General features: G+C 44.6%; 5 protein-coding genes and 2 pseudogenes across 17 annotated transcripts; 6 read left to right on the forward strand and 1 right to left on the reverse strand.

Annotated features, from left to right (window-relative positions):
* Window positions 1–18610: 18610 nt before the first annotated feature.
* ARHGAP22 (Rho GTPase activating protein 22) lies at window positions 18611–225931 on the forward strand. Of its 6 annotated transcripts, none has more exons than XM_030847657.2 (11): window positions 18611–18714; window positions 29686–29850; window positions 88081–88280; window positions 113101–113188; window positions 178620–178796; window positions 209360–209567; window positions 214821–214953; window positions 215850–215923; window positions 216527–216648; window positions 218557–219457; window positions 225295–225931. In XM_030847657.2, exons 2-11 carry the CDS (start codon window positions 29799–29801, stop codon window positions 225521–225523), a joined length of 2184 nt encoding a protein of 727 aa, XP_030703517.1. In that variant the 5' UTR covers window positions 18611–18714; window positions 29686–29798; the 3' UTR covers window positions 225524–225931. The 6 variants fall into 6 exon arrangements, with proteins under 6 accessions (XP_030703517.1, XP_030703519.1, XP_060142568.1 ...); XM_030847659.2 differs by having other exon boundaries at window positions 178620–178748; XM_060286585.1 differs by lacking the exon at window positions 178620–178796.
* LOC115847632 (atlastin-2 pseudogene) lies at window positions 42020–43726 on the forward strand (annotated as a pseudogene).
* Window positions 225932–234124: 8193 nt separating the features above from the next.
* Window positions 234125–338348, reverse strand: MAPK8 (mitogen-activated protein kinase 8). 4 transcript variants are annotated; one of them, XR_009559387.1, is made up of 13 exons: window positions 338193–338348; window positions 274368–274538; window positions 270586–270715; window positions 259822–259880; window positions 259596–259734; window positions 251926–252091; window positions 248562–248633; window positions 246599–246781; window positions 246156–246280; window positions 245551–245614; window positions 242602–242679; window positions 235016–238233; window positions 234125–234788 (listed from the first exon to the last, which is right to left on the reverse strand). XR_009559387.1 is itself a non-coding variant. In XM_030847662.2 (12 exons), exons 2-12 carry the CDS (start codon window positions 274487–274489, stop codon window positions 238088–238090), a joined length of 1284 nt encoding a protein of 427 aa, XP_030703522.1. In that variant the 5' UTR covers window positions 274490–274538; window positions 338193–338348; the 3' UTR covers window positions 234125–238087. The 4 variants fall into 4 exon arrangements, 3 of the variants coding, with proteins under 3 accessions (XP_030703522.1, XP_030703521.1, XP_030703524.1); XM_030847662.2 differs by having other exon boundaries at window positions 234125–238233; XM_030847661.2 differs by lacking the exons at window positions 234125–234788; window positions 248562–248633 and adding an exon at window positions 248125–248196 and having other exon boundaries at window positions 236699–238233.
* Window positions 338349–382555: 44207 nt separating this feature from the next.
* Window positions 382556–431293, forward strand: LOC115847640 (FERM and PDZ domain-containing protein 2-like). Its single transcript, XM_060286008.1, has 21 exons — window positions 382556–382751; window positions 384381–384538; window positions 388610–388633; window positions 390884–391036; window positions 392753–392885; window positions 393592–393679; window positions 395429–395555; window positions 397459–397530; window positions 399629–399803; window positions 402926–403076; window positions 403716–403854; window positions 409037–409192; window positions 414414–414599; window positions 418276–418423; window positions 420152–420160; window positions 422610–422820; window positions 427819–427919; window positions 429835–429927; window positions 430588–430695; window positions 430788–430904; window positions 431178–431293. Exons 1-21 carry the CDS (start codon window positions 382556–382558, stop codon window positions 431291–431293), a joined length of 2661 nt encoding a protein of 886 aa, XP_060141991.1.
* A 2611-nt stretch (window positions 431294–433904) lies between these two features.
* LOC115847621 (putative protein FRMPD2-like) lies at window positions 433905–455161 on the forward strand. Of its 5 annotated transcripts, none has more exons than XM_060286186.1 (9): window positions 433905–434188; window positions 437075–437179; window positions 438181–438274; window positions 439128–439213; window positions 441051–441198; window positions 442913–443127; window positions 445354–445452; window positions 448641–448984; window positions 454634–455161. In XM_060286186.1, exons 1-9 carry the CDS (start codon window positions 434126–434128, stop codon window positions 454680–454682), a joined length of 1203 nt encoding a protein of 400 aa, XP_060142169.1. In that variant the 5' UTR covers window positions 433905–434125; the 3' UTR covers window positions 454683–455161. The 5 variants fall into 5 exon arrangements, with proteins under 5 accessions (XP_060142169.1, XP_060142170.1, XP_060142172.1 ...); XM_060286187.1 differs by having other exon boundaries at window positions 448794–448984; XM_060286189.1 differs by lacking the exons at window positions 439128–439213; window positions 441051–441198 and having other exon boundaries at window positions 448794–448984.
* A 4598-nt stretch (window positions 455162–459759) lies between these two features.
* Window positions 459760–460848, forward strand: LOC115847639 (zinc finger protein 502 pseudogene; annotated as a pseudogene).
* Window positions 460849–500349: 39501 nt separating this feature from the next.
* On the forward strand, window positions 500350–513282 carry PTPN20 (protein tyrosine phosphatase non-receptor type 20). The gene is made up of 3 exons (XM_030847649.1): window positions 500350–500511; window positions 504354–504569; window positions 513217–513282. Exons 1-3 carry the CDS (start codon window positions 500350–500352, stop codon window positions 513280–513282), a joined length of 444 nt encoding a protein of 147 aa, XP_030703509.1.
* Window positions 513283–576716: the final 63434 nt, after the last annotated feature.

Consider the following 576716-nt stretch of genomic DNA (forward strand, 5'->3'; position numbering starts at 1 on the left):
TACACCTGAAACTAACACGATATTGTAAATCAACTATACTTCAATTTAAAAAAGGAAAAAAAAGCAATAACAACAAAAAAAAGAGAAAGGAGTCCCTTAAGATCAGTGGGTAACATTAAAGTGATGATGAAAGAAAAGTTTAAGTAACAGAATGAAGTTCTCTGGAATTCAGCATCAAGATTCTTGCTCCTTTGGGCTTATTAGGTTGAATCATTTCATATCCTCTCTGCACAGCATCATCCATGTAGGACCAGCCAGCATGTCCACTCAAACACAGTATCTCCCTGTGCCACACGAGCAAGAGCAGTGGTTAGCACAAACGCCTGATCCTTAAAGCTAGCTCAGCACCTGTTTCTAGCGCGCGACCAACTGACTGTTTATGAGTAATTATAAGTGAGAAGCACCATCATCTTTTATGGGAGGCAAAAGGCTCTGAGACTGATTCAAAGGATGAAAACATTCGTAGTAATATCTCAACTCTTGCCAGTGCAAACTTGCCAGTAGATAGCAGTCAACCTAGGAGACCTGTCCAGCTTAAGACCTCGTCACATGCCCATGTTGACCCCACACCCACTCCCCAACAGTAGTCAGAGGTACCAACATCCCTGATCAAATTCTCCTTTCTCAGTCGACCGTTCATGGGTAGAAAAGAAGCTAGCATGGAAACTGGAAGGGTTCTGCACACAGACCACCTTGAGACATGCAAGAGGTGTGTGCAAGTATCACCTTGTCAAGCCAGAAGGGGCTCCAATTTTTTTACAGCAACAAATTAAGCTCCTGGTTATACTGTATTCCAGCACCATTGTACTATAGTGTGTACCATTATGGAGAAATATGTTAATTTTCTCAGCATATGGTGCAAGACTCGTCCTAGGGAGGTACCTGATTTGTTGACTAAAATGATAGGTTAGCGGAGTCTGCACTCCTGGGTGGAAAATCTGGGTTGCAATTCTCATTACTGCCCAAAAGGAATTAACATCTTTAAGTCTGGTTCTTATCTGTAGAATGAGACAAATGCAATGTTGTAAGGAACAAATCAATATTTGCAAGAGGATTTTTAAATGCTAAAAATGTCTGTACAAATGTGATTTATTATTATTGAGAGAGTTGACCATGCTAAGACACTGAAGCTGCCAGGAAAACTATGAACTGCTCATGTAAATATATATTTTTGTTGAGGGGAAATGTGAGATTCTGTAATTTTTTTTAAATATCTAAAAATAGCAATTATACTTCTGCTTCCAGTTATGACAGGAGATAACCTCCCACTGAAGGAAACTCTAAAAAAGACAAATATATGAGACAATTGTTTTCAGGCATTGAGTAGCAGGCATCATAAGACTGATCCTTGAGATAAGAAAAACACACAAGGTGAGCCCCACAGCTGCCCTGGCTTTCTTCTTATAGGTGTTTTCCTGCCATGGTACAGGGAGGTGGAGCCCCAGGGGCAGTAATATCCTTGAACTAAAAAGGTGTAAGTCAGAGAGTTCCAAGTTTCTTAAGAGGCCAGAATTTTCAGGGCAGGGACCTGAGAAGGGTGTGTTTTGTGGGAATTCATCGTGTGTGTCCTTGGCCGAGGGTTGCCTATACATGCATGGGGTAAGACCCCAAGAAACCTAGCAGAGATCACCTGCTCCAAGGCTGAGAACTGAGGTAATAGAGATTGGGCACTGTTCACAGTGTTAGAGTTCCACACCATCCAGAGTGGAGAGACCTCCCTGAGCATCTTGGGATTTCATCTTACACCCCAGAAAAGCCAAACCTGAGAAATAAGAACTACAGCCTAGAGTAGGAGCCATGAACTAGAACAAGTTCAAACTTGAAACAAAACAGCCCTAACAAAGAATAAAAGCCTGGCAGAACCAAAAGGATATTCCAGTAATGTAACTGTCAACCAGGAAAAAACACATCATCCTTTAAAGGAAGAAAACATAATGCAGCATCCCTTCAGTGTGGCATCCACGCTGTCCAGCATACAACTAAAATTAGTAGAAATCTGAAAGAACAGAAAAATGTGACTCATAAGAAGAAAAATACCTATCCATAGGAATATATCCCAAGATGAACCAGATGTTGGAATTATCACAGAAGGACTGTAAAGCAGCTATTGGAAATATATTCAAGGACCTAAAAGAAGAGAGAGCCATTATAATTGAAAGGTGGGAAATTTCAGGAAGTAAATGGAAAGTATAAGAAGATTTGGATGTAAATTCTGGAAGTGAAAAGCATATCTGCAATGAAAATTTTACTAATAGCCAAACAGCAGATCAGTGAGTGCAAATTAAAAAAGAAAAAAGTTAATGAACTTGAAGATTGATGAACAGAAATTATTCAATCTGAAGGACAGAGAGATAAAAGATTGAAGAAAAACAAACACACACTCAGTCACCTTTGGGACGATATCAAATGGTATAATATATGTGTATCTGGAGTCCCAGAGAGAAAGAAGAGAGAGAAGAGAACAGAAAAAAAATATTTGAAGAAAAATTTTAAAATTTGTTGAGAAACAGCAAATTGCAGATAAAATAAGCTTAGTAAACCCCAGGAAGAACAAAATGGATAGAAAACCACACTTAGGCAGATCATGGTCAAGCTCCTGAAAATCAGAAATAAAAAATTATCTTAACAGTAAGAGAAAAGAAATTACATATTGGGGAACAAAAACAAAATTAGGCAGATGTTTTATCAGAAACAATGGAAATCATAAGACAATGGAAAGATATCTCTAGCATACTAGAAGAAAAAGAATTGTTAACCCAATTATCCTTGAAAAACTGAGGATGAAACAAAGTTATTTGCAGATTAATGACAGCTGACATCATTCATCTCCAGAAGACTTGCACTACAAGAAATTCTAAAGGAAGTTTTTGAGGCTAGACTCCAGATGGTAACATGAATCTACAGAAAGGAAAGAAGGACACTATTAATGGCTAATATGTGATCAAATATAAACAAACTATGTACTTTTTCTTATCTTAATTTCTTCAAAAGACTATAACTACTTAAAGCAAAAAGTGTAACACTGTACTTTGGAGTTTATACCATCCCCAGTTCATATACGTTGTAGATGAAACATATATGACAACGATTGCACAAAAGATGAAGGAGTGAATGGAAACATGCTGTTGCAAGCTTTTCACATTTTATATGAAATCATACTTTATTAACTAAGTAATAACAAAATTGTGGTATTTTATTTATAGCTTTGTGACGAAGATGTCAGGAAAGTCAGAGTTCAGTTCTAATTAACAAACTCACACTGAGCATCTATTCTGGGCCAGATCCCAGCTAGATCCTAGAGAAACAGAGATGAATAAGGCAAACTTGTGTTAGGATGATTTCCTACAACTGTTCAAGTAGGCAGGTGATTCGCCCAATATAATAATTCAGGAACACAAACTCCTTTGTCCCTTAGAGTGTTGTTGTCATCTGCATCCAGTCAGCAAAAGGAGAAAGGGAGAGCACAAAGCACATCTCCACACATAAAAGCCCACCCTCTAGGTGGCACGTATCTCTGGCTCACATTCCATTTTAAGTGCATGGCCATATCTAATGTCAAGAAAGGCTGGGACAGGGCTTCCCTGGTGGCGCAGTGGTTGAGAGTCCGCCTGCTGATGCAGGGAACACGGGTTCGTGCCCCGGTCCGGGAAGATCCCACATGCCGCGGAGCGGCTGGGCCCGTGAGCCATGGCCGCTGAGCCTGCGCGTCCGGAGCCTGTGCTCTGCGGAGGGAGAGGCCACGGCGGTGAGAGGCCCGCGTACCGGAAAAAAAAAAAAAAAAAAAAAAGAAAGGCTGGGACATGCAGTCCAGTCATGTGTCAGCCTTAACCTATTATTAGGGCAAATGCATTTTGGTAGGCTACCAGTCTCTGCCATACTCTCTTCAGAGACATAATCTACACTCCAAACAATGCACACAAAAAGTTAATGCTATTTTTCTGACTTTTAAAATAATTCATGTTAATTTTATGCATGATAAAAAAGTATAAGAAATAGAGAATAAAATAAAAATTATTAATACTCTAATTACCCTAAACAGCTAAGCAATAGCTATGCTGAGAACAGCATTACATTCTTTTTTTCCATGTTTACCAAAGTATATTTCTTTGATCTTAATTTTTTCTTAATAAATTTAAAATCATGCCACAAATTCTACTTCATAACCTGTTCTTTTTTTTTTTTTTTTTTTTTTTTTTTTTACTTAATTCATCCTAAACACTCTCCTATTCCATTATTACAGTGTATTTTTTACACCAAGTTTGGGATCAAGAAGAAGGAAGACTATTTACATAGCAGGGGGATTTTTTTTTTTTTTAACCCTGGAGAGAAAGCAACTTCCTTGGAACTAGCTGTATTTACACATTCCCTGTGAGGATTATGATGAACTCCAGAAAAACAGAGGGAATCCAACCAGCAAATTGTATTTCCTCAGAGATGAAGGGTATGAGTCCTGGAGCAACTGGAAAATACTTCCACAGGACACCTGGAGCCCACAGGAACAATGCTAGCTATGGCTGGTGACAAGGGGAGACTTGGAGAAGGGAGAGAAGATTGGAAAACTACAAGTGGCCAAATACTTTACTAATTTTCAAAAATACCTGGAGGTTGGAATCTACAACTCCAGTTGGCAGGACTGACATAAAACTCAAAAGGAGCCCATCAAAAAAGATAAAGAAGAGTCATAAGCTACCATTCAGTTAAATGCAGGCTTTTCAACTCACTTCAATCAGCTTAATGATTTGCCAGGACCAAGTCCTAAGCTGGGTTCTGCAAGCACAAATAATAGGTAAGAATGCCTTCCCCAAGGAGCTTTCAAACCTTTCAACAACTTTTAGGCTAAGCTTACTTATCTTTCTTTTTCAAAAAATTTTTTTCATTGAAGAATAGTTGATTAATACAACAATACAATGTTGTATTAATTTCTGCTGTACAGCAAAGCGATTCAGTTGTACATATATATATATACTTTTTTAATATTCTTTTCCATTATGGTTTATCACAGGATATTGAATATAGTTCCCTGTGTTATACAGTAGGACCTTGTTTATCCATTCCTTATATAATAGTTTGCATTTGCCAATTCCAAACTCCCAATCCATCCCACCCCCACTCCCCTCCCCCTTGGCAATCACAAGTCTGTTCTCTGTGTCTGTAAGTCTGTTTCTGTTTCCTAGGTAGGTTCATTTGTGTCATATTTTAGATTCCACATATAAGTGATATCATATGGTATTTATCTTTCTCTTTCTGACTTACTTCACTTAGTATGATAATCTCTAGTTCCATCCATGTCGCTGCAAATGTAAGCTTACTTATCTTTGGTGGATGAGAAGATACTGAATCGCTGTGGATGTGAGCTTCTGTAAGACATTGGTTAAGGCCTCTCACGATTGACACTTCCATTTATTCCACCTCCATCTCCTCAGCACTATCATATGACTGACACTGTGCAAGATGCCTGGGGTGATAAGATCCAGTCTGTCTTTGGGGAGGTCACAGACATCACACACACCCCATACAGATCTCAGCTACCATGCACAGCCACACACCTGTCACGCCAAAACGGTTTTATTTTGGGGAAGTAGGAATAGACAGCTGAAACTTCAGTTTAATTCCGAGCGCCTTTATGCCTTCACACCATTGGCGTGGCACTGATAGAAATTAGATCCTCCCTAAAGATTTTTGACGTTGGGGGAGATCTCATGGGACCAGAGTGAGAATATCAGGGAGAAGCAGGCTTGGAAGTGGAGTGGATTGCAGCTTCTGGCGATAAGGAAGGTGAAGAAATGATTTTTTGAAAAGATTCATGAGACACAAAGCCTTTTCAAGGAATGGTGCTGAAACAACATGGATCTCCATGATGAAAATAAATCAGTCTCAATTCCCACCTCACACCACACACACAAAATCAAGGTGTTTCTTAGATTGAAATGAAAAAGCTAAAACTATAATGCTCCTAGGAGAAAACATGGGAGAGTATCTAGGCCACCTGAGAATAAAGCACTAAGCACCTTGAAGTAGTCAGGAACACCTCCCCCATCACCGAGAGGACAGAGAGTGCCGGGACGTGGCGCTGGAGGGGGGCCAAGAAGCAGATGGGCAGGAAGGGGGAGACACCCTGAGGGAAGGGTGGTGGAGGCCCACCGGGAATGTGCAGGAGGCCAGCGTTCCCAGCGCAGGTTTCATGGGAAGCGCTGGATGCAGATGTGTTCAGCATTCCCGGGTGGTGACCAGGAGAATGAAGTAGACACAGCAGCACCCAAGGCTCTGATATGCACCCTCAGGCTGAGAACTAGGACTGACTCCCTGAGCAAATGCTAAATGAGGACAGCGCACACTGGCTCTGATGTCTGGGCACCGTGGCTTCGACATCTTGGAGGGAGGCTGGGGCAGAGGATGAAGACAGTTTCTGGACACAAGCCTGTTCTTTGCTGTCCTTAGCAAAGACTCAGGAAGGGTCTGGACAGGAGGTGTGTCCTCAACACCCCATCTCCCCTCTCCCAGCTAGCTGGACTCTTGGTGCTTCTCCTACATGCCTTACTGGGTAGGTTTTTGGTGGGAGGCACAGAAAACAAGTGACTGGCTTGGCCTACGTGAGCAGGAGGTGCTGGCCCCTTGCTCCCTGCTCTCTGCATCTTTCCACATGTCAGACTCTGGCCAGCTCCCTCCCAGGCTCACAGCACTCACAGCAGAACACGGTCCTGCACAGCTCCAGAGTGTCCTCCCTCGTGTGAGGTCCAGCCTCACAGACAGAGATGCTCTCTACTCTCCGTCTCCATTTGGATCAGTGAACACTTGGACCAACAAAATGTGGACTGGATGGGACGTGGGAAGTGACTGTGATTAGGTCACTGTGGGTCACTGGGTCAGGCCCCCAGTCAGAACGATCACTGGTGGCAGGAATGCCCGCCCGGCTCACATTGAGCAAACTGCCTGCCCGGCTGCAGCCACATGGGGGCTGGGTAGGGAAGGCTGTCTCATCAGTGAGCCTTACCGCCCCCAGCCTGGCCAGATGCTTGTGCCCCAAAGAGGTCGCCCTGCAGCCAGTCACTGCCAGACAGCTATGCAGGTCCTCTTCTTGAGCTGGAGGAGATGCTGAGTGAGATGTTGCCATGCTTGACTCTGGAAGAGGGGAGAGGGACCCCGAGGCCTGGGAGGCTGAGGTTGGTGGGTTCAGAAGGGCTGGGTGAGGTTAGCAGTGCTCCCCCTGAGAACAGCACCGAGAGGCAAGGTGGTGGAGCAGAAAGAGCAGGGTGGCCAAGCTTCCGTTCTTGGAGGTGTGAACTTGGTCAAGGTCAGATGACTCCGTGCGGAGGAGCCTCCCTCCCGCCAAGCTCCTGCCAAGACGGATGAGATGATGAATAGGAAGGGAAGCACCCTCTTCCACGTCCCAGGGCCATTCCTCGGGTCCCGGGTCCTCTGCCACAGGGTGCAGAGCCCAACGCTTCCACGGCCGTCCTGGGGCCCCTTTGCTCTGGCACACCCCCCTCCAGACAGCAGCTTTCAGTTACAGTGGAAGCAGGTGGGCGGCGGGGGGGACTGCAGGTGGGGCTGGCTCCACACTTCAGCAGCCACCTTGCCAGCTGGCCTGTGGCCCCTGTGGGCCTCCGCTCAGGCGCAGCTCCCGGATGTGCCCTGCAGAAAAAGATGGTGCGGAAGAGAGCAACGTGAGCTCCGCACATCAGCAGGAGCAGGGAGGCCACACTTCCCACCAGAGGCTCTGAGCTCATGTGGACCCTGTCCTCTCCCTCCCGGGAGCGTCATTCCCAGCAGCCAGGAGGCCTGACAGAGGAAGGAACAGCTCAAGGACCGGCCACACCTTGCTGGGGGCCGGGTCGGGAGAGCAGGAGGGAAAAGGTGATCTCTGGCATATTCCTTAACTGCACTGAGACTGTTTCATCTGAAAATGAAGACAGTTACAGCTGTTTCATACCGATTGTGTGTTAATGAGAATTAAATAGAATACGTGTGTAAAGCTGGCAGGTCAGGCCACCCTCCCCTTCCCACCAGGGCCCTACCTGGGGGCACATCCTTTACTCTCTGCAGAGTACAGTTCGAGGGACCTCAAGGGACAGATAAGAGAGGGGGTTTCCTTCCCCACACCGCCCTGCCCCTGAATTGCTGGGGAGAAAACCCCCCTCTCCAGGCTGCATGCTGCCCCCTGATGAGGGGACCGTGAGCCTTGAGGTTCTCTAAGGTGGGAGCCTGAGGCATCGACTTCTTATTTGGGGAAGCACTGCATTTCCTGGAAGGGGAGGAGGGACGATGCCCGGGACGATATTATCTTACCTTAACTGTCTTAATACTTCACTGTGGAGAAAAGGAACCTGCCAAATGAAGCCACTAAACTGTAGGACTCTGATGAAGGCATCTAACTGCCTTGGGCCTTCCTTTCCATTCACATAAATTTAGGGTAATGAGGAATAGATGGTGAGAATGCACCATATGGCCAAGTGCAATGTTCAGCCCGTTATGAATAGGTGTGGTGTAGACAAGCACAAAACGGGGGCACTCCCCTGTGTAACTAGCAAATCCCCCTGGCTGGAGGGCGAAGGTGGAGGCCATGGGAACTGGAAAGAGGGATTAAATGTGACTGCAGTACTTTCAGGATGTTTGCACATGTGGTTGAAAGCAAACTATACTGTAAAAGGGATTACGGCAAAGTGTATGCAGTCTAGACCAGAGGAAGCAGAAGTTGCTTTTTTAACAGTACTTATGTTTTCTTTTTTTACTTATAAAATTATACCTACACATGGAAATAAAATTCAGCTTATAAGAACATAAAAAGTAGTTTCCCTTTGTCCACGATCATTCTCCCCTCTCCCAAATAATCACTAAAAGCGATTGCTTTTAGACCTTCCGATGGTTACCATTACAACTTTAAGACTTCTACTTTAGGATTCATTTTAGATGGTACCTTTAGACCTGCAGACATGAAAAATAAGAAAATTAGCATGCTTACACTATTTTCTTCTTCCTCTCCCACACTCCTTCCTGATTTGTAATTATATTTTTATTTTATTCCTCCAAATGTTGCCTTCCCAGCTTTGTTCATTATATTTTTATAATTCTTTCTAGTAATTGCCTTTCTGACTTTAAACAGTATATTTACTTTTCTATGTACTAAATTAAGACAGTATTTGCTACTCTGCAAGACAAGAATACTAGCTTAGTTTATTCTTCCTTATTCTCTCCTCCACCTATCTTTGTTTCTTATATTATTGTATTCCTGTCATTGTGGTTTAAAATGTTTGCGTTAGTTAACTAAAAGTCTCTTCCTTGCTTTGTCAATATGTTGACTCTAAAAACTAGAAAACAAATAAACAACATTGATGATATGGTGGTTTCCATCATAATATTCACTGTAGAACCCAGAAACAGGATTGACTCAGAGAGGAGAAAAATACTCCTGTGTCATTAAACTTTCAAGTTAAATTATATGTTATATAAACTTATCAATAAACAAATCATATTTAAAACAAAGGTAATAAGTACTTAAAATCAACTCAGTTTGTTACCTTTTGCTCTTGTGCTCTTGAGGTCACCAGCACCTAATGCATCTTGTCCGTGTGGCGGACAAGCCCTATAACGGTGCCCTGATGCACAGCTCCCAGCTCTGCATTTAGTGACGTCATGCCAGTACTTTGAAATTGACCATGGTGGGAGAATTCACATCATGGAAACTGGAAAATGCTACAAACAAGTGCTTAAATTATTGTTTTGTTGACTAGACTTAACTAGTGGAGAAAGTGTTAGTAATGCAGATTAAATTTAAATTGTGCTGGGTCTATACCCATCACGTTGTGAATAGCACCAAAAAAAACTGAGGAAATATTTTTCCAGTGTCTGAAAATGATTATCCAATTCAGCAAAGTCACTCAGAACACTGACAATGGAGTCAAGTTCTCACATACATAGTGCTAAAGCTGAAAATTGTTTCAGTTTAAGGAATATAATCTGTATGAGGGTGAGAAATAGTTTAACAGTAGGTTACATATTAGATTTAATGACTATAAATGATGGGGTAGAGCCTTGTGGATTAGGATGCAACTCCATCTGTCAAATCATGGCTAAAGTGAGACTATATAGGTTGGGTACAGAGTCAAGAGTTTGGCAAAAATTAATAAAAGTATTCTATAAGAATCAATTGGCTGTATGGAATTTGCAACAGAAAATTGTATGTTTTTCTTATTATTAGTGAATTATGTGCTACACATACTTTACATCAGTAAAATTTATAATAAACGTAGGCAGATGGATACGTGGGTGCATTTGTTGAGAACCGACTGTTAAGCATTTACCAGCACGCCACTGTCTCAGAGGCTTGCTGCTCCTACCATTACATCACATAAGAAACTAGGAGGAAATGGAGAGAAACGCCTCCTCCTCCCATGCTCCAGGGCCAGTGTGGTCCCAGGGGCTATAGGACTCATTAGAAGGACAGCCAGGGCTCTTCATGGAGGACAGGGGAAAAGAGCTGGGAAACAGCAGTGCTGACAGTGCGGGTCACGCCTCTCTGAGCCTTCGCCTTCACATCTCTAAAAAGGGGCTGCTGATCGCTGCCCCTCAGCCTCTTGGGGCATCCGTGAGGATGTGCAGGCACAGTAGCAGTGCTTGCTCCTGAAGAGAGGTGTCCCCATCCCCACCACCAGTTACCAATAGAACCTGTGGCCCAAACAACCCATGGTCACCCACTGCCAGGCTCCCCCAGAGACCCTGGGAAGCTGCCAGCACCAGAGCCATTGCAGAGACTGGCCTGATTCTGAAGTATGGGGAAGAGGCGGAGAGGCAGGCCACTTCTGCTTTCCGCTCACACACAGAGGTACCAGCCCAGAGAGCACATTTGAATTCTCAAACCTCAGCCGCAGGTTCACTTCAAGTTCTGAGGGAACACTGACAGGCAGTTTCATTACAGCTCATGATGGCTGGGTCCTCTGCAGAAGCACCTCTCTGTGCTTCTAGAGAGCCATGGAATGTGGGAACGATTGCTCCAAATATGGGTGGATGTGACTATGACCCACAGAGATTGCCCTTTCCTTCCAGACATTCCTTTCAGGAAACCCCAAACTTAAAGTATTTTATTTACCCTTCTGTGAATCTATCCTAAGGAAATGACCCACTATTCAGAAAAGGCTTGTTTCATATTGGCCTCAAATCTTTTTTAAAATAATGGAATGAGGGGGGGACATAAATGCAAAAGCAAATCTTTGTGTGAAAATGCACTCTCTGCATGTTGGAAATAATGTGAAATGTTCAATTTCAGAAGACTTTAAAATAACCTATTATACAGTCCATAATATGCCATTTCAGATGTTATTTTTAGCACCATGAAGAAATGCTTGATTTATAATGTTCAATTAAAAAGCAGATTAGCAGCATCATGGCTGTGAGCACCTGCTCTGGGATCAGAGCACTTGGGTTTGAGTCCTGCCTCTGTCCCTTGTTAGCTGCCTTGGGCAACTAACTTCAGTTCTTTAAGCCTCAACTTTCTCATTGGTACAGGGACCCTAGCAATATCCTTCTTCGTGGGTGGTTGTGAGGACAACAATTGTGATTCACAGCACCTGGCACATGGTAAGTCTTTGACGTTATCTATAATCAGCATCGTTACTGCATCTATGGCAAAATCCGCCCACATAAGATACCAGAGGGAAATATCACAAAGTGCCCCTGGTAGTTATTGCTGGCTGAAGCAACAGGAAGAGACATCTTATCCCGGTTCCTGCCTTTCTGGGATAGAATGCTTTCTCCTCCTCTGCCCCCTGCAACGCCCTACACTTGCCCCCCTGCTCATCCATTCTGCAAATCACTGTTAGAGTTGCCTCCTTGCTTTTCCATCTGTGAGCTCTGGAGTCAGGGACTCTTTCTTATTCATTCTGTAGCCCCTGCCCCAAGCACAGAACCTGACAAACAGTAGGTGCTCAATCAAACATTTAATTGTCAAATTTCTCCAAGTTTTATCGAAGAGTGTCTCAGATATCTACTGGTGTATGACAAAATATAATGGCTTAAAATAACAGCTGTGTATTGCGTCTCACGATTCTGCGGGACAGGAAGCAGGCAGGGCTCAGCTGGGCAGTTCTTCTGCTCCACTTAGTGTGGGCTGGGAGCCGCCACCTGCATTCACTTGGGGGCTGGGAGGGGCTGGAATATCCAGGAAGCTTTACACGACTGGTGCCTCAGTGCTCCTGGCAGCCTCTCTTTTCCCACATGGCCTCTCATCACTCTTGGACTTTAACACATGCCTTTTACAACAGAGCAGCTGACTTCCTGGGAGAGAAAGTGAAGCTGACAGGCTTCTTAGGGGCTATGTGCAGAAATGTCTCAGCATCACGTCCCGCCTCTTGATGGGAGAAGGGGAATTATATTCACTAATTATCATATATGTTTTGCCTTTTGATCTTTAGAGAAATCTTTAAAAGTATGATAAATAATATATATTAGCGAAGTTTTAACATCCTAAGAAGACTTTTCTATGTGCATACATAATAAATTAGGAATGTATATAGGTGCTGTTAGTGAGTATTCACTATTTTGTGTTCTATGTTTTAAACTTTTTATTTTGAAATGATAATAGATTCACAGGAAGTTGCAAAAATGATCCAGAGAGGTCCCACATGCCCTTTCCCCAGTTTCCCCCAATGACTACATCTCAAGTAAATATAGTGCAGTATCAAAACCAGGAAACTGGTGTTTGTACCATGGATATCACTCTCTGATGTTTTATCACATGTGTTGATTTCTGTAACCACCAAGATACAGAATTATTTCATCACACCCACCTCCTGCCCTCTGGATTCCTTAACCCCTGGCAACCACTAACCTGCTTTCCATGTACACAATCTTGTCATTTCGAGAATGTTATATAAATAGAATCATACAGTATATGACCTTTTGAGATTGGCTTTTTTCTCTCAGCATAATACCCTTGAGATCCTTCTATGTTGTTGTGTGTATCAATTGTTCTTCCTTTTTTATGGCTGAGTAGGATTCCATGGCATGGATGGACCACTGTTTAACTATTTGCCTGTTTACCTTGAATGTTTTCTGTTTGGGGCTATTACAAATATAGCTGTTTAGGGAGCCTCTCTTCATGCATTCTCACTCCATGGGTTTGGTTGGAGCTGATCTCACCTCTTGGCAGTGGATGGACACGTGACCAAGGCCCATTAGATAAAATTATTCTCTGCCCTGGACACAGTGATGCATGCAGGACCATGTGTGTAGCCCACAATGGTCCAGCCAGAGCTCATCTCTGGTGATTTGCTGGAACCACTAGGTTTATATCCCTATAGCCAAATATGCTATATTGAAAAATACACTCAGTCTTTCTGGGCCTCAGCTATTAAATAAGGACTTTTAAAATCCCTATGTTAACAGGTTAGTATGTATTTGTTCATTCAACAAACTGAAAGTGTTTATTGAGAGACTATGTGTGGAGAATTTCAAAAAGGGGGAGAAGCAGATGCAAAGGGCCTGGGGCAGAAAAGGAGTTAAGTGGCCAGTACACCCAGAGCATAATGCTGGCAAGGTGTGTGGGGAGTGGAGGGTGTGGGGACAAGTGGAAGAAACAGGCAAGGAGCCCTCTGGGGGGCCCTTCTAAGATCTGGAGGGGAGTTTGGACTTGAGACTTGCATGATGGGAAGCATGTTAATAGTAAAATATTTTTCCAATTTACTTTTTACTGCTGTATGAAGAACAGCCTGGGGATAACAGGGCATGTGTGGAAGCCAGTGAGGAAGTTCCTGTATAAGGACAGACAAGAAATGGTGGTGGCCTGGGGCTTCCCTCTTTGTCCAGTGGTTAAGACTCCGCACTGCCACTGCACGGGGCACGGGTTTGATCCCTGGTCTGGGAACTAAGATCCCACATGCCACACGGTGCAACCAAAAAAAAAAAGAAAAAAGAAAAAAAGAAATGGTGGTGGCCTGCCTAGGGGGATAATAGTGGGGATGGAGAGAAAAGGACGGATTTGCATGTACCTTGGAAGTAGAAGTAATTGTAAGGCTTACTCATGGAGTAGGTCGGGATGACCTCTAGGTTTTCCACTAAGGTTGTGAATTTGTCAAATTCTCCTCATTATGTCATAGGTTTGTGTTTGCTTGTTTTCTAACTTTCAAGCTTTATTGTTAGGTGTTTATAGATTCAAGACCTTCGCATCTCTGTGACTTGTTTCTTTTATCATCTTATATTGACAATCTTTATTCTCAATAAACCCTTTTCCTTAATCTGTCAATGTCTTATATTAATATTACTACAAAGTTTCCTTTTAGCTATTCTTTGGCTGGTGTATCCAATTCATGTATTTTCAGTATTTCTCTGTTCTTGTGTTTTAGGTATATCTTGGCATACAGCTATAATCTTTTTAAAATCAAACAAGTATCTCTACCTTTTAATATGTAAGCTTAATCTGTTTACATTTACTATGATTACTGATAGATTTATACGTATTTTTTACCTTCTTCTTTGGAGTTTCCATTTGCCATGATTTTCCTTTTAAGTTTTTTTTCTCCCTTTCTTCCTCCTGCTGAATTTATTAAATAGTTTTGTTTTTGTTTTGTTTTGTTTTTGTCTTTATCTCCCTCTACTGGTTTGGAAGTTATACATTCTACCTCTGTTCTTCACTTGTTACTCTTAAAATTTTAGCATGCATACTTGACTTTGAGATGTCTAGTGCTGCATCGTGAAATACAGTAGGGCTACTAGCCTCCTGTGGCTACTGAGCACTTGAAATGGGATCAACCAAACAATTAAAGTTTTATTGTAATTAATTTAAATTTTAATTTAAAAATTGATACACAGTACAGTTACTGAAAAGCTTTGACAGATGTCTGGAGCAATTTGGATAGGGGAATCATCTCTTTCAACTCTAAATTTTATGAAATCTAAATATAGATGAACTATTTCCAATGGAAATTTAGCATCCAAATTGAGATGCACTATAAATATAAACTACACACCAGATTTTGGAAGACCTAGTATAAAAAGAACATAAAATCTTTCAATGATAATATTTATATTGATTACATGTTGAAATTATAAAACTTTGCATATATTGCATTAAATAAAATATGAAACTAATCTTTTAGTTTCTTTCTGCTTCTTTCTTGAAGGTGGCTGCTAGAAAAGTTTTAATTACATGTGTGGCCCACAGTATATCTGTATTGGACAGTGCTCGTCCGGAGCTAAAGCCCCAAGTACCCAGAAGTCAGAATGCTCTGATTCTCCCCACTCTTGTTGCACACGTTACTGTGTTCAGTATTGGCTATTGTGTCGTATGTGATTTTAGTTCCACCCTGTTCTTCACACCCCACCTTAATTCATTACGCTCATTTCTTTTATACATAATGATGATTTAGACTTACCAACATGTTTGCTGATTTCTACATCCACCTGTATACCCGGCATCCCACGCTTTCTTCACAAATCAGCTCTCCTCACCCAGCTTCCAGGGGCCACACTGCCCACTGCATTGTGGGCAGTGTCACCGGTGATACCGAGGACCTAGACCCTGGGCAGAGACCCACCTGCCACAGGTGCCAGGGTCTCGTGCCTCTGTTGGAGCACAGCTGTTCCTCCTCTATCCAGTGGGAGCCATGAAAGGCTGGGGCAAGCCTGAGCTGCAGGCGGGATAGGGGCCTCCAGGCCAGCGCTCTGCTCAGCTGCCACACCCTGCTGGCCTCTCTGCTCACCACACACACTTGCCTCTGATTCGAGTGGGATCCGGGATGGGGAGCACCTTGTCCATTCCTCTTAATTCCCTCCCAGAAAGTACATCTGATTTCCCTGGCCATACCATCTTGGGGAGACAAGGGACCTTAGTGCCCCAGCTAGGAGGGCCCCACCTGACCAGAGCTATGGCAAAAGCATCTTCCTCTCTCCTAAGGTCTTGGGGACCATTCTCCAGTGCCCATGTCACTACTCACATACACATCCCAGCTCAGTAGACCCAGGGCCTGGACGAGGGTGAGGCACTCACTGCCTCCTTAAAGTTTGCACCGTAGATGCCTCACTTGCCTTACCCTGGTCCCAGCCCTGACCCCCCCAGAAGTATGTGTTTCCCTTGTGTGCTCTGCAGGTGACTCCCCTGAGCCCCCTGAGGCAGATACCTCCTGTCCTCCAAGGAAGGGCCTCCTCAGACTGGTGGCCATGCGCAGCTGGAAAACCCAGTAATGCCGGAAGCAGTGTGCTGAGAGCGCCATCTTGTGGCCCTAGTTGCCAATTACAGCCAGGATTGCTCAGTACCCGTTTATAATTAGTTCTGTGTTTCTTCTACCCAATAATGGGAAGCCTCTCCAAAAGAAGGGGGAAGCAACCCCTGGGCTCCAGCATCAACTTCAATACACTCATAAAACAATATGTAGCCTCCCTATGCTTATAACTTATAACAACTAGAAAAACAGAACAACTTTGCTAGGTAAAAAAATATCCCCTAGGAACTCTTAATTAAATGTGATTTACAGTGTGGTTCAGGCTGAATTTGTGACTGCTGGGGTTCAATGGCTCACTGAACAGAGGCCTCCAGAGGATTTTTGTGTGGCCACCCTGATTTCTGGGGACTTCCAAGCCCTCAGAGCCCCTATACAGAACCCTAATTTCATGGAAGCCAGTTATCTCAGTGATGATGACTGATTCCTGGTGAGGGCTGTGGGTCCCCACCCAGTCACCTGGGAGGCCCCAGAAAACTCTCCCAAGAGGCAGCCACAATCTGGCTGCTGGCTCCCCCAGGAACCCACTTCACCAGGGCCCAACGTGCTAAACATTAACGACAGACACGTTCTCCGTCACTTGCTGCCAATTTGGTTTTAATACAAATGCAAACTCAGGCATTAAAATCACCTAGGAGTGTTTGAGTGTCAGGTGGTAATCCCACCTTCTAAAAAGGGCTTACTTTTTAATTTATTGTGTTAAATTAAAATGCAGAATTTATTAAACTGTACGGGAAACCCAGTTTAAGAACCGAACCCTGCCCTAATTAATGCTGAGGCCGCTGATGGAGAAATATGCAGGAAATGAGCCCTTCCTGGATCCCTGTTAAGTGCTGGTGCATCGTGGCTGTGAGGACCAGCGGGAAGCACTTAGCAGAGTTCTTTGCATGACTTACTTTCCTTAATTCTCACAACAGACCCTGGAGTCAGTTGTATTATTATCCTTATTTTACAGATTGGGAATGGAGTGCAGAGAGAAACAGTGTAACTTACTCAGTGACCCAGCTAAGTGTCCATGGCAGGACTCAAATTCAACTTTGCTTGACTCCAGCCCGCTCGTTCCTTCCACACCAGCTCCACTGCCTCCCCCAGCAGGGCTGAACAGAGAGTTAGCCCTCCGCAGTGCAAGCACAGAGGAGGCCTAGTCTGCTGCTTTCCAACTGAGTCCCTCATGGGAAGGTCCAAGAGCAGGACATTACACTTGGCTCCTCAGGACCCCTGAGCTCTGGCCTTGCAGCAGGATGTATGCCACCTTACCTGTGCCAGCAACTCCCCTCCACCATGGCCCACCCTGCCCCACTCTCAGCAGTCTCCAAGGACTGGCGAGAGGTTATCCCAGTGCTTAGGATGGGCGATCACCCGCCTCTGCCATCATCACCTTCCTGAGGCTGAACTGGCCGAGCCTCCACCCCAGGCCCCACTCCGCCCAGATGCCGAATCAGGCTTCCAAGGCTACCAGTCCATGGCCAGCTCCCCACCTGCCTTGGTCAGGGAGAACAAGAGTGAGGAGCCACTCTGAGACCAGGTGAGGGGGAGGCCGGTCTACTCTCGGAGAAGGGGGCTCTTTGCCCGCCAGAGCCCAACTGGGAGGCAGGTTACTGAGGGCCATCTGCCTGCTTCCCTCCTTGGCCTTGACTTTCAAAACCTTTCGAATCAGCGGGCCTTGGTTTCAAATCTCAGCGATGTAATCTGTCACCTTGGGAAGTGGACTGAACCTTTCTGACCTGCTTCCCAGTCCACGGAGTGGGGAGATGTGGGTGAGGCCGTAACTTTGGGAAGTGGCTCAGCTCCTCCCTCTGCCACCTGAGGGCTCCTCCGCTGCTAATGACTTCTCCAGCCCCAACTTCCTCCTCGTACTCCAGACAGGACTGGATCAGCTGCGCGGAATTCAGCTGCTCGGAGGAAGACCGTATAGGAAGCCCCAGGAATCCTGTACAACCTGCGAGAGCCGCGCATGGCCCCAAGAAAGGTGAGGCTACAGATGAGGGTGGGGCGAGTTGGCATTTGCGGGTCCAGAAGCGGGGAAGGATGCAGAGATGGGGCTGCGAGGGAGGGGTCCAGGGCCGTGGGAGGCAGTGCCGCTGGTGCCCACCAGGCGGCGCTCTGTACCAAGTCAAACTCCAGGCCAGAGACCGAGAGCCGCCCTGTCACAGCCCTTCCTGGCGGAGGTCAGCCTCACCCGTGGAACGTTTCCTGAGGCGAGATTGCTGCAGCCTCTTAGCAGGCCAGGGACGGCCATCAACGCACCATCCCCAGAGGCCCCGAGGAGCCAGGGAGCCTGGATCTGACTGATGATGCTCGGCCTGAGCAGCTTCCTCCTTGTCCTGCCCTCCTCCCTTTCCCGCTGGTCACATGGGGGCCGGGGGCAGGGCCAAGGCCATGGCAGGGCCTCCGGGGTGAGAAGAGGGGGGAGGGAGCCCGGTCGCTTCCTCCAGGCAGTGTCTTGAAGAGGGAACCCCCGGCAGGCTCTGGGCAGCGGAAATGGAGGTGTCCGGCTCCCCTGTACCAGGTGAGCAGACCCCTGGCTGGGCAACACCCAGGCAGCTTTCCTAGAAGCCTGGGCCTCCCCCTGCCTGCCGGGCCCAGATGCCCACACGGTGATGGGGTGCTCTTTACCCCGTGCTCACACACGCTGGCAGCGGGGGGCCCTGTGGGAGATGAATGAGGAAGCATAGGGTGAACACCTAGGCCAGTCCAGGACAACAGGGTCCCTCTGTCTAAGTTTGGAGAATGCGGTGGCAGTGACTGCCAGAGCCATCTGGGTTTGAATCACACCCCCATCTTCGCCATGTTAAACTGTGTGACTTGGGATGACTCGCAATTCCACTGAAATATTCACCTCTGGGTGCTGTCAGGTTAATGTGCGTGGTCTACAGTCAGTGCCTACTCAGTGCTAGCTGTCATTAGTAATAATGCCTGTGGGTGGGGTGATGCCCAGGTACAGGGCACACTGGCCTGAGTTCAGGAAGACCTGGTGTTCCCAGCACCCACCCCCACGGTGAGCCCGTTTGCTGTGTGGCCGGTACCAACCAGAGCTGCTCCTGGCTGAGTCATCCCCCAGCTTGCTCTCCAAGACTGCCCTTCACGGCAGGCCTGGAAGCTGTGCCCCTACTGTGCTGAGCTAAGCTGGGCTGTGGCCTGCACTGGAGCACAGCTGCTGAGAAAGGCAGGTGAGGGGCAGGCAAGGGCTGGGGTAGGTGATTGGAGAGCGGTTCTCCCCGCCGCTCTGCCCTGAGGTCGCTCTCCCCCAGCTGGAGAGCAGAACCCACCGTACCTGCCCTTCCACCCATGTTTTCCCCAGAGCAGATGCCCACGCCCCAGGGCCTTGTCATCCTGCTGCAGGCTGAGGTCAGTGAAGGTCACTCCTCCAACCAGAGCCCTGCGGGTATAATCAGGCCTCCCACACTCACACTCATACACATATATACTCCCCCCATGATGCAGGTGGGCAGTGAGGGGCAGGGACTTGCCCAGGGCCTGTGGTACAGACAGGACAGAGGCCCCGCTCACTGCCTTCCAGGGAGGCCTCTGTTGTGTGATGGCAGAGCTGAGATTGGGTAGCCAGGAGAAGGGTAGGGGTTGGGGAGGAAAGGAAGGGCAATCAACACATCCAGGGGGAAGAACTAACATTGTTACACACACACACACACACACACACACACACACACACACACACACACACACGCCTGGGGGGTCAGTGTCATTTATCTTAGAGCAACCTGCAGTGGGCATTGTATTTTTTGAGCCCTTCCCCCCTCCCCTTGATCACAGTACCCTGACTTCTATTTTTAGCATCTACATAGATCCTGTACCAGCACAGGTGCTTTGTGGAAGCCAACTCCACCCAGCTCCTGGGATGAGACCAGGTTGCTTTAGGCAATCAACGCATCTTATTCCCCAACCATCAGGATCGTTTCAGGGAAAGATTGTTTGCCCAATCAAGGCCGTGAGGGAAGAGCTGTTTGGAGAAATAGAGAGGGAAACCTTCCCAGCGCTTCTGAGAGAGACACTGGGAGATATGTTTTTTCTTACCTCTAGACATGCAGGAGGAAATATTAGCTCCTGAAGTTGGTGTTCAGCATTTTTTTTCCTCATCAATAATCTTTTTATTGCTTACATGATGAAATTATAGTATTTTGAATGTTTTAGCTTAAATAAAATATCCAAATTATTTTCACCCATTACTTTTTATGTTTTTTAATGTGGCTACTAAAAAGTTTTAAATTGTATCTATGGCTCGGATTTGTGGTTCAGATTATACTTCTATTGGGTAGCACTGTTTTAGAAGCATAATAATTTTAGCACTTATGTCTAGGTCTATGCTTCATTTCATGTTAGCCTTTGTGCATGGTGTTCATTCTTTTCCTTGTGTCTCTGTTACAACGTCATTTATGGAAAAGACTATCCTTTCCCCACTGAATTACCTTGACACCTTTTTTTTTAATTGAAGTATAGTTGATTTAGAATGTTGTGTTAATATATATATATCTCTTCTTTTTCAGATTCTTTTCCATTATAGGTTAATACAAGATATTGAATATAGTTCCCTGTGTTATACAGTAGGACCTTGTTGTTTATCTATTTTATATATAGTAGTGTGAATCTGTTAATCCCAAATTCCTAATCTATCCCTCCCCTCACCCTTTCCCCTTTGGTAACCATAAGTTTGCTTTCTATGTCTGTGAGTCTGTTTCTGTTTTGTATGTAAGTTCATTTGTATCATTTTTCTTAGATTCCACCTATAAGTGAGATCATATATTTGTCTTTCTCTGTCAGACTTCACTTAGTATGATGATCTCTAGGTCCATGCATGTTGCTACAAATGGCGTTATTTCATTCTTTTTATGACTGAGTAATAGTCCATCATATATACACAGACGCACATATAATGTATACACACACACACACACACATATATATGCCACCTCTTCTTTATCCATTGATCTGTCGATGGACATTTACGTTGCTCTCATGTCTAGGCTATTGTAAAGCATGCTACAGTGACCATTGGGGTGCATATACCCTTTCGAACCATGGTTTTCTCCAGATACATGCCCAGGAGTGGGATTGCTGGATCATATGCTACTCTATTTTTAGTTTTTTAAGGAAGCTCCATACTGTTCTCCATAGTGACTGTTTACATTCCCAACAACAGTGTAGGAGGGTTCCCTTTTCTCCATACCCTCTGCAGCATTTATTATTTATAGACTTTTTGATAATTCTGACCAGTGTAAGGTGATACCTCACTGTGGTTCTGATTTGCATTTCTCTAATAATCAGCGACGTTGAGTACCTTTTCACGTGCCTCTTGGCCATCTGTATGTCTTCTTTGGAGAAATGTCTATTTAGGTCCTCTGCCCATATTTTGATTGGGTTGTTTGTTTTTTTGATATTGAGCCATAAGAGCTGTTTGTATATTTTGGAAATTAATCCTTTTTGAATCACATCATTCACAAATATTTTCCCCCAGTCCATAGGTTGTCTTTTTGTTTTGTTTATTGTTTCCTTTGCTGTGCAAAAGCTTTTAAGTTTACTTAGGTCCCAATTGTTTATTTTTACTTTTATTTCCATTACTCTAGGAGATGGATCCAAAAAAATGTTGCGTCAATTTATGTCAAAGATTGTTCTATCTATGTTTTCCTCTAGGAGTTTTATAGTATCCTCACTTACATTTAGGTCTTTAATCCATTTTGCATTTATTTTTGTTTATGGTATTGAAGAATGTTCTAATTTCATTCTTTTGCATGTAGCAGTCCAATTTTCCCAGCATCACTTATTGAAGAGGCTCTCTTATCTCCATTGTATATTCTTGCCTCCTTTTTTGAAGATTAATTGACTGTAGGTGTGTGGGATTATTTCTGGGCTCTCTCTTCTGTTCTGTTAATCCATATGTCTGTTTTTGTGCCAATACTATGCAGTTTTGATTACTGTAGCTTTGTAATATTGTCTGAAGTCTGGGATGGTTATGGTTCCAACCTCTGTTCTTTTTCCTCAGAATTGCTTTGGCAACTCTGGGTATTTTGTGGTTCCATATAAATTTTAGGACTATTTGTTCTAGTTCTGTGAAAAATGTCACAGATAATTTGATAGGGCTTGCATTAAATCTGTAGATTGCTTTGAGTAGTATGGCCATTTTAACAATATTAATTCTTCCAATCCAAGAGAATGGAATATCTTTCCATTTCTTTGAATCATCTTCAGTTTCCTTTATCAATGTTTTATAGTTCTCAGCATATAAGTGTTTCATCTCCTTGGTCAGGTTTATTCCTAAGTATTTTTTTTTTTTTGCAATTTTAAAAGGGATTTTTTTTTTACTTTCTCTTTCTGTATTTCATTGTTAGTGTAAAGAAATGCAACAGATTTCTGTATGTTAACCTTGTATCCTGCTACTTTGCTAAATTTATTTATCAATTCTAGTTGTTTTTGTGGGGAGTCTTTAGGGTTTTCTATATATCATATCATGTCATCTGCATATAGTGACAATTTTACCTCTTCTCTTCCAATTTGGATACTTTTGTTTCCTTTTCTTGTTTGATTGCTGTGGATAGGACCTCCAATACTATGTTAAATAGAAGTGGTGAGAGTGGGCATCCTTGTCTTGTTCCAGATTTTAGCAGGAAGGCTTTCAGCTTTTCACTGTTGAGTATTATGTTGGCTGTGGGTTTGTCATAAATAGCTTTTATTAGGTTGAGATATGTTCCCTCTATACCCTCTTTGGTGAGAGTATTTTTATCATTAATGGATGTTGAATTTTATCAAATGCTTTTTCTGCATCTATTGAGATGATCATGTGGTTTTTGTCTTTTCTTTTGTTGATGTGATGTATCACATTGATTGATTTGCATATGTTGAATCATACTTGTGACCCTAGGTTTAATCCAACTTGATCATGTTGTATGATACTTTTTATGAGTTTTTAGATGTGGTTTACTAATATTTTGTTGAGGATTTCTTGCATCTAGATTCATCAAAGATATTGGCCTGTAGGTTTCTGTTTTTGTAGCATCTTTTTCTGGTTTCGGTATCAGGGTGATGGTGGCTTCATGAAATGACTTTGGGAGTGTTCCCTCCTCTTCTGTCTTTTGGAATAGTTTGAGAAGGATCAGTATAAGTTCCTCTTTGTATGTTTGGTGGAATTCCCCAGGGAAGCCATCCAGTTCTGGACTTTTATTTGCAGGGAGTTTTTTTGTTACAGATTCTATTTCACTTCTAGTGATCAGTCTGTTCAAATAATCTATTTCTTCTTGATTCAGTTTTGGTGGGCTGTATGTTTCTAGGAACTTGTACATTTCTTCTAGGTTGTCCAATTTGTTGGCATATTATTGTTCATAATATTCTCTCTTTTTTTCCTGCAGTATTGGTTGCTATTTCTCCTCTTTAATTTCTTATTTTTTTGTTTGGGTCCTCTCTCTTCTCTTCTTGGTGAGCTTGCCCAGAGGTCTGTCTAATTTGTTTATCCTTTCAAAAAAATAGTTCTTGGTTTTATTGATTTTTTTTCTATTTTTTTAAATCTCTGTTTTATTTATTTCCTCTCTGACCTCTATTATTTCCTTCTTCTGCTGACTTCAGGTTTTGTTTGTTCTTTTTTTCTAATTCTTTTAGGTGATAGGTTAGGTTGTTTATTTGAGATTTTTCTTATTTTTTGAGGAAGGCCTGTATAACTATAAACTTTCCTCTTAGTACTGTTTTTGCTGCATCCCATAGATTTCGTATGGTTGAGTTTTCATTGTCATTATTCTCAAGGTATTTTTTAATTTCCTCTGATTTCATCAGTTACCATTGGTTTTTTAGTGGCATGTTGTTTTGTCTCCATGTAATTGTTTTTTTTCTCCTTTCTCTTTATGTGGTTCATTTCTAGTTTCATGCCATTATGGTCAGAAAAGATGCTTGAACTAATTTCTATCCTCTTAAATTTGTTAAGGCTTGTTTTGTGTCCTAGTATGTGGTCCATCCTAGAGAATGTTCCATGTGCACTTGAAAAGAAAGTGTATTCTGCTTATTTTGGATGTAATGTCCTGAAAATATCAATTAAGTCTAACTATTCTATTGTGTCATTTAGGATCTCTGTTGCCTTATTGATTTTCTGTCTGGAAGATCTGTCCATTGATGTCAGTGGGATGTTAAAGTCTCCTACTATTATTGTATTCCTATCAGTTTCTCCATTTATTTCTGTTAGTATTTGTTTTATGTACTTGGGTACTCCTATTGGGTGCATATATGTTAATGGGTATAATATCCTGTTCTTGTATTGATCCTTTTATCATTATATAGTGTCCTTCTTTGTATTTCTTTATGGCCTTTGTTTTAAAGTCTGTTTTGTCTGGTATGAGTATTACTATCCCTGCTTTCTTGTCATTTCCATTTGCATGAAATATCTTTTTCCCTCCCCTCACTTTCAATGTACGTGTGTCCTTTGCCCTAAGGTAGGTCTCTTGTAGGCAGCATATTGTAGGCTCTTGTTTTATTATCCAGTCTGCTACTCTGTGTCTTTTGATTGGAGCATTTAGTCCATCAACATTTAAGGTAATTATTGATAAGTATGTATTTATTGCCATTTTGAACCTTGTTTTCCCATTGATTCCTTTGTTTCTTTGTATTTCTTCTTTGTTTCTTTATCTTTTTGTTTTTCCTTTTGTGGTTTGATGGTTTTCTTTTGTATTATGCTTTTCTCTTCTTTTTGGTTTTTGTGAATCAATTATATGTTTCTGAGTTGTGGTTACCCTGGTTTTCAAGTATGTTAAGCCATTACTATAGCTACTTGGTTTACACTGATGTTTATATAAGCTCAAACACTTTCTACAAAAACCCTACACTTTCTTACTCCCCTCCTCCACATTTTATGACTTTGAAGTCCTGTTTTACATCTTAGTGTTATCCTTTTGCTGTTCATTATAGTTATAATTGCTTTCACAAATTTTTTTGATTTTTTAAAAATCTATGTACTTGTTTACTTAAGTGATCTACAATCCTTTTATATATTTGTTTTTCCTATTGTGATTTTCTGTTTCCTATAGATTCTTGTTTCTTTTCTATTTAAAGAAGACCTTTCAATATTTCTTTTAGAATAGGTTTAGTATTGCTGTATTCTTTTAGTTTTTACTTGTCTGAAAACTAATTTCTTCTTCTATTCTAAATGATTATCTTGCTGGGTAGAGTATCCTACATGGCCGGTTTTTCCCTTTCAGGACTTTGAATGTATCTTGTCACTCCCTTCTGGCTTGCAATGTTTCTGTAGAGCAATCAGCTTATAGACTTATCAGGGTTCCCTTGTAACTAACTCTTTGTTTTTCTCTTGCTGCCTTTAGAATCCTCTCTTTATCTTTAAATTTTGCCATTTTAATTATAATATGTCTTGGTATAGGTCTGTTTGGGGTCATCTTGTTTGGAACCCTCTGTGCTTCCTGTACCTGGATATCTGTTTCCTTATTTAGGTTTGGGAATTTTTCAGCTATAATTACTTCAAATACGTTTTTGATCCCCTTTTCTCTTTCTTCTCCTCTGGATCCCTATTATGCATAGATTGGCATGCTTTATATTACCCCATAGGTTTCATATATTGCTTTCATTTTTTAAAATTTGTCTTTCTGTCTGCTGTTCTGATTGGGTGATTCCATTATTCTATCTTCCAGACCACTCATTCATTCTTCTGCATTATTTGGTTTACTATTTATTGCCTTTAGCTTGGTCTTCATCTTGGCAATTGAGTTTTCTAATTTTGACTGGCTCCTCTTTATAGCTCCTAGTTCCTTGTTACAGTGATCTGCATTTCTATTGATAGCCTTTCTTAATCCCTTCAATATTTTTATTACCTCCTTTTTGAACTCAGGGTCTAGCAGACTGGAGAGGTCTGTTTCATTGTTTGTTTTTTTCAGGATAAGTCTCTTATTCTTTTCATTGGGAGCGGTTCCTCTGCTTCTTCATTTTACTTATATTTCTCAGACTCTGAATTTAGGAGAAACAGTTATCTGCTGTAGTCTTGAAGGGCTGTTTTCGTGTGGGAGTGTCCCTGTGTAGCCTTCGTGAGTCTAATGTTTTTGGTGCGAGGGCTTTTTGGTATGGATGCCTGCCATGTCTTTCCTTAGGGTGTGCTGGCCATTATCCCCTTGATAGGGGATGTGATTGGTGTTGTGGTGACCAGAGCCTGAACTGGATGTTGAGCAGGGCCTCCTCTTTGCTCTATGGTTGTCACAGCCCTGTTGGGGCAGGGTCTGCTCCCCAGTTGTTGGAGGAGAAGCCCCCAGATCTGGTTCTAAGCTTCAGTGGGAGGTAGGTGGGACTGGAGCACTCCTGCTGGGGGTGGAGCCACTGAGTATTCCTCCACAGGAGATGTCCACCAGGATGTGTGCTCTGTGCTGTCACCTGTCACCCACTGTGTGTGCTCACAAAGTACACTGTTGTTGGCACTTCCCTCAGCCTCACTTCAGCCATGAGAACACAGGCAATCAGCCCGGATGTTCCTCAGGCGCTGTGCTGACAAAGCCGTTGGCACAGATCCACCAGCACCCACTGTAGTCATTCACCCAGACCCTCTATGGGAGAGCTGGGAATCAGCTTCTCAGTGTGTGTACCCAGAAAACCCACCACTGCTGATGTCAGACCCATCCTAGCCAGGGGAGCGCCAGTAATCCTCTGGGATGTCCTGCAGGTGCTGCACTCACACGTCTCCACCCAAATCTTGCAGCTGCAGGGAATCAGCTCAGATTTCAGCCCCGCTTTCCAAGTTGTGCACTCACGGGGAATGGGCTCCGATTTCAGCCCCACCTCCACATGTGGGCAGCCTGCCAGAGCTTGCGTGCTTTCGGATCTCCTGGTGGTGGAGCCGCCTGCTCTGAGCATGCTGAGGCTGCTGTGGTGGGGCCAACCACTCGCCCTTCACATGCACTGACAATGGGGCTCGTAGGTGGACCTGGGCTCTGTCCCGCACACACCCCCAGTTGCAGCCTGGCCACACTCCAGGCCCTTTGGGCTGTCTCCATGCAGCCACATCATGTCCTCTCCCCTGGTCTGTCCACTGAAGCTCGAGTTTCCACATCCAGCCACTGTGCACACCAGCAGGTGCACGACTCGGGCTGGGAGGACGTGCAGCAAGGTGGCCAGGACCATCTGTGCTGGTCTCTCTCTGCCCTGCCTGCCACAAACTGGCTGCTGCATTCTTCTCTGAGCCTCTACAGCTCCCTGTCTGTCCTGGCTGATCTCCCAGCCAGTGAAGGGCATTCCCAGGGTGAGGGAACATTTCCTCTTCCACAGCTCCCTTCCAGGGGCACAGGTCCTATCCCAATTCCTTTTTCTTCTTTCTTCCTACCCGATTATGTGGTGATCTTTCTTGCAGCTTTGGTTATATGAGATCTTCTGCCAGTGTTCAGTGGGTATTCTGTGAAAATTGTCCCACATGTAGATGTAGTTTTGATGTATCTGTGGGAGGAGGTGAGTTCCAGGTCCTTCTATTCCACCACCTTGATCTCCACCTCCAGCATTTTTTTTAATAATAAGGCAACCTTGATGAAGATGAAGGAGACACCTCAGGAAGCAAACAAGAGAACTGGAAGAAAAAAAAAAAACCAAAAAACCTGATTTGGTTGACATTGTCAAGCTGCTGGATCTAACCATACCTGAAGTCCATATCACAAGAACTTTCTCACTAAAGAAGCCAAAATATACCCCCTTATCTTTTAAGCCAATTTTGATTGTCTTTTTTTTCCAGAAACTGAAAGATTCTTACCTGATCATCCTCTTTTAACCAAAGCTAAAATGGATACTCAGAAGGCTGAGTAACCAGCTAAAATATAGGACACCCAGTTAAATCAGAATTTCAGATCAGTTATCAACAATGAATATCAACCAGGAATACCTTTATAGTAGATATTATGTCCCATGAAATATTTGTAACACACTTATACTAAAAATATAACTGGGCATTCTGTATTTTTAATTGCTAAATCTGGTAACCCTATTTCAGCTACACATCCAGATTCACACTACTAGGGGAAAAAAAAAACCCTGGACCTGGACACGGACCCAGATTTTTAAACTCTAAAGCCCTTACTACACTAGGTCATGGGGTCATGGGATGGGCTTCTTCCTCTCATTCCCCACCCCCTCCGTCACCCTCCCACCCCTGGATGCTTAGAGTATACAGAGAGATGCCACTCTGTCCGCAAGGGCCTCTTAGGTCTGTCCCAGTTCCAAGGGTCTCAGGCTTGACGCTCCTCTAGCTCCTTGGCTCTGCTCTGTTGCTGCCTCTGTACTTTGGGCTCCATCACTCTTCTCACTCTGCTTTTTGCCCCGGCTTCCCTTTGCAAGCCAAACCACCGTTCACTTGGGCCCAAGGGCACACTGGCATCTCTGGTTGGGGCTTTGTTGTTCTCTTCAAGCAGTTTTGCTCTCACCCACCAGCTTCTGCTCCCAGCTGCCCCAGGTCACTCCCCAGTGCGCAGCTTGGCCCCTCCACTGGATTGTCCTAATGCTCCCCTCAGAACACCAGCAGCAGGAGCTGTGCCTGGTCACCAAGGCATGGAGCGAGGTGACACTGCGCCAGTGCAGCCTGCGGAGTACTGTCCAGCAGCCCACAGCCCCAGGGTGGAGGGGACACGCCAACAATGAGTGCTGGCTATGCTTGTTTTATCTGCGTAACAGTGATTGGTTCTATAATCACAAACACGAAACAAACTCAACACAGCAGAGGCAGGGAAGCAAAGGAAATAAGAAGGGTAGTTGGGAGAACATTCTGTTGGGTGTCCCCACCAAGAGTTGCTTCTCAGACTGTATAAACTCCATGTGTATTTAAACACGATAACACTGCCCCCCCCTCCCCGGGAGCTGCCTGTCCCTTAGTTTGCCAAGACCACGATGTCAATGATGTTGAGGGCTTCATAAATGTCACTTGGCTGTTTCCTAATCAGGATTTTTCTTTTCCACTTTCCACAACTGTAAATTATGAAATAATGATGCTAAATTTCCAGAAATAGAATGAGAAGCCATGCTGTTAGCAGCAGTGTACCACGTGAGGGTCTTCCACGGGTGCTGCTGGGGCTTTGTTTCTCCATCTAGGGGTGGGGTCCGCATCCTCTGTCTCTCCACTAACAGGACTGCCGTGCACATCAGGTGAGAGTCCTGGAAGTCACATTGCATGTTTGCAGGTTATTGTTTGTAGCTGTTTTGAAGCTCTCTGGAAAACACAGCTCCTTTTAAATCCAGGCCATCTGATTGAAAAGATCAAACATAGCATCTGACGTGTGGAGGGCTTTGCTGTTTTATACCCGCCATCTCGTTGACCCATCGTTCACTCTGAGGGGTGGTTCATTCTTGTTCCCATTTTACAGATTTGAGGAACTGATACCCAGAGGTCTGACTTGCCCAAGGCCATCCCAAGATCCCTGGTACACTTGCATTAAAGGGACTAATTCCTCACAGTGAGGCTTCTTGTTGGAAACCCAAGAAAACACCAGATAAAGGGCATTCTAAATATATTTCTCTTCTATAGATGCTGATCTCCTGTTACTGGAAAACAAGAATTAGCGTGTCTGCTTGAGGATGTGGTTGGCTCTTTATAAAAAGGATATACACGAAATTTGCACATAGACTGCCAGCTTCGTTATGTTGCCGACAGCTTCCAGCAAAAGAAGAACGTTTGCAGCCAGGTATTTCGGTAAGAAGTTTATTTTATTCTATGTGGTGTATGATTACCTTGGTTCTTGGCTTCTTGCTTGAGGGATGGGCTCATTTGTGGCCACCCAAAGAAGCTGTCTTGGTCTTGTAATCTGAGAGCACCTAGGGGCGTCTGTGGCCAGGGCCCAGGCACTGACTGATGGCTCAACCCTCACCCCTGAACTCGGGAGCTGGTTCATGTCTGCCTGAAAAACAGAGCCTTCATCATGACCACGATTGTCAGGGACCCTGGCTCCAGTGGCTCAGGGCTCTGATGACATTCAGAGTCTGTAAGAATCACTGTGCCCACAGACCATGGGTACAAAAGGCCATCACAGGGAAGGCTGTGCATTCTGAGGCTGCCCTGTATCTTGCTTGGAAACAATCCAGCTAACAGTTAATTCAGAAACAATGAGGATGGTTCAGTAGTCCTCAGTAAAGTGTCCAGGAGGTAACTTAGACAAAGTGGGACAAACCGCTGTGTGGTCATACAAGCGCTGACTAGCTCGGTGAGTCAAACAGGTGCTGGCTGAGTGTTTGTGCAGTGACATCTCATGTTCTCTGGACCTGAGTGCCTTCAGGTGATGATTGAAATCCCAGATACTAGTAGGAGAAACGCAGTCAGTGGTACTCAACCTGGCTTTATGTTAGAATCATGCAGGAGCTTTTAAAAATCCCCAGGCATGTTTTTATTTTTGGCCATGCCACGTGGCATGAGGGATCTTAGTTCCCCGACCGGGGATCATACCCATGCCCCCTGCAGTGGAAGCGTGGAGTCCTAACCGCTGAATTGCCAGAGAATTCCCTCCCCAGGCATTTTTGAATACTGGAGATCAGGCTTAATTGGTGTGGGGTGGATGTCAGCAGTTCCCAGGTGAACCTAGTGTGTAGCCAGGCCCAAGAGCCATCAGACACAGCCCAGAGCCCCCAGACCACACAGCAGCCTTTGCTATGGTCTGCACAGGTATCCACAGGGATGCTGAGTCAAGCTCTGGGTCCACAGAGCCAGGTCGCCAGAATTCCACTCTGGGCTGGACACGTGTTGTGGGACCCTTCTTGCACGTTTAACCTCTCTGGAGCCTCCTTTCTACAATAGGGGGTGGAGAGCAGCTGAGATTAGCCTTTACCTCTGTTTAGTCCTAATGCATTGGGGTGGGGGAGTGGTCTGTAAAATATCCAGTATTTTTCTCTCATCTGGGTTTATGGCATCATCTGAGTTGAAAGGAAAAGTCACCGTCACACTTTTGTGGAAGGTTCCAGCCACCAGATTCCCGTGGTGTAGCAGATGTCCCCGGCTTCAGAGTACAGATGCTAATTGTTTGAGAAAACGACAAATGAGCTATTGCATGAGATACCTGAATTTAAAGAATTTGATTGAATTAAATTTTTGTTGTGAAATTCACATAAAATTAACCATTTTAAAGTGAATAATTAATTCAGTGGCAATTTCAAGGTGTCCCACAGCCACCATCTCTCTTTAGTTCCAAAACGGTTTGTTTTTTGTTTTTGTTTTTTTGCGGTACGCGGGCCTCTCACTGTCGCGGCCTCTCCCATTGCGGAGCACAGGCTCCGGACGCGCAGGCTCAGCGGCCATGGCTCACGGGCCCAGCCGCTCCGCGGCATGTGGGATCCTCCCAGACCGGGGCATGAACCCATGTCCGCTGCATCGGCAGGCGGACTCTCAACCACTGTGCCGCCAGGGAAGCCCCAGAACGTTTTTATCACCCCCCAAAAAACCCCACCCCCATGACGCAGTTGCTTCCCACCTCCCCCAGCCCTGGCAGCCACTAACCTGCTTTCTCTCTCTATGGGCTTTACCTATACCGGATATTCCTTATAAATCGAATCATACGGCGTGTGTCCTTTTGTGTCTGGCTTCTTTGACTTGGAGTAATGTTTCTAAGGTTCATCCACATTATAGCATGTGTTGGAACTTCATTCCTTTAGACTGAATTAATTTTTAAATTATTATCTGACCACAAACAGCTCGGCAGCTTTGTAAGACAGGAGGAGCCGTGCCGTTCTACGGAAGCTTCAGAAAGGACGGGAGAGTCAGCCAACACAGGGGAGTGTCCTGCCCCGTCTCTGGTCTCTCTAATTCAGCCCTGTCTGTTCTCTCTCTCTCTGTCTTTGTCTATCTGTCTGTCTTTCTCTCTTTCTCTGACCCTCCCTTCTCTCTCTCTCTCCCCCCATATATTCTAGAGGAGATTATTGGGGAACTTGAGCTTGCTTTTAACTGAGATTTTCAGGGAATTGGGGCAAACAGAAGATTCTTTGGAGTTAAATTGAGCTTCTGTACTTCACTTAACCACTTTGCCTATAATTTTGCCAAGTTGAGGACCTGCCATGTAGCAGGAAGTCAGAGGCCAACCTCTACAGGTCTTGGCCTCTCACTGGGGGGCGCTGTGCTAAAACTCTTACCCAGCCATGGGCACCACCTTTAGCTCCACCTCTTGTGAGCTTTTCCTGTGCCACTGTCTTGCCTGGTCTGACCAGGTGCAGTCTCTTTGCTCCCAGCTTCCCAAACTTCTGCTCACTGAGCTGCCTGGTTCTCTGCCAAGGTGGTGACTTCTCCCTGTTAGCTGACCCTCCATGAATAGCCACTGGATGTCAGATTCACAGTGGGAAGCAAGATGGCGGCTCCTGCCCATACCAGGCCAGAGAGTCCACAGAGAAGAAGGTAGCTCTGAAGCCATTCCTACAGGTCCCCAGTTCCCTGGCCCACAAGCTGACCTTCAGGACCAAGGCCAGGGGGCAGCTTGGAATGGGCATCCTCCATCACACCCCTTCTCCAGGCCTTCCCAATTCTGTGGCTTTGCTTACTTTTCCTTCTTCCAGAGCATACCCTCACCCCTCCCTGCTGTGATACAGGGATGTGAGGAGACCACGAGATCCCAGGTAGGGAGGCAAGAGTATGTCCTGGGAGAACAGGAGATTCAGAGAGAGGAGAACTGAAGATATAGGAAGGGGAGTGGTGGGTGATACAAGAGGAAAGGTAGGTTGATGTCACTTTGAGAAACTTGGACTCTTTCTTATGGGCAATAGGGAGCTATTGAAAGTTGTAAGAATAGGACTGATCAGAACTGTTTATAGGAAGAATGTCATGGCAGCTGGCTATGAAGTCAGCTCTCACCTGGATTCTTACAAAGGCGCCCTCACTGGTCTTCCTGATTCTACCCATGGCCTTTTAATCTATTCTCAATATTGCAACTGGAACAGGCTCTTCTTAAACCTAAATCAGATTAGATCTGTCATTCACTCAACACACCCCAGTGGATCCCCATGTCACTCTTCCACCCGGCCCAACATTACCCATCACATCATCTCCTATGTACCCCGCTTGCTTGGCACCAGCAACACCAGCCTCCTTGCTCTTCCTCAGACATGCCAGGTCTTTGCACGTGCTCTCCCCTCTCTCCAGAGCACCCTAACCCTCAGATATCCATATGACTCACAAACTCACCTCTTTCAGATTTTTGCCCAAATGTCACCTTCTCTTGAGGCTTTCACTGACTGCCTGTCTGTGGCACAATGGGATAAGTTACACAGTAACTGGGTCACGGGTCACCTGCCCATCATAGTGACTCAAAGACCCAGGCGAATGGAACAACCATTATTTCAAGTGCTGCTGGTGGCGAGGCCAGATAGCAAAGGGAGAGTTTGAGCTCCAGAAGGGTCTCATGTCAGCAGTGAAACCCTCAGCCTGGACATTGCCCCAACTACCCACGAGGGGCCCAGGAAGTACAGTCCGACCACATGCCTGGAAGGGAGGGTTAGGGTTAGGGTTGGCAAACCACACCAATGACTGCACAAGTTGAATCCCGCCCTGACATTCCTGTCCTTCTCTGCTTTATTTTTCTTCATAGCATTTGTTATTATCTCATATATTTCTATATTTTAACAGTTTATGGAGATGTAGGTTACACAGGATAAAATTCACCCATTCTAAGTATACAATTAAATAATTTTTGGTAAATTTATAGAGTTATCCAACCATCACCATTATCCAGTTTTTAGACATTTCTATCACCCGGAAAAATTCCCTCCTGACTATCTGCAATTAATCCCTTCTCCTGCCCCCAAGCCTGAGAAACCACTGATGTGCCTTCTGTCTCTATAAATTTGCCTTTTCTGGACATTTTATATAAGTAGAACCATATACTATGTTGTCTTTTGCATCAGGCTTCTTTCATTTAGCATAAAGTTTCCGAGGTTCATTCATGTTCTTGTGTGTATCAGTAGTTGTTCCTTTTTAGCTGAATAATATATGGATGTGCATTTTGCTTATACACTCACCAGTTGATTTATTATTTTAGGGCATATTCTGAAGAATGTTCCATATGTACATGAAAATAATGTATGTTCTGCTGTCATTGTAAGGAGTGTCCTATATATATCACTTAGGTCAAATTGGTTAATAGTGTTGTCTAAGCCTTCTATATTGTTACTGATATTCTGTCTAGTTGTTCTGTCATTTATTGAGATTGGTGTAGGGAAATCTCCAACTCTTATTATTCAACAGTCTACTGTCACTTTTTACTTCACGTATTTTGAGGCTCTTTTGTTAAGTCTGTGTATGTTTATAATTGTTATAGCGTCCTGATGTATTCACCCTTTTATCGTTGTAAAACGTTCCTCTTTGTTGTAATGTTTCTTTTCTTAAAGTCTATTTTATCTTATATTAATATAGCCAGTTCCAGCTGTCTTATGGTTCCTGTTGCATGGCATACCTTTTTCCATCCTTTTCCTTTCAACCAGTTTGTATCACTGACTCTACATGTGTCTCTTATAGATAGCATATAATTAGATCTTGCTAGTTCATGAAGACAGTCTTTGCCCTTTGAATGGGGATATTTAGACCACTCACATTTAATGAAATTATTGATATGATTGGGTTTACATTTTCCATTTTGTAACTTGTTTTCTATATGTCTCCTTTATTTTTATTCCTCTGTTCCTCCTTTACCATCTTCTTTGTATTAGATGTTTTCTAGTATACCACTTTAATTTTTAATTTTTTTTTTTTACTATATTTTTGTGTCATTTTCTTAGTGCTTGCTCTAGGGATTACAATATGCATTGTATCTTAATCTACTTCAGATTAATATTTAATTCCAGTGAAACATAAAAACTTTGCTCCAAGGTAGTTCCATTTCCTCTCTTCTCCTTCCTTTTATTATTGTCATATATGTATTACATCTATGTCTTATAAACCCCAAAGGACACTATTATAATTATTGCTTTACACACAGTTAAGTCTTTAAAAGATGTTGAGAGAAGAAATGAGAAAATCTATATTTATAGAGTCTTTCATATTAACCCATGTACTTATGATTTCCTGTGTGCTTCATCTCTTCCTGTGGATGCTGGTCGCCACCTGGTGTCATTTCCTTTCAGCCTGACGAACTTCCTTTAGTGTTTCTTATGAGGCAGGTCTGCCAGCAAGGAATTCTGTTAGTTGTTGTTTATCTGGGAATGTGTTAATTTTGCCTTCATTTTCGTAGGACAGCTATTTGGATACAAAATTCCTGGTTAATGGTTTTTATTTTTCTTTCAGCCCTTTGAATATGGCCTTCCACTTCTAGCCTCCATTGTTTCAGATGAGAAGTCAGCTGTTAATCGTGTTGATGTCCCCCTCCATGTGATGAGGGGGACAAGTTTTTCTCTTGCCACTGTCAGGATTTTCTCTTTATCTTTCAAGACTTGGACTCTAAAGTGTTGAACTATAAATCTCTTTGTATTTTAAAACTGCTTGGGATTTTTTAAGTTGGTTACATGTGAAACATGATATTTTTCATCAAATTTGGGAAGTTTTCAGCCACTATTTTTTTGAAATAATTTTTCTGTTACTCTCTTTTGTCTCCTTCTAGGACTTGCATTACACATATATTGGCATACTTATTGTTGCTTCAAAGATCTCTGAGAGTCTGTTCTTTTTCCTTCAATTGTTTTGTTCCGTGTTTCTCTATATTCTTCACATTGGGTTATTTCTATAGCTCTGTTCTAAAGTTCATGTATTCTTTCTTCTGCCATCTCAAATCTTCTGCTGAGCCCCTTTAGTGAATTTTTCATTTCAATTATTGGACTTTCAACTCAAGAATTTCCATTTGTTTTTTTATATTTTCTATCTCATTGAGATTCCCTATGTGTTGATTCTATTATCATGCATCCCTTTAATTCTTTAAACATGTTCCCTTTAGTTCTTTAAATGTATTTACATAGGGTTTTTTAAAAGTATTTGTCTGCTAAATACAAAAATCTGGGAATATTCAGAGAGTTTCTATTGGCCTTTTTCCTAAGTATGGGTCACACTTTCCTTTTCCTTTGTACACTTATAATTTTTTAATTAAAAACTGGGTATTTTAGATAATGTATTGTAGGAACTCTGAATTCTAATTTACTCACCTAAACAATGTTGTTGTTGAATTGTTTGGTAACTTGCCTGGGATAAATCTGTTAAATCTGTCTCCTCTACAATATGCAGTCACTAATATCTCTGGTTATATTTGTTGTTTATTCTTCCTTTTATTTTTAAACTGGCTTCCTAGGGGTCACCTCTGTTTCTGTGTAATTCAGTGATCAGCCAATGATTGGACAGATGTTGCATTCAAACGTTGAACTAGTAGAACTTACATTCTCTGCCAGTAGATCTGCGTGAGGTAGGGAAACGCAGTCAAAGTTCAGATTGTTTTCAAGTTCTTCAGGTTTGCCCTGGCTTTTACTTTCTGCTGGACTCTTCACATTACCTCTGCATTTGCCACAGTCTTAGGGTTGGCAGGAGTGTATGGGTACCCTGAGCCCTCTCTGGTCTCCACTGCACGTGCATGCACCCTAAGCCAGGCACATGTTTGCCCCAACAATGACTAAAAACTCAGACACAGCATTAGTTCTCCCCATTCACTTGCTGCCAAGATTGTCTATTCCACTGACAATGCCTCTGGGTGTAGGCACCACCCACTGCTCAAAATTGAATAAGCCACTTTTGACTTCGTCAGCAAAGTTGCTGGTCCCCATGATGTGCCCCACCCTGGCAGAACCTCTGTGAGGACTGAGCTGGGGAAAGTGGGATAGAAGCACCCCTTAGCAAGAACACCACAGACTCTCACTGTTCTTACCTAAAGTATAGCAGTTTTTCAAGCATAAGTGATTGTTGCGTGCCTTTGGTCAATTTCAGAGTATGGAAATGGTTGTTTTTGTCAGTTTTGTCCAGATTTATAGTTGCATTTGGCGAAGAGGTTTTGCTGACCTCATCACTCAGACATAGCTAGAAGTCCTGCCTCCTACTTACCTATTTCATCTACTATCTGTCTCCCCTCTGCTACTAAGATACAGGCTCTATTCTGCAGGCTTTATTGCTACTACCCCTTTGGTCACTATTCAAGCACCACTTAGAATAAGGAGGGAAGGGTGAAAGTTAAGGTTAGAGCTGTTTTCACAGTGCCTAGAATGATGTCTGACATGCAGTATATGCTTAATGACTGTTGAACAACTGAATGAATAGCATGGAGAGAAGACGAATGGAGGTCAGGTAGCCTCCTTGAGGATCTGAGTCAGTAAGAATATAAAGGGGACAGTGGGTTCAAGAGATGGTGGAGAAAAAAGATGGACAATGCTTGGCAGTGCCAGACAGGGAAGGCACTGAGGATGTCCACGCAGTTGGTTTTGGTGTTACAAAGTATTTCTGCAGAATTCCAGACCTTTGTCACAGAGCTAAAGACACATGTACATGGCCCAGGAGTCAGAGAAGCTGAAGAGGCTCTGTGGGAAGGAGGGACAATGGCAGGTCTAGCTGCTGCTTCATGCCAATGAGATGAATCAGCTTATCAGCAATAATGCCCACGTGCTGCAAAATGGCTGCTGCTTCCCTTCAGTCTCTCAAATCTCCCAAGAATCTCCCTGTAGCCTGTGGGAAACATACAAGAAAGGGAAGCCTGGGACGTGTCCTTCAGCCTCGCCAAGTTGTATTAGAAAGCCATCACGGGTTCTTATTCTCTGGTTTTGGATATGGGAAGCTCACGGAAGATGTGAGGCCATTCTAAGATTCCAGCAGGATGGCTCTGGGAGGGGAAGCTGGTGGGCAGGGGGAAGAGGCCAGGGCAGGGAGACATTTCAACAGTTCAGGGAAGGGCTGATGAGAAGTTGGACCAATATAGTGGTGGTAGAGACGGAACAGTCTAAGAATATGGAATGCACAGAGCTGGGTGTCTGGCTCATGTGGAAAGGAGGGAGGGAGGAGGTGCCGTTGTTGGGAGGTGGCACAGAAGGAGGGACAGGTGTGGGGAGGACTGCTTGGTGCCATTCCTGACTGACCCTCAGCATTCTCTGTTCTCTAACTATCACATCTCAGCAACTCCAACACCATTCGTCCATCCATCCATCCAACCATCCATCATGCATTCCCTGTGGGGTGCTCTGGGCAGCAGCTCTGTGAGTGAAGAGAGACACCCACTGCCCAGCCTCACACAAGCAATGATCCGTGGCATCTGCCCCTGCCCAGCACCCGACACCATAGATACTGCATTGGGACCTGTCTGTATCTGCAGGGGACTCAGCAGTATTCAACCAGAGATCTGGTTGGCTTCTGGGGGGATCAGCTTCTCAGGGACTGATCTGGTAGGGATGGTGGCCAAGTGTATATAGAGGGCATCTTCTCTGACTGTCCCACCCACTCGCTCTGGCCCTTCACACTGGAAGAACTCTCAGAATTAAGCTAAAGCTCCAGCCAGCCTGAGGAAGCCCCTCAGACCCCAGCCCACCCACACTGCATCCTGCACGTTGCCTTTTGCCTTCACGTCTCTGCTCTGTGAGTAGCTCTGTCCCCGCACCCCTTATCCTACCCCTCCTGACTTGCCTCCCGGCATTCTGGACTTTGTGTGCCAGCCAAAGTTACCTTGAGTGAAGACTCCCTGCTTGCCTCCCACTGTCCCCCCAGGCATACCTTAGCCGTAGGTCTACAAATGTTTGTCGAGCCTGTACTGTTGGCCAACAGTCATTGTTCTAGATGCTTGAACACATATGCAGAGATGCAGCCCTCCTCTCAAGGAGCTCTTGGTCTGCAGAAGCACAGGGCTCTGGTGGAGGGTGTGCAAGAAGAGCGGGAACCAGGAGGAGGGTCTCAGTGCTGCTCCTGGGTCAGTGCAGGGTCCCAGAGCAGGGAACAGCCAAGTTGGCCTTTGGAGCAGGGGTAAGAAGCAGCCAGGTAGGTAGTTCGCAGCAGGCGTTCCTGGAAGAGGGCCAGGGCTGTGTCAGGAAATCTGAGGCCTCCATCCTGCTCCTCCCCGGGCTCCTGCATAAGCCCCAAGCCCAGCCTGTGACACCCAGACACACAGACAGCACTGACGCCAGCTGGGCTGGAAAGGCCTGCCACCCCTGTGTCTCCTCCACTCAGTGCCCTCTCTGCCAGCTGTCTTTATAGAAGCCCACTGATAAACACTGATGCTGTTTGGGGAAGGAGGGGGAGAGGAGGGGCTGTGTCAACCCCTTAGCACCCATTCCTCCTCAAGGATGTTCACCTGCACCTGGCAGCACAAGGGATCCTAGGGAATGAGATGGAGGTGGGGTTTTCTTCTTCTTTTTTAATGAAAGAACAGTGAAGGAAGGACCTATGCTACCACCAAACTAAAAATAATAACAAATATTAGCTTTGAGATCACCTTGCACAGTTTACAACTCACTTCACCATGGTGATCTCATTTAACTCCTGTAACCAGCCTGTGAGATAGTCATGTCCCCATTTTACAAATGAGGAAAGTGAAATCTTTCCATACTGCTCCCTAGCTGGAAAGTGGTAAAGCTATGCCCAAATCTGCCTTTCCCAAAAGCAGAGCCCAAGGGCTTGGGTGCAGGTGGTTTATTTGGGAGATGATGCCAGGAAGCAGGAATGAGGGGCTGGGGAGAGTGAGACATGGAAGGCAGGCCTGCGTAAAGGGCATTATAAACGTCGCGCTGTCAGCAACAGACTGACTTCGCAGAACCCTGAGAAGAGTATGGAGTGCCTCTCAGATGGTCCAGGGAGGACAGAGGCAGGAGAATTACCCTGCTCCCTTTCTCCCTCACCTGAAGTCTGCCCCTAGAGATGTGGATGCCCAGCACTTCTGGGCTTCGTTCATTTGCACAGGGTCTGTAGGTTCCCTTTGGCTTCAGAGAAGCCCCCAGCAGCTGAGAGCCTGGAGTGGGAACCACCAGTGGACAAGAGCTCTGTATCACACCTGTGACTGAAATCAGAACTGGTCACAGAGATGGGACTTGTGGCGCCCAGAGCTGTGTTACAAGCTGCAGCCTATGCCCCTAATGTGTCCCTCTCTCCAAGCTGGGGGCAATATGTGAGCTGGACAGGCTTGGGGAGACATGGAGTTGGGGTCCTGGGAACCCCAGTGCAGAGGTGCAGAGATGGGGCCAGCGAGCAGTGAGAGACAGAGCGACCGGAAACAAGATGAAGAGTCCCACTTCATTGTGGTTCCAGAAGGGTCCCTGTCTCCAAGGGTCCCCATGGGAGCTGGAATTCTCTTACTTACAGTGAGGAGGAAGGGCAGGCATGTTAGTCTGCTCAGGCTACCATAACCAAGTGTCACAGGCTGGGTGGCTTAAACAACAATTGATTTTCTCATAATTCTGGAAGGTTAAGTTCTAAGATCAAGGTGTCAGCAGGTTTGGTTTCTTCTGAGGCCTCTCTCCTTGGCTTGTAGATGGCCATCTTCTCCCTGTGTTTTCACACGGTCTTTTCTCTGTGCATGTCTGTGTCCTAATCTCTTCTTCTAAAGACACCAGTGATATTGGATTAGGACCCATGTTAATGACTTAGTATAACTTAATCACCCCTTTAAAGACCTCATGTCCAAATACAGTCACATCCTGAGGTACTGGGGGTTAGGACTTCAACATATGAATGCAGAGTGGGCACAGTTCAACCCATGACAGCAGGGAAAAGCCCTCTTGCTTTCCTGGATCCTGAGCTGTTGGCCCTGAGGAATAGTAAGGCATCTGTGCCCCAGGAACAAGGAGGCTGGGGAGAGGCTGGGCAGAGCCCTCAGCCAGTGTCTAGACAGAAACTCTGCCAGACACACTGCCCTCTGGAAGCCAGCGGAAGCCCACACTTACCCACCCTCAGCAACTGAACCAAATAGGGGCTGAGTCAGGGGCTTTCCTTAGGGAACCAGTTTCTTACGCTGATTTCTGTTCCTGCACATCTGGGAGAAATGACTCGACCCTGAGAGTGGTTGCGAAATGGCAAACCACAGTGAGGGCTCACAATTCTTCTGTACTCCCCTGTGGTCTCATTTACTGCTGCCCCAGCTCTGTGGGGGCAGAACAACCCTCCCTGTTGGCCAGATAAGGAAGTTGAGATTCAGGAATTTCATTGACTCCCAAGGGCACATTGCTACTGAGCGGCAGAAGCAGGACTCGACCCAGATCTGAGCTGACCTATCTCTACTGCTCATTTGCAGCCACACCTCCGCCTTCAGGGACATTGGCTGCACCCGTTGGCCAGAGCCATCAAGTCCCCCACCACAACTGGAATGTGTATCCCTCCGGCTTTCCGCAGTATGACTGAGTTAGTGGTACAGACAGGCTTCTCTCAGCATGTTTGATGGCTGGTATGTAAGACTGCCAGCCAGTTACCATAGCAACAGTGGTGGGAAGAAGCAGCATCCTGGTGGCCTGGGTGGAAAGAGAGGATTAACATGGGGAGAAAGATGCTCATAGCATGGACTTTCAGATACCCGCCCCAAATGCCATCTAAGACTCAGTGCATCCTGAAGACCAGCTCAGCCCAGTGTTCAGTTGAGAAACTGTTTTCACTCTTTTTTATGGCTGAGTAATATTCCATTGTGTGTACGTGTGTGTGTGTGTGTGTGTGTGTGTGTGCATGCGCGCATGTGTGTATATATGTATATACCACGTCTTTTTTATCCATTCATCTGTCGATGGACATTTAGCCATGCCTGGCTATTGTAAATAGTACACCAGAAACTAACACAACATTGTAAATCAACTATACTTAAATTTAAAAAAATAAAATAGCATTCTAGGGGGAGTTAATTTTAAATCTGTCCAAGACGGCTGAGGGGGACGAGGCAGTGCGGAGGCGGCAGCCACACGAGGGGCTGCAGTGCCGGAGGCGAACCAGCGACCCAAACACCGGGGTTAACCACGTCTTGTCCAGGACCCTCCTAGGTGAGAATTATGAAGATGATGACCTAGTAGACTCTGATGAGGTTATGAAGAAACCATGTCCAGTATAGATTGTTCTTGCACATGAAGATGACCATAACTTTGAGCTTGATGAAGAAGCTTTGGAGAAGATATTGCTACAGGAGCACATAGGAGATCTTAACATAGTAGTGGTATCCATGGCAGGAGCTTTTCCTAAAGGGAAATCATTTCTACTGGACTTCATGCTTAGATATATGTATAACAAGGATTCTCAAAGTTGGATTGGTGGAAACAATGAACCATTGACTGGCTTTACATGGTGGGTTGGTTGCAAGAGAGAAACAACAGGCATACACATCTGGAATGAAGTGTATGTGATCGAGAGACCTAATGGAACAAAAGTGGCTGTGCTGCTGAGGGATACCTAGGGTGCCTTTGATAGCCAGTCAACTATCAAAGTTAGTGCAACAGTGTTTGCTCTGAGCACTGTGACTGGCTCTGTCCAGGTATATAATTTGTCTCAAAATATTCAAGAAGATGATCTTCAACACTTGCAATTATTTACAGAATACGGCAGACTTGCAATGGAAGAAATCTACCAGAAACCATTTCAGACATTAATGTTTTTGATTCGAGACTGGAGTCATCCTTATGAACATTCATATGGTTTGGAAGGTGGAGAACAATTCCTTGAAAAGTGATTGCAGGTAAAACAAAGTCAACATGAAGAGCTGCAGAATGTAAGGAAGCACATTCACAACTGTTTCTCAAATCTTGGTTGCTTCCTTTTGCCAAATCCTGGTCTTAAAGTTTCAACTAATCCTAGTTTTGATGGGAGATTGAAAGATATTGATGAAGAGTTTAAACGAGAGCTTCGAAATCTAATTCCATTGCTACTTGCCCCAGAAAATTTGTTAGAAAAAGAGATAAGTGGATCTAAAGTCATTTGTAAAGATCTTGTACAATACTTCAAGGCTTACATTAAAATTTATCAAGGAGAGGAACTTCCACATCCAAAGTCCATGCTTCAGGCAACAGCTGAAGCTAATAATCTTGCTGCAGTAGCAGGAGCAAGAGAGATCTATTGCAAAAGTATGGAGCAAGCAGGCGGTGGGGACAACCCTTACACTGCACTCTGGAGCAAAAACACCTGGATCTCAAGGAAGTGGCAATTAAACAGTCTTGTTCAGTAAAAAAAAAAAATGGGTGGAGATGAATTCTGCCGTCGTTATCAGGACCAGTTTGAGGCTGAAATAGAAGAAACCTATGCAAATTTTATAAAGCACAATGATGGCAAAAATATCTTCTATGTTGCTCATACCCCTGCCACACTGTTTGCAGTCATGTTTGCTATGTATATAATCTCAGGACTGACTGGCTTCATTGGCCTAAACTCTATAACCGTCTTGTGTAACCTTGTCATGGGGTTAGCACTGACGTCTCTTTGTACTTGGGCATATGTTAAATACTCTGGGGAGTTCAGAGAAATTGGAACAATGATTGATCAGATTGCTGAAACGCTATGGGAACAGGTATTGAAGACCCTTGGTTGATAATTTCATGGAGGAAAACATAAGGCAATCTGTAACAAACTCTATCAAAGCAGACCTGACTGACCAGGTGTCTCATCATACCAGCTTAAAGACAGACTGACAGTTCATCTCTTCATGGACTCCACTCTTTCTTTTTTTCATTCTTGCTGTACAGTGAGAACTCAAATAAAAATAAACCAAAGTTTACAATCAACTGTAGAAGTAGTTTAGTATAACTGGCTTCACAGATGGCTGCCACAGAGTGTGAAATTGTTTGTTGGTTTTAAGCATTCTGTTCATGGCTCCTAAGACATGAAGACTGGCTGAGGAGCATTAGTTTTCATGCACACTTGTGCCATGTTTAATTCTTTTGTTTCCCTTTTTACTTAATCTAATGTTAGTGAAATTTGTCTTATGTAAAGGCTATTTCAGGGAAATATTTTAAGAAATCTATTTAGAGTCTCTTCAACACAGTGTCCCATTGAAATTTTAATTTTTAGAGAAGTTATGAATCACTGTATCAAGAATCAGGTTGGAATGACAAAGAAGCCTTTATTGAGCCACGACATTAAAAGTATATATTGCTTTACTGCCTTCAATACCAGTATTACATAAATGCATGTATCAGAAACTTCATAGAAATTATATGACAACTCTTGTAGCTAAGAAAGTGATTCTGAGGTGTACATTTGTCTTGCCTTTTTAAATTTATAAACCTGCCCTAAAAGGAGAAACGTATCTGGCAAACTGAGCTGTCTTTATGCAGTTTAGCCTTCATGTACATAAAATATGCCATTAATTTTATTGGGGGGAAATTCCATCCAAAAATGTTGCCTACAGCTATGAGTTAAGAGTATCTATACAGTGTGTAGCTTTTATTTTCTAAAATCACAGGTAGGGCAAGTATATGAATTATAAATATATAAATAGGATTTTGTATTAAAAGTTTTGTAGTTTATGACAAAATCTGGTTCTGTGGTAGGCTAATGAGTACAGTCCCTGTGAAGGAATGTTTGTGGCTCATGTCAGTGTGTGAGTGCATAGACAATTTGAAGTTTTTGTTATATTTGTGATATTTATCTTCTTGAGCACTGCAGTCTCACCATGCCCCCGACCAAGGGAATTCAGTGGGAATGTTTATTGTGACTTTGTCCTCTGTTGCATTTTAAATTTTTTTCCTGTAATTTATTTTCAGTACATAATTAAAAATTTGTATATATAAAATGGAACTTGTGATTTTTTTAAGGAATTCTTCAAATATGTATTCCATTACGTAAACCTATTTGTTTATACTGGAAAGAGCATGAGTGGGAAACACCCAAGTGAGAGCTGTAAGGTATTGTACCTCATACCTTGAAGCTAAGCTTGTAAAGAGTTATTTTTCAGTGTCTGTCTCTGTTAGGGAAAACTTGTTGTGATTAGCCTAGGGGGTGTATTAATTTTGTTTTTCTCTCTCTTTTTTGTGGTATATGTAAGGCTAACATTTTGCAATACTTTTGTAGCCTTCTCTACGAACACCTATTAAAGCGTCTAGTTTCTTTGTTTGGTTGTTTTTGCGGTACGCGGGCCTCTCACTGTTGTGGCCTCTCCTGTTGTGGAGCACAGGCTTCGGACGCGCAGGCTCAGCGGCCATGGCTCACGGGCCCAGCCGCTCCGCGGCATGTGGGATCTTCCCGGACCGGGGCACGAACCCGTGTCCCCTGCATCGGCAGGCGGACTCTCAACCACTGCGCCACCAGGGAAGCCCCCTAGTTTGGTTTTTAAGTGAAGAGAACTCAGATGTTGAGTTGCATGGCCGAAAGCTCTAACTTTACTTTGGTTGATATATCCGCCTCCTGCTTCAAATCCTGTTTTTATATGGATTGTATTTGTTTCCATCTGTATTAAACTGCTACCAACTCATCTGTTCTTAGGCAGACAAAAAAAAAAAGCATTCTATTCCCCCCCAACCCCAAAAACAAACTGTTTTTTCTCCTCTCCCCAGACCTCTGCTTCCTCGTCTTCTTAGCCCTATGTCATGATCCAGTCCTTCTTAACTTCCCAGTGAACAGGGAAAGTCAACCCTCCCACCTTGACACTGGCATCATTTTGCCAGTTCTGAAAAGAATAGTCTTTAAAGAAAGCCAGGCCTAGGTGTAAATCTTAGTTCCACCAATTACTTACTCTCTGGTCTTATTCCAGTGATATAACCTCTCCACTTGGGTTCCTCACTATAAAAGGGAGATCATGATAGACCATATCTCACAGAACTTTTATAAGGATTGCCTAGCTAGTAAAAAACAGAGAGTTCAAGAAAGGGCACAGGGTAATTCCTGAATGAATAGAAATTCCCTTTCAGGTAAACCATTGGATCCTACTTTAATCTCAGGTTGTGAACTGTTGCCTTTGGGAATTTTTTTAGAAGAAAGTAGAATAATGGGTTTTTACTTGATTCAGACTCTGTGTGCAGACACAGGGACCCAATATTTGGAGCCACGCCCCCAGCCTTACTTCTCCAGTGTTCAAGGAAGGCAAATCCAAGGCTAGTCAACTGAGTGTCCCAGAGGAAGGCAGATCATCATAGAGCTGAGAGCTAGCTGGGACTATTAAAGGTGGACTCAATGCTTCCCTAATGAGAAGTTGATAATTAGTCACTCAGTATACATTGTTGTGCCAGTAACTGTTCTAGTTACTGGGAATACAGTAGGTAACAAAGCAGATAAAAATCCCTGCTTCCTGGAGCTTACATTCATTACTTGTATTAATCTAATGGAGAGATCTAAAGGAAGTTGTTCTCTGAAGTCTTCCATGTGGGTCACAGGCCTCTGGAATCTTCTAGGAATGGGGAGCTGGGAGGTGCAGTAGGAGTTGTCTGAAAAAGAATAGTCATTATGCAACAGCTATTAAAATTTAAAGACCCAGGCTTCTGGTTTTATCTTTGGTGTGTAAAAAGCTTAGAAATTATCACTCCCACCCTTACTATAAGGAAAAAACTAAATGAACTTAAAATCAATGACTTCTTCGACCCATCAGAGAATTGAGGTCACAGAGCAAACCACTACCCCAAATCTAGAGACACAGGGAAATTCAGAAGATAACAGCCAAGATATGGCAGAGATTTTGGAATTATCAGATAGATAATTTAAAATAACTATGATTAGTATGTTAAGGACACTAATAGAAAAAGTAGACAACATGCAAGAACAGATGGCTGACAAAGGATTAATTTACAAAATATGCAAGCAGCTCATACAGCTCCATATCAAAAAAACAAACAACCCAATCAAAAAATGGGCAGAAGACCTAAATAGACATTTCTCCAAAGAAGTCATACAGATGACCAACAAACACATGAAAAGATAATTGGCATCACTAATTATTAGAGACATGCAAATCAAAACTATAATGAGGTATCACCCCACACCGGTCAGAATGGCCATCAAAAAATCTACAAATGGTAAATGCTGGAGAGGGTGTGGAGAAAAGGGAACCCTCATACACTGTTGGTGGGAATGTAAATTGATACAGCCACTATGGAGAACAGTATGGAGGTTCCTTAAAAAACTAAAAATAGAACCACCATATGACCCAGCAATCCCACCACTGGGCATATACCCAGAGAAAACCATAATTCAAAAAAAACACATGCACCCCAATGTTCAGAGCAGCACTATTTACAATAGCCAGGACATGGAAGCAACCTGAATGTCCATCAACAGAGGAATGGATAAAGAAGATGTGGCACATATATACAATGGAATATTACTCAGCTATAAAAAGGAACGAAATTGGGTCATTTGTAAAGACGTGGATGGACCTAGAGACTGTCATACAGAGTGAAGTAAGTCAGAAAGAGAAAAGCAAATATCATATAATAATGCATATATGTGGAATCTAGAAAAATGGTATAGATGATCTTGTTTGCAAAGCAGAAATATAGACATAGATGTAGAGAACAAATGTATAGATACCAAGGGGGAAAGGGATGGGGAGGGAGAAATTGGGAGACTGGGATTGACACATATACATTATTGATACTATGTATAAAATAGACAACTGATGGGAACATACTGTATAGCACAGAGAACTCTACCTAATGCACTGTGGTAACCTAAACGGGAGGGAAGTCCAAAAGGGAGGGGATATCTGTATGCATATAGCTGATTCATTTTGTTGTGCAGTGGAGGCTAACACAACATTGTTAAGCAACTACGCTCCAATAAAAATTAATTTAAAAAAGAAAAGAAAAGAAAAAAGAACAGACGGTTAATGTAAGCAGAGAGATGGAAACCCTAAGAAAGAATAAAAAAGAAATGCTAGAAATAAAAAGCAGTGCAACAGAAATGAAGAATGCCTTTGATGGGCTCATCAGTAGACTGGACACAGCTAAGGAAATAATCAGTGAGCTTGAAAATATGTCAATAAAAAATTCAAACTGAATACAAAGAAAAAAGAGAACAAAAATGCAGACAGAATATCCAAGAATGGTGAGATAATTTCAAAATGTGTAATACGCACATAGTTGGAATGCCAGTAGGAGAAGAGAAAAGGGAACAGAAGAAATATTTAAAGTAATAATGGCCAAGAATTTTCCAAAATTAATGACTGTGTAGTAGAGAATTCTTGCCCAAAAAGAGGGCTAGCCTTTTTCCTTGGCTTCTGGGAGGTAACCTTGGTTGTACCTGATAGGAATGTCTTCATTTAGGGCAAGGGTTGGCTATACCAGATCTTAGAGTATTGCTAACCACACCTGATAGTAGAAGCTGCTCATGCTAGAAAGACCAATCATGTGATTTAAGGTGGGAGCTTTGGGTCAAGTGGTATCGGTCAACCCTGAGGCTGAGATCAACCAGGTGGACAATCAATCATGCCTGTGCAATAGAGCCCAAATAAAAACTTCTGAAGCCTGAGGCTCTGGCAAGCTTCTCAGTTGGCATTACTCTGTATTGTCACACATTGATGCTGGCTGGGCAATATGTCCTGACTCCATGAGAGAGAACAATAGAACCTGTGTATTTGGAACCTTCTCAGACTCTGCCCTATTCATCATTTCCTTGGTTGATTTTAGTTTGTATTCCTTCCCGGTAATAAACCACAGCTATGAGTATAGTAGCTTTCAGTGAGTTCTATGAGTTCTTCTAGCAAATTACTGAACGGAGTGTGGTTTGGGGGAACACCCCCAAACTTGCTGTTGATGTCAGGAGTGAGGTTGGCCTTATGGAGAACTGTGTGCCCTCAAACTTGATAGCTGACTCTAAACTTTGTGTCTTTGCCAACTCCAGGCAGTGACAGTCAACAAACCACAGATCCAGGAATCTCAGAGAACACCAAGTAGGATAAAATTATGTGCATATTAGGCACATCATATGCAAATTGCAGAAAGCAAAAGACAAAGAAAATTTTGAAAGAAGCTGGGAGTAGGGGGAACCACCTTACCTTTGAGTAACAAGGATAAAAATTACATCAGACTTCTCATCAGAAACATACAAGCAAGAAGAGAGTGGAGTGAAATATTTAAAGTGTTGAAAAAAACATCCCAACCAGTATAGGATTCTATATCTATTGAAATTATTCTTCAAAAGTGAAGGCTAAATAAAGACGTTCTCAGACAAACAAAAATTGAGTGTATTCATCACTAGTAGACTTGTTATGCACAAAATGTTAAAAGTTCTTCAAAGAGAAGGAAAATGATATAGGTCAGAAACTGAGGTATACATAAAGAAAGAGTATCCAGAGAAGGAATAAATGAAGGTAAAACAAAATCTTTTTTTTTTCTTATTCTTAATTGATCTAATAGATAACTGCACAAAGTAACAATAGTAACAGTGTTTTGGGTGATTATGGTATAGAGATAGCTAGACTAGTAACAGCAATGTCATAAGGAACAGAAGGGAGGAATTAGGAATACTCTGTGTAAGGAACCTGCACTATTTGTGAAGCAGTAGTACAGTGTTATTTGAGAGTGGACTTAGATTAGCTGTAAATATATATTGCAAACTCTAGGGCAACCAAAAATTTTTTTAAATAAGTATAATCAATACGCCAAAAAGAAATCATTGGAATATGCCTACCACTACTAAAGAAATTGAATCAGTAAGTAATAACTTTCCAAAAAAAGAAATCACCAGGCTGAAATGGTTTCACTGGTATATTTTACCAAACATTTAAGGAAGAAATGATACAAATTCTTTACAATCTCTTCCAGAAAATAGAAGTAGAAGGAACACTTCCTAATTCATTCTATGAAGCCAGTATTACCCTAATACCCAAACCAGATAAAGACAAGAAAGGAAAGCTACAGACAAATATCTCCTGTGAATATTGGTGCAAAATTCCTCAACAAAATATTAACAAAATGAACCCAACAGGGACTTCTCTGGTGGTCCAGTGGTTAAGACTTTGCCTTCCGATGCAGCGGGTGCAGGTTCAATCCCTGGTCAGGAAGCTAAGTTCCCACATGCCTTGTGGCCAAAAAACCAAAACATAAAACAGAAGCAAATTCAATAAAGACTTTAAAAATGGTCCACGTCTTCAAAATTTTTTTAATAAATAAAAATATTTATTAAAAAAAAGAAAAAGAAAATGAACCCAACAATGTATAAAAAAATTATGTAACACAACCAAGTGGGGTTTATTGCAGATGTGCAAAACTGGTTGAACATTCAGAAAAAATATCAATTTAATCCACCACATCAATAGGCTGAAGAAGAAAAATCATATGATCAAATGAATTGATACAGAAAAATATTTGACAAATCCAACACCTAATCATGATAAAAACTCTCAGCGAACTGTGAAATGAGGAGGATCTCCTCAACTTGATAAAGAACATCTCAAAAAACCTACAGCTAACATGACAATGATGAGAAACTGGATGTTTTCTCCCTATTTTGGGAACAAGACAAGGATGTTCCCTTTAAGCACTCCTATTCAACATTGTACTGGAAGCTGTAGCTAGTGCAATAAGACAAGAAAAGGAAATAAAAATTATACAGATTGGGGAGGAAGTTTTAACTGGCTTCCTTCATAGATGATAAAGTTATCTATGCAAAAAACACAAAGCATCTACAAAAAAAAAAAACCCAAAACAAAAAACCTCCTAGAACTAAAAAGCAATTATAGCAAGGTTAGGATACAAGGTTAAAATACAAAATTCAGTTGCTTTCCTTCATACTTGTTTAAAATGAACCAGTGGAATTTGAAAATAAAAGCACAATGCCATTTGCATTAGCATGAAAAATTAAATACATATATAAAGATCTAACAAAATATGTAGAGAATCTACATGCAGAAAACTACAAGACTCTGATGAAAGAAATCAAAGAGGATCTAATAAATGAAGAGTTCAGGTGTCACTTCTTCTCAACTTGATCTATAGATGTAGCACAATCTCAATAAAAATCCTGGCAAGCTATTTTATAGGTATCAGCACACTGATTCTAAAGGTTACATAGAATGGCAAATGACCCAAAGCCACCAATACAGAACTGAAGAAGAATAACATAGTTGGAGGAATCACACTACCCAAATTCAATTTAATTATATTAAAGTTACAATAACCAAGATAGTGTGTGGTATTGGCAAAAGGATAGACATATAGACGAGTGGAATCACATAGAAAGCCCAAAAATAGACCCATGCAAATATAGTCAACTGATCTTTGACAAAAAAGGAAAGGCAATTTAATGGAGAAAGGATAGTGCTTTTAACAGCTGTTGCTGGAACAGCTGTATGTCCACAGACAAAACAAAACAAAACAAAACATGAGCCTTGATACAGACGTTATACCTTTAGCAAAAATTAACTCAAAATGACAATAGACCTAAATGTGAAACACAAGATACAAAATTTATAGAAGAAAACGTAGGAGAAAATCTGGTAACCTTAGATTAGCACTGAGTTTTTAGATACAACACCAAAACGGTGCTCCATTAAAATTCAAAACTTCTGAGAAAGTCACTCTGAAGAGAATGAAGCCATGGACTGGGAGAAAATATTTGCAAACTACTTTTTTTTGAGTTGTATGAGTTTTAAAAAATATATTCTAGATACAAGTGACTTAATAGATGTAAGATATGCACAAATTTACTCCTATTCAGCAGATTATCTTTTCACTTTCTTCATGGTGTCCTTTGAAGCACAAAATTTTTCTTTTTTCTTTTTTTTTTTTTTTTTGGCGGTACGCGGGCCTCTCACTGTTGTGGCCTCTCCCATTGCGGAGCACAGGCTCTGGACATGCAGGCTCAGAGGCCATGGCTCACGGGCCCAGCTGCTCTGCGGCATGTGGGATCTTCCTGGACCGGGGCACGAATCCGTGTCTCCTGCATTGACAGGTGGACTCTCAACCACTGCACCACCAGGGAAGCCCAAAATTTTTCATTTTGATTACATCCAGTTTATCTATTTTTTTCTTATTTAGTTTTCTTCTATGAGTTTATAGTTTTAGCTCTTATATTTAAGTCTTTGATACATTTTCAAATTAATTTTGGTGTATGGTATGAGAGAGGGGTCCAACTTGATTCTTTTGCATGTGGATATCAAGTTGTCCCAGCACCATTTGTTGAAAGGACTATTCTTTCCCCCATTGAATTGTCTTCACACCCTTGATAAAAATCAGTTGACCATAAATAAGAGTGTTTATTTCTGAACTCTTGATTCTATTCTAGTACTGAATTGTCCCTCAGGATGCAGGACTTTCAATGCTAAAACCAGGATAATCTGGAGCAAACTAGGATTTTGTTCACCCTACAGCTGAGTAGGGCTTGACAAGCCACTGCCCAGATTCTTCTCTGATTTTATATACATTTCACTGCACCCCAACCCTTCAACTACTGGATCCATCCTTCCTTTGAATTATCACTATAGAAATCATTGCATGTTCAGAGAAAGAATTCGAACACCATAGAAAAGTGTAAAGCAGAAAACAAGTGACTCCAAACTTCCATCCCTACTCTGCAGAAATAACTACTGTTATCTCCAAAAAGTTTTGACACATATATGCATCTTTCCTTTTGACAAGAACACGAGTGGAATTGGAACATGCATACAGTTTAACAATCAGCTCTTGAAGCTGTACAATGTCCACTTTATGACTGTACGCCAGTCATTTCACAATACTCCAGACACCAGCCTTTAGCTCCATTGAAGACTAGGTCCCCTGGGAAGCTGACTCTGAGATGGAGGTCAGCATGGAGTAAGTTTATTGAAGAGTGACAGATATGAGGAGTGAGGAAGCAGGGCTGAGCATAGGGAGAAGTTGGACTGCAATGCAGTCATGACAGTGACCTCTGGGATCTTCATAAATCCCTTGGGATATCAGTGGAGACTTAAATTCAAAATAAAAAATTGGGAAAGGGAGCAAGATGCCATGGGTATAGGTCAGAGCTGCCACCCATTGCCTTACCCAGGGACAGAACAGGACACTGCATAGTCCCTTGTTCTCTTCTCTCTCTCAAACCCAGTCCTGGGCATGGGCTCAGAAATGTGACAGGTCCTGCCTTTATTATTTTTTCTTGCCTAATTGCCTTGGCTACAACTTCCAGTACAATGTTGACTAGTAAGAGAAGATATCCTTTTGGGCTTCCCTGGTGGCGCAGTGGTTGAGAGTCCGTCTGCCAATGCAGGGGACATGGGTTCGTGCCCCGGTCCAGGAAGATCCCACATGCCATGGAGCAGCTGGGCCCGTGAGCCATGGCTGCTGAGCCTGTGCATCCGGAGCCTGTGCTCCGCAACAGGAGAGGCCACATCAGTGAGAGGCCCGCATACCGCAAAAAAAAAAAAAAATTTCCACAAGAGAAGATATCCTTTTAAATCTGTGAGACCTGTTTTGTGGCCTAACATTTGGTCTATCCAAGGATGTGTTCCCTGTGCAGTTTAGATGAATATGTATTCTGTTGTTTTTGGGTAGAGAGTTCTATAGATGTCTGTTAGGTCTAGGTGGTTTTTTTGTTGCTTTTCTATACATTACTGAAAGTGGGATGTTGAGGTTTCCAATTACGATCGTTGCATTCTCCATTTCTCCCTCAAGTCTACCTATTTTTGCTTCATGGACTTTGGTGCTCTATTGTTAGGCAAATATATGTTTATAATTGTTATATCTTGATGTATTGACACTTTTATTAATATATATTGTCCTTCTTTCTCTTTTGCAGTAATTTTTGTCTTGAAGTCCATTTTGTGTGATTTTAGTATAGCCACTCCAGCTCTCTTTTGGTTACTGTTCGTATGGAATATCTTTTTAAATCCTTTCACTTTCAACATATTTGTGTCTTTGAATCTAAAGTAACACTTTTTAAAGGGCACATTGTTGGATTTTTTAAGTCAATTCTACCTACACCTTCCTTTTATTTGGAGAGTTCAGTTCATTTACATGTAATGTGATTACTGATAAGAAAGGACTTCCTCCTACTATTTTGCTATTTTTTTCCTGTGTCATATCTTTTTTGTTCCTCACATCCTCAATTACTGAATTCTTTTTTAAAGAATTAAATGGATATTGTCCATTTAAATGGATATTTTCTGTCATAACCTTTTAATCACCTTGTTGTTTCTTTGACTGTATAGTTTTGGGGTTATTTTCCTAGTGGTTGCCTTGGGGATTACACCTTAATCTGTGTCAATCTAGTTTGGATTAATAAATACAGTATACAGAAACTTTTTATTTTATTTTTTAATTGAAGTATAGTTGATGTACAATAGTATATAAGTTACAGGTGTGCAATATATAGTGATTCACAATTGTAAAGATTATATTTATTTATTTATTTGTGGCTGCCTTGGGTCTTCGTTGCTGCATGCAGGCTTTCTCTAGTTGCAGCGAGCGGGGTCTACTCTTCGTTGTGGTGAGCGGGCCTCTCATTGCGGTGGTTTCTCTTGTTGCAGAGCACGGGCTCTAGGTGGGCAGGCTTCAATAGTTGTGGCACTCAGGCTCAGCGGTTGTGGCTCGCAGACTCTAGAGCACAAGCTCGGTAGTTGTGGCGCATGGGATTAGTTGCTCCGCAGCATGTGGGATCTTCCTGGACCAGGGCTCGAACCTGTGTCCCCTGCATTGGCAAGCAGATTCCTAACCACTGAGCCACGAGGGAAGTCCCACAATACATCCTTGAGCCTATCTTACACCCAATAATTTGTATCTCCTACTGCCCCACCCCCCTCTCCTCATTGGTAACCACAAGTTTGTTCTCTACATCTGTGAGTCTGCTTCTTTTTTTGTCATACTCACTAGTCTGTTGTATTTTTTAGATTCCACATATAAGTGATATCATACAGTATTTGTTCTTCTCTGACTTATTTCACTTAGCATAATGCCTTCCAAGTCCATCCATGTTGCAAATGGCAAAATTTCATTCTTTTTATGGCTGAGTATTCCATTGTATATATACCTCACATCTTCTTTATCCATTTATCTGCTGAACAAAAACCTTTATATATTTTCTCATCACTCATATCTTTAAATATTGTGTGCTCATCAACATAGATTTATAAGTTTTTTACACAGTTACCTTTGAAATCAGATAAGAAAAAAGAGAAGTTACAAAGAAAAATGCATCAATACCATCTTAAATATTTACCTGTACCAATACTTTTACTGATGTTCTTTATTTCTTCATGTGGGTTTGAGTTACTGTCTAGTGTCCTTTCATTTCAGCCTGAAAGAGTCCCTTTAACATTTCTTGTAGGGCACATCTGCTAGCAATTAACTGCCTCAGTTTTTGTTTATCTGAGAATATGTTAATTGCCCCTTCATTTTGAAGAATAATTTTGCCAGATGTTGACTTGGGGTTGACAGTTTTTCATGGAACCCTTTGAGCATGCTGTCTCACTGCAGGCGAAAGCAAGGCAGCATGTGTGCACCAGACCCTCACCAGGGTCAGACGTGTACACCCAGACAGGAGCTGGATTTGAAACAGATGAGAATGAAGCAAAGGTTGGGAGGAAAGAAGTGTTTGCCTGGGTGGGAGGGCCTCCTCCAGCAGCACCTTCTGGATGAGCTGTGAGTACCGTTGGTCATGGAAATATGACAATAGGCTGTAGAAAACTAGAGCCAGGGTCTGGAAGGATGGCCTGTGGTTTCCAGTCTGAGACAAGCAATGATTAGCTTGGTGGCATAATTGGGGAAATGAGGAAGGAAATGTCATCTGGGGGAGAACAGACAACTGGGAGACAGTGCCATCTGTGCTGAGTTAGGAAAATTAGGAAGTGAGAGAGGAGAGGACTGTGAAAACAGGGGCTCAGAGACATGATATGGGCATCAGTTAGAATTCTGTGGGTTGCAGGTCACGGAAAGGCAACCCAAGCCAGCTAAAGCCAGAAAAGGGAATTTATTCTAAATATATGAGATTTACAAAATCCTTTGGGAGCTGGAGAACCAGGCTTGGAAAACAGCCAAGAATGATGGTGGCTCCAGGGGGCCTAAAAGCAAGAAGCACAGGAATCTTGCAGGAATGGCGTGGTCAGGACACCTCTGCAGGACACCTCCACTGTGTTAGAAGGCACCAAGGTCACAACAGGACATCATCACTGCTGCCAGTGCTGGGAAGTCCATCTAACCATCTCTCAGTCTTTTCATGACATGCTCAAGATTAGATCAAACCCAGGCAGGACCATCTGATGGCCTGAGTGTACAACACATGGCCACATCCAACTGCCTGCAGGGACAGAGCAGACCAAAAAGGGAGGTGGCGGGGGGTCGCTCCAGAACAGGAAGGGGCCAGATGTTGTACAACCCCCAAACGAGTCCCGTTCCATTATAGTAAATGATGGAAAGGGAGGTGTGATTTTGAGAGAAGAGGGACCTGAGTGTGTTTGTCAACTTGGAGAAGAGAACCAGTGAGGGAGGGCGGGATTAAAGATGCAAAAGTAGGGGAAACGATTGGAAGAGCGGATGGAGGTTGTGTGCCCAGGTGGGAGGGGCTGGTCAAGCGGAGGAGGAATCTTGACTTTGGGGAGAGGTATGAGTTGGGAGAGAAGGCGCCTGGGAAATTTCCATTCTTTCCATCTGTTCCAATCCCTGCCTTTCCACAACAAGCAGGTGTTTTCATGAGGGAGAAGACTTGTTTTTCAATAATCAAAACTGACCAAAGTGGTGATTCATCATTTTCTAAAATCCGACTCTTTGTGGGAGGGGAAATCATTTCAAACCTGCTTCCTCGTTGGACCTGAGTGAGGACAGGGTTGTCACTGGAGCCTGGGCAGGCTGACGCTGGTGGTAACCCCACCTCTGGGTCCCCCACCCCCTGCTACAGGGGAAGGGTGACAGCTCCTTGAAACCTCAGAACCTCATGTTCCAGGACCCAAAACCCACTAGTGAAGCATCATTTCCCTCTTTCCTCTCAGCCTCTGACTGCTAGAAGCAGGAACTTAGCAGGGGACCCTGCCTGGCCCAGGGTGTCAGGCCTGGCGGGCTGGGGTCCCACCTGCCACTTCCCACAGTGCCCTGAGGTTGACAGTTTTTCATGGAGCCCTTTGAACATGTTGTCCCACTGCAGGCGAAAGGGGGGCAGGGTCTGTCCCATTGTTGGCTCTACACACCCCTCTAATGGAAGCTTTCCCTTCTGAGGAAACCACAGTGAGACTTTGCAGCTGAATGAAATTTTATCTGAAAGCTGCGCAATGAAATGGGGAGCCGAGACAGTTGCCCAGGTGCAGCAAAGAGTTTTAGGTGAGTAGAGTTAGTCTGAACCCAGGATTTACAGAGGCCTAAAAATGAGGCCTGCGAGGTTCACAGGACCTGCCAGGTACACACAACTGAGCTGCTCGCGTCCCTTTCAGGAAAGGACTTGCCGCCCAGCTGCAAGGAGTGGGGTCAGCTGACCCCGCCAGCTGTTAGCTCTTTTAGGGTCAGCCTCAGCTTTTGAGCCAACTTTATGCTTTTCTTGGGTGGCTCCCAGCCAATGACTACACAAGGCAGTGGTAGCCAAGGTCATGCTTCTCTCTGAGAAGGCCCCCAGCCAATAACGGTAGTACATGGACCTAACCACCTCCACCCAAAGCCAGACCCTCTTCTGGGCCATCTGCCTCGGAGCTCCCAGGTGGGCTGGCAGAGACACTGTCAGGTTGTATATGGCCCAGACACTCCCCTCCCACCCCACTCCTGCATCCTCCCCTTTCCTGAACAAGTGTTCATCCCTCATAAAACTCTCATCTCCGCATCTGCCACTGGAGAACCCAGCCGGTACACCACTCATCCATCAACTCAGCACTAAGCCCCCTGGACACCAGCTGTCTGGACATTAGCTGTTGCAAAGTGAAAGGTGATGGGTGACAAGTGGTATAGTGGAGGTTCAAACCAAAGGTTATGGTGTCTGAACCAGCTCGCCTAGTTACGCCTAAGCCACCTCTCCCCCGAGGCCAGGGCTGCAGGACTCAAGGAAACATGCCTGAGGCTACAGGTCACAAGTAGGGGGCTTTCCAAGCAAAGCCTCCGAATTCTGGTCTGAACCTCTTGCTGGCCCAGTGTGTCTGGTGGTTTTCCAGGGCCCAACCCTAGGTTCTGCATCTTTGTTCTGCTGACTCTCTGCCCAGGATCCCAGGACACCAAAGACCCAGAAAAGTAAGAGTCCAGGGCTCTAGACCCCTTCTGGGGGCCTGGGCTATGTGTAAGAGGGTGTACCATAGACTGCAGTGTGTGGACAAGACTGAAATTAAAAGCCAAGCTACACATCTGGAGGGGGCATTGAGCCAAAGGACAGAGACAGACTTCAGGCCAAAGGCAACAGGACTGAGGCCCTGCCCTCTTCCCTCAGGGACACAGCAACTTGCAGGACCCGAGTGCCCAGAGGTGAAACCACGGCTGTGCTCAGAGTACCAGCAAGGCAAGGCCACCAGAGTGGGAGAAAGGTTCACCTTTGATAATCTGACACAATTTTGCAGTTAAAGAATAGACACATGTATAGGTATAACTGAATCACTTTGTTGTACACCTGAAACTAACACAACATTGTTAATCAACTATACTCCGATATAAAATAAAAAGTTTAAAAAAAAGAAAAAAATCTAGAAAGAATATTTTAAAGTCAGCATACTATAAGTTTTGTTTATAGTTTATATTTCAATTATAGGCTATAATATTTAAAATATGGGTTAATTTTTAAATTCTAGGTAGTAAATATGGGTAATTTAAACGTTATATATCTAAGTTATGGGTAAAGTCTTAGGGTCTGGCAGGAGCGCTTTTAGAAGTTTCGTGTGTCCTCAGGCCTGGGTGACGAGGGAGACATTAAAGGTGGTAAACTCTAACTCTAGGGCTCCGAGCAGGAAGGTGACACTGAAACAGGGTCCAAAAGGCTGCATCAAAGGAAGTGAAGAAAGGCAGGCAACGCGTATATCTGGTGGGAAGGTCGGGTGTAGGAACAAAGAGGACCAAGTAGGTCCTTCTTCTCGCAACCATCTGAGATGTTTCTGGTTGACAGTAGAGGCTGGGCTCACTCAATCATTCAGGGACCCAGACTGCGGGGCCTCTGCCCTCTTTTACACAGGGCTTCCAAGGTGGCCCCAGAAAAGGAAGGCAAACGTGGAGGATTGTGGAGGGGAGGAGTTTTGTGGGCCACGTCTAGAAATGGCCACAAGATGTCTGCTGATGAACAATGCCGGGGCCCAGCCACACCAAACTGCAAGGCGGCTGGGAAATGTGGAGCATCTAGGTGTGCCCAGGAGGACGGGGAGAACAAGTTTGGGTGGAGAGTAAACATCCTCTGCCCACAGCAGGGAGTCGACAGTGACTGGAGCACACAGAGCAAACCTCATAGGGGACGACCGGAGGCATGCTGGCAACTGCCTAACAACTGGCTTTCTGGAAGGAAACAAAATGGAAGTCCTGGTTATGTCAAACTGTAATCAATATCGAGGCTGCAGAGAACAAAGAGCTTTATTTGGGGGTCTTATGAATTGCACTTTGGGAGACAGATTCCAAACAGGGTTCCGGGGAAGAGAAAGAGTCAGGGGCTTATAAAGGTAAAAGCCACAAGGCTATACTCTGCACAGGAAGAGAAATATTTGTCCTTAAGGAATAGGCTGTCATGAATTATTCTAGGGTAAGGGTCTGATAAGTATCTCGGGGTTCTAGCAGGTGTTCTGGATGTCTTCGTTAGGACAATATGTAGTTAAAAGATCAGATTCCATCTGGGCTGAGACATGGGTAAGCCACACTTCCTCAACGGCCTCCAGGCTTCATTTTAGAGACCTCTCATAGCAATACCAACTCCACTTTTTATTTTCTTTTCACCATTGATAGCATTTGCTGATTTACTTGGTATATTATAAATATTCCCACCTCCATCAGCTTCAAACTTCCAGCATACCAGCATGATCAGTGAACAAGGAGCTGGGAAGAGATGTATAGTAGCAGCCCAGTACATAGTTGAATTAGGGTTCTTCAGAGAAACAGAACCAATCAAAGATATATATATATGTATCTCAAGGATATATATATCGCTTGATTATATGTATATACAGTGATCTTCCCCAACTTACAATGGAGTTATGTCCCAGTAAACCCATCGTTAAGTCAAAAATGCATTTCATACACCTAATCTACTGAACATCTTCGCTTAGCCTAGCCTACCTTAAACATGCTCAGAACATGTGCATTAGTTGGGCAAAAATCATCTGACACAAATTCTCTTTTACAACAAAGCGTTGAACATCTCATGTAATTTATTGAACACTGTACTGAAAGTGAAAAAACAGAATGGTTATAGGGGTCTAGAATGGTTGTAAGTGTATCTGTTGTAAGTTCCTGGCCATGATCGCCTGGCTGACCGGGAGCTGTGGCTCACTGCCACTGCCCAACATCATGAGAGAGTATCATCTGGCATGTGGCTAGCCCAGGAAAAGATAAAAGTTCAAAAATTTGAAGTACAGTTTCTACTGAAAGTGTATTGCTTTCACACTATCATAAAGTCGAAAAATCCTAAGTTGAACCATCATAAGTCAGGAACTGTCTGTATATATCAAGAGATTTATAGCAAGGAATTGGCTCACATAATTATGGAGGCTGAGAAGTCCCAAGATCTGTAGTTGGCAAGCTGGAGACCCAGGAGAGCCGATGTAGTTCTAGTTCGAAGGCAGGAAAAAAACCAGTGTCCCAGCTCAAGGCATTCAGGAGGAGGAGTTCCCTTCTACTCAAGGGAGGGTCAGCCTTTCTGTTCTAATCAGGCCCCCAGCTGACTGGATGAGGCCCAGACACCTCAGGAAGGGCAATGTGCTTTATTCCATCTACTGATTCAAATGTTAGTTTTGTCCAGGAACACCCTCACAGACACACCCAGAATAATACTTGACCAAATGTCTGGGCACCCTGTGGCCCAGTCAAGATGACATAAAAATCAACAATCATAATAGTATTTGCACCATACAGATAGGATAGAGAGAAATAATCCTAAAAATGTAGACAACAGGAAAATGTAGTAAGTAATTAGAAAGTCATGTCTGTTGAGTATGTATTACCTTTGTTTCTAATACAGTTTATTTAATTGTAAGTTTACATAATTTAATTTCTAATGATGTCTGTGTTAAAATTACAACATTCCTAAAAATTTAACAATCAGCTCTCAGGGCTATTGGGACCAGCTGGCTGGTCCAGCACACCAGTGGGATGGACAAAAGTGGTGTGCTAGGGAGCTAGAGCTTCAGCTGCCTGGCAACAGAGACTGAGAGTGCCGTAAGCAGGGAGTCAGGGGACATTGGTGCTGGTGACCACTGAGCAGGCATCTCAGACTCAGGGCTCTGATATCTGTATGGCATCTTGGTATAAATTAGAGAAAGGCTTGCCCTTCTGGTGGCAGATCTCTCTCACCATGCTAGAACACATGCCTTTGCCAGCAGAGCCCAAACCCAGCCCTATTCCCCCTCCTATTGGATACCTTTGTGCAGTGCACAACCTGTACAACAGTACCTGTAGCTCTCATGGAGCTGTTTCATGTTGAGCCTTGAGATATAGGCCCCTTTCCACTTTCTATTTGGGAGACTGATTGGCAAATGTGTACCTCCCTCAGAAGAAGCCTCCCTCGAGGCAAGAGCAGGCAAAGACTGCTTCTGGTGGCTCCAGGCTCAAGGATATGAAATTACCTAATAAAGTAGTGGTTCTCAACCCTGGCCACACATGGGATCACTGGAGGAGCTTTTACACCTCCCAAGGACCAACGTCCAGACGAGTTAAATCGGAGCTGACAGGGGTGAAACAGAAGTTAGCTTTCAGAGCTCCCTGGTGTGTAGCCAAGGTTGAGAACCACCGATCTGAAGCCATCCTGGCTCTGGGCCAATGATGTTGGTGAGTGAACCATCCCACCAAGAAGTGTGCATTTCTGCAAATGCCTTCTGGAAAGTTCTGCCCTCCCAATCTTCTCCACTTGTCTTTCAGTGCCCAGAGGTGCCTGGCCCAGAGGAGCCCTTAGAAAATGCAGAAATGATGCAGGGCAGGGAACCAGCAAAGGGGGACCCAGGACCACGGCCGGGAGGTACAGTGCTGTAAGGGCAGTGGGAAAGGGGGCCATCTCTCTGTCTCTACTCCTAAGTGAGGCCCGTATTTCCCCTCCTTGGCTTCGGATTCCTGCCTGTGTAAGAGGAGTGGGGCAATTCCTTCAAATAAAAGCTTACTCAGGAGGCCACCATGTTCAGCAGATTCCCTTGCCCTGCCCTTGTCCTCACCCCACCCTCCCTCCTGGTGGCCTCAGAGGGAGCTGGAAGGAACAGAGCGCTGTGGTGCAGTGTTTGTAAACTTCAGGAAGGAGGGGGTGCTCATGTCCCTTCCAGCTGGAACCCATGGATCCCTTCATCTAGAGAAGTACTGGGAACGTGGTCTGAGGGCATAGAGAAGGAAAGAGCTAGCTTGCCCCCGTCCCATGCCCCCCACCGTTCTCTGGTGCAGAGTTCAGATTAGCTCCTGCCCTTTTCCAAGCTTTACTCTGGGCTTGAGCTTAGAGCCTCTGTGGTTTTGCCCATTTCCAATGCTGATCCCCGGAAAAGCAGGTGGGTAAGCTCAGCAGGTAAATATCATCAGGGAAACAGCTGCACAGAAGAAGCTCCCGGGAGTGGTTTCTTAACCAAAACAAGCGTGAGTGGACCCAAACTAAGTCTTCAGGGTATTTTTCCTGCCTCTGGCTTGGAAGTGGTCCAGGCTGCATTACTCACAGGCCTTCGTGATTGCTCAAGACATTGTCAATGGCCACGGGACCTCCCTCTGTGACCCTGATGTGACATGAGGTTTTCCAGCTCTGTATCTCTCCTCTCCTGCTAGATGGCCTCTGTCCCAGCCTGATCTGACCTTTACCTGGGCCCCCCAAAAACAGGAGGGCGATTCTGTCATTTCAGTGGTGTTTCTCGAATCTGCCCGTCAAGCCAATATTCCTCATGGGGTTCCTGGTCTGAGTCCAACCTGAGGCTCAGGGCTGGGCGTGCAGGAGGGGCACTGGGCAGTCTGAGGGACACAGATAAGAGCCCTGAGGAAGTGCTTACTGGCTCTCCTTCTGGAGGTAGAATCAGGACAGTTTCATGCGAGACTTGCTTAGAATGATCAGACTTCTGTGGCTGAAACACACACTCCAGAGAGAAGGAACTGGGAGCACACAGGAGCAGGGGCTGTACATGCATATGGTTGTGTGTAGCATTAGCAAGAGAGGTCACAGAGGAAACCATGGCCAGTACCATAAAAGGCCTTAAATGTTATAGCAAACTTACTTATACTTACTCATCCCTTCTGAGGAGTAGCTGAGGGCCAGGGTAAGTGACTGGATGCTAAGTAAGACAGCTTTGTCTCCAGGGATTCTGCTCTCTCCCTTCACCCTGGCGATTTGACCTACCACATCCTGGTGAGTCCTTAACCTCTCCCATCCTCCCCTCCTCTCCGCAGTCCAGATCCTGTCCACGGACAGCTGCAGTGGACCCCTCAGCCTCTGGACCCACTTCCCTTCCAGCTACTAGAGTTGATTACACGTCAATCCGCCATTTGGGGACCAGTGGACATAGCGGCACTATGAGGATTAGGGTGGGAGCATGGCCGTTCAAAGCAGAGAGGTCCCTGTTCAAATCCCTCATCTTCCACCTATTAAGAGGATCACACAGCACCCAGGCCCAAAGAACCCAGCCCCAGGCGCAAATGCCTAACAGGGCACGTGGGGTGATTTCAGGGGCACAAAGTCTGGTCCTCACCATCTAGCAAGTTCATTGAGGGCTCTCAAGCTGGGAACGTTCACAGGAAGTGGTTGGAATTGGGGTACTTAGACTGGCATCACAGAGAAGCATAAGATGTAGAGACAGCCTGGGTTCAGGTCCCAGCCCTGACAGGATTGTGTGACTCTGGGCAAGATATTTAACATTTCTGTGCCTTATTTTCTTCATCTGAAAAGCCATGATAAAGGCTCCCCTGCCTCAGGGAATTTGAGAATTAAATGAGATACTGAATATAAAACACCAACCTCAGGGACAGGTAGTAGGCACCTAAGAAATGAGAACGGTTACTGTGATTGCATTTCTTGGGCGATTTTTAGGATCTTGAGTCTGAACCTCCCAGAAGTCCCCACCGTACACTCTTTAGAACTGTACTAGTATTAAACAGAAACATGGCAGTCAGCAGAGATTTCACTACCCAGTGAACAGTTTTGGAGATCCTACTTACGATGTGCAGGCCCTGAACTAAGTGCTTCACCGCATTCTTATTCCTTTCACCTTATTAAGGTGGCAAAAAATTAACATCCCTAACCCGCTTTGCTGGACCAGTCCCCTGAGGCTCTGAATGTGCCAAAGCGGCACGCTCCTTCTAAGACACACCTGCCTGTCCACAGTTGGAACTGTCATAGACGGCCTCCTGGGCCCTCCTGGCAGGAAACATCAGGCAGAGCATGTCCCCAGTGGACGGACCCTGGAGGGATCCTGGGCCCCCCCGGGCCTCGGCCACCCCCTGCCCAACCCCCGGGGCCTTGGCAGAGCGTGCGGGACCCGGGCGGCCAGATGCCCTGCATTTCCAGCGGCCTCTTGGTGGCTCCAGCCAGTGGCGCGCATCCCCGACAGGCCCTCCCCGCGCAGAGGGCGGATCCGAGCTCGGAGCCCGCCCGCCCTCTGGGGCCATCGGACCAGCTGGGACCGCGCGCTCCGCCCAGCTCCTCCCGCCCCGCCCTCCTCTCGCCTCCGCCCCGACCGGCCGCCAGCTCCGCTCTGGGATGGGCTGTGCCGCGTGCGCCCCGGCCAGGCGGAGGGACAGTCAGGCCTTCCCGCCCTGGCCCGGTGATTGACCAGCAACGGTTACTGAGCCTCTTAATGGTTCGCTTGGGTGGGAATTAATTCTGAGGTGGAAAAATAATGCATTGAGGTTTCCATAGTCCGAGGCAAGCCGTCGGTCCGGAGCCAGGAAAGGCAGCCGAGGGAGCCTCGCTGGTGACGCCAGTGGCCATGGGGGCCCGAGCGGGGCATGAGGGGCAACTGGGCCAGAGGAAGAGAAAAGGGAAGTGGATGACAGCTTGATCGGCCCAGCAATTCCGTCCAGGAGGCGGCAGGAACATGCTGAGCCCAAAGATCAGGCAAGCCAGGAGGGGTAAGTCCAACTTCCTGAGGCGGATCAGGACACAGTGTGCGTGCGTCTGTTGGCCGATGGGCGTGGATACTCAGCTGGCTGCCACGCTGGGGTCAGATGGGGCAGGCGTTCTGGAGGCATCTGGATGACTGACAGCCCTCTCTAGGGATGCTCCTGGGGTCTGTGGGGGTCACACCTGAGACTGCCAAAGGGCGATGGCCAGCTTATTGCCCCAGTGGGTGTGCAGGCTTCACCCCGCATGCCATGTTTTACAGAGTCTCTGGCTTGCCCAAAGTGACCGGGTGACAACTCTGGTAAAACTTTAGTTTTCTACTAAAAGGGAAATCCTGAATGCTCAAGATTTGCCCTAGCTGCCAAGACAAAAGTAGCCCTCACTGGGAAGGGCAATGCCCTGGCTTCTCCAGGCAGCCAGGTCCCAGTGAAGGTCTTCATGCTGGCTACCTGGGAGGCTGCTCTGCAGAGCCTGCAGGGGCTGCCACTGGGCTGCAGGAAGCAACCCCTCAGGCAGGCAGGGGCTCCCCCCGGGAGAACTCCCAGGAGGCAGAAGGGCCTGGAGTTGTGGGTGTTGGGAGTGTCTAGAGATAAGTAAGAGATGCGAGTCGGGAGTGCCTTGCAGGGGTGATCCTGCAGCCCTGGGCTAGCGCCCCACCCAGGCCGTGGCCCTACAGAATGGCCTGGGGCCTCAGGACAAGTCTTGGGGCTAGGGACAGCATCTCCCTGGACAGCAACTTCTTGGCCAGTGCAAGTGTCATTTTAGATGAGAACATCTGTGTTTTAAGAAAATAGAATGTGTCCTTCCATGTGGCCAGTGTTTGTGGAGGGCTGAGCCTCCCTTGTGAGCAAGGAGCACGAGGAGGGTGGTTTGGAGGTGGGTGGAGCTTCTGCCTGGGGAGCTTGGAAACAGTGCTTGCCTCACCCAAGTGTTTGTGTATTTGAGGCAGGAACCCTCCAGGCTCTTGTGAGCTCACGGGCACACACCCATCTCATTAGTACTCTGCAGGCATTTGGATGACTTTCCTGGGCAGGCTGGCCCTCTAGAGTGTAGTCAGAACCCCTCCATGGGGTGCTCGGAATGGGCTGTCACCTGTGGGCCCCAGTGGGCAAAGGAGGACTGTGCATGGCTCTGCTCAGGGGTAGCAGTACAGCCCGGTGACGATGCAAGGGGTGGGCTGGGCCAGGCTCTCTAAGAGAGCTTGGGTCTCCTCTCCCACTCCTGTCTAAAATGCTGGCCACACTTGGCTATTGAGCGAGCACTCGACGTGTGATTAATCCAAACTGAGAAAAATACACACTAGATTTTGATGACTTGAAAAAAAGAATGTAAAATATCTCAATGATTATTTACATTGGTCACCTGCTGAAGTGACAATACTTTGGATATATTGGGTTAAATAAAATATGGATTAGAATTCATTTCACCCGTTTTTTCTTTTACTTGCTTCTAATGCAGCTACTAGAACATTTATACGTTACATACGTGGCTCACATTATCTTTCTGTTGGATGGGGCTGGTCAGAAAGAAACCAGTGCTTTGCAGGGGGGTCTCAGGAAGCCTGCCTTTGAAATGTCAAACTTCTTAAAAACATTTGTTCTGGGTCAGTGGTTTTCAACCAGGAGCTGTTTTGCCCCTTGGGGGACATTTGTCGATGTCTGGAGACATTTCGGTTGTTCCAACTAAGGAGTGCTACTGGCATCTAGTGGATATAGGCTGGAATGCTGCTAAGCGGGCTGCAATGCAGAGGACAGTCGCCACAACAAAGAATTCTCCAGCTCCACATGTTAACAGTGCTAAGGTTGAGAACCCCTCTAGTAGAGGATATTATCTTGTAGGATATGCTAAAAGATAAAGTCTATGGTGCTATATATCAGATATTTATAAGATAATCATTTACTCATAGAAATACATGACCATAAACCATGACAAGGAGTATTCTAAGAGCATAAGAACATATACTACAAATGAAGCTTCCAGAGGAAGCAAGTGGTGCTTGAGTTGTGAGCTGAAGAATGGTGGGGCTACGCTGGCAAAGGGTGGTGGAGGGAGGAGGCCACATCTCAGGCAGCGATCGGCATGTGCTGATGCTGTGGGAGGGGAGGGGCACACAGGGCCAGGAGGCTGGGGCTGGAGACCAGGTCGGGAGTCAGATCACGCAGGGACATTTCTGTAAGAATACAGGCCAAAATTATGTGTGAATGCCTCTAAGAAATTGGGCTCTGCTCTGGTAGAAGGAAGACCTTTCCTCAAAATTCATCCCCCGCTGCACCTTTTAGGAGTTGGGCAAGCTGCATGTCATAAACCCTGCCTGTCTATAGGATACAGAGCACAGACCCTGGTATCCACACACTGCCTTGTCCAGACTGCTCCAGATGATACATCTTCCAGACTACACCACCACCTGGGTATAGTGGGTTGAGTGAAAAAGACCTGGGGTCACTTTCTGGAACAGTTCATAAAACCAGCCCCTGTCAGCTGGCTCAGAAGCCTTTGCTGCTCTGCAGATAGGGGTTTCCCAAGGACTCTTCCCCAGGGTCATGTTGGCTGTTAACTCCCTGGAAGGTCCCCATCCAGGCCAGCCCTGAGACAGCCGGCAAAGGCTGCCATCATCCTAAAGCTGTCCTGTGCAGGGGGAGATGTCGAGATTGAGAACCTCCCAGGAGAAACCCTACTGTCACTTACCTGCATATAAAACTAAGTTTGGTCAATAATCTGAGCTCAACTTCCAAGAAGTAGTTAGAGGCAGATGAGGCAGGTGTTGTACCCACACACGTACCCCACCCCCACACACACAGAAGAGGACAATAATAATTTTAAAAAGTAGGGAGGCACCCAAACCAGCTGGAAATGTCTCAAAACAGGCCAGTAAATTCAAACAGTGTGCTTGCTTTTACGTGCATCACACAATGTAGACTGATTTGGGAAAGTGGTCCACATTGGTTCATACCAGCTCACACTAGCCATTGATACTGTGATTCTAGCTTGCTACTGCCTGCTTAGGACCAGTTCAGACTCACCCTAGCTCGTCATGGCCTGTGGAAGCCAGACCAGGCCATTTGGACCCAGGTGTGGTTGACTCTGCCCCACTCAGCTCCTGCCTGACTCCCAGGGTCCTGTCCAGGGAGCCTTTCCTGATGCCATGCCTGGCAAACTCTAACTCCACTGAGAATTTTTGCCATATTTCCAGAGTGGGAATGGAAGAGACAGGTCACCCCACCCCTGCCAGTTTTCCCGGAAGAAAAATAAGATAAAACTCCATGAATTTATCACACAGTGGAGCAAGTCACAAGTGCACATGTTCTGTGACACTGTAAAGATTGCAATTTATTTTTTAAGATAGAAAATAAAAACATAAGACTGGCACCCTCTGTCCTGGGAGCAACGTGGGTAGTTATGCAGGGTGCGGAAAGGCAGCGGCGCCCCAAGCCGTAAGCTCATGCCAGATTCTGTGAGGGGTACTAGGTTCATCCCCATCTGTCCAGGCCATAGTCAGAACAAAGCCCCAAAATACTTGACCCTGACGCTACCCCAGCCTGCTGGGATTGCTCCCTTTCCTGAAATCCACTGACCCAGGGTCTGCTTCTTCAAAGATTTGTGTATTCCCCCAATCTTGACTGAGGCCTCCTCTGTGCCCGTTAGCACTGCCCAAAATAAAGGTTTATTGATTTGGTCTTGCCCTGTTCCACAAGGATAAGGTATGGAAGGCAGCCGTGTTGTTTTACCCCCCAAAGAGCTCTTGACTCTGCCTGTCTCACTCAATCTCATGTTATCATCCCAGCCATCATCATTTCTAACCTGTGGCAATAACACTCTGCCTCACCCCACCCGCTCCCATCCATTCTCCACTCCAAAGCCAGAGCCATCTTTTCAAATATAAATCCAGCCTGTACCCACCTCCGGCCTCCTCCAGCCCCAGCTTGGAATCCTTTGGTTGGCTTCCCCATCGCTCTTTGGGTTAAAATCCTAAGTCCTTACCATGGCCCGTAAGGCACCTCTTACAGTCTAGCCACTGGCCAAACCTCCAGCCTCCTCTCACTCTCCAAGCTCCAGCCACACTGGCCTTCTTCCCATTCCTCAACTGTTCCATGGGCCTCCTACCACAGGGCTTTGGCACCCTGTTTCCCCAGCTGGGATGCCTCCTTCTGTCTGTCTGCCTGTCTCTCTCTCTCTCTCTCTCTCTCTCTCTCTCTCTCACACACACACACACACACACACCTTAACTCCTATTCACCCTCCAGTTCTCAGTTCAAGTGTCGCCAGCCAAGGAAGTGCTCCCACACACCCCAGTCTAAACTGGGTCCTCTGCTCCGTGCTCTCCTTTCCTTTGTAGCACTTACCTTGGGTTGTAGTTGTACACTCCTGAGTATGACTGTTTGGTGAATAACTGTCACCCCACTAGACTGTGCGCTCCAGGAGAGCAGGGGCCATTTCTGTTTTTGAATATCATTATACCCCAAAGCCAGGCATCTGGTAGGTACTCAATACATTTATGTTGAATGAATGAATGTATGAATGAATGAATGAGTGAGTGAGTGACTTAATAGCAGAGAAAGCATTAGCCTGGAAGGCTGAAGCACTGTCTCTGGACCTAACTGGTCCAGGTGCTTAGGAAAGTCAGCCCTCCCTTGATTGATTTATATGTTGCAAATATTTTCCCAATTTGTTGCTTGCCCTTTACTTTTATATCAAGGGCTTTTTTCCCCCAGATGTGTATAAGTTTTTAATTTTTAATGCCATCAATCTTATCAATATTTTCTTATAGAGTTTCTGCCTTTGTTTAGAATATTTCAAAATAAAATTGACGTTGCGATTAAGGAGGCTCCTTCTTTTAAAGGAGGTCATTAGCCTGATGAGCAAAGCTCCAGTAGCTTGAGCTATTTTCCTTCAAAGGAGTATCAGTGTCTTAGAAGCCCTGATGAATGTGCAGAGCCTGGTCAATTCTTTGGGGATACAGAGAGAAAGCTCTATGAGTGAGATGAAGTACTTTCACTGGCCTTATTTTTCTTGATTTTCCCACAAGTAAGCAAACCAACATTTATTGTGTGCCCTCCGTGCTCCAGGCATTTCCATTGTACTTATTTAATTCTCATGACTACACTATGATGAGGCATCATTATTCCCATTTCAACAGATGTGGAAGGAGAATTGTGGGTACCCTGCCAACAAGTGGTGGAATTCATATTCACGTCTATCCAGTGCTGAGGCCTATGCCCTCTCCCTAACCCAACACAGGGATTCACACTGTCCAAACACCACTGCAGGTGGCCCTGCATGTCTCCAGGAGAGCTATAAATTCTTTGAGTAATAAAATGCAGTGTGATTTTTAAGGAGATGCCCACTGCCTGTGAATACATGAAAATTAGATTTGAAGAACTGTTGGAATATTTAAGGTTGAATTATTGATACAGAGTAGAACACTAAGCAAATTAAAAGGCAAGCCAATTATGAACTCCAGGGAAAACAAAAAGTGGTGCACAAAATATTACAGTATACTACATAGCTCAACTGGGACTAGCAATTACGTAGTACTAATAATGCAAATTCTGCATATTGATCCAACTAAAAGTACACTGGGAGGATGGAGTGGGTGCTTATGTGGGATGGGGACAGGAGAGTGAAATAAATAAAATCCTCATCTTCCATAGTTAGAGGTCAATAGGTAACATTTAAAATGGAAAAAATCAAGAAGTGATTCAGCATAAAAACAGACCATAAATTAATGGAGCAAAGTAGAGAGCCCAGAAATAAACCCATGTGTATGTAGTCAATTAATTTACAGCGAAGGAGCCAGCAATATACAACGGACAGTATATGGAAAGGACAGTCTCTTCAAAAACTGGTGTTGGGGGGGCTTCCCTGGTGGCGCAGTGGTTGAGAATCTGCCTGCCGATGCAGGGGACACAGGTTCGTGCCCCGGTCCGGGAAGATCCCACATGCCGCGGAGCGGCTGGGCCCGTGAGCCATGGCCGCTGAGCCTGCGCGTCCGGAGCCTGTGCTCTGCAATGGGAGAGGCCACAACAGTGAGAGGCCCGCGTACCACAAAAAAAAAAAAAAATGGTGTTGGGAAAGCTGGACAGTCACAAGCAAAAGAATGAAACTGGCCCCCTATCTTTCACCATACACAAAAATCAACTCAAAATGGACTAAAGACTTGAAGATAAGACCTGAAACCACAAAACTCCTAGAAGAAAACATATGGGGTAGTCTCTTTGACATCAGTGGTAGCAATCATTTTTTGGATTAGACACAAAAAGCGAAGGAAAGGAAAACAGAAATAAACAAGTGGGCCTACATCAAACTAAAAAGCTTCTGCATAGCAAAGGGAACCACTAACAAAATTAAAAGAAACAGAATGGGAGAAAATATCTCCAAATCATATATCCGATAAGGGGTTAATATCCAAAATATACAAAGAACTCATACAACTCAATAGCGAAAAAGAAAAAGATTAAAAAATGGGCAGAAGAACTGAATAGACATTTTTGCAAAAGAAGATACACAAATGGCCAAGAGGTACATGAAAACGTGTCACTAATCATCAGGGAAATGCAAATCAAAATCCAGATTGAGATATCACCTCATAACTGTTGGAGTGGCTACTATCGAAAAGACAAGAGATATCAAATATTGGCAAGGATGTGGAGAAAAGGGAGCTCTTGTATACTGTAAATTCGTGCAGTCACTATGAAAAACAGTATGGTGGTTCCTCAAAAAATTAAAAATAGAATTACCATATGACCCAGCAATTCCACTTCTGGGTATATATTGAAAAGAAATGAAAACAGGATCTCAAGAGATATCTGTACTCCCTTGTTTATTGCAGCATTATCCACAATAGCCAAGACATGGAAACAACCTAAGTGTCAATCAACTGATGAATGGATAAAGAAAATGTTATATATAAAAACATATATATATATGAATAGTTTCCAGCCATGAGGAAGAAGGAAATCCTGCCATTTGTGACAACATGGATGGACCTTGAGGACACTATGCTAAGTGAAATAAGGCACACACAAGACAAATACTGCATGGTATTACTTATATGTAGAAGCTAATAACAAAAACAGAAAAAGCAAACTTACAGAAACAAAAAGTAGAAAGTGGTTGCCGGGGCTGGGAGGTGGGGGAAATAGGGAGAAATTGGTAAAAGGGTACAAACCTTCAATTATAAGATGAATAAGATCTGAGGATCTAATGTATAACATGGTAACTGTAGTTGATAACCCTGTATTGTATCATTGAAATGTGCTAAGAGAGTAGAACTTAAATGTTCTCGCACACACAAAAAAGATAAATATGTGAGTTGATGCATGTGTTAATTAACTAGATGAGGGTAATCAAGAAAAAGTGAAAGAAAGAAAGAGCGATAAATAAACACTATTTGGAAATGTGGAGGTAGGGACTTCCCTGGTGGACCATTGGTTAAGAATCCACCTGCCAATGCAGGGGACGCGGGTTTGAGCCCTGGTCCGGGAAGATCCCACATGCTGCGGGACAGCTATGCCCGTGTGCCACAACTACTAAAGCCCGAGCACTCTAGAGCCCATGCGTCGCAACTACTAAGCCCCCGTGCTGCAACTGCTGAAGCCTGTGCACCTAGAGCCCGTGCTCCACAACAAGAGAAGCCACCGCAATTAAAAAAAAAAAAAAAAGAAAGTGGAGGTAAATACCAAAGGAGCCAGCTGAAGTGGCTGCCTCTGGGGGCTGGGGAAGGGAGGGGGTGGGAGAGCAGGAGCCTGCCAGGTCTCACCCTAAAGCTTGCAGGGTTATGTGAGGTGTGGTCAAGAAGTGATAGACTGGAGGTCACCTGACCTCATACCAGTTCACACTGGAAGATTGTTCAGAGGGGAGTTTCTGCTCTTAAGGGGTGACCATGGGATTCATAGGCCTCCTCTGATTGCTTGGTTCTGAATAGTGTGGCCTTCCCGAATATGCCCATGGTCATCCCATGCTGCCCCTGCCCAGGCTTGTCAGGTGCTCTGAGGGCTCCCTAAGACAGACTACCTCTAGGGCCCTGAGAGTGGGACAGCAAAGGGCCAGTAACCTAATTAGGTGATGTGGCATCTGCTTTGCCCGAGATGCAGAGAGAATCTAAATTCTCTGAAGAATTTAGACCCAGAGGCACATGCACTTGGCCAACTGTGAGCCTGCTACGCAGGAAGGCAGTGAAGGGACCAGGTGATGCGGCAGGGAGAACAGACCCATCCCACATCCAGGTAGGGCTCTCAACAGGGGAGTGATATGTCTGGACAGAGCATTAGACGGTGGTGCTGGCTGCACTGTGGGCAGTGGGTCTACAGAGAGTGACCCTGAGGGCAGGGAGAAAAGAGATAGATGTTCAGTAAATGCTGTGGGATTGATGGTGTTTCCTATCTGCCATCTGAAGAGGGTGTGAGGGGACAGCAGGACCGTTGTCAGAGCACATCTACTGAGAGCATTCAGCCACTGCCAGGCAGGTTCCCCTGCTTCTGGACACACCCCAGCCCCAGACTACCAGTCCATCTACTGCCACCGAGGCTCTTGTGCTAGGAGATGAAGGTGGAAGTTTGTGTCCAGTGAACCCAGGCCTCCTCCCTCCTCCTGCCTCTCCTCCCAGATACCAGCTGATGGGAAAACTGAGTTCTTCCATGGAAGGTACCCAGAGTCCATAACCCAGCACTCTTAGACACTCAGGATATAAGGCACTTCCGGATGCTGGGCTCCAAGAACTCCAGGCTGGACTTTCGGCCCCAGAGAATTGAAGATTTGGCCATGACCTTCATGTTTGCAGACAGGAATAAATGATTTATTTGCAAGACAGGCCTGAACTGGGTTAGACCTAGCCCGGGAGAGCTGCCTTGGGCTCCCGCAACCAAGGCAGCCAGGGACCTGCCTGACTGCTGAAATCATCAACAGCTCCATGATTACCTAACCAAGGGTGGAGAATGTATTGATCTAAGCTAATGACCCGTAGGCAGGCAGAAATGAAATTTATAATCAATATTGAATTACATCGACTCCACTGATCCCTGGCTCCTGGTGAATGGCTTGCTAATCTGAACAGGAGCAGAGGCAGCAAACCTAGGGCCAGCTGCTCCCAGACGAGGTCCAATAGAGGGAATAGAGGCCTCCCAAGGCCTCAGCCTGCAGCAAAGAGAAACAGTACTCACCACCGTTCATTCTTTCAGTGCTTCTCTGTTTACAAAGCACTTTCAAAGTGTCATTCATTTCTTCCTCACCATGGTCTAGGAAGTGGATAAGATTTGTATTTTGCTCTCATTTTATGTGGAAACCTGGGGCTCCAAGAGGCTAAGGAGCCTCCAAATCCTGTGCCCTTTCCATGACCTCAGTTGGCCCCTCACTCCCACCACCAAACTAGGAAAAGTAGGAAAACTACATTCCGTGTTTCCTGCTCCTACTTGCGCTCCTCTGATTACAGGAGTGGAATCAGTGATCTTGTGCCCTTAAACCTTCCATCATGTGGAAACAGGCCATGGGTAGGAGAAATCCTGCTGGCAGATTTCTTCCAGCCCAGGAAGATCATCTTTAGAGGCACAAGGTCTCTTGGATTTGATCTTTCCCATCTTCTTTGAACTTGAGGATTCCTGTCTTACATCCACTCATTCATTCAGCAAGCATTTGAGAGGCTCTCTGCTACGTTCCAGGAATCAAGCATGAGGAGGGCACCCTCTCTGGCCATGAGAAGCTCACAGATCAACACAGAGATTTGAGAGGCATGTGTCTGGCCAGAAGTGTGTGCCATCTATGGGGTGGCATGATGGATGGCAGGCAAGCCCCTGCTTTGGGAACCTGCTAGAGGAGTCTTCACATAGTAGGAAACGGCTGCACCAACACTTCAAGCGTGTCAGGGCTCATCAGGCGGGCAAGCACAGAGGTGCAGCTGCCTGGCACAAAGTGGCCTTTGTGGGGACCAGTCGTTGATCTGGAAAGAGTGGGGTGTGTGGTATGAGTGGGAAGTGAAGCTGGAGACCTGACTGCACACAGGCTCACCGAGGCCGTCTCATCTTCCCGACTTCATACCCATGTCGATGATGGCTAAAGCATAGCCTCTTCGAAGGAGTTGCAGCAAGAGGGATCCCACCATGGCAGGATGGTTGGAGGTCCAGCCTGTGGCTAGAGGTTAGGTGATGTCGATCAGGCTTGTCCTTCTCAAAGAAAGGGCTTTTTCATTAGTCTTGGTAGGAAGGGGTTAGTGTTTGGTCTGTTCTAGGGCAGGGACATGGGTCCTGTGAGAGTCAGAGTTAAGAGCCTGGGAGCCAGACTTTCTGGGTTTAACCCCATGCTCTCTCATCCTGCGTGTCTTCCTGTTCCATCTGCTGGGCACACCCTTTCTCCCTCCCAGCCTTCCATAGTGTAGGGGAGGAAAAACTTTTCCTCTACCCTCTTAAGTTCTGCACCTGAGGCCTGCTGATTAAATTGCTAAAAGATTAACAGGAGAAAAGACATATACATTTTATTGATAGTTTTAAGTGTATGGGCAGGTGCTTTATAGAAAAGAGGCAGTTAAACCCAGGGTCAGTAAACTGTGGGAAGGTGACGAGGAAAATGGTAGATAAGCGTTGTTTAGTAAGGTTCATTATGCAGACTCAAGTAGTCTCCTGATGATAAGAATCTCATTCTCCTTTTCCTGGTACAGGAGTTGCAAGGCACCTTTACAAAGGGAAATTTATGCCCTGCTTTTGAACAGAAAGGGGGAGGGAAAAGAGCTCTTCCTGTGTGCTGTTCCTCAGTTGCCTTCAGCTCAAAATAATCAGTATGCCAAAGTGGCATATTTGGGGGTGGCATAACCTGGTCCCTTTTAACAGCTTAGTCCATTCTTCCATCCCGCTTCAGCCTCACTTCTGGCCTCCCAACCTCCCAGCCTGACTTCCTTGCTGCTGCCTTCACGCTCTCATTTCCCCTTATATGTGCCGAGATGACAGACTCTTGTATTTGGATGTCTCTGTTCTCCTTTTACTTGTACCATGGCAGGCATGTGCCTTTCGTTTCCATACTCCAGTGGCTTGCACAGGGTGGCCACCCAGGAGGCCCTATAAGCCCCATGAATGCATAAAAGAATACTGGATCCAGTTGCACCCGGGGGTTCACACTGCATGGAAGTGCAGGTCAAGCAGTTTGGGGGGGTGCCCTGCCTCCTGCACCCCCTCGCTGAAGACCAGCACCAGCTGAGTCAGGAAACAGACCCAGGAAGAGCCAATAAAAATAATGGTAAAGAAAGTGATCTTTTATATTGATGTTTTGAAAGCATTAAAATAATCATTTTGGAAAAAATCCAAACTTTCTAGACTCCCTCAGAGTTATATTAAAATTAATCCTTTTTACTTAAGGGGGGTGGTAGGTTTCCCCTTTGTCCTTCACCTTTCAGGCCCCTAAGTGAGACCCATTAGGAGCACCTGGCTGATTCTCTAGACCCCTCAGATGGGGGACTTAGCAAAGAACAGTTGACCAAGGGGAGCCCAGAAAGAAGCTAAGTAACTAAACAAAATTTTTAAAGGTAGGGGGCACTCAGGAGCCATCCTGTAATAAATCATCTGCGGCTCATGCAGTGCTCCCAGGACAGCACAGGAACCTGGCGAGGCCCCCTTGCCCTTAGGTGCAAATTGCATTAACTTCATGAAACCGGCTCCTCCGGCCCCCTGCAGAGTGCCCCTTCCATTACCTCACCTCTCTCTTCTCCATTAATCTTTCTGCCTCAATACTTATCCTTTAAATCAGTTCAGCTCTGAGAGCCATCTTGCTCCTTCCCCAGCCCGGCTTTAAAATCCCATTGATTTTATAAATCAATTGTGTTTTAGTTCACGTGCGGCCACTCCTCCACGCTCTCGGGACTGCACTAACAGAGCTACAGATGGAAAAACAGGGTGCCGATGCCCCAGCAGGTGCCAAGGCCAGTGCTGCCACAGCGTGGTCGTAAGGCCCTGAAAACGATCAGGTGTGCTAGGTGTGCATCTCCTAAATAGACCCTGAGATGAGCACTGTATGTGGTAGTTTCGTAAGCAGGTGCTCCCAAGGGACACCAGTGAGGGGTGGCAGCGGGGGAGCAGCACCGGGACGGGGAGAGCCAAGCTGGGGTGCAAAGCCGGTAAAGGAGGGGTCTCAGCCTGAGCCCCAGGGAGACTCTGAACGTGAATTGCACCTCTTTATCCCTCCAAGTGGCGTCCAGCTAGAAACAAGGCTGCAGCGGCTTTCAGGCTCCCACATGCATGAGTCTTTGGCCAAGGGCTGTGGGGCGAGGGAGGGATGTAAATTCCTGGGCACTTCCAGTTCTCCCACTGCCTGCTCAGAATGGCTCCAATAACCCAAGGACAGACTTCAAAACGGGCCAGCAGCCCTGAAAAACCACCCGGGGTAAGCTGTTGGAAGTAAGGGCGCATAAAGACAGGAAAAAGGAATCAAGGGAATTTGGGCAGAGCTCTGACATGTTCCACTGTGTAAGGTATCTTTAATGTGTTCTCAGCCATTTCCAAGATGCGGCAGCTGCCAGGTATTCTCGTTGAAACACTGGGGGAGTGAATGACCTGCACACCCTTGCTGAGCCCCTCCTTATGCGAGATGGGGTGAAGCAGACGGGCTGGAGTAGACCCAGGCCCAGTGGAGGGGCTCACCTACAGAGAGGGGGCCCCCGACCTGATCCCATAGAAGGTCCACAGGTGGGCCTGGGCCATGCTTCCATGAAGCGTCATCTGTTCAGCCTGGAAGCTCCAAGTAGGCAGAGGCTAGGCATCTCTTTGTGTTGTGGTCCACAGCCCAGCGCAGTGCTTGTTGCAGATAAATATGCATAAACATTTATCAAACTTGTGATATTTTAATTGCTATTTTAGATCTCCTGAGGGGATTTAGCTCCATTCCAAAAGAGCTCTCTCTTTTAAAGTTTTTATTTTAATTTATGTAAGCAATGCATGTATAAAACCACAATACTACAGCCCCATCCTCCCCTTCATGACCAAAGTCACCGTTACAGGTGTGACATGTTCCTTCTATGCAAATGCATGTACCCACTGAATATACTTTGTGAATATACCTTTTGTTTAAGGGGTTGTGTTTTTCTTCCCTTTTTATATAGTTTTATAATTTGTGTATTTTTCTGCTATTTGCTCTCTTCGACCGCTATAATAGAACTTAAGTAAATATTAAAGCAGAAGAGGGGAGATGGAAAGGTTGGGGATACATCTTCTTAAGGGTGGTCAGGAAGTCCTCACTGAGAAAATGGCATTTGAATAAAGAACAAAGGGGCTGAGAGGAAGCCCTATGGGGCCAGGGATGGCAGGTGCAGAGCCAGGAGGCCAGTGCATGCTGGCCTGTTTGAGGAACAGCAGAGGCCAGTGTGGCCAAGAGCAGGGAAGTGCAAGCAGGTCCGAGAGGCCACATGGCCAGGTCCCAAGGACCCTTGTAGGCTGTAGTGATGGCTCCTACTTTTACTCTGAGTGAGAGGGGGAGTCCTGCAGGGTTTTCATAGGGAAGTCACATGGTCTAACTCCCATCTTTAAAAACTGTCTCTGGCTGCCCTGTTAAGAAACTGCACTGGGGGGATGGCAGATGGCAGACTGGAGAAGAGGCTGTAGCAGTAACTCAAGTGAGAAATGATGGTGGCTGGGAATAGGCATGTCTGATAGTGTTTCCATTGACTGAGATGGGGGAAACAATGAGAGGAGTAGGTTTGGGGGTCAGGAAAGACCAGGAGTTGAGCTTTGCCATGAGATGCTGGAGGTGGATGGTGTGATGGCCGCCTGGGTCTGGGGTTCAGGGCTGAGCTCTGCACAGGTGCCTTCCACACATCGATGGTGTTTTAATCCATGAGATGGAAGGAGATCACCGAGACAGTGAGTGTGGACAGAAATAGAGTCCAAGGACTAGCCCCTGGTGCTGGACTTTAAGAGGTGGGGATGATGAGACTGAGAGTAGGAGCCAGTGAAGAAGGGGAGAGGCAGGAGAGAGTGATCTTGGAAGCCAAGGGTAAAAATGGTCACAGAGGCAGGAAGGATCAACTGGGGTCAGGTGGTATAAGGGGAAGGAATGGATGGGCTGACTTGACCTTGGATTAAGCACTGTGAGGGTCATTGGTGGCCTTGATAAGAGCAGTTTTGGTGGTACAGAGGTAGGGGAAGGCTGACAGGGTGGGATCAAAAGAGAACAGGAAGCAGTTAGGGATGATGAAAAAATTCTAGAAATGAATGGTGGTGATGGTTACATAGCAATGTGAATGTACTTAAAGCCACAGTAAACTGTACACTTAAAAATGGTTCAAATGGTCAACTTTATGTTAAGTGTATTTTACTACAATAAAAAAGGAGAGGGACTTCCCTGGTGGCGCAGTGGTTAGGAATCCGCCTGCCAATGCAGGGGACACGGGTTCGAGCCCTGGTCCGGGAAAATCCCACATGCCATGGAGCAACTAAGCCCATGCACCACAAAAAAAAAAAAAAAAAAAAAGGAGAATCGGAGAGGAATTGGAAAGAATGAAGACACCTCTTCTGAGGTGTTCGTTGAAGAGGGGAGCTAACCGTGTTCGCTCATATACATTCATCTCATTCTTTTTAACTTCTGTTGTGCATCCTGTAATGTGAATACAGCACAGTTTATTTGGCTATTTTCCTATTGTTGGGCATTTGGGTTTTTCCATTATTAGGGATCACTCAGTGTGCTCCAAGGGCATCCTTGGGCGTGACTACCTAGGCACTTGTGGTTCTTTTTGCAGGAAAGAGGTAAGACATGGAATTTGCTGGGTTATAGAGTGGGCATGTTTTCAGTTTTAATAAACACAGCCCAATTGCCTTCTATAAAGTAGCTTACAATAACTCACAACCCATGATATTACTGAATTTTAAAAATGTACCTCCCTAAAGGGTACACAGTACTGCATCATAAAATAGCTATAATTTGTACTTCCCCCTGATTACTACTGAAATCCAGCATCACTACACATCTTTATTGGCTGTTTGTGTTTCCTCTTCTGTACATTCACTTCTTTAATTTCTTCAACTCTGACAAACAAAAGATTTACACTTCCCAATCAGAGAAGAAAAAGAAATAAAAGGAATCTAAATCCAAAAAGAAGAAGTAAAACTGTCACTGTTTGCAGATGACATGATACTACACATAGAGAATCCTAAAGATTCTATCAGAAAACTACTAGAGCTAATCAATGAATTTGGTAGAGTAGCAGGATACAAAATTAATGCACAGAAATCTCTTGCATCCCTATACACTAATGATGAAAAATCTGAAAGAGAAATTAAGGAAACACTCCCATTTACTATTGCAACAAAAAGAATAAAATAACTAGGAATAAACCTACCTTAGGAGACAAAAGACCTGTATGCAGAAAACTATGACACTAATGAAAGAAATTAAAGATGATGAAAACAGATGGAGAGTTATACTATGTTCTTGGATTGGAAGAATCAACATTGTGAAAATGACTCTACTACCCAAAGCAATCTACACATTCAATGCAATCCCTGTCAAACTACCACTGGCATTTTTCACAAAACTAGAGCAAAAAATTTCACAATTTGTATAGAAACACAAAGGACCCCGAATAGCCAAAGCAATCTTGAGAACGAAAAACGGAGCTGGAGGAATCAGTCTCCCTGACTTCAGACTATACTACAAAGCTACAGTAATCAAGACAGTATGGTACTGGCACAAAAACAGAAAGATAGATCAATGGAACAGGATAGAAAGCCCAGAGATAAACCTACACACATATGGTCACCTTAATTTTGATAAAGGAGGCAAGAGTATACAATGGAGAAAAGACAGCCTTTCAATAAGTGGTGCTGGGAAAACTGGACAGCTACATGTAAAAGAATGAAATTAGACACTTCCTAACACGATACACAAAAATAAACTCAAAATGGATTAAAGACCTAAATGTAAGGCCAGACACTATAAAACTCTTAGAGGAAAACATAGGCAGAACACTCTATGACATAACTCACAGCAAGATCCTTTTTGACCCACCTCCTAGAGAAATGGAAATGAAAACAAAAATAAACAAATGGGACCTAATGAACCTTAAAAGCTGTGCACAGCAAATGAAACCATAAAAAAGATGAAAAGACAACGCTCAGAATGGGAGAAAATATTTGCAAACAAAGCAACTGGCAAAGAATTAATCTCCAAAATATACAAGCAGCTCATGCAGCTCAATATCAAAAAAAAACCCAACCCAATCAAAAAGTGGGCAGAAGACCTAAACAGACATTTCTCCAAAGAAGATATACAGATTGCCAACAAACACATGAAAGAATGCTCAACATCACTAATCATTAGAGAAATGCAAATCAAAACTACAATGAGGTATCAACTCACACTGGTCAGAATGGCCATCATCAAAAAATCTACAAAGAGTAAATGCTGGAGAGGGTGTGGAGAAAAGGGAACCTTCTTGCACTGTTGGTGGGAATGTAAATTGATACAGCCACTATGGAGAACAGTATGGAGGTTCCTTAAAAAACTAAAAATAGAACTACCATACAACCCAGCAATCCCACCACTGGGCATATACCCTGAGAAAACCGTAATTCGAAAAGAGTCATGGGGCTTCCCTGGTGGCGCAGTGGTTGGGAGTCCGCCTGCCGATGCAGGGGACATGGGTTCGTGCCCCAGTCCGGGAAGATCCCACATGCCGCGGAGCAGCTGGGCCCATGAGCCATGGCCGCTGGGCCTGTGCGTCCGGAGCCTGTGCTCCGCAACAGGAGAGGCCACAACGGTGAGAGGCCCACGTACCGCAAAAAAAAAAAAAAGAGTCATGTACCACAATGTTCATTGCAGCATTATTTACAGTAGCCAGGACATGGAAGCAACCTAAGTGTCCATTGACAGATGAATGGATAAAGAAAATGTGGCACATATATACAATGGAATATTACTCAGCCATAAAAATAAATGCAATTATAATTACAAAAGCAAAAAAAAAAAGAAATGCAATTGAGTCATTTGTAGTGAGGTGGATGGACCTAGAGTCTGACATACAGAGTGAAGTAAGTCAGAAAGAGAAAAACAAATACTGTATGCTAACACATATATATGGAATCTAAAAAAAAAAAAAAAAAGGTTCTGATAAACCTAGGGGCAGGACAGGGATAAAAACATAGACATAGAGAATGGACTTGAGGACACAGCAAGGGGGAAGGGTAAGCTGGGATGAAGTGAGAGAGTAGCATTGACATATATACACTACCGAATGTAAAATAGATAGCTAGTGGGAAGCAGCTGCGTAGCACAGGGAGAGCAGCTCGGTGCTTTGTGACCACCTAGAGGGGTGGGATAAGGAGGGTGGGAGGGAGACGCAAGAAGGATGGGATATGGGGTTATACGTATGCATATAGCTGATTCACTTTGTTATACAGCAGTAACTAACACAACACTGTAAAGCAATTATACTCCAACAAAGATGTTAAAAAATAATGTTTTACACTTCCTTGATAGGAAAAGGGCATGCGAGTTCTCTGGCAGTCCAGTGGTTAGGACTCAGCGCTCTCACTGTTGCGGCCTGGGTTCAGTCCCTGGTTGGGGAACTAAGATCCTGCAAGCCACACAATGAAGCCAAAAAAAAAAAAAAAAAAAAATCAGGGCTGGCCCTGCACCTTGATGCTGCCTGCATAGGCCTTTGTCCTATGATAATGAATGAACCTTTGGGTCCTTGCATTCCATTTCCTCCACCCAGGGTTCTGACCTTCTGAGTTGGAGTGACTGTTGCTGTCACCTTGCGGACACTTGGGCGCTTTTCTGTGCAGGCTGCTTTTCTCCTCCCTTCCTGGCATCTCTGAGCTGAAGCACTTAGGGCCCCGCTCAGTATCGGTTTTGCTTGGGAAGGATTGTAGCATCCTCGGTGACCAACACTGACTGGGCTTTGAATCCTGGCTTCGCCACATAACAACATTGTTGTGTAACCTTCAGCTTTCTTCCTCTGAGTCTCAGTCAGAACATCTGAGAACTCAGGATTATTCTGAGGAATAAGTGAAATTACTCATGTCAGCTGCTGCGCTCCCACCCCCAACTCTGGCCCTTGCAGGCACTTAGGCATGTCCGTCCCTTCCACTGCCACCCACCCTACCCTCACCTGTCCACCCATCGAGGTCCTTCTTTCTCCCATTTTGACCCCTCCTGGGCCAGCATTTCTAGGAAAGCCAGCCCAGTGCTAATGCAATGAGGGCCGAGTCTACCAACACCCAGCGGCTGTTCCAAGCTAAGCCCCCATCACCACCTGAGCAGGCCCTGAGGAGGGAGAATTTGTATTCACAGACAAGGCTGTGCCACTTATGCGTGGTGTGACCCCTGTTGCTGAAGAACACTTGTTGTAAGCATTAGATGAGCAATTCATGAAGGTTTTTAGCGCAGTGTCATTCAGCAGATCCTGACTGAGTGCTTCCCATGTGCTGGGCGCTGACCTGCAGCACCTCTCTCCTGAGCTGGCTCCGTCCCCCGCGTCGCATTTCCCCTGGACACATCCTCTTGGATGTCAGAGAGACTGCAAAATCTAACACGTGCACCATCTTGCTGCCCCTCCTTGACTGCTGGCCTGTCCCCCTCTCCATGCCATCAGCCATCAGCCCCGCCTCCTAAATGTCTCTCAGGGTGGCCCCTCCTCTCCACCCTCCCAGAGACTCACCCCCAGCCTCTACCCTCTGTCTCTCCTCCCCTGGCTTGTCCTGTCAGCTTTCCCAGTTTCCCAACAGCCTAGCTTCCAAGTAAGGATCTCAGGCCTCCAGGGCTCCTGGATGAGTCTGCAGGCCCTGTGCTCAGGGTCTCCTTGCTCAGAACTGACTGCCTGGACCGAGACCCCAGATTCTGAATTTAGGATTGCTCCAAACAGGCATGTGCTCACACACCTCACAAGCTTGCAAACACACTCACACTCATACACATTCACACATATGCATGCACCCACACTCTCAGACATACTTACAAACATACCCTCATTGTACACTCACAATGACACACACATGTGTGCACACACTTGCACACTGCAGCCTGCACACACACACACATTCACAAGCATATATGCTTGCAAACACACGGATGCACATGCACACTCACACATGCACATACTCGTACACACTCATGCCCATACATACTTACATACGAGAAAAAACACACACTCATGCACACAGATTTTCCCAGGAGGGAGTTGGACCCCCTCTCTCTCCATGGCCCTCAGTTCTGGGGAGAGGTAGATACATGCACTGCACAAACAACACTACTGTACACCAGACTGTTATTCACACTATTCTAAAGGTGAAATTGAAGTGGAGAGAAAGAGACTAATTTTAGTGGAGTGACTCTTGGAGAGCTACATGAAGGAGGTGCAACGGGACCCAAATGTTGAGTGCAAAGTAGGACTTTGACAGTGAAGATGAGCAAAAGGGCATTACGCTGGGGAGTTGTCCAGGGTGACTAGACCCCAGGGCAGTGATTATTGGAATCACCTGGGCTGCTTCAACATCCAGATTCCAGGTCCTTCCCCCGGAAGTTGTGTTTCAACAAACCTGGAGACCGGATCTCCTAAGGTCCCAGGTAGGCGTTTTCAACAAACCTGGAGACCGGATCTCCTAAGGTCCCAGGTAGGCGTTTTCAACAAACCTGGAAACCGGATCTCCTAAGGTCCCCGGTAGGCGTAATATGCAGGCACCTTCGGCAGCCGTTAGCCCTGGGCTGACAGGGAGGCGCATGGTTAGGCAGGGGTGGCGCTGTCCTGTGAACTGATCGTGACGGCCAGGCTGGGGTTGGATTTTACTCTGCACGTCATTGATAAATGCCCTAACTACTGTGGAGAAAAGGAGTAAAGCTGATTATATCTGCGTTTAGAAAGATTTCCTCGGCAGCTGCGTATCTCTTCTGGAGACTCCAGCAGAGGGCAGGGAGCGAGAGGAAGGCGTCCAGGCGAGGGATGGTAAGAATTCGAATTGATTCAGTAAAACAGAAGTGAAAAGAAAGAAGAGTGCAGGGCTTCCCTGGTGGCGCAGTGGTTGAGAGTCCGCCTGCCGATGCAGGAGACACGGGTTCGTGTCCTGGTCTGGGAAGATCCCACATGCCGCGGAGCTTCTGGGCCCGTGAGCCATGGCCACTGAGCCTGCGCGTCCGGAGCCTGTGCACCGCAACGGGAGAGGCCACAACGGTGAGAGGCCCGCGTACCGCAAAAAAAAAAAAAAAGAAAGAAAGAGTGCAAAGAGAGAATCTTCAGAATTTGCACACTAATTGGCCGTGGGACTTGATGGGGAGGGGTTTGTCAAAGCAACTCCAAGATGTCAAGATTGGCCGGTCCCAGTCATGAATCCTTGGTGAGCAGGGAGTGGGGAGCAGGCTTGGGAGATGTGAGTAGGCAGTAGACGTTGAATTTGAACATGGGCACAGGCGACCATGAACCATCCCTATGGAGATGTCCCCCATGGAGATGGTTTAACGTGAGCCTGAAGTTTCAGAGAAAGATCTGGGCAGAAATAAAGACGTGGACTCATGATGGAATGGAGGGCAGCTGGGGCAGCCCTGGGCAACAGCAGGACTTTCGGGGAGAACAGGAGGAACTGAGGCCAGAACGGGCTGGGCAGGTGGTAAGAGACGTGGGTGTACCAGGCAGTTGGGCTCTGCAGGGGGGGCGGAAGGAGGAGCTTCAGGAAGAGGGTAATCAATGTGCCTGAGCACCAAAGGGTCTCAGAGGCTGAGAATCAGAACCAGACTGTCGGATTTCATCAGAGCAGTTTCCAGGAGAGGACAAAACCTCCAAATGCAAGGGGTTGGCAGGGACTGGGGGGTGAGGAAGGAGAGACTGGGAGTGTGGTCCATCCTCTCAGGAGATGCTTGTCAGTGCGAATAGGTGACCACATCAACCCGGCACACTCGTTGATCTGAGCCAAGAGGTAGCAAATGCTACTCCTGTTCCTTCCTTGCAAATTGGAGTGCCCCCTCCCCTGAGGTGGGTCATCCTTCAAGGCTCAGCCTAGGCACTCCTCCTCTGGGTGGCTCTGCAAATGTCTACAGCGGAAAGGTGCACCTTCATTTAAGTGTCTGCAGCCTTTGCCCGTCCACGTGGCCTGTGGCTCTTCCATCTCTGTGTGGCTCTTCTTTGTGTTATTTCTCCTGCCAGCCTTGGGGCTCTGGGGGAACGCAAACAACTTGGGGTTCTGCCCCATACCTGGAGGAGCTCCGCAGACTTGGAAGGGATGGATGAATGAACGAGTGAATGAATGATTGTGCTTGTGAGCCGAAGAACTTGACTTTGAGGAGGGCAAAGAGCACCCTGCTCCTCCCCAGGTCACAGGCCTGCTCCTGGGCCAGAAACTCCAGAGACTCCCCGTAGTTCTGGAGCCTTAGAAGGTTAGAGCTGTTTCAGTTGAAATCTTGGCTTAAATGTTTACAGAACTGGAATATTTACATGGCTTGATTCAAGGAAATGCTGAAGACAGGAACAGTGGTTATTAATAAATCATAACAACAACGATTTTCCTTTCAAGATGCTCTATGGGCCTTATGAGTAATATCTGTGTGATTGACCGGCTGGGGGACAATCCGGGCTGGCTGGGCAGCCTAAGTAGCATCTGCAGGAAGCGCCTCCCTGGTGAACTGAGGGGAGCAGGGGCTGGCCTCTCCTCTCCTCCTCTGGAGCCCTGCTTCTGTCAAGGAGAGTTGATTCTGCAAATCAACTATACTTCAATTTAAAATAAAAGAGTAAGCCAAAGTAGCCCATGATGTTTGACAACTATGTCTTACATCCGTTACCTGCCTGGTGTGGTGATGAGAGCCACAAGTGCAGAACTAGATAAGACGTCATGTCCTCCCATCCCTACCCCTCAGTCTAGAGGGGCAGAAAGGCAACCACACAGATTAATAAATACCAGCCATGGACCACATGTCCTGGTGGAGGAGGGAAGGACTATCTGGAAGAGATCAGAAGGAAGGTTCTGTAGAGTTGGATCTTGAAGGATAGATAGGAGCTCACCATGCAGCCAAGCCAGAAATTGAGTAGGAAAAGGATGGAAGAAACAACTGTGGGTTGCAGGGACCGCGCGTTCCAATCATAAGTTAGGATCTGTGGTCTAAGAATTGTAAGTGTGATTACATTTGGACTCAGAGTTGTTCCTCCAAAGTTCAGGATGGCCCCTCCTAGCGACCACTGCAGCAGTATCCTTGATACTGGCCAGAGAGAGGAGAGAAGCTTTCCCCAGGACAGAGGGGAGAGCGAGGGGAAGGGGTAGGGGAGGCATGGGAGGGGCAAGAACTCAATCACTGTGAAGGGCAGTACCAACCCTGGCAGAGCGCTGCTCAGTGGTATCTGCGGAGCAGGAGTGCTCGAGGCGCTCGGTGGCTCTAGGTAGGAGGGACGGCCCCTTCACCCTGCCAGGGAGCTGTCGACAAGTCACAGCAAGCAACTGTCGCAGAGGCCCTGCTGTGCAGGCCCAGCTGCCAGGATGATCCCAGGGAAGCAGCAAGGTGGTTTGCCAGGTGGGATGGGGGTTCTGGGCAATGGTGCTGAGATCTGATGCTGCCAGGGGAGAGGTGCCACGCAGGTACCAGGGGGGGAGTCTGCTGGGGCCAGCTCCCTCGGGGCCTGAGTGACAGGAACCTGCTAGAATGTGAGCTCTAGCAGGATCCAGATGTTTATGTTTCTTATTTTTCTTGTTTCTTACTGCTTTTTCCCCAGCACCTATAACAGTGATTGGTACATAGTAGGTACTAATAAATAGTTGCTGAATGAATGAATGAGTCATTGAACAAATGGAAAGCTGGATGGATGGATGGGTGCATGGAGGCATGGATGGATGAACAGACCTGGGGGAAGGCAGAATCTTGGATCACAGAGACAAAGCAGAAACTAATCAGGCAGGCTGTGCACTCCCCTAGGTGGATGACCTTGGGCTGCGGTGCTGAGGGGTCCCAACCCATGTCCCTTTGAACCCAAGGGGGAGATAGGCCAAGCATGATCATGCCCTACTGGCCGAAGCTCCCATACTCTGGTCACCGGGCAGCTGGGATGCCAGGGTGGGGCAAGGACTGACCCCTGGCCTGCCATCCTTCATGCTCACTGTGTGTGTGCTTGGCTTCCAGCCCGCTCCAAAAGCCTGGTGATGGGGGAGCAGAGCCGGAGCCCTGGGCAGCCACCCTGCCCCCGCAGGCTGGGCCCCGTCCTGAAGGCGGGCTGGCTGAAGAAGCAGAGGAGCATAATGAAGAACTGGCAGCAACGCTGGTTCGTACTGCGTGGGGATCAGCTCTTCTACTACAAGGACAAAGATGAGAGCAAGCCCCAGGTGAGGAGCGTGCGTCCTGTGTCCAGCGGGCATCACAGCGGGGCTCCAGGCGGGGGTGGGCGGGCGTGTTTCACTACGTCCAGGAGAGGGGAGAAGGCAGAGAGTGACCCTCCCGTCAGCACCTCCACCCCTCAAGCACCAAGCCCCTGACTCCACTCAGCATGACATTTCAATGGGATTTCCAAAGTGAGCTTTATCCCCTGCTACCACGTTCCGGGTATCACACCTTGTTTCACTGTGACACATCCACAGCTTCAGTGATGGAAATGTTTCCTTATAATGGTGATAGAGAACATCCGTCCATGGCTTAAAAATACAACTCTTCCTCATGTCCTTTTCAGCCTCTTAGTGCTTCCAAGGAGGACACAGGTGCACACATTCCATTCCTTCCATTATGCAGGGAAACGGGCGCCCAGACAAATCTAACGTCATACTGAATTCTGGCTCGTGGTGAAACCCCTGTGCCAGAGGCCTCTGCCTCTCAGGGGCCTGTAAGGCACTGTAAGCTCCACCTCAGGCGCTTAACACGTCTGCCTTTCTACCCAGTTCCACTAAGTTCGCTCACTCAGAGCAGTCGGTGGCCTCCTCCGCCATGGTGCAGCCTGGTCACAGTTGCCCTGTGCAGACATCATAACCGAGCACTCTGCATGCTGCCGGCCATGGTGGCTGGGCTTGCGGAGCTTGGGCAAGCTAACCCTTGTTATGGGATTCAGACAGAGAAAGGATGTCTGGGAGCTACCCTCGCTTCTCTTGGGGAAAATGGGGAAGGGGACTTGAAGGACTTCTTCCAAAGGTGGCTCCTAGTCATTGATCCAAGTTGGAAAGAAAAGAGAGATCCCCTTGTTTGGGGTCAGGGGTCACAGAGCTTTGCAGGGCTGTAGCCTGTGCACATCCAGCAGTTCCACGGTGTGCTCGGGGGCCTGGGGGGCTGGGAGGGGGCTCTGTGATGGGCAAGGTGGAAGGAGGTAGCTGGGCACAGCACGGTATCACGTCGTCAACACAGCGAGAAAATGACCCTGTCACTCCTCTTCCAAATTTTCTGAGTATGAAGAAGGAATTGTCCTATCTTTAGCACTTCTCCAATACTTGGGACCCTCCCTTAAAAACATGGGACTCTGGGGGTGGGAAGGAGCAGGCCTCATCTCAGAGACCTCAGTGGCACTAGTCACCAGCTGCAAGTAAATAACTTTCTGTCTTCACTGTATTTATTCTAGTGGTTAACTTTTGTTTATGGAAAGCCATACTGGTTTCCATTCGTGAGAGTCATAGCATGTTTTTGTTTCTAAAATATATCTAAGTTAAAAACAAAAAGTGTTGCACAGCAGTGTGAGTGTACTTAATGCTACTGAACTGTACACTTAAAAATCATTGAAATGGAAAATTACATGTTATGTACATTTTAACACACACACAAACAAGTGAGACTGCTTGAGGAAAAGTTTTACATCAATACCAGTAGAGATGAGAGGTGAGGATGACAAGACTCATGAAGGTGGATCGAAGCTAAAGTTTAGGGAACTCTGATCCTGTCCAGCCTCCCAGGCTTTATAAGGAAGGAATAGAACTCCCAGAGAGGTGGAGTGGAACAAACAGGAACTTTGAATTTGATCTGAATTAGGTCAGTCATGCTAGCTAAATAACTTGGTAGAAGTCACTTAATTTTTTTTTTACTTTCAGTTTCATGATTACTAAAATGGAGACATTATTACCTACCTCATGCACTAAGAATTAGATTGTAGAACATATACGCGACGGAGCGCAGATCCTAGCACCTGGGATACTTCAGTCTGGGTACCCTCACGCTCCCTCAGCCCTGCCCCTCAGCCTGCTCCCCAGATCAGGAGCCACACCTCTGGCTTGCCCGCTGCCATCTTCCTTCTGGCTTCTGTGTTTTGTGTTGAAGACCAGCCTTGGCCCTTCAGCGGCCTCTTGGCTTTCCTGGCTGTCCTTTTGGTGACATGTCACTCTGATGATGGTGATCAAAGTTGCCACAGTCCCTAGCACCTCAGAGCCCTGCCTATGGCCCCTACTGTCATCCCCCTCCTGGCCCGCCCATAGCACCATCTCCTGGGAGAAATGCATTATAATGTTGGGTGAACCCAGTGGACTAAAGTAACAGACTGAGGTCACCAGCCTACGTGTGAACCCCTGCCCCAGGCTTCCCCACGTATTCTTCACGGTGAGTCTCAGGTGGCCCTCACCTGTCACTGCAGCTCCAGAAGGAACCTCCATCCCCCAGATTTTCCAGACTGGACATTCTTCTCCCTCACCTGCCACCTTCTCCAGACATCAATGGCTTCTGGTGGAAATAGCTAATTGAATGGAAGTAATGACATCCCCAGTCACCAGCCTGGGCAAAGGAGGAGCCCTGGGGCCTGACCCAAGCTAAACCAGCGCAGTCGTCACCAGGGAGCCATTGGATCCCTGATAGGAGCCAGCGTCTCCAACAGATGCCAGCATCATGCCCAGGGCTCCTCTTTTGGCCTCTCCGGGTCTCTGCCACATCCTCATGGGGGATTATTCTTTTCCATTATCCCCCCTCCCCAGCAAAGCCTGACTGCTCTGGCAGCCCTGTTGCTCAGGTTCCCAATCTCAAGGAGACTCTTGGTCAAATTTGATTCATTTATCTTTATAGTATGACCTCAAACCTACATGCCTGCTGGCAGAATAACCCTCAAATTTCCATTTAATTGCATGAACTACATGTAATGGACTAATTCTCAATATCTGGTTCCTGGAAAAATGGGCCCTGCTCACTGTTTACGGTGATAGAAGTGCCCAGGCAGTGAGCTCCCTCCTAACAGATGGCCTGTCATCTGTCCAGCAGATGTAATTGTGGAGAGGAGGGATGTCCAGCTACCCTTGATGCTGCCCAGAGCGCATACATGTGATAAGGATCACTCCCAGCCCATATTCTTGTTCTCTCTCCAAAGCCCTAGCTCTTCCCTTCTCCCCTTCTCGCATGAAGGTCAGCAGAGGACGTAGAGCACAGAGACGGGGAAAATTCAAGATGGTGGAAGAATTGGCTCAGATGGAAACTCAGATAGAAAGACTAGGCAAAGGTGCTTTAAAACAGAACCTGAAAGTGTGGCCCTGTCCCTCCAGCTTTTCCCAACACATGTCCCTAATAGTTTCCAGCAGACAGATCCTACAGTTTTACTAATAAAAGATTCCAGGTTTTTTCTTCTTAAATACTTTTAGCTTCTGCGAAATGTTTCTTGCACCATGAAAACTCCTGCCACATTCTTTCTTGATCAGCCTGGTCTGTTTCCACTGTTTGAGGATTCACTTTAAGTCTAGTTATCCCACTCCTTCACTGTGGGTTTCTTGGCTTTGAATAGAAATGGAAAGTACAACTTCCAAAACGTGAGATGGAAAGAATGTAACAAATTAAATGTGATCATTTCAACAAATGGGCAGAAAATGGAGGGGAGGAAAAAACAAAAGAAAAAGGTAAATAGAAAACAAAAAAGTAAATAAATAAGATAGCAAGGAATAGGAAGAAACCTTTCAGTTGTCATAATAAATGTGAATAGGTCAGATTCATCTGTCTCTTAAAAGACAAAGTGGAAGTCTGGCTTAAAAAAGAGAAAGTAATAAAAAGGTTGAAAAACAAAACAATGGGAAAAACGTAAGCCAGCACATGCAAGCAAAAAGAAAGCAGATTTAGGTATATCAAAATCAAATAGAATAGAATTCAAGGTGATAGGAACAAAAGGGAACAAAAGAAACATTTCATTATAATATAAATAACCTACTGAGAAAATAGAGCAGCTGTGAACTTTTATGTTCTTAATGACATAGCTTTGAAGGATACCTAAACAAAGAAAAAGAATTCTCATTGTTCTCCATTTTTAAAAAAAAAAATGAAATTATAGAGACACATTCACTGACAATAGTGCAAAAGAAAAAAAAAGACTTAGAGATTAAGAACAAAATGACAGTGAGTGAGGGTATATATGCAAGAGAGAGAGAAATCTATACACGTGGAAATAAAACACACACGTACTTCATAACACCTCCTAAGTTAATAAGAAAGTCAAAACTTAAATTCAAACTTCTAGTCAAGGATGACAGAGTTAAAAACCCCAAAATTCCAATAAAGAGCACTAAAGGTGTGCTTGTGAAGGTCTGGACACACCTAGATGGAGAGGGCAGGAGGGAGACAGCAGCATTCTGGATGCTGGACAGCAGGTGGGTGGGAGGTAGCTGATCAGCAAACCCCAGAGAGCTAAATTCCAAGCCAGCACCACAGAGAGCACAAAAATCCGTTGGGTTTGCAAATCCCCTCACCGCCCAGCAAAGGCTCAGACATTGGCAGGACCAGTTATCTCTGGAAATGAGGGCAAAAGAAGAGCTCCAAACAGGAGTTCTGATTGAAAGTCAGTTTAAAAAGCAGTTAAGAGGGTTCCCTTTTCACCACACCCTTTCCAGCATTTATTGTTTCTAGATTTTTTGATAATGGCCATTCTGACTGACGTGAGGTGATATTGTAGTTTTGATTTGCATTTCTCTAATAATTGGTGATGTTGAGCATCTTTTCATGTGCCTCTTGGCCATCTGTATGTCTTCCTTGGTGAAATGTCTATTTAAGTGGTCCACCCATTTTTTAACTGGATTGTTTGTTTTTTTGATATTGAGCTCCATGAGCTCTTTGTATATTTTGGAGATTAATCCTTTGTCTGTTGTGTCATTTGCACATATTTTCTCCCACTCTGAGGGTTGTCTTTTTCTCTTGTTTATGGTTTCCTTTGCTGTGCAAAAGCTTTTAAGTTTAATTAAATCCCATATGCTAACGCATATATATGGAATCTAAAAAAAAAAAATGGTACTGATGAACACAGTTGCAGGGCAAGAATAAAGAGGTAGACATAGAGAATGGACTTGAGGACATGGGGTGGGAGGGCGAAGCTGGGGCGAAGTGAGAGTAGCAACGACATACATACACTACCGAATGTAAAATAGTTGGCTGGTGGGAAGCAGCAGCACAGCACAGGGAGATCAGCTTCGTGCTTTGCGATGACCTAGAGCGGTGGGATAGGGAGGATGGGAGGGAGGCTCAAGAGGGAGGGTGTATGGGGACATGTGTATGCATTCGGCTGATGCGCTTTGTTGTGCAACAGAAACTAACACAGTATTGTGAAGCAATTATACTCCAATAAAGATCTATTAAAAAAAAAAAGCAATTAGGTCCCAGATCTCCCGAACCACCTTGTGCAAAGCTGTGACTGCCCTCCCTCATTAGGGCGTAACACTTGGAAGGAAGCTGAGGACGCTGCCCCGTCATTGGGGGTGGGGGGGCGGGTACCTCACTAGAACAGGAGGCTTAGAGGGAGGTGGGCATCATATCAGTTCCTTAGCTCTCCCAGTCTTTATCCCACACTTGGCTGCCAGATCTCAGCAGTCAGGAATAGCCCTCAGGAAGGAAATGAAGAATTTTCACTGGAGAATGTGACAGGCCAAGAAGAAAAACACAAAATATACTGACAGGAGGGGTCCCCCATGAAACAGGCCAGGCAGATCTCTCTCTCTGTAAACATTCACCGCCCGCCCCCATACAATTTCCAATCAGCTGCTTAGAGAACTGTAACTAGTAGGGGTAAAGAACCTTGGGTCACTAGAAGGTCACTAGAAGGTCACTAGAAGGTCACTGGAAGGTGACTGGAAGAATTCACCCAAAGTGAATTCTTTCACTTAAGGAAAGAATTGCATGTGAAGGCCAGACGAACACAGGAAAGGGGGAAAAAAACAACTTGGAGGCAATAAAAACTGTGCAGGGGGGAGAAAACTTTTAAATAAAACTGTCTTTAACATCCTCAGAGAGAGACTATAAAAATGGACAGTCAGAGCACAAACCAGCTCCCAGAAGTCAGAAATAAAATACCAGAAACAAAAACTCAAATGAAGGGCTGGATGAAAATCTTAACATAATCTCCCGGAAAGAAGAACAATGGAGAGGAAAAGAGGAGAGACAACTCAGTGTCTGAGAAGAAGTTCTAGAAAGAGAGATGAAAGTCCTCCTTAGAAAAAATATTCAGTTAAATTAAATTTCCTAGGATGGGAGTATAAACAGTGAATGCTGACTGATATAACCAAAGTTACTGTGGAGGTTCAGGAAGTCACATAGGGAGGGGCGGCAGGGAGGGCAGTGAAATAAAGCAAAATCTCAAACTGCCATGCTGGGAATTCCATAGATAATGCCTAAAATTTTAAATCAAGACATGGTAGTGTAAGGATCTTATTTAGAAATAAACATAAGAAAAGAAAAAAAAAACCTCACCTAAAAGAGCTGAAAGTGGTGACTAAGATTTGGGCAGTAGTAGAAGAGGAAGAAATTGCTGCTTATAACAAGCCTTGTAGAGCTATTTGATTCTCTAAACTGTGTTTAGATATAACTTTCACTAAAAAAAATAAGTGAAATAAAGCTAAAATAGTTTAATTTGGGGATTTTCAGAATATAGCTACTACAAACCAAAGCTATAGGGTAAGGCTTTGGGGAGAAAATGGACAATGAGGTGATGATCAAAAAACTTGATATTTATCTGTATTACAGTTGGCCCTTCATATCCATGGGCTCCACAGCCATGAATTCAACCAGGCTTAAAACTATTCAGAAAAAAAAATAAATTTCCAGAAAGTTCCAAAAAGCAATACTTGAATTTGCTGTACACCGCAACTATTTTACTTAGCATTGACATTGTATTAGGTATTATAAGTAATCTAGCGATGCTTTAAAGTATATGGGAAGATATGCTTAGGTTATATGCAATTACAAGCATTTTATATAAGGGACTTGAGAATCCGAGGTTTTGGGTAACTTCATGGGGGAGCACTATAGGAGCCCTTCCCCACCAGTACTGAGGGGTGATTGTCTTTTCATTTCTCACAATGAGACTATATTTACTTATGTCCATATTTTAAAATATTTTAAGTTAAACAAGGAAAGAAAAACTAAAAGCAGAAAAGGAAGGCAACAGGGACACAGCCCTAGAGAGTTCTCTTCAGGTAACCAGAAAGGGGAGCAGACAAAGAGCTCCCTCTTCCAGACAGAGTCGCCAAGCCCAGCTGGTCTCTGCAGAGCTGGCCTTGGCACACTGGAGGTGCTCAGAAATTGTGTAACTTCATGTGTGGAGGTGGGCTATATCAGGCAGCTCATGGCCAGGGTGGAGCGCAGGGCCTCTGAAGCAGAAGTGTGAGGGTCATCGTGTTGTCAGGAACCCAGACTGCACACGTGGTACCAGAAGCTGGATGTGGATGGCTCGGGTGCCACACTCAGAAGCTGGGTCCTGGCAGCACTGGGGGGCTGTGAGGTTTGGGAGCTCAGACTTAGCCTTCCTCACTCCGAGAGGAAAGTCATCCACGGCAGCACAGGCAGGGAATGTCAAGGTGCCAGGCTGGAGGCAGAAAGACCATCCAAATGGGGCTGTTGTCCTGACAGCCGGTGTGGCCTAGAAGACCGCCAGGTGCTGGAACAAGGGGCTGGGGAGCCTTGACAGCAGCAGGGGACAAAGTGTGGGAGCTGACGCCTGCATCCCTGGGTAGCAGAGTCTCAAATCTACGCCCATGTGGCCGATGCAGCTGTAGGTTCTAGCAGAGGCAATTTAAAAATCACTTTGAGAGCAGACTGGGTTTTGTTTTGTTTTGTTTTCCAGGAGCGTAAGTAATGGGAGTGGGAGAGAAGATTGATTTAAAGTTTCATTTAATTTAGAGTAAAAGGTTGGAATTGGGAGGAGGAGAGACAAGATGGATGGGAAAGCAGATGCACTTCTAGGGGAGAACGTTAATATGGGGCAATCAGAAACCAGCAGTCTTTAAGAAAGAGGAAACCTCAGGGGAGGAAAGAGAGGCCATCTGACTCCAGAACTTGAAGGTCACAGGGAATGTTCCAGCAGGCCGCCAATCACCCCTTTCCTCCTTCCTTTGTTTACCAAGCTTGAATGTCAAAGACAAAAACGGTGCTGTCATGAGCTAGCTCCTTGGGTCCTGGCTCCTGAGGAAGGTGCCTGGGTTGTCTCCATGTTCCGGATGAGGGAATTTGGGGGCTGGCATCAGGCCTAGGTTAGTGGGTGTGTTACCATAGCGCCTGAAGTCTTTGCTTAATGTCTGCCCATGGAACCTCACAGCTTTGTCTAGTAAGACTCTACCCACCAGGGCCCTTATCTCAGCTCTATCTGGGGGCATAATTAAGATGCTGTCAGGCTGGTCTGAGCCGGTCCATGCTCACAGCAAGTCACAGAGCAGCCCATGTGTCAGATGCTTTTTCACATCTAGACATTGTAAATTCGACTCAGCTGGAGTTGATTCAGCAAACACTAACTGAGCATCCTTCATCGGTTGTAAACTGTTACTCAAACCAGCCTAGAGGTCATTATTGTTATTGTTGTTGTTACCATTGTTGCTGTTGTTGACATTGCTACCGTTAATTTATAACACTTCCTTAGTTATATGTTTCCTCCCTTCTAGTCTGTACACTTCATTCACGCAGGGCCTCAGTCTATCTTATTACTTATCTTTTCCTACCACCCAGCACAGTGCCTGACACATAACTGATATGTAGTAACATTTGATACTTACATGAATAATTGAATGAATGAATGAGTGAATGAATGAAGAAATGAGTAAATTGACTGAATGAGTGAACACTGATCCAGCCTGTGTTAGATCCTTGGTGGGAAAATATTTCATTGTTTTTGTAAAGTGCTTGAAAAGTGACAAGGAGCTTATTGGACTGCCTTCCCCTATTAGTATGTAAGCTCATCAGGGTCGGGATTTCGTTTGTTTTGTTTACCCTGTATCCTGATTGTCCAGAACAGTGCCTGACACCTAGTAGAAGCTCAATAAATCCTTTTTATTTTATTTTTTATTTATTTTATTTATTTATTTATTTTGCGGTACACGGGCCTCTCACTGTTGTGGCCTCTCCCGCTGCGGAGCACAGGCTCCGGACGCGCAGGCTCAGCGGCCATGGCTCACGGGCCCAGCCGCTCCGCGGCATGTGGGATCTTCCCGGACCGGGGCACGAACCCGTGTCCCCTGCATCGGCAGGCGGACTCTCAACCACTGCACCACCAGGGAAGCCCTAAAGCCTTTTTAAATAAACATTCATAATTTCCATTGAGCCTCACAGCAACCTTAACAGGGCAGATACAATTCATTTCCATCGTATAGGTGGGGAAAATGATGTTCAGAAGGGTGGAATGGAAGCTTGCGTACTATGGAAAGAAAATAATATTTGGAATCAGAGAACCTGGGTTCAAATCCCGTTTATACCACCTACAGGTTGTAGATTTAGGTAGATCATTGAAGACCCTCTTGCTCCCACATTTGGTGTGTTGTTCTGAGGCTGCCCTGAGAGTTGGACAAATGGCAGCTGGCGGCAGTGGTGGTGTCAATGCTGCCTAAATACTCAGGGACAAGATTCCTGTAATTCTTAGAATGGGATCTAAGATAGAAGTCCTCCAAGAAGGCTTCTAAAATGACATGTGAAAAGCAGGTGACAGAGCCTGGAAGCGGGGATTGCCTGAACCCGTGAGGCTCCCCGAGAGCAACCCTATGTTGCCTTTTCCAATTAAGAGTCCAGGCTGTACCTTAGCAAGTCATTTTACTGAATCCTGCATGACAGAGAATGACAGATTTCCGAATTTTGGCTTCACTGCTTACTAGCTAGTTACCAGAGAAGGTATTTCCCTTTCTGAGCCTCACTTTTCTTTTTGTGAGATGGGAATAACCACACCCACTATATAGGGCTGCTGTCAGGGTAAGATTAAACATATTGGAAACAGCCTAGTGTCGGCCTTCTCTCCTCGGTGGAACTGTACACAGTAAAGGGTTAGCAGCCATCCAGCTCAGTCAAGCAAGAGAAGTCCCGTGGCATGCGGCACGGCCTGATCTCAGCTCTGCCTTACTTCATGGGTTTAAATCTAAATAAAAGCTAACACTTACATGCATACGAACCAAGCACGATCCTAAGTGCTTGGCATGTATTGACTTAATTCTCACAGCAACTCTACAAGGCACCTGCTAGATAGTCTCCAAGGATAGCTGTCCCTATTCCTCCCCTGCCTATGCACACACCACTCCTCCCAACAAGAAGTGGAGTCTCCTTCCTCTCTTCTGCATCTGAGCTGCCCTAGTGATTACTTGACCGATAGAATGAGGCAGAAGTGATGCCATGCAAGTTCTAGGTTCGGTCCTTGAGACACCAAGCCGTTTCTGCTTTTGCTCTGGGAAGCCACTGCCATGCTCTCAGGATGCTTGAGTGGACCACAGAATTATGAGGAGACGGACCACATGGCCCAGACAGACAAGTAGGGCATCCTTGGACCTTCTGCCCCATTCCAACCGCCAGCAACCAGGATGAGGGGTCTGAACTCCTGCCCATATGAGGGACAAACTGAATAAGAAATTTGAAGAGAAATCGTGGAAAGGGCGCTAGATCAGGCACTGCATCCTTATGCGAACAAGACTATATTTATTCTGTGAACCTCCAGAAGCTATAGCCCGGATAAATAGAATTGCACGGAGGCCACTGTGCCCTCCATATAGGAAAGATACTTTGTTCCCATGGAGTGGTCTGCTGGGCAGGGGTGAGCTCCAGTCCCTGGTGCTGGGCAAGCTGAGGCCAGACCAGCACTTGACTAAGAAGCTTGGAGGAGAGCCTGTCGCTGGGTAGGAAGGTGGCCACAGCTGATCTCCAAGTGCCCTTTCAACTCTCAGAGCCAGGAGGTCAGTGGAGACCTTATAAGGCAAGGAGGAATGGAGGGACAATACCTAGAGTCAGCCAAACCATAGAGGTTTTCAGAAGTTCCATCCTGGATGAGTAAGAAAGAGAAGCAGGCAAGCTGTGGGGGTCTGGCCAGAGCAGGGGGATTTCCCAGAATTCCTGTGGCTGATGTTACTCCTGGTCATTAGTGGCCATTTAGTGCCAAGCTTAATGGTGGCTCCTAGCAAAGATCTTGCAGAGACACAATTGGCGGCAAGAGAGCTGATGTGTACAGACCTTGGTGCAGTGGGGCCTTTGCAGCTGGCATCTCTACCAGTCACATCTGGCCTCGTGAACTTGCCCCTGACTCCCTGAGAGGTCCAGGAGAGCCTGATTTCACTTCCTCCTTCATACTTTCCACCCGCACATCTCTGTGCACAGAAGAACAAGGGCTTGGTTACCTCCATAGCAGCTCCCATAGATCTTGGCACAGCAAACTCCAGTTGATCAAGTTGTACTCAGAGGAACATGCGTGAGTGAGAGGGAAGGACACTGAAGCATCAGACGAGCCCTGCTCGCCGCCTCAGGATAGCTCAGTAGCTATTGAGCAAACGTCCTCCACAGGGCGGTAGGGATAACCATGAGCTAACTGGGAACTGATATTAACGTTGCCATTAGCACCCCAGAAAAAAATTAAACAGTAAATGTTTTCTTGTTTTAAATGTCCTTGGGGATGACTTCAAATGCTGCTTTTGTGAAGAAATACTCACTGGAGTTTTATTTTAAAAAAAAGAGTTATCATTTATTTAGGTTCAAATGTCAGAATGCGTGGCTTTTTCTTAAGGGATACTTTACATTTATGTAGCTATTTGAGAAATGTAACTCCCCTCTACTAACAGATCAAAATGAAAATTCTCATCAAATAGTTATTTTAAATGAAACAGAAATGTATTTAGTAAATTCAAAATTGGCGGCAGCAGCCAACTCGTTTTTAAACAATTTTTAAACTGTTTAGTTAAAGCAATTTTTTTCTGCATCTGACCTGTCAAGGAAAAACATAAGATGGAAGTAATCATCCAAAAATATGAGTTTTCAAGCTTGTCTTGCACCATATACCAGTGGTTCTGAAGGCGACTGCTGGAATAACAACATCACAATACCTTATGATTACCTACAACTCATCATTATATGACAAGATTTTGCCACTGTCGTGGTGAAAGAAAACCCAGTTACTAAGAAGCCTGATGACACGCTTGGGAGTATGTAAATCAAGTGCCAAGTGTCTTGGTTGCCCCCGAATTGTTTCGTACTCAGAGTGTCTCTGCCTACAGAATGGATCTTCATCTTATAAAAATGGCTTCTGTGTTTCCTTCAATGTGGCTGCCTGTTCATGGAAATGTAATAAGCTTCTCTCAGGCTCTGCTAATTTAAGTCAGCCACGGATATTCATTTACAGTATTTAAATGTCTTCCACTTAAAATAGATCAATCCTTTGGCTTTCAATTGAACCCAGTTAATTTACAGTAATAGCTGGAAGCCTGGTTGGTAGATGACTCATTTTGTCAATTACTAGGCAAAAAACTGCATCGAATGACATTGAGGCAACATGGAAAACATATCTTATTCATTGTGTGATGAGCATAACTTACTTTTAATTACATTTGGGACATTCTAGCTCATTCATGCTGCCTAAACACTCAGGGACAAAATTCGAGTACTGAGTTACTGTTTATCAGCAAAATGGAGGTGATCTGGGGGTGCTGCTGTGGGATTGCCGCCTTGCCTGGTCTGCTGAAGGTGATGGGTAGGCTTCCTGAATGATCCTTTGCAGAGGATTGGGATGGGGTGTGCCTTCCTCAGCAGAAGGCAGCACGTGCCCCTCAGCGGCAGTCTGCTCAGCAGGTCAGCCTGGCACAGATCAAAGCAAAAGAGTCTATACTGCGTTTCTCAGACTAACTTGCTCTCAACTAAACAGCATAGCAGTCCTCTCCCAAATCACCATATACCCCAGAGCATAGCACTAGTTGCAGGGCCTGGAGAGCAGTAAGACAGACCAAACCACTTGCAGTCAAGATCATCCAAGGCAAACCCCCCAGACCCGGCATCACCATGTCCCGACTGCATATTCTGGGCAGAAACACACTTCCCAGGGAGTGTGCTCCAAGGCCCAGGCCAGCCTGAGTGGCAGGGGCAGACTGTTCATCATGAGGGAGAAGGCTGGAAGCTGTGCAGCCCCAGAAACATGGCAGAGACAGCCGCGTGGAAGAATAGCCCTGTGGTTCAGTGCTGCAGACGCTGGGCTGTGGAGAGGCAGGGTCCCCCTGGACTCCTCACAGCATGGAGTGGAGGCCACGCAGCACTGCCTACCAAGGGCTCCCAGTTCTGAAGCAGAGGCTTTTCCACACCTGCCATGTGGGCTCCAAAGAGCCAAGGGCAGAGTTAGCATCTAGGTGGGGCAGAAATTGACACCAACATCTGCCTGAGTCTTGGGTCAGAGAACGTACTGGAAAGAAGTGGCTGACCAGTGAAGACTCACTCCCCTATAGGAAGCTCAGAGCACATGGCCTCTGATGGCTGGTTCCCTTCTGAATGCATCAGCCCTCGACGGCAGTTAACCGATGCAGCCACCAAATGGGCATCAGAGGGAGTAGGCTTAGTTCTCCCTGAGCTCCTCCAGCTAGAACACCAGGTATTTTAAGGAGGCAAAGAGACCTACCATTCGGTCCATTGAGCCAAGGAGGAAGGGGGGCATTTTCACACTCCCAGGACCTCCCACTGCCCAGCGGAGATCCTTTACAGACTGGGCATTTGGCCAGGGACAGTGGGAGCCATGACCCCTCTCGGACAGTGACCTGTATCCTTGCTGGGTTTCTTGTGCTCCAGTCCAAAGGGTCAGGCAGGAAGGGGGTTCTCCACAGCCATCGTAGCTGGAGGCCAGAACCCAGACCTTCTGCCATGCCCTGCTCAGAGCTCTGACCATGAGAGCTAGGCAGATCCCAGCAGCCTGTGCCCCCAAGGCTGTATCACAAGTAGATGGGCCTGCCCTCTCATTGCTTTTCCTTCCCAACATCCAGTCAGAGGAGCAAGAGAATAATCATTAATTAAATGGCTTTGCATAGAAATACAGTGTTTCAATAGTACTATGATTTTATTTATTTTTTAAAATAAACTTATTTATTTATTTATGGTGCGTTAGGTCTTCGTTACTGTGCGCGGGCTTTCTCTAGTTGCGGCGAGCGGGAGTTACTCTTCATTGCGGCGCAGGGGTTTCTCTTTGCGGTGGCTTCTCTTGTTGTGGAGCACGGGATCTAGGCGCTCAGGCTTCAGTAGTTGTGGCTTGCGGGCTCTAGAACGCAGGCTCAGCAGTTGTGACGCATGGGCTTAGTTGCTCCGCGCCATGTGGGATCTTCCTGGACCAGGGCTTGAACCTGTGTCCCCTGCATTGGCAGGCGGATTCTTAACCGCTGCGCCACCAGGGAAGTCCCAGTACTATGATTTTAAAACTTTTTTATTGGGCCAGGTGAGCAGTCTGGGACAAAATTATCTGAAATGTGTTTACTCAAAATAACATCTAGGGCTTCCCTGGTGGCGCAGTGGTTAAGAATCTGCCTGCCAATGCAGGGGACACGGGTTCAAGCCCTGGTCCGGGAAGATCCCCATGCCGCGGAGCAACTGGGCCCGTGCGCCACAACTACTGAGCCCACACACCACAACTACTGAAACCCGCACGCCTAGAGCCCGTGCTCCGCAACAAGAGAAGCCACCACAATGAGAAGCCCGCGTACCGCAATGAAGAGTAGCCCCTGCTCACCGCAACTAGAGAAAGCCCATGCGCAGCAACAAAGACCAAACACAGCCAAAAATAAATAAATAAAAATAAATTTATAAAAAAAAATAAAATGACATCTAATTAGTCAAAATAAACAATGCTGAATATTCCTGAAATCCCAGCACCTAAACAAAATAACAGTTTACCTCTGGCTATGGCAAGTCTGCTGTGGATAAGGTGGCAGCTTCATCTGTTTCTGTGCCTTCTAAGGTTGACACAGTGAGGGAGGGAGGAGAGACGGATGGAGGTTACATTTCTAAAGGCCCAGGCCCAGAAGTAGATGAAGTCATACCGCCTAGTCCCAGTGGCCAGAGCCCTGTCACCACTAGAGGGTTCAGGAAGCCCCCCTTGTAAGCATTCTGGTCCACTGGTCACAAGCATTCATTCCCCTGTTTCCCTAGAAAGCTACTTGGCACTCCAGCACTGGGCCTATCACAGTGACACAGAGAGGCTAAGACACTAAATCTAGTGAGTGCTGGCTTCACACAGATACTTTGCAACATGGCATGCATCTTTTTCTCATGAACATGATCACAGGCATTAATGACAAGGGCCTGGGGGGTGATTGTATTGGGACCCCTTGCCTGGGTGGAGCCCGAGGTTTCACAGTGCTGGGACCATGGGCACAGCCTCAATCCTATAGCCTCTGGGAGGCTCAGGAATCACTCAGGGAGAGTCAGGCATTCATGATTTGGGGCAGAGCCTAGATCAGAGTCCTGGAGTGGCACAGAACTACTGCAGGGAAAACCAGGACCACTGGAGGAAGACCCACCCACCCTGGAGAGGACATTCCCTCTAAGGTTGGGAGAGACTGTTAACGGTGAGGCTGGAGGGCTGCTGAGGGCTCTGCCCAGACCCCAGGCTTAGTGCCGCAAGTCTGCCCCAGGCCCTGGGTCCCAGGCTCACCCTTGATCCCAGCAGACTTGTATGGGCTCAGGCCCTAGGCTGGGTGGCCTTCCTGGTGAGGGCTTCAGGGCCTGTGGCCATCTGGGGTGGTTCAGGAAGGTGCAGGGAGCTGGTGCTCAGACCCCAAAGCCCCTGCTTTCTGCCAAGCACAGTGCTGTCCCTCCAACACTCTGCCCCAAGGGGCACCCCTCACGGGCTGACAGATTCTATCAGGAGACCAGGTGTAGCCCCGACATGGTGGTAAAGCGGGACGCGGAGACGTGTGGAGCACACCAAGTGCATTTGGAGTGCACAGGAGGCAGCCTCTGGCTGGAATCGGTTGGGAGAATCTTCAGGATGAAGTCCTGAGCAAAGAATGAGGCCAGAGAAGTGACTCATCTCAACTCCTTAAGGAGGGAAGGTGCCCCAACCAAGAAGCAATTTGTCTCCAACTTTTAGGTTGCCTTTTTAAGTATGTACATTTTGGACAGTAATGGACCCTGGTTAAAGGCTTGTATGATAAGAAGGAGGAGGATGTTTCCCAGCTTGGCACTGAACTCCATTCTGATCTGCGTTATTTAAAATCTGGAGTGATTCAGTTCTTGGTTGGGTGTCAGAGGCTAAAGCTTTTTAAGATTGATCTGAGGCCACAATCAGAATAATAGGAGATAAAGAACCCTGAGTGATTGCTTTTTAAAACGTGTGCAATTTTCCAAGATGCTGCCAGTGGAGAATCTTATCATGCCACTTGTTAAGAAGCATTTCAGAAGTTGGTTCTTCAGACGGTCTCCCTCTAGACAAGATGAAAAATGAAGACTTCCCAGAGAGCCAGCTTTGATCAGGTGGGAGAGAGAGCTGGATTAGAGTGTGAAGTTCACAGAACGATCAGGAAGCCCAAAACCCAGACCAGTGGTAGAAGGGCAGACACCCGGCCCCTGCAGGAGGTCCCACCAGCATCGTCACCGCAAACTATGAAGGAGGAACCCAGTCCTTCACCATCCTGGGACTCCTGAATCTACACCATACCTTATTTTGTGGCACAAGTGATAGTGTTATTGGGGGAGGGATTGTTCCTAGAGACAAACCAAATGAACAGGCATAGCGGCCAAAATGGTTGTAAAATAATAATTATGACAAGTACTCATTCATATTCATTCAGCCTTTAGCTCTTTACAAAGCACCAGCTCAGGCAGCCCAGTGAGGACAAAAGGACAGAGGTTAATGTCCTCACTGTACAGGTAATAAAACCAGGCATCAGCCCTGGACCTGCTTGAGTCCCACATTAAGTGTCAATGTCACAATAATTACAAACCCCTATAATTATTTTTAAATGTTTATATGTATTCCAGCTCCTGTAAAATGGTTATAAGCAGACTCTATTCCTTGGCTATGTAATAACTCACAAATCACAATAGCGCTTCACAATTGTGCTTCTGACATTGTATTTAAGAAGTCTTTGCCTAACCAGAGTCATAAAGGTTTTCTACCAGAAGTTTTATCGCCTTATGATTTTACTTTTAGGTATATGATTTATTTTGAGTATATTTTTATGTGTGATGTCAGGCATGGATCAAAGTTCATTTTTTTACACAAGAATATAAAATTGTTCCACCACCATTTACTGAAAATACCATCCTGCTATCCATACTCCACTGAACTGCCTTTGAACCTTTGTCAAAAATTCATTTGTTTGGGCTTCCCTGGTGGCGCAGTGGTTGGGAGTCCACCTGCTGATGCAGCGGACACGGGTTCGTGCCTCGGTCCGGAAAGATCCCACATGCTGCGGGGCGGCTGGGCCCGTGATACATGGCCGCTGGGCCTGCGCGTCCGGAGCCTGTGCTCCACCATGGGAGAGGCCACAGCAGTAAGAGGCCCGCGTACCGAAAAAAAAAAAGAAAGAAAAAAAAAAAAAAATCCATTTGTTTGTTTGTTTCTGAACCTTCTATTCTGTTTTATTAACTTCTTTGTCTATCTTAATGCCAATATTACAATGTTTTGATTACTATAGCTTTATAGTAAGTCCTGAAATCCAGAAGTATTAGATCTCCAACTTTGTTATTCTGTTTCAAAGTTGTCTGACTGTTGTAGGTCCTTTATATTTCTATATGAATTTTAGAATCATGTTCTATAGGTCATGTCCTATAAAACACTACTGGGATTCTGACTGGGATTGCTTTGAATCTTTAGGCCAATTTGGAGAGAATTGACATCTTAACAATAGTAAGTCCTCTGGCCAGTAAACACAGTATATCTCTTCAGTTGGTTATATCTTCTTTCAATTCTCCCAGCAATGATTTTTAGTTCTCAGTGCACAGATCTTGAAGATCTTTCATCATATTTATCCCCAAGTATTTCATATTTTGGGGTGCAAGTAAAATGGTTTTGATTTTCAATTTCCAATTGTTCATTGCTAATAGAGAGAGATACTACTTAAATTTGTGCATTTGTCTTGTATCCTGAAACCTTACCAAAATCATTTATTAATTCTAGTAGCTTTTTTTTGGTAAAGTTTCAGCAGATTTTCTACATAGACAATTATGTTGTTTGTGGAAACACTTTCACTTCTTCCTTTCCAATTTGGACAAATTTTATTTCTTTTTCTCACCTTATAACAACAGCTAGGACTCGTACAATATTTAATAGAAATAATAAGAATAAACATCATTGTCTTGATCTTGGTCTTAGGGGAAAAGCTTTTAGTATGATATTAGCTTTTCGTTTTTCAGAGATACCCTTTATCAGGTTGAGGAAGTTCTCTTTTATTCTAGTTTGCTGAGAATTTTTATCAGGAATGGATGTTGAATTTTGTCAAATGCTTTTTTTTTTTTGCATCTATCGAGATGATCTTTTCTCTTTTCTAGTTTATAAATATGGTTAATTACCTTGATTGATTTTGGTTTGTTAAACCAACTTTGCATACTTGGGATAAACCCCAGTTGGTCATTATTTTCCTTTCTATATATTGTTGAACTTGATTTGCTAAAATTTTGTTGAGAATTTTTGTTCCTGAGCGATATTGGTTTGCAGTGTTCTTTTCTTATAATGTCTTCGGCTGTTCTATATCACAGTAATGTTGGCCTCATAAAATGCACTGGAAACCATGCCTTTTTTTCACTTTTCAAAAAGAATTTGTGTAGTATTGGTGTTATTTCTTCCTTAAATATTTGGTAGAATTCACCAGTGAAATCATCTGAGTTTGGAGTTTTCCTTGTGGGAAGGTTTTTAGCTACAAATTCCATTTCTTTGTATTTATATTTATTTTTGCTGTGTTGGGTCTTTGTTTCTGTGCCAGGACTTTCTCCAGTTGTGGCAAGCGGGGGCCACTCTTCATCATGGTGCGTGGGCCTCTCACTGTTGCGGCCTCTCTTGTTGCGGAGCACAGGCTCTGGACGCGCAGGCTCAGTAGTTGTGGCTCACGGGCCCAGTTGCTCCGTGGCATGTGGGATCCTCCCAGACCAGGGCTCAAACCCGTGTCCCCTGCGTTAGCAGGCAGATTCTCAACCACTGTGCCACCAAGGGAAGCCCCCAAATTCCAGTTCTTTACTAGATATGGGGCTATTTAACTATTTCTTCTTGACTGAGCTTCAGTAGTTTGTGTTTTCTTTTATCCACTTCATCTAAATTTCCAAATTTATTAACATAATGTTTTTCTTAACATTACCTTATCTTTTTAATACCTGAAGAATCTGTGGTGAGGTCACCTCTCTAATTCCAGATATTGACAATTTATCTTCTCTCTTTTTCCTGATTAGTCTTGCTAGAGACTTATCAATTTTATTGATCTTCTCAAAGAACTAGCTTTTAGTTTCATTGGCTTCATTATTTTTTTATTTTTCATTTTATTTATAGCCACTCTGATCTTTATTTTTTCATTTTTTTACATTGGGTTTAATTTGCTCTTCTTTGTGTCATTTCTTAAGGTAGAAGCTGAGGTCATTGATTGAAGCCTTTCTTCTTTTGTGATATCAACATTTAGTGCTATAATTTACCCCCTAACTACTCCTCTAGAGGCATGTAACAAAATTTTATATGTTGTGTTTTCATTTTTATCCAGTTCAAAGCACTTTCTAATTTTCCTTTTTGATGTTTTTCTTTGATGTATGGGTTATTTAGAAATGCATTAATTGGTTTCCAAATGTTTGGGGATTTTCCAGAAATTTTTCTGTTATTGATTTCTAACTTAATTCCATTGTGATCAGAGAACATATGTTGTATTTGAACTTTTTTCCATTTTTTAAGACTTGTTTATGGCCATCTTAGTAAAAGTTTCATGGACATTTGAAAACACGTGTATTCTACTGTTGAGGAAGGCAGCAATTAGGTCAAATTGGTTGATAGTGTTTATTCAGGTCATTTATATCGTTACTGATTTTTTTGTCTACTTGTTTTCTCAATTATTGATAAATAGATAATGAACTTTTTTTTACTTTAATCGTCTACTTCCTATTGCTCCATTAATCTTCCTTCCTTTCCTTTTTTCTGTCTAATATCATTTTCTTTCTGCCTAATTGTCTTTAACAATTCTCGTAGTATGAGTCTGCTAATGATGCATTATTTCCTATTTGTTTTGTGTATCTTAAAAGGTCTTTACTTAGCCTTTATTTTTGGGGGATACTTTTACTGGATTCAGAATACGAGGTTGACAGATTTTCCTTTCAATACCATTAAAGATGTTGTTCCACTGATTTCTTAACTTACATTGTTTCTGATAAGAAATTTGCTGTCATCCTCACATTTGCTCCTCTGTACATATTGTATCATTCACCTCTGGCTGCTTTTAAGAGTTTCTTTTCATGACTGGGTTTGAGCCATTTGATTATGCCTTCATATACTTACTTTTCTTTATGTTTCTTATGCTTGGGGCTCATTGCACTTCTTGGATCTGTGGGTTTATACTGTTCATAAATTTGGAAAAGTTTCAGCTATAATTTCTTCACAAATATTTTTCAGTTCCCCCCTCCTTGTCCAGAGACTCGAATTACATGTAAATTACACTGCTTGACGTTATCCCACATCTCACTGATGCTCTGTTCATTCTTTTTACTTCTCTTTTCTCTTTGTTTCATTTTGAGTAGTTTCTATGGCTATATTTTCAAGTTCTCTAGTCTTTTCATCTGCAACATTGAATCTGCTGTTAATCCCACTCATTGTATTTTTTATTTGCACATTGTACTTCTCATCTCTAGAATGTAGATTTGAGACTTTTTTTTATATCCGCCATTGAGGGAGTCACCATATCCTCTGGCCTCAGTCAGATTTTCAGATGTCTGTAGTTCCACCCAACATCTTGACTATCATTTCGTAAAAGAGCCCAAGCTAGAAACACCCAGCTAAGCCATTCCAAATTTCCTGGTCTACAGAAACCCTGTAAGAGAATAAAGGTTTATTGTTGTTTTTACCTACCAAGATTTAGGGTAATTTGTTATGTTGCAATAGATAACTAAGACATTCAGAATCTGACATAGGAAGCTTTCTGAATTCTGAGCATGTTCACCAGTCCCTGAAGGTTGTACCACATCCTAGGTGCCCCATTGCTGGGTTTAGACAAATGAGAGGGAGCAAGGCTAATCACTGGGCTGCTTCCCCTCCACCTGCAGTGTTCCTGGAGTTTGTATTTATTACGCTGTAGAAATGATGGATTTTGAATAAACCATCTAAGCTGACACTAATATAAGAAATATACTCTCTCCCAAAGTTGCTCTCTGAGAGAAGGAGTTTCTGGAGCTTTTGTCTGGGGCCTCCACTGGATACCCACGGGTCCTCTCAAGCTGGTACATTCACAAGGGCTGGGGAGGGAGCTTTGGTGAGCCAGCAGCAGGCCTGGAGTGGAGCTCGGTTACACACAGACAGAATAGCACATCCTTTGACCATTACTCCCTTACACCAGTGGACTTGCACTGGTGTGAAGCTAGAGATGAATGAAGTCATTGGCAGCCTCTCAGGACAAACTGGGATATGCAGGCTGAGTAAATAGCAAAACAGAGCAAATGCACATAGCTCAGACGCAGGGGGAGGGGGAGAGGGGACTAACCTTTGTGGGAAGCTGTCAGTGTGACTGGAGTTTGCACGATCTCTTTCTGCACCCAGCTGCCCATCTGTGCAGTTGTAGGTGCAAATGGTGTGTCTGGTCCCTTCCCAGGCCCAGCAGGAAGGAGACCAGCCACCCCCTCCAAAGTGCTAACACTCACTTTGGGCTCCTCAGGGAAAGCCCGGACCCCTCTAGTCCAGGGCACGATCTGAGTGGCTGGAGGTACTCCTTGTCCTTCGGAACTGTACGTGTCCAAGGCACAGCAGCTCAACCAAAACCTGGCTCTCCAAGGCCAGCAGGAAAATATCGGATCATTTTAACCCTCACAACAGCCTCATGAGGCAGATACTGTTATCCTTATTTTACACTTGAGGAAACTGATGTGCTGAATAAGCTTATGGAAAAGGCACCTTCCTTTGGCTACTTACTCTAAGTGCCCCTAGAGAGTGGTTGTCAACGTGTATCCCCGGGGGCCAGCAGCATCAGAAACCTGGTTAGAAATGCAGATTCTCCTTTTTTGTTTCTCTCTTTTTTTTTTCCGGCCACATTACACCGCTTGTGGGATCTTAGTTCCCCAACCAGGGATTGAATCCCGGGCCACGACAGTGAAAGTGCCGAGTCCTAACCACTGGACCAGCAGAGAAATCCCCAGATTCTCCTTCTTTCTCCAGACCTATAGAGTCAGAAACCCCAGGGGTAGTTCTATTAGTGCTATGCTTACCAGCCAGTTGCTAAACATTTCCACTATTAGAAATTAAATCATACAGACCTACAATTAAATAAATTATATTAAAAACAAAGGTAATTAATGGATAAACAGCAAGGTCCTACTGTATAGCACAGGGAACTATATTCAATGTCTTGTCATAAACCATAATGGAAAAGAATATGAAAAAGAATATGTATATAAACACACACATATATATATAACTGAATCATTTACTGAATACCTGAAACTAACACAATGTTGTAAATCAACTATACTTCAATAAAATACATTAAAAAAATAAAGATAATCAGTCCTCAAAATGTATCACCTCCTAATTGTTTGATTTCATTTACTCCTATCTGTGCTCTAGAGCCTGTTGACCCCTATGGTATCCACGTGGCAGGAACACTGCGGTGCATTTGTTCCCAGTGCCACATTCAATGACGACCTGAAATCAGCCATGGAGGGTATTTATATCACAGAAGTTGGCAAACACTACAAATCAGCTTGCCTTATTTTTTTTGGAGAACCTGTTGTTAAACACTTACTGCAAGACCACCAAACTTGGTACTCCGTGTTTTAACAAGCCCTGGGGTGACTCTCATGCCCTCTCAAGGTTGAGACCTAGCCCGAGGGTCTCAGCTGGATGCTTCATACTGACTTCTACGTGTCTTTCATCACAGCCTTAACAAATGACATACCGGAAAGGGGAAAGCAGACTCCCTCTGCTCTCCTGCCCCCTTCCTCTCCCCTCCCCTTTTCTTCCCCACTCCCAGCCCTCCCCCCACAAGTGCTTGAGCAAAATGCTGGGATCAAAGCCGTGCTCTTAACCCGTGGGAAGCAGGAGGGATCTGGGTGACCAAAAGCCAGTTCTGAGGGCCCCTTGCAGTAATGGGGGCCACACTGGGATTCTTCTGAGTGAGTGATGAGCAGTGGGTCCCAAAGGCACAGCCTGGCTCTCCAGGGCAGCTTCTTGCACACAAAGTCAGCCGGCAGCTGCTGTCACAAATACAGGAGGGAAAGTGCTCCATCATCAGACACCCCCGGAGTGCACGTCCCCGCTTGCCCTTGCCAGCAGTGGGACCAGGAGACTGGTTGCTTCACCTCTCCGACCTCCATCTGCTTGCCCAAGACGATAGGAATAGTAGTACTCACCCCTGTGGGGCCTCTAGAAAGATTAAATCCAATAGTTTAGACAAAGAGCCAGGAATATAGTACAAGCTCTGTAAACAAGGGTTATTACTGCTTTTCCATTTAGCTGGAGTAGAAAGTAATGTCAATGTCAATATTGTTACTCCCATTTTATGGATGACAGATATTGAGGCATAGAGGGAAAAAAACCCAAAGTGCTCAGAAGTACTCAGAGACAGTTACTGAAACAGCAAACACCAGAGACCCTTCCCGTTAGCCAGTGATGGATCTCATCCACATCCTGTAATGAACACGTTTCCCCATCCTGGGGTTGCAGCCCTGATTTATTCCCACTAGCCCTCGGTTTCCTAGAAAGACACCGTTAGTTCAGTTACAGCGATTACCATCTGGTTCTCCGGTTTATTGCTATAATTTCTCTAAAGCAAGCATCCGTAGGTAAAGACGCCGTTCTGCCTTTACGGTGCTTAAATGAGAAAAGGCATCTCCATGTGTCCGTGCAGCACAAGACTCCAGCAGCCACGTGGAGCCTCCAGTCACCTTGAAAGCCAGGAATTGCCTGGAAAAGATGGGAGTGGAAAGAAGAGCGCTCCATGAGTACACATGGGGGTGGGGACTGGAGGCAACCGTGTGGATACAGCAAGTGACCGCGCCAGTCACCTGGGCAAGTGCAGATGCAGGGATGCTGTTCCCCCACCCAGTGTGGAGCCCTGACACACAGTAATAGCTGGGGTTTATTTAGCAAATAAACAGCTTTCACTATGCCAGGTACTGCTCTGAGGGCTTCCCAAGTACTAATTCACTTAATGCTCACAACAGCCCTGGAAAGGACAATTATTATTCCTATTTCACAGATAAGGAAATTGGGAAGTTGCACAGAGAGGTTAAATACTTTGCCTGAGGTCACACAGCCAGTAAGTAGGTGACCCAGGATTTGAACCCAGGCAGTTAGACTGTAGGTATCGTACCTTCTTCGCGGTAGCTGACTCCCACGTAACAGGTAAAGAAATGAAATCTCACCCAGCCAGGAGGGGGCGATACTGGGCTCACACAGGTCTGTGCATCCTTTCCCCCATGTTACCGCCTGGACAGTTACATACAAGAAACCTTCCTCTCCCTGACTCTCCTGCCCCAGAAAGCCTGCAAATGGGCACATCCCCCCCCCCGCCCCCGCCCCAATAATGGAGCCTTCCTCCCTGCTCCTGACTTGGGCTTACCATGCCTTAACCAGGAGAGTGACAACCCTGGGCAGTCCTCTGTGGGCAGAGCTCCTCCAAGGGTGTCAGAAGGTAGTGTCGGCCCACTCGAGCAGGGACCCCATGCAAGGCCTCATGTGCGCTCGGTCCCTGCCATGGAGAGGAGGCCTGTGCTCCTCCCAGCACCCAGCCTGCCCATCCAGGTCCTGGAGGGCTGGGACTCTGACCCGCGGCTTCACCCTCTGCTCCCCAGAGCCCTGACCGCAGAAGCCCTTTCCCAGCCATCTCACGCTCTCGTGTTTGTGTTTGTCTCTCTATTTAGGGCTTTATTTCTCTACAAGGGACCCAGGTGACTGAACTTCTTCCTGGCCCTGAGGACCCGGGAAAGCACCTCTTTGAGATCAGCCCAGGTAGGCTTGAGCACCCTTCAGCTCTGTGCTGGGGCTGGCCCTGGTGGCCCCAATGGCAGTGTCACTGCACCTCTGGCCTGGGAAGGGCCACCTCCGCAACACTCCTCTCTGTGAGAACGCCAGCGCTGTCTCCAAGCACAATTCGGAAATTTGGGCCAAATCTAGAGGATATTACACATTTGGGGGGAATTTAGAAAGTCCAGTCAATTATCTAGGTAATTAGCTTCTGATGAGAGGAAAGTGTGGATTTTTAAGTTCAAAATAAAACAAGGGAGGTAACCAATCCATGGGGACACCTTAGAGTGAAGGTCCAAACACAATGTCTGGGTCACATGCAAATAAGTCCAGGGAAAACCACTAGCACAGGTTCAGAGCATTAAAATAAGCTCTGTCACGAATCCCAGAACAAAGCATTGCAATGTGGTGGGAGGAAGGGGAGCAATTTAACTCAAAGAACCGCCGACATGTTAGCAGTTACAAAGCAGGTTTTTAAAGTTCCCAGTTTTAAAATGTGGTTCTTATTGAACTAAGTAAATGTGTCTTGCAAGTGAGTCAGTTTACAGAGGGGCTGGCTGGTGAGGTGGTATTTTACTAAGCTTGGCCTCCCCCTGTTGCAGGGCCTCAGGCAAGGATCTGAGCAGTTCATCCTGTGGTGACCCCAAAAAGCACGAGAAAGGGAGCAGGAAGGGAGAGCCAGCAGGGTGAGCTGGTGCCACTGGGGGTGCCCGGGGCTCAGTTCCAATGAACCGACTCAGAGGTGTCTCACCCAAGGAGTGAGGAGGCTGGGGGTTTACCCACCAAGTCCCACCGGCCATTAACTGAGAGCTGCTCCCTGGGAGGCTGACTCTGGCATTTCTGGCCCGCCCTGCGCTTGGCCAAGCTCCCTGCCTTCAGAGAAGGCCTTCAGGCAGAGCCGCAGGTGCTTGAGGAAAGAGGCTGCCAGTGTGGATGGGAGCAGTGAGTGCCCAGGGGTCTGGGCAGAGCACCGAGAGCAGAGGCTACAGGCAGCTAGTCATCACACCCTATCATGTGCCAATCGAATCTAGACTTCCTTCTGGGAAGTGGTGGCTGTGGATCGAGTGTGCTAGGGCCTGTGGGGTCTGTGAGCCAGTAAGTTTACAGTCTCAGAGAGGCAGAGCCACACAACCTCTCTGACAAAGTGACCTGGCTACGGGCTGTGCACCAGGGGACGCATCAGCCCAGGCTCAGGCCAGCAAGCTATGGCCCACTGGCAGCAGGACTGAGCGAATCCAAGCCTGGGGCAGGGTGTGCTCACCTTTGCTCTGTCCATACTGGGAACTCCAGGAGGTACAGGCTGCAGGTGAAGTGCAGGGAGACCCTCCCAACTGCCTGCCGCATATGCAGAATTCAAGTACCGTGGTTTCATTTGGGTATTTCATCTACTGCAAGAATCTTGTTGCTGAAAGGACACATTAGAAGGTGGCAACAGAGGGATCCCAGGGCATGGAGTGGAAAATAGAGGCTTGGTTGATTATGGAACAGGAGTAAAGGTTTCTGCCAAGAAGGTAGAGAAGAAATGAAGGAGGGGAGTGAGGTAGGCAGGGCCCTGCCATGTAGGGGAGGGGGAGCTGGACACATGGAAGGAAGGCTTGGGGAGGGGCCGGGGGCCTGGGCCTGGGAGTTGGGGAGGGCTGAGGTGAGGCCAGAGCCACAAGGTGGAGGTCAGCGCGCACCACCATGAAGTCAGAAAGGCACTGGACGTGTGCCCCCAGGGACCGGATGGGAATGGTCACCAGTGTGCATGCTCTTTATCTGGGTCAGAGCTATTTACAAGAATTTCTTTGACTCGGTGGGGAAGACCCATTTGCCACGTAAGGGAACATATTCACGGGTTCCAGGGCTTAGGACGTGGACATCTTTGTGGGGCCATTATTCTGCTACCACAGTACTCAAAACATCCCTCTAAGGTAAGGGGTACTTCCATGCCTATTTTATAAAAAAGGACACCGGGGGTTAGAAAGGATTGGTGACTTGCCCAAGGACACACAGCTGGATGGCAGTAGGGTCAGGGCTTCTACCTGGGCAGTCTGACTTCCAAAGCCACACACTTATGCTGCCCTTCAACACAGGTACCTGGTACAGGTCTGGCATTTTTCCTATGTGGGTGGGCCCGAGAGGTCTCAGGACACGGTTATAGAAGGAAAGGCTCCTCACACCCCTTTTTCCCAAGCACAGCAGTGGTCGAAGCACCAAATATATGCAGGTTCGAAGCGCCGCCCTCTTGCCTTTGGATGTGCAGCCGCTCCTGAAAGCCGGGGCTGGGGATGGAGGGTAGCTGTGAGACCACTCAGGGAAAGCAGGTCAGGTGGTAGGTAGTGCAGAGCCCCAGGCAGCCTTTGGGAAGCGCTGAAAGGAAAGACTTAGTCGCTTCCGCTTCCGTTGGATGCATCTTTCTGGCCCCGGAAAGCCGAACTGCAGTGCACATCTGCCACACCCAAGACCTCAGAGGGAGGGAAACTTGACAACTCTTGGACATGTGATAGAAACCCAAGAACGATAAGGCATGAGGTCAGTTACATGAATTTTAAGTCATAGCTCTATTCATGCTCTTTAACAGTATAAAAAAAAAATCACAATTTTTCATCAAGATAGAATTTAAAATATGAGGAAAATTATACTGTGAGTGCCATCTAGTGGAGAGATACGCCAATTTCATGACAGGCCTCGCGTGTCCTCCAGCAAGCCCCCAGCCGTCTCAGTCAGCCAGGCCACACCTCTGATTCTTAACGGGCTCCGACCGCCACTAAATAGTGGGGCTGCGGCTTGAGCCAGTTCTAGCCCCAGAGCCCCGCATCCACCAATAGTCTGAGGCTGGTTCCTGGGTCAGTCCGGAAGGAGCCAGGCCCCAGGAGGGGCTGGGATTCGAGGACGCTCGGTCTCCTTCCCACTCGGGCCTCTTCTCTAGCCTGGCAGTTGCTCCCCTCCCAGGAAGGGGCAAAGCAGCCCCTCCCAGCCCTTTGAAAGCCGTCTGCCCCTTGCAGACTTGATCCTCTTGGCCTCCCAGACCATCACTGCTTGGCACTGCAGGCATCTGGGCACAGGCAAGCTTAGGCCTTCCTCCGAACCTACAAGGATGGGGGAAGGGGTGGAGAGGCCTGCTTTGGCGCTCTGGACAAAAAGTTGCTAAACCCACAACGTGTGCTTATGTTTGATGGGTCGAGTTAGGTGATCCCTAGAAGTCGTCTCGCTAACATCCTTATTCTAGTATTACCTTGATGCTACCACAGGGAGGCAAGCCCACTGACTACAGGCATTCAGACGGGAGCCCTAAGTCGTGCTGGCGAGTGACTGCTGGTCTATCACGGCTTCTCCACTGCTGGGCATGTCTTTCCAGAGTCCCCGATGGCAGGTGGCAGAAGCCAGCTCTGACAAATGCAGACAAAGGGGGAAATGGCCAGAGGCTATGGGGCCACACAGAATCAGCCCATGGGAAGCTGGAGAGATGCGTGTGGAAGGGGCAGGCGGCAGGGCTGCTCAGGGCCCCCGGAGCCAGGAAGAGAGAGTGGTAGGTGCTCTGAGCAGGGAAGGCCGAATCCCACAGGCTCTTCAGTCCCGGCTGCGTCGATGGCTCAGGGTCTGAGGTGGCTGTGTTTACGCCGTGTGCCTGCCACTGGTGACGCTGGGGTGGTGAGGAAGGACCTGTCCACTCCAGTGCCTGGACAGACCCGCCCACAAAGGCTCACACAGTAGGCACAAGGACCCCCCAGAGGAACTCAGGTGCTTCCAGGGAAGGGAGAGGAGGTGCCCTGCATCAGACACAGTCCATGGCTGTTTCTTTAGGGACCAAGTGTCCACGCTGACCGTGGCTCTTTCTGCAAATCCACACCGGGGTCCCAGGTCCGAGCGCCTTTCCCGGCAGCATTTCCTCCTGGAGTGTGAGGGTCCCAGCGTGCGGGGCTGAGGATGACCTTGGTGAAACACGAAGGCCGCCCGGAATCTCAGAGCAGGAAAGTGCTGTCTTCTGGAGCAGGAGGACACGGAGGGTGTCACGGTGGCTCTGACATCTGGGCCCAGTTCCCATCACAGAGCGCCTGTCTGCTTTGTGCCCCACAGACCACATTTCTCAAGATAAAGTGCTGGAGGCTCTGGTGGGGAAACTGCCCAGTTCAGAGGTCTGGCAGGTGCCCTGCTCTCCCACAGAGCCCCCCGCTGCCTCCTTCTACCACGTTGCTTGGGATCCCCACCCACTCCCCAGACACCAGGTGGGCATCTTGCGGGCAATGGGCCTGGGCAGGGATGGCTTTGAGGCCTTGGGTTTTCAGCTCCACCCAGGCATTCGTACGAGCAAAGCGAGCAATGGCACTCCATGGAAGTTGGGGAGACAGTGGAGTGTACCCAGGCTTGCCAGCGATGCCGCCGTTCCCTAGGGGCAGACATCTGCACACAGAAAGGAAGGTTCCAGGGGAGAGAGTGGGGAGGCCGAGTGCACGTGCCATATCCCTGTTTGCGCCTGTTTTCTGCCCTCTTCCAGCAGGGCACGTGTGACCACACAGCAGCTAGCTCTGACCAGTGTTCCAGACTGTCCTCTCCAAAGTCAGGGAGGACTGGACAGAAGCCCGACCCTGCCACCCAGGGCCTGCTTGGTTTTAGACAAGTCACTCAATGTCCCCGTGCCTCTGTCTCATGACTTCTAATTTGGAGATAATAAAGCCAAGTGCCTTGGGTTTGGTGAGGTTGCAGGGGGAGCCTAGTGCCTGGCTCAGTGTAGATGCCAATATTTTTCTCTTCTTCCCTCCTCTCTGCAGTCTGTCTGTTTATCATTATTATTAATAACAACAACTCAGTTCCCGCTTAGCTATCACCTGTAAGTTATCAGTCCTAATACGGTGTGATGAGTGCCCCAGTAGGGTGTCCCCAGGGCTGAGAGCCCAGAGCAGAGGGTGAGGGTGGCTCGCCTGGGTGGTTAGGGAAGATTTCACCCAAGCTAAACCTTGACAGGGAAGTGAAAATGACCCAGCTGAGCAAACAAGAGAAGGTCATCCCCAAATGATGGGGGGCTAGAGTACACAAAGGCACAGAGGCCTGGGGAAGTATTCTGTGGGGGAGACTCGTGGTGTAGAGGACCAAGGAGGAAAGGGGGGCGGGGCCAGGTCACGAAGCACCTTGGATGCTGGACACAGAGGCTTGAACTTTAGCCACTGCACTTCTTCAGCAGGCAGGAGGGATGGTTAAAACCAGAACTGTGTGTTAGCAAACCCACTAATGTAATGCTGGGGGGATTGCAAGGACCCGGCTGGAGATGAGGAGGTAAGCTGCCACTCCTCGTTACCACCGTCCATGCTCTGCCCGGACCCTCGCCCCAGCCAATGTCCACAGAGGAGACCACCCTGCCCTGCCAAAGCGCTCACCGTCGGGGAGGCAACTCAGAAGCCAGGCCACTTAAAGCGGAGCTCTGATTCTTCCTGTGCAGTTCCAAGCTCGTGTGCCAAGTTCTTAGCAAGGGGGCCCTGATCAGCATATGCTTTTGGGATCTGAGTGGGTCCCAGACCCAGCTCAGTCTCTAACTTGCTGGGGAAACCAGATCAGATTTCCTTGGTTTCTCCAACTGCAGGATAAGAGGGCCTCCGAGGTGTCCACCTGCCCTAGTAGAATGGTGCCAGAAGAATGGCCTCCCATAAGCAAGCTTCCCCTGCGAGAACGGGTTCCAGCAGTTTCTTACGGCTACACTGGATCTTTGAAGCCTCTCTCGGGCATTGAGCTTACAGCTGGCTGTCCTTATCCGCCTGCAGCTTGAAGCAGATAGGAGAACTGCTGCCTGCTATCTGTGAGGCCTGACCTTGGAGCGAAGCCAGCGCACACAGATTACTCTGTAGAAGTAGACTGATACGGTGCTCCTGACATCCCCAGAGCATCGCTCATCTCCTCAGCCGCCTCCTGAGCAGGATGCCGATCTCAGCCTATCTCGGCACCTGGTACCAGCCAGCCGGCATATCAGCCTGACCCCGGGTGGCCCTGCTGAGTTTGCCTGCAGAGCGCCAGACGATGGGTAATGACTAGAAATGAAATTAGATGAGCAGTTCACAAGCGCTCCCCACCCCTGAGGGTGGGAGAATCAGCAAATACAAGAGTGGTTTCTGGAACTTCCCTGCTTTGTGGTCTGGCCCTACTGTCTTAACCTCACTTTTCTTAACAAAACACAGGACCAGGTATGGGAAACTCCCGCTGATGTCTCTGGAAATAGATGCCCTTGAAGAGGAGGTTGCAGTTCATTCCTTTTGGCCAAAATCATGTTCTAGAGCAGCCCTGTTCAATAGAAATATAAAGCAAGCCGCGCTTGTAATGAAATTGACCATCCCCTTTCTCAGTTACGCCAGCTGCATTTCAAGTTCTCAGCAGCCACGTGTGTGTGGTGGAGCCGTACCGCACGGCACAGGCCTGGATGCGGAGGCGACTGGGTGCAATGCCTGCCGTAGAATAGGTGCTCAGCAGGTACTCCTAAAGTGAAGGGGGGGAGGAGGGAGGAGGAACAACTGGGGGAAAAGCCTAGGTTTTTTGGGTTTTTTTTTAATATAATAGTGTTTATTTTTACTTGTTGACAGTTTGCTTTATTTATTTATTTATTTATGGCTGTGTTGGGTCTTCGTTTCTGTGCGGGGGCCACTCTTCATGGCGGTGCACGGGCCTCTCACTATCGCAGCCTCTCTGGTTGTGGAGCACAGGCTCCAGACGCGCAGGCTCAGTAATTGTGGCGCACGGGCCTAGTTGCTCCGCGGCATGTGGGATCCTCCCAGACCAGGGCTCGAACCCGTGTCCCCTGCATTGGCAGGCAGATTCTAAACCACTGTGCCACCAGGGAAACCCAAAGCCTAGGTTTTGAAGTCAGACACCAAGATTCACAGTTTAGTTCCACCACACACTAAGGGCAAGAACTTGGGCCAATAACTTACATTCTCTGAGTCTCATTTTCATCATCTGATAATAGAAAGAAAACTACCTACTTGGCAAGAAGGCTGTGAACATCAAGTGAACTAAGATACGTGGACGTGCAGAGAACACTCCTCTGCTCTCCACCAGCCCGTTCTCACTCTCCCCTTCCTCCCTCCCTCCCTCCCTCTTTCCTCTCTCCTCTCTCTCTCCCTCCCTCTCTCCCTTTCTTTCAACTCCTCTTTACCATATACAAACTTCAAATAAGATTTCAAATTTCTTTAGTTTATGGCTTTCAAAACAAACAAATCCCAGCTCTCCAGCAGTTGTTCTCAAGTTTTCCTGCGTATCAGAATCCCCTGGAGCACTTATCAAAACCTAGAATGCTGGGCTCATCCCCAAAGTTACTGATTCCAGGGTCTGGGATGGGGCCAGAGGACCTGCATTTTGAATGCGCTCTCAGGTGATGCTGCGCTGCTGGCCTGGGACCACACTTTGACAGATTGAAAGGGAGCTCATGGAAGAAAGGGGAAATTTTATATCTGATGCCTTTAATGGTGCTTTTCCCCTGCTTTTTGGAGGCGGAGCGCTGCGTTTTTACTTTGCACTGGGCCCCACAAATTAGGTACTTGGTCCTGCGTACAGTGGAGGGGTAGCTACAGGAGCAAGGAGCCCAGAGGCTGTGTCCATGGAGACATGAGTCTGGAATAAAGGAGGTGATGATCCCAGCACTGTGCTTGAGGGCCTTATGCAAACGAGGCTGAGCTGCTCCACTGTGGTAGGAAGAGGGCACCAAGGGGCTTGACAGCCTCACGAAGCACTGTGACACGGGAGCAGGTGTAGCTATTCTTTGTAGGGGCCTAGGGCCAGACCAGGCACGGGGTTTCCTATTTGCTGTTTAAATGGCGCACTCCCTTGGGTGGAGGAGATACTCGTGGGATGAGAGGAGACCACTCACAGGCACCCAGGGTCCCCCGAGGTGCAGCGCACACTCCCACCAGCTGTGGGTCTCCCTCTCGGCAGCCACTGGACCGCGGCGCCGTGCACCTTCCTGGGTGAGGGAGTCCAACCAGGCATCTCCCTTTCCCGCAGCCCGATGCCCTACCCTGTGCACTGGTGCTGTCAACCAAGGCCGGGACTGTCACCACCGTGCTCCACCCTGAGACTGTGCTGGGTTGGTGGCCCTGACCCCAGCCCTCTGCCAGACTAGGGGAAGGGGGTGGCAGCAATCACTGGGGGGAGGGGGAAGGGGGGCTGTTGGCCTGGGGCACCAGGAAACAGTGGGTGGCTCAGCACCCCTGGAAGCAGGAGGCTGCCAGGGGCAGGACCACCACAGAATTGAGGTTCCAAGCCCTTGCACACGCTCCCCTGGCCCATCAGAGTTCACTTATAAAACACAAATTTAAAGGCAAAATGGTTGACAACCTCAAGACAGCCACCAGAGAGCAGTGAATTCCTAACACAGGGTCCTTCTGAGTAGGGACCCTGTGCACCTGCCCTGGTCGCAGGCCCTTCAGCCCTGACTGTGGGCTACTGGACGTAAACGCAGGACCTGACTTTCTGTTCTCTTGCTCTAGACTCCAGCCTGTGAGCTCAGCCTAACACCCCTGTTGATCTCTTCTTGCAAATTCACTAGCCCTCAGAGCCTCCAGTCATAAATGAATTCAGTGCACATCTTATCAGTGTCTTTATCCTATTCATAAACTTGGCACCCAGAAGGGATGTGGCTTCTCCAGGCGCTGAGCGTGCTACACCCATCATAGCCCAGCCCTGTGTTCTTCCCGTCCATCCCTTGCCCTGGGCCCGAAGCCACTGCTGCACTGTCCTCTCCCTTTGGGCCTGTTAATAGAGATGCTCCTGCACTTGCTGAAGTCTCCGCTTCTCCCACATCCTGATCCACTAAGGCAGAGGGGCCTTTAAATGGAACTGCCGCCACCCCAGAGGGCATCAGGGAATGTTGCCCTCGGAGGCAGTGCCTGCATCCCTTGCAAATCAAGGCTGTGGTCCGTTAGGTGATTAGACTGAAGCCACCTCTCTTGAATGAGGCCAATCAGAAATTGCCTTTAGCGGCCCACCCAGGGCTGCCCACCACCAGGGCAGCCTGGCTTCCTGAGTGCGTAACACGGTCCTTACCCCAGTGCGCTGGCTCAGCCTCACCTTGGCAAGTGTGACACTCTGCCTGACCCACGGCCTCCTGATCAGCACAGTGAGGGCCACCTGCATGGCCTGCGGGGACTCCAGGAAGTGTCCTGCCCTGGCTTGGGGAGGCGCGTGGATCCAGACTCCAGGCTTGCCACTGTCATCCTCGTCCCAGCCAGGTGACCCACCTTCTCCCACCTCAGGGCTCCTCGTTCAGAGCCGCACCTGCTTCTGTGCACCTTTCATGCACGATTGAAAGTACCTCTTGGTTTTTGACCTTCTTCTCTTTTGGGGGCAGTTACGTTTCTCTCATCAGACTTAGGTCTCCTCGGGGGCGGGGTCCATGTCTGATTCACACCTGCAACTTCAGCCCGGTGCTCAGTGTCTGGCCCAGACGAGGAGCACGGGAGGAGACACGCACAGTTGTGCCAATATCCTGGGGCATGAGAGAGCTTGGCTAACTCTGAGCCATTCGCCGTGGGTTAGATCCCAAAGAGCCTTGGCATTTGGACAGTCTTATAAGCAATGAGGAGCCACTGAAGGTTCTTAAACAGGGGAAAGTTATGATCGTATTCAGCAACAATGAGAAGACCGGACTGGCGTGGGTGGTAACAAGGGAGACCCGAAACCAGTTGGGGGGGGCTGCTTTAATAGAGCAGCAGGCACTGGGTACTGACAAGTTGGAACCAAGCTGTGGCTGGGAGGATGGGGGATGGCTGGGAGGCAGAAAGGCCAGACCCGGTGAGGGACAGGATGCTGGAGGTGAAGTCCAAAATGACTGCCAGGCTGCTGGGCAACTAAAAAAGGACAGACAGGGAGAAGAAGTTTGGGAATGAAGATGACTGGGTCATTGTGAGGTCACGGAAGCCCAGACTAGCAGCTGTGACAACCTGGATTCAGTTTTGCAGCCCTCAGTTCCACTCCCACGTCGTCCGATGTTCCATCCCTCCCCCATTGTAAGTGATGCTCTTTCTCTATTCGAGACAAAGATCTAGGAAGCCCTTCCAGACTCCACTCCCACATGCTCCCACAAACCCCTCCCTGCGATGCGTCTTTTTAATGATAGAGTTCAAAAACCAGACCCAGAACTTACTAGCTATGTGACCTTGGTCAATTGCTAACTTCACTGTGCCTCAGTTTCCTCATATATAAAATGAGAATAATTAAAGTATACCTATACCTTGGGTATATCTATATCTTGGGTTAGGGATGGGGGTAAAGGGGTTGGATGTGACTATAAAGGAGGAGCAGAGGGAGCCTTACTCTGATGATATAGTTAAGTAACTTAATGGTGGTGATAGTTTCATGTAGCTACACATGTGATAAAACTGCATAGACCCCTCCCCTGCCTCATTACACACACACACACACACACACACACACACACACACCCCAGTCCAGGGGTATAACTGGCAGAATCTGAATCAGTTCTGTGGATTGATCGTACAAGGTCGGTTTCCTGGTTTTGATGCTGTGCTGTAGTTATATAAGATGCTAATATCGGGGGAGGCTGGGTGAAGAGTGCATGGGACCTCTCTGTACAATTCTTTGCAACTTCCAGTGAATCTAGAATTATTTCAAAAGAAAACTTTTTTTTTAAGTACATACCCCATAGTGTTTTTGTGATGTGATACACCTATATCTTAGGACAATACTGGCCTGTGTTAAGTATTCTATACAGTTTAGCAAGTATTACAATAAGGTGTCTGCAAAACCTAGAAACAAAGGATCAATGTATCTTTAAAGAGTAGTTAGTAACCTTTTCAAATAATATACTATATAATATACTATAAGGCAATGGGTCAAGTTATTTATATCAAAAAGTATAACAAATACAGTACTTTCTCAGAACTTTGTGACTTTCTGGCCATTCTGTGGTCTATTGATTGATTGACTGACCACTGGGCCCCTTGTTTCTTAGGGGTGTTTCACATGAAAAAACACTGAGAATATTATTTGAAAATTGGCAAATGCCCGGTTTAACAGCTTGACATCTCCTGACTTTGCAAGACACCTGTGTGTGGCACTCCTGCAGCTATGGCGACTGTGCACGTGTCTGCCCACCTTCTGTATGGCTGCCCCTCACACGCCCCAACCCAGATCAGGTACAGGAACATGTTTGCTGACAGACGGAATGAAAGACCACTCACAGGGGAAACCTGCTAAATTCCTTCAAGAGCAACTGGTCGTGTTCCTGGGACAGCAATAGGAATAAATTCCCTATATTAACATTTTCCGCAGGACACAAGCAACATGAGATTCTTAAAGTCATCTGTTGAGTTTCTTTTTAGAAAGACAAGTGGGAAGGGCACCCTACAGTGTATTGGTTCAGTCTTCCCAGGTGATTGCACCTTACACTCCTGTTGTAGAGATTTGGAAACTGAGGCACAGAGGGGTAACTTGTCCAAAGTCACATGACTAGTACAAGATGGAGACCGGGGTCCATCCAGGTGAGTCCCCGTCCAGGGTCCCATCTTAGGCTGCCAACAGGAGCCGAGGAGGGTGCCGGGCACCACAGGTCTGAGACACAGAGGGGCGCAGACAGAAATTCCTCAGCTAGAGATATGCATACCGGATGGGAAAGGGTGATGTGCAGGAGGAGGTATACTCAGTGCCAGCTCAGAACAAAGATGTAGATAAAATTCTTTACGAGTGATCTCAGCTAGACTAAATCTCTAGATAAATTAGGATGTGGGGAGGAATGTGGCAGGGGATTAGTGGGTGGGGGGTTGAATGACCCAGGTCACCTCTGGGAAGCCAAGCCCAGGTACAGAGACTCCTCTGATGGAGAGCCTTTAGCTTAGGAACTTAGACACAAGGCTGTTCTTTAGTCTAGGTCCTTCATACCCAGGTGTGGTCCATGGACCAGCTGCATCACTGGGAGCTTGTTGTAAATGCAGATTATCAGGCCCCACTCAGAACTACTGAAACAGAATCTGGGTTATAGCAATAAGCCCTGAGCGATTTGTGTGCATGTTAAATGCAAAGCCATGCTCCCAAGCGAAACAACATCAGTGCTACCCAACCCTGGACCATAAGCTTCTGAAGGAGGGTCTTGCATCTGTGCGTGCAGAAACTAGGGTGCCGTGCTCTTCAAGATGCTTGAGAAATTAAACCTGTGAAAGAGCAGCAACTCAAAAGCAGGAAGGGAGCTGAAAGTGATGGTAGAGAGAGGCAAACAGTGACAAGAAATTGAGTGTAGTTCCCAGGCTGCAAGCCGAGCTGTAACCAGGGCTGATTGCCCACGGGCTGGTTCTGGCCCGCAAGACGTATTTTGTTTGGCTCATGAAACATGTTTAAAAGCAAAAGGTTTTACCCATTGATAATGTCGATTTCTATAAGGGTGAATTTGGGCCTACTTTCTCCATATAAACAATTAACAGGATCTCAGTAACAGCTGCTCCTTTTGGACAGAGCTTGAGTGTCCTCCAGTTGGCCAGAATCCCCACCTCTCCCTATCGTCCCCATCCCAGGCCCCCTTCTGCCCCTGGCACCTGCTTTCTCAGTTCAACTTACCTGTCTCATCTCTCTATAAGGGTTTGAGTCTGGGAGCTCTAGCGTAGGCAATTAAAAACTCAAAATCAAAGATGGTTAGAAAATGATAGTTATTGTGTATCGGCCGAGTCACTTGACACCCCCATTTATTGGCCGAGTCATTGGACACCCCCATTCTTGTGCGGCTGTGGTTAAGGGCGAGGTGTTGAGTCACACTGTCTGAGATTCAGCTGTGGCTCAGCCTCTGCCCAGGTCTGGGGTCCTGAGCGAGTCGTATAACCCTTTAAACTTCAGTCTCTTCATCTGTAAAATGGGCTCAATAAGAGCATCTCCATGTGGAGCATTAATCCCCAGGCCTGGAACATAGTTAGCAGAAGCTGATAAGTAAGATGTTAGTAATTGCAGTTGCCAGAGCAAAACAACACACGTGAATGCAGGTATTTATTCCCTGCGTTTCTAAAATATCAGCCTTAATTATCAATATTTTCCACCAAAAGGCTACAGAATACATAAAATTGTTAAATTCAGTGAAGCTACATATTTTATACATTTCAAATAGAAATTGCATACATATGAAAAGCATTAAGTGAAAACATAAACACTGAAAATATTACCCTCCTAATAAAAATTACTAGCAGATGAAATTAATAAAATATTATTCAAAAATAACAAGCCGGGTTTCCCTGGTGGCGCAGTGGTTGAGAGTCTGCCTGCCGATGCAGGGGACACGGGTTCGTGCCCCGGTCCGGGAGGATTCCACATGCCGCGGAGCGGCTGGGCCCGTGAGTCATGGCCGCTGAGCCTGCGCGTCCGGAGCCTGTGCTCCGCAATGGGAGAGGCCACAACAGTGAGAGGCCCGCGTACCGCAAAAAACAAACAAACAAACAAAAACAAACCAAGCCCCATAAGACAAAGAAAAGTTTAATAATAATGAACGCTTGAAATCACACTATTTGATGTTAGTTTTGAATCACGAGCATATTTGGGGCCCTTTTTTCTAGTTGCTATAAAATTTTTGAGGATATTGTTCCAAACTAAATTTCAATCTAAGATTATCCTTTGAGTGCTTTACCTTCAAGTAATCTTCTTTCTTATTCAGTATGCTAGAGGGTTTTTTTAACTGCTTTTCGTGGTTAGCAGGGGCTACATCTTTTAATGAATCATGACCTCTAGTTTTATCTCCGAAAAAGCATTTCCAGTTTGTCTCATCTTCTGCAGCATCCTCCTGGGTAGGTGATCCCACGGGTCTGGTGGACGGGTTGCTGGGAGGAGTTGTGTTTGAAGGCCACTGGTTCGGAAAGTCTTTGAACCAGAATAAGGATTTATGTTGCAATAGAGGCACCTTGGTTCTCTTCCCCACTGTGGATTATGGAGGAATAGAAAACCACTTTCTAAACAACTTTTCCTTACTGGATCTAAATGTCTATTGAAGCATATCCCCAGGTGTAAATGATTCCAATTTTTAAAAAATATATCACAAAAATAACCTGGAGTTTGTTGTGTTTTAAAAGCACATTATTCTGGAATGCCAGAATGTTAAAAACTGGGGCTACAATAACTAAAATAAAAACAAAACAAAACACCAGATTTGGAAGCTTTCCTCAAGGTCAGTGATACTTTCCTGGGTTCTGAGGGCACAGCTGCCCCTGTTGCTTTTCTTGCAGACTTGCATTGGAGGAAGCAAAGCTGAGGAGGCCATGGCTGGGAAAAGATGGAGGTTGTTCTTGTCCCCCCAAAATTCATGTCCACCGGCAGTCTCAGAATGTAACCTTATTTGGAAATAGGGTCTTTGCCGATAAAATTAGTTCAGATGACATCTGGCATAGGGTGGGCCCTAAATTAATGACTGGTGTCCTTATGAGAAGAGATTTGGACACACAGACGCTCAAGGGAGAGGTCATGTGAGGATGGAGGCAGAGATTGGAGTGATGCAGCTACAAGCCAGGGAAGGCCGAGGAGTCCCCGCAACGCCAGCACTAGTAAAGGGCATGGACAGCCTTCCCTAGAGCCTTCAGAAGGAGCATGGCCCTGCCAACACCTCCATTTCAGACTTCTAGCCTCCAGAACTCTGAGAGAACAGATTTCTGTTGTTGTAAGCCACCCAGTTTGTGCTGATTGGTTACAGCAGCCCTAGCAAACTGGTACAGACACGCAGTTAGTAGTGAAGCGGCCAGAGCAGTGGGCCTTTGGCAGCAGAACTGACTTTCACTGGCCTGGAGAATCCAGCTCACACTCTCAAGGCCCCAAACCTCAAAGACCTGGCTCACCTTCCTCCCCTCCTCCCTGGAAGGTCCCGCATCCTCTTAGCCCCTCCATCTGAGCAGCCTGCTACCCCAGCTATGGCCCGTCATTTGCGCCACCTGCTCCACCACCTGGTCACTTCCAAATGCTGCCTGTGGTCGAGTGGGAAGAACAGAGCCACAAGAGTCTGAGATCCTGGGAAGAACTGGCTTCTTCCTGGCTGTGTGCATGCTTTAGAAAGTCACCTCATCTCCTGAGCCTCACTGGATGGTGACAGTAATGACCCTGATGGGCCTCGGCAGGGATGCGGGATGCAGCGGTGCCTGGTACATCATAGCCACTCAGACACGTGAGGGGCCTCTCCCACCCACAGGCAGGAATGACGAGAATCCCAGCATCCTAGAGAGCCAGGCCTTTCCTGACCGGCTCTGGGGAAGAGCTGGAGCAGGTGAGGCCCAGAACACACCTGCCATGGGCGGAGCCTTCCTCTGGGAGGAAAGGCCTGGAGCTGGCAGAGGAGCGGCCGTCCTCATCAGACACACACACACACACACACACACACACACACACACACACACACACACACACACACGCCGGGCTGAGAAGGGCCGTCGGGCAGGGGGCTCTGGTCTGTGGTTTCCCGTGTCTGGCACTGAGTGGCACTCCACAAATAACTGTCTCAGGAATGATGCTGGAGACGGAACAACTCACCAGATGTGTCAGAACAAAGTGCTTGCCAGACCAGCCCACCGCGCAGGAGCCTCCACTGAAGAGATGTGCAGCGCGGAAGGTTTTCTTTTCTTTTCTTTTAAATTGAGAGAAGCTGATCTTCTTTGTTCTGTGAAGGGTCACTTAAGTGGCCCTCTTAGAGATGCAAATGCCAGACGAGTAAGCACCCAGCATCCTGGGATCTGTGCTTAAGGGGACCTTTTGTGGCCGGTAGTGGTGGGTTCTATTTTGTATTTTTGAGTGGCTTGGCAAAGATCGTGCCCTCCTTTGGCATGCAGCAGAAGGGGGATCTGTGGGGAGAATTGGGGAGGAAGAGACATGTGTGGACTAATTTGCACAAAGAGCCCAAGTTTTCTGGAAGGAATGAGATGGCTGCATCACCACTGTGTTTTCACACTTTTTTTGACAAGAAATAAACATTACATCCCACCTGAGGGCTCAGGCACACACTGAAGCAAGGGTTTCACAGAACAGTACTGTTCCTCTATGCAGTGCCCACTGGCATTTTCCACTCTCTGTGATTCTATCTCATTTTTTAAAAGACTGGCCAAGACCTACTGAGGTGATTTCATGACCCCCCTATTGGCTTGGAGTCCATAGTCTGAAAAACTCTTCTTGGGATTTGGTGTTCAGGACACCTGTCGGGTGGACCAAGGCCTGGCTGTGGGAAGGGTGCTGTGGCCATGGGGTTAGTGAGCTCCACCTGGGACTGAGTAGGGAGAAGAGAAACGGTGGTCCTTGCGAGTTGTCAAATGCTAGAACTGGATCTGACCTGGCCATCTGAGGCCAACTCGCCCCTGGAAATTGTGTGTGTCTGGGTGTGATTTGACAGAGTAGAAGCTTGTGGACCCTCTCCCGAAGCAAGATGTCATGTGCCAGAGGTGCTGTGTGGCCCTGGAGAGATTTGGTGGCCCTCTCCCTCCCCACGGGGGTATTTCTGTGGTGCCCAGCAGCCGGTTCCCACACACCTGTGATCTCATTGACACACCAAGGCCAGCTTGGGAGGGGCCCACCCCATGCCCACCATCCTGGGGCAGCCCTGTGAGAGTGGTCAGCAAGGACATCCACAGTCATACCTCAGAGGTCCTGCCTTATCAGGCTAGGAGTCCTCCAGACTGAGGGAAATGCTGAGGCCTGAGCAGAACATCCTGGAAGAGTTGCTGCTTCCACAGCAAAACCTTGGGGAACGGGGACTTCACCCATCCCAGCATCTATGCTTTAGACACATGGCCAAGGCCAGCTTCTGCTAAGAAACCTAATGGGCATCAGGATGGGATGGAAGTGGCCTGGACCCTTGCCCACCAGAACCAGAATCGCGAAGCCGGCTTGTCCTGTGCTTCCTCCTTCTACAGCTAGGTGGCAGCAGCAAGCACAGGTACTTGAACCCCCACCCTGTGGACTCTGCCATCCCCACCTCTCTCCTCTGGGCTGAGATTGTCCCAGTGCCGCCCCTCCACCTGCCCAGCACCGCTGGCTGCAGCTCTACTATGAAAGGGAAGGCTGTTGGGCACTTACTTCTCTTAATATCCCAGTTAATCCTCATAGCCCTTCAGCACCTTCGGCCCCATCCATTGCCCCACTGAAAGAGAGAAGATCTTTCAAGGTGGTGGAAGTTGGAATTCAACTCAGTTTTAGTCAAGGCAGTACAGAGGCCAAAGACAGGCTTGGGCATCTAATGCCCACCTGCCCCTCACAGCACCTCACGTCTCCGAACCCCAGGGCGGCAGCCAAACCTGTTTCCCTTTCCTATGTCCATGCAGACAGTTTTCCAGCCTCGCCCACAGCAAGATGGGTCACATGACTGAACGCTGGACAATGGAATGTGGGTGGGAGTGTGACTGCAGGCTGCTCTCAGCCCCTAAAATTCCCTGAGATCCCCCTGCTCCCTCTTCCCTCCTCTGATGGAAAGGATCCAGGGGAGGACGCTGAGGTCCTAGAAGGAGCCTGAGTCCCTGAGTGACCGCCTGGAGCAGAGCGTCCTCCCACCCGCCTTTCATACTGACCTACTTGAGATGGTGACCTGAGCATGAAAGAATGTTTATAGGGTTGAGGCTCTAAGATTTGCGGTTGTTTTGTAACGGCAGCCGGCATTAATTACCTGATTAACGTGCTGGTTTCTTTATCTGTGACATGGGGTTTTCTACATTCAGTCTCAGGGTGGTTGTGCTTAAGACATATAACGTATGCAAATTGCCAATCCTGGAGGCTGGTGCATTGCAAACACTCAGAGACTCACCCGGTAACTGAGGTCACTCCCTTCCACTGTCAGCAGCTGCAGCAGCAATGGTGACAACCGCAAGGAGGACTAATTAACCCCCAGGTCACAGTGCTGTGCCCTCAGCCAGGCGGACCAGACAACAGATGGGCCAGGCTCATGGTAGAGGGTCTTATCTTCTGTGGCACGTGGGGATGCTGGGAACCTTCAAAGGTGCACAGGTCTTATCTATGCAAACGCTTTGTCACCTGGATTTTTCTAATACTGTGGAGACTCGCCATTAGGGCAGTATCTGTAATGGAATGCTGAGCCACGGGGATCCCACGTACTGAAAGGGAGAGGTAAGAGCCACGCTGGAGCCAGGCTCCTCAGTTCAAATCCTGTCTCTTACTAGCTGTGGAACCCCAGATAAATCACTTAGCAGCTCTGCGCCTCAGTTTCCCCATCAGTAAAATGGGGGTTGTAATAGCGTTCTTATGGAGTTTGAGTAAATGTATGTAGAATGCTCAGTACTTGGCACACAGCAGATGCTCAGTATGTGTTGCTTTTATTACTGAAGCAAGTGTACCACTTGGTGACTCCTGCTCAAGCAGATGAGACCATGCCCCTGTAGTGTATGGAAAGTTCTGATGCCATCACAGCCACCAGGAAGTGCCCTGCCTGCCTTCGAGGAGCTGCTGCTGCAGCCGGTCAATCCTGGACAAGGAGCAAAAGCCCTCGGGGCCATGGCCCTGGCCTCCTGCTCTTTCCCATGCTGCATTTCTCCTGGGGCTGGGGGAGGAAAGAAAGAAAGGCAGAAAGAGCAGGTGGGAGCAGGGCTGGGGGTGAGGCTTCAGGAAGGACAATGGGCTTTGTAAAATCCCTCTCTGGGCAGTCTGGCCAAGTTCAATGGCTTCAGGCCACATGAACAGCAAGAAAAATGTGGCCCAGGAATTTCTCCCCAACGATTCCCCTTGTCTTTCTCTGTGGGAATTTGGAGCTGCAGACACATTCCTTCCACAAACAACATCCGCAGCGGCTGAAGGCCCATTGGCCGGAGCTGGGGAAGCCGGCTGGCCATGCACCTTGGGGCCCGGCCCCCATTGCCCCCCTCCCTGAGGACTGGGCATAGCAAATGTGCAGGAGAATAGGCTCTGGCTGGCAGACTTCAGAGCCCACTGTATCAGAGACTGACCCCTCCCGGGCACTGTGGATCTCTCCCGAGAGCCAACTGTCCAGACAGTTTGTGCAGTTGCTTTTTCCTAATCTGTCACCCAGAAATGGAAACTAGACATCTTGGACAGAATCCCCGCCTCCTAGAGATGAGAATTCACTTTTTTTTCTAAGCCAAGTACTTCCCAACTTAAGAGGAAACAATTTCCTAATGGTCTAAAAGTCTTCTAAACAGGGGATTGCAAACTACATAAAGCCCACAGGACAAATCTGGCTTACCACCTGCTTTTGTAAATAAAGTTTTATTGAAACACAGCCACACCCATTCATTTCTGTATTGTCTATGGTTGATTTCATGCTACCAGGGCAGAGTTGAGTAGTTGCTACGGAGACCATATGGCAAAGCTTAAATATGTTTATGATCTGCCCCTCAGAAAAAGTTTACCAACTCCTCGTTTAAAACAAGAGGTATCACATTCACTTATCGACTTATACTCCTATGGTATTCCACAGAGGGTTTGAAATGGCTGCTAATGAGAACACTTAAAATGAAGGTAACACAATGGTAATAATTATAAAACTGAAGGACCCAAGAAGATGCAAATAAAAGTAGAAAAGCAAAATCAGGAAACAAAATGTAAATGTGAAAGCCTACTTTGGTGCCTTCATACTTGCCAAAGCCGAACTTTAAAATTTCTCTGAGCTTCCTGGCAGCCAAAGGAAAAAGAGAAATGAGACTTAAGTCTCATTAAGAGAAAGGAAAAAGCATACCACTCCTTATGGGATCCACAGCCTCTTCTAGCACAAAGCAGTGTGTGCTTGCTTCAAATAGACTCCACCTTCCCCAGAGTGACATACTTCATTTTAGAAAAAAGAACCCAGAGCAATGAGTCTGTAAAGTGAATAACAGCAGCTCTGTTGATGAGGGATAATGGGGGTGTGGGAGGGAGCTAGTTAATATGTTTAACCAGATAGTTAAATCCAGATCAGTTGCCTTCCATGCACTGTGGTAAAAGTGCACAAAACTTATTTTGAGAGATGGTGGGTGAAGCCTCTTTTCTGCTTATCATTTCTCTACATCTATTTGTTTCAAAGCAAAAACTGCAGTTGACTGAACATAGCCCCAACTTGTCTCCAACTCAACTTTAGTGCCTGGCACATAGTAGGCCCTCAAGAAATGCCTGATGTGGAGTGGATCTAGCCTCTCTGGACTTCTCATTTCCCATGAAAATTGAGAAGGCCGTACTAAAATGTAAAGTCCTTTCCAATTCCAGAATATCTGTGAGTGTTGTATGTGTAGCATAATATGCACACTGAATTGTGGGCAAACTCCTGACACAGATCAGAACTGTGATGGGAGGAGAAGATGGGAGAGGGTGACTCAGGCCCTAAAGCAGGAGGCAGGGAGCTGATCATTAAGAAGGTGTCCCATGGTGGTCAGACTGCCCACATTCAAGGACAGGCTCTCCCCCCTACCAGCTCTGTGACTTTGAGAGCTCACATAACCTGGGCAGATGACTATATTCTCACCTGTAAAATGAGCCTTATGACATATCACCATCATGAGGCTGCTGTGAAAATTAAATGGGAGATACCGGTGCCAGTATGGGGTAGGTCTGTAATAAGCAGTCTACAAAGTGCTTTTACCTTCACGAAGCCCCCTCTAACCAGGTGTCAGGGCCGCCAGGGAACAGGCATTACTCTGAAAAGCTAAGTGAGCAGTGAGCTTTCCTGCCAGACCCCGTCCAGCACTTCCCAGGGGCTGTCTTTTTTTACCACGAGCCTCACCTACGGACATGCCTTAGACCCATGCGGCATGAATCCATTGCCGTTTGTTTCCTCTCCCTCCAAAGTATCTACCACAGAGTTAAGAGCGGAGGCTCCTTAACAAGACAGGCTGGGCTCTAATCCAAGCTCAGCCACTCATTAGCTGTATGAATTACCTGTGCAAATTCCTTCCCCTCTCTGTGCCTCAGTGTCCTCCTCTTTAAAGTGGAAATGATGAGGATACCGAACACAGAGGATTGCTCTGAATTCGAATGGAATGTCACACTCTTAGCCTGGCAGTGCTGGCTATTAGGAGGACGTATTACCCCCGCCCCCCATGTTTCAGTTGTGTTAGTGCATAACAAACTACCCCAAAGCTAAGTGACTTAAACATTTATTTGCTCTCGTTCTGCAATGAGGGCAGGGCTCAGCAGGGATAGCTCATCACTGCTCTACACAGCTGGACCGTCTCCAGGGCGGCCTCACTCGCGTGGCTGGCCTTGACCTCAGTTCTCCATATGGCTGGCTCAGGCTTCCCGGAGCATGGCGGTCTCAGGACTGAGTCCCACTGCTCACAAGGGGGTGGCTCTCCCGGGAAGACAACAGCGGAAGCTACCAAGCCATTTTAGGATTTAGGCCCAGCGCTGGCCCAGAGTCACTTTACTTCTGTCACCTTCTGTTGGTTAAAGCAAGTCGTAGGGTGGCCCAGATTCAAGGGGATAGGAGCACACAGGGTGTGGGGACCTGGTGGTGTGGGGCGCTGGGGGCCACCTCACTAGTACACGGTCCCGCCCGATCTCCATCTCCTCTGCCCTGCATTTCTCACCTGCCTTATGCCTTTTGCTTCTAGGCTTCCTCCCTTCTCCCGGTTGCCCCCTTCCAGTCCCTCCTTCACTCCAGCACCAGCCTGATCAGTCAGAATCACAGACTGCATCATGCTCTAAACGCCCTGCTGTGTTGCTCCCAACCCTGGAACCATGCTCCTTCACATGATACCAACAGTGCTCCTTGGAGGACCATTCCCACACCATCCCTAAGGTGCTGGACTCCTCCTCATGTCTCAGCTCTCACCTCAGAGACCTATCCTCTGGAGAGCCTCTCCTGACCACCCTCAGCAGACCGGGGCACTGTCCCCCCAGAGCTCAGCCCTGGGCTGTTCTTCTCAGGTATTCAGTTGTGTTCAGTCATCGTTTGGTACATGGATGAATAAATGAATGAAAGAATGAATGAATGATCATCACAGCCCCCCAAAGCTGCACCTGTGACTAAGATGCCATGTCCCCATTTCTACTCTTCCCTGAGCTGCCTAGGGCTGAGCTCACACCTTCAGATGGCACCCTAGGGGTACCTTGGGTATGAGCTGGGAGGAGTAACCAGACTCCTGCAGAGGGGTATGAAGGCCGGGTCCTGAGACTCCTAAGCAAATCCCCGAGTGGCCTGGAGCGTGTCTGGAACCAGGGGCTCAGGCTGCAGAGGGCTAGGATCCCAGCAGCAGCAGCCTCCTTAGCAACAACCCCATATCCTCACCACCGAGCTTTGAGGCTCCCAGAGAAATGGACTAAAGCAGCAGGAGGTGGAGCTCTGGATGGGTGGGTGTAGCCCCAGCCCCACAGAGCCTTTGTCCTCCAAAGCTGGCATCCGATCCTCCTCCCAGAGCTCATTGTACTCACTGGATACCCGCCCCCTGGTTCTGGCTCTGCTTTCCCTTGATGTGTAGGATGTTGGCCTTCTAGCTCAGGAAGATGTCTCAGGGGCCCCCACCTCCCTGGTCAGTTTTCTGGAGTTGAGTGGCTTGAGCTCAGCTGAAGCCTTGGAGCGGTGAGTGATCCTGACGTTTTGGCTCAGTTCAAGATGGTTTGGGGTCATGATCAATTCAGGGGTCTATGTTCAGGGATTTTAATTATCAGGTGAATTCCTTGCTCAGTCTGTGCTTTTGCAATTGCAGCCCATGACTCTACACGTGATGGGGTAAATGCCATCCATCCATCTATCTATCTGTCTGTCCACCCATCCACCCATCCATCCATCCATCCATCCACCCACCCACCCATCCACCCACTCATTCACCTACTCAGCCCACTCACCTGTCCATCCACCCATCCATCCATCCATCCTGATTCTGATACTTACCATTTCATTGATCCTGGGCAAATCTCTTCACCTCCCTGAACTTTAGTTTCTTCCTCTGTAAATTTAATCTAACGATGCCTCATGGGGTTGTCCTGTGGTTAATGGAGATAATAGCACTTGTGAGTTGCCTGGCACATGGTGGGAAACATAGTGAATGTTATTTTCCTCCCCTCTTGAGAAATAGACGCACAGCTAGAAAACTATAAAAAGACGATATATGAATATAATCAGGAATTAAAGTGTGCGAAACCCAAGGCAATAATATTATAAGCTCTTGCCTTGCGTTCTGTCCTGTAAACTGCCCTGGGATTTGATATTTAAAGTCACTTTGAAAAGTTGAGTATCCCCAAATATATTTGAACGGTTCAATGGGGATGCTGACCCTCTATAATAGGTTCATTTGAAATGATCCTGCTTTGCTACTTCCTCTTAGAAAGATAAACAAGCAGCCCACAATGGCCGCTGTGATGTTTTCTTTTAAATCTTGCTTTCCAAATGTAGGACTTGGCCGTTGGACAATCACCCGGGGGCTCACTCCCCGCACATGCTCTCCCTGAATGCAGGGAGCTCTAGCTTGGAATTCCTGGGGCCTCATTAAGCCCGCTGTGACTAAGTGATCTTGCCTGGTGCTAAAACTGTTTAAAATGACTTGGCAGCAACCAGAAGTCAGGTCTCTCTGTTTTTTCTCAGTTACTCCCTCTCTGTAACCCCCGCCTTCATGTCATGAAATGAAAACATCTTTCTTTCCGGATCTAGTGCGGGGCAACCCTCCTCTCTCCCTGAAGAAGCCTCACCCTGGTCTTTCTGGAGAGTTAGAGAGGGAAGCAGAAATCTGTCCCACTGTTGTTAATCTCTCCTTTGAATGAGACTTAACTCCTGGAAAAACCTCTTCCCTGTTCCAAGTCATTCTTTCCTCCCTTCCCCAGCCTCCCCCTCAACAATTAACTCCTCTGCTCCATGCTACAGGCAGCCTCTGCCTCTGGCCTGGCCTTGCCACTGCTCTCCTCCAGGCCATGTCTGTTTTCTCAAGGCGGGATGGGGAGGGAAGGAGAAAATCCCAGTCAAGCCAAGGCCATCAGAGGTTAACCACAGCCTGTTTCAGGGGCACGAACAGATCCTAGGAACTGGGTGGGTGAGAGAGAACCTAATATTAAGAACCCTACTCTGTGCTGGACAGTTGAAATCATTTCTCTTACTTGTTTAATTACACAATAATACGTAAATATGCCTTCCTTTTAAGAAATTAGACCACTATAAGAATGCTAAATTCCCTTGACACCTACTTTCAATTCATTCTTATCACTTGCCCTCTCCCTAGAGGGAACAACTCTTGATTTTTTGTCTTCTTCCTAAGTATTTTTCCAGGCCCAAGTGCCTAGAGCAGTGCCCAGCATAGAGAGGGCACTATACAGGGAAATCATATTCTGAGAGTGTGTGTTTTACATAAGTGTTATGAATCCATAGACCTTGAACATTCAGCTGCATCTCCCTCCTTTGATAGTATTTCATTTCATGAAAATACCAGTGTATTTGATAATCCCTTTACTGATGAACATCTTTTTGGTTGCAATTTTTGCAGTTACATACAGGGCTGCAATGAGAAGCCTGGTACGGGTTTTCCTGGGGGTGTGGGCTGAATGCATGCTGAGAAATGCAATTGCTTGGTCCCAGGGTATTAGCATTTTTAGTTTTAATAAGCAGCTTGATTGAGTGTTACCTTCCAGAAAGATTGCACCAAAGCAAACCCTCCTGGCAAAAGTACCCATTTTTCCAAATCCTCACCAACACTTGATGATGATGATAGTTCACACTTACAAAGCACTTAGCAATATGCCAGTTGTGTCCTAAAACATTTTAATGATTAAATGAATAATATTAATTTAATCTTCACAAAGCTCCAATGAAGTTCTATTATTCTTTCCATCTGATAGATGAGAAAACTGAATACAAGTGTTTGCGTAACTTGATACCATCAAACCTTTCATTTGTGCTAAATGACATGTGAAACGGTGTCCTTTCCTTCACGTTTCAGAAGTCTCAGAGGGGAAGTGACTTACCCAACGTCACTAGTCCATAGGTAACCCAGACAGGTCTGGGGGGTAACCTGGGCAACTGCACAGTTGTGGAGTGCAGGTGAGCTGGGAAACTGAGAGCAGGGTGGCCCTGGTAGACGCCCCCCAAGTCACCTAAGAGATGACTACTTAGAGGATGCTGGGGGAAGGGTGGCGCCGCCCTTGCACAGCGAGGGGACCTTTCCTTCCGGTCTGCGGTCGGCCAGCATCGACCCCCACCCTTAGCCGGCTCCCAACTGGCAGAGGAGGGAGCTACAGACTGCGGCGGCTCGCACAGCGCTCCCTGGTGGCCCCTCGGAAGCGCGCAGCTCGGCGCCCCGGGAGAGTAACGGGCCGCGGGGAGGGCGCCCGCGAGGGCAGGGAGCCGGCGCGCGGAGATAAAAGCGGGCAGCCGGCGCGATCTGCGCGTTCTCCTATTGATTAGCAGGGTCTGCCCGGAGGCCGGGAGACCCGCGGAGCGGGACCAGTACGGAGCGTGAGGGCAAGGGAGCTGCCCGGCCGGTGGCCCCGCGCCGGGCTGGAGACTGCCCGCCGGCCGGACGTCGGTCGAGCCGCCCCGGGGGTGCGGGCAGCAGGCGGCGCGCCAGGCAGCGGAGCCGAGCGGCGGGCGCGGGCGTCTGCCATGGGGCTGTGCTGCTGCAAAGACTGGAGGGGACACCTGCGAGCGCCCAAAGGTAACTCTCGGGCGCGCACGTGCGCCGCGGGCTCGGAACCTCGGCGCTCCGGCGCGGAGCGCGCGCCGCCGGTTCCCTCCAGCCGCCGCTGGGAGCCGCCAGTCCCGCCTCGGGGATTTGTCCGCGGGATCCCCCTGGGCCACCCGACACCTGCCTCCTCCGCCTTAGAAAGGGCTCAGAGGTGGCTGTAACTCCCCCAGAGTCTCTGAACTTTGGAGCACGCGTACAGGGGCTCCTCCTGGAACCCTGCTGGGGGTTAGGGTCCGTCCTCGGGGTAGGAGTGGAGCCGAGCGGAGGGGAGCGCCCGCCCTGTGGGGTCCGGAGCGGACGGTGAGCGCCGGCTGAGAGTCCGACAAGTCCAGGGCTGGGGCGGCGGAACCCCTGGCTCCCGGCCCCACCCGCAGGTCCTCTGCAGAGGGAGCCTGGCTTGCGCCTGGTGCCGCCTCTGCGGCTTAACCGCCCCGGAGCAGGGCCATTCACTCTCCTTGCCTGCCTCTGTCACAGACTTGTACCCAGGGGCCCTGACTCAGAGTTTTCCAAAAGTCGCGGTAGAACCTCGAGGGGAGCTGCTTGTGGAATGCAGTGGGCTTGGGGAGAACTCCAAGCCGAGAAACACGCCGAGGACGTTGGCTGCTAATGAGGTCCGGCCTCCTTTGGGCAGTGGCCCTTCTAACTTAACCCTTGACTGACTGAAACGATCCCTGTTGATTGTCAGAAACGTAGTGATGCAACTCTTTACTGCAGCGCTTCCCAAGCTCGCCGGAACCTAAAACCCACCTGCCCCTCGCTTGTTAAACATGCAGATTTCAGGGCCCCATCCTGACCTTCTTTCTGCATAGGCTCTGGGGAAGAGCCTGAGAAGCTGTGTGTTTAAGGACTTCCCTAAGTGACTGTTAAGACAAGGTGAGTCTGGGAAGCCTCCTTTAAACTGTAAGGTCAGCGCAGGCTTTACCAGGATGGGCGCCAGGTCCCAGTTCCTTGAAAAGTATATTCTGGATCCCAATAAAGAAAGGTTTGAATGTGTCAAGCAGCTTGAAGGACTCTTGTCCGGGTGATGATAAGGATGGCACAAATGTATTGGTTTGTTTCACAAAGGGTTTGAGGTAGCTTATAACATGAGTATTCAATATAGCAAAACTAAATTGGACCCTGCATTTGAACAGGTCATATAGAGCAAAGAGAGAAGAGCCCAGTTAATCTGGCCATAAGATAGTATCTGTGGTTGAGCTTTTTTGCAGCCCAAGTGAAATATGAATACATCCATGGTTCTCATTGCCCCAGAGCAACAGTTTTCCTAACTTTGATTTTAAAAAGAAAAAAGAATTTTGCACGTGCGTCTTCACATTTGGAGGGAAGAGACCGAGGGTGAGCGTGTCTCGGCTGTTGCAGTAGCCAGGGCCTCCATAGGACTCAGAGGGCAGGGTCTGGCTGCATGCTGGCTGAGGTCAGGCCAGAGCCCAGAGCAGAGCAGGAAGGATTTCACTGGGGGCCTGGCAGGGCTGGAGCAGTTTTAGTCTTTCCTGATCGTTTCTCAGTCAACCCTGCAGGGAGGTGGAGCCTTGAGTCCCACAAGCAAGGGTGGATTTGCAAGGCTTTGGTTAGGGAAGGTACTTACTCAACTAGCAGCCCCAGAAGGGAGCCAGGGGCATCTCCTGCTAGGATTGTCTTCTGGGGACTATGGACCCCAGGCTATACTGTCCATGTGAGGAACAGGCCTGGTGTAGGAGTGTTTCCCAGTTTGCCCCCATCCTCCCAACCCATCCTAAGGCACAGCTGGCCACAGCAGCCTGGGAGCAGGGACCCAGTCTGAAGGGCCCACAAAGTCCCAAAGCCCATTTAAAGTAGCAGAGCTGGCCAAGACTGGAGCGAGAGGGGCTAGGCAGCACTGGGGTGCCAGAGTGTACCTGCCCTGTCCAGAGCAGGCAGCCAGCCACTGGCAGGCAGGAAGGATGGTCAAAGAGGGCAGACATTTGGTCTTTTAATGTAAAATCCCCAAATATTTAAATGTTGCCTTATTTAACCAATTTGAACCCATGTGGCCAGTCTGGCTAGGCAGGAGACAGTTTGGACCACTGTTCCAAATGAGTTCTGCTATAAACAGGGGGGCAGGTTTCTCTTGGCCATAACCTTAGAAGTCATGAGTTATTAAAGTTTGGAAGGTTTTTCACTGCAAGACTTCTCAGAACTTTCAACACATTGGTGCAGTTGTGCATCTCCAATTTAGGTGGATGGTAGATACAGTCTCCAAACTTCTGCCCAGGGAACCTGCCTTTCACAGAGCATCTCATGGCATCCATATCTTTGAACACACTTTGAGAAATGCTGCTTTGGACTGTGATTGAGTTGTCATAGCAGTGACACAGTACATCTGTTTCCGAGGGGTGTGTGTGTGTGCACGTGCATGTTGTGTGTGTTTAGCTGTTACAAGCTACCTGTGAAGAAGCTTTCTGACTTTCCAGATTAGAAAAGTGTGTGTTTTTAAATTTAAGGTCAAAAGAGAATCCATTGGTCATTGGTATAAATTTCCCCAAGACAACAGCTGTTGTATCGATTTCATTCTTGAGTATTTCTCAATCAACAGGATATTTGACCATGTCCCTGAGTAAAAGTGTACTTGATGAAGCAGGCAAGCTCACATAATAAATCCCATAAAGAGAGCAGCAAAAATACATCACATGCCAGAGTCACCATAGTAGATCTAGGCTTAATGTCTTTAAAATCGAAAGCCTGGCACTCTCTCCAGAGGACACCTGCCCTCCTGCTGGTGGTGGAGCTGCAGGTGGGCAACCTGGACCTGAGGAGGGATTGCTGCAGGTGCTTTTCGGGGCGTGATATGCTGCGATATAAATCACATTTACTATCATACACAGGACAGATGGTTACAATGGAGCAGTCCTGGGTCCCAGGTTCTTCTGCAGAAGCCAAAAGGTCAGTGAGCAGGATCTGATGTGCAGAGAAGAATGACACTCTCCTAAGAGCAGAAGCGAACAGGCTTGCTCTGAACTCTGAGGACACTGTCTGATTTCATTGTTTCTGGACAATGTTTCCAGATGCTTCTGCTATGTAGAGCTCTGTGGTGGGGCTGTTCAGTGGCAGATTTCATTCTCTTCAAGTTTGCATGGTGACCCAAGGCCAAGACTTGGAGGAAGAAGTGGTGCAGGAGTGCAGCACTGAGGCAGTTTTTTTTTAAAAAAAAAATTTATTTATTATTTATTTTTGGCTGTGCTAGGTCTTCATTGCCGCACGTGGGCTTTCTCTAGTTGTGGAGAGCGGGGGCTACTCTTCGTTGCGGTGCGCGGGCTTCTCATTGCGGTGGCTTCTCTTGTTGCGGAGCTCAGGCTCTAGGTGCGTGGGCTTCAATAGTTGTGGCACTCAGGCTCAGTAGTTGTGGCTCGTGGGCTCTGGAGCGCAGGCTCAGTAGTTGTGGCGCATAGGCTTAGTTGCTCCGCGGCATGTGGGATCTTCCCGGACTAGGGCTCGAACCCATGTCTCCTGCATTGACAGGCAGATTCTTAACCACTGTGCCACCAGGGAAGTCCCACTGAGGCAGCTTTTGTTCAAGGCCAGGGAGGGTCAAGGGCAGACCGGAGGCCCCTGAGACCTTTGAGACCCCCTGTTGCCACTCTTTGCGCCTCATGTTTCCTGCTGGTCTCAGCATTGGGAGCCCTCCTGTCTTCCGGGATCTTGCCCCCTGTCATGTCCTCTGTCCCCAGCACCTTCCATTGGCTCCTTCTATCAGCCCATGAACCTGCTTCAGTCTCTCATTAGAGCATTTAAAAAAAAAAAGGCAGTCTCTTGCCCTTATGTGCCCCACAAGCCCAGCCCATCTCTCCTTCCCTCCATCACGAGCCCCCAGTAACTGTCTGCTGGTCCCAGCCTCCCCCGATGCTCCTCCTATACTTAGCCCTGACCCCGTGCTGGTGCTGGACCTGGTGAACAGTCCCGCTGTTCTGAGCACTTGGGAACCCGCCCCATGCGCCCCCCCTCCCGGACTGCGCCTGCCCGACCCTTCCTACCTCCCCTGGCCAGCTCTTCTTCCCTGACCCATGCACCGAGTCTGGCTGTGAATCCTCTTTGTTTCACCCTCTGAGCTCTGTCTATAAGTCTCCTCCAGGCATCTCACCCCGGGCCCCAATGATTGTGAGCACCTCTAAGGAAAAAGCCCCCAAATCCTCTGCCCCCACCTCTGAACTGCCCGCCTCCAGCCTGCAGATCCAGGACTCCAGCTGGAGCCCCTTCTCCCAGTCTCCTGGCTCTCGTTTCCTGAGAGCCTGCCCCCTGCTTCATTTCCCATGACCAAAGGCTGACAGCTCCCAAGATCCTGCCCAGGGCTGTGTCCCCATCCCTGCCCCCAAGGCCACTGCAGTTTCTGTGCAGACCCTCATCATCTCCACTGCGCTGGCTTTCCCAACTGGTCATCCCAAGTTCATCCTTGCCTCTGCTAGTCCGCTGCCCAAGCCAGCATCTCATGCACGGCTCCTGTCACCTTATGTCCCTCCTCAAGCTGCATCTTGGCCCCATAGTGCCTGCAAAAGAAAGCCCAGCTTCTTAGCCTTGTTGGTGTTGCCTGTCACCCCTCTCCAGCCCCCTCTTAGCCTCCCCCCACCACACAGCCTGGACCTCTTTGGCCCCTGCACACACCACACCCTCTCACGGTGCCTTCAGTCGGGACTGAGAGGGGTCAAGACCTGGGAAGGTGGCCTACACCTGGAGCCATCTCTGAAACCCTGGCCCGGGGGCCCAGTTCATTTCGTTCTCTCCAGTGCCTGGTTGGTGTGGGTCTGTTCCCCCAGGTGGCGGTCGTCTTGTCACCTCCGTGATCTGGCACTGTACTCAACAGAGAAGCTGGCAGGAGAGCAGTGGGTGGAGCAGAGATGGGGAGACAGTCGTGCTCACCTGTACCTGTTCCTGTCTCCTGATGCCTGGGGGTCCCAGCAGCAGTCCACTTGGGAGAGTCCAGCCTCACTTGTTGTAGCACTCCAAGTGATAGAGGGAGGTGTTGACGTGGACTCCTTGTCCCTTTCCTGAGGTCAACAGGCTTGTCAGGGTGCCTGGTGGCTAGGGTGCAGAGGCCAGTGGGCCAGGCAGGAGCGCTGCTGCTGGGCACAGCTCAAGCTGGGCAGACGAGGTGCCCCTCGCTGCTGTGGAGGGAGGCGTGGCCGTCCCGAGGTGGGGTTGATAGAACTGGTTCTCCTGTGTAAACGCTTGTATAGCCTCTGAGCCCACTTTCTTGAGAAGGTTCCATTTTTCACAGAATCTTCCATGATTGCTAATAAGCAATCTTGGGCGGTTCATTTAACAGTCATTTGTGGGACACCCGCTCCACTCCAGGCCTCGTGCCCGGCATGAGGATAAAGAGTTGGGGAGGGTACAGCGTCCGCCCCCAGTGTGCTCACAGCCTGGCTGAGCAGAGACCCAGGAATCAGATGGTGACACTGCAGGCCGAGAAGAAATGCGGGGAGAACAGCAAGCCTGGGTGCTCTGCAAGGGCTGGTTCAGAGGATGCCCAGACCAGCTGATGCCTGAGCTGGCTCTCATAGGGTGAGCAGCCAGACCAACAGAGACAATAGGGAAGGGCTTTCCAGGCCTGTGGAGGTGGGTCGGGGTCGAGGCTTCCCCTGAGCTGCAGCTCCCCAGCCGTCCCTTCTCTGCCACTGCTCCCAGGGTCCTGCATGAGCAGATCCTCCTTGGGCTCACTTCTGCCCCCACCCACTCGGCCCTCTTGCTGGCAGCCTCTTCGGAGTCACAGTGAGTTTCCCGGCCCAGGCCTCGCTCTGAGCACCAGAGCCACTTGACGCCTCCATTGGGTGTCTCCTGGTCTAGAGAATGGCCAAAGCTCATCAGGCTAAACCTGAGCTCTCAACTGCATCCTCCTCCTCCAATTTGCCATCGCCAGGTCCTGCCAGTTCCATTTCCAAAGTGCACCTGAATCCCTCTGCTTGTCTCCATCCACACCAGCTCCCCGGGTCCAGCCGCTGGCCTGCCGCCTGACCACTGCAGTGGCCTCCCGGCGGGTCTTCCTGCTTGGACCCTCCCCCACTCCAATCCATCCTCCAGCTGTAGCCAGTGACTGTTCCAGTGGCCCTCGGGACCCACTGCTCCTTGCTCAGAAATGCTCAGGGACTCCAGTGGTGCCCACAGTGAACTCTCAACGTCAGTCTTTCCTGAGAGGCCTTCCCTGACCCCTGTTATTTGCTCACGTGCCATCCCATACTTTTCCTTTAAAACAGCAGTCCCCAACCTTTTTGGCATCAGGGACCGGTTTCGCGGAAGACCATTTTTTCACGGACGGGGGTGGGGGGAGGGGAGATATGGTTCAGGCAGTAACGCGAGCGATGGGGAGCGGCAGACGAGGCTCTGCTTACTTGCCCGCTGCTCAGTCTCCTGCTGTGCAGCCCAGGTCCTAACAGGCCGCGGACGGGTACCGGTCCACGGCCCAGGGGTTGGGGACCCCTGCTCTAAAACACCTATCACAATGAATAAATATATGTGTGTCTGTTTGCAAAACCTGTCCCCTCACCATGTGAGCCAGAGAAGCTCCCTGAAGGCAGGGCAGGCTCTGTCTTTTCTCTCCACTGGGAAGGCTGGCAGAAGCCAGGAGTGAGAGCACTTATATCTGACTTGGCCTTAAGGACATGTAAGGTGGGAAGGATATGTCAGAATGTTCAAGCCTGCTGCTCCAGAGATTGTGTTCATGGCCCAGAGCCCAGAGGCCTCCTGTCTGTAGCTCAGGCCTTGCAGGGGTCACAGTTGTTTTCCAAGAAGTGTCCCTCTTTGTTACCTCTTCCCCATTCAAATGTCCTGGGACAGCAGTCCTGTGGGTTTTTCAAAAAGGGAAGCAGCCTCAGGCATAGGATTTGGTTCCATTTCCTAGCTGGGGCACCCCAGGCCACCTCTCAGCTCTCTGAGCCTCTGCGTCCGCACCTATGAATGGGGACAGGCATGCCAACCGCCAGGGTTGTCAGAAGGCCAGATAACAGTCCTAGTACCACCCCTCTCTGAGTTACCACTCAGAGCCTCAGTTTCCTCGTCTGTAAAGAGGGAAACAGGCAAGACTGGATTATCTCCAATGTCCCTGTCAGCTTGAACCTTAGAAGATTTTCTGAGGAAACTCAGAATTGCTCTATGCTCCTAGCAGGAGGGCATCAGAAGGTCAAATGCCTCTTCCCACCCGCTCAGAGAGGGCTCAGCCAGCACTTATCTGGGGGGCGGTGTGAGACAGCAAGGATAGGTCAGTGGACAGAGTTTATGAGCAAGTCTGTTTAACCAGCACACAGCCACGGTCAACACTGCTGGCCCTGGGGTTGGGGGGTGGACTTATGGCCCCAAAGAGGAGCCAATCCTGGAGGAGACTGAAGTCCTTGACCTTGGCCATTAGGGCAGCAAGCCTCCCAGAGAGCTCCAGAGTCCTGAACTCCTGGAGGGAGAGGGTAAGAAAACACTTGATGTGTGTTTTCTCATCTTCTTGGTCTGCGAGTCCTTTCACCATAAGGGACACTCCTTCAGGAATCCTGGGCCCCAAATGGGGAGCATCCAAGTGAAGTGAACCCCTAAATAGTTCTCCTTATCCTACCTGCCCCAACTCAGCTATGTAGCTGATGCATGTCCTGCCTGAGTTACATCTTTTGCTGGGCTCTTCCCCTAAACACCCATCACCAGACTCTTTTAAACAGCTTTTTTGAGATATATTTCAAATATCACAGAATCCATTCATTTAGATTGTTAAGATTGGTAATTTTTAGTATATTTAAAGGTATGCAACCATCACCATAATCTAATTTTAGAACATTTTTATTACCCCCAAAAGAAATCCCATGCCCATTAATAGTCACTTCCCATTCCTGAGACAACCCTCCTGCCTTGTCCTGCAGCCCCAGGCAACCACTAAACTGCATACTTTTGTACAATATATGGTCTTTTGTAATTGGCTTCTTTAACTTAGCATAATGTTTTCAAGATTCATCCATGATGTAGCATGTTATCACTACTTCATTCCTCTTTATGGCTGTGTATAGTGCATAGTATGACTATGCCACATTTTGTTTATCTACTCCTCAAATGATGATCATTTGAATCATATTTGGCTAGTATTTTGTTGAGGATTTTTGTGTCTGTATTCATAAGGCATGTTGGTCTGTAGTTTCTTTGCAGTGTCTTTGTTTTTGTTATCAGAGGAATCCTGGCTGCACAGGAGTTGGGAACCATTCCCTCCTCTTCTACTTTTTGGAAGGGTTTGTGAATAATTGGTATTAATATTTTAAATGTTTGGTAGAATTCACCAGTGAAACTATCTGATATTATTTCTTTAAATGATTAGTAGAAGTCATTAGTGAAACATTTGGGGGAATGTTTAAATTATTAACTTAGTCTCATGTTAAAAGTTTATTTAGATTTTCTTTCTTCTTGAATCGGTTTTGGTACTTTATGTCTTTCTAGAAATTTTTCTTTTACATCTAAGTCATCTAATTTGTTGGCATAATGTTGTTCATATTATTCCCTTATAATCCTTTTTATCTCTGTAAGGTTGGCAGTGATGTCCCTTCTTTCATCCCTGATTTTAGTAATTTAAGTCTTATCCTCTTTTTTCGTGGTCAGTCTAGTTAAATTTTGTCATATATGGTAATCTTTTCAAAGAACCACACTTTTGTTTTTATTGATTTTCTCTGTTGTTTTTCTAGTCTTTGTTTTACTTATTTCCACTCTGATCTTCATCATTTCCTTCTACCTGTTTGATTTGGGTTTGGTTTGTTCTTTTTCTAGTTTATTAAAGTGTAAGGTTAGGTTTTTAATTTGACAACTTTCTTATTTTATAACGTGGGCATTTATAGCTGTAAATTTCTCTCTAAGCACACTGCATCCCGTAAGTTTTGATATGTTGTGTTTTCATTTCCATTCATCTCAAAATGTTTTTTAAATTTCCGTGGTGATTTCTTCTTTCGTTATTTAGGAGTGAGTTGTTTAATTTCCACATATTTATGAATTCTCTAAATTTCCTTTTTTTATTGATTTATAATTTCATTCCTCTGTAGTCAGTGAGTATACTTCCGTATTTTGTCTCATTCAACCCTTTTAAGTGTTTAAGGCTTGCGTTATGATCTAGCATATGGTCTATCCTAGAAAACGTTACATGTGCACTTGAGAAGAATGTGTATTCTGTGCTTGTTGGGTGGAGTGTCCTATACGTTAGGCCTACTTGGCTCCTTGTGTTGTTCAAGTGTTCTGTTTCCTTATTGATTTTCTGCTTAGTTGTTCTGTCCATTATTGAAAATGGGCACTGAAGTCTGCAACTATTATTGTTGAATCTCATTTCAATTCTGTCTATTTTTACTTCATGAATTATGGAGCTCTGTTGTTAGGGCATTTTTTTTATAATTATGATATCTTCATGCTGGATCAACCCCTTCATCATAAAATCTTCTTGTTTTTCTCCAGTAACATTTTTGTTTTAAAGTCTATTTTGTTCAATATTTGTGTAATCATTTTAGCTCTCTTTGGATATTGTTTGTATGGTATATCTTTTCCCATCATTTCACTTTCTATTTACTTCTGTTTTAAAATCTAAATGTGTTTCCTATAGACAGTATATAGTTTGTTTTTTAAATCCATTCTGTCAGTCTTTACCTTTTTGTTGGAGTATTTAATACATTTACATTTAATATAATTACTGATAATGTAGATTAATGCCAGCCATTTTGCTGTTTATTTTTATGTGACTTATGTCTTTTTTTGTTCTTCTATTCCTTCATTACTGCCTTCTTTTTGCATTAAGTAGATATTTTCTATGTACTGCTTTAATTTCTTTATTGTTTCTTTATAGTATTTTAAAAGTTATTTTCTTAGTGTTTGTTCTGGGGATTACAATTGGCCTTTTAATTTAAGGCAATTTAGTACAGAGTAATACTACCTTAACTTCAATAGTGTACAGAAATTTTGCTCCAATATTGCTCTGTTCTTTCTTCCTCCATTGTGTCATTATTGTCATACTTACTACATCTTTATGCATTATAAGTCCATCAACACAGTTTTATAAGTATTGCTTTATGCAGTTATCTCTTGAATCAGATAGAAAAAAAGTGCTACAAAAAATACATTTAGGGCTTCCCTGGTGGCACAGTGGTTGGGAGTCCGCCTGCCGATGCAGGGGACACGGGTTCGTGCCCGGGTCCAGGAAGATCCCACATGCCGCGGAGCAGCTGGGCCCGTGAGCCATGGCCGCTGAGCCTGTGTGTCTGGAGCTGTGCTCCGCAACAGGAGAGGCCCACGTACCGCAAAAAAAAAAAATTTATACTGTCTTTTACATTTAACAATAGTTACCTTTTATTGGTGTTCTTTATTTCTTCATGTAGATCCAAGTGATATCTAATGTCCTTTCATTTCACCTTTAGGATTTCTTGTAGTATTGGTCTGCTAGGACAGAGAACTGAATCCTCTCAGTTTTTGTTTATCTTGGAATGTCTTAATTTCTCCTTCATTTTGAAGATGGTTTTGCTGGGTATAGAATTCTTGGTTGACAGTCTTTTTTCTTTCAACATTTGGAAAATGTCATCCCACTGCCTTCTGGTTTCCATGGTTTTTGATAAGACATTAACTGTTACTGAGAATCCTTTGTATGTGATGAATCATTTTGCTTCTTCCAAGATTCTCTCTCTTTAGACCGTTTGACTATGATATTTCTGGGTATGAATCTCTTTGAGTTTATCATACTTGGAATTCATTGAGATTCTTGGATTGATAATGTTTTTCAACAGATTTGGGAAGCTTTCAACCACTACTCCTTCAAATATTCTGTCTAACCCTTTCTTTCCTTTCCTTCTAAGACTCCCATTATGTGTATCTTGGTACATTGATGATGTCTCACTGGTCTCTGAGGCTCTGTTCATTTTTCTTCATCCTTTTTTTTTTCTTTTTGCTCCTCATATTGCATAATCTCAGTTGACCTATCTTTGAGTTTACTGATTCTTTCTTCTGCCAGCTCAAATCTGCTATTGACTCTCTATAGTACATTTTTCATGTTAGTCATTATTCTTTTAAACTCCAGAATTTCTGTGTGGTTCTTTTTGTAATTTCCACCCCTTTATTGATATTCTCTATTTGGTGACACATCATTGTGATACCTACCTTTAATTCTTTAGACATGGTTTCTTTGAACATATTTATAATAGCCAATTTGAAATCTTTGTCTAGTGAGTCTAACATCTAGGTCAAGGATAGTTTCTATTTACTGCTTTTTTTCCCTTGTGTATGGACCATACTTCTTTCTTTATGTGTCTTATAATCTTTTGTTGAAAAGTGGACACTCTAAATAATATAATGTGGGAACTCTGCAAATTAGATTCCCTCCCCTCCCCTGCTTTTGTTGTTGTTATTGTTTTAGCTGTTTAGTGACTTTCCTGGACAAAATTTATAAAACCTGTAGTATATAGCCGTTGAAGTCTCTCATTGATTCGTTTAGTGGTCAGCTAATGATTTGTCAGAGTTATACTAAATGCCGTTAACCAATAAGTCTACTTTGTGCTGAGTGTGTGTGTGTGTGTGTGTGTGTGTGTGTGTGTCTGTGTGTGTGTGTTGGGACACGCCTTCAGTGCTTAGGTAGTTTATGACTGTGACTTAAATAATATAATGTGGGAACTCTGCAAATTAGATTCCCTCCCCTCCCCTGCTTTTGTTGTTGTTATTGTTTTAGCTGTTTAGTGACTTTCCTGGACAAAATTTATAAAACCTGTAGTATATAGCCGTTGAAGTCTCTCATTGATTCGTTTAGTGGTCAGCTAATGATTTGTCAGAGTTATACTAAATGCCTTTAACCAATAAGTCTACTTTGTGCTGAGTGTGTGTGTGTGTGTGTGTGTGTGTGTGTCTGTGTGTGTGTGTTGGGACACGCCTTCAGTGCTTAGGTAGTTTATGACTGTGACTTAATCTTCACTTCCTGCTTGTGCAAGGACCCAAAGTCGGCCAGAGGTCAGAGATCGGAGACCTCTCAAGTCTTTCCTGCTCATGGACAAGGCTCTACACATGTACATGGCCTTGTGGATATCCAGAAATAGGTCAGACCTCTTCAAAGTCCCCAGTAGATTTCTCCTTCCCAATAACTTCCTTTTGGCCAGAGCTTATTTGCCCCAATTAGCATCACAGTTTTAGGCAGCTGTAGTATTAAAGAATTACCACTGATTTTTTTTGACAAATGCCCTGGAGATAGGGCTTTTCCACAGAGTGAGTCAGGTCAAATAATGATAATGCTCTGTAAATAGGGCTTTTTCAGGGAGCTGCATAACAGGTCAAATTGTGACAGTGTCCCAGGATGGGACTTTCGAAGATGCTAATTCATGCCAAGGTATGTGAGTACCGCATAGCTCTTAGCTCTTCTCTGGCCTTGTCCTTCTCACCTCACCTTTACCTAGATGCTAAGTGGTGACTTGGAGGTGAGTAAGGTGCCTGAGGGCTTGGTCTCAAGCTGGTAGTGTGAAATGTGAGCTCCTGCAGCTGGGAGTTGGGCAGACCTGGTGCTGAATTCTGGCTCTTCCTTTGCAGCCTTGGGGACAAGTTGCTTCTCTGAGCCAAAGAAGGATACCTTTGTCTGTAAATTGGGTTACCGCAACCTCACCAGTTTGTGTCAAGAGAAAATCTAAATTAGTCTCTGCATGTGAGGCTGCTGGCGCACGGAAAAATGCTCTCTCATGGAAATGATTATTATTTGTCTTGAGGCTTAGGATAAGACTTGAAAAGATGATGGGGCTGGTGTTTTGTTGAAATAAAAGCACTTATAGCCCATGTAACACTCACTAAGCACTTTGTACATGGGAATTCATTTAGTCCTCACCATGAACCTCAAGTGGATTCTATTATGAGTCTCATTTAGAGATGAGGAAACTGAGGCATAGACGTTCCTGCCCCAGGCCGCTTAGAACTGGGATTCTGACCCAGGCCGTCTGGCACCAGAGTCTTGCAGTCCTCAACTTCACTGTTTTGTTTTAGTACCACACACCTCCAAGCCGGGTGTTCACCTGGATGATTGGCAGTGGAGAACACTCAAGTGAGAGTAAAATGAAAAGCAGCCTTTGCCCTTTACTAATGAAACTTGGAACAAAAGGACTGAATACTCCCGAGTCACATTGACTTTGGAAAAGGTCAGAGGGCAGAGGCTCAACCCAGCAGCTTCTGCTTTGCGGCTTCAGCTGGGCCACAGAGCCTGGCCAGGTTCCTCTCTGAGACCAGGCACACACAGGACCTTCACCCCACTGGAGTTCCTCCTGGGCTGGGGATTGCAGCCTGTCCCTGGAGCTGGCCACTGCCCTGAGCACAGCCATTCCCTGAGCCTGCTCAGACTCTCACACGGACTGAGGGCTTGTCGGCGTGGGGGGACACTGCTGCCTTCGGTCCCTCCCACCCTCATCAGCTCTCCACACGGATGCCCAGGAGCTGGTAGCACCATCAGCGGGAGGGATGGTTAATAACTTGGCACTCACCTTGACACACTAGGGCCATGAAGGTGCGGGCACCCCAGGGCTTCAGTTCGTCTTTTATAACAGCCACCATCACAATCAGTGAGGTCATAGTGGCCCCACCTGCCATGTGACTGTCTGTGCAAGTGTATCAGGAGCTGGCACTGGGCCCTCTGCACCTGCTCGCGACCTTCCTTCTCATGCCTCCGCACAGGAGGGCCCTCACCCACAGGCTCCCAGATACCTTCCTGTCCGGGAGGTCTGCAGCCATGACAGACCTTCAGAGAGAGCTCACCAGAACAGCTAGGAGGTTTATAAACTGCTGAAACGTTCCCAAACCAGTTAGTAAACCATCACTGCCCCCAGCCCCCCCCCCCCCACTCTCTAGGACGCAGCTACCTAGGACCAGATGTGGCTTATGGCCCACTTTTGTTGTGGTTGACCCTGGTCCCTGCAGAGCCATTTTTGAGGATTCTGAAGATCACCCAGTCTGCGTCAACAACTTCTGGAGGCAGAGAGCCCTGAACCTGGGAGCAAGGAGAGATCTTTGAGCTTAGGTAGTTTCTACTTCCTCAGTTTACTGTTGAGGACAGTTGACTGAGAGAGCCCGTGTCACCTCCAAGGGGGTGCAGAGGCGGGGGACAGCATGGACGGCCTTGGAGTCAGGCTGCTCTAGGCCCAAGTCCTGACTCACCCACCTTGACCTGCGGTGCCTCTGGCTGGGCGCCCTGGGCTCGGGGCCTCGGTGTCACCTGGCTGGGAGAGCACTGCCTCACCGGGCTGTCACCGGAGGGCGTGGAGGGAAAGGGCTGGTGCCCCCCAGCACCAAACGCTGTCTTCCCCAGGACAGCGGGCTCTGGGGTCCTCTGGGAGACACCTGCACCTCTGACTCAGCACGGCCCCAGAGGCCATGTCCAGGGCCACCTGCCTGCAAATGGACCACTACCTCCCTCGCCCCAATCCGGTTTGGGGAACAAGCAAGCTCTTTGCCAGTGAAGGCCTCCTGGGGAGGGTCAGGGAGAGAGTCTACACTGAGTTTCATCTTACTAATGATCAAAACGTGGGGACTTAGAGATGTAATGTAGGGGCTCAGAGGGGGCAGGCTTGAGAGGTCCTCAGAGATCCACCTAGCCTGACCTTGTTTTCTAGGTGAGTTGTTTTAAAAGCCCCCAAAAGAAAAAATGACTTGCTTAAGGCCACCCACCATGTCAGTGGCCCAGTAGGGACCTCACCCTTGAGTCTGGGGGCCCCAGATTGCTCTTGGTTCTGAGTAAGGCTGCCTAAGTTTGTTCTAGTTTAGTCCCTATGAATTGAGGGCAAGTTCTGTGCTAGGCCACTTACAGGGCGGGTGTCGCACCTTCATTACTGCAAATGGAGTAATAGAGGGAAGGGGCCAAACATTCAAGGCAAGGGTGAGGGCTGGGGAAAGGGAGCTGATGGGTGTGGGGAGCCCCCCTGCAGACCACCTCTGACAGCTGGAGGGCACAGCCAGCCCCTTGGCCATAGCCCCTGCTCAGAATGTGCTGGGGTGGGGTGGGGGGGTGGTCAGGTCAGCTCCGTCAGAAATGACCCTTCCTCCATTATCTCAACGTTTTCCAAGTACCAGATGGGCTTAGACTTAAGCCTCTACTTTGCCGCAGGCCGTGGGCCTCTCTACTGTCCTGCTTTGCTAGTTTGCATCAACACCACAGCTCGGATGTATTTGTGGATTCACAGGGTCAAGAGTGGTTCCCTTAATGTCTGCCAGGTTTCTCCGCCACAGTTCAGAAACATTTTATGCATGGAATGCGCACATGCGTTAGATAAACGGTCTTTCATCTGAGAGGGAAGAGAGGCCAACATTTGCTGACCACTCACAGTCCCAAGCACAGCGCATGCTCTGCCTCTGATTTCTCAACCTTCCCCGCGAGGGGCGTCCAATACTGTGGGTTTTAGAGATGAAGACATCCTGACTCTGAGAAGTAAATAATTTGCCCCAGGCCACCCATGTGTCGTCGGTCAAGTTAAGTCTAAACTTAGCTCTGAATGACCCTAAATCCAGACTGTTTCTTTTCTCCCTAAGCTGTCTTTCAAGTCTCAAGAATGGACTCTTCTGGAAAGATTCCAATTAATAGTCTTTGGCTGCTAGGACTGCGGGTCTCTGAGGTTTCTCTGGCTACCTAATAAAGTTATTTCTGATGAAAACCTAAGGACATCCTTCCTTCCTGTGCCCCCCTCCTCCATGACCCGCAAAACAGCAGAGCTTGGAAATCCCTGGAAATCCGGGAGATGCAGGCGCCAAAAGGATGTCAGGGGCCCCCTTCCTTTATTCAGAGAGGCTGGGGAGTCACTCCTTCCCAATAAACTCCCAGGACGCCACCAACCAGGACTGGGCGACAGAGGAGGGGTGGTGCCGCCGGGTGAGTCTGGGGGAAATGAGGCCACGGAGCCCCGGAAAAGGCCTGGGTCACCCAACATCCTGCTCTGCCTTCCCTGTGAGGCCCCATTGTCCTGGCTCGAGCTCCCAGGCTGGCCGGCCCTCGCTGAGGCAGACTTCATCAGCTGGCTCTGAGGCCGATTCTGAGTTAGTGCTATTTGTAGAATCTTCTTAAAATACCACAACAGTGCCATTCACGGAGCGTCTGCGCGGCGATCGATGGCGGAGGCTGGAACAAAGCTCTGCTGTGCTCGGCGTCCCGTTCAGGCCTCAGCCGGAGGGCACCCCGCTGCCCCAATGATGGGCGGGGATGCTGGGGCTCTCCCTGTCCTGAGTGCTCCCGAGCGAGGCCCCGTGGGGCCCGGCATGGACTCTGGTCCCCCACGCTGGCCTGGAGTGCATCCTGGACCAGGATGGCCGGCAGAGGGAGTACAGGATGGCATCCGGCTCTCCGTAAATGAGATCCTGCCCTGGCCTTTCCCCGGGGAGGTCAGGTCTAATCCGCCCCGTCGTTAGGCCGCACCCGGGCTTGCTCAAGGACAGTTGTGTGGATGGACAGGAACAAAGATCAGGGAGAGACTCATGAAGATGTAGCCTTTTGCGTCCAGAGTCGAAGGCTCTGGCATCTCTGCTCCCTATGTGTACGTACTCAGTTTCATCATGAGATGGTCACAGCAGTGTCCTCATCAACTGTGTTTCTCTTCCCCCACCTCAGCAGTACCCTCAGCGCCTTCTCAGGCACACTTGCTCTCGGGATGTCTCCGTATGTTAACAGGTGTCTCCATTAGCGATGCGTTTTGTGGTACCTGGGAAGAGCTGAGCAGAGTTGAGTGTTTTCTCTGAAGCTGGACCTCTTGGAGCCTTCACCATGCCAAAGGACTGTGCACTGGGTCGCCTCTACTTAACCTGCAGGCCCTTCCTCACACAGCTGCTGGCTGGGCAGTGACGTTCTAGCCATACCTTCCTGTGATCCTTCCGGGATGCGGGTATGACTGGAGCCACAGGTGGGGTGCCCATCTGTTCAAAAGTTTTTGGGGCTTCCCTGGTGGCGCAGTGGTTGAGAGTCCGCCTGCCGACGCAGGGGACGCGGGTTCGTGCCCCGGTCCGGGAAGATCCCACATGCCGCGGAGCGGCTAGGCCCGTGAGCCATGGCCGCTGAGCCTGCGCGTCCGGAGCCTGTGCTCCGCAACAGGAGAGGCCATGACAGTGAGAGGCCCGCGTACTACAAAAAAAAAACCGTTTTAATGACTTTCCAGTTTTCGTTTTTCCCCCCCGTTGGTACCTATCCATGTATCGCATAGAAAATCAGACAGTCCTCCAAAAGGAGGCAGCTTAGCTCTCCTAGGCTGTGCCTGAGGTTAAGAGCCTGCGGTGGGCCTTGCTGTGTGTCTGGAGGGACCCCCTCGCTGCACGGAAAGGCTTGGCAGCCAGACTGGCAGATACCTCTCTGAGCAGCTATGCCAGCCATTACTGATGTCCAGCTCAGACTGATGTCAAGCCCTCACGGTGGGTTTTTAAATGTCCTCTGCAGGTGTCCGATGAGTCCCTGTTAATAGCTGTTCACAAAGGACACTGGGCCACCCCCTGACCAGTGGTGGGGTCATTACACACAACCTAGCATAGAGTGTGACCCTTGACAAGGGCCCTGCTTGGCAGGGTAAATCTGTTTGGGATGAGGGTCAGGTGAGAGACTGACACCTCAGGGACGGTTTGGGGGTCCTCAAAGCACCACCATGTAAAGAACAGCATCTGCCTCAGTGTAGACGACGGCCACCCCAGCATTTGAGCCCCGGCAGCTGAACTGGATTCTGACCATCCTGGTGGAAGGCAGGGCAGCCCTGGGAAGCGGGCCCTCTCTGAGACGAGCAGACCCATGACACTCACAGGCTGCAGGACTCCAGGCAAGAGACACACATCTCCATGCCTCATTTTCCCCATCAGGGAAGTGGGATTCATAAGGCCTAGTTTGGGGCTTGCTGTGGGACTGTGGTAGGCAGGAGGCCCCGAGAGGCTGGAGCAGCTGAGGTTTTGCTCCCCAGCCCTGCCAGCTCTGCTGAAGGGAAAAGCACTGGACAACAAATAGGTGAGGCAGCAAATCTCTGCTCTGGCTCTCTGGCCGGGAGTTTGGGGCAGTTTTCTTCTGTAGAATGTGGAAAGGTAAGACCTTTCTCAAGGTTGTCTTGAGGCTTAAATGTGAGAACATAGAGGCCACCATGTTGCATCACTCCAGCAGAGGGGGGATTCACAAAAGCTGCAGTGTGAACGGGCCCTCCAGAGGGCGTCATTTATTTAGATTACAGCAGGGGTCCCCAGTCCCCAGGCCACAGACTGGTACTGGTCCATGGCCTGTTAGGAACCGGGCCACACAGCAGGAGGGGAGCGGCAGTCAGTCCAGCAAAGCTTCATCTGTATTTACAGCCGCTCCCCATCACTTGCATTACTACCTGAGCTCCGCCTCCTGTCAGATCAGCAGCCGCATTAGATTCTCATAGGAGCAGGAACCCTACTGTGAACTGCGCAGGCGAGGGATCTAGGTCGCATGCTCCTTGTGATACTCTAATGCCTGATGATCTGAGGTGGAGCTGAGATGGTGATGCAAGTGCTGGGGAGCGGCTGCAAATACAGATTATCGTTAGCAGAGAGGTTTGACTGCACAGAGACCAAAATGAATCAATTGCTTGCAGACTCATATCAGAACCCTCTCAGTGAGTGGCAAGTGAAAACAGGCTCAGGGCTCCCTCTGATTCTGCATTATGGTGAGTTGTGTAATTATTTCATTATATATTACAACGTAAAATAATAGAAATAAAGTGTACAATAAATGTAATGAGCTTGAATCATCCCCAAACCATCCCCCATCCCCAGTCCATGGAAAAATTGTCTTCCACGAAACCAGTCCCTGGTGCCAAAAAGGTTGGGGACTGCTGCACTACGATGAGAATGGCTGTCTGGGGGAAGGGAGTAGGCAAGCACTTTAGACTACAGTGTGAGTGTTGGCCTCCAGGGGTGCCATTCATTCAAACTCTCAGGTGAATGGCTGCCTCCAGAGGGTTCCAGGCACTTAGACTACCATGTGAATGGCTGCCTCCTGGAGCTGTGCTGGGGAGTGGTGCTACAGTTATCAGTGAACTTATTAAACCTCTATCCTGGCACTAGCATAACTTCTTGCTTGTCTGGTTGTTTATAACTGGCCTCCAGGAAGGAGGCAGTTTACCAAATAGTATGTTGTTTTTTAAGGAATCTGAAGAATTTGGTTGAAGAAGGGCATGGGGAGAACATTAGCTAAAGCCCTGAGGTCTCACACACCTGCTGGAGGTGGGCCTACGTTCTGGGGAACCCATGCAAAGAGGAAAAGAGCACCAGACAGAGATCCATGGTGTCTGTATCAAAGTAAGGGATTTCTCCTGTGCCCAGCATAGATATTGTGGCTCAACAAATGTCCACATTACCGGCTAGCAGAGGCAGAAAGGAACTGGGAAGGTTGTACTGCGTGTAACATGCTGGGTGGGTAATGGGCCTGGAGTCCCATAGACCCCGGGCACTGCACTGCCATTTGGCATGTCACTTTCCCCAGCCCCAGTCTCCTCATTCAGCCCGAGGCACTCCTTCAAGCCTCCACCCTGGCCTCAGGGAGGGAGTTAAACCCCCCTCTGGGGGAGGCAGAAATGGTAGGAATGCCCCCTCCCCCACTCCTCCAAGCTTCTGGAGGTAACCCAGGCTGCCAGCCAGGTTTCTCCCCCACCAGGAAGAGTTCCTGTGACCGGGAGGTTTTGTGATGCAGAACTGGGGAAGGGGCTTAGAGCATCTTCATGATAAAGAGCAGAGAGGCAGTACATTCTCCCAGACTCTGAAGGAAAGAGCGGATGTCCTTGTTGCTAATTTGGCTTCTTGGGTTGCTTCCCAGTCTGTGGCTGACCCGCCTGCCCTTGACTCCCTGAGGACCAGGGCTTCATCTTTGTGTCCCCAGTTCCTAGCATGGCGTCTGGAAGGTTGTGCAGGATAGGATCTGAGAATGTCCTTCAGGGCAGCGGTTCTCAAGCACCTGTCCAGAGGGGCACCTGGGGACAAACAAGAACTTCCCCCTGGCGGTGGGAGAAGGGGAGATGTAGGCACGGGCTGGCTGCCACCTCCTGGTGTCAATGATAAGAATCTAGTCCAGGTCCTTGGATGAAGGTCAGCCCCTGCCTGATGCCCCAGGCCTTCCCCCTTGATGCCAGGCTGGGGAGCCTGGGCACAGGGAGCTGACAGCCAGAAAAAGGGATTCTTGGCAGGTATCCTGGGTCTGTGCTTTTCAGGCAGCTGGGCTTGAGCCCGAGGTGGGGATCAACTGGGAGGCGGGTGAGAGGGGATGCCCCCGGCATTTAAAAGAAGTGATGCTTACAATTCCAAAGTGATTTTATTTAGTCTAAATGTGCAGTTTCTGGAGGCAGTGAGCAGGGTGTGATGGGACTTGGGACACCCCCTCCTGCCGCCAGCAAGGGGCCCAGCACCTGCCTAGGCTCTACTTATGCCCCCGGGGGTAGGCGGACTTGGAGCCCCAGAAGTGAGCCTTGTTCTTCAATTTCCTCTGGATCACCACCAAGACCAAGACAGATCCTGAACCCAGGTGCTCGTCACCCGCCCTTCACCCACGCCACCGCTTCTCCCCCCGGACCCCTGCCAGGACTGGGGAACAGGTCCTTTCCACCTCTGGACCCACTCGTGCCCTCCTGGGTGCACTGAGATACACAAAGGACCTCAGGGCTTTTCCCACCTTGGGGCCTTTGCACTTGCTGTCCGCGCCCTACCCTCTACGCCCGGCCCAGCCCTTCTAGTACACTTAATTCTCAGCTCAGGAGCCCCCTGAGATGGGCCTTTCCTGACCCCCTGTTTAAGTAGCAAGCCCACCCCATCTTTGCGGCAGTCGCCCTGTCTGTGCTCCCTCCCTCCTTGGTTTGCTCCCTCATCCTTTGTCTGACTCCCCCTAGAGGAGAGTAAGCTCCAGGAGGGCAGTGCCTTGCCCTCCCCTCCACCTGTGTGCCCCCTCCACCCCACCCCGGTACCAGGCACACAGTAGGGCCTTGAGGAGTATCTGTTGTCCATTGAAAGAAAGGGCCTCTTTACACATGCTGGCCAGGCCAGGCCCAGCCTGCCTGAGGTCTCCTGCACCAGTGAAGCCCCACAGAGAAGATGGGGTATGGGGAGGGGGGGCATGGAAGAGGGATGTTAAAGCCCCTGGTACCACATGTGACCAATGGTGACTGGGGCATGGGTCCCTACTCCCCTTTTGTCCCTGGGCTGGCAATTCTGATCCACACTTCAGGAGGCTGCACTAACGGTGCCAGCAGGATGGAGGCCCCAGGTCTCCAAACGGTGGCCAGCAGCATTTCACATCCCTGTGGGCTGTCCCTCCTTCCTCATTTTATTTCCTGCCCTGCTTCCCAAGCCCACTGCCTGCACACAACCCTTAGTCTCTGGCTTTGGTTTCGGGGAACCCAGGCTAAGACGCGCAGTGTGAGGGGGAAACATTCTCAGAAGCAACACGAAGTAACAAAAGACAGAAGTTTCCTGCAGTTAATGACAGCTCCTGTTAGCCCGCAGTGCCGCAGTCATTCATTTAACAAATGTCCACACGCCTACCTGGCCAGAGTTCTCCGTTAGGTGTTGGGAGAGGTGCAGGAGTGCATCGCAGACCTCAGGAAGGCTTGAAGGGGAGACCCAGGCGGGTGGGAACCTGGCGCTGGGACGATACTGAGGAGAGTCCTGGATGCAAATCAAGGTTCCATCCTTTACTAGATCCTAGGGCTTGGCCTCAGCTTCTCCTGCACGTAGTAGGGGTGGTAATGTGATCAGAACATTGGCTTCCTAGAGTCCCTTGGAGGGGTGCCCCTCTTTACAAGCAGTAGCAGTGGGGATGGTGGTGCTAGTAAAGCTGCGGGGGGGCGTCCTTGTTACGTCTCTGCAGCTGACGTTGTTTGTGACATCGTAGAAATTAACCCCCCAGCACACACTCGTGGAAGAGGTTGAATCTTACTGTGTATAAGGAAGCGAGTGCAGAGCAGGCGCTTCATAAACGTTAGTTCTCTTTTCCTGCCTTAGAATAATGAGTCAAGCTAATGGTCACTGAGCATAAATCACATTTTTTTTCCCCCAGTTCAAAGTGCCAGGCCCACCCCTCCTCCCCCATAACCCCCCACCCTGGAACAGTTCAGAACCTGCTCTTCATCTGACAGTTGGCATATTCCATTTTCATATGTTGCTATTTTTAGCTTTTTTTTTTATACACAGAAGTTTATTTTTAAATGGGCGCGGGTGTGTGTGTGGGGGGGTGGATTACCCTTACAATCAGTGGTGTTTTCCAGTCCTGTTCCGGCTTCCCTGGGAGGTCAGGAGACAAGAGGAGGCCAAGTCAGGCCAGGCCCAGAGCCAGGCAAGCTGAGCTATTGGTGGCCCTGGGGATACAGTTCTCAAAGTGCTGTCTAGCCACCCCACCCCCGACCCCCGACCTCCCCTCTGGAATCCCTCCTGTGCTGAAGTTGCAGGTTTGCATTTGTGATAATGGCTGAAGCCCCTCTCCCCAACCAGTCTGGGACTCTTGGTTTTGTCACTGTTGTGTCTCTAGCACATGGCATAGTGCCTGGCACGTGGTAGATCTTTAATACACATTTTGTGGAAGGGGGAATGGGATAAGGAAGACTGGGAATGGGTGAGGGGGGAAGAGTTAGGGAAGGTGAAGAAGTGGGGTTATTTGAGCTGGGTCTTGATGAATGAGTAGGAGTTTACCAGGTGGACAAAATGAAAAGGCATCCCAAGAAGAGGGAACAGCATGTGCAAAGACAGAGAGGCGTGAAGTACATGGTGTATCCCAGGAACAATAAGTAGGACGGAGTGCCTGCTGGGTCCAGTGAGGTGGGGAGCACCTGGCTGGGCTGGAGAGGTCTCCTCAGCTGATCACGGAGGAGCCCCAGTGGGAAGCAGTGAGCGGGGACATTTCGTGGAGGCAGAGGAGAGAGGCTGTGGTGTGGAATTTTTACCAGGCAAGGTAGAGACCTGCCTCGTATTTCAGAGCAGACCCTCTGGCCAGGCCCAAGCATTCCCCAGCTGGCCCCAGCTCTTCCTTCACCTCTGCAATTGTCCCTGTGAGAAAAATCACAGCCCCAGTTTTCCCACAGGGTGCTGCCCCAGGCAAGGTCAACACAGATTCCCTAAAAACCCAAACATCCCCGGAACCACACAAGAAGATTTCCCAGGGAGATGCTGGTTTTGAGAAATGAAACTCCGCTGTGGGGTTGGGCTGGCAGTAGCGGAACTTGGAGTGCAAACCGATTGGAGGACATTTGGGGAATTTTCCTAAATTAAAAGTACTCAAAGCACGAGGCAGGTCTGACTGCTCCAGGGCCAAACCAGGATCTATCACTTCTCTTAACAATGAGAAGCAGCAGTCTTCATTCAAGAAAGTAACCTGTGCCTGTGAGAACACACAGGCAATAACACACAGGCAAGCAGTTCAAAGAGCCTATAGCGGGAAGTAAGCCTCGCATTCCGGAGCCCCTTGCCTCCTCTCCTGAAGGCCCCTGCCTGGGTCCCTGGGTCCTGCTTGTCCTTCCAGAAATGGGCCCGACCACCCGCCGCCGTGTGTCCACATCACTCTCACACAAATGGCAGCGTGTGCTTCACGCTGTATTTTGCTTTTTCCACATAATAATGTATCATCTCATATCACATAGTTCCACCACCTTCTTTTTTTGGATGTACGTCATCTATTTAACCAACACATTATTTATTTAACTTGATGGACAGTCAGGCTGTTCCCTGTTATTCTCCCTGTCTCCTTATGCACATGTGCAAATCTATCTGAAGGGTAAATCCCCTAGGAATGGATTGCTGAGTCATTTAAAATTTTGATAGGTATGTCATGGTCCCCGCGTGGGTTGGAAGAAGAATTTCCAGACACAAAGTATTTTAGACAAGAGTGAGTTTCTGGAGAACAAAGAGCAGAGTTAGTGAGGGGCGCTGCAATTACAGCGGCCGACTTCCTGATAGACCAGGGAGAGCTGACCCCCTTTGTGGGCTAGTAGCCAACTTTTATAGCCTCAAGACAAAGAAAATTCCTGCTGGCAGGATGGCATTAGGTGATTGGTCAGGGTGCTGCAAGGTTGCTACATGGTGATTATTTTGTCTACTACGGAGTCGGGGGCTGTCCGGTTTAGATTAGGAGAGCCCATGGTAGCAGTTGCTATGGGGGCTCTGTTAATTCCGGAGTTTTTGTCCTGTGTCCTTGATGTAGGGTGTCCTTGATGTGGGGCTCCACAAGATATGGTAGTGCCCCCCGATCCGTGGTTTTGCTTTCCGTGGTTTCCTTCTCTGTGGTTTTAGTTACCCGCGGTCAACTGCAGTATGAAAATACATTAAGTGGAAAATTCCAGAAATAATACAAAAGTTTTAGATTGCACACCGCTCTGAGCAGCAGGCTGAAATCTTGTGCCGTCCTGCTCTGTCCCACCAGGAGGTTAATCTTTTTGTCCAGCGGATCCATATATACATATTCCCAGCTACCCGAGTCTGCGTATACTTAGCAGCTCACTCAGTTATCAGACTGTCGAGATATCGCATTCACGTAACTTTTGTTACAGTATATTGTTATAATTGTTCTATTTTATTATTAATTGTTGTTAATCTCTTACTGGGCCTCATTTATCAATTACGCTTTATCGCCAGTATGTATGTATAGAGAAACATTGTCCCTATAGGGTTGGGCACTGCCCGCGGTTTCAGGCATCCGCTGGGATCTTGGAACAAATCTCTCGCGGATATGGGGGGAGGGGCGCTACTCTGTTGTCAGATTATGCAGCGCGAAGGGGTCGTGGGAAAATCAATATTACCAACGTGCTAGGGCTGTCCACTTGCTTCATTGTCCGCCCTGGGCTGGTGCCTCCGGCTGTGAGCCCCACGCCCCTTGGTGAGCTGGTCGCAGGGCTCTGAGCGACTCTCAGGTGCCAGCGTGCCCTCCACCTCCGTTTTCCACTGTGCGCAGCCTGCAGCCCACTGCTCACAAGTGATGTGAGGTTTCTTTCACTTGCCACATTATATTAAATTCTATTTTCATCTAGTGTTTAAAATAGGTAACATGGTTCAAATATCTAAAGGCCAGTGCCCGTCTCCCTACACCCTTTATCCCTAGCCATCCCCTTTCCTCCCAGAACTGCTGCTCCAACGTCTTTGTCTCCATCCAGAGATATTTTGCACAAGCAAGTATATTTCTGATCTTCCTTCCTCCCTCCCTCCCTTTTTTTGCAAAAATGATAGCGTGTTATTCTTCCCTTTACTTTTTTCACTTAACAGTGTCTAGTAGAGAACATTCTGGGTGTAAAGTGCATCCTCATTTTTTTAAATATCTGCAAATCATCACATTTGATGAATGTCTGTTCCTCTCCTCTCCTTGTCATTTGTCTTTTCACTTTTCTTTGCCATGAAAAGTTTTTTTTTGCATTTTATTTTATTTTTTATACAGTAGGTTCTTTTTAGTTATCTATTTTATACATATTGGTGTATATATGTCAATCCCAATCTCCCAATTCATCCCGCCTTGAAAATATTTTTAACTTTCCTGAAGTGAAATTTTCTTTCGTGGGCTCTGGTTTGGGGGTCATATTAAAAAGACCTTTCCCACTTTGAGATTACACAAAATTTCTCCCACAATTGATCCTGGTACTTTTGTGGTTTCATTTTTTAATCTTTAAAATCATTGATACATCATGATTTTTTATTTTGTTGTAAGATGTGCTATAAGGATCCAACTTGATAATTTTTCTCCAGGTGGCTCTCCAATTGTCCCTATTCCATTTATTGAATAATTCCTCTTGTACTCGCCCATTTGAAATAACTCCTTAATTCTGTTCCAGACTCTCAAATGTGTTTTGAGTCTATCTGTTCACGTTATGCAGTACCATGCTGTTTTAATTATTATAGCTGTGTAATTTACTCTGTTTTAATAATTAGTAGGGCTGGTCTGACTTCCTTAGTTTTTTTTTACTAAAATGCATTTGCTATTTTTGCTTATGACTTTTGAATCAACTTGTCTAATTTAAAAAGAAATGCTATTCATACTTTATTGTGTTACACATTATGGTATGCATTTCTATTACTTCTAATTTATAAATAGTGATTTCCGTATATTAATTTTGTGTCTGGTACCTTACTGAACTGTCTTATTGCTTATAATGGTTTTTCAGTTGGTCGACTTAGGTTTTCCACACATATAAATAATAACAACGATAATAATACCACCACACCCTCCTCTCCCACTTTTATAGTTTTATGTTCTCTCTCTAATCTAATCGCACTGGCAGATACTTCCAGGAAAATGTTAAATGACACTGGTGATGGTGGACATGCTTGTTTTGTCATTGGTTTTGATGAGAATGCCCCTAGCATCTCTCCACTAAACACAGTGTTGGGAATTCCCTGGTGGCACAGTGGTTGGAAATCCACCTGCCAGTGCAGGGGACACGAGTTTGAGCCTTGGTCTGGGAAGATCCCACACCACAGAGCAACTAGGCCCGTGTGCCACAACTACTCATCCTGTGCTCCAGAGCCCGCGAGCCACAACTGCTGAGCCCACATGCTGCAACTGCTGAGGCCCACGTGCCTAGAGCCTGTGCTCCGCAACAAGAGAAGCCACCTCAATGAGAAGCCCACGCACCGCAGCGAAGAGTGGCCCCCACTCGCCGCAGTTAGAGAAAGCCTGTGCTCAGCAACCCAGACCCAATGCAGCCCCCAAAATAATAATAATAAAAAATAAATTTTAAAAAAATTTTAAAAAATATTTAAACACAGTGTTGGCTTCGGCTACATCTGTGTTGAGGAAGGATCCATCTATCCCTACTTAACGTAGAATCTCAAAATGGATGTTGAATGTTGTCACATGCCTTCCAAGGTTTCTCTTGGACCCGGGCTGCAGGTCCACCAGTGTACACCTCAGCTAGCCCCAGACCTGCCCCTCCCTGGCAGCTCCTGGGGGTGCCGGTGCAGCTCTCAGCTGCCTGGGGGCTCTCGTGTCTGGACTGGGATGCTTTCCGCAGCAGGAAGCAGAAAAGCCCACCTAACAGGCTTAAATCAAAGGAGATGTGTTATTCTCACCGACCGAGAAGCCCTGAGGTAGGCAGCTCCTGGGTCAGCGATTCAGGGTCTCAGTCAAGTTAGCAAGGGCGTGGGCCCCCCTCCTCCCCTGCCCTTCTTGGCCTGTTAGCTTTGTTGGTTGGTCAGCATGGTCACAAGATGACTACCAAACATCCCAGAGACAGGCACGATATGCCGCCTTGATGAAGCGGGGTCTCTTTGTGGGGTCCTTCTTAGAAGTCATGAAGCCTTTCTCAGAAGACCCTCCAGGGACCTCCCCTGTGTCTCAGAGGCTGCATCTTCCAGTCTTAGCCTGTAAAGTATAAATGTTTTTCATTTCTTTAAAAATCTCCTTAATGTCTCGTAAGCGCTCATTTTCTAGTGGCTACATATGATTCCATCTGGTTTATGTGCGCACTCTCCTAAGCCGTTCCCCTGTTTTGGCCATTACGTGGCTTCTGACGTTGTACTGGGTTCAGCTGTTGCCTGCCCACTGGGGCGTTTTGAGCCCCCAAACACTCCGGGTGAGGCTGTGGCCAGTGCCTTTCTCAGCCCAATTAGAATTTCACTTCTGGTTCCAGCTCATCAAGAGGTGTGGTTGAAAGCTCAGAGTCGGTCCCCAGAACCCTGTAAATGAGAGGGCGGGGGCCATGGGGAGGCTACAGGGAGTGCACTGCGTGCTGACTGCTTGGGGGAGAGGACTCTAACTCTCTGCCCGAGACTGGGGGAGATGGGTGCACTTTTTCAAGGTGTCAGCAATTTCCTTGACGGCTCTGGCCCTGGGGGAGGGGACCAGTGAGGCTGTTAATGTGGAATATCTAGGGGCGCTGCAGACAGCCGGGCACCCAGGACACTGTTCAGGAGTTTCACTATTTGAGACAAAAGAAGTCTTTTCAGCCAGCTCAGCCCCAGGAAGAGAGAGACCAACATAAGGTTTTCACGTGCCCCAGTGTAGTGACGTGGGGTTCAGTCTGTGCCGGGACAGGGGTCTCTGCTTGTCCGGTCCTGCTTGAGTGAGCTTTCTCCCTTCTTTACCAGATCCTGTCTTGCTTCTCAGAAAACAGAGCCCCAGGGGCCCAGGTAGATATTATGTGCGTGAAGCTTTGCGCAGGTTGAGGACCTGCCCTGGGGTTTACATCCTTTTTCCTCCAGGCACAGTACAGCAACCCTAAGGGACAGACTCCAGAGAGCCCTAAAGGAACCATAGGGACCTGAAGTCTCTGTTTCTCTCAGCCCGTCGCCTCCCCTCCTGACGTTCTGCCCTCCAGGTCTCCCAGCTCCCGGGCCATCTCGCCTCCCCAGTGACAGACGGTGACAGAGCTGGGGCACCTACTGCAGTGCTGTGCTGGGGATGGAGCAGGGTGGGGAGGGTGAGTATTTATGAGACTCTGGGCCCTGCAGTCACCATGAGAACAGGAATGCACTGTGATTTAGTTCCCTTGGCAGGAGCATGTGACAGGCAGGGCAGGTGGACTGCAGATGCCGGACGACCTGGGCTTCGTTCCTGTGTTTCCAGCAGTCCTCTTCCGTATCCTTTTCCCTGGGGTGCCTTCTTTCCCTACGTGCTCAGAGGTATTTTGTGGCACACATGTAGGCCGCAAGACAAGCCTTCCCATACTTTCTTAGAGTCCCCGTGTCAGGTGACTGCCCAGCGCCCCCTTTACTCTCCCCTCCCCCTTCCCTTCTCTCCTTTCTCTCTCTGCATTTATGACAATAAAAAAGCCATCCAGAAATGCAGAGGGGGGTCGTCAGCCTCCTCACATTCCCGGCTGAGGGCTGTGGCAGTGGAGGGCACACAGATGACATCCTGTCCCTTTTTGCCCTGTTCTATTTTAATAAGATACTAGGTCCAGACCACATGCAAGGGGGTGATTGTCTAAGAGTGTGAATACAGTACTAGGAAGCAGGGTTCACTGGGGGCCACCTTGGAGGCTGCCCAGCACAGGGATGGAGCCAGGAGGACAGACTACAGCCAGACTGCCTGGGTTCAGATCCAAGACAGGTTGTGAGTGGCCAGCACTTTAGGAGACCAGTTGGCAAGTAATTTCCCCTTGCTGACCAGTTGGGAAGCGCCACTGTAATTAGTCGTGTGACCTCAGCCAAATTACTCAGCCTCCCCCAGCCTCTGTTTTCACATCTGTAGAATGGGTATCATAATCGTATCACCTTATAGGGTTGTCCTGAGGATATGGAGCTGAGATATGCAAAGCTCTTAAAACGGTACCAAGCATGTGGTAAACACCCAATAAAACTTGAGTGTTTTATTAAGAGAGATTGCCTGTCACTTGCACAGAGCCCCCCATGTGTCCCCACAGTGACCACTACCAATCACTGAACTCCTGTCCCTTTCCAGGCACTGGACTAGTCCCTGGGGATTCCAGGAGGCCAAGGGAGGCAAGGTCTGCTTTCATGAAACTTACATGCCTTTAGCAGAGACACAATAAACAAATATACAAATAAACAAGCTAATTTTCCGCTGTGCTATATTCTATAGAGAACAGAGTGGGAGAGTCATTGGGCAGGAGGGGCAGTTACTTGACAAATGTTCTCACCCAGGGAAGTTTTCTCTAAGTGATGTTTGAGGTAAGGTCTGAAGGTGTGAGGGCGCCAGGTCTGAAGGTGAGAGGGGGCCAGCTCTGCAAGGAGCTGGGGGAACAACATTCCAAGAACCTGAAAGTGCAGAGATTCTAGTTGGAAGAGGGTGAGCTTGAGGAAGAGAAAGGGACCCAGGATGGCTGATGGCATTAAGGGTGGATAAGTAGGAGGAGATGTGATCAGGGGACCTGGACGCCCAGCGTCACATCAGAGTTGGATTTTTATTCCAGGAACATTAGGCCCTCCAAGGAGGTGGATGTGCTTTGCTCTTAGGTGACTGCTTTTCCTTGTTGAAGGGATGGGTGGACTGATGGACCGATGGATAGATGTACGGGAGGGATGGGCAGATAAACAGGTGGCATCAACACAAGCGCAGCCTCGCTCCCTGTGCTCTCTCACCAGAGTCTGGTGCCTGCTGCCCGCCTCAACCCTTTAGGATGGTATCTTCAGGGCTGCCTGTGGTCCAGGCTTTTGACACTGTGCCCTGGGAGGACTGAGTGATGTAGGAGAAGCAACCAGGCTGGGCAAGGGGGCTGTCTCAGGCTCTTTGTCTCTGGGATCAGGGATACACCATAAGGGTGGAGCTGATTTAATGAAAAGAATCCCAAACTGCTAAATCCAAATCCTGCTGTGCCATTTCCCATCCAGGTGGCCCTGGGCCACTGGGAGCTCCAGCTGCCCTGTCGTAACACAGGCATGGTGATGGTTACAGAGGGTATGACAGCACTTAGGAAGCATGTGCAGGCGTCGTGTCCAGCTCCTGGCTTCCTTGTCTCATTCAGTCCTCACCAGAATCTCACAAGTTAGGTCCAGTTATTTTGCTGATGAAGAAATGGAAATGTAGAAACATTATGTGGCCAGTAAGCCCTTACATTTTATCAACCTTCTCCCATGTATTCATTTAATCTCCACCAACCAGGTGAGGTAGGCTCCTCTTGGAGAGGAGGACCCAGAGGCACAAAGCTGGTGGCGCTGGGAGTCCAGCCCCGTGCTCTCGGTAGAATATAGGGGAGGGAGTGTGCAAGGTGGCAGGCGCTTGGGACCTGCCTTGGGATTTCCACTGTAGGAAACCCAGGCAGGCCATGCACCAGCCCCAGCACCAGCTGGAGGGCCCCGCAGGAACCCGCTGTTCCTCCTCGCCCCGCCCCACCCAGGTCAGTCCCGGCTTTGGGGCACTGAGAAGTACAGAAGTTCCCCAGGAGAGACAAAACGTGTCTGGTCCCCAGCCCACGGGCAGAGCGCACAGGCAGCCAGGAGGCGGCTGCAACCCGGAGCCGCCAGCACCTCGTCTGCCTGGCATCTGTCCCTGGCCTGAGTGAGCTTGGCTGCCCCTCCTGCCACCAGAGCCCCGCCAGTTCTTGAACCATGCCTTTCTGCCCTGCCAGGCATCTGAAGAGGAGCAGGCAGCTGCCCAGGGGTAAGCGAACAGCCAGGGTCAAGAGCAGGCTGCAGGGACACCAGACTGGGGGATGGTTAACCCTCAAAGGGCAAGTGGCATTCGGTGGCTCCAAGCAAAAGAAGTTGAGTGAAGAAGAGTCAACAGGGGTACGTGGGAAGCTCGGGCCTCTGCTCAAGTTCAGCCCAGTGCAGCGTGGCAGGCGTGCACGGGGAAGGCCAACCTTGGAGACACTGCAGAAAAGCCCAGCCGGCAACTAGGCATTGCCCAGAGCTGGCCACACACACACACACACACACACACACACACACACACACACACACACAGTCTCTGGATGTCTGGGGATAGTGGGCTCTCCCCTTCCCCTCCAGCGCTAGCCTGGGCTGTCTGAAAGCTGTCCAGTCCTGCAGCCAACAGCTACATATGGCAACTGAGCACTTGAAGTGTGGCCAGTCCAGACATATTCTTAGTACAGACTACACCCTAGATTTTGAAGACTTAGTACAAAAAGGATATAAATATAATATCTCAATAGTTTCTGACTATGTGTTGAAATGAATGACACTATTTTGGATGTATTGGGATAAACAAAATATATCATTTAACATAAGTTCACCGGCTTCATTTAACTTTTTTTTTTTTTTTTGCGGTACGCGGGCCTCTCACTGCTGCGGCCTCTCCCGTTGCGGAGCACAGGCTCCAGACGCGCAGGCTCAGCGGCCATGGCTCACAGGCCCAGCCGCTTCGCGGCATGTGGGATCTTCCCGGACCGGGGCACGAACCCGTGTCCCCTGCATCGGCAGGCGGACTCCCAACCACTGCGCCACCAGGGAAGCCCCATTTTACTTTTTTAATGTAGCTACTAAAACATTTGAAATTATCCATGTGGCTTGCATTGTATTTTCATTGGATTACACTGCTCTGGACAGCTGTATCCCCATGCTTGGCCTTCACCCCTGGAAATCCAGGTGTTGGAGGCCTCCCTGGAGCTCCCTGCTCCCCTGGGCAGCCTGTAGAATGATGGTGGGCCCTGTGACACATCATACATTGCAGCTGCTGTCACCTTTAAATAGTGGTTTCTTTTGATTTTTGAACATTTTCCATAAATCCTGGGCTTATTAGGTATCATTTGATTAATTACATCAGAATGACAACTTTTTGACCTGAATGTCATAGAAGAAGTTCCATGGGCTATAGTGGTTTACAAAATGGTTTCACAGATATCACTTATTCTTTTTTCCTTTCATTATGAAAATTCTTATACAGAAAAGTTGAAAGGTAGGAGTTTTTGTCCTGGAACCCTTGCCAGGATCTGCTGCATTTTGGAGTCACCTCCTCTCCCCCAAATCCCTTGGATTGGTGGGAAGAGAAACTCAAAAGCAAGTTCTTAAATCCAGGAGCCCAGAGGGGAATAAAGCCCAGCTGGGAAGAAGAAAAGCTGGGCTGGGACCTGGCTGGGTCATGTAGGGGCCGGTCCCCTTAAACAAGCCACAGGCTGAAGTAGTGAGCACAGAGTGGGGTCAAGGTTAGGAATCAGGCTGCCTGGAGTCCTAGTTCACTGCTCTTACTGCGTGGACATGTTTCTAAACATCTCTGGACTTCAGTTACCTTTCCTTTCCTTTAAATGGGAATAATGACAGCACTTCCCATCAGCTTGTTAACATCATGTCTGCCTCAGAGTGGGTGCTCTGTGTGTGCCAGTCACCTTGGTTCTGCTATCGCTATTCTTCCATTCATCACAGATTCCGTGCACACCCTCCCCATGCCAGGCACTGCTCAGTGTGCTGGAGTGGCTTATAAAACAGACAGAATGGGGGCAGGCTGAAAATAGTGTAAATAATCATGTCATATAAACACATAAAATATGTGTACTGGATTGTTATAAGTGCTATGGAAAGATTAAGGCAGGGAAGGGGCCCAGGTTGCAGTGGGTGATGTGGATTGAGGTTTCAATAAGGGTGGTCAGGAAGGATTCCCAAAGAAGGTGACACTTGAGGGAAGACCTGAAGGAGGTAAGGGAGCATGTCATGGCAGTGTCTGGAAGAATGGCTTTCCAAGCAAGAACAAGGGCAAAGGAGAAGCAAGTGCAAAGACCCTGGGGCAGAGGCGTGCCCAGCTGTCTGCGGAATGACAAAGAGCAAGGCAGAGAGCAGCAGTGAGGCCAGAGGAGTAGCCGGCAAGAGGTCAGGAGGCCTGGAAGATCACCGCACGGACTTTGCTGAGAGGGGGGCCACTGCGGGATTTTGAGCAGAGGTACGTGAGCTAGTTTGGGGCTTAACTGGGTCACTGTGCTGCCATATTGAGAACAGGCAGTGGGGGGCAAGGTAGGGAGCCTAGAGACCATGCCAGTAAGCCAGAGGAGAAATGAAGGTGGCTCGGACCAGGTGGGCCAGTGAAACATGGTCAGATTTTGAATATGTTTTGAAGGAAGAGCCAGTAGAATTTGCTGATAGGAATGGATATGAGACAGAGTGGAGCTGAGGATGTGTCTGGTTTCCACTTGAGTAACTAGAAGGTGGAGTTGCCCTCACTCGAGAAGGGAAGGGGTGGCAGATCTGGAGATGGATTTTGTAGCTGGTAAGTGGGAGATGGCTGGAGACATCTCAGTGGAGCTGTTGGGTGAGGGCACAGAGGGGTCTGGAGGGCAGGGAGCAGTGAACCTGGAAGTCATCTGCATAGGGACGGCAGTTAAAGCTCTCAGACTGGATGAGCTCACCAGGGGACATTATGGGTCAGTATGGGGACAAGGGGAGGGAAAAGGCCTAGTGACTCCAAACTTTCTGCTTTGGGCACCTGGTTGCCCAGCACTAAGATAGGAGCACAAGAGGAAGCTGGTGTGATGGGTGAGGTAGTGATGATTTGCAGACAAGCCATGTTGTGCCTGTGGGATGTCCCACACCGGTAGAATCATAAAGTCATTTAGACTCATAGGAAGTAAAGATCTTATTGCTCTTTATCAATGCTTCTCAACTGGGAGCAGCTTTGCCCCCCAAGGAACATTTGGCAACATGTGGAGACATTTTTGATTGTCAGACCTGAGAGGGAGGGAGAGGCTGCTACCGGCATCCCGTGGGTAGAGGCCAGGGGTGCTGCTAAACGCCCTGCTGTGCACAGGTCAGCCGCTGCCACCCTAGTGTGGAATTATCTGGCCCAAAACGTCATTAGTGCTGAGGTGGAGAAACTCTGCTCCATACTGGATTTAACTGAGTGTGATAATAAACGTGAACATTTAGAGAGTGCTTGTTAGTTGCAAGGTGCTAAGCTAAGGGACTAGCTCATTTCATTCTCCCAAAAAGGTAGACATTCTCACCTTACACCTGTGTGCCTGACATTTGGGGGAAGTTAAGTCCCTGCGCTCCACCTGGTGGATCTGAGCATTCACCCGGGTCTGGCTCTCAGCACTGTTCAGGAGGGCCTCAAACCAAGGGGTATGTGGCAGGATAGGTGGAAACACAAGAAAAGGGAAAAACCAGAAACAGTAACAAGAGGCCCTCATCCTTCATGATGCATTTCTTCCTGAAATGTTTGCTGTTAGAATTTTTTTTTCCTTAACTAAAGCTAATACTAATCTTTCCTAAGTAACAGAGGACAAGGTAAGCGTACACAATTGAATGCTATAGAAAATCCCAATGTTGGCTTTGATGACCTATCTATTTTATCTTCCTTGCATTCCCCTCCACTAACATAGAGGAGGTTTTCTACTGCAAAAAGAACGAGTTTATAGTTGAAAAAACCTGGGTTTAAGTCCTGGCCCCTCCATTTGTTTGTTTGTGAGCTAAATGTTTAACTTCTCTGAGCCTCAGTTTCTTCATCTGTAAAATGGAGTCAGTAGCACTCCTTCCCACGGTGTTTATGAGGATTAAATGTGACTGTGTGTGTTAACTGTCTTGCACAGTGGTTTACGTATAGTGGGCCCTTAGAAGCGGTTGCAGGACTTTCCCTTCTGGATAAGATCGGTGGACCGATGTACTATCCCACCTAAAACAACCCCCACCCAAAAAAGGACAAATAATATGAAACAATGTTTTTCAAGGTACTAGACATTAGGCAGTGAAGGACTGTGACACCCCACCCTCACCCCAGCAAGAGATGGGAAACAAATGAGGCAAGCCCTACACATGCCCTAGCTTACTGGCTTGAGAAAGTTTTCAGGCGTGATGCAGGAAGGGGAAACCCAGGTGGAGTCCAGTGGACTCCACGAGTTAAAGAGACAGCTGGGGAGACCAAAGCATCTTGAGTTTTCAGGATAGAATACCAAGGAGGAAGGTGCTACTCAAAGAGAAAACCCCCTTGGGAGCTCATCACCACATGCACATGAGGACATTACCTGAGGCTGAGGAAAGAACCACTGGAAAGGGTTAGAGGCAACACTGACCACTCTGACACAGGGCAGGAAATAGTGCCTATTTCCATTGGACTCCTGGGGCATTGCATAGCATACACAGAAGGGTTTTCTCTCAGCAGTGGGGAGTTATTAGCTCTATACTGAGAACTCTGGACCCACCAAATAAATCTTAGAAACAAAATCTGTAAGAACAAGTAGACAGGAAGTCAGTAAGAATATGGAAAATTTAAAAAAAAGAAAACTCAACAACTAGACCTAATTTATAGAACACTCCACCCAACCACAGCAGAGTAATTTTTCTCAGTGCAAACAGAATGCTTAGCAAGATAGACCGTATTCTAATCCCAAAACAAGTCTTAAGAAATTTAAAAGGATTCGAATCATACAACATATCTTCTCTGAACACAATGGAATTAAATTAGAAATCAATAATAGATTTCTGGAAAATCCCCCAAACTTGGAAATAACACACTTCTAAATAACCCATAGGTCAAAGAAAAAATCCAAAGGGTAAGACATTTTGAGCTGAATAAAAACGAAAAAACAATATACAAGGGTTGTACGTGCCTCTAAAGCAGTACTTAGGGGGGAAACTATAGCACTAAACACTGTAAGAAACTAGAAAAATGAGAGCAAATTAAACACAGAGTAAACAGATGAAGAGAAATAATAAAGACCAGAGTGTAAATTAATGAGATACAAGTTGGCAAACTACCACCTGTGGGCTGGCTCCCTCTTTTTGTAGACAAGTGTTTGCACAGACACAGCCCTGCTCTTTCACTTACGTACTGTCTATGGCTGCTTTCTAGCTACAACAGCAGCGTAGGTAGTTTTGGCAGAGACCATATGGCCCGAAAACCTAACATATTCACTATCTAGCCCTTTAAAAGTTTGCTAATCAGAAAAACAAAGAAAAAGACATAAAGTCAGTAAAATAAAAAGCTCTTTTTTGAGATTAATAAAATCAGTAAGCCTCTAGCAGAACTGATCAGGGGAAAAAAGAAAAGACACAAATCGCCAATAATATAAATGAGTGAGGTGACATCACTACCAAATACTAAAAGGATAATAAGGGAAATATTATGAGCAACTTTTTGTCAATAGAAACAACAACTTAGATGAAACAGACAAATTCCTTGCAAGACACACACTACAAAGCTCACTCAAGAAGAAATAGGTGTATATGTTATAGAAATTTAATTTATTAAAAAACCTTCCCACAAGGAAAAGTCCAGGTCTAGGGGGCTTCACTGGTGAATTCTATCAAATATTTAAAAAAAAAAATAGTAACTCTACACAAACTCTTCCAAAAATATTGAAACAGAGGGAATACTTACCAGCTTATTCTGTGAGGCCAGCATTACCCTGATACCAAAATCAGACAGACATAAGAAAAGAAAATGGCATACCAATATCCTTCATGAATATAGATGAAAAATTCTAAACAAAATTTTAGTAAATTGAACCCAACAATAATAAAAAGGATAATACATCATGACCAATTGGAATTTCAGGAATGAAAAGCTAGTTTAACATTTGAAAATCTCTCAGTGTGATTCATCATAATAGCAAACTAAAAAAAAAAAATATGATCTCTCAATAGATACAGAAAAAAGCATTTGACAAAACCCCAATATCCATTTCTGATTAAAAAAAATACTCTCGGGCTTCCCCGGTGGTGCAGTGGTTGGGAGTCCGCCTGCCGATGCAGGGGACGCGGGTTCGTGCCCTGGTCCGGGAGGATCCCACATGCCGCAGAGCGGCTGGGCCCGTGAGCCATGGCCACTGAGCCTGCGCGTCCGGAGCCTGTGCTCCGCAACGGGAGAGGCCACAACAGTGAGAGGCCCGCGTACCGCAAAAAAAACAAAACAAAACAAAAACCTCTCAGCAAACTGGAAATAGAAGAGAACTTCCTCGGGCTGAGAAAGGACATCAACAAAAAACCTACAATAGATATACTTAATGGTGAAAAGTTGAATGCTTTTGCTATAAGATCAAGAACAAGATAAGGATGTCCACTCTCACCACTTCTATTCAACATCCTATTTGAGGCTCTAGTCAGCGCGATTTGACAAGAATCAGAAATAAAAGGCACCCAGATTGGAAAGGAAGAAGTAAAACTGTCTTTATTCGCAGATAGCACGATCACCTGTGTAGGTGCACTGGCAAGTCAGTGGGGAAAGGATCGTCTGTTCAACAAATGGTGCTGGAACAACTGGACCTCCATGTATAAAAGGATGAACTCCAATCCAAAACTTGCGTCATATACAAAAACTAACTCATAGACCTAAATGTAAACCCTAAAACCATGAAACTTCTAGAAGAAAATCTAGGAGAAAACTTATGACCTGGGTTAAGCAAAGATTGTTTAGATACAAAACCAGAAAATTTGCTAAGTTGAGCTTCATCCAAGTTAAAAACTTCTGCTCTTGGAAACGCACTGTTCACAGAATGAAAAGAAAACACACAGACTGGGAGAGATATTTGCACAGCATATATCTGATAAAGAACTTGTATCCAGAAGATGTAAAGAACTCTCAAAACTCAATAATGAAAAATGAGCAACCTCCTTTAAAAATGGACAAAAGATTTCAACAGACATTTCACCAAAGAAGGCACATGGATGGCAATTAAATACGTAAGGAGATGTGCAGCATCATTAGTCATTTGGAAAATGCAAATTCAAACACAGTGCTCTACTCCTACACACCCATTAGAATGGCTAAAAGTAAAGAGACCGGCCGTACCAAGTGTTGGTGAGGAACTGGAAGAACTGACACCCTCATACACTGCTGGTGGCAACATTAAGTGGTGCAATCACTTTGGAGAACAGTTTGTGGCAGTTTCTCAAAAAGTTAAGTATACATATATACAAATATACATAAATAAACATACATACATGAAAAGTACTTGAAAAGTTAAACACACAGGCTTAGAGCAGGACCCTGGGCGGGGGCATGAGACAGCTGGACATGAGAGCATCTGTCAACCTCTGGGCAAGGTGGATCCAGGTTTCATAAATGAAGCTTCTGTGACGTGGGTGGCCCTCTTTAGGAAAAAGAATTGAAAAAAATGAGAAATTCCAGTTAGATACAAACCTGAGTATTCATTTAGGACAAACAAGTAACCACAACAAATTCTTAGAGCCATCCATCTCCAGGTCCCTTTCTTCTGAGTCATCTGGAGATGTTTTTCCAGAAAAGCATACATGGAAAAGCTTCCTGGCAACACCTGGCTTCCCTTCCCCACATGGGACACTCGGCCACCCCAGGCCTCATGGTCCACGTTGAGTGGGACCATGAAGATGCAGAGCCGCTGTCCCCTTCTCAGTGGCGGCGCCCTTGCCCCGTGAATGACCATGCAGCTGCCCCAGCTGTGGGTACAGTCTTTGTTTTCCATCGGCCTGCACTGTCTCTTGGGCTTCAGGCTCTGCTGTCTCAAGCTCCCTTCCTCTCCACCTCTCCACCGCTGCAGTGCTGCTGCCCAGTTGCTGCCTGGGCCCAAAGGAGCTGGGCTAGTGTGTGTATATTGCGGGTCTCAAAAGGCATCCTAGGACCCTGGCGCACCACTCTCCTGAGCTTTGGGCCCTGTGGGCCCCTCCAGCCTGCTTTCCCACTACCCAGCTTCCAGGCCTCACTTGTGGCACTCCCCCAGCAAGGATGCACCTCATGCCGTGCTCCAGCCCTCAGAGCCGTCCCCTCGGTTTCCCTAGTCCTCAGCGGCCTTGCTGTGACCACTGTCAGCCTGACCCCAGCAGGTTGCCTCGTTTATGGGGAATGGGGGGAGCAGGGGGTGGGGTCCCAGCCCCAGCCCAGAGCTGGGGACTTTGAATCCCTGGCTCTGCCACGTATTAGCTGTGTGAATTCAGACAAGTTCCTTAATCACTCTGTGCTTCAGTTTCCTTGTCTGTCAAATGCAGATAGTAATAGTACCTCGCTCAGAGGCATTGTGAAGATGAAAGAATCCTAGGAGGGCAGGCGAGTCTGTCAGCTTTGTCAACTGGAAGAATCAGGCACCGCTCTAGTTCACTGGAAGGCAGGTACCAAGAGCTCAGTAAGCACTTAACTCCTGTCTGGTCTCTGTCACTGGGCTGCAGGCCCCAGCAAGGGTCAGCCTGGGTCTCACAGTTCTCCTGTCATCCCAGCCCCTTGGGAACACGGATCTCTGCGACTCACCCCACCAGCAGATAAGCCCGGTTAGCTTATAGTGACATAGGTGACATACAGCACATAGTGACATTTAGCTGTGCATTTCAGATGTGTGAAGTTGATTTAAATAAAATACATAGCGAAGCTCCTCTGGCATCCAAACTTCTCTGAGCTGGTGTCACATCTGCATGCTTTTTCCTACGAGTACCCCAGGATGATTTTAATGCTGTGGAGAAATAACAAAGAAGACAAAGGGAGAAGAAGAAACCCAAGAGGGCCCCAAAGCCAGATGTGTGACGTGGGATGTGGGAAGGGGGTGGCCTGCCAGTATAGAACCAAAAAGCACAGCTGTTGCTGAGTGGTTTTTGGAGAGACGACCTTCTCACACCCCAGGGAATGAAAGCCAGCTGTGGTCGGGACTGGAGAGAGCCCTACGGGGGAGGCCCCCCGTGTCCTCCGGGGTCCCTGCAGTAAGCCTGTTCTCCCTGTCTTGCAGGTGGTGCCGGGGAGCGGGAGAAGGTGCCGGCCAACCCCGAGGCGCTCCTGCTCATGGCCAGCTCCCAGCGGGACATGGAGGACTGGGTGCAGGCCATCCGCCGGGTCATCTGGGCCCCGTTCGGCGGAGGTACGGCCCGTAGCGCGCATGCTCACCCTCTAGAACCCTTGCCTCCAGGTAATCACGCCCCTCCGCCCTGCTCTGAGCCTGCAAGATCCCTCTCGCTCAGGTAGCGCTGGCTGAGTCCCACGCTTCCTACTGCAGACAGGCAGTGTCGTCCTCTTCTGCTGGCCCTCAGGGGTCACCCCTCGGTGGACTAAGCAGGTCCTCGCAGGGGAGATTTGGACCACTTTTCAAAAACATGCCCTCCTCCGACTGGATAGCCCTGGGGCTTGTGTGTCCTTGCCTCCCTGTGTCCAGACCCTGCTGCATGCTGGGTGTGTATGGGTGGTCTACACTTAGGCCAGAAGTGGACACTCAGGGTCATATCAGAGGGCGAGGTACCGTGTCCTTCCCTCTGATGCGGCTTGTGGCCCCTGCATGGCTCTCTGTCCCTGACCTGAAGACAAAGGTTGCCGTTTACTCACCTGCTCCTTTATTCTACACTTTTATTGGGTGCCTAAAATGTATGGAGTGGTATTCCAGGTGCTAAGAATTCAGTGGGAAACCAAAGAGAGGGTGCTTTTGCCCTCCCCGCCCCCTCCATTGTCCTGGGGGACACAAACGATAGGCAAGTAAAGGTGACTCGCGACGTCTAGTAGGGAGAAACGCAGGGAGCAAAGTAGAGCCAAGTGGAGGATGGAGGGGGCACTGTGTCAGGTGTTGTTCATTAAGCCAACTTAATGACGTCACCAGGAGATCCAGGGGATGCTGGGGAGAGCGTGCAGGCAGAGGGACCAGCGAGTGCAAACGCCCTGGGTTGGGAAAGGGCCATGGAAACACGAGGACCCTCAGGAAGGCCAGAGGGTCTGAGGGAGTGAGGACAGGAGGATGGAGGACCTGAGGCCTTGGGGACATAGTGGGGCTTCCAGATCTTGTTCTAAATTGATGGGGCACCAGGGAGGGCTCTGAGCAGGAGACAGACACAACTTGATTTATATTTATAAGAAGAGTCATCTGGCTGCCGTGTGATGGGTGGGTCACAGAGACAAGAGCGGCTGAAGCAGGCTGGGACAGTTGTTGGACCTGAGTGTGGGGCCTGGGCGCGTGTGGGAGTGGAGGAGACCGTGGAGAGCGGTCAGCTGAGACGTGTTCTGAAGGTGGGGCTGCAGGGTTTGCTGATGGTCTGGACATGGGGCGCAGGAGAAAGGAACGCCGCCGCCCAGCTGTGCAGGTGCTGTCTCTGTAGGTCGGTGTCCCTGCGCAGTCATCCTGAAAAGGGCTTTTAGAAAGGTTCACCATGTCAGCTGGGCTGGGGTCACCAGCCCCCAGCTAACTGTGGAGACAGGGGCCTTTGGGCCAGCTGTGTTCTGACCACATGAACCGTGGACATCCTCTCTCTCCATGTTTCACAGTGTTTGCTGCACCATCCAGGCAGGGGCAGAAGCTCACCTTTGGGGGCTTCTTCAATGAATGGCTCCACTGTTAGCCATGGCCTCCCTGCCCGCTGGTGATCACAGCACCTTTGACCCACAGCCCCAATTTAATGGCCTGGGAAACCCAAGCCCACCCAGGAACTTCTGCAGCCTCCACGGGCTTCCTTTGGTGCAAAGTGGTTGAAAGTGACCCAATGGCACAGAATAGAGCCCAGACACCCATGCCTCTGGACTTGGATTTATGACAGGTAGCACCTCGGAGCACCAGGGAAAGGAGAACATTGCCGTGGTCTTGGCTAGCAAGAGACTCTTTAAATGAGTTACAAAAAGCACCAAGTAAGTAGCAACAATACAATGGAGAAATAAACACAATTCATTCTTACAACAGAAAACTCTACAGCAGTGAGAATGAATGAACTACAGCTCTACCCAACAGCATGCATGAATCCTAAAAACATACCGTGAGACTAGGGCAGCCCAAGAACATGCTGTGATTCTATTTACATAAAGTCGGAAATAGGGCAGAAGGAAACCATGTTATTTATGGGTAAATAATTAGGCAGCAAAAATATAAAGAAAAGCAAAGAAATGAATGCCATAAAGGTCAGGATAGCAGGCCTAGTTTCACAGGTGCTCATTTTATAATACTCTGCATCTCTGTGCATAGGTGCTTTAAATACTTTTTGAATGTCTGCATATTTCACTACATAAAAAATCAAAAGCTAAATAAAACAAAGAAAGGAGAGAAACTAAAGGTCAAAGAGGCTAAGTAATTTGCCCAAGATGACACAGCTAGTCAGGAGCAGAGCTGAGAAACAGAGGCACATGTTCTGACCCCAAAGGCTGTGTCTTGTCCCAGCCCATCCAGGGCACTGTCACGTCACATGTGGTCTACCTGTACTCAGTGTGCTGGCTCCCTGACCCACACACGTGCCTGTCTGCCTGTTTTTCTCTGTCTCTCTGTCTGTCTCTGTCTGTCTCTCTCTGTACTTGCTAAATGGGGACCATTTGCAGAATCCCACATAGAAACCAGATTTGCCCCTCCCCCGGCCCTCATTCCCCAGCGTTTATCAGACTTCTCAGGCTGTGTGCCGTGTGCCGAAGAAGTCACAAGAATGAAAACAGGAACCACCATCAAAGGCGCTTATCTCCTTTCTACCAGAAATATAGAGGAAAGGCAGAAATCCCAGGGGTTAGCGGTGGCAGACATGTCCGGGCAAGTTTGGCACTTGAAGGGGGTCTCCATCCGCCTCTGCAGGTTTCGTGGCAAAGCTGTTATTAGCCTGGGTTCCCCTGGAAAGGAGGCTTAGAGGATCAGCCCTTCTTTCACTGTTTAATAACGGAGCCCGTGAGTCCTTTCAAGCATATTTGCTCTGGCAGAGAGTGGCCACCTCTGCCAGGCACCAGTGGGCAGCGTGCCTGCTGCAGTCAGGGGAGAGCCCGGGCACCCCACAGAGGAAACGCCGGCCAGCGGGGCAGGGCAGCCGGTCACTGCCGACGGCCTGCCCAGGGGTGGTCCTGATGGAGTGCCTCTTGTCTGGGCATTCATTCAACCAGTCAGTCATTCACTCGAGGATGTGTTCTGGGGGCCGGTAACACAGCAGTGAGTGGGACAGACAAGGTCCCTGCCCTCGTGGGGTGTACATTCCAAGAAAGGAGACAGACAGCAAGCAAGTAAGCCTGGTGTAGGTTAGATGGTAGAGAGCACAGTGGAGGCAGATGAGGTGGGGAGGGCAAGCGGGAGTGATGGGGGCTTGGAGTTTAGTGACATTTGAGTAAAGGAGACGAAGGGGTGAGTTACGCATGTATCTGGGCAGAGCGTTTTGGAGGCAGACGGTGGGGGTTGGAAGAGCAGCAAGGAGGCCAGCGTGGCTGGAGCAGAGTCTGTGAAGGGGGAGAGAGGAGGTAAGGGCTGGTAAATCAGTAGGGCCTTGTCACGGTGATGACTCTGGATTTTCCTCTGAGCGAGGTGGTGTCATTGGCAGGTCTTGAACAGAGCAGTGGCCAAGCCTGACTCAGGTCCCAGCAGGATCCCTCTGGCTGCTGTGTTGAGAATGGATGAAAGAAGCAAGGACAGAAACAGGGAGACCAGTTAGGAGCTCGTTACACAGTCGTGCAGGTGAGAGGTGATGGCGGCTTGGCTCAGGATGGCGTGGGTGATGAGGAATAATTGAGTTCTTGATATATTTTGAAGGTAGAACCAATAGTATTTCCCCTACTGGAATGGGTGAAAGGTGTAAGAGAGTGAGAGAAGTCAAGGGTAATTCCAAGGTGTTTTGATCTAAGCCAACTGGAAGGATGGATTAGCTGTTAACTGAGATGAGAAAGAACACAGGAAGTGCAGTTGTTTGGAAGGAAGATGCAGAGTTCACTTTGGGGCTTATCCTGGGATACATGTTAGAGGCTCAAGCTTAAGGTATCACGTAGGCAATTTGACATTTACGTCTAGAGACCAGGAGAGAAGACTGGGTTGGAGAGAGAATGTGGGGGCTATTGACACATAGATGGGGTTTGAAGCCATGAGGCTGGATGAGACACCATGGAGCTAGTGGAGGGGCAGCAGAGGACCAGGGCTGAGCCCTGAGCTGCTTCCAGGTGGGAAGTCAGGGAGCATAGGAGAAGCCAGCACAGGGGATGAGGAGAGCCAGGAGCAAGTGGGCTCCCTGGGCTGAGTGAAGAGAGCATCTAAGAAAGAAGTATCTGTGCACTGCCAATAGATCAACCAGGAGAGAACAGATGGTGAGCACAGTCCATGGTTGACTTGTCAAGGGTGGTTTTGGTGGAGTCCTGGGAGTAAAGCCTGATAATAGTGGGTATGAAAAAGGATAAGAGGAGGGGAATTGGAGTGTGATCATAGCCAACTCTTTCAAAAAGTTTGCTGTAAAGGGAAAAAGAGAAATGGGACAGTAGCTGGAGGAGGGAGTCAGGTGAAGAGAGAGTTTTGTTTATTTTTTTAAGTTGGGAGACAAAACATCAACGATGGTACAGGCGAGGGAGAGAGGAATCGCTGGAGCACCAGTATCTCTTGTGGATATAGATGGGAAATTCCTCAACAAAATACAAAGAAATTGAATCCAGCAATATATAAAAGGAATATAACCATGACCAAATGAGATTAATCCCAGGAATGCAAGGGTGGTTTAACATCTGAAAATTAATTAATGGGATACATCAATAGAATACATGACAAAAACCACATGATCATCTCAATCAACTGAGAAAAGGCATTTGACAAAATCCAGCACCATTTCATGACAAAAACATTCAACAGTCTAGAGATAGAAAGGAATTTTCTAAACCTGCTCAAGGGCATCTACAAAAAACCCCACAGATAACATCACGCTTAATGGAAAAAGACTGAATGCTTTTCAGGAACAAGACAAGGATTCTCCCTTTCACCACTTCTATTCAACACCAGAACAATTCTAACCAGAACAATTCTAACCAGAACAATTAGGCAAGAAAATGAAATAAAATGCATCCAGATTGGGAAGGAAGAAACAAGTAATCTATCTGCAGATGACATGATTTTGTATATAGACAGTGTTAAGAAATCTACTAGAAATCTATTAGATCTAATAAAGAAATTCAGCGCGATTGCAAGATACAAGGTCAATTACACAAATCAATTTTATTTCTATACAGTAGCACTGGGAAAACTGAAAATGAAGTTAAGAAAACTTCATTTATAATAGCATCCAAAAGAACAAAATACTTACCAATATATTTAACAAAAGAAGTACAAAACTTAATACTGTAAAAATGACAATACATTCTTGAAAGAAGTTAAAGACCTAAATAAATGGAAAGACATCCCATGTTCATGGATCAGAAGACTTGATATTGTGAAGAGGGCCCCACTGCCCAGTGGATCTCTGGACTTCCATGCCCCACTCTAGGAACACGGCCCCTGGTGAGGCCCTGTTGGGCAGCACCTCCTAGCCAGCTCTCTGTGAAAAGGGGAGAGAAAGGAGTCACACGATAGCAGGGCTGCCTGGCATCTGATGGGTGCTCATGGGTGAGTCCTTGCCTTGCCTGGTTATCTGGAGAGAGCCAGCAAACCCTCGAAGGTGCCTCTTATGTGCATAGGAAGGTGCTTATTAGCAGAGCCGGTTGTGTTGAAGTATTAGAGGAGTCAGAGTGAGCACAGGTTTTGGCATCAGGCTGCGGTCTGTGTGTGATCTGGCTCTGCCCCTTGCTTGCTGTGTGACTCTGGGCATGCCACTTACCCTCTCTGTGCCCTTGTTTGTAAAATTGAAATAAGAATATCTTCTTTGCAGAATTGTCATGAGAATTAAGAGAGAAAATGGATGCAAAGTGCTCAGAACTCTCAAAACTAAATAGTTCTATTCATTCAACACAGAACGTCTGCCACGTGCAGGCGGGGCACACAGGAGGGATCAGACGGAGCTTCCATTCTACTCCCCAAGACAGAGAGTAACAGGAACGTACATCTCATGGCACAGAGCAATTGTTCTCATCAGAACCACCCAGAAGAAAAGGGAGACTGTTTTATCCTCCCCCAGAGTTTCCAACTCACTAGGATTTGTGTTTCTAACAAGTTCCCGGGTGATACTGATGCTGCTGGTCTGGGGCCCACACTTCGAGAACTGCTGTGTTAGAAGGTGGTGAGTGCTACTGAAAGAAAAAAAAAAAAAAAATAGAGCCATTTAAAATACAGTAGTGAGGGTGAGCCTAATGATAGAGTGACACCCAAAGTCTTGAAGAAGTGAGAAAGTGAGCCAGGAGGATGTCAGGTGGAAGTGTGACAGACCCAGGCAACAGCTTGGGCAAAAACAGAGAGCATCTGAGGTGGTCTTGAACCAGCTCGGAGGCAGGTGGGATGAGGGAGTGAGGGACAGGGCCAGATGCAAAGGAGCCTGATGGCAGAGGAAGGACGTGATCTGATAGATAGTTAAAAGGGCCGCTCTGACTGCTGACTAGAGCGGGAAAAGGGGAAGCCGGGGGACCTGTTTGCAGTAATTCAGGTGAGAGACAAGGGTGCTTACACTATGCTGGGTGGTGGTGAAAGTGAGCAGATTCCAAATCTGTTTTGAAAGTAGGACCTACAAGATCTCTTGGATGTGGGTTTGAGAGAAAGGGAGCAGTGAAGGTGGACTCCCAGGGGTCTGATCGAGCAGACAGAAAGAACTGTCATTAGGTGAGTGAGGAAGACACGGCCTAGAGCAGGTTTGGGACAATGCAGCAAGACCACAGCTCTATTTGGGCTTGTATGAGTTTGAGATGCCTGTTAGTCATTAAAGCAGTGGGCATCCTGAGTGGGCAGTTGGATGCAGGAGTCTGGGGGTCGGGGTTAGCGCTCAGTAACTGGTAGCATGTTAACTATCCCCCCTACCCAGTGGCACCGATGAGCAAAGCCTAGCAACTGTCCCAACCTTACAGGCAGCAACACAGAGTGACAGTCCTGGGGCCAGGAGCCTGGTATGGGAACGGTGTCCTTGCCCAGAGTGACAGCTCCTCGCTGGGGAGGGGCACGAGGGGCCAGGCGGCAGCCTTGCAGTGGCCATCACAGCTTCGCTGCCCATGCCGGACCCCACCCTGATGTGTGTGTGGCTCTCACAGGCCTCTGGAGACTTTCCCCTGAGCCCCCTCAGAGCTGACAGTCCTGTCCTAAGTTCCTCAGAAATCATGGGGGAAAGAGGGGGACGAATGCGGCTCCCAGAAGCCACAGGGCAGGACACTTGACCTGGAGAAAATCCAGCCTCAGGACAACTTGGAGATACACAAAGCAACCTTGTTAGTCCAGCTGGTTGTGGCCAGTATTTGCTGGAATGACATCTCCAAACGGAAGCCCTCAGGGCACAGTCAGATTCAGGATGAAAGGTCACTGACCCCAGCCCAGGCTGGCAGTGGTGGAGCCTGAGATCTTAAGTGGACCACTTCTCCCCAGCACTACATACTCCAGATCCCAGCCCTTCTGGGAGATTCAAGAAGAGAAAGTCTTATTTCGATTTCCCCTGGATGTTAACCCACCAGGCCAGTGGGCCTGGGTCTTTCCTGGCAGCCTTTCCAAAAGGGGAAGGATAGGACTGTCGCTGACCTGGGCTGGGCTGCAGTCACTGAGCCGGCAGGAGGGGCACTTGAGTCTGATCCTGGTACCCTGGGCCCATTCTGGTGGGCCCTGAGGGGCCACATGCCACGTGGAGGAGAAATTGGTGCTACAGGCCTTGGACCCCATCCAGCCCCAAGCTCACAGAGGCCAGATCCGTCCTCTTCTTAGTATATGGGTCAGTACACAGCACCCTTGGGCCTCCTTCCCCTGCAGCCCTCAAGGCTTCTCCCCTGAAGTGCTCCAGGAGCCTTCGAGCTTGGATCCCCAGGACAGGGGAAATAGCCCCCAGCCACAGACCCCACTGACAGGCGGCCGGGGAGCCCGGGGCCGTTTCCCAGGAGAACAGGGTGGAGGAGCAGCTGCCTTATCTTGGGAGAGCCTGGCAAGCCAGCAGGGGTGATTTATAGGGGGCTGCTCACCACTGCTTCCTGTGAAACTCAGGATGCTAACTGCTCAAGTAACTGCCTTTGACCCACCTTGCTGGCTCGCTAAGTCTGCCTTCCCTCCCAGCGGCTGTGGTGGAAATGCCCCTGCAGCTGGGCCTGCCTGGCTTTCCGTGTGTGCTAAGAAGAGCTCAGATCCCAGGGCTGGAAGAGTTTGTCATGGTCATTGCTAAGATGAGGCCAGTGGAGGTGTGTACCAGCAGCACTGCGTGATGTCCTGGTGACTCCCAGCCGCAAGGGGAGAAGTTGGGTTGAGGTAGCCACTCTCCAGGGCAGCTGTTTGTTCAGCGTGCCCCCGTGCGGGGCTCTGCACCCCAGCTGACCCTCACAATAGCCCTTTGGAATCAGTCCTGCTATAGCCCCGTTTACAGGTGAGGAGACTGGGCAGCAGAGAGGCTCAAGTAATCTGTCCAGGTCCCAAAGAAGTAAGCAGGAAGCCAGCATTCTAACCCAGAGCCCTGGGGCTGGATGCCGGGTCCGGAGAGAAGGATGCCGGGAGCCCTCGGGGTGTCCTATGGTCGGGTTCGCTGGCTCGCAGTTTCTTCCCAGACAGCCTTGGTCCTCCACATCAGTCAGAGGAAAGAGGAAGGGGTCTCATGCTTGCCATTTGCTACTCTTGACAGTGGTTCATTGTATCAAAATTATATTGTAGAGAGGGACAGAGAGGCCCAGAGAGGTTCAGCAACTTGCCTAACAGCACACAGCAGGGTTGGGAGCAGGGGCAGCCTGCCTCCAGGGTGAGCCCATCCAAGGGTGCTCTGTTGCCAGGCACCATAGTCTCTGGATCTTCGTTGTCTTAAGAGTGGTGTGGGGACGGGGGAGGGAGGCAAGACTGAGGACAGAGGTAGTCCCCGAGGTCCTGGACCCAGCCCAGGAACGAGAGCCACCCCAGCTCAAGAGGTCACCTGTCACCAGGTGCTCGTGTGAGAGGACAGATCCCCAGCCTCTCAGCTCCCTGGCCCACCCCAAGAGGAAAGTTTCATGACTATCTTTGCATACCCATCCCCCATCTCAGGCCCCACGGATTAAAAAGACCTCCACAAGGTGACGTGGGTGTTGACCTGGCCAGGGTTTAACCTAGAGTTCATTGTGGCAGTGCGCATCAGAGTCCAGAGCTTCTAAATGGGGGGCAGCTGCAGACCTCCATCCGTCCGGGGAATCTGGGCAGGAGGTTGGGTGGAGGGATTCCCTAGAGATTGGCCAGTCTAACTCTCTGACCATACAGGTGGGGAAACCGTGGCTCAGAAAAGAGAAAGCAAGTCAGTTGCCAGAGCCCTCTGCCTACCTGGGAGGACCCCCCTCCCCCGGAGTAGGTGCCTCCCCTGAGCCCTTGGACCCTTCTCTTTAACATGGGCAGAGCTGATCAGACCTTGGGGACTGTGGGCCATGGGGGCTCCAGGCTTTTCCGGCAGGTTGAGGGCAGGATACTCCCTGACTTACGGCCCCCTGGCCCCATGAACCACCCCTCCCGCCTTCACGTGTACCTGAACTCTGGGAGGGGAGAGCACCGAGCCCCTCCCCACGTTCCCAGCACTCGGGAGGACTTCAGCGCCCACCCCGCACACTAGCATCAGGACCAGGACTAGGGGGCCTCCCTGGCCTGGGGCATAAAATTTAAGGGAGCACCAAAAAACTCAGTGATCAGGATGAATATTTAATTTTTTAGAATGAAAATTAATGCTAAAAAATCCATTATGTTAGTTTCCGATTGCAGCTTTAACAAATTGTCACAAATTCAGTTTAAAATAACACAGATTTATTTGCTCACCCTTCTAAAAGTCAGCAGTCGGAAGAACTGAATTTTTATGATATTGAAGATACTGAAATCATGGCGTCAGGGCTGGTTCCTTCTGAGAGCTCCAGGGGAGAATGGATCTTTGCCTCTTCCGCTTCCTACAAGCTGCTCACATTCTTGGGTTTCTGCTTCCCTCCTAATGTTGCCTCCTCTTCTGTAGTCAAATTTCCCTCTACCTCCATTTTTTAAGGCCCACTGAGATAATCTAGTATAACCTCTTGTCCTCAATCCTATCTACAACATCCCTTTTGCTAGTTAAGGTAGCAACATCACAGGTTCTAGGGATTAGGACATGGACGTCTTGAGGGAGGCATTGTTCAGCCCACCACAACCATGATAAACAGACTATCAAAATTTTAAAGACAGGATCTGTGGGTGGGATTAGGGTGAGGCAAATGAGGCTCTCACAAAGTCTGTGCAAGTCCAGGGTCGGATCCTGTCTTTATTTAAAATTTTGATATTTTGTTCCTCATGGATTTTTTGGCATTAATTTGTATTTTTTTAAATATCGCAAAAATATTTCTCTTGATTACTGAAATTTTTGGCACCCCCTTTAACCTTGCACCTGAAGTGCAAAATTCACTTGCCTCATTCTGGTCTAGGCCCTGCTTAGTAAGAGCAAGAAAAGTGACCCTACCCTACACACTGGATTTCAGATGAGCTCCCACCCCTTCCAGCCCCAGGGCTCCCCTAAGCCCTTCCCTTACAGAATTCTGCCCACAGACCCCTGGGGACCTCCACCCCTTCTTCTGGTATTGCAGGGCCCCAGCTTTGCTTCTCTGTCCACCTGCCCTCCTGGTGAATGCCTGAAGCTGTGCACCCATCTCGGTCCTCACACTTTGCACCCTCTGGAAATGTGGGATTGTGGGTTTTTTTCTCTGGGATAGAATCCTACTCTGGGAAGAACTCAGGCTTTGCAGAAAGATAATATAGGTTTGAATTGACGATCTGTTACTTACTAGTTGGGTGACCTTGGGAAAATTACAAAACCTCTCTGAGCTTCAGCTGCCTCATCTGTAAAATGGGACATTAATACTCATACAGCTCAGGGCTGCACAAGACGCTTGTGTTAAGTCCTAAGCACCCTCCGTGGCACTGGGGCGCTGGCCCCTCGGCAAGGCAGAGGGTTGGAGCCCTGAACGCCAGCTCCACAGGCAGCAGCCCAGCTGTAGACTGGGCTAGGCACTCACCCCGCTGCTTGACCCAAACCGAAATCACCTGGCCTCCACTTGGAACACCTGCCTCCCATTCTGCGGGGAGATGAATTTCCTAAAGCGAGCCCTTGACCAGGAAGAAGGGGCGGATCCTTGGAAGTTGCTAGTAGTCCTACAGGTGCTTGCAACACCGAGCGTTAGGAAGAAGCGGGTCAGAGGTCTGAGCCGGGAGCGCCACGGGGGCCGACTCCAGGAGCAGCGTTTCAGGAACTCGCCGGGCCCAGGCCCTGCCTCCCTCGCTCCAGGGTCCGGGCCTGGGGCGGGCGGCGGGCAAGACGCTACCTGCGCGCGTGCCGGGCATTCCTGCCGCCGCCGCGCCGCCGCGCCCGGGCGCGCCATGGGCCTGATGCCGGCCGCGCGGGCCTTCTCCGGGTGCCGCGCCTGCCCGCGGTCGCCCTGCCGCCTGCCAGCCTGCTGCGCTCCCGCCGCCGCCCCAGGTACCGCGGGAGGGGGTTCGGACGCCCAGCGAAGCCGAGCGGAAGCGGCGTTCCTGGCCGACAGCGCGCTCGGCTCCGGCCCCACGCGCGGGCGAGGACAGCGCTGCGCCGGCGGGCCGCGGGGCGCCCAGGGGGAGGGCGGGCGGGCGGGGTGGGGGGCAGCAGCGGGACCGGTCGCCGGGCTGGGGGAGCGGGCGGGCGCGCGTTGGGGGAAGAGGCAGCGCTGGGACGCCTCCTCCTACCTCCCGCCCGGTGGTGGGCATCCCGTGTGCAGGGATGAAGAGCCTAGTCTTCCGGGGCGCGGGAACTTCCAAAGGATCACCCCACCACCACCACCACTACTGAGGGGACCAGGTAGGATGCCAGCTCTGGGCTACCGACTCCAAGTCCAGTGCTTAGCCCACGTTTGCCTCTCCAGGCCTCAGGAAGTCACCCGTGTCTGGGCGTGGGGCTGGCGAACACCAGAGGGTAGGGGTCACTTCTGCCTTGGGGACCAGCTTGCCTCGGGCAGGACACCCCCCCAAGATGTTGCCTCTCGCTCTATTTCTCTCCCTTGGGCTGATTTCAGCCTCTTGGTTGTTGAAACTTGGCTACAGCCCAGCCAGTTAGTTACAGCTGTTCCGAGCAGAGCTGAGGCTCTGTAGTACCTAGCGGAGGGCAGTGCCCATAGGCACAAGTGTGGGAGTGATGGAAAGTGGATTTACAAACCGTGGGGTGCGTGCACGGAGGACGGCAAGTGTCCTGGGGAGGGGAGTAGAGAACAGGAAGGGTTTACCCACAGTTTGTGAATCTCTGGAGAGAATTTAAGAATTATTGTCCTCATTGTGTCTCTTCTCTATGTGCCTCTCCCCGCAACTGGAGAGAGCCCTAGTATGGCCAGAGCCATACTAGGAGACTGAGGTCTCCTCTCGGGGATCAGCTCCAGAGGGAATCTCAGCTGCCTCCCTTCCCTGCTGGGACCCGGGGGCAGGCAGAGCCCCCCCTATCCTGGGCTGGCCCTCCTGGGTCAGGAGAAGGCCACATTTATCAAGCACCTGGTGCTGTAGGCTCTCCCGTGGCTGCCAACGGCCCCATGAAGTGGCAGAGACCAAAGCTCAGGGAGGTTGAGGACGGTGCCCAGGGTCACCCAGGACAGGGATCTGAGTCAGCTGAGTGCTGGGCCTGTCCCTTCCTGCCCCTGCTTGGGATTCTGGGGAGAGGGGAGTGAGGGCCGGGCTTTGCCAGGGAGCAGCTGGCAGGGGAGGAGGCCTGGCCCAGCTCTGAGCCCGTCCGCAGGTTCATCCAGAGGAAAAGCAGCCTCTGCCAGCTTCCTCACAAAGCGCCGGCTGTGCCACTGGAGAAGAGTGTGGGCTGGGCCCTCGAGGAACCCGCACACTGGCTGGGTTTCCAGGGATCCGACAGACCTACTGAGACTGGTTCTTGGCAAGGCTCCCCCTCTGAGACGTGCCAGGAGGGCTGAGGAAGTTCAGCACAGCCGTTCCAGGCCCTGCCAGGCTCTGGCTGAGAGACCCTGATGAGGGGAGTGGTGGGCAAGGCCCCTGGCTGAGGGAGGCCGGACCTGTAGCCTGAGCACAGGGTACCTCCAGCAGGAGGAAGCTGGGAGCAGAGCCCTGGGAGGTTGAGCTGGAATGAGCCTTTCCCATGGGGCTCCCGGAGCATCTCCCCACCAAGGGTGGTGAGGGGGGCAGCTCACACCTGAAGCCTGTACAAGGTCGGATGCAAGGCTCCACGCCGCCTTGCTGGGAATGTGGAGTCAGTCCTGGGCCTGGTGGTGGCTGGGAGCAGGGCCTCTGGGCAGTCTCTAAAGACAAGTGTGATCATCCCCATTTTATAGATGGAGAAACTGAGATCTAGGAAAGGAGGCTACTCTGCTCCTCAGTGGCGTAGTCAGGATGTGCACCCAGACCAGTGCAGGTGCAGGCTCAGAATCTTTGTCTCTGTGGCCTTCAGCCTTGACCATCACCTGCCACCTGTGTTCCCATTCCCTATCCCTAGCTCAGCGCTCTCACCAGGCTCAGCGCTTGGAGGGCCTCTGGGGGAGTCTCATCATTTCCCAGAGCCCCTGAGCCATGTATGGGGTTAGTGCTCACCAGGGCTCATGGTCCATGTCAGGACTGGGGGCTGCCATGCTCCCATCCTCTTCAGTCAGGCTCTCTCACACCCACCCTCCAACCCCTGGGGCCCTTGTCAGACACCCCCCCGGCCCCCGCTCATGGTCTGCCTTGGGGTCTCTGCTCATGCACGCCCCCAGCACCCCGCCTGTCTGCCTGGCTATCTCCTGCTCATTCTTAGACCCCAATTCTGATGTTCCCTCCTCCTCTAAATCGCCTCTGTTTAGAAGCACTCGGGAGCCTGTGGACTTCCATTTCCTGGCTCTCACAGCCCTGTTTAGGGGGCTGGAAGAGTGGTCTGGAAGGCTTCACAGGAGGAAGCAGTGGTTGAGCTGAGGTTGGGAGAGGGCTTCAGAGACGTGGGAGCCGCCTGACCGCAGGCACCGCATGAACAGCGGGGCTGGCCGTGCAGCAGCTGCCCTCTGCCGGGCCCAGACTCTGTGCCCCAGAAGCTGGTGGAGGAAGGGTGGCAGGCCCTTGCCTCTCTGCCTGCCAAGTTTGGATTTTATCCTGGGTGGGGAGGAGGGAGGCAGCAAGGGGTTTTCAGCAGAGGAGCCCGTGGTAGGATTTACATGTTTCTAGCCCTCTGGGCAGCTCTGAGATCCTCTAGGACCTAGAACAGGGTGGGGCACAAACGCAAGAGTGATGGAAAGGTGGATGGATGGATGGATGGATGAATGGACAGGTAGACAGCAGATGTCCTGGGGACAGGAAATGGGAGAGTAGGAAGGGCTGGGGCCGAGAGGAGGCTGGATGGAATTACCTAAGCGTTGTGAATCTCTAGAGAGAATTTTAGAATTCCTTTCCTCAGTGTCTCTCTTCCCTGACTATGGCCTTCAGTCACTGTGAGCCGAGGGTGGGGAGCTGAGTGCATGAACTTGGGACCACAGACTGTCCTGGACTGTGTGTCCACCCTCCTTCGCTCAGTGCTCCTTGAACTCTGTTCCAAGCCCAGCATTGGCTCAGGACTGGGGAGAGGGGCTGGTTCCCAGTGAGGATCCGTGCAGAGGCGAGTGTCTTCACATGGTCAGTGGTAGAGGGCCAGGGAGGGAGCCCAAGAGCACTGTGGTTGTGCTGAAGGGAGGATCTGGGACAGCTCACATAGGAGGGGACACCTGAGCTGTTCCCAAGGGCTAATAAGAATTTTACACACACTGAACAGGGAAGAGTCCTCCTGTGCACAGGCCAGGCAGCAGGAAAGCAGATGTATTCAGGATGCTCGCATAGTGGGTAAAGCGGAAGTGAAAGGGACAGAGCAGGGGCCTGAGTGGGGAGGAAGGCAGGAGGCAGGTGCCAGGGATGCAGTGCCAGGCTGGCTTCTTCCCCTCTTGAGGACCCTCTGCATATGGGCAGTTCCCCCTGTATGTTCTCTGCCTGCTCATTTGAGGTCCTAGCAGATGTCTCTGGTCACGATAGGCCTGGTTTCGCATTTCTACCTTCTGGGAGTCAGGGCCAGTCTCCTACTTCATCCTGGCCCTGGGGGGTAGTCTGTGCCATGGAGGTTGAAGCAAAAGAGGTGAGTACCTGGCAAATCCACATGAGTGAAGTGTGGACTGGATGTGAGGCAATAGTGAATGGTGGGGTCTGTGGAGAATTAGGAAATACATGGGCTATCAAAAGGGCACAAGTGCCACTGAACTCCGTCAGTGTAACCATTTGGGAATTCCGGCCAGGTGCCACGAGATCTGTGGATTCTTTTAAGAGAGGCTGGGAATCCAGATTTTTATATGAAATCTCTGGATTTTAAATAACTAATTTAAAAATGTTTCAGACATCTTACTAGCTCAACAAGAGCATGTGGACTCATGTGGTTCATTGCTGGGTGTAAGTGAAGTGAGAGGGAACAGTGGCTCTGTGTCCCCGGACCAACCCAGGCCGCTCTCAGGCTGGCCAGAGAGGCCAGGATACTGTGCTCAGGACCGTTGACTGGCCCATCGGGCCCCACCCCTGTGGGCAGGGGCAGCTTGGCTCTCCCACCAAATCCCAGAAGGCAGACAGTTTTTCCTTTCTTGTCAGTATTCTAGCCTCTGCTTACCTCTGCCTGTTGCCCAAATGACCACATCTTTGGGAACTACTGGTGAAGAAAGACAGGAGAGACACAGGAAGCGAGGCTGGTGGGTGGATAGCATCACATAGGTGTCCATGCTCCAGCATGGGTGGAGAGCAGCAGTGTGGCCTAGAACATTCTCTGGACCTGGAGCCAGACTGCCTGGGGTTTTTTTTAATTTATTTTTTTATTTTATTGGAGTATAGTTGACTTACAGTACTGTGTTAGTTTCAGGTGTGATTACTGAAGTGTGAATCACTTTTCAACAAAGTGATTAAGTTATACATATACTCATTCTTTTTTAGATTCTTTTCTCATATAGATTATCACAGAATACTGAGCAGAGTTCCCTGTGCTATACATTAGGTCCTTGTTGGTTATCTGTCTTATATGTGGTAGTGAGTGTGTGTTCATCAAGCCCCCCACGTTTCCCCTTTGGTAACCATAAGTTCTCGATATCTGTAAGTCTGTTTCTGTTTTGTAAATAAGTTCATTTGTATCTTTTTTTATTAGATTCCACATATGAGTGATGTCATTTGATATTTGTCTTTCTCTGTCTCACTTCACTTAGTATGATAATCTCTAGGTCCATCCATGTTGCTGCAAATGGCATTATTTTGTTCTTTTTTTCTCTGAGTAATATTCCATTGTGTGTGTGTATATATATATATATATATATATATATATATATATATATATATATACGGTATGTTCTTTATCCATTCCTCTGACGATGGACATTTAGGTTGCTTCTGTGTCCTGGCTATTGTAAATAGTGCGGCAGTGAACATTGGGGTGTATGTATCCTTTCGGATTATGGTTTTCTGCAGATATATGCCAAGGAGTGGGATTGCTGGATCATATGGTAGTTCTGTTTTTTGTTTTTTAAGGAAGCTTCATACTGTTCTCCATAGTGGTTGTACCAATTTACATTCCCACCAACAGTGTAGGAGGGTTCCCTTTTCTCCACACCCTCTCCAGCATTTATTGTTTGTAGATTTTTTTTTTTTTTTTTTTTTACAAATTTTGCTGCTAGTTTAGTCCACAAATTGTTATAATAGTTTTATTTATTTATCTAGTTATTTATTTATTTTTGGCTGCATTGGGTCTTTGTTGCTGTGCGTGGCTTTCTCTATTTGCAGCCAGCGGGGGCTACTCTTCGTTGCGGTGCGCAGGCTTCTCATTACGGTGGCTTCTCTTGTTGCGGAGCATGGGCTCTAGGCATGAGGGCTTCAGTAGTTGTGGCGTATGGGCTTAGTTGCTCTGTGGCATGTGGGATCTTCCTGGACCAGAGACCGAACCTGTGTCCCCTGCATTGGCAGGCAGATTCTTATCCACCATGCCACCAGGGAAGCCCTGTTTGTGGACTTTTTGACGATGGCCATTCTGACCTGTGTGAGGTGATACTGCATTGTAGTTTTGATTTGCATTTCTCTGGTAATTAGTGACATTGAGCATCTTTCATGTGCTTTTTTGGCCATCTGTATGTCTTCTTTGAGAAATGTCTATTTAGATCTTCTGCCCATTTTTTGATTGGGTTTATTTTTTTTTGACATAGAGCTGCGTGAGCTGTTTATATATTTTGGAGATTAATCCCTTGTTAGTCGCTTCATTTGCAAATATTTTCTCCCATTCTGTGGGTTGTCTTTTTGTTTCGTTTATGGTTTCCTTTGCTGTGCAGAAGCCTTTAAGTTTAATTACGTCCCATTTGTTTATTTCCGTTTTTATTTTCATTACTCTAGGACGTGGATCACAAAAGATATTGCTGCCATTTATGTCAAAGAGTGTTCTGTGTTTTCCTCTAAGAGTTTTATAGTGTCCGGCCTTACATTTAGGTCTTTGATACATTTTGAGTTTATTTTTGTGCATGGTGTTAGAGAATGTTCTAATTTCATTGTTTCACATGTAGCTTTCCTGTTTTCCCAGCACCACTTTTTTTTTTGAGCATGATATTTGCATTATTTTATTGATTTAAAAATAATGAAAGCAAATTGATTGGAAGAGCATTATTTTATTTACATTTAAAGAAAAAAATCGGCTGTATTGACAGGCAATATTTAAATACCTATTTCAGAGATCAGTATTTACAGCACTTTCTTTAAAATAAGACATAAACAAATCACCAACTAAATCATAAGGAATAAGCACAATTTTGTAAGCTTTTTTGGTAAGGCAAAATGCGTATTATGGATAAGAGATTCATTGTGACAATAAGCTATTATTTTCTACCCTAAATGCATGCTCAGCATCTGAGCACAGGATAGCATGAAGGGCATCCAATAATAGGTATCAGCCAAAACTTCACAATTACATTCAAGGTTTTGTTTTTACTTATAATTAGATATGACAGTGAATTCACTGCCTTCAAGATATTGAAGTTGGTCTTCTAAATATTTAAAAACAGTTAATTTTCTTAGAACATGAATTTTAAAAATGGTTATCAAAATTCACATATTAAGCTTATAATGATGCCAGGAGTATACTCTTTCTACCCTTTAATTTTATTTTTTACTAATTGTGAAAATGAAAATAGAAATATTCTAATACTAATTACATAGTATTATGTACTTACTAATTATATATGTATTGTGTATGTACTAAGTATTATGTATGTACTAATTACATAGTATTGATACTTAGTATTTTCTAAGGTTGGAGGGAAAATCCATTGTTTTTGGGCCAAGGATTTACTCAGCTACAGTCCTGTGTTTCAGGCATGAAGTGCTCAGGTATTTTAGATTTTCTAGTAAACATTAGTGTAACTCTAAAATTACATGGCATGACCAACACCACTTATTGAAGAGGCTGTCCTTTCTCCACTGTACATTCCTGCCTCCTTTATCAAAGATAAGGTGACCATATGTGCGTGGGTTTATCTCTGGGCTTTCTATCCTGTTCCATTGATCTGTCTTTCTGTTTTTGTGCCAGTACCATACTGTCTTGATTACTGTAGCTTTGTAGTATAGTCTGAAGTCAGGGAGTTTGATTCCTCGAGCTCTGTTTTTCTATCTCAGGATTGCTTTGGCTATTCAGGGTCTTTTGTGTTTCCACATAAATTTTAAGATTTTTTGTCCTACTTCTGTGAAAAATGCCACTGGTAATTTGATAGGGATTGCACTGAATCTGTAGATTGCCTTGGGTAGTATGGTCATTTTGACAATATTGATTCTTCTAATCCAAGAACATGGTATATCCTTCCATCTGTTTGTGTCATCTCCAATTTCTTTCATCAGAGTATTATAGTTTTCAGAGTAGAGGCTTTTGTCTCCTTAGGTAGGTTTATTCCTAGGTATTTTATTCTTTTTGATGCAATGGTAAATGGGATTGTTTCCTTAATTTCTCTTTCTGATATTTCATTTTAGTGTATACGAATGCAAGAGATTTCTGTGTATTAAATTTGTACCCTGCAACTTTACCGAATTCATTGATGAGCTCTAGTGGTTTTCTGGTAGCATCTTTAGGATTTTCTATGTATAATATTGTGTCATCTGCAAACAGTGATGGTTTTAATTCTTCTTTTCCAATTTGGGTTCCTTCTATTTCTTGGACTTCCAAAACTATGTTGAATAAAAGTTGTGACAGTGGACATTCTTGCCTTGTTCCTGATCTTAGAGGAAATGCTTTCAGCTTTTCACCATTGAGAATGATGTTAGCTGTGGGTTTGTCATATATGGCCTTTATTATGTTGAGGTAAGTTCCCTCTGTTCGCACTTTCTGGAGAGCTTTTATCATATATGGGTGTTGAATTTTCTTAAAAGCCTTTTCTGCATATATTGAGATGATCATATGATTTTTATTCTTCAGTTTGTTAATGTGGTGTATCATACTGATTGATTGGCAGATATTGAAGAATCCTTGCATTTCCTGGGATAAATCCCACTTGATACTGGTGTATGATCTTTTTAATATATTTTTGGATTTGGTTTTCCACTATTTTGTTGAATATTTTTGCATCTATGTTCATCAATGATACTGGCATGTACTTTTCTTTTTGTGGTATCTTTGTCTGGTTTTGGTATCAGGGTGATGGTGGCCTCATATAAAGAGCTTGGGGGAGTGTTCCTTCCTCTGCACTTTTTTGGAAGAGTTTGAGAAGGATAGGTGTTAACTTTTCTCTAAATGTTTGATAGAATTCGCCTGTGAAGCCATCTGGTCCTGGACTTTTGTTGGAAGTATTTTAATCACTGTTTCAATTTCATTACTTGTGATTGGTCCATTCATATTTTCTATTTCTTCCTGGTTCAGTCTTGGGAGATTGTAGCTTTCTAAGAATTTGTCCATTTCTTCTAGGTTGTCCATTTTATTGGCATATAGTTGCTTGTAATAGTATCTTATGATCCTTTGTATTTCTGTGGTGTCAGTTGTAATTTCTCCCTTTTCATTTCGAATTTTATTGATTTGAGTCCTCTCCTTTTTTTTCTTGAAAAACGTTTATCAATTTTGTTTACCTTCTCAAAGAACTAGTTTTTATTTATTTTTTATTATTTTTAATTGGAGTATAACTGCTTTACAATGGTGTGTTAGTTTCTGCTTTATAACAAAGTGAATCAGTTATACATATACATATGCTCCCATATCTCTTCCCTCTTGCGACTCCCTCCCTCCCACCCTCCCTATCCCACCCCTCTAGGTGGTCACAAAGCACTGAGCTGATCTCCCTGTGCTATGCGGCTACTTCCCACTAGCTATCTACCGTACATTTGGTAGTGTATATATGTCCATGCCTCTCTCTCGCTTTGTCACAGCTTACCCTTCCCCCTCCCCATATCCTCAAGTCCATTCTCTAGTAGGTCTGTGTCTTACCGCTAAGTTCTTCATGACATTTTTTTTCCCTTAAATTCCATATATATGTGTTAGCATACGGTATTTGTCTTTCTCTTTCTGACTTACTTCACTCTCTGTGACAGACTCTAGGTCTATCCACCTCATTACAAATAGCTCTATTTTGTTTCTTTTTATGGCTGAGTAATATTCCATTGTATACATGTGCCACATCTTCTTTATCCATTCATCCGATGCTGGACACTTAGGTTGTTTCCATCTCCGGGCTATTGTAAATAGAGCTGCAATGAACAGTTTGGTATATGACTCGTTTTGAATTATGGTTTTCTCAGGGTATATGCCCAGTAGTGGAATTGCTGGGTCATATGGTAGTTCTATTTGTAGTTTTTTAAGGAACGTCCATACTGTTCTCCACAGTGGCTGTATCAATTTAGATTCCCACCAACAGTGCAAGAGGGTTCCCTTTTCTCCACACCATCTCCAGCATTTATTGTTTCTAGATTTTTTGATGATGGCCATTCTGACTGGTGTGAGATGATATCTCATTGTAGTTTTGATTTGCATTTCCCTAATGATTAATGATGTTGAGCATTCTTTCATGTGTTTGTTGGCAGTCTGTATACCTTCTTTGGAGAAATGTCTGTTTAGGTCTTCTGCCCATTTTTGGATTGGGTTGTTTGTTTTTTGTGTTATTGAGCTGCATGTGCTGCTTATAAATTTTGGAGATGAATCCTTTGTCAGTTGCTTCATTTGCAAATATTTTCTCCCATTCTGAGGATTGTCTTTTGGTCTTGTTTATGGTTTCCTTTGCTGTGCAAAAGCTTTGAAGTTTCATTAGGTCCCATTTGTTTATTTCTGTTTTTATTTCCATTTCTCTACGAGGTGGGTCAAAAAGGACTTTGCTGTGATTTATGTCATAGAGTGTTCTGCCTCTGTTTTCCTCTAAGAGTTTGATAGTTTCTGGCCTTACATTTAGGTCTTTAATCCATTTTGAGCTTATTTTTGTGTATGGTGTCAGGGAGTGATCTAATCTCATACTTTTACATGTAGCTGTCCAGTTTTCCCAGCACCACTTATTGAAGAGGCTGTCCTTTCTCCACTGTACATTCCTGCCTCCTTTATCAAAGATAAGGTGACCATATGTGCGTGGGTTTATCTCTGGGCTTTCTATCCTGTTCCATTGATCTATCTTTCTGTTTTTGTGCCAGTACCATACTGTCTTGATTACTGTAGCTTTGTAGTATAGTCTGAAGTCAGGGAGCCTGATTCCTCCAGGTCCTTTTTTCGTTTCAAGATTGCTTTGGCTATTCGGGGTCTTTTGTGTTTCCATACAAATTGTGAAATTTTTTGTTCTAGTTCTGTGAAAAATGCCAGTGGTAGTTTCATAGGGATTGCATTGAATCTGTAGGTTGCTTTGGGTAGGAGAGTCATTTTCACAATGTTGATTCTTCCAATCCAAGAATATGTTATATCTTTCCATCTATTTGTATCATCTTTCATTTCTTTCATCAGTGTCCTATAATTTTCTGCATACAGGTCTTTTGTCGCCTTAGGTAGGCTTATTCCTAGATATTTTATTATTTTTGTTGCAAAGGTAAATGGGAGTGTTTTGTCGATTTCAATTTCAGATTTTTCATCATTAGTGTATAGGAATGTAAGACATTTCTGTGCATTAATTTTGCATCCTGCTACTTTACCAAATTCATTGATTAGCTCTAGTAGTTTTCTGGTAGCATCTTTAGGATTCTCTATGTATAGTATCATGTCATCTACAAACAGTGACAGCTTTACTTCTTCTTTTCCGATTTGGATTCCTTTTATTTCCTTTTCTGCTCTGATTGCTGTGGCTAAAACTTCCAAAAGTATGTTGAATAAGAGTGGTGAGAGTGGGCAACCTTGTCTTTTTCCTGATCTTAAGTGGAAATGCTTTCAGGTTTTCACCATTGAGGACGATGTTGGCTGTGGGTTTGTCATATATGGCCTTTATTATGTCGAGGAAAGTTCCCTCTGTGCCTACTTTCTGCAGGGTTTTTATCATAAATCGGTGTTGAATTTTGTCAAAAGCTTTCTCTGCATCTATTGAGATGATCATACGGTTTCTCTCCTTCAATTTGCTAATATGGTGTATCACGTTGATTGATTTGCGTATATTGAAGAATCCTTGCATTCCTGCAATAAACTCCACTTGATCATGGTGTATGATCCGTTTAATGTGCTGTTGGATTCTGCTTGCTAGTATTTTGTTGAGGATTTTTGCATCTGTGTTCATCAGTGATATTGGCCTGCAGTTTTCTTTCTTTGTGACATCCTTGTCTGGTTTTGGTATCAGGGTGATGGTGGCCTCGTAGAATGAGTTTGGGAATGTTCCTCCCTCTGCTATATTTTAGAAGAGTTTGAGAAGGATAGGTACCAGTTCTCCTCTAAATGTTTGATAGAATCTCCTGTGAAGCCATCTGGTCCTGGGCTTTTGTTTCTTGGAAGCTTTTTAATCACCGTTTCAATTTCAGTGCTTGTGATTGGTCTGTTCATATTTTCTATTTCTTCCTGGTTCAGTCTTGGCAGGTTGTGCATTTCTAAGAATTTGTCCATTTCTTCCAGGTTGTCCATTTTATTGGCGTAGAGTTGCTTGTAGTAATCTCTCATGATCTTTTGTATTTCTGCAGTGTCAGTTGTTACTTCTTTTTCATTTCTAATTCTATTGATTTGAGTCTTCTCCCTTTTTTTCTTGATGAGTCTGGCTAATGGTTTATCAATTTTGTTTATCTTCTCAAAGAACCAGCTTTTAGTTTTATTGATCTTTGCTATCGTTTCCCTCATTTCTTTTTCATTTATTTCTGATCTGATTTTTATGATTTCTTTCCTTCTGCTAACTTTGGTGTCTTTTTGTTCTTCTTTCTCTAATTGCTTTAGGTGCAAGGTTAGGTTGTTTACTCGAGATGTTTCCTGTTTCTTAAGGTAGGATTATATTGCTATAAACTTCTCTCTTAGAACTGCTTTTGCTGCATCCCATAAATTTTGGGTCGTCGTGTCTCCATTGTCATTTGTTTCTAGGTATTTTTAAATTTCCTCTTTGATTTCTTCAGTGATCACTTCGTTATTAAGTAGTGTATTGTTTAGCCTCCATGTGTTTGTATTTTTTACAGATCTTTTCCTGTAATTGATATCTAGTCTCATAGCGTTGTGGTCAGAAAAGATACTTGATACAATTTCAGTTTTCTTAAATTTACCAGGGCTTGATTTGTGACCCAAGATATGATCTATCCTGGAGAATGTTCCATGAGCACTTGAGAAAAATGTGTATTGTGTTGTTTTTGGATGGAATGTCCTATAAATATCAATTAAGTCCATCTTGTTTAATGTATCATTTAAAGCTTGTGTTTCCTTATTTATTTTCATTTTGGATGATCTGTCCATTGGTGAAAGTGGGGTGTTAAAGTCCCCTACTATGAATGTGTTACTGTCCATTTCCCCTTTTATGGCTGTTAGTATTTGCCTTATGTATTGAGGTGCTCCTATGCTGGGTGCATAGATATTTACAATTGTTATATCTTCTTCTTGGATCGATCCCTTGATCATTATGTAGTGTCCTTCTTTGTCTCTTTTAATAGTTTTTATTTTAAAGTTTTTTTTTTTCTGATATGAGAATTGCTACTCCAGCTTTCTTTTGGTTTCCATTTTCATGGAGTATCTTTTTCCATTTCCTTACTTTCAGTCTGTATTTGTCTCTAGGTCTGAAGTGGGTCTCTTGTAGACAGCATATATATGGGTCTTGTTTTTGTATCCATTCAGCCAATCTGTGTCTTTTGGTGGGAGCATTTAGTCCATTTACATTTAAGGTAATTATCGATATGTATGTTCCTATTCCCATTTTCTTAATTGTTTTGGGTTCGTTATTGTAGGTCTTTTCCTTGTCTTGTGTTTCTTGCCTAAAGAAGTTCCTTTAGCAGTTATTGTAAAGCTGGTTTTGTGGTGCTGAACTCTCTCAGCTTTTGCTTGTCTGTAATGGTTTTAATTTCTCCATCAAATGTGAATGAGATCCTTGCTGGGTAGAGTAATCTTGGTTGCAGGTTTTTCTCCTTCATCACTTTAAATATGTCCTGCCAGTCCTTTCTGTCTTGCAGAGTTTATGCTGAGAGATCAGTTGTTAACCTTATGGGGATTCCCTTGTGTGTTATTTGTTGTTTTTCCCTTGCTGCTTTTAATATGTTTTCTTTGTATTTAATTTTTGACAGTTTGATTAATATGTGTCTTGGCGTATTTCTCCTTGGATTTATCCTGTATGGGACTCTGTGCTTCCTGGACTTGATTAACTATTTCCTTTCCCATATTAGGGAAGTTTTCAACTATAATGTCTTCAAATATTTTCTCAGTCCCTTTCTTTTTCTCTTCTTCTGGAACCCCTATAATTCGAATGTTGGTGCGTTTAATGTTGTCCCAGAGGTCTCTGAAACTGTCCTCAGTTCTTTTCATTCTTTTTTCTTTATTCTGCTCTGCAGTAGTTATTTCCACTATTTTATCTTCCAGGTCACTTATCCGTTCTTCTGCCTCAGTTATTCTGCTATTGATCCCATTTAGAGTATTTTTAATTTCATTTATTGTGTTGTTCATCGTTGTTTGTTTCATCTTTGTTTCTTCTAGGTCCTTGTTAAATGTTTCTTGCATTTTGTCTATTCTATTTCCAAGATTTTGGATCATCTTTACTATCATTATTCTGAATTCTTTTTCAGGTAGACTGCCTCTTTCCTCTTCATTTGTTAGGTCTGGTGGGTTTTTATTTTGTTCCTTCATCTGCTGTGTGTTTTTCTGTCTTCTCATTTTGCTTATCTTACTGGGTTTGGGGTCTCCTTTTTGCAGGCTGCAGGTTCGTAGTTCCGTTGTGTTTGGTGCCTGTCCCCAGTGGCTAAGGTTGGTTCAGTGCGTTGTGTAGGCTTCCTGGTGAAGGGGACTGGTGCCTGTGTTCTGGTGGATGAGGCTGGATCTTGTCTTTCTGGTGGGCAGGTCCACGTCTGGTGGTGTGTTTTGGGGTGTCTGTGGACTTGTTATGATTTTAGGCAGCCTCTCTGCTAATGAGTGAGGCTGTGTTCCTGTCTTGCAAGTTGTTTGGCATAGGATGTCCAGCGCTGTAGCTTGCTGGTCGTTGAGTGAAGCTGGGTGCTGGTGTTGAGATGGAGATGTCTGGGAGATTTTCGCCATTTGATATTATGTGGAGCTTGGAGGTCTCTTGTGGACCAGTGTCCTGACGTTGGCTCTCCCACCTCAGAGACACGGCACTGACTCCTGGCTGCAGCACCAAGAGCCTTTCATCCACACGGCTCAGAATAAAAGGAAGAAAAAGTAGAAAGAAAGAATTAGTAGTAGCAGAGAGAGAGAGAGGGAGGGAGGGAGGGAGGGAGGGAGGGGGAGGGAGAGGGGAGGGGGAGAGGGAGAGAGAAAGAGAGAAAGGAAAGAACGAGAGAAAGAGAAAGAAAGAAGTGAGGGAGGGAGGAAGGAGGGAAGGAAGGAAAAAAGAAAGAAGATAAGATAAAATAAGATAAAATATAATAAAGTTATTAAAATAAAAAATAATTATTAAGAAAAAAAGAAAAAAAACGGACGTATACAATCCTAGGACAAATGGTGGAAGCGAAGCTATACAGACAAAATGTCACAGAGAAGCATACACATACACACTCACAAAAAGAGGAAAAGGGGAAAAAATCATAAATCTTGCTCTCAAAGTCCACCTCCTCATTTTGGGATGATTCGTTGTCTAAAGGAGGGAGGGAGGGAAGGAAGGAAGGAAAGAAAGAAAGAAGGTAAGGTAAAATAAGATAAAGTTATTAAAATAAAAAATATTTTAAAAAACGGACAGATAGAACCCTAGGACAAATGGTGGAAGCAAAGCTATACAGACAAAATCTCACACAGAAGCATACACATGCACACTCACTAAAAGAGGAAAAGGGGAAGAAATTATAAATCTTGCTCTCGAAGTCCACCTCCTGAATTTGGGATGATTGGTTGTCTATTCAGGTATTCCACAGATGCAGGGTACATCAAGTTGATTGTGGAGCTTTAATTCGCTGCTCCTGAGGCTGCTGGGAGAGATTTCCCTTTCTCTTCTTTGCTCTCACAGCTCCCAGGGGCTCAGCTTTGGATTTGGTCCTGCCTCGGCGTGTAGGTCACCGGAGGGCATCTGTTTTTCGCTCAGACAGGACGGGGTTAAAGGAGCTGCTGTTTCGGGGGCTCTGGCTCAGCCAGGCCTGGGGGAGGGAGGGGCACGGAGTGCGGGGCGAGCCTGCGGCGGCAGAGGCCAGTGTGACGTTGCACCAGCCTGAGGTGTGCTGTGAGTTCTCTTGGGGGAGTTGTCCCTGGATCCCGGGACCCTGGCAGTGGCGGGCTGCACAGGCTCCCAGGAGGTGAGGTGTGGATAGTGACCTGTGCTCGCACACAGGCTCCTTGGTGGCGGCAGCAGCCTTAGCGTCTCATGCCCGTCTCTGTTGTCCGCGCTTTTAGCCGCCGCTTGCGCCCGTCTCTGGAGCTCCTTTAAGCAGCGCTCTTAATCCCCTCTCCTCGCGCACCAGGAAACAAAGAGGGAAGAAAAAGTCTCTTGCCTCTTCGGCAGGTCCAGACTTTTCCCCGGACTCCCTCCCGGCTAGCCGTGGTCCACGAACCCCTTCAGGCTGTGTTCACGCCGCCAACCCCAGGCCTCTCCCGGTGCTCCGACCGAAGCCCGAGCCTCAACTCCCAGCCCCGCCCGCCCTGGCGCGTGAGCAGATAAGCCTCTCGGGCTGGTGAGCGCTGGTCGGCCCTGATCCTCTGTGCGGGAATCTCTCCGCTTTGCCCTCCGCACCCCTGTTGCTGCGCTCTCCTCCGCGGCCCCGAAGCTTACCCCCTCCGCCACCCGCAGTCTCCGCCCGAGAAGGGGCTTCCTAGTGTGTGGAAACCTTTCCTCCTTCACAGCTCCCTCCCACTGGTGCAGGACCCGTCCCTATTCTTTTGTCTCTGTTGTTTCTTTTTTTTCTTTTGCCCTACCCAGGTACGTGGGGAGTTTCTTGCCTTTTGGGAGGTCTGAGGTCTTCTGCTAGCGTTCAGTAGATGCTCTGTAGGAGTTGTTCCACGTGTAGATGTATTTCTGGTGTATCTGTGGGGAGGAAGGTGATCTCCGCGTCTTACTTTTCTGCCATCTGCCCGGAAGCCAAAGAACCAGTTTTTAGTTTCATTGATCTTTGCTATTTTCTTCATCTCTACTTATTTCTGCTCTGATCTTTATGATTTCTTTCCTTCTACTAACTTTGGGTTTTGTTTGTTCTCTCTCTAGTTGCTTTAGGTGTAAGTTTAGGTTATTTGAGATTTTTCTTGTTTCCCAAGGTAAGATTGTATTGCTATAAACTGCCCTCTTAGAACTGCTTTTGCTGCATCCCATGAGTTTTGGACCATCATGTTTTCATTGTCATTTGTCTCTAGGCATTTTTAAATTTCTTCTTTGATTTCTTCTGTGATCCCTTGGTTGTTTAGTAACATATTGTTCAGCCTTTATGTGTTTGTGTTTTTTACAGTTTTTATCCTGTAATTGATTTCTAATCTCATAGCATTGTGGTTGGAAAAGATGCTTGATATGATTTCAGTAGTCTTAAATTCACTGATTTGTGGCCCAAGATGTGATCTATCCAGGAGAATGTTCCATGTAGACTGCCTGGGTTTGAACCTTGACCCTGCCACATGCTGAGTGAACTTGGGCACATTCTGGAGCCTGCTGCCTCTCAGTTTGTTCATCTGGAAATTGGGAATGATGATGATGGTGATGATGATAACAATAATGGTAATATTCCCTAAGTTATTCAGTTGTCTGAGGATCAAATATGTTGATACATGTAAAGTGCTTAGAACATTCACCTGGTACCATGAGTGCCATGTCTCGGCCAGTTCAGCACACTTTCCTTGTGCACACACAAGTGCATGCACACACACACATATGCACACACAAGTCCACATGCAGGTGTAGGCATGAACACTCACACACTCACACACTCACAAACACACACACACATGCATCCACACACTTCTCCCCAAAGCATTGATGGTGTCACTGGGTGCCTTCCTTGTGGGCATGTTTTCTAGAAGGGAGAAATCTCATCCCCCAGGTTCTATATACTTTGTCTTTAGGTTGAACAGCATGAGAAGGAACATTGACTGAGTCCTGCTCTATGTCAGGCATTGTCTTAGGGACTGATGTATCTTATTTCAAAACAGCCATTGTGTGTGGGAAGCTACAGTAGGCAGTCATCCATCCTGCCACCCTCTCACCTGGCTGGCTCAGCACTCAGGTCTTGGGACACCACCTGCCTGGGCTGCATCCGTCTGGGAGGACAGAACTGCCTGGACAGAATGGAGCTTTGATGTCATGCTCTGGCCCACCCCACAGCCACCCTGCGGGGATGGTCTCTGAGTCAGAGATAAGGAGATGGCAGATGGCGGGCCTTCCAGAGACCTTGTAGAGCTTAGGGCTGGGAGAAGTCTGTTTCTCCTTCACTATCACTGTGAGTTAGGGAGCTTCATGGATCTCCACTCCTTCCACTCTTTGCCTGGGCTGCCAGGAACCTCTTTGCCCAGTTGTGTATTTAGTTGTCACAGGTTTTCTGGGTCAGAAGTTCCTTTACCTTCTTGCTCTCTCTCTCTGTCCCTCATTTGCTTTCTTGTCCTCTATTAAATGTTTTGGATATTTTGCTTCCTAATTTTTTTTTTTTTTTGCAAATGTTATTGAGATATAGCAAACAGAAAGGTAAACAGAACACAGGTGCCACAAGTGTAGTTTAATGATTTTTCTCAAAGTGAGCAAAGTTGGGTAAGTAGTGCCCAGGTCCAGAATCCGAGTATTACCAGCACCCCCGGGTCCCCTCAGGCTCCTTCCAGTCACTGACCCACCAAGGTAACTATGTTCTGACCTGGTTTTGCACTTTACATAAATGGAGTCATGCAGTGTACACTCTGTGTCTGGCTTCTGCTAGCAATTATGGGTTTTTTTTTTTCATTTTAAAAAATGTTGGTAAAAATAGGTCTGACATAAAATTTTAACCATTTTTAAGTGTACAATTCAGTGGCATTAAGTATATTCGTCATGTGTAATCACCACCATCATTCATCTCCAAAACTCTTTTCATCTTGTAAAACAGACTCTGTACCCATTAAACAATAACTGTCCATTCCATTGTCCTCCAATTCCTGGCTACCACCATTCTACCTTCTGTCTCTATGAATTTGATTATTCTAAGTACCCATATAAGTGGAATCATACAGTATTTTACTTGTTTTAGTGGACTGGCTTGTTTCACTCGGAAAAATGTCCTCAAGGTTTGTCCATGTTATAGCATGTGTCAGAATTTCCTTCTTTTTATGGCTGAATAATATTCTGTTGTATGTATGTATCACATTTTGTTTACCCATCTATCCACTGATGGACACTTGGGTTGCTTCCGCCATTTGGATGTTGTGAATACTACTGTGAACATGGGTGTGCATATATCTGCTCAAGTCTCTGCTTTCACTTCTTTCGGGTATATAGAATTGCTGGATCATATGGTAACTGTGTTTTAAATTTTTTGACATGCCTCCATACTGTTTCCCACAGCGGCTGCACCATTTTACATTCCCATGAACAGGGCACAAGGGTTCCAATTTCTTGACATCCTCACCAACACGTTTTCTGTTTTTTGGATAGTAACCGTCCTCATGGGTGTGAGGTGGTTTTGATTTGCATTTCACTAATGATCAGTGATGCTGAGTTGTGATTCTGCTTTCTCATCATCTATCGTCTGTCTTTTTGCCTGAGCTGTGTCCCATCTGTTGTCATTGCTGTCCCATGCTCCACGGTATGAGTAGACCATGGCAATCCCGCTCATTCTGCCGCTCATGGGCATTAGGTAGTTTCCCATTTGGAGGGATTGCAAGGGAGTGCCACTAAGAACATTCTAGAGTGCGTCTTTCGGTGGACATAGTGTTGGGTTTTTAAATGCAAGCCACTTCCGTTTGGAGGTTAGTGTTGCATAAATAAACCAATCAATAAAATGCATAATGCATGCTCCCTGAGGGCCCTCCCTGAAGGTCCTCAGGCTTGAACAAGTTCCACAGGCCAGGCCCCTGCCCGCTATGCCCTCCTGCCCCATCCCAGCCGCCTGGTGCCTGCCCTCCTGGTTTCTAACCTGCTCCCTCACCGGGGAGCCACCCTTGGCCCTGACAGCACCCCCTGCCCTCTGTTGTCCCCAGCGCCCTCCCCCACCACCGAGCCGGCTAGCTGAGGGTGTGACCAGCTCCTCTCTGTGCCCAGGGGTCTTTGGGCAGCGCCTGGAGGACACAGTCCACCACGAGCGGAAGTATGGCCCGCGCCTGGCACCCCTGCTGGTGGAGCAGTGTGTGGACTTCATCCGGGAGCGCGGGCTCACCGAGGAGGGCCTCTTCCGCATGCCTGGCCAGGCCAACCTGGTGAGGGACCTTCAGGATTCCTTCGACTGTGGGGAGAAGCCGCTGTTTGACAGGTGAGCTCCCGGGAGGGGTGCAGATAGGGCCACCTGCCCATTCCCCTGCATAGCCTCCTCTCAGGATGCCAGCTGAGAGGCATGGGTGCAGGATGGAGGCTGGGATGGCGCCCTACACTGGCACGTGCCCGGCCAGCCCTGCCAATGGGCGGAGTGCGGGGCACAGAATCACTGCAGCAGCCCTGCATCTCGCTTAGGGGCGGATCCTGCCACCTCCACGTGGGCGGTATCCCCTGTGGATGCCCGCAAGCCCGCCCCGGCGCGAGCAGGGGAAGGCCTCTGCTGGACCAGCCAGGGCTCCAGGCCTTCTGCAGGGTCTGCCTCTTGACTCTGCTTTCTTGGGATAACTTGCTCCCCAGGCTCCTTTGGTGCCAAGATGGAGGCGTGGCTCCAACCCCACATTCTCACAGGTTTTGGGGGCGGGGGAGCAAGTCTCCTCCACCTGTCCTGGGCCAGTGCCCATCCTACCTCATCACTGGGGCTTACTGGGTCCTGGGCTCCACCCCGGGATAGTCAGCCTCACTTAAAGCCCAGGGGCTAAGAACGGGGGAGAGGTAGCTGTTTGGGGGCCTCTTCTCTCTGATGGTATCTCCATTATGGGGCAGTTTTTCATAGAAAATTCTTTCTGTATCAAGCCAGCCCTGGCCCCCATGGAGCTTCTGCCCGTTCTTCTCAGATCTGCCTTCACAGACGAGGGCCCCTCTGTTGCAGGATAGGTCCACAGGTTTCTGCTGGCAGCCCTGGTATTTTCAGATCTTTTCCTCTCGGGGCAGAACACTTCCAGCCCCTCCAGCATCTGCCCAGACCCATCACCACAGCCAGGAGAGTCTGTCAAATCCTTTTTCACATGTGGAGCCTGGGACTGATCACCACTCCCCAGAGGGGGTCTACCCAGGAGGGCACAGGGGTTCCTTCATCTGGAGCCTCGTGAATTTCCATCTGATACTCTGAGCTTGTAGTTCATTATTTATAATCTCAGCGAGCTTGTGGTCCACTCTGAACCTCTGCCAGCCAAGCCTCTTCCATCCTGTGCCTGTGTGGCTGTGGGTTAGGGTTGGAGATTGCTTCAAACAATGCTTCTCTGTGGTTCCTGGAAACTTGCTCTTGACATTGAGGTTTTTTAGAGAAGGGACCACGGCCCCAGTTGCCACTGACCCCACACCTTGAGCACTCCCCTGGCTGTGGATGACCACGGCCTCTCCTTTCTCTGCTCCCCCCGTCACTGGGAAGGTGCTGAGGAGCTGAATGTGATGTGCTGGTGGGAAATCTGACGGAAGTGATGTGATCAGTAGCCAGAGGGACCCTCGGTTCCAGAACCAAGGAGAGGATTCTGGGGACAGGTGTAGGGTTGGGTGTCCTCTGTTTCAACAGGGCAACAATAGGGTGTGAGAGCAGGTGAGTGCACCTGGGAGGGCATGAGGGAGAAGAGAGGAAAGGGGACAACCTGAGAAGCCCCATCTTGGAGGATGGGCTGGAGGTGATCCCAGGAAGAGGAGTAGACGTGTCCAGAGGGAGAGACAGGAGCCCAGGGAAGGCCTGCCCCACACTGCTGAGAGGCCGGGAGTCAGGGCTGCAAGGCGGGGGAGTCTGAGGGCCTCTGCCTCTGCAGTGGGTATTTAGCAGGTGGGCCAGAAGGGGAGAGGATCCAGGCTGAGGCCTTCAGGAACCGCAGCTTGCACAGAGCATTTGTGCAGGGGGGGGCAAAGCCGAGGAAGGCACTCCAGGGAGCTGGGTTTGGTCCTGAGGCCCAGGAGGCCAGGCACAGTTTGAGTAGGGCGGCAGCCAGATCTGATTTTGTGTTTGCAGCTATCTCCCGAGTTGGCATCAGGCGGTAAGACAGTATATCTGGATCCCCAGGAGCTACCAAAAGTCCAGGTTCCAGGCCCCGCCCTCCCCACTCCCGTGGAATCAGACACACGAATGAGGAGTGGAAATCTGCATGTATAGAAGTCCCCAGTGACTCTGCTCAGCGACCAGATCTAGGGGCCAGTGGCCAAAGGGGACCCCACGCCAGGGGGGGGCAGAAGCAAGGGTGAGTGGCATGATGGGCACAGGGCAGACCCCCCCCTTTGCACCTTCCAACCTCAACCTCTCCTCAGCCTCTCTTCCCCCGCCCTCCGTCTCCCTCCCTGACCCCCTGCTTCCATCTGGAGCATCCCACACTAGCCCTGCCCTCAGTGCGTTTACAGACTTTTCTTCAATGGTCATATGCCCATTTTATGGATTAGAACCCAAGGCTGGGAGACCCCATGTAACTCACCCAAGATGCCCAGAGGTGGGCTCTGCCCAGCTGGATCCTGGCCTCTTTCCCAGAGCCCCTTGCCCTCCACCTACATTCCCCCCTCCAGGAAAGTTCCTCTCTCAGCCTGCTCACCCTTCCAGAACCATCCTGTTTCTCCCTCCTGTCATCCGACAGCCTCTCACCTAGGGTCTCCTCTCCTGTACCCACGCTTGCCCGTCCTCAGCCCCCTGAACACCGGGGCTCCACCCACCTTTCCAGGACCCTTCTCCACAGTGTTCCCTGCACTGCCACAGCTGGCCCGGGCTCTGAGTGCCTCTCACTTCTGGAAGCTTCTCCTGGGGTATCTGACCCCATTCTCTCCCACTTCCTGGTATCTCCTCTGGCCCTGCATTGTGCCCACCCCCAACACAGGCGTCCCAAGGCTCCTCTTCTCCACTTCCTGACGAGATTGTCCCAGGGCTGCTCCCCTCACCCACACGCTGGCAGAGGCCATCCGGGACCGAGCTGGCTTGCTCCATGTGCATAGATACGCTCTGCACCGTGAACTCCGGCCTCCAGTCCTGGACTCGCTCCTCCATAGAGCCCCACCTGGCCTGGAAGCCGCAGTCACCACACCTGTCCCTTCCTGCCACCCTGGTCTCTAGTCCCTGGCCCGTAGCAGGTCTCCCAGCCCCGTCCGTGTTGTTGCCGAGCATCTCGAGGACGGTCTCCCCCACGCCCCACCTTGGTGGCTCTGGTGACTCTCGCAACAACCCTTCTTACATCACTTCGCACCCATCCATTGAGGGAGAGTGCTTGGTAGGTGTGGGGGAGTGGCCGTGAACAGGACAGACAACAGACAAGGCCCTGCCCTCACGTGGCCAGGACAGATGACAAATAAATGCACTCAGGGAACCAGCCCGGGTTCCCATCACCAAGCTCCCCTTGGCCTGGCCCACAGCACAGAGCAGGGCGTGCTCCTGGCTCCCAGAGCACGCAATCTGGCCCACAGGGAGATAGTGCTTGTTGACTGGGCTGGGATGGGAAAGATGGGCCAGGCTGTCGCATAGAGAGTGGACTGTAGGGGAGCGAGGTGTAGGGGCCAGGAGACCACAGCTGTGTTCTGGATGGACATTGGTGTCGGTGGGGCTGAGGGGGTCTTTGGGAATGAAGAGATGCAGGGGAATGGCGGCATTACCAGATCCATCCTGCAGATGGAGAAACTGAGGCTGGGGGTTATCTGCCTCACGGCGGGTTACCTGCTGTGCAACAGCGAGGGCAGAAGCTGATTTGGACCCCAGGGCAAGCCCTTGTCTCCAGCTGTTGCCCTCCTTGCCGGTGCACACTGTGCGCCTGCTCCTGGGAGAGGGAGCGGGACGGGTGACAACACCTGCCCTGAAAGGGCTCACAGGCTGGTGGGCACCCATTGTGCTGTGGGCTGCGAACATTCTCCTTGAGTGCTGGAGCTTGGGGCTGGACTCAGGCAGGTGTGTGTTGAAGGGGAGGGTCTGAGGGGAGTTTAGGGAGAAAGTGACCAGAAGCAGCCTTGGGTCAACTGTGGGGAGTGGGGAGAGAGGGAGGAAGTGAATTTCTAGGGAGGGAGAAAGGTGAGGCAGTCAGGGCTGGGCCAAGCTCGCAGACGCAGAAGCACTGGAACCCGCGGGCAGCCAGGAGCCGCCAGGATGGGGCTTTGGGCAGGGACGCGGAGGCAGGGTCTGCAGCATGGAGGGGCCACCCTGCGTCTACTTGCCCAGATCAGAAATGCTTCCACCTCCTCCATCGGGGGAGACATAACGGCTGGCCCTTGTCCGAAGGCCAGCAGCTGATCCTCCTGGCTTCCCATCCCTCCCCGCATCCTCCTGGGGCTCCTGCACACACAGTGGCTGGCAGTGAACTGATGGGGTCCCCAGGTGGGAGAAGGGGCATTGGGCTCGAGGCTGGGTACTCACTGGGGACCTAAGCACCCAGGAAATGGATGGGTCAGCAGAGGAGGTGGCTGAGAGAAGGCACTGAAGGCCGTGGGCGGCAGCATGTCTGGCTGGAGAGGGGAGGTGGGGGCACAGATGGGGGCTGCTCCACTGGCCAGACGGAGAGCCACCAAGAGCCACCAGTCCTGAGGAAGGGAGGGGCTCTGGGTGCGTGAGTTTGAGGTGTATGTAGCCCTGTGGAACCCCAGAATTCCAAATGCCAGGGCGGAAGGGACCCCAGGGCTTGGCTCAGTGATGCCAGCCTGGACAGCCAGGGCCAGGTGGCACCTTAACGGCACAGCCATGTTCTTTTGGTCCTAGGCCCATCTTTCCTGAGCACTTCCCATGAGGGAAATGCAGGTCCAGCGTTTAAATCCAGGGCCCTGGAAAAGCAGATGAAATACCTGGGGTCTAGCCCAGCCTGGGAGGCAAGCTTGGAGGAGGTGCCAAGACTGCAGTCCAGGACCTGAACCGAGAGTCCGAACAGGCCCAGGGCTGCCGCCCTCCACAGGGCCCACTTCAGCCCGGGCAGCTCCCAGCTATGAGCAGGAGACTGGTGGCTGGGAGTGCACATACGGGGCTCTGGGGTGCTGGAAATGGGGCATCCATAGTGTGAATAGAAGCCCAGAAGCCAGGGAAAGAGCCTGACCTCTGACCTGCCCAGCCCCTGGTGGCAGGTGCCCAGGGACAGCTGCCCTTTTTCAAGGGGCTCAGCAGCCCTGCGTGGTGGGCACCTTTGACACAGCCCTCCTGCTTCCGTTGGAGGGTGAGCCTGGGCAGAGGAGCAAGCTCAGGCTTGGGTCGAAGGACAGCTGTGCCCCTGGCTGCCTGCCTCCCCGGTGTGGAGCAGCTGCACGTCACCCTCCAGAGTACCCTGGGGCAGGCAGCAGGGCAGTGGAAGGGAGCCCTTCACGCTCACCTGTTCACCAGCCAGTCATCACAGTGCACGCGCACACACACACGGACGTGAGAGCAGAGGCTGCCCCTGGTGGGGGTGGGCCGGGGTACTGGTCACTCTTGTGGTTCCCTGGTGCCCAGGCCTCACACTCATCCCTCTGCCTGCAGCACAACAGACGTGCACACGGTGGCCTCCCTGCTGAAGCTCTACCTGCGGGAGCTCCCCGAGCCTGTGGTCCCCTTCGCCAGGTATGAGGACTTCCTTAGCTGCGCCCAGCTGCTCACCAAGGACGAGGGGGAGGTTAGTGGCTCACGGGGACCCATCCTGGGGGGGTGGGCCTGCTAGTTGGTGGCGGGTATGTGGAGACAGGACTTTCTGTGACTCTTCATGGCACACAGATCCTACCGCCTGCTCTGTGTGTCAGGGGGGTGGTGCCCTGGAGCAGCCTGCTCTGTGGGGGACAGGCCTAGACCTCCTAATCTGGGGAGGGCCGGAACATCCCACTGTGTGTGGAGGGCACGCTGGGGCGAGGTGCCTGGAGCAGCCCCTCCCTGTGTGCGGCCCTCTGTCTCCCAGAGGGGCAGGTACTTCCTAAAGCAGGCCGTGTCCCAGCCGTGCCCCTGAGCACAGGGAGCTCAGGCTGGGCCACCACCCAGTAGGCACTGCTGCTCCATCACCTGCTCCCACAACCAACTCAGGCTGCCCAGGCCGGCCGTGGGGTTCAGAAACAACCAGACCTTTCATCTGTTTCTATCCCGCCACCTCCCAAAAGAATTCGAGACTGCTCCCAGGACAGCCCCCACCCCCACCCCCCCGCCCCGCACTGCCCGCCTGCAGCCCTGGTGGGCTCCGGCTGGGGAAGGACTGTTGGCCCTCCCTCTGGCCGTGTGGGAGATGAGGAGTCTTTATCTGGCAAATATCTGTACCTTGATCGGTGAGCTGGCCCTGACATTCCTCTGTGGCCCTGCAGAGGCACATCCCTCACAATGGCTTCTCAAAAGTAAATCTGCTTCCCCCCAGAGGTCACAAGCCAGGGAGGTGGAAGTGGTGGTGCCCTCTGGTCACCTGGGGCCAGGCCCATGGGCTGTGGATGGAGGTCTGGACTCGGATTCTCACCCCCTACTCCCTCTAGTAAGAGAAGGACTGGGGCCTCCTTGCTGGTCTTTGAAATGCTGTTTTTCTCTCTCAATCCCAAGGGAACTCTGGAGTTGGCTAAACAAGTGAGCAGCCTTCCCCTGGTCAATTACAACCTGCTCAGATATATCTGCAAGTAAGTGACTAGGAGTGGGGCTTCCCTCCCCTGTGCTCTGGCTCCCTGCCCTTCAGGGGGGTCGGGGGGCCTGGGTCATGCTTCCACTCACATGTCTGTCAAGGCAATGGGGAATATAGAAGAACACAGTCACTGCACTCATAGAGCTTACAGTCCTGAGCACATCATTCCTGAAGGAAAAGGATACAGCCTTTGTTCCTTCTGCCTCCTCTGTGTGCCTCTCACCATCCCCTCCCCATGGTCTGCCCCCTGACCACGACCTAGGCTTAGGGTGCCAGGCGAGGACATGCAGGGTGGCCTTCACCCAGCCCCGTGTCTGGGGGGATCTGGGCCTTCCTGGGCCTTCCTGGGCATCTGGCCCCACTGCAGGTGGGAGAATTTTGTGTCCTTCCATGACAGGCCCTTGTCCCAGTGGCCTTTGCTTCTGACGGCCCTCTCAGATCTTAGAGGAAGCTCTGCCTTCTTCCAAGCCTGGCAGGGCAGCTGGCTGTGCTTAGCAGCTGTGGAAATGTGGGTGCAGCTGAGCATGGGGGCCAGGCAGCTCCCAGTAGATCTGGCATCAGGATTTGCTTCTCTGCCAACTGTCTCTTCCTTACATTGCAGGTTTCTGGATGAAGTTCAGTCCCACTCAGATGTCAACAAGATGAGTGTCCAGAACCTGGCAACCGTTTTTGGACCTAATATACTTCGGCCGCAGATAGAAGACCCAGTGACCATCATGGAAGGTAATGGTGGGGGTGTGCATGGTGCTCTGGGCTCCCCTTGATCCTGGGCAAGTCCTCAGCATCCTCAACGCCAGGCCGGCAGGAAGGGCGGCTCCATCCCTGGGGATTAGGCAACAGCCTCTCTGGACCTCCTCACCACCTCCTCCAGCGCCTCCTCCCCCGTGGGGTCAGCTCTAAGAGGAAAAGGAGCTTTGCCCTGTGGATGGGGTCATAAGGTGCAGTTAGAATGGTGAGAGAGGCTGGGGAGCAGGTATGGAAAAGGTCAGCGCACTTGCCCTTGAACACACACAGATGTTTTTGCTTTACTAAAGTAATTTTCGATTAAGTAATTGTCACAGGCTTCTTCTGGATGTCAGAGCTTTTGCAAACCCTAGGAATATTCCATTCTATAATGAAGACTAATAATGATTAAAAAAAATAGCAGCAACAGCAGCTGCTTTTAACACGCCCCGGCCTCTGCTAAGTACTTTACTTCTACCACCGTCTTTTAATCTTCACAAGCAGCCCGCGCTGTGGTTACTGCCCCCAGTTTACGGATGAGGAGACAGGCCAGGAGAGGCAAGGTGACTCTGTCAGCCCGACTTTTCAAAGGGCACAGGTGCAGGCTGGCATGGAAATGAGAGCCCTGCTTGGAGACCCCATGGAAGACTGTGCTGGCGGGGTTAGTGTGAGAGCCTAGCCGCTCACAGGCAGGAAACCCGCAGCCAGTCCTGGCTGAGCGCAGATGCCGGCGGAGACTCACACAGGACCCACCCGACGCCAGCTGGAGCCCGCTGCCCCCGGCGCCAGGCAGGCTGAGGGCAGAGGGGCCATTCCTGTCGAGCGTGACCTAGGGGAGGGGCAGGGTGGGCTGTGGAGCTGTCCCTCGCCGCCCCCAGCCGAGGGTGTGACCATTGGGGTTGATGCTCTCGCTTGGCACACCCTTGGCCTGACGGGCAGGTCTCCCCAGAGCTCCCGCCTGCCAGGTTGTGCAAACGTCTGAGGGCAGATGCTCACCCCACTGACTTGCTGAGCTTCTGCCTCACCTACTTTTCTGGACTAAAGATTGTTTACTTAGTTTTCCCCACGATTCTCAGTTACTTCTAGTGGGAGGGTCCACCCAAGTACTTCACCCTCCTCATCACGCAGAAGCCTCCCCAGTCTCTGGTATTTGGTTGAGGACAAGAGGAGGGAACGAGGCAGCAGGATCGATACCATGGTCCCGCTGCACCGCCTCCCTTTGTCACTGACCCCTCCCCCCACCCCACAGCCTCAGGAACAGAGTCCCCACAGATGCCACAGGCTGCATCTCAGGGGCTGTGGCCTGGAGAAGAGGGATTGTGTGCATGTGTGGGGGGCTGTTCACGTTGGGGGGCAGCCGTGTACATCTGTCTGTGTGCACGGGCTTGTGTATGTGTGCCTACACGCACCTGGTAAGACATCTCTACTCTGTGTCCCAGAGCCCTGTGCCTCCCAGAGTATGGACGGTTAGGCACGGCCACTGTGGGCAGCATATGGGGCAGCCGAGAGGGCCCTGCCATCCAGGTCCTGGCTTCCAGTCCCAGCCTGCCCTTGGCTCAGCCCGCAGCCTGAACAGGCATTGTGCCTGCTCGTCCCCCCGCCAGCCGGGTGGAGTGGGTGCGAAGGGACAGTGCTGCTCTGTGCTCCAGGGCCCACACTGGAGGAGGGGGGTTCTTGGGTATGGTCCTTATGTCCCTGCCTGGATTTGGAGGGGGTGGTGGCCGTCCTTTCCTTTGGGGCGGCACTTGGCAAGCTCTCGTTGAGTCCTCACTTGAGGAGTAGCCTGGTTTGGGGCTACTATCAGGGCTGGGCACCCTGGGTTCGAGCTGCAGCTTCCCCGGACTGGTCTGGAGAGCCTGAACTGGAGGTATTCACAGCCAGGCTCTTCTTGTTCCTTCTTCCTGGCAGGCACTTCTCTGGTCCAGCACCTGATGACCGTCCTGATCCGCAGACACAGCCAGCTCTTCACTTCGAGGACCACGGAAGCGCCAGCCTCCCCACGTGGGAGCCCACCATGCACCGTGGGATGGGGCTCCGAGGAGGTCACCAGGGACAGCCAGGCAGAGCCCGGCAGCCCCAGTGCCCCTGGCCTGCCCTCGCACAGGGCCTCTTCTCTGGATGGGGCTGCCGTGGCGGCATTCTCTAGAACCTCTCCCACAGGCCTGGGTAGCCGAAGCAGCCCTGCTGCCACCCCTGGGAAGAAGGTGCAGACTCTGCCCAACTGGAGGTCTTCCTTCCGGCAGTCAGGGTCCCGGTCGGGGAGCCCGAAGGTGGGCACCTCATCCCTGGAGGTGCCCATCATCTCCTCCGGAGGGAACTGGCTCATGAATGGGCTGTCCTCCCTGCGAGGCCACCGCCGGGCCTCATCGGGAGACCGGTTCAAGGACTCAGGCTCCGAGCAGAGACTCTCCACCTATGACAACGTGCCCCTGCCCAGCCCCTTTCCCAGCACGCCCAGCGTGGCCAGCATGCCATGGTCTGGGGCCTCCTCCTGCGAGGCCTCAGCCAGGGGCTCGGTCAGCAGCTGCACAGCGTGCAGGGCCAGTGACTCTTCTGCCTGCAGCTCCCTCCACACTGAGGGGGCCCTCGAGCCCTCCCCTGTCCCCAGCAGCAGCGAGGAGTGCAGATCCCCAGACCTGGACCACGGCCTGGACAGGGTGGGCGCCTGCATCAGCAGCAGTGAGCCCAGTGACCCAGGCAGCCCCACCCAGGACCTCGCCCACCGTACTGAGGCTCTCCAGGGCCTGGTCACGGAGCTCCGGGCAGAGCTGTGCCGGCAGAGGACTGAGTATGAGACAAGTGTGAAAAGGTAAAGGGCTGCAGCTGCTGGGTGAGTGTGAGGTGGGCGCTCCCTGGGCCGGGCAGGGCCCTTGCAGCCAGCCAGCTCACTGGGCACCGGTCCGGGCAGTCAGCCTCTGGCTCTGAAAGAAAGTCTCCTGGAGGCAGGGCTCAGAGCAGCCAGCGCCCAGGAGCCACCTTTCTGGGACAATGCCCACAGGACAGGGCTGGGAGTGGAGAGGTGGGGATCCTATGTCTGGGAAAGCTCAGGAGCTGAGGGGCTGGCATGCTGTCAGAGGCCTTTGATGGAGAGGCTCAGAGTGGTGGTCCCTCTGGGGCCCTCAGTCAGGGAGGAGGCAGGCCCCCAAGGTATGTCCTGTAGCCCAGGAACTGGGACTGGGGCAGGGCACACGTGCACTGCAGGCCCCAGGCCAGCCTGGTTGACTGCCCATGGTTGGACCTGATGTAGAGTGAGGACTTCTTCTGGATCGAAATCCGATTTTCTCTGAGGAGGGAGCTGGCCTTGCCGAGCCAAGCCCTCCCTTCCGCTGGGTCACAGAGGACACCTCGTGCCACCTTTTTTTTTAATATATACATTTATTTATTTATTTTTGTCTGTGTTGGGTCTTCGATGCTGCCCACGGGCTTTCTCTAGTTGCCGCGAGCAGGAGCTACTCTTCGTTGCGGTGCACGGGCTTCTCATTGTGGTGGCTTCTTTTGTTGCGGAGCACGGGCTCTAGGTGCACAGGCTTCAGTAGTTGTGGTTTCGCCGGCTCTAGAGTGCAGGCCCAGTAGTTGTGGCACATGGGATTAGTTGCTCCGCGGCATGTGGGATCTTCCCCAACCAGGGCTCGAACCCGTGTCCCCTCCATTAGCAGGCGGATTCTTAATCACTGTGCCACCAGGGAAGTCCTTCGTGCCACCCTTTAAGGCTTGCAGGCTTGTTCACTGATGGGCCCTGGTTCCAGCCTCCCTGTGCAGAGGGCATTTTCCAGCTCTGAGGCCGAGTTCCCCAATTAAAATCACCAGCAAAGCCTACACTGGACAGTGAGCGGTGCTTCCATCAGCATCTCAGACCCCTTAGCTCCTTTTGCCCAAGGCCTTGCATCAGCCTACGCATCAGACCTATGAACCCATGTCCCACCCACTAGCAGGGGGCTTCATTGGGTTCTGAGTGCTTCCTCTTTCCATCAGACAGTGGAAGTGGAAGGGATTCATGCTTCTATTTCTGAGCCTGGGATTCCCACAGGGAGCTGGAATGGTAGCATTTGACCCTCTTGTTCTGCTGGCAGCTGTCTCCTGGGCACCTGGGGAGTGTCAGGTGTGTGCAGTCTCTGTGTTCACGGCAGGAAGATGGCAGGAAAGGCGCCGTGAGGGCAGCAGCCCCTCCATGGGGGAAGTCACAGCAGGCAATGTCAGAGCCAGGACTTGAAGGACTGATAGGACTGAGCTGAGCAAGGAGGAGAAAGGACACAGTGTGAGTAAAACTCGAGTTTGAAATTGTGGAGAAAACCCACAATGTAAGCACTGGGTTGGAATTTACCAGGCAGAGGTAATAGCAGGAGCTCCCTGCAGATTCACCGGAAGGTGATTACTGCTGAAGATGAGCTCAGAGTGTACAGGAAGTGTTACTCGGCAGACACTGTCTGAGGGCAGCCTCAGAGGGGGTCAGAATCAACATCTCACTTTCTCGGCTGTTTGTGGAGCTGACTTGAGCTTCTAGATCTTTCACCTTGGAGGCTGGGGTTCTCAGGGGAAATGCAGCCTGGCAGGCTATGGGTTCGAGTCCCTGCCCCACTGTGTACTGGCAGAGTGTCTGGGCAAGCTCTGAAAGCGTGGCGGAGTCGGGGTGGGGCAGGCGGCAAGTTGTTTTGGCAGGAGTGATGCTTTGACTTTATTGCCAGTGAGATGTGAAGCTGCTGGAAGACCTGGAGGACTTTGGTCAGTTTGATGAGGTGCACTGACTGCTGTGCTCAGGAGCGCTCGACGAGGCAGACAAAGACCAGTCAGGAGGCCATGGCCATCCAGGTCAGACCTGTGGCTGGCACGGACCTACGGGGCAGCAGACAACGTGGGAGAAGCAGCCAGATTCTGAATATGTTTGGGTTTTTCCAGTTGATCAGGTGTGGTGGTGAGAAAAAGAACTGACTTGAGACGCACCATTTTTGTTTTGGCCGAGTATCTGGAAGAAGGTGGTCACTGAGCCGGGGAGACTGGGGCTATAGGAGCGTGACTTGGGGAAGGAGGGCAGGAGCTCAGCTGTGGGTCTGTTAGGCTGGAGATACTTACTAAGTTTCTGAGTGGACTTGAGGGAGATAAAGATTGAGGGTTGTCAGCACACTGAGTGCTTTAAGTGCTTCAAGTCTGAGGCTGGACAAGGTCCCTCAAGGAGTGGCGTGGAGGCTGTGCTCAGGAGCACCAAGGGGCAGGGAGGACCTGGCAAAGGAGGGCCCTGGACGGGAGGAGAAGCAGTGAAGCGGGCTCATGGGGGGCCTGCTGCCCCTGCCTTGGGGAGGGTCTTCTGACATTATGCCCTGTGCTCCCCAGATGGGAGGCTGGAGTGAAGGAAGGCTTTCTCCCTTCTCCATGCTTTTTTTTTTTAATTGAAGTATAGTTAGTTTACAATATTGTGCTAATCTCTTCTGTACAGCAAAGTGATTCAGTTATACATATATTCTTTTTCATATTATTTTCCATTATGGTTTATCCCAGGATATTGAATATAGTTCCCTGTGCTATACAATAGAACCTCGTTGTCTACCCATCCTATATATATAATAGTTTGCATCTGCTAATCCTGAACTCTGAATCCACCCCTCCCCCTTGGCAACCACAAGTCCATTCTCTATGTCTATGAGTCTGTTTCATAGATAAGTTCATTTGTGTCATATTTTAGATTCCACATATAAGTGATATCATATGATATTTTTCTTTCTCTGATTTGCTTCACTTAGTATGATAATCTCTAGGTCCATCCATATTGCTGCAAATAGCATGATTTCATTCTTTTTTATGGCTGAGTAATATTCCATTGTATATATGTACCACATCTTCTTTATTCATTCATCCGTCGATGGACATTTAGGTTGTTTCCATGTCTTAGCTATTGTAAATAGTGCTGCTATGAACATAGGAATGCATGTATATTTTTGAATTAGAGTTTTGTCTGGGTATATGCCCAGGAGTGGGATTGCTGGATCATATGACAACTCTATTTTTAGTTTTTTGAGGAACCTCCATACTGTTCTCCATAGTGGCTGCACCAACTTAACATTCCCACCAACAGTGTTAGAGGGTTCCCTTTTCTCCACACCCTCTTCAACATGTTATTTTTAGACTTTTTAGTGATGGCCATTCTGACCAGTGTGAGGTGCTACCTCATTGTAGTTTTGATTTGCATTTCTAAGAATTAGTGATGATGAGTATCTTTTCATGTGCCTATTGGCCATCTGTATGTCGTCTTTGGAGAAATGTCTATTTAGGTCTTCTGCCCATTTTTCAACTGGGTTGTTTGCTTTTTTGTTACTGAATTGTATGAGCTGTTTTGGAAATTAAGCCCTTGTCAGTCACATCATTTGCAAGTATTTTCTCCCATTCCATAGGTTGTCTTTCTGTTTTGTTTGTGGTTCCCTTTGCTGTGCAAAAGCTTGTAAGTTTGATTACGTTGCATTTGTTTATTTTTGCTTTTATTTCTGTTGCCTGGGAGACTGACCTAAGAAAACATTGTCATGACTTATGTCAGAGAACGTTTTGCCTTTGTTCTTTTCTAGGAGTTTTATTTATGGTGTCACGTCTTAGGTCTTTAATCCATTTTGAGTTTATTTTTGTGTATAGTGTGAGAGTGTGTTCTAACTTCACTGATTTGCATGAGGCTGTCCAACTTTCCCAACACCACTTGCTAAAGAAACTGTCTTTTCCCCATCGTATATTCTTGCCTCCTCTGTCGAGGGTTATTTGACCATAGGTGTGTGGGTTTACTTCCAGGCTCTTTATTCTGTTCCATTGATTCATATGTCTGTTTTTGTGCCAATACCATGCTATTTTGATTACTCTAGCTTTGTAATATTGCCTTAAGTCTGGGAGTGCTATGCCTTCTGCTTTATTTTTTTACCTCAGGATTGCTTTGGCAATTCTGGGCCTTTCACAGTTCCATATAAATTTTAGGATTATTTGTTCTAGTTCTGTGAAAAATGTCATGGGTAGTTTGACAGGGATTGCACTGAATCTGTAGATTGCTTTGGGTAGTGTGGCCATTTTAACAATATTCTTCCAATCCAAGAGCAGGGGATATCCTTCCATTTCTTTGAATCACCTTCAATTTCCTTTATTATTAATGTTTTGTAGTTCTCAGCATATAAGTCTTTCACCGCCTTGGTGAGATTTATTCGTAAGGTTGTTTGTTTTGTTTTTTTGGATGCAATTTTAAAGGGGATTGTTTGTTTCATTGTTAGTATAAAGAAATGCAACCAATTTCTATATGTTAATCTTGTATCCTGCTACCTTGCTGAATTCGTTTATCAGTTCTAGTAGTTTTTGCGTGGAGTCTTTAGGGTTTTTTTTTTTTTTTTTTCTTTTTGCGGTACGTGGGCCTCTCACTGTTGTGGCCTCTCCCGTTGCGGAGCACAGGCTCTGGACGCGCAGGCCCAGCGGCTCTGCGGCATGTGGGATTTTCCCGGACTGGGGCACGAACCTGTGTCCCCTGCATCGGCAGGCGGACTCTCAACCACTGCGCCACCAGGGAAGCCCTAGGGTTTTCTATATATAGTATCATGTCATCTGCAAATAATAACTTTACCTCCTCTCTACCAATGTGAATACCTTTTATTTCTTTTCCTTGTCTGACTGCTGTGTCTAGGACTTGCAGTACTGTATCGAAGTAGTGAAAGTGGGCATCCTTCTCTTCTCCCAGACTTCAGCCCTTCTCCATGCTCTGTGTTCAGTGGTTGAGGGTGAAGGCCCAGGCCTCATCCTGGATGGGGCAGGGAATGGATATTTGCTTCAGGTACACCATGTGCCAGGTGGTATGCTGTGCACACGTGGTCTCCTTGGTCTATCGTAGCTACAGTGCATAGGTGGAAGGCCGTCCCCTGCATTTTCAGGGTGAGACACCAGGGCTCGGTGAAGTTTGAGTCCTGCCCACAGTCATGTGTCTTGTAGTCAGGTCAGTTCCTAGGAGCCAGGCGCAGCAAGTCCCTCATGTCTCACAGGAGTGGGTCGTCTGGTTGAAAAGACAGATGTGTTAACCTCTACAGAGGCCTGAGGTGTAGCTCTGTGGTAGCAAAAAGGAGCAGTAATGTGGGTTATATGCTGGGGAGGATCAAGAGAAGCTTCCCAGAGGCTGAGACATTTGGGCTCGGGTGTGAAGGCCGAGAGGGAACAGAAGATGAAGTGACAACCTGAATGGGGTTTCCTGTGAGTTGCTGTCTCTGCCTGAAGCTCAAGGGGTCTCGTAGAAGAGCAAACGTGAGGACAGTTTCCTGCTTCCCTCTGGGTGCAGGGCTCAGTCCTGTTCTCTGCCAGATGGCAGTCCATCCCTCAGCAGGACAGCTGGCTGGGAGGGGAGGGTAAGTGGTCTTCGTATTTGAGTGAGGACTCAGGGAGGCCCCTGGCCTCTAGTGCCAAAGGCTGAGGCGGGAGGGTCTCGGGGATGAAGCCCAACTGGCTTGGGGAAAAGCCCCAGGGTCTGGTGAGGAGATGCAGTCTGTGTGGCCTCACCCAGCACCGGGTCTGAGCCCGCACACATCCTTCCCCTGGTCCCAGGCCTTACCAGCTCCTTCGCCCCATCAAGTGTCTGCTGACAATGGAGTTTTCTTTGGCAAACCCAGCAGGCCCAAGTCTAAAATGATGTCTTTCTTCTTGAATTTTAAGACTCGAAGAAGGTAGTGCCGACCTGAGGAAACGAATGTTACAGCTAGAAGAACAACTAGACCAGGAAAAGAAAAAGTACACAATGCTGGAAATAAAGCTGAGGAACTCAGAGCGGGCACGGGAGGACGCAGAGAAGAGGAACCAGCTGCTGCAGAAGGAAATGGAGGAGTTTTTTTCAACCCTGGGAAGCCTGACTGCTGGGGCAAAAGGTGCCAGAGCACCAAAGTAAAGGAGTGGGGAGAGTTCTGTGCTGCTGCTCAGCTTGCCTCGGGAGGAACCAGAGCCTCTGCAGCTTGGCCCTGGGCTCAGTGGTGCCAGCTGGAGAGAGCAGTCCTGACACGCCCTGTCGGGAGCCCGAGCCCTGCTCTGGAGCTGGATGCTGCTCTGACTGAGTAGGGTATGGCAGGCGTCAGGGGGGACAGTCCCGTGGCTGCCAAAACAGGTGGCACCTGGGATCTGAGTAGCTCACCAGGACCTTTTTGCATTCTTTATTAAATCTGCCCTGAAAGCATGATGCCTGGATGCCTGACTCCTTCATGGGCATGCAAAGTGAGGGTACCAACTGACCTCTCCTGTTTCTCGCAGGGTTGGGAGTCCTCAAGGTGTCCCATGGGTGGAATGGCGTGGGGCCTTCAGAAGTGGGGTGCAAAGGTCCCAGAGGAGCTGTTGCCATGGTCATTGAAGCTGGACTTAGTCACATGTCTGTGCTCTCAGCTCCATCTTCTGTGCTCTGGGCAGGATGGCTTACCTCACTGCTTGCTCCCTCTCTGGGCCACCTGGGCCTCTGCAGCTTGTGTCTGTCCTGGAATTCCTCTCAGGCCTTCCCCTGTAACCTGCTTTCCTTCCCTTGACTCTAGCTCTGCTCCAAAGCCAGAGCCTGTGAGTCAGAGCTCAGCAAGGGTGCTGCACTCCCTGCTTCTGCACCCCGGGAGTGTGCAGGGTGACAAGGTGTGCCTCTAAAGGAAAGGTGAGCCAAGGTGATAGGTAGTGCCTGTTCTCTGTCCTCCAGGTACAGACGCCTCAGACTGTGCCCATCTCCCTTGCAAATTCCCCTCGAGCTGGTGCTAACCCCTCTCCCTTCCCTGCCTGCTTACCTTCGTCCTCCAGTTCATCCTCAGACTTCAAGGCTCCACGGGGGTAAATCCTTCAAGAAAACCTTTCCGTGGCTGCCGCCACACACAGCCCAGGCCTGGGCCAGAGCTCCACAGGATGGGCCTTCAGGGGCACCAAAGAAGCCACCTCTAAGCAGAGAGGACTGGCCTCTGGGGCACAGGCAGTGCTAGCACCAGCATCACTTGCTCCTGCTCATGGTGTCCTTACCTATCACCCCTCACTACCCCCAGCCGTAAACTGCAGTGGTTTTGAGCGGAGTGGGGTCAACAGAGTGCCCCAATTTCCGACTATCGTCTCTGGAGAAGTCATTCAGGCCCAACCACCCATCTACCTCGAGTCAGGTATAAACTATCATGTGATAGCAATCCTCTAAATGCCAGGGTCTCAGTGCTCCCAGAAGTGCTGGCTCTGCACTCTAAGGTGCAAGCCTACAGGCCCAGCCAACTAGTAACTCTAACAGTGGTGAGGCAGGCCAATGACTGGTCTGCTGCTGGGTCACTTTTGGCCTCACCAGCCAAGAGGACAAGTGGCTGCCGAGGGCCTTCAGCAGCATCAGCAGCCCGAGTTCTCTTGCGGAGCTCTGAGGGGTGGGACGAGTGGAGAGCACTACCTGCATCTGCTCCCAGGACCAGTGCCATCACAGCACTGGATGCTGGGTGACTAGCTTTCCCAGAAGGTGAAATATTGCCTTCCTCTGTTCAAGGAGAAAGAAAATAGTACGAAGTGACTGATTCCTCACAACAACTCAGTAACAAAGGAATTAGCTGCATGCTCCCCATTCAGAGGAGAAACTGAGGCTAGGAGGAGACTGGTGGGAACACCAGTGTATTTTATCGTCCTGAGTTCCCTCACCACAGCCCTGAAATTCTGCCGACTTTGACCTAGAGAGAAAATGCTGCCAGGCTATCAAAAGAGCAGAAAAGACCAAAGGGGTTTCACATGATGAAAGGGAGGCTGTCTTCTCTTAGCCATTAATAGTGGCAAAGCTCAGCTTCTGGCCAAGTCCTTGCCCCAAACCAGCTCATGAGCTGCATCTGCCACCTGCTGGCAAAACTAAGACCTGCAAATGTGATTTTTCTCTGAAAATTAGTTGGCAATGAATGTCTGCTGACGTTCTGCCCTCCAATTTCCATTTAACAGCACCCTCCCTTCTATCTGTAAAACGTACTGACTTCTGCCTGTAAAGCACGCTGAGCACTGAGACTGGGGGGCTCTGGCCCAGTACCCTGTACTCATCTGCTTCATTCTCCCCAGTTGAGTTGCATTTACAGAACCTGTCCCCAAACCTGTGGATTCAAGTTGTACCTATTGTAATGACATCATTTAATATTTAGTAAGCCGATGCAACTAGAGATTATCATACTAAGTGAAGTAAGTCAGAAAGAGAAAGACAAATGTATGATATCACATATGGAATCTAAAATATGACACAAATGAACCTGTCTATGAAACAGAAACAGAATCACAGACATAGAGAACAGAGTGGTGGTTGCTAAGGGGGAGGGGGTTGGGGGAGGGATGGAGTGGGAGTTTGGGATTAGCAGATGCAAACTATTACATACAGAATGGATAAACAACAAGGTCCTACTGTCTAGCACAGGGAACTATATTCAATATCCTATGATAAACCATAATGGGAAAGAATATAAAAAAAGAATGTGTATGTGTGTGTGTGTATATATATATATATACACAACTGACTTTGCTGTACAGCAGTAATTAAAATAACATTGTATTTCAATTAAAAAAATACATTTGAGAATCTGATGAAGCCTATGGACCCTCTGAAGAAAAATAACCACATATACTAAAAATTCAGCTTTCAGAGACCTCTTGAAGCCTGTCACTAAATTCTGTAATCAGAGTTTAGAAATTAAGGGGTTAATAACAATAAATCCTTAAATTTTAAAATAATAAGTAAACCAATGAATTATAAATGTGAAAAGACAAGGAATCAATTTTTTGAAAACCTACATGAATGCTCTCAGTAAAGGCAACTTACTAAAAATTGTCAAATTATGGATGAATCAACCATGCAATAGTGGAAAATTGAAAATCTAGGATTCTGCTCCCAAATTACTTCAAAAGTGTTTTAAAATTTGTGTTTGACTCTAAAGAAAAACTGGAAATTTTAAGTCTCATACTGTAAAAAAGGGAGTTGGCTTATTTTAAAAGACTGGCAAATGTCCCTTTTTTAAGAAGTTAGAATACAGTTTTAGGGATGTGTGTGTATGAAAGAGAGGCAGAGACAGAAAAACAGAGGGAGAGATATTCTTTGTTTTACCTGGCTGGTGGAATAACAGACCAGGCATGAACCGTGTTCACTCCACACAGTAAACGGGCTTCAGAATGGAGTCCACATAACCAGGCTCCGTGATCTGTGGGCAATAAATGGAGTCAGTAACAATATCCCCCTCCTTTTGATGCAGGGCCCCAGCCCCCTGGAGAGTTCTCCCAGTATCCTACATAGTTCTATCACAAAGGGACAGCAAGACGTGGCAGCAGCAGTGGTGGAGTAACTGTCATATCTACTTAGCTGGGAGCTGTCTCACATGAGACACTGTCCCTTTGTGACAGAACTGAGACTGAAGGACAGGAAGGGGCAGTCATGCAACCAGACAGCCGCAGACAGAAGGAGAAGAGCTATAAAAGTTACATGAGTGCCAGCATCCTTGCTGGCATGGTGGGAGATGGACAGGGCTAGAATCAGGCAGGGGCCAGACCGTGTAGGGCCCTGTCTCCCATGGTAGAGTTATTTTTATTTGAAGGGATATAGGAAGGCATTCAAGTGCTTTAAATAAACAGACATGAATTGGCTTGCATTCAGCAAGACTCCTTTGGCCCCTGGTGGACAGTGGATGAATTTGGGGGCAGGAGGGAGTAGCAGCAGGGCATTTAGTCAGGGAACTACTGGTGTGGTCCAGGCCAAGTGTAGTAGTGTTGACAGGCCAGAAGCTAGACAGTAATGGACTGAAGACTGAATGAGAGGTGAAAGGAAGACACTGTGCCCAGACCAGTCTTTCCAGAAGTGCCGATGTGAATGGGAGCAGAGAAATAGGGTGGTAAAGTGGAGGGGGCAAGGGAGAGCTTTTAAAGAAGGGGATTACTAGAGCATGCTTGTATGCTGCCAAGAATGATCCAGCAGAGAGGGAGAGACTGGTGAGGAAGAAAAGGCAATAATGAGGAGAGGCAAGTCTGAAAAAAGATAAGGAAAGTGGAGGGGTTGGCTTCGGAGAGAGGAGATAGGAAGATGGAGGACGGGGACACAGTTGAGGTAGGTTTATGGAAATGCATACCGAACTCTTTGAGAAGTCCTGAAAAATGATGAACATGCTTACGTTTAGTTAGCAGCCCCAAATTTATTTGAACACAAAACGCTTTATTCACATATGATTTCTCAGGCAGTAGAGCACAGTGGTTAGAGTGAAAACGGAGGCAGACTACCCAGATTCAAATCCTAGCCCCACTGCATTGTTGGCTGTGTAGCCCTGAGCAAGTTACTCAGCATCTCTGTGCCTCAGTTTGCTCATATAATAGGAGGGGAGAGTAACAGTTCTTACCTCATAAAGTTGTTGTAAAAACTGTGAGCTCATACAGTCAAAGCACTTAAGTGCCTGGCATAGAGTAAGCTCTCCAAGAATATTGCTACTAATTCAATACAGAACTAGTGTTCAGTGCAACAAACTTGGGGCATCACTGCTAGGTATTGAGTCCTTGAAGGGTTTTAGGGAGGGTGGGGGCATGATAACCACTTTGGCAGCATGGTCTGTCCCTCCTCCACTTCCTCCTCCCTTTCTGGGCTCCATCAGCAGTCTCCTGGTACCTTCCCAGTTCCCTTCTTAACACCCTTGAGCATGACCTACCTCATTCTTTGCTGCACGCTGTCTCCCATTTGTCGCTGCTCCCGGTGGAGGATTTGGTATTTAGTTCTCCAAGGCAGCTGGTAACAAATGGACGGGCCATATCAGAATCATCTTGGGAAGCTTGTAGAAAAACCATCCCCCTCATAGTTCTATTTCTATATCAGAATCACCTTCTCCCTCTAAACCCTTCTGAGAAAACAGAGCCATAAAGAGTTTAGGCAACTTGCTGTAGGTGAGGCAACTAGTGTGAAGCCAGGATTCTACTTTAGGTATCTGGTGTCAGAGCACATGCTCACATTACTACACTAATTTCATAGTGCTGTATGCAGTTTCCTTATGCCAGATTTTGAAGGCAGTGAATACTGGATTTCAGAGGATAGAAACGGTATAGAAGATAGTCCTAGTCATTAGCTTACCCAGACCAATATTGATTGAATGCCTACTTCCCAGTCATCGTGATCTAGGAGTAAGACAGGCTTTTCCATCCAAGGGATTCCAAGGCGAAGCATCAGTAGATTAGCACACAGGATGCCCTCACAGAACAAAAGGAAAAGACATACAGCACGTTGTTGTCTTGTATTCTCTGTGGAACAAAATGGGGAGTGCATGAACGAATAAATTAAAGGAAACATGCAATGGGGACATGAAATAAAAAGTCCTTGCAGAGAAAGTTTATCAGAGGAGAAATTATCAAACGTGGGCCTTCAGCAATGAGGATTTCAAATGGGCAAATGGGGGGAGTAATGTGCACAAAGATGTAAAGTATATGCCGTGGAGGAGGTTCAGCTGGAATGAGCTGAATGGCAGGAATGATATATGAAATAGAATCAAAACAATGTTTAATTCTACTTCTCAGAAAAAACAACAGCAACAACCCTCAATACTGATTTTGAGGCATGTCTCTCAAGTGAGAATTATTCTTACCAACCACATGAAAATTGGGACTACTAGGGATGACGAGGATGACTTGGGGGTCAGCATGTATATAAGTTCTCAGATGGGGGACCACACAAAATTCCTCCCTTTCTCTGCAACATTTCTCCATTATCTTAAACCATTTCTATTCCTTTCCAAGGCTAAAGTCAACAATTATATTTGCTTTACACTAATTATTTTGATAAAAGTACACGAAGTAAATCATTTCAGCAGCCCTGTGACAGACTATCTCCCATCCTGTGACAGATGCAGCAGCACCAGGCTCAGCAAAGCTGAAACTTGTCCAAGATCACCCACTCTCTCCATCTGGAGCTCAGGCTAGTCTGGATCCACAGGATTCAGTAGATCCCACCCTCTCCAGGACCTTGTCTCATCGAGGCACATGTGCTTTTAAATTCTCCCTTTTAACGTGTTCTGACCCCTCAGTCTACCCCTCAAGACATTGTCATGATTCTTTATATTTCCTGCCAACTTTTGGAAAGTACTGTTTTTACTACTGCTTCACTACTCACTCAATCCTCAGCAATCACAACTATGCCCCCACCTGTCCGGGTAACTCTAACAGTCTTACTTATGTTACATCCAACAGGAATCCCCTATCTTTTCCCTCTGTCCACAAAAGGACACTAGTGAAAATGGTGCACAGACCACACAAGGGGATGACGCAGACCTCACGAGGAAAGGGACTACAAGACTGGAGAGGTCTACAGGCAGTTAGGGAGCAATCTTTCCTTTCCTTCCACTCCTGAAATACTAAGTGGCAAGCGGATGCCATACCTGAAGTGTGTTCTGTCATGAACCGTGATGTACAAACTGTAAAATACACTGAATATATTTTCCCTGCACAATCTCTTGTGTGCTGACCAACTGGCCCCAAATGCTAATCTTGGCAACTTCACTTACGTTATGGCAATCTGAGTCCCCAATTTTCCATTCTCAATATGAACAAAGTATCTGGCTTCCCAGTCACCAATCTCCATGCCTCGTCTAACCAGACCTGATCCCACTGTCAGTGACCCTCATAAAACAAAGGTGTGATCATATTAACTCCTCTTTCTCACAAACCAGTAGTTCCTACTGCCTTTAAAATGATGACAATTTCTTCAAAACGTTTCAATTCTGATCTTCAACTTTTCAGTCTTATCTCCCATCACATTCTCTCTTTACATTCACACCCCGCCAGACCATTCCTCACTCCTTGCCTTTCTCTTTACCTGGGAATACCCTTCCTCTCCAAAAATGCCTTAAAAAATATGCCTCCTCTGCGAAACCCTCATTTCCTCTAATCAGTCCTTCCCTGTGTCCCTTCAGCATGGTCTTTGTTCCTCACACAACACTTACTTCAATCAGACTGCCTAGACTCTGAGTGTCATCCATTTTTAGATCACTCCTCACTTCCAGCTTCTAACATAGGGTCTTAGACATATATGCACACATTAATTGATGGAATTAAATGAAATATATTACTAACTACCAAAGCAGGAAAAGAGACAACAGGATGTTGTAAATGAAATATGTTAGAAGTCTAACTTTACAGAGCATATTTGAAGTATCTTTTAGTTTCAAATGAAGTCCAAAGACATATTGGTGTATTAGCTATAAAAGCTAAATAAAAAAATTTCAAACCACAAAACCAGTACAAATCAATTTTCATTCACATAAAGTCAATGGACCTTTTGAGGAGCAACAGTAAAATAAATGTAGTACCTCAATTAACAAGAATGCATTACTTACTCCATTTTATTTGGTGTCACTAGGGTATTATGGCTGGGTGGAAATTAAATTAACTCAACACTCCACACAGATGTCTGCTCTTGCCACCCAGTCTATCACTGGAGGCCTCTTCCTTGACTGTGATGAGGCAGAGAGCACCAGGCTGGCAATCACATCAGCTGATGGAGCAGCAGTGGTCAGGCAGAAGCTTGGCCCAGGCTATCCTTTCCTCAGAGCAGGGAAGCATGAATGCAGGCGAGGGGGGTGGGACCCTCATGGATATGAGCGTTATCTGGAGCAAGAGTGGAGCAAGATGGAGGAGTGTCACCACATGGAGACTGGGCACATGCAGCGACAGACCCTGACACCCACATAGCAGCCTGCCCAGTGTAGGCAAAGAGAACACCTGCATGGCAAAGCTGGAAATGCGCTCAGAGCTGAAATCCCTGGTTTGTTTTGCAACAGATCCTTTTAAAATACTTATTCTTGTCAAGTGGCCATGGTGGCTGCTCTCTCACATGGTTACAAAGAACTATAGGTTAAGGGCATTGAAGCAAATTCCCTTTTTAAAATAATGTTTCTCTAGCAAGTTCAAACACCAGAAAAGCAAGAGTAGGTAAACGAGAAAACCAGGGTGATAGTTTAGCCTCTTTACAGTTTGTATAAAATCCAAATCTAAGAGACCTGCCCTAGCACCCCTTTGATCTCAATCCATAGGAAATCTTAAAATTGCCCAGAAAAACTTTTTATCAAAAATTTATATTTTGTTTTCAATGAAAAACTCTTAATTTCATAATTTTCATATCACTTTTTTCTTTTTTATTTAAAATATTATAACCAATTAACATACTAGATAACATTGTTTACATTCCAGTGGTGCATGTTTAATGACTAGGGCATGAATGATTAAAAACCACAATAATTATCTCAGCATTCCCTACAAAGTGCCCCATTTGTTTTGTCTAGAGGAGGGGAGAGGAGAGGGAATGGAACACAGGGAAGAGAGAGGAAATGAAGAAGGAATGGCATCATATAGGGAGAAAAGCAAATGTCAATTATGATACTTGGGTTTCAGGTTTCAAAACCTGTTGAACAGGATAAACTATAGTGAGAAAATAGATGTCACAGTCCAGGCAGACAGCTAGTTCAGTTTAACTTCGTCATTCAGCTAAAAGATTAAGAGCTTCTCAAAAATATACCAAATATCGGGCCTACAAAAGTAATTTATTTCTTCGTAAAATTTACTAAGATTTATTCCTTTTGTAAAATGTAAAGAATGGACTGATATCACGAGCAGGTTTCTACTTACAAAAACAGACAGTAATTACGTCCAACGAGCACATCTAACACCATACTCCAAGATACACAGTGAAAGATTTTACAGGTGAGTCTCTCTTACCGATGCAAGGTATATATTTTACATACTTACTGGTGTTGTGTCGACACTGGCTATGACGTATTTAACACACATTTATAATTCACTCAGAGAAGATCTAACAGTAAGGGCAACCGCTTACTTGGGAAAGCATAGAAAATTAGTGTGAGGTAGTTCAATAAAAACCTAGTTTAATTTGTAAGTTATTGTGAGAAAAAAACATTGTGCAAAACTAATCCACAGGTAGTATTTCTCAGAAGTTTCAGTAACAAAGAGAATCTAAATTAGAAATGGCCAGAATGTGTGACTCTTACTAGACTCTCCTTAAGAGCACTTAACTAAGAGCAGTTAGTTTGAAATTAATTAGGGCTTTTGTTTTCCTTACCAGCGTTCTAATCGCACCCCAAACTACACATTTCTGCTTCAATGCCCTTATACGTCTTCATCTTGCTTGCTATTAAGGAAAAATTAGTTTCCTCTGATTCGGGAAAAACCTAAGAGAGATCAGTAGAAACACAATGTACACTAAAATGTAAAGGATCCGGAGGCAACATTTAAGAGGTCTGCTAATGACAGAACAGTAGTGTTTGGTTTTTCTACTGGTAAGAGTTTACTGGGGTCATGGGGCATCATGCATTCACTCTACAGCTAATGTGCAACTAATGAACAACACTCACAAACAAACTACAACAGTATTTTTGAAAATAGACTATGTTTTTACCTCAAAATGTTGTACAGGCTTGTGCCTAGGCAACAATGAGTAGTTACATCTTCATAGTGTAGCACATACTGGCCGATACTGTATACCAAGTCTTATCTGTAACCCCAAACGGCTTCACTTGCCTGCTGCTGATTTCACTATCAGATCATCCATGTCCTCTTCACCTTTACCTTTTTAGACAACACAGCAGGATTAGCATGGGACAAAATAATGAAAGGGCTTATGAGAAAGTCTGCTGCTTCACATATAATCAAGCTTCTTGATATCGTTAAGGGGTTTGTATGGTAGCCTTTTCACTTAAGAGGCTGGCATTTCTCTTAGGAAGTCTGGTGTGAATGCACTGTACCTTTACCAACTTGGAAGAGTGCATACCAGGAACAATCAGCAGCCGAGGGTGTGTAACAAAATGAGAACTGTTCAGCAAACAGTATGAAGAGTTGAGATGCTTTGTCTATGTCTATTATAATTAAGCAATCCCAACAACACAATCATTTAACAAATAGTTTATATTAGAGGGTAACAGAACAGTAACCAGGAAGAAATATGTAGAAAGAATTATTGTCTCTTTCCTAACTTATGAAGTTAAACAATATATCTTGGTCAAAGTAATTTTCTGACAGTAAGACCATGGGTATATTAAGTATATAAAGTTGAAAAAACAAAGTTATAAGATAAGCAAAGTGGCTTTACGTAAGTACTGCTTGACAGAAAACTTATTTGTAATTTCTTTAAAAAAATGTTTAAGATGTTTTTAAAGGTTCAAAAGTAAAATACAAAGAACTAGCACATTTTTAATTTAATACAGTTAAGAGAAGAGGGAAGGTTGTATTTAGCTATTGCATTTTTAAAAACCCAGGACAAGCAACACTTAGACTTTGTTTTCAGGATATAACAAGTATTTTAGTCTACATGACTAATAAGAGTTGATTTTCTCTGATCAACTGAAACATGCTGGTTGGCAAGTGGGAGCTGGCATTTACAACAAACAATACTGTAACAACACTTGGTTTTCCTTGCTTAACCAAAATCTGTATCAAGAGATGGCTTATCAGCGAGGAAACAGAAAATAAGGGAATCTTCTGAGAGCATGTCAGTTGTTAAAGTGCAATAGTGAAATAATCTATCCTATAGAAATAAAGCTAGTTAACTGTCGGACTAATAAAAACTAGGAACACACTCATGCTCAAATTTCTTCTGAAATTGTAAATCCAATCCTGTTTCTACAATTCAAAAGGTGTTATAGTCTTAAAACTTTAATTTGCCTAATTAATGCACCCTGTCATATCAGTAGAAAAGGGATTAATAAAAAGGCTGCCAACTTCAAAAGAGGCTAGAAATCATCACTTTAAACCATCAAAGACAAACTTACTATTTCAAAGCATATAAAATGGCTATTAATGTATTTTAATCCTAAATATTGCACATTAACAATGACCTAAAATACCTTACTCAAAACGAATTTTGCACTGAATATATGAATAACATGCCAAGTGGACTTTCAGACGCTGCACGTTGAGCCGCACCAGTTCTTGCTCCTGCTGGTCATTAATTCCATTGGGCTTTCTGCCTAGAACCTTTAGCTTACTTAAGTATGCATTTCCCAGTTCATTACATGAAATGCCTCTTGTTCCAAAAATAACAAAAAGTGCCTGGGGCATTACAGACAACGTATTTCAGATATAATGAGACTTCAATGACATTTTACTTAAGAAAAATTCAGTTATAGAGAAATAATTCTGCAGATATAAAATGTAAACAGTTAACATACAACTGTCAGGAGCAGCACCATTCTTACACTGTTCAACATCCACATTGTGTGTTTTATTGAAAATCAGGTATAAAAAAATTAAAGACTCAGACTAAATAACCACCAATTATGCCTGCTCTACTCAATGTGAAGAAACAGTCCTTAGAAAATGATATCCTATATATGGCTGTGTGCTACTATTTTCAGATGAACGGTATATTGCTCATTTTATACATCACCTACAGAAATCTAAGTAGGCTTTGGAACCTCCCAACAGCTAGTATAAATATGATTATGCCACAGGTAGAATCAAATGGCCAGAAACACCCTGAGAACTGGTGCTCAACTGACTGACACTCTAGAAACCAAATAGGTCCAAGGGCCCGAGGCTGCAGGAAAGAGAAAGACCAGACTCTAAATCATTGCTGGGACCTACAGCCTGAGTAGATTAACTCAGTGTATATAAAAACAGGCTCACAGCTAGTAAAGGTGAACCATCTGTTTATTTCCATTGAAATGTATTATTCATGAAGCATCCTCTTGACTTTACGTGATTATAAGCTTTGAGCATGCCACAAATTTGCAGAAAACACCATATTCTCTTACTTTTGGTGGGTAGGATGGGGGATAGGAGGGTGGTGGTAGATGCCCAACATCTTCAAAGACATGCTCTGAGTTATTCTACCATTTAGATGATGGGACTTTTGCCAAAATTCATGTAGGATTACCTACCAAATTGTTGTAACTAAATTAGAATCGGCAAGTAGCAAATATTGGAGGTTTTTTTTTAACACGTTCATCATTTACAGTAGTTATTCCTGAATATAACTGGCTACAGGTTATTTTCCCTCACTCCTCTGGGGTTATTTCATTGATAAGCACATAACCCTAAAGGATAGCATCATGAACAAAACATCTGAATAAATTCTAATAAAAAAAACTATAAAAATCTTAAATAATTCATGATATAGGCAAGTCACCACATAATAGTTGCTTTGATAAACAAAATCTTACAAATTCAGTAAAAAAAAAAATCAGCAGCATAAGATAAAGCAAATATGCAAAAATTTTAAACCATGATAAAATAATTAGGTTTACATTATACAGTTAATTACAGCAAAAATACAGTTTTGTTGCTGTTTTAAAACACAACTTAAGTTTTAAATTACATCACTTGAAATTAAGAAAAAAACTACTTTACTACAAAATGAATTCTATGTTTTTGAAAAATCACTCAAAAATAAGACCACTGAATTGTTTTCAAAGTAGTTCTATCAATGACTAAACAACTCCCCATCCCTCCCACCCCCACAAGGCCCAAGTAGTCATCTACAGCAGCCCAGAGGTCCAGCTGATGCTTCTAGACTGCTGTCTGTATCCGAGGCCAAAGTCGGATCTGTTGACATTGAAGACACATCATTGACAGACGATGATGACGATGGATGCTGAGAGCCATTGATCACTGCTGCACCTGTGCTATGAGAAACAAAACAGCAAATCAGTTGCAGACAGAGTTGCAGACCGAGCTACTTGTACTGTACTGACCACCTCTAGTGGTCAATAATTTTTCTTTTGGTTTTAAAAGGCTCACTAAAAATAATCACAAGTGATATTCAACACAACACTAACAAACACTTTTCACTGCTAGCTACGAGGTAAGAATTCTGAAAACGTCTGGTAACCTGTCCTTTCTACTAATTTGTTTTTCATTTTCAGTTCAGGACAAGAATTATTAAGTCCAAGCTATAGTTAGAAATGGTCCTACGGCAAGACTCATGAATTGGCTTCAGACTGTGTGTGAATAACACTTAATAATACATGCAAAACTGTCTGCATTGCATTTTGTTGGAGAGAGGATCTCAAAGGAATGTATGACTCAAAGAGTTAAAAACTACTGCCCTAATAAATGTAAATTGGTGCAGCCACTGTGGAAAACAGTATGGAGGTTCCTCAAAAGACTAAAAAGAGAATTGCCATATGATCCAGCAATCCCACTCCTGGGCATATATCCAGACAAAAACTATACTTTGAAAAGATACATATACCCCAATGTTCACTGAAGCGCTATTTAAACAGCCAAAACATGGAAGCAACCTATATGTCCAATGACAGATGAATGGATAATGAAGATGTGGTACATATATACAATGGAATACTACTCAGCCATAAAAAAATAACAAAATAATGCCATTTGCAGCAACACGGATGGACCTAGAGATTACCATACTAAGTGAAGTAAGTCAGAAAGAGAAAGACAAATAACATATGATATCACTTATATGTGGAATCTAAAATATGACACAAATGAACTTATCTATGAAACAGAAACAGACTTACATAGAGAACAGACTTATGGTTGCCAAGCAGGAGGGGGTGGTGGGGGAGGGATGGATTGGGAGTTTGGGATTAGCAGATGCGAACTATTGTATATATGTATAACTGAATCACTTTGCTGTACACCAGAAACTAATGTAATGTTGTAAATCAACTATACTTCAATAAAATAAATTTTAAAAAAAACTACTGCCCTAAAAAAAATGCTCTATGATATCTTCTCACTGTAAAGTCCAAACAATCCTTCTGGTACATCTTGTTTTTAAGCAAAAGCCAAGACGAAGATTAAAATCATTTTAATTCAATGGATCCTCAGTTCAACCGCCCCATTTGGTTACGTGACTTGCCGAGCCACGCAAGTGCCCCAGTTAGGTAAACTCAAGTCTTGTTATTTCAGTTCTAATAAGTACTTGGTAAATGCAAATACAGACTTATTAAACACGAAAGTAGGGGGAGACTGTTTCCTTTACCAAAAGTATAGCCTAACAAGCATTTCCTGGATTTTAAAAAGCAACAGGAATACTTAACCTATAGAAAAATCCTCTCAAGGGGGTTGGGTCAGGAAGGGAAGGGAATGACACCGTGGGGTTGGGAAAAGTTAAAGGTGATTCATGCACTAGGTAAGTGCTTTTGAACTACATGAGCACCAAATAAGAGTCTTTTCAAATTTGAGTATATTAAATAACGCAAGTTATACAAAAATTCCTAAGAACACATTCATGGAATAAAAACCAATGGTTTTCAAACTGAGCAATAAGAATAGGCGTGAGTTTCAGAGACCCAATGATGTTAAAACTAAGCAGGTTGAAAACCACTGTTCCAGAACGCAGCACCTCATTGTTTGAAATTATCCCTCCTTTGTGTCCAATGGCATGCAATAAAAACACTTAAATATGAAAGGTCCTCTGAGAGCTTGTCTTCAAATCTAACAATGAAATAGCTAGGGAATAGTAATAGGCAAATCTTTAGGGCAGTGGGGCAGGGACTGGGAAACAGAAAGGAATGGAACCACAAGGGATAGAGCAGGTGATGGGAGGTACACTGGGAAAGAAAAGCAGACTGGGTACTTCAGGCCTAATAGAGAGGAAAAGGAGAAATGTGATAACCTTCTAGACCCAAGAACCCATTAGGCTCCCAGCCAGAGTGAAATGAAGATACTAAACTTTTAAAAGTTCAATTGGTACACTACAGAATGCACCTTTTCTGACTAAAGAGTATACAACATTATGGCTAGCTTCAAAGACCTGTACTCAAACATTCAAATCATAAAAGGGTTCTATATACTTTTTCATGCCTCTACTTCTTTATCCAAATTTTATTTCATCCAAATTTTTTAATCTAATAAAAATCATTTTTTTCTCTTGAATTTTTATTTAAACATCTTTATTGGAGTATAATTGCTTTACAATGTTGTGTTTTAAATGCATCATAATTAAACAGTTAACTTTTTAATCTGAAAATCAAATACCTAAGGAAAAAAAACCTGTTTACTTCTGACCTTTAAAGTAATATGTTGGGTTGGCCAAAAAGTTCATTCGGGTTTTCCCGTAAGTTACAGAAAAACCCAAACGAACTTTTGGGCCAAGCCAATAGTAAATTCTCAATATCCGGACAGCAATAATATGGAAAAATCTTTAATTTCAGATATCTGGGTCATTTCCCTCTCAGTGACTCTACACACTCAAAGGTATGCAAACTCATTTTAGTATTAGCCAACCCAAAATAAAGATAAGAGGCAATCCAGAGGGAAAAATATTTACTTTTTAAAATCAAGTCGAAATGGTATTGTGATTATCTGATATTCTGAGTCATCAAATACTTATCTTCTGTTTTTGCATATAATCAAGAACTGAATATTTTTATAACAGATTAATTTACTAACACTCTTCTTTGCCAGCTATAACTGAGAATCCAGAAAATGTCTAGAAACTTGCAGTCCTGTCCTTTCCACTGACTTATTTTGTAACCATAGTTAAGTGTTGTCTAGGATTCAAATTTTTCACTTATAAATTAAGAACAAACACAACTGCTCTATCTATCTCATGAGATTATTAAGTTTACTCAAACATTTGACACTTAGGATGTGCCATCACTAGGACAGTATGCTAAAGTATAAAACTTCCCTAAAAATGGACTTTTCAAATTCCATTCAAGCCTCCATCATGAACAATTCACTTATATGACTACTGTATATCAATACAAAGCTAATTAACTGAGTTATTAAAGCATTTATAAGATAGCTTTTGTTACAGCTAATTGTAGGTAAAAAGCTGTTGAAACCAATTTATGTTTTCAAGAGGATCTATATTAAAATTTGGAAGACTGCATTCTTGATCAAGGTTTAAAAAACAAAGAATTAAAAGAACTCAAAATATAACCAAAAATGTCATAGGAAGCTACAAAAATTATTTAAACAAATATATGTTTATAGTACAACAAAATGGGCACCTGAAACTATACCTATATATCTTACTTCATTGATGCTAAATATGATATCCGTTTTTTTCTTAGAATGTATAAGAATTTTAGAAGGATTAAAATGGCATAGTTTCACGCAAATTCAACACCTACCTGTTGAAACCTTACTCAGCCTTCAAGGCTCAGCTCAAATTTAATCTCTTCCCTAAAACTGCCCTATTCTCTGTTGCCAGCCATATGGGATGCTGGAAAAACCATGCCCTCTGAAGTTACTGATAAACATGGCTTCAAGTATTGCTTTTCTACACAAAAGATTTGTAGTCTTATATCATTTAATTTTTCTAAACTTGTTTCCTCATCTGTAAAATGTGCACAACAACCCCTTCCTCAGGGTTCTGGGGGGCTGAATGAAACAAAGTACAAAAACTATCAGTGTCTGTCATGTAGTATGTACTTAATATGTACATGTTACCTGTCATTTAACTTTTCTTTTAAATTCTTTATGCTTTAACAAGTACTAAAATTTAATATAAGATGAGCTTATGATAAAAGAAAATGTTTAACTCCTGCAAACCAATGTTCTTAAGAGCTAGAATACCTTCTGACAGCAGTTTTAATGCTACTGCCTTAAACAAATCAAAAATACCAAAATGAGAAAGAGGTATCATGTACAAAATTGGCATCCCGTACAGAATTCTGCCATGAAGTTTTAGTTTATTTATCCAAAGTAAGGACTGTTAAATCACAGAAAGGTAAATATATTGAATTGTGATAAATTTCTTCTTTAAAGACAACAATGCCAACAACCACCAAAAAACGTTTTAAATTTCTGTTCTTCAATGGGATGTCAGTATCAAAGAAAAAGATATGCATTTTATGAAGTCAGTTACTGATATACTAGTACAATGTACTGATAGAACAGTGTACCAATGCTTTCAAATTTACCACAGAAATTGTATTCCTTATAGTTAATAAACTTTGAATACTAATGGTACTAAATATGGAAAGAACTGAAGGTTTCAGGCCACTGAAGACTACAACACAAGAAGTAAACTGTAATCTTAACTAAGCTTATATTGTAACCAACCTAAAGGAGAGGGTTGCCCCCGTATAACTCCATTCTTGGTTCTCTCCTCCAAGTCCATAACTTCTTTGTATATCAATTCTGAAAAAGAGGTGAACAAAAACTTTTCAAAGTCTGAGAGGCAATCTCCCAAGATATGTATGTTTTAAGTAAAAAATTTTTGCACACACTAAGTACTTCGAATGGTGTTCTTGCAATGGCAGAGGGTCCAGAAGTGTCAGCCTAAGATTCAAAGGTGTTAATAACAATTTCTTGATCCTCAACCATGAATTATATTGAAAGAAGCAAAGTCTCTGCTGTAATATTCCAGAAGTTGGATTAAGATAGAGCTGGGGTTAGAAGCTTTACCTTTTTTACACCACCAACACTTTGTACTATACCATATCATTCTGTACAGCAAATGCTAATTTAATTCTCTCAGTAAGGGCTTGAATCAAATTTGTCTTTAACTTCTATTTCCTGAGCCCTGGCATTGTACCTGGTACACTGTAGGTACTTACCCAGATATCTGTTAAAAGATTTAAATGCAAGAGTATGTGGAACCTTCTTTAATCAGAATAGAATATAAATATATTTTTATTAAAGGAAAAGAATCAGGTAACTATACTTTAACTCCTTCTGAGTTGAAGCATGGCATGCTATGACTGTCAAGAATTTCTTCATGAGAATCTTGGTCTTTAACTAGGCTTCTGGATAGTGGGTGGACTGCTGGGAGGACTACTCCAACTGAAGAGTAACACCAGATCCTGCCCTGCAGTGTACGTGCCTCCTGCCCTGTATTCTTCTACATGATCCTGATGTCAAGTGTGATGTGCCTTATGAGTCTGAATGCTGACTTAAGAAGAACCTTCTGGTGGATGCTAACATTGCCATTATTCATCATCATCTCTGGGTCATAAAATCCTTTGAGAATTGTATAAAAGCAATGAACCCTCTTCTGAGAAAAATGTATAAACAAAAATTGTTGCACAGAATTTCAAGGAGTCTGTAATTCTTTACATTAAACTTTCAATAAATGATTTCTGATCACAGGGTATGGCAACATTTATGTTGATAATAAGGTAAAACAAGTGGATATGTTGGGATGAACAAGAGCTGGAGACGCCTAAGTTTGCTTGCGATGGTAACCTACTTGGGCTGGGAAGAAGAAAAATAGCAAGTCTTGATAGAGGAAAGAATGGGAGATGCTTTTCTTTAAAGAAACAAAAAGGAATGATAAGCATTCCGGATAGGAGGATTAAAAAGAGAGAGAAAATACTCCTTTGTAAAATGGGACTGAGGCAGAAGAACCAAAGCTAATCAGGAGTACTAACTAGACAAAGCAATCTGTAGTTAATGGCTTTGGCAATGAATTTTTCTGTTATGATGCTAAAATTCTTAAGCAGATCTTGAAAAAGGGAGTTTGTAGGTAATTACTAAACGGCATTTGGGGCTAGGAGAAAAAGATACAGAATAAAGATAAACATGCTTACAGTAATCAAAAATCCCAGATATAACCATATACAAATGAAAATACAATGTTTCACTGATTTTAAGATGTACTTTTTTCACAGTTTAATATCTTTGAAACTGGGTTGCATCTATAATCAGTCGTGCAGTACAACTGGCATTGTTTCTTCTTTCTTAGTGGTACATACTAGTGTGTTTTACAATTGGTGACCTATTAAGATTCCATGAAATACCATAAATGTTTACTGTAAATGTAATGATATATAAAAATATCAGGTTAGATACTTTAATACATACTCTGATCTATAGTTTCTATACTCCTGTATATTACATATATAGATGCACTAGGTTCTACCCAATTCTATCATTCTGGTGGGCTCTACAGAGTCTAACTATATGTCTCCCAAAGTCAACTTAGCGAAAACTAATCTCTGGTTATTCCTAAGAAGAAAGAATCAAATTCATTCCTCCCAAATAAATCTGTAGATGGATTACATGCTCCGGTTTATATTGTGCCTTCCAAGTATTTAGGTTCTTAGCTCTTAATAACATGTCTTCTGTCTACCTGATTTTAAGTGACTTGTCCAAAGTCATGTAGTTACAAAAGTGGTCAAAATATAAAATGACAACAATATAAATGGAGGCAAGCAGGATCTAAAAATTACCTGGCTGAACTGTCCAAGGGAATCTTTTAAAGAAAGAAATATTTTAACATTGTCATGACTTTCAAAGCATTATTAATGTTCAACCAAAGTAAAAAAATAAAATAAAACTATTAGATATGCAAAGATTAAAAATTAACCAACTCTGTTGGTGAGGGTGGGGGTAAAAGAGACATTCCCATAAAATGCTGATGGAAGTGTAAACTGCTACAATTTCTCTGGAGAGTAATCGGAAATAACTGAAAAATGTCCTTTGGCCCAGTGAATCTCCTTGTAGGATTTTTCTTACAGGCATGTTCTCAGATGTGCACAAGAACACTGCAGAGTTGTTTGTAACAACAGACCAGACACAAGTTAAATGCTCTTCAAATGGTTGTTAGATACAGAACCCTGTGACACAGGCGAACAGCACATCACTAACTGGCTATTAAACCAAATGAGCCAGGTATATGGAGCAAGAGAGAATAATCTCTAAAATATACGATTATATCAACAAAGCAAGTGTGCACTGTATACAACCATATGTGATTAAAACAGGGTGGGAGAGGAGAAGGGGGAGACATCAAACACACAAGTTTGTATTTTTGTAGACTATGGAAGAACATAAAAGTTCCAGAAAGCACAAATGTGTCTTTGTCTGGGGTGGGGAACAAAGACACTGGGATTAAGTCAGTGAGGGAAGGAGACATACTCTCTACTTTTGTAAAAATATTAAATCATATTATTAAATATCAGTTACGAATAATAGAAAATATCTTTCATTTCCCTAAAACGATGAATAAATCAACATAGAAAGCCAGAGCTCTTTCAGCTTCATCTTAAAGAATCTGGTGAATGTTACCTTTCCACTCTTCTATTGTGTGTTCCCTTTCATCTAACTGCTTGTCAGGTATCTTTGGTGGTGGCTGAAAAACAAGGCAACAATAATTGAGTCAGTTTATTGGGAGTATATAAATTGTTTACAATTATTTGAAATGTTAGCCAGACTTGGAAAAATACATCATTAGGCCAAGATTGATCAATGATCAACACTGATCTTGCGTAGAGAGAACAGTGACAGGAAAAAAGATGTTTAACCGTCTTTTTCTTTTCTTCCTGTTTTTGAAATGGTCACATTTTATTTATATCATAGAATTGTGCTATGATTTGGATATAATAATTTGTTCACAACTAAGTTAAGATGTTTTCCCAAAGTGCTCAACATTCTAGCTCAGCATACAAGTATCACGGCAAAAAGGCAAGAAACAGTGGGGGGGAACTTTATTTTGTGTAGGAGGTACTTGGATATGTTCATTCTCTTAAGAAACTTTTCATGCAAAAACAGAAAAACGCCATCATCATTTATTTATATTTTTATTTAAAATTTTAAAATATCCTCCAAACCTAACTTTAATTCTAACTCTAAGCGTACAATATAGTCTTCAAACATTAAAGAAAAGAACTTACAGCTTCTGCTTCAGAAGGATCATACCAGACGTTGATATACGGGTGCTGGAGAGCTTCATCTACAGAAATCCTTTTAGATGCATCAATTACCAGCATTTTAGATAACAAATCCCTTGCCTGACTGGCTGCAAAAATAATGAGACGTTAATGTACACGTATCTCATAAAAGTTTTACAATTATCAATAAATTTCAGAAACTTGAAATTATCATTTATTAAAAAATGTTTTAAACAGAATAGATTTACTATAAAATTAGGTCATACATATGATTAAAAAATATAAAATCACAAAAAAATAACTAAAAAGAACTAAAACCTCACACTGTTCCATTACCCAGAGACAATGTTATGTCCCATGAGAATATGAATATACCCTCATAAACCCCCTCCACAACCACCCACCTACCCACAATGGAATTAAAGATATATGTTTATAAAAAGTACCTTTAAGTTTATTGTGTTCCGAGTCAGCTGGGAAAAGTACATCAGGGAAGAGTTTCTCAAAGCTATATCCAGCATATTTAGGTCTGTTTTCAACATAAGTCCTTACTGTTGGTTGTAGTTTCTTCATGAATTCAGGACATGGTGTTCCAAGCTGTTCAATAACTTTATTCCACTGATCAATATCTAATATCAAGTAGCTAAGAAAAAATACTGTGTATCTAATGTTCAACATATTAGTCATATCCATATTAAAATAAGAAAATGGCAATTAAAAAATCCTAAGAAAGAATGTGGCAGTTATAAATCTTACAGCCACCTTGCAAAAGGCAATGATTGTAGGTGGACAAAAAGGATCAGTAAACAAGCTTTGTTAACCTTATTTATTATGTGCATGTGTGTGTCTACTAATACTAATTTTATCATAAAAATGGAAGCTTAAATTCTTATATTCTAAATACACAAATTCTAAATACAAATGATAAGTGGCTCAAAGAAAAATGACAATTACTACCCATAAGGACTCTAAATGTAAACTGTACGTAATTTTAGAATACAAAATTTGCCTTTCCTTCCAGCTTATCAGAAAATGTGAATGCATTTCCGAGAAGATAGGAAATATTTATTACATGTCCTGCATTTTTTGAGTTTTCTACACTAACAGAAAACCAGTAGCAATGAAAATGATGGCATTTCCTTTTGCCATTCTTTGTTCAGCTTATGTTAGTAAAATTTTTTTAAAGCTCTGAAATTTAAGAAAATGACTCAGTATTTTGGTTAAGGTGTAAGGTTAGAATTCTCTGGTCTCTTTCCTTCCAATCTTTAGCGTTTACACCTCCAACTCCTCCCCGTGGACTAAGACCTAAAACTTTCTTATTGTAACCCAGTGAATATGGTTTTTCCCATTCCTCTTCCTAAAACAATTCTAAGTTTCACTAGCTGATAGACACATAACAGATCACTGTTATTATAAAGATTAGTAGTCATTCAGATGAACAAAAATCATGACCCAAATCTACTCATCACCATGTAAAATTATTACTGCTGAAATTCTCAGATGAAAAGATCAGTATGTTATGTTGAGTAATGAGACAATAACCAAAAGACATAGAACACACAGCACATTAACAAAAAAGGAAGTGGGGAGGACAAAACAAAAGGATGACCAGAAGCAACAGACAATTCCAAAATTCATATTATGTCCTAAGTACTTCTAGACTTACTCAAGTGTATAATTATTAGAAAATTTAATACAAGCCATGACTTTTGATTTAGGTTAAATAAATCAACTCAAAGCCAGCAAATAATTGTGGATAATTAACCTGAGCAGTTTTCAGAATTAACATATGAAACAACAAATAAATTAGGGAAAGGAAAGTCTAAGTCAAATAGCAGGTGGTATTTTGAAAGAGTAATTTAACAATACTTTTTATTAGGGAGAGACAAAATACATTATACCTGACCAAGCTGAAGTGCTGTCATACATTTTGACCTTTAGAAACTACATTTTAGGCCAAAGATAAGGATACGATCAGTACCTGGGAACAAAACACCACCTTTGATCATTTCTCCCATGATGCACCCAACTGACCAAATGTCAACTGAAAACAAAATGCAATGACATTAACATAAAGATTTTGGTTAAAATAAAAAATATATATATAAACATTAAAAAAAATCACACACACCATGTATACTTCAAAATTATAGAAAGCAGTATAAAATAAAAATGAATGACAGTGAATGTGCTCTAACTACCAGCAGAGACTGTATTTCCTACTGCCAGATGCAGCCTACAAACATTTCAGCTTCGTATCTCAACAATTTTTGAACTATAACAGCCACAAACTTTACGTCTGTTTAAAAAAACCCACATGTATGAATGTACACTATATTCATTTTCATTAGAGAACATAAGGAAGTTCATCACCTAACTAATTAAACTGCTGCAGCAGCACAAGGATACAGTCCCTTCCTGGAAAGAGGATTTTGTGGCAAACCATTTCTCCCATAATGCACCCCACAGACCATAAATCCACTATATGTTTGCAGCACAAAAGAAGGAAAAGCAAAGCAAAAGGTCGTTAAAATCAAAGAAGCATAATATGACTGCATTATATAAAAACTGCAAAACATCACCAAAAGAAAAAAGTGATTTTAATTTTAGCTAATGGAATAATTTAAAACACAAAATATTTGTCAAAAGGCTCTGATTCACAAAAGCAAATGTGACGTGTGGCGTTTTAACTACGTATCTAATTTAAAGTGAGAGCTATGCACAGAAATCACATAATTTAAAAAACCTACACATTTTGCCCCTGAAAATTTATTTATAAAATATGAAAAAGAACCAAACACAAATCTTATAAGTAAGGCTGAAAATGTACATGAGGTAGCAAAATTTAAAAAATAAAATCTTTGTACTATTTTGAGGTTCAACTGTGCATTATACTCTCTCTTTAAGTCAAATAAAAGAAAAAAGCATGAGCAGAAATAATCTAGTATATTAAAATACTTAACAGAAACAATGTTTCTATGAATAATTACAGTTAAAAAGTTAATCTAAAGCTCTTCAGAAATTTTCAAGTTGGAGTTAATAAATTCGTTTTGAGAGGTGCTATGTTTACTCTGAATTGAAGGTCATTTTTCTCCTTGGCAACACCATGCTGCATTTACTCTACTATTCCAAAAGGAACAAGTGCATAGAGAACTAACAAATAATCAATTAAAAAAACCTAGTAAAAGAAGTATATTTCATGTTTTCCACCTAAAGTGTTTTAAACCCATAGAACCAGAACGCTTTTGGTTTAAGAAGTTGGTTTTGGCTGAATACAGTATGAAATTTCCCACAGATTTATTATCTACAGAGTCTCCTAGTAGACTTACTGACCCTTGCCAACTTTAATTTTTTTCTTTTTTTTTGTTGGCCACGCAGCATGCAGGATCTTAGTTCCCCGACCAGGATCAAACCCGTGCCCCCTGCGGTGGAAATGGGGAGTCTTAACCACTGGACCACCAGGGAAGTCCCATGACCCTTGTCAACTTTAAATGAGAGCTCTAGTCAATACTGAAAAGAATCTGCTAGACATAGAAATGGGCAATTTGAGGACCTCCACCTGTTTCATTAAAACTAACCACATACCCTGACATTTTATATCTTTGGGTTTGAAAATCAGACAAAAAGAGTAGGTGCTTGCAGTTTAATACAAGAGGAGAATGAGCAATTTGAAAGGAAAGCTTTAGAAACTTGCATTTGTTTTTGAAGTTTGAAGGCCCCAATTCTCTAATAGCAAAAGAAGAAAAGGGCAGGAATAGATGTTAGAAATATATCCTTTACCAATACAGGAGGACTTGGGAACTTAAAGTCAGTACTTTCTAATACACTCATAAGGAGACTGCCAGTTCATTACAGAATTTTAGGAGCTAGATTAGGAACAAATTTTAGAAATCCTGTGGAACTAAAGTTTCTCTAAAATTTCACATTAAAATACATACAAATCTTTTTATATTTATGGCATAGTTCAACTTTCAAGAATAAAATTTTAGAGGAAAAGTTAACATTCATAAATCAGTTCAGAGAAAAATTTTTTCCAGGGTTTTCATTTTGGCAAAAATCTATGAAAATAATTTTTCCCTGTGGACTTTATAGAGAATAGCAAGCTTTAGTTAAATATTCAGGACACAACTTATGTACATAATCTTAAGAAAAACATCTTAAAACAGATTTCAAAAGCTGCAAGCATGAGAGAAGATATTGTCTGGGTTAATGAAGACTTTCCTCAGAATATGATAAGCCTGATTCATACATAAAGCAAGTTTTACAGTGTCTAACTGCTCAGTCTATTTGGCAGTTTAAATATATTCCATTATCTCACACTTTACAAAAAGCTTTGAGCCGGCTTTCAATAAAAGACGTATAAAATAAAGTTGTTAAAACAGGTGGGGGTGGGTGAAAGGTGTTAATAAAAGGCAGAAGTTCTTATGTTTAACCTTGCTGGCTAATGTAGTTATCATAATTAAGCATTACATTTGACTCAGTTTCCTGGGGCCCAAAAAAAAAAAAAAAAAGGCAATAAGGTAGATCTATATAATTCTTACCTAAGAAAGGAAAGCATGTCAATTCTTTACATGACAGTTATTCTTGGTGCTAATTTCTGGTAGGGAGCTCCCAAGATCACAATTATAAGAGAGAGTGCCACATTATACATTATCTGTGACAATCAATGGTTTTACAGCAAATACAAAAACAATCTTCATGCCGGTCACTTAAAGCAGCAATTCTCAAAAAAAAAAAAAAGTCTAATACTAAATCTAACTCACTGGGTTTTACAGGGTATAAGGCAATTTTAGATAAAGAGTAAGACAACAGCATGTTTATTTAAGAACAAAAGAATAGTAGTAAATATTTAAAGTGTTTTTAATGAGCTCAGAAAAGAAAATTAAGCTAAAATCCTCAGTTCAATGTTATCTTTTATAAAAAAGAATCCCAAAAATTGACTTGATACAGTTTCCTGATTCAAAGTGAACTGTTGTTTTAGATTCTTTGCTAGAAAAAATGTCTAGGTCCTATTCTAGTAAGTATTTTGGATTAAGTTACCACATTTAAAAAGTTATAGTTTAAGTCAATAAAATCCTGTGTAGACTTATTCATCTCTTAAATGACTGAGATTCAACAAAATTTCTTAAGTATAAATATATGTATATTTATGCATAATTTTTTTTAAATTCACGAACTACATGCCTGATAATGTTCTTCAACCTTGATTCTAATGCTGATACATATAACTGACTATACTCGCACATAATAATGCCATTTCTTTAAGGCTGGACACAAGGTCGTTGATGAAACATTGTTTTCTCTGAAAGGCAACCTTAAATTAATTATCCATCAGCTATGCAGAATGGCTTTATTGCAGCCCTTAAAGTCTGCACTAAGTGCTACTGCTATTAACTTTAATGTCATGGGATTGGAAATGTGTGCAAATATCATTAATGCAAACTTAAGATTTCTTGAGCCCATGTTAGAATGCTCATTTTCAAGTTACAGGCAAGAAAATGGTATATATTCTGTTACAGGGGCCATGGCAACAAATTCTTTATCTAATGGTAGTGTTGATGATTATGTATTTGTATTTAAATAAACAGGGGCCCCAAGTTTTTCCAAACATTTATGACAGAATTTGTAGTTACTTTCAAACTCTTGATAAACATCATTTCATACAGCGATACATTTAACTCTATGCACTTCAATTTAAGTATTTACATAAGAAATCTGATAAACAAAAGCAAATAAATCAGAACAGTATTTCAAGTAAATAGTGTTTGCTGACCGTTTTCTTTGTAGCCCATCCCTAGGATGACCTCAGGTGCTCTGTAGTAGCGAGTCACTACGTAAGGTGTCATCATAAAACTAGTTCCTGCAGTCCTGGCCAGTCCAAAGTCAAGAATCTTCAAAGTGCAGTCTGATTTTACTACTATATTACTGGGCTTTAAGTCCTTCAAAAATAAAAATTAAAAAAATGGCTGCTATAATATAAACAAATATTTTGCAGTCCACAAGTTATGAGATCACTTATAAAACAATTCATGGTTACTGTTCATTTTTCTCACTGTTATCACTGCACAGATTCATCATAATAGGCAAATCTGAGAAATTAGCTTGATGGCATTTTTAATTTATGAACATATACAGTTATTAGAAGTTAGTAATGCTTTATTTGCTAGAAATTATGATTAGCTAGAAACTTTCAATCAAGTGGTGTGAAAGCAATTTGGAAAGGCATCTCAAAGCTCATGTAAGAACTATTACAGTAAAAGTAAGAGAGAATCATAAAGTTAGCATTTATATACACTTGTATACTAAATTACCAGCTTTTAAAAGATCCCATTTTAAGGTCAAAACAAGCTTTATATAGATACTATATACCAACAATGGGCCATTCTATGTCAACCCAAGCACATGTCACTTGACCTTTCAAACTGGCAGACGTTCAACTCTAAAGGATCGAAGTCAGTCCTTCCATCACTGATTTCCAACCCGAAATCGTACAAATTTGTTCATAAAAATTTTGACTGCCAGTTGAGGTAGGACACCATTGTCTTGGTGCCACTAATCCATAAAATTACTTGTTGTTGATGCTACCAAATAATGTCTTTGTGAAGAATTTCCCACCTGAACCCAACCTCAAGGAATTCTGTGCTATGATCATTAAAAGGCAGCAGCATAAACACTCATGGCTTCAAGTTCAACCCATGAACTTGTTAGCTCCCATGAATTCTATTATGAACCTAGACCAAAGAAAGCAGGAGTATGATTCACATACACTGAATACCAGTGACTGATGTAACACAAAATAAAGCTGGCCTGAAATAATTACTTTTGTAATGTCTATATCCAGAGAAGCATGTATGCTGTTTTAGCATATTTTGATATGCAATCATGGATGGGTTAGGCGATATGTAATCTATAGGTTTTATCAAATTAAAAATAGATATCAACAGGTTTATTGAAACAGAAAATGAAAATTTTCATTATTGCTATCCTGTAAATACGTTGTCACTATTTCCAAAATATAATACCTCTGCAAAGTAACACTGCGTGTTCAAAAATAAATATTATGAGCCTTGATACTATTTCAATGTCTATAGTGTTGGTTAATGATTAATGGCTCTTCATACTACTGCATTCTAGTCTAGAAATAAGATTTCAACCTTAAACACTTTATTTTGGAAAGATTAAGAACAAAATGCAACTTTTAAAAAATAGACATCTCGTTAAGGAAAAGAAACTGTCAAAAAAGAATATCATCTGAAATTCATCCTTGCGTATCAAGATGTACCTTTCTACAGATGTTTAAGTTGCATTGCTATCTATACCTGTGAAGAATAACTGAACTTGTATGAATGTGTGACAGAAGTAGTGGACTAACAATATTCCACCTTCTCTCCCACATTTTTCCAGCCTGTGATTAATTCTAGTCAATGGGATGTGAGTGGGAATCAAGAATAGAAGGGCCAGTGCATAACATCCTTTTGTCTCTTGCCCTGCTTTGGTGACTAGTAACATTCTAGATATTGAGCTGCTTGAGCATCTATGTATGGCAGAGTCCTCACCCCACTAGGACCTGTACTGGACACATACTGTGGGAGATAAACCTTGGTTGTGTTAAGCCACTGAAAACTCAAGTGTTTATTTGTTAATAACCTAGTTGTGATATTGTGATTTATAATAAGAAAACCATATTTGGTCATTGTCCCAATTACTGGCACAGAGCTCCTAGAACCCTTGGAATTTCCTAAGTGATAAGAGCAATAAAGGTGAAAGGAGTGCTTTTTGTTATTCGTAAGAAGTACCTTTCAACTACACCAGAGTTGACTTAATGAGGTTACTTTTGGAAAGTTCCAAAGGATGAGGCTGGTTGCCAGGGAACCAACAAAATAATTAGAGTGTTGAAACTTTCAGTCCCACAGGCCCCCAGACCACCTGGGAGGGGAGAGGGGCTAGAGACTGAGTTCAATCTCCAATGGCCAAAGATTTAATCAATCACGCCTATGTAATGAAGCCTCCATTAAAAACCCAAAAGGACTGGTACAGAGAGCTTCCGGTAAACACATGGAGGTGCTGGGAGAGTGGTGCACCCAGAGAGGGCTCGGAAGCTCCGTGCGCCTTCCCACATACTTTGCCTTATGGATCTCTCCATTTGGCTGTTCCTGAGTTACATCCTTTGTAATTAACCAGTAATCCAGAAAGTAAAATGTTTTCCTGAGTTGTTGTAGCAAATTAACTGAATCTGAGGAGGGGGTTGTGGGAACCTCCAAATTATAGCCTGGGATTATGATTGGCATTTGAAGTTGGGGCAGTCTTGTGGGACTAAGCCCTTAACCTGGAGGATCTGAGGCTATTTCCAGGTAGATAGTGTCTACCTGGAATTGAGTAAAATTGTAGGATACCCAGGCTGGTGTCCAGAGAATCTGAGGACTGTTTGGTGTGGGAAAAACTACCTCACATCTGGTGTGAGAAGCATTATGGTAGTAGTGTGAGAGTAAAAGAGACACCTAAGAATGTTTTCCGTTATACTAGTCTATTCTGACTAACACTGAAATTGATGACAGGAGTACAGTGTTACTATTATAAACACAGGATCATAGCTTAGTAGTTGAGCAGCAGGCAGCAGGGAAACTAATATCAAAGGTTGGAAAGGTGATCCAGGTTATAGAGTAGCAAGACATTTCATGACACTGTCACCTACAATAACTTGGAAGGCACAGCACTTGCATAATGAACTTGAGCTCTAGAACAGGGGTTGGCAAATTAATGCCTGCCTGTTTTTGTGAAGAAAGTTTTATCAGAACACAGTCACACTCTCATTACCTACTGTCTATGGCTGCTTTTGTGTTACTATGATAAAGTTGAGAAGCTGTAACAGAGACTGTATCTTATCATCTGCAAAACCTAAGATATATACTATCTGGGCTTGCCTTTAGAAAAAAAGTCTGCTGACCCCTGCTCTAGAAGGAGATTGAAAAGCAAAACTTTAGTAGTGGGTATAGGTGGCTATTGGCTACAAATCAAAGAATTGGCCACTTCACAAGAAGAAATAAAAGGGAACAGAGAATCTAGAATTTCAAGGCCTTGCCATTCTGGGAAAGCTAAATGCTACTAGACCTTTCAAAAAGAAAAAAAAAGAAAAAATAGCGGGTTGCTCAGCAAATATCTCCACCTCCTAACCCAATATACTTCTTCACCTTATCGATGGGCCTACAGTAATTCTGGCCAATGGAATGTGAGGAAATGTGATGTTCATCAAATCTGAAGAGAAGTTTTAGATGTGCTTGACTGATTTAGCTTGGCTCTTGCCCTTCTTTCACCATGAGAAAAGGATGTGCCCCAGGGAGGCACTCCTTCAGCCTGGATGCTAAAAGCTGGACATGAAACAAACCCTGAACCTGATCCCATGATCTGGAGCAGTGCCACACAGCCAACCTGCAGACCCCTGAGCAAGCAATAAATGTTGTTGTAAGCCACTGATATCTTGAATTTGTTTCTAATGCACCATTTTCACATAACAATTCTGAAAGCCTTTGATGGAAGAAGACCTGAAAAATCTTTCAATTGATGAAAATACCTCAGACTTGCCAACAGAGGCCTAAAAACATAAAGGCAGACATTAAGTCCAAGAATATAGAGCCAGTGAGCTACCAGATGTGCTTTGAAAAGAACTGTAATTAAAAACATAAGAAGTCTCCTGAGTTTCTAAGAGAGATGTACCATTTTAAAAAAAAGAACTCCTTAAGGCTGTGACTGTTCTAGCCTTAAAACAATGGTTCTCAAATCAGGGCAATTTTGTTCCCAGGGGATATTTGGCAATGTCTAAAGACATTTTTGGTTGTCACAATTGGGGAGTACTACTGGCATCTCATGGGTAAAGGCCAGGAATGCTGCTAAACTTTCTACAATGTACAGGACAGCCCCTCAAAAGAAAGAATTATTCATCCAAAATGTCAATAGTGTCCAGGTTAAGGACTGTCTTAAAGTGACACTTGGGCCTCCAATCTTTAACAGATAGGAGTGAAACAGGGGCAGCCCCCAATGAGAACACACTTTCCAATACCCACTTCAGATATACTCAAGAAGGCTAGCAGAAAAGACTCTCCACAGGGTGGAGCCAGGTACCACAGAGAAGAGTGGACAGAGTACTCCTTGCAGAGATCAGATTCAGGGCCTAATCAAGGAGTAGTCTTCCCCACCACAAGGGCAAAAGAACGCTAACAATGTCTACACAACAGAATTACAAATAAATAACGACTGCATTTTTCAATTTCCCAAATGGGATTGTTTATTGTAGTTACCCTGACCCTGTTTGACCACCATATCTAGGGAATGGGGGGAGGGGGAGGAGATGCAAGTGACCAGATAATTTGGTCATTTTAGTTCTAATATTTCTGGACCAAAACAAGAAATATCTGGATTAATGTAGAGATTACTATGTATCACTTAGCACTAAATGCCTTGATAGGCTAGGACTCTGGGTTATCTTCCCTAAGGAGGGGGTGACTAGGTACTAGGTGTGGAATAAAGGAAGCAAAGGAATGCTTGATAAGCAGAGCAGAATGGCACAGACCATTCTGAAGACTGCCTCCCCCCATTTCCCAGTTCCCTTACAATTAGGCAGGTCCTTATGACTAGTTCTGCCCATGGCCTTAGACCCAGTACATTCCACCTGGCTTTTTCTTCCCCTGACACAGGGACCAGCAACTATCTAGATGCTGGAGCCTTATACAGCTTAGCTTGGATCTCTGAGCAAATATGTGGAACTCCATCCCCCATCCTGACTTGTACTGAACCCCTAAAGGATGAAAGCTCAGGTTATTTTATCAAGCAAGTAATCTCCGGCAAGCAGAGAGGGTAGGTAAGGAGAATTTAAGAGTAGAGCACAGAGGTGAGTATCAATTATGGCCTCAAGACCAGCTATAGAAATGGGTGCTATGGTTTATCCCATTAAACTTCTTGGAACTTGCTCAAGGAACAGACATCAAATAAAATCCTGGAAAAACAGTTTCCAGAGCTTACTGTATGAAAGAAGTAGGAGCAAATGGCACCAGCGGTGGCCTATGGTGGGTGCTGTGATACCTGCTCTGAGCCTGGGTTTAGGACTGAGGCACTCATTCTTCCAGGGGCTGGCAGTGTTGACTACTGACAGTTTTCAGCAAATCTCTCTCCAGGAAATGCCCTCAGCCACAGAGAGCCACTTTTTCCAAAGTCTGCTCTCCAAGACCAAGGTCTGCTTGAGTCACCAGTTGAGGCCTCTAGAGTGATTGCATCTAATTTCTCCCCTATGTCTATTTTTTACTTCCTTTACTCCCCACAGATGTTGATCCTGAGAGGACTCCCCATTAAACTGCTTACATGTCAATATATCTCCATCCTTGAGTTTGTTTCCCAAACAGCCTGATCTAAGATAAAGGCATATTTTTCATCATAGGTAAAAGACCCCTAATGTGACTGTATTTGGAGATCAGGCCCTTATGGAGGTAATTAAGGTTAAATGAAGTCATGAGGGTGGGACCCCAATACAAAAGAACTGATGTCCTTACAGAAAAGAAAAAGACACCAGAGCTTGCTCTCTCTTCCTGCATGCACAGAGGAAAGGGCATGTGAGGACACAGCAAGAAGGCAGCTATCTCCAAGCCAGGAAGAGAGATCTCACCAGAAACTGAATTTATTTGCACCTTGGTCCTGGACTTCTAACCTCCCAAACTGTGAGAAAATAAATTTCTGTTTTTTAAGCCACCCAGTCTGTGGTATTTTGTTATGGTACCCCAAACAGACTAATACAACCTAAGTAAATGGAAAGACATCCTGTGTTCATGAATCTGAATACTAAATATAGTTAAGATGGCAAAACTACCCAAGCAATGTACAGTCAATGAAACCCTTATTAAAATGCCAATGGACTTTTCTGCAGAAATGGAAAAGCTGATACTCAAATTCATGTGGAATCACAACAGGCCCTGAATAGTCAAAATGATACTGAGAAAGAATAAAGTTGGTAGACTCACACTTTCCCATTTCAAAATTTACTACAAAGCTACAGTGATCAAAATAATGTGGTTCTGATATAAGCACAGACACAAAGACCAATGGAATAGAGAACTAGGAGTCCAAAAATAAATCCATATGTCTACGGCCAACTGAATTTCAATAAGGGTGCCAAGACCATTCAATTAGAAAACAATAGTCTCCTTAATAAATGATGCTGGGATAACTGGATTTCCACAAGTGAAAGAATGAAGTTGGCACCTTATCTCACACCATATACAAAAATTAACTCAAAATGGGTCAAAGACCTAAATGTAAGAGCCAGAACTATAAAACTCTTGATGGAAAACTAGGGGTGAATCTTAATGACCTCAGATTTCACAATAGAGTCTTACATATGACACTAAAAGGACAAGCAACCAAAAAAAAAATAAACTGATTTTCATGAAAAGTAAAAACATCTCCATATCAAAAGAGATCAAGGAAGTGAAAAAAACAACATACAAATTCAGAGAAAATATTTACAAATTACTTATCTGATAAGGGTCTAGTATTCAGAATATATAAAGAACTCTAATAACTCAACAACAAAGACAAACAACTCAATTAAAAAATGGGCAGAGCTTGAATAGACATTTCTCCCAAGAAGATATATAAACGTCCAACAAACATGAAAAGATGCTCAATGTCATTACAGAAATGCAAGTCAAAACCACAATGAGATGCCACTTCATACTCACTAGTAATGGCTAGAATGAAAAAGTCATTAAGTATTAGCAAAGATCTGGGGAAGATGGAACTTTCGTGCACTGTTGCTGGGAATGTAAAATGGTGTACCCACTGTGGAAAAGTTTGTTCATTCCTCAGAAAGTTAAATATGACCCAGCAATTCAACTCCAAGGTAGATACCCAAAAGAACTGAAAACAGGAACTCAAACAAATACCTGTACCTTAATGTTCACAACAGCACTATCCACAAAAGCTAAAAGGTGGAAATAACCCAAATGTCCATGAATGGATGAATGGATAAACAAAATGTGGTAAATACATACAAAAGAATATTAATCGGTCATAAAAAGGAATGAACTACTGATATATGCTTCAATATGGGTGAACTTGAAAACACTACGCTAAGTTAAAGAAACCAGACACAAAAGGTCATATATTGTATGATTCCACCTATATGAAACATCCAGAAGAGGTATATCCATGGACACAGAAAGCAGACTGGTATATGCCAGGGGTTGGGGTGAGAGGGGAATGGGGAGCTACTGCCTAATGGGTAGGCAGTTTTCTTTTGGGGCAATGAATATATTTTGAAATTTGGTATCGGTAGTGGTTGCACAATGTTGTGAATGCACTAAATATCATTGAATTGTACACTTTAAGATGGTTAATTTTATGTTACATGAATTATACCTCTATGATTAGAAAAAGAATATGACAGTTTTTTCTACTAACCCGATGAATAATTCCAGCAGAGTGAAGGTGTTTGATTCCACACAGCATCTGATAGAGAAGGTAGGACATTCTTTCATGATCTAGTTCCATCTGAATCACTTGACAAAGATTTGCATCCATGAGCTCCATGACTATGTAACTTCACGGGTGAAAAAATATGACAGCTGAAGTATACAGTAACAATCGAAGAACAATGTATTAACAAAATTTTAATTATCACACTTACACATCTTGAAATTCTTCTAGGGATTTCTGTGGTGTAAAAACATTCAAAAGGCCAATTATCTGTGGCAAAAGCAGAGAAATAGGAAAATTAGAAATTCCTTAATAATATTTTCATTTGGGAACTGCAAATACATGGATTAAAAAAAAGCCACCTTCAGTGTAAAATTTTTCAAGTCTTATGTTCTAAGCTTAAGTAATCCCTTTTATTTTATATAATAAAACTTTATGGCCAGGGGTTGGGGGCAGGGAGGGAAGCAGAGCACAGAGAATCTTAAGGGCAGTGACAATACCCTGAATGATACTATAATGGTAGATAAATGTCATTGTACATTTATCCAATCCCATAGAATGTACAACACCAAAAGTGAACCCTAATGTAAACTATGGACTTTGGGTGATAAGGAGGTGTCAATGCAGGTTCACTGATTATAACAAATGCACCACTCTGGTGGGGGATGTTAATAATGCAGAAAGCTGTGCGTGTGCGTGTGCGTGGGCAGGGGGTATATGGGAAATCTCTGTACCTTTCTCTCAATCTTGCTGTGCACCGAAAACTGCTCTAAAAAAACAGCCTTCACACACACACAATATCAACAGAAGAGCTCCACAAAATCCATTCCATTTATGAACATTCAATTATCAAGAACCTACATTATACAACCCTCTACATAATTTGTAAGCAAATCTTAAATACCTTCTGCCAGCTCTTATCCAACTCAATATTTCTATATAATCTCAGCCCTTTCGCCCCCTGGTTTTTCATAATACTGCACTTCCCCAGTTTTCCTCATTTCCAGTCTATTCCACTAGTTTATCCATAGACATGCTCTCTTTCCCACTATTTTGTTTTAATCCTCCTCCTTTATCTGTACCCTTTTCTTGGGTGATACTATGTATGTCTTTTTCTCCAAACATCTCTATGGTGTTTTTCTAAATACTCATTAAAAGTCCTTGCTTAGTTTATGAGTCTCAGATTTTCACAGCTACCTCACATGAGGTCTCACAAAATAATATAAAACTGAACTCATTATCCTTCCAACCCAAACCCCTTACTTTTCCAGAGTGTCTTTTCTTTTACAATAGAAAGCTGAGAGTGATTTTTGACTTTTTTCAATATTTGTACCATAATAAATATTTAAAAGGATGCCATCCATTCTCTGTTAGTCTGAATTTCAACCTCTTCTTTTCATTTCCTGTGCCACTATTTATGCTGAGGATTCTAGCATCTCATCTAGACTGTTCATGCTATAATAACTTCTAACACTTGGTTCCCTAACAACGGTTTTCTGCAAATCCAGCTACCATTTTACTGCTTATAATATATGGTAATGAAAAGACCTGATCATATTATTCAGCTTCTCAAAAACCTAATGCCACCAAAAAAAAGGCCAAAACTCCCTTGCAGTACACTCAAAGCCCTCCATAACAGAATATCAACCCACTTCTTCTCTTGCTAAGCCCTCTATTAAACTTGACACTTGAGCAAGAATATTGTTTTCAAAAAACTGTCAAGGCCTTTAAACATACTATTCCCTATGCTGGTCATTTACCTAAAAAACTACTAAACAAACTTGCAAGATAGGCCTCTTTTGTAGGGTCTGACAACCCCTAGTCCTTGACAGACCTGAATATTCTACTTTGTCCCCACGATATCTTATATGTTATTATGGCATTTAACACACCGTAGTATAGTCTCTCTTTCACAACAGCCTCTTATTCCCCTTTACAATTCCAGCATTCAGGAAAACACCTCACACATATTTTTGAAATGTCTGTTGACAATTATACTTAGGAATGGGAATGTTTTTCTAGACATAAACTTCATGAGAGCAGAATCCATGTTACTCATTTAAGCATAAAGCTTTGCTTATAGAAGGCATTCAAATATATGTTCAGTGAATAAATTCAGAAAAGTACTTTTCAGATCAGAGAGGGTAAAACAAATGTGTTTAAGACAGAGGAATAAGTATCTAGTTGTTCTAAATGAATTCATGTCTCCTAACCAGATGAACTGTACACTTGGAGACTTGGAGAATTAGTAAAACTATTCTCATTAACATCTGGGAAATCCCACAGTAGGAGACAGGTGTTAAAGATGAAAGGCATACAGAGACAGAAAGGAGATTAGCTGTTGCTTAGAACTAAGGAATATGGGAGATGGGGGAATGAGAGCTAAAGGAATGGCGTCTCTTTTTGAGGTAATGAAGATGTTCTAGAACTGACTGTGGTGACAGTCACATATATCAGTGAATATACTAAAAACCACTGAATTAAATGGATTAGTTGTATGGTATGTGAATTGTATCATAAGAAAGCTGTTATATAAAAAAAGATTAAAAGGGACAGTTGTCTTGCTTCTCAAAAAGAGAAATAAAGAAAATTACATCAGTCATATACTGGACAAACAAAAGTCAAGGACTGATTAAGTGGATGGTATATGACTACTTTAAAAGAAGTAAAAATTACTAGGAACACGTAAAAATTCACTGGGAAACTTTATACTTCTGTGAATAAAAACAACAACAGCAATAGTAACAACAAAGAACAGCAGCAGATCAGAGAAATGCAACCAGATAGATGAAGATTTCAAAAAGGCATTTTTGAAAATGTCACTAATAACAATATCCTTGTGAATAGGTTGAAGAATTGGGAGATATGGGCAATTTTTATAGTTAGAGATGTAATTTTTGCAGGTTGCTAATGAACTAATCCAACTATTATGAAGGCATCCTGAGCAAAACTGGTAAGTGAAGCCAACAAGTGAAAAATCCGAACAAAGAAGAAAGCAATCCCCAACAGTCTAGTAAGAGGAGCCAGATTTCACATATGAAACTGAATAGGAAGATACAGAAAGCACTACACTAAAGAATGGGAAAGACCTGTTAGCTGGTCTATGACAAAGAATAACTTGCTTATTAGGTAATGTGAGTCAAATGGTGACCAGATTTCCAAACAGGATTACAATGTCCACAGTTAAGAGATGACATGCCTCAGCTCCTCTCAGAGGATTCAATCAGACATGCACTACTGTGTACCAGGTGACATATCCAAGTGCATTCAGAGATAAGTGACCAAGTTGAAAAGGAAACTCAAAACCATCTATGAAGAGTGGAAAATGCACAATATGAATGTACTTAGTACTACTGAATTGTACATTTAAAAATGGTTAAGATAGTAAGTTTTATTGTTATTGTATTTTACCTCAATTAAAAAAAAAAGAAGAAGGGAATGGGAAAAACCAGAGATGTTTAGACCAATGAAGAGATGATTTGCACAAAAAGGCAAGACATTACAAAAGCATCCATCCATCAGGGAGTGGAAAAATTCCATTACCATTCCTCTTTTCCCTATCTTTATTCACATTCATTCACTGAACAATTCACTGAAAAAGTTATGTTTCGAGCACCTATTCCGTGCAAGCACTCTTCTAGGTGCCAAGGGTATTACCTGGATGAATCTGTGCCACCTCCACTAAAGGGTTACTCATGTGAAACAAGCTTTCCATGCCCTCCATTTAGTTGACAGAACCATCTTTCTTTGCAGTCACCCAGGCTCAGGAGGTAGGTGTCACTGGCCGTCTCTCCCCAATGCAAAACCAAGGTAATGCCACCACGACATTGCCACGAAACAGGCTCCAAGGGGTACGAGCAGTTCTATTCCAGGGCAGGAGGCCACCAGCAAAATCTTGACAAGCAACATACTTGGCTCCCATCTAGAACAAGAATGGCTGACGCAACTTCTTCCCGATCACTGACTGACTGTAATCTTTATCTCTAGGCCTTTTTTTTTTCTGGTTAATAAAATAAGTTTATTTATATATACATGGTAGCTGAATTCTGTGGATAAGGAAAAATAAGTCATACATCTCACATATGTATATATAACATATGTATCTCTGATTACATATATTATATATAAATTTACTTTTCTAACAGATTTCTTTCTCTATATACACACACACATTGATATTTTAAATGCAATCGCCGACAGAAATATTATGATAAGACAACTTAACATGAGTTTGGTGATTGTCTCTATGCCTCTTTTTAAATACTATTCCTCCTCTTGGAGGCTCCCTTCCTTCAATAACCCAATTTTTACCCCATCTTTAAGAAATAGTCTAGGTCCACCCTTCCCCAAAGCTGTCCCGTTTCATTCAAGCTCACAACAATCTTCTTTCTCCTTAAATCTCAACACTTATTTTCCATCTGTCATAATTTTTTTTGAATTTTATTTAATTTTTTTATACAGCAGGTTCTTATAGTTATCCATTTTATACATATTAGTGTATACATGTCAATCCCAATCTCCCAATTCATCACACCCACCCCGCCACTTTCCCCCCTTGGTGTCCATACGTTTGTTCTCTACAACTGTGTCTCTACTTCTGCCATGCAAACCGGTTCATCTGTACCATTTTCTAGGTTCCACATATATGCGTTAATATACGATATTTGGTTTGCTCTTTCTGACTTACTTCACTCTGTATGACAGTCTCTAGAGCCAACCACGTCTCTACAAATGACCCAATTTCATTCCCTTTTATGGCTGAGAAATATTCCATTGTATATATGTACCATATCTTCTTTATCCATTCGTCTGTCGATGGACATTTAGGTTGCTTCCATGACCTGGCTATTGTAAATAGTGCTGCAATGAACTTTGGGGTGCATGTGACTTTTTGAATTATGGTTTTCTCTGGCTATATGCCCAGTAGTGAGATTACTGGGTCATATGGTAATTCTACTTTTAGTTTTTTTTTTTTTTTTTTTGGTGGTACGCGGGCCTCTCACTGTTGTGGCCTCTCCCGTTGCGGAGCACAGGCTCCAGAAGTGCAGGCTCCGGATGCGCAGGCTCAATGGCCATGGCTCACGGGCCCAGCCGCTCCGCAGCATGTGGGATCTTCCCGGACTGGGGCACGAACCCGTGTCCCCTGCATCGGCAGGCGGACTCTCAACCACTGCGCTACCAGGGAAGCCCCTACTTTTAGTTTTTTAAGGAACCTCCATACTGTTCTCCATAGTGTCTGTATAAATTTACATTCCCACCAACAGTGCAAGAGGGTTCCCTTTTCTCCACACCCTCTCCAGCATTTGTTGTTTGTAGATTTTCTGATGTGAGGTGATACCTCATTGTAGTTTTGATTTGCATTTCTCTAATAATTAGTGATGTTGAACAGATTTTCATGTGCTTCTTGGCCATCTGTATGTCTTCTTTGGAGAAATCTCTATTTAGGTCTTCAGCCCATTTTTTGATTGGGTTGTTTATTTTTTTAATATTGAGCTGCATGAGCTGTTTATACTTTGTTAATTTGTTTGCAAATACTTTCTCGCATTCTGAGGGCTGTCTTTTCATCTTGTTTGTAGTTTCCTTTGCTTTGCAAAAGTTTTTAAGTTTCATTAGGTCCCATTTGTTTATTTTTGTTTTTATTTCCATTATTCTAGGAGGTGGATCAAAAATGATCTTGCTGTGATTTATGTCAAAAAGTGTTCTTCCTATGTTTTCCTCTAAGAGTTTTATAGTGTCCAGTCTTACATTTAGGTCTCTAATCCACTTTGAGTTTATTTTTGTGTATGGTGTTAGGGAGCGTTCTAATTTCATTCCTTTACATGTAGCTGTCCAGTTTTCCCCGAACCACTTATTGAAGAGACTGTCTTTTCTCCATTGTATATCCTTGCCTCCTTTGTCATAGATTAGTTGACCACAGGCGTGTGGGTTTATCTCTGGGCTTTCTATCCTGTTCCATTGATCTATATTTCTGTTTTTGTGCCAGTACCACATTGTCTTGATTACTGTAGCTTTGTAGTATAGTCTGAAGTCAGGGAGTCTGATTCCTCCAGCTTTGTTTTTTTTCCCCTCAAGACTGCTTTGGCTGTTCAGAGTCTTTTGTGTCTCCATACAAATTTTAAGATTTTTTGTTCTAGTTCTGTAAAAAATGCCATCGGTAATTTGATAGGGATTGCACTGAATTTGCAGATTGCTTTGGGTAATATAGTCATTTTCACAATATTGATTCTTCCAATCCAAGAACATAGTATATCTCTCCATCTGTTTGTATCATCTTTTTTTTTTTTTTTTTTTTTTTTGTGGTACGCAGGGCTCTCACTGTTGTGGCCTCTCCAGTCGCAGAGCACAGGCTCTGGACACGCAGGCCCAGTGGCCATGGCTCACGGGCTCAGCCGCTCCACGGCATGTGGGATCCTCCCAGACCGGGGCACGAACCCGTGTCCCCTGCATCGGCAGGCGGACTCTCAACCCATGCACCACCAGGGAAGCCCCTGTTTGTATCATCTTTAATTTCTTTCATCAGTGTCTTATAGTTTTCTGCACACAGGTTTTTTGTCTCCTTAGGTAGGTTTATTCCTAGGTATTTTATTCTTTTTGTTGCAATGGTAAATGGGAGTGTTTCCTTAATTTCTCTTTCAGATTTTGTATCATTAGTGTATAGGAATGCAAGAGATTTCTGTGCATTAATTTTGTATCCTGCTACTCTACCAGATTCATTGATTAGCTCTAGTAGTTTTCTGGTGGCATCTTTAGGATTCTCTATGTATAGTCATCTGCAAACAGTGACAGTTTTACCTCTTCTGTTCCAATTTGTATTCCTTTTATTTCTTTTTCTTCTCTGATTGCCGTGGCTAGGACTTCCAAAACCATGGTGAATAATAGAGGTGAGAGTGGACATCCTTGTCTTGTTCCTGATCTTAGAGGAAATACTGTTTTTCACCATTAAGAATGATGTTTGCTGTGGGTTTGTAATACATGGCCTTTATTATGGTGAGGAAGGTTCCCTCTATGCCCACTTTTTGGAGAGTTTTTATCATAAGTGGGTGTTGAATTTTGTCAAAAGCTTTTTCTGCATCTATTGAGATGATCATATGGTTTTTATTCTTCAATTTGTTAATATGGTGCATCACATTGATTAATTTGCATATAGTGAAGAATCCTTGCATCCCTGGGATAAATCCCACTTGATCATGGTGTATGATCCTTTTAATGTGTTGTTGTAGTCTGTTTGCTAGTATTTTGTTGAGGATATTTGCATCTATATTCATCAGTGATATTGGTCTGTAATTTTCTTTTTTTGTAGTATCTTTGTCTGGTTTTGGTATCAGGGTGATGGTGGCCTCATAGAATGAGTTTGGGAGTGTTCCTTCCTCTGCAATTGTTTGGAAGAGTTTGAGAAGGATGGGTGTTAGCTCTTCTCTAAATGTTTGATAGAATTCTCCTGTGAAGCCATCTGGTCCTGGACTTTTGTTTGTTGGAAGATTTTTAATCACAGTTTCAATTTCATTACTTGTGACTGGTCTGTTCATATTTTCTATTTCTTCCTGATTCAGTCTTGGGAGATCGTACCTTTGTAAGAATTTGTCCATTTCTTCCAGGTTGTCCATTTTATTGGCATAGAGTTGCTTGTAGTAGTCTCTTAGGATGCTTTGTATTTCTGTGATGTCTACTGTAACTTCTCCTTTTTCATTTCTAATTTTATTGATTTGAGTCCTCTCCCTCTTTTTCTTGATGAGTTTGGCTCATGGTTTATCAATTTTGTTTATCTTCTCAAGGAACTAGCTTTTAGTTTTATTGATCTTTGCTATTGTTTTCTTTGTTTCTATTTCATTTATTTCTGCTCTGATCTTTATGATTTCTTTCCTTCTACTAATTTTGGGTTTTGTTTGTTCTTCTTTATCTAGTTCCTTTAGGTGTAAGGTTAGATTGTTTATATGAGATTTTTCTTGTTTCTTGAGGTAGGCTTGTATTGCTATAAACTTCCTTCTTAGAACTGCTTTTGCTGCATCCCATAGGTTTTGGATCGTCGTGTTTTTGTTGTCATTTGTCTTTAGGTATTTTTTGATTTCCTCTTTGACTTCTTCAGTGATCTCTTGGTTATTTAGTAACGTATTGTTTAGCCTCCATGTGTCTGTGTTCTTTACGTTTTTTTCCCTGTAACTGATTTCTAATCTCATAGCGTTGTGGTCAGAAAAGATGCTTGATATGATTTCAATTTTCTTAAATTTACTGAGGCTTGATTTGTGACCCAGTATGTGATCTATCCTGGAGAATGTTCCGTGGGCACTTACGAAGAAAGTGTAATCTGCTGTTATTGGATGGAATGTCCTAAAAATATTAATTAAATCTATCTGGTCTATTGTGTCATTTAAAGTTTGTGTTTCCTTATTAATTTTCTGTCTGGATGATCTGTCCATTGGTGTAAGTGAGGTGTTAAAGTCCCCCACTATTATTGTGCTACTGTCGATTTCCTCTTTTATAGCTGTTAGCAATTGCCTAATGTATTGAGGTGCTCCTATGTTGGGTGCATATATATTTATAATTGTTATATCTTCTTCTTGGATTGATCCCTTGATCATTGTGTAGTGTCCTTCCTTGTCTCTTGTAACATTCTTTATTTTAAAGTCTATTTTATCTGATATGAGTATTGCTACTCCAGCTTTCTTTCGATTTCTATTTGCATGGAATATCTTTTTCCATCCCTTCACTTTCAGTCTGTATGTGTCCCTAGGTCTGAAGTGGGTCTCTTGTAGACGGCATACATATGGGTCTTGTTTTTGTATCCATTCAGTGAGCCTGTGTCTTTTGGTTGGAGCATTTAATCCATTCACGTTTAAGGTAGTTATCGATATGTATGTTCCTATTACCATTTTCTTGTTATGGGTTTGTTTTTGTAGGTCCTTTTCTTCTCTGTGTTTCCCACTTAGAGAAGTTCCTTTAGCATTTGTTATAGAGCTGGTTTGGTGGTGCTGATTTCTCTTAGCTTTTGCTTGTCTGTAAAGCTTTTGATTTCTCCGTTGAATCTGAAAGAGATCCTTGCCGGGTAATCTTGGTTGTAGGTTCTTCCCTTTCATCACTTTAAATATATCATGCCACTCCCTTCTGGCTTGTAGAGTTTCTGCTGAGAAATCAGCTGTTAACCTTATGGGAGTTCCCTTGTATGTTATATGTCGTTTTTCCCTTGTTGCTTTCAATAATTTTTCTTTCTCTTTAATTTTCGTCAATTTGATTACTACGTGTCTCAGCATGCTTCTCCTTGGGTTTATCCTGCCTGGGACTCTCTGTGCTTCCTGGACTTGGGTGGCTATTTCCTTTCCCGTGTTAGGGAAGTTTTCAACTATAATCTCTTCAAATATTTCCTCGGGTCCTTTCTCTCTCTCTTCTCGTTCTGGGACCCTTATAATGAGAATGTTGTTGCATTTAATATTGTCCCAGAGGTCTCTTAGGCTGTCTTCCTTTCTTTTCATTCTTTTTTCTTTATTCCGTTCCATGGCAGTGAATCCACCGTTCTGTCTTCCAGGTCACTTATCTGTTCTTCTGCCTCAGTTATTCTGCTATTGATTCCTTCTAGTGTATTTTTCATTTCACTTATTGTATTGTTCATCTCTGTTTCTTTGTTCTTTAATTCTTCTAGGTGTTTGTTAAACATTTCTTGCATCTTCTCAATCTTTGCCTCCATTCTTTTTCTGAGGTCCTGGATCACCTTCACTATCACTATTCTGAATTCTTTTTCTGGAAGGTTGCCTATCTCCACTTCATTTAGTTGGTTTTCTGGGGTTGTATCTTCTTCCTTCATCTGGTAAAAAGTCCTCTGCCTTTTCATTTTGTCTGTCTTTCTGTGAATGTGGTTCTCCTTCCACAGGCTGCAGAATTGTAGTTCTTCTTGCTTCTGCTGTCTGTCCTCTGGTGGATGAAGCTAACTAAGAGGCTTGTGCAAGTTTCCTGATTGGAGGGACTGGTGGTGGGTAGAGCTGGGTGTTGCTCTGGTGGGCAGAGCTCAGTAAAACTTTAATCCACTTGTCTGCTGATGGGTAGGGCTGCATTCCATCTGCCATAATTTGACAATTAAACTTTTACTGCTTTACCACATCTGATATTTAACTCTTTATGTATTTATTTTGTCTTCAAAATAACACTGTAAGCTCCCTCAAAAAGGAGTCTAATCCTCAATTTCCATAAATTTTTTCCCTTGGGGCTAATCTACTAACCCCAATACACAGAGGCTTGCACATAGCTAGCTCTCAAAATGCGGTAAATTGTGTTTTGTGCAATCAGAAAGTATTGAGCTCTTTATAAACTCCTTTGGACAAACACCACAACACATCTCCAGTCAGATGCTTTGTGTTTAGTACTTCATAAAACTGTCCCTTGTACAATTTACTCCTAGTTTATTTCCTCTCATTTTGGAGAAATCATTCCATTAAAATAATCATAAAAGTATCAGTATGCTTAATGTAAGTTTTTAAAAGTGTAAAGGAGTGAAAGTCGTATGTTTAAGTCTTTATAATCATTAGAAAATAGAATTAGGAATGTTTTACTAATTCCATTTAAATATTTTTTAAAGTTTCTGGTAAACTGCTTTATCCAATATTATTAAATAAAGTACCAATGTCAAAGAATAATGGGAACAATTTCATCTCTGTGCTCAGGCTCCAGTTTTCCGAAATGTCAGCTTAATAGAAAACAAAAAGCAGAAGATGAGATCAAGCCTAAATAAAGTTCTAAAACATCTACCTCTTTAAAATTCCTTTTGCAAATTAAATGTCAGAAAATTATACAATCTAAATTTCATAAGCTATTTTTCTTCTAATATAATTTAATAAAGTTGAGAAAAATTTATATATCCCTTTAAGCAATGCTTCAATCCAAAAGAACAATTTAAAGCACCTACTATTTTAAAAGATTTTTATATTCATATATTCATGAACAAATCTTGATTTCATTTATACTTAAGAAATTTTCTAAAATGTTCACTTACATTTTTGTGATTTACACATTTCATAAGAACTAGCTCTCTGTAAGCACGCTTAGCATGAGTTTGATTCTGAAATGGCCGGCTTAGCTTCTTGATTGCAACATTTCTTTCAAGAATGGCATCATAAGCTGCACTGTAATAAGAAATTCAAAAACAACAAAAAACTTAAAAATCTGCAAAACTGAATTTATGAAACATTCATTTAGATTCCTCACTTTCTCCAAAGATAAATGCACTTGAACCAATTTCCAGCCCTTGATGCTCAATATGTCTCTTCTATACCTATTAGAGCATATTCCAACAGTGTATAGCATTGTTAACTGTTTCTTAAAATGCTAATGGATTAAAAGTGAAAATGGACTGTGAAGAAAGAGACTGCTTGTTCACTGAGTGTCATCCAAGATCCACCTAGCATACAATGGGCACTCAATGCACAAATGTTTAATGAGTATTCAGGTCCAATAGATAGCTTAGAGCCCAAATGAATCCCTCACCCCAAATCTACACCAAGGAAAGACAGGATAAAGAATACATGTAGTCATAAATTCTACTCAAAACATTTGCTGAAGAATTCTACATAAGTACATCACTTCCTCTTTAGACACAACAAAATGAATACAGAAGAGGAAAGTGCATATAGAGGCATCTATACGAAAGATTATTTTATAAAAAGTAAACACTTAAAATTTGTTTTGGAGGAGAAATTAAAAATCAAGGTATTTATAAATATAAATGCCAGATTTCAGGACATCAGAAGCTGCTTCATAACTATTAACGAAACAACTATAATTCTGGGAAATATAACACTATACTCATTAACTCTTCACATCTTCCTCTACCATATGACTCTGACCAAACGGCATATTTTGCAAATGACAGGTCAAAGAAAGTATAGCACAAGTATGGTAAAGTGTCTTAAAATTATAGAATATTATGATTAAAAGAGGCTTTTAAAAATCATTTGGATTAATCACTGCCTGATATAGGGCCAGAGAGGTTAAGTAATTTGTCCAAGGTCAGCCAGAAAGTTAAAAGCAAAGCTGAGACGAGTAGACTAAGACATGAGGTCGTGCTTTTCATACTGGACCACCTAACATACTATAAAAGATGAGTTCTGTTTATATAATATTTGGAAAGTCAGCACACTACTGATTAAAATTATTCTCTCACCTAACTGGAAACCTGAGTTTGTTCTGTGGCAATCTTACTATATCAAATATAGTGAAGAAATTATGTATTAAGAAATTGGTACTACATAAAAGGACACATCTATACATTCTATATATACCATTAACTATTGCCTATATACATATATATACATATACACCAAAACATACATATTACAATCTTTACTTAGAAAATGCTGTTATTTACAGATATGTTCTTCCCAAATTAAAAAAAAAGGCAAAACAAAAAACATTAGGGGTCACATAAAATGATTAAAAGTTTTGACTGTTTCAGATAAAGTATTTTATTTTTAACCATTAAATTCATTCCTATTAATTTTTTATCTGCTATATCAAACTCTAAATTTGAACTATTTTGTATCCAAGGAAATTAGATTTCTAATTATTGATTCTTTTTTTTAAATTAATTAATTTTTGGCTGCATGGCATGTTCATTCATTGTGATGCGCGGGCTTCTCACTGCGGTGGCTTCTCTTGCTGCGGAGCACAGGCTCTAGGCGCACGGGCTTCAGTAGCTGTAGCTCAAAGGCTCTAGAGCGCAGGCTCAGTAGTTGTGGCTCACGGACTTAGTTGCTCCGCGGCATGTGGGATCTTCCCAGACCAGGGCTTGAACCCATGTCTCCTACATTGGCAGGCAGATTCTTAACCACTGTGCCACCAAGGAAGCCCATAATTATTGATTCTTAAATGTGCACAAATTAGAAACACCTGGGGACTCAGAGGCCCCAATCCAGACCCAATGAATCTTACCATCTATAACTGGGGCCCAAAATAATGCCTTAAAAAAAAAAATTAAGTTCTTCAGTTGATTCTGACAGTAGTACAACAGTGAGTTTAAAAAAAATTTTTATTATTTGTCTATTTCATAGTAATGTTTTGTGAAGCAAAAATTTGAAGGCATTTATTCCTTAGGACAGGGGCTGATTACCTTCCAAAGCAATTAAAAAAGAAAATTCTGGTACACAAATTTCAAAAAGCACTTGTCTGAGGATAAGTGAAGATACAGGAACATAATATATTTTTAAAATACTATTAAGTATTTTATAAACAATATATTCCTCACAACAACCCTGTATACTAGGTAGGAAAACAGGCTTTAGAAGAGTTAATTTGCCATGTGAGTCACAAAGTTAATAAATCAGAGAGTTAGAATCTGAACCAATAGTTCACTTTCAGAATTCTTAGCATATTGATATTACCACATCATTTTCTTTAAATTTAATTTGTGGATGGTTAAATGTCATCAGTTAAAATGACAACCAATCAGCCAATAATGCTTTATAAAATGACCCAGCTTCTGTAGTTTGTGATAGTATAAATTACCTTAAGAATACAGAAAAGAGAATAAATGTTACAGTCCCCATTACACAAATTTGTTTGATTCTAATATTTTACCATTATTCCTCTGAACTTTTTTAAAAGAAAGATATTATTATAGGTAAAGCCCCCTTCCTTCTCTCTATTCTCAGAGGTAAGTACTATCCTGAGTTTGGTATTTATGAATGTTTTTATACTTCTGCATACATAAATATATGGTATTGTTTTGCATACTTTAAAGTACATATATATATACAGTATAATAATGTATGTATATTCTACATCTTGCTTTTAAACTCAGTGTTACATTTCTGATTATCCTTGTTGACACATATAAGCTCCAGTTCATTTTAAATGTTGTAGAGTATTTCACTGTGTGATTATTTTTTATTCTCCTACTGATAGATTTGATGTTATTACCAATTTTTGCTATTTTAAATGGTACTGCAAAGAACAGCCCTACATATGTCTCTTTCTGTACATATGCAAGAGCTGTATGCAAAAGTTTTTCTAGAACCTGGGAGAACTGCAGGGTTGTAAACACTTAGGATTTTTTAATAGATTCCAAAACAAATCTGGTTCAAGAAGAGGTAATAAAGATATAATTATGAAAAAAAAAAGATATAATTATGCTTGAGTGAGGCTTAGAATTCCCTACAACACTAGCTTATTATGCTAACTTAGTAACCTAAAATTATTAACAGAACTATCCCAAAGAGTGTTTTGATTTTCAGTTTATAAGGAATTATGCTGATCTATAGAGCCTAGGCCTTTTGTAAAAATTAGCCTGTAGATCAATTTTAAAGATACATAGGAGTTTTGAAACACATACAGTGGCATATTAGCTGACTTTATTCCCCAGTGTAAAACAAGATTTATGATATTCGAGAATTTCATTACAGTGTAAAAGTGATGATTAAGTGAAGCTTCTTATTAAACAGTTAGCTATGGGAATAAATGTATACATGGAATTACCAAGCATGTCACTTATTCTTTCCTGATACTCATATCTGTCTTTACATGGCTTATGACCAAGTATTTAATCATAATTTACACTTAAAGATGACAGAGCTGATTTATAAAATTATGTTTTATGAATAATAAAAAAGCCATTAATCTCAGAACAAAACAGCCGTGTTATAGCTTTAATTTAAATTTTATAGTTTTAATTTTTTGAGGTAAGCTAAATATTTACCAAGGAATATTTACCAAAGAATTTATGAGAGAAGAAAACAGAGCAGTTAATGATTCTTTGCCTAATTTTTGGAAGTAAAAACTTACCATACTATTCCTTGGGCTCCTGAACCTATAGGTTTTAAATTCTGATACCGTTTCAGGACTGTGAATGTAGAATCTCCAATCTCTACACTATAAAAATTGCTGTCACGCTTGCTTCTGCTCATGGTGGCAAGCAATTAATTTAATGGCTTCATCCAAAAATTCACCAAGAAGCTGCAAAATGGAACAAAATGTGATGTTAACAAAATGAATTTGCTTAATCTTAAAATTCAAGTCATCACTCTATTCACAGATTGCTAGATCATGTTAAAAGAGCTGCTTCATTAAAAAACACAGAAAGAAAAAATTACCACAGAGCCTGGTTAGCATCTGCTATACTTAAGAAACAACCAATAGTTTAAAAAAGAAAAACAAAAAGCAAATAATTATAACTGTTTTTAAGGTCACTTCCAGTTTAAAAGTTTAAACTAGTCCTTTTTATGTGTTTATTATAGTGTTGAAAGCTTAATTTTTGTAACTGATAAACTTTCATTCAAAAATAATTCACAATCTCAGTGAGTGTTCGTGGAAGGAACAACAAATAGACAGGTTAGTAAGCTGGTTATCACATATCACTCCTACAGAAAAAACTAACAAACACAGAGCAGCACCTTGCTGTCATTAAAACAGAGCCCCTGATCCCCAATAGCAACATCCGGGTGTAATGCATAAGCTGAGGTTGTAATGGTTGAAAGAAAGAATCACAGTAGAAAATATAAGATTAAAAATATATATATAAGGTAAAGTTATTTTAAAAATAAGAAACTATAAGAGAAGCATTTAGTATATTGGGATATGAAACAAAACAATGCTGTTCTGAACTGTTTGGGTCATCTAAAGCATAACCTAAGTTCTGACCACAGAGTTTTACAATTTGTCTGATTGAAAGCCAAAGCAGTCTTTTCCTACCCGTTTGAGTATTACTTGCTGACAAATCTTATTAACCATCCTTACTAGACAAAACCGGCCTATTCTAAAATGCATGCAAGGGACTTCCCTGGCGGTCCAATAGTTGAGACTCGGTGCTTCCAATGCAGGGGGCAGAGGTTCAATCCCTGGTCGGGGAACTAGGATCCCACATGCCACACAACATGGCCAAAAAGTAAAATAAAATAAAATAAAATAAAGTGAGCCTTAAAATGCATGCAAGACAGCTCCAACCTACTCTCCATATCCCGTAATAAACTGAGAAAACAGTTAGGTCTAAAGAATTACTATTTTTGTGTGTGTGGCTGTAAGACAATGCTAACAACAAAAACAAACACACACAAAAAAATTCTGCTAAGACTTAGAATGCAAAGATTTAATTCAACATATATTAAATGCATACCATGTGCCAGGCACTGTGCTGTGTCCTGGGGCCAGATCATGTAGAGGCTCATGAACTGGATTCTAATAGCTGAATTCTTTTTTTTTTTTTTCTTTTTTTAAAGCAGGTGGCTGAGTTTATTCTGTGCACACACACGCAGACCTAAGTTATCATATCCACATAATAGCTCAATTCTTAGAGTAGGATAGAAGCCACTGGAAAGTGCAGAGTAAGAGAGTGCCTTGACTATATCCCTAGCTGCTACTTGGAGATTATACTGCAAGAGAGGGAGCAAGAGCTGGAAGAGGAAAACCAGTGAGCTACTGAACTAAGCCAAATGAAAGAAATAAAATTAAAATTAAAAAGAAGTTTTAGGTAGGTGGAGTTAAAAATAAACAAAAACTAAACAAAAAGTTTAAACAGTGTAGGCTTTAGAAGAAATAAACTGGAAGCAATTGTGAAGGTAGAGACATGATTTAGATAAATTAAAGAAAGGCCCAGAGAAACATTTCTAAAATCAATAACAAAACTAGTCATGTAATATTCCAGAGAAGACTGAAACCACAAGTCTCATTAACTCTGCCTAAGTTAACAGACCATAGGCTTGTCAATTTCTACAACAAAGCCTGTGGAGATAGTGACTGGAACTGTACTGAGTAATAAACATCAATTTGGGGAGAAATGACATTATAACAATTTTGAGTTTTCTGATCCATGAACATGATATTCATTTCCATTTACTTGGTTCTCCTTTAAGTTCCCTCAGCAATGTTTTATAGTTTCCAATACACAGGTCTTGCAAAATTCTGTTCAACTTCTCCACAGTATTATTGACATTTAGATGCTACTGTGAATGTTTTCACGTTAATTTATTTTTATTTAAATTTCAGTTGTTCATTGCTAGTACAAAGAAATACAATTAATTCTTTTGCATAATAACTTTGTACTAAGCTCACTTATTAGTCTTAGTAGCCTTTTTTGTGGATTCTTTGAGATTTTCTACACACACAAGCAGTTTCATTTCTTCATTTCCAATTTGGATGGCTTTGAATTCCTTTTCTTGCCTCACTGCACTGACTGTAATTCCCATACAATCCTGAATAGAAGTGGTAAGAGCATCATCATTCCCTCATTCCCGATCTTAGGGGAAAAGCATTCAGTCTTTCACCACTAAATGTGATGTAAATTACAGGATTTTACTAGACACCCTTTAACAGGCAGAAAAAGTTCCCTTCAAGTCCTAGTTGACTGAGAGTTTTTTATCACTAAAGAGCATTAAATTTTGTCAAATGATTTTTCTGAATCTATTCAGATTATCATATGGTTTTTCTTTCTTAGTAGGTTCATATGGTGAATTACACTGATTGATTTTCAAACATTAAACCAAACTTGTATTCCTGTAATGACTCTTACTTGGTAAAAAGTATTACCCTTTTTTTTTTTAATACTATTGATTCAGTTGGCTAAAATTTCATTAAAGGTTTTTCCATCTATTTTTGTGGGGGCTATTGGTCTGTAGTTTTCTTTCACGCTAAGGGTAAATGCTGACCTCATAAAATGAGTTGGGAAGTATTCCCTTTATTTTCTGAGAGACTTTGTGTAGAACTGATATTATTTCATCTTGAATGTTTGATAGAATGCCTCAGTGAACATTCTAGGACAAGAGATTTTTTGAAGGAAGATTTTAACTGCAAATTTATTTTTTTTAAAAATATATAGGGCTGCTCAGGTTATCTATTTCTTCTTAAATGAGCTTTTGGTAGTTTGTGTTTTTAAAGGCATTTGCTCATTTCATCTAAATTGTTGAATTTAATGTCTATAGGATCTGTAGACATGTGTCCTCTTTCATTCCTGCTATTGTAATCTGCATCCTCTCTCTTTTTTTCCTGATTAGTCTGGCTAGAATTTTATCACTATTATTGATCTTTTCAAAAAGCCAAATTTTAGTTTCTGTTTTTCTTTATTGTTTTGTACTTTTCTATTTCTTTGGTTTCTGCTCTTGTCTTTATTCCCTTTTTTTTTAGGATTACTCTTATCCTTTAGTTTCTTAAAATGGAAGCTTAAGAGTACTGATTTGAGGATTGCTTTTTATAATATAAACAATTAATACCATAATTTACCCTTAAAGCAGCACTTCAGAGCTTCATCCCACAATTTTTTTAACCATCAAATCTATGCTTAATAATAATAAAAGCAAAATTTTACATAGAGCTTACTTTATGCTGGGTCCTGTTTCAAGTGCTTATAAATACTCTTTTAATCCTCACAACAGTCCTATGAAGGTTTTCTAATTGTTTATGGATAGAGAGTAAATTCAGTCCCTGTTACTACATCTTGGCTGGAAGTATAAGTCCCATTTACTCATTTTGTCTGATGCTGCATTATGTTAAGAAAGGACCTATTGTTTTTCCATTTTACAGATGACAGAATTGAGTCTTTAAAGGTTACCTATGGTTGCAAAGTTAGTAAAGAGTAAGTAAGTTAGTAAGAGGTTTGTTTGTTTGTTTGTTTTTAGAGTGAGGATTTGAGTCCTTCATCCATACACTATATTGAGTCCAAAATAAAACAAGTCTTGGTGCTGAAGAAGACATGAAGGAAGAGGTGAAGTTACAAACATGTTGTGTCTTAAGCATGTTGAGTCTGAGATACCTCACCGAGACATCCAAATGGAAATATCAATTTGGTAGCTAGATACAGAATTGGACCTTAGAGGAGAAGTCTATGTGAAAGATATAAATTTAAAAGTTGGCACTGTTATTGAAGCAACGAGAAAGAATAATATTACTCAAGAGGATACAGTAGTAAGAAAAGAAAGGCCTAAGAGTCAGCTTTGTGGATACCCACATTTAATGAGCAATTAGAGAAAGATAAGCCAACAAAGAAGTCAGAGAGGATGTAGCCAGAGACATACACAGAAAATGAGGAGAACACATTGAAGAAGCCAAGGAAGAGTGTTTTCAAGAACAGAATGGCCAATAGTATTGAATGCTACAGAAATATCAAATAAGTAGAGTGATGGGGATAGAAGGGTATTAGAATAGAATGATGGGGGTAGAAGGTAGATTGGAATGAGCTTAGGTGTGAATAGGATATGATTTTAGAAATAAGTTAAGTGGGTATAACTACTTCTTTAGAGAAGTTGATGGAGAAGACACAAGGAAATTGATGGAGAAAGGTATATGGTCAAGGGAGGATGATTAGATTAGATATTATATATAATATACTACAGCATAGCATGCATAATATATATAACATAAAGACAACCTGATCATATTTCTCTGCTAATAGAAAAGACCCAAAAAGATAGGAAGGGTGACACCAGGAGAGTGAAAAAGAAACCTGAGGTTTCAGTTAGCATAACATCTCTGAAAAGGTGGAAAGAAATGGGATCCAAAGCACATGTGTGGCCATACAGAAAGAGATACTAATGCAGCATTGCCATCAGAAAATACCTTCAGAAGACTGAGACAGAAGGAACAATTTCTAAGATAAGGGCATTAAGGATACTGGTGAGATTTACAGAGGATCCATTTGGTGTACCATTCTCTCCATAAGGAAGCTGGAGCAGGAAGAGTGTGAGGAGGAAATGATATGGAATCTGAAAACTCATTTCCCTACTCAAAAAGGCCTCTTTGTGGATTAAGACCAAAGAAACATATAGAATTTAGAGGTGACTGGTCATGAGTCTCACAGGAATAAAACAAAAGATAGGTATTATTATGCCATTTAATAGATGAGTAGCTGAGGCTCAAAGTGGTTAACATGCAACAGAATGTTGCGGACATACTGAGTTTCAGCTTTAGCTTTCAAAATATTCCTCTGCAAGAACACTACACTCATGTCAACGTGGTTAAATTATCATCCCCAAACTCTTTCACCTGATTTACTCATTTCCCTTTCTTTTTTGGGAAAAACTTTGACCTCTTTTTTGTAGCTATCCAAATTCTATCTACCAAAGACTAGCTTAAATATAATCTTCATGAAGCCTTTTCCAGCTTGAACCTAATTTCTCATCAAAACTACCTTGCTGTATATTTAGATATGCAGATTTTACTGTCAGACTGTGGTCCTTCTGAGGGCAAGGACTGTGTCTCCTACACTCTCAGATTTCCAAAACATGTCAGCTCTTTAAAAGAGGTATAATTTAATAAGTAACTGCTAAAAATGTTAACCAAGAATATGAACCTTTTTAAAAGTAACAAATCACTTTTAAAAGTTCTGTTTATCTTTCCCATTGTTTTCCTTCATAAGAAAAAAAAGGCTGAATTAGGCTTTTATAACTCAAGGTTTATTTCTGTAATGTCTATACAAGAAACAAGACTCATCTGCTATCAGGCTGGCCCATCCATAAAATGGTTGGTCTGGTGAGCCTGAATGTAGAGACAAACGAGTTAAACTAAGTAGTTATATAAAGAGTACTCAGGGAAAAAAGAGTGAGTTCAATAGAGCCATAAAGCCAGGCCTCACAGACAACGGAAAATAATTCAGGCAGTGCAACAAAGTTCAGAATTCAAGATAGCTCTAATCGTCCGATTATCTTGACAATAAGTCACTGGGGTGAATCGGAGCCTATCTATCTTTAATCATCTTGCTTTTATGGCTACCAGCAGACCCCCTCTGTGATGGTTAATTTTGCGTGTCAAACTGACTAGGCCACAGGGTACACAGATATTTGGTCAAACATTACTCTAGGTGATTCTGTGAGGGTGTTTGTATGACTTTAACATTTAAAATTTAAGTCAATAGATTGAGTAATGCATATTGCTCTCCTCAATGTAGGCGGGCCACATCCAAACAACTAAAGGCCTGAATAAAAACGAGAAGGTGGGCTTCCCTGGTGGCGCAGTGGTTGAGAATCTGCCTACTAATGCAGGGGACACGGGTTCGAGCCTTGGTCTGGGAGGCTCCCACATGCCACGGAGCAACTAGGCCCGTGAGCCACAACTATTGAGTCTGTGCGTCTGGAGCCTGTGCTCCTCAACAAGAGAGGCGGCGATAGGGAGAGGTCCGTGCACCGCGATGAAGAGTGGCCCCCGCTTGCCGCAACTAGAGAAAGCCCTCGCACAGAAACGAAGACCCAACACAGCAAAAATAAATAAATTAATTAATAAACTCCTACGCCCAACATCTTCTTTAAAAAAAAAAAACGAAAAGTTTTATTCTCCTGCAAGTAGAAGGGAACTCCTCCTACCTGACTACTTTCAGGCTAGGATATCATTTTTTTCATGCTTTCAGACTAGAACTGAAATACTGAGTCTTGAGCCTGCTGGCCTTCAGGCTAGAACTTAACATCATCGGCTATTCTGGGTCTCAGGCATTCAGACTTAGACTAGTGTTATATCAGCTTTCTGGGTCTCCAGAGTGCCAACTGTAGATCTTGGAATTTGTCAGCCTCCATTCTCTCTCTCTCTCTCTCTCTCTCTCTCTCTCTCTCTCGCCCCTCCCTCCCCCCATGCATCCATGCATCCATCCATCTACCCACCCACCCACCCACCCATCATATTGGTTCGTTTCTCTGGAGAACCTTGACTAATATAAAATTTCACTCTACTCTGAAATTTTCTTCTGTGTAACTCTTGGCTTCTACTACCTCATGATGGCTGCATGCTGACTTTTCCCTCATCATCTTCTACTTAGGACTCTGCTCAAACATCAGCTTCTCAGAAATGCCTTACATGATTAGCCTATCTAAAATAGTACCCTCTAATCACACCCTCTTCCTCAGCCTGCTTCATTTTTCTTCAAAGCACTTACACTACTGACATCTATTACATGTTACTTATCTGTCCCCTCAACGTAAGTTGCACGAAAGCATGAAAGTTGGTCTGTTCATGACTAAGTCACCAGAGCCTAGAATAGTAACTGGCAAATATTAGGCATTCAGATAGGTGTTGAATGAACAACAAATGAACAAACTGTAACTATAAGTTCCCATTACGAACTGTCCATCATTCTCCTCCTCTCAAGGAGTAATTTACATGAGAAAAAGAGATATGTGCTTGATTAGTTTAATGCCCGTTACTGCTGTTTGTGCAGTTTTCATACCAGGCCACTTCACAGACTACTACCCTTGGGTCAAAGGCCTGCCCTGGGCTTATCAATTATGGCCAAGGTGGCAGAACCACATTCTACAGTATCCATCTATGCTAAGGAATTGCTTAGGGCTGCTTTCTCAGCAAGTAGGTAATAGCCTTTAAAATGAGGTTAGGTCTAACTAATGAAGTCTGACTACTTGCAGATTATAGTCAGAGATTCCTGGCCTCACACCTAAGTCAATGTTTCAAAATTCCTATTAACATCACTCTTAAAAGCCCTCAAGTGGCCTCTAGAGCAGATCTCAACTGCCACTATGTAAATGCATCTATTTCAGTTCCACACATTTTTCAAAGTTTATTCTTCAATTATATTTGAAGTAATTAATATAGAAATACCATTATGTCATACACTAACGTGTATGACATAATATATATTCTTTTTCAGATTTTCCCTTATAAGTTATTACAAAATATTGAGTATAGTTCCCTGTGCTATAGAATAGGTCCTTGTTAGTTATCTGTTTTATATATAGTAGTGTATATATGTTAATCCCAAATTCCTAATTTATCCCTCCCCCCATTCCTTCCCCTTTGGTAACCACAAATTTGTTTTCTATGTCTGCAGGTCTATTTCTGTTTTGTAAATAAGTTCAATTTGTATCTTTTTTTTTTTTTTAAGATTGCACATATAAGCAATATCATGTACTATTTGTCTTTCTCTATCTGGCTTACTTCACTTAGTATGATAATCTCTAGGTCCATCCACGTTGCTGCAAATGACATTATTTCATTCTTTTCTATGGCTGAGTAATATTCCATTGTATATCCATACCTTAATTGAGGTTACTTGAGTAGGTTTTTTACATTCCAACCACAAAATAATGCTTAGACAGGTATCCCTTCACAATTTCTGTATTTTGAGGATGACTTTAGCTACATGAAAACCTCAGAACTAGTTTCTAAGATTTATATATTCAAATTATTTATTGAAGATCTCAAGACTTTATAGCAGTGTCCTCAGCCATAAAGTAACAGGCTGCTGGCTACTTTTTAAACAAATGATGATAATATACTTTATGTAATGGAACCCAATATGCTTATGAAATTATCATCAACATTTCAGTTAGATGGTATCCAAAATTTTTAAATTACTTTGTTCTCAAAACAGCAAAAATCTCAAAATATTAGGAAACTGGCTCTGGGCTGCTGAACTGTATTTAGATTATTGTTAGTGGCTAAAATGCAATGCCAATATTCTCAATGACATTCAATTCAATAAAAACAGGTAACCTAATTTGTAAGAATATACTATTTCCCAAGATACTCAAAAGATATTTTCATTTTAAAGTTAAAAAAATTCATACTAGTAAATTCCTATAAAATTTTTATGAATTCTTATACAAGAAAGAATACATAGTTTTAAGGGTACCTTTGTACAATGCAGTACCTGGGTAAATTCTTCCACTATCCAAAAAATTGATCATGCAAAATAACTTATTCCTTGAGAAAGATTCAAATGCCTGCCATTTTCTAATAACTTTTGCCAAGTCTTTTAGTAATAAGATTCTAGGCTCACAAAAGAAGAAAATGTTGATTGCATTCAACCACCACCAGAGACACCTTCTAAAACCACAAATTGGGAAGAGCAAATAAGAAGTGTCCCAGATGCATCTTACAGGGAATTTTATTAATGTTAGTTAATTCCACATATAATTACCACTAGTTTATCTTGCCAGCAATGGAATTATGATCAGAATTTTTAAAAAGTGCTAGGTAGGTGTTAGAAGAAAATGATTCCATGACAAACAGCTTTCTGTAATTAAATGTGCCTGTTCCCAGCAGGAGAAAACAAAACAAAACAAAACACTGAATTTCAGAGTAAATTACACCATTTTTCAGAATCTGTAAGCTCAGCAAGACGGGGAGAAAAAAAGCATTTCCATTTGATTGTATTAACCAGGTATGACAAATCTAAGTTGAAGATTTGCACGAATAGTAAAAAGGTTTAATTGTCCAGCTTCAAAACTATAATCAATCACTCAGAAACAGCTTTAATTTTAAGCTCTATCTCATCTTCAAGTTGCCCTTCACTGGCTAAAACCTACAGCTTGGGTCATAAAAATCTCTTTTTTCACTACTAACACAGTAACAGCAACAAAAGCCAGAGACTAAAAACGGATTTTTTTCCTGCATAAATCTACAGCAGATATTAAGTGTTTTCTCCTCTTATCTTCTCCCCCCTCAGACCCTCTAAAGAGATATATGACTTTCTGGAGTAGTTCAATAATCTACATATGGAAAAACCTCATGAAGTCACTTAGAAGACAATTTAAACATAACATGGGTGTCCAACATGCCAACTGGCAGAAGTGATAAAATGACTAGCTTTTTTTTGGTCTGGATCTTTTGATTCACAAATGTTAACAGTGCTAACTACTGTAAGTATATTTATTTGTTCCTAAAGAGCTCTCTTATTCTCTAACAATTTTAAGCTATAACACAGTGAAGTACTTTGAAGGAAAAAGATTCTAGAATAATAACGTCAACTGACTTAGAGGAAGAAGCCATCAAAAAACAAGGCACACGGGAAGCACTCAGTATAAGAACAAGTCCTAACAGTGCTCAGAAGGTCCTAGCAGTATTACAGTGCTGAGTAATAATCACTAATTATGATACTCCTGAGGCTTTAAGAAATTAAATGACCAGTGTACTCCATTTCAGAAAGCCAGAAGCTGGCTAATAAAAGTTTTTAAAGCAAAGTTATGATTTTTAAATGTCCGTATACTGGGGAGATTTTAAAAATCACATATAATACGCATCATTCATTGGCAATAAACATGTTGCCAAAAAGTCACAGTTAATCCTCACATCTTTACAATCTCCTTTCATGTTCCACTATTTCTTGACCCCTCTGGAGAGCCACTCAAGAATTCCCAAATCCAGTGGCCTGTTCAGTCAATTCCTCTTTTAACTTCTCTTAAGTTTCTCTGTAAATTGCTCAAACCTTGCAAGCACGTTTTCTCTACTTCCCACTCCTTAAATGCACACCGTGCCTAAGACCACCTTATCACTCTATATATTATGCTTCCTTGGTAAAGTCATAGCTTCATTATGATTCCCAATTTCATTTCCAGTCCTGACCTCTCTCCTATATTTTCAACTGCCTCTTGATCATCTCAGTATGGATATTCCATGGGTATTGAAACTCTAAATAGTGAAGATCAAACTTTTCTTCCTTCCAAAACTCACTCTTCCTTCCACATCTATTTCTATTAGCAGCAGTACTATTCTTCCAGCAACACAGGCTGCAACTCTCCAAAGAAACTACTGGTTCATTTTCCTTTAGTGTCACCTTCATTTGAGGATCAGTCTCACACTGAGTTACTCTCACTTATGTTCTGCACATAAGGATTCCCACCCAGGCCTTTAAGAACTCTGCTTTCCTGTTAGTCCTCTCATGTTTTGACTTCTTTCATTCCTCAGCTTACGGCCCATTAGATAGATCACCACTATGCCAATAACCCTGCCCTACTCTCTCCTGATGCACCAACCTGAAATCGCACAGCACAAACCAAACTAGCTGTCTCCTTTTGAGCATATATGTAGACTGCTGAACAAAACCCAAAATGGTCCATAGTGCTTTTAAGTTCAAGGCCTTCAATCTAACCCAGGCAGAAAATTCTAGATTTCCCCTAGTCAGCTATCCCCTCTAATTTCTACAAGGTCTATTTCAAAGAGTCCCACTGTTCCTTACATCTTCAACTCTACCTTACCTGTAGATAATCCTAATCCCTTCCCAGAGAAAAGTCAGGAAATAACTTCTTCCCTTTACTAAACCAGGGTCCAAATACTTACTTTTGCTTCATTCTTCACTATTACAATGTAACAGTACTCTGAATAACTCTCCTGATCTTACTCAAGTAATCATCAGTCTTTCTCCTAGCACTCAAATATGATTAAGACCCTGCTATTTAAAAACAAAATATACACATACTTTAAAACCCTATTTCACTGTCAAAAACAATCACTAGCTATTGATCCCTCTCTCTCCTTCCTCTCACAGCCAAATTTCTCAAGCACTGTTTACATTTGTGGTTTTGATCTCTTTACTGCCCCCGCCAAGAGTCCTCAACCCTCTGCTTCTACTTTCACCACTTCCATTAAACTCATTCACCAACATCATCAACAAGCTCCTTGCTCTGAAACCCAACAAAACTTGACTCCGTATGCTGCTCAGCAGTATCTGGCACTGTTCACCATATTCTTCTGTCTGAAACACTCTCTTTTCTTGGATTCCCCAAAACACTGCATACTCTTGATTTTTCTTACCTTCTGTTCCTTCTCAGTCTTCCCTTATAGGTTCATTTCCCCTACCAGCCCTCAAAAATGACTCTCTTCAGGGTTGTCTTGGCTCTCTTCTCTTGTTACACTCTCCCAGGGCAATCTCACCCACTCTTAGGCTTCAGCTAGCATGTAAAACTAGCTTTCAAACATTTATCTACCATTGAGATTTTTCTTCTGCTCTAAATGTATATATTCAGTGGTCCATTACACATTTCCACTTACATGTCTCAAAGCTACCTACCTCAAACTCTGCATGTGCAAAAATGAATAATTCACTCCATCTCCTTCAATCCCCACCAAATTTGCCTCTCCTATGTCCTTCCAGCTCAGAGAATGCTATCATCATCCACTCAGTTATACAAGCCAGAAACACAGACATTATCCTTGTTTCTTTATCCTCCCATATCCGCTTACCATGCAGTTCTGGAGAGTCAATCTTTAATCTACTACAAATTCATTCTCTTCTTACTCACCACTCTAACTCAGGTCAATATTAACTATTGCTTGCATTACTGTATTCTCCTAAAGGGGCCTCTAATCCCCTTGCCCTTAATTCTTCACTCTTATGCCAGTGATCTTCTTAAGTTGGTTCATTCTGAGAAATTTGTCCAGCCAACAACTCACTGCACCCCCTTAATTGCGACAGGGGTGGGCTTTGAAGCAGTTATACTTATTCTATATGCTCTACTGGCCACAGATGATTAGACCAAGGGGAGATAACTGAGATAATGAGCCAATCGGACTCTCTCCAGGGGATCTGGAGTTGGGAGAAAAGCTAAGAGGGGCTGTGGGTTAGCTTTGTAGTTAGAGAAGCCAGGTATACAAAGAAAAAACAATGTATCAGGAGCTAGAGACAAGACATGCAGTGATGAGGGAGAGCAAGAGCAAAAGCACCTGATATTAATTGATAACCATTTCTGGTTCTAGTCCTTTGTGAGGTCCAGCTGTACTTCCTACCCTTGTATATGCTGAACTTCCCTGGACCACTTTCTTTGCCTTTGGCTTAAGTTTCTTACTTGTAACTAAAATATCCGTAACTAAAATAATTGTTCTAACATGCACATTTGACCCTGAATCCCCCTTGCCTAAAACCATACCATGTTTACCTTCTGCTCAAAGGATAAAGCCCAAACCTTTCATTAGGATTTTTCAGTACTCTGGATGATTTGGTCCTGGCCTCCTCTCCAATCCCAAAATATAGCCACAATGAACTTCTTTCAGTTCCACAATGTATCACTGTCTCTCTCTCATTTCCAAGCTGATACACAGTTTCTTTTTGCCTCCAACATACGTCTCCCTGCTTATTTTCCCTGGTCAAGACCTACCCATCCATGAGACTTCAAGATTAGTAGTCTGGACACTCACTGCTAGGGCACACTGGCCTTCTATGGCAGCATATGCATCACCCTAAACTGTAAACATCTGGGTTTCCCACTGGACTAAAACCCATAAGGGCAAAGAGCATGTGTTTTGTTCACACTTGTGTTCCCAGAATTGTACAGAAGATACCCAAATATTTATGAATGAATTAATCTAATCGATGGACAAATAATGGTGATTTTACTCTGATAATCTTGATAAAATGTTCTATTTCTTTTTCCCGTTGCGGAGCACAGGCTCCAGACGCGCAGGCCCAGCGGCTGTGGCCCATGGGCCCAGCCGCTCCGCCCGGACCGGGGCACGAACCCGTGTCCCCTGCATCGGCAGGCGGACCCTCAACCACTGCACCACCAGGGAAGCCCAAAATGTTCTATTTCTGAAGACACTATCTTACCGAATCTCATTTCTTCTTCTCTAAACTACTTCAATGAATTCTTAACTAATCTCCCTGCCTAAGTTCACCCCACTCAAATCCATCTGCTATCTCCTGTAGCAAGTGGGTACTACAAGAGACATTAGCTCTCTCCTCTGCTTAAAAACTGCCTCTAGAACAAAGTTCATCCAAATAGACTACTTTCAATTTCTTGAACATGTCAAACTTTTCTGCCTTTTTGCCTCTGTTCCCTTCTGAGAAATGACCATCACCATCCTTTCTAAGTGTTCAAATATATAAGCCATCATATAAGGCCAGGAAATTATAATTTTTATCTTAATTTTACCTGTACTTCTCAGGACACTTAATATTTTTTATATCATACTAAAAGTTGCCTATATATAACTGTAAACATTTTTATTGAAATACAGTTGATGAATAATATGCTAGTTTCGGTTGAACAACAGTGATTCAACATTTAAATACATTACAAAATAATTACCATAATAAGTGTAGTAACCATCTGCCCCTACACAAAGTTGTTACAGTATTATTGACCATACTCCTTATGCTATATATTACAACCCCGTGACTTATTTATAACTGGAAGTTTTTATCCCTTCACCTTTTCCACCAAATACCATGCCTACCTCCCCTCTGACAACTACCTGATTGTTCTCTGATCTGAGTCTGTTTTCATTTTGTTTGTTCAGTTGTTTTGTTGTATAGATCCCACATATAAGTGAAATCATACAGTATTTATATTTCTCTTTCTGACTTATTTCACTTAGCATAATGTCCTCTAGATCTGCCCATGCTGTCACAAATAGCAAGGTACCATTTTTTAAATCTTCTTTGTCCATTCATCTATTGATGGACACTTGTGTTGCTTCCATATCTTAGCTATTGTAAATAATGCTGTAATAAACATGGGGGGGTGTGTTATCTTCTCCAGTTAGTGTTTTTGTTTTCTTCGGGTAAATACCCAGAGGTAAAACTGCTGAATCATATGGTAGTTCTATTTTCAATTTTTTGAGGAACCTCCATAATGTTTTCCATAGTGGCTACACTAATTCATAATCCCAACAGTGCACGAGGGCTCCCTTTTCTCCACATCCTCACCAACTCTTGATATCTGTTGTCTTTTTGATTATAGCCATCCTTGACAGGTGTGAGGTGATATCTCATTGTTTTTGATTTGCGTTTCCCTGATGATTACTGATGTTGAGCATCTTTTCATGCACCTGTTGGCCATCTGTAAGTCTTCTTTGGGAAAATGTCTATTCAGATTCTCTTCCCATTTTTTAATTGGATTGTTTGCTTTTTTGATATTGAGTTGTATGAATCCTTTATATATTTTGTATTTTAACTCCTTATCAGGATTATCATTGCAAATATTTTCTCCCATTCAGTAGGATGCCTTTTTGTTTTGCTAATGGTTTCCTTTGCTGTAGAAAAGCTTTTTAGTTTGACATGGTCCCATTTGCTTATTTTTGCTTTTGTTTCCCTTGCCTTAGGAGACATCCAAAAAAATAATGCTCAGACCTCTAATACTACTGTATATTGTCAATTTCTTCTTTGATGCATGTTAGTATTTGCTTTATGATTTAGGTGCTCCTATTTTGGGTGTATATACAAGTGTTACCTTCTTGTTGGATTGATCCCTTTATCATTAGGTAATGCCCTTCTTCGTCTCTTGTAACAGTTTTTGTTTTAAAGTCTATTTTGTCTAAGTACTGTTTTCTTTTTCTTTCCATGTGCATGGAATATCTTTTTCCATCTTCTCACTTTTAGTCTGTGTGTGTCTTTATATCTGAAGTGAGTCTCTTGTAGGCAGCATATACATTGGTCTTGTTTTTTTAACCCATTCAGGCACTTTGTCTTTTGAATATTTATTTACTATATTTACATTTAAAGTAATAATTATCAATAGGCATATACTTAATTGCCATTTGTTAATAGTTTTCTGGTTGTTTTTGTAGCTCCTTGTTCCTTTCTACTTCTCTTGCTCTCTTCCCTTGTGATTTGGTGACTTATCTTTGGTGTTTAGATTCCTTTCTCTTTATTTTTTGTGTACCTATTACAGTTTTTGGTTTCCATGAGATTCATATATAACAACTTATATATACAGCAATCTATTTTTGTTCATGGTCTCTTAAGTTTGACCACATTCTAAAAGCACTACATTTTTACTCCCCTCCACTCCACTTTATGTTTCTGACCTCATAGATTACAACTGTTTTTTTTGTTTGTTTTGGCCATGCCGTGCAGCATGCAGGACCCTATTTCCCTGACCAGGGATTGAACCTGCACCGCCTGCAGGGGAAGTGTGGAGTCTTAACCACTGGACCACCACGGAAGTCCTGCATCTTAAAATAAATTTATTTTGTGTATCCCTTAATCACCTACTACAGATATAGATGATTTTACTACTCTTGTCTTTTAACCTTCCTACTAGCTTTATAAGTGGTTAATCCACTATCTTTACTGTATGTTTGCCTCTACCAGTGAGATTTTTCCTTTTGTAATTTTCTTATTTCTAGTTGTGGCCTTTTCTTTTCCATTTAGAGAATTCCCTTTAACATTTTTAGTAAGGTCAGTTTGGTAGTAATGAACTCTTTTAGTTTTTGCTTGTCTGCAAAACTCTTTCTCTCTCCTTCAATTCTGAATGATAAACTTGCCAGGTAGAGTATTCATGGTTGTAGGTTTTTTCCTTTCATCACTTTGAATATAATGTGCCACTCCCTTCTGGCCTAGAGAATTTCTGCTGAAAAGTCAGCTGACAGTCTTGTGGGAGTTCCCTTGTTCATAACCAGTTGCTTTTTCCTGGCTGTTTTTAAGATTCTGCCTTTAATTTTTGTCATTTTAATTATGTATTCATGCAGACCTCTTTGGGTTCATCTTTTCGGGATTTTCTGTGTCCCCTGAACCTGCATATCTGTTTTCCTTCCTCAGGTTAGGGATGTTTTCATCTATTATTTCTTCAAATAGGTTATCTGCCCCTTTCTCTCCCTCTTCTCCTTCTGAGACCCCTATAATGCAAATGTTAGTATGCCTGATGTTGTCTCGGAGGTCTCAAACTACGTATTTTTAAAATTCTTTTTTCTTTTTTTCTGTTCATCTTTGGTGATTTCCATTACTTTGTCTTCCAGATCACTGATCCATTCTTCTGTATCATCTATTCTACTGTTGATTCCTCCTAGTGTATTTTTCATTTCAGTTATTATATTCTTCAGCTCTGATTGGCTCTTTTATATTTCCTAACTCTTTGTTGAAATTCTCACTATGTTTGTTCATTCTCCCAAATTCATCTGTAAAACCATCTGTGAGCATCTGTAAAACCATAACCCTGAATTCTTTATTGGGTAGATTGCTTATCACCATTTCATTCATTTAGTTCTTTTTCTGAAGTTTTGTCTTGTTCCTTCATTGGGGACATATTCCTCTGTCTCCTCATTTTGCCTAATTCTCTGTGTTTATTTCTAGGTACTGAGTAGGTCCTTTATGTCTCCCAAATCTTGGAAAAGTGGCCTTATGCAGGAGACGTCCTATGGGGCCCAGCTGCATGCTTCCTTCTGGCCACCAGTATTCTGGGGTGTCCCCTATGTGGGCTGCATGCACCCTTCTGTTGTAGCAGGGCCGACTACTGTGAGCATGCTGATAGGTGGGACTGGCCCCTGGCCCTGCTGGCTGTAAGGCCCTGCCCAGGTTGCTCTGCTGGGTGGGGCAGGTTTCCCCAGTGACTGCTGTGGGCTGCTTGTGGACAGAGCAAGTCCCCAGCATGAATGGGATAGAGTGAGGATTCCAAAATGGTGCTTCCTAGTACTGGTGTCAATAGGGTAAAATGAAATCCCCAAAGTATCTGCCACTAGCATCCCTATCCCCAGGAGAGTCCTGACTGCCTCCTGATTCTCCTGGAGGCTCTCTAAGATTAGTAAGTAGGTCTGACCCAGGTGCCTTTTAAATTACTGCCTCTGTGCTGGGACTCAGTGTGTGAGATTTTGTGTATGCCCTTTAAGAGTGAAGTGTCATTTCCTACAGCCCTCTGCCTCTCCGGATTGTAAGCCCTTGTGGTTTTCAAAGCCAGATGTTCTGGGGCTTATCTTCAGAGTGATGGACCCCCAGGGTGGGGAATGTGATGTGGGGTTTGGACCCCCTGCTCTGCAGGAAGGAACTCTGTGGTTGTGATAGCCTTCCCATTTGTGGGTCACCAACATGGTGTGGGTCCTGACTAGACTGTGTCTCTGTCCCCCTACCTATCTCATTGTGGCTCTTTTCTTTATATCTTTAGTTGTAGAAAATCTTTGCTGCTAGTCTTCAGGTCTTTCTCACAGATAGCTGCTCACAGATAGTTGTAATTTTGGTGTGCCATGGTAGGAGGTAAGTTTAGGGTCTTCCTATTCTGCTATCTTGATCCCCTTCCTAACTGCAAACTTTTATGTCAACCAAGAAATGTCAAGTTTCTTGTTTAAGCAAAGATAAAATATGTAAAGAAATTCAACATAAAGTGACTAGCATATTAATGTTCCCAAACATGATAATCATGATTACTTATAATTAACAAAATCACATTTATCTACAATGTAGACTTTTCACATTTAGAATGTTTTCATTACCAAGGATTGATCCTTTGTCCTGGTTAAAGATGCCCCTTGAAACTTGAAACACATTTTCTATTAACTAAAATGATCTTAATTGTAGGGGTGCACAAATAACCAAGGTATCTCAATCAATATTAAATTTTCCTTCATGGGCTTGGTACCTCAGATGGTTTTTGGACTTATACTTTCTAAGCATTCAGTTAAAATGGCAGTGTTTCCAAACTATGAGTTCCAATCCACTGATGTGTCATGAAATTAATTTAGTGGATTAGAATTTTTTTCTAAATGAAACAGAAGAGAGTAGAGAATATCAGAGTACAGCTTGTGTGTTAATAAGTATCTGTGAAACTTTTGTTTACTCACACGCACACACAAATACACAAATATGTACTGCACACAATAAAAGTTATTTTTTTTCCTATGGACCACAGTCAAAAAATGCAAAATAACAAATCAATGATATTTACAAGACACAGGAAATGAAAAGATATATTGAAAAATGTTTTAAAAACCCTGCTTCATTTCCAACTAACAGTAAGTTACAGGGGGTTAAATATTTAAATACACCTAGGGCTCTCTTATTACATAAGGACATTCATTCACAGTCACATCAAATTATAGGAAATAGACTAGATAAGTTGTATTCTAAAGGAATTCTCATCTGTTTTGTATTTCTTGTGGACTTACTTTACTCACCAAGGACATTCTGTGAGCTATGAAGTAGAACATGCTAGCCATTAAACTGCTACATATTGTGACTTCTCATTGAATCAGGAAGTGACTAAACAATACAATATGCACTTAAGATTTAGATGGAGTTGATTCAGCAAGATATAATAGTTATCCAATTGTCATACCACAATTGCAACTCACTGAACATGCTTATTCTTTGACAACTGAAAGTTCGTTCCTTATATTCATACCTAAAATATCATATAGATACATAGCTATCAATAATAAAATGGCAAGGAATTCAACATACTTTTAAAAAAACACCCTTGCCAAAGATTCTTTATAGTTAGATGAACAATTTTACATTTCCCTCAAAAGATGGAATAAGACTCTCTTTAGCTTATCATTATTCTGGTTATCAAGAGTTGGCAAAGTTTTGGAATTTCCACACAAGGCAACATTTAGTAAAGTAAATATGGTTAATAATACTGTCAACACTCAACAATACATAAAAAGGAATAAAAATCTCAGGCAGTGTGTGGATGATATATAAGATGACATGAAAGGTATAAATTTACTTCTGGTTATTGTTTAACTGAAAACTGATGATACAACATGAAATCAATGAGTTCAAGTGAGCAGTACTGATTATTTTTAATAGTTGTAAAAGTCTGATATCAACTTTGGAAAACTTTGAAGGATGTGTACCTAACGACTGTTTACTGATACAGTGAAAAAGGACAAAAACTACAGAGCCAAGAAAAATGGTACCACATCCACAGAAAAATTAAGTAACCCCCTTTAAATAGTTTTTTTTTAACTGCTTATTTTATTTCAGTCTTGATTCTTTAAGAACCTTGGATAACAACGTTATTTCCTCTTTTACACAATTTTAGCTACCAAACCCTTATGAGAGAATACAAGGGAGTTTTATGAAAAGAAACAATTATCTAGTTACAATACTGTTAATACTTTGTGTATTGCTGTATCAATAACTTCCTATTTCCCCTTAAATCATATAACTATACTTTCAAACTGATAGAAGTAATTCAGAGTTATTACCATGGGTACAAAATATATACATATGCATATGCATATATAATACTTGAAGAATAGGTTAGGTGCAAACAGTTTCTCTGGGTAAATCAATTTTTATACAAAGCTTACTATCATTCTAAGGTGATCTGTCAAAGAGACAGTATGACTAATTTGCCAAAAAGTCTAAGAACACTTTTTTATATCAAAGGTCAGTAATAAAATCAACTGTCAAAGGCAATCAATCAATGCATTGCTTGGAGTTTTCTGCCTTTAGGATATGGAAGTAACCAACCAGTTAAAATAATTATTAAAAATGGTGGGGGCTTCCCTGGTGGCTCAGTGGTTGAGAGTCCGCCTGCCGATGCAGGGGATGCGGGTTCGTGCCCCAGTCCGGGAGGATCCCACGTGCCGCGGAGCGGCTGGGCCCCATGGGTCATGGCCGCTGAGCCTGCGCGTCCGGAGCCTGTGCTCTGCAGCGGGAGAGGCCACAGCAGTGAGAGGCCCGCGTACCACAAAAAAAAAAAGGTGACACTTCAGGAAATAATGGTGTTCTCTAGGTCAAACGAACAAAAGCAACCCCTGATATCCCAAAGAGGCCCAGGTTCCCTTTTTGGAGGTACAAGTGCCATCTTCCCAGGAGACTACACAGATGCCTGGAGAGAATGAGAGCTTTGAAGAAGGTCTAATATGGATCCAAATTTTGTCTCTCCATCCTCTAGTTGTTTGACCCTAGGCAAACTTACTTAACCCATTTGATTCCTCAGTTTCTTCATTTGTAAAATGAAGATATTTGTATTTGTCTTTTAGGTTATTGGGAGAACCAAATTAAATACCATACATTAAAGTAAGAAACCAGCACATGATGAGCATTCAGCCAGTCTCACTTCCCTTTCCTCTCCACTTAACAACTCAAAACAGCTAACCATGAGCACAAAATATTTCTAAAGAATACAGTTTTAAAAAATTCTTATTTCATATATATCAACAGGGACGATGTCAAAAAGAGATAAAATTCTCCTCATACTGCACACATGATTGATTACAAACATAACCTCCATCAGCCATTTCATTCTACCCATCAGTTGGCTTCAGAAATTCAAGGAAAAAAATAATGTGGTAGGCTCCCTACTGATAAACATGTCCTGCTTATTCATCTGGTATTTCCCCCACTGCCTAGCACAGTGCCAGAACAGGAACACTCAGATATCTACTGAACCGAAGCAAACAGCCGTAACATTAGTGCCTCAAAAACTCCCAAAATACCACCATATTCTGCAAAATGACTCAAAATGACTATGAGTCAGGAAGAAAAGAATGAGTTAATAATTGAATGCCCAGTTTGAGGGAATCTATATAGAGATTACTGGCAACTGAACTCAAGTCCAAAACAGCTCGTGAAAGCAACAAAACAAAACAAACAAACATCTTCTAAACGTTGCAATCATCAGCTGCTTTTCAGATGTTTGTAAATAATCATAAAATGTGGGGTAACTTGCCATCACATACATGTAAAGCTGAAATGACTGGTGCAGATAAGAACTCATCAAGACAACTTAAAAGCAAGCAGTAATCAGAAAGCAGAAATCACAAAGCACACAAATGTCTATATGAGCTGCCAGAGTGGTGCACTTGAGCCATCTAGTGGATAGGAGAAAAAAGTTTGTGTAAGAAAAATGCCCTATTGTCCCAATCTCTATAAAAACAATAATAAGGTATATGTTTGAGGGAACAGTAAATTACAATCCATAAAAGATAGCAGAAAACTAAAAAGTATCAATAGGTACTGGGCAAAGATGAAGGATAAAGTGGTGACAAATCTGTCCAGACAGAATTCAGATATTATGGATAATTAAAGATGAATACTAAAAGCAAACACTCCTCCTTATGACATTTTTCTTAACATCATAAAACCATCAGACTACACGTAAGTCTGTAAAAGCCATCAGAGAAAATAAGAAAGATTTAGGAGGCAGTCTCTTGTTGGAAAGAAGAAAAAGGAACCAGAATACAGTGAACTTCTATAGGACTAAATGAAGAAAATGATGACGCCAACTTTCTGCCTGAGGACTTCCATCCAATTAGGGTTATGATCACCCCAGCTCACTTAGGATCTCCCCTCATCTCTCTTCTAGCAGAGAAGACGACCCTCAGACAATGCAGAAGACAAACTCCAGGCCTGAGAAAGGATGAGAGGATTAAACTCTTCAAAGTACTCATATCAACAGCATTGCTTCTGGAAATCAGAATGTCAAATTTAAAAATTCCAGAAGCCACAAATTACTTGAATGGTGTGATACTGAGCAATTCACTTAAATTCTGGAGGCAAATTTTTCTCATCCATAATATTATGGTCTTAGAATAAATTAGTGGCAAGATTACTTTAATTCTAAAATTTAATGGTTTTTTAGGTTGCATGCCCCCTCCCCCAATAAAGAGGGTAATAAAAAGAAAATGGGGTTTGGAGTTTGTATTTTTTCCCATTAGTTCATATAAACAACAGAGACTGTGTTCCAAGCTCCAAAGAGGAAATAAAGATGACTCCCTGACCCCAAGCAGCAGAGACACTAGTTAGCAGAAATAATACACTTATTCAAGTTCATTTTAATGCAAGGCAGAAACAAGGGTCATAAAAGATACAAATGCAATGCTACAGAAATCTTTAAGGCTAAGAATTTAGCCTGGAAAAAGACAACTTTTTGCTTATGTATCATTCTTTCTGAGATTCACTGTGTAGGGAGGAAGAGGAGGTGGAGGGTATAGGAATGTGAATGAAGAGAATGAATGGTAAGAAGAAAGAGGCAAAAATACAGAAAAAAAAGGCAAAATTGGCAACTGTTAAGAAAGAGTAAAAAACATCTATTTTTCTGGGTATACAGGCCTCACAAAGGCTCTACTGCTGCAAATAGGGCTAGAAAGGTAGGATAAATTTATTCTCATAGACCACAGAACCATCTGAGGTCTTTAAACATGGCAAATGAACCTGTCTAGGTCTATGGAAATGTGGGAAGACTTAAGAAGTACACTGGAAAGAGAACTACATGAAGAAGAAGCTAGAAGTGAAGACGTTCTAGTCTGTGTGCCAGGAAGGGTAGCGATAGTATTAACCCAAGTAGAAAACACAATTATTACATCATATAAATTACTGTTTTATACAGGAACTGATAAGATGAAAGATGCAAGCTAAGGGAACACCTTAGGAAAGACCTATATTTAAGGTTTTGGTTTTTTGAGAAAGTTTAGGAAGAAAGAAGGGAGAGAAGAAAGGAGGAAGGAAGAAATGACAACAGCAATCAAGGTAAGAAGGAAAACTTAGAGAAGTATATTATTTCAAGAGACAGCAATGTTAGTGTAGAGTGGCAAAAACAATACTGGCTTGAAAACTGAAAGGGAGACAGAGAGTGAGGAGATTTATAAATACCTTTCCTTTTTGAAAAGTATAAGCGTTATACTATAAGCAATAGGAAAGCATTTAATTAAGCCTAGGAAACGTAGGTTGAAAGGATTCACGTTCAGTGGTTTCTGTTTTGGCACAGAAAAAACAACATGAGGTCCTGTGGAACAATATGAAATTAGGGGCAGAGGTAGACAGCTTGGGAACATGAGAAAAATGAAAACGTTATAAAGTGCAGTAGTGATCAGAAGTCAACTAAGGGAGTCAACTAAAATAGACTGACAACATCAGAGAAGGAAAAAGATGAAAAGATTAGCTGACATGACAATTCTGAGATCTTAGTAATGCGATCAGGTGATGATGTCTAACGGTTGTCTAATGATGATGTCTAACGGATGTCTAATGCAGAAGTGGAGCTTTTTAAAAAAATTTTATTTATTTTTTGACCGCGTTGGGTCTTTGTTGCTGCACACGGGCTTTCTCTAGTTGTGGCGAGCACGGACCAGTCTTCGTTGCAGCGTGTGGGCTTCTCATTGCGGTGGCTTTTCTCATTGCGGTGGCTTCTCTTGCTGCAGAGCACAGGCTCTAGGTGCGCAGGCTTCAGCAGTTGGGGCTTGCGGGCTTCAGTAGTTGGGGATCATGGGCTTAGTTGCTCCACGGCACGTCTTCCTGGACCAGAGCTCGAACCTGTATCCCCTGCACTGGCAGGCGGATTATTAACCACTGCACCCACCAGGGAAGTCCAGGGGAGCTCTTTTTATTTTTTATTTTTATTTTTTTTGTTGTTGATTTTTTTTTACATCTTTATTAGAGTATAATTGCTTTACAATGGTGTGTTAGTTTCTGCTTTATAACAAAGTGAATCAGTTACACATATACATATGTTCCCATATCTCTTCCCTCTTGCGTCTCCCTCCCTCCACCCTCCCTATCCCACCCCTCCAGGCGGTCACAAAGCACCGAGCTGATCTCCCTGTGCTGTGCGGGAGCTCTTCAGGGGAGCTCTTTTTAAAAAGTGGGCCAGATTTCCACTTCACCGTGGAATCAGCTAGCCTGATACCACTTCCATAATATTTATCAATTCAGGTTTCTCACTTCTTTTGGTCCTACTTGGGTTATTTATATTTTCCTTTGAAAAAAAAATCAACCACTTCATCAAGATTATAGATTTAGGGCTTCCCTGGTGGCGCAGTGGTTGAGAGTCCACCTGCCGATGCAGGGGACACGGGTTCATGCCCCGGTCCGGGAAGATCCCACATGCCTTGGAGCGGCTGGGCCCGTGAGCCATGGCCGCTGAGCCTGCGTGTCCAGAGCCTGTGCTCCGCAACGGGAGAGGCCGCAACAGTGAGAGGCCCGCATACCGCAAAATAACAAAAACAAAAAAAAACCCAAAGATTATAGATTTGTTGGTGCAGAAATGAACAAAGAACTCATCCTATGAAATTTATTATATATCAAAAAGTGTATTAAGTATACACACACACTTTAAAAAAGAATGAAGTGAATGTCAATGTAACTGCCACCCACTGCCAGGATCCTTGAAATTCCTCCCCAGCACCATCCTTCTCTCTCATCCACAAGAGGTAACCATTTATCTTAAAGTGTGTGAAAACCATTCCCTTGATTTTCTTTACAAAGCTTCATAATCTAGGTATTTGCTCATATTTTTCAGTTTTGCCTCTTACTGAACTTCATACACAAGAAACCACAGTGAATAAATTCTTCTGCGGTTTGCTTGTTTCACTTATTATAACTGCAATACGTATGTGTGCCTGCAGCTGTGGAATGGCAATGCACTATATGAATATACCAGTTTTTTAAAATAAATCTACTGTTGATGGATATTTAGGTTGTTTCCAATTTGGGGCTACGATGAAAAGTGCTACTATGAACATTCTTATAGCTATCTCCCATACACATTTGCTTATGCTTTTCTACGGTATTTCCCTAGGAGTTGAACTGCTGGGTTATAGGATAAGCACATGTTCAACTTTACTGGTTGATACCAAATTATTTTCCAAAGTGGTAACACCAATTCTTGAAATCGAAAGAATTTTTAATGTGAACTAATACTATCTCAGTTCATTTTGTTTCTACTTCTTTAAATACTAATGAGATTGGGAATCTTTTCATGTTTTCCTCTTTTTGAAGTCTTTTTCTAGTTGATTTGTGGGACTTCCCTGGTGGTCCAATGGTTAAGACTCTGCGCTTCCAATGCAGGGGGCGTGGGTTCAATCCCTGGTCAGGGGACTAAGATCCCACATGCTGCACGGCGGGGCAAAAAAACAAAAAACCCACAAACCACACCTTCTCTAGTTGATTTGTTAAAGCCTGTGTAACAAACCTGGGAAAAAAATGACAAAATTAAAAATATCTACATGGAACAGTAAATTATAAACAAAAAACTACTAAAAGTGACATCTGTAATTGAGTTAATGAAAAAAGATATTAAAACTGGTGGGATAAAGTTATACAGTATATTGATGGAAAGCTATACCCTTAAAATGCATTTTTTAAAAAGTAAAAATTAATAAGCCAAGTATCAATCCAAAAAACTTAGAAAAAGACTAATGAAATAATCCCAGCAAATATAGTAAAAGAAAGGAAACAATGAAGATGAGAGCACAAATTAATGAAACAAACTAAACGGTACAGGGATCAGCAAAATCAAGAGTTGGATTTTTAAAAAGACAAATAAAAAAAACTGGAGGATTCACACTTTATTTCAACACATTAAAAAGTACAGTAATCAAAACAATATGGTATTGGCATAAGGACGGGGAATAAGTCTTCTTGACTCTGGACTTGGCAATGGGTTTTTAGATATGACAACAAAAGCACAAGCAACAAAAGAAAAGAAAAAAAAAAAAAAAGGATGAGTTGGACTCCACCAAAGTTAAAAACTTTGTATATCAAAGGATATTATCACCAAATTAAAAAGACAACTCATAAAATAGGAGAAAATATTTGCAACTCATATCTGACAAAGGTCCAGGATTCAGAATATATAAAGAACTCTTACAATTCAACAACAAAAAATAAACCTAATGAAAAAACGGGCAAAACCATTCTACAAATAAGATATACAAATGGCCCGTAAGCACATGAAAAGATATTCAGCATCATTAACAAACGGGCAAATGCAAATCGAAACCATAAGATCCACTAGGATGGCTAGCTATATCAACAAGACAGACAATAAGAAGTGTTTGTTGGCAAGGATGCAGAGAAATTAGAACCCTTGTATATTGCTGGTAGGAATGTAAAATGGTGCAACGTCTGTGGAAAACAGTTCGGCCAGTGCCTCAATAAATTAAACATAGAATTTTCATATGACCCAGCAATTCCAATCCTGAGCATATATCCAAAAGAACTGAAAGTAGGTACTAAAACAAAACCTGTACACCCATGTTCACAGAAGCATTATTCACAATAGCCAAAAGGTGGAAACCATCCAAATGTCCATCAATTGATGAATGAATAAACGTGTATATGGTATATACATAAAATGGACTATTCTGACATAAAGAGGAACAAAGTACTGATACATACTACAACATGAATGACCTGGATTGAAAACATACTGGTAAGTGAACTAAGCCAGTAAAAGTGCACTTAGTGAATGGTTGCATTCATGTGAAATATCCAGAATAGGCAAAACCATACAGAGAAAAAGTAGATTAGTGGTTGAAGGAGAATGAGGAGTGACTACTTAACAGGCACAGGGTTTCCTTGTGGAGTGATTAAATGTTCCGAACTATATAGTGGTGATGGTTACACAACACTGTAAATGTACTAAATGTGACTAACGGTAAATTTTATGTTATGTGCACTTTAAAAATTTTCAAAATTGAAAAAAAAAATAAGTTTGATAAACCTCTGGTGAGAATAAGCAAAAAGAAGAAGGCACAAAACCCCCAAAATTAGTGGTGAAAAACATGGATGTGACAAGAGATGTTACAGACATGAAACAGATAAAAAGGATACTATAAACAAGTTTTGTGTCAGTATTTTGTCTACTTGTTCTATCAGTTAATGAGAAAGCTGAAAACTCTCAAGCTATGCTTATGGATTTGTCTTTTTTCCTTCTTGCATTCTTTTTGCCTGACATATTTTGGGGTCACAGTATTAGGTACGTAAAATTTAGAACTGTTTTATTTCCCTATTAAATTGTATCTCTTATCAGTGTGAACTTTTTGCCTTAAAAATCTACGTTAGTATTTGCATGATGTATCTTTTTCCATCCTTTTACTTTCAACTTTCTTATACTCTCTCCCTTTTTGGGAGGGTGGGGGGTAAATTGCATAGTTGAATTTTTAAATTTCAGCCTGACACTCAAAATTACTAGCTTAATACATTATATTTAACATAGTTACTGAAATACTTGGATTTATGTCCACCATTTTATATTTTCTACTTGTTCTGTGAACTATGTTTCTGCCTGGTTTTTTCTTTTGGATTTCATACTTTTCCTTATTCCATTGCCTACACTATTTCAGAAGTTATTCCTTTGATTTCTTTTAGTTGTTAATCTTTATATAACACACATGCTGATTAATTTAGACTCTGAAAAGTTGCATATCTTTACTCTTCTTACCAACAAGTACCTCAGAATATCTAAAGCTATTCACCCTTCTCTGACTTATAGATTATTATTGGCATATATATTAATTCCATTTTTTTAAATTCCATTTTTAAAAGCCCATGAGACACGAACTGTTTTATACAAATCATTATTTGCTTAGATTTGCTAAACTATTTACTAGTTCATGTGCTTTTCATTCCTTACATTTCAGGACATTGATCTGAGAATCACTTTCCTCCTGCCTAGAGTACATTCTTCAAAATTTCCTTTAGTGAAGAATTCCCAATTGTCTGTTTGAAGTGTCATATGACATACTTTTGTCATATGACAAAAGTATGTTTAGCTTTTTAAGAGACTGCCAAATTGTTTTCCAGAATGACTGTACCATTTTACATTCCCACTAGCAATGTATAAGAGATTCAGTTTTCCTGCATCCTTGCTAGCATTTGGTATTGTTGTTTTTTAAATTTAATGGTCCTGAAGGGTGTGTAGAGATACCTCATTATAATCTTAATTTGCATTTCCTAATGGCTAGTGATGCTGAACATCTTTTCATGTGCTTATTGCCATCCATATATACTCTTCAGTAAAATGTTTCTTTAGGTCTTTTGCCCATTTTCTTACTAGATTGCTTTTTTCATGATGAGTTTTAAGAGTTCTTTATATATTTTAGTTATGAGTCCTTTGTCAGATAGGTGGTTTGGTAGTATTTTCTCATAGTATGTAACCTGTCTTTTCATCCTTTTAACAGGGTCTTTCACAGAGCAAATGTTTTTCATTTTGGTGAAGAACATTTTTTTTCCTGTATGAATTGTTCTTTGGGGATCACGTCCAAGAACTCTTTACACCAAGCCCCAGCTCCCAGAGATTTTCCTCTATATTTTCTTTTAAAAGTTTTATCGTTGTAGGATTTACATTTAAATATATGAATCTATTTCAAGTTAATTTTTGTATAAGGTGTGAAGTTTAGATTGGCGTTCATTTGGTTGCCTATGGATATCCAGTTGTGGATATCCATCATTTGTTGTATAGACTATCCTTCCTCCATTGTCTTTTGCATCTCTTATCAAAAATCAATTGACCTGCAGAATGGCCATCATCAAAAAATCTAGAAACAATAAATGCTGGAGAGGGTGTGGAGAAAAGGGAACACTCTTGCACTGCTGGTGGGAATGTGAATTGGTTCAGCCACTATGGAGAACAGTATGGAGGTTCCTTAAAAAACTACAAATAGAACTACCATATGACCCAGCAATCCCACTACTGGGCATATACCCTGAGAAAACCAAAATTCAAAAAGAGTCATGTACCAAAATGTTCATTGCAGCTCTATTTACAATAGCCCGGAGATGGAAACAACCTAAGTGCCCATCATCGGATGAATGGATAAAGAAGATGTGGCACATATATACAATGGAATATTACTCAGCCATAAAAAGAAACGAAATTGAGCTATTTGTAATGAGGTGGGTAGACCTAGAGTCTGTCATACAGAATGAAGTAAGTCAGAAAGAAAAAGACAAATACCGTACGCTAACACATATATATGGAATTTAAGAAAAAAAAATGTCATGAAGAACCTAGGGGTAAGGCAGGAATAAAGACGCAGACCTCCTAGAGAACGGACTTGAGGTTATGGGGAGGGGGAAGGGTGAGCTGTGACAGGGCGAGAGAGAGTCATGGACATATACACACTAACAAACGTAGTAAGGTAGATAGCTAGTGGGAAGCAGCCGCATGGCACAGGGATATTGGCTCGGTGCTTTGTGACAGCCTGGAGGGGTGGGATAGGGAGGGTGGGAGGGAGGGAGACGCAAGAGGGAAGACATATGGGAACATATGTTTATGTATGACTGATTCACTTTGTTATAAAGCAGAAACTAACACACCATTGTAAAGCAATTATACCCCAATAAAGATGTTAAAAAAAAAAAAAAATCAATTGACCTGGACTTCCCTGGTGGTGCAGCGGTTAAGAATCCACCTGCCAATGCAGGTGACATGGGTTCGAGCCCTCTTCCGGGAAGATTCCACACGCCACGGAGCAACTAAGCCTGTGCGCCACAACACTGAGCCTGCACTCTAGAGCCCATGAGCCTCAACTACTGAAGCCCGCAGGCCTAGAGCCCATGCTCTACAACAAGAGAAGCCACCACAATGAGAAGCCCGCACACCACAATGAAGATTAGCCCCCGCTCGCCGCAACTAGAGAAAGCCTGCGCGCAGCAACGAAGACCCAACTCAACCAAAAATAAATAAATAACTTTATTTTTTAAAAAAATCAATTGGCCTTACTTGTGTGGAGCTATTTCTGGCCTTCTAGTCTGTTCCATTAACCTACAGGTCTATCTGTGGGCCAATACCACACTGTCTTGATTATTCCAGCTATTTAGTAAGTCTTGCAATTGAGTAGAGTGATTTGCCCTACTTTATTTTTCGTTTTTCAAAATTGTTGTAGTTACTCTAGTTCCTTTGCCTTTCCATATAAATTTTAGAATAATTTTGCTAAACCTTAAAAATATCTTCCTCCTCCTCCTACACCATTGATGGGAATGTAAGTTGGTACAGCCATTATGGAAAACAGAATAGGGATTCCTTAAAAAACTAAAAATAGAGTTACCATATGATCCAGCAATCCCACTCCTGGACATACAGCTAGAGAATACTCTAACTCAAAAAGATACATGCACCCCAATGTTCACAGCAGCACTATTTAGAACAGTCAAGACATGGAAGCAACCTAAATGTCCATCAACAGATGAATGGATAAAGATGCAATACACACACACACACACACACACACACACACACACACACAAACACACACAATGGAATATTACTCAGCCATAAAAATGAGTAAAATAATGCCGTCTGCAGCAACATGGATGGACCTAGAGATTATCACACTAAGTGAAGTCAGACAGAGAAAGGCAAATATTATATGATATCACTTATACATGGAATCTAAAAAAATGATAGAAATGAACTTACTTATAAAACAGAAACAGATTTACAGACATAGAAAACAAACTTATGGTTACCAAAGGGGAAAGGGGGAGATAAGATAAATTGGGAATTTGGGATTAACAGATACAGATTACTATATATAAAAGAGATAAACAATAAGGACCTACTGTATAGCACAGGGAACTGTATTCAATATCTTGTAATAACCTATAATGGAGAAGAATCTAAAAAAGAATATATATATGTATATACATATATGTATAACTGAATCACTTTGCTGTATACCTGAAATATTGTAAATCAAATATACTTAAAATTAAAGAAAAATCAAACATTTATAAACTCTCCAAACGAAAAAAAAATCTTCCTGAGATTTTGATAGGAATTTTGTTAAACTTGTACATCCATTTTGGGGAAATGATTTCTATACTATGTTCAGTCTTCCAACCTATAAACAAAGTATATCTCTGCATTTATTTAGGTCTTAGATTTCTTTCATCAGCATTTTATAATTTTCAGTATACAAGTTCTATAAATGTTTTGTTAAGTTCATGTCTAAGTATTTCAATTTTTTGAGCAATTGCAAATGGTATTGTATTTTTAATTTCAGTTCCCACATGTTCATTGCTAGAGTATAGAAATCAATTTTTGTATGTCAGTCTTATATCTTGTGATATTGCTTAACTCATTTATTAGTTCTACAGGTCTTTTTGCAGCTTTTTCTACACATATGACAAAGGCAAACAGGAACAGTTTAATTTCTTTTTCCATTCTGTACACACTTTCCCCCCCATCTTATCGTGCTGGCTGGAACTCCGAATATTACGCCAAACAAGAGTTATGAGAATGGACATCCTTGCCACCTTATTCCCAATCATAGGGGGATAATATTCATTTTTTCATCAAGTATGACTTTAACTGTATGTTTTCTGCACATGTTCTTTATCAAGTTGAGGAAATTCCCCTCTATTCCTAGTTTTCTGAGAGTTTTAGTCATGAATGGTGTTCAACTTTGTCAAAAGGTTCTTTTCTGCAACAACTGATATGATCATGTGATTTTTCCTTCACTATCCTGTTAATACAGTTGATTATACTGACTAATTATCAAATATTCAGCCAAACCTGCATTCCTGGAATAAAGTCCACTTGGTCACAGTGTATTTTTTTTCTATATTGCTGAATTACATTCTACTTACAATCTGTTACGGAATTTTTGCATCTATACTTATGAGGGATATTGGTCTGCCGTTTTTTGGGTTTTGTTTTTGTTTTTGGTATTGTCTTTGTCTGACTTTGGTAGCAAGGTTATTACCAGCTTCATAATATGAAATGAGGAAGGGGTTTCTGAATTTTGTATTTCCTGACAGAGACTGCGTACAAAGAGTTTGAATTCTTCAAGAATTTGGTAGAATGCGCCAATGAAAACATCCAGGTCTGGTTTTCATTTTGAAATTACAAATTTAATTTCCTTAATAGTTTAGGGCTATTTAAATTATCTGTATTATGCTGTGTGAGTTGTGGTAGCTTGTGCTTTCCAAGTAATTGGTTCATTTTATCAATGTTGCTAAGAATTTATATTTTTTCATTTGTTACAAGTGTGTTTATAATTGTTCTTGGTGGCTGCTTTAAAATCCTTGTCAGATAATTCTGACATCTGTGTTATCTTGGTGTTGGCAAGATTAACTCTCTTTTCTAATTTGAGTTGAGACATTTCTGGTTCTTGATATAAGATACTTTCAATTGAAACCTGCATACTTGGGGTACTGTTATGAGACTATGGATCTTATTTAAATATTCTGTTATAGTAGGCTTCTTCTACCACTGCTCTGGTGGGGGAAGAAGGACAAAGCCTCATTATTGCCTGGCAGGGGTGGAAGTGCAGCTTCCTCACTAGATTTCGTTGACCACTGGTGGGGGAGAAGGGAAAAAGGAACTTGTAATACTGGGTGAAGGTGGGAGTTCAGGAACCTCACTATACTGCCCTGGCTGGGAGGAGCACACTGTTACTGTCCCCACCCACCACCCTCGCCCATCACCTCTACTAACACCATGGGAGAGAGGGGTTGCCTTGTTATGACTGAGAAAAGTTTAGGGCCCCATTTGGCTTCCGCTAATCAGGGTGATTTTTTTCTGTGTATTTGGCTGGAGTGGAGGGGTTACTGTCTAAAAGTTTTCTCTCTCACTATCCCATTCCTAATCCTTGGCTAAAGAGGACAGACTTTTCTTAAGGCTTTTGTCTGCATCAAACATTTCTGGGTTGCCAGCTTCCCCATATCCATTCTAGAACATATGAGGCAATAAGAAAACTCAGTATTTTTACAGTCATGTTATTATTTGGGTTCTGAGGTCCTAAGACCATCTACCTTCTTCTCTTCACTTTTCAGAGTCTTATATTTGTTGTACTCATAACATCCAGTTTTCAGCTGTACTTATTTAGCAGGAGGAATAGAGAAATGTTCATCAATTCCATCTTTCTGGAAGCAGAAGTCTACACTGAATCACTTTTATATTTTCTTCAGGTATAGGCTTGGACAGGGAGAGGGGTGTGTATGTGTGTGTGTGTGTGTGTGTGTGTGTGTGTGCACGTGAGCACGTGCACGTTTGTGTGAAAAATCAGATCCTGGAAATAGGAAAAAATGTTCCTATTTCATTTTATCCTCTACAAATACTAGTTAATTTTACTTATTTAACAAAGTATTTACAATTAGCTTTCTAACAGAAAATAACAAAGAACCCAAGGCTTGTATACTGGCTGACTCACAAGGCAAGTTGAGAAGGCACCCAACAGTTAGGAGAGAGAGTCGACCATACAGAATATAAAGTGGGCAATTCACAAAAATATTGGATCAAGCCATGAAACAGGGAGTTCCTGACAAGCTTGTCTAAATCCTTAACATTTCCTACGGTCTTATTTATTCTCTGCACACTTTACTCTCAGAGGTAAGTATGTTAAAGTCTCCCACTAGGATCTATCAGTAAAAAAAGACCCTTTCTGTTCTGTTTAATGTTTCATGCCTTGAATTTTACCACATCACATTCTTGGTTTCCTTTACAATTTCATAGCCTTTTTTTTAAAGTTCATGAATTTGTTTTTCAACTTTTAATCTTTCTGCATCACTTTGTTTTACATGATTTTCTTTTAGAAAGCATCTACCTAGATTTTGTTTTCTGATTCTATCTGGATTTCAGCAGAGAGGAAGACAGAATGAGAGACATGCACGATCATATCACAGTCTTACCTAGAATTCCTGAACTCCTACAGCATTTTAACTTTACTTGTCTTAGCAATTATAACTACGTGACTTTGGCAAATTCATATATATGGTATCTCTCCATAGACTGCAGGCTCTTGGAGGGTGGAAGGAATTTTTATTACTTTTTGAAAAGCTTCCCAAAGTACTTACACATTGCCTTATTTATAGAAGATATTTAACAAATATATTTTGAATTTAATCAGGAAGATTAATCTTTGCACTAAGCATTGTGAGGCTAGAGAATATATCAACAATGAAATCCTAGTAAACAAACAGTCTGCCAGTTTAGAAATGTATGCTTAGAATGGCCACCAACAAGATATTCAGTCCGCTTCTGCACAGTGGCCTAATGTGAAACTCCCCAAAGCAGGAATGAACAGAATTGCTTTGGTTAAGTCATGATGAAAAACTAATGACTAGTGGGAAACAACAGCAGATGGCCAATCTGGCAACAATCTTAAACAGGAGCAGCTCTTTAGGAATAAAGACAACAGGGAGTTATAAATAGTACCAGAATCTGTAAACTCAAAAGTAGCTAAAAAAAAAAAAAGTAGCTCACAAAATCTGTGCAGTTTTAAAAATGTATATAGAGAAGCAAATCTGTTACCCTACACTTACTAAGCTTCACCTGGATCATATTTACTTACAATAATTCTCAGAGGTGACCAATTACAGTTGCTTCTAAATCATCTATGGTCACTGAGGGAACCCATTAATAGAGTCAAAATAGCACGTGATCTTTGTTTACTCTGATATTGCTCTATTTTACCAAGTATTTAATTTGCATTCCTTAAATGTATCCTAAATGGGAGAAACTGGAACTATACCAGAAATGTGCTATGTTCAATGGGTAATCCATCTAGAATTCAAATACTACAAATCCACATATCAAATAACCCATGTTTTTGATTGATATTTTTATAGCACAGATTTTCCATATATATATATTTTTTTGCGGTACAAGGGCCTCTCACTGTTGTGGCCTCTCCCGTTGCAGAGCACAGGCTCCGGACGCACAGGCTCAGGGACCATGGCTCACGGGCCCAGCCGCTCCGCGGCACGTGGGATCTTCCTGCACCGGGGCACGAACCCGTGTCCCCTGCATCGGCAGGTGGACTCTCAACCACTGCGCCACCAGGGAAGCCCTTCCATATACTTTAATGTATGGTACCACCTTCTTTTCTCTGCCTCCTTCACTTCGGGCTCCCTATCCTACAATGCCCTCTCTTGAAAACAGTAGAACAAAAATCTAGGCAAGATTCAGTGCTTGCCTTGTTAGGCAAATTAAGACTGCAGTCAACTGAAGCTTTCACGTCAGGTCAAGTTAGTTATTATTTTGGGAACTGGGCCTAGTGTCCATAGTCTCAAAGAAAAGGATAAGACAAAATTCATCATGCTTCTCATTCCTCATTTCATTTAAAAAAAAAAAAAAAAAAGTAATGCCCAACCAAATGCTCTTCATCATCCCCATGGAGTTCTATTACCTCTCTGACCTTGACCAAGACCTCCACTCCTCCTCAAGGCTCCCAAACCATTCTACAGAGTCACTATAACTGCAGCTCCAAATTCCCTATATCCTCAATCTTTTTTCCAAGCCTTTGCTTTGCTTTTTTGCTTTGAATGAAATCTTGTCTTCTCTCAAACCGCCACTTCTTATGCTGCTCTCTCAAATGGCGGTATAGGTAGGTATCTTGCTTACTCCCCACTGCTCCCTTCTATCCTTCCCAAACTCTTGTAAGACATACACAAAAACTTGCTCCTTTAAAGTTCATGTTACTCAGCTTTAACACCCAGTTCCCCTCTTTGCTGCTATGATCTATCAGCCTCTCAGTCACTTCCCACATTCACTGAGAACTTTCATACCTAAAGTCTTCCCCTTTACCCTAAGCCCTGCTATCATCCTAGGTGATATCAACACCCCTGAGACCAAACTCTCCAAAATGATGGTCTTTCAGTTCTTTTGACATCCTCAATTACATAATCTATCTTTCTACCTAACCCTAACCACCTATTCCCGTGGTCACTACCTGGATCTAGTCATCATTTGAAACTGACCAACTTGTAAAAAACATAGTTCAGGTATCCTACTCTAACCACTACCTCTTTTTCTGGAAGTTTACTTATAAACCACCGTCACTGTGAACATTCTTTGACCTCAGATGACCTTCCAGTACTTAACTTTGTACCTTCTACCCATCTATCTTCTTTTTACTATATTCATTTCTTAGGCAACTTAAATTCCATGCTCTATTCTGTTAAAAATACTCTTATGAATTCCCCAAACCCCTTAGATTCCTGTCTTGCAAAACCCCAAGCCCAGATGGTAACCCAGCTATCCACTTTCTTCATACTTAAACTGAAGTGCAATTAGAAAAAGTAACACAATAGGACAGATAGATACAACTATCACTTCATGATCAACCTCAGTGAGTACACAATAATGTTCTTTTCTCTGTAAAATTACTTTCCACTCTCTACATTTATTTAAAATTTTCTCCATTCTCTTCAAACTTCTAATCTCCATCATTTCCTTCTTTTCATAGAAGAGAAGCTATCAAACAAGAAGTCTTGCAACTTCTAGCTACCAAACACCCTTTACAATCTTAACACCTCCAATCTGGCTTCTGCTTCCATCAAACAGGTCTCTCTGAGGCTACCAATGGGACATTTTTTCAATCCACATTTAACTTGATCTCTCAGAAGTACCAGACATAGTGGATCAATTGAATGCTTGAGGCATTCTCTTCCCTTATGTGGTAGGCTAAAAAATACACCCCCCAAAATATCAGGTCCTAGTCCTTGGAACCTGTGAATGTTATCTTACATGTTAAATGTGACACAATAAGAAACATATATTTCATTTAGTCTCTTGTTCCTGACACCTAGCTCCTAAAACCCTTGGAAACTCTGAAGCAGTAAGCATGTCTTTTGTATGCCAATGAGACGACTACTGGCTGGAGGCCAGTAGGTCACTTCAGGATGAATGCTGGTAGCCAGAAAGACCAAGCCATGATTATAAGGTTGGAACTTTCAGTCCCACTGGCCCACCCACCTCTAGGAGGGAAGCGTGACTGGAGATTGAGTCAATCACCTTTGTCCAATCACCTTTGAGACTGTGGACACTAGGCTCAGTTCCCGTAATGAGACCTCCATAAAAAAAAACCCTAAACAGTGGGGTTCAGAGAGCTTCTGGGTTGGTGAGCACATCAAGGTGCTAGAAGCACCACGTGCCTGGAGAGGGCATGGAAGCTCTGCCCACTTCTTGCCCCCATACCTTGTTCTATGTATCCCTTCCATCTGGCTACTCCTGAGTTTCATCCTTTACAATAAACCAGTAACAGTAGGTGAAGTGCTCTTCTGAGTTCTGAGAGCCATTTCTAGCAAATTATCAAACCAGAGAGGAGGGGTTGTAGGAAGCCACCCCACCCCCAACCTCGACTTCATAGCCATTTGGTCAGAAGTACCAGTGGCCCAGACTTGCAACTAGCATCTGAAGTGGGGGTAATCTTGTGGGACTGAGCCCTTAACCTGTAGGGTCTGCACTAACTCCAGTAGTTAGTGTCAGAATTGAATTGTAGGACAACCAGTTGGTGTCCAGAAAGTTGGTGAATTGGTTGGCATAAGGAAAAAACCCACACATTTGGTGTCAGAAGTGTTGTGTAGGTAGAATCAGCTCAGAATAGGGACCTTCCTGGAGGTCTAGTGTTTAAGACTCGGCAATTCCACTGCAGGGGGCACAGGTTCGATCCCTGGTTAGGGAACTAAGATCCCACATGCCGCTCGGTGCAGCCAGAAAGGTTAAAAAAAAAAAATCAGTTCAGAATAAAGGTTTGGCAGATGTAATTACACTGAGGATCTTGAGATGAGATTATCCCAGATTATGCAGGTGGACCCTAAATGCCATCACAAATGTCCTTATAACAGAGGGAGATTAGACACAGAAAAAGAGGAGGCAATGTGACCACAGAGCCAGTAATTGGAATGGGGTGGCCACAAATCAAGGAATGGTGGCAGCCACCAGAAGTAGTAAGAACCTCTGGAGGAAGCACAGCCTTGCTAACACCTTGATTTCAGCCCAGTAATACTAATTTCAGACTTCTGACCTCCATAACTATGAGAGAATATAAAGTTCTATTGGTTCAAGCCACTAAGTTTGTGGTATTAAAGCAGCCGTAGAAAACTAATACAATGTAGCTTCTTTAATAATTCACTTAGTTTGCTGAAATCAGTTCTTTTTGAGCTTCTTTAATGAGTCATCATCCTCCTTACCTGGACATTAAAATGGGGAATTGCTCAAAGGCTAGGAATTCTCTTCTCTCTCTATATTCCTTTGCTCCAGTTAGTTTCAACCACATCCACAGCAATTACCACCCAATACAAGAGATCTAAATGTGTATTTTCAACTCTGATCTCTCCTCTGATTTCATGATATTTCCATTTAAATTGCCTAGATAACATTTCCATCTGAACGTTCCAAAGGCATCTCCAATTCAACATCTCCCAGTAACAAACCTGATCCTCTTCTAGTATTCCTTGTCTCAGCAACTGATACAACTCTCCAACCACTACATTAACCTTCCCCCAGTTCCTTAGAATATGCAAGGCCCTCCCAGTCCTGATGGCTTCTGCATATGCTTTCTCTCAGGCTATACTGCTCTGAACAAGTTCTACTCAACCTACTTCCTATCCTTACTGTTGAGTTCCTGCTCATCCTTCCAATCTCAAATTTCAGTTCAGCTGTCACCTTCGCAGAACCTTCCCTGACTCTCCAATTTAAACGGGGTAACCTTATACACTTTTATGACACCATGTTCTTCTCGTTGTATTTATCAGAGTTCTAATTAACCACTTATTTTTTGTGATTAATTCTCTTCTCCACTAGACTATAAACTCCAAGAAGGCAGGGAATGGTTGTTTTATTCACTCTATATACTATATATATATATATAGATATAGATATAGATAGATAGATAGATATACACACATACATACTATGTGCCTGGCATATAGGAAATATCAAATAATATTTGCCAATTGAACAAATGAAAAATGAAAACTATTACTTCAAGTGTGAGTGTCCTGGAAGCCACCTAAGCCTTCTTCCCTTATAGTTGGCCCTCCATATCTGCAGATACAGAACTCGTAGATACAAAGGGGTGACTGTTCTATGCCTTTTTATATAAGGGACTTGAGTGTCCACAGATTTTGGTATCCACAGGGGGTCCTGGAACTAATCCCCCATTGATACCGAGGGACAACTAATTTTTATATTTAGTTACCAAGGCTATTAATACGTTTTAACTCAGATCCATAGTTATTTACACTTTCCTAAAGTAAAAAATATATATCTATCATTGTCCAATATTACTCATTATATATTAAATAGAATTCAGTTCCTTTAAAACAATAGTTCTTGAAGAAACTCTAAAATAAAAATTAATAAAGCTGGCTTCTGCTTCTGGCATGGTGGAGTACTAGGATCAGATTTACCCTCTTTCAGTAACTAGAAAGAAGAAAAAATATGATACTGTTATCAGACACTGGATAACAGAGAAATTAGGTCTTCAACTCCTGGGGGAAAAAAAAGAGGAAAACAAGTAAGTTAAGCCTTGTAATTTCTCTGTTGTTCTGCCTAGGGGCCCTTTCCACACCACTGTGCAGAAACAGCCACACTAAACAGAGCACAGCAGCCTCACTGACTTGAGAAGCCAGATTAGGAAGGCGAAAGTGACTGAAATCTTGAGGGCAGAGTAGAGAGAAGAGAGTCTCTCAAAGAGCGAGCTCCAGAAATCAGCAGAGGAGTCCTCCTCAGTCTTTAGCCAAATACCAATCTACGCATGCATATGGCAAAACTCTGTTAAGTTGGTAAAGGCCAACTGCCAGGGAGCTAAAAGATAAACAGTTCCCAGAACTTATTCAGAAGCAAGGATAAAAATTACCACAGACTTCTCCTCTGAAACTGTGCAAGCCAGAGACAAGGAAACTACAACTTTAAAGTGCTGAAAAACAAAAATGTAAATCCAAAAATGCCTATCATTGTCTTTTTCACTCTCATTCTCTCACAAATGTACAAGAATTTTCCAGAGTCTAAGAAACTTGTGATACCACAACAGATTATATTGTATTTTCTTTGGGAAAGGTTATTTTTCATAAAAAAGCTATTTATATTAACCTATAATTGGTTTATTACTTTGTAAATGAACTGATAAATACTTTTTAAAGTTCTTAATTTTAATTTCTAATAAGGTAAATTTTGATTCCTATAGCCCACATAAAGAAAACCTGCTTGAGAGCTTCAATAATTTTTACATAAAGATATTCCAAGACTAAAAAGTTTGCAAGTGACTGCTTTAGGCATAGTGGCCTCATCAAATCAATGTTCTTTTGTGATGCCACAGAGCTTGTGCGAAAGTTTTTCATTACAAATTCAATTTCTCTAATAAATACACAGCTTTCTTGTTTTGTCAGTCGGGTAATGCATTATCTTTGAAAAGAATTTGTCCATTTCATCTAAATTATTTAATTATTAGTATAAAATTGTTTATAATACTCCCTTAGTCTAGGATATATTATGATGTCCCTCTTTCAGTCTAGATATTGATAATTTGTGGCTTCTCTCTTTTTATACTGATCAGTCTGACTACAGATAACAATTTTATTGATTTTTCCCCCCCAAATATTAACTGTATCAATTTCAACCCTCCAATACTTGACACAATTGGGGTTTTGGTGATGGCCTTTTAGTCTTTATAACATCCGATGGCAACGGTGGTATGATCAAATATATAAACATTTAGAAGATCTGCAGACCTCATTCAACCAGTATTTTCCAAATTACCAATGCATGGGCAAAAGATTTATTTAAATACAAGATAGACCAATGGGTTTAATATAATACAGCAAGAAAATTTTCTTCATATGGTTTCAGATTTCACACTGCAGTTAATTTGTTAAATTTTGGTGCAATATAAAACAGGAAGATCTAAATTATCTGTATGATAAAATGGGAAGTACACACAAGTGCTTCTGTTGTGTACTGAAAAATAACTGTTGTCAAAAAAAGCACCATGCAACTATTTGAGTTGTGAGCCACTTTTTCATGGAACACTATCTTACTTGAAAGAAAACGGACAAACCATTTCTTGGACTAGAGTATCCAGAAGATGTTTTCTTGAAAATGAACAAAGTGAGCTTATTACTTCAAGGAAAACAAATGACAGTATTTACTACCAATGATAAAATTCTAACTTTAAATTAAAATTTTGGAAATTTTATACCTGTCCGTGGGAGACTTGGCAGCTTCCCAAGGTTCTTCTGATAAGACAGGTAGTGATATTAACAAATGATTTTTTTATATTATATAATGTGGCAGCTCAAACTTTTTGGTTTCAGGATCCCTTAAACCCTTTAAAATTATTGAGAATCCCAAAGAACTTTTATTTATGTGGATTATATCTATCAATATTTACTATATTAGACATTAAAGCTGAGCATTTAAATTTTTAAAACTTATTTAAAAATAACAAAACAAACCTACTACATGTTAATATAACTAGCATTTTGATGGGAAATAAACTATTTTTTAAAAACTCTAGTGAGAAGAGTGTCACTGCTTTACCTTTTTTCAAATCCCTTTCCTGTCCAGTTTAATTTCAGACAGCTGGATTCTCTCATGTGCTTCTGCACTCACTCTGTTACCACATCACAGGTCAGGCCACATGGCCTCTGAAAAACTCTTGAGAACAAGCATGGAAAAAGGCAAATAGCATCTTAGTATTACCGTGAAAACAGTTAAACTTCATGGAACCCTTGCAATTCCTTCCTATATTTTCCACTGTTAAAGTTAAGAGATGGTAATAAACCTTAGCAGACCAAGGTACAGAGAACCAATGTTGTAAATCTCTTCTTTTATAAAAATTCTTACTCTGTTAAGGACACATTTCTTTTAAGCAAAATATATTTCTTTAGGCTTTATCCCTAATCAAAGCAGTTATCATTACTCTAGTCCCCAATTAATATATACTAACACTACTTTTAGATCCCTTTAAACATATACATGTATGCGTGAACCCATGTGCATAAATATATATAGTCTCTCTCACACATGCACAGAATACATCAAAAGAAATACACCAAAACATTATTAGCAAGCTTATGGATAGTTTTGATCTTTTTATCTTTATTTTTTCCCCAATATTCTATATGTACCTGCATTTGGTTAAAAAAAAAAAAAAGGAAAAATGCTTCCCACTACTCTCTTCCTCTCTTTAGCACTGGACAATATTCTTTTCAAAAGGAGTGTGCCCTGACCTTAGGGAACCAGCAGGCATTAGTAACTACAAGGAGGGAGAGAATGACAAAATTACACCAGGAAGTAGGATGCAGTGGACTCCACGTTAACATATCAAAGAACTGGAACTTAGAATTCTGATCCAAGAACCTAGGATTTCCAATAAAATATGTTCTTCTCATAAAATAATACGTCTTCTTATACAGTGCCAGCAGGAACTATGTACACCAATAAACTTATTACAAATATTTAGCTCTCTGTACCTTATAAGTGTTCTCACTTACTCTCCTTTGATCTTATATCATCACAGAATACAGTACTTTAGAATTCGTACTCTTAAGGGATTTAATAAACTTTTAAAAAAGAGACCTCAATCTTTGTGGAGATTACCACTATTCATGAAAATGTCTGTCTCTTGGCCAATAATTGCAGCAAAGGGCCAATAACTCACAGCAATGAAATACAAGGCTATGAATTCTTCTAATTAGGAATCTCAAAACTCTATTACTTTATAACTGGTGCCTGCAATGTCACACCCGTTATGCCATAATTAATGTGAAGAGAATGGAGAACATGATGCTGAATCACAAACTCTTCCACTTAACCAGCAGAGGAGAGGCAGCACAAAGAAGTGATTAAAACTCAGACTCTGGAGCAGAGTCTGAGTACCGATTCTGGCCCCATCATCCTGGGCAATTAACTTAATTTCATCTGCCTCAGTTTCCCCATCTGTAAAACGGAAGAGAGGGTAGAATAATAATCTCTACGTACAAGGTTGTTAGAAGGATTAAATGAGTGTTAATATTCATAAAGTGCTGGCACATAGTAAATATTTTTTAAAGAAAAAGTAACAAAACCCTGAAGTTAAAGTTCAAACACTTCAAAAATAAATGATGAAATAATTGTAGAAATGCAGAAAAGCCAAATCGAGTCATTTAGAATACTGTATACTCAACTTTCTAGCCTCTTAAAATGGTATAGCAATGTGGTGTTCAATTATATCTGAATACAGCAGGAGTCCAAACTGCTGAAGTACAAATCACTTTCAGGGACTTCATAGAAGAGTATGGCTCTATGTAACTTGAAGTGTCTTTATGCCCACATAAATTGAACAGAAAAATGTTCTGGTTTTGAAATAAGGAAGGTTACACCGAATACCAGCATGGACTGGAGGCCTTAGTTGTTCTGCAGACCACCAAAAAAACCAAATGGCTGATCCTGTGTGCCAAATCTGTTCAAAATGTGAATGAAAGAAATGAACAATCATATAAAATTAAGACTGAAACTAATTTCCTAAAGAAATCGAGTCTTCCAGGTTGAGTCAGGGTCTGTACAAGTTGAAACGCAGACATCTTATACTGCCAGAAAGCCAGGAAGCGCTCCATGACCAACCAGGTCAGATCAAAATGACAGAGTAGGGCTTCCCTGGTGGCACAGTGGTTAAGAATCCACCTGCCAATGCAGGCGACACAGATTCGAGCCCCAGTCCAGAAAGATCCCACATGCCGTGGAGCAACTAAGCCCGTGCGCCACAACTGCTGAGCATGTGCTCTAGAGCCCACAAGCCACAGCTACTAAGCCCACGTGCCACAACTACTGAAGCCCGCGCACCTAGAGCCCATGCTCTGCAACAAGAGAAGCCACAGCAATGAGAAGCCCACGCACCACAATAAAGAGTAACCCCCACTCAATGCAACTAGAGGAAGCCCACGCACCACAACGAAGACCCAACGCAGTGAAAAATAAATAAATTTTTTAAATGACAGAGGAGTCACCTTAAAAAATTCCCACTGACCAAATCTGGGACAATTTGAACATCAAAAATAAATAAATACATAATGACACCTAAAGCAAGCAGAAGAAAAGAACAATAAGAATTAGAGTAGAAATCAATAAAATTGAAAACAGGAAAATAGAGAAAAAAATCAAAAACCAAAGCTGTTTTTCAAAAATATGAATAAAATTGATAAATGTATAGCTAGACTAAGCAAGAAAAAAAAAGAGAAGACACAAATTACCAATAAAAAGACGGATCATCACTACTAATTGCAAGAACATCAAAAGGATAATAAAGGAATATTAGGGAAAACTCTGTATCCACAAATTTGATAACTGAAACGGACCAATTCTGTGAAAGACATAATCTACCAAAATTCACACAAAGAGAAGTAGATAATCTGAATAGGCCTAAAATTGAATCAATAGTTATTAACCTTAAACTGAAAGCACCAAGACCAAATAGCTTCACTGGTGAATTCCACCAAACATTTAAGGATTTAAAAAAAAAAAAAAAAAGATATCAATTCTCTACAATCTCTTCCAGAAAACAGAAGTAGACGAAACACTCCCCAACTCATTTTTATGAGGGCTGCATTATTCTAATACCAAAATCAAATATATTACAAGAAAACTACAGAACAGTATCTCTTTTGAACACAGATGCAAAATTTCTCAACAAAGTATCTACAATCAAATCTAAAAATGTATAAACAGAATTCTATACCACAATGAAGGGGGCTTTATTCCAGGAATTCAAGGCTGGTTCTAAAATTTATAAATGTAACCCACCACATCAAGAGGCTAAAGAAGAAAAATTATATGATCATACCAACAGAAGAAGAAAAAGCATTTGACAAAATCTAATACCCATTTCTGATAAAAGAGAACTCTCAGAAAACTAGGAATAGAATTTGAGATTATGAATTCCTCAATTTGATAAAGAACATCTATCAAAAAAAAAAAAAAAGACCTACAGTTAACATTATACTTAATGGTAGGAAACTGGATTCTTTCCCTCTAAACTCAGGAACAAGGTAAACATGTCCTTTCACCACTACTATTCAGTATCATACTGGAAGTTCTAGCTATTGCAATAAGACAACAAAAGAAATTCAAGGGTATAGAGATTGTTAAAAGAAGAAATAAAATTGCTTTTGTTCGCAGATGAGATGATTATATACAGAGAAATTCCCAACGAATGGAGCAAAAAAAAAAAAAAACCTCCTAGTTGATACAGTTGTTTCCACTTGGGTATAAATTAACTTTGATACTGCTATACACATATACATACTGGAACAGAACAATTAAGTAAATGGATGGTGTATGGTGGGAGGCATGTTTCTCACCGTTGGAGGAAATTCATGACCAATAAGGGGAGAATGCCAGAATGATTAATGTGGTAATGGATTAGAATGGAAGACAGCAAGAACTCATGTTAACTTTAATACTGACACAGATGGTTACACATAGAAACATTTATAGACATTATAGACACATATTTATATACATGTGTGTCAAGATATACATATTCATTTCTTTACTCTGCTGAGAGTCCCTAAAAGAAACCACATCCCAGAAGCAACAAGCACATCTCACCCAGATCTTTGTTCCTAATACCATTCTCCAATAAAATGAAAGTGGACTCCTTGGAGAAATGGTTGATTCTAGGTCTGGGGCAGAAAATATACAAGATAAGCTAGGAGTATCTTGTAGTGCCAGAAAGTAAGGATGTCCTCAGAAACAAATAAAAACACCCACTTTGATGGAGGTAAATCAGAGGGGCACAGGAGCCAACTGAAAGATCTCTTAATGGCCAAAGCTAGAACAATCTGAACAAAATAAAGTAGTACTGGATTATAATCCAAAATTTAAAATAAACACCTATGAATCTATACTGATATTAATGACTGAATAAATTAATAAATGGAAGAGACAAATCTCTCAAGCAGCAGGATTCTAAATGATTCACGTACTCTACTCTCAAGGAGAGAGGGTATAACTCCTCATTCTTCAAGACTGCACACAGTGACTTCTTCCAAACAGTACACACACCAGGAAAGGCGTGAGGGGAGAGTTCTGACAAACATTACCTCAGCCAAGTAATCAAGGTCAACATCAACAGTCATAAATTATGTTAATGGTATGTCCCCTTGATATGTGATGAAAATGTCAATTTACCTCTGTGATCTTCCCCTCCAAAACCCATAATCTTAGTCTAAAAATAAGAAAAACATCAAATTCCAATAAAGGGGCATCCTACAAAATACCTGTACAGTGCTCCTCAAAACTGTCAACATCATCAAAAAATTCAAGGAATGTCTGAGAAACTCAAAGCCAAGAAGATCCTAAGGAGACATGAAAGCTAAATGTAATGTGGTATCCTGGATGGGATACTTGGAACAGAAAAAGGTCATTAGGTAAAAGCCAAGGAAAGCTGAATAAACTATCAACTTTAGCTATTGATAATCTATCAGTATTAGTTCACTAATTATAACCAATGTACCATCCTAATGTAGGATGTTAATAACAGGAGAAACTGGGTGCAGCATATATGGGAACTCCCTATAATATGCTCTCATTTTTTCTGTAAATCTAAAGTTCCTAAAAAATAAAGTCTACTAAAAAAAGGAATAGTGACTAAATGACTACACACACCCCCGCCAAAAAAACCCAAAAATCTCTGTGATACCAAGAGAGAGAAAGAGAAATAAAACTGACACCTTTGGAGATAACCAGTCACCAATTTTCAGAGTTGAAATCGAGTTCAGAGTTTCAGAGTTGAAAGAATTCTCAGAGTTAAAGAGTTGATACATCAAAGGAAAATAAGCATATCCCTCATCTTTTCAGTTAGAACTGTAGTTCGATCTCAGTTGATATGGAAAAGGTTTTTTTTAACGGAAGACAGCTAGCTAATAGATCCAGAAGGATGATAAGGTTACAAAAGCACCACTTTGCAACCCCAAATTAAATAACTGGTTTAGATAAGGCTTATCAATATATGCTAAAAACATCAGGTAAAAGTCTGCTGGGAAACTGCATATTTGGAGGGAACCAAAGTATCACCTCACCAGTCAACTGCTAATTGCAAAGGCATCATGTTTATAACAGACAGATTTAGTGAATACCATCTTAACCAAATGATCACATTTCAGGTAGACAACCTAATATGATATGCCTTGCGTTATGAATCAATACAATGTACACAGAAGCAACTAAGCCAAAAAATCTAAATATAATGCAGCCTTTAGACCTAACCTTCTGTTTTTAGGAAACACAACGGTTAGGGATAGAAGTTAAATACCATAAGGAGGGCTTCCCTGGTGGCGCAGTGGTTGAGAGTCCGCCTGCCGATGCAGGGGACACGGGTTCGTGCCCCGGTGTGGGAAGATCCCACATGCCGCAGAGCGGCTAGGCCCCATAAGCCATGGCCGCTGGGCCTGCGTGTCCAGAGCCTGTGCTCCGCAACGGGAGAGGCCACAACAGTGAGAGGCCCGCGTACCGCAAAGAAAAAAAAAAAAAAAAAAACTACAAGGAAACAATCAGACAAATCCAGAACGCAAGAACATTCTATAAAACGATTGGTCTGATCTCTTCCAGATGCCAATATCATGGGGGAGAAAAGTGGAGGTGGGGACAACTGTAGTAAGTTAAAAGTGACTAAAGTAACAACAATCAAATGTAATACATGAACTTTGATTGAATTCTGGCTCGAGAAAACCCACTACAAATGGACAACTAGAAAAACTTGAATACAGACTAAATATTAAGGGTTCCCCCCCGCCAAATATGACATTTGTAAGAGAATGTGTTAATTTTAGGAGATGCTTTAGGGGTCAAATACAGCAAAAAAAAAAAGTCTCTATTAAGAGAGAAATAAATATAACGAAGTGTTAACTGTATGCAAGTGGCAATATACAGGTGTTCACTGTCCTATTCTTTCAATTTCTCTTTATGTTTGAACATCCTTAATAAAAGCTGGGAGGTGTGGAAGAATACAGTCATAAAAAAAAAAAAAAAAAGGTGATTAAGTGATCAGTTGTAAACCACCAGAAGATAGTAAGAGCAGATTCTATGGCAGGTGTAACAAACGTGGATTTTAAACCAGTCTCCTATGACACATACACTGCATGAACATTAGCAAAGTAGGGGCATGAAAGAGATAGAATCAGTTTAAGAAACAATTCCTATTCTAAAGTTTAAAATATCAACCAAAACTCTACCGATAAAAACATCTAAGACTGAACACCTCCAGTATCTCGTATTTTTTTCAGAAGAAAAAAGGGACTACAAAAGAGATACTTTGCTTTTCAATTACAGTGGTTGAAGAGTGACAGAAAACTTTTGTAATTCTGAAATTTCAGAAATATACAAATGAGTTGGAGAAAAAAGAACATAAATGAACTCATGAAGACCGTTAGTTAATTTACGTACATAAATACATATGAAGATAGCACACTAAATCAAAATCAGCAACATTTCATATATCATATTAATAATGGGTTTCATAGAATTAAGTTCTCTCTGCAATGCCTTACTATACTAGTGGCTGTGCTAGTATATAATGCTATAAGGCACAACCATTAAGTCCAGCCCCAAAGTCAACCCCTCCACATTTAATGACTTAGAAGGCTATCCTGGGATTTCTCTGCGGAACAAATTTTAAAATTTTACTCAACATAACTGAGTAAATACTTCTCGTTGCCTCCTCCACACTATCTAGGATTCTACAGCCTTATAACTATGACAATATCATGCCAATAAGTATGTCAGTTCTTTTTATGTGTGACTGCCCTTTCTCATTCCTGATAGACATGAAAATGTTGCCTTATCTTTCTCCCAAACTTTGCAATATTATTTTCTCTGCCAATTGTTTCCCCCCTTTTCTACTCTTAATCCTATTTCATTTCTCTAATAACTGCTATAATATATATATAATGAATATATATTGTATATGTAAGAATACTGGTACCCAACCTCTCACCCTGAGAAAAAACTAAAACCACATACAATAGAATTTCAAATAGGGAATTTTATGAGATAAGGCTTCATTATGCTAACAAATTGCTTTCCCTTTTAATGGTGAACTAGGTAATTTAGACCAGCTCTCCTACTGAGAGCAAAGAGAAAAACTGGACATCCCCTTCCCCCAGGCAAAATTAGAAAAACAAACATAAATACCTCTTTGAAGGCATCACAGTGCTAAAAAGGCAGTAAAAAAAAAAGTATGGAGGCTAAGATCGGGGACAGCAAGAAAATCTTCAGAGGTGAGCCAGACACGTGGTGGCCATTTTCTCAAGGGGCATCTGTCCATCCCATAAAGGTGGCTGACAAGCCGAGCTGAACTTTTCACAGATCTACAAGGCTGGCACAGAGCGGGTGTTAAACATTAGAGGTAAGGAACCAACAAAGTATGGGGGTAGGGAAATACGGGGCTGATAACACCCCTGGTTTTATGTTGGGACCCCGAAGGGTAATATCCTAGGATTAAAGAAAAAATAAAATAGACCAGCCTTGGCAGACTCTGGAGTGCCAAGCTTTGAAACATTTTTGTCTCTGGATTAAGATGATCCTTAAATTACCTCTATAATTTTTTACATATAATGTCTTAATAAAAAGGAGGAGACTAAGACAACATGATAAAAACTTACAATAGGGCTTCCCTGGTGGCACAGTGGTTGAGAGTCCGCCTGCTGATGCAGGGGACGCGGGTTCGTACCCCAGTCCGGGAAGATCCCACATTCCGTGGAGCGGCTGGGCCTGTAAGCCATGGCCGCTGAGCCTGCACGTCCGGAGCCTGTGCTCCGCAATGGGAGAGGCCACAGCAGTGAGAGGCCTGCGTACCGCAAAAAAAAAAAAAAAAAACTTACAATAGCCTGCAGGAAAACACACAGGATCAAGATAATAAAGTTATCCAATACAGACATGCCTAATATATTAAAATAATTTTTTTTCACTGTGGGCCATGAAAGACTGGCCCTGTACAAAACCCTGCTTGCTAACTTCAAAATTTCAAATCATACTTCATTTCCTAATCCTTAAATTCATCTGATTAATTCTTTAGGAATTCCCACAGTTGTTCTAAACCCTCCTTTGGTCCACATACATCAAAAAAGAACACAATGCCTACTAAAGTAAAAAAAAAATCAGTCTTCCAATCTAAAAGGAATTCATGTGCCCACAGACAGGCCCTCTAACCTGCCCTATTGGTACATTCCCCAAGAGGGGGCACATCCCACTAAACTGCCACCAGAGAGTGAACTGCTGCAGGGAGCCACAAGCTCAAATCAGAGATTTTCAAGCATTTTACATCACAACCCGTTACATATACACCTCTGTATATATCTATATGTAAGTACACTCAACTGAAACACAAATTTCATAAAACAATTCTTAGCTATAGTAAATAAGCAAGACTGACGTAAAGATAGACATACAGATTAATGGAATAAAACTGAGAGTCCAGAAAAAAAATTTTTTTAAACAAGAATGATAAGACATTAATAAGAAAGCACAGTATAGTTGACCCTTGAACCCCCACCATGCAGTTGAAAATCTAGGTATAACTTTACAGTCAGCTCTTTTTATCCACACCGCATCCTTGGATTCATCCAACCCTGTATCTTGTAGGGTTACATATTTATCGAAAAAATCTACACGTAAGTGGACCAGTGCAGTTCAAACCCATGTTGTTCAAGGGTCAACCGTATTTTCAACAAATAGTGCTGGGACAACTACACATCCATATGCCAAAGAATGAAGTCTGATTCTTTCCTCACATCACATACAAATTAACTCAAAATGAATCACAGACATAAGAGCTAAAACTATAAAACTCTTTGAAGAAGACACAGGAGTGATCTTTATTACCTTGAGTTAGGCAGTGGTTTCTAAGATACAACACCAAAAGCACAAGCAACAAAGAAAAAATGTATAAATTGGATTTCAATAAAATTAAAATATTTTATGCTGTAAATGATAACATCAAGAAACTGAAAAGACAACCACCAAAACAGAAGATATTTGTGACTCACCTGTCTGATAAGGAACTTGTATCTAGACTACATAAAGAACACTTACAACTTAATAAAAAGATAAATAACCCAATTTTTAAAATGAACAAAGGTCTGAATGAACACTTCTCCCAGGATATACAAAGTACATGAAAACATGATCTACATCATTACCCATCAGAGAAATGGGAATCAAAACCAAATGAGATATCATTTCATATCCATTAAGGATGGCCGTATCAAAAGACAGACAATAACAAGCATTAACAGGATGTAGAGAAACTGGAACCTTCATACCTTACTGGTGGGAATGTAAAATGGTGCAGCCACCCTGAAAAACAGTTTGGCAGTTCCTCCAAGTGTTAAACATGGAATTACCCGTCCCATTCTAGTGATATAACCAAGAGGACTGAAAACATACATCACACAGAAACTTGTGCGTGAATGTTCACGATAATATTGCTTATTTAAGTACTATTTTTAAAATTTATTTATTTATTTATTTTACTCTTGGCCACGTCTGGTCTTAGTTGCGGCACATGGGATCTTCATTGCGGCATGTGGGATCTTTTGTTGCAGTGCGCGGGCTTCTCTCTAGTTGTGACACGTGGGCTCCAGGGTGTGTGGTCTCTGTAGTTTGAAGCATTTGGTCTCTCTAGTTGAGGCACGTGGGCTTAGTTGCTCCACAGCACGTGGGATCTTAGTTCTCCGACCAGGGATCGAACCTGTGTCCCCCTGCATTGGAAGGCAGATTCTTCACCACTGGACCACCAGGGAAGTCCCCATGATAGTATTACTTATTACAGCCAAATGCCCATCAACTGAGGAGAGGATAAATAAAATGTGATGTATCTGTACAAAGTAATACTATTAGACTATAGAAAGTAATGAAGTACTGATACATGCTACAAGATGAATGAACCCTGAAAACATTATGCTAAGTGAAATAAGCAGTCACAAAAGACTACATGCTACATAATGTCCAGAATAGGCAAATTTATTATAGAGACAGAAAGCAGAAGATAAGTAGTTACTTGGGACTGGGGCAGGGAGTGTGGGTGTGTACATGTGCACACGCAGGAATGGAAAATGACTGCGAATAAGCATGGAGTTTCTTTCAGGAGCGACAAAAATGTTCTAAAATTAGATTGTGGTGATTGCATTACTTCATGAATATATGAGAAAGACTGTGAACTGCATACTTGAAGTATAGGTGAACTGTAATGACATGTGAATGAAATCTCAATAAAGATGTTTAAAAATTCTTATCTTAGTCCCTTATTACTTGTGATACACACTGACATTTTCTATTGCATTTCATTTAAAAATACAACACTAGTTGTGATCTCTTAGATTCCTTCTATGACCCACAAATGGGTCAATACTGGCAATTTAAAAAACACCGCCACAGAGTCATCTAACAGTTGAACTGATGGCCACCTTCTCCTACCTAGTAGCAGGATTCATACCATCACATCTCACATCCCAGAAAAAGTCCTACTCTTCCTGGTCATCTATTATTCCCCGAACTGTCATTGTCACACTGCTGTATATCCTCCATTTTACCCAATTCCTCATCCCCCACCCCCCAAATCCTTTACTGGACCTTCTGAAATTCCTAATTTGTGACCAGCAAGCAGCCAATTTATACTACCTTTACTATTCCTTCTCATCATCTACCTTCCCTCCAATTCTCCCATTGATTTAGGACGTCAGCAACTGGTTCATAGTATGTACCCTTACTCCTCTCACCATTTGCTGACTTTACCATTCATGCAGACTGACTGACCCCTTTAATACTTCAGCCCCTTTAATTCTTTGGTCTCCTCTTTTCCCTCTATTCCACCTCAGCAGCCCATCCCAAGGCTACCCTGGACATTATCATTGCCAGAAACTATTATAACTGTCAAATCTCTATTTCAAGCATCCCACTCTGACCACCACATTCAATCCTTCTAGTTCTCTTGCTTCATCTGACCACTACCCGCAACAATTCTAATTGAAATTTCCAATACATTGATGCTACCACTTCCTTACTATGCATCCTGACTTCACCTCCTTTCTTGTCCATGTTAGATTTCATGATTCATCACCACTCCTCTATAAGCACTCCCTCTAAAAGCCCTCATTTCCCTCTTCCTTTTCATTTAAAAAAAATGTTCTTAATTAAAAAAATGTTATATTGAAGTACAGTTAATTTACAATATAATATTAGTTTCAGGTGTACAGCACAGTGACTCAGAATTTTTACAGATCATACTCCATTAAAGGTTATTACAAGACAATGGATATAATTCCCTGTGCTATACAATATATCCTTGTTGCTTACCTATTTTACACATAGTAGTTTTTAATCTCTTAAATTCCATACCCCTATCATACCCTTCCTCCCTTCCTTCCCCCTACTGGTAACCACTAATTTGTTTTCTATATCTGTAAGTCTGTTTCTGTTTTGCTATAGACATTCATTTGTTTTCCTTTTTAGATTCCACATATAAGTGATATCATACAGTATTTGACTTCCTCTTTCTGACTTATTTCACTAGCACAATATTCTCTAGGTCCATCCACGCTGCTGCAAACGGCAGAATTCCACTCTTTCATACTGACCTAGTTTTATGTGTCAACTTGGCTGGGCTACAGTCCTGTTATTCAATCAAACACTAATGTAAGTGTTGCTGTGAAGGTACTGTAGATGTGGTTAAAGTCCACAGTTGACTTTAAGTTGATTACCCTCAATAATGTTGGTGCACCTCATCCACTAGCTGAAAGGTCTTAAGAGCACAACTGAGGTTTTCCTAAGGAAGACAAAATTTTGCTTCAAGACTGCAGCATCAGCTCCTGTCCAAGGGATTCTTGCCAGCCTACCCTACAGATTTCTGACTTGTCAGCCCCCATAAATGTGTAAGCAAATGCCTTGAAATTTCTTCATATACACATACATACAATTATATCTCCTACTGATTTCGTTTCTCGAGAGAACTGTGACACCTGGCAAAACCTCACTCCAGAGGAATTGAACCATCTGCCTTACCTGTGCTTGTATCTAACCACATAAATAATGCTGGGGGGGAGGGTAATCTCAAAACCAGGCTCACTGATATCACTTTAAATTCAAGACTTCTAACCATTAAATGAATAATCAATACTTCTTAGCAAACTAATTCAAAGACTCCCATCCTCCTCTGGCCATACCAATCTCAGTGAGAAAACAGAAACCATGAGAGAAGATGAAAGCCAAGAGGATAAGCCTTCATCTTCCAGCCACCAAATTCCCTTGGAAGAACACACAGCTTTTTTGCATTCCCTCCTATCTGATGGAAGACCTCTCTCTTACAAAGGCCAACCTCTCTATTTGTGCTCTCCATCTCCTTTCCTGCATATTCTCCTTTTTACTAACTGGACCGCATATTTTTCTTACCTACCAAACCACATCTCTGTTCCACTTCATAGACGTATTAGAGAAATAACATTTGCAAATTTTCATATAATCTGGAATTAGGGAAAGACTTGCTAACCATGGCATATAATTTAGAAGTCAGTAAAGACTGGTAAGCTTAACTACTAAGGAAAAAAAACAAAAACAACAGCATGACAAAACCATCATAAGCAAATTTAAAAGGCAAATGGTAAATTGGAAAAAATATTTCCAAAAAATAGCACAGAGCTATTTCCCTATAAAAATAAATCCTACAGGGCTTCCCTGGTGGCACAGTGGTTAAGAATCCGCCTGCCAATGTAGGGGACACAGGTTCGAGCCCTGGTCTGGGAAGATCCCACATGCAGCGGAGCAACTAAGCCTGTGTGCCACAACTACTGAGCCTGCACTCTAGAGCCCGCAAGCCACAACTACTGAAGGCCACATGCCTAGAGCCCGTGCTCCGCAACAAGGGAAGCCACTGCATTGAGAAGCCCGCGCACCGCAATGAAGAGCAGCCCCCGCTCGCCTCAACTAGAGAAAGCCCACATGCAGCAACAAAGATCCAACACAGCCAAAAATAAATAAATAAAATTAAAAAAAAAAGAATCCTACAAATCTAAGAGAATGAGTAACAAAGCAATTAAAAAATAGGCAAGGATATAGATAGTTCACAATAAAAATACCAATAGTCCTTAAAAGACGAAAGATGTTTAACCTCACTCATACTGGCAATGAGGAAAGAAGCAGGCATCCTCACACAGGGCTGGTGGAATGTGTAGAAGTGAAACAACCTCTACAGATGGCCCTTCGGTAATATCTATCAAAATTATAAATGCACATACACTCTGACCTAGCAATTCCACTTCTGGAGGTGTATCCCACACATGTCTATACAAGTGTGAAATTATGTATGCACAAGGTAATCCACGGCACCATGGCTTTTGATAGCTAAAGACTGAAAACAACCTAAATGTACCTCAAAAAAGGACTACCTAAATATATGTTACACCTGTAACCTGTATGATGTACGATGACCTGTATGATGTATGATGACCTGTATGGCCTGTATGATGGTGTTACTGACTGAATTTTTGAATCTTCCCCAAATTCTTACGTTGAAGCCCTAACCCCTAGGTAATAACCTAGGTAATCAGGTTTACAAGGTCAATCAATCAGGTCATGAGGATGGGGCCCCCATAATGGGATTAGTGTTGTAAAACGAGGAAGAGAGAGTAGAGCACTCCTTCTTCATGTGAGGACACAGTGAGAAGGTGACATCTGAAAGCCAGGAAGAGTCCTCACCAGGAACCAAATCTCTTGGCACCTTGATCTTGAACTTCCCAGCCTCTAGAACTGTGAGAAATAAATGTCAGTTCTTTAAACCACCCAGTCTATGGTATTTTGTTATAGCAGCCCAAGCTAAGAAAAATGGTATACCATGAAGGTGTTAAAAAAAAAAAAGGATAAGCATGATGTTTATGTACTGATAGGACTAATAAGAAAATCACCTATAAGCTAGACAGTTAAGTTAAAAACAAAAGGTGAAGGGTATGTGCATGGTATGCATCTTACATAAAAAATGGGGGAGGCAGAGGACGTATACATGTAAGATACATAATCCCTCACTGGCAATTCCGAAATCCATAAACCTCTGAGAAATACAAGCTTCTTATAAGTTTAGTACAAACCTATTTGGTGTCAAGCCTGACCAAAAATTCCATAAGACTATTTATAATTTTTATTTATCCTTACTGTACTATTTATGCTTTCAATTCAGAAATATTAATGTGTTTGATTATGGGATGCTACACTACCTCCCACTAGGGATTTTGGATAATATAGCAGACACACTGTATTACCTTTTCACAGTCCTCCCTCACCGCCCCCCCCCCCAAAAAAACCCCAAACCTTAATTCTGAAATACATCTGGACCAAAGGTTTTGGAAAGGAATTATATACCTGTATATTTATCTGCACACACATAAACGATCTTTGGAAGGATTCACAGGAAACCTAACACTGTTTCCACGCAAGGGAATGGGGTGGCTGGACTGCACATGGTGGAAAGGAAACTTTTTACTGTATATCTACTTAAATCTTTGGAATTCTGAATCAAAGTGATTATACTACTTAGTCAAAAGATAAATAAAATGTAAATAAACTAAAATCACTAAGACTTCTAAATTCTCAACAGTAACAGACAAAGCCAGATGCTTTGGTTTTTGTTTTGACTGAAAAGTGACCCTGAAGTCACAGGGAGATCTATACAGTGGTGGTTTTCCTTTGTCTCACTTTTGGTTGACCCAAATGGCATTTGAGAGGGAATCACCCTCTCAGGAGCAAGGCAGGGAATGGTGGGTTTCCACTCTCATTAATAGCTTTTAGGAAATAGCAATCTCCTGATGTTTTTGATGCCTCATGCCAAGCAAGGCAGGTGTGCTTGACTGTTTTTCTTTTCTAGTGTCCCCAGAAATATGATGGGGCTCAGGTCTCCCAGCAACAGGAAGCAGTGAAGCCCACACTTCTCAATATCAGAGAAAGGCTTAAGAAAGTACTCCTACCATAAATCTGGGCTTCCCTGCTGGCGCAGTGGTTGAGAGTTCGCCTGCCGTTGCAGGGGACACGGGTTCGTGCCCCAGTCCGGGAAGATCCCACATGCCGCGGAGCGGCTGGGCCCGTGCGCCATGGCCGCTGAGCCTGTGCGTCCGGAGCCTGTGCTCCACAACGGGAGAGGCCACAACACTGAGAGGCCCGCGCACCACAAAAAAAAAAAAAAAAAAAAAAAGAAAGAAAGTACTCCTACCATAAATGTAACCTTCAGTCTTCAGAGCTTCAATACAGTTGAGTTGGAGGACTCCAGTTAACATTTGACTAGCATCTTTTCTACTCCCTATCTTCATACTTTTCATTTACTTATTTTGATGTCCTGTTGTGTTCCAAAATGGATGAGGTGACTATAAGCTTTGCCTTTTCTTCTGATTTAGATTTTGACTAATCTGTACCACACTCTCAACTTTAACCAGAAATCAAGAGAGAAGACATCTCGCTTTTTGTGGTTTATCTAGTCAGTATATTTTAAAAGGCAGGGCTAGAGATGTATGGTTCAAAAGTCCCCAAATGCCCCAACATCCAGCTCTCAGGCCTGATGCCTAAGAAATTCCCAATGAAATGCCTAACAATACTTTCTTGTATTAGGACATAAATGGCACTTATGTTTGTTCTTGTCTCCCGTCAAGTTATACTCATTGAACATAGAGACTGACTTCGACTTCCTGTGGCCCCTACATCACTTAATACCTGGTTTGGTATAGAGTGGCTTCTCAATAAATGCTGCCTGTGCAAACCCAGCATCATCTCATAGTTGCTGCCTGCAAGAAGGAGCAAGAAATTTGATGTACCAATATAACCACAGAAATACTACACAGAAAACTGAGAAAAACATAGAAAAGAAAGATAATATTTCCAGATGCTACTTAATAACCTCTAAAAAATGGTTAATGAACTGTTGTGATTACCCAATCTCCACAAATCTGCAATTTTCACACAGAGTCAAAGATTTCAGTAAGATTAAATTTAAAAGATGGGGCTTCCCTGGTGGCGCAGTGGTTGAGAGTCCGCCTGCCGATGCAGGGGACACGGGTTCGTGCCCTGGTCCGGGAAGATCCCACATGCCGTGGACCGGCTGGGCCCGTGAGCTATGGCCGCTGAGCCTGCGCGTCCGGAGCCTGTGCTCCGCAACGGGAGAGGCCACAACAGTGAGAGGCCCGGGTACCGCAAAAAAAAAAAAAAAAAAAATTTAAAAGATGAACAGTGTTCACAGCTCCTGGATTCCCATTCCTTTAGAGATCTGTCAAAATAAACCTACGAAAGCTTAAGCAATTCTCTGCAGTGGGAGAGGTAAACGTGGCAAAACTTTGTGTTAGAGAATGTGGCAAATTTTCCCTTTAATATTCCTTTGGGAACATTTCCAAATTTTAAAGCAGAGAGGATTACTGATCCAAATGTTAAATCATTTCAGTCAATTCAGATTAGATGACACAATCAAATTTTAAATAAACCCCCAGAGATGCAGAGGGGAAAAAAAACTGGTATATTCTGGAGAATTTGAATGTATACTGTACATCAAATTGGTTTTAAATTTACTTGGCATTTTGCATTTGTTCCAAGTTAAAAATAATTAGTGATAATAGTAGCTAAAATTTCCTTAATACTTAAATCTAGTGTTCCAGGTACTGTGGCTGCAGTACCTAATTTAATCCTCATAGCCCTATGAGACTATGTGCTATTATTATTTTCATTTGACAGATAATAAAACAGGCTGAAAGATGTTACAAAACCTGAACTAGCCTACGCCATACAGTTAATTAAATTTGGAGCATGGATTGTAACTCAGGGCTGACTCTGTAACATCCATGCTAGCAGCCACTATTAAGTTTGGGCACCTTAACTTTCTAAAGAATTGGCAGATTTTAACCAAACCTGATGCATTTACAAAGGGTAAGAGGAGACGTAGGCATATATTTACACTATATTTGCTGTATTGTCATACAACCCAACACCCTGAAAAAGAATGGCAGTTAATAAGTTCTCTAAAAGGCCTTATACACATTCACACCCACATATAATTTTAAAAATTGAGTTTCAATAAAATTTAGCCTGCCCAGAGACTTGGGGTAGGCTTGTGTTCATTTGTGAAAAGCCCTCTCATAATCTTTTAAAAGAACATAAATTCACTGTTTAGATATGCCTTAAGTTTATCCCTGACCATAAGCTTAAGGCTAATAAACTCTTCACTTTCACATTTTCCACTAAGTCTCTGAAAGCACGAAGTCTCATTAGTAAGCACGGTGCTGTGGAATGAGTAAAAGCTTTTTATTTGATTTTTAAGACTAGATATTACAGAAAATATTTGATTCAATAATTTTCTCTGTTTCTGTTTCCTTTTGTAATCACAAAGGTCTAATTTTCATTGCTATTCTTTTTTTTTTTTTTTTTTTTGCGGTACGCGGGCCTCTCACTGTTGTGGCCTCTCCCATTGCGGAGCACAGGCTCCGGATGCGCAGGCTCAGCGGCCATGGCTCACGGGCCCAGCCGCTCCGCAGCATGTGGGATCTTCCCGGACTGGGGCACGAACCCATGTCCCTTGCATCGGCAGGCGGACTCTCAACCACTGCGCCACCAGGGAAGCCCTCATTGCTATTCTTGACATGGCATTCTGGTATCACCCAAGAAGGACTCTTTTTGTCCCCATATATTTTCTGAAGAACCACCTATCTGAGGAACAACCCTTCTATTAAAAAAAAAAAAAGAGTTCCAACAGCCTCAGTTTACACTTCTAGCCACTTGTCCACAACTCTAGAGCTTGCTGATGACAAAGTCCAGATGACAGAACTGAGAAGTGAACCTAGGTCTGATTCCTGGACAGGTCTATTTCCACCTACTTCCCTGATTGATAGGATAGCTTATTTTAATACTCCTGTCACCTTTTACGTAGTAAAGTTTATTGACTCAGAACTCATTTCTGAAATCAAAACTCAAGTTAATCTGCATTAGAGCAAGAAGACAGAGCTGTAAATGTTCATGTAAAGAACTCATGACTAAAACAATAAGCTTCATAGCTCACAGATATAGGCAAATGACATATATCTAAAGTTATGTAGCTATAATGACTTCCTTGAACTACATGAATCAGAAAAGACTACTATCCATACCACTGACTTGACCAGAGACCTCTAGACAGCTGGCATCTAAGTATCAGACATTATTTTATACACATGCGACAAAGCATCTCAATTATCTAGATGACTCAAATATGTCAAAACTCAACTCACTGACAAAGACATGAAGAATCGGGCATCTATTAAACAAGCTCTTAATTACCACTAGGAAGTTTGTGACTAGTCATGTAATAAATTACTTCAAGTTGTTTCACTGAGCATTGAGTATCATCACAAGGTTATTTCCATAATATTAGGTATTGAGCAAACAGTTAAGATTATAACTTCATTAATTTTGGTAGAATTCATTCTTAAACTAATTTCTTTCCAACTGGCCTTTCTCCCAGGATATAAAGGAATACGAAGGATATAGTTTCCTACTCTGCCAGGACACTTAAAGGGAGCCCTTTTCAAATTCATTACTGGAATATACTTACTAACAGAATCAGTGCTATCTCTTCCTTTAAAGCTAATGTAGAGTGAGATGGGGAGTGACTGCTAATAAGTATGGGGTTTACTGAAAAAGCTGTTATTTTTTAAAACCAACAGAATTTATAAAACAAAGCAAAAAAAAAAAACTATGGTTTGACACATGTATAGCCTGACAGTGAGGATTTGTATCAGTAACCCTTACTGGAATCTGACATAGGTAAAGCAGTAAAGTTTAGTATCTCAAGACTTTCATCCCTTATCTTAACAAAGTACCATTTTATTTCTTTATTTGTACTCTAAATCAGAGAATAATAAGCTCATCTCAAATTCTTTCATATCCAAAGCAAATGCTAAAACGTATTAAGTGGGAAAGAGATGTAATATAGATAAATTAATATTATTTTGAGTTTTAGGCCCATATGCCTCACCAATAGTATTAGTACAAGGAAGAATTTAAAATTAAACATTTCTAATAAAACTTAAAAAAAAAAACTTTTAGGCAATGTGTTTCCTTTGTTCTAACTTATCCACTTAAAAAGGAGTATTCAGGGCTTCCCTGGTGGCACAGTGGTTGAGAATCTGCCTGCTAATGCAGGGGACACGGGTTCGTGCCCTGGTCTGGGAGGATCCCACATGCCGAGGAGCAACTAAGCCCGTGAGCCACAACTACTGAGCCTGCGCGTCTGGAGCCTGTGCTCCACAACAAGAGAGGCCGCTCTCTAGTAGGTCTGTGTCTTTATTCCTGTCTTACCCCTAGGTTCTTCATGACATTTTTTTTTTTCTTAAATTCCATATATATGTGTTAGCATACGGTATTTGTCTTTCTCTTTCTGATTTACTTCACTCTGTATGACAGACTCTAGGTCTATCCACCTCATTACAAATAGCTCAACAGACTTGAGGATATGGGGAGGGGGAAGGGTGAGCTGTGACAAAGCAAGAGAGAGGCATGGACATATAAACACTACCAAACGTAAGGTAGATAGCTAGTGGGAAGCAGCCGCATAGCACAGGGAGATCAGCTCGGTGCTTTGTGACCACCTAGAGGGGTGGGATAGGGAGGGTGGGAGGGAGGGAGACGCAAGAGGGAAGAGATATGGGAACATATGTATAACTGATTCACTTTGTTATAAAGCAGAAACTAACACACCATTGTAAAGCAATTATACCCCAATAAAGATGTTAAAAAAAATAAAGTACGATCAACACACACACAAAAAAAAAAACAAGAAAGGACGTGATAGTGAGTGGCCCCCGCTTGCCACAACTAGAGAAAGCCCTCGCACAGAAACGAAGACCCAACACAGCAAAAATAAATAAATTAATAAACTCCTACCCCCAACATCTTAAAAAATAAATAAATAAAAATAAAAAGGAGTACTCAGAAACTTTTCAAGTAATATTCACAAAAGGATAAATGCAATCATTTTAGACCCTGTTGAAATATCACTCTGTGTGTGTCTGTGTGTGCATACATATCACACACAGACACACACACATACTAAAAAAATATTTTAGACAAGGTTTAATTTTAGGATAGCCAATCGTTTAGAAGTGATAGGAAAAAAAACATTAATACTGAAGTGATTCAAAAGCCCCTACTGTCGGGACAGATAATATATATGAACTGATCATTTAGCCATCTGGAAGTGACAGTTTGCAGGAGGCTTCCAAAACTTTACAGAGAACATTAAACATTTTTTGTTAAGGCTTCAGTTTAGATATTATCGATTATAAAGAGCTTTTCATCAATCTGATTTTTATTGAACACTTACTATATTCCAGGCTAGGTGCTAGAGACACAGATGCAAGGCAGGTCTGTCCTCAAGGAAGGCACATTTTGATTGCTTGCTTATGTCAGATACAGCACTAAACATGTTAACTGACAGCATATGACCTCCTAGGCTTAACCCACAGCAGGGGATTCTGAAGTAAACGTTACAAGTGACTGTAAGGAAATACATAAAAGCTGTTGTACATTTAGACCAACTCTAACTCTACTTCCTAACATGTATAACATTACGCTAGAAGTTCCAGATATACTAGTAAAAAATAGTAAAATGACCCAAAGTATTAACTATACCTTCTTTAACACATATCACTTATACAATCGTCTCATTTAAAGGTACATCTATTATATTTCAGTCAAAGTATCTTCTTCCATTAAAGGATATTTCTCTTTACCCTCAAACTCTCATCTGGGTACAACACTGAACAGTTGCTGAATGAATGAATGAAATAAACAGATGTTCTAATTACCAAGGAAGTACTTGCTAGATGCTTATCTCAAAACACAATGGACTGACAGACCAGAATTCTACTGTAAAGATCACTGAATTGCAGAGGCAAAAATAGTAACCACTGGACATTGTCTGTTACCATGCAGTCAACGTGTTAAATTCACAGTAAATATATGACGGGAAACTTTCAGAAATTAAAATGAAAAGTGTTCATCACAGTACTTTAAAACAGATTTGGCTCCCATCGAAGGACTGGGAACTCAAGTCCAAGACAAAGAGAAGGGAGGGTGGGGTGAAAAAGTCAAAAGGTCACCACCGAATGACCCTCAAGAGAAATGCGCGCTGACCACTGAAGCTCGCGCCGAGCTTGACGGACACCTCCTGCCCAAGCTACGGGCCCGGGTTCTTCCTCGCAGCCCGGAGCTGAAGGCCACCCTAGCCTCTTTCGCCGCCGCCGCCTGCGTTCGCCCAGAATATCAGCACAAAGAAACCACCGAGAAACAAAACACTGTCCCCGTGGGCGTCGGGCAGGCGTCGGGACCGGGCCACCGGAGCGCTCTCTGCGGCTGCCCGCCGCCGGAGGAGGTAGCCGGGGCGGAGCGGGCCGCCTAGGCGCCTCCGTCCGGACCTTCGTCGAAGTGTTTCAGAACTTGCCACCCACCTCCCGCTCCATTTTCCCCTCCCGACGTGAACGCGGGACCCGCGCTCCGCGCGAGGAGGGCGCGCGAGGACCCACGGGCGGAGCTGGGGCGGGGGTCAGCCGGGACGCGCCTGGGTCCAGCAGCCCCACGCCCACTGGCCGGCCCCCGCCACCCCAGCTGCTATTGTTCCCGCGCCGCCCCCGCCGGCCGCGCGCCCCCCGCCCGCCGCGCGCTCCCGCCCCCACTCCCGGGAGGGGGTCAAGGCTGAGGAGAGGCGGTGGCGGGAGCACAATAACAAACACGGCGGGGCCGCCGGCCGCCCCGGCCCTGCGGCACTGACCGCACTCACCCGGCAGCGCAACGAATGGCGACAGGAAAGCCCGGCGGCGGGAACCGGCGCCGTCTTGGAGGTCGCCGTGGCCGTTACCCAGCGCTGCTCGCGGCTCCACGCTCCGGGCCGCGTCGTCCGGCCTCGGCCCCTCCGCTGAGTAACAGGGACGCGGGCCGTCACCGCGCACGCCCGCTCACGTCATCGCGCAGGGCCCCGCCTCCGCGCTTCGCGAGCGCCCCCACGGGGCGGAGCAGCCCCGGGGCCCGGATTTCGGGGGCGGAGCCCGAAGCCCAGGGGCGGGGCTACTGCAGGGGGCCGGGAGGACTTGCAGAGGTCACCTGGAGGTGGAGCTGCGGGGAGAGCCTTCGAGAACGTCTGAGAGCAGATTGTGAGGGGCGTGGCGGGAAGATGGAGGGGGTGGAGACTTGCTCCTGGCACGTGGCGGCGTGTGGCCTGAGCCCCCGCATCTGTACGGGGGCAGTACCCTAGTCCCAGCCAAAGCCTCACGGGCTCCTCGCCCCAGGGTTTGACGGTCAGGTGCGATTGAGGCAGACCCGCCCCGGCATCAGGCACTTTCGGCCCGGGCTCACACCTGAGAGACGAAAACCTCTCTACCATGACTAACAATACGTTACATTCTGAGAACACCTGCTTCGGGCCCAGCAATCCTTAAGCAAATATTAGCCACTTGGAAAAAGCTGCCTCCTGTTTTCTCCAAATCCACTTCCTACAAAAGTCCATGCACTACCCTATTTGTCTCTGGGCCCTGCAAAGCATGTATATGTTAGTTACAGAAGTGACAAATTGGCCTTAAATATCTGACGAGTGGAAAGATGTCTAAATCACATACATGCTTGCAATAGAATACATTTTAGCAATTTAAATGCCATGTGTTCAAGGGATTCTGAACCACACAGGAAAATGTTCATCATGCATCGCTAAGAGAAAGAAGCAAGTCTATATACAGAATGATCCTACTTATATAAATACTATATATACATTGAAAAAACCTGGAAAGAACCATGGCAAATTATTTTAACAGTAGTTCATCACTGGACTGTGAATTGTTCTCTTTTATATTTTGAGTATTTTTCCATGGTTTCCAAATTATGTTCATAATCAGAAAAAAGTATATTACTTTAATCATGAATAATACATATTTGTTGAATAAATGAATTAATTCAGGTAGACTACTTCCGTGTCATGTTGGGCTGACCTGTTTCTAGTGATTCTGAAATGAAACATAAATGTGAGTGTTCATTTCTTCATTCTCTCCCTAATTCCTCCCTCTCTCTCAGACTTCTTTATTTGCTTCCTTTATTTCTCAAATAAATATTTATTACATGCCCACTCTGTGCCAGGTACTGAGCTAACACTGGCAATAGGATGGAGCTTACAGACTTAATCACTGTAATATAGAAATAATAACAGTAAACCAATGCAAAATGATCCCTGCATTATAATACAAATTGATGTGGATACATAGTATTATGGAACCAATTGATAGAATTAATAATGCCTAGAAAGTCTTCCTTGAGGAACTGCCTCTTGAACTGAGAATAAATTCAACTAGGCAAAAAATATTTCAGACAGAGGCAACTTAGTGTGCAAGGGTTATATGATGACAGGGAGCATGGTTAGTTGGAGAAATTGAGGAAAAGACCAGTGCTGCTTGAAAAGCAAGGAGGAAGGAGCTATGAGATGAAGTTTGGAATATTGGAAAAGGACCAAACCTAGTGCAGCCATACTACTCATGTTGAAAATCTTGTCTTTATCCTAAGTGCAATGGGAAGCACCTGACATGCTTCAGCAAAGCGGGTAGCATGGTCAGAATGGCAACTTGAAAAGATTCCTTGTTAGAAGGAGGCCAGGTTGACATAGGAGTAGTCTAGATGGCAGATGGTGTAGGCTTGGTCTAGGGTGATGGTCATGGAAACAGTAAGAGGAAGGTTCTGAGCGCCCTTTAGGAGATCCAGTGCATAGGACTTGGTGATGGATTAAGTGGGCAGTGAAGGAAAGGGAGTCATCAAGGAAAAGTCATGTTTCTTGCATGTGGCCAAAAGTGGATGTGGGTGCTGGTTCACTGAGATGGGAATCTTGGAAGAGGACGGGATTGAGTGGAAAGATTGCGAGAGCAGATAGCTTGAAGGCTTCTGATCTGCACAAAAGAGAGGCCAAGTTGACAGTCGGGTATATAGAGCTGGGCTCAGGTGGATAAGAGAAGAATCATTGACAGATAGTGATTACTTGCACCCTTGGGTGTGGATGAGTTAGCCTAGGCCTGAGGGAAGGAGGGTGCTGAGCAAGAAGAAAAGAGGGCCAAGAGCCAGGTTTAAGGAACTTCAGCATTAAATGGATACAACAAAAGATGAGCCTGAGAAGGGGCTGCCAGGAGGTAGATGGAAAACCAGGTGAGAGTGATTCAAGAAGGAGTGATCAATAATATCAAAAAAAGAGGAGGCTTAAAATCCTGGAGCACTTAGATTCAGAAGTAGTTTAGAGTGGGCTCAGGAATGAATGGGACATTGAAAATTGAGATGGTGGATACTGATGAGTCAGGCAGTGGAGGAAGACAAGCATATTTTATATCTGATAGGAAGACTGTTGAGAGGGAAGGGTAGAATAGAAGGAAAAGGGGCTTTCCTGGTGGCGCAGTGGTTAGGAATCCACCTGCCAATGCAGGGGACACAGGTTTGATCCCTGGTCCAGGAAGATCCCACATGCCACAGAGCAACAAAGCCCTTATGCCACAACTACTGAGCCTGCGCTCTAGAGCCTGTGAGCCACAACTACTGAGCCCATGTGCCACAACTATTGAAGCCCGTGCTCTGCAACAAGAGAAGCCACAGCAATGAGAAGCCCACACACCGCAACGAAGAGTAGCCCCAGCTTGCCGCAACTAGAGAGAGCCCGCGTGCAGCAAAGAAGACCCAACGCAGCCAAAAATAAATAAATAAATTTATAAAAAAAAAAAGAAGAGAAGGAAAAAGCATGAGTGTAAATTTCCTGGGAGAGCAGGGTAGGGGCATGGAGGGGTGGAGGTTGTGTGATTGGACATGAAGGTGGAACTATTGACAAGTACCTCCTACTCCCCACCAGATAATATTAAACACCTGGAGGTAACAAAAGACAATCAGAGCAGTTGTGAAGTGAGGGGTATTGCAGAACAGCTCCCAATTTTCATGCCTAGTTCTGTAATGCTATTAACCACCTCTCTTTCTTTCCACGGGAAGAGCTTCTGATTTAGCATCAGCCTTCCACTGTCAGCTTCCTATTATCTACATCTAGAAGGGACATCCTGCATGTTTATGTATGTATATGTGCATGTGTGTGATTTCAGAAGGCATTTCACTACTTGTGATTGAATGTAATCACCTCTGATGTTCTGCAAATTCAAAATCGTTTTTGTAACCCAGACGTGGCTCTGGGCCTCCTTCTTCCTTCTCATGGCATTGTTCCTTGTTAACTGATTGTGGTACCTTGTGAACCTATTGAGGGCTGACTCTGAAAAAGAGGAAGAGCTGAGGAATTCTTTCATTATTAGCTTTTTTTCTCAAGTTCTGCCCCTACCTCCCAAGTGTAGATACACCTGTGCTAAATTGCCCTCTCTCCATCCACATCCAGATATTGAAGATATTCAATATTTATCCCCCGGAGAAGAAGACAAAGGGAATTGAGTGGGAGGGAAAGAATATGTCGTTGAAGTTCTGTAACAATAAAATCCTTGCTGTTGTCTTAAATAAATATATATTTAGGAAGAAGCCTTTTCATCAGATCTCGCAACAAGGATTCTGTGCCTCATTTACAATCCTTTCACCTACAGTCTCTTCCAGCCCAGTGGAATTTTGCCATTTGTACCTCCGGTACTGCAGAAAATTTGTCTAGGTCCCATGGCAGAGAGAAGAGAGCCCCTCACTACTGGCCCCTCTCCCTTGGTAGTTTTAGGGAGGATAATCTCCATTGTACCTCCATCTCCATATCAGTCTCCATCTTCATCCCCACCTCCATCTCCATCTCTGTCTCTACCTCCATTTCTGCCTTCATCTCCATCTCCACCTCCATGGCTCCCTCCCTTACCTTTCAGATGTAAAACTATAATTCATGTTAGATTGGCTGGCATTCAGAAAATGACCCTTTAGAAGGGAGACCCCTATGAACTCCCAACCTCTGCCAAAAGTCCCTACCATTCTGATAAATTTAGAAAGTCTCTTTGTGGTGTTATTGGGTAGCAAGAAGGAGATTCTGGCATCACTTTAGAGTTAAGAGTCATTGTCTTCAGGTGGCAGGATTTTGAGCCCCTCAGAAAGCAAAAGCATTGCTAGAAGAGGTGTTTTCCTGCTACTGCCTTGCAGAGGCCTCTGGCAGGACAGGATTTGTCTCCTGTCCCTGACTCCAGAGGTGATCTGAAGTCCTCCAGTGGTCCTGAGAAGATGTTCTTTCTTCTAGAAAGCAGAAGTTACGAAACCACCTGGTAAAGGAATTTCAACAGCTCCTTTAGCCTGTTCCTGAAGCAGATTCCCACACAAAAACATCCCTGCTTCTGTGGCTAAGTTTCATTGCCCCTCACGCCCAAACTAGCAGGATTAATTCTCAGCTGAGCGTTGACATAGCTGTACCAGCCTGGCCAGCTCGAGGCTCGTTGTGGGGCTAAGAAGACGGCAGAGGAGAGTAAGGTTTCTGTCTTGGGGAGAGGAGAGTAAGGTTTCTATCTATCTTGGGGAGAGGCAGGGGGAAATGCCATAACCCTTCAAGGAAAGGCCCTTTTAAATGAAAGACAACTGCACAGGGAAGAAAGTGAGTATTCTTTCCTGAATCCAAGGCAGTTTATGCTCCAACTGAAGCTTGAGGGATAAACAATGCAGCATAAATAGGGAAGAAATTTATTTCTGGAGGTGCTAAGTCATGAAGACTGGGTAAGGTCTCAGACCCAGCCCACTTTCCCCATCCCCCTTGCAGTGTTCTATTTCCTTGTAAAGTGTGGTTGGTAAATGTCAGCCTACGCAGAGCAGAAAGCAGAATTTCCCTTCCCTTGGAATCAGCAGGAGCAATAGGGATGTCACAAATATCTTCTCAAAGGCAGGGCCATGGCATGAGGTTTTCTCTATCACCAAGCAATCAAGCAGGCTCTACCAAGCAAGGCTGTGCCCACGAAGAGAGGAGGACCATCCTGTTTGGATCCCCTTTTGTGGGCACATACCCACATACTTAGAGAAGATAGGACCATACAGACTGACAGATTCAAATACATGGCTCACTCTACCCTCACAGCAGGGTGCGGCATCAGGATCTAGGAGGTAGAATTCCCCCATTGTTTCAGAGGTCAGCAGCCCTGAGAGGGAGGCTGGACAGGGCTCAAAGAAGCGAGCCAAAGAGAAAACAAGTATCAAGAGCTGGCCTATGGGGCAGAGATTTTAACTACAAAAGAAAAACAACTACACAGAAACAAAAATCCCCCTGAAGAGACTAGACAAGGTACTAGATTTCTCCTCACCCCAAACGGTTCTATTATACAAGCTTATGGATCTGAGTGAAGAAGTGCTAGAGTACCAAGTAAATGGTGAGTTCAAGGATTCTTGAGTGGTACTAAGTTGCCATCAAAAGCCAGGATTCAAAACGGCATAAGTGTGGACATTTCTCTAGAACCCTTGTCAACTCAGAGAAATAGAGACAACACTTGGAGGGGGTATCCAGGAGCTGGGGTTTTCTTGGGCATGTTGAATGTAAAGGTGGAGGGCAAGGAAATTGAAAGTATTCCTGGGAGGATCAGGATAAGGACTGTGGGGTCCAGACTGGGCAAGGACAGTGAGGCCAGTTGAGGACAGATAGATTGGGGGCAAAATCCACACAAGGAGCAAGGGTTTTCGGTACTTTAGGACTGAGAATGGCTGTCAATGCACATAAGGGCATGCCAGAGGGAGATGGCCAGAGACGAATTTGAGGAGACGATGTACTTTGTTTCCGACATAAAGCAGCCCCTAGGCACGTTCACCACTTTGAATGGTTAGTCTAAAGCAGAATTAAAGATCACTCAGAGTGAGTAGTCAAGGAACTGTTAGCCTTTTGTCCCAGGTTGTCCAGGATGGGCCCAGTTTACACCTGTGGCCCCAGTGTAATTACTAATAGTGCTTCCCATACTTTCAAGTCTCCAGATTTGAATGACTAAATTCAATGGCAGCGAAAGTAGTAGAAGCAGCAGCAGTGGTGGCAGCAATGGCCATGGCCCAGGAGCGAGGAGGGAATCTGCATGAGGGCAGGGCTGGGACCCCAGTGAGAGGCGCCTTCCCATCAGTCTCCAGAGCCCATCCCTGGGGCATCTGCAGAAATATGAATTCTTTGGCCTGAAGTCAAGGACAGACGCTGCCCATACTCAGGCAGATAACTTTGTTAGCTACAAAATTGTACTTTTTTAGAAAATAAAAATGCAACATAGACATTGCAGTAAAGCATATCAGGGAATTATTAGAGTTCTTCAAAGAGTTTAGATTACCTGGTTTTGAAAACTGCTGCAACATGGCAAAGCAAATATCTACAAGCTTAGAAATAGAAATTAAGATTAAGGATTGTTTTATTCAACGGAAAAGAATACCATTTTCATATGAAGCTGCAGATGAACCAATTATTAATGAGGAAGACACTTTTAAGATTAATTTTTCCCTGTAATTGATGATACAGCAATACAGCAATAATGCACAAATAGCTGTTTTGAAATATACATAAATCATGAAGCTACTTTGGTTTCTTGTTCAACTTGCACAAGTTACAAAAGATGTCAGAGGAAATATTAAAATGACATTGCATAAATTTACATTTAAAATTATAAGATTTACATAAAACTGAGTTAAATTTTTTTAGAAAATCTTTTCCTTAGTAATCATTATTTCCAGATATACTAAAATTTATATTTTTACATCATTTATGAGAAATTTATCCTGATGTTATCACAGCCTATAAAATACTCTTAATAGCACAAGCAGCCATTACATCTGTAGAAGGATCCTTCTCAAATTTTGGTTTTTTGTTTTTATTTATTTATTTTTTTGCCACACTGCGTGGCTTGCAGGATCTCAGTTCCCCGACCAGGGACTGAATCCCGGGCTGCCCGGGAATCCTAGCCACTAGGCCACCAGGGAACTCCCCTCAAATTTTAAAAGTATCAAAAATTATTTGTGATCTTCACTTGCCAAGAGTAACTGATGTCCTTTTCAATTATATCAATTGAAAGTTGATTTTTAAAACGTTGTTAAAACTATAAATTTTGATGCCATGACAAATAAATTTGCAGAAAAGTGAGCCAGAAAAATATTATGATCAATCAAGATACCATAATAACAAAGTATTATATTCACTATAAAAATTATGATACCAAATATAAGTAATATGAAATAATATAAAATTATGACAGCAAAAATACAATCTTTTTTGTAATTTGTAGGTTTATGCTGTTACTCATGAATCATTATTACCCTTATTACATTTTATGAGTCGTAAACTACTTTAAAAGAAAAAGATTTGTATTTTAGTACCTTTAATGATATTTTTGCTTTCCTGCTTTTTGCACAAGGGGCCTCCTGTTCTCATTTTGTCCTGGGTCTGCAATTATAATAGTTGGTCCTGCCTTGGTCATTGAATTTACCCAGAATGTTGATATGGGATAGAAACATTCCCAAATACGTTGTGAATGTCAGGAAATAAGGAAATGGCAGAAGGAAGCCTGGCAAAGGAATAGTAGACCCCTTAAAACAGCAGGGCTTGGGCCATGGGGAATGAGAGCCTGCACTTGCTGTGAGGGCTGAAAAGGCAGTCTTCAGGGAGGCCAAGGGCAGTTGAGGTAAGGAGGGGAGAAGTGTCTCTATGGAATCCCTGGAGGGAGGGGGTCATTGTTGTTGATTGGTTTGTTTCCCCTCAGCAAGGTTCAAGTGAAGGTGGAGACAGGGGAGATGAATCCCACATGCTCAACTTCAAGCAAGGAATTACCTCAAGGATGAAGCTGGGGGTGGGGGCTGCCTTACTCATCAAGGAGGTTAAGTTGTTTTGGTTTTTTTTAACTCTTTATTGGAGTATAATTGTTTTACAATGGTGTGTTAGTTTCTGCTTTATAACAAAGTGAATCAGCTATACATATAAATATATCCCCATATGTCTTCCCTCTTGCGTCTCCCTCCCTCCCACCCTCCCTATCCCACCCCTCTAGGTGGTCACAAAGCACCAAGTTGATCTCCCTGTGCTATGCGGCTGCTTCCCACTAGCTATCTATTTTACATTTGGTAGTGTATATATGTCCATACCCCTCTCTCACTTCATCCCAGCTTACCCTTCCCCCTCCCCGTGTCCTCTAGTCCATTCTCTACATCTACGTCTTTATAAGGAGGTTAACTTTTAATTTTATCAAGATTTGCGCAAAGTATTTGCATTATCTGTTTGTACCAGTCAATATCCCCACACTCAAACAGGGTAATTAAGGAGAGTTTAATAAAGGGCAATTTCCGGAGGTGTGGGAAGGGTTAAAGGAAACCACTAGGTGGTGATGCAGTATCCTAGGGCTAGCAACAACCTGGGAACCTTAACCATGCCTGGGTCTGGAGGGGCAAGGGGAAGGAGTGGTTTTCAGTGCCAAGCCAGGGAAAGAGCCACTTGACAGGAGCTGTGGTCTGTGGTAGATGGATACAGACAGCCCTCGACACATAGGCAGGGAGGGAATAAATACCCTGACCTCTCATCTTCTGTCTACTGCCATTGCTCATTGCCTCCCATTGGCCTAACAGAGCCACAAGCAGAAGGCCAGGGAGCCCAATGATACAGTCTATACAGATGGTTCGCTCCCACCCTGCCCCAAGCCCAGAGCAGGTGAGAGGGCAGAAAGTGAATCTACAGGGACAAACAAAGATATTCAGCACTGTGTATGTGTATATGGTATATTTATTATATATATTACATATATATTACATGGTGATATATGGTATCTATCTGTATGACATCACATCATATTATATATATCATATATCATATACACACACACACACACACACACACACACACACACACACACATATATTATAATTTGGCCAAGGATAGAGGGGCCTGGAGTTCACCATATACACATACGTATTACATATTGTAGAAGAAACATAGCCAAATTAGAGTTTGGGAAGTTAAGAAAAATTACAACAAAAAACTACCTGCTACTTAATTGCCCTCATATTCCTGATTCTTTCAAAACTCTCTGAATACAAAGCTAGCCAGAAAGAAGGGCGCTTTCTGGTTTGCTTGGCTGTATTTCCCCTGGGGTAGGCAGGAACAACGATGGGAACTCCAGAGAGTCTCATGGAGAAGAGGAGGCAGTTCCTGGTTATGGGTGTGGGTGTGTGTGTTTAGGGTGGAAGTACAGGGCAGAGACCTGGGTCAGATACCAGAGGTTTAGGGTGGAGCCTGATAATGTGCTTGCTTTCTTGCTCTGTTTAAACGTCTCCATATTTGAACATGATCCTCACTGGCCCAGAGCCAGGTATAAAAGGTGTGGACTAGTCCACCTGTCCCACAGAGGTACTGAAGTAGGGTGGTGGTGCAGTGCAGAAAGCAGCAAAGAAAGCACCTGGAGAGTGCTGAACATGGGCTTGAAATGGGACATTTCCGTTGTCCCAGGGACTTGGTGTCTTTGGTCGGATTCCTCAGGAAAGCCGTTCACTCTCCAGCTCCTAGTCAGTCTCTCCGATCTGATTCTATCCCACCACATGTAAAGTGCCAGGAATCTCATCTTCCCTCCATGCTCTGTGCCCTTCAAATCTTCTTCCTACCTCTTCCTTCTTACCTCTGCTCCCCTAAATCAACTGAAGACTCTTAAGGGGGTCCTGATGTCAGTAACAAACAGATCTGGTCATACCTGGGTCCTGCCCCAAGACACTCTGGTTTTAAGAGATGAATCTTTACAAGGAAATTTTCCAATATTTCTAAACAGGGTACCTCTATAAGAACTCACTTGATGTACCAGGAAGTTTACATCAAGAAAAGGTTGGAGATAATGAGGCCTGAGTAAGACCTCAGTATTTGGTCAAATTCCTCCAGTCTCCAGGGATCCCAGAATATGACTTTGGCCTACTTATGAGCTGCTGACCTCTGTACTCCATCTCTTCCCCAAACCTTGCCAAGGATGGAGGGCCTTGGAAATCACAGTGAAATTTCCCTTGACAAACTTATTGGTTCTTCCACACCTGTGCTAGAAGGGTGAGAAAGTGGCACCATCCAGGATTGCTCTACAACAGGCTTCTGTCAGTGTCTGCCCCACACACAATAGACATACAAGTATAGAGATAGGCCAGATCATGCTGGGAACGGCCTCCAGGAAGCCATGCTGCTTCTCCACCTTGATGGGGCATGGAGGACAACTACTTCCCAATTAAACATAAATGTTGAAGACCACCAAAATGAGTGTTCCTGTGTGCAAGTATCCTTGTGCTCTAGGAATTTTCCGTTGGTGGTGATAACTTCACGGTAATGAGCATTCGCTGCCTATCTTCTAGAGAACGTGGGCTACTTAGGCTCACAAAAATGGGGCCTTATAGAACACTGAGTGGAATAATGGAGGGAAAAATGAAGGGGGGATCTTCCAAAACCAGAACAAGTAAAACAATGGAACTCATGGCAGACTTAAGGAAGAATTTCCTGTTAATGGTTGCACTGTGTGACCAAAACAGGCTAAAAAAGATAATACAAAGTCAAGTTATTTTCTAGCTTTCATAGCTCCAAGAAGTGGAGACTTGTGTAGTGGGCTACCTACCTCACTCTGTTTGACCCAGAAAGATTTATCAACAAGTTCTATCTAAAATTCAAAGAATAAATAACTCTCTTATTATACTACTAACTCATTTTATGAGGCTAGCATAACCTTTATAATTTAAAAGGTCAGTAAAAAGAAAATTATAAGCTAAACTCACACAAATGTAAATGCACAGTTTCTAGGCAAAATATTAGCAAACTGAATCCAGTAATATATAAAAAGGATAATTCATGATGACCAAGTTGAGCTTATTTCAGGAATACTGATTTAACCTTAGAAAATCAATTAAAAAATTGACTACAGTAGCAGAGGAAAGGGAAAAAATCATATGATCATCTTAATGGATTCTGAAAAAGTGTTTGATTTTTCAAAACCTATTCATGGTAAAAATTTTGAGCAAACTCTGAATAGAAAATAATTTCCTTGATCATTATTATGTGTTTACTCAAAACAACAAACATCATCCTTAATGGCAAAATGCTGAAAACTTTCCCTCTGAATTCAGAAATCAAATGAGGAAGCCCATCTCCATTACTAATCAATATTGTATGTCCTAACCAATACGATAAAGCAAGATAAGAAATGAAAGGTAGAAGAATTGGTAATGAATAATCCAAACTGTCATTGTTCAGGAACTATAAAATATACGTAGATAATCCAAGAGACTCTACAGATTAATTATTATAATTAATAAACAAGTTTAGCAAAGTAATCAACATATAAAAATTAATTATATTTCTATATATACCAACAACAAACATAATAAAATAAAGAAGTACTAAATGAGTTAAAAGGCATTTTAAAATAGTATAAAAAATATGGAGTACCCAGGTATAAATCTAACAAATTATGCAAGACCTCTATGAAAAAAATGATAAAACTTGTTTGAAAGGCATTAAAGAAGACCAAAATGTGTGGAGAGACACACTATGTTTGTGAATTGGAAGTCTCAGTATTGCAAAGATGCCAGTTCTCCCTAGATTTATCTAAAGATTTAATGCAATCATTATCAAATTCTTAAATAGGACTAGAGCCCCATATTTCACCTTGGCCTTGGAAACAATCCTTCCATTCTTCTTTTACCCTCTTTCCAATACTCTTTTCAAACAAGACATCTTAAATGTCTTTAAAATACCACCTCCTTCTCACCAATGGGATTCCTCTCCTCTCCATCACCTCCTACCTCTGCTACCTCTTTGCCAGCTTTCTGGCCACCATGGCCCTGGCCCTGTCAAATTGATTATCAGGCCCTGGACACATGGAGGAATGTTCTTTAATTTCTAAAGTATAGTTGCCTTAATTAGGCGGCGTTGCTCGCCAAGCAGCCCTCAAGGTCAGCTAACAAAGAACTGTGGCGTTTCACGATTAAGGCGGTTGGGCGTAGTTCCAGTGGTGACCAGCAGGTGTCACGGTCACCGATGGGATGCTGCATGCTGGGTCTGCCTTGTTGGACATGGGACTGCCTTGTCACTGCTCTTGGAAAAACTTTCTTTTTAGCAACTTGATAAGGGCAAAGAGAAACATCCCAGACGATGTACCCCACTCTTTCTTTCATCATGGCCTCCTCCCCACATTTGGGTAGGCCATTTATGTATTAAAGCTGCCTCATCCGTCAGGGAAAATACTTGAGCAAGAAGTGGTGGGAAGTTAGTGTGCCCGGCCCCTTTCTTAATGAACAAATCCAGAAGATCTACTGCTCCTCACCTACTGAGTTCAGAGAAACCACCAAAGAATGGGCCCCTGTCCTGAATTCAGTGTTACCTTTTTCACTTGGGCTCTCAAGGGGTCGTTTGTCTCTATCTAGCACTTTGTCAACAACTGGAATACATTGCCATGAGAAGAAAGGACACGGGAGCTCTGTGTCTTCAAGCTTCACCTTCGGTGGACTTGACTTGTGTTCATCTCCATCTGCTGAGGGCCCTTGTCTGCTCCTCCTCTGTGCAGAGCTGATTTCAGTGGATTCTGACCCCAATGCACTGCTGCTTTGTCTCTGAGCTCTGCCATTTGTCTTCTTTTCTTCCTGGGCCAAACCATTCCATTCAGCTCATCACTCCTGAAAAGGAGCCACCCAAACTGTCATGGGCAGGGGAAAGGTGTCTGCATCCACAGCATCTGACCCTGAGGTGGGTGGTCCTGCGTGGGTCGTGAGGACGCTTCCTTAGCCTCCTCCTTATGACTTCTGGGGCTGGACCATAGGACAATGCCATGGAAATCTTAGTCAAGGATGTGCCTTCCTTTCAATTATGGTTCATAGAAAAACACCACCCACATTTTATCTAAGCAGTAACAACACTAACCAAGGTAAGTCATTCCAGATGCCTGTGCACCTGACAGGTAATCTTAGCAGAAGCTGAAACTGCAGCCCTGAGGCTGGTAAGTAAATTGGCAGGTCCTAGTTTCTATCCTCACGTTTCTGGCTGGTCTGTCAGTCTCATTTGGCTCTGTCCCCCTCCCTCCAAGCCCCTGCCCTCCCTGTCCTTTCTGTACATACAAATCCAGTTCAACCTAGCCCTGCCCTGCTCAGCACTGCCTGGTTCTGGAATGGCCCCTTTCATGCCATTTAACAGGATCCTCCTTCCTTTGTATACAAAGCTTCCTTTCTGCTCATTCGTCTTCAAAAACTACCCAGGTACCACCTGCTCCAGATTTGAAACCTGGGTGCCTGGTCTTTAAAAATTCCCTGCCCTCCCCCACCTACAGGACATGCAGTATCAGGGACTGGGCCAGGCTTTGGCATTTGTCCCTGCCTTGTCACAGTCACCCTCTCCCTCACTGGACCTCCCTCTGGCCTTCCTGATTCTCTGACCCTCTGCACAGCCCCCAGCCCCTTGGGCCCACCTGCTGCTCACCATCTTTCCTATTCCTCCTAAATTGGTCACCATCTCGGTCTTCCCAGTATTCACTTCAAATCCTTTCCATTTTAAAGTCTGAACCTCATCATGCAGGTGACTTTGAGTGCTGCTTTCCTGTTAGGATTGAAGCCATCTGACATGAGATTCTTCAAATTCTCCCCATTGGCCTCGACATTCCTATGCCCTTTCACTCATCCTTTCTCCCTCTTTTCCACCTCAAAGAAAGAACGACCTCTCCAGCTCTCCAAGGCTTTCCCTTGTGTTGGTTCTTCCAGTGGAAGGAACACAGGTTTTTGAAGTCTGACTATTCTGGGTTCAAATCCTAACTCATCTATTATAGCTATGTGTCCTTGGGCAAATTATTTGAACTATCTGAGCCTCAGTTTCCTAATATGTAAAATGGGGATAATACTTCCCATTTCCCAGGGTGTGTGCATACGGAATCATATACTATGTGTATGTGATAAAAAGCCTTGACACACAGTTGACTCTCATTAAAACAAGTGACTCCTGGTCCTGGTCCTCTGTAAGACCTCTCATCATCAATCATTCCCATGCTCTTGAATGCAATTTCTGCCATTTTTGGAATTCTCCATGGGTTTGATCACCTTATCCACTTCCCAGCTGGGTGACCCTACCTGGTTCATTTAACCCCTCTGAGCTTTAATCATCTTGGAAAAATAACAAAAAAGCATTGACCTCACAGGGCTGTTACGAGAGACTGGTGAGACAAAGCCAAAGAGAGCACATCTCTACAGGGTCATCGTGGGTGCTGTTTGGGTCCTCTGTCACTTTAATCTGTAAGGGTACAAATATTCCATCATCCAATCAGTATATATTTAGTGAGCATATGTTCTGAGAGACATCTTTTTCTGGGTGCTGGGGGTGCAACGTTGTGGCAGAAATTCTCAGATTTTTCACCCAAGAGACACATGCTCCCTTTTTCCTTGGTCTCAGGGCCCAAGTTTGTGCATATGTCAGGAAGCTGGTGCTCTGGAAAGATGGGCTTGTCTTTCTCTCCAGGGAGAAATCGTGACTGATCAGAGCCAATCACCTTCATCCTCTCCACTTTGGGTTAGTGGTGGGTCCATGACTTCATCTAGGCAATCATATAAAAGGAGAAGTTGGCTAGGATTCTGAAAAAGTTTCCAAAGACACCTGAAGGGATAAAGTCCTTTCTTTCCCTTCTGATCTGCTTGGGTCAGGATGTGAAGCCTGGAGCTATAGCAGCCATTCTCCAGTGGGAAGAGAAGAGAAGAAATCCCAAGGCATTCCTGTATTCAGAGGTCAGTGGAAGGAGGGTAGCAGGCACGGAGATTGAGCAAAGTATGAAGAAAGTCAGAGGAATTCATTCTGGAATCCAAGGGAATAAATCATTTTAAGGAAGTGGGGCTGACCCAGTACTGTTTCAGATCAAGTAAAATGAGTGCTGAGACCTGACCTTGGGCTTGGCAGTCTGAAAAATCGCCTTTTCAGGGTTCTTGGGGAAAAGCCTGATTGGAGAAGGTTGAGGAGAGGAGAGGTGAGGAAACAGATTGAGGAGAGCAGAGAGGTGGGTAGATTTGATGTTGGGACCATGAAGGGGGTCTCCTTTCTCAGTAGAGCTTGAGGTTATCAGCTGAGCATAGGGAGAGATGAAAAGGCTTGCCTGTATCCTGGGAGAGTTGAGGGCAACTCAACTAAGGAAACATAGTGAGATTATCGAGAAATGTGAGAGCCACTTGAGATGTGTGGCCATGAGTGTTGACTAAGACCAGTTAGCACGGGTTTGTGCAATTCTTCAAGCTGGTTCAGCTGCATGGACATAGGGGTACAGGAGGTGGAAAACTGAATTTTACCCAGAATGGGGGCTTCCCAGATCAGTATGAGAGAGGCGGTGGGGGTTGGGGGGGACATGGTGTAAGCAACAGCAGCAGACACATGGTGCTTACCGTGCCAGACACTGGTCTAATTTTTCTAGGCCCTTTTCTCGTGTTAACTTGCTTCACTCTCAAACAGACCTATGAGTAGGTACTATTCTCTCCATTTTACACGTGAGGAGACACAGCACAGAGAGGGTCAGGAACTTGCCTAAGGTAGCAAAGCCAGTATGTGGTAGAGCCAGGATTTGAACCCAGGTGGTCTAGGCTCAATAATCTTACTCTTAACCACTGTGCTGTGTTGTAGCTCTCCCTCCCACGTACATGCAGGTGACTGATTTTAGTGATGGGCTATACTAATGGAGATGATGTGACAAGATGCAATGGCTCAGGCAACATATATTGTTTTCTTTCCTACTTAATACTCCAGGGAAAATGTTCTAGGTGGGTGGAAGTTGGGGTCCCAGCCTGAAGGCCAGGGCACCTGGAACAAAGCCCAGAAGAGGGACACAGAGGCTGGTCAGTATGAACGCTTGGCCCATGGACTTCTCACTCACTGGGGAGAGGTGCCTTCAGAGGAGGGTGGAGTGGGTCTTCTTGCCTGAGTGGGGGGCTTCTGAGGAGTGACTAGGTGATAGCAGAAGGGTAGCTGGGCATCTCGTCGTGTGTCTCAAAGAGGCTCAGGAGTTGGAGGGAGGAGGTAAGACAAGTGATTAGAGGAGCAAGGAAGATGCCTCCTGAACCCTATGGAGGCAGCCAGGTGAGTCAAGGCTACAGGAGGTAGATTCCGGCTAGGCGTTTGGGAATGGGCAGAGCTGCACATCCTTTGCATAATCACCACCTCCGGCAAGATGCAGAACTATTCCATCACTCCAAATATCTCCCTCATGCTATCCCTTTATAATCACTTGTCCCCATCCCTAACCTCTAGCAACCACTAATCTGATTTCCATCTCTATAATTTTGTCATTTCAAGAATGCTGTATATATAGAATCATACTATATGTGACTATTTGCAATTGGCTTTTCCCACTCAGCATAATGCCCTTGAGATCCATTCGCGTGTTGCTTGTCCCAATGGTTCATTCATTTTTACTGCTGGGTAGGATGCTATGGACAACAGTTTGTTGAACCATTCACATACCGTAGAACATTTTGGTTGTTAACAGTTTCTGACTGTTGTAAATAAACTCAACAAGTAATCATGTACAAGTTTCTGTGTGGACAGAAGTTTTAATTTCTCTAGGATAAATGCCCAGGGGTTCGGTTACAGGCAAAGATATGTTTAGTTTTTTTAAGAAAGTGCCGAACTCTTTTCCAGGGTGGCTGTGCCATTATTATGTTCTCAGCAGTATGAGGGGTCCTGGATTCTGTTTAGAATAATACAACTTTATTATTTTAAATTTAATTAATTTGCAATTTATGACAATTTAAACATTGGACATAGCCTTGCAATAAAGCATAAGAGGTATAACTGGGAATCGGTTTTAGTGTTGAATTCTACTTGATTTTACACCCTGCTTTCAAGAACTGTAGGTAAATATGGTTTAGCATGGTTCTTGAAAGTAAAACAATTGAATGTTTAAAGATATGCCAATTCAAAAATGTCAATACTGAATTAGGATTTTTCCTTGCTTTAATGTGAATGAATGAAATCTTAATAGAGATAATTGTAGGAGGGGATTACTGCTGAGTGCTTACATTGGTAACAAAAAAGGTGAATGCGGTGGTGACTTTAAGCAGACTAGCCCGTGCCTGGGCATCCGTGATTTAGTGCTGCTCTCTGCTCTACCGTGAACCAGCCTCATGATCAGAGCAGTTCACGTTCTCCTTCTGGGCTTCGGTTTCTTCAGATGTACGTGGTTGACCTGAATAAATTACTAAATAAAAATGACCTGGGACTAGCTAAAATGCAGATGCCTCTGGCTCTCCCCGCTGGGGCGGTGTTGGGAAATTTACATTTCATCAAGTTCCAGTTTAAATCTGATGAGTTGACAAATTTGGGAGAAGCAGCACAAGATGGTTGCAAATATAGTAACATGCTCTACTAGCTAGTGTGGAATGCAAGTAGCCTTAAGCAGGAAAAAGATAAATTTTGTAAAACATTATATAATGTTTATTAGTTTTTTTAAAAAGCAATAAAACAAAAAGGGGTACAAGGGGAAAAAACAGAAATGGACAATAATTTCCCTGAATAAGTCATAATTAATTACTAAATAATGATAACTCAAAAACTCTCCCCAAAGCAACCACTGTTAAAGTTTCTAGTGATTCCTTCTAGATAAAGAGTATATGTATAATAAAATAAATAATATGTAGATTATATATTCTACATATGCTATATAATATATAATATGTCTAATAAAAGGTATATAATACTATATATAATATAAATAATATATATTTTATGTTTATACATATTATGCATATATTTACACTAAGAGGAATCATACAGGCCTATTCCACACTTTTTGCTTTTTAAAAGATCTTCTTGGCAAGTGTTGAATGCCAGCACACACAGACCTACCTGCCTCCTTTGCATTGCTGTGTAGTTGGTTTTCCACTGTGTGTGAACTACAGTTTATTTATCTGTCCGCTATTGATAGACACTTTGGTGGCTTTTAGTTTTTCACTATTACAAAATAGATTGCACTGTTTTATTTGCTTGAGTGAACTTTTGCAAAAATGCTCATGGGATCAATTCCTGGCAGCTGGGTTTGCAAATGACATGTACATTTACAGTTTTAATGAATATCGCCAGATGCCCTGCTGAGAGGTTGCACTAACCTACATTCCCACTTCTGGCATATGGGGCTGCTCACCAGCCATGTCCTCACCAAGCCCTGGGTTTCAACAAATTATTTTATTTTTTGGTTAATATATGAAGTAAAATGCATTCTTTCTCTTTTTAAAAAGTCTCTCCGTTTTGAAACTGCCTTTGATTTAAAGGGCTCTGAAGATCAGGTCTTTTACCCCTACCTTTACAGAGCTATGATCACGCTAATTCTTGCTTTTCCTTCTCTCTGCTGGCTCCTTTTTTTTTTTTTTTTTGTGGTATGTGGGCCTCTCACTGTTGGAGCCTCTCCCGTTGTGGAGCACAGGCTCCGGATGTGCAGGCTCAGCGGCCATGGCTCACGGGCCCAGCCGCTCCGCGGCATGTGGGATCTTCCCGGACCGGGGCACGAACCCGTGTCCCCTGCATCGGCAGGCGGACTCTCAAGCACTGCGCCACCAGGGAAGCCCTATGCTGGCTCCTTTTTGAACGTAAGTACCAGAGAGTGTGAGAATTCCTTTTCCCTTTTCTCCAACCACAGTGCTCCTTTAAAAAAAACAAAAAGAACATTTTATTGAGGGCTGATTGACATACAAAGAGCAGTATATATTTAATGTGTACAACTGGAAGAGTACGGAGATCATTATACACCCGTGCAACTATCACCACAATCTATGCCATAAACATATCCATCACCTCCAAGAGTTTCCTCCTGTCCCACGGTTATTATTATCATTATTATTATGTGCACATAAGCGATGATTACAATCACATTCCTCTTGCCTTCCCACTGGCAGCTCCAGGCCATTATTTCTCATTATGTTCTTGCACATTTCTCTGTCCTTTCATGCAGTTCCAAAGGTCATGGAGAACGGGTGGAGTTAATGAAACTAAGGCTCAGCTCTTGGCCAGCCCCCTGGTTCCTTGCAGGGCTCTTTCTTTTGATTGCACCAGGAGATAAAGTGACATCGTTGTCAAAGCCCCAGCTGAGCTGCAATCCCATTGCCTTCAGTGGCACCTAATCCAGTTGAGCTCTTACAGGCTCTCTCGGATCACTGGCTTTGAGGACTCGGGCTGCTGGGGTGGCTCTGCCTGCTAACAGGCCAGAGGCTGCACAGGGCTCAGGGCACGAGAGCAAGCCGCAGGAAAGAGAAGGGCCCTTGTTGACTCACGTGCTGGGCCGCCAAGCGCTTAGTAACAAACAGTAAACAAAGGCAGCAGTACAGGCGACAGAGGCAGCTCAGCCGAGAGACGAGATCCCCGCTCCTGTTGGAAAGTGGTCCATGATGAAGGCCTAGACCAGGTCACGGAGACTTTTTGGATGCAGCCTTTGACACAGGACGCAGGTACTCCTTGGCATCCTTCACTTTTCTGCTATCAAACTGGATCAAGGGAAGGGCAAACCCATTCACTGGATCTGGGTACTGGGAATAAGGATAACTCAGCTGGGCTAGGTCTTGTGTTAAAGGCTCTTTGAAGTGTTGTTTGGAGTATTATGCATTCCAGGCTACTGGTAGGGACTGATTCAGACAGTGCATTTGTTCTTAATGAGTAAAGAATGGGCTCAACAGAGAGAACTTGGAGTTTAGAGTCAGACCAACCCTTGTTTGAATCACTGCTTTGCTATTCAACATCTGTTTAAACTCATACAAATGCTATACTTTTCCTGAGACTCAGTTTCCTCACCTGTTAAATGAGATAATAGTACACACATTGCAGCGATGTTGAAGATACATGAGGTGACATACGAAAGGCACTTAGCACATGCTTGGAGCATAAGAGTAGCCCAATAAGTGAGAGCTGTCACTGTCTTTCAGGAATGAGTGTTTTGGATATTCCTTACAGGAAGTCAGTGGTTTAAGATAAAGAGTCTCAAGCCATGTCTAGTTGACTTTCAGAAAACAATGAAACAAAGAAAAAAATGTCAATGATTCATCTAGTTTTATATGCATGCTTAAAGGAAAGAAAAAACTCAGTTGAGTTTTTTCGACACTTTAAACAGCCTTTTTTTTTTAAAGCAGTAATTGAATTCAGAGATGAATATCTGCTGGCTAAATCCTGTGATTTGCTATTGGCTATTAGCTGAAACTAATCAATTAGTTTATCAATTCAAGAAGCACTTACTAGGTGTCTCCTGTGTGCCAGGCCAGGTTCTAGGTGTTGCGGACACATTTCTCTGCTCACAGGATCTTCCAGGTGAGTGGGGGAGACAGCGAGTTGAACCTGCACAGCAGCTTGTGTTGGTAGCAAGAGCTGGAGTGGTGCAGGCTCCTGGAAGAGGTGCTGTCTGAGCACTGTTCGAATGCTACGGGGAACTAGTGGGTGATGGGAGGGGAGGAGTTGGGGAAAGGCATCCTAGGCAAAGTAAAGCACGTGCAAAGGCCCAGTGGCATGAATAAGTAGAGCACATTCTAGGAACAGCTGGCAGTTTGGAATAACTTGAGTGAAGTGCGAGTGTTGGGCATCTGACAAGAGAGGAGGTTGCAGAGGTGAACAGAGCAGATCAAGGAAGGCCTTCTATAGCGTGTCTTTTGTTTAGAAGTTCCTGCAGAGCCACTGATAATTCTAATGAGGGGGATGTCATGATTGCATTTAAATATCAGAAAGATGATTCTGGTAGTAATATGGGTATGGGATCGGAGAGAGTGAGCCTGGAATAATGATGGATGGCCTAATTTAAGGAAACGATAGTGGGGATGTTCAGAACCTCCAAGCAAGTGCTGCGAACACTGTGAAGAAAACCAAACATGCATAGATATATACGTAAGTTTGTTATAAACATTATCGATGTGAAGAATGTGTATTGCACAATTTACAAGCAATAAAGTATACAATACTCTTTATTGCCAATTCTGTATAGCCAACTGATTCACATGGAATGTATTCATTGATTTTTGCTGAACTCTTGTATCCTTAGTCAGCCTATATTTGCAATTGACCAATGAGTATAGTTCCAACACTGACTGATATTTTTGTTTACGTTGCCAAGGAAGAAGAAGGTTAAGCAATGAAGGTGAATATGTTAACTCCACTCATTTGTCAATGACATGAGTGATTTTTGTGCTGAATTGGACAATAGTTTTAATTCTGGAAGAACATTTCCTCAAATTTTGTTCTATTTACAATGTAATAACTGCAGACATGACACACTTTTAGCTTTAATCTGCATTGTTAACATTTTCTTTATCATTTTCATAAGTCTTGTTGACTGAAAAAAAAAAGAAGCACAGCCTAAAAGTTGAGAATTATATTTTATTTGAGGACATTACTGAGGACTGTAGCCTGGGAAGGCAGCCTCTCCGAGAGCTCTGAGAGACTGTTCCAAAGAGGTAAAGGAAGAGCCAGTATACATGGGAGTTTTTGCTGATAAGAAAAAAAATAAAACAACACATGCAGTTGAACATCAAAAGATTACTGCTGGGGCTTCCCTGGTGGTGCAGTGGTTGAGAGTCTGCCTTCCGATGCAGGGGACATGGGTTCGTGCCCCGGTCTGGGAAGATCCCACATGCCACGGAGTGGCTGGGCCCGTGAGCCATGGCTGCTGAGCCTGCGCGTCCGGAGCCTGTGCTCCACAACGGGAGAGGCCACAACAGTGAGAGGCCCGTGTACTGCAAAAAAAAAAAAAAAAAAAGATTACTGCTAAACACAAAAAACAAACATCTCAAGTGAATGATTTTAGTGCCTTTCTGTGTATGGGAAGATGCAAGAGTCTGGGTTCATAGAAATAATTCCTTTGATATGCATCTTAACTATCTTGGGCCAGTATCCTGTTTTTCTCTGTCCTGAATTCCCCTCTGCGGGGCCCACCATTGGGGTGGCGGCAGTGGCAGGCAACATTCACTGTTTACTGGGTTTTTTTTTGTTTTGTCCACAGTCTAGACAATCAACAAAACAACAAACCAAGCCCTGATTTGTAGCTTTTGCCAATTTCTTTGGTGTAAATACTCCCACTATGGCCACTTCTAAGTTCCCATTGTGATATCTCTGAACACAAAGTTGGAAGTGATATGCACCAGTACACCACTTTATCAGTATATAATTTCTACCATGTACATGGAATTGATTTAAATAAGCTCAAGAGCATAGACAGCATAATATATATAGTAATATAATCAGGAAAGTGAATTTGAGTATATTATCAATATAATTTATTGAATTAGAAGTTTCTATAAATTAATTTTTGTAATAGCTGTGTTTAACAACCAGCTTGCAAAATTTCTGGAGATTTAATAATTAGTTCTTACCAGTCAGTAGGAACCTTCTTTAGCACAGCACAGTATCCAAGAAAGTTTTAAAGAAGCAGAATCCATGGGGATAGGAATATGATTAGTGGGGATGGGAGAAGGGGAGACAAAGAAAGGAATTAAGAAGAATACCTGTTTCTCTCTATGGACAAATACATCACTCATCAAGAAAGGAAATACAGGAATGGATTCAGGTGTGCAGGTCAATGCTGGACTCTTTGAAAAGACCAGTATGGAAAGATGACTATGATTTAAAGACAAAACAGAGAAGGATGAGGGAAGTTTGCAACCTTCAAGAGATGTCACTGGACTTCTTCTGATGCCTGGAGACATTGTGCTCACTCCCCTGGTGGGATCCTATTCTTTGAATTCCCAGCATTTAACCCCCTAGGTCTGGCTCATCAGCACTCAATGGAATTTATTTTGGCTAAGTCATTGTGCATTAATCCTTTCATTTTTAAAATAATGTTTACTTTGCCCTGCTATGAAATGAATGCGATGCTACTCTCTACAAAGTGTTTTTAGCCTAAAACTATCTGGAAAGCAATGTAAACCTTCCCGGAGAGACTCCTGGGTGCTGTCCCTTGCCCATCCTGCCTCTTCATCAGCCTTGCTCATTGGACTTGAGGTTATGGAGGAAGGAGAGGGCTGGTTCAGAAGGACCTGCTGAACTAAGGAAGTGCTCTTGGTGGGCCAGAGAAGTGTAGGCAGGGCACACAGCATGTATGGGAGCGTGAATGAAAACAGCCCTGTTGACCATTTCTCCCCCTCTCAATTCCCCTAGTCTCTGGCCCTGGTCATTGCCCCTGCCCCACCCCCTTCATCCCCTTTTGCAGGTCCCTTCCACCCACAGCTTTTTTTTTTTTTTTTTTTTTTGCTGTACGCGGGCCTCTCACTGTTGTGGCCTCTCCCGTTGCGGAGCACAGGCTCCGGACGCGCAGGCTCAGCGGCCATGGCTCACGGGCCCAGCCGCTCTGCGGCATGTGGGATCTTCCCAGACCGGGGCACGAACCCGTATCCCCTGCATCGGCAGGCGGACTCTCAACCACTGCGCCACCAGGGAAGCCCAGATTTGTGTTTTAGGAAGAGGTCTCCACAGAATGGAGAATGGATTGGGGCAGTGGTAAGCGGAAACCATTTGGGAGAATATAGTTGTCATTTAGGTGGGAGATGCCGGTAGCTTAGGCCAGCCTGTGCAGTGGAGCTGGGGAGAAATGGATGCATCTGAGAGAGGTTTTGGAGGTAACGATTAAGAGGATGGGGAGTTGAGGGACAGGAGAGAAGAGTGATGCTTGAAGGTTTGGCTTGAGTAGCTGGGTAGGTGGTCATGCCATTTGTTTGGATACGGAGCTGGAGGAAGAGGCATTGGGGGGAAGATGATTTCAGTCTTGAGCATCCGAATGGGATTGTCTAGTAGGCAGCAGGGAGCACCAAAAAGGAGCTCACGAGAGAAGTCTGAACTGGAGGCACGACTGGAAGTGGTGAGTTGACAGTTGGTAACTTTAAAGTACGTAGAGCGATTTGAGGAGAGAGGCCAGGGCAGGAAGAACCCTGAGGCCCACTGGCATTAGGTATTTCGGTATATTCATTGTTACACATAACGCTATGGCCCATCTCTTTGAGTATATACATGTCAATTATATTCTTAGTGTAAATTCCCAGAAGAGGAATAACTTGCCAGGAGAGATGGACATCTCCTGGCTCCTGATAGGTATTGCCAGATTGCTTCATAAATCAGCAGTCTCAGGTCAGGTCTCTGGGTGGAACAGTTTCATTGCAACCTCACAAGCACTGAGTGTGCTCAGCACTGAAGCCAACTTGATGGATGAAAAATGGGCCTCCTGACTGTTTCCATTTGAGTCTCCTTGATTACCTGTAGGGATGGACAGTGTTCTGTATGCTTTAATAATGAGTTGCAGTTTCTTTAATGATTTTTCTTAATCTCACTTCTGCTTATCTATTGGTATTGGGAACCACAGATTACTCTCTCTCTCTCTCTCTTTCTCTCTCGACAGAAATAGTCACTTTCAGCTTGACCTTCATCCCTTTCCCCAGCTCACTGTATTGCACTTTATAGATGTCACAGTGGGAAACAGCTCCTGAACTCAAGAGCCTAGAAAGGGAAACTGGTGACTGAAACTCAGGCAAGGAGCTTGAGACTGTAGTTCTCTCCCTGAAACCACTTGGAATGTCTTGTGAGGAAAAACCCTCACTTCTTCAACCCTCCGCTGTTCTCAGATGTTTCTTTTTTGGTCTAAAGCAAGGTCTCTTGGAACAGTTAAGCCTGGTAGAGATAGTTAAGGACCGTTTCTTTTCCAGTAGTTATGTTTAATGATATGTTCTCGATGGATAAATTCAGCTGAAGGATATAGCTTCACCCCCGGTGGAACATTTTGTGGGGTTTGTGACAGGGTGAGCCACCCATCAACTTGCGCGAGATCGGGAACCCACCAAAGTCCCTGCCCTGCCTGAGTCCCCTCTACCAGAGGTTGATCTCCTAGCTGTGGCTGCAAGATGAGAGGAGATTAAGGTCTCTGTAAAGAGGGGCCTTCCCAGGCTTATCTGGCTCCTGGACTGCTCTGGATGCAGCAGACCTCACCAGCTGGTATTCACAGACCATAGCCCCCAACACACTTACCTCTGTTTCACATTTTCCCTCTCCCACGGGGTGATGCAACCAGCAAAAGGAATGTACTCTTTGTCTTTGGTTGCCAGGGAGAAATGGTTGAGCTGAGATGTAAAGCCTCGTTCCATTTTACAGACCAAAGTGAATGTCTGGAGAACTAGGACCAGAAACCTGGCTTGTTAATGCCTACTCCAGGAACTTTAAGTTTCAATATTTATTTTGTTTCATATATTTTAAATTTAATTTAATTTTACTATTTTATTTTATTTTACTTTATTTTATTTTATTTTAATAGACTTTCCTTTTAGAGCACTCAGCATAATGCCCTTGAGATCCATTCAAGTTGTTGCAGGTATCAACAGTTTGCTTTTTATTGCTGAGCAGTATTCCACGGTATAGCTATACTAAAATTTGTTTAACCATTTACCAGATGAAGGACATTTTGGTTATGAACAGTTTTTTTCTCTGCAACTTCACTACCATTTGGTATGATCACTTTTTTTTCTCTTCTAATAGGTGGGTAGTGATATCTCCTAAGAGTCTTAATTTTCTTTCCTCTTGTGGCTAGTGATGTTGAACATGTTTTCATGTGCTTATTCACCCTGTGTATAACTGCTTCAGTAAAATGTCTCTTCCTGTCTTTTGCCCACTAAAGTTTCTTAAAAATAGGCTTTATTTTCTAGTTTTAGGCTCACATAAACCTGAGCAGAAGGTGCAGAGGTTTCCCATATGCTCCCTGACCTGACTTATGTGTAGGCTTCCCCACTATCAACATTTCCCACCACAGCGGTATATTTGTTACAACTGATCAACCTTCATTGACACATCATCACCCAAAGCCCATAGTTTACATTAGGAGTCACCTGGTGTTATACATTCCTTAGGTTTGAAGAGATGTAAAATGACACGTATCCACCATTACAGTATCACACAGAATAGTTTCACTGCCCTGAACATCCTCTGTGGTCCACCTATTCATCCCACTCTCCTAGCTAACCCTTGGCAACCACTCATCTTTTTACTGTCTCCGTAGTTTTGCCTTTTCCAGAATGTCATATAGTTGGAATCATACTGTATGTAACCTTTTCAGATTGTTTTTTTCCACTTAGTAATATGCATTTAAGTTTCCTCCATGTCTTTTAATGGTTTGATAGCTCATTTCTACTTAGCCCTGAATAATATTCCAGTGTCTGGAAATACCACAGTTTATTTATCCACTCACCTACTGAAGGACATCTTGGTTGCTTTCAGGTTTTAGCAATTAGAAATAAAGCTATCATAAACATTCGTGTGCAGGTTTTTGTATGAACATAAGTTTTCAGCTCCTTTGGGTAAATACCAAGGACTACCATTGCTGGGTCGTATAGTAAGAGTATGTTTAGTTTTGCAGGAAGTTGCCAAACTATCTTCCAAAGTAGCTGCACCATTTTGCATTCCCACCAGCAGTGAATGAGAATTGCTATTGCTCCACATCTTTGTCAGCGTTTGGTGCTGTCAGTGTTCCGGATTTTGGTCATTCTAACATCATTCTGAATGCTGTGTTCTGATGCACGTACACATTAAGGATTGTTATGTCTTCTTGGAGTATTAACTCCTTTATTATTATGTAAGGTCCTCTTAAATTCCTGGTATGATAATTTCAAGATCTCTGTCATATCTGAGCCTGGTTCTGTCACTTGCTTTATTTCTTCAGACTGTGTTTTTTCCTTGCTTTTATACATACTTGTAATTTTTTGTTGAAACCCAGACATGATGTATTGGGTAATAATTGAGATACATAAGCCATTAGTGTGAGCACTTGTGTTTATCTGGCCAAGATTCACACTGTGTTTACTATTTACTGTAGCTGTAGGTGTCTGAGGCTTCAACTTCTTCTAGTATCTTTGCTTTTGTCTCCCCTGTTGTCTTTGGATGTCTCTAAAAACTCCTTCTTAAATAGAATCCTTGCAGTTCTTTTCACTGTCATCCTCTGTTATGATACAGGAGTCCTGTTGATGTGGTGGTGAGGTGTGGGGAAGAAGTTGTGTTCTATAATCCTATCATTAGGTCTCAGTCTCTTAGTAAGTCTGTTGTTCCCTTGGGCTGTGACCTTCACACATTCTTCTTAGCTTCCTTCTCCCTTGTGGTGAGACAGGAAGGCTAGAGGCACTGCATTTGGGTATTTCCCTTTCCTTCCCTTATCTTGGTTAGACTCTGGTAAAGTAGTTTCCCTTAATGGGGAGATCAGAATGCTCTTGGCTTATTTCAAAATGGTTATGTTTTTTCTTCCCCTGCTGGAAATCATGAGGGGATTTTCTCATATTTGCCACAAAAACCTGCTGGGACTCCTGGAGATAAAACTCATGAAAGTGTGGGGTCCCTCTAAGACTGGGCCCTGCAAAATTTGTAACTGTTAAGCTAGTCTACCCTCAGCCTCTGCAGCTTGTCAGTTACCGTCTGTTTTCCTTCCTGGTACTGACTCCAGCCACTTACTTTTTTTCTAATTGTGAGAATGGGAGTGATGACTTCCAAACTCTTCACAGACTGGAGCGGAAACTGGAAGTCTGCCTGTTGCATATTTTAAGACTTAATTCATGTAAATGCCATACCAAACATTTTTTTTTTTAATGTAGTCTAATATACCACTTGTCTTTCATGGATTTTGAATTTTTTTATCTTGCTTAAGAAGGCTTTCAGCATTTCATTTATAAATAAAATAAACATTATTATATCCTAAATCCCTCTCTCCCTCTCCCTTTCCTCCCCTCCTTTCTCTCTCTGTCTCTCCTATATAGATACATACTATTTAGTACTTTAATTAATCCTAAATTTTGTGTGCAGTGTGAAGTAGGAATTTGAATTTATTTTTGCCAAGTGAACAACTATCGTCCCAATATCATTCATTAGTCAATGCTTTTTCCTCACTGATTTAAATTACTAAATTTTTTATTCAATGTGATCTATTTCTATTTTATATTCTATTTCGTTAGTCTGTTCATATGCGAATGCCACACTATTTTATTCATAGGGGTTTTATAATATGACTATTTTTTGCTTTAACACCGGGTAAAAAGTCTTTGCAGCTTCTTCATTTGCACTTTCAGCTTCACCAGAGAGCCTAACATTGTGGAAGACATACCAGGTCTTGAAGCCACTAAACCAGCCATTGTGAATGTTAAAGGATAACAGACTTGAAATATTTTAGCTTTAATAAAAAGGTCTTTATATGTTGCCAGGGATTTTTCTTTAATTGTGGAGAAGTTTTCCCCTGATGACTTCTGTGTTTGATCTTTGGTCTTTCCATTGCCTTTATTATTCTTACTTCTCATCTTCATTTAGATTTTTTTGAACTAGCAATCAATTGTTCCATCTAGATAAGTTTCTTTTATTTTTACACTGTCTCTAATTTGTGCAACAGTGTTGATGCCCTTGATTCAGTAGCTCAAGGGATGTCCCATGTTCTTCCATTTTTAAAAAATGCTTTAGAATTTCATGCTTTTCTTTCATCGTTAAAACTTGTCTTCTCTTACACTTGCCAGAGTAAATTATGTCACAGCATGGTTCTGTGGCACTTTCAAACCACTTTGCATGCTTAATACTTGGAATCCAACATTTAGCTAATGATGCACAAAGATCAGAGAAAATTTCAAGACAGAATACTTCCAAAGCAGAGTAAAAGAACACACTGAGTGAGGATGAAGTACAGGAAATGAATGGGGAAATGTGTTCCGTAGCCTATGGGCTCGCTGAGTTCAGCTCTGTTACTTGGTGTTCATTTGTTACTACCTGGTGCAAAACATCTCTGTTCTAGGAAGAAGACTAATTAAGTGTTTACCAACGTTATTTCCATATTATATGGACTTTATTTCCCCTATTTACCAATCATGTAATTTTTATAACAGAAACATGTTTGTTGATCATAGATTTATTAAAAGAAATATGTTAATGTTATTGTTCATCTTCAGTATCCTTATTATTATTATTATTATTTTTTTTTTTTGCGGTACGTGGTCCTCTCACTGCTGTGGCCTCTCCCGTTGCGGAGCACAGGCTCCGGACGCGCAGGCTCAGCGGCCATGGCTCACGGGCCCAGCCGCTCCGCGGCATGTGGGATCTTCCCGGACCGGGGCACGAACCCGTGTCCCCTGCATCGGCAGGCGGACTCTCAACCACTGCGCCACCAGGGAAGCCCAGTATCCTTATTATTTTATCTGAATAATTAATTTCTAAGAAAATATGTTATCATCTCTTCCTATGATTGTCAGTTTGTAAATTTCTCCTTGTAACTATGTCAGTTTTTTCTTTATAGACTTTATGGTTGTATTTTTGGTGCATTTAAGTTCATGATTGGTATTTTTTTTTTTTTTGAGGATTTTCTTGGTCATTATTTTGACAAAAATTTAACTTTTGTCTTTTATTAATATTGCTATGCTAGCTTTCTTTTGGTTAGTGCTTCCATATCACTCCTATCCTTAATTCTGTCTTTTCAATTTTTCTGTTATTCTGTTTTAGATGGCTTCTTTTAAACAACTCTAGCAGGATTTTCTTTTTCCCTCTAATATGATGAACTCAGCTTTTTAAAAAAGCTTGTTATTGACATTAAAGATACATAAAGTACACAAATCATAAGTGCACATCTTGATGAATTTTCACAAACTGAACACACCTGCATAACCAGCACCCAGATCAATAAACAAAATATTACCAGCATGACAGAAGCCTTACTTGTACCCTCTCCACCACTCTCCCTTGACTAAGGGTAACCTCTATCCTGACTTCTAACAGGAAAGGTTAGTTTTACCTCTTTTTTTAATCTATATAGATTGAATCAAACAGAATATACTCTTGTGCATGGCTTATTTTTCTCACTATTCTATTTATCAGATGCATTTAGTTGTAGTTTGTTCTGTCTCATTGCTGTAGAGTATTTTAAATTTATTTATCTGTCCTACTGTTTATAGGCATTTGAGTAGTTTCCAGTTTGGTGATACTATGAATAGTGTTGCTATGTCCATTCACTACTTGCCTTTTGTGGACATGTATATATGAAGAGTAGAAATTTGGGGTCATGGAGTAGGCACATGCTTAGCTTTTGTGGATACTGCCAGGTAGTTTTTTTAAAGTCGTTGTACTAATTTACACTTCTGCCAATGAGATATGAGAGTTCCAGTTATTCTATATCTTCACCAGCTCGTGGTACTTTATGTCTTTTTCATTTTAGTCCTTCTGATGGGTGTATAATGGTATCTCATTGTGATTCTAATTGGAATTCCCAGATGATTGATAAAGTTGAGCACATTTTTTATATGTTTGTTGGCCACTTGAGTATTCTTTTTTGTGATGTGCTTGTTCAAGTTTTTGTCCATTTTTTCCTATTGCATCTGTTCTTTTAAAATTGATTTGTGGTAGTTTTTAAAATATTGATACATTCTAGATAAAAGTTCTTTTTTTGATATATGTATTCCAGATATCATCTCCCCCTCTAGGTTAGCATTTTACTCTTGAATGGTAATGGTGTCTTTTGCTAAACAGATTAAATCCAGCCTTTTAATGGGTACATTTAATCTTTTTACATTTATTGATTTCTGATATATTATTAATGTGTTTGGTCTTATTTTGTGTGATTTATTTATCATTATTTTTCTTTGTTTTTCCTTTTTCTACTTTCTGTTGGATTAATAAACTTTTTAGTATTCTTTTTATAATCTGCTGATTTGGAAACTATAGATTGGATTTCTATGTTTTTTTTTTTTTTTAGCTGCACCAAGCAGCTTGTAGTATTTTCGTTCCCGACCAGGGATTGAACCCTGGCCACCTCAGTGAAAGCACCGAGTCTTAACCACTGGACTGCCAGGGAATTCTCTGGATTTCTACCTTTGAGATGAGTACCCTAAAATTTTTTGGCTTATATGCTACTGTTAAGATATAATTTCCAAGACTAGTGTAATTGCTTTATAGATAATCTATCTTTATGAATGATAACATATAGACTTTCTCTTTGTCTTTGATGTTGTGTGGTGTTACTGTAGTGTGTCTAGGTGTGAATTTATTTTGATTTATCCTGTTCATTACTTGAATGTACTTTGTACCTAAGGACTCCCATTTCTTTAACTAGGGATAGCCCTCAGCAATTCATTTATTTCTTCAAATCCTCCTTCTCTCTTCTCCCTCCATTCTCTTCTGGAACTTACACTAGAAGGATGCTGGAGCCTTTCAATTGTACCATCTACCCTGCTGCCAGAGTGATCTTTCACAAGTATGAATTCTATCAGTTGGTCACATGCTTGCAACTCTCTGTGCTGGACATTTTCCTAACCATCCTCTCGTCTTTCCAGCTCTTCCATTGCTTATACAATCAATTTTTTGTATTAACTTTTTTCCTTTTGAAAAACCTAATTTCTGTTATCCTGGATGAACCCTGACAGATGTACTCTTCATTAATTTACCATTTTGTTCAGAAAAATTCCAAATGCCTTACCATGGCCTGAACACTTCTCTATGATGTGACCTCTGTTTACTTCCTCAATCTCATCTTGTTCCATTCTACCTCTCCTTCATTGTACACTAGCCGTATTAACCTTCTGTACAGAAAGGACAGCATAGCAGGACTGATTGCTATTCTTGGAAAAGTCTGCTTAAAAGTTTGGCCCTTGGCTGATGTCTGGGAGTTTGGTTTTCGGGAGAGTCTCCATCACCCTAACTGATAAGAGGCATTATCTGTGCCTAGATGGTGCAAATAATATGGTTTATGCTGAATACATACTTTCCTTCTGGGACTCTGAAATTTCGGTGCATACTAGGCAGAGGGTGCATATGTGGTCAGCCCCCAGTAAAAACGCTGGGTAATGAGCTTTCCTGGTGGACAATATTTCACTTATGTTGTTACAGCTTATTGTTGGGGGAATTGATAAGCACATCCTCTGTAACTTGACTGGAAGAGGACTGTGGAAACCTGTGCCTTGTTTTCCCCGGATTTGCCATAGCTACCTTTTGTTCTTGCTGATTTTGCTTTGTATTCTTTCTCTGTATTAAATAATAACATGACTAGGACTATAAACTGAGTCTTTTGAGTCCTCCTAGTGAATGATGGAACCTGGGGGCGGTCTTGGGAACGTCACCCAGCACACACCTTGTAGATCTGTGCAGGAACGAGACATTGTGTAGCATGTTTTTTTTCTTTTTTTTTTTTTTTGCCACACAGCATGTGGGATCTTAGTTCCCCGACCAGGGATGGAATCCATGTCCCCTGCATTGGAAGCGTGGAGTCCTAACCACTGGACCACCAGGGAAGTCCCTTGTGTAGTATTTCAAAGTCCATTTGTTAGAATCACTTATATTATTTCCAAAAGTAAATTTCACAAAGACAAAACCTTTAATATACATTTTTACCTTTAAGAGTATCTTTGTGTATATATTTTTAATAGATATTCAGGCAGTGTAAAATGTAAAGAAGCCTTACAGTTATAGTGAATTAGTTTTTACAGGACTGGACACACCTAACTTCCTATTGCAAACATTGTTGTCATTTTTGGGTGAAACAAACATGCTTCTCTATGGCAAGCCTTCTAACAACTGTGATATACGTTTCCAAACACACAGTTTCAAGGTTACAAGTCAGAGATAGTAGACTAACTATTAAAGCAAATAAACAAATACTTAGTCAGAACCTCCATTTTAATAAGCTATAGTATAAATATAAATTTAACTTAAATTATACAATACCTCATAGGTAAATCACTAATCTCCCCCCTAATCTTTCCAACCCTGAGCTTTCAAACATTGGGTCAATAATTTCTTTACTTGAAGTCTTTCATTAAGCACCACTGACACTGTTAGGATTTCAACAGAAATTTTTAGTAAGGTTGAATCAAGGTATTATAATCCCCTCCCCCACAGTTCCTCAAATTCACCCATTCGTTACTGCCATAAAGATTTTTTTTTTTTAAGGTGGATTATCTGAAGCCATTCTCTCTCAGCTTCCACAAGGAAGAGTTCTACTTTTTTAAAAAATTTATTTTATTTTATTTATTTTTGGCTGTGTTGGGTCTTTGTTGCGGTGCATGGGCTTCTCACTGCCGTGGCTTCTCTTGTTGCAGAGCACGGGCTCTAGGCGCACGGGCTTCAGTAATTGTGGCATGTGGGCTCAGTAGTTGTGGCTCGTGGGCTCTAGAGCGCAGGCTCAGTGGTTGTGGCACACGAGCTTAGTTGCTCCGTGGCATGTGGGATCTCCCTGGACCAGGGCTCAAACCTGTGTTCCCTGCATTGGCAGGCAGATTCTTAACCACTGTGCCACCAGGGGAGCCCACAAGGGCTGAATTTAAACATGGCTTGATTATGGTCACGTGGGGTCTTCTTGCTCTTTGCTTTTCACTTTGCATGGCGGTGAATATTCCCTGAGAAGCACGGGCCTGTTGGGACAGGGGTGGGGTATCTGAGTATTCTCAGACACTTGTGGAAAATTAAAGAACTATGGAGAGGAGGTGGATAAAATAGATACAGGAGATAGATAAGAAAGTGAAAAGAGAGTATAGAGTTTTAACAGTATAACTTGGATGATAAAGCACTTAATTATAATCATAATGAGCCAGTGATGCATCCAATTGATGCAACTCAGGCAAGTAAACATCATGAAAAAGTGTTCATTCCCAGTTGTAAGAGGTTGTGTTGTGGAATAGAAAAGTCCCAAAGCTAAAATTTCAGCCAGTTAATCTGCAAAACCTTGGACCCAGATCCAGAATCTCTGTCTGTAACTAATCTATAAACTAAATATTTAGACCCAGTAGCCTCCACTGGGGAACTAAAACAAAAGTTTGGGAAGACAAAGGCAGAAAGCATTAATAATTGTAACGTTCCTTTAGAGATAAGCCTTGTAATCATGAAGAAATATGTTTAAGATATTTGAAATATTTAAGAAAATATGACATATTAGAGAACACTCAACATACTTGACTTAATGATTTAATGTGAAATTATATGAATGTAATTAGTTAAGTTTATAAACAGTGTTTATGGGTGGAAGTTAAAGGGAGACACATACAATTCAAAAATAGTCAACTGTTCTTTGATGATTAGAATTTGAAATTATAAACACAATATTAATTGCATCAGCACCAAACAATTATGAAATGTTTAAGAGAACCTGATTTATTTGCTATTCTACTTTTATTCATTATATTGATGGGAGTTGTGTATATATATATAAGAAGACTTGGCCTGATAGGTTTGTTAATTTGCTTTGGCCTAATTAAAAGTATTAATGTTTAAAATACAGTTCAAATATTCAAGAGAACTTCATTAACTAATTTTGAAAATGGAGTTAATTTTTTACGAGTATTTAACATGTTAATCATAGGTATGATGGTTAGTTTGCGATATGTCAACTTAGCTAGGCTATGGTACCCAGTTATTCAATCAAACACTAATCTGGGTGTTGCTGTTAACGTGTTTTGTAGATGTGGTACTCCAATCCATCCTGTGGTTATTTACCCAGTTTGGGAATGTATAATTGGAATAGGTATACTCAGCAATTGGCAGAATGCTAACTTGCTTCTCTGACCTATGAAGTGAGGGCTATCACTGTGGGAAAGGCCAAGTGGAAGCCACTAGAAAATAGTAAACCAAAAGCAATACTGCATTCCTGGAAGGATTACAGAGATTAGAGCCACCATCAGGAACCTGAAAGATGCAGGGATGGTGATTCGTATCATGGCCCCATTCAATTCTCCTATTTGACCTGTGCAGAATACAGATGGATCTTGGAGAATGACAGTAGATTATTACAAACTTAATCAAGGTGTAACTCCTGTCACTCCAGATGTGGTTTCATTGCTTGAGCAAATTAACACACCCCCTGGTACCTGGTATACAGCTATTGATCTGGCAAATGCCTTTTTCTCCATACCTGTTCATAGGGCCCACCAGAAGCAGTTTGCTCTCCACTGTCAAGGCCGGTAATACACCTTCAGTGTCCTTCCTTAGGGGCATATTAACTCTCCAGCCCTATGTCATAATTTAGTTTGCAGGGATCTTGACCACCTTTCCCTTCCACAAGTTATCACATTTGTCCATTACATTGATTGCATTATGCTGATTGGACCTGATGAGTGAGAAGTAGCAACTAACCTAGACTTATTGATAAGACCTTTGCATGTCAGAGAGTGGGAATTTAATCTCCCCCAAATTCAAGGGCCTTCCACCTCAGTGAAATTTCTAGGGGTCCAGTGGTGTGGAACACGTTGAAGTAGTCCATCTAAGGTGAAGGATAAGTTGCTGCATCTGGCCTCTCCTACAAATAAAAAAAAAGGCACAGTGCTTAGTGGGGCTCTTTGGATTTTGAAGGAAACATATTCCTCATTTGGTTGTGCTACTCCAGCCAATTTACTGAAGTTCCTGAAAATCTGCTAATTATGAGTAGGGCCCAGAGCAAGAGAAGGTTCTGCAACAGAGCTGCTCTGACGCTTGGCCCAGATGACCCAGCAGATCCAATGGTGCTTGAAGTGTCTGTGGCAGATAAAGGTGTTTGGAGTTTTGTCAGGCCCCTGTGAGTGAATCACAGTGCAGACCCTTCAGACCCTTAGGATTTTAGAGAAAAGCCCTGCCATCATCTGAGGATAGCTACTCTCTTGATGAACATCTTTTGACCTGTACTAGACCTTAGTAGAGGCTGAACACTTAACTATGAGCCACTAAGTTACCATATGACCTGAGCCGCCCATCATGAGCTGGGTGCGGTCTGACCCACCAAGCCATGAAGTTAGGTGTGCACAGGAAGTGGTATATGTGATATCTGGCTCAGCAGCCCCTGAAGGCACAAGTAGTTCACATGAGGCCAGGGTCCCCTCTCCTGCTACACTGCCTGTTCCCTCTCAGCCTGCACCTGTGGCCTCATGATGAGTTCCCTATGACCCGTTAACTGAGGAAGAACTGGGGCCTGGTTTACAGATGGTTCTGCGTGATATGCTGTTGCCACCCCAAAGTGGAACAGCTACAGTGCTGCAGCCCCTCTCTGGGACCACCCAGGAGGACAGTGGTGAAGGGAAGTCCTCCCAGTGGGCAGAAGTTCTAGCTGTGTACCTGGTTGTTGACTTTTCCTGGAAAGAGAAATTACCAGAGGTCAAATCTATACTGATTCATGGGCTGTGGCCAATAACTTAGCTGGCTGGCCAGGGACTTGGAAGGTTAAAATTAAAAATTTGGTCACAGGGAAGTCTGGGAAGAGGTATGTGAACAAACCTCTCTGACTGTGCGAATTACTACTGGTTCTCTGGAGAACACCCTGACGGTTAATATTATGAATTAGTTGAACATTAATCAAATATCTTGTCAAGTGGTTCTTTTTTTATATCAATCACTAGATGAATGGAGCATAATACTGAATTTAAGGTTTAAGAAAAAGCAGCTTTTAAAATTCACAACATTAATAAATTGAATACTAATTTAAACACACATAGCTTTAATTAATCTCGTTAGGTTACAACTCCTCCCTTCCCCTCATTTAGAAGCTTAAATGGCACTGACTAGACGTGTGACTTTTGTGACCTTTTGTCAGTTAAATTCTCAGTTTCCTCATCTGGAAGTGGGGATCATTTTGATTTGCCTATTTTGAAACATTTTTATGGGAATTACACAAGTGTATGAAAACTCTAAGCTATAAAGGGCTTGTCTCCTTAGAAGGCATTGCTTTAAAATAAAATTTAAGTCATTATCATAAAGTAAGTAAAATTGGTACCCTCTGAGTACAGATTGCATTATAACTGGCCCTGAGGCCTTAAAAAAGGGTGAAATAGTACTTTCCAAAGGACAAGCAGGATCAAAGAATACAGCTGGAATGCAGGCTGCGTTAATGACATTGAATTATGTTTTTGACATTTTACTTTAATTCTGATTATGTCAAGAAGAGAGTCTGTTCAGAGCCAAAGGCCTTTCACATTTCTTGAAAGAATTGCTCCTTTCACAGTGAAAGATCAGGCCTTGGGCTCAGAGCATTTGGAAGGCAATATTATCTGGCAAGAATTCAATGATTAAAAAATTAGTTATAATTACCTTCTATTTATGTCCAATAATACTGATTTTTCACTCACTATAAGTATATTATACGGTTTCCTCTTTAAATAAACGTACTTAAATTAAAAAACTTGCCTCATCAGGACAGATGATATAGGAAAGTGGCAAATAATTGGGAAAATGGTATGTAAGAATGGAAGGTGGGAGTAACACTACTTTAAAATGCTCTAAATATTTTTCTGGACACTAGTATCCACTCTCTTATCTAGAAATGCAAGATTCCACCTTGGGGTACTAAAGAAAGGTAGGCTATCTGCTAGTTGCCTTTTTCCATTAGCTTGTTCTGTTTCTCACAGCTGTCTTGTAAGGTAGGAAGTATCATTTCCGTTTAGAGATGAGGGAAATGAGATTTTGAGAGTTTACTTGTTCAAGGTCATGCTATGCTGGTGCTGCAGCCAGTATTTAAATCAGGGTCGGGACTGTGTGGAGAGAATGTCACTTGAGGTCAGGTTCCAAGGAGCTCACTGTGGGAGAGTTCTGGAAGGTAAGAGCCCTGTCCTTTACCGCTTTAAACAGAGCCCAGATGAGGCAGAAGCTGTCTTTTCCTCCTGGGGGGAAGGGTGCCATTTGCCTTCTGCAAAGTTTTGCTCAGATTTTGGCCTGAGTGCAGATGGATGGTTTTTAATGACTGTCCAAAGGGAGAGGAATGAAGGGAGACACATGGAACAAAAGGAGGAGAGAAACAAGGATCATTCTGAAAGCTTTGATTCCATGGGAGCCCCACATCCTTCTCTGGTCCCTCCCCAGGGTGTCTATTTTGGGGACATTGAGATATTTTAGGCATTTTTTGAAGGTTGAAAATGGGAAGTTTATAGCGGCTCAATCCTGGCAGACAGATGGAAACAATTAACACCATAGCTTAAAAATCTCATACTTGGAAGCTGCTCAGCAGCCCTGGTGCTTAAAATCCCTCTCTGGGTGGTTGGAGCAGAGATGGAAAGAGGAGGTAAATAAGATGAGTTCAGCACCTTTTATATATCGAGCACTTTGATATAATCTTCCCAACAGTTCCATGAGGGAACTGCCATGATTAACCCTATTTCCAAGATGACAAAACTGAGGCTCGGAGAGGTTATGCATATGCTGTGTGCCCAAGCTCACAGCCTGTTATCCTGGCTGGGGACTCAACCTCCCAAAGTTCATGTCTTTTTTTTAGCTAACAGGTAGAGAGTGTTGCATGAAAAAGTCTATGGCAGGCTGAATAATGCCTCCTTCCACCTGCACACCCGAAAGATATCCACATCTTGGTCTGTGGAACCTGTTAATATTACCTTATATGGCAAAAAAGACTCTGCAGATGTGGTGAAGTTAAAGGGTCTTGAGATGGGGAGATTATGCTGGATTATCCAGGTGGCCCTAATCCCAAATGTCCTTGTAAGAAGCAGACAGAGGGAGATTTAAAACAGACAGAAGAGGAGAAGGTGAGGTGACTACAGAGGCAGAGATTGGAGTGATGTGGCCACAAGCCAAGGAGTGGTGGCAGCCACAGACTGTGGAAGAGACAAGGAACAGATTCTCCCTTAGAGCCTCTGGAGGGATTGTGGCCCTGCTGACACTGATCTCAACCCTGAGAGACTGTTTTCTCTGCGATAATAATTTCTACAAACCAACAAGTTTGTGGTAACTTGTTACTGCAGCCAAAAGAAACTATTACAGGGTCTGTAACAGAATCGTAAGGGACAGCATTTCAGGGACAGCGAGAGGGAGAAAGAATACTGAGAAAGTTAGGGGAACCAGGAATCTGAAGTAACACGGAGTGTTTCAAGGAAGGAGTATTCAACCACTGGCTTGTCCCAAGGAGACCAGAGGCTGGGCATCATCCCCACCATACAGGTCTCCTCTGCTGCCCTCGCTTCCACCTTTATGCCCTCTCTTCCTAGGCAGTGGGCCCTTGAACTCCTGAGCTAAGAAGGGTCTTTGAAGCTCCAGAGACCTTGGTCCAAGTTCTGTCCCAATGCAGGAGTGTCTCCTAGGGCATTGCAGAGGGTTGTAAATCACACTATACTTTGTTTAAGGCCAGAGATCATCACTGGTGCCTTGGTGGAGGGTGAAGGAGAGGAGGTAAGTGAGGGCAGCATACTGGAACGTGACTAAAATATCACAGTTCAAAAGCCACTACACAGTCAGTAGATGATTAGGATTAGTAGAGATCCTGACTTCTTCAGAAGCCAGCACTTTACACACACTGTAAGATATCACCACAACAAATGCCCAAGGCACAGCCTCCCTCGGGTAGGTGGCTTGATCCACCAGCTGGCACTCGGTGACTGTCACTCATCAGATGTCTAGGTGAATTAGACATGGTTCTTCCTGAGGGGTGGGGGGGTGGGGGTAGATGTGAGCCTTGCCCTTGAGAAAAGCCATCTCCACATACAGAATTGGTGAAATGAGATAAGGTGTTAGACTCCAGCCCTCAGGCATCGTAATCCCCTCTCTGCTCTGGTCCATACTCAGCAGCGTGGCTGTGTCAGTAAGGCTTCTGCCTGGCATCACACAGCGTGGCATCACACAGCATGGCTTCACACAGAGTGGCTTCACACAGCGTGGGTTGCATTTATGCTGCAAGCTAGCAGGTAGGCCAAGTTTCCTACTGCTCTGAGGCAAATATGCAAACTCCTCTCCTTGGCCAGAGAGGCTGGGTAGAAGTGCACCTGACCAGCTCTGCGCCTCCCCTCACACCTCTCTGCCCCCTTGCTCGCTTCCCTCACCCCATGCTCCTGTCCTGCCCAGCTTCTCTCTGATCTCAGAATCTGCCATGCCCTGGGATTTTGCACCTGGTGTTCCCTCTGCCTGGAAAGTTCTTCCCAATACTGACACCTTCTCGACCTTCAAGTCTCAGCTCAAATGTCACCTCTCCAAGGCTCCTTCCTGGACCATTCCAGCTCAGGTGTCCTCACACCAAAGGCATGCTGTAGTGCATCCCCTTGTCTATTTGTTCTGCCTAGTCTCTCTCTCTGTCTGTCCCCTTCTCCCCATCCCCCCTAGAATGTAAGCCTCATGAGGGTAGGATGTTCTATTGGACCTACCATTCTATTCGTAGCCAGAGCTTATAATATACTAGGCAATCTCACAGATGAAGCTCAGGGCTGCTCCCACCATGGCCCCCGTGAGAGGGCAGCCCAAGAAGAAGCACTAAAGGGCAAGGTCATGGATGGAGCTTCTAGGCCAAGCTAGACCCGGGTGCGAGGCTGCTGGAAGCTGGTGGCTGACAGGATGTACCACAGCACGAGAACTTATGGAAGGGAGCCCCAGGAAACTCCTGAATGGGCAATGGGGTTTCAGATGGAAAAAGAGACTTTTAGGTTATTGTATGACCACAGAAGTCTTCAGAGAATGGAGTCAATACAGAGGACTCAGGCAGTGGAGGTGAGATCCAGCAAGATGCTTGAGAGATGAGGGTGCAGCAATGAAACTCCCCCCAAAAGTTATGCCTGTTGGCTGGATGCTTTTTCCAAGCGTCCTCACTGGCAGCAGGACTGGGTTTATCCATATGGTGGGATCCCTCCATCCTTTAGATAGTTAACGATCCCCTTTTTAGTCCACGGTACAGCAGTAGTATGCACTCGCCCACCAGACCGTTTAGAAAAACTTGGAGAGAAGCCCAGAGGCATCACAACATGCTGGTGAAAGCTGATGATGACTGTTTCATAGCCCATTTGCTGTTTGTTTAATTACTTTCTCCAACTAATTTTGTAAGTCTGTACTCTTGGTCATGGTGGCCACTGAAGTCTCCACTCAGTTAATTTAGTGGGTACCTAATGATTGGACAGAGGTTTCTTTAAGTGCTTGTAACCAGTAATTCTCCCAGTCTGCTGGAGGGCTCTGTGTGTTGTGAGAACAGGCCTTCAGCACTCAGCCAGGCAGTACACACTCTGTCTTAGTTATCACTTCGGACTTTCTCAGAATCTCATGGTCAGCCAGAGGTGAGTGTTTCGCCTCTCAGGGATTTTCTGGAGCTTTTCAAAGGTAACTATAGATATCTCATTTCCCAGTTTCTTCTTTTAAGGTTTTTGTTTGTTTGTTTATTTTGTTTTGTTTTTTAATTAGCTTGCTGTTTGCCCAACTGTTATTGCTACCTCCAGCAGCTGCAATGTTAAACAATTGCTGTTGATTGTTTTTGAGAAATGTCCCCTGGGAAAAGTCTGCTTGCACTGGGCAAACTCTGAATTGGGTCAAGTGATAGCAAACATTGTGAGAGGGGCTTTCCAGAGAACTGCCAGACAGGTCAAATAATGATAATTCTCTGACAATGGAGTTTTGAAAGAGCTACAACTCTGTTTTGATCTTTACTATATCTACAAGGCTGCTTGTTTCATCACTGCTTTTATGGAGGAGAGGGCTTTTTGGAGGTTTTTACTCTGGCATTCCCATTACCTCATTTTCTCCTTTCCTTTCCTTTTTTTCCTCCCTCCCTCCCTTCCTTCACTTCCTTCCTTCCCCCTCTCTCTTCTTTCTTTCCCTTTCCATTTCTTCCTTCCTTCCTTCCTTCCTTTCTTTTCCTTTCTTTCTTTCTTTCTTTCTTTCTTTCTTTCTTTCTTTCTTTCTTTCTTTCTTTCTTTCTTTCTTTCCTTCTTTCTTCCTTTCTTCCTCTCTTCCTCCCTCCCTCCCTTCCTTCTTTCTTTCCTTCTTTCCCTTCTTCTTTTTTAAATAATTCACTTGCTGAAGAACTTAGGCTGTTTGACTTGCAGAGTTTCCCAAGTTTGGATTTCGCAATGGCATACTCTCTGTGTAGTTCAATATATTCTTTACCCTTTAAAGGTCATAAAATGGCAGCGAGATACAGAGACCTGATATGACTCAGGTTTAATCCCTTTGTAAGACTATAGCTGGTGTTGTGTCCCTTCTACAGGAGGCACAATATATAAATTTTCAGGGCAAATTTCTAGTGCAGTAAAATTTATTTTCAAGCAGGATGGTAAGTACATTTACATTCCAAAATTAAAATAGGAGCAGAAATCTCATTCAACCAAGCCTAAACCCTCTTAGCTGGCTATTAAATAAGAAAAATTTAATATGTTGGTTTGTCAAATATAGAACTTTTAGGATCTAAGACCATCTATCACTATAATAACTTTTGTAATACTTCAGTACAGTATAATAATTCCCTATGAATACTAGGTCAGTGCTGTCCAATATTAATCATAAAAGTTAACACTTATATAATATTTATTTTGTGCTAGGCACTGTCCTACTCCCTTTTACATATTGTGCATATTTTCATTTCCCTCTGCTTGGTAAATTGAAAATGTGAATCTATACAGTATATACATTTTGTTCCTCCTATTAGCATGTGTTGGAAAGTGTTGACTACATTATGCTCAACAATCACGAAGTCCTCAGTTTCAGTCTCTTCATTTTAAAACCCTGCACAAAAGCCTGTGATGAGCAAATATTGTTCTTCTGCTCAAGAGTTGATATTAAGAGTTGACACAGGAAATATCTGCTGAAGAAGCAGACATGGCAACATTAACCACCTCACACATGTTCAGATATTTCCTCCCAGTCTCTAGCTTGTCTTTTCATCCTCTTAACAGCATCTTTCTGAGAGCAAAAGTCTTTACTTTTGAAGAGGTCCAAGTTATCAATTTTTTCTTCTATGACATGTGTTTTTGGTGTCAAGTCTAAGAACCCATTGCCTAGTCCTAGATCCAAATATTGTCTCTTATTTTTTCTAAAAACGTACAGTTTTATGTTGTACATTAATCTATAATCCATTTTAAGTTAATTTTTATATAAGGTGTGCGTTTTTTTCATGATGGATCCAGTACTATTTGTTGAAAAGGCTGTCCTTCTTCCATTCAATTACTATATGGAAATGATGGTATTAACTAACGACTCCAGACTTTCTATACATTTAATGCAATTTTTTCTAGTCATAAAATAGCTAGAAAAAAAATCACATTTCATATTTTTTGAGAGATACTTCATTTTGAGATTCAGAGATTTCATTTCCTATTTGAGAATCATAATCTTGTCCCATTGTTTTTTCTTTACTAGACAGTGTTTCACTGTGGTTATAAAGATTTAGAAAAATGTGGCAGAATGAGAATGGCTAGTCCATAAGTCTCAAGAAAAGTTTGAAAGAAGAAGTAGGAGGAAGAGAAAAGAAAAGAAAGACAAGTGAGGGCCTGGATTACAGCTTTGATTCCATCATTGTTTGCCTGGATTCCCTTGGACTGCTTTCCTGCCTGTAAATGGGATCAACAGTCCCTCTCCGCAGACTCCTTGTGGTAAATAATACCACATACAGAAAGTGTCTAGGTTCTGCTGCAGTGCCCTTCTCACCCTCAGGGGACAGATGGAAGAGCCAGGCTCTTTCTCCTGGGACTCAGGCTGCAGGAGGCTGGTTTTGGAGGTGCGTGGAGGGAGCTGAGCAGCTGGCGAGTGGAGAGCTGGGATTAGCATGTTGGATGGAGGGATGGCTGGGCCATAATGTGCTCCCCACCCTGCCCCCAACTCAGCACACCCGCCCTCGGCGCTCCGGCTATAGAAAAGATCAGTGACGCAAATGGATTAGGAAAAGCCTGCCTGGCCTCTTCCTGCTGCCACCGCACCTGGGGCTCTCCACGCTGGAGATTAGTGGGTGGCAGCTTTGTCAGGGGGACAGACATTTAAACGTCAGCTTTAGTTTAAAGAGAGCCTCTAAGAAGAGAGGGAAGAGAAGACCAGCTTTCTCACCTCCTTCTCCAGCAGATCAGTCCCTTGCTTTCCTGTGAGTCTGCACCTTTTCAAAACACAGGGCTTACTATTCCTTCTACTGATTCTTGCCCTTCAGGCAGGTGTTGGTGATCATTAGAGACAGGGCTGGTTCTGGCACCAAATCCAACTCTGCTTGTGGCAGCCAGAGAGGAAAAGACATGAATCATGTCTGGGAGGCAAAAAACGTTGTTTACCCACTTTCTCAGACAGAGAGGACAGCAGGCGAGAGACATTCCCCAGACAAGGAAGCTCTCTGTGACAGAACATGCCCAGCTCAGAGGGAACCATTCTCATGGTTTGTTTGTTCATTCGTTCATTTATTGACTTAACACTTAACTGGGAGTTTATTTATTTATGTGCTCATTCACTGAGAACCAGCTGAACCCAGCCAGCCACCAATGAACATTTCTTTAGCTTCTCCTGTGTGCCTGGCCCTGCACCCAGGCAGGGGGACGTAAGCGATAAAACATGGGGCTGGTGTGCTGCAGAGGGGGCTGGACCATGCATGGGCTGTCATGGCCAGTGCTGGTCCAGACATGCTCCTGGACACTGCAAGGGCTCTGCCACACACGTGTGTCTTTGCAGGCATGAGCCCGGCCTCTGTGACTCTGGCCAGTGCCCTGCAGGTCCGGGGCGAAGCTCTGTCTGAAGAGGAGATCTGGTCCCTCTTGTCCCTGGCTGCTGAGCGGCTCCTGGAAGACCTCCGTGGTGGTAAGAGTGTGTGACTGGGGCAGCTGAGTCACAGGGAGCTGAATGTGAAGCTTCCCAGACACATTTCCGGGTGCTGCTTATTGATCTGTCATCCGTCCGAGGTATTAGAATGAGTAGGCAAAGGACACCCACCCATGGAGCTGCTCTGGGAGGGCAGCTCTGTCTCTTGGACCCATGGCATGCCGCAGAGTTGGAAGAAAGTTCTTTTGCCTTGGTATTGCAACTTTTCTGGGCATGGTGTCTAGGGAGAGAGCGGCTGCAGCTCTGTGGGCCTCTTCCAACACCTGGGCAGTCTGGGCAGAATCAGAGACAGGAGGCAGGGGGCAGCTATCAGGATGGCTGGCACCCGCAAAATGGCCCCCTGCAAGATGCTGCAACAGCTAGTGTCCCATCAGGGGACAGAACCCACACACTCAGTGGTCTAAACAGGGGAGGTTAATATAAAGAATTATTTATAACTCCCATAGAAAAGTAACTGTCAGATATAAGAAAACTCGACATGGCCCCCTAGGATTGAGGGCAGTACCCAGTGAGGGACAAAATTTGAAGGGAAGCCCCCTCCCCAGGTTGGGGTTCAGATCGGCTGGAGGAGCTGTGCTTGCAGCCCACGATGATGGCAAAGTTCTCTGCTTTGCCTGGCCATAGCCGTTTGCAGTCACCGGACAAGCTAGGCACAGGCGCTTGCCTACAGGTGACCCTCTGGTTGGGGGCGGGAGCAGGTGAGCCACAGCTCCGGGACCTAGTGCCGGCAGGAGGCCTGGAGCCCAACGAGTCTGTGTAGACCGGGTCGCGAGAAGATGATCACTTGACAAGGTCGGCCCGAGGGGTGGCCCAGGGACGTGCGTAGGAGCAGAGCGTCACTCTTAAGCACAAACCGGTGACCGCTCCCCCACCTCCCTCGAAACCGCAGGAGAGCCCGCCTCCCGCAATGTCTTTCCAGCGCCCTCTACTGAGAAAACTGCACATCACGCTCGCCGTAAAAGATGCTTAAGGGAGGGAGCAGGTCTTGAAAGACGGATTTGGAGATTCGAGGCCTTAAATTCATAACTGGAACAAACACTGAGTGCCCACACCCAGATGTCAGCTCCGAAGTCACACGTGCTTGGGGACTGCCAGCCAGCCGTGGAGGCTCCCCATGCGGGAGATGACACATGCGCAGTCAGGGTGAGGGTCCCCGCGTGGGGAGGCTGTGCACCGGTCCCTTCAGCTGCATCTTCTTCCTGAGTCTTCAATCCCTCTTCCTCGCCCTGGAGGTTCTGATGAACAGCTATAGTACATCCAGAAGACCGGCTATCTTGGTCCCTGAATTGGCTCCAGAGAACTCAGACTTGTGCTAATTTCCGGGTGGATCTGATCTCTCTTTACCTTTTACCTTGAGACTCTTGGGCCACCTGTGAATTTGGACGCAGCTGCTAGTGTCCCAGCTACCGCTGCAGCCACCTTTCATGACACATGCTCCTATGCCTGCTCGCGTCAGGCTTGAATTCCTTCCACTACGTGTTTCCCCGGGTCTTGCTCACAGTTCATCCCAGAGGGGGGGTTTGCAAGGCACCTGCCGGGCACAGTCCCACAGATGGCCCTCCAGATGGCAGCCCTATCTCTACACCCGCATCGCTGCCTTGGTTTCAGATTCCTCGGACTATGTGGTCTGCCCCTGGTCAGTCTTGCTTTCTGCGACTGGAAGTCTCTCCTTCCAAGACCACGTTTCTCATATAGAAGTGGCTCCTTTCAAGGCCCCTGAACTGCTACCGGGACAGAGTGATGACGAGCAGCCTTATTCATCTCAGGTAAGGCACGTGGTGTCTCTGCAGCACCCCCTGGGCCTGTCCTCTGGGAAACGCCTGGTCCTAGGTCCTCCCCAGCTCCCAGCTCAGCCCCGAGGAGCACTGAAGCAGAATGGAGTTAAAGAATTTTATTCCCAGGCTTTCTTGCCAGTAATTTATTAGCTCTTAGATGAGGACAAGTCAACTTCTCTGAGCTCCAAGATCTATGTCTGTAAAGTGGGGTTAATATGACCTAACAAATCAGCTTATTAGAAATACTGAAAAAGAAGTTCTGGAAAAATTGTAGGTAAATGGTCCAGCAGCATGTAGCAAAACAGTAAAAAGGGCCCAGCAAGTCCTCAACTGGAATGTATCCCAAGGCACGAGGAAAGATTCATTTGGCTGCCGTGATGTTTACTGCTGTGTGGTTGACATTAGTGACAAACTGGAAACAAGCTAAATCTCCAGTGAGAGTTAGACATGAAACAAGATAGCATGAAAATTAAGCTGTAGAAACTTAATGACCTGAAAAGAAATTAAATATATACACGTACAACGTGATCCTAGTTGTGTACACATACACGCACACGCACATACACATGCCCAGAGTTCCAAAAATATATGTCTCGAGTGATTATTTCCGGATAGCAACATCAGTGGTGATTTTTGTTTTTCCATGGATGTGTTTTGCTTCTGAATAGTAAAAAGTTCTAGTTAAACATGATCTTCAATTTTAAAACGAAGCATTTCTAAGGAAAGAATGATGTCAGGCAGGCACACAGTACTGGGCAGGGCATAGTGTGTGTTTAATCATTGAGTTCTGTTCCTTTCCCTTTCCTTGGAAAAGGGCAAATCTGGAATTTCTGCTCCTCTCAGGAGGCATCCTGGAATGGGAGCTGCTTTTCCTTTGTGCTTGGAGAATAGGACCTCAGTGGCTTCCAGGTTTGTCTAGTTTGGGCCCATGTCTGACTGGTTTGTCTCCAAATCAGATCACCACAGCGAAAACATGAGAGTCACCTTTGCAGTGGCCTGGGCTCCGTCACCCCACTGGCAGTTGCCCCAGCACACCAGGCCCCTGAACCCTTTCCTACACTGCCAGATTCCGGGGGTGAATCCCTGGACTCCTGTGTTGGACACAGACTTGAGGGCCTCTCAGATTGCCCCTATCTGGGTCTCTTGGGTGAAGCTCCACCCACACCAAGTTGCCTCCTACACTCTGAACTCAGCTAAGATGATACATCCTGAGCCGTGGGATCTGACTTTCTGAGCAAACACTAGAGGGGTCTGCTGATGAAACCTGAAAGTGCAGGGGAGCTAGTTTCCTATGGAGTGAAACTCCACCAATGGGAAGTGGGAGATGGGAGGAGAAGGAGAAGATAAATCCTCCCTTCTTCCTTTCTTCATGAACTGCTTTTAGGAAAGTCTTGCTAGCCTTCCAGAGAAGTTCTGAGTGCCAAGGCTTAGTGTGCTGTGCTTCCAGCTGTGCTTTGTTGCTTGTTACAAGGAAGTGACCAGTGTAGTGACCCCACACATCACATCTGTCCTTGCCTCCCTCCCCCTTTTCTCCTCACCCTCATTGCCCTGGGCTTACTGCTCCTGAATGAAATGTCATACTGAATCCTTGCTTCAGGCTCTGCTTTCTCCAGGACCTGAGCTGAGACAGATCTTGAGTGTTCCTGGGGTCCTTCCCCATCCTTCCCAACACTCACTAGTGAGGGACAGACATCACCCTCCTGACTGCAGCTTGGCCTCTTCTGAAGATCTAGTCACTCCTTTGCTCAGACCATCCTGGAGCTGAGCCAAGCTGGGGAAGAACATCCTTCTCCCTCTGCACATGTTCCTCCATGGAGAGGAGGGAGGGTTCCCAGAGTTCCAAGGCTCAAGGAATAGGCTGAGCTAAGAACTAGGGAAGCGTGTTGCTGAGAATCTGAGCCAGGAAGGAAAGGGTGAGTTTGAGCTGGGAGAGGGTCAATGTGGGCAGGGACTGAGTCCTTAATGGACCAAACAACAATTTTGTTGGTGGTTTAATTCCCTAGGCATGGCATATGGGAGTGTGGCTTAAGCAGAAGAAACCACTGGCCTTCAGCCTTATTTGTTAGGCCAGGATGCAAGGTTACCTGGCCATTCCCTCTCTTACAGCATCCCTACCATGCAGTTCTGTTAACTTCTGTTTTCCTCCATTCCTCAGGGTCTCCTGTCTTCATCCAGTTTGGTTTGGGTCCTGTGGGAGGTGGGGTAGACAATCAGGAAAGTAGTCTCAAGAGAGGCTTTGCTCAGAATCCTCCCACAGCCCTGGGCCCTTTCTGAGGTTAAGAGGATGTACTCTGACCCCTCTCCTCAGGGCAACATTCAGCTCTACCCAGCACACTGAGATGTTTCCTCCACTGCTTGGAGTGTTAGTTCTAGGTGCAGGTGGAAGGTGTGGGCAGGTCTCTAACTACAAGGCACTCATTCCATCATCACCCCATCCCGGGATCATGGCAGACATTACCAATCTATCATGATGTTCTTTCACGCTGAGCCAGGAGTTGCCTTCGGAATCCTTCTCACCACCCTTCTCCAAGGCAGCAACTACCAGTGGGCTGTATTTGGGATTTGGGATGAGGCCTGTTGTCATTGCAGCCTTAGGCCCTGAGCTGGAACACTTTAAGATAGAGCCCTTGGAATCCAGGTGAGTTCCCAGGTGTGGACGGTGCCTCTGGCAGTGCCCAGGCAGCCATTCTCAGGGTCAGTTCTCTGGAAATGAGGGTGCAGCTGGTGAACTTCCCTGCAGGTGTCTAGCCTTTTACCAGAGGAGTGGTTAGCTGGTTTATGTGTATAGTTTCGGACCAAGAAGAGGACTAATTGGCACATGTGAATTGTACACATGCCCTTGACCTAAAAATGTAAAAACCAAAACGAACCCCACTTGCATTAGACTCAGTAGATTGCTCCAGTAACGATACGTTTTTACATATCATGCTTTGCGAATTCAACGTCTCCCTTTCAAAGTCCCAGAAATCATTTCATGAAGAGAAAGATCTTAAGGGAAATGCTATTTGTCAGTTATAATAGAAGCCTAATAATAATAGTAATGATAATAATAATAAACATTTATTGAGGATTTAGTATGATCCAGAGGTGACAAAGCCAAGTGGCTCCAGGCAGGGGCTCTGGTGCCTGGGTTCAAGTTTAGGCTTTAGGTCTTATTTGGGCAAGTTCCCTAACTTGTCTTTGCTTTAGTTTCCTCTCTGTGAAATGGGGAAAATTAAATACATACTTCACAGGATGGTGGTGAGGACTAAATAAATTAATATAAGTAAAAGACTTAGAGAAAGGCTTAGTCTGTTATAAGTGCTCTCTGACTAATAATAATCAAAACAATAATGAATATTATTATTACCGTGTCCAGGTCCTCTTTACGCAATCCTCAGAAGTTTTCAGGCAGAATATTCACTTTAAAGATGACGAAACTGAGGCTCAGGGAAGTCAGATAATGCTCTTCTGTTACACAATGTTGCTTTCTGACAACATATGATGCTTTTTAATCAGGCTGAACCGTAGTGTGTCATGTAGAGACAGTTTTGGCTACAAGAAACAGAAAGCCTAAAATACAGCTGCTGGAACCATACATATAGTTATTTATGTAACAAGAAGTCAAGAGATTGGTCAAAAGCTTGGTAAATGTCATCAAGGATCTAGGCCGTATATTTCCAATCTATCCTTCTTAGCTGTTGACTTTTTGTCTTTATGCTTATTGCCTCATGGTCATAAGATGGCTGCCATGATTCCATGTATCACATCAGTGTTCAAGATAGAAACAGGGGGCAAAGGATGGGACCAGCCACATGTGTTCCTGTTGACAGTAAAGAACAAACTTTTTCAGAAGCCCCCTAACAGACTTACTTCACATCTTTCACAAAAATTGAGCGTCATGGTCACTGAGACTTTCAGCCTCTAGAGTAGGATGCAGCAAAGTTTAAGGGAGTTGCAGATGGTTGTTCGGCTAGCCAGCCAACAGTGTCTGCCACATGCGGAAATGAATTGTATCTTGTTTACAGGATCATGGAATAACAGAGGTGACAAATCTAATCATGTGCTTTTTCTCTTGGGCAGATGCACGTCTATTCTTTGGGAATGACCCTCTACTGGTCAGCAGGGTTTCACATTCCACCAAATCAGGTCTGTGAACAAGATATTCAAAGTCTTGCCAGGTCATGTCTTTGGACTTATTTAGATTTTTCCCAGGGCAGGGACCACATCTGTTGAGCTATGTGCCACCACTCTGTACTCCTAGGTTCTAGGAAGGATTACCAATCGATTAAAGAGCTGCTCCTGCTGCGTACAGAAAGAACCTCAGAATCCTACTCAACTTGGCACTCCAGGCAGATACAATTTGGGATTGGCAAGTAAGATAAGAACTTATTTGCCATTCCAGTCCAGAGGAAGTAGGAAGCTAGAGGATTTTATAGATACTGAAGATACCAATTTATAAAAAAGGCTTTAAAGCAGCCCTTCCTGAAGTGAGATGCTTCCATGAAAAAGGGTTCTGTGCTCAATTGATTTGGGAAAATGTCCATACGATGTCTTCTTCTTGAAGATTTGTCAGAGTAGTTTATTAAAGACTCTGAGAAGGCTTAAAGCACAGAAACTTTTAAATTTTATCATAGCATTCTATAAAATTTTTGACTACAGTATGCGTATGTGTGTGTATGTGTAAATTTTCATCTGACGCTATAAGAATTCCGTAGAAACCAGTGTAACAAGAACATACATTGGAGAACTCTGTCCAGCCTGTTTGCCCTATTTCTTTCCTCCCTCCCCCCCTTTCCTTCCTTCCTTCCATCTCACCCTTGCCCTCTCCAATTAAACATCCCAGTGTTTCTGGCGCTCCTTCTGAAAAGGGACCTGCCCATGTCCCTCTCCTGTGGAATCTTTCACAGCTCTCCACTCCCCACGGCGTTGCATTCCTCTTCTCAGCAGAGCATACCTGGATCCCAGAATTGGTTCCTACCTGTGATCCTGGTTCCTCTCTGATACTCTGCCATAATCAGGGCTGGCTTAGTGGGCATGTGGCCTGTGTAATAGCACAGGGCCCTGCACTTAAAAGGGCCCCCCACTTGATTCAGTGCTCTGCATTAAAGTTCTTAACAATTTTGACCAAGGGACCCTGCATTGTCCTTTTGCCCTGGGCCTGGTCCTGCCCATAGCCTCCTTCCTTCTAGACACATGCCAACATTTGCCCACACTGCTCCCTCTGTTTGCGGCTCACTCCCCAGCCTTTCTCCTGGCCAGCCCGTGTGCTTTTTGAGATTTAGTTCAAGTTCTTTCCCCAGTTCCCTTCTCCCTCCCAGACTGAGTTAGGCCCCTTCCTCTGTGTTATGACCACGTCTTATGTTTCTGAGGCCAAAGCCCTTATCACCCTGTACTGTCCTTTTTTCTTTAAGTGACCATCTTCCTCATTAGACTTGACACCTCTTAAAGGCTGGGGCTGTCTCCCACCTTATACTGCAAGTAGCCACTCAGTCCCGGCACGTAAGAGGTCCTCTGATGTGCTATATGAGTGTGGGACTCAGTAGCCTGGTTACACATGAAGATAGGCATTCACAACTCGTGCTCCGTGGCAGGAGATGGTAGTGCAGTCTTCATCTGGAAAATAACTTAGAGTGTGGGTGAGGGTGAGAAAACACCTGAGAGTGAGTATGAATTTGAGACCTTCCCCATATAAATTATGGTCATTCAAACACATGAGGGAAGTGTTTAATAAAATAACTATTTTTTCTTTTGCTTGATGTGTACATGTGACATAAAGTTCAATCAATGATTATTGACCTTATGCTGACCACTGGAGATTCCAAAGTGAAAAAGCCACAGTCCCTGTGGTCCTGGAGCTCACACTCTAGGGGAAGGGCCCAGTGAGAGCCACCTATATTATTCTCTAAATAATTAGAGAAAATGTCAATCTGGCCAGGTGAATGTGAGTTAAAGGCTGACCTGGTTTGATCTGGGTGCTTGGCATAGGCAGAAATCCATTTTGTCAAGCACCTATTTTTCGTAGGCATTTCAAGGATGTGTTTGGGCTCCCCGCGCCCCGAAGGACGTTCCAGATTAGAAAGCAGCAGACTACATACAGCTGGTGCAGAGATAATTGCTCCTCATTTTGTGGCCTCAGCGATAAACAGTGATAAACAGGCCTCAGGCTGTTCAGCCTCCCTAAACTCCCCAGGAGTGAGCATCTGTGTAGTTAATGAGAACATCCGTTCTTAGTTGTCTCCACGGCACACCCGACAAGGCGCTGGCCTCAGGGGCCGCTGCTCTGCAGGCTTCTCATGTGGCTGCCCCACTCTCCAGCCCCTGCAGCTCTGCGAGCCCCTGCACTCCATTCTGCTAACCATGTGTGAAGACCAGCCTGGCAGGCGGCTACCGCTGCAGTCCATCCTGGAAGCTTGTCGGATTCACTGGGAAGAAGTGGCCGTCCACCCAGCCTCTGCCAGTCTCCATGTCAGACAGCTGGCCGGCTTGGTTCTGGGCACCATCTCCGAGGTCAGTGTAGATCTGCGCTTTCCAAGCCGGGGGCTACTCGCCAGCCACGTGTGGCTGTTGAAGTTCAAACGAGCTAAGTCATAGTTCATTGAAAGGAAATAAAACATTCAATTCCTCAGTCACACCGACCACACTTAAGTTCTCAGTAGCCCCTTGTAGCTGGCGAGGACCATACTGGACAGGACAGATCTAGAACATTCCTGTTACTGCAGTTCTAGCGGGCAGTGCTGGTGAAGACCTTTGAGCGAGCCTAGATTTCTAATGTGGCTAAGACCCTTGAGATCTTTGAAAGAGCCTCTTTTCATAAAAACAGTCGTGTTTATGACCCATGGGTTAGCTTATCAAAATTCAACCCTAGGCCTTGCATGAGAAGCCTTCCCTGACTGTGCCTACATCATCCCTGGCTGCTCCCTCCCCTCTGCCATCGTGTACCTGCAGAGGGTCACCTTGCTGTGCTTGCTGCCCTGTGCACTCGCCAGTGCCTAGCAAGGGGTCCGGCACAGAGTGAGCATTTGGCTTAGGCTGGGTTTCCTTGAAGCAAAGCCAGAGGCGGGCATTCTTGTGCAAGTTAGTTATTGGGGAAGTACTCCCAGGAGAGGGAGTGATGGAAGGATGGGGGACAAGCCGAGTAAGGAGGTGGTCTCAGGAGGAGACAGCCTCGCTGGGACTCGGGTGAGGCAAGTGAGGTGTTCGCTGGGCAGCACTGCGCTTGTCCAGGGGCGTGTTGGAGAATTGAGACAGGGGCCATGTGGACGGAGAGGAGGGGATGGCTGTGGAGATGCTGCCCACAGTCAATCAGAAAAGGCCTCTACCAGGGAGTCCCTAGCAGTCCAGGGGTTAGGACTCTGTGCTTCCACTTCAGGGGGCACAGGTTCGATCTCTGGTCGGGGAACTAAGATCTGGAAAGCTGTGCAGGTGGCCAAAGAAAAAGAAAAAGAAAGAAAAAAAAGTAAAAGAAAATGCCTCTTCCATCCTGTCCTCCTTCTTGGACCCCTTCTCTCTTGGCGTGTAAACATGTCACTCCTGTACATTGAGCCAGAGGATTTGGTGGGGACAGAGGAGGTCCATGTATTCGAAGGACACTAGAGCCTACCATCCATTGATATGTCGTTGTCCCCTGATGGACATTGTGATGATCTGCAGCGTTGCCATCGGGAAATCATAAAGTGATTTCCATCAGGGACCTGTGAAGTGATTTCCACCGCTTATTCGACCCTCACTGGGGCACTGAACTCAGTAAGCTACAGGGGTGCGTTAAGCACACAGTGAGGTTGTGGGAGAGAGACAAGCAAGCAAACTTGCTGTAACGTGGTGGAATAGAGCCGGATGTGAGTAAAGTGACGAGGGGAGGTGATGAGAGGACATTCCTATCTGCAGGTATGGAGAGGGCAGAGGTGGAGAGGATGTAGCTCTAGGCCTTGGAAGCACAGGAGAGATCATCAGGGAGACCCTGGCCCGTGGAGGGGGCGTGTGAGCGAAGGCACAGATGTGCATGAGTATGCAGGTGTTGGGGGGTGGGGGTGAGTGAACCACCTCTAGGCTGTGTGGCTGGTACACACAGACCTCGCTCTGGTTGCTACGTGCTCACTGTTGGGCTCCCACTGTGCAGGACAGACCCTTCCACACTGACTCAAACTGATAGCCAGGTTGTATGCGTCTGTATAAATGTCCCCTCTCGACCTTGGGATGCGGATGTGTGATGTACTTGACCTTCAGGTGGAGAGGAGGGCTGTGGAGGAAAGCTCGTCCGGGCAGCACGACAGAAGCTACCTGCTCAGGAACAGGTTGCAGCAGGCCAGCTGTGAGAGCCGGGCAGCGAGGGCCCCGGGGTGTCTGCATCCCTGCAGAGGTGGGTATGGCGCCCTGAGCATTCCCTGGGTGGGCTGATGGTACCCACTCTGTTGTTTCCTGGCCCCTGTGGGCCTGATGTCCATGCTGTGGAGGCAGAGAAAGCCCGTATAAACCCCACTCTTCCAGGAAGCCCCTGAAGAGAAGGGGCTGAGCTTAGGACTCGCCTGTGTCCTGAGGAAAACTTCATTCGGAGATGTAATTTAGCAGAGTTATTTATACCCAACATAAACTCTCTTTTAAAATTGATAAAAACAAATTTAAACAAACGACATGAAAGAAAAAATTTCCCTTTAATTGATTTCTAGGTGGAGTGAAAGAAAAGGCAATTTGTGAAAGAGTGTTTTTGTTGTTGCTCTAGGTGTGTTAGAAGAATGGCCTTTAGACTAATCGTCAAATCTTCCACTGTTCTCTGCTTTTCAATTTGAGATTAAAAAAAAATTAATTTACTGTTTGTTGTCCATAAAATAAGGTTCTCTTTGTTGTTAAGCTTCATCTTTCCTCCCAAAAACTCCCCCAACCCTCTGTAACTCTTATTTCCATTTCCATTTTTCACATGAGGAAAGAGACTCAGAAAGGTCAAGTAACTTTGTCAACGGCACACAGCTAGTAAGTCGTGATGCTGATATCCACACCCTAGGTTGCTTAATTCAAGAGAGCTGTGCTCTTTGCCTCTGCTCATGCCCTCCACCATGCTCTTTGGTTAGTTTCAGAGAGAAGCACAGAGACTCAGAGCTCCCTGGAGCCCAGACTGAGTGCCTCAGCACACAGTTGCTGCAGCCTCTCTGTGAACAGGTAAGCAGCAAGGTGTACGGGGCTGTGAACTTGCTGTGGGACGTTGGTGTGGGACCTGCTGTACCCTGCTTCTTTCTTCTGATTATTGAGAAGTCTGTTGCTTTTCCGGAAAAAGCTGACCCTATTGCATTGGCAGGTGAAAAAGCCACATTTAAGCAGATATGAAGCCAAGATGATGAGGGGCCTGACGGCAGCTATGGTGTCAGGGCATTCTGTCTCCTCTGGGAACCAAGTTCAGACTCAGTTATGGAACAACATGCTTCTGTTGTTGTTGTGATTATCTATGTCACATGAGGCTGCATAACAAACAGCCACAAAACACAGCGACTAAAAACAATGATTTATTTAGCTTTTGATTCTGTGAGTTAGGAATTTAGGCTGTGCTCAGCTGGGAGGTTCTTCTGCACTCTGCAGGGTACTCTTGTGCATCTGTGATCAGCTGCACCTCAGCTGGGCAACTTCGCTTCTGGGGGTTGGCTGGCTGTTGTCTATAGGCAAGCCCTGGTTCTTCACCACAGGCTAGCTAGCCTGCGATTGTCCTTATGACAATGGCAGAGTTGAGGTCAAGAGAGGGAAGGAGGGAAGAAGAAAAGGGAGGAGGGAGGGAGGGAGAGAGAGAGACAGGTATCTCCACAGAACCTCCAGAACTAGCCCTAGCCCTCACTACTTCCACCTCATTCTATTGGCCAAAGAAAGCTATAGGTGAGCCCAAATTCAAGGAGTGGGGAACAGACTCCACCTTCTGATGGGAGGGGGTTCAAAGTCCCACGGTTAAGGGCATGGATCAGGGAGAAGAATTGTGGCTATTTTCAAAATCAGTCTAATAAACCTGCTTGAAACCCATATGGGCCCATATCTTCCTGGACCTGGAACATTATGCATTTTGAAACTTTATTTATATATATCTTGATTCGTTGTCCCTCCACGGATCAGCCAAGGGCTGTAGCCAGCTTGATGTCAAATACACAGCTGGGGCCTTGGCAGGAGGCTGCAGAGTTCACCTCAAAATGCTTTTTCCTCTATTTAAAACTCTATTTGTGGGACTTCCCTGGTGGCACAGTGGTTAAGAATCCGCCTGCCAATTCAGGGGACATGGGTTTGAGCCCTGGTCCGGGAAGATCCCACATGCTGCGGAGCAACTAAGCCCACATGCCACAACTACTGAAGCCCGTGTGCCTAGAGCCCGTGATCTGCAACAAGAGAAGCCACCGTGATGAGAAGCCCGTGCGCTGCAACGAGGAGTAGGCCCTGCTCGCCGCAACTAGAGAAAGCCCATGTGCAGCAACAAAGACCCAGTGCAGCCAAACATAAATAAACAAAACAAAACTCTATTTGCTATTTTCCCAATGAAAATCGTTTTTTTTTTTTCTGATTCCATAAATAATGTGTGTTTATCGTTGAAACATTTTGAACAATAGATAGAATTCTAGGGAGGAAAGTCAGAACCCTCTGCAGCCCCATCATTCTGTGTTCTGCACCTGGGGTCACGGGCCCAGCCTGTCCTGAGCACAGTGAGCAGAGGCAGGGTCAAAGTGGGGTGAGGAAGAGACGGCCTGCACCCTTGTACCTCGAAACAACCCCCGTGGCTCTGCAGCCCTAACTTGTCTGGGCCTCAGCCTCCGCATTGGCAAAGCGGATATAACTCGTGGGGTGAAGGGGCAGTAGTGGGTACACGCGTGTGTGGGGGCTTTTGCTAGATGGAAGCTGTTTCTACTGTTAATTGTTGCTCCTTCTCTGACCGCTGGCCAGCGTTCTTCCAGCTGAAGTTCCCCCAGATCTTCAGGAAGGCCGACAGCTCAGCTCTGGTTCTGCTCTCCCAGAAAACTCACGGCTAGCAGCTTCTTCTGGAAAGGGTTTCCTGCAGAGAAAGGGAAAGGTGAGCAGAGAGGACCAAAGGGCACTCCCAAGAGAGGTGTGAGCAAGGAGGCATGTGTGGCTGACACAGCAGCTGAAAATGGGCAGGGTCCTGCCGGGGGTCGGGGTCCCTGGGCTGAGATTTACAGAGAACTGGACTAAAATCATCCTGAACTTTGAAATTCAGGGCAATAGGTGTTATTGAGTGGCCTTGCTGTAGACTCTGTGTAGGACAGAAGTTTGAAGATAGCAGGTCCCAGCGTTCAGGAAGTTCACAGCCGTTGGCGTGGATGGTGGCAGAACAGGGGACGTGGTAAGAGAGCTGAGAAGGCTGAATGTACTTGGAAAGGGCCTTCTGAACAGGTGACACGTGGGAGCAAAGGAATGGGTGGGACAGTCAGGGAGAGAGATTCTCCAGGTTGGTTGGCACATAGGGCAGTAGGGGTTGGACGAGTGTGGGGAGTCGGGGCGCAAGAGTAGCCACGCCAGGCTGCCCCAGCCTGGAAGTCCGTGACGACAGGAGGGACCACGTTGGGTGACCTCTACTTGTGGCTCCGGGGACCCCTGACTCCTGGCAGGCAAGCTGGTCTCTGCTGAGGGGCCGGCTTGCTACACCTGTGCTGCAGGGTGAGATCAGGGATGGTCCCAGGATAACGCCTTCTGCCAGAAACAGCTCTGGCACCAGCGGTCAGAGCCACTTCCGGTGTTTAGATAAAAAGCATCCCTTCCTCGATGCATGACACTGACATGAGCTGCAAAACTGTTTTAATAACCACACAAGCCCACAGTGACCACGGGGATCAATGCCCCTGGATCTGTGACAAACCTCTCCCAAGCAGGCTGTTCACTGAGGAGGCTGTCCCTGACAGGCCTTCTGTCTGAGCATCAGTAGCCCTTTGGGAACGTCAGACCCAGTTGCCCCCAGAAGGCCTTGTCTGCCTGTCTGTCTGTTGCAGAGAGATTTGCTTAATGTGCTCAACTAATTAGGGATGAGCTGAGCTCGGGGCAGCCTCAAGACATCCTCTCCTCTGCGGCCCTGGTGCCACACTCCCCTCCAGCCCCTGCTGCCCTCCAAGGCCACTCTCAGGGCCTCATGAACTTGGAGGGGGAGGGATGGACTGGCATCAGGGAGGCCTTGTTCATCTTCTTTGGCTTTTCTTCATAACCACTCGCTAAAGACGCTTCTGAGGGACACCCTGGCTGGATGTTTGGCCTCTTGAGACAGAAGTCCTGCCAGGAACCCATGGGGGACAGATTAGAAGGCCCACCCAACCCTATCACTCACTGGTGTTAGATTTGGGTGAGTTTCTTAACCTCTTGGAGCCTTGACTTCCTGCAAAATGGGTTGAGAATGGGCACCCCATAGGGTGCCCATTCTCAGCCCATTTTAGATGGCTGGGTCTAAATAATGGTGGCATTAAAGCACTTCCTGCGTCACAAGTGTGCTACAAACATGGAGTATTGTGAAACTGAGAATCGCTCTTCATGCACACTACTGATTCAATGTCCAGAGCTGGAAAAACGTTTCATCGGATCTAAATCTAAAGGTATTTTCGTTTTTGAAAACTCTTGTTGCATATAATATGTATTTATTTTGAGACATATAAAAGACTATGTGATCATGCATGAATTATATCACTGAGAATGAAGTGGGCACCTAACTGAACAGCTAGAACATCACCAAAACCACACCCACTTGTAAGACATCTGCTCTGAGATGCCCAGCCTAGCTAGGGCCTCAGCACAGTTGAGCTCCATTTCATTGAAACCTGCTTGCTGCTGGCTCTGGGCAAGGGACTGCTGCTGGTGGGCAGGGGGAAGTGAGGCCATGGGAGAAGCCCAGTTCTGGACCTGGGGGTCCAGCTCCATGGAACTTGACTTTGATTTCTCTCCTCTACTGTGAGTGACTCTGCGTGTTTCTTCAGTTCTCCAGGCCGGAGTTCGCCCTGCTGGCTGGAGAGGCCCCGGTGATCTTGTATCTGCCTGGAACAATTGTGGTAACTGCTGGGTTCGACTGGGTAGGGCTGGAGGTTGGCGAGGGAAGTGACCAGCTGGGCAGGCCACAAGGCTGACTGAGCTCTGAGGGGCTCACTCTCTCCTCCAGGCACCTGCCAGCCCTCGCCAAGTCACACTCATACTTCACGTCCTCTCTTCAGCATCCTCTTCCCCTTTAAGAGGAAGCCCCTGTGACTTCTGACGGAGTCCTGATTGTCCTTCCAGACGAGCTCTGTCTTATTCTTCCCATTCAGTCAGGAAATATTCTTGAAGCAGCTAGTAGGTACCAGGCACTACTCCAGACCCTAGATCTCCGATATGAACAACGCAGAGTCCTCTTCATGTGGAGCTTGCCTTCTAGAATTTATGCATATGCATTTGTCTGTTTTCTGGGGAGGAAAAGCCAGTTTCCCTTCCCTTGGCTCTGCTGCCCCAGCTCAGGCGGACCTGGACTGGGGGTGAGTGACAGGCTTGTCCCTCCTGGGGCCCAAGGAAAGAGCTGTGGTGCTGTCGGCCCAGAGTGGGTACAGCCACTGCCATGCCCTGCTCTGAGATGCCTGACTGGGACCCTTCCTGAACCAGTCCCCCGGGGAGGACGGGAGGGATGGTGGAATATATAAGCCGGGGGCTGCCCTGGGTGGAAGGTGGCAGAGGTTGCAGGGTAGGGAGTGGGAGGCAGAGACTGGACGGGGCCTGGGGCACCAGGGAACAGAGGAGCTGGCAGCCAGACCCCATTACCAGAGGTGGGGAGGCAGGATCACTGTGAACCCACGCTCCTTGTGCGTGCTCCAATGGGACATCACTTAGAAAGCACACATTCAAGGATACAATTATTACAAATTTCAAGAGGGCAACTGCAGAGCATTAAACCGAAGCACTGGGTGCTTCACAGCACCTTCCACACCCTCCCCGCCCCAGCATGCGCACATATGGTAAACAACCGCCCCAGGGGACACAGGTGTGCAGGACAGGCAGGAACCAGGGTGGCTAAGAGTGTGCCATGTGGTCAGCCCTGCCTGGGATCATGGGAGAGCTCTCCCTCCCACAGGGTCCTCAGACCTGCCCGGGCCCCTGGGGTGTGGGGCTGCCCCTGGGTGTAGGAAGGTCATGGTGTGGTGGCAGGCATGGTCTCAATGGCACTAAAACCAGCTGTAGCGTCCACCCATGACTGTCTTTTAATGAGGACACTTTGAGGAGGTCTGGGCCAGGCCTCAGTCTAGGTTTGGGGCACAGGGGATACTCAGCCCCCGTCCTTAGGGAGGCTGGGCCCCTGAGCAGAAAGCATCGGGGGAGCAGAGAAGGGAGAGGGTGGCTTGACCCTCCAGGCCACAGACAAAAGGTCTTGAGCCTGATCTGGGAAACTCATAGGAATTTGCCATGTGGGGAGGGAGAGGAAGAGCTTTCCAGGCAGTGGGCAGTATGTGCAGAGACTCAGGCAGACGAGACTTTGTGGCGGCAGAATGATGGGCTGTTCTGGGCGGTTGAGCCCAGGCAACAGTGGTTAGGGTGGGGCTACAGAGGCCATGAATCTGGAATTTGTCTGAGCAGGGTGAAGTGACAGAAGGCATATCTTTGGATGCGGCTCTGCTGATGAATTTCTCGGTTCACAGTAATCACCTTAGCGCCAGCCCTCTCTCTTCCTTGGATCTGTGCCCACCCAAATTCTCTCTGCTGTGCTCTGTGAAGGCCTGGGGGTCAGTATCAGGTTGTCCAGTACTCCTGGGGGTGTACGCTTCACCACTGTGGTCCTGGGCAGTCCTCTAGAGAAGCAGAGCTCAAGGGGCAGCCACGATTTCTGCAGGGGAGAGATCTGTTACATGTGGCTCCCCAGCCTTCCTGCCCCTGCAGAGGCTGGCAGAGAGCACGGATTTGAGTCTGGTTCTGCCTTTTACTAACTGTGCAACTCTGGGCAAGTCCCTTACCGTCTGTGAGCCTTGCTTCTCCTCTGCTGAACAGGAATCACAAACGTACTTATCTCTTCAGGTTGTTTGTCAGTTAAATGAGAAAATACATATAAAGTGGTTAGCACAATAGCTAGCCCATGGTAAAGACTCTATGTCTTGTAGTTGTTGTTACAATTTATACCATTCTTGTTTTCAGACCAAAAAAGGGAAGTCCTATTTGGCTCTCCGGGCCCTCTGTGTAATGCTGCTGAACGGGCAGTGCTTGGAGGTGAGATGTGACATCACGTCGACAGTGGGAGCCGTCTTCAGCGCTGTTGCGTCCTTTGCCAACCTTGGGGAGCTCACTTACTTTGGCTTGGCTTACATGAAAGGTAAGTGGCTCCCAGGTAGCCCACAGCTGGGCTGGTGCCTCAGGTAACCCCGCTGTCTAGGTACCTAAGTGCTATTTCTTCTAACAAAACTGCTTGAGACTGGGACATTGCCCCTTGCACACCTAGACCTTAGTCAGTATGTCAAGTCCTCATGTGCAAACTGTCAAGTAAGTGCAGAGGATGGTAAGGAAACAATGCTTGTAAGATGTTGTAGCTTCTGTGATTTGCTGGGTCTGGTTGACCAATCTCAGTGCCTTGAGGTTAGACAAGCAAATGTGAGAAACATTTTCGTCTAGGTGGGAATGCAAAATGGTGCAGCCACTATGGAAAACAATATGGCAGTTCCTCAAAAAATTACCAATTTACCCTATGATCCAGCAATTCCACATTGACATACATACCCAAAATAATTGAAAGCAGCATCTCTCAGAGATATTGGTATTCCCATGTTCATAGCAGCATCGTTCACAGTAGCTAAAATGTGGAAGCAACGCAAGTATCCACTGACGGATGAATAGACGAGTAAAATGTGGTATATACGTACAATGGAAGATTATTCCGCCTTAAAGAGGAAGGGAATTCTGACACATAGACGGCTAGATGACACACAGAGGCTACAACATAGATGAGCCTCGAGGACATTATGCCGAGTGAAATAAACCAGTTACAAAAAGGCAGATATCGTTTGATTCCACTTATGTAAGGTACCTAGAGCAGTCAAATTCATAGGGACACAAAGTAGAACGGTGGTTGCCAGCGTCTGGGTGGAGGAGGAAATGGGAGTTATTGCTTCATGGGTACAGACAGAGCTGCAGTTTTACAAGATGAAAAAGTTCTGGAGATGGATGTGGTGATGGGGTTGTACAACAGTGTGAATGTACCTAATTCTCCTGAACTATATACTTAACTGTGGTTAAGACAGTCAATTTTTTTTTTTTTTTTTTTTTTTTGCGGTACGTGGTCCTCTCACTGTTGTGGCCTCTCCCATTGCGGAGCACAGGCTCCGGACGCGCAGCCTCAGCGGCCATGGCTCACGGGCCCAGCCGCTCCACGGCATGTGGGATCTTCCCGGACCGGGGCACGAACCTGCGTCCCCTGCATCGGCAGGCGGACTCTCAACTACTGCGCCACCAGGGAAGCCCCAAGACGGTCAATTTTATGTTGTGTGTATTTTACCACAATAAAAATAAAAATGAGTCCATCTAATCATCCAGGACTAATGGGAAATCAGCACACCCACCCCAGGAGCCTAAGTTAAGAACCCCTTCTGAAGATTCAGAAGGAAAGGGTTTTTACACCTTCCCAGCTCTGCCCTTTTGTTAAAGGGAGTCTTTATTTCCATCTACCGCAAAGATCCCTTCGTTGTAGTGGACGCTCTTTAACCACTGTGTGGAGTGATGGGAAGCAGGCTGAGCTGGGATCACACAGGCCTTCAGGTTAAACCCTGCTCCACCAGCCCACCTTGCTAGGTGTCATGATCTCCGTGTTCCTCTATTCTCCCATCCCCAGTGGGAGAAGCTTATCAGCTTGCGGTAGGATCACTCAGTGTGCCATGGTGGGTAGAGGGCGGACCTTACCTCTCATAGTTCTCAGCAGACCTCTGAAAAATCCCTCTCCCAAGTAAGAGCAACATTATATGCTTCGATGTTGTCAGTTGATGTTTGCTCAGTCTTTCCTCAAGTGTGAATAGAAGAACCTGCAGGAAACATTTTTATTGATCTGTAACATGCAGCCTTAATAAAACCAGTGCGCTTGCTCTGGGAGAAAAACCTTAAGGCTTCTCCCCTACTTTCCCTCCCAGTCAGCTGCCCACCCCTGGACCCCTTCCATGTGGACATCCTAGACCTACTCAGCTGGGGCCTCCTGGGTAAATCACTCAAGAGTGACAGTCAGGGGTTTGGACATAAACCCATTTGGGAGGGTCTGCCAGCCAAACTGTAATGGGGACCTGCCCATCCCTTGGGAAGACGTGACCCAAAGGGAAGGGTGAATTGGTGTGGGGAGTCAGGTTCAGCAGCCAGGGCTGAGGACACAGCGGGCAGAGGTCTGGACGCTGCGTGGTGAGGGCAGAGTGTGGAGAAGGGCATGGGGCAGAGCAGGGCTGGGGCAGACCTGCAGGGGTTCAGGGGGAGTGGCCAAGGGCACCCAGGAGGGGTGGTGAGGGTCAAGCTTTGCCTTGAGGAGAGCAGGGGCTCGAGGTGGGGCCTCCAGTGGCTGGAGCTGATTCATCCTCCCTCCCAGAGGTGCTAGAAGGCAAACTTAACTGCAGTTGAAGTCCTGAGCTTGGGTTGGTGGAGTTTTCAAGGTGGCAACATTCAGGTCAAAAGACAAAGGTGACTCCACTTACGCCATGTCTTAGTCATCTCAGGTTATAACAAAATGCTGTAGACTGAGTAGCTTAAACAACACACATTTATTTCTCAGAGTGCTGGAGGCTGGAAAATCCAGGGTCAGGCTTCGAGCATGGTCATGTTCCTGGTGAGGGCCCTCCTCTTGGCTTGCAGATGGCCACCTCCTCACTGCGTCCGCACATAGCAGAGAGAGACAGCTCTGGTCTCTTCCTCTTCTTATTACACTAATCCTATCATGGGGGTCCCACCCTCATGACCTCATCTAAACCTAATTACTTCCCAAAGGCCCCACCTACAAATAACATCACACCTGCAGGGGGTAGGGTTTCAATATATGAATTTGGGGGATACAAACATTCAGTCCATAACACTCTGGCTGGAGAGATGTGGGCATGGTCCAGCTGATGCACCTGGCCCATGGCAGAAATGGAATAAATACTCAGTTCTTTGTTTTTTAATTTTATTTCCATAAGATGGTAGCTGGGAGGCAGATGTTAAGTGATATCTTCTCTAAGATAAATAATCATATTTTCTCCTCTGGGTGCTGAGTTTCTCTTCCCTGACACTCTCCTCTTTATCCCCTGTTCTTGATCTCTCATGGACCCAACAAAGGTCCTGTGGTACTAGCTATCCAGATGACTTGCTCCCTGTTCTCTCCTGTACTCAATTGGCTCTTGTCTGACCCTCCGGGCAGAGCTCAGGGCTGTGAGTCTGAGGGGTGGTGCCTCACCGACTGCTTTTCCCTCTAAATACTCTCTACTTCCATTTCAGGCAAAGAGTTCTTTTTCCTGGACGCTGAAACCAGGGTGTGCAAAATAGCCCCCGAAGGCTGGAGTGAGCAGCCCCAGAAGAAGAGCTCCCCGGATACCTTCACGCTCTTTCTGAGAATAAAGTTCTTTGTCAGTCACTATGGGCTGCTCCAGTGAGTGCTGCACACTTCTTTGTTTGTTCCTTAAGGTGTTTATGTACATCCAGGCTGACATTAGAGATAATGGGTCTAGGCAAGTGCTTGGCAAACTAATGTGCGTATAAATAACAACAGTTACTGTGGCTGATCTTCTGTTGATTGGATTCCAATATGACAGAAAAGGGGGAAAAGTCAGTATTTGGGGACAGGCCCTGGTCAAAATGAGAACTTACCCTTTTGTTTCAAACATATGCCGGTCAAGGTCAAGTTCTCTCTCCCCTGACCCCAACATGCCCCGCCTCCCAGCAGCCCAGTGGTGAGGGTTCGAGGAAAGGGTCACCGGTTTGGGGTTGGATCACTGTCTCTATTCCTTTGCTTACTAGCAACACCATCTCACTGAACATCAGTTTTCTCACTTGAACCACAGGAACAAACATCTCCATGGTTGTGGGAGATGACTGGCACAGAGTAGACCTCAGTGAGTAACAGGAAGCGTGGTGTGGGTGAAGGAGGCCGCCTTTGTCTTACTGGCATTGCCCTCTGGGTTCTATTGACTTGTGTCTCATCTTCTCTCCTTTTCCTGCTTCCCAGGCTTTAGTGGTCTCCCTCGCCCTCAGCATTCCAGTGACCTTTATTCCTGCATCTCTTTCCCAGGCACAGTTGGACAAGGCACCAATTTTACCTGCAGCTTCGGAGAGACATCCTGGAGGAGAAGCTGTACTGCAATGACGAGATGCTGCTGCAGCTGGGGGTCCTCGCCCTGCAGGCTGAGTTTGGCAGTTACCCAGAGGAGGTAGGGGTAGAGACTGGGGTCCCTTGGGTGGGGTCACTGGAGAAGCAATTATGGGATGGGGGGAACAGTTAGAAATGTGAAGACTGAGCCTGTGTTTTTAGCACCTATCAACTGCTGAGATTGGGGTAAACTGCAACCCTCCATCCATTCATCCAACAAACAACCATCAAGTGTTCTTTGCTAGACTCTGGGGGATACAAAGGTCAACAGGTCAAGTTTATACATTGCAATGTAGTTCTAATCTAAGGTCTTGCCTAAAAACAGTAATTTACTAATTTACTGCGTTCTTATAATCACTGGTTTCAAATGGTTTGTGCCATAACCCCTGATAAAAAATGACAGACATTTACCACCCAACCTGTACACATGTGTCCATGTAACAGAATTGAGGCGAAAGTTTAGGAAATCAGATGCACCCTTTCTACATGTGATACACATTGGTCTTTCCTATTCTATTCTAGTTAATTTATAAATGCAGGCTATGAACCACAAGATTGATTTCACAGCTCACTAATGGATTGCAGGTTGCAGTTCGAAAAATACGTTTCAGACTACACCAGTATCATCTTGCTTTCCTCCCAGCACATCTTCAGAAGGTGCCACCACGTCTGGAGCCTTCTAAGTCCTTCTTCATCCCCTCGCGTTTTTCACCACCCAGCATGGTGTATCCATTTCCTCATCAGTCTTACTGTAGGTCTCTCCATTAGAATGGGATCCGCCAGAGGGTAAAGGTTTTGTGTGTTTTGTTCTGCCATTTCCCCAGCACCAAAGCAGTGTCTCAAACACAGGCCGTTTGCTCAAGAGTATTGGTCTAAGGAGTGGATGGATGAATGGAGTACAGGCTCCTGGCTGGATAAGACTGTGGATAAAAGTCATCCATCAGGGGAGTCCGCAGCTTGCTTGTCAGGGAAACGTAGCTCAGTTCCCAACACCCTGTCCTTCTGACCCTCCCTTCCCTGCTCCCACTTCAGTCCACAAGGACTGAGACTTCACTTTCTCCTCCGGGCACCACCCTCCCCCCTGGCCTGGGTGGGCAGTCTCCCAGGGCTGGCCTGGCCCCCGGAACCCCTCCCTGCCCCTTTGACAAGCCTGCAGGCCTGTCACTGCTTACACTGGAGCTCCTTCCTGTCTCCTCAGTCCCCAGAGCTGGGGTCCTAACCATGCCTACTCCCTCCTGCCCTTGTACTGCTACTTGGGGGGCGGGGGGTCTCGGGAGGAGAGGGGCCCAGGCTCATGGATGGTGCTGTCAGCCAGGGGTGCCCCGGTGAATCAGTCACCGTCCTAGCTGCAGTATCTTGTCCAGACCTGTGTGCGGCTCATTTGGACGGGCGGGGTGCAGATTGGGGGAGTAGGGAGGGTGGCCTCCAGGGACAGAACGTTGGGCTGCCCTTAGTAGGCGCTATGGAGCAAAGGAGTGGGCCTGAGTTTTGGGGTCAGACAGAAACCAGGTCCAAGCCCTGACTCTTTTGTTAAGTAGCTAAGTGGCCTTGGGCACGTTGTCTCTCTGAGTCTCGGCCTTTTCACCTGAAAAATGGAAATAGTAGTAGGTCAAAGCTGCTGTAAGGGTGGAAGGTGGTGACGTACGTATGTGGCCCGGCATGTAGCAACTGCTGTTTGCAAGCTTCCCTTCCCCTACCCCAGAAGCAGGAGTGCTCTGCTGTAAAACAAAACAAAGACTAACTTTCAGTCTATGGATTCAGACACGCTGTTTAACCCGAGACCCTAACTCTAGGGCTGATAGTTGGTGGAAACTGTGGGCCAGATCCACTGAAGGCAGCTGGGAACACACAGGCCCAGACTTTTCTTATGGGATCACTTGCCCCGAGGCTCCAGGGGCCCAGACCTGACTCTAGGCGCCCAGTTCTGGCAACCCCCTGCGCCTTTGGCCTGCCCAGTTTCTGACTGGCCTCACCTAGCTGCTGCCTCAGCCCAATCTCATCCTTCACCTCCAGCTTCTTCCCCAGATCCTGCCTATCCTCAACCTCTCCAGCTGCTCTGGGGACCAGTGTGGTTCCAAGATGTTCTCTGCTGCCCCTGTGTGGCCTCCAAAGGCAGACTTTTTCCCTTTCTCTCTCTCTCTGTGTGTGTGTGTGTGTGTGTGTGTGTGTGTGTGTGTATAAAGGCAACAGATTACACACATTCATTCATTTGTGCAGCCACTCGCTCAGCCTTAATTTATGGAGGGCCTCCTCCATGCTTGCATCATCTAAGCCCGTGCCAACCCTGCAAAGCTGGTGTTATTTCTATCTGCATTATAGAAGAATTGCACCTCTGTGAGGTTAGGTAAGATAGTGAAAGCACAGCCAGGACTCACTTCTAGGGCCTCGTTTCACTATGTGCCAGGCACTGCGGTGGGCACATCAAAGGGCATTAGGGGGACTCAGAGGGGAGAGCCCCTCCCTGTGTCTGGGTCACTGAGTGGGCAGGAGGAGGAGGCTGTCCCGTCCAGCTCTGCAGGGATTTGATGGCAGCCTTAGCTACCGGGCTGCGAGGCTGGGGGGCACTGCCAGTCAGATCCAGGAGAAACTTCGTGTGTCCTCCTAAGGGGTGGATATTTTGTTTGATAAATGGTTCTGGTGCTGGAAAAAAAAAAACCCCATGATTTAGAAACCACTGTAGTGAAAGATTGGGAGCCACTGATGAATTCTAAGCAGGAAGTAACATGATTACATTTGCATTTTAAAAAGGGAGACAAAGACAATTTGGTACAAAAATAAATCTCCTTAATCATATCATTACTGTAGAACAACTTTCCTCTGGGTGCATTCTCTTCCAGCCTTTGACCACACGCAGGGATTTTATGCAGTTGTAAACGTTGCCACTTTCGATTTGCATTCTGCTTTCTCACTCTTTGGTATGTCTTCCCCTGGCTTTCCTAATGAGCTTTTGGGATAGCCATGCGGTATGCCTCAGCAGGGCTGGACCTTTGTTTACTTATTTGTTCTCTCACTGGTGGGCATCACCTAGAGGCGCCGTGTGAGTGGTAATAATACTATTATTATTGTTCCAGTTGCTTCTGATCTTTCTTTTTAACCTAAATGACATAGAAATAAATGTTCGTGCTGGAGTTTTTTTAGTTTCAGGCTGACCTCTCTAGGACATAGTCCTAGCAATGCGATGCCGGGTCAAAGGTCCTACATACTTACAAAAAAGCTTAGTAGACTTGTTTTAGAGCAGTTTGAGTCTCAAAGCAAAATTGAGTGGCAAGTGCAGAGATTTCCTAGATACCCTTTTGCCGCCACATACATAGCTTCCCCCACAATCAACGTCCTCCACCAGGGTGGTACATTTGCTGCAACTGATGAACCCACACGGACATATGGTTGTCCCCCAGAGTTCACAGTTACTTTTAGGGTTTGCTCTTGGTGTTTTACCTTCTATGGGTTTGGACAAATTTATAATGACACATACCCACTATCATAGTATCATACAGAGTAGTTTCACTGCCTTAAAAATCCTCTGTGCTCCACCTGTTCGTCTCTCTTTCTCCACCCAACCCCTGGCGACCACCAATCTTTTTATTGTCTCCATAGTGTTGCCTTTTCCAGAATGTCATAAGGTCAGAATCATCCAGCCTTTTCAAAATGGCTTATTTCACTTAATGATATGTATTTATGTTTCCTCCATGTCTTTTCAACTTGATAGCTCATTTCCTTTTAGTGCTGAATAATGTTCCATTGTCTGCATGTACCAGAGTTTATTTATTCATTCACCTACTGACGGACCTCTTTTGCTCCCAAGTTTTGGCAACTATGAATAGAGCTGCTGTAAACATCCACGTGCAGGTTTCTGTGTGGACGTACAGTTCCAACTCCTTTGGGTACATACCAAGGATATCAGCGATTGCTGGATCATATGGTAAAAGTATGTTTAGTTTCATAAGAAACTGAAGAACTGTCTTCCAAAAGTGGCTGAACCATCGTGCGTTCCCACCAGTAATGAATGCAAGTTCCTGTTACTCTACATCTTTGTCAGCATTTGGTGTTGTCCGTGTTCTGGATTTTGGCCACCCTGATAGCATTCTGAATGCTTTTTTATGCACTGGATTGCTGAGCAATTTCTTTCCCTTTGCGTCTCTGAGCTGAGCTCAGAACTGGCATGGGCCAGCCCTCGGCTGGAGGATTCTCAGTCCACAGCTACATGGGGACTCCTGTGCCACACCAGGGGCATGGGGTGTAGTGGATGCTGTGCTGCTCCCTTCAGACCCCCTCATCAGACTGACTTGCCCAATCCCAGCCCCAAGAAGGCCAGGTGCTCTCGGCTCCCAGCCGCCTCCCTCATGGGCAGTTGTCCTCAGCTGTGGGGACCTGTCTTGCCCAAGATTAGACTGCGAGGGGCTTCCTGAGACTAGGATGGCCTGATTCAGGAATACCAGGGAAGGGTCAGCTTCTCCATCTGCCAAGCTCTACTTTCCTCATTCCTTACAGTGAACCCTGAGACCACGCCTCCAGCTGCCTACCCCTCTCTGCCCCGGAGTCTGTACCAGGGAACCTAACATCAAAGTGATGCTGAGTCATGAAGATCTTCCTGCAACTCCTGGTGGGCTGCAGCCTCAGGTTCCCAGAAGAGTAGACTTGATGTAGGCTCTGGCCTGGGGCAGGGTGTGGGTGTCAGATCTTCTCTTGTTCAGGGGACAACTTCTTGATCACCTGTGGAGAGATGGTGCCACAGCTAAGACCTCCCTTGTGAGAGGGGACAGTGTACTGGTAGCACATGCAGACAGAAGCGCTAAATGAATACATAGAAACAAAGCTTTAGGGCCATGGTTTCGCTGTGCCTTTTGGGAAGTGGAGTGGCATTGTGGAATGTGTGAGGGCTTTGGGGGATGAAATCTTCTTTCTGTCACTTACAAGTGGTGTGACCTTGGCCCTGTTGAATGACTTCCTTTCTTGTTCATTTTGTGCATCTTGGCAATGACAATAATAATACTGTCCTCACAGGATTCCCGTGAGGACAGAAAGCTAATGTGTTCTGGGCACCACGTGGCATACAGAAGGGGCTCAAAAACAGGTGGCTTCTTTCCTCGCTCCCTTCTGTTCCTGTCACATGGTTTGGCCCAATCTCTAATATGGTAGAAAATGATATCCCGGTGGGCACTTTAAAGGAGCAGACAGGCTCCTGTCCTGCTCAGATTCCCATAGAAGGCGTCTTGTGGCACCTCTTTTCTTCTGCATCTTTCCAGCAGGTAGAGAGTAAAGCCTACTTTCGAGTTGAAGATTACATCCCCGCAAGTCTGATTGAGAGGATGACGGCTCTCCGGGTCCAAGTCGAAGTCTCAGAGCTGCACCGTTTAAGTCCTGCGCTCTGGGGAGAGGATGCGGAGCTGGAATTCTTGAGGGTGAGGCCTTTGGACTCTTGAGAGGGTGTATCGGTGTTCAAGGGCACATAGTCGGCAATCCCCTCCAGAGATTTCTCTGGGGCTGGATGTGCTCAGACCCACAAGGAAGTATGACCAAGGGACATGAGCCTTTGGGAGGAAGGAAGCTACATCGCCCTGTGGGGCAAGGAGAGACTTTTGGAAGCAGACGGCATTGGAAATGATCCCCCCAAATGGGTAAGATTTATTGGGCTGGGGTGGTTATGGCAGGACCTTTCTTCAATCTTGGAGCTCACAGTCGCTATTCGGTGAGTGGGAGGAGACCACATTTCTCATAGAGACATTTCTGACAACTGAAGTAAAAAACTTGAGTGCGAGCCAAAAGCAAAGCCATTGGAAGACTTCAGGTTTGTAGCCTTCCGGGCAACTGTTCTCAGCACAGCATGGGTGGTGTGGTCCATACATATGGGTGCAGCTCTGGTCTACTCTTTCTTTGGCCCTTTAGCAAAAGCAGTGATTTTTCAGTCCCTTATGTTTGTGGGCACACAGAGCCTCTGATGAATAGCTTTTGCTCACTCCACAACTTACACCTGCAGTGGACCAAGCACAGTAGCAAACAGAGACAGAAAGGACATGCTTCCTGCCCCCAGGGAGTCCCAAGTCTTGTAGGGAGGACAGATGGGTATCCAGAGGCATGCAACACTGTGATAACTGCCCAATGAGAACAATAACAGTACCAGTTACTTTACTTCAGGGTAGGAGGGAATTGCCACTCTGCCTGTGCAGGTAGAGCTCGGGGGTACGCGGGAGGAGGCCCCCAGCTTCCCCAGGGTTATGTGCCTGGTGGGGCCTTTAGATCTGGGGATCAGTTTCAAAAGGAAACTCCAGGATTTATACATTTCTTTGTACAAAAGTCTCCTGAAGCAGGTAGAAATATTCTGTGTTTTCTTGCCTTTGATAGAGACAGTCATTTGAAAGCAGAACTGCCAAGGTGAGGTCTGTCCATTTTTTTTTTGGTCAGTCACTTGGAATTGTCTGCAACGCGTAGCACAGTGTAATCCCTCAAGCATCTCATTTGAGAAGCCCTGGCAGAAAAGCGCTCACTGTCTTCCATTATCCAGCCTTCATGCGCGTTCCTTGTGAAGGGGATGCAGCATTCCCTTGACGAGAGACAAGTGGGGACTTCAAAGCCATCAGCACACATCTGATGGAAAGTGGCCACAGGACCATAGAACCAGCAGAGAGACTAAGGACTCAGGTCTGCAGAGGCTCCTGCAGGCAGACGATGCCTGGCCCGCCTCTGCCCAGGCCCTGGCTTAGTGTGCTGGGCTCACTGTGTCCCTCCTTCCTCTGGTTGAAGGATGACAAGTGGTTGTAAAGGAAGCCACCATCTCGTAAGCAAAAATGCGGAAATTTTTTAGGGCGTATCTTTGTTTTTTAACCGAACTATAGTTGATTTGCAATATTGCGTTAGTTTCAGGTGTACAGCAAAGTGATTTAGTTATATACATATATTGATATATATTTTTTCTGATTCTATTCCATTATAGGTTATTACAACATATCGAATATAGTTCCCTGTGCTATACAGTCAATCCTTGCTGTTTTTCTATTTTATATATAGTAGTGTGTATCTGTTAATCCCATAGTCCTAATTTATCTACCCCCACCACTGCCCACTGCTTTCCCCTTTGGTAATCATAAGTTTGTTTCTATGTCTGTGAGTTTGTTTCTGTTTTGTAAATAAGTTCATTTGTACTATTTTTTAGATTCCACATGTAAGTGATATAGTATCATATTTGTCTTTCTCTGAGTTACTTCACTTAGTATGGTAATCTCTAAACTTTCTTTTTTAGTCTTTGATGGAAAACACTAAATAGATTTGATTTGTATGCGATCTTACCAGTTTCAAGGCTACACCTATCTCTTATGATTACTGTGAAGATTAAATGAAATAAATGCATGAGAAATGTTTAGAATTGTTACTGAACTGAACTTGGTCCTCTCACCCGTGCACAGTAAGGCCAATCTACGGACACCTGGCTGTGGTGAATGAAAGTGCAGCATTTATTGCAGGTGCCAAACAAGGAGAATGGGCAGCTCATGCTCAAAAGACCCAAACTCTCTGATGGCTTTCAGGGAAAGGTTTTTAAAGACAGGGTGAGGGAGAGGGCTGTGGGGTGTGTGATCAATTCAGGGACATTCTTTTGATTGGTTGGCAGTGAGGTAATTGGGAGTCAACATCATCAACCTTCTGGTTCCAACCAGTCTGGGGGTCTACATGCTGGTGGTGATCAGCATACAGTTAACTTCTTCCTCCTGGTGGGGGTTTTAGTATCTGCAAAACAGCTCAAAAGATATGGCTCAGAATATTATCTATAGCCTTTGAGGAGGAATTACACGTTCTTAACTTTGTTTAACGGCTCTTATTAAATTGTCTTGCTTGACCGTTTTCCTTTGTTTTCTCACTTGTCTGATTAAATTTATTCTTTGGAACTCGGGGAAGGACTAGGAAGCTAAAGTTTTTCTACAATCAAGAGGCAGGCGGAAGACATGGTGGGGTCTGTGTGTGTGTCTATCCCAGGAAGGCCCCACAGGGTCCTGCTCCATTACAGAATGGCACTTTACCATTTTAAGAATTTTGTGGCTCCAAGTACTTCAGTATCATATCCCTCTCTATATAATTAAAAAATTAAAAATTAAAATAAATACTGAACAATTTAAAAAATGTAAGAAACTCTAACAAAGGCATCTCTATTCTGATGATGACGACTTTAATGGTTTAATTTTTTTTTTTTGAACTATCACATCAAATTCTTTTTTTTTTAAACATCTTTATTGGAGTATAATTGCTTTACAATGGTGTGTTAGTTTCTGCTTTATAACAAAGTGAATCAGTTATACATATACATGTATCCCCATATCTCTTCCCTCTTGCGTCTCCCTCCCTCCCACCCTCCCTATCCCACCCCTCGAGGTGGTCACAAAGCACTGAGCTGATCTCCCTGTGCTATGCGACTGCTTCCCACTAGCTATCTATTTTATGTTTGGTAGTGTATATATGTCCATGCCACTCTCTCACTTTGTCCCAGCTTACCCTTCCCCCTCCCCATATCCTCAAGTCCATTCTCTAGTAAGTCTGTGTCTTTATTCCTGTCTTGCCCCTAGGTTCTTCATGGCCATTTTTTTTAAGATTCCATATATATGTGTTAGCATATGGTATTTGTTTTTCTCTTTCTGACTTACTTCACTCTGTATGACAGACTCTAAGTCCATCCATCTCACTACAAATAACTCAATTTCATTTCTTTTTATGGCTGAGTAATATTCCATTGTATATATGTGTCACATCTTCTTTATCAATTCATCTGTCGATGGACACTTAGGTTGTTTCCATCTCCAGGCTATTGTAAATAGAGCTGCAATGAACATTTTGGTACATGACTCTTTTTGAATTATGGTTTTCTCACGGTATATGCCCAGTAGTGGGATTGCTGGGTCGTATGGTAGTTCTATTTTTAGTTTTTTAAGGAACATCCATACTGTTCTCCATAGTGGCTGTATCAGTTTACATTGCCACCAGCAGTGCAAGAGTGTTCCCTTTTCAAAACCACACCCTCTCCAGCATTTAGTGTTTGTAGATTTTTTGATGATGGCCATTCTGACTGGTGTGAGGTGATATCTCATTGTAGTTTTGATTTGCATTTCTCTAATGATTAATGATGTTGAGCATTCTTTCATGTGTTTGTTGGCAATCTGTATATCTTCTTTGGAGAAATGTCTATTTAGGTCTTCTGCTCATTTTTGGATTGGGTTGTTTGTTTTTTTGATATTGAGCTGCATGAGCTGCTTGCAAATTTTGGAGGTTAATCCTTTGTCAGATGCTTCATTTGCAAATACTTTCTCCCGTTCTGAGGGTTGTCTTTTCATCTTGTTTATGGTTTCCTTTGCTGTATCACATCAAATTCTTTAAAAGAATTTACCTAATTGTTTTGGGATGGTCCTGCTTTGTCATACTTTAAGTACATGCCTGGTCTGGCCATTGGATACTTCAGCACCAATGTCCAACAAATATCGTTTTGGATGATGATGATGACGGTGATGATAGTGACAGTGAGAGGGTCTCTCCAAAGTTAAACAAAGCGGGGAGGTTCAGGGTCCAGAAATGCAATCAAGATCATGTGAAGAGCTGTAGGCTTCGTAGGCAGTGTAACCTATCTGCACAGATTACTTACCAGCAGAAGGAGAAAGGTCAGCAAAGGGCTTGAGAAAGGAGCTCTCAAAAGCCATAATTTGTCCTCACTTTTGTGACCCCACCTGGGGATGAGAGAGATGAGGCAGGACATAGAGCCCTCTGCTCAGGGGTAGAGATGAGATACCAGATCTCACCAGTGAAACCCTTCTGAGAGGGTTTCAAATGCCTGGAGCAAAATGTCCCTGCTGTGAGCTGAGGTGCATCAACCGTTTGGTAAAAACTGGAGTCTTCCAGGTGAAGAAGAAGATGGTAGAGACCAGAATAGAGACATGATTACCATTCAGACATAAAAACATTTGTGTTAGGTTTATACTCTGGCCTCTTAAGACTTTGGTTGGCCTGATGCAGTTCCCAGCTCTGATTGACCCTCATGCCCCTGACAAAATTCCATCTCCTAAACTGGTAAACTGAAGACAGACCTTGTGCTGTGGGGACCCCACCAAAGCACTGCTACATGGTGAGAAGTGCCAGTGATTGGTCATTTTCTCTGCAGGATGTTCATGGCTCATCTTGCTTTAACAGTGATGCTAACCATTTGGAAGTTTGCTTTCTGTGCCTGGGCCTCAGTTTTCCCATCTGTAAAATGAAGGGGTTGTACCAGATTGTATTGCAGTAGACTTTGGGAAAAAGAATTCTTTACTTTGAGATGATTCAAGAGAGTCTGAATTCTACAACTTTGTTCAGAATATTTTTACTCTATTTATTTGTACCATTTTCATAGTAACTGTGTTCCAAGTGTCTTAAGGTACTTCATTAGGAAAGGATTCCTTGGGCTAATAAAATAGAAAAACACTATCATATTAGAGGTATGGAGGAATTCTATAGTAAGGAGATCTGTTTAGTTCAGTGTTTCCTAAACTTATCTGACAATCCTACTCTTTTTTTTCAGAATGTACGTGAAGGTGTTTTCTTCATGGAATGGTTTGAAATCCATTATTTTAGACCAATGTGCCTGTCTCTTCTTAATTGGCCTTTTTCTCATTCCAGGTGACTCAGCAGCTCCCGGAATATGGTGTGCTGGTTTACCAAGTTCTCCCAGAGAAGACAAGGCCAGGAGGAGAGATGGCCTTGGGGCTCTGTGCCAAGGGGGTCATAGTGTACGAAGTGAGAAACAACAGCAGAATTGCGACTTCACGGTTTCAGTGGAGAGAAATTGAAAAGATTTTGGCCTATGTGAGTGTCACTCAGTTGCTTATGACCCATGCTTCATTTTTCTTTGATCTGTTATCCCTTTAAAGAGCGATAGGTCAGGTGATCTTCTCCTAAGAAGATAAGCTCACAGCCTGTCAGCTAACCTGTACTCCGATGACTGTTACATATTTGGAAGAAGTCTACCAGGGGGTTTGAGGGTCCCCACGAGGCCATTTCTTCTCTGCCATCTGTCACCTAGTTCCCCCTCACCCCCATGGGCAGCCATTGGCCTAAAGGACTACACTTTCCCTCTGGGTGAAGTTCTTTTAATTTGGGGAATCTATTGATGTTGAGAGCAAGGTTGGAGGTGGGAGATGGGGGAGGAGAGTGTATAGTAGGTGCAGTGGAGTCTGCATGCTTTTGAAACATTTTCCTTGTATTTTAATTTTCCCTTTGCACACATTGTACCGAGGCATCTGGCCTGTCTCCCATGGACTACAGGTGTGCAAACCTTTGTCAGCCATTTAAACAAAACAAAACAACAACCCTATTAAATGTACAATGTTTGAAATAACATTTGAACACCATTTTCTTGAATTCAGTTACAATAAATTTGACATCAAAAACATTACGTGTGTCCCCATAGCAGAGAATGCTCCAGTAGCTAATCTACCTGCCTGTCCTGTGGGTCAGTATCCCATAACTTCAGCAACGATTTCATTATAAAACATGAAGTTGTTTGACTTGTGGCTCAGGAAACATTTTAGTTTTTCTTTCTATTGAATTTTCTCTTTGGTTTTAAAATTTTTCCTACTAATGAGATATTTTTTCATTATCTATTCTTTGGTTTTTGTTTTCATTATCATTATCTAATGTTAAAGTTTCCTAAGCAGAACATAATTGATTTTATTCATTTTCTCAGTGTTTCTCCCATCTTGACTACTGAAGTTGATGTAATTGTTAAAGTGTGATTCTTGATAGAATTTCATAATAAAGTATTGTTTTTCCTTAGAAAAAAAGCTTACATCTAAAAATAAATAATAATTGAGCATAATTTTATTAAAGTGGCCTTTATAATATCAGGAAACTGACTTTTTCCCAAATATTTTTGACATTATCTAAAAGTAATTGATATTTATTTTTGTGAACTTTTCAGAAATTTAATGACTCAAATAACTTTAATTCCACTGAAAGATTATTTGAAGAATTTTAATTATTGAATTTATTCAATACTATTATATTACTTCCTATTTTCTTTATCTCATATTTAATTGTTCAAAATTCTCAGTGTAATTTCTTTTAAAACATTTGTAGAAATGCAGACAACCTACAAATTAATTTTGAAAAATAGAATTTTTTGAAGCCATAAAATTTAAGTCCCCTTAAGTATTTTATATTTACGTTGGTTTAATTTTTACAGATATTTATTTTCCCCACGACCATAGACAATTTCTTGATTAAAGCTGGAATATCATCAGGTTCACAAAACAAACTTAGTAGCTTAAAAACACCCTTGTCACTAATTAGAATTTTCATGTTGATGACCAGTCTCTTCCTCAGCATAAATATCCTTTTTTTTATGGAAAAGTCATCATGGGAGGTAATGTCACTAGCTGCTTGCCACAAACCAGGCGTCTTACACAGAAAATGACTTGGACTCTTCACACTTCTGCAAGCACAAAATGGGAACTCCATGAACAATACGAGAATGAGCTCAGGAAGCTGGTTCCAAATTCGCTTAATTAATAGTGGAAGCCGGAATGCTCCAGACAATTGCAGACATGTATTTTGTCAGCCTGGAGAGAAGTAGCAAAGGGAATAGAGGAAAATGCCATTTTTCAATGGATATGATTTGTAGGTGCACTGGCAGCCCATCTATGACAGAGACATCAATTCAGAAGATTATTCAATCGAGAAAGCATTCATTGTGTAATGATGAACCTTCCATGTTAGTAACTGTTCTTGGGTATTAGCAGTAGTTAAAATGTCTGGAGAGAAATGCCTGAAATCTTGGAGAATACAGGCTTTGTAGGGCTCTCTTCAAGAACAAGGACGCAAAGTTCCAAACACAAAAAAGATTATTATTTTTTTTTGCGGTACGCGGGCCTCTCACTGTTGTGGCCTCTCCCGTTGCGGAGCACAGGCTCCGGACGCGCAGGCTCAGCGGCCATGGCTCACGGGCCCAGCCGCTCTGCGGCATGTGGGATCTTCCCAGACCAGGGATTGAACTCGTTTCCCCTGCATTGGCAGATGGATTCTTAACCACTGTGCCACCGAAGTCCCGAGTTATTCAATTTTAAAAAATGACTTACCTAAAATGTTTAATACCTGAGTGGTCAGGACTGTATAAAAACATATCAACGCATACTGAAAAAGTAGATGGATTCTAAGCAAATATTCAACTTTGCAAAAGTGTGAATAAAATGATTAGCTAGCGGAATTTAGACATTATTATAATTTGAATACTAAGGAAGAATTAGTAAGGCTAGTAGGACAGCATCTATGAATGTTTGAGAAAACACATTATACAAAAAAAATACTAGATATAGTATAGTTCAATTGGATTCAGAATCCATTCACATTAGTATAGGTTCAACATTACATTTATTAATATAAGAAAAGGGTATTTAGAGAATGCTCAAATTGTCTGAAATTAGGTTAGTGATAAAAAGGAGTTAGAGGAAAAGCAATGAATAGTTATCTGTCTTTTGTTAATATCTGACTGTGTGAATGGAGTTTCTTAGGAATGGTGACTATCATGAATTAAAAGGAATCAGCATTAAAGAGGTTCAGGAGTTTCAGGGGGCCCTTTCAAGCACAAACCCCGTATTTATAAAGTTATCTTTATAGGAGCAAGCTCAAGGTTCTTACTGAAATATCTAGAATAGAGGTTTTATTTGGAAGTTATATATAAATTCATATCTAATATAATCTCTATTACTTTGTATTTTATTGTTCTTATTAGAATTTTATATTGCAAAAATTTATGGATTTTTTTCCAGGAAGCTCCATATAGATAACTCCATATAGATAATCCTCTCCAGTTTATCACAGTGAGCTGTACAAATATTATCACTTTGTGCATGAACCTTGAAGGTATAAATGTAGGGAAGCGTTTCTTGGGGATGTGACCTCAGTTCCTGCTGCATTCTGAGGAGTCTCCATCTGCTTCCTCATCTGTAGAATAAGGATAATGATGGGACCTCCCTCATTCTATAGCTTCGAGGATGAAATGAATTAATACACAGAAAGGATTTAGCACAGAGCCTGGCACATAATAGCACGAAACATGCGCATACAGATGTGCTTTTATCATTTCTATAATGATGCAAGCTGAGATTTTGCCTTCAATTTCTGGGTGTTTGGACAATGCAAACTATAGGTGTATTTAATGGCCTTTCACAATGCACTACCTGCTGAGGGCCAAGCCTGTACTGAACTCATTTCATATTCTTTTCACCTGGCACACTCCTTGGCAGATAGCAATTGCCCAATAAACAAACATTTGATTTATGAATTAAGGAAAAAATAAAAAGAGGGGTTGTCTTTAATCTAAGAAAAAATATTGGGCCATAGTCAGACATCCACACACTTCCGGATGCCTAGTACGTTGGTATCCAACTGACGGCTCCAGCATTTGGCTACTTTCTGGATAGTTGTGCTTCAATGGATAGGTAAGAACGATCACTATATTAAAGTCTGTGTTTGCTTCCCTCAGCGAAAGAAGTTCATCATCACAAGCAGCATCACTGGGAAAAAGCACATGTTTGTCACTGATTCAGCCAAGACCTGTAAATATTTACTGGGCCTCTGCTGCGCCCAGCATGGATTTAATGCTCGGACGAGCTCTCCCGGAGTTACAACTGGTGAGTAGACACCATCTTCTCAACCTAGAGATATTTGGCCTTGAGTTTGCTGTTGATCTCTCACCATTATTTCCTATTCATTTATAAGAGGGCACAATATAACATAGTGGTTTCACCCTTCATACTCAGAGTGGTCTCTGCATGTGCATCACCTGAGAGCTTGCCAGGGATGCAGGACCTCAGGCCCCTGGATCAGAATCTGCATTCGAAAAAGAGCCCAGGTGATCTGGATGCAGATGAAAGTTTGGGAACTCCAGGCTTGGAATGTGGAGCCTGGAGTTCCACAGACTCAGAGAGGTGCCACTTACTAGCTGCGTGACTTTGGACTGCTCACTTGCCCTCTTTGAGCCTTGGTGTCCTCAGTTGAGCAACTGGCCGTCCGGCAGGTTTGCGCTGCGCTCCAACAGGACAGTGTGTGTGCTGTCTGTAGCTCATCTAGAATGAGTGTCTGGCGTTCATGGCTCCATGTGACTAGTAACGGCAGCTCCTGCTTGTGGGGGGTTTTGTTAGGTGCCAGTCAATTCACAGGGGAGCTGTGTCACTGGCTCCTGCAGTCCTGGGACGGGGGATCAACTAGGAACCAAAATTGCTGAGCATTCAGACGTAGAACCAAATACAGAAAACAAAGGTGGCGTATTATTTGCAGCGAAACCAAATAAATATATAAATATTTCTTTGAAATTGCAGAGTAGCATTTCCATTATGTTTCCAGGGAATTGGAGATAATGAATGTAAATTAATTATGTCTTACCTGCTGAGATACAGTGTGAAACATCATCAATATCAATTTTATTGCCTGATATCAGTGAACATAAAATATTTATAAAGACTCCTTGGGCTTACTAGCAAAATTAGTCCTTCTAAGCCTGTTTCGCTCATAATATGCTATTTTCTCAAACTGCAAATTCTACCATCATAGGAGTTTGGGGGAATCTAACATTTGTGTGGCCTCCACCTACAATGCTGTTCCTGCCTCCTTCCAGGCTCAGACCACCAAGATAAGCCTCATTCTCCAAGAATAAGTTCAAGGACAACCTCCTCCTTGAAGTTCCTCCTGATTGACTGCCCCCGTACTCCCTTCCCAGGTGGAGTTGACTACTCCCTCTCTTGTGCAGGCTCCGTCTTCTCACCTGTAATGTTCTGCCCCTTTTATTTGTGGATGTGTCTGCCTCCAGTTTGCAGTGGGCTGGGAGCTCCTGGAGGGCAGGGACAGTGTCCCCGTACCTTTACGGTTCCAGCATGGAACAGAGGTGTGTCAAGTGGGAGATGGTTAATACATGTTTTTTTGAATGAATGCATAGATGGATGAGTAGTGTGGAAATACAATCATTTACTTAATCATTCCTCTAGATTTTAAGTTTGCTTTTCATTTTCCAATAACATAAATAATATTGCAGTAAACATCATTGGAAGAAAAATTTTCTGTATTGTGTATTATTTCTTTAAGGTAGATTTCAGTTCGATTTGGGGTACAAAGGTTGGGGCATTTTTAGGGCCCTTCCTGTTTTCCTGAGTGCCGTTCCCATGTCCAGTATCATTGTGCCTGTTTTATTGCATCCTTGCTGGAATAGATATTATCATGTTTATCTTTGTTCATTTATAGGGAAAAAATGATTTTTCAGTGTTGTTTCATTTGGCATTTCTTTGATTGTTAAGAAGTTGGACATTTTCCAAATGTTTCTTAGTCATTCTTCTGTGAAGTGTCTAAACAAGCATATTACTCTATAGTTATATTTGGTTCCCTGGGGAGAGAGAAAAATCAACAAGCTTTTACAAGTGCATACATTCAGGGCTGAATCAGGCAGGATCTGTCAGCATTGCAGAGTGGGACCACAGGCCTTCACTCAGCCCTTTCAGATGCATAGCAGGGGGCTGCAGGGATGCCGGTGGCCCTTCCATGAGCTTGTGGCTCTGAGACTCTGCAGATCTGCAGTGGCTGCCCAGGATCCTGCCCTGGTTCCTTTACCTTTTCCTTGGCTCCTGTACTCTTGAAACTCTGTTAACTAACCTTGGCTTCAGCCTTGCCATCTAGACTGATTTGGATATTTGTCAGCTACTTTCCTGGTGCCACAGTTAGGCTGTGAGTTCCCTGCCCCCGCCCTCCACCGGTGGACAGAAACCATTCGCTCTGCTTGACATGTCAGTGGCATTGGGACATTCATTCTTGGTATCCCTTCCTTCCATTCCTGAAAGGTTATCAACCCTTGGCTCTCCTACCTACCAATCAGTCCTTCCTGCACCATTTGTCCAGCCAATTGAACCCCGCTAAGCTAAGGTCTAATAATGATAACAGCACTTCCCACCAACCCCACCAGCCCCAGGAGCCCCCCTGCTTCATGCTGAATGCCTGATGCTAAGTGTTTGACATCCAGACTCTCATTCCCTGACCTCACTGTGTGATCTGTCCTGTTAACAGAGCATCCTCCCCAGTGCCCTGTTGTTCTCCAGCTTCTTGCAGGGACAAAGCCCTGCTCAGGACCCAGAGCTGTGATGCTCTCATTCGTCTGCTACCTTCTGGGAGCCCTCCTCCCCCAGGGGGCAGCCCCTTCTTCCTGCACCTCCAACCTCTATATGAAGGCTCCCTTGAAGCCCATAAAACTTCTCTGAACCTCTCCCTGTCACCACTTTCTTTCCTTGAAATGTCCCCCTGTGGGTATTAATATACACCACAATTAAAGCTAAGATCACTATCCCTTTAGACCTTAGTGATCAGAGGGCTGGGCATGCTTCAGATGAATCTCCTGTGCTACTGTTTGTATCTCCATGTCCTCTATACGTCCATTTTCTGGCGTGGACTGTGGAGTCAGCCGAGTGTGAGTCCTGCTCTACCACCTACAAGCCCTGGGACCTTGAGCAAATTGTTAACTCTCTCTTAGACTCACTTTTCCTCATCTATAAAATGGGTATAATAATATCTACCCCACAGGGTTATTGTGAGGATTAAATGTGACAATGCCGATAACATGCTTACCACTGGGCCTGGCATGTAATAAGCATGCAGGATGTGTGAACTGCTGGTGTGGATATTACAGTCATTGCTGCTATGTGTCTGAGCAGGTCCAAGCTCTGGAGTCAGATACTGGACAATTTCTGCAAAAGCTGCAGGTCGTATTCACATTGCTTTTAGTCCTCCCTTCTTCCTTGCCTACTGTATGTGAATGATGGTACCTAATGCCTCCAAAAGAACGTTCTCCAAAAGTATTTTTTAAAGTCTACCTTTTTCAGTGGGTACAGTCCCGACAATGAACCAGGCACCATTGTAGGAAAGGGGGGCTGTCTGCTTGAGGAAATAAATGTTCATGAGCATGCTGTCAGTGAAGGCATTTCACTGTGCTTTAGATATGCACACACACACAAACACACGTATGACTGGAGCCATACAAACGCCGTGTGCCCGAGCATTCTTTCCTTCTTGGTTTTAACAGGGAACAGATGGTTGGAACACAGTCATCATTTACTTTTTTCAAAATACAAACTGGGCTTTGTGTAAATCCTAGTTAATTTAAGGAATCTATCTATCAAATCCAGTTTCCTACGAATGACGTGAAGAGTGAAGTGGTGAGAACCACTCACATTCCTGGGCTCATTAGAATCATTTGTTACCTCTTTTTGCAGGCAGGGAGGAAGGGAAGTGTGAAAGCTGGGAGACAACACTTCTGATCCGTATTCATATTTCAGAAAATCGGATCTTAAATATTATTACCAAGGAAGCTAAGCCGTGTAGAGATGAAAGATTACATTCCACAGGGCAGAGCGTAATCTTGGGAGCTCAGGTAGTTTGCAGACCTATTTGTTAAAACAACGTTTGGAGGATGGTTTGTAAAGGCAGCGAGCAGAGCGGATGACAGCGGTTAATTTTATACAAGTCTCTGCTGGCGCTGTGTCACTGCCGTGAACCATGGCTCCAAGGCCTGTCAGCTGCCAGGGGGTGGAGGGCATCTTGGTTCCTCCTTCCTGTGTGTCTGAGTTTTCTTTCCTTAGTCAGTGCTAATTAGGCAGACGTGGCATTCTCAGGGCTAATCACAGGAGCTCCACGAGCTAGCATGAGGAAAAATAAGCCCCTCCATGCAGACAAAGAAAAGCCAGGACAGAGCCTGGGGCCTGTGATGTGTGGCTGCCACAAGAGCGATGGGGCCAGCATCATTCTTGTGAGTATTTATGTTTATCTGTTTCTCCCACATTGCAGACTATGATAAGTGTGTGCAAATGGCCAATCTGAGTCTTGCACACCTGGCCCAGTCCAAGCCGCTCACTTGGATCCAGAGACTGTCGTGCTCAGAAAATGCACTGTTTGTACCCGGGCTGGAGGGTGCGGCAGGAGGCCTGCTACACACGTCACTGGATAACTTCACTGTGGACACCAGCAAGGGGACCAGGGCGCAAGGGCTCAGAGGCAGGTGGGTTTGACATATCTGTTCTGTGGGCCCAAAGCATCATGTACTTGGTGCTCTGGAGTAATCCATACGTGAAGACATTGTTTAAAGGATGTCAAATGTCTAAGGGAAGTATGCATTCATTGGGTAATTATCAACTAAATCCACAGAGATTTCCCGAAGGGCAGCTATGGGCCAGATCTATGCTAGACACGGGACAGACATCCCGTGTCTCCCTGCTGCGTTGCTCTATCTTTTGGTGGAGAAAGAGCTAGGTGATGATACAAAATTGAAGGGGACGAAATAAACAAGTTGCAATAGCCTATTTAGCCAGGCACTGTTCTAAGCACTGTACCCATCAACTACATTAGCCCTCACAACCCTGTGAAGTACTTTCTGTTTTCTCCCAGCGTGAGACTTGAACACACACAGCTGGCCCTGGAGTCGGTACTCCTAAGCTCTACATTGCCGATGCTCTCTCTTTTGATGGATTGCTTGCAGTTTAATTTGCAAGGGAAAATAATGAGCTTATCAACACAACTTCATATTATAACATAATGATCCATAAATTTTAAAATAGCCTCGAAGTTGGATTGCACTTACATTACAAGTTCTATAAATAGCACAGATTCACAGGCAGCACAGGACCAATGAAGGGGGCTGTGGGAGGGAGCTGTTTTTTGGAATGAGTTATACATCTGCTTCAGCAAGAGGGTATGGGTGATTGATTTGAATTGCAATGCATATATTATATCTTAAAGTAATTCTTAGAAAATTACTGCTCCAGATTCTGTTGATGCAAGTATGCATCACCACGCACTGCGAACTAACTCAATAATGATGAAGCAAAACTATCTATTATTGTTACCACGTAACAAACAACTCCAAAGCACAGTGACTTAAAACAACACACATTTTGTTATTCTGTTTCACGATTTTCTGGGTTACAAATTTAGGCAGGGCTCGGCTGGGCGATTCTTCTGCTTCTCTTGAGGGTACTCATCAGGACTGGCCTGGAGGCTCCAGGACTGTGTTGTGCATGTGCCCAGGCCCTCAAGTGGAGATGGCTGGGATGGTGAGCTCAGCTGGGCCCTTCTCAGTCCCAGTGTGGTCTCAGGCCCTCTCCATATGGTGCCTCCATGTGGAAGGTAGTGAGGCGTCTACATGGCAGCTCAGGGCTCCAAGGGCCCAAGGCGAGCTGCCAGTCTCCTAAAAGGCTGGGCCTGGAGCTGGCATGTGGTCACTTCTGCCATACTCTCTTGGTCAAAGTAGTCACATGTCAACGCAGATGCAGGGGCAGCAGAAACAGTCCCCACCTCCTGATGTAGGAGTGTCAAAGCATATGTGGCCATCTTTAATCTGTCATCAAACTGATAGTACTTTATAACACTTTATAGATTAAAAGCCTGAAGAAGCCATGACTGACTCAAGGCCACCTTGAGAATGTGTTGACTGCAAAGCACCCTTCCAGTGACCTGCCAGTGGGCACGCACAGGAGGGGACTGGCAGCACTGCATGGCAGCCAGCCTTCTCAACAGGAAGCTGAACTGGAGTCCTCAGTAATCTCTGGTTCTCCTCTAATTTTAGTTTATGAATGCCAGACTTTCACAACCCTTAGTAACTCACGTCAGAGGTTATGGGTCACCTTCCATGAAAAGGGAAATCTAGGGTCTCTGGCCATCTGGAAGGTCCCCAGAAGCACAGCCCAAGACAATGACTTGGGTGCAGGTGGTTTTTGTGGAGGTGATGCCGAGAAGCAGGAGTGAGCAGGGAAAGTGAAAAGAAAGGGGGCAGTGTCATCAAGATAGCTGCTGTGGGCAGCCAGGGCTTAATTCCATGGGAAGTGCACAGAAGCCCTCCCAGAATTGTCTGAAGGACCAGGGAGTGGACACTTGTGCACCGGCTCCCATCCCGCTCTGGTGCAAGCTTGTCTGTGGGAGGTATGAACTCTCCTATACCGTTGGGCAAGGTGGGGGGATAGAGGGGGTGTGTGAGATGCCCAAGATGCTCAAGAAGCTCTAGGGCAGAAAGAGGACCGTATCTGAGGCTAGATCAGCATGAGCTGAGGCTGAGCTCAGGTGGACCTGCCCACCACTGCTCTGGTCGGTCTGAGGTGGGACAAGGGCTGCATCCATCCAGCTCTGTCATCCCTGTGCATGGATGAGAAGTGCATCATCCTTGCTGTGGCTGGTGCAAAGATCATCCAGCCCAGGGTCCCCTTCAGGCAGGGTGCTGGAACGAGCCCAATGCCATGGAAATCCACCTACACCTACTCAGCTGTCTGCTGCGTGTGATGTTGCGCTAGTGGTTTGTAACGCCCGTGCCTCTCTTTCCTCATTTGTCTAGTGGTGGGAGCAGTGATGCCCACCCCACTGGGTGGCTGTGGGAATTAAATGGTGTTATAGAACCCTGAAGATGGGATGAGTCTGTGATGAGTGTCCTAATGTTGGTGCCCTTCCCCTAGTCTCTAGGGGAGAAGGTAAGAACACAAACCCTCTTAAAGGGGATAGAATGGTTAAATGTTTAAGGCAGACACAGGTACAGCTTTATCGCTCCCCCGAGAGTGAGGTGATTTCCAAGTAAGGGGACAGAGGAGGGCTGCATGGGGGAAGTGACAGCGGGTCTTGACCAACCATGGGTTTGGGCACAGTGAGAAGGAGGGGAGATAGGCAGGAATGCCATGAGCGAAGGCCCAGTTCCTCTTGCTACAAAAATTGGTTGAGTGCCTGCTGTGCGCCAGCCCCGAGCTGTGCACTGAGGACTCAGCAGTGGGCAGGACGGACACAGCCCCTGCCTCATGGCGCTCACAGAGGTGACAAGCAGAGGGCCCGTGTGGCAGGAGCAGGTGGTGCTGCTGACCAGCGGGCCAGAGCCAGGATGGGAAGGATGGGATGGCATGCAGACACTTACATGCAAGAGATGGGACCCGCTTCCCAGTGTCAAGCCTGAGCAGCTGTGTGCTCAGCACTGCTTAGAACGGGGACGCCATCAGGGTGCCAATCCTGACATACAATCCCTGCCCCACCTACTTCATGGCACCTTTTCTGTGAGCCTTTCCTGACTGCCCTGGCCAGCACCACTGGCTCGCCTTCAAGCTGCTGCCCCCAGGGCCCCTCCACCCCGACATCCACATGCATCTATCTGTCCTGTAAACGGGGAGCTTCCAGAGAACAGTAATGTGCCTGTCTCCTCCTCAGCTCTGAGGCCAGCATGCGGAGACTTTCCGTAAATGGCATTATTTTCTTTAGGTTTGCATTTTTAAAAGCTTATTTTAATTGTGGTAACATATACATAACATAAAATTCACCCTTTTAACCATTTTTAAGTGGACAGCAGCGTACTGTTAAGTATATTCACATTGGTGTGCAGCCAGAATTCTTCTCATCTTACCAAACTGAACCTATGACCATTAAAAGACAAGTCCCCATCCCCACTCCCTGAGACCCTGGTAACTTTCTGTTTCTATGCATTTGACTACTTTAAGGACCTCACTCTACTGTACAAGTGGAATCACACAATGTTAGTCTCTTTGTGATTTGCAGTAGATGCTGCTTTTTATCCTTTTTAAACAATAGACTTGCACGTGTGACTTGGATCACATGGGCCGGGGCAGCCTAAGGCAGAAAATCCCTTCCTTTCTCCAGAGGCCCTCCCTTGTGGCCTTCCTTGGCCCCTCTAGGTCTGCTGGGGTATCTCCTTCTTTGAAACCCAGGAGTGCTCTGCCAAAGCCTCTCCCTGGGCACTTAGGTCAGCTCTAGATGGCATGAAAGGCACCCATCCTGCAACTCGCAGTGGGCTGGGAGCTCCCAGAAGGCAGAGCCCATGTCTGACTCACCTTTACCCTCAGTCCCTTGCCAGCCCGGGGCCTGACGTCTAGTCGGATCTCAGTCAACTTGGGCTGAACTTGCTGAAATGCATAGTATGAACAGGAGCTGGGTTAGAGTGAGGCCTCCTCCCTAATCTCTGAAGAACGGCCCTGTGCTCGTCCCTCGCCCTGCATCTGCCTTCTCTCCCCCATCGCTCCTCTTCTTCCCTTTCTAGGTCTGGCCCCTTGAACAGCGCCAGGCTCTGTGCCCGGAGCACCGGGCATCACTGATCCCAGGTTGCAGTGAGAGGTGCGGTGGCAGCACCCATCCCTGCCTTGGGCCGGCTGCCTAAAGCAGTGGGGCAGGTGTGGGCTCCCTGAGGTTGGGGCCAACCTGGGTGATGAAGGGCTGATGGATCTGTTCAGATGGTCGACCTCCTGGCCTTCCTTCTTCAGATGAGGCCCAGTGCTGGCTTTTTCCAGGCTCTAAGTCCTGTGGCTTTGCCTCTGTTCTTTCTGCTCACTCTCTACTTTGTTCATCCCTGGATGTAGCTTATCTTGAGCAGAGCTGACCCTGTGGGTCGGGCAGGGTCCCCACTTAATTCATTATTCTTCTAGGGCCTAGACCATCCTTTGTTTGCTAGAATGCTGGCTCGGCAAAGCCAACTGAATGCCGGCATGAAAGATTCTTGTTTTCAGCTCAGTATTACTAGGGGGTCGCCAACTCCAGTATCTGCAAGGATCAAGCAGGTAAGTTACTGTGTGAAGCCCTCAGTGGAGGTGCTGGAACATCACAGTGGAGGTGTTGGAACATGGCTGGCCCAGCTGAAAAAGCAAACAACAGAAAAATCAGGACCCACTAAAAGCATGAGTGCTTTATACTTACTACCTCATTTTGGGGCCATCACAAGTCTAGGAAATAGGAATATTCTTATTTTCTGGTTAAGGAAATGGAGGTTTGGAAGGGCTGCTTATTCAACTCAAAGGTGAGATAGTGGGAGGTTCATAGGGGGCCTGGGTGACTCTAGGGTCCCCTCTAAGATAGAAAGCCCCCAAAGCCATTCTTTCCAGTGTACTTCTGTTAACCAGATCAGCCCTTGATGGGATCTGTCTATGGATCTGTTGACTGATGAGCAAGGGGCCACCACCCACACTCAGAATGGCAGGAAGTTGCCTTCTAGGGGCATCTTACCTCATCTTGTTGACTTTCCCTGCAGGCCCTGCCCTGGCCACGAGCAGCTGGAGCACATCTGTTTGACCCAGAAGCCAACGACTTGTGACCCTCTCTCTGGACGGCCTGCTCAGAGCACACACACAGGTACGGGCCAAGCCGTGGGCTTGGGGTAAAGGAAACCTTACACGTGACTCTTGCTTTCAATCTTTTGCCACTACTTCATTTTGCTTCCCCAGTAATGTTCACAATCTTTTTGCTTTTCCATTAATCTCAAAACTACTTACGTAGAAGGTGAAAGATTTATTCGATCTGAAGAGAAACCAGAGTATTCTGTCATACAGAGTGAAGTAAGTAAGAAAGAGAAAAACAAATACCGTATGCTAACACATATATATGGAATCTAAAAAAAAAAAAAAAGGCCCTGAAGAACATAGGGGCAGGACAGGAATAAAGACGCAGACGTAGAGAATGGACTTGATGACACGGGGAGGGGAAGGGTAAGCTGGGACGAAGTGAGAGAGTGGCATGAACATATATACACTACCAAATGTAGAATAGATAGCTAGTGGGAAGCAGCTGCATAGCACAGGGAGATCAGCTTGGTGCTTTGTGATCACCTAGAGGGGTGGGATAGGGAGCGTGGGAGGGAGACACAAGAGGGAGGAGATATGGGGATACATGTATATGTATAGCTGATTCACTTTGTTATAAAGCAGAAACTAACACACCATTGTAAAGCAATTATACTCCAATAAAGATGTTAAAAAAAAACAAAACTACTTATGGCTGGGAAAAGCCCATGATGTCCACCTTTGGCTTGGGCTGAGCACATAGATTCTAAATGTGTTAGCACTGGTGAAGATTCCCAGCGCTCGGGTCCAGCGTGAGGAATACCTGCTGTGGAGGGGCGTGGCTGGAAACACGTATCCTTCATTTTCTTTACAACTCTTCCTATGGGCCCAGAATATCATCTCCCACTACTCACCAGAAAACATATACAGGGCAGGCGACATTCCCCTCTGTCATATATCCTCCAGGCAGGTCCCCAGTGGGACATAAAGGCAAAGAGATTCCTGAGCTAGAGAAGATATTTATATTTGATGAGCATTAAGCCTGGGATTGGATCTGGAATACCACCAGGTGGCTCTTTACCGTGAACTGTGTGCAGGTCCCACCATGGCCCCTTGGGGGAGGGAGCGATGTGGAAAACGCTGGAGGGTGGGTCACTCTTTGGGGATTTTTCCACGTGCTCTGTGGTCAGCACTGGATTGCCCGTCAGGGCTCTGCCTTGGGTCCCCTCCAAGATCCAAGCTGGGGGAAACCTGTGCTGGGCTGCAGGGCCCTATCACCCCCTACTGTTCGGGGTCCAAGAGGGGAAGGCTTTGCCGTCTCATCTCTGTGCTCCAACTTTAGTTTCAGTTTTCACTGCCAGCAAGGTCACCTCTGCTCAGATTCTGTCTTGTCCCAAGACCAATGCAGAAAAATGAATAGCTGTAGGAAGTCATGCAGAGCAAGCACCATGGCCCACCTGCCTTTGCCTCTGCCCTTGATGAGCCAACACTGACCTGGTGAGGCTAATCAGAAGTATGTGTTCACAGATGGACTTTTCTACAAAATAGAAACAGACTCACAGACGTAGAGAACAGACTTGTGGTTGCCAAGGGGGAGGGAGCTGGGGGAAGGATGGATTGGGAGTTTGGGATTAGCAGATGCAAACTATTATATATAGGATGGATAAACAGCAAGGTCCTATTGTATAGCACAGGGAACTATATTCAATATCCTGTGATAAACCATAATGGAAAAGAATATGAAAAGAATGTATATATATGTATACCTGAACCACTTTGCTGTATAGCAGAAATTAACACAACATTGTAGATCAACTGTACTTCAGTAAAATAAATTTTAAAAACTTATTTAAAAAAAAAGTATGTGTTCAGCCATCCATGCCCAGCCTTGTGCGTGTGTGTGAAATAGTGTTCACACCTTTTGTATTAGGTCTCTGATAATTTGGGGGAAAAGCACAATGTGGGTGGGGCTTTGTTTCCACTTCCAGGGCCACAAAATAAGAGGAGAAGGAGCTTTACAGCCGAACCAGATCGAGAAATTGTGCGCGTGGCACTGAGCCGGGATCCACGCTGTGGTTTTGGTAAGAGGGCTCCTGGCAGGGGGGACCCAGTCTTTCCCTCTGGGCAGAGGGGAGGGGTGTGCTATCTTCCCTTTAGACTTTTCTACTCCCTTTTCCTGCCTGTCCTCCCCCATTTGCCTTTTTCAGTGATCACTTCTTTTTCTTCCCTTTAAATGTCCCTAACCAGCAATGGGATGTTGGGGTCAAAGTTTCCTTTTAGGCCTGATCAGGTTTTGGGGTGCAGATCTTGAAAATCTAAGTATAAGATAGAAAAAGGCTTTTCCGTCTAATACCACGTAATAACCTTTCTCTAGCATATTTAGATTCTTAGGGATGGGGAAGAGTAGTCAATCTTTTTCATCTCTTACTATTTACCACATTCGAAGACCCTTAAGAAGAGAAGGGTTACTTGATTAAAAATCATCTTTTTTTCCCGATCTGATTATGTATTGGAACAATAATACATAATGTTCCTAGCTGTAGTTGTGCTTATGAATGCGGGACAATCCACTTTCCTCCATCTGTCATGGCAGAGTAGAAAGAGCTGTTGGAGAATCAGAGGACCTAGGTACAAATATCAGCATTGCTACTTAGTAGCTGTGTGATCTCAAGCAAATAACCTAACCTCTCTGAGCTGCAAAATCATTAAGTATCATCTTCTTTCATATAATTGGATTATAGGTTTTGTCATTAATGAGGGAGAGGATGTAGGCAAAGTTGATCCTGGCATCTTTATATCTTCTATTATACCTGGGGGACCAGCTGAAAAAGCTAAAAAGATCAAACCAGGTATGTCATTTTTGATTGCCAGAGATGCTGCTTTAAGGAACTGCTCTTTCTCATTTCCTTGATGGGATTATTGAGATGTCTTATTTTTTCAGGAGGGCAGATACTAGCCTTGAATCACATCAGTCTGGAGGGCTTCACATTCGACATGGCTGTTAGAATGATTCAGAATTCTCCTGACAACATAGAATTAATCATTTCTCAGTCAAAAGGTATGTCTTAACCCGCTTTCAGAAGCTGGAGAGCCTCCTTTATTTTCAGGAGTACATTTCTACAAACACAGAGTACTGGGGCTTTAAGTCCGTGTAGGTCTCTTGTATTACCTCTCTCGTGATAGTGGCTTTGGCACAAATCAATAAACTCTGCAATTTCAGGGGCAGAATGCGCTCTACCATTGCTTGTCCTGCTGAATGGGAGAAGCCTACTCTAGTTCTTTATTAGATGCAGCTATTGTGTGTTTCTCTGCCACTCTTCTCGCATGACAGGAACGATGTTCTTTCGATCAGCCAAGGCCTTATTGAAAGTGGCTACTGCAGTAATTCTACATATTTGGGGCTTAGTCGTGGAATCCGGTGGGAAGGAGACAGGGGGCTCTTCTTGAAGCTGAAGCGCATAACAAGCATTCTGTTCTAATTTGGTTAAGACTCAGCATGTTAGAGATCAACCAAAAGAGTAAAGGTTGTTTTTTTTAAAGATGATTTTATTCGTCCTTTAGATAGCTATCCAACAATTGCCTGTACTGAAGAATAAGATGACTCTGTTTATCTGGGTCAGGTTTGGGGTGGTAATGGGGGGATGTTAATATCCCTCTCCCTCCCAGTTACCCGGGCTCACCACAGCTTTTTGGTTGGGTGATCCTGCAATTTTCCAGAAGGCTGCCTACAAAGCCAGGCCCACACTCTAGGAGCTTTGTACAATCTCCTCTCATGTACAGAAATGCTTCATGTCACACCAGCCAGCATTTTCTGGGTCCTAAATGCAGTCACCCCATTGGCCTTGGCCTCTGAAAACCACATGCCCTCTCTCACTCTTGCACAGGTACACACCATCACCAGGTGGCTTTCCAGGTGCTGCATCTGCCCTTCGTCCAGAAGCTGTGGGGGGATGGGGGCTGGCAAAGCTGGGGCCTTAGCCATGCGCCTTTCATCCTGTGCTTGGACCTGACCCAGGGGCTAGCCCGGCCCTTCCACAGCACCTGCCCCAGCTCACTGCTCTGTTGGATTTCCTACACTGTCACTGTTCTTCCCACAATGTTTTAGCTGTCCTTGTATTTCCCTCCATACTTTGCACAGGAAAGGACAGAGGGGAGCAATCAAACCAACCTATTTTTAAAATCAGGAAAGATAATGCAGCTGAGCTGGGGTCCATTCAGTGTCAAGGATGGCCTGCTGGGGTGGGGATGTCCAAAACTGGCACCCAAAGTCTGCGAGGCTCCAACCTCACTTTAGAGTTTCAGATGATGGAGTACCCACAGTGCCTGTGAATTACGTGTCCTCTCATCCTGGAGCCCCTGTCACCTGTTGGTAACTCTGCCTGGTCACAGTTGGGGTTCCTCGAAACAGCTGCCACCTTTGTTGGAGGAAGATGCTTCCACAGTGACTCTGGCTGGTCACTGTGGGCAGAGGCTTGACCGCCGTGAGTTTCTATCTGGTTGGGCTGCTGTTGGGGCATGTGCTCTAGACTGGAGATCAAAGACAAGACAGAGAACCTTCCCATCAGGAGCAGACATCACCCTCCACTACAGATTGAGTTTTAATTGCCCGCAAAAGTTCTAGCTTGTATTTCCGTCAGGCAGGACATACGTTGCACAGCTTGACGTTTTAATCCAGTCATAAGTCTTGTCCTTGTCTCTTGTGGAGGGTGTGGAAGAAAATAAACACATGCTTACAACATTGCTAGAAGGACAATGACAGTAGAATAGCTAGTGAGAAGCAGCCGCATAGCGCAGGGAGATCAGCTCGGTGCTTTGTGACCACCTAGAGGGGTGGGATAGGGAAGGTGGGAGGGAGACGCGAGAGGGAGGAGATATGGGGATATATGTATACGTATAGCTGATTCACTTTGTTATACAGCAGAAACTAACACACCATTGTAAAGCAATTATGCTCCAATAAAGATGTTAAAAACAAAGAAATTGCCAGGAATAAGGCATTACTGAACGGTGGCCCACCGCTCTCTACTGAATACCTTTAGGCTTGAACTACTTCTAATCTGATTCATTAAATTAAGTTTATCCACTGTGTGAGTTGGGCATTTTCCTGAGTACTAACGAGTCTGTATCAAAAGTTGTAAACTTACTTGTGTGTCTACATATCCAGATGTAAAGAAGATCTGTGTTCCTTCCTCCCATATACATTTGTTGAATAGCTGATATTAACATATGCACGGTAAATACACGTATTGAGGCTCTTAGTACTATGTACTAAGCTGTAATCTCTTTCTCTCTCTCTCTACATGTATAAACATCTCTCTATATTTAATTTCTAAGCCTCACCAACCCTATGAGGTAGTTGAGATTATCTCTATTTTAGATATGAGGAAATTGAGGTCCAAAAATGTGAATTACCTTGCCCAGGGTTTTACCTAGTGATTCCTGACCTCATGTTCTTTCCTCTGCTCTGTGCCAGCTCAAGGGTCAGACATGGGGTAAATGGGAATCAGTGGCCCAGTCTTCACCCAAAGGGAGTCCACCATCTGGTTAGTACCAAGTTCCCCCCAAAGAACCAGACACGGTGAACTTTGGATCACAGGGTGATTACAGGTGTGCTCAGCAGGGACTCTGGAAGAGGCTGGCTTTAAGAGCAACATGACGGTTGTGGGGTTTTGGGCAAGATTTAATCCTTTTGACTCTGCTTCCTTGTGTATGAACTGGGATCACACCTTCCTGGTGGGTGTGTTGAAAACATGGAAAGATACGTATATGTACATGTGTATATATATATATACACACATAAATATACGTGTGTGTGTGTGTGTGTGTGTGTGTGTGTGTGTGGTGCCCATATGTGGCAAGAGCTTAAAAAGGGGGAACTGCCATTATAACCATCCGTTGCTCCTGTGTTTTCATAATTGGGTCACACAAGTTCTATTTAAGTTTCAAGAACACATCCAGAATCGTCCCTTCCTCTATTCTAAAAGCATCATCTCTCATGGGTGCTAAACTCACATGGCTCCCAGCAGCTATAAAAGGTCTCTCTGTCATTGGAGGAAAATGCTGTGCCCCACATAGAAATGCCACTGAGACGCCAGCCTTTCCAAGCTGTTGATTTCTTCTTGGCTTGTTTTTATAGGTGTTTGTGGAAATACCTCAAGCGAGGAGAAGAATAGCACGGCCAACTCTGGGGTCTTCTCTACAGACAGCCTGAGCAACGGGCACCTGGGAAGTTTTTCATCACACACACAAGACCAGGAAAGAAATATTGAAGAACTGGAAATGGCTCGGACTCAGAGCTTAATGCCCAGGCTGAGACCTCAGCTGTCTGCTCCACCATTAAAGGTAATCATTCCCTTGCTTCACTCTCTAGAATCTGGAGGAAAGAGAACAGGCTGTGGAGCCCAACAGCCTTGGCTCCAAAGTCCCCCTTTGTTCTCTATTTGCCATGTCAGGAAATAAATACTTACAGTGCATGGTTGTTGAGAAGAATATAAAGGGGAAAAGGCAAAGCTTCTAGTGCAGTGCCAGGGCTCAGTGTTTGAGGTTTCAGTGTCCTCGGTCACTAATTTTAACTGTGAACTGGCTTCTGCAGAGGGCAACGCATGGACAATCAGACATCTTGTATTCTTGGTCTCTAGTTAGTCCTCAAGCTGCAACTCATTGCCTTCGCTCTTGACAACACACCAAGGAGGAAGAAGACAAAGGCCAGCTTTGGCATGCAGAGAACTGTCTGCTTTAGTCCCAGGGCCGCCAGACTCCAGCTGTGTTTCCTTAGACACTGGATGGAAAGGTCTCCTTTTGCCCCTCCAGACCTCTGTCCGTTTTTCTCTGGGCCCCGTGGAGCTGACACTCACAGACTGTGTCAGCCCCCTGTCTTCTGGTTGGCTCTGCCCAGAAGCCCTGTGTCTAGGAAAAGAGAGTTGTTTTCCTTTATCTCACACTACTACCCCACTCGCAACACTCTGACACCAGTTGGGTGGGTCTTCCACATCAAGCAATTCCGACACTAACAGACTGGAATTAGCACCAGGTCCCACAGGTGAAGGACCCATCCCTCAAGACAGCCTCCACTCCAGATGACAATGAAGCTGTCGGTCCCCAGGTTACCCACACTTCTGTCTGACTTGGCTGCAAATTGGAGGTCCCAATGACCCCCTCCTTGGGTTTCTTAATTTCCTAGAGCAGCTCACAGGATCCAGGAAAACAGGTTCCTTGCTATCGCTGATTTACTATAAAGGATGTTTTAAAGGTACAAGGGAGGAGACAGATGAAGAGATGCATAGGGTGAGGTCTAGAAGGGTCCTGAGAGCAGCGTCATCTGCCCCTGTGGAGTTAGGGTGTGCCGTACTCTCTGCATAGATGTGTTTATGAACCTGGAAACTACGAATCCCATACTTTTGAAATTTTTATGGAGGCTTCAGCACGCAGGCATGGTGCATCAGTAGCTCAATCTCTAGCCCCTCTTGCCTTCCCAGAGGATGGGGGGTTGAGTGGAGGGGAAAGTTTCAAGCTTCTAATCATGGCTTGGTTTTCTGGTGACCAGCCCCCATCCTGAAGCTACGCAGGAGCCAGAGTTCCCTCTTTAGAACAAAAGGCATTCTTATAACCCAGAAAATTTCAAGGGATTTGAGAGCTCTGTGTCAGGAACTGAGGTCAAAGACCAAATATTAGAACAAAAGATGCTCCTAGTCTCCTATCACTTAGGAATTTTTTTTTTTAATTTAGACATCCCTGTATTTTATTTTTTATCACTTATTGTGATATAATTAACATATATGTGTGTGTCTATACATAGGTACATATGTATAGATACACACACACATATATAGCAAAATGATTACCACAACAAGGCTAGTTAGCAGGTCCATCCCCTCACAGAGTTAAAATTGTGTGTGTGTGTGTGTGTGTGTGTGTGTGTGTGTGTGCGCGTGTGTGTGGAGAGCGTTTTGGATATACTCTCTTAGCAACTTGCAAATATACAGTACAGTATTTCTAACTACTATAGTAACCATGCAGTACGTTACATACCCAGAAATTATTTACCTTATAACTGGAAATTTGTACCCTCTGACACTTTCACCCATACTCTCCACTGCCCACCCCTCACCCTCACCCTGGCAACTACCAATCCACTACTCTGCTTCTGAGTTTGTTTTTTTAGATTCCACATACATCACTTAGGAAAGTACAAGGGTTGAAGGAGCTCTGTGCCAGGAGTGGGGGGCAGAGACCACTATATAGGTTTTCTCTTATTTCACAGTCTAGTGGGAGCCTGCAGCTGGGGGATGAGTGAGTACTGGCTTGTCACCCTGCCTGTGCTCAGGTTGGCTGTGACCCTCTGCTGAAGAACACAGCTCCTGTTAGGAGCTCTTTGCCCTCGAGCTCTTTACCACTCGCTCAGTTCCATCAGCCATCCCCCCTCTTGCTCCTCAGGCTCAGGGAAGTTAAGAGCATCTGCTGTTTCTAGCCCCGGGGTGCTTAGCTCTCCTCATCGGTTTCTTTAACTGCTTGCCCACACCTTTGAAAGCAGGCCTTGTGTCAGCTCTCCTCCATCACCCAGGATGGGGATGTACACCTTCTCTTGGTGCTCAATTAATCTCGTAGCATGACTGGACGGATGAATCAACATGACATGCATGTCACAGCACCAAGCAAAATGCCTGGCATGAGGTAGAAAATACTCTTTTCTGTTCTTCTCTCAAGCATTCAACCACTGTAAAGTAGAGACCCAGTATAGCTACTCTTGCTAGAGATGATTGAAGGTCCTCCTGAGGTTTTCTTCTGCTCCAGAAGCTGCTGTGTATCTGGTATCCAGCATGCCTTCACTTGACTGGTGTCATGTGTGAAGCTACCAGGGAGTGTCTAGATGACTTCAGTTCTCATAAGGATATTTGCATCATGAGTAGAAACAGGCGGAATCTACTGAGACCCTGTTATGTGCTGGGCATCATTCATACTCATTGTTAGAAGGTGATCTCTCGTTGCAGTTCCGTGGATTGGGGAAAAAGTCTGGAGAGACCAAGAGACAGGTGCAAAGTCATACAGGGAGGAACTGATTAAGCGGAGAGTGAATCCCCTGTTGGCCCAGCCCTGAAACTTATGGGTTTTTTTTTTTGATGTGCAATGCTGCTGGCTCCTGAGAGCAGGTGAGAGCTAAGAGGTGTCATCGGCTTAGGCAGGGCCAGTGCCTTCACTTCTTCTTTCTTTTTGTTTGTTCATTCGTGGCAGGGTACTGGTTCTTCGTGTCCTCTATCACCTTCAGAAAACAATGCCAGTGAAATCTACTTCGTGGAGCTGGTTAAAGAAGATGGGACACTTGGATTCAGCGTGACTGTAAGAATTCTTAGGAGAGCTTAGAAAGTAAACAGTTGAAAGATGTTCATCTGGAGTCTTGGTGGGCATTGCACTCATGTGCCAACCTCTGTACCCAGTGATCACTGGGTACAAGCAACACGTCAGAGTGATGAACCAAGAAAGTCAGTGGGGGCCTCAGTGAGGGATGGGAGTTCAAAGTGAAACTGGGAGACCAATGGCAAACTTGGGAAGAGCAGACACTCCAAGCAGTGTGGGTGGAATTATGGTTATGCTGGACAATAAGGAGAGGGTAGCATTGTGGAGCTTCAGGGACACAAGCCAAAGGTGAATGGGGTGGTCCCTGGTGGTCAGGTTGGTAAGACCTCCATTCAGGACAGACACTTTGCATTTGGTTTCTGAGCTCCATCTGGCAGACCCGGGAGGGGGGAGGATAAAAATTGTACAAGAATGATATTATATAATCCCACTGATGTAAAAATTTTTATGTATGTGTGTATACATACGTGGAAAAATTAGAAGAAAAAGATAAAGTTGGATCTTTAGTGACCTGTAAGGATGTTCATAATCTATTGTTAAGTTAAAAAAAAAAGTTGCAAAATACTATGTGGTTGAATTCTGCTTTTGTATCCACAAACCAACACACAAGGATACAGAATATGCCAGGCACCAGCCTTTGGGCCTATCACTGTATCCACTTTTGCTGGTCACTGCTTATGAAGAGACAATGTGGTACATTGACGTGACTCATTTCTGAGCACCTGCCATTGGCCAGTGCTGGGCTGGATATGACACCGCTCCCTCACACGGCTCATATCGTTATACTTCTTATGAGCATCTAACCTTCTGCTCAGTGGATAATAAAGCCTAAACAAACAAGTGAATATATAAGATGGTGTCACATGGAGATGAGGTGATGGGGTAGAGTGGAAGGCAGATGGGAGCTCTCTGAGTCAGGGAGGTGGGGGAGGCCCCTTCAGGAGGGGGCAGATGGGTGGTGAGTTTTTCATTGTGTTTTCCAGGGTGGCATTAACACAAGTGTGCTCTGTGGAGGTATCTACGTGAAATCCATCATTCCCGGAGGGCCAGCAGCCAAGGAAGGGCGGATCCTGCAGGGTGAGGATGGAGTCACGCTGGGCTCTGCGTTCTGCGGTGTGATGAGCCCCGGCCTGGGGGGTGCAGCCGTGAAGCCTTGCCCCACTCTCACTCTGATGCCTTGTGCAAATGATTGCCTCTCCAGGTCATGGTTTCCTTACCTGGAAAAGGAGATGATTTAACCTGACCCACCTACCTGATATGTTAACATGGGGCCCAAATGCTTGGGAAACATAAGGTGATTTAAAAATATGAAATTTTAAATAAACTTGTTGCTGTTTGGCTTTCATGGGAGAAGCCATGCTCCCCATGGAGGACAGAGCAGGTACTGGTGACCTCCACTTAAGTATCCGGGGAGGACACCAGGAAGCCTCCTTTCTGCCCTTCCTCACATCCACTGCTCTGAAGGAAGGGGGGGTGGATTTTTACTGTTCTCCAAAATGGCTAGAATTGAGCTAAAAAGGGCACCTATGATCTTACCTATCTCCATTTTCCCTAGAATTCCAGGGTCCCTGGCATCAACCATGTCTCCCTGAGGTTTTTTGAAATAAAAAACATCTTGGAGATATAAATATCACCCCTAAGAGACTTGAAAAAACTTTCAAAAATGGTTTCCCAGGAAATCGGGAGAAAGGATAAGGTTGTACTTGTTAGCTGGCTTAACTGCTCTGTGAGCCAAGGATAGAGGTTTCTAGACGGCTGATCTGTGCAGGTGCTCACAGGGGAGGCTGGCAGGGCCCGGGCGGGGCTCCCCCCAGCTCAGCTCCCTACCCCTCCTTGAGGCTGTGTGGAGGGGTGCTGGGCAGGGGCCTCGCAGAAGAGTCCTTCCTGCAGCCCCAGGAGCTCGGGGACATGACATCTGTCCCCCTCCCAGGTGACCGGCTCTTGCAGGTGGATGGAGTGAGTCTGTGTGGCCTCACCCACAAGCAGGCCGTGCAGTGCCTCAAGGGCTCTGGGCAGGTGAGTGCACCGTTACTGGTTACTGGGGAGCTTTCCTTCCCCCCAGAGTTTTCCTCGACAGCATCAGAAGCTGTGGTTGCCTCTGGGTGGGAGGGGGTAGGCAGGAAACCAACGAGACTTTCTGTTGTGTCTGTTTTTTCCCTTTCACATCTTCCTTTTACCAGCGCTTTTCTTTGGAGGTGTGAAAGTCAGGAGGAAGCAGGCAGATGTTCCCAGGCAGAGAAGCTCACCTCCTCTAAGGAGCCTTGAAAAGCTTACTGTCTCTTGCCTAGATTCTGGAATCACACAGCTGTACTCAGCTGACTGAGTGAAGTGACTTCTCCTGCCTGGCCGCCCCCTCATGCCCTCTGCTCCAGCTGTAACTGACCAATGCCTCCGTCCGCGCTCAGAGCCTCTCAGCTCCCGCCTTGGCACGTGCTGACACCCACCCCCGCCCAAGTTCATGCCGTTCCCGTCAACCTGTGTAATTACAGTCTACACTGTCCTAGGGGTCCTTTTATTACAAAGAGGTAGAAATTCAAGATGCCAAGAGCATGTACCCTTCGGTCCTCATTCTGTGCAGTGCCCAGGCAGCATCTGGGTGTCACTACCCTCTGTCCCATCCTCCGCCTGAGGGTGGGAACCTTTACTTGCGATGGTGGCCTGAGCCACAGAGCTGGGGTCTCCCTCTTGCCAACTGGGCAACCATCAGAGATGCAAAGGGCTCCTAGGGACCCCTCTTGCAAACAGAGGGGTGGAAGGGCCCCCTTTTGCTTCCTTTCCCAAACCATTCTTCTATTTTGTGGTGAGATTTACTTGTCTTGGCGACCTTGGTTGACATATCTTGAGAACAAAGTCATAATTTAGTAGTATTCTCTATTCTTCAGAACTTTGCTGACGGACATGCTTAGAGAATGTATTTGGCCAGCATACTGGCGGTGATGACAGGTAGGAACTGTCACTCTGGGGTCACAGCAATGGTGCTGAATGACCATTGCTGCAGGAGGATGTTGGCAGGGTCAAGTCCCCCAAGTGGAAGCTCAGAATTTCTCCAAACTTCCAGGCGATGTCTAGCTACTGGGTCATGCTCTGGGTAATGGGAGTATACAGTGTGTGGGGAAGAGGAAAGGGAAATTGAACCAGAAAGAAAGGGGGAGGCCAGATTGACATAGGCCTGGGATACTGTGCTGGGGGTTTGGATTTTAGGTGATGGAAAACACTGGAGATTTTTAATCAGGAGTGTTGCATGTTCAGCTTGTGTCTTATTTCAATCCACAGGTAACCTTGAGGGGAGTGGACTGAAGGAGGAGGAGATAGGGTCCAGGAAGTCAAGTTAGAGGGCGCTTGCCCCAGTCCAGCTGGCCATTGGCAGCAGGAGAGGGAATGGAGGAGAGGGGAGCACTGAGGGAGATGTTTCTGATGGAGAACATGCAAGCCTTGGAAGCCAGTTGGGTATTTGGAAGGCAGAAGGGGGAAAGCTGGTCCACTGCAAGTGTGGCCCCTGGGAGGTTAGTTGAGGGATAGGTCAGTGTTCTGAGAGAGCAAAGGCAAGAGGAGGAATGTTTTAGGCAAAATGAGGAGGGGGAAGTGAGGGTGAGTGAGAGGAAGAAGATGAATTTGGCCTTGAATACACTGAGATGGAAGTACATGTGTTACTTCCAGGAGCATTTGTCCAACAGACAGTTGGAAATATGGCTCTGGATCCTAACAGATAAGCTAGATTGGAGATTCTGATTTGAGATTCAAATGAAGCAGCTACTGGATGTATCAGAAAATTACGAAGCATTTGCCGAGTGGAGGGAGAGACTCCTGGTTGCCATATGAGGTGTAAATTGAGTTCGTCCGCCCATCCTTCTAGGTTGCAAGACTGGTCTTAGAGAGAAGAGGCCCCAGGACTGCACAGCAGTGTCCTTCTGCTAATGACAGGATGGGAGATGAATGCACGGCTGTTTCCTTGGCAACAGTCTTGCCTGGAAGGCCTGCGAGCAGTGTCTCAGCGACATATGGTGAGAGGAGAGAGGATTGAGTGTTACTATTGTCATGTCATCCTGTGCTGCTTTTGAATTGTCAACTGCAAAGGGAAAGCAGGAAGGCTCCCTCTGGGTTCTCAAAAGATAGTGAGCAGCGGTGGTCATCATGCGGCCGCTTTCAGATGCAATGGAAGCCAATCTAATGGAACATGTTCCTATAAGAAAAATGCATTATCCCCAAAATGATGACCAGGCATAATTCTGCCCCCAAGCCTTCTGAGGATTTCTGATCAGGTGCTGGAATGTTTGTGTCTAAATAAGTATTTGGGGTTGAAATTGGAATGAAAGGATCATGCCTTTGCTGACAAAGCGTCCACGTTTCAGCCGAGACACTTGTAACAAAAATCTGAGTAAAGATGAGGTGGGTGGGGAGAGGAGGGCACTCAGAAACCTAGCCTAGTTACTAACATCAAAAAGCAAACCCATGATCAGTTTACAGGGGCACTATTACACATCATCTGATGGGTTGCCTCTCTGCACTTCCCTGGGATTTAGTTTCCTGCTAGGAAAACATGTATTTCCTTAGTACGTCGTGATTTGCAGCTTAGCTGCTTGTCAACCCCTTTATAGAGATTTTCCTGAAGGCGTTAAATCAGGTTGAATGCAAGGTAACCATAGTGAGCAATGGGGTTGGGTGGAGGGGGAAAAGCATGTGCATAAAATAAGTCTGTTTCTTCTTTCATTGCTCCTCGGCTCACTCCAGTGAGGGCCTTTGAGAAATTGAATACAGAATGAGCTAAAGGGGTCAGACGATGGTGATGGTGAAAATGGTCATACGACATACCTGAACCTAACTGCTTCAGACACTTTCATTCTTGCCCCAAATCATAGTTTATAAATCAGTCCCTCTATTGATTGATTGCCAACTGAGGTGGTGAAAGCAGAGTAGGGGAGGCCCAGAGGCCTCTGGCTGCCAGACTATGTAAGTTCTTTGGGCTGTGTCCATCTTGGGTGCCCAGAAGCAGCTGTTTTGTCTTACGGTCACTACACAGGGCTGAACAAAATGGCAGCTAAAACATTTTCATAGAGTTGGCCATGATTATCTCCATGGTCTAATTATGCAAAAAATTTTTTTCAAGTATACTAAAAAATGACTGTGGTTCTAAAAGGGTAATAGGAATATATGTGATTCAAGTTTTACTAAATGATTTGGGCCTATTGTGTACGTCTCTAAGTTATATCTTTACATATAAACTTTGTTGATTGTCTATAATTGCTCTGTCCAATATGGTAGCCACTTGCCCATGTGGCTATTGAGGACTTGAAGTGTGACCACTCCAAACTGATAAAATATATACTCGAGTCTTAAAGACTTATTTCATAAGAACGTAAAGTACCTCATTAATAATTTTTTCGTGTTGTTGCATGTTGAAATGGTAATATTTTAGGTATGTTGGGTTAAATGAAATATGATTATGTTTATTTTACCCTTTTCCTCTTATTTTTTAAAATGTAGCTGTTTGAAAACTTTGACATTATGTATGTGGTTTGCATGTGCAGTTCACATATTTCCTTTGGATGACACTGACCTATAACAGGTATAATGGACTCTGTCATAAAAATGAGCAAAATGAAATCGTTTAATGTAAAACAGGAATAATTCATTTACTTGACAACTGGCATTTTGAGGCTGGCCAATTTCATTTGTAATCTACTGAAGGGTGGATCTCATTCACATCCCACGATACAGGTCCCAGGTTTGAAGTCAAGCTAAGAAAGAACGCCAGTGGTTTGGGATTCAGTTTCGTGCAGATGGAGAGTGAACGCTGCGGCCATCTCAAGAACGATCTTGTGAGGATTAAGCGGCTCTTCCCGGGGCAGCCGGCAGAGGAGAATGGGGCCATCGCAGCTGGTGACATTATCCTGGCTGTGAACGGAAGGCCCACAGAAGGCCTCGACTTCCAGGTGGGAGGCCATGAGGGATGCAGTCCTGTGTGCAGGCTGAGGTCAGCCACGCTCCTTTCAGGGCCCCCCACCATGGGGAATACTCTGGGCTCCCGGAAATCACACGTGGAGCCTGGATTTGGATCACATAAAGAGAGAAATTGGCAGAACATCCTCATATTAAAATTTCCATCTCAATTCTTAACTATCTGACCTTGAGTAAGCCTTGCTTCTCAGTAGGTTCGTAATGAAACTGAAGATAAAACCCTGGCTCCTGTGCTGGCTAAAGGTCTCCTAACACACACTCCCAGAGGTGGGCGTGAGGGCTCAGTGGGCTACCTTGGGTCCCTTTCTGCCCTCCTTCCCATTTCTCTACTAAATTTACGGCTTTGACGTGTAGTGTTGCATTGGTTGTCGTGTGTATGATCAAAAATGTAATAAAAAAGAAAGTAAAAAGTGGGCATTTCTTAATCTTATAGCACAAAATCTCAGTGAAATATTGTACATATCGGTCAGGGTCCTGGCAGAAATTGGGCCATCTGAGAAAGTTTAATAAAGGTGCGGAGATTGTTGGGAAACTCAAGGGAGAGTATAGAGCCCTGGGGCTGGGAACAGTGGGTGCAGTCATTCACCTTCCCTACCCCCGAAGTGCAAAGGGAGATGGGTAGGAGCAGTTACCAAATCCTAGAAGCTGAGTGAGCTAGGTGGAGCAGGGATATAGTCATCCTGTGACAACCCCGCAGGGAGGAATGCAGGAAAGCAAACCTGGACCTCCCTCTCCCCCTCGGCTCTGATTCCTGTTCACCCTCGCATTGGCTGAGCCCAGCAGGAAGCCTCTCTGCAGCCCACGCAGGTCTACCTCCAGGGCACAGAGCAAGGCAGACGAAGGTGGAGAGTGGCTCTAGGTGGGATGGGGAGGGGTGGGGAATCCTCAGAGCAGCGTTAGGGTGGGGATACCTTCATCCATCCTGCATCCTTCATCTGATCCAGGATCATCCTCTGAGAACCGCTGCTGGGCCAGCAACTGTGTGAGGGACTGAAGACAGAGAGGCGGACAGTTCATACGGTCTGGTCTCAGAGCTCACGGGGGTAGTGGGACAGACAAGAGAACAATTCCCACTGCGGGAAATAAGTGCCATGAGAGATAAAAGGCCCTGCTCCAGTGCTTGCACCAGGGAAGGGGGAAGGAGCCCATTCTATGGCAGTCCATTGCAGCTGGGGGTACTGAGTAGTATCCAGATCAGTCCAGATCAGTGGTTCCAGGTAGGGGTGAATTTGCCTCTGGGGACATTTGGTGAAGACCCGAGACATTTACGGTTTTCACAACTAATGGACGCTACTGGCATCTAGTGGGTAGAGACCAGAGATGTTGCTCAACGTCCTGCGATGCACAGGACAGCTCTGACAACAGAGTTATCCAGCCTAAAATGCCAATAGTGCTGAGAGGTTGAGACATCATGGTCTATATAGGTAATAAGAGCTATTCAGGCAACCTCATGCCCTGGGCTTTGAGAGGGTGGCTTGGAGCAAGAGGTCCAGCATGGTGGGAGCTTAGGAAGTGGGTGCAGGGAGGAGCAGATGGGAGAGAGAGCAGGGCGAGAGGCAGTGGCAGGTAAGAACAGGTTCTGGGTGCTGTGCTTATGTTGAGCGAGGTGAGCCAGAGAGAGGGTTAAGCAGGAGAAGAACCTGGTTATATCTGTATTTGGGAACAACTGCATGTTGGTGATGTGGAGGAAGGGGCGTGGGTGACAGTGCAGGAGGCCAGGAGCAGAGAGGAAGTCACTGCAGTTTCACAGGTGAGAGGTTCCGAGGGCCCGAGCTGACCCTGGGCAGAAGCTCTGGGCTGAGGGTCAGGCTTTAGAGATTGGGGTGGTGGCATCTACGTGACCGGTGGCCCCTGAGGTGGGGGTGGGTAGACAGGGAAAGGAGGTTGAGATGGTAACAGTCATTTGCTTGATTCACTCTCTCGCTGAAGAAGAGGCGTCAGTATTGGCAGATGCTGCCATCAAAAGGCCCCAGGCAGACCTTGGCCACTTCCAGCTCAGTATCGGCGCATCATCTCTGTGGGAACCACAGGCCACTGGCCTTGGATCCATGCACTTTGGGAAGTCAGCGGTGTCCTCCAAAGTTCTCTGGAGCCAAGAAACAGATCAAGGTGTGGGGGGGAGGGGCCCGGGAGATAGTGGAGAGCACAGAGGAGGACACTGCACAGCCCTGCAACTAACCGTGGGGTTTGGTTTCTGATAGGAGGTGCTGCATTTACTGCGAGGAGCCTCGCAGGAAGTCACACTCCTGCTTTGCCGACCCCTGCCAGGTGTGCTGCCTGAGATGGATCAGGGCTGGCAGGTAAGGGGCAGTGCCCTCTGTTCTCTCCACATGCCTCGGGTTCAGGCACTCCTTTTCTTGTCTGGTGGGTCCTCAGAAGCCCAGCCTTGCTTTGGTAGTTTTCAATGCCCTCTACTTTCATTGGGGCAGGAGAGTAGCTGGCCCCCAAACCTCAATTAGTCTGTGACAGGTTCATGAGGTCCTACCTCTGCCTTCCCCTTCCTCTCCCTGCTTCTGCCTCTCCCAATATTTGGCTCTTCCTGTAGATGGTTACACGTTTAGATCTTGGCTGTGAAACTTCTAGAACTAGGTTCTCTGGCAGTCTAAGCACCAGACGGGGAAACCAGGAGCAACGGGAGTAGATGGAAAACCAAATGAAGGGAAGGTAAGAATTTCCATTCTGAGGAATGAAATGGAGAGAAAAAAAAAGAAGGGTATATGTCCACCCTTCTAAAATATGAATTAGGCATGTATGGTCTAGTGCAAAGAAGGGAAGCATTGGAATCAGGACAGTTCAGAATTCTTACATGATGCCTGTATTAGGTCCTCCAGAGAAATAGAACCAATAGGATATGTGTGTGTGTGTGTGTGTGTGTGTGTGTGTGTGTGTAGAGACAGAGACAGAGACAGAGAGAGATTTTAAGGAATTGGCTCACGTGATCATGGTGCCCGGCCAGTCTAAATGCTGCAGAGCAGGCTGGCTGGCTGGAAACCCAGTGGGGAGCTGATGTTGCAGGGTGAGTCCTAAGGCAGGATTCATTCTTTCTTGGGGAGCTCAGTCTTTTTTCTCTTAAGGCCTTCAACTGATTGAACGAAGCTCGCCAACATTACAGAAGGTGATTTGCTTCACTCAAAGTCTACTGATTTACCTGCTACTCTCATCTAAAAAATACCTTTACAGAAACATCTAGACTCGTGTTTGGCCAAATATCTGGGTACTGTGGCCTAGCCAAGCTGACACATAACGTTCACCATCACAATACCACCTGTTGAGTCCTTGGGCACAGACGCTGCGGTAGAGATCGGAGTGCAGGGAGTTTATGGGGCCGGCTCTTGGGAACACCCCTGTGAGGGTGCGAGAAGCACAGCTGGGCAGAAGGGAAGTAAATGTGTTGCAGCTGCAACAGGGGCCTCGGCTGACCTCACAGGGAGCGCTGAAGCTGGGCTGGCCCCACAGAGCTGTCCCAAATTGGGACAAAAGAGCCAGTACCTTTGCTCTCTGCATCAACCGGCGCTGGAGTAAGAGCTGCCCCAAGGGAAGGGGCCTAACTTTGGCCGAGGCAGTTCCATTGAGCTGAGCACAATTCCTGCGGAGGGGATAGCTGTAAGCTGCCAGCAGCCAGCAGTCCTGGCAGCTGGGGGCTGATGGCCTCAGTTGTGGAGGGGGATCGGTGTGAGCACCCTGGAATCACCTGCACCTGCTCTGTTTGCTGCAAGGACCTTGGGCACTTGCCTGACTTCTCTAGGTCTCATGATTCCTCATCTGAGACGTGGATAAGATGTGGATAAAATCAATCACTTATCATCACTGAGGGTGACAGTCACTAGACACAGCACAGGGACTTGGTGACCCAGATCCTTTTGATGCTTGGACTCCAAGAGGTCATTTGATACCAACTTTGGTGAGCAAAGAGCTATGGGAAGGAAATCTGAACGTTTCCAGTTGCCAGTTTGGAAAAGAAAGTAGATGTCAGCAATTGTGTTAAGCAAATGAACAGGGCAGAGGAGGGTCAAGCTTCATACGCACAAAGATCAGGCCAAGGGGCTGGTACCCAGTGTTTTTGTGAGATATCTGGTAATGCCAGGGAAAGAGTTGTCCTTCTGTCCTGGAGAAGAGGTCCCCCAAGGAGACCCCAGATGCATCTAGTGGGAAGGGCTTGGGGTGAGGAATGGTGGGCATGCTTCCTCTCTCCTCATACCTGAGGACCAAGTGCAAGAAGAATTTTCATTCATTCATGTGGCTCCAGAGGTCAGACTGAAGACCAAGGAAGAGAGTATTTAGTTCAGAACTAGAATAAAGTAGTTATGAGAAGGAGGCGGCTGTACGAACATCTGGAATAAGGTCATTCCAGGCAGAAGGAATAGCTTATGCAAAGGCTCTGAGACAGGAATGACCTGGAGGTCTGAAGGACACAAAGATAATGGTTGTGCCTGGACAGTAGCTAATGAAGGGGAGTGTGGAATGGGAGGAGTTGTAGAGGGAGTCAGGGACTGCACCATGTGTGACCCTGTAGGTCTTGGTAATGTGCCGATTCCATCCTGGCTGCCACAGGAAGCCACTGGGCTGGGAGGGGTGGGAGGGTGAAGGGTGAAGCAGGAATGTGGCCTCATGTGGTCTGTACTTTATAGAGGTCACTTAGGTTGCTGGTGGAGATGGAGTGGAGCAGGTAAGGTGGCAGCGATTCAGGTGAGATACTGTGGCTTAGACTCAGGTTGTAGCCAAATAGGTGGTAAGTGGTCAGATTTGGGAGGTGACTGGGAGGTAGAGCCCGTGGGATGACTTTTGGATTAGATATGGGTGTGCGGAAGTAGCCCTTGATAGCGTGTAAACTTAAATGTTTGTGGAGCATTCGATGGAGATGTCTGTTAGGTAGTTGTTTGTGGAGAACTGGTGTGAGGTCAGGGCTGGAAAAAGCGAACTTGGAATTGTCAGCAAATAATGCCACTGAAAGCCATAAATTGCATGAGATCACCACGGGAAGGAGTACAGAAAAAGTCAAGAAGAGGGCTGAGAAGTGAGCCATGTGACACCCCAACACTGAGCGGTCTGGTCCAAAGAAATGAGACAGCACATGAGACTGAGAAGGGGCCTGGGAAGTGGTCCAGGTAAGGGCAGAGTTCAGGGTAAACTCAACGTTTAAGTTGAGTAAATTCGTAAGGGACATTCTCAAGAAGGAGGAGGGACCAGTTATGCTGAATGTTGCTGAGAGTTAGAGTGAGATGAGGACAGAGAATTATCCTTTGGCTTTAGAAAGATGTAGGTCGCTAGAGATCCTAATCAGATCTCCTTCAGTGGAATGATGGAGACAGAAGCCTGGTTGGAGTGGGTACAAACGAGAAGGAGGGGATACAGAAATAGTGAGTACAGACGCTCATTTGAAGAACAGAGAAAAGGGGTGGATTGGTACCGACTTCGGTACCAAAGCAATATTTAGATTTTGCTCAGTGCGCACCGTGGATCCAGTAATCCTTAGCATTTCTTTCAATAGACACCTGTGCTCTCAGCAGACAAAGAATTCACCAGGGCAACAGGCACTGACTCAGAGCAGAGCCCCAGCCTAGATCAAGAGGACAGCCAGAGGGACAGTGCCTCCGCAGATGCAGGGGAAGGCCTGGGTCTCAGGCCAGAGTCTTTCCAACAGGCCACCGGAGAGGCACAATGGGACCAAAACACAGAGAGACCCTGGGCCACTTCCTTGACTCGTCCTCGGGATTCCTACCCTCATTTATTCAGACTTCACCAAGAAATGGATGCATCAACATTGGCTACCTCTTTGGAAAACGATATGAAGCAAAACTGCTATTCAGTTTGTGATATCAGGAGACTTGAAAGGTAAGGATCACCCCTTTGCAGACATATTATAAATTGTGTGCATGTCATTGCTAGAAATTACAATCAAGCAATTATTAACTATGCTCAGATGCTTGCTGGGCCAGGACTGTTCTGGGCATTGTAGGGGAGGAAGAAACAAGAGAAGCATGCGATCTGGAGCTGCTGTAACCACAACTTGTGAGCTTTTGGGAAAGCAAACCCCACCCAGAGGTCCTCCAGTATCCTTGGAGACTACAGATGTCAGGCCTTGGGGTTTCTTCCCCACATACAGACCTTTGTCCTGCATCCCTCATGGCCTCTTGAAGCACCATGGTAAGAAAGAGGTTCCCTTGTGTACGTCATTTCTATTGCAAATATAATGCTTTGTAATCAACACCAGCTTAAGAAAAAAACCCAAATCTGCATCTTCAAGACCAGACTGAGACATTCATTTCAATAGCCATTTGTTCTTTAACATAGTCTGCATTTTTGTGCTCATCCACCCCTGAGTATTTCCACTTCTCAGTCCTGTTCTGATGGAAAACAAATGCTTTCATTCAGTTTGATGAGTATTTTTACACATAGCCAGGGTACTTAGAAACCTGTTAGGAGCAGAGAGAGGGGTACACATACTGAGAGAGGGCGAGACATTGCTCCTAGGAGTGTGCTAACTAGATGCATGGGCACAAAGCAGACAAACGAGGAACAATGGTTTGTGTCTGACACTGTATAAACCCACTGATATTAAATAGCTCTTAATTGTTGGTCATCCTAGAAGACTGACAAGGGCAAATCTATAGGGACTAGTAGGTGACATGAACTATGAAGCGGCTGGAGTAATGCAATTAGGCAGGGTGAGATCCGTGACAGACAGGAGCCAGGCATATGTTTCCTAGAAGCATCCAGATACAATTTTTAAAGTATACTGTATTGTGCCAACTAAACAAAATCCAACTCCTCTGCGGAGGAGAACAGGGTGGGCAAGCATGTTCATCGGTGGTATTCATTTTCATTGCTTGAAAATGCATAAGCACGAGTGTATGTATAGTTCCTTACGTTTGCATTCTAGCCAGTAATTGATATACTTGATCAAATGATAAAGGAAATAACCTACAGAGATTTATCCAAGGACAGCTATTCGTATGATCTTGTAGGAAATATAAAAGGAGCGGTACTTCCCTGTAGACATGGGGCCACTCTTTTAGATTTTTAAAGGTTTTACTGATAGATAGTTTGGGGTGATGGACTGGATTATAAAGTGACTCTAGGATTAGGTATAAGCCTGGAGTTTGACTTGCCATGTGCCTTTAATATAATATAATTATTACTTATTAATAATAGTATTTAAACTAATTATTACTGTATGTTGTCACTGTCTCATTCATGGACTCACAGAAATTCAGGATTGTTCCATGTAAAAATAGTCTCATCTAACTTCATATCCCATGCTGGGATCTGCTCTGTGACATCCCTGAAGTAGGGGGCCTGCTTTTACTTGAATATCTCCAGGGAGGCGGAAGTTGCTGCCTCTTGACGTGGCCCATTTTATCATCATGTAGCTGTTGATCAGGAAGTTCTTCTTTATACTGACGTGAAAATTGTCTTTCTCTGTCTTCTACTCATAAATCCTGATATGTTTTCCTCCTGTTTTCGTCATTTCTTTTTTAAAAAAATAAGAAACACCACATCATTTTATATTTCTGAATCAAATTAAATCTGGCTTAGCATTCCTCCTTGCAAGGGTATACCAGATGTCCAAAATCTGCCATCCTTACAGGGGGCTGCCCCTTCCTAGAATTATACTAAGAGCTTCTTCAGAACATTCTGGTGGAGCCCCAGATCATCATTCCACCTTGGTTGTTGCCCTATGCTTGCTACCCAGGCCATGTGGCCCACGGAGTTACAGGGAGGCAGCCTTGCTATTCTCTGCCCCGACTCCCTCCATCACCAACTCCTCCCCCTTGTACTTACCTCCCACAGCCCTGGTGATGGCAGCGCTCTGCCTCTTCACATTTCCTTTTACTGTGTTTCACTTGTACTGCGTTTTCTCTCTTCCATTCAGGAACCTTTCTTTCTCTACAAAGGAAGGACTCAAACCATATTAGCTTCTCCTCCAGTGGGACCTTAGCTTGCACTTAAAGCACACATAGTTAGTGACTGCCCCCTACAGGAGGAAAAGCGTGGCACAGGCTCAGCAATCCCTGGACACAGTTCCCCCAGCTCCTGGGTAGGGTCAGAATTAGGATTCCAAAGTGGGTTTGTGGTTCTTTGTGGTTCTCCCTGGAATATCCACAGCTCAGTTCTGAGGTGGCTGCCCCAGGTAACTGCCTCTTGTTTCTGGCATCCCTGAGTGAAGTTTTCTTTCTGCAGTGTAGATCAAAAAGAGTACTGACTTCTTGATCATACAGCCCTGGTTTCAGCTCTACCACTTACTAGTGTGTCTGGAGAGTTGTCTTCCCTGAGCTTGAGGCTTCTCAAATGTAAATGAAGACCCTGACAACTCCACAGGGTGCTGTGCCCTTCAAAAGAAATAACGCATGCAGAGCACTAGTCCAGAGCCTGGCATGCAGCAGGAGCTCAAGTCAGTTTTCCTTCCCTTTCCTGAGCCATTTTCAGCTAAAAACAAGTCCCAATCAATTAAAATTCCCACCGAACTGGCAGATCTTACCATCTACGAGGTGGTTACTTCCTAGTCTAGTGGCTGCCGGCACCCCAGCAAACCCAGAGTGTTCATGGAGAAGACGAAGTTTTACTCTTCCTTCCCTGTTCTCTTCTTTTCCCACACTGTACACATACTACTACCATACGGTAGTAGATCTTTGTAAAACATGTAATAAAGCAGTACAGTACATTTTCATGGAGGAACACTGGAATTGTGTATCTTCCAGAGAGAGGACTTAGTACTTGGCTGGAGTTGCATCTTATGCAAGGTTAGTTTCTAAGGTAGGGCACAAGGTAAAATCATATCAAGTCACATTACCCTGAACGTCACTTTGGGAGATGTGATGTTTTCCTCCCTTGGTGTGGGAGGAGATTACCTTTTCTTTGGTTGAGCCTCAGATGAAGTCTGGTGACTTGCATTTATGGGCCATGCTGACTGCAAAATGCTTATCTTTAAATGCTAGCCTCGTAGGAATGAAGGGATGGCAGATTCAAGTTTCCCACTCACGTTCAATTCAGGGCTTAAACTCATTGAGTGAGAAGTGGTTGTTGCAGAGTGTTTAAGGTTATTTCTCTTCCCTTCCCTTCCTTCCTTCCTTTATCTCTGTCTCTGTCTCTCTCCCCTAGCATATATACTTATATTCCTGTAATTAAAATGCATCTATTTTCAGCAAGTATCATTTAGAGAAAGTGAGGATATAAGTCTTCATGGTTATTTAAGAATGCAAAATGAAACCAGGCCCTTGAAATGAACCTAAAGTTACTGTCTATGTTCTGGGGAGGGCAGTGTTCCTGGAATAGCAAAGATGCTTAGGAGATTAAGGGTCTAACTTAACTGCAGCTGACATGCCAGGTGTGACCTCAGAGTAGCTGGCCGAGGGTTGAATGAGCTGCTAGGTGAGCAGGGCTGTCGGTCCAACGGGAGGACACAGGGGACCCCTGTGAAGGCCTGCTCTGCCTTCACAGTGTGGAGTGTGACTGAGAGGAGTGAGTGGGACAGATGCCTGGCCAGGAGCGGCAGTGGTCTAACCCAGCAGAGCAGAGCCCGTGGCAGCCTGGGGCTGGGTGCTGCCTTCAGCTGGGTTCTCTCCGCAAGCTGACAGGCTCCCTGGGGACACCCCCATACACACCCACTCTCACGACTCCTAAATACTGAACTCCAGCTCAGGATTATCAACTGAACTTCACCCCCAGCGATCCCTGAACATCTCTACTTGATGTCTTAGAAACACTGCAAACAAAACCCCCCAGATGTTAAACTTGGCACCGGCAGGAAGTCCCAGTGGCACTCGCCAGGCTAATGGGGATGTGGGGCGGGCCTGGTGCTGGAGAGACGGGGAAGGCTGAGCCTCACATGAAGAGGCACAAAACCCGACCTTGTTGTGAGCTTACCCGCAGTAAATAGGGCAATTACAACACCCGGTATTTCAGGCCTGAAGTGCCGTCTACTCATTTGACTTGTCTTCCTGAAAGGTGAATGTGATGTTGGTGGCTCAAGTTTCTAAGGAACAGCTCTCCTGGGACGTTGGGGCTGGTGTCTTCCACTCAGCAAGCAGAGGCTTCGCGATGATTTCACTGACCCCAGAGCTGAACCGGGATTCCTTTCCTTAAAAGCAGTCGCTGAAGAATTGCAGGATCTGGTGGGAGGCCTAGTGCCAGGGCCCTGCCAGCTTGTGTGGAGGAGGCAGCTGGGCGCACCTGAGGAGACCCAGGTGGGGTCTCCAGATTCTCCTCTAAGTACCATCTGTCTACAGGAGGCTCCTTTTGTCAGACAGCTTGGGAGGGAGAGAATGAGGGCAGGGAGGAGCCGAGCTCATAAAATGTATCCAGGGGTAAACAGAGAGCTCGGAGCACTCTGATCCCTTCAGGTTCTAGATGGAGCCCTACTGCATTATCCCCAGGTCCTGAGCTGGCCTTGAGCCCTGGGGGAAGGACTCTCACTCTCTACCTGGCATGTCCACACGCCAAAACATCTTATCAAATTCTCCAAATCTCCAAGTCTCACCCCTTCCGTGAAATAGGCTCTGCCTGGTGGGCTCTCTCGGGCCTTTCTGGACCTCTGCTTGCCTCACATCCTTTTCTCCATGCCCACAAGCAAACCAGGTCAGAGCTCCAAGAGCAGGCTGGTGGCCTGGGTGGAAGGGTGGTTGGAAGGGCAGTTATTCTCCCTGAGATAATGGCCAAGATGCCACCCTGGAGACCACTGAGCCCCCTCTGGACACCCAACAGCCTTGCCTCTTGCCTCTCAGGCTGATGGCCTCCCTGGCTCTCTTTCCGGGCAGAGCTAGTAGCTGGAGCCCCAAATCCAACCTGGAGAGCAAGGAGCTTATTACAAAGGTTGGAGGAGCACGGAAGCGGGAGGTGAGGCATGGCCAGCCAGGCGCTGCAGTGTTGCCACCTGCTTCTCCGCAGCGAGGGAAGGAGAGAGTTGCTGCTGGGGGGCGGGGGAGCAGCGGCAGGGTGGGCCTGGGCACCAGCTGGATTTCCTGTCCTTTGACAAAACTGCCATGGTATTCCCTCCCTATGTTTATAAGAAAACACATTTTCTGCACAATTTGGTCAAATACTTTAAGGTGTTAAATCAATTTTTCCTTAAAGAGCTTAGCAATTTTAAGAGATTGTTTTCTTAAAGTGAATGTTCCCCTTTAGTCTTTATGCATGTGGTCTTCTTTTTAAACACATGTGCGTGTGTATTTACAGGAAATGCCCATTTACATGAACTCTGTATCTCTCATGAGCAGAAATGATGTCTCTTTGACAGCAAACTCAGGTTGGAACCAACACTCCAGCCCTGCTGGGGGGGAGGGCCAGCTACATGGGTGTTTGGGGGCTTGTAGCTATAAGGAGGTACCAGCGCTGATTTTAAGGGAAAGATGTATTGCAGGAAAGGGAAACGGAGGGCAGGGGCACTGACAAAGCCACCCTATTGATTTGGGGATGGGGAAGGAGGCTGATAAACAAGGATCCATGTACTTGGTACAAAGCTCAACCTATGTGCATTTCTTTTAGATTCTCCTACTCATCTTCTCTAACCAGACTCTCGACAGATATTTTCTGAGTACCCTGTCTGCATGTTGGAAGCACTGTGCCCAATGCTCTGTCATCTTCACGGACTGCTCTTTCTAATCAAAAACGTGTGTAGTGACTTTCGGCAGCCCCTCGAAGGCTTATTCTCTCCCTGTTGCTTCTGCATCTTCGTTGCCAACCAATGAGCTTCACCGTTCATCTGCTTCCTATGTCACACAGGGAGTAAATGTCACTCCAGCTGGCTGCTTCTCCAAAGAGACACCGTTTCAGTGCTCTGTAAAGGACCTGATATTTGGGCAAAGTGCTTTGAAGGTCACCTGCTTGAGCTGTTCCCAGCCTCTTGCTTTGGCCCTTTCCATCTAATTCCTCTGTCGAAATAGCAAACGTAATCATAGTAGTAATCATGACATCTTCCATTTACTGAGAACTTACCCTGTACCAGGAGCCATGGGTGGCTGTATCAGAATTATTTAATGTAAGCATCCCAATGCTCCTATAAGTTTCTTAACCTTCCCATTTTTCAGATGAAAAAACTGAGGTTCTAGAGAAGTTAATAAACTTGCCTGAGGTCTGACTGTCTTCCCATAGGAAGCGTCAGGACTAAAACTGGGTCATAGCTCTGCTTTTGATCCGTGTCCCCTGGCAAGTTCCCGCATTGTCTTCTGGACTCGGTAAGGAGCTCCCCCTGCTCCCATAAGGCTCTGCGCTGCCTCTACCATAGCACTTACTACCTGATTCTAACATTTGTTCACTGCTCGCTCTTCCCATTAAATCAGGGGCTCCTCCAGGTCAAGGGCCATGCCGTATTCACTGTTCACCTCCTGACCCCAGAGCAGTCTCTGGCAAGAACTGTTTCAAGCCTGGCTGGCTTGCCTGTGATGTGTCACGATGAGCATCCTGAAAGCAAGGGAAGGTGGGGAGAGGAATTTCTGATCAATACCGGAAGACACGTGGGTTTCTGTTTTCTAGTCCTGAATTGTACAGTGATGATGATGAAGGTGACATATGCCATCTACCTGAAGCCCCTTCTCTCACCTTGGAGGATGAAGCATATCCTACTATCAGCTCTACGTTGGAAGACCAGCTACCCTGTGGAGAATGTTTGAAGGCAGATTCAGGGACCATTCCTTTACCGCAGTTCTGTTCTCGGGGTACTTTCTCAGAGTCTTTGCCTCCAGAAGAGTCCCGTGAGAGTGACAGCGAGTGGGAAGAACTTGAGGAGGCTGAGGACCCAGACGATGGCACCCTCAGGTGGGTATCACGCTGTCTGGGTGGAATGAGGCTGGGCTGAGTTCTTCTAGTGGGGCTCAGCATCTCCACTTCGGCTGGGTGATGGTCTACACGCATCACCATGTTCCCCTTGCATTCCCTCTTTGGGTCATACCTCATCACGGCACTTATCATGGTACATGGTCCATGGCAACGACCCTATGAGGTAGGGTTATTGTCATTCCCGTTTTACAGATGACACATTTAGGACTTTCCCAGGGTCATATAGTAAGTGACAGATAAGTAAGGGACAGTCAGAATTCAACCCCAGGTCTCCCACTCCATGGACCCCCTGCTCAGTGCTCTCCTCTGCGGCCTCCTGCATGTGGCTGGGCCCACCATCTCTCCTCGGGCCTCTCTCTTTCGGTGGGTTGCTGGTAAGGTTCTGATTCCTACTTTGTCTGCTCCTGACTGCCCTTGGGCTAAATGTATTGCAGAGAAGAGTCTTGGTATCATGTAACGTGGCCCTTCTCAACAGCCCCTGTGCCTCAACACAGTGAGCGCTTTCTTGATCAAGAAATCAAACTGTTGACACAAGGTGCTGCCGGAAGCTGGGACTGGGTGACCAGGCTGGAGTCAGATCACACTGATGAAGACGTGGGAGGAATAAGTGTAATAAAAACCGTCAGACTTCAAGTAGAGAGGGTTAAACTCTTGACCAGTTGGTAAAGCACGCAGCATTCTGTTAAAGTGCCTACAACATAGATAGTTCCAATATTTGAAAAATGCTCAGTGTTCAAGAAACTTTCAGATAAATACATTTTCAAGACACATTGAAACTTACCAAGGCACTGGCTGTGAAGGTTTAGGTATAATTGAAACACTCATTCACTTTCATTTCATTGTGTCCCAGCTACATTTTCATCACAAATGATTGAACTGGACTCTTAAAGGACAGTGGCAGGCAAGTTGATAAGGTGGGTGGATATTTGAAATTCAAATATGACGAAAGCGCTGGTTCTTATCTGAAATAGGAAGCAACACGTTGATAGAGGAGATGACATGGAGGCTTTGAAGACCCTGTATGCCATTAATGGGGAAGTCAGACACTCTGACAACTTTGGGAATGATGTATTACAGATTCACAAAAGTGTGCAGCGAGCAGGGAGCAGCTTATATGTGGAGGGCAATCTTCCCAGAGGGGGCTCCTTAGGGCTGGGGAGCTAAAAGAAGATAGGGTAAGCAAAGCTTTGGGGATCCACAGGGCAGTAATTAAGGCCTATAAGTGTTAGTACTTATGAAATGTCCCAGGAGATCTGCAGTGCCATGGGGGGAGGCGGCAGAGAGCAGAGTAGTGAGAGCAGGGCTCCAAGCCAGACTTCACCACTCACTAGCTAAATGACCAGCAGCAAGTGACTGTTAAACCATCTAAGACTCAGCTAACTGACTGCCAAGTGGAGATAACGAAATCCATCTCATGCTGTTCCTGGGAGGGTTAGATGACAACACGGCTCACGTGTTTAGCACACTGTGTGGCATGTAGTCATAACTCAAACAGTGTTAGCTACTTTTAATCATAAAGGAGGAAATTACTGCAGTGAGATGATGCAACCTTATTAACGCATTCAATGCCGTCGTTTTTTTCCCCATGTAGACAAAGGACTGGTGCCCTAACATGGGGTGTGGGGTGGATGAGGAGAAGTACTGGTTTACGGCAAAGGTGTCAGGATCCAGGGTGGATGGAATAGCCCTCAGCTATGGATGACGGCTTGGGACGTAGTTAGGCTGAGTCCTGTCACAGTCACTTACCTTCCCTGCTGACAGAAGGCGGGCCTACACGTGTGGGTGCTCAAGGTGTGAGTTCTCAGACTGGGCTCCATGGAGCTGCCCACAGATGTGCCTCAAGGCACCTGGGGAGCTCTACAGTTAGAATGTTGACTTGCTGCTTCTTTTGGAAAAAGCATCTCTTAACAGTCTCCTAGTTCTCTAGGAGAACAAATCCCCCAAAGTTAAGGGCCTCTGTTGTATATATTCTCTCTTTCATCCTGGAAGTACAGAGAAGTTTTGGAGGGTATAAGAGCACTTTGCTTATGGATGGAGTCATGCATCCTTTAAAACTGTATAACAAATTATTTTATTTGGTCCTTTTAGATATTGAGACAGTAATAGTATATAGGTAGTGTCTATAAATGATTTAATTTAATCCTCATTTCAACTTTGAGCAGTATTCTTATTCCTCTTTTATAAACGGGGCTTGGAAGGTTGATTTAATTTGTCCAAGATCATACAGCTAGCAGGGGCAGATTCACACTGCTGCTATCTGATTCCACTTTTGGTACATTTTTACATTTCCCCTAGAATGTGCCTGTCCACTTAGACTTGTGTAACACTCATGTCTTTCCATCATGTGTCATGAGTCCTACTATTTCTCTCTTATGAGGCTAAAACAACCCCTGCTGTCCAGTGGGATTAAGAAGGCAACTGAACTGTTCTGTTTAGGGAAGGCTGCTGGCCAAATGGCAAGGCGACCCAGTAAAAGCTGCTTACTGTTTTAGGTGAACAGAGAAAGTGGGACAGTCTCCCAAGGCAGAACCTGAGGGTTTCTGCCTGGACATCGTTCTGACTGTGATCACATGGAAGAGCCCTCAGATGTTGGTCCAAAGAAGGTACCTACATACTCCACAATAAGGAAAGAGGCCAGTGGGGCCCTGAGAAGGTGACCTGGGATGGAGTGTCTGGCCCAGTTGTTAAGAAGTAACTTCAAAAAAATCATGCCTGTCACTTCTGAAACTCATTTTGAATAGTGGTCGCGACCCCTCTTCAGTTCTGGGGTTTATGTTGAATAAAGCTCTGTGTGTGTAAGTGTGTGCATGTGTGTGCACGTGTCCTTGCATACTTACAGGGGCTTCACCTGGTGAAAGAATTTGAGAATCAACCTCCTACATCAAGATAAGCCAGGACAGGGTGCGGTCTTGCTGGTGCACTGGTCACACTTTCTGGGACAGATGCCTTGTTCCAGTTGGCACTTTTGGGTCCTCCATTGGTTGAAGGAGTTTCCATGGTTTTCAAAGTGCCCCCAGTTCCCTCGAGGGAATCTGCTGAGAGACTTGGCTCAAAGGCCACGGGAGTAATGTGTTTTGTCATCTTTCTATGTTCTTCCTATGCAACTCCAAATGGTTATACATTCTTTTAAAAGCATTTTCCTTTTGGGTTCTAATTCTAAAAATTATATGAAAGAAAAACAAGATGGGAACATCTAAGAAAAAGGAAGAGTGAAGTGGAAGATCCAGCATTATCAGATATTAGGACATATAGCCACCACCATAACAAAAAAAACTAAAAAGCTAAAGGTTGGAGTTATTAAGTGTACAAAAGAAATAGACCTGGAGGACCACAGTGTGAGCCAAGGAACACTCAGTGCTATATAACGGGGGACGTATGGCAATCAGTCTCACTGTGGGGGAGGGAGCCCAACTTCATAGATCGAACTAAGATAGATGGAAAAGATGACTTAGATTCAAAGTCACGTCATCTACTAAAATTACATACAGCTTGATTAAATAAAAAAGCATAGGAAAACTGGTGGAAAATATATTCTAGTTTTATCAGATATACAGAGGAGTCATAACTTCCTCTGGCTGCCAGCAATAGACAGAGTATAACAAAGAAGAACTACAGTGTTGGCAATATTGAAAAAGTTAAAACTTCTGTACAGTAGCAGTGACAAAATTAATGTAAAAATAGCAGTGGGGTTTCCGTGTACCTCCGGGACCGTGGTCGCCGCCCTGCGGGGAGCCCCAGGACATCATGCGCTCCCAGTTTTTTTTTTTTTTTTTGGGCTCCCAGTTGTTTTTCAACCTTGAAGTCTTCTACAATCAAAGCAAAGAGAAGATTTGTGGATGTTGAATATGTAAGGAGCTGAAGAGAGAGAGATTGAAAGAGAGATTTGTCCAGGTTGGGTGAACAAGTCTGCTCCAGAGCAGGATGGCTCTGAAATTGATTTGCCAGGGATAGCATCAAAGAGATCCCAAGAGGATGAATACCAGGATCCTACATTTGAAGAAAAATATTTATGTGAGAGCATGAAGGAAAACCCTTCCAGAGAGGTTCCTGGACCATGGCTTTTCCAAGAAGGTTTTGGGGGAATAACTTTCATCCACAAAGAAGCACCTCCAGAAATGAGTAGACAAGAATATAATTTTGAGAGAAGCCTGCTTTGGATCTCAAGTCTTGTTACACATCTCAGGGTTTCTACAGAAGAGAGCTTACATCAGTGGGAGAAAAGTAGCATACACACCAATGAGATTTCAGACCAAAGTAAATGTCCGACGCTCTCTACACAGAAAAAATCTTGGAAATGTAGTGAATGTGGAAAAGCTTTTAATCAGAACTCATCCTTTACCCAGCATCAGATAACTCATATGAGACCCTACATGTGAGGAATGTGGGAAAATTTTTAGTCGTAGTTCATTCCTTGTTCGACATCAAAGAATTCATACCGGAGTGAAACCATATGGATGTGAGCAATGTGGGAAAACATTTCGATGTCAATCATTTCTTACTCAGCATCAGAGAATCCATACTGGAGAGAAACCATATAAATGTAATGACTGTGGGAATTCCTTCCGCAATCATTCACATCTCACTGAACACCAGAGAATTCACACTGGAGAGAAACCTTATAAATGTAATAGATGTGGGAAGGTGTTCAGTCAGAACACACACCTCATTCATCATCAGAGAATCCACACTGGTGAGAAACCTCATTTATGCAACGAATAAAAGTGGCTCTTCTTTTCGTAAACACTCAAATCTTACACAACATCACAGAATTCAGGTATTGTAGAACTTAAAATACACATACAAATGAGTACAAGAAAAACAAAAGAAATCTGAACAAGAGGGATGGATTTCATCAATGTCAATATCCTGGTTGTGATGTTGTACTAGTTTTGTAAGATGTTACCACTGTGGGCAAACTGAGTGAAGGGTACAGGGAATCATCTGTATTCGTTTATATAACTGTATGTGAATCTATAATTATCTCAAAATAAAAAAGTTTAATTTTGGAAAGTGGTCTTCCCAACTCTGCTTTAACCAGGCCGTGGCTGTTCACATATTGGCAGGGCGGGTTCTACAGAAAGTTACAGATCCATCCACCACGAGCGCAGAGTGAGGGTGCTCAGCCTCGACTACCAACTGTCTGAATCAAACATGATTCTCCAACAGCCCATATACATAGTCAGTGCCATCACTGTGGTACTTGTAGTATTTAAAAAAAATTTATTAATATATAGTTGATTTACAATGTGTTAATTTCATATGTTATACATATACATATGTATAACATTTTTAGATTCTTCTCCATTATAGGTTATTGCAAAATATTGAGCCTTTCCCCAAATTCTGTATTAGGACACTCTATGTCTACAACTCGAAGGTAGAGACCATTGCCAGTCCTGGTCCTTTTGGATTTCTGTTTCTCAACCAGGCTTTCCTTCACTGGAATTTTCAAATTTCCTTTAATCATTTTGAAATGGGAGGCCCAGTGTCTACCTGTGTTGTTGAGGATACAATCCTTTTCCTAAAGTACTTCTCAACGAGAAGTTGGAAGTCTTAACTACCCCTGTGGGCAGAGGCCACTCTTCATTGAAGAGCTTTGTCAGAGCCTGGTGGGTTTGAAGCTCTGTGCCAAGCACTCTGTGTTTAACCCCACCACAGGCTTGTGGGGTAGGTATTTGTGGTGGAGTGGGACCATGTGATTTGTTCTGACCAAAAATTTGTGAGCAGAAGTAATGCATACCATATCCATACTAACTGTAGACACATCCAGACATTTAATTGCAGGTGCTGAACCCTCTAGAGATCTCTATCCCCATCGGCCACAGTGATCACAGGGTGTGGGATGGGGAGTGCTCCATCAGTCTGCGGGTTGAAGTCAGGGATCACAGAGCAGAGCTTCCAGCTGACCCGCATTGGAGATGCACTGAGAGCATGAATCAAACCTTTACTGCTCTAAGTGACTAAGATTTGATGGTTGGTTTATTACAGCAGCATAACCTAGTTTATTCTGACTCATACATTCTTAGGGTCATTTTTATATATGAGGGAACTGAGACCCAGAGAAATTTAATATTTGTCTGAGGTCACAAGTAAATAGTGATGCTGAAAAAAAACCCAGGTCATTTGGAATAAAGCCGCCCCTTGCCACTGAGCCTCTGAGTTGGGCAGAGGGGCTGCTGGCCTGGCCTGGCCAGCCTGATTTCTCAGAGGATTTCTCAGTGTGGATTGACACTGGTTCTTTTCATAAAAAAATAAAATCACAATTAAATCTCTTAATCACAACGCCTCCCTAAGAACTTGGCAAACCAAGGAGAATGTGTGGCTTTCAAGACTGTATTAGAAAGACTTTGAGAAATAAGAAAACAAGTCAGAAATTCTCTATTCTTTTTTTTAACAGCAATTTAAAAAAATAAATTTTATTTATCTATCTATCTATCTATTTATGGCTGCGTTGGGTCTTCGTTGTTGCGCGCGGGCTTTCTCTAGTTGTGGCGAGTGGGGGCTACTCTTCGTTGCGGTGCGCAGGCTTCTCGTTGCGGTGGCTTGTTTTGTTGTGGAGCACGGGCTCTAGGTGCATGGGCTTCAGTAGCTGTGGCACACGGGCTCAGTAGTTGTAGCACACGGGTTTAGTTGCTCAGCAGCATGTGGGATCTTCCCGGACCAGGGCTCGAACCCGTGTCCCCTGCATTGGCAGGTGGATTCTTAACCACTGTGCCACCAGGGAAGCTCCAGATATTCTTTATTCTGATTGGAAGATCCTCTGAACATTGCTTATTAATGCTCTCAGCTCACACCAAAGAAGTCTCTACTCTCACCACGCCTCTCCACATTGCAGCCAAAAACAGCATGCTAAGGGCCAAACATGTACTCCCTTGATTAATACCATTTGATGGCTAATCCTATAGGATAGCATTAAAATTTCTCAGCATAGTGTGCAAAACACTGCAGGATGTGGCTAGAACTTGGTTCTCCGATTGCAATCCCATCTCTGACCATCCCTCAAACTCTCTCTTCCTCATGCAGTCATATGGGGCTCCTAGAATATGCCACGCTTTCTCGTGCTCCTTCCTGTGCTGCTCTGTGCCCTACACGCCCATATAGGCCACTCTCCCTTCTTCATTCAGTTAACGCCTACTCATGCTTTAAGAGTAACCTCCCCTGGCAAGCCAGGAGCACTGGTGATCACCCATCCATAGCCTGTGAGGGATTAGAGGGTAAGGAGGCCAGGAATGGAAGATTCCTCTGAGTTGTTGGAATGCCATGGCATTTTCCCTTCCACACCTGTTTCCCAGCCCTGGGGAGGAGAGGGGAGAGGGAAGGCAGTGCTTCTTCTCCTTCGATACCTCTGCATGCATAACAGGAACTTTAGGAGAATAACTTATAAGGCTTGATATGTGTCTCCAGCAATTTGGAGGGACACAAGGGCTTGGTGTCTGACCCATGCCCAAGCAAGCGAAAGGTGAAAGGAGATGGCTGAAACAACATGATTGGTGGGAGAACAAAGAGGAAGAGGACTGCCCAGGACTGTAACTGCTGATACCCTTGGTAGGGGAAGGACGTGGAAGCCCTTCTTAGAACCAAGTGGATCTACAGGTGGGGCACCATCTGGAACTGCCCTAAAACAAGCAGAAGGGACATGGACCCAAACAAAGAGAGGCTCAGAGCTTCAGATCACAGAGGGTGGACTGGGGAGAATCACGGAAAGGCACCCTCCTGTGGCTGATGAATGACCCGAAGGTGGCCCTTCCTCCATTTGAGAAGCCCCTCATGAGGGCACAAAGCCGAGTCTGCATTTTGGCCTCCACTTACTCATTTGTCTGGCACCTTCATTCATGGTCCTGGAATGGGCCCATGGGAGGCAGGAACAAAGGGAGGGCATTGTAAACAACTGGCCAGTGGCAACATCACCCAGGCCATGGACTTGCACTTGGAGATACCTCAAAAGGGAATTCTTAGGGAAACCATAAGATTTTCTCAGGCAAACAGCCAGCTCAAAATATCTGCTGAAGCCAGAGAGCCCTGTGTTGGATTCCAGCTGCAAAGATGTCAGACACTGAGTCTGGAGGGTAGGATGTGGGTGTGAAGTTGGGTGAGAAAGGAGAAACTGATGTGCCCATTTCCCATGCCTATTTCCAGTCCAAAGCAGTCCTGGCCTCGAGACAGAGAGAGGCTAAGAGTTAGATAAGAAGTCAGAGGGAGTCTTACACTGAAATGGGACTGTTCTGGTTGCTCAAAGTTATAGACCTGCCCAAGATTTTATATTCAAGAACCCAGGAGAAAAATGCATCTGGGCACTGAGTTTGAATGACACTGAAAAGAAACAAAGAAGTTGCCTTCTGTGTGAACCCTATTCTGTCCAGCTAATAAGATGCAGTAAGATGGCGACATCTGAATTCTTGCCGTAAAGCACAGGGCTTGACACAGACCAAGAGGATTGAATACATGAGGACTAAAAGGCATGCATCCAGCTCCTCTCTTAGAACTTGGCAGTGTTTGCAGTTCACTTTCTGCTACATCATTATTTTACTATTAATAAGCAGAGCTGGAAGTAGAAGGCAGGGCATTTATAGGCAAGGGTTTGTGGCAGGCTCACCTGCCAACTTAACAACTCTCCCATCAAAGCCTAAGGATTCTCTCTCTTTGTGGTGTATGCAGGCAGAGCGGTGGGCTGGTCGTTGCTCTGCAAACCAGTGAGCAGCCAACTAATGGATCAATCAACTGATATTTATTGGGCATTGCCCATGTGCCAGGCTCAGGAACTAGGCATCTGGGAATCCAGAATGAGGTAAGTGCATGTCCTTCTGCTTTCTCAATAAAATAGTGTTCAGCCTCTACTGGGATTTTTATTGGCCTTGTACTTTCCACAATTTATTTTTATAGAGTCTTTTATGTGAAGTGTCTCAAAGCTGAGCAGAGAGAAAGAAACACACAGACAAGGTCTCACAGCTTCTCCCAAGCCCACAGTCCTCATCGACTCACACTTGATGGTGCTCAGTGTGAAGAACACCATCCGAAAATAAACGGGCTGCAAAGCAGAGGCCAGTACCAGGATGGGGCCGTGGAAGGGTAGCGCTGCTGAAATGATTCTTTTTTTTTTTGGTCAGAGTTTCTTGTTCTTAGTTGTTTGCTCTTCCTTGGCCCCAAGCCAGGTTTAGAAAACTCTGAACTTGATCATGGGCCTTAGGGGCTGTTAAGAAATGACTTTGGGTACAAGATGTCCACTAGGGTCTGGGAGGCCCTCAAGGGACTCTCTGTGTCTGGAGACACACAGCTAGGGATGAGGGGCCATTTGGGCAGTAAATTCTTACACTTGAAAGGGGCAGATGGGTCTCAGCTCAGTGGAGAGCAGAGGTATGTCTGGCTCTCAGGGTCCATCCTGAGGGAGTCTGGGTGCTCAGACCAGGATCAGGAATGCAGACTGTGAGATTCCAGAATCTGCATCACCTCTGTGCTGGTCACTGCTGCTACCCCAGTTGAGCTTCCCCAGGGATCCGCAGTGAGCCTGGAACCAAGTAGGACACGAGAAGGTGGTGTCTGGGGGGCAGCAGGGAGGGGACAACCAAGCTACTCTTCAGTCAGGCTAGAAAGGGGACCTTTCAGTAGCAGATCAGGGACTTAAGTCCAGGCCTGCAAGACTCCTTGCACTGCTGGAAATAGCAAGTCATAGGGATTTGAAAAGGCCTCCAAAGAATGGCAGAAATTTTGATAAAGAACTAACCTTTATAATTCTTCGAATTTTTCACGGGTGAAAACAGAAGCAGCCTTTTGGGTTGGTGGCCACTGGGAATAGGATGTGGTTTAACAGTAAGTTGAGGAACATGATGAGACCTCGGGGTTCACTCCCACCAAGTATTCATTCAGTCTCCATTTAGCGATTTCCTGATGCCGTGGGTGAAAATTCTGCGTGTGTGTCCCCATGACAGCCATCTATGTAGGAACACAACAATAGAATATTCTGATTCATTCGTGCTGCTCAGATCTGTGAAATAGTGATGGCATGCAAAGTTCTGACCTTAGACGCTATGAGAAACAACAGGCCTCCCCTTAAAGGGGGCCCATCTTTAAGGAGGAACTCTACCTTGGGATGGGAGGGAGCCTTGGCTGCTGAGGAAAGGCAGGGCCTCTGGTGGAGAAAAGGCATCTGCTGTCAGTGACTCATGGAGCAGGAAGTTGACCTCTCCACGCCTGGACAGAGGGTGACTGTTTTGGCTCAGTCCCAGCTCAGCTCAAGGATATGGCTCTCCTGGACCAGGCTGTGGGCTAAGTGAGGCAGGTCTCATCATGCCTTTAAGGGAATTGGATCCACTGGAGTGGCTCTGGTCAGGACCAAACGGAGAGAGGTGCGCTTGTTAAGATAAAAAAGATTCTGGCTTCCTGTATTGAGGCAATGTCTACACGCTGAATTCCCCTTACAGTGACCACCCTAGATGAAACTGTCTCATCCGACCTAGCAGCTATAACTGACCTCACGTTCTGCCACAGTCTAGTGACTCCTTCTGCAATCGTCTATCCTGTCCAAAGTGCCCAAACACTACCTGCCCCTTTCTGACATTGCAAACCAGTCCTCTACCCGGCCCCTCTCCAACTCAGTAGGGAGTTGAGGGGGCAGGTGTGAACCAGGCCATCATCCCTAGAGAACACAGTCGTCAGTGGTTCAGGATGTGGGCATGGCTCAGAGAGTTGCTGGCATTATAAGCCTGGCTTGGGACCAGGCACGGACAGGGACAGGGAGGTGTACCAGGGACCACAAGGCATCCACCACCGGGTCCGCGGTAACTGCTGCAGTGCTTCGGAAGGCCAGCAGGGGGAGGCACTGCCGACTCCAGCCTGCTTGCAGAGGGCGCCGGCGCAGGGTGCGGCTCCAGTGCGCAGGCTCATGGGAGCCTCCAGGATTGGACGGCACCGATCTCGCAGAGCCAGCGGACTCCCGTGCGAACCCAACTGGCAAGGGGGCTGGGAGCAGGTGTGTCGGTTGCGGCCAAGCTGAGCTGAGCTGGGCTGGGCGGGGCGGGGCGGGGCAGGTCCAGGTGAGGAAACGTGGCAGGGCCCCGGCGGGACGCGGGGGAGGTTAGAGGGGGCTGCTGCGGTGGGGCGTGAGAGAGCAGGCTTGGGCCCACCCAATGGCCTTGAGAGGAAGATGCCTTGATGCCCACTGAAGGAGTGGACTGTGGCTCCAGCCACCATAGGGAGGCCTCCTGGGCTGGATTCGGGCAGGCCCTGGGCAAAGTGAGGCCCGCTGAAGCCTTGCAGGGAGACAGCCTGGGCAGTGTGATGCCCAGCTGTGCTGTGACATGTGTCATGGGTCCTGTGTGTCACAGGTTTGGGACAGGAAACACTGGCTCTGCGGTAAAGAAAGGCCTTGAACTCTCGCTGAGGAGCATGGAACCGCTGTGATTGGTAAGAAGCCATAATCAGGTACTAAGACACAGTCTCTGCTGCCTGGGCTGGGGAGGTTTGGAGGCCAAGAGCTCCGTTCTCACTCAAGGACCAGTGAGGGCTGAAGGGCCTAGAGAGAAACAGAGCAGTAATTCATGATTAGTTCCACAGCTATTTTTGAACACCTCCTGTGTGCTAGGACTGTTCTAGATGGGCAGGGTCCCCGCCTTCATGGAATTATATTCCAGGTGGGAGAGAGCCTTTCAAGGCTGAGTCCTGGGTTTTTGCCTTGCCTACTTTTGCCTTGCTCTTTAATGAGATGGGGAAAACTGTAGGTGAAAGGTAGGTTTCATTTTTGGAACGGTTGGAATCAAAAATTGTTTTGGATATATTATGTTGAGATGCCTAGAACGTTTTCTCCCAACATGCAGCATATGAACAATATGCTTGAAAAGAATTTTACCCTAAACTCCATACACCCACCACCTAGACCCTACCATTAATATTTAGCTACACTTGTTTTTTCACATGCCTGTTCATCTCACCATCCCTCTCTCCATCTGTTAATCACCTGGTAGTTTTTTTTTTTATTATTGTGGTAAAATACACATAACGTAAATTACCTAGTAGATTTTTAAGTTAAGATGTCAAATAGGCCATTGGAAATTTGAGTCTGAAGTCCTAGGGGATGTTAGGGCTAGAATTGGTCTTTGGAATCATCACCACGTAGGTGGTATTTAAACTAAAGGACTAGGTGAAACCACCTAGGTTGAGAGTGTACATAGAGAAGAGGAAGGAAGCCAAAAAAGAGGGAGGTGGTGGCCAACCATGGTGAGTGCTACTGTGCAAGACAGTTTGGCAATTAGGAGGATTTTAATCATTTTAACAAGAACAACTTTAGTGGAGTAGAGGGACCTTAAGGTCAAGTGGAATTTTGTTTTTAAGATGGAGGAAACTAGAATATGTTTATATGCCAGTGGGATTGAACTCATAGAAAGGGAGAAATGATGCAGATAAGGGGAACACTGCAGGGGAGGTATGTGAACACCTGAGAGGGGAGAAGACTCCAGAGTAGGTGAGCAGTTGGCTTTGAAATGAACAGGAACACATATTCCATTGTATCTAGAGGGAAAGCCGAGACAAATGCAGATGCGGACAGGTGGTAAGAGGCATCATCTGTCTGTGAAGGCAGTCACTGGCTGAGAGCAAGGGCAGCAGGGGAAAGGAGAAGAGGTGCTAGGAGACACATGTGACATAGTCCTTCTGGAGAACGGGGAAGTAAACTAAGTACAGAAATGGAATTGGATTGCTAGGCAGTGCTGAGTGCCCGTTTGAGATGTGTAGTCGTGAAATTAGAGTGGGATCAACCTAGTGGGGTTGTGTGGCTTCCCATGGGTGGGAAGGGTGTTGTGAAGTTTAGGTGCAGTAATACATGGAAAACATTTAATACAGTGGCAAGCACATGAACATGGAATAGCTCTCCATTTATTTAGATCTTTGCTTTCTTTCATTGGTTTTGTAGAGTTCCTCATATAGACCCTGTACATGTTTTGTTATATTTATATGTATATATTTTATTGGGGGGAGCTAATATACTGTTATGTATTTACAAATTCAGTTGTATACCATTGCTGGTATACAGGAAAGGAATTGACATTTGTATACTAACTTTGTGTCTTGCAACCTTGCTATAATTGCTTATTAGTTCTTGGAGTTCTTTGTTGTTATTATTGATTCTTTGGGATTTTCTTCATAGACAGTCGTGTCATCTGAGAAGAAAGGCAGTTTTATTGCTTCTGTCCTAGTCTGTATATTTTTTATTTCCTTGTCTTGTCTAATTGCATTAGCTAGGACTTCTAATATGAACTTGAATAGGAGTGGTGAGAGAGGACATTCTTGCCTTGTTTACCATCTTAGAGGAAAGCATCTAGCTTCTCACCATTTAGTTACCTGTAAATTATTTGGTAGATGTTCTTTATCAAGTTGAGGGAGTTTGCCTCCTCTAGTCCTAGTTTTCTGAGAGGTTTTTATCATGAATGGAGTTTGGATTTTGTCAAATGTTTTTTCCACATATATTGATATCATAATATGATTTTTCTTCTTTAGCCTGTTTTGTCGCATTATGTTAATTGACTTTCAAATGTTGAACCAAACTTGCATACCTGGCATAAGTTCCACTGGTCATGGTGTATAATGCTCTTTATACATTGTTGGATTCAATTTGCTAATATTTTGTTGAGGATTTATGTATCTATGTTTATGAATGCTGTAGGTCTGTAGTTTTTATTTCTTCTAATATCTTTATTTGGTTTTGGTGTTAGGGCAGTGCTGGCTTCATAGATGAGTTTGGAAGTGTTCCCAATGGCCCTATTTTATGGAAGAGATTTGAGATAATTTGTATAGTTTTTCTTCCTTAAATTTTTGGTAGAATTCACTGGTGAAACCTTCTGGGTCTGGAATATTGGAAGATTATTAGTTATTGATTCAAGTTCTTTAATAGACATAGGCCTTTTCAGGTGATTTACTTTTCCTTTTGTGAGTATTGGTAGTTTCTGTTTTATAAGGAGTTGGTCTCTTTAAGTTATCGAATTTGGGGGCATCATAATATTCCTTTATTATCCTTTTAATGTCCATGGACTCATTAGTGATGACCTCTCTTTCATATCTGATATTAGTGATATCTAGTATAAGTAATTAGTAATTTTCTCACTTTTCTTCTTGGTTACCTTGGCTATAGGTTTATCAATTTTATTTATCTTTACAAAGAACCAGCTTTTGGTTCATTTATTTTCTCTATTGATTTTCTGTTATCATTTTCATTTATTTCTGCTCTGATTTTATTAGTTCGTTTCTTTGCTTGCTTTAGGCTTACATTGTTCTTTCTCTAATTTCCTAAGGTTGACATTTAGTTGTTGATTTTACATCTTTCTTTTTTTTTCTAATATATGCATTCAGTGCTATACATTTCTTTCTAAACACTGCTTTTGCTGCATCTCTCAAAGTTTGATAAGTTGTATTTTCATTTAGTTCAAAATATTTTTCAGTTTCTCTCGAGACTTCTTTGACCTTTGTGTTAATCACATAATGTTTAATCTTCAGCTGTCTTTCTGTTATTTATTTCTAGCTTAATTTCCCTGTGGTCTGAGGGCATACTTTGTATGATTTGTACTCTTTTAAATTTGTCAAAGTGTGTTTTATGGCCCCAAATGTGGCCTTTCTTGGTGAATGCTCCATATAAGCTTGAGAGGAGCATGTATTCTGTTGTTAAATGAAATATTCTATAAATGTCAATTAGATACACTTGCTTGCTGGTATTGATCATTTCAGCTATGTCCTTGCTGATTTTCTGCCTGCTGGATCTGTCAATCTGATAAAAGGGTGCTGAAGTCTACAACTGTAGCAGTAGATTTGTTCATTTCTTTTTGTAGTTCTATCACTCTTGCCGCACATATTTTGACACTCTGTTGTTAGATGCATACATATTAAGAATTGTTATGTCCTCTTGGAGAATGGAGTACTTATCATTATGTAGTGTGCCACTGTTTGTCACGGTATTGTAATTTTCCTTGTCCTGAAGTCTGCTTTGCCTGAAATTAATGTAGCCTCTCTAGCTTTATTTTGATTAGCGTTAGCCTGCTGTATCTTTTTCCTTCCCTTACTTTTAATCTGTCTCTCTCTTTGTATTTCAAGTGAGATTCTTGTGGACAGCTTATCTTTGGGTCTTTTTTATCTACTCTGATATGCGAATGTATTTAGACTATTCACATTTAAAGTGATGTTAGCATAGTTGGGTTAATGTCTACGTATTTGTAACTTTTCAACTTGTTGTACTTATTGTTTCATTATCTTCCCCCATTTTTCTGCCTTCTCTGATTTTAAGTGATCATTTTATGATCACTTAAATCATTTTATTTCCTTTTAATTAAAAAATTACTCATTTTTTAATGGTTGCTCCAGTGTTTGAAGTATACATTTACAATTAATATAAATCTACTGTCCAATAACACTATGTTATTTCACAGGGACTGCAGTTACCTTGTAACACAGTAGTCCCAATTTTCTCCTGTTGTTCTTTACAACATTGCTGTCATTATTTTCAGTTATCCATATGCTATAATCACCCAATACATTGTAGCTTTTATTACCTTGAAAAGTTATTTGTTATATCAATTAACAATAAGAAAGATGAAGGAGGGCTTCCCTGGTGGCGCAGTGGTTGACAGTCCGCCTGCCGATGCAGGGGACACGGGTTTGTGCCCCGGTCCAGGAAGATCCCACATGCTGCAGAACGGCTGGGCCCGTGAGCCATGGCCACTGAGCCTGCGCGTCCGGAGCCTGTGCTCCGCAACGGGAGAGGCCACAACAGTGAGAGGCCCGTGTACCACAAAAAAAAAAAAAAGAAAGATGAAGGATTCTATTTCACCTTCATTTATTCCTTTTGTCTTGCTCTTCATTTATGTAGATCTTAGTTTCCGGCCTGTAGCATTTTTCTTTGTGCTGAAAAACAAACAAACAAACAACCCCCCCCCCAAAAAAAAACCAAACAAACTTCTTTTAACATTTCCTGCAAGGCAGATCTACTAGTGACAAATTCCCTCAGTTTTTGTTTGTCTGAGAAGGCGTTTATTCCTCCTTCACTTTGGAAGGATGATTTTATGGGATACAGAATTCTAAGTTGGTGGGTTTTTCTTTTAACTTTGAAAATACTCCACTCTCTAGTCTTCTGTTGATCAGACTCACTGATTCTTTCCTCAGCCATGTCCAGTCTACTGATGAGTCCATCAAAAGCATTCTTCATTTATGTTACAGTGCTTTTAGTTTCTAGCATTTTTTTATTCTTTCTTAGAGTTTCCATCTCTTTGTGTACCTTACCCATCTGTTCTTGCACACTGTCTACAGTTTCCATTAGAACTCTTAGTTACTTTAAATCTCTATATGATAATTTCAATATGTGTGCCATATCTGAGTCTGGTTCTCATGCTTGCTTTTTCTGTTCAGATGTTGTTGTTGTTTTCCTTTTAGAGTGCTTTATTATTTTTGTTGAAAGTCAGACATGCTGTGTTGAGTAATAGGAACTAAGATATTTAGGCTTTCAGAGTGAGGTTTTATGTTAATCTGGCTAGAGGCTGGGCTCTGTTTATGTTTCCTATAACTGTAGGTGCCAGAGGCTGCAGTTTACTCTAGTTTACTTGTTTTTTTTTCTCCCTCTTCTACTGTCTTTGGTTTTCCCTAAGAATTCCTTCTTAAATAGAATTTATGACTTGCGACTTTTTCACTTATAGTCCACTGCTAACTCACTGAAGCCCAATTGATATGGTAGGGTTTCGAGGACGAGAAACATTGTATAACCTGACGATTAAATCTCAGTTTTTGTAGTGGGCCTGAGTCCTTGGAATGTGACATTTAGAAGTGTTTTCTTATTCTTTTTTTCTCCTCTTACATGAGACAGGATGGCTAGAGGGGGCTAGAGCTGACCAGTTGCCCTTCCTCCAGGTCAGATAAGGCTCTAATCAAGTACCTTTCTTGGGAGGGCAGGGCTTTTTTATGGAGAGTGCTCTAGGTGCATTTCAAAATGTTTACTTTTCCCCTCCCTTTATCTGAAACACAAGGGTATTTTTCTCCACTCTTCCCCATGAAAACCTGGTGCAGTATGGCCACGATGCCTCATGGACTGGGTATGGTCATAAGGGGATGGTAAGGAACAGTGAAAGACAGGGAGAACATGAACAGATGAAGTAGTGGTGGTAGAAAGGTTGCACCCTTTATAACTTCAGTGACTCAGAAAGAACACAGAATGCAGTGACTTCCTACAAATAGCATGGTAAGGACCCATGAGGGGTGATAGTTCTCTCTCACTTCTATGATTGATGGGTAACAATTATTTTTAAATGTTTAAACTTTCATTAATAACTTGATTTTTAAATAATTTTTACATAATTATCTCTGTTTTATTTTACTCTTACTGAAGTAGATTGTTTATCTTTTTATGACTTTTTAAATATCAGCTTTATTGAGGTATAAGTATGTACAAATATCTTTATCTCATGAATAAAGATAATTTCATTTGTTCCTTCCCAGTTGGAATACCTTTATTTCTTATTCTTGCCTGATTGCACTGACCAGAACTGCCACTGGCTCTTGAGGTGGCACTTCAGCACTTCATTCCTCCCTGCTTCTCCCCGCTCCCAACGCTCACACACTCATATTGCAGAGAATGAGTAATAAACCACTGAGCAAAAATGAAATTTCCTAGTGGTAATATGAATATTGCTTATCTTTATACTCAGAAAAAGCAACAACATTATTCCTTAAAAAAAACAACTAAACTGAAAATAATTGTTAAAAGGTATAAAACATGTTAAATAATTAATAATAGTCCAAGAAGCTTATACTAGCAGTTTGGTCGCAGGAAATCTAGACATTACAGGAAGGAACTATTATCCCTGAGGTGAATTCAGGAAGGGGAGCAAGATTACTCAATATTGAGCGTTTGGGGTTTCTTTCATTCTCTTTTCTCCAGGCCAGTATAGGTCTCTGAGAGTGGGTCGAGATAGAACTTTTAAAAGGATTGGGATCAGTTACTTTCCTGGGAGGTGGGCGTCTGGGGCCTCCGTGTGGCAGTTCAGAGGTGAGAGGAGATGACTTCTGGTTTACAGAGAGAAGAAAAATTACCAAAGCACTTTGGCTCTTTCCACGGTCCGTCCGGGAGCATACAGTGTCCTTGACCCGCACATGGTGATGGTGGCTTGCTATCCAGGAAATGGAGCAGGTTATGTGCGACATGTGAACAACCCCAACGGCGACGGCTGCTGCATCCCCCGCATCTACTATCTGAACAAGAACTGGGATGCCCAGCTACATGGTGGGGTCCTGCGGATATTTCCAGAAGAGAAATCGTTCATAGCGTACATGGAGCCCATTTTCGACAGACTGTTGTTCTTCGGGTCAGACCACAGGAACCCACATGAAGTCCAGCCTTCCTATGCAATCAGATACACCATATGACTGTTTGGTACTTTGATGCTGAAGCAAGGGCAGAAGCCAAAAAGAAATTCAGGAATTTAATTAGGAAAACTGAACCTGCCCTCACTGAGGACTGACCCTGATCTGAAATCCGCTGGCCTCATTCATTTTAGTAACAGTTCCTGAATTCACTTTAAGAGTTGAGATCCAAAGAAGGCCTCTTCTTTAGTGACTCGGTGATGAGAACCCCCCTGCTGCTTGCATCATTCACATCCCTGTCTTGCATACAGTACTGTGTGTTTTCTTGCCAAGACTGCATCTACCTTCAGACACTTTCTTTACCAGATGAACTCATTTGCTAACTCCAGAAATACCTGCAGACAGCCTAGCTGGCCAGCGGTTTAATTGTCAGATTTGGTGATCCTGGGTATCAAAGCAAGAACCTGGAAGCACGGGCGAGGGACTGAATCTTACTTGCACTTTATGTACACTTCCTGATTTGAAAGGAGGAAGTTTGCAAAGAAGTTAGATGGGTGACAGATGCCACAGAGAGGCATCACTGAAGCCTTAACATCAGGAAACAGAAATCTGTGTCATATGAACAATTTCCAGATGTTCTTAATCCAGGGCTGTTGGGATTTCTGGAGGATTATCTCAACCTAATGACGTGACGTTATTACCTCTAGAAAGGGCTGCTGTCATAGTCATCAATTTCTAAGTATCCTATGGGTGGACACTCCTTTTTCCTGGTCCTGCAAACTGGACTTTCTGCCTCTGCCCCATTTTGCTGAAAATATGACTTTCTCATCAAAGATGACAACACCATTTATTTTCTATTTTCACTTCTGACTTAGAGAACCTAATTCATTAATTGTTCTGGTTGCTTTGTTGAAATGAAATTTGAATTTAAATCAAAGGAGAAAAAAATCTTCCTGGTAGTTTAGAGCCAACAACCTCTGATAATGGTGTCAAAAGACCTGGGTCTACGGATAGACAATAAACGTGTGCATCTTGAACAATTTGAGATTGGAGGTGGAGTCGGAAATGTGGGCATTCCTATTTTTCAGTTTTTCTTTCTCATGAACTCACCCTTCTTTAATAAAATTAGAAAATCACGAAAACTAGGGAGCTATATTTTAAAAAGGAAATAGAAATAAAACAAAAAATCCTGAAAAGCTGCTTGAGTTCTTCTACATTTTCTGACCCTAGTAACCTCTTTTCAATAGATTTGACTCTTCAGATCCACTGTGGTTGGCAATGTGGCCAGAATCATGGAATTTGCCAGAACTGTGGGAAGCTCTGCTCCTACAGTAAGCACAGATTCCACTGCCTCAAGAACTCTGTATTGAGCTCCTGTTTTTATGCAAGTTACTTTTCTTAGTTTTCAATTCCATTTTCATATTTTTAAAATCCCTGTAATTTCTTGCTTGAAAATCCCATGAACATTAAGGGGCCAGAAATATTTTCTTTGGTCACTGACACATACATAGACTTCCAAGAAAGCAGCATATTTTTGTGAGTGTGTCTGGTTTTGGAAAATTTCCAGATAAGACTTGTCTTCATCCTCATGACTGCTCTATTTTTTTTCTGTAGTACTCATCATCTCCTAACTTACTATGTAATTTACTTATTTGTTATGTTCATTGTCTGGTATCCTTTCTCTAGAGTGTAAGCACAATGAAGACAGGGATTTTTGTATGTTTTTAATCAATGGAATGTATTCCCAGCACCTAAAATAGTGCCTGGCACATAGTAAGGGCTCAGTAAATACCTGTTGAATAAACTCACTCTCCTGCCATTAAAAAAAAAAAAAAAAAAGAATTGGAAGTAGGCTCAGCCTAGGAGGTCAGATGCAAGGTGCATCTTGCATCTAACAAAGTCGATATGAAGAAATGATCTTTGCTAGCATGTGCTTTAGTTTTGAGAGAGTTTAAGATAAATTGAAAATAGTACCCCAGCTGAGAATTTGAGAATACGTATAGTATTCATTGGCTTTTCTATGTCACTGTAACTCCTGAAGAAAAATGTCCTGCTTTTGTTGGCTGGGCAAACCAAATACATGTGTTTTCCTCCTCTTATGATCACGTGAGACCACTTGGTGTCATGTTGGAGCTTTTCTTCTCTATCTTTAGTGCTGTGTCCAAAACCAAGTAATTTCTTTTAGGCTTCCCTCTTCTCAGGGTTAATTCCCTGATTTTCTACACTATAGCACCTTCTCCAGGAGTTGGAGGGAAATCTTTATTTTAGGGGTCTGACTTATGTGTTTTTTTTTGCGGTACACGGGCCTCTCACTGTTGTGGCCTCTCCCGTTGCAGAGCACAGGCTCTGGACGCACAGGCTCAGCGGCCATGGCTCACGGGCCCAGCCGCTCCGCGGCATGTGGAATCCTCCCGGACCGGGGCACGAACCCGTGTCCCCTGCATCGGCAGGCAGACTCTCAGCCACTGCGCCACCAGGGAAGCCCACTTCTGTGTTCTTGAAATGGTTATGCAGATTGCCTGGTGATGCGTACACATTTTTTACAAAATTAACTAATTAGTTAATCCATCAAACACTTCTTGAGTGTGTAAAATATCTAGTCACTGAAGATACAAAAATAAAAAAGTTACAGTTCCTGCCCTCAAATGCTCATGGTCCAACCTGGGGAGATGTGTCCAAGAAATCATTATAAGCAGAAATATAGTAGAAGCACAGAATGGGCTTACTTAGCCAAAACATGGAGGGAAGTGGGTAATACAGTAGAAGCTTTCAATTATATTTCCTAAAAAGTTTTCTTTTGCTTTATAAGAAAATGAAGATTCTGTTTTTATTGTATAATTTACTTTTGTAGACTTTATTGAGTGCCTAGGCATCAGTACACATTTGTTGGTGGTGAATTCTATAGTCTTACACTATTACTGATTTACTACAGTGGTTGTAACTCAAAAACTGAAATAAATGTTAATTAGCTTAATATTGATATTATTTTGTTTATTTCTTCTATGATATACTATGTCAAATATAAGAGAAGAGAAATTCATCCAGTTTGGTTCTTGTGTTTCTATAGGGTTATCTGAAACTCACTGCACTAACAGACACCAGAAATGGGCATGTGTTTCTGATCAAAGCTGATTGTTCTGGAAGTACTGCTGACTCTTATGGAAAATTTGAAATTGGTGACCGTTGGTATAGATTGATATGGATTTCAGTCTACTCATCTCTGTGCAAGAGAGATCTTACTAATTTGTGTGTGTGTTGTGGGTATGTGCATTTATATAAAGAGGATAAGATGTTTGGTTGCCACTCACATGTTTATTTGGTGGAATGCAGTGGATAGCATATTTAAACACTGGTATTTAAATAGTAAGAGTATCTCCAATTATCAAGGAGCATCTTAAAATTATCTGACATTTCTGAAGGAAATTCATTTTAACTGTCTTTAATAAAGATTGTATCATGTAATGGGCAGAAGACCTAAATAGACATTTCTCCAAAGAAGACATACAGATGGCCAATAGGCACATGAAGAGATGCTCAACATCACTAATTATTAGAGAAACGCAAATCAAACCACATTGAGGTATCACCACAGGCTGGTCAGAATGGCCATCATTTAAAAGTCTGTGAATAACAAATGCTGGAGAGGGTGTGGAGAAAAGGGAACCCTCCTACACTGTTGGTGGAAACATAAATTGGTGTAGCCACTATGGAAAACAGTACAGAGGTTGCTTAAAAAACTAAAAATAGAATTGCCATATGATCCAGCATTCCCACTCCTGGCCATATATCTGGAGAAAACTCTAATTTGAAAAGATACATGCACCCCAATGTTCATTGCAGCATTATTTACAATAGCCAAGACACAGAAGCAACCTAAATGTCCATTGACAGACGAATGGATAAAGAACATGTGGTATATATAAATAATGGAATACTATTCAGCCATAAAAAAGAATGATGTAATACCATTTGCAGCAACATGCATGGACCTAGACATTATCACACTACGTGAAGTAAGACAGGGAAAGAGAAATATCATATGATATCCCCTATATGTGGAATCTAAAATATGACACAAATGAACTTATTTACAAAACAGAAACAGACTCGCAGACATAGAAAACAAATTTATGGTTACCAAAGGGGAAGGGGGGTGGGAGAGGGATAAATTAGGAGTTTGGGATTAGCAGATACAAACTACTATATATAAAATAGATAAACAACAAGGTCCTACTGTATAGCACAGGAGCTATATTCAATATCCTATAATAAACTGTAATGGAAAAGAATGTGTGTGTGTGTGTGTGTGTGTGTTTGTGTGTGTGTATGTATATATAATTGAACCACTTTGCTGTATACTGGAAACTAACACAACATTGTAAATCAACTATACTTCAATAAAAAAAATTTTTAAAAGATTATATCATTTAAAATATTTTCAATCATGTATTTGGGAGGTAGAAGCTTGGACATCATTCTTGGTGGTTTTTATTTAACAATGAAGTCTTTGACTTTTCAGTGTTATTTCCAAAATAGCTAGCTATTTTACGTTTGGTAGTGTATATATGTCCCTGCCACTCTCTCACTTTGTCCCAGCTTACCCTTCCCTCTCCCTGTGTCCTCAAGTCCATTCTCTAGTAGGTCTGCATCTTTATTCCTGACTTGCCCCTAGGTTCTTCATGACCTTTTTTTTTTTTAGATTCCATATATATGTGTTAGCCATTGTATATATGTGCCACATCTTCTTTATCCATTCATCTGTCGATGGACACTTAGGTTGCTTCCATGTCCTGGCTATTGTAAATAGAGCTGCAATGAACGTTGTGATACATAACTCTTTTTTTTTTTAGTTTGTAGGTTTTATATATTATAGGTAATCTTATCTTTAGTATGTAAGTCAAAGATATTCTGCTAGGCTCTAGATTGTCTTTTCTTTTTTGTATTTTTATTGAAATGTTTCTTCTGACTTTGTTTTCAGTTAACTAATATTCTGTTTAGCTGTATGCAATCTGCTGTTAAATTCACCACTGATGTCTTAGTTTCAGTATTAGTCTTTCTATTGTGTTCCTTTCAAACCATAGAAGTCTTTCTTCAGTTTCTTTCCTAGATTTTCTTTCGTCTTTTATGCCTTAAACACAGAACATTTAAAGTCTGTATTTGTTAATGCCAGTATCTAGAACTCCTATCTGTCTGTTTCTATTATCTGTTATTTCTCTGGCTTCCATGTTGAGGATGTATTGGATGGATAGTTAGAGTGAAAATAGCAGGCTTGTTAAGAGGCTGTGGCAGTAATTAAGACACATGGTGACAAATTGGACAATGGTTGTGGCATTAGGAAAGGAGAGTAACATTCAAGAGGTCAAAACAACAAGGTTGCTCTCATAGGTGTGGAAGGGAGGTAGCTCTGCTTCCTAGACAAGGGAGTAATATATGTACATTATTTGGGATTGCCCTATAAAGAAGATTTGTTTCTACTCCCCTACTTATTTATTTATTCAGTCATTTGTTTATATCAGTATGAACTCAGTATATGTATTTTGTACTTTATATTATAATCTAGTTGTTATGTTATTTACTTTGTTCAAATTGTTCTAGTCCAGGTCCTTGGGAACTCTTTCAGGTTGACTCCTGAGTCCCTTTGACATAACCCATCCTTTTGTTTTTTGAGCACTTTATTGCATTATAAGATACTCCAGGCTTATCTTGCATTTCCTCCTGTCCCAGCCCTAGATGCAGCCATTACTCCTAAGAGCTTAGTTTTCTCTTATTGGATAATAGCATTTAGAAACCAAGATATGGGCACTGGGCATGTTTGTTGCTGATGTAGTATCATTGTTTCTAGGCTCTGGATATTTTTTTTAATAAATTGAAAAATAATCACATGGTTTAATGGAATAAATATTTCTTGAAAAATGTAAATGAAGAAAATTAATTCTGGAAAGTCAAATAGTAGTAACCAACTTACTAAATGCTGACCCTGTGTCAAGTGCTGTGCTGAGCACTTCATGTATATCTTGTTTAATCATTGTGACATCCTTGTAACATAGGTACTGTTAGTATTTCTATTCTGTAGATAAGGAAACTGAGGAATAGAGAGCGTAGGGAACTTGGCCTAGATCATACCAAGTGATAGAACTGGGATCAAAGCAGACGCAACAGGAGGGAGGCCATCTACATGCCAAGGAGAGATGCCTCAGAAGAAACCAAACCTGCTGGAACCTTGATTTTGTACTTCCAACCTCCAGGACTGTGAGAAAATGAATTTCTATTGTTTAAGCCACCCAGTCTGTGGTATTTTTTTATGACGGCCCTAACAAACTAATACAGTAGTGTTTACCTCATAAAATGTGGTGAGAAGTGTTTCCTTCTTTTCAGTTTTTTTGGAAGTTGGTGTAGAATTGGTATTTTTTCCATAAATGTTTTGGATTTGACAGTGAAACTCTTTGGGCCTGGTGTTTTCTTTGTGGGAGAGTTTTAAATTATGAATTCAGTTTCTTTACTAGCTATAGGGCTATTCAGATTATGTGTTTCTTTTTGGGTGAGCTCTGGTAGATTGTGACTTTCAAATTATTTGTTCATTTCATCTAAGTTGTCAAACTTACTAACTTAAAGTTATTCATAATATTTCTTTAATATCCTTTAAATTTCTATTGAAAGTATTCTGAGGTCTTCCTTTTCATTCCTGAGATTGCTAGTTTGTTTCTTCATCTGTCAAGATACTTACCCATTTTATTGATCTTTTCAATGAACCAGATGTTTGTTCCATTTTCTTTTTCTCCTTATTTAATTGATTTCTGTTCTTACCAACATAGCCATTTTTCTGCTTCTTTGCATTTAATTTTTTCTTCTTTTTCTAGCTTCTTAAGGTGGAAGTTTAGATCCTGGATTTTAGGCCTTTCTGTTCTTTTCATAGAAGTATCCAGTGCTGTACATTTACAAAAATATTACTCTTGCTCTTTAAAATTTCAATGTGCTGTTTTATTCATCTTCATGAAGTTTAAGATATTTTCTAGATTCCCTGTGATTTCTTCAACTTATTGGTTAAATAGAAATTTGTTGTTTAGTCTCCAAATATTTGGAGATTTACCATATATCTTATTATTACTGGTTTCTAATTTCATTGTGATTTGAGCATATTTACATGATATATTTTATAATTTATATGAAAAAACTCTGTATTATTTAATAGCTTAGAAATTTATTAAAAATTGTTTTATGACCCAGTATGTGATCTTTGAGAATGTTCCATGTGTGCTTGAATGGGTATTCTGTTGTTTTAGGGTGAAGTGTCTATTCTTTTAAATTAGGACAATGTGAATTACAGGGTGTTTCAAGTCTTCCATGTCTTTACTAATATTTTTTTCTATTTGTTATGTCAGTTGCTGAAAGAGAATTTTGTGGACATGTGTCTTTCTCCTTTCAATTCTGTTGGTATTTACTTCATGTAATTTGAAGTTTTGCTATTAGTTATATACATATTTTGAATTGTTATATTTCTAATGAATTAACTTCTTTATCATTATGTTATGTCCCTCTTTATCCCTGGTAACATTCTTTGTTCTAAGGTCTATTTTTATAATAATCTAGCCATTCCAACTTTCCTTTACTGTTGTTAACATGGTATCTCTTTCCCCTTTTTCTTCTTTAAAAGTTTGCTGAATCTCTGTTCAGTCTCCTCCCCCCACCGGCCTCCCATGCTTCATTTTTGGGTAGTTTCTATTGCTATCTGTTGGTATACACTTATCTTTTGTTCTCTGCTTATCTGCTGTTAATTCCATTCGGTTCATATATTGTTCATTTCATTTCTAGAAGTTCCATTTGGATCTCATTTTTACACTTTACATTTCTCTTCTCATTACATGATGTTTTCTTTACTTCCTTGAACACCTTGATAAAAGTTACAATAGCTTGTTAAAGGTTCTTGTTTACAAATTTCATCATCTGTTATTTCTAAGTGTATTTCTATTAATTGACTTATCTGGTTATGGGCCATATTTTCCTGTTTCTTTACATGCCTGTTAACTGTTGACAAGATGATGGACATTGTGAATTATACAATTTGGGGTTCTGAATTTTTTTTTTTTTGTATTCCTATAAAAAAGTTAAGTATTTTCTGCCTTGTAGTTATGTTAGTTGAAGTTTGGGTAACTTGATCCTTTTTGAGGCTTGCTGTTAAACTTTTTGTAGGTGGTCCAGAGTAGCTTTTATTCTGAGGATAACTTAGTTTTACTACTAGGAGGTATCTTTTTTGTGCACTCTCTCCAGTGCCCCCATGTTTTACAAGTTCTTATTCTGGCTGTGAGAACATACACTGTTCCTAGCCCTTACTAATAATCTCTAGGAATTGTCTGGCTTGCTGCTTTCCAGTGACTCTTCCTGGGTGTCAGGGATTGTCCTCTACATAAAAGCAGATCCATATTCTGTAAAGGACATGAGAGGATTTCTTTGCCAATATTCAGACTTCTCTTGTTCTGTACAGCTAGCTCCCTTCTCTCTGATAGTCTGCCCTACAAATTCTACCTGCCCTAATCTTCTGAAGTTTGACCTCTTTCTTCTCAACTCAGTGAAAGATCAGACTCTCAAGGTTTCTTTCCCTGATCTCTAGCCTGGAAACTCCTTGAGGCCTTAATCTGGGGTAATCATAAGGCTCACATCATTTGTTTTCCCTCTTTCAGAGATCAAAGTCTGTTGTACAACATCTGAAAATTGTCATCACATGTATTTTGTCCTATTTTCTGGGTGCGAATAAATTTTGCAACAGTATATCCCTCATGGGCAGGAGTGAAAGTCAGTGGTAGGTTATTCTAATTTTCATTTCTTTGTTTATTAGGTGATGGTGGACATTTTTTTCATACCTTTATTGGCCTTTAAGTTTTCTTCTTCTATGAGTTGCTTGTTTATAGTTCTTCTAGACATTTTTTTCCCCTTGTAACTGGCCTCCCTAGAATTTGAAGCTCCTTCTTAGGTTTGGAGAGCTCCCTGTCCTTTAAATCTTGGTATGAGGCAATATTGGCAGTGATATCCAAAGTCAAGGACTTTAGGAAGATATGGTGCAGTTTTAGCATTCAGCATCAGGAGTGTTAGACGTGCACCCCACAGCATTCAGAGGACAATATCTTATCACTCAGCATTTTTGGTGGTTAAAGGAGTTTCCCAGAGGACATGTGGTAAATTTTCTTCATTCTTCAATCAGAGATAGTTGGTTGCTTTTCATATTGAATTTTAAGAATTCTTTATATATCCTAGATAAATTCTGTCATCTGTTGTATCACTTTTCCCTGGTAAATGCTTATTTTTTGTTGATAGTGTCTTTTAATTGAATATTCAAACTTATCAATATTTTCTTATACCATAAATTGTGCTTTCATAATTCCAGAATCCATCCCTAACCTGAGATAACAAAAATAGCCTCTTTTATTTTGCATATTTTGGTCTTTGATCTTATGCTGTGAGAAAGGGATATGATCTTTTTTTTCTGGTAGGAAAGCCAATTGTCCCAGCCCCACTTATTTTAGTACTTTCCCCACTCTGATCTGCATTGCCATCATTATCAAATGGCAGGTGCTCTTATGTGCTTGATTGAGACTGTTTTTGAATCCCAGTTCTCTTTTATTGATCTACTTTTCCATCCCTACACCAATTCACACTGTTTTGATTACTCTAGCTTATAATAAGTATTGATATCTTATAGGGCAAATGCCCCCTCTCTGTTCTACTCTTCCAGAGTTGTCTTTCCTGTTCTTAGATTTCTGTTTTCTAGTTTTCTATACACATACATACATACATACATACACACAAATACACCCACACATCCTGCTTGAATTTTGAGTAGATTTTCATTGAATCTGTGGATTAATTTAGAAGATACCATTATTATGATAGGAGTTTTTGCCTGTATGAATATAGGTTATTTATTCTATTTTTTATAGCTTTCACCAAAATTTTGCAATTTTCGGTATATATTTTGCCTCAATTTATTTCTAGTTACCTTATATTTTTATTTCTATTGTGAATGACATATTTTCTTTTGTTGCAGTATCTGGCTGGTTATTGTTGGCCTATGGAATGTTTCTAATTTATTGATCTTGTGTCATCTGTTCTATCAGACTTTTTTATTATTTCTAGTGTTTGACCATGGAGTCTCTTTAATTTTCTATGTAGACAATTACAATATTTGCAAATAACAGTTAACTTGCTTTTTTCCCAATCCTTATGGCTTTTATTTTTCTTTCTTCTTTCTTTTCATTGCTTGGGCCCTGTATCTTATACAATGTTAAATAAGTAGTAGGCTTTCCTGTATTTTCTTTAAAACAGTGAGAATGTTTCTAAAGTTTTACCATTAAGGATAATGTTGGCTCAATATTTTGATTAGATAACCTTGTCCATAAGTTAAAGAAGCTTTCTTCGATTTCTACCTTGAAAGATTATTGAATTTTTCAGATGATTTTTCTTTATATGTTCAGATGATAATATGATTTCTGTCTCTTATTCTGTTAACATTTGTTAATATGCCAATTTACATTGATAGATTTTTATGAAACTGAGTATACTTTGAATTCTTGAGATAAATCTTAGTGTACACATTTTTTCGACTGCACCATTTAGTAATATTTTATTTAGGACCTTTGCATCTGTGGTCATTTTTGAGTTTGGCTTACAGTTTTTCTTACTCGTATTTTACATGTTTGGTTTTCATGTGAGGATTTACTAACCTTTTAATATAAATTAAACACCTTTACTTAAAAAAAATTCCTTTGCATAAGGAAGAGATTTTTGTTCGTTGGAAGTTTGGTAAAATCTCATCTGGAAGTCTGTTTGGGTCCAGATGCCTTTTTCCTTCTTGGTGTGAGACATTTGATTATTGGTTTAACCTTTTAAATAGTTATTATACTATTCAGGCTTTCTGTATATTCTTGAGTAGATTTTGGTAATTTATAATTCTATAAAAGTTTCCATTTTATCAAATTTGTCTAATTGTAATTTCTTATTAGTTCTTAAAATGATAGCTGGATTTGTGGTTGTGCCTTTTTTCATTTTGATATTATTGAGTAGTGAAAGAGTTTTGTATATTTTTAAGTCTTTGATTTCAAAGAACCAGTCTTTGATTTTGTTGATTATTCTATTGTTTTATCTTATTTTCTATTTGCTGTTTTTCTTTATGATATCTTTCTTTCTATTTTGGGGGGTTTCCTCAGTTATTCTTGGCCTTTGTGATTGAATACAAAACTAGTTTCTGTCATTTTTTTTTTGTCTTTTTAAAAATGTTTTTAAAACTATACATTTTCCCTTTAAACACTGCTTTAGCTACTTCACGTTAATTTTGATATGTTGTCCTTTCATTGATATTTCTTACTATATACTTAGAAAATTAATTCATATGTTGTAATAGTTCATAATTTCTATTTGATTTCCTTTTTGGCACATTAAGAAATGCAGTTTTTAGTTTCTAAAGTACTTGTTTACTATATTTTTACTATACTTTTTATTGTTGATTTTTTAATGTGCTATGTCATAAATTTCTAAATCATAATATTTAAGGCTGCTACGATATAAGAAACAGTACTCTGAGTGCTCAATTCTAAGATCAGAGAAAACTATCTCCCTTGGCTACTATATGAAAGATTCTGTGCAGTAAAATTAACAGAGTAATTAACAAAAATCTTAAAATAAAACCAACAAAGAGGTTCCTAGGGATGATTTCATATTACATTCTTCAATAAAGTCTAAAACAACTTTCTATGTACATTAACATATTACTAATTTATTTATTATTAACAATGCAAGATGTAAAAATGAGACACATAACATACTATTCGTTATCCAAGAAGGAGACTCTGAAATACAGAAGAATTGAATTCTTTAGATCCCAGTGCATAGGTTCTATAGGTGGTATATATTTAGAATTTACTTGAAGGATACTTTCTCTTTCTTTAAAATAAATTTATTTATTTTATTTATTTATTTTTGGCTGCATTGGGGTCTTTGTTGCTGAGCGTGGGCTTTCTCTAGTTGCAGGAGTGGGAGCTACTCTTCGTTGCGGTGCGTGGGCTTCTCATTGTGGTGGCTTCTCTTGTTGCAGAGCACGGGCTCTAGGTGCACAGGCTTCAGTAGTTGTGGCTTGCGGGCTCTAGAGCACGGGCTCAGTAGTTGTGGTGCATGGGCTTAGTTGCTCCACGGAATGTGGGATCTTCCCGGACTAGGGCTTGAACCCATGTCCTCTGCATTGGCAGGCGGATTCTTAACCACTGTGCCACCAGGGAAGCCCAAGGGTACTTTCTTGAATAATATGGAAGTAGGAACAAACGGACTGCTCAAAAATCTACTTTCTGAGGATGATCCTAGAAGAAGGATCATGTTTGCTATGTTATTTTTCAAAGCAGGGAGAACAATGATTAATATAGGAGATAAAGACGAGATGACTAAAACAGGAAAAGTAGGTGAAAATTCCCCTCATGTAGCTTGGCTTTTCTCACTAAGGCTCAAACTGTTTCTCTGTCGCCCTTTGCATTTGATCAGTTCTTTCCTTTTCTTTGTTCAGGAAAAGATCGGAAGGGAGAGGACTCTGATATGAAAAACCTGGATCTATGTTTGCCTACATCATATCATGACAACTTGGCCTTCATCAAGTCAGGAAATGACACCTATATCAGTGAATTGTGAGGTAAAACTAGAAGAAGAGGGATCTCTGCTAATTAACTATGGCTGATACCTAAATCACTGACTAAACTCTCTAAAGAATAGATGTCTAATTTATTCTCCTTACTGCAATGATTTCTCAATTCTGTGTCACTCTGATATTGAAGATGACCAAAACAGGGATTTGGAAGAGTGGGACTTTTGCAACTGAAGAAAACCCCTTTCACTGTTCTTTTGGAAATTTTACTTATTTTAGCATCTATTTTATTTTGTGCTACTAATAGAGACACAAAATAAATTTCACATAAAATTTGAAGCACCTTTAGATATATTGATAATAGAACTTTTAATTGATAGGGACAGCATGGTGCAGTGTCTCCAAACTATGGAATAGTAGATGGCTGTGAAAAAATCTGGGGCAAAATCCTCACCTTAATATATTACTTTCGTTGTGAGGATACTGCCAGTGTTAGAGCACAAAAAGGGAAATATATTTTCATCTTATGGGTGCCTTGCATTTTTTTTTTTCTTATCTAATCTATTGGAGCTTTGGGACTTCCATCATGTTACTGTCCTCATACTCACTCTCTGTAGGTTCCAGCAATAATAGAGATAGAAATCAGTACCAAGAATAGGCACTGCCTCCCCTACTTTCCCAATTTGGCTGCCACCACTGCCCAAGGCTGACAGTTGTGCTGCTGCTTTGAAAAACAACATTGTAGTTTGGTTGTTCTCTCATGTAGGAGTCTGTGCATTCCTCCGTGACATGTAAGGTGGCCATATCAAGACCGCCATCACATCTCTGGCTGGCAGTCTCTCTTAGTGTAATCCAGGGTTCTCAGCTCCACTGTTGATACTTTTCTCTGATCAGAATGATTTTCTACTTGGAGAGATATTTGGAAGTGAGAAACTTCACAGAATGTCTTGAGTAGATCCTTTATATAACCATACTGACTCCCTTCTAGAACTGAGTATATTTTATGCTTTGGGTGTTTTCCCTTATATTTTATGACTTGACTTTTCTAGGATGAGTTTTGATATGCTTTAAAGTTTAATTTTAGAAAAGAGTATCTTAGAACATTTCTAGGTATTTTTTGAATATGTTGTGTAGAATAAAATCACTAGTTTTATTAGAATTTGCCTTGCTTATATTTCATGAATTAATTTGATATTATAGTTGCTTGATGCCCTTTCAGTTATGATGCTGTCCCTAGGAATTGTCTAGACTTCATAGACTTGTATGTAGATGACTAGATTTAGAAGATAGATCAATTAATTTTTATTCCAACCCTCATTTTAAAGGTGAAGAAACTAATTCCCAGAGAGCTGAAATGATTTGTCTGTGATCATACAGCTCTTCAGTCACAGCAGAAAGACCAGGAACCAGGCTCCTATCTCTTAGTATTACTGTTTACACTTTGTCCTCATAAATCTTTGCATATGCAGTGCAGAAAAGTTAACTTAGGCTCCTTGGAAAATTTTATCCATCCTTTTCTTTGACGTTACTTTGATTCAGTGAGCACTCTCCAAAAAGACCCGGTATCTTGATAATTTAGAATATTTCTCCTTGTGCCTTCTTGACATTGTTAGCCAAATCACATTTCATTCAATCAAAGACATGTTAGAGTCCTAAGTGAGCCTTATTTGAATTACAACTATCTAGAACAGTTTGCTTCTTTGATAAATATAATCAAGTTTATTTGGAAGCATGACTTGAAATATGTCTCAGGTTTAAATTATGCTACGACTTCTCACTGGGTGATGTCACTTTTTCTTAGTAAATGAATTGTGCGCAAATGGCTTTTTAACATCTTGTTGGAGATGAGAGGGATTGTGTCAGTGTATAAGCATTGCCCCATTTCTTTTCCTCTGTTCCATTTCATTCAGAATTTCCACATTCCTACCATAATTACCTGAAATTAATTTTTAGAGATTTGCTTTACCAATTAGTGCTGATAAATTATTTTTCAGGACTAGGTCAACTCTGTAGAACTCAATTCATTTAATTTATTGGTCATCCACGCAGTTTAATGAGAAGGAATCTTTGGGAACATTTTCCCTGGACATTTTAAAGTAAAAATTAAAATACACAGAACAACACTAACAAAAGAGAGCTGATATAGCTATAGAGAGATCAGAAAGAAGAGACTTAAAAGCAAACAGCATTAGGCATTAAGAAGTCACTGTATAATACTGAAAGGTTTAGTTCACAAGGAAGATATAAAATTCTAAAATTATAAGCACCTAATAATAGCTTCAGAATATATAAATCAGAATTACAAATAGTTATTGATAAATTCTCTATGATGGTGGGCCATTTTAAAATATCTCCTTTATTAATAGATTATAGAAAATTAGTTAAGAGTATAAAAATTTTTTAAAAAGTCAATTAGCAAGCTAGATATAACAAATATATATAGAATTGCATCCAAAAATTAGAGAACACAAATTTTTTTCAAGCATACATGGACCATTTATAAAAATTTGTCATGTACCAAATCAAAATATATCATAATAAATGTCAAATAATCTTTATAGTACTGCCTGTGGTCTCTGATATAAAGAAATTCAATTAGAAGTCAACCACAAAAAGATGAAGCATACATTTGAAATCTAAAGACACATTCTTCTAACTCATGAGTCAAGGAAGAAGTCATAATAGAAGTTTAAAATTTTAGAATATAATAAAAACAAAATTACTATCTATAAAAACTTGTGGTTTACTGATTATGCAGTAGTTAAGAAGGGAAAGGATTAATAAGTTTCACAAAATAAGGATCATCAAAAGATGCTTCAAAAAAGATGAAAAGACATAACACAGAGTGTGGAAAGACATAACACAGGGTGTGGCTAGAGATGCTGCATGAGAAACAGATGGGAGCTGAGGGTGGGAAATTAGGCAGAGGCCAGACCATGGCAGGCCTCCCAGTCTTTGGGCCTGTTGTTCCTTTTGCTCAGGATGCTTTCCTGTCTCTTTGCCTAGCCCTTCCTTCTGTCTTTTAGGTACATGGTGGTTAAGTATCACCATACTCTGTTACTGCATTAACATTTATCACAGCTGTAATTTTTCTACGCTTGCTTGTGTATTTTCTCTCTCCCCATCAGAATATATATATGCTCCACAAGGGCAGAACACACGCCTCTTATTCAGTGTTTTATCCATAGCACTTAGAACAGTATCTGCATGTACTAGGACCCCCAGAAAAGAACTGTCAAATGAATGGATTAATTGAAGCAGAATTGAGGGCTAAAATATTGGTAACTGAATCTTTATTTTAATGTGATTTTTCCCTTTAATTATATTCAATTTTGTTTACCAGTGGGCCAGGTACTGTACAGGATGGCGCAAAGGCAACAAAGTGGACTAAAATCCATTGGGCAGAACAAAACCTTGTGGCAGAGACATACCTAGAATTACTGGATTAGATTACAAGCGCTAAAATAAAGATAAATAAAGTGTTAGGAATTTTATTTTTACAATAAACTAAATATGATAAGCATTCATTATAAGAATCTCTTCTGGGCTATAGTAATAATCTGTTTATCTGTTTTTTGTTTTTTAAGAAAAATAAAGTTTATTTTTATGAACTTTTGGAAAATAACTTGGGTGGTTCAGTAGAAATAATTTATATGTGCATAGTACTCTACACTCTGTTTTGACGGATTGGAAAATATTTAACAGGGAGATATTCATTTCAAATGATTTTCTAGGAGTAGAAATCACACTGTAATTGTGGTTTTAATTCTATTATTGAATACCTTATTGCTCTTCTTGAGAAGCTATAGAAATCATTTTCTTTAAACTATATATTCTTAAAATCATAGTCATAATTTTTTCCTTTCTTATGCCTGTAGGTTTTTGAAAATGAAGTTAACTCAGGGGAAGTAAAATTGTTTCTTCAGGATTTTCAACATAGTGATGGTTTTGAGGATCAGTTTAAAAAGGAGACAGAAAGGTATAACTAATATGCTTATTTAGTGAGTTTTTTGCTTATTCATATTCATAGCTAGCCCTCTGAGTGGAGACAGTGAATAATGGCCCTCAAATGTTTGATTAGTTTTAAAAATATAGCTCTTTGTAGTAAGTACAACCTGATTTGTCTAAAAATAGGGCGTATTTATGATCCCATAAATATGGTATTAACACAAGAAAAGATATTGCTAAAGAATTAAATTTCTCTGTCATATCAACAACTACCCAGTTCCAAAGCCTTTGTAAATGTTTTTGGAGCTCTTGGAGGGGGCAGTGTACTTGAGGTAAGGTAAAGCTCAGTACACAACTAAATTTTGAGACATTATATGCTTCCAGAAAGAAAATAATGTACTAGAAATGGAATTATTAGCATGGCGAATACTTGGTACTATAAATGAAAAAAAATGTTAAAAACTGGGAGAAAAGTAAATTTCCATTAGAAAAACAAAAGAAACAGCAGCTTTCATGCTTATAAAATGTTCAAATTTAGGTGTTACATGCAAAAACATCAAATAAGGAAACAGTTTTTTGAGCCGTATTTTCTTAGAGATTTATAAGTAATGTTAGCTATAGTCACTGGAAGAGCACTGCATGATAATGTGTATAGTACGCAACTTGTATAAACAACTTGCACAAGCGCATTAAATGAACAAATAATATTAATTCAAAAGGTGTTTTGAGATAATATTATATGCTACTAATATATACTAATGAGTAAATACTAATTATATACTAAGCACTGTATACAAATACAAAGTATTAATAGTTCTTGCTCTCTAGTTTATAGTTTAATTGGGGACACAGACATGTAAAAGACAAATTTAAATACAGTGTAGTAAATACTGTTATAGAGGCAGAGTCCAAGGATTGTGGGTGCAGAAGACAAGACTATGCAAGGGGGAGAGTTCCCCACCACCTTCTTTGAAGAGAAGATATTTTGGTTGGATTTAGGATCAGATCTTAAATAAATAGAAATTCAGCAGGTGGAAAGGGAGGGAAGAAAGTTTCAAGCTGTGGGGAGAAGTTTGAGCAAAGGTAAGGAGCTGTGAAAATATCTTATTAATGGTGAGAAATGTAATGTGTCAGGAGTTATAAGGTATACGTGAATTGGAACGCCTGGAAGCTTGAGAAGATGAGAGACAGAGCAAAAAATATAATGTGGGCCAGAGTGTGAAGGAACTCAATATATGTGAAACCAAGGAGTACACATTTTATTCAGTCTGTTAGAATGAAAATGAGGCACAGATGGAGTCTTTTTTGCATTTTCCTATCTGTCTGTCAATCACCTATCTGGAAGGAGGATTGCTGGTAATGAGGTGAAAGATAGCTGGCAGGAAATGGAGAACAAGTTGATGTTTACAGTAACCCAAGAAAAGGTGGGAAGGAGGAAAGAGCAAGAAACCTGAAATTACCCACAGAAACAAAAGGAAAAGGTATTTACTTTGTTAAGGCTGAGGCATAAAGGGCATAAAGGAAATTAATAGAGATAAGGATGAAAAAGTAGGCAGGGGCCAGACTACCAGCATCCTCAATTTATGAGTCCAGTAAGGAGCCCGAGTTTATCCTGACGTTGGTGAACAGGTATAACAATTAAATTTGAATTTTGGGGATAATTTTCTCTAGAAATTGGAGATTAGACCCGGAAATCAAATTAGGAGCCTTTTGCTCAGTGGAGTTGCAAATGAAAGCGCAAAGAGAGCCAAGCAGATAGCATAAGTGAGTAAGCTGAGTAGTGAGAAGTTGGAGAGGAAACAGAAGGGGAGTGTGGGCTCATAATCTGAGAAATCTATTAGAGTATATAGAGCAGTTATTTAGACAGAGATAGATTAAAGGGTCTTCTGTTTTTAAGGTGAGAGAGAATCAAGTATTCTTATGATATTGTAGATAGAAAGAATTTGTAGATAGGGAGAAATTAGTTGTATATAAGAAAAGATAATTTTAGAAAAATCTCTCAGAGGAGACAGAAGGCATAGAGTAGAGAACATGGAAGGATTAATTCTGAACGTGGGGAAAGTAAGGAGTAATGAAGAATGTTGATGCATTTTTAAAGAGAGTAAGTTGAAAGAGTTCTTACTTTCTGGCTTACATTTTATAGAAGGGACTACATTTTTACTAAAGCAGAGAATTGAGAAGGGGACTACGTGAGGATGGTAATACGGCAATTAGGAATGGTAGAGGAAATGGAATAGAGACGTACCCGTGTTTTCCAAATGGCTCTCTGCTGATACTAGAAAACCCAGGACTCCAGGAATCTTCTTCCACCACAGCCTGGATAAAGGAGGAAAGAAAGTGAATAGGTGGCTTGATCCAAGGCGGCTAGTTTGCAAGCCAGGTGAAAGGGAGAGGAGTTGGAGTTTGTGATCAGGCACTCGAACTTTGGAATTATCTCCTTGAAAGTGGGCCAGTTCCAGGGTCTGACAATGGAAATGTGTGGCTGAACTGAAATGGAGGTGAATGTCAATTGAATAATTAATATAGATTATCAGAGATTCTTTCTTAAATATATACATTCTCTGAAACCATGAACAAATATAAATTTCTTTTCTAGTAAGAGTGACCCCAGCTTGTGGACAACCAACTTCTTTCTAAAAAGAAGTCGAGCAGTGAGGATGAAGAGCTTGCAGGGCTTTCCCATACTGACACCACTAAACTTCAGGGTATGACCTCATCCCATTTTATTAGCAGATTCTTGAAGAGGCTATATTTCAGGGGTATGCACAAAGAAATTTCTAATATAAATGCATGTCCTGAGCTAGGAAAAACTTTTTCAAATGGGGAAAACATGATTTTCTAGGATTTTCCGTTAAAAATGAAGAAAATACTCCACACCTCACATTCATAAAGGGCACATTTCTACCCTTTCTTTAAATATTTTAGTATAGCAAACATGTCAATTTAATAAAATGATCTGTTTGTATTTCTTAATGATTTGTATAGCCTTGAATATGACCTGCTTCTTCATTTTCTTAATTTTAATTTGTTGTACAGTATATACTTTGTAAGTAAAATAATAACTTTTTTTTGGATTGTACATTATCACGTGTTGTGGGGAAAAAGAAAATACAGGCATATATAATAAAATAAGTCATAATACTGAAGAATATACCCAATTTTTTCTGTGTATATGTATTTACATTTGTATATAATATAAATACAACCATGGAGAAAAATATACATATATAATTATTGTGTATAAGGTTGAAGAATCACATACGTACCTCAGAAACCTTGGAGTCAGAGAAGATCTTAGAGATCACCTTTCAGCCTCTCGTCAAGTGCCAGAATCGTCTTCTCTGATGACTTTTTTTTATTTGAGGCATGTCGAATCTAATTAAGGCAATATCACACTATATAATTATTAAAGTACAGGTCTCACACAAAAATAGTTTACAAGAAAATACTTTTTAAATACTGAAGTATAACCTATATACTGTAAAATTCACCCTTTTAGCATACAGTTCTATAAGGTTAGACAAAGGTCTACCACTACTGTCAACATATAGTACATTTCCTTCACCCCTCAAATTTCTCTTGTGCTTTTGTGTAGTCAGCTCCTAACTCCACCACCAACACCTGGCTACCTGTAATCTGTTTTCATTCTCTTTACTTTTGTCTTTTTCAAAGTGTCATGGGGATGGAATCATAAATATGTTGCATTTTGAGTATTTTGCACTTAGTGTAAAGCTCTCCACACCATTACATTTACCAGTATTTAATTTAAAAAAAATTGCTGAGTAGTATTCTATTATATGGCTACACCAGTTTGTTTAGCCGTTTACAGTTTGAAGGACATTTGAGTTGTTTCCAGATTTGGCAATTATGGATAAAAGCATTACAAATATTCACACGCCGGTTTTGTGTAAACCTAAGTTTCCATTTCTTTAAGGTGAATATCTAGGAGTGGGATTTCGGAGTCATAAGTATATAAATGACAAACTATTTTCCAAAGAGGCTGTACCAATATGCTTTTTACTTTCTTTTCCTCCTTCTCTTTTTCTCTTTGTGTTTCAGTTAAGGCACTTTTTATTAACCTGTCTTCAAGCTTATCTCTTTCCTCAGCTGTGCTGACTCTACTAATGAACCCATTGAAAGCATTTTTTTAGCTCTTTTATAATGTAATTTTTTTATTGTTAACACTTCCATTTGACTTATAGTTTTCATCTCTGTTCAAATTCTGTATCGGGGAGGGTGAGAGGGAGGGAGACGCAAGAGGAAGAGATACGGGGATATATGTATACATATAGCTGATTCATGTTGTTATAAAGCAGAAACTAACACACCATCATAAAGCAATTACACTCCAATAAAGATGTTAAAAAAAATTCTATATCAGTTCATGCATGTTGTCCACCTTTTCCACAAGAGTTTAAACATATTAACTATAGTTATTTCAAATTCCCTCTCTGATAATTCTAATAGATGGGTTATTTCTGAGTTTTTTTGTTTTCCTGTTGATTGTTTTGTTCTTTGACAGTGATTTTTGCTGCTGTTGCTGCTGCTGCTTCTTTGTGTGTCTCATAAATTTTGACAGTGTTGGTGTTTGTGCACAGGTGAATACTATACAGTTGGAAATAGTTGTGCCTGTTGCTCTGCTAGGTCGTTAGGTCATTGATTCAGCATGTTGAGGACATGAACTGGATTTTGAACTGTAGTGAACTATTGACTTAAAATTTCTCAAGGTCTAACTTGTACTTAGGTGGCAACTGGAATGTTAGAGAGTTTCTTTTACCATTCCTATTCCATCCTTAACTTTAGGTCTTTCCCGTGTGCCTGTGCTTTAGGAGTCATCTCCCTACCCTTGCCCTCCCTCCAGCAGTAGCCTGGTGCTTGTGGTTGTAGCCCAGTCTCAGCCTGGCGGTCCTCTATCCCTGGATCTGGGCGGTGGGATCTAAGCAGGTGGAGCTGCCTCTCCTCTCTATGGCATTCAAACTCTGCCTTATATTTTTGGTAGGTCTAGTGTGGGAGAGGGTTTCCTGTCCCTTGCTTAGTGGTAGGAGACTCATAATAGTATTGGTATAGGATCCTCGGATCAGGGATGTTTCCGGCCCTCCTCCAGGAGTGGAGGGTTTTTCTTCTGCCCTTTTTCCGACTGTACTGTATTCACCTGTGCACAACAGGGTTTGCTGCTATTCCCCCTGCAGTTGAAGACTTTTGTTCTGTTGGGGAGGTAGGTCCAAGTGGGGCTTTTCGACATTTACAGCAGTGGCAGTAGCTTTCCTCCTCTAAGCCTATGCCACTGAGAGAAGGGTTCCTTCCATTTCCTATCCTGTCTCCAGTCCTTCTTATGAGCACTTATGGAGGTCTGTTGAGTCTGTGAGGTGTGCACACTCTCTGTATCTGTGGCTTCCTGGGGTTCTATATGCTCACACTAGGCTGAATTGCTCATTCAGCCTTTAGCAATATATTGGGCTTTTTCTTATCTGAATGCTTTCTGTATCTCGTTCACTCCTCAGCTCCACAAGTGAGCCAGTGTGCCCTACGCACACTGTGACCACCACAAGTGACCTGTCTCTCCTTAGGAGGCTGTCTTTCCTTAGATTTCAGAATACTTCGTTGGCCTGTAACCACAGCTCTCTGATGGGTTCAAAATTTATTTTATTTTGTTTTTTTCAACTTTTATATGTTGTTAGTATGTGAGTGATGCTCATACCACCTTTCTACATTTTAGGCAGAAGTGGAATTTTGAACATAAATGTGTTTTAAAAATAAAAACAAGAGCATATTCCTTTGTAAACATGTCTTTTTAATGAATATATATTTACATTTCACTTTTTAAAAGCTAAATAATGTTCCATTGTATGAGTACACAATTATCTGTGTAGTTGATCTTTTCTGGTTGGTCACCTAGGGTAGTTCTTTTAAAAACATTATAATGTACAGTGATATGATAAATAGCCATGGAACTCAATCTCTACTCTTGAGAGCTGTTCCTTTTGAGAAACAGCTTTTGACCAGCTACCGGGCCTTAGTAGAGACTGAACACTTAACCATGAGCCTGAAAGTTGGGCGTGCACAGCAACATTCCATTATCAAATGGAAGTGGTGTATACAAGGTCGGGCTTGAGCAGGCTCTGAAGGTACAAATAAGTTATATGAAGTGGCTAAAATGCCCATGGTCCCCTCTTCTGCTACATTACCTCCTCTTTCTCAGCCTGTACCTGTGGCTTCATGACGAGTTCCCTATGATCAATTGACTGAGGAAGAGAAAACTGGGACGTGGTTTACAGATGGTTCTGCACCATACACAGGCACCTCCTGGAAGTGGACAGCAGCTGCACTACAGTGCTGTTTTGGGGACATGCCTGAAGGACAGTAGTGAAGGGAGGTCTTCCCCATTGGTAGAACTCTGAGCAGTGTGCTTGGTTGTTCATTTTGCTTAGAAGCAGAAATGGCCAGAGGTACAAATCTTTACTAATTCATGGCCTATAGCCAATTGTTTAGCTGGATGGTCAAGGACTTGGAAGAAACATAACTGGAAAATTGGTCACAAGGAAATCTGGGAGACAGAAATGTGTATAGATCTCTCTGAAAGGGCCAAAAACATGAATATATTTGTGTCCTTTGTGAATGCTCATCAAAGGGTGATTTAAGAAGAGGTTTTAATAATCAGGTGGATAGGATGACCTATTCTGTAGATACTGGTCAGCCTCTTTCCCAGCCACTCCTGTCATTACCCAGTGGATTTATGAATAAAGTAGACATGCTGGCAGGAATAGAAGCTGTGCATGGGCTCCTCATCAACGTGGAATTCCACTCACCAAGGCTGACCTTGCTATGGTCACTGCTGAGCGCCCAATCTGCCAGCAGCAGAGACCAACACTGAGGCCCCAATATAGCACCATTTCCCAGGGTGGTCAGCCAGCTAGCTACTTGATGGCAGGTTGATTACATTGGACTGCTTCTGTCATATAAAGAACGGTGCTTTTTTCATACTAAAATAGACACTAGATACGGATTTGCCTTCCTCGCAACAAGCTTCTAGCAGATCTACCATCTGGACCTGCAGGATGCCTTATCCACCATCATGGTAGTCCACACAGCCTTGCTTCTGATCAAGGAGCTCACTTGGAGGCAAATTATTTGTGGCAGTGGGCTCATGATCATCTCTTACTGTCTCCTTTTTGAGGAGAACTTTTCTCCTATGACTACTTGAGTTATTTCTTTCTTGCTAAATACAGGCATACCTGGTTTTATAGGCCTACACTTTATTGTACTTTGCAGATACTGTGTTTTTTACAAATTGAAAGTTTGTGGCAACCCTGTGTTGAGCACATTTTTCCAACAGCATTGCCTCACTTCATGTCTCTGTGTCACATTTTGGTAATTTTCGCAATATGTCAAACTTTTTCATTATGATTATGTTTGTTATAGTGATATGATCAGTGATCTTTGATGTTACTGTTGCAAAAAGATTACAACTTGCTGCAGGCTCAGATGATGGTTAGCATTTTTTAGCAGTAAAGTATTTTTTAATTAAAATACGTATATTGTTTTATAGACATAATGTTATTGCACATTTAGTAGACTACAGTATAGTGTAAGCATAACTTTTACATGCACTGGGGAACAAAAAAATTCATGTGACTTGCTTATTGCAATAGTACCTTTATTGTGGTGGTCCGGAACCAAACCCACTATATCTCTGAGGTATGCCTGTGTTCCATAGTTTGTTTCTGAAACTCCTTCCTTTTATATATTCCTTTTATATGCTCTGCATCCTTTAGTATTTTAATAATTATTGTCATTTTTTTCACATTTTTTTTTTTTTTGAGTTCTGGGAAAATTCCTTAAGCTGGTTTTCTAAATCACTAATTTGTTTTTCTGTTCGCTTCTCATTTTAGGGATTTTAATTGAGTAATTGTGGTTTTTATTTGAAAGTGAGCTTTTATTACTTTGGATTGTTTCATTTTTACACGCTAAATCTCCCTTTTGAAAATAAAAATTTATTTTCTTCTGCAAAATGGTACATATTCACTATAAAAATTTAGATAATAGTCACTGCTAGCATTTTGATGAATACTTGCCATGTTTTTTAATCATATGTTTATATATGATATATATGTATACATACATATATATGATGAAAGATCTCACTTTAATATTCTTTTACCTCCTTTATAATTTAATAATATAACAAATTTATGTCAATAAACATATACATCATTCTTTTAAATAAAATAATGTTTGCTCAAATTTCATTTAAAATACAAATAGGAGTTTTTAAAGTATTCTTCTCTCTTATAAAGGAAAACATTTGCTGTGATTTCTCAGAATGATATACTTTTGTGAAGTACTAGATATCTTTATATATCTAGTGATTGTGTTTTCTATTTATTCATATCTACAAGGAGAGATTTATGTTTGCTATTTTGGAATTTGAGAAAGGTTCTGTCAGAAATTGTGTAAGCCCTCTTCAGTGATCTTGGTCATAGTGTTTTTGGAAGATAAGTGGGTCACATGACCTTGAGTAATGGAGAGGAACTATTGGTGAGACCACTGCATGGCAGGGAAGGACCCTTCTTTTATTCTGTCTGTGGGAGCAGTGGTGGAACCAGAGCTCCAGATGTCTGTGTAAAGTGAAGAGAGTTCCTGGGCCAGTGGAGTTTATTAGTGAGCCAGGTAGTTGGATTTTCCCCTCTCATATTTGTTATAATAGTCCATGTTGGACGAGTCCCATGTTACTTGGAGCAAATCCCCTTTGTAGCATCCTTTTGCCACAATACCTTTGATTAGCATGCCACTTCACCACATGAAGGCTGGGAATGGACATAAAATATGGCTGCCTTGTGTGGGGGGCATTGGTAGAATTACAGTAATCCTGGGATTTGTATCTGCCCAAGTACCCCAATCTTTTTTTTTTTTCTCCCTCCTGGCTCTGCTACTCTGGGCTTGCAGGTTTTCCGGATTTGTAGGAGAATGTCATTCATTCACTTGCTCCCTCAGAGGCCTCCTCCTTTGCTGTGTTCAGTCACAGGCTAGGAGGTACCTCCCTTGGCCTATTCCTACCTGTGCCATATTCATTCCTGTAACAGAAATCTCTCAAAATGTCTGGATACCGATGGCATCCTTCTCTGTTCAGAAACTGATTTTTTAAAAAGCTACCTTAACCTAATTGTATATTTCTTAGGTCATGCCAGTAGATTTTGGGGAGGGAAAAATTTAAATTCATGGACTGAAATAACCCTTTGAAAAGAAATTCCTATGCCACCTTCTCTGTTGGTCAAAGAGATAAATGGATTTACCTGTGTGAAAGGGTTTCATGAAACCTGGGTGTATTGCATCTCCTGCTTTTCCTTTGTCTACCCTATGTTTCTGTGTTTGTAATAGATGATTCAACATGTGTTCCTCTTGGAGAAAACAAGGACTACATCAATGCTAGTTATATTAAAATAGTCAATTCTGGAGAAGTATTATTATTATTGCTACCCAAGGACCACTGCCAACTACCACAAATGACTTTTGGCGAATAGTTTTGGAAAATAACTCTAATGTTATTGTCATGATAACCAGAGAGGTAGAAGGTGGAGTTATCAAATGCCACCATTACTGGCCCGTTTCTATGAAGAAACCTTTGGAATTGAAAAATTGTCATATCTTCCTGGAGAACTACCAGATACTTCAATATTTCATCATTCGAATATTTCAAGTTGTCAAGAAGTCCGTAAGTTAAAAAAAATCAGTGTTAGATATATATTTCATTATATAAGCACACGTGTCAGGATGAGAAGTTAGGGATAAGATGGGACATAGCTGGGGATACTTTTTAAAGTAACTTGTTTTTACTTCTCCCTGGTACCGGAAACTAAGACAACACCATCTCTACTTCTGCCTAACCAAACTCTGACTGGAGAGACGAAAAAATTGAAAAGGTGAGTTGGGGCGGTTGAGAGTGAGTGTTGGAAGTTGCCTAATCCTGGGATGTACTTCGGCTGCTTCTGCTGAGAGTGACAGATGTGTATGGAGTCCTTAAGATATCCTGATAATCACTGTGCCAGGCACTGTTGCTCCTTACTGAGTAGCAAAGAGTTCAGTGCGCTTACTGGTACCTCCAGTTACTGTGCTCAATGAATGTGGTAATATTGAGATTTGTATGGGATGCTTTGGGAGCTCAGAAGGGAAGTACTTAGCTCTCCTTGGGCTTGGGGGGAGGACTTGCTAGAGGAGGTGACATCTGGATTGAGAATAACCCAAATGAGAAAGATGGAAAGAGGAAGTAGATGATCAAGGTATAAAATAGCATGGGATATGTATAGAGAGATACAAGTAGTTAAGTGTTTCTGGAATGTAAAAGTTCAATGCCAGGGAGTAGTGAGAGGTGAGATGAGGCTATAGAAAATAAGTAGAGAAAGCCAGAACATGAAATGTCTTGAATTTCAGCTAAGGAACATGAACTTCATTATGAAGATAATTGGGAGACATTGAACAATTTTAGTAAGAAGCGTCCATGATCAACTAGGGCAGTTAACAATTAGATAGAAAGCAAAGATTCTGGTGTTTTTCAGATAAAATTGGCAGACTTTATGTGACTTATGACTTATAAGGAGCGTTCAAAAATTATGCTGTCAAATGCAATAGCCACATTTGGCTATTTTATATTTAAATTATTAAAACTTACATAAAATAACAAATTCAGTTTCTCATTTATAGTATCCACACTTCTAGTATTTAATCACATGTTACTAGTGGCTACCATATGGGCAGCAAAGATATAGAGCATCTGCATCATTGTAGAAAGTTCTATTGGGAAGTATTGGTCTAGAATAATTCATAGAATAATTCATTTCTTGCTCTACAGACTCAGAAAACAGAAAAGGAATGATTTATAGGAGAAAGCGATGTTACATTGCTCTAAGTGGATTTGATTAGCAGGTAGGTGATACATGTGTTCTATAGGAGTGAAGGGGATGGGAGTTAAACCAGAAACTTGAAAAGAGTGATGAGATTTGGAGTCATCATCAAAGAAGTTGATTGGCGCACAGGCAATGATCAGGAAAAGGGTTGCTGGAGGTGCTGAGGTTGGAACCCATAATTTGCAATAACAATAAAATATGCAACTATGTGATTAATTTTTTCCTAACCATGGGACTCCTGAACACAGGTTATGAGACTTACCCAGGGAGGGATGTTGCTTAGTATATATGGCAGGATTCAAAGGATGAAAGGAGTTGACAGTTTGGTAAGAGAATGATTTAGATAATCAGCCATGAAGTCTAAATTTAGGGAGATGGATGGAATCGGGCTAGGAGGAAATGGAGGACAACAAGGACAGGAGAGCTCCATTTAGTCACATTGTTGGAGTTGAAGTGAAGCACAAATGAGGTGGTAGCGTAACAGCTTCTGCTCAGAAAATGATGTTGGAATCTAAGAACTGGAAGATTTTTGATATTGGACATTATAGATGATGGTGAGTCCAAGGAGTGATCACATTGTGAGGACTAGAAGAAAGAAATGGTCTCCTCTGCAAGAGAGAAATAAAAATGTGAGGTTAGAGTGTCTGTTTGGTTGTTGAGATCCCAAATTTGCCTGGTCAGAATCTGTGGTAGGGTGATAGCGATGAGAAGGTGAAGCTAAGAGGTATGAAACTCAAAAGGAAGAGAGGTTTTTGTACAAACAGAAGGAATAATGAATTGGAAATAGCATTGGGCAGCAAGCGGTATGCAACCTAATCTCTAGGCTCTGTGGTACCTGGAGTACAGGAAAATAGGCGGCCTTGACTAGAGAGGGCTGCAGAGTGCAGTGCCCATGGGAGGCAAGGCCAGGAAGTGGAAGAAGCATTTAGGGAAGTGATGATGGTTTCCACGAGTTTACTGTGGGATGGGGGCCTGAGTGCAAAGGGAGATGTTGAAGAGCTAGAGAAGTGGGGAGGGAGGGGAAAGGATAGAATTGAAGAGCATGAGGATCGGAGCATAGAGTGGTGACAGAGGAGGCCAAGAATAGTAATGATGGCTGACATTGATGGAGAGCTTGCTGGCTGTGTGCTAGGCCCTGTGCTTGCTCCGTACACCTGAGGATTTGCCTGATCCTTCACTCTCCTAAGACTTGTTGATTCCCTCCTATTAACCAAGTATTGTGCCAGATGCTGGAGATAGAAAACAGAAACAGCCTCAACTCTTAGAGTGCTTACAGTCTAGTGGGGGAGGAAAACACCGGTTCCAAATAACATGTGATACTTGCTATGGCAGGAGAAGGACAGCATACTTGGAGAATACAGGCCAGGTGGGAGGCCCAGAGGGATGATCTGTCTGCAAGGATTCAAATGCTCAGTTCCCCCTGTGCACCCTTGACAAGGGCATCTAGGATGGTGGCCTTTGGGCTGAGGCCCGCAAGCCTCAAGACCATGGGGTTGATGTTTGGAGAATCTGCATCATGGCACTGTGTCAGGAAACCAGTGAAGCTCACCTTCGTGCAGGTTCTCAGTGGTCAACAGCGCATGAAAGGTTTAATCCCTAAGATATGTGATGGAGTGAGAGCTAGCCTCAATTTGGCGCCTTCACAAGATTGTCAAGTGTCGTTTTCCTCATCCAATTTCATGTGCCGATGATTCAAAATTGAGGTTTTCTGTTTGGAACGTAGGAAAATTGTATTTCTATTTGGAACGCAGAAAAAAGTGGTACATTAGGGAGAAGCAGAGGAGCAGTGAGAAACCCTTCCTGAGTTTTTTCACGAGGGTGCCCGGTGAAGTAAAATGAGGGCTCCACATTGGGGAAAGGGTGAACCCTCTGGAAGGGATGATCGGTAAACTCAAAGTGCTTTATCTGTCAACCCTGAGGAGAGTTCCATGGCTCCACGTTCAGGGGGTTCAGAGTGGGGACCACAGTCTACTCACATGGTCATTAACTGCCCAATTCTCATCACCGGAGGAGGTTGCCCCCCACCAAATCCCGGTTAAGCAGCTTGACAGCACTTACTGTTTTAATTAAATTTAGTATCATAATATTTAAGCCGAGATAGATTGCTTTTCTATCTTATTCCTAACATGTCAGCTCATCTTTCATCCTAAGTGTTTTGGATTCTTGGTTTGTTTGGACTCTTCTACATTCTCATGGTGCAGAAGAAAGATGATAGAGTTAGATTTGGGAGGACTGCACTATTGTCCCAGCTCTAAACATATGAGCCTTCTGACCTAGCATACATCTATCAGTCAATCAAATGCTTACTTTTCATCTGTAAACTGAGGATATCACAGTGCTTGCCTCCCCAGGGTTGATGTGAGGATTAAATGAGATAATGCGTGTGAAGTCCTTAGCACAGTACCTGGCACAGAGTAAGGGCTGAACTCCTGTCACCTGTTAGTATTTTTATTTTTATTATCCTATTACCATATAGCAATTAGTATTACTATTTCTGGCATATTAGAAATTAAAAGAAGATCTCTACTATAAGACGTTGATAAATCCTCTCTCTCCACCTTCCTCTCCCTCCCTCCCTCCTTCTCTCTCTCCCTCTCTCCTACCCTCTCTCTTTCCCTTTCTCCCCCTCTCCCTCCCCACCCCACCCCCACAGACAGGAGCTAGTCACTTTGTAAAACACTTGCAGTTCACCAAGTGGCCAGACCATGGCACTCCTGCCTCAGCAGAAGGTTTTATAAAGTATGTTCGTTATGCGAGGAAGAGCCACCTTACAGGACCCATCATTGTTCACTGCAGTGCTGGCATGGGCCGGACAGGGGTGTTCTTATGTGTGGATGTTGTGTTCCGTGCCATTGAAAAGAACTTTTCAGTAAGTGTGTGAATTAAGCAGATAAACTGATGCTGTTAGTAAACACTATACTTTTAACAGCCTTCTAATAACTGAAGACTAATATTTGGCCTTCAAGAGCAACCGAGTAAATAGAGAGCCTGTGAGCTTTGGATACCTGCTTCTCACTTAACTGCTGCAGGTTCTTGGAGGTGGTTGTGAGAATTAAAGTACGCAATGCAAATGAATGGCTTCGGACAGTGTCTGGAGCGTGGTAGTTGCATCGTAAACATGAGTTCATCTTCCTTTTCTTTCCCTCCACCCACGCATACAGTTTTTAGAATCTTGTTAGAGAATGTTGATGATGTGTGCCTATTTTTAATGAACAGAAATACATGCATGTGAGCACATTGGGAAAAAAAAGTAGACTTCAGAGTTAATTAGAGTTCCCTGGGTTTGACTGCCAGTTTTGCCACACATTTTAGATTTTGGTGACTTTCTGCAAATTGCTCATCTTCTCTGAAACCTAGTCTTCTCATATGTAAAATAAGGCTAATAATATTGTTGGGTTTGAGTCAACCATTAACAATTCTTTATTTTCCTCCTAAATTTGGAACCAGCTAAGGGATAAACACAAGAATTAGACATAGGGTGATTCTTCTATGATCTTTATTACTGATTAATTAGGGAATGTGGCTTTGGATCTGTGCCCCAAAAGGCCTACTTTTACTGAACTGCTTTCCTGTGCTGCAGAAGTGAGGAGGGGAAGACATTAGCAGGCACTGCGGGGTGGTGGGGGAAAGCGGCTCTCACTATGTCCACAAGGAATATGAAAATCCACACCTTGGTCGTAAGACAACAGGGGCTATGAGGCATTTGTCCTGGTAGGCAAGTTTTGCAGAGTTATCTTGTTATCAGAACAAATGTTAAATCTCTGCTCTCTTAGGCTTTATGTAGTTATACCCCAAGAGTGACAAACTCTCCCTTGTGATAGCAAATTGGCTGCATGGGTTCTACAACTCTCCATTCTAAGGTAGTATTACGTCGGGGGTAGAAAAATGTCCTCTCCCAGAAACTCCCTGGAGGACAGAGGGAGTTTATTTTTCTCAGAAGCTTGAGCCAATATCTCCTAGCATTTCACTGTTTCCACTTCAGTTATAGCCCTTTCCCTAAACTGATCACTGTGGGAGATGCTGGTCCATTAAGGTCTGTCAGGACTACTCCAGGCCATACAGCTGAGAATGAGAGAGGAATGGTTTTCCAAAGCACACTGAGAGTTTTGTTTTGTTTTTTTTTAATAAAGAATGAATATAAACTGGGTGGTAAAAAAATGACAAATGTCCCCAAAATGCTGAAAATTTAAGTAGTATGAATCTGATGTTACCTGTTCCTATAATTAATGTTGTTTTATCCTTTTAACAGAAAACGCATTAGCATAATTTTATTTTATATATTCTTCATCATAATTAATTTGTTTATATTTGTTCTTATTTTATATTCCTTATAGAAACTATAAAAACTATAAATATTGTATTTTGTGATTCTGAGGAGCACTTTTTTTTCCCCATCATTATACCTTCTTTAAACTCAAAATGTGTTTTATAATAAGTCATCTGTCAGCTTAATTGACAGTGTTTTTCTTAGCATTATGTAAAATAGTGACGTATTTTACAATTAAGGATGCTTAGATTTGATGGAAAATAGTGGTTCAAAAAAAGGAAATGCATCCATTGTTGCCTTATTGGCTTTTCATAGAGCCTTGAGCTGTCAAATGTTCTTACTTATGCCCCTCTCTCCTCTTTTCAGAAATTTTGTCCACCAGAGCTACTTAAAGTATGGTCTTGGACCAGCAACAATCTGTGTTATTTGCAGCAAGATAAGTTTTCTGGAATTGAGAGTAAGCATTTAGAAACTTTCAAAGCAGTTTGATATCTTGCTGTGACATCCAAGAGCATGACAGTGGGTTGGCCTTGGTGAACAGGATGTAGACCAGTTTGTGCGTTGTGGAAATCACACAGGGAGTCTTACATGCTGCAAGCTGTATACCAGCCGTGTGTGGCTAACATTTTAAGATTAGTTTATCAATTATAACTCTAAAGGATATGAAAATCTGAGAATATGTAACCATTTATTTCTTTTTATTGTTATTTTATAGTCATTTTTATTTTTAAGTAAGCCTGCTTAAAAATCCTTAAAACATTGGGAGCAAACTGGCTCTTCTCTTGCCAGCACTGGTATTGCTCTGTAGTTGAAACATTCTCGATAGAACTTTCCCCTCTAACCGTCTTCAACATGCAATAATAGTTGTTAATTATCAGTTACCATGTTATCACATAATGAAGTGAGTAATCCAAAATTTAACACATTAACCTTTACGAAATCAAAAATTCTTACCACATCCACATCACTAAACACACTGTCCAGTTCATCTGGCAGGGTTCTTTTTTTTTTTTTTGGTAGCAAGACTTTCTTGATGAAGCAGTGTGTTGGTTTATCTTTTGGGATAAATTCTTTAATCTGTATAACTACCTCAGACTTGTTTTGTTGTCATTGCAGCTCTACTACCAGAACATAATCCTACACAAAACTTACAAATTACATTGGATGACAGTGTAGTACTTTGCATTTTTATGCAATTTAAGACTAGTTAGTTGTGTTTATCAGTAATTAAACTGAGAAAAGGAAGAATTCTTCCTTCTTATCACATCATTTTCAAATCACACATATACCAAATCACTATGTTAGCAATAGCTGTGTAGTCAGTAAGTTGCAATGGTAAATACTTTGCTACTTTTGTTTTGTGAGTTGGTACCACTTCGCATCACTAGCCAGTCCCTGAATTCATCAAGCTGTGGCTTCATTAGAAAATGGTACTTTAACTATCTTTTTTTGCCATACCTTCAGCTCAGATTTTCAATAAAGCACCTTCAGTACAGTCTGTTACCATTATCTGGCAATCGTGTAAGGGTTTTTAGTCTTAGCAATTCAAAGTGCTATTTTGTAAGTCTGCAGAGTATTAATGTTACATGTGAAATGTTGAACATGAGCTTTTTATTTTAGTATTTTTTAAAATAATTCTTTTTTCTTGGAACTTATTGCTTTTGTTCTGTAAGTGACAAGTACATTTTAATGGTTTCTTTGCTTTGTTAGCCAGTACATCTTTGCAATTAATACAAGTGTGGTTTTAGCAATTCACAATTAATAATGGCTATAAAACTCAATGTATGAGGAATCATAATGCTAGGTAAAATTAACATGAACTCTTTTGGTCTTCATTTCTTTGTAGTTACTTACACTATTATCATTTGGTTAACCACTACAGCTATATTCAGAAAAGCTGTGCCTTTTCTTGTCAAGACAATCCAGGGCAGCGGCTTTTGCCATCAGTAAATTAAGGTTAAAAATGAATAATACAAATATATTTTCATAATTTGCCTAATCTTATATTACAAATTAACAGACTTTCAAGCAACAATGGTTTTTAAATTCATTGAAGTTCCATTTTATCAATATTTCCTTTTATGGATCATGCTTTTGGTGTCAAGTTTAAGAACTCCTCACCTAGCCTAAAGAATCTTTAGGTCCTAAAGAATTTTTCCTATGTCCTTTTCTAAAGTTCTGTAGTCTTATGTTTTACATTTAAGTCCATAGTCCATTTTGAGTTAATTTTTTTATAAGGGGCAAGGTTTAAGTCAAGGTTCACTTGCTGTTCTTCCTCCACTGAATTGTTTTTACACCTTTGTCAGAAATCATTGGGACTGTTTGTATGGGGCCTGTTTCTAGTTCTGTATTCTGTTTCATTGATCTATGTGTCTATCCTTTCGCCATTACCACACTTCGGATTCCTGTAGCTATATAGGAAGTCTTAGTATCAGGGAGAGTGATTCCTTCTCTTGCAAAATTGTTTTAACCATTATAGGTCTGTGCCTTTCCATATAAATTTTAAAATTAGCTTGTCTATGTTTACAGAAAAGCTTGAGGGATTTTGATAGGATGAATTGACATTTTTACTATGTTGGATCTTCCAATATGAATGTGGTATGTCTCTCAGTTTATTTAGGTCTTCTTTGATTTCTTTCATCAGCATTTTGTCATTTTCAGCATATAGCTTCTGTACGTGTTTTGTTGGATTTATTTTATTGTAAATGGTATTGTGTTTTTACTACCATGTTCGTTGTGTGTACACATATGTACAAATAAGTTGATTTTTGTGTTTTTAAAAAATATTTATTTATTTATTTGCTTGTGCTGGGTCTTAGTTACAGCACGTGGGCTCCTTAGTTGCGGCAGGCGGACTCCTTAGTTGTGGCATGTGAACTCTTAGTTGCAGGATGCATGTGGGATCTAGTTCCCTGACCAGGAATCGAACCTGGGCCCCCTGCATTGGCAGCATGGAGTCTTAACCACTGTGCCACCAGGGAAGTCCCCAAATGCAGTTGATTTTTGCATGTTGATCTTGTATCCTATGATCTTGTTGAACTCACTTATTAGTTCTAAGAGGTTTTTTCGTCCTGTTTTGTTTTGTTTTCAGATTCCTTGGGAGTTTCTGCATAGACAATCATTCCATCTGCAAGTAGGGACACACTTACCTCTTCCTTTCCAATTCATTTGCCTCATATTTCTTTTTTCTGGTCTTATTGCGCTACCTGGAACTTCAAGTGTGTTGAAAACAGAAGGTGAGAGCAGACATTCTTGCCATCACTAATATTAGGGGAAAAGCAAATTAAAATTATTTGTTCTATGAAAGATGCTATGAAGTGGATGAAAGGACAAGCTATAGACTTGGAGAAACTGTTTGCAATCCACATATCCAACAAAGGTCTCACATCTAGAGTATATAAAGAACCCTCAAAACTCAATAGTAAAATAAATAAATAAATAAATAGGCAAGTGATTCAGTTAGAAAATGGGTAAAAGACATGACATTTCAACAATGAGGATGTATTGATGATAAATAAGCACATGAAAAGATGCTCAGCTTCATTAACCTTTAGGGAAATGAAATTAGAACCATGATATTCAGCTGCATGAGCTGCTTGTAAATTTTGTAGATTAATCCTTTGTCAGTTGCTTCATTTGCAAATTTTTCTCCCATTCTGAGAGTTGTCTTTTCGTCTTGTTTATGGTTTCCTTTGCTGTGCAAAACCTTTGAAGTTTCATTAGGTCCCATTTGTTTATTTTTGTTTTTATTTCCATTTCTCTAGGAGGTGGGTCAAAAAGGACCTTGCTGTGATTTATGTCATAGAGTGTTCTGCCTATGTTTTCCTCTAAGAGTTTGATAGTGTCTGCCCTTACATTTAGGTCTTTAATCCATTTTGAATTTATTTTTGTGTATGGTGTTAGGGAGTGTTCTAATTTCATTCTTTTACATGTAGCTGTCCAGTTTTCCCAGCACCACTTACTGAAGAGGCTGTCTTTTCTCCACTGTATATTCTTGCCTCCTTTATCAAAGATAAGGTGACCATATGTGCGTGGGTTTATCTCTGGGCTTTCTCTCCTGTTTCATTGACCTATATTTCTGTTTTGGTACCAGTACCATACTGTCTTGATTACTGTAGCTCTGTAGTATAGTCTGAAGTCAGGGAGCCTGATTCCTCCAGCTCCTTTTTCTTTCTCAAGATTGCTTTGGCTATTCGGGTCTTTTGTGACAAAGGATTAATCTCCAAAATTTACAAGGAGATCATGCAGTTCAATATCAAAAAAATAAACAACCCAATCTAAAAATGGGCAGAAGATCTAAATAGACATTTCTCCAAAGAAGATATACAGATTGCCAACAAAAACATGAAAGAAGGGCTTCCCTGGTGGCGCAGTGGTTGAGAGTCCGCCTGCCGATGCGGGGGACGCGGGTTCGTGCCCCAGTCCGGGAGGATCCCACATGCCGCGGAGCGGCTGGGCCCGTGAGCCATGGCCGCCAAGCCTGCGCGTCCGGAGCCTGTGCTCCACAATGGGAGGGGCCACAACAGTGAGAGGCCCGCGTAACGCAAAAAAAAAAAAAAAAAAACATGAAAGAATGCTCAACATCATTAATCATTAGAGAAATGCAAATCAAAACTACAATGAGATATCATCTCACACCAGTCAGAATGGCCATCATCAAAAAATCTACAAACGATAAATGCTGGAGAGGGTGTGGAGAAAAGGGAACCCACTTGCACTGTTGGTGGGAATGTAAATTGATACAGCCGCTATGGAGAACAGTATGGAGGTTCCTTAAAAAACTAAAAATAGAACTACCATACGACCCAGCAATCCCACTACTGGGCATATACCCTGAGAAAACCATAATTCAAAAAGAGTTATGTACCACAATGTTCATTGCAGCTCTATTTACAATAGCCAGGACATGGAAGCAACCTAAGTGTCCATCGACAGATGAATAGATAAAGAAGATGTGACACATATATACAGTGGAATATTACTCAGCCATAAAAAAGAAACAAATTGAGTTATTTGTAGTGAGGTGGATGGACCTAGAGTCTGTCATACAGAGTGAAGTAAGTCAGAAAGAGAAAAACAAATACCATATGCTAACACATATATATGGAATCTTAAAAAAAAAATTGTTATGAAGTACCTAGGGGAAAGATGGGAATAAAGACATAGACCTACTAGAGAATGAACTTGAGGATATGGGGAGGGGGAAGGGTAAGCTGTGACAAAGTGAGAGAGTGGCATGGACATATATACACTACCAAACGTAAAATAGATAGCTAGTGGGAAGCAGCCGCATAGCACAGGGAGATCAGCTCAGTGCTTTGTGACCACCTAGAGGGGTGGGATAGGGAGGGTGGGAGGAGGGAGACGCAAGAGGGAAGAGATATGGGGATATATGTGTACGTATAACTGATTCACTTTGTTATAAAGCAGAAACTAACATACCATTGTAAAGCAATTATACTCCAATAAAGATGTTAAAGAAAAAACCATAATAAAATATCACTAGACATCCATCAGAGAGGCTAATATAAAAAATAATGACAACACCAAATGCTGGTGAATGTTTGAAAAAACTAGATTACTCATATGTTGCTTATAGGAATGAATGTAAAATGGTATATCCAGTCTGGAAAATAGTTTTAAATTTTCTTTAAAAAAAACAAAAGCAGAACTAAACTAAACTTACCATATAACCTTAGGAATAACACTCGGGTATTTATTCCATAGAAATGAAAACTTATGTTCACACATAAACCTGTATGTAAATGCTCATAGCAGATCTATTTATAATAGCCAAAAACTGCGAAACAACCTAGATGTTCTTCAACAAGTTTAATGGTTAAAAAAATTGGTACCTGTCCATACTGTGGAATACTATTTAGCAATAAAGAGGAATGAACTACTGATACACTCAATTTGGATGAATCATGAGGCAATTAGACTAAATGAAAAAAAAGTTAGTCTCGAAAAGTTAGATATTACATGATTCCATTATGTAATCCCCTTGAAATAACAAAACTATAGAGATGGAGAACAGTTTACTGGTTGCCAAGGGTTGGGGGTTGGGGTGGGTGGGTAGTTCTAATGGATAACAGGAGGAAGTCTTGTGGTGGAACTGTTGTGCACCTTGATCGTGGTTGCAGTTGCATGAATTTTCACATGTGATAATATTTTATAGAACTATACATACACATACATGCCCACTCTCACAAAAGATTGCATGTTAAACTGGCAAAATCTGAATAAGCTCTGTAGATTGTACCAATGTCAATTTTTTGGTTTTGATGTTATACTCTAGTTGTAGAGGATGGTATAATTGGGAGAAACTAGGTGAAGGATACACAGACTCTCTCTACATTTTTTGCAACTTATTATGTATTTATAATTATTTCAATATAAAAATTTTTAAAGGCTTAATTAACATTTTAAATTATTATAGAAATGACAAATTATATAAATAAAGGAATGTTTACATTTTCTCTGATTTTTATGTACTTTTGGATTATAGCTGACAGTTGACAAACCTTAAATTTCATGTGGTTTTGCTGCACATGACTCGTCCTCAGCTTACACCACATGTGACTTTTCAGGCAAGTTCAGCAACACCTGAGCTGGTCTATATCTTGTTCCACTGATGAGGCTGCTCAATGTTACACCACTGTCAGATTGCCGTAAGAGTTTTCTAAACACTTATTACCCGTTTCTGGACTCATCTCATTGTGGTCTAGCAACATCCCTTTGCAGACCTGCACCAGCTTAGTGACCACACTGGGTAGTGCTGGTCTCCGTGCACAGGTGCAGAATCTGGTGTTGGGCCAACTGTTGCTCAGGGTCTCCATTTGAGTTGAGAGGGCTCTTTATATGAGAAACAGCTGTGTTACTGTTGTGGCCAGAGAAAGTCTTCTATGCTTCAGACTTTTGCAGAATCACAGTGCTGTTTTAAGTTCTCCCTTCTGAGAACAGAAAAGTATACACAGGGGCAAATTTGTTGTTATTTCTTTTGGAGAACATTTCTTATTATAAATGATTGCTTCCTGCTTTTTCCTGGAAACCCATTTAAACAAGTCTTCCTTATCCATTAGACAAGGTTAAACATAGTACATTTTCTTATGACTGAAAATGAGAACTTTCTGGTTAAATCTTGAGATATCTTTTACTGGAAAGAAGTATGGCGTACTCCTTTGGCATCTGTGGGTTTTGTGTTTTCCCCCTCTATGGATAATACAAGATTACTGTCATCCTGTTACAGTTCAACATCATGAATATAGTGGGCCAAATGAGAGAACAACGTTATGGAATGATCCAAACAAGGTAAGTCTCACTGCATAAATTCTAATAAGAACAATAATGAATATAAAGATGAACATTGTATAGCACATTACAATTTGTAAAGCTCTTTTGCCTACACAGTTTCATTGAATTCTCACCGTTTGAGGTAGACGTTAGTTATGCTCTGATATTACTGATGAAATACTTCAAGTTCAGAGCAATGAAGTTTGTTCCATGATGTCATTCAGACAGCAAGTAGAGGAGCCAAGACTGAAACTGAAGTCCCCTAATGTCCACACACATGCTTAGTCCATAATGCCATTTTAAGTAACATCTCTAAAGTTATTTTCCATAAATTTCTGGATGGCAATTTTGGGATATTTATTTGCAACCAAAATATCAAAGTCACTGACATGTCATAAAAAGGAAATCATTTATGTCACAGATTAGTTACATTAATCATTGGGGGATCAAGAGAATATGGATAATGAAAATAAACAGGTACCCCTAAATCTTTTTTAGGGTTTTTTTAGGCAATGTTCAGTGATATGAAGTGTTTCATTTGAACTAGGCTACGTCTAAAAAAAAGTTTAAATTTGATTTATCCAGTGAAGATATAAAGAGATTGAGATTGAGTCAGTTTCCCTTCTGTTCAGTTAAGCTTCAGTTAACTAGTTCTAGACCAAGAACTATATTATTATCATTTATCTTCCTGATATTTTTAAAAATGTATTTACATAAAGAAGTTCTTGGTTAAGTGTTTGCTCTTTTTAGGCACTTTTCTTTGTGGTTGAAAAGTACAAATGTGTTTTCTGAAAGTGGATATTGATATTCAATTAACATTCCATTGTTTTTCATATATATATATGTATTTAGGAGCAGTATATCCTTTGTTATAAAATTGTGCTTGAAGTTCTTCAGAAGCTTCTGACTTTAAAGTAAGAAAGAATTCTGTTGCTTCACACTTGAAATTACCAAGTGTCTCGGAGCCTCCTCAAAAAGAACATGTTCGAGCTGTGCTGAAGGGCTTTGCTTATGCAAATGTGCTGTCTTGGTGTATCATTTGACTTTCTTTCTGACAACTCCCTGAAGGCAGCATCATTTGGTTTGGGGTGGACGGTGTTTACCCACTGAACTTTTACTTAGGTAATATCAAGTACCCTCCCACATTTTCCAATGAAACGAAAGTTACATAAAACAACTGCAGCCTATTTGGTTGAAGGGGTTACAGAACCCAATAAAGGACTTAAACTGTATTATTTAAGATTTTATTTGGAAAGACAGCTGAAGGGAGCTGAGGATTCTGCAGATCACAAGATCGCAAGATCATATCATGACCTCTTACAGGCATCTTCAAGACAGATACGTATCCATGTTTTTTAGCTAGAGTCTGTACTTGTAGGTGGTGTTTGAAAAACTTAGGTCACTAAAGAGTCCGATTAGGATGGGTTAACTGTCTATGCAAATTGGCTTCCATTTTCCTATACTTCTACACTCCTCTTGGGCCCCAGGGACCTTGGAGGACAAGCTGCCTTTCTAGAGCAGCTGGACAAGGACCTGTTGGTCTGGGAAGCATTTTCATGGGTGGGCAGAGTTCCTCCTCTCCATCACATGAGCACTTTGGTGAACGGTCCAAAACTAAAACAGATGTTTATATAGAAAATCCAAGAGGAAATTTTTGCCCGTCTTGAGTTCTTTCCTATTCCACCCGAACACTTAACACATTACTCAGTCTGCTTTGTTAAAAGCAAATATTACATTCTACTTGCCTCTTACTCTCTGCCCTTTAGCTAACCAATAAACTTTTATATAATCTGTATTACTTACTTCTGAGTATCTCTTACAGCAGATATATTTTTCAAACTAAAATCTATGATAATTATTTTTTTTCTTCAGAGTTCCATTAAATCATTTATTTCCATAACTGCCCCACCTCCACTGTAACATTTAGAAGTTGGCTTTGGGAACCAGATTTTGGAAAACCAAATTCATAGTTGTGAAAACGAAAATTTCCATATTCTGTTTTTGAAAAGATATGGCCATTATTATATTCATCTTATTATAGGACTTTGCCTCGTACAATTACAGTGATATTTTGGTCAAGAGATTTCAGTGACCAGTTATTCTTGATTATAAACTATAAAGCAAGTGATACATGTCTCTGTATGATGTAATTCAGTGGAGATCAGAATAGTCTATGCATTATATTGGGAAAGTTTCTAATATCAATCTGTAAATCTTGAATTTTTTTTTTTTTTTTTTTTTTTTTTTTTTGCGGTACGCGGGCCTCTCACTGTTGTGGCCTCTCCCGTTGCGGAGCACAGGCTCCGGACGCTCAGGCTCAGTGGCCATGGCTCACGGGCCCAGCCGCTCCTCAGCATGTGGGATCTTCCCGGACCGGGGCACGAACCTGTGTCCCCTGCATCGGCAGGCGGAGTCTCAACCACTGCACCACCAGGGAAGCCCCACAGTAATCTTCAGTTTGGATATTTTGCCCACATAGAAATAGTAGACTCAACTAAAGTATAGTATTAGAAGATTCATTATGAAGTATGGATAAAAGATATCTATGCACCAAAAATCTTCCTCTATATCAGGGGTCAGCAAACTATGGCCCACAGGCCAAATCTGACCTATTGCCTGTTTTTGTAATAGAGTTCTATGGCCATTTCTTTATATATTGTCTGTAGGTGCTTTTGTGCTACAATGGCAATGGCAAAGTGGCAGAGATCACATGGCCCATAATGCCTAAAATATTTATTATCTGGCCCTTCAAAGAGAAAGTTGGCCAACCCCTTTTATATATCTTTTTAATAGGAAAAATATCTCTGAGCAATAGGGATATGTACCATATATATTTTATAAAATGTATAAAATACTTAAGATTAAACTTACCAAGAACTTGACCAGTTCGTATTCTGAATGAATAGTAAATGAATAGTAAATGCATGAAAAGAATCATGATAGTTTTGAAAAGAAAAATTAATTGTGAGGAAGGGAGAGGGTTTGCCTTAGCAATAATCAAAGTATTGTCTAAAGTCACAGTAATTAAAACAATGTGAAACTGGTACAGGGATACATAAATGGCTCAATGGAACAAAATAGTCAAGAAGTAGACTCCACAGACTCGTATATATTTGTGAATATTTAATGTATATGGTATGCTAAAGATAGCATTCCAAATCCAGAGCTTCAAAATATATGAGGCAAAAACTGATAGAACTGATAAAACTGGAAAGATAGAAAAATCTGCAATTATAGTTAGAGATTTCACCTCTTAATAGTTAATAGAATAAGTAGAAAGAAAGTCAGTAAGGATATAAAAGATTTGTATAACACTATCAACCTGCTTGACCTAATTGACATTTGTAGAGAGCACTTCACCAAACTATAGCAGAATATACACTCTTTCAAGTACACGTGGAACATTCACCAAGAGAAATTATATTGGGGGTTCAAAAAGTCTCAATATAACTCAAAGGAAAGGAACTATATAAGTATGCTTATGGAATTAAGTAGAAATCAATAATATAAAAATATTTCAAAAATTCCAAAGTATCTAGAAATTTAACAGTGTGCTTCTAAATAACTTATGGGTAAAAGAAAAAAAGAGAAATTAGAAGATACTTTGAAATAAATGAAAACACAACATATCATAACTTGTGAGAAGCAGTGACAAAGTTTAGGGGGAAAATCATATTCTTGGTTGGGCTATGCTGAATTTGTTATGTCTGTGGGACCTCCAAGTGTCTCTGCAAGTCTAATGTTAAAAGGATTCCTGAGCTGAAGATCTTAGAGAGTGTTTGCCTTGAAGGTGATATTTGAAGGCATGGGAATGGATGAGCTCCCTAAAGGAAGTGAGATGGAGGCCAAGGGCAGAGCCCTGGGGAATGTCAACATTCATTCCCACTTTGACTGCCCTTCATGGCCCAGCCTAAGAGCCACGGTTCTTCTTTCATGAAGCCTCCTAACACTCATCTCTCCCTCCTCTGATTCTTTCCTCAGTGCTTTTCAATGTCTGTGGTGAAAGACCTGTTTTATTTACAAACAGATGGACCCCAAAACAGCCAAAATAGCCAACAGATATTTACTGGAAAGTGTGGTGGGTTAACAGCAATTGAAACTGGATGAGTATCACTACTGTCCACTTCAAAAGTGAGTAAGTGCAAGCAGCACTGGGTAAGACCTAAAGGGGTTGGAGCAGTCTAGTTCTTATCTACTCTAAAAGCAGACCAGCCAAGACTCTTTTCCAGGACAGAGTCCTACACTGAGGAGAAACTGTAGAATCAAAATTGAGCAGAACAGGGATAATAGGGATGAAGAAAAGAGAAAGTCCATATAAAAGTGAGTGAGGGGAACAGAGCTGGAAAACCTTTTTAATGTTTTAAAATACAAAAAGTTACAAGAGAGAAACTACAGTATGCAAATGACTATATGACCTAACAAGGTAGATATAGTCACTTAAAATGGGGGGAGAATGGGTATACTATAGGCAAAAATTGTTTAAGTGATTTTGGTAATAACTGGTAGAATAGTACTGGATTATTATTTTTAGCCTATTGTAATACTGGGTGAAGCAAATGAGTAATTATGTGATGTTTGAATTCAGTTATCCTCTGTGTCATTGTGAATGAGGACTCTAGATGTAGAAGAAAAAAGATATAGGTGTAATACAGAAGTTAAGTAAAAACCCTATAGTTCTCAATTGAAAATAACAATATGAACCCAGGAAGTATTTAGATGCTAGCTAGATAGATAGAAAGACAGATGCTTTGTCAACTTAAATGGCTTAGAAACAGTGACCAACTTAGTAAAAATGAGCATCCCTAGTGCCCAGATTTTGATTTCTAAATCTTGCAAGAATGAAAGTGACATAGACATTTTCAGACACAACAAAACTGAGTTTGCTTCCAGCAGAGTACCCTAAAGGAAATTCTAAAAGTTAAAATGCCAGAAAATTATCCCAGATGAGTTAAAGATGGAATTAAGAGGAGAGAATGGGTTAAATGTTTTGTTGGGTTTAAAATACACATATTGAATTAAAATACAGGGACTTCCCTGGTGGCGCAGTTGTTGGGAATCTGCCTGCCAGTGCAGGGGACACAGGTTCGAGCCCTGGTCTGGGAAGATCCTGCATACCGCAGAGCAATGAAGCCTGTGTGCCACAACTACTGAGCGTGCGCTCTAGAGCCCGCGAGCCACAACTACTGAGCCCACATGCCACAACTACTGAAGCCTGTGTGCCTAGAGCCCGTGCTCCACAACAAAGAAGCCACTGTGATGAGAAGCCCGTGCACCACAATGAAGAGTAGCCCCCGCTCGCCGCAGCTAGAGAAAGCCCATGTGCAGCAACAAAGACCCAATGCAGCCAAAATAAATAAATTAATTAATTTTTAAAAATACATTACGACACTAACATACTGGTTGGGAGAGATATAAATAGATTTAAAATATTCTGAGGTTCTTGGACTATTCAAGAGAAGGGTAAATTTATCAATTAATATTAGATTTTGATAACTTTAAAATGCTTCTTATAATTTCTGTTGTAACTACTAAAAGAACAGGAAAAGTGTATAAGTTCCAAATTAAGAGAAGGTAAAATATAGGCAAGACAGGACAGAAAAAGAAACAGAATGTGGTGCAAATAAAAAGCATATAAAAAGAGTGGACTGAAGCCCAAAGATATCAGTAATTATAAAAAGTGATAAGTGGATGAAATGCTCAACGTGAATGATGAAAAATATCAAGAAACAAATTTAAAACATAAGGATACAAAAAGGCTTAAAATAAAAGGGTGTAAAAAAAGGATGCAAACACTAGGCAAAAGAAAGCTGGCATGGTATATTACTTTTAGACAAAATAGAATTTTAGCAAAAAGCGTTACTAGAGAGGTTCTCTGGAAATATATGACCACTCTAAATTTGCATGCACCTAATAACAGGGCGTTAAAATATATATACAAAATAAATGAAGCATATATATAAAATAAAAAACTATAAGGAGAGAGACAACTACAAAATAATAGTGAGGGGTTTAAACCTCTCTTAGTAATTAATAAAACAAGCGGGCAAAAATCAGTGGGACTATAGGAAGAAGACAGCCATCTACCGGCCTCAGAAGAAACCAACCCTACCAACACCTTGATCTTGGACTTTTACCCTTCAGAATTTTAATAAAATAAATTTCTGTTGTATAAACCAAAAAAAAAAAAAAAAATCAGTGAGACTATAGAAGAACATGATGTACCCAGTTGACCAAAGAACACATATAAAACGTTGCACCCAAGACTGCCAAATATACTTTTTTTCAAGCTGTCGTGACACTTATACCAAAAATGACCCTGGGCCAAAAAGCAAATTTCAGTTTATTTCAAAATAATTAAAATCATAAGCAGTGTGTTTTCTAAACCAAATGCAGTTATGCTAGAAATTAGTAACAGAATGATAACTGGAAAAGCCACATATATCTGAAACATAAGAAATGTACTTTTAAATAAATAATGGGACAAAGGAAAAATCATAATCGAAATAAGTTTGAACTGATAATGAAATTAGTACATTTAAAAACTTTTGTGAGAGAGCTAAAGCAATATTTAGAGGAGAATCCATAGCCTTAAATACATATATTAGGAAAGAAAGGACAAAATTAGTAAGCTAAATAAGCATTGATCTCAAGAAGATAAAGGACAGCAAAATTAACCAAAGTAAAGTAGAAGGAAGTTTAGACTAGAAATGAATGACATAGAAAACAAATATATGATAAGGGGAATCAACATAGCTTGATCAAAACTGGTTCTAGTAAGACTGATCCAGAAAAATGGGAGAAGGCACAAATAACAAAAAGCAGGAATGGAAAAAAAGGTGTTTCATTACAGAATCTGGAGACTTTAAAAAAAGAAAATGCAGGGCTTCCCTGGTGGCGCAGTGGTTGAGAGTCCGCCTGCCGATGCAGGGGACACGGGTTCGTGCCCCAGTCTGGGAAGATCCCACATGCTGCGGAGTGGCTGGGCCCGTGAGCCGTGGCCGCTGAGCCTGCGCGTCTGGAGCCTGTGCTCCGCGACGGGAGAAGCCACAGCAGTGACAGGCCCGTGTACCGCAAAAAAAAAAAAAAAGAAAGAAAAAGAAAATGCAGGCTCTAAAAGCAAAGGCGACAAAAGAAAAAATAAATAAGTGTGAGTATATCAAACTAAAAAGCTTCTGTACAGCAAAGGAAACCATCAGCAAAATGAAAAAGGCAACCTACTGGATGAGGTAAAATATTTGTAAACCATATATTCGATAATGGGTTAATATCCAAATATATAAAGAACTCATACCACTCAATAGCAAACAACAAATACAAACAAATGATAAAAAAACAAGCAAGCTAATTTAAAAAATGGGCAGATGATTTGAATAGACATTTTTCCAAAGAAGATACAGATGTCCAACAGGTACAAGAAAAGATGCTCAGCATCACTAATCATCAGGGAAATGCAAATCAAAACCACAGTGAGATAACACTCACACCTGTTAGAATGGCAGTTATCAAAAAGACAAGAAATAACAAGTGTTGGCAAGGATGTGGATAAAAGGGAACCCACATGCACTGTTGGTGGGAATGTAAATTGGTGCAGCCATCACGGAGAACAGTATGGAGTTTCCTTAAAAATTAAAAATAGAACTACCATATGATCCAGTAATTTCACTTCTGGGTATTTATCCAAAGAAAACGAAAACACTAATTTGAAAAGATATATGTACCCCCATGTTCACTGCAGCATTATTTACAATAGCCAAGATATGAAAACAACCTAAGTGTCCATCGATGGATGAATGGATATAGAGGGTGTGGTATATATGTATACAATGGAATACTATTCAGGAGCAAAAAAAGAATGAAATCGTGCCATTTGCAACAACATGGTTGGACCTTGAGGGCATTATGCTAAGTGAAACAAGTCAGACAGAGAAAGACAAATACTATATGACCTCATATGTGGAATCTAAAAAACAAAACAAAATAAAAACCAAGCTCATGGATACAGAAAACAGATTTGTGGCTACTAGAGGCAGGAGTTGGGGGTGGATGAAATGAGTGAAGGGGGTCAAAAGGTACAAACTTCCAGTTATAAAATAAGTCATGGGGATGTAACATACAGCATGGTGACCATAGTTAATAATACTTTATTGTATATTTGAAAATTGCTAAGAGAGTAGATTTTAAAAGTCCTCATCACAAGAAAAAAAATTTTTTTAACTTGTATGGTAAAGGATGTTAACTAGACTTATTCTGGTGATCATTTTGCAAGATATACAAATATCGAACCACTATGTTGTATACCTGAAACTAATATAATGTTATATGTCAATTATACCTCAATAAAAAAGCTGAAAAAAAAAGTGAGAGAATATCAATAAGTTATGCCAACACACTTGAAATGAACAGGTCCCTAGAAAAACTAACAATCAAAATAGAAAATCATAATAGGTAGGTCTAAAATTTCAAAGAAACTGATTCATAATTAAAACCATTCCACAATAAAAACTTAAAGTAGGTGGCTTCACTGGCAAGTTCTAAAAAATAATTAGAAATGTCTCCAATCTTATACAGTTCTTTGATAGAAAAGAAAAAGGTTAGCATAGCATTGATACCAAAACCCGAAAAGGAAACTGTGAGAACACATCAGGTCAATGTTGACTCATGAACATGTATGCATATATCCTAAACAAAGCAGTAACAAATTGAACCTAGAAATGAACTGTTAGGAGATAATTTTTAAAGAAAGCATAATTATTACTTTCATAATATTAAATACACAAAAGTCAAAATTTGTATTTAATTCATCAATTAATGAGGGAACCCATAAGGTAGTTCTCAGGAAAATTTTAAAATATCACACATAATTAGGTATACAGTAAGCTACAAGGACATATTGTACAGCACAGGGAATATAGCTAATACTTTACAGTAATTATAAATGGAGTATAACCTTTAAAATTGTGAATCACCATATTGTACACATGTAACTTAAACAAAAATTAATATTAAAAATACATAATTAATTAAAAATTAATAACAATTTTTAAAATTACACATAAATGCTGAAGTTTACAAATAGATGATAAACTGGCTTTTACCATAATGGGTGAGAAGAAGAATGAATTGTCTCTCCACTGGGCAGATTTAATTTACATGTCTATGGATCAGAATCATTTGCATTGCTATCAATTATCTGCAATTACAGAGTTGTAAAATAGCTCAAAGACTAGAAAGGTAGAGTACCCATAAAAATCAGAAAACCTAAAATTAAAAAATTCCTACTTTTCCATTGAGAACACCAAGTAATCTTTTCGGTCCATTTCAAAGCTGTTTACAGTTTTTCCTGGCAATATAAAAAGGATAAGATATCATGATCAAATTGCATTTATTCTAGGAATACCAAATTGGTTTAACAATGTAAAATCAATGAATGTGATTCATCACACTAATGGATTAAAAGAGAACATCCTACAGACAGCTCAATAGATGCAGAAAAATTCTGATGAAATTTGATGTCCATTTCTGATTTTGAAAAAGAAAATTCTTAGCAAACTAGGAACAGAAGGGAATTGCTTCTATCTGCTAAAGGATAGCTGCAGCACATTTACAGGTGATGTTCATTTAATAGTAAGACATTGTTCCCTCCTACAAGTCAAGTGCTGTCTTGGACTTGTCTTCTGAAAAATGGGTAGGCATGGAACTGGGAAAACAGAGTCCACTACACAGTCAGGCTTGGAGAGAAGCCCCAAGGAAACAACTAAATGTCCCTTGATGCAAAAGATCGCGCCTTCCTCACTGGTGATGATTCTTAAGTTCTTTCTCAGATACAGAGGGAGTGGATTTGGTTAATTTTACACCATAGAGCACCTTCAGTATTCTCCAACAGTATCCTTTCTGCTCAGGATCACCACTGTGATGTCAGCAATCCAGAACCAATCCTCTCACAAACCCAATGTAGAAAAGGTACTTCACAGGTCAAATAGAAATGCCTATGTTAGCAGTATTTTATTCTCTAGGAAAGTACATCTGAAGAGCCCAGTACTCTAGTGTTAAGGTGCTTGTTTGCAGGGAATTCTGCCTGTGTGAAGCTGAAAGCAAAGCAGAGTATTAAAGCTCTTTGCAACAAAGGGCCAAAATAAAGAGACACAGCATTCCAGAGTCTGAGCGTTACCGGCTCTACAAAACTAAATGGTGCCTGGGTCCCTTAGTGACTGTCCAAGCTGGACTGCCACTGAGCACCAGGGCATGTTGAGGCCTGCCCAGGATGCCTGGGCTGACATGCTTATGGGAGCAGCTTATTTTTATAAGACTTCTAATCACCTCTCAGGGGAGTTAATGTCTGTGCCCGCTGGCACTGACAGCTGCCTCCAGAGCTAAGTGATGGCATTTGGGCACAATGGCCACCCCCTAGCTTCTCAGGTCAAGTTCTGTGGAAAAGAGTCGTCCAGGGGGTAAAGGCTCCTGCAGGAACCATGAGTAAGGGATTTGTAAGGGAGGCCTGGGGTTAACCAGGGTTGCTCACGTTTCCTCTGGCTGTTGACCTTCTGGGAACATATGTCAGGTTGAGGGAGGGTTGACGGAACAATAAGCTGTAAAAGCAAGTCATATAAAGCAGCAATAAGAACAAATAATCTGGGAATACACTTTTGTTGGGGTTCATCAGTGGTTTTAGTGAGAAGAAAAGAGGCCTCCGCTCATCACGGTAATGACAAGGCCAGGGCTGGATCTGCACCTGTGCCCAGGAGGGTGTCCTTCCCCGAGGGAGAGTGTGAGGAGGGCAGGACCCTGAGGTAATGCTGGGACACAGGCTGGGAGATCCTGCATAGGTCTGTGGGCAGAGGGGCACCCTGGGCTGAGGAGGCTGGTTTGATTGAGACTTCTGCTCCTGGAGAATCACAAACATACACTTCTAGTGCCTTCACCCTTTAGTCTCACTCATGCGCTCCCTGGTTGCCCACACCCAGATGCATGAACAGTCACGCAGGTGTGATCTCCTGGCACTTCTCTGCTTTCCCTACCACACACCTTTCTTCTGAGCAGGGCAGGAGGGGACAGTGTCATATTCCACTTACAGCCCTCTCCTTGAAATAGGTGCAGGTTTGTGAAGCATTATACACTTTTTTTTCACTCTCACCCCTAGACTCTTTGACTGTTTGTACCAGTAATACTACAGCAAACACAACATTATATAATTATTAATTGATGACTTTCCTATGAGCTCTCGTGGCTTGCCTGTGCTTTACTCTGCTTTGAGTCACCATTACCTAGCATGATGCCTAAACAGAGTAAGTCCTCAGTAAAAGCTAGATGAATGGAGAATGAATGAACAGAGAAACTGATTACTTACTCATCATGTAATGTCAATATTTTGGAGTGTTGTTCATATCATAGGGATTGGTTTATGACATGAGCATACTATCCTGAAATGCTTAGTCATATTCCGCAGAAACCAGTCCCATGAGAGTCGGTAAGAGAAAGGTTCTTGGGAAATACTGCATTCCACGTGCTTCTGTTGGAGTTCCATAGTGCACATTAGTATACTAGCATCAGACAGACCAGGAGGAGGACTTGCATGTAGAAAATACCATCCCTCTCTCAGCCTCTGGTATGAAATTATGACTCTAGGAAGAAGGATGAGTGAATTAAATATTGGAATGTAATAGCAAACTTGCTTTTGTCTCTTTAGTGGATATATAGGAATTCCACTACATTGATTAGAGTTCATCCTCCAATAGTTTTTCCAAGATGAGCTCATGAGTTCTGTATTCTCTGATGTCTGGTGTATTTGAAAATGTCTTTATCATGCATGACATTTGACTCTGTATAAAATTCATGTGTTATTCTTTTCTCACTTGGAGGGTTTTGTAGACACTGTAGACATTTTGTAGACATTCACTTACCTTCTCATAGCATTGAATGTTGTTATGGAGGAACTTGTTGTGTTGAAACATAATTCTCATACAAATAGACAGGGAGCACAACTCATTGTTTCATTTACCTCATTAATGGCTGAACCAGCAGGAAGACCAAAGGTCTGGGTGGGATTATTTCCCTGAGCACCACCAACTCACTTTTTAAAAATTTATTTATTTATTTTTTGCGGTACGCAGGCCTCTCACTGCTGTGGCCTCTCCCGTTGTGGAGCACAGGCTCCGGACGCGCAGGCTCAGCGGCCATGGCTCATGGGCCCAGCCGCTCCGCGGCATGTGGGATCTTCCCAGACCGGGGCACGAACCCGTGTCCCCTGCATCGGCAGGCGGACTCTCAACAACTGCGCCACCAGGGAAGCCCCCAACTCACTTTTAAACTGCTTTTATCCTCCTATTACCTTTTTCTTCTCCTTCTTCTCCTCCTCCTCCTCCTCTTCTTCTTCTTCTGTTGGCCTCTCCTTTAGTTCTTATTTTGTGGAATCATAATTCTCATCTAGTGAGTATTCTTCAGCTGCTGGTTGCCTGTTTCCTCTCCTCTGGTGTCTGAATGGTATCCATGATCGTTCCTTTCCACTCTGACAGGAAGCCCTTCTCTCTACAGTGAACACTGAATGGTGGTGTTGGTGTTGTCAGGGCTGGCTGTTTGGACTTCACTCTGCTGTCTCTAAGCATGTCCTCACCAATGCTGTCCTCTGTCGCCCTGCTCCTCAATTTCAAATAGTTCATCTTTTTGAATGAGTGAATGAATGTCAATACCTTATTTTCAGGGTGCATTTTCCTAGTGTTTTGGTGAACCAGGTCACCACAAATGCTCGTTTGCTGTTAGAGAAACTGAGTGAACTAGTAGCTTAGTGTTGTCACAGAGGCCCTTAGGAGTTCTTTATCGTGGAGTGAAAAGAGATGCTTTGCATTCTCACGATGCAATGCCAACGACTAGAGTTGTTAGGTAAGTAGTATTTGACATTCTCTTGCAGACCATCTCCCAGAGAGGCAAGCTGGTAACAATGTTGACTGTTAAGATGGTAACAATGTTAACCATCTTGACTGCTGTTGCTGTTTGTATAAGGCATTTTGGGAAATCTCTGTTAAGCGAATCCTTCTGAACTTGGAAATTCTCTTTTGCTTAGCTTTTTCTGTTGATAACACATGAACCAGAGGTGGCTGGCTAAAAATTGAAAAAGTCACAGTGTAGGTCAACCCTGGGTTCTGTACTCCATGTGTGTAGTTGCTCGGATATGTCAAAGTGCCTCGCCCTGTGTGTCCCAGAGCTGATAGTGGAAGGTGAATATCCGATTCAGAGCCCTGCTCAGGCTGGAACCTGAGCAGACATGACTCACTCACTGAGAACGATCAGAGGGAGAACAAGGAGAGAAAGTGACAGTCCGTGAGTCAACACGGGCTCACCATGCCCCTTCATAATACTGTTGCCAGGTGTAGGACACTGTCCACATTGGCCTGGCTTTTGCATACTTGGCCTTACATGGGCTCGGTACACAGTGTCCTCTTGTGTGGTTGTGGTCTCTGTGTGTGTCCCTCCTGTAATGGGAAGTAGGATCATGGCCATTCCTTAAGTAGAAGTGGTTGTTCATCTTTCCACAGACAATAGTGAGACTCTGAGGTCCATTCCTCGTAATGACTTTCCCTGGGCCAGAGACACTTTGATCCACCCAGAGGACAAGCCATCCTTGTGTTCTAGGCTGTTGAGAAGGAAGGGTGGGTACCAGGCTCGGTGGGACCTGGTTACCAGGAATAGCTTTCATTTGTCTCTTTCTCAGTCGTATGCCAACTTCTTTCTTACCCAGAGTCCCTTCAGACGGGGCAAGTCACATTTTCCATGTGATTTTCCTCTTACAAACCAATCCATCCCACCTGAGCAAAGAAAAAACAAAACAGACCACAATATTAAAAGTTTACTGTTGGAATGGTAATTTCACTACTCACCTCTGGATTAATGTACCACTCACCTTGGTCTAACGTATTTCCAACCTGACTGCATTCATTCTGTATTGTCAGTGCTTAATGTATTTTCTGGCACCCAGTAACATTAATTAAATAAGTGGCTATATAAATGACATAAGAACAGGCAGCAGGGCGAGTTAATCCTAACTAAGTATTAGTTGAACGCCTGTTCTTTGCGTGACCCGTCGGGGAGAGCAGTGCCAGCCACCTCGGGACACGAGGACTGTGCCTTCCTGCTGAGCAACATCTCAGCACAGCGGATACTCTCACCCATTACCCCATCTGAAGCTCACAGGAACCGCCGAGGGAGAGGGTTAGTGGTCCCTGTTGGAGATGAGGACTCTAAGTCACGTACCTACAGCCAGAGCTGGCTACTGCGGCTCTCCATCCCTCCACGCTCCCTCCGCTGTCTGGTGGGGCTCAGGCTTCCCCTGCTTTTCTGCTCGGATTTGGAGCTGACAGTGAGCCTCCTGCTGGACAGAAACACAGCCACCCTGGCACTTCCTGTGTGTGCCGATTCTCCACCTGCCAGCAGCACTGGCCCCCAGAGCCCACGGAGCCCAGAGCACCTACTGGTGTTGGCTCAAGGTGGCTTCTATGGGGCCGGAATCCCCAAGTTCTCACCCCTCCAGGCTGCTCATCCCCGTCCGTGGTCAAGACTGGCCTGGAGTTACAGGCAGCTTCTGCAGTGAGGAAAATCTGCAGTGAGTTTTGAGAGGGTGGGATGTGCTCTATCAAAGAGGGAGGGTGGGAGGCCATCGATCAGGGCTTGCCTGGATCCTTTATCACCACCTCTAAATGGTTTCCTGCCACTAAAGCCTGTCGCATCTTTGTCAGCCCCCTCACCACCACGTGGTACCCACACGCCCACGCCAGCAGTCATTGTGTGTGCCCGTCTTGGGGAGCCTGCACCTCTAATGAGGTCACTCTGCTCAAAGTTTGGCGTGGCTCCATGCCACGTAACCAGTAAGTTCAAACCTCCTGGGTAGGCCAACTGTGCACGGCCTTCTGCCTCCCGGGGAAGGAAACCAGTGGAGAGCAGCCCTCACATCTAGGTCTGGAAGGGGTAAGCTGGCAAACAAAGTCTGCTTTGAGGCCACTGGGTCAGCCTCCAGGACAAACAGGCCCTGCTTACCCTGGGCCCAGGCACCAAGGCGGGGGCAAGGCTGCAGGGGCTGCAGGCCAGAAACAGCTGCCCACAGGGTCTCCAGCTTACGAGGCAGTTGCTCAAGCCAGAGAATCTCCATGACCCAAGGCCATGCTTGGACTCTCAGGGCGACAGGAACAGCAGGCCAACAGCTTCCAAGGCTTGGAAACAGATCCAGCACGAGGGCAGCCCTGAGCCCACGGGGGCACTTCAACCTGGAGGGTCTCCATGGAGGTCGTACCTGCTGCCTGGGGTGCGGTGCGGTGCCCTGGCCGGATCTCGCCTCTCGGCCCTCTCGTGGAGCTGAGCGCGCTGCTGGCACTCAGCAGATCGTAAATCAGCATCCCGCAAGGCCTTCAGCTGGGATGGCTCCACAGCTGGAGGAACTTTCTTTTTTCCCCCAACTTTAACACATCATAAAACACAGCCGTTTAGGGAATGAGAACAACCAGGAGGTATTTTTGCCTCGGAGGCTCTGGTCCTAAGAAAGCTTGGAAGGTGAGGTTTGGAGTCTGATACGTCAGCCTCACCAGCAAGCACGGGAACAGCCATTTCCCCGGGTCCCCAGGCGCCTTCTGAACAGCAGGCTGGCTGCTTGACCAGGGCCAGCCAGGCCTAGGGCAGAAAGAGGGCCTGGCACTCCCTCCAGGGCCATCTTGGGTTTGTGACAGGTGGGCTTGCTGTAGTCGAGTGTAAGGTTGTCCCGGAATTCAGTCCGGAGTCTCCTCATCCCATTCAGAATCTGTCGGCACGTGACCCTGGGCTCAGCCGGCCAAAGACAAGGCCAAGTCCAGAGGAGGGCTCAGAGGGCCCTGCCTAAAGTTTGGTCAAGGAGGGAGTCTTTGCCAAGCCACAACTTCTATTTCTTATCAAGATTCTCCAGTATGGGTAACTGAAGACTTTACTTTCATTCATTCATTCATTGACTTACTCTCTTTTCCCTTTTTCTCCTTCATGTAGTAAATACCATTGAGCATTTCCGAAGTGTCAGGGGCAACCTAAGAATCAGAAGCAAGTAGGTGCCTGTCCTCATGGTGTTTTCAAACCCTTCTGGAAGATTACAGTGTCTATAATTTAAACATCTTGTCATGATGACTATTTGAGGAGATTAAAGGTATGAAAGGAAGTGGGTGCCAGGAGAACATATGGCAGAGGAAGTGGACCTGTTTTCAAAGTTCAGGGCCAGTGCCATGGCGGGGAGTGATGTTTGAGCTGAGATCTGCAGGGCGAGTGAGAGTTACCTTGCTGAGTGTGCCACCGGGCGTGCCAAACAGCAGAGACAGAGCCACCTGCAATGGGCCCTTGCAGGGGGAGCAGGCTGTGTCCGGGAAACTGAAAGAAGACCAGTGCTCATGGTCAAGCGAGGGTGGAGGGTGAGAGCTGAGGGTGGGCTGGGCTCAGGGGCTCAGCTGCGGACTGTATACCAGACAAGGTTCCCCTGGAAAGTAGAAGCAGGGTCACCTACTTGGAGAGAAGGGGAGTGTGCACAATGGGAGAGTTTAGGAGAAGAGAGGTTAGCAATGGTCATTTTGGAGGGCAGGAGAGCATGCTGACAAGGAAGACATGGTAGGTGTGAAATATAGGACATTTGAGATACTGAAATGTGGGTCCATAGTGGAGTCCACTTTGTTTCCCTTTCCTTTATATACATCTCCATATATATGTGCATCTCAAACTTCATATATATATGGTTCTATGTACAGATGTACATGTATGGTTATACATATTAGGTTTTATATATATTAGGATTATGATCTTCATATATATATAATTTTTTAGTTGATGCAAGTAGCGTGAGAAAAGGTGCAGAGGAGAGAAACGTGTTGCGTTCAGGAAACTGCAAGCTGATCAGCTCGACTGGAGCCAAAGGTGAGGGGGAAGGGCTGGCTTAGCTTATGTCCCTGGGGGTGACTAAAGAGAAGGAACCAATGGGACATATTAGCTTCTCTGGACAAATGTCACCTTAATTGGAGGCTGGGGATGATTGCATGCTAGTGAAATAGGTACTGGTCCTGCTGATGTGAGCTGATGTAACTTGCAGGATGCAGGGGGACCCACCTGCTTATGCACGGCCCCACAGCCTCTTGAGAGCATTGCTCTTAGACTAAAGTGTTCTTCGTAACCATCAATTTCATGAGTCTGAGGAAAAAAAGGCCAAGTAAATTACAAAAAAACAAACAAAAACAAAAACAACCTCCAGACCCACTTTTCCTCTCCTTGGGAGGACTGTCTTTATTAAAGGCTCCTGGGTATTAAAGCTGTGAGAAGTACTGCAGTTCTGCAAAACTGTAACTGTTAAACCCAGAGTCATACTTGTTTGTTCTGCATAATGCCTATTAGCATCCCAGGAAGCTTGTGTTCCCGAACACAAGCTAAAATGTCATGTTTCCCGGAGGCTTCTGTTCTCATTCAAACATGTTGCCAGGGAGTAACACGTTGGTACATTAACACACATTTATTACTCTGGAGGGATGCAACAGAATTCAGTCTAAGAGCATCCACGTTCAGCAGAGAGGTTGCCCCCCCCCCCCCCCCCCCGCTCCCGCGGCTGAACCAGAAAAGAAGACGGGAGAGACGTATAAGGCTGAAGGCAGCTGAGGAAATGCTGGAGGGTAGGGGCACTGCAAACTCTGCAGGGCCCCAGCCTGGTAGAGGGTGACTAAGGTGTTTCCAGCGACAGCATTGTAACGGGGCCTTGAGCTGGGCTTTGATAGGTGGAACTGGGGGAGAAAGGGCTCCAGGTGAAGGAAAGGATGGGAGTAAATGCAGTAGCGGGCAGAGTTCAGGAGTAAAGGGGAGCCTGAAGTTAAGGATACAGGTTTGGAATCAAGGTATTAGGTGTGTCAAGTCAGCATAAGTGGTGGCGACCTGCAAAGCAGTGGTTCTCACGTTTCCTGTTCTCACAAACATGAGAAATATGGCACGTGCATCAGTAGCTCTGGCTCACTGATACATTCTTACCTGGGGAGGTAAGCAGAGGGTGGGAGTAGTGCATCTTCCTCTTCCTGTCAGTCTTGGAAAAGTCTCTTCAGTGACTCTCGTAGACCCTCGTATTGATCATGTCTTTTGTTTTCTGTATTCTGATGCTTTGACACCTTGGGGCTTTGTTGCCCCTCCCAGGGTCAGCCAATTCCTGAAGATAGTAAACAACTCATCTGAAAGTATGCTTTTCAACTGCAACCAGTCCAGGGCCCACACCCCAACTACCTCCTTTATTGGCTCTCACACTTTGGGCCACTATCAACCTGCCCTAATCACCCAGGGCCACATACCAGAAACGTGCCCCAGAGTTGCTAAAGTTGTTCAGACTAGCCAATCCTAAGCAACCTCACCCTGTCTTGCCTAATCATTCCCATGAAAACCACAATAAATGCTTTGCCCACGTTTTCCCCACTTTCTCTGCCTCCTGATGGACTCTGGTGCTTCCCCTTGTGGCCCTACATGGCAGGCTGTGCCTCCTGTTTCTAGGGATCTGTGGATATAACAACTTTTTCTTTCATGACCATCATTTCCATGACTGCATGTCTTATTATACCTGATTAAAACAAATACTAGGAACCCTTACAACAGCCCTATGGGTAGGCTGATCAGGACTGTCCTGCTTGACACCTGTTGCTCTACATAATTATTAATGATACGGCTTTCATTCTCTAAAGTGTCCCAGTTTGGATGATAAGTTTTAAAGTGCCGTACCTTCCTGTTGAGAAACACAGGTGAAATACAGCAAGAGAGGAGGGTCAAGGGCAGAATCCTATAGATTTGTGGTAAGGAAACTGAGGACTGATGCGAAGTGGGAGGAGAGCTTGCACTTATCACATCAGAGAAACTGAGACTTAGGAAGTCACAAGGGTAACAGGTTGTGGAGAAGGCAAAGGGAATGAGAACCATGAAGGAGCCACTGCACATGGTCTTCCGTGGGTGTGGAGGGCAGGGGCACAATGCCCACGGGCCGGGGGTGGATGGAGGACAAGGTGGGACGTAGTGACTGCACAGTTCACTACTCAGGTTTACAATCATGAAGAGAAGCAGGGAAGGATATGGGCAGGAATCTGAAAGGCAACAAGCCTGAGGATATGGTTTGTTTTAAATTGATAAACTCAGTTTTCATGAGTTTTGTGGATGAAGAGAAGTCACAAGACAGAAAACACATGGGGAAAGGATAGTCTCTTCAACAAATGGTGTTGGGAAAACTGGATATCCACATGCAAAAGAATGAAATTGGACCCCTGTTTTACATCATAAATAAAAATCAACTCAAAATGGATTAAAGACTTAGATGTAAGACCTGAAACTATAAAACTCCTCAAAGAAAACATGGGGCGGGGGTGGGGAACTTCTTGACACTGGTCTTGGCAATGACTTCTTGGATTTGATACCAAAAGCACAGGAAACAAAACCAAAAATAGACAAGTGAGACTATATCAAACTAAAAAGGAAAGGAAACAGCAAACAATCAATCAACAGAGTAAAAAGGCATCCTATAGAATGAGAGAAAATCTGCAAACCATCCTTCTAATAAGGGGAAAATATTCCAAATATCTAAGTATCTCCTTCAACTCAATAGCAAAAAACCCCAAAAAAACAAATAATCCAATTAGAAAATGGGCAAAGGACTTGTATAGACATTTCTCCGAATAATACATACAGATGGCCAGCAGGTATATGAAAAGGTGCTCAACATCCCTAACCGTCAAGGAAATGAAGAGTAAAACCATAGTGGGATGTTACCTCAGGCCAGTGAGTATGGCAGTTATCAAAAACAAAGGAGTGTTGGCAAGGATGTGGAGAAATTAGAACGCTTATACACTGTTGGTAGGAATGTAGAATGATACAGCCACTATGGAGAACAGTATGGAGGTTCCTCAAAAAATTAAAAATACAACTACTATATGATCTGGCAATCCCACTTCTGGGTGTATATCCAAAAAAATTGAAATCAAGATCTCTGAGAGGTATCTGTATCCCCAAGTTCATTACAGCATTATTCACAATAGTCATGATATGGAAACAAACCAAATTTTCATCAACAGATTAAAGGACAAAGAAATAATATATATCATATATACATGTATGTATACCTATGATGTGTATATATACATACATGTATATATATGTGTGTGTATATATGAGTGTGTGTATATTTTATATATATATATATATATATGTATAATTGAATCCTTAAAAGGGGAAATTCTGCCATTTGTGACAACATGGATGAACCTAGAGGAAATTATGCCCAGTGAAATAAACCAGTCACAGGACAAATACCACATGATCCCACTTATATGAGACATCTAAAATAGCCTCCTAGAAGCAGAGAATAGAATGGTTGTTGCCAGGTGCTGGGGTGTAGGGGGGAACTAGGAATTGTTCTTCGATGGGTATAGAATCTATTAGGCAAGATGAATAAGTTCTAGAGAGTTTGTTACACAACACAGAACCTGTAGTTAACAGTACAGTATTGTACTCTTTAAAATATGTTAAGAGGATTGATCACACGTTATGTTCTTACTGAAAAAAGTAGAGCGCAAGGAAATTTTCTTGAAAGTGATGTATATTTTTAGTGCCTTGGTGCCATGGTTGTGGTGATGGCATCACAGGTGTGTGCATACGTCCAAATTCATCAAGATGTATAATTAAATATGTGCGTGCTTTTGCATCAATTATACTCAATAAATCCAAAAAATAAAAAGAATTTATGAGACAGAAACATGGAAAGAGGCCAAGAAGAAATCAGGAAGGCGTGGGGTCCAGAGTCCGGGGGAAACGTTTGTCTTCAAAGAGGAAGGCTATGTCTCAATAAAGACCCACTGGGGGAAGATAGAGACATTCTGAGGCAAAGGGGAGAGAAGGTGAGAGTGTCATCATCAGATGAAATTCTCAATAAATTATGAAGCGCATTCATCCCCTACAAGTTCAGGAAGTAGGGGTGGGTGCGTGGACTTGGGGAGAGGAGAGATTGGGAACAGCTGCTGGGGGAATATGCCGGAGCCCAGCAAGGGATGAAGAACTGGGTTGTGCGGCAGCCTCAAGGGGCTTGTCCAGGAGCCGAGGCCCACAGTTCCACAGCCTCTGGATCCAGGCTGCACGGCGGGGAGGGGAGAAGGGAAGCCAGGTGCTGCCTTCTCCAGTGCTGGAGCAGAAATGGAAAAATGCCAGGAGGGCCAGGGATTTGGAGTTGTATGTGAGCTTAAAGTTCAAAATGATTTCAGGAGGAACTTGCAGGATGAGAAAATGGGTGATCTTTAGGGGGATAAATAGCGGGTGACAAGGGCTGGGGAGAGATGGATGTAGGGGGAGACTGGGGTCCACGAGGGTGACATCAGAGGGACTGGAGATGGAGTGATTCTTGAGGGATATTTGAGATTCTGTGCTCACCTTAGTTTCGTCTATCCCAAGGGTCCCCCTCAGGCTGATTTCGTTCTATGAAAGTGCAGGTAGCCCTTAATTTGCATCGGTCTGATATGCATGAATGTCAGTTACCCTGCTTTCAAGATTTTTCCTTTCCTTTAGTTTTCAGATGTGTTCGTTTTGAAATCGAACAGAACCCTTTGTGACCCTCTTGGGTATAAGGACCCCCCCCAACCATGTCCCCCATCTCTTGAAGTAAAAGGCCTTCCCTGAGTCTCAAAAGGTTCAAGAGTTAATGATTAGGAAAATGTAAACATGTAGTACAAAGAATAACTGTGGGGGCAGGAAACTGGTAATAGCTTAAACAATGCATCAGCCATTTAGCATGGAATCTATAAAGTATGTCAGAAACTATAATACACTTTTGATTGTGAAAATTAAAGGTAATATTTTATATCTAAAGATAAGAGGTAAAACTGACTTCAGACAAAAATAAGAAATGAAGGACAAGGGCTCCATGGCTGGGTGGTTAAGTTTGGCAAGGTCCTTGCCATACTTGGGAGGGGGGATAGAGATGATGAATAATAATGTACATTATTCTCAGCTCAGAGGAAAAGGTAAAGTGAGGGATGTAGGTTGAAAAGGTCAGGGTAACAACTGCAAGAACAGAAAAATATAATCACTTCAAAACCATACAAGAAGCAAAATTTGCCTGTGCAGGAAAAATGTAAATAAAAAGAGAAGCAGTGGAAAGGTATGGAAAAGAGAAACTATAAAATAAAATAGCTGAAGTAAGTCCAGGTTATATCAGTAATCACAAAAAAGTAAGCAGATTAACTTGCTTATTAAAAGATAGATATCAGCAGATTAAAAACATTTTAAATCCATCCATATGCTGCTACAGGTGACAGAACTAAAAGAAAATCATGCAGAAAAATCAAGGGAGAGAAAAAATATATATCAGGCACATGCAAACCTCAATAATGATGGTGAAGCAATATTAATAACAGATAAAATAGAATTTAAGGCAAGTAGCATTTTGGGGGTATTGTGGGACAATTGTGAGCTGTATGTTCTTAAATAATGTAGCCTTAAATAATGTAGGAATATCAAAAACAATATTGTCTCAACATGCATAAAGCAAAACCCAACGGAATGATAAGAAATTGCAAAGCTGTAACCCAAATGGGAGATTTTAATTTACTTCTATATAAACAGGTAAGACAATTAGTAAGGAAATGGAAAATCCAAACAACACCCCCCTGCTTGATCTGATAAGTAAATGTCTACCACCTGGCAATCATCAGGGCCGTTTTCTCGATCATTCGCTGTATATCCAGGCTGGTGCTTCTTTCTGATGGCGACATCTTCCTTGGTAATAGAAGACAAAAATCATTGTCCTTCAAAACCTAAGAAGTAATCGCAATGACATGAAGTCACTAGAAACCCCTTCAAGTGGCATGCTAAGTGCCATGTTCTGTGTTAGTGCTCTGAGCCTCAGGATTCCCATCTGGAAAATGGGCGTGGGAATTTCTGTGTGGTCTGCTTCCTGGGAGTATGGCCTGGCACGGGGAGGGGGAGGAGGTGAAGGGGCGTTGAGCCCATTAAGTGCCATCCGTACCCCAGCGTCCCCACGCTGTGAGGTGTCCCTGTGGATCCAGACCAGAATGCTGATGGCTTCAGAGAAGGTAAGAGACAACTCATGGCTTAGTTAGGGAGCAGATTAAATCAGCTATATGAAGAGTTTGAAACTGGTCCTTCGGGAGGAAATCTGGTCTGAACAGGGAGCTATCATTGTCCTGGAAATGAGGGAACTGGAAGTGTCCAGGTCATCAGAGCCCAGCTAATTAAGGCTAGGCTTAGTCACCCTAACAAGAATTCTGGGAGTCTGATAGCCAGCGGACGTGATGCTACCATCCCCTGGACCCTGAGTCCTGAAGGCTCTGCCAGGCCACAGAGGCTTGGCAGGGGGATGCTAAGGGCCTCCCTCCTGGGCCCACGCTTGGACCCACCGATGGGTGGAGCCGCTTACTCCTGAGAGCTGGTTCAGGGGCCCTGGCCCAGGCTGTAGATCCCCACCCAGCCTATGCTTGGAGGCCTACGTGTCACCCCATTTGCAATGAAGAAAGAAAGGATACTTCCAGGGAAGGAAGAGTCCAGAAGCAAAAGGAATGGGGTCGTATTAATTATCTATTGCTGTGTAACAAACTACAAATTTAGCGACAACACCCAGTTATCACGTCGCAGTTCTGTAGGTCAGAGGCCTAGGTGGGCTCCACTGGACCATCTGCCTAGGGTCCCATGGGACTGAAATCACTGGGCCAGGATCTTATCTGGAGGCTGTGGGGGAAATCTGCTTCCCATCTCCCTCAGGTTGCCGGCAGGATTCAGGTCTTTGTGGATTGGGGACTGAGGTCCCCACTTTCTTGCTGACTGAGATCTGCTCTTAGCTCCCGGTGACCACTCTCAGGTCTGGACCCCCTGCCCCTCCACCTCAGCAAGGGAGCCCCTCCTTCATGCTCAAGCACCCACATCAATCCCCTCCGACTACCTTGTCTTCCATCAACCGGAGAAAACTCCTCAGTGTAGAGGTCCCAGCTGATCAGGTTAGGTTTGATGAGGCCCCTCCAGAAGTCTCCCTCTCTTAAGGTCACCTGATGAGTATCCTGAATGCCGTCTGCAAAGTCCCTTTGCCATATAAGTAACTTCATCAAGGGAATGATATCTCACCATATTCACAAGTCTTACCCACAGTCAAGGAAAGAGGTTGTACAAGGGCAAGGGGTTCAGGCTCATCTTGACCTTCTAACCCTGCCACAGGGCTGGGAGGTGAAATGCAGTCAGGCTAGGCCTGAAAGGAATTTATTGGCCCCTGGTAGATGGGGAGTTTGATTTGGGGGTATTCCTGCCACACTGGGAATCTCGGAGAGCATGGACCTTGCTGTCAGTTGAGCTGTGCTCATCACTTCTTGCTGTATCAGTTACTTAAACTTAAGGTCATCCCACACCTACTGGCTTGAAGACCAACGTTTATCTCAGGACACGACGGTGTGGGCTGGAAGAGGACTCAGCAGAGAGGCGTCAGCTGGGGCAGCTCGACTAGGGGCCGAAGGTCTGCTTTGAAGAAGTCTCACTTCATGGCTGATGAGGGGGTGCTGGCCGGCGGCAGGGGCTTGGCTGGAGCTGAGGACCGGGGTCTCAGTTCCTCTCCATGCAGCCCCTCCACACAGGCTTCCTCACAGAATGGTGACTGAGTTCCAAGAGCAACGTCCCAAGAGACCAGAAGTGGAGGCTGCCAGCTCCTTGCAGCCCACCACAGGAACTGGCACAGTGTTGCTTCTGCCGTGTTCTCTTGGCCAAGCAGTCCCAGGCCCAGATTCAGAGAGAGAGGGCAGAAACGCCCCCTCTCAGTGCCAGGAATGTCAAAGAATTCGGGGAGCAAAGAGTGTTTAAGAACCGCCACCTGTGCTGTGTGACCTTGCCAAAGACTCTGAACCTCATCTAGAAAGTAGGACAGACTCTTTCCTTGCTGGGAGGGAGGATAAAGCAGGTAGAAGCCCAGTCTGGGAGCCCGGGTTTCAGAGGTGAGTTCTCTGCACTTTGCAGGGTCGGGGCCAGTGTGCCTGACCCACGGGTCAGCAGAAGAGGGGCTCAGCCGGCCTCACCGGAGGGAGACCCAACCCTGAACGCGACTCCCGGGGCTTGCCTTGGAGAGCCACCCCTGGAATCCTCGCAGTGAGACAGCATGCCAGTGGGGGGCGCTGGGGCAGCAGCAGGGGAGGGAGCAGGGGGGCTGCCTTCCACTCTTTAGCCAGGAGGATAGACAGAGGGACTTGGGGTGCTTGGGTGCAGCTGGGGCAGCAGGCGCTGGGCAGATGCGCCTCCCCACAGCTGTGGGTGGTGGCCGGGTGCCTCCCTGGGCTCACTGTGGCAAAGGCAGAGTCAGCTTGCTGTTAGGGCTGTTAGCGTCTGGTCCAGTGAACACCCAGCAGACCGTCCTGGTCCTGGAAAGGGTCTTGCTCCCTCCAGTAAGGACAGAGGTCAAGGGCATCTGTGGCTGGAGGTGATCACCCCACCCCCTGCGCAATGGAGGGAGGCCCAAGCTGACGCCATCACATCTGCTCTATGCATGGCTGGGCTGCAGGCTCCTGATTCTCTAGAGGCAACAAGCTGTGCTCCAGTCATGGGCTGGGAAGGGGTGGGCTCTCCGTCAGCCTCCCGCCTCCAAACAGAGCCTGACTTAGGGTTTTCCATCACACCATGCTGTTTGGGAGGGCAATACACCCACCAAGCCAGCCTTCAGCGTGGAAAGGAGAAAGGAAACTTTTGTTGTCTCTCTTTTGCGCCAGGCACTGTGCTAGGCATGTCCTAGGATCCAATCCCTATTTTACAGCAGGGAACCTGGGACTCAAGAAAAGCAAAGGAAAGGCCCAGGGTGTTATCTATGGCTGCATAGCAAAGTACTCCAAATTTGCTGGCTTAAATGATCACCTCACAGCTTCTGTGGGACAAGAATCCAGGTGTGGCTCAGCTGGTCCCCTGGCTCGGGTCTCTCACAGGCTCCACCCAGGTGTCAGCTGGGGCTGTGGTCTCATCTCAAGCCTCGACTGGGGAGGGCCTGCTTCCAATCTTGCCCAGTGATGTTGGTGCCATTCACTTACTTGCTATTTGTTGACTGAAGCCTCTCTCATGAGGTTTCTTGTCACGTGGGCTTCTCCATACGGCAGCTCAGGGCATGGTAGCTGTTCCTTCAGAACAGGTGGCTGAGAGGGCAGCTGGGACGGAACTCAAAGTCTTTTCCGTGACCTAATTTTGGAAGTGACATCACATCACGTTTGCCATATTCTATTTATTAGAAGCAAGTCACTAGGGGCAGCCTACATTCAAGGTTGGGGGGGATTACACAAGCCCAGGAGGTGGGCTCACACCCAGAATAGCAGGGGCAGAACTGGGGTTTGACCGCCCCCCGTCTCTGACTGCGGTATCTGTGCCACAAACCTCACCCACCACACACATACCCCAATACCGCACATACAGATATATACACACATTCACAGACACTCATAAAACACACACACACACACCAAACTGCATACACGCGGATGTACACACACTCATACACACACACTCCATTGCTGGGAGGAGGCTGAGGACAGGGTAGGTACGACACTGACTATTGAGAGTTGAGGTTCTAGTGCCACTTAGAAAATCATCTTAGAACCAAAAACAGAATTCTGGGCCAAGCCGATTCTGATTGAAATAAAATCCTAGTTCAAGAAGGAAGTTACAGGGTCCATAGCAACCACTTTAGGAAATGGAACGGTTGGTGGAGCGCAGAGGAGCGGAGGCCTCAGCTGCACAGCCTGGAGTTTGGAGCCCCTTCCCGGCTGGGTGGGCCTGGATACGTCGCCCTTTCTGTGTGACGGTGACACCTACCTCACGGCCTGGCAGTACTAGGCCCTTAGCAAATGTGACCTCACCCTGTTTCCTTTTCAGACAATTTTGCTGTCCTCACACAGCCGTCACAGAATCAGTTTTTGGAAAGAGAAAGGAAGCATTGTTTTATGGCTGCCGATGGCCAGCTCCAAAGCGAGACCCAGCGGGGAGGAGGCTGGGAAATATCTGTGTGTGGGCGCAGGTGTGGGTAGGGGCTGTGGTAAGTGTTCCTGATGGTGTGTGTGTGTCTGTCTGCGTGTCTGTGTGAGAGAGGTGCGGCAGGAAAGAGGAGAAGACGCCCACCCCGTAAATCTGCCTCCTGATTCATGGTCCCAACGACCTCCACTAGGTGGCGCTGCCTGCCTGTGCAGCTGCACGTCAGTGCCAGAAAGCGGTGGGTCCTGTGAGGCAGGCTCCCCCGACCCCCGCGCACCCAATCTCTGTCCCCTGCTCCGTTCCAGTCAGAAGTCTGTGGCCAACAGATGAGCCTCAGCTGGAAATTGTTGCCATCAGCCCCGAATCCTGTTTGAGGATGGACTTAATATTCCACTTCCCAGGGCTGCATTTGTTAGTTTCAGGGAGGAAGGGAAGCCTTCATTTGCCCCATGCAAAAAGCACTTTACATACATTACTGCTTTGGGTCTTCGCAACCACCTGTCAAGTGAGGAAACGGAGGTTCAGAGAGGTTCAGCAACGGCCCAGGGTCACACAGCCTGGAGGCGAAGGAAACCAGAACTACCTCCAGAACTACCTGTCTTCATGTGCCCCCACCTGGGCCCTGCCCCGGGTTTGGTGGAGGAGGCTGCGCTGGGCATAGGGCAGGGGACTTGTGGGTACATCAGGGATCATGGACCCAGAGAAGACTGAGGGCAGATGGGGCGGGGCTTCTGCAATTGGGGCTTTGCTCCTTTCCTGTCTGCTGGGGTGAGAGTGACTGTAGGGCTTGTGGCGCAGAGCAGTATGAACCACCAAGTAGGGCATTAATGACCTCTTTCTTTAAGGAGAAAAAGTCATGGGCAGGCCTGGGGCTGCCCAGCTTGATTCCACAGCTGCCAGGTTCCCTCACATCAGCTGTCCCCACGTGCACCTGACACACAATTCTAGGGCCCTGGGCCGAAGGAAGAGCTTTCCCAATGGGGCGCACCTGGGCAGACTGGGGTGCAGAGGCAATGGAGCTGGGAAGGAAGCCCTTGGGGAGTTGGAGTGGGGCTGGGGGAGGGGGAGGGGCAGGCTGGTCTCCCTGTACTTGTGAAGACTCTGCAGTCCCCCAATCAGGGAATCCAAGTCTTTCCTACATTGCCTGAGATGAGCAAAGGTGGCCGGGTGGGGATGGATGACCAGGGTCCAGGGAAGGAGATGGAACAGCTGATTCGCACGCACCTCTGAGCCAGGTGTGCTGGGCAGGTTGCCTGGCTAACTCCTATGAGAAAGCTGCTGATGGAGCCGTCTCAGGCTCCCTCCATCCCAAGAAGGGACAGCGCAAGCAGGACGGTGAGGGTGCCACCCAGGCTCGCGGGACCCACGTGTGATTGCACCCTGCCCTGGGGGAAGGTGAGAGCCGGGCTCAGGCCTCCGTGGGAGGGTCTCCTTCCCCCCCCCCCCCCCCGGCTGCCCGTGCTCAGTGTCCGGTTTCCTCATCCTCAACCTGTCCGCCAGGAAGCTGCCACCGCCACCCTCCCTCCCACCCTTCTGCGTCCCCGAGGCCAGTCACACAGCCCCACACTGGATGCCTGGAGTGCCCTCCACCCGCCCACCCCCGCCAGCCATTGGTCCAGCTCTGCCTGGTTTTCTGTCTGAAACATGTGCAGCGACTCCCCTCGGCTCCCCACCACTCTGCCTGAACTGGGGGGAGCCTCCCCAGTCAGCCTCCTGCCTCCAGGGTCACCTGCCTCAGGCTTCACCCGCTCAAGTCCACTCAAGAAATGTTCAGTGAGAACATTTCCTGGGGTTGTGCTCTGCGTTCCCACAGGGAACGTTTCCCACACAGCAGCAAAGCGGCCTTTCTCCATCAGTGCCACCCCTGCTCCCAGGGCTCCCAGTCGCTTAGAATCTAGATCGGGGGCTCTTAGCACGACTCCCCAGGTCCCGAAGGCCCAAGCCCTTTGGCCCCTGCCTGCTTCTGCAGCCTGCGCCCCAGCCCAGCATCCCAGCAGCCTGGGCGGCCTGTGTCTCGGCCTCAGTGGGGCTCCCGCTTCTGCGCAGGACACGCCTTGCCAGCGGGAGAAGGGGTCGGAACCTGCAGGCTGTGGGGAGGACCTGGGAGGTCACACTGCAAGGGAAGGAAGGCCCCTATATTTGTCTTTGGGGCCTCAGGTGTAATAAAACATCTATTTGGCCTTTGCCCCCAGTTCCTGGCACAGAGCTCCTAAAACCCTTGGAATTTCCTGAGTGGTAGGAGTGTCTTTTGTCATTCATAAAGAGCCCCTTGACCATACCTGATGTTATGTCTCACAGACACACGTGTATCGTGGCAGGCCCTCAGGGAGTTTCAAGGTAGGGGGTGGCCACCAGAAAGAGCAAGCATGGGACTGGAGGTGGCAACTTTCAGCCCCACCGGTCGCTGACTCCTGGCCCCTGTGGGGCGGGAGGGACTGGGGATTGCACCCAGTCATGTGACCAGTGATGATTTACTCAATCCTGCCTAGGTGATGAAACCCCAAGAAAAGATCTTGAAGCAAGGCATCTGGGTTGGTGCATACGTGGGCGTGCTGGGAGGGAGCCCCGGAAGCCCTGCGCTCCCATCCCACCCCTCACCTTGTCCTACTCTCTTCGATCTGGTTGTTCATTTGTGTTCTTTATGATAAACCATAGTAGTGAGTATAGGTTTTTCCCAAGTTCTGTGTATTGGTCTAGAAAATTATCAAACCTGGGGGTGGTTTGTGGGGACCCTGACTGTGTAGTTGGCTGAGTGGAAGTGTGGGTAGCCTGGGGACACCTGCCAACTGGGGGCCAGTGTCTGCGATGGAGGCAGTGCTGTGGCGCTACGCCCTTGCCCTGAGCGGGCTGCTCTGACCCCAGGCGGTTAGCATCAGGAACGCGTTGAATCGTAGGGCGCCCCGCTGCGTGGAGGGCTGGTGTTGGCACGGCAGACCCGCAGCCTTCTCCTCCACCCTCACCTCCTACGTTCGTCCCCTTCACGACAGTGTTCCAGGCACACTGGTGTGTGCTGCAGGTGCCGTCCTGAGGCACAGTGAGCTCCTGAGCCCTGCAGAAGAAGCGAGAAGCACGAGGGCAGCACACCTCTCTGGGGCAGAGTCACCTGGAGTCACCAGGAGGAGGGACAGTGGCCTGACAGTCCCTTGGGGAGGGCTTCCCTTACCCAAGGCTCAGCACTAAATCTCAGGCCAGGGAAAGGACTCTCGCAGTGGTTGCCGTGTAGCACCCCGGGCGCCTGCAGCTGTGGATACAGCATCCATCCCCTGCACACCCTCTGTGAAGTCCCAGGGGAGCTGGCAGCACGTGGAGTTAAGGTGAACTGAGGAGATGGTGTAACGGATGCTGCTCCACTTAGTTCTACTGTTTCCAAGATCAGAGTGGACCAGCCTGGGGCTCAGGACGCAAAATGGGTGAAGCAGGGGGACCATGGCCGGCATGGCTGTGCTGGGCACTGGGGTCTTCTTTATACTGATCATGACTCTGGAAGGCATGGAGTCTCCACAATTACGACTTGTCCAGGTATAGACCAGCTCACTGCAAAACCTTCTCTAGTGGTTTCTGGGTCTTTTGCATCCTGTTTTCCATTCTCCAAACCCCCTCCGTGAGAAGGGACATGCTATGAGCATTTGAGAGCTCAGGGGCTTGCTGGCTTTTGTCCGCTGAGCTTGGCAGTGTCTTGGGAACAGGACATGTTAGCAGGAATCAGCGTTATTGGAAAATCACAAAAACATGTTTTGATGACATTGTAAGCTCTCCACTCTATAAAGAATTCCAAATGATGTGACCGGGAATGCCGTCATGGATCCCAGGCCCAGACCCTCCAATTCCCTCCTCTGTGCCTGGGAAAGATACTGGCTCCTCCAGGCACACAGCGAGGCCCTGATCATGGGGAGAAACTCAGATGGGTCCTCCAGACTGTGCAGAGGGCGTGGTGTAATTTTGTCTCTTTTAACTTATTCAGAAATTCCACCCGAGATTACGCATACACGTGAATAATGAGTCCTCATGACGGGCTGCAAAACCTCAGTTGGTCAGCATGTATGCCGCTCATTCATTCAGCTGACATTCACTGAGTCCTTTCTGGGTACTCACTGAAGCCCTGTACCAGCGCTTCTCTAAATGTGGCCACCAGACCAGCAACATCACCTCTATGAAGATTTGAAGTTGGAAATGCAAATTCTCAGGTCCCACCCAGATTCCCTCATCAGAGACCCTGGATAGGGGGTCTCCAGCACTGTGCTTTAACGGGCCCTTACAGCTGATTCTGATGCAGGCTTAAGTTTGACAGCCACTGCCCTACAAGCATGCTCAGCGCTGGGGATGGAGGACAAAGGGGATCACAGGGAAATAAAAAGAGAATTGAAAGGGCAGGAAAGAAAAGGTAACAAGGTAGCAAAGCAGGCATAAGCCAGGTTAGCAAGTTTGTCTTCCTTGAAATGTATATGTTGGACATTTAGAAAGAGCTTCTTGAGAACTGTGTTAAGGGTGGATTGGAAGGAATCCAGGTTAGAATTAGACCAGTTAGGAGACTGGTGCAGTCATAGTCCAGACAAAAGATGGTGAGAGTCTGAATTAGGGAAAGCTCGGTGGGAAGGCCAGAGGGTGGCTGGATTTGAGAAAAACTAGGTAAATGCGTACTCACTGGCGGGACAGACATCTCAAATGAGTCCCAGGTTTCTGGCGTGGGGACTGGGTGGTGGTGATGTCATTTTTTGGAGCACGGAACAGGAGTGAGTTTGGAAGAATCAGTAATGAGTTCAGTTTGGGACATGGCGAGTTTGAGCTGCCCTTGGAACTTTCAGATCGAAATGCAGGTCTGGCGCCAGAGGAGATGGGGCTGGAGATGTAGAGGGAGGTGGGAAGGACTCCCTGCGGAGGCTCAGGGATAGGCAGAGTGGGAACCCAGGCTGGGCCTTAGTGTAAGCACAGCCCCTGAGACCATTGCACGTCACTGAATTGACTCTGGCTTGAGTTCAACGATGGGAAATGATCAGGGACGTCATGCGTGGAGGCTAGGGAGCAAGGCTCTGCTGCTCTGTTTGGGTGGAGCCAGGGGGAAGGCAAGGCTCAGTGTGAGTCAGGGCAGCGGGGCTGCCGGAAGCCCACTGCCGCTGCTCCCTGTATCCACAGGTAGAACCGCTAGAACGAGGACACCGGGTCTCCTCCGGGCTGCTCAGGCCCCACAGAGGCGGTGCCTCTAGAAGAGCCTGAGAGGGAAAGAGAAGGGCCTGGAACCCGTCCGGTGGTAGCGTTTGGGTGGGTCATTCCGCCTGCAGAGCGGGGGTGAAGGGAGGGAACAGGTGCATTTGTTTCCTGGTGGCACTCCATCTGGGCGGCTCTATAGCTCCCGGAGAGAGAGAGCCAGAGGAGGGGGCTGCCAAGGCTTAGAAGGGGCTTTCTGACTTCAGAGCTGCAGCTCCTCCCAGCAGCCCCTCCCCTAGGGATGTCTTGGGAAGCTGGACTTCATCTGGGGGATAATGCAGAAGGGGCCCTTCCCATGGGAGCTGAGTCCGATGGACCTTGAAAATCCCCACAGCACTGAGATGGGGGTGATTCTGTGACTCATTCTCCAGGCAGCTGTACTGGGTATTAGTTGGTGAGGCGGACAGGTCATGGCCTTGGTCATGGAGGTCATGGACAGGCCACTTGGCTGAGAGGACACCTTGAGACATCTTTCCCTGGACGGAGGATGGTGAGGTTTTCAGACTTGTTTCCATTTTCCTTTCATTCGTCTGCCTTTTTGTTATGGTTCTGGTTCTTAGGAGGGTGGGTCTTTTTATTAAAAGGAAATCAGAAGCTGGGAGGTAAGCCTCCTGTGACTATTTTGAGGATGAAGAGGGTGGGCACAGGCAATGCCAAAGTCATTCACACAACTTTGAGGTGAACGTGCTAAGTGACAGCATGTGATACAAGGATGGTCCAGGGCAAGTCAGGAGCCTGGAGCCCTGGTAGGACAGGTGCTGGGCAGACATGAAGATGCACATGTGTCACAGTTCCCATATTTGGCACCTATAGTCTGGTGGTGATGAGAGACAGATGGACATGGGAAGCAGCAGGCAGAAAGTGTGGTATTAGGGTTGGTGCGGTGGATGGGTGGGGTGGGCACAGAAAGTAGGTGCAGCGTTCAGGACGGCTCTCTGGATGTTGTCTGATAATTGATGCATAAATAAAGGAGGGAAGAACCTTCCAAGCCACGAAGCAGATGGTGTTGAGACGTGGAGGTGGCGGAGCCCTCTTGCAGGTTCGAGGAGTTTCCAGTGGTTCATCATGACTGGAGTAGCAAAGGGGAGGCCAGGTGGGGTGGGAGATAGGCTGGGGCTAAGCAAGGGCCAAGCCAAAGGGACTTGCATGGTGCCCTCAGGGGCTTCGCTCTACTTGGCTGGAGACAAGAGCCCTTAAATGACTTTATGCAGGGAAGCGGTGCTGTTTGCATTTTGGCAAGACGGCTTCAGTAGCAGTGTCTGAATGATGCGTGATAAAGGTATGGTTAGGCCAGTGGAAATGGGTTGGGAGCGGAGAGGATGGCCAGTGAGATAGGAGGTAGGGCCAGTGGGACTCTGGAGCTGAATGGCGAAAGCATCTCCTCATGTAAATACACTGGCCTGGAAGCTTAGAGAACTCCACTCCCTCAGTGGTAGAGGTGAGCCCTGGGGCTCCATCCCCGGGTATGACTCTGAGGCAGATGTTAGTCAATGAGTGAGTTGCCCAAGGTCACAGTGTTGAAAGTAGAGCTGTGACTCCAACCTGGATGTCACTGATCCCATGAATCATGACGTTTTCCACTCATTCCACAATCCTCCCCATGTTCTAGCTCTAAAACACAGCTTTACACACACACACACACACACACACACACACACACAGGAAGCCAGCCCCACTGGCCCAGGGAGCACCTCCTGGCACGGAAAGGTGAGGGGCAGGGTCATGTGCTCACGCCTTGGAGGAGGCTGCAGGTGGGCTTCCAGGCAGAAGGACGTGGCTGAGTTTGTCTGGGTAAGTGATCGCGTGCCCATCTCCATTTCCTCGGCCATAAAGTAGAGGGAGAACCCGAGAATACCAATCTCGCAGAGTCGGCGTGGGTGTGAAATGGGAAGGATTGGGCTGCACGATTGGCATGGTACCTGACATGGCAGGTGCTCCCAAAGTGGCCGGGTTCATCAGCATCGGAATCAGCGACCGCCGCCTTCTCTCATCATCCCTGTCATCAGCCTCATTGCCATCATTAACCTCCCCGCCTCCTTGCCTTCGCAGCCTGGCCAGGCTGTCCGTGCCTGCTCTCCGTGTAAACCCGGGGACAGTGATTGGGAGGAACAGTAATGAATACAAATCACTCCCCGGACACTGAAGAGGATGTCGTTAGCATCTCGGCCTCCCAGCGGTAACTGTCCTCATTACCTCCTGAGCAGCTGCTGTCAGAGCTGGGAGCAGAGGCTTGATGAAGACAGATGATGCCTGCTCCGACCGGCTTTCGCCTGGGGTAATGCTGTGCGAAAGCGGGACAAGCATTTAACCAGAGTTCTGCTCTTTGCCAGAGGTGAGTAATTGCAGGCAGGTGCTAAGTGCAATTTAAATAAAATGTGGAGTCAGTAAGGACAGTAGACAAGGATGTTACAAGCCCCCTGTCCAAGTTTTCAACAGAATTCTGAAGGCAACTTGGAGGCCTGAGGAAGTGTGATAATTTCTTAAGTTTCTCTGCAAAGACAAGTAAAAGGAATTCTTTTTTCTAAAGCTTATTTATTTTGGGGCTTCCCTGGTGGCGCAGTGGTTAAGAATCCTCCTGCCAGTGCAGGGGACACGGGTTCGAGCCCTGGTCCGGGAAGATCCCACATGCTGTGGAGCAACTAAGCCCATGCACCGCAGCTACTGAAGCCTGCGTGCCTAGAGCTCGTGCTCTGCAACAAGAGAAGCCACCACAATGAGAAGCCCGCGCACCACAACGAAGAGTAGCCCCTGCTCGCTGCAACTAGAAAAAGCCCGCGGTGCAGCAATGAAGACCCAACGCAGCCAAAAATAATAAATAAATAAACAGAAATAAAGCTTATTTATTTCACTTTTGTGATTTAAAAATGAGATGATTAGAAGATCAGCAAATATGTCTGTCTCATCCTCACGATGGCCCATGTCACACAAATATGTGAAGTACTTAGCACGGGGCTGTAATGCTCACCTTTTGAGGGTGTACCCCAAGTGAACGTAGTCAAAAGCCAAGGGATGTAGATCCCTGGGCTTGAACAGGAAAATCGGGACCCGTAGGTCCCCAAACTTAGAAGCCAGAACCTCCCCCCAATGTCTGGCCCATCATCCAGCCATGTCTGGACAGGAGCAAGAGGAAGGAGGTAAGGCCCAGATCTGTCCTGTCCACACATCCTTAGGCTCAGAGAGTTAAGCCTCAGGAATTAAAAAATATATCTGAGGCCTCAAGACTCCTGTAGGACTGGCAGGTGTATGGGAGCCCTGCAGGGGTGCAGGCGAGCGGCACTGCCCTATGCAGCCACCCTTCTGCCCAGGTCAGTCTCAATTCCACACCTGCACAACCCCACCCAGTGGGCAACCCCCGTTCATCCTGCTCTGGGACAATGACAAGCCACCACAGGCTCGCTTTCTTGGTTCCTAGACTTGGTCTCAGGCCCTCCAGGGATGTGGGCCTCCCACCCATCTCCTCCTATGGCCGGTACCCATGGGTGACGCTGCTCATCTCCAAGCTGACTGGCACCTTCCAAGCCCATCCCTCCCCTCATCATTCCACATACGATTGAAAATTCTACTTTCACTTCTGAAACCCACTTGGTAGCCCAGGAATTTGACTGTGCTTCCCAACAAGCCAGGACTTAGGTCAAGAGGCTGCCCTGGGCCTGAGAAGTCACTAGGGGGCCCTGGCTGGGAGCTGAGTGAGGGTGGGCATAGGACAGTTCCAGCCACATCTGGGTGGTGGCCAATTTCTGAGGTTCTAGAACAAGTGGTGTCACTCCTTGAGAGGAAGTGTGGGCTAGTGGAAAGGCACTGTCTGTTCAGTCCAGAGGAGCTAGGAATGAATCCCAGATCTGCCTGTTACTATCAGTGTCGCTCTGGACAAGCCATCTAATCTCTCCAAGCTCCATTTCTTCACAGACCTGAGTCAACTTCAGTAGAAATTGAATTTATTGGAAGAGATCAGGCCAGTGACAAAGAAGCCTGGTGCACAGACTTGGAGAACAGGCAGGAATCAAGGCAGGCGTAGCCACCAAGGCCAAGGTCAGCTGGGAGGGTGTGGGTCCAGGCCACTGCTGCTGCCACGCTAGCACCACTGCCCTGTGCTACCAACTTGGCCCTTGAACCTTGGTGGAGGTCACTCCTGGATGGAGGAGTGTAGGGGACATGGTCTGGTGGGCACAGGGAGAAGAAAGATTGAAAAGCCATGCCTACCCTGCTCAGTTTCTATAGCAGTGGCAGTGCTCAGTGTCCCCCAAGACTCATGCAAAGGCCAGCTCTCCAAGCATGAAAGGATGTTCAGAGGCTTGGCAGCCAACAGAGAGAATGAGAAGCAGCTTAGTGCCAATTCATGTGCTTTCCTGGGAACCCTAGGGATTAAAGATAAGGTCTGCTGAGTTCCGGATGCCCATAAGGCCCTTTCTCCATCAACTTCCTCATGCTGAGTCTCAGGGCCCGTGGAGAGTCCTCTGATTTTCCCAGAGAAGACCCTGAGGGACATTTGGCCTAGTCTTACCCACTTGGTTCAGGGTCTGAATGCCTAATCCTGGATCAGAGGGAAGAGGAAGAGGCTGATTGATTGACTGACTTTTATGTCAGAAACCCAAGGGGAAGAGGAAGGACTTGGTTGCCTGGGTGATTAATTTGGGCATCTTCGGAGATAACTGGGAGAAGGTCACTTATCTTTTTTGTTGTTGTTGTTTTGTTTTGTTTTGTTTCGTTTTTTGCTGTACGAGGGCCTCTCACTGTTGTGGCCTCTCCCGTTGCGGAGCACAGGCTCCGGATGCGCAGGCTCAGTGGCCATGGCTCACGGGCCCAGCCGCTCCGCGGCATGTGGGATCTTCCCGGACCGGGGCACGAACCCGTGTCCCCTGCATCGGCAGGCGGACTCTCAACCACTGCGCCACCAGGGAAGCCCTATCTTTTGTTTTTAATCAGGATTTCCAGGGAGAAAAGCTGGAGTCAGTTACTAGACATCCTGCTGGTTTGGGAGCCATAGTTCTAGCCACCCTAACAACAAGACAAAGGCAACTATTCACCCTCAGCTTATTCTACCAAAGATGCAAAAGAAATGCCAAGTGCCAAGAGTGTGGTGGGTTTGAGGTCCGCCTCCCCTCCTTACCAGCTATGGGTTCTGCTTGACTTTGCCAGGCTTCAGCAGCTTCTCTCCAAATGGAAATCAGGGTGTAGTGCCCAGGGGCACTATGAAGGTACACTAAAACCATTGTTGCAAACCTCCTGGAACAAAAGTTGGCAAATTTTCTCTGTAAAGGGCCAGATAGTCAATATTTTAGGCTTTGTGGGTCATATGGTCTTTGTTGCAAATATTCAACTCGGCTGCTGTAGCCTAAGAGCATATATAAATATACTGTATAGCATAAGGAACTCTGCTCAATATTATGTAACAATCTAAATGGGAAAAGAATTTGAAAAAGAATAGATACATGTATATGTATAACTGAATCACTTTGCTGTACACCTGAAACTATCACAGCATTGTTAAACAACTATACTTCAATATAAAATAAAAAGTTTAAAAAAAATAAATAAGGAAGTAAAAAAAACATAAATAAATTGACCTGGTTGTGTTCCAATAAAACTTTATTGACAGACAATGGGCTGGATTTGGCCTGCAGGCCTAGTTGGCGGAACTGGTCCTAGAAAATAGTATGTGCTCAATAAAGGTGAGGCCACTTCTGTCAGAAGACGCTCGACTGGGTCATAAAGAAGTTGAAAAACATGTTCAACAAAAGTGGGGCTTGAGAACAGGCAAGAGGAAGAGAAAGGGTCTCAGAAGTTTTCCTCAAGAATTACTGGATTACACCATAGCGCATCTGCCCCAACACAACACACCGGTCATGGGCAGGCCTGCCTTGAACACCGCATCTCCTGCAGGGGTCTAGAAAGAGGCTGGAGAGTGTCCTGGGCCACTAGACGGGGGCTGGCCACATGGGTGCGTTGAATGGGGATAGTCTTGGGCAGTGACTAACTATCACTACAAACTGGATGGCAGGTGCCACCACTGGGAGTCCTGACCAGAGGACAGTGGGTGGGGCACTGGCTCTGAGCCGGACCCTTGCAGTACTACCTGGTCCTGGCAGTGATCATGCTTACTCAGGTGGGGTTATGCCCATGTGGACCTTTTCCTGGTCCATGAGAAGTTTTGGAGATAGTCCCGGAACATATGAACGCTTTCTGTGCAGGAACTCATGCCAGCTCTCTCATCTAGGCTGAAATCGCCAGGCCTTGACCTTAGTGGTTTCATATTTACAGCCTTTGCTTTGGAGTCAGCAGGAAGAGTCTCCTGTCCATCTGTCTGTGGCTGGGATCTGGGCCGAGGCTGAGGGCAAGGGCTGGGAGCTAGGATGAGGCTAGAGAAAGGGCTCCAGTCACAAGAAGGACTGAGTGAGTAGGGGAGGTAGAGGGAGGTGGGATTGATACCTAGGGGTGTTATTCACCCCTCGTGCTCAGGGCTCAGCCACTGACTCGGCCCCAGGCTCTCACCTTGCACCTGCCTTCTTGGGGACAGGAGCAGAGAAGGATCATATTGATGGAGCTGTTCACAGTCTAGTGGGCTGAGAGCCTGAGAACCAGAGAGCAATAGGAGACGCTTTTCAGGGTTACATTTTGTTTTTTCCCCTGTATGTTTGGCTATTTTTCATTATTCAGAATTGTCCTTGAATCTTAATCTTTTTTTTTTTTTTTTTAATGACAGAGATATAGACACTCAGAATTGTCCCAGACATCCTACCGGGTCATAAATGTGTTGTGATCAACATAAGAATATCCCCCCAGGGCTCCTCCCACCCTCCTGCACTGAAAGCAGAGGGCCCTTGAAGATGGACCACTGCTGGGGGTGTTCACAGCACGTGGCGAGTTTCTGGCAGGGAGACACTTTGTGACCCAGGCGCTGGGCCCAGATAGGAGTGCCCCTCTTCTGTACTTGGTTAAGGAAGACCGCTCATCTTTCCTGAGGCACAGCAGACTGCATCACCCTTTTATCTGTCTCTCACGGGCCTTGGCACAGTGGGCTTTCTCAGCCTGCAGCCCCAGCTGTGCTTTTTGACATTCCATTAGCAGAGGGACCGAGGATGGAAGAAGTCCGGTCGCCTCCCTGAAGCTTGACCCCAGAGTCTTTAATTAGTGTGTGACACCAGTGGTCCATAATTTCCGCCCAAGCCCTGCTTTGATTTCCGCAGCACAAACATGGCTCAGGGACCACTGATAAGGGGCAGAGGGAACAGAGCAGAGGGCCCAGCATTTCTCGCGTCCACAGCCAAGGCATTGAATGGCTGACGTTGCTAATCCCTTAATGAGGGCCTGGCGGCTCCCGATGGCAGGGGCCAGAGAAGCGGGGGATAGAGGAGCACAGCCTGGGCTGCACAGAAGCCCCAGGAATGCCTTACATTAACAAACCTAGCTCCCGGGGCAGCTGCTCCTGCCTCTTCTTCATGCTTATGGAAACTTGTGCTAATTATAGATAGCAACGTGGCTCTGGAAAGGAAGCTCTTTCTGAAATCTCATGGCCTCCAGTGATAATATTTTAGAGCTGTGACATTAACATAAACAGTCCATGGTAGGTGGGCAGGATAAGAATGAGCCAGTCCAGCACGGCTTCCACACCCATGCCTGCCAGATGGATGCCCAGGGGGAGGATGGTCCAACTGCGCATCAAGGTGGTTCTTAAGTGCATTTTTTTAAGTGCATTTTTTTTTTTTTTTTTTGCGGTACGTGGGCCTCTCACTGTTGTGGCCTCTCCCATTGCGGAGCACAGGCTCCAGACGCGCAGGCTCAGCGGCCATGGCTCACGGGCCCAGCCGCTCCGCGGCATGTGGGATCTTCCCCGACCGGGGCACGAACCTGCGTCCCCTGCATCGGCAGGCGGACTCTCAACCACTGCGCCACCAGGGAAGCCCTAAGTGCATTTTTGAAACCAGACAATCTTAGGTTCAAATCCCACTTCTGCTCCTATCCGCTGTGGGTGGGACCTTTGGCATATTTCTTACGGACCTGAGAGAAGGCTTCCTAATCTGTCACATGGGAGCAGTGACATGTGCCTTCTTGCAAGGCTATCTTGAGAACTGATGAAATGGTGAAATGTAAACCTCTACTGCAGCAAGTTGTATTTCCAGCAGGGCAAGGTGTACGGCTTTCACGGATCCCAGGAGCTGCTGCTACAGCAGGAAGGAGGCCCAACAATGAGCAACACACACGAGTCAAAAACGTGCTGTCGGTGAGAAGCGCCAGGAAGAAGTGATGGAGCAGGGAGGGGGAGGGTGTGTGTATGTTGTCAGAGAGGGTCGAGGAAGGCCTTCGAGTTGAAGGAGGAGAGGGACACGAGTGTTCTAGAAATGGGAACGGGGACACACATTCCATCAGTCTCCCCCTAATGTGATCTGGTCTGTAAAACTGGGCTATGTAATGTTCTGTCATTTTTGCCCCCTCACGGAGACCTCTGTGTGGAGGAATGACCCCCATCCTTGAAGGTCATCCAGTGAGGTCAACTGAGGAGCCTCTTCCTCTGGGGGACTCTCCCAACCCTAGGGGTCCAGGGCTCCCTCAAGGATGGCATGGTCATACCTTGTCACTCTCTCCAGACATGGAACTCTTGGGGGCAGCCCAGGTGGTGATCCTCTCTTTGTACTCCAGGGCATTAAGGAGACCCTTAGTGCACTTCTTGTGTGGTTTTCCCCGAAAGATGCCCTACATGGTAGCACCTTCCGTGAGGAAGGCTTCAAAGGATGCTTGCTGAGCCCGTGAATGAATGGTTCACCTAAACGGGCATAAATCCCTCAGGCCGTGGAAGCAGGCTCGCCTCAGGACAATGGCTCCTCCTGGCCCTTTCCTCAGGACAGGGAGCCGGTCCAGGCTGCTCTCAGGCTCAACTGCTGTGTGAGCGCCCAGAGGGGGCCCACCCTCTACCCTTGGCCCAGGTTGGAATTCCCAGGAGTGCAGAACCGCAGGGCTTGTGGAGAAGCACCCTCCTGGTTGAGTGGAGATCTGCCCTTCAGCCTTGTCATGGCCATGTGCACATTCAGGGCACCATTAACCCTGCCGTATATCCTGCAAGATGCTGCCACTGGACTTCAGAGAACCTGAGTGTTTTTTTCTTTTTTTTAATCCCAGAGCCCACGGCAGTTGGCTGTTTGCACCATCTCTGCTCAGCCCTGGGATTTAGCGACAGGTGCCTTGGAGCATGTCCCCCAGAGCCCATCACCAGCATCCGTGGAAAAGAAGGAAAATAATTTGTTCCCCCTTCCAAAAAATGTGTGTAGAGAAAATAGGCCTAGTCTTAGATCTGAGCCAACTCTCTTCAAATTGATCTGTCTCAAAAGAAGTGAGAAAGTGCAGGGGTTTTCCCCCTGGGTAAGAGGGAAGCATGACAAGAGCCTGGAAACTTGGCAGGGATGCCCTGGCTCGCAGCTCTGGCATCAGGCCACTTGGCCAAGGACGGGGGAGAAGCTTTCCAGTTGTCCTGATGAAATTCCCTCCTCGGCTTAGACGAGGCAGGCGCATGTGTGTGCACAGCACAGATGGGACTCTAGCCGTGCACGGGAGGCTGCACTCCTCCACTTGACCTCAAGTCAGTGGACACTTCCCAGCATTTAATGAGCCCCACTGTGTGCCGGGCACTCACAGGTGGTACTTCCTTCATGGTAGGAAGGTGACCCTGGAGGAGCACAATTTTCTAGTTCCTCCTAAGGCCTCCTGATTCTGCCTGGTCAATCCCGTGTCAAGGATTGTATCCAGGTGTGCATGCTCACCTGGGAAGTGACAACCATCACTCCAATGGCCTCGGGGGTCTTTCCTGCATCAGAACCCAAAGTCCTCATGTGGAAGTTTGAGTTCCCTGGTGCCCGACATCTGGATATGAGGAACCATCCAAACGACTGGGGGCATTTTCACTGCCGGACCCAGAGGTTTGGGATCAGGGGGGTGCCCTGCATAGGTCACTCCACCTGTTTAAAGAAAATTGAGCTCTCATGTAAAATACTTTTCACACTCCTGAGGAAACTGAAGTAGATATGCTGGGCTCTGTAGCCAGTGCCTGGAGTTTCCTGTGCTTTGTACGGGAAGGCTGAACCTGGGCTGGGCTGGTACCTGGAGCCTCCGGCAGGCTGCTTCCCATGCACTGGCCGCCCGCAAACCTCGCCATGATCCGGCTGTGGGGCTCCATGACCATGAGGCCCACGCTCACAGCCTGCCTGGCAGCGAGCAGGCCCAGAGAGCGGGGAGACAGAACAGCCAGAGGCTCCGGGTGGTGATGGACGATGGCCGTGGACCCCTGGGGGTCCTGCTGCGGAGGGCAGAACCTCTGGTCCATGTGTGCCTCACACCCCATCTCTGGGGAACCCTGGACATCCCTTGCAGCTGTAGCTGCCCCTGGGCATCCTCCCTGATGAGCTTCCTCCAACTGAGCTCAGAGAGGAGAGAGCAGTCAGGGTCTTGGAACCCCCTTTGGAGGTCCAAACTGAAGCTGCTGATTGAGATCCAGGAAGGGGCATCCAAAGATGGGCCCAGGCAGAGCCACGGGGGCTGCGGGGCGCCCCACCTCATCCGAGCTGAGTACAGGGGCACAGGCAGTTCTGATGTCCCGTGTCAGCTTCTGTCTCTCCTTCGTGAGACTGAGCTAGAGTGACATGCATGTGGAAAACGTTTCTACCGCTGCACCGGGGCTGGGCGAGGGGGCGGGAGGTGCTTTTCGGCACCACAATTTAGAAGGGCCTCTGAGCCTCTGGAGCATATCCATACAGGGGCCGCATGGGAATACTGGGGGTCCCTGGAAGAAGCATGAGGAATGACCCTGAGATGAGGAGGTCCGGGAGACTGGAAGATGAGCTGATAACATGGACCCCCAGGTAAGGCCAAGCCCTGTCACTGCGAGTGGCATAGGACTTGCACACCCATTCACAATGCTCCTTCCACTGACCAGTACGTCTCCTCTAAGAAGCAGGCCGGCCTGGCCCTTCAGAGGACTTAGGCTCTGGGTTAGGCCTTCCAGCCTCCCTCAGGAAGCCACAGAGCCCGGGAATTGCAAAGACAGCAGGAATCCCATCGCAGTGTCCCCCTGGGAGCCATCTCTGCTGTCTTCCAGGTCTTGCTTGATCCCTTTGGTTGTACCTGCCCCTGGATTTCAGCTCTACCTCCTGGGAGACGGCAGCCCCTAGACTTGGCTCAGCATGGCCCAGGACTCTTTCTAGAACCTTCTCAATCCTTTGTCTCATGCTTGCCCTCTTTTTTCCCTTATTCCCACTGATGCTTTTCTGTTTTGATTAGTGTGGCTGGCCATCCCTGCTGCTTCCTCCCAGGGCCTTCCTGGCCCCTCCCCCGGGCCTCTCTGGCCCTTTATTGGATAAGCCTCTACTTATCAGGATGAGGGAGCGTGAGGGCAGGTCCTCCTGATGCTAGATTCCATGAGAGCTGAGAACAGTCACAGGCCAGATCCTCCTTAGCACGTGCTCCACTGCCATGTGGGATGAGAGTTCCACCTCTCTGTGCATGATCTCCCTACCTCGATAGGGTATGGGAACTGGGATCCCAAAGGGCTGCAGATGGATGGAATCCAGTCCAAGGTGCTGCCGAGAGTCAGGTGCCAGGCTCAGCATCTGCTGCTCCAGGCCCCAGGTCCTGCACGTCTCGCTCCTTCTCCAGAACGTTCCTCTGTCTAGAGCACTGACCTCCCCCCCTACAGGAAATGGGTCCTGAGGGGCCCCAAGTGGCTCCGGGCAGTCCACCTGAGCATGTACTAGGCAGAAAAGGCCAAAGGGCCAAGTCCAAGGCACAGTCCCGGGGTGAGATGGAGGTCAAGGCCAGGTCTCCAAAGCCCATGGACTGAGTCCAGTGGACGAGCTGGGTTGCAAGAAGGAAGAGAAACCAAAGGTCAGAGGAAACAGGGACAGAGTCATAGCAGGGTGGTCCCAAGAGTGAGCAGACCTGGAAGCTGGCCTCATCTTCACTGACTGTGTGGGCAGGTGGGGTGGGCTCAGGAGGTCCTGGAACCAGCCAGGAACGATGTGTACTTGTGAAGAGCCACCCATGTGTGCAGGCCTGAAGGGATGGACCCTCTCGGAGGGGACTTCAGCAGGTGGCCCTGAGCTCTTGGCACCTGGATCCTGAGCCTGCAAGGAGCATGGCAGCCAGGCCTCCCTGTGGCCATGGGCTCAGGGAGTGTGAGGACCCACTGGGATGGCCAGGCTACAGCATGAGTAGGAAACAGCCGTGGGAGCTACCAGACACAGCAGGGCAGAGGGTCTCTCCGAAAGGGCCTGGGGACAAAAAGCCTGGGTTGCTAGTACTTCCTGTGTCTTCTCTCCCTAGAGCAATGCAGAGGACATCTGCGTGTCAAAGGCCCCCTCCTGCTCTCTACCAAGCCCCTGCTGAGGCACCTTGGCCCTGCCGAGGGGCTGGGTGTGAAGAGGTGAGACCCTGGGGCTCAAAGCAGCACCTGTCAGAGGAGCAGTGAGGGCTGGAAGTCCCGGGTGGTCAGGTGGGGTGGAGAGAGTGGAGCAGAGAGGTGGGACTCAGGGCGGGGACACAGAGTGCCAGCAACTTGTCCTGCAGGCCAAGGGGAGGTGGGCAACGTCGGGCTGAGAACACAGCCAGAACAGAGGCCCCCTGAGGGGAAGGGGAGAGAGCAGCCCACTCCATCTGGGGGTGGGGTCTGTAAGTCCTGAAGAAGCTCAAATTTGGGCAAACGGATTCCTGGGAGGATATCTTTTTTTTTTTAACATCTTTATTGGAGTATAATTGCTTTACAATGGTGTGTTAGTTTCTGCTTTGTAACAAAGTGAATCAGATATACGTATACATATGTTCCCATATCTCTTCCCTTTTGCATCTCCCTCCCTCCTACCCTCCCTATCCCACCCCTCCAGGTGGTCACAAAGCACTGAGCTGATCTCCCTGTGCTATGCGGCTGCTTCCCACTAGCTATCTATTTTATGTTTGGTAGTATATATGTCCATGCCACTCTCTCACTTCGTCCCAGCTCACCCTTCCCCCTCCCCATGTCCTCAAGTCCATGCTCTAGTAGGTTTGTGTCTTTATTCCTGTCTTACCCCTAGGTTCTTCATGACCTTTTTTTTTTTTTCTTAGATTCCATATACATGTGTTAGCTACGGTATTTGTCTTTCTCTTTCTGACTTACTTCACTCTGTATGACAGACTCTAGGTCTCTCTACCTCATTACAAATAGTTAAATTTCGTTTCTTTTTATGGCTGAGTAATATTCAATTGTATATATATGCCACATCTTCTTTATCCATTCATCCGATGATGGGCACTTAGGTTGCTTCCATGTCCTGGCTATTGTAAGCAGAGCTGCAATGAACATTTTGGTACATGACTCTTTTTGAATTATGGTTTTCTCAGGGTATATGCCCAGTAGTGGGATTGCTGGATCATATGGTAGTTCTAGTTTTAGTTTTTTAAGGAACCTCCATACTGCTCTCCATAGTGGCTGTATCAATTTACATTCCCACCAGCAGTGCAGGAGGGTTCCCTTTTCCCTGGGAGGACACCTTAGAAGGGGCTCACTAGTACCAGGTGCCGCTCTGAGACCTGTACAGGAGCTTCGTCTCTGAATCTCCACGTGGGCTCTCCAAGCTTGTCTCAGTGAGGAGGGCATGAGGAGACAAGGCAGGAAAAGGTCCTCTCGCTTGCCCGGGGTCACACGGTGGCTTGGAAGGGGCCCAGTGATGTGGACTTCACTCGGTGGGTCCCCAAGCCCCATGCAGGTCAAGGTATCTCTAGGCGGTAGAAAGAGGTGGTCTGAGGGCCAGAAGGATCCTCAGAGAAAGGGCCACCTCCATTCAGGAGCCTGGCCGGCCTGCTAGGCCCTCCCAGCTCCGTCCCCTCTCCCAGGCACTCCCCTGCTCTGGCAGACACAGCGCCAAGGCCAGGCAAGCCAGAGGTGGGCGTTGGTGGGCGGTGGAGGGCTTGGTGCAGCGCCCCAGCTGGAAGGCGATGTGGGAAACTTCTGCTTGAGGGGGACTGCTCAGACGGGCTCCTAGGCCTCCGGGTTCAAGGTCTCGTTTTCCCACTGCCTCAGCAGACGGAGAAGGGGCTCCAGCGGCTGAGGTCTGAGCAATGGTCCTGCTGGCTGCGCAGCTCTGGCGGCAGGCCGCCACCCTCTGAATGCAACGACTTGGAAATGCTCCTCCTGGGAAACTGGGCAGTGCGGCCTGTGACCCTCATGCTCCGCCGTGCTCCGCTTTTCTCCGCGGAGCCCTGACCTCAGGGCCAAGGGTGGGCATGAGAGAGGGTGTCAGGGAAGTGGGTGCTTCTGGGAGTGGGGGTCTTGTGCAGAGAGGCGAGTGCTGGTGGGTTCACATGGCACAGAGTGAGGAAGAGAAAGCGTGTGCGTCTGTGCACAGGTATAGGGGTGAGGGCTGTGTGCAGGCGTATAAAGCAGGGGGTGCCTGGGCTGGTGAGGGGGCGGGTGAGGGTGTAGCTGGCAGGTGCGGGGGTCTGTAAGGCCTGGGGTAGGCAATGGCGCTGTGGTTTGCATAGAGGGTGGATGAGTGAGGAATGGGGAGCCCATGTGCGGGCTGGCTTCACGAGCCAAGGCCTTAACTGCCGCAGGGGAGGCCCTGGAGGCTTGGCCCTGCAGGATGGGTGGGTGCAGGAACACGCAGAGGCAGGGCGCCTGGCTGGGCCCTGGGCCCGTCTCCCTGTGAGGGCATCATGGCCTGGGGGGAGGGGTCGAGGGCCAGTTCCGTGGGGTGGGGGCCATTGGAGGCAGGAAAGGAGGACTCCATAGCGGAGTGAAGGAAGGCTGGGGGGCACCCCGGATGAGGAGACTCTGGGGCAGTGTCTGCATACAGTAGGTGCTTATGAATTTGTTTGCTATGTGACTGGTTCCTGGTGCCAGTGGGCTGAGGGGTCCTCAAGAGGGGTGTGTGTGTGTGAGAGAGAGAGAGAGAGAGAGAGAGCGGGAGAAATGGTATGTGCGTGCACATCCTGTATCCCCTGGTCCCCGCTCTGTCCCTCCCTGCAGCAAAGGATGCCTGTGAGTGAAGCTGCATCTTCAGCATGACCAGCAGGGGGTGCTGTGCCACAGAGGGACGCCCCGCCCCACCCCCACCCCCCATCCTGGAAACACTTTCAACAGCTGGAACACGTATTTTTACATTTTTGAGTGGGTGCCCATATCTGGCATCGCTTCCATGGTAATCTAGCTCCGGTCCTAGATGGCAAACTGTCTGCACTTCATGGCCTCCTACGCTAATAATATCACAGGATGTCACTCCAGGGGCAGCCTCGGGCTCCTGGTGCCCCCAGTCCCTCTCAGCCCTGAGAAAGGGACATGCAGTTCCTGATGAGAAGGCATCTGGAGCAGGTGTGAAATAAAGCCTGAGAAAGGGAAGGTGCCCAGTCCACATGGGAGGAGCAAAGGGGAGCATGGAGGCCAGGGGGCTTCAACCAGGGGCTTCTCCAGAGCCCAGGGCAGGACACCCAGCACAGGTCTCTGTTCTCGCGGGCTTGGTGGCCCCAGGGCCTCCTGGCAGGGTGTGGTTTTCTTGGGAGCGGCAAAGAGTGGCCTGGGGTGACATCAGAGGCAAGAACAGGGGTCCTGGGAACAGCTGCTGGGACCCTCAGGTCAAACCTGGAGGGGCCTGCCTTGCCTCTGCTCACTTATGTCACTCACCGTGTTGTGAACTCACGCAGCACAAAGAATGCGCTATCAAGGCAAGGGTGGGTGCCGGGATGGCCCAGAGGAGGGGTTCAGCCCAGCTGGGGGGTTGGGGGCTGCCAGGGGCTTCAGTGGAAGGTTTGTCTGAACTGTGCTCCGAAGAATGAGTAGGAGTCAGTTGGGCCAAGTGGGCAGCATTCCACGTTCGAGGCCCGTGTTGCACTAGCAGGAAGTGGGAGCTGGGTGGTTGGTGGTAAGTTGAAGAAGGCTGCAGGTCTGTGTTAAGAGTGGCGGCTGACCAGCCCCCGTGGGGTGCTCAGACAGCTGAACCCACACAGCTTGGACCCCAGGGCCAAGGCCAGACTCTGGGGGAGGGAGTGAGTCCTAGGACAAGGGGGACCAAGGGGGTGGAAGTCAGTCACTGAAACCAACAGGGGCGGCCCCAAATCCTACCTTGGTATCTTTAGATTCAACATTAAGACAAGCTAAACTTTCAAATCTGGGCTTTTCCAGGGACAAATAGCCAACTTCTCTGGAGCTGGGATTCCATCTGTGAAATGGAAATGGGGGAGATGGGGTGATGATAATCCCCACAGGGCAGTCGTGAGGGTTAGATGAGATGCTTGTAAGCCCTTATCAGTGCCTCACACACCGTAGGGGTCAATAAATGTTAACCATTATTATTATTATTCCAGGGTTTCTGCAGGTGAGGAAGCTGGGAGGGGATTTAAGTATGTTATCTAATTTTGTGTCTTTTTATCTAGCATGAGGTAGTTAATGTTCCTGTTTTATGGATGAAGAAGCAGGGCAGCCAAGCTTAGTCACTTGCCCAGGCCACACAGCCATAGCTCAGCAAAGCTGGTAACTGGTCCAGACACGTCTGCTTCTCACCGCCTGAGGGGCAGCCCAGGGCTGGGGCCAGCCGTGCGCAGGCAGGACCCTTCTTGGGGACCGTGGGATCAGCCCCTGGAAGGCACTCTGACCTGGTTGCCTGAGTGGAGCCAGTAGCTGTGTTGAAACATCATCTTTGGTAGCAGCAAAAAAGGGGAAAGACATCTAAGCGAGCATGTCGCCGGCAGCCTGGCCCTCTGGGGACTCCCTGTGGCTCGGACCATCTTACTGCCTTGGCTCTGTGTTGCGCTGGGTGAGAAGGAGAAGGGCAGCCCAGGAGTCTGCAGGCCAAGGGCAGGGTGACCAGCCTGGAGGCTGCAGGCTGCAGTGGGCTCTGCGTGGGGATCATCTGAGTACCTCAATGGCTCTTGAGGGACAGGGCATGTGGCCCGCGGCTGGGGGCAAAGGAGGAGTGTGGGATCTGTGAGGAGCCCCCCTGCCAGTCAGTCATCAGGGTGGTTGGGAGGTCAGGGGGTGGGTGTTAGGGGACACAAAACAGAGGTCCTAAAGGTGGTGTGCAGGTCAGATTTATCCTGTCAGTGTATTTGATTTGCCTTACAGAGTGCTTCTTAAAAATTTTATTTATGCCCTAACATTTTCCTATAAAAATCCAGGTTTGAAGTTTCTCTTGAAAAAAATGGAGGATGTGGACACCTTGTGTGAGAGGAGAGAGGTTGCCTATGCAGTTGGTGAAAATGTTACCACAGACCCCACCACTCTCTATAGTACCCCCTTCACTTGCTTATATGTCCCCTGCCTTGGTGGGCCACTCTGTTAGCAGCCTCCACCATGGATGGGAATGCCCTCCACGAGTCCTTGGCCCCTCCCCAGGACCCTCAATCTGGCTATGATCCTGGTTGCCCTAGAGAGGAATATGGGGGTGGTGACAGGTACTCAAGGTCATTGGTGTTAGCAATGTAGGGAGTGAATGGGGGAGCAGTAGGAGAGGGCTCCCCCACCCCAGAACTAGCGATTTTGGTTTGGGCTGGAAACCTGGTGGGAGCAGCCACCCGGGGACCCTGTGTGTGGCTTGGCCTCTGGTTCTCTCATGCTGGGAGAGAGAAGGCCGGGGCTGATTGGCCCCAGTCACACTGTCACAGAGGAAAACTCCACCCACTCTGGGGGAGATGAAGGGAAAGGGCAAAAAGAGGTTCCTAAGATTTCCAGAAGCTTCCACATATACCACAAGCTTCCAGGACAGACAACAGACATTGAAGCAACTGTCCTTAACCCCAAGCTGAGGGGGAGGCAAAGATGTGGGGAGAAGGCTCCACAGCTCCCAGGGTCAGGCACGCCCTCTGGGGGGCACAGGGATAGCTCCCTGGTGTTGGGACAAAGGGTAAGTACTGGGTCGGGCTCCGCTGAACCATGGGGCAGGACCCACCCAGCAGGCCCCCAGGTGACCTTGGGCACAGAGCAGCTGCTGCCAGGTGAAGATGAGCCTGGGGGTGATGGGGTGACGTCACGGGGAGAGAGACCGAGAGAGAAGGAGAGATGGAGAGAGACAAAGAGACAGAGACAGACACAGAGATGCACAGAGACAGTGAGAGACAGATAGAGAACAAGAAAGAGCAGGAATCTGGATGAACCCCGTGGGGCCTGTGGGTTCCACCTGACTTGGGACAAGCTGGGTGCCCCCCCGCCTCCCTTGAAGACCTGACCGCAGGTCCTCACCTCTCCCCTTCCAAGGCCTGGCTCACGGCCCATGCCGGGGAGCATCCGGTGCTAATGATGTTGGCACACACCAGGGGCTCAAGAACTCTCCTTGTAATGGCTGCTGCTCTGTCTCCTGCCAGTGGATCCCTGCTCACCAGGGGAAGCACACCAGGAAGGCCTCAGCCAGCCTGGGGACATCTGGGAAAGGACCACCGGGGCTGGGTGGGCTTCTGCCGATGGCCAGGAAGATCGGGCAAGGCCTGCGCCATCCTCAGCAGCAGGGCCTGGCAGGAAGGCTCGGCAACCCCTCTGAGCCCAGCCTTGGGCCCCAAGCCCTGCCCACCAAGAGGGGTCTGTCGTCGAGGACCCATGGACTGGGGCTTTGGGACATCGACGACAAAATCAAAAACATATTTTTCTGTGTTGGAAGACCGAGTCGTGATAACTTTGGAAAGTAATAAACATTAGAGCTTTGCAGACCATTTCCTGGCATCTCACAGCACCCTGGCTTCATGCAGCCGGAGTGGTGCACCCCCAAGTGCATGCGGCCTGGACCAGGGGCTGCTCTGATCAGTAAAGGCGGGGCCGTGCTCTGGAAGGCTGAGAGCACTTCATTAGGGGCTGGTGATGGGGAGCTTCCAAGTGGGTGATTTGGAAGCCCACGAGCAGGCAACGTGGGGGTAAAATGCCCCGTCGGGAGTTGTGGCCAAACTGAATGGTTATTCACAGTGTGGTTTCCAGCTGCTTCCACATCTGCCTGCGCCAGCTGGGAGTCTGGGTGAGTTATGCCTCCCTGTGTGGATCTCAGTTTCCCCAGCTTCTCCAAGACATCGGCCAATCTGCTGTGACTCCGACCTTCTTCCGAGCAGGCTCGAAGGTGGCCCCCGGGGCTTCCTGGAGATAGAACCTCTGCCTCAGACGGATCCTCTACGCCATGAACTGGCCTGAGTAACACGTAAGATGAAGACGGCAGAGGGCCCGGAAGGGGTCTACTCCACCTCACTTCTGTGCCTGCTGGTGGCCTTTGCTGGCTGGATAGACACGTAGAAACTCCTTTTGTGTGAAAGCCAGGATAAGGGAGATCAGAGCGTGTGGGTGCAGAGCCTTTAGCAGGATGGGGTCTGTGGGCCACGCTGTGTTCAGGCACCCGGTTCAGGGGGCTTTCCTCCCCGGCTGGTGGCCTCTGAAGCGTCGTGAGCCCCCTCTGCGCTTCTGATTTCTTGACCTTCCTCTGTACCCGGCACAGGGCTGTGCCTCTAGTTTGACCTCTCTTGGCCCTCCTTTATCTCTCTGGGACCCTCCCTTCCTGGAATTGGACCCCAGGACTCCCCTGACTCATAGAGACTCCCTCTGGCACTGAGTCCGATGAAGAGTCCCCTCCTGGGTGGCCCCTGCACAGAGGTCTCCGCGATGGGACCCTCGCTGTGCAGGCTGATGGTGCTAGCTCTGCCCCCTGCTCTGACCACCATATAAGCTCACCCCCGTCCTGAGCAGCGTTGATGGCCCAGCTCACAGGCTTGTCTCATACATACACAGGCACCTTGCACAGATCAGGCGCACAGAGGCACACGATTTTTGCCTCCTTTCGCCTTGCTCATTTCTGTTTAAAATATTATGCCTGCACAGCATGTGTAATTTATGTATTTCCATAATCCCAGCCTGATTTCTAAAGAGACTCAAGCAGACCAGAGAAGGTAGTTTGAGTTCAGGATGAGTAATATTGAATCGTCCAACCTGAAATGGAGCCGTGACAATCCCACCGGATAAGGTGGAGTCTGTGTCCTTGCCGTGTAGTTCTCATGATGCACCATCACTGTAGCAGTGCTCAGAGGGGTAGAACCAGGGTCCTCGGAGACCGCTCAGACCCTCACTTTACAGAGAGGAGAGTGAGGTCCATCACATGGGCTCTTGTCTCTTCTCTGCTTCCTGGTCTCTCCAAGGTCCAAAGGACTCCTCAGCTGGAGGCTATTTTCAGGTTATGTCCTCTTACACATCCCCACCCAGGCATGTACACGGCTCTTGTGACAGTAAGAACCAAGAAGACTGCCTGTCCACACAATAGGCCACCCACCAAGAGGAAAGCCCACCTTAGAACGCGAGGAATCTTGCAAAGAGTGGCTCCAAGTTTACCTGTGTTGCTGAATCATAGCGTCCAGGCAAAGGCTCCAGGGATCCTCGAGAAACGAGGTGGGAGGTGCCCATTTTTTGATGGCTAAAGCAATTTATTTTAAAGAAAGACTGATGAGTACGAAGACATTCCTGTGGGAGCAGGTGTGTCGGCTACCTAGTGTAGGTGTCTGATTTCCTTCCACAACTGGTTCATTTAAAAAATGCACATTCTTCTGATTGTCAAAGTCATCTGTGCTGATTACACACACGCACACACACGCGCCGGTACACACTGATAAACACATAAAAAAGAAAATAACAATCACAAGTGGCACCACCGGGAAGATTTTAGCAACATTCTGGTAAATTTCTTCAGTTCTAGACACCTAGCTGTACACAAGAGAGGGATTGTTTTAAACACTGTCGCTATCGTATCGTCACTGTGCCATGTAATGCTGTGGGAGCTTCGTTTTGCTTACATATTTGCTTGTATTTCTAATCATTTCTATTCATAGATTCCTGGAAGGGGAATCACTGGGCTGAAGGGTGTGAACATGTTGAGTATTTCTTGCCAACTAGTCTTCCAGAAAGTGAGTCACTTTATTTGCTCTCCAGGAGCATGACGGTGCCCACCACCAGTCTTTAAAAAAGGATCAGAGCTGGAAATGACTCAGAAGTGAATCTGGTGCCTAGCTATCTAGTGACTAGATGCCAGTCCAATCACCACGTGAAGCAGGAGCTGCCTGGCATGGGGCCCTGTGCTGAAGCTTCAGGGACAGAGGGCTGGCTCCCTGTAGGAAAGCCTGCACCCCTGCAGGTTCTTAGGTTGGCTCTGTGTGCCCTTGGCCGCCAGGCACCTTCCCACCAAAGACTGTCTGAGGCAGTGGAGAGTCTGTGTGGTGGGCAGGCCCCCTCCCCCTCCCATCCCTCCATCACCCATGTCAGTCATGGTAGACCTAGGTTCTAGTACTCCTTATTCAAGTTGGGGAACTCCTTTAAGAAAAAAAACACAAAAGTATGAATACAAAATTAGGTCTAAAAGTGAATATTTCCAATGTGACCAGAATCACAACAAATCATACATTTAAAAAGCTGATAAATAATATAGATATCATAAAACCATTCAAAAACACAATTTTGACTCACTTCTAGCCATACTTCTATAATACTTTCCTTACGTTTTTGGCTGGGTCGCCTTTGTTCTCTTCATATGACAGTGATTTTCTACAGTCATAATAAAAAGATAATTTAGTCTTTCTTCAGGGTATGGCTGATCAAAAATAGTAAAAGTTTTTGGGTCGTTTAGAAAAATTGCTTTCAATTTCATAACTCATTGGTAATGACATGTAAATTATAGTATTATTATCAAATTTGGGGAACATTTGTATCATGTTTCTGTGTGTATGTGAGCTATAAGATTTTAGGGCATTTCAAGGTTTCTCATGGTTACTATTCTTAAATATTCTCTGAATGATGATATTCACATCTTTGTCACTTTGTGTTTTCTTTGCTGTCAGTTTTAGTGAATTCAGCAAGAAATTGAAATATCTTCCCAATATCTTCCTGGGATTCACTCCTTTTAATTAGTTAGATTACTAAACCCATCCAAGAACCTATGTATTATTTTTTTAGAGATTTATCTCTTCCTCTTCATGGTAAAATCTGAACATTTAAAATTTTAATTTGATTAACGATAATTTTTATTTATTTTTTATTTTTTTATTTATTTTTTTATTTTATTTTTTTTTTTGCTGTACGCGGGCCTCTCACTGTTGTGGCCTCTCCCGCTGCGGAGAACAGGCTCCGGACGCGCAGGCTCAGCGGCCATGGCTCATAGGCCCAGCCGCTCCGCGGCATGTGGGATCTTCCCAAACCGGGGCACGAACCTGTGTCCCCTGCATCGGCAGGCGGACTCTCAACCACTGCGCCACCAGGGAAGCCCTATAATTTTTATTGATTCCATTGCACATCTTTATACCTCGTCTTATACTCCCCTAATTTTTATCTGATTTTTTTCTCAGTTTCTTTTTTTAAAAATTGAAGTCCAGTTGCTGTACAATATTATATAAGTTACAGGTATACAATATAGTGATTCACAATTTTAAAAGTTATACTCCATTTATAGTTATAAAATATTGCTATATTCCCTTTATTGTACAATATATCCTTGTAGCTTATTTTATACCTAATAGTTTGTACCTTTTACTTCCCTACCACTACATTGCCCCTCCCCCCCTTCCCTCTCCCCCTTGGTAACCACAATTTTGTCTTCTATATCTGTGAGTATGCTTCTTTTCTCAGTTTCTTAATTAAAAATTTAAGTACAAAAAATTACGTGTATGTTCAAATTGGAAAACTATAACTTTTCATTTGATTTATTGCAACATTTTAAAACATCTTTCTAAATTAAAATTTGAACAATATATTCCCAATCGAACCTCTCCTTAGCTGGATACCAAAGCACCTGGGGCCCCACCAATGCCACCTGATGGGGGTTGGGGGGTATATGTGACAAATGGGAAGCCTCAGTGCAAAGAGAAGGCAATCTTACTTTTTATATTGTTAGGGTCCCTCCTGGGGCTTTGGAAGGGGTTCCTGTAAATTGGGGGCCTGTCCTATAAGACTCATTAGCTTGAAGGTAAATTCACCTGCAGCATCAGTCTTGGACTGCCATCCCCACCTCCTTCTGCCCTGTGGAGTCTCTATTCAAAGGACTTTTGGCTTTTCTAACCTAAAGCCTTAGCCTGAGATGGTGACTGTGGCTTAGCAGGCCAGATGAGACGGACCTGGCCATGTTCATTGTTCAACTTCATCAGGGCCGCTTAGGAGACATTCCCGTAACTCTTGACAAACCTGCTCTCTCATGTTGAGAAGTGTCTACAAATCTGTGTTTGTGCATGTGTTCAAGAACTAGGAAGAAGACCTGGATATAACTTATGGATCTATCTATCTTACAAACTCCTTAAAATAGCTTCAGGTTTACTTTTGTCTTTAAAAATCAATATAATTCAAGAAAAAGAAGTGACAAGCCTCTGACTGGGAGACATATCTAACAAAGGACTTATGTAAACTATACAAAGAACTCTTAAAACTCAACAGTAAGAAAATGCAAGCCACTGACTGGGAGAAAATACTTGCAAAAGACATATCTGATAAAGGACTTATGTAGAATATACAAAGAACTCTTAAAAGTTAACAATAAGGGGCTTCCCTGGTGGCGCAGTCGTTGGGAGTCCGCCTGCCAATACAGGGGACACGGGTTCGTGCCCCGGTCCGGGAGGATCCCACATGCCGCGGAGCGGCTGGGCCGGTGAGCCATGGCCACTGAGCCTGCGCGTCTGGAGCCTGTGCTCCGCAACGGGAGAGGCCACAACAGTGAGAGGCCCGCGTACTGCAAAAAAAAAAAAAAAAAAAGTTAACAATAAGAAAATGAGCAACTCAATTAAAAATGGGCAAAAAAATTATACATACTGTATGATTCTAACCAAATGATAACCTGGAAAAGGGAAAGCTATGGGGACAGTAAAAAGATCAGTAATTGCCAGGGGCTTCTCGGGAGGGAAGGATGAACAGGAGAATCGCAGATGATTTTTAGGGCAGAGAAGATACTATGACATTGCAGTGGTGGATACACGTCATTACAGGCAGAGCTCAGAGGTACTGCGTGCTCAGCTCCAGACCAGTGCAATAAGGTAAATATTGCAAAAAGCAAGTCACATGAATTTTTGGTCTCCCAGTGCATATAAAATTTATGTTTACACTATACTGTAGTCTATTAAGTGTGCAATAGCATTACATCTAAAAAACAATGTACATACCTTAATTAAAAAATGCTTTAGGGACTTCCTTGGTGGCGCTGTCGTTAAGAATCTGCCTACCAATGCAGGCGACACGAGTTCGAGCCCTGGTCCGGGAAGATCCCACACGTCGCAGAGCAACAAAGCCTGTGCATCACAACTACTGAGCCTGCGCTCTAGAGCCCGTGAGCCACAACTACTGAAGCCCGTGCACCTAGAGCCCGTGCTCCGCAACAAGAGAAGCCACCACGATGAGAAGCCCACACACCGCAACAAAGAAGCCCCTGCTCACCACAACTAGGGAAAGCCGCGAGCAGCAAGAAAGACCCAACGCATAAATTTATTTATTTATAAATAAATTTATTTATTTATTTATAAATTTATTTATAAATAAATTTATTTATAAATTTATTTATAAATAAATTTATATTATTTATTTATAAATTTATTTATAAATAAATTTATTTTAAAACATGCTTTATTTCTAAAAAATGCTAACCATCATCTGAGGCTTCAGTGAGTCATAGGAGTGACATCAAAGATCACCGACCGCAGATCACCATAACAAATATAATAATAATGAAAAAGTTTGAGATATTTCGAGAATTACCAAAATGGGACAGACATGCAGTGAGCAAATGCTGTTGGAAAAATGGCGCCAATAGACTTGCTCATTGCAGGTTGCCACAAACCTTAAATTTGAAGAAAACACAGTATCTGTGAAGCACAATAAGAAGTGCAATAAAAATCAGTATGCCTGTGTACGTTTGTCAAAACCCATAGAATGTGCAGCACCAAGAGTGAACCCTAATGTAAACTATGGACTTTGGGTGATAAAGATGTGTAAGTGTAGGGTCGTTGATTATAATGAAGGTACCACTCTGGTGGTGGGATGTTGATAACGGGGAGTTTGTGCGTGTGAGCGCAAAGACATATGGGAAATCTCTGTATTACTCTAGGCTCAATTTTGCTGCGAACTTACTTCTCTAAAAAATAAAAGCTATTAAAAGCAATAGAGTCAATGGTTTTCTAACTTATTTAATAGCCATTTCCAAGTAATTCATTCAATCCATATTTACTAATCGATCTCTGAGGCCCAAGGGACATAGTCAAGAAAAAGGCTGGAGAGATTCCTAGGGTCACAGCAACATAATGCTGCAGGAAGACAGTCATCTAGAAGGGCAAATAAATTAAAAAATCATAATCGCAGTAAATGTTTTTTCAGTCGTCCACATTTCACAGAAATAATGAGCAGGGGGGACTCAAGGTAGTCTAGAGGGTGAGGGTGTCTTTCCCAAGGAAGTGACATCTGACCTGAAGCGTGGCTGGAGTCACTCAGGTCAAGAGAGTGGCAGCAAGAGAGCAGGGAGAAGGACGTGTGTGGAGGCCCCGAGCAGGAAGGAGCTGGGACTCTAAGGTGCAGAGAGAAGGAGCCTGTGGCTGCAGCTTAAGTTGCAAGAGGGTGGCTGTCTGAGGGCTCCGTAGAGGGGGCAGGGCCAGCCCTGCAGTGCCTGGGGGCCCTCGCCAGGGCTCTGCTCTCTCTCCAGATGGATCAGAAATATTTGAAGGGCTTTAGTGAAGGGGTGGAAATGATCGGGTTTGTGTTTCAAAAATATTACCCTGGCTAATGCACAGAATGGATCAGGTGAGAGAAAGGTGAAAATGGGAGACTAGTTAAGAGGCATTGCAGTGACCCAGGCAGGAAAGCGTGTTGGCCAGTGTGGTGGGAGAGACACGGACAGAGCCAGGAGAGCTCCTTAGGCCAGGAGCCAGGGGACAGTGTCAGAGAGAAAAAGTGTTGTATCCTGAGATACAGGACACTGGAGGGGAAGAGACCTGGGAACAAGGATGAGGTGTCACTGAGGACTTGCTGAGTGAGATATGCCTGGGCTGCATGCAGCTGGAGCCCCGCACTCGGTCTGGGCTGGAGACATATCTCTGAGCAGATAGACAGTTAATTAGAGCCATGCGGTGGATGAAATCATCTAAGGGGAACGTGTGGGCTGAGACGAGCAGGGAACAGGGCCCCCATGGCCGCCTCCATCCTCTGTCAGGAGATCATCAGATCATCAGCAACAAGAGCTAGAGCCCAGATTTGGTCCATGCTCTCCAGGTGACAAAGGCCTTGCACCCAACAACGTCCTTATGATTCCTCACCAGACCCTTAGAGGCGAGCATGCTTGTACCCACTGGGAGGCTTTGCAGTGCAGGGGAGGCAGAGCGGGACTAAGAATCACAGAGGCTGAGGCTCTGATTCACAGGGTATTAATCCTGACCACCGAGAGTCATGGGAATCCAACGACACACTGCATTTCCAAAGCACCAGGCACCGCACCTGACACACGGCTGTCGAGGTTTTAAGGGACTCGTAAATAACACCCCATTACTCTCCTCTGCTCACATCCAACTGGGAAATGAGACGCTGGAGCCAGATCAACTGAGAAATGGACGAGCGACAGAATCCTTGTGGTCCTGCTGATGGACAGTAGGCCTTAGCTCAGTGGTCCACATGGGGTACTCAGCTTCCTGCACCTGCCACCATCCTCCTGGTCACACCGTCACATCATGGGGCAGCCCACCTGAGAGATCGTGTGGGCCGGCAGAGCAGAACAGTCAAACTCACCCAGAGCAGGGGGAGGGCCAAGACGGTCTGAGTCTTCTGGGGGCTGCCTTCTTTTTTAAAAAAAATAAATTTATTTATTTATTTATTTTTGGCTGTGTTGGGTCTTCCCTGCTGCGCACAGGCTTTTTCTAGTTGTGGTGAGCGGGGGCTATGCTTCGTTGCAATGCACAGGCTTCTCATTGCGGCGGCTTCTCTTGTTGTGGAGCACGGGCTCTAGGCACGTGGGCTTCAGTAGTTGTGGCATGAGGGCTCAGTAGTTGTGGCTCACGGGCTCTAGAGCACAGACTCAGTAGTTGTGGTGCAGGGGTCCAGTTGCTCCATGGCATGTGAGATCTTCCCAGACCAGGGCTCGAACCCATGTCCCCTGCATTGGCAGGAGGATTCCTAACCACTGTACCACCAGGGAAGTCCCTGGGAGCTGCCTTTTGATGGCTCCGCCCCACCCAAAGTAGAGCTTCGGACAGTGCTGTCACCCACCACCAGCTGGGGTGGGGGAGGGCGGCAGGGACTGTCACTCTGGTGAGGTCTCCCCACATGGCATTGTAAAGCCCTCTATCACACCACCACCAATAGGTGATGGTAAATACTCAGGCTCTTACTCTCTACTTTACTGTTTTCAGGGTCACAGGGAGATGCTTCTTTCTGTCCTGTCGGTTATGTCTGTCAGACATGATCTCTGATGTCTGGGTCACAGGTATCAGAATCTGGGGACCAGCTCCCTTCCATGTGGTCTTTGGGTCCCATCGACGTGGCCACAGTGTGGATGGCATATGTTGATCCAGGCATCCCCAGCTGTCTGTGCTCAGGGGACCAGAGAGGTAAACACTGGCCCCAGTGGGGAGCTTGCCCACTTTGGTCTGTTCACGGCTCAGCACAGCTCAGACTTCCAGACATCTAGCACCCGACACACCCATCCTGTGTGTCTCCAAAGTCTCCTCTCCCCTCCCCACCTCTCCTTTCGGTCCTCTTGCCCTTACCAGTCCTTCCCAGAGACACCCATCCCCACTCTCAGGGCCGGTTATGACAGCTGGCTCTGGGATTGGCTATCTGGAACAGAGAGAGACAAACCCAAAAGGCCTGTGTGTGTGTGGGCGGGGTGGGGGGGGGAAGGCAGGGTGGGTTTCCAGTTGGAATTCCCTGTCCTGGTCCAAGCACAGGTGAGGCGTTCTCACCTGCCTTTGATGCCAGGCTAAGCATCAGTCATTCATAATAATGAGAAGAACTTGTGTGGCAGGTGCACGTCTTGTTTTATTTGTTTGTGGTGCTTCTGCCCGACTGGAAGAAGTTCAGGCTGGGAAATACCGAAGCCTTCCCCTGCATCCCAAGCTCACGAAGTCCCAGGGTCCCTACAAAGAGCAGGACACTTGGACAAGCCCTCCAGCCCACTTGTTAGGGCGGAGATGCTGAGGCTGCAGCCCGTAGGGTCTCCTCAAGCCCAGTGGCCCCATGTGCCCTGAACCACAAGGTCACAGCAACCCGGGCCTGAGCAGAACATCCTGTTCCTGCGTGGGGTCTCCCATATAGAAGCCACTCCCCTCAGAGGTCCTGTCACTCCCCTGTAGGGTTGATGTCTCCTCTCCTCTAGGGACCCCTGGACTTCCAGCTGCCCCGACTCTGGGCTTTGGCAGCGAACACCTTTCCTCCTACCATCACACTGTCAGGTTTTTGAAAATCACTGTCCAGGAATAGGGATGGTCTCTGGGCAGCTTCTGCTTCCTGTCCTGTTGCAACCCTCCTAAGAAGGAGGGAGTGCAAAGGCCGACTTCAGGCCTAGACAGGAGAGGGGACAGAGAGAGAACTGACAAATGCACATCGCATCAATTATCCTGCCAACCCTGTGACTGTGTCCCACACTGGATCTCACTGCTTCCCTGTCTGTGATCTCCAGACAGATCTTCCTGACAGCACTGGGGGGCTGGGTTCTTTGGGAGAACTTTGGGGGACACTGAGCCTCAGGGTAAACTTTGCACATCAATTACGGGCAAAGGTAAGGAATTGAAAACATGGTGTTTTTTTTGAAATCCCCGCTATGTACGGAGAGCCCTGCAAGGAGCTGTCTGCTTTGAGCGGTTGTGTTGTACTGATTGCAGGATTCGCAAGAAGAGGTAGGGATTGGGCTTGGGATTCTCCACCCTGTCCCCCAAAGTTTGCCTTCCCAGGTTCATGCACTGCAACGGAGCTTGAGTCCAGCCCTGTGGGTACCCCACGGCCTCCCCAGTGCTGAGATAGAGATGTCTCTTCTTCCTGGGGCTCCACTCCCCCTCCTCCTCCATGGCCTGTACCTCTTCTGCTCCCCACCAAGAGGGTCTCACCCCAGCCTCCTACTGGGTGTCAGTCCTTAGCTTCCCCCAGCTCCCTGATGAGAGGCACCACACCTGAACCTAGGGTGGGGCTGACAGGACAAGGGGCCTTCACAGCGCTTGCCCTGAGCAGCGGAAAGGTGCTCAGACATTTCACCCTCCCTGATGAACACTCCTCGGGGCACCCCCTGGACCTTATTACACTAACAGAGTGTCCTCCTCTGTATTCATAACCTGGTGTGTGTCTGACCCAGGAGGAGGAGAAAGGAGGAAAGAAAAAATCCTTCCCATATTATAAAAACAAACAGGGATGTATCACGAGGGAGAATGAAACTTGTGCATGAATTTTAAGGATAAGAAGCAAGACTTTAAAGAATTCTGGATTGCAGCTCCTTTTTGGGCTGTGCCCCAAATGCCCCAAATGACTTATTCACTCATTGGAGATCTGTTGGATAAAAAGTTTGAAATGTGCTGACTTCACCCATTTAATCATTTCCTTGTTGTTTCTTTAGTAGATATTTAAAAAAAATTTTATGTTTATCAAAGTCGTACATATACATAGTTTTAAAAGTTAAAGGGTTCTGCAAGGCTTATAATGAAAACCAGCATTTCCCCTCCCCCTTCCTGATCCTCGCTCCCCAGAGGCCATCACTTTGAATTCTTCTCGCTGATTCTTCTGCTGCTTTCCTCCTTACTCTAAAATAACATGCTTCGACTGCCATTTCTTGATTTTCCAGTTTAAATGTTATTTGATGAATTCCTACTACGGAAGAGGAGGACGTAGCACTCTGAAACCACCCTCCCGCCATGCGTAGGCACACTCTCTTCTCCTCAACCCTCGTCATGGTAGTTATAGTGTAATTTTTGGCCAAATCAATATTCGGTATTTACGTAGTTATGACTATGTTCATATTATTCACGGCTAAACCATGTAGAGCACATTTCCTATCTTGCACAGCTTTTTGTTTTGCTTGGAATAAAGGGTTGCCAAGTTTTCCCTTTGTTTAGTGTTTGATTACCAGTCTTTTGTAGACTTTGGGCTGAAGGAGGCTATCCCTGCTCTTTGTGTCGATTCGCGTGCGCTCCAGCATGGACTGGCTGCTGCCTCTGCTGCCACCCCCCCCGACTCCTATGGCCTTGGGGTCCTGTGCACCCCTTTGACTTCCCCAAGTTGGGTCCCTGTTGGCCGAATCCAATGTCCTCTCCTGATTTCCTCCCTTGTGCTGGTGAAGCGTCTCCTCCAAGAGCTTCCTGACCAATGTTCTGTGTTAGCACGGTGTTTTGAGAGCTTGTACAGGCAAAACTTAGCCAGTCCACCCTCACTTTTGATTGGCAGCTTGGGCGGAGATGCTTGACCCTCAGACTTTGAAGCCGTCGCCCACTGCCTTCCAGCTCACAGAGCTGCTGTGGAGAAGTCAGATGCTGTTCTCATCAGGCCAGTTTCCTCTCTGAGATCTTTCAGAATTTTCTTTTTATCCTTGGGCTGCCCGGGTGTGGGTCTCATTTCACACGGGGGTTTTCAAACTGGAGGCTCATGGCTGTTACTCGCAATGTGGTAAATGTTCTTTTGTTATTTTTCTACCCCTCCTCCTCATCCCCCCCATCTATTTTCTCTGTTCTCATTTCTAACCCTTCTGTTTTTTCAGTTATGGACCTCCTGAGCTGATTGTCTAGAGTTTGTAGTTTTTCTCTCCGATGTTCCATCTCTTTTGTTTGTGTTCTGTCTTTTGGAAGATGTGTCTTAACCTTTCTATTGAGCTTCTTGTATGCTATCTGCATTGTTAATTTCCAAAACTACTTTAAAAATCCTGAATGATTCTTTTAAAGCTTTGTTATTATTTTGTAAGCAACCCACTCACTCATTTCATGGATACATGCATTATCTTATTTCCTGGAGATAGCACTTGTAATTTATATACATAGATAATAATTTTTTTCTCCCCTGCTCCCTGAGATATCTCTGCTTCTTTGAAGTTCTTTTTTTACTCTTTGATGGTTTTGCCTCTGACTTGGTGTAACCAGAAAGGCCCTAACACACACATTGGAAGCTCTGTGTGTCTGGGTGGGGCTTTGGTGGAGGAAGACTGATCTGGGCCATTTTACTGGAGGGGGGATCCGAACTGCCAGTGTCTGTATAGAGTCTATTGGGCTGGCCTGTATCCCTAGAGAAGAATCATCCAACATACCGCTTGGCTTCTCGTTCTCAGGGAGAAAGAGGTGTAGGGTGTGGGTTTCAGCATTCAGCACGTTGACTTTCTCTTCATCCCCGCGGTCAGCCTGGTG

This window comes from Globicephala melas, chromosome 16 (genome assembly GCF_963455315.2).
Source record: "Globicephala melas chromosome 16, mGloMel1.2, whole genome shotgun sequence".
NCBI classification, from domain to species: domain Eukaryota; kingdom Metazoa; phylum Chordata; class Mammalia; order Artiodactyla; family Delphinidae; genus Globicephala; species Globicephala melas.

Excerpts from the sequence above, each read along its gene's own strand:
- ARHGAP22 (XM_030847657.2), top strand. The coding sequence starts at position 29,799 with ATGTTGCCGACAGCTTCCAGCAAAAGAAGAACGTTTGCAGCCAGGTAT. Across the intron at positions 215,924-216,526 it reads CTGCTCAGATATATCTGCAA|GTTTCTGGATGAAGTTCAGT; the intron begins GTAAGTGACTAG and ends CTTACATTGCAG. Across the intron at positions 216,649-218,556 it reads CCCAGTGACCATCATGGAAG|GCACTTCTCTGGTCCAGCAC; the intron begins GTAATGGTGGGG and ends TCTTCCTGGCAG.
- MAPK8 (XM_030847662.2), bottom strand. The coding sequence starts at position 274,489 with ATGAGCAGAAGCAAGCGTGACAGCAATTTTTATAGTGTAGAGATTGGA. Across the intron at positions 259,881-270,585 it reads AATGTGTAAATCACAAAAAT|ATAATTGGCCTTTTGAATGT; the intron begins GTAAGTGAACAT and ends CTTTTGCCACAG. Across the intron at positions 246,782-248,561 it reads CCTCTTTCCAGGAAGGGACT|ATATTGATCAGTGGAATAAA; the intron begins GTATCCTTGTGC and ends ACTTGATATTAG.
- LOC115847640 (XM_060286008.1), top strand. The coding sequence starts at position 382,556 with ATGGCCAGTGCTGGTCCAGACATGCTCCTGGACACTGCAAGGGCTCTG. Across the intron at positions 384,539-388,609 it reads AGCAGCCTTATTCATCTCAG|ATGCACGTCTATTCTTTGGG; the intron begins GTAAGGCACGTG and ends TCTCTTGGGCAG. Across the intron at positions 388,634-390,883 it reads ACGTCTATTCTTTGGGAATG|ACCATGTGTGAAGACCAGCC; the intron begins ACCCTCTACTGG and ends TCCATTCTGCTA.
- LOC115847621 (XM_060286186.1), top strand. The coding sequence starts at position 434,126 with ATGGCTCGGACTCAGAGCTTAATGCCCAGGCTGAGACCTCAGCTGTCT. Across the intron at positions 437,180-438,180 it reads CACTTGGATTCAGCGTGACT|GGTGGCATTAACACAAGTGT; the intron begins GTAAGAATTCTT and ends TGTGTTTTCCAG. Across the intron at positions 438,275-439,127 it reads GGAAGGGCGGATCCTGCAGG|GTGACCGGCTCTTGCAGGTG; the intron begins GTGAGGATGGAG and ends TCCCCCTCCCAG.
- PTPN20 (XM_030847649.1), top strand. The coding sequence starts at position 500,350 with ATGATAACCAGAGAGGTAGAAGGTGGAGTTATCAAATGCCACCATTAC. Across the intron at positions 500,512-504,353 it reads TTCAAGTTGTCAAGAAGTCC|ACAGGAGCTAGTCACTTTGT; the intron begins GTAAGTTAAAAA and ends CCACCCCCACAG. Across the intron at positions 504,570-513,216 it reads CCATTGAAAAGAACTTTTCA|TTCAACATCATGAATATAGT; the intron begins GTAAGTGTGTGA and ends ATCCTGTTACAG.